Source organism: Paroedura picta, chromosome 5 (genome assembly GCF_049243985.1).
Source record: "Paroedura picta isolate Pp20150507F chromosome 5, Ppicta_v3.0, whole genome shotgun sequence".
Taxonomy (NCBI): domain Eukaryota; kingdom Metazoa; phylum Chordata; class Lepidosauria; order Squamata; family Gekkonidae; genus Paroedura; species Paroedura picta.
Window position 1 is genome coordinate 92,959,846 of NC_135373.1, and position 532,616 is coordinate 93,492,461.

At 41.3% G+C, this 532,616-nt stretch overlaps 9 protein-coding genes and 2 long non-coding RNA genes across 43 annotated transcripts; 3 read left to right on the forward strand and 8 right to left on the reverse strand.

Annotated features, from left to right (window-relative positions):
- Positions 1-2,012: 2,012 nt before the first annotated feature.
- Positions 2,013-36,603, reverse strand: CEP83 (centrosomal protein 83). Of its 5 annotated transcripts, none has more exons than XM_077339054.1 (17): positions 36,437-36,600; positions 33,485-33,575; positions 31,355-31,518; positions 30,333-30,483; positions 29,235-29,327; positions 27,748-27,879; positions 27,193-27,444; positions 21,154-21,285; positions 17,044-17,158; positions 14,591-14,735; positions 12,328-12,477; positions 11,512-11,587; positions 11,018-11,175; positions 6,823-6,952; positions 4,604-4,707; positions 4,258-4,435; positions 2,013-2,789 (listed from the first exon to the last, which is right to left on the reverse strand). In XM_077339054.1, exons 2-17 carry the CDS (start codon positions 33,563-33,565, stop codon positions 2,685-2,687), a joined length of 2,166 nt encoding a protein of 721 aa, XP_077195169.1. In that variant the 5' UTR covers positions 33,566-33,575; positions 36,437-36,600; the 3' UTR covers positions 2,013-2,684. The 5 variants fall into 5 exon arrangements, with proteins under 5 accessions (XP_077195169.1, XP_077195170.1, XP_077195173.1 ...); XM_077339055.1 differs by lacking the exon at positions 36,437-36,600 and adding an exon at positions 36,290-36,417; XM_077339058.1 differs by lacking the exon at positions 4,258-4,435 and having other exon boundaries at positions 36,437-36,603.
- Positions 36,604-41,154: 4,551 nt separating this feature from the next.
- Positions 41,155-193,593, reverse strand: TMCC3 (transmembrane and coiled-coil domain family 3). 6 transcript variants are annotated; one of them, XM_077339070.1, is made up of 5 exons: positions 193,381-193,593; positions 192,111-192,247; positions 49,420-50,333; positions 48,534-48,669; positions 41,155-47,207 (listed from the first exon to the last, which is right to left on the reverse strand). In XM_077339070.1, exons 1-5 carry the CDS (start codon positions 193,412-193,414, stop codon positions 46,905-46,907), a joined length of 1,524 nt encoding a protein of 507 aa, XP_077195185.1. In that variant the 5' UTR covers positions 193,415-193,593; the 3' UTR covers positions 41,155-46,904. The 6 variants fall into 6 exon arrangements, with proteins under 6 accessions (XP_077195185.1, XP_077195190.1, XP_077195188.1 ...); XM_077339075.1 differs by lacking the exon at positions 193,381-193,593 and adding an exon at positions 151,955-152,132 and having other exon boundaries at positions 192,111-192,170; XM_077339073.1 differs by lacking the exons at positions 192,111-192,247; positions 193,381-193,593 and adding exons at positions 135,835-135,912; positions 136,038-136,160.
- On the reverse strand, positions 191,977-199,384 carry NDUFA12 (NADH:ubiquinone oxidoreductase subunit A12). The gene is made up of 5 exons (XM_077339076.1): positions 199,215-199,384; positions 198,354-198,436; positions 197,081-197,168; positions 193,381-193,595; positions 191,977-192,247 (listed from the first exon to the last, which is right to left on the reverse strand). The coding sequence occupies exons 1-4, from the start codon at positions 199,301-199,303 to the stop codon at positions 193,415-193,417; spliced, it is 441 nt and encodes a 146-aa protein (XP_077195191.1). The 5' UTR covers positions 199,304-199,384; the 3' UTR covers positions 191,977-192,247; positions 193,381-193,414.
- A 1,558-nt stretch (positions 199,385-200,942) lies between these two features.
- On the reverse strand, positions 200,943-238,950 carry NR2C1 (nuclear receptor subfamily 2 group C member 1). Of its 6 annotated transcripts, none has more exons than XM_077339068.1 (16): positions 238,791-238,950; positions 231,891-231,947; positions 227,940-228,015; positions 223,165-223,272; positions 222,075-222,305; positions 221,016-221,097; positions 218,553-218,732; positions 215,415-215,562; positions 215,244-215,334; positions 212,434-212,618; positions 210,351-210,516; positions 207,833-207,954; positions 206,841-206,980; positions 205,285-205,422; positions 204,188-204,293; positions 200,943-203,046 (listed from the first exon to the last, which is right to left on the reverse strand). In XM_077339068.1, exons 3-16 carry the CDS (start codon positions 227,991-227,993, stop codon positions 202,872-202,874), a joined length of 1,926 nt encoding a protein of 641 aa, XP_077195183.1. In that variant the 5' UTR covers positions 227,994-228,015; positions 231,891-231,947; positions 238,791-238,950; the 3' UTR covers positions 200,943-202,871. The 6 variants fall into 6 exon arrangements, with proteins under 6 accessions (XP_077195183.1, XP_077195178.1, XP_077195181.1 ...); XM_077339063.1 differs by having other exon boundaries at positions 215,415-215,580; XM_077339066.1 differs by having other exon boundaries at positions 215,415-215,580; positions 227,940-228,044.
- A 16-nt stretch (positions 238,951-238,966) lies between these two features.
- On the forward strand, positions 238,967-259,690 carry LOC143838166 (uncharacterized). Of its 2 annotated transcripts, none has more exons than XR_013231256.1 (3): positions 238,967-239,166; positions 256,356-256,532; positions 258,961-259,690. It is a non-coding gene; the product is annotated as an uncharacterized LOC143838166 (long non-coding RNA). The 2 variants fall into 2 exon arrangements; XR_013231257.1 differs by lacking the exon at positions 258,961-259,690 and adding an exon at positions 257,874-258,139.
- FGD6 (FYVE, RhoGEF and PH domain containing 6) lies at positions 241,906-310,163 on the reverse strand. Of its 3 annotated transcripts, none has more exons than XM_077339062.1 (21): positions 309,917-310,163; positions 293,657-295,994; positions 282,330-282,486; positions 280,710-280,777; positions 280,595-280,625; positions 273,998-274,149; positions 271,802-271,958; positions 269,841-269,928; positions 265,805-265,855; positions 263,854-263,912; positions 262,808-262,879; positions 262,115-262,183; positions 259,743-259,826; positions 258,061-258,140; positions 257,773-257,875; positions 255,937-256,083; positions 254,014-254,131; positions 252,805-252,935; positions 248,710-248,838; positions 248,055-248,203; positions 241,906-244,815 (listed from the first exon to the last, which is right to left on the reverse strand). In XM_077339062.1, the coding sequence occupies exons 1-21, from the start codon at positions 309,927-309,929 to the stop codon at positions 244,779-244,781; spliced, it is 4,233 nt and encodes a 1,410-aa protein (XP_077195177.1). In that variant the 5' UTR covers positions 309,930-310,163; the 3' UTR covers positions 241,906-244,778. The 3 variants fall into 3 exon arrangements, with proteins under 3 accessions (XP_077195177.1, XP_077195176.1, XP_077195175.1); XM_077339061.1 differs by lacking the exon at positions 309,917-310,163 and adding an exon at positions 309,340-309,470; XM_077339060.1 differs by lacking the exon at positions 309,917-310,163 and adding an exon at positions 308,355-308,492.
- A 148-nt stretch (positions 310,164-310,311) lies between these two features.
- VEZT (vezatin, adherens junctions transmembrane protein) lies at positions 310,312-354,112 on the forward strand. 8 transcript variants are annotated; one of them, XM_077339078.1, is made up of 13 exons: positions 312,306-314,080; positions 315,792-315,873; positions 319,236-319,370; positions 325,501-325,590; positions 326,610-326,785; positions 328,069-328,344; positions 332,074-332,223; positions 334,036-334,183; positions 335,901-336,232; positions 338,018-338,211; positions 343,842-343,942; positions 345,593-345,800; positions 347,109-354,112. In XM_077339078.1, exons 1-13 carry the CDS (start codon positions 314,034-314,036, stop codon positions 347,666-347,668), a joined length of 2,499 nt encoding a protein of 832 aa, XP_077195193.1. In that variant the 5' UTR covers positions 312,306-314,033; the 3' UTR covers positions 347,669-354,112. The 8 variants fall into 8 exon arrangements, with proteins under 8 accessions (XP_077195196.1, XP_077195197.1, XP_077195198.1 ...); XM_077339079.1 differs by having other exon boundaries at positions 313,382-314,080; positions 332,086-332,223; XM_077339080.1 differs by having other exon boundaries at positions 313,383-314,080; positions 319,263-319,370.
- A 12,107-nt stretch (positions 354,113-366,219) lies between these two features.
- LOC143838171 (uncharacterized) lies at positions 366,220-375,068 on the reverse strand. The gene is made up of 3 exons (XR_013231258.1): positions 374,991-375,068; positions 367,673-367,807; positions 366,220-366,631 (listed from the first exon to the last, which is right to left on the reverse strand). It is a non-coding gene; the product is annotated as an uncharacterized LOC143838171 (long non-coding RNA).
- Positions 375,069-375,130: 62 nt separating this feature from the next.
- Positions 375,131-390,644, forward strand: METAP2 (methionyl aminopeptidase 2). The gene is made up of 11 exons (XM_077339097.1): positions 375,131-375,354; positions 376,290-376,394; positions 382,014-382,079; positions 384,177-384,279; positions 385,511-385,672; positions 386,711-386,892; positions 386,969-387,063; positions 387,157-387,253; positions 387,534-387,637; positions 388,253-388,368; positions 390,311-390,644. The coding sequence occupies exons 1-11, from the start codon at positions 375,189-375,191 to the stop codon at positions 390,561-390,563; spliced, it is 1,449 nt and encodes a 482-aa protein (XP_077195212.1). The 5' UTR covers positions 375,131-375,188; the 3' UTR covers positions 390,564-390,644.
- A 2,328-nt stretch (positions 390,645-392,972) lies between these two features.
- USP44 (ubiquitin specific peptidase 44) lies at positions 392,973-410,937 on the reverse strand. Of its 7 annotated transcripts, XM_077339087.1 has the most exons (7): positions 410,134-410,346; positions 406,386-407,142; positions 403,930-405,432; positions 399,795-399,993; positions 399,200-399,308; positions 394,189-394,394; positions 392,973-393,932 (listed from the first exon to the last, which is right to left on the reverse strand). In XM_077339087.1, the coding sequence occupies exons 3-7, from the start codon at positions 405,355-405,357 to the stop codon at positions 393,733-393,735; spliced, it is 2,142 nt and encodes a 713-aa protein (XP_077195202.1). In that variant the 5' UTR covers positions 405,358-405,432; positions 406,386-407,142; positions 410,134-410,346; the 3' UTR covers positions 392,973-393,732. The 7 variants fall into 7 exon arrangements, with proteins under 7 accessions (XP_077195202.1, XP_077195204.1, XP_077195201.1 ...); XM_077339089.1 differs by lacking the exons at positions 406,386-407,142; positions 410,134-410,346 and adding an exon at positions 410,873-410,937; XM_077339086.1 differs by lacking the exons at positions 406,386-407,142; positions 410,134-410,346 and adding an exon at positions 410,484-410,615.
- Positions 410,938-441,290: 30,353 nt separating this feature from the next.
- Positions 441,291-500,260, reverse strand: NTN4 (netrin 4). 3 transcript variants are annotated; one of them, XM_077339095.1, is made up of 10 exons: positions 499,874-500,260; positions 492,399-492,928; positions 466,521-466,799; positions 460,462-460,588; positions 459,604-459,792; positions 456,023-456,236; positions 454,415-454,530; positions 452,726-452,794; positions 444,818-444,988; positions 441,291-443,202 (listed from the first exon to the last, which is right to left on the reverse strand). In XM_077339095.1, the coding sequence occupies exons 1-10, from the start codon at positions 499,944-499,946 to the stop codon at positions 443,069-443,071; spliced, it is 1,902 nt and encodes a 633-aa protein (XP_077195210.1). In that variant the 5' UTR covers positions 499,947-500,260; the 3' UTR covers positions 441,291-443,068. The 3 variants fall into 3 exon arrangements, with proteins under 3 accessions (XP_077195210.1, XP_077195209.1, XP_077195211.1); XM_077339094.1 differs by lacking the exon at positions 499,874-500,260 and adding an exon at positions 499,436-499,795; XM_077339096.1 differs by lacking the exon at positions 499,874-500,260 and adding an exon at positions 499,218-499,410.
- Between the last annotated feature and the right edge of the window lie 32,356 nt (positions 500,261-532,616).

The window sequence follows — 532,616 nt, forward strand, 5'->3', positions numbered from 1 at the left end:
AGCTACCCTAGAGAAACTCCAACACTTAAGAGAATTGAAGAGGAAGAAAAGGAGGCTCAGTTGTTCTGTCACAGCCTGACCATCTGAAAGAATATTTAGAACTTCAGAGAATACCCCTGGTTTTTACATCCCATGCTCTCGCCCTCCATGTACAGTTATTGAAGCAGCTCTGGCATAACGGTTGCTAAATTAGCACCTCAAGTTGAGTTTGTTTCCTCAAGATTTTATTAAAGACTCTTGTGAGGTGAAGAAAGGGGTGTCCATGCTGGGGGAAGATAGCCCTGGTTCCTTGGGCTCTCTTGTTTGAGACCTTGAAGGTGTTTGGCTGTTCATGAGGCAAACAACCATGCACGACTGTGAGATTTATTCTAGCAGGTGTTAGGGCTGCTAACTCTAAGAGCAGTAAGACTTGGTCAGAAAAACTTCCTTCTTACGTAGCCTTGGAACCCTCAACCCTTTTTGAGTCTGAGGAATTTTGAGAGGTTTGTTCAGTGTCCAGGTTGCCAAGTTCCCTATCTCTCCCCCCCTCCCAAGCTATTGGCAGGGAATAAGGGCAGGATTGCCAGATTCAGGCTGCGAAACCCCTGGAGATTTGGGGATTCCTGGAAATTCGGAGAAACTCCTGGAGATTTGGGGATTCCATGGGATCACCTAGTTCCCGTCTGGAGGCTGACATTCCTATAAATGCCACTTTAAAAAGCCAGAACCAAACCCCAGTAGATGGAGCCAAATGGAATATTAGCATACCCAGGAAGAAGGAAAACCTGAAGGAGGACTGGAACCGCACACTGAAGTTAAGTCCTGCTGCAGTGATAAACCCTTTCATTTGAATAAGGGCAACCAATAATAAGCCCTACCTTACAAAAGTCCCATCCACTTTCTGAAATGCTTAGTGGATGCCAAGATATGCACTGGCAAGTAACATAGTGCCCATGGGAACCTTGTTAAAGAACACTGGCCTAGCTGGTAAGCAAACTTAGCAAAGAAATCATGACTTTAAGCCATGCATACTGGAATCTATGTCCATGTGCAGTGAAGACAAGAGAAAGATGGGCCCTGACAAGGAAGTGGCACTCAGATTATGGACTCCATAATCGTTATCTTGAAGGCCACAATTCTAGTCATGAGATGGTCAGCAGTGAGATCATCCCAAGTGTCTGGACCACTGGAAATTTGCAAGCAGGGAAAATCTAACCTGAACAGAAGTAACCGTCTGTACACTCATTAGAATCCATATTAGTCCCCTTATGTTTATATATCAGTTGAGAAAACTAGCCTCCAGAATTGTAATTCACATAATTGTCACTTACAATTGGGATCCTCAGGTGAACTGGCAAGTCCCTTCTGTCGGGTCATGAGCTACATACTTCAACTGTTACACACTGGCAAATATAAAGCAATTTTAGATTTAGATAATGAGAATGTAAGCACATTCAACAAGCGAAGGCACTCTGGAGGCAGAAAACCCTGTCACCATCTCTACTCCTGTTGCTAAATAAAACACAAAAGCCAGGAAATAGATTTTAGAAATATAATGAACAAGTATAGTCCCACAATTCTTGCACAGGGGGGATTCACACACCCCCATACACACACACACACACTTTGTTGCCAGACCCATGTCCAGTGGAATTTCCTGGACTAAACCTCTGTCACTAGCAGGCCCTGGCCCAACTCCCAGGCTGATCTGCTGGTGGCAGCATGCCACCCATGCTGCTGGACTCACCATGGAGCCCTGAGCTGCGTCACCGCTAGATCCAGAACATCTCCCAACACAGCTGCTGACTGCCAAAGGTAAGTGCACAGCTCCCAGCATTCCTGCTGCCTCAGGTCTGTGTACATCTACTTTACTTGGGGGGGGGGGGGAATTCAACTCTTCCATGAATTTAAAAAAATATTTTGAGTTTTTTCTGCAAATCTAGTGAATCTCCAAAATTTGCTGGAAAATTATTCTGTGTCCATCTGGCCCTGATCGTTGGATTAACTATCTGCAAATAGAGGCCACACACTGCTTATAGTATATAGACAGTATTCATCACTTAACAAAAATGTTTATTTGCATAACATACAAATATTTCTGTAAAAAGGTAAAAACAAATATTCATACATAGTTTGATATATTTTTTCTCAGTATCCCATAATGTTAAAGTGCAAATAATCTCTCTCAATCCCATTTTGCTCATGTTAAAGTGCAAATAATTATCAAGTATGCTATAAAACTAGTATCCCAAAATTCTACTTGCATTTGTAGTCTATGGACAAAGTTGATGCCCACTTCCAAATCATAATAATTTATTGATGAAAAAGAGAGTTAATAAGGATTTTACAAGGAATTTGTGCATACAAAAGCTTAACAAACTTTGTGAGGAAAAGATGTAGAAAGACATATAATCTGAAATAAATTTATAATCTTTATAACCTGAAATCAGAAGGCATTTTCAACAGTTGGTCTTTTTGTTTGCATTATTGTAGGTTGAAATTAATCTTTAATTCAAAATGTTACAAAACAACAAATATATTTAAATCTCTCATCTGGTTCAAGGCACATTGAGATTTGAATGCTTTTGGCAAGGAATAATCTGTATTAATGGTTAATAGTTCAGTATTAAAGCATACTTAAGAGTCCCCAACTAGTAGATCATCCTCTTCAATATGCTTAAGAGTTCGAACTTGCTAATGATAACTCATTCGGTAGAAGCACCAAGTGCTTGCAACTGTTTTCTCTGTGTGGTTTCCAGTTCTTCCAACCGTCTGCGAAGAAGGCAAAGTTCTCTTTGATGCTGTTCCTCCTTGAAATTAACCAAAGGATATTTAGTTTATAGATACATCTACTATGAAAAATACTTTTATGCTGATTATTATAGAGATGTTTTATGTGAAAAAGGCAATTATTCTAATGCTTGTGTCTTTTTATAAACACAATGTGCTGTGGAGGCAGGAAGTATGTGCTTCAATACACTGAAAAGTACATTTAAAAAGCATTTTGACCTGGAGAGCTGGTTTATTTTCTTGCTGCATTGGCCAGCTAGGAGTGGTTAACCCCAAAAGTTCAGATTTGTATAAATTATATTAGGTAAAGGAAATTAACATGGAAATCACTTTTTGAGTGCTAGATCTGCCCATCCAAGAAGACTTTGCTGTAAGCCACTGAAACTGCTTTGGAATGCAGATTAGGATAGGACAAGGGCTCAAAGTAGAATAAGAGCACTGGAAGAATTGTTTTTTATATCCTGATTTTAACTACTCTAGAGTCTCAAAGCAGCTTACAATCACCTTCCCTCCCTCTCCTCACAACAAACAACCTGAGAAGTAGGTAGGCCTGAGAGAGCTCTGAGAGAACTGTAACTGGCTCAAGGTTACCTAGCAGGCTTTATGTGGAAGAGTGGGGAATAAACATGGAGCTCCAGATTAAGAGTTTGCTGCTCTTTATCACTACATCATGCTGACTCTCAAAACAAAACCTTCACATAGGTATATCCAAAACTCAGAGATTCTTATATCCAAAACTCAGGGATTCTTATGTCCAAAACTCAGGGATTCTTATATCCAAAACTCAGGGATTCTTATCCAGGGGTCCATTGACCCCCCCCCCCCAGGAGTCCGCAGGAGTTCCAGATGCGGTCTGTGGCCTTTCTTCTCCTGCCTTGATGGATTTGGTCACAAGCTGGGGAACTGACATCCTCTGCCCAGGGGGCTTGGTGTGTAGGCCATGGGTTTAAAGAAATCAAGGGTGGGGAGTCAGTTATGGTGTGCTGTGGGTGGTCCAGGCTGTCTTCTCAGCTCCTGGCCTGCATGAGGCAAAGCCAACATAGTAGTAGCAAAGGTGGAGGGAGGGGCAAAAGGAGGGCAAAGGGTGCAGGTGGTTAAGTTACTTCCTGGGTGAGGCAGGGAGGCATGACCAACTGACATCACTTCCACAGGTCCTTCAAGCCTGAAAATTTATTTCAGGGGTTTCTCCATGGTCAAAAGGTTGAAAAGGGCTGCTCTAAGCTCTTGAGCATAACCTAAAGTTATTTGGATTCTGAGTCTATCACTTAAATTCCTAATGTACACTGGATTGTATGTATCTGTTATGTTAAAGTGCAAATAATAATCAAGTATATATGTTATATAAAGTTAAGTTATCCCAAACTAATTCAAAATTTTCAGAAACCCCATCCATGGCAGCTTTTAAAGCTTTTATTAATGTTTATGTGATTGCAATTGCTCTGTAAAATGATCCTTTGGGTGTGTTTTTTTTTTTTATGAGTCACCCACTTGGAGATGAGAGAAGGATGCTTCAGGCCCAGGAACAACAGTTGAAGACAATAAATTGCTGGGATTCAAGGTTGAGATGTTGGGGAACAGAATTAACTGACGGAATTCATTATGTCTGCGCTGCAAATCTTTTAGTCTTTTCTGAAGGCGAATGTGTTCTTCAAACGGAACAGTCTGTCTAAAATAAACAATAAAAGATGCTACATTATCTTTCCAGCACAAGAGTTTAAAATTACCTTCTTCAGAAGTAACTTGCATCTCTAATCAGGCAGCAATGCTGTGTTATCATACTGGCAGTCATATTTCTGAAACATACTCCAATCTGATAAATAATAGCTAAAATTACCTATTTAACACTTGTTTTTCAATTTCCAGTTCTTCTTTCTTGGCTTCTAAGAGCTCTATCTTCTCCAGCAGTTTCTTTTGCTTATGGTCATTAAGTGTCTTTCTCTGTAAATAATAAATTATACATTTAGGGATACCATTATTGACTGACAATCCTCAGTGCCTTAATATGCAATATTATACTTCCTCCTCCATTAGTCTTAAGCTGAAATCTGACCCCAAAAAGATCAAATTAAGCATATGGACAAAGAACATTAATATAATACTGAGCAACTAATCCTATAACTCTGAAAATATGGCACATAGACGTGGAAAAATTTGGGAGGGGAAATTATATCCCTTTGTATACAAGGATTTACTTTTGGTGTATCACATACATTCTTTGCAAAGACCCTACAGAAATATAGAAGCAAGTGCGCCTCAAGAGGTACAAGAATCCTTAACTTTCTTTTCTGTGTAGTTTAACTGCTTTGGAATGCAGGATGAGGCAAATCTGCAGAATTCTAAAAAAATAACTGGGTCGTGAGAATCTTTGTGCAGGAAAAAGTTGTTGCTAGGTGCGAAGTTGTGTCCGACCCATCGTGACCCCATGGACAATGATCCTCCAGGCCTTCCTGTCCTCTACCATTCCTCAAAGCAGGAAAAAGTAGTCATATATAAAATGTATAATTTTCTCTGGCATGTATTAGTTCATTCTTGGCCCCATTAATAATACACAAACAGAGTTTTACCTAAAGTTTACTTGAAATTTCAACATGCACTGTTCCACTAAAAGCTGCATTTGAAAGTATTTTTATAAATTCAACAGATTTTAAACAAGAGTTTGAATAAGTAAGAAACGACTGTTATATAGGATAGTTTCAAATCCAATAGTTGAAATGGACTATTCGAAGTTGTAAATGCAAAGAGCATTTACAGTCAACATTTTCAGGTGCTTGGTGGGACTGCACCTATAGGGAATTGCAATAGATGAGTCCACTAATGACACTGGTTCAAAAGACATTTGTTTTAAAAATTTTGCTGGTGATATTATTTTCCCATCAGGATTGAGAAACTGCTTGGCTCTGGAAATGGCTAGTGTTAAGGATGCTATTCATCTACTGGGTCTTCATAAATGTTACTATTACATGAAGTCCCAATTTTTTAATAATATAAACATTAGTGTTATTATCCACTGGAGCCCAGTTAGGTAATATTCAGGGTTATGGAAAGAAATTATAATCATTTCAGATGTAATTTGTTGACAAGTGTCAAACTTCTCATTCCTAAGTATTGGAAGCAAGATCACTAACCTTCAATGGACACCTGGAAAAGAAAGATCTGGAATTTTATGGCGATTACATTAATTTTTCATAAACTACTTAGGGATAGAAAAATATTCATATTATTTAGAAAACAATACCATTGTTTTATTGTAACAGTTACACTGAAAGAATATGTTGGGCAAAAAAATCTATTTTAGTATAATAAACAAGAATTTTATTTATTATCTAATATTTGAGTACTGATTCTGTATAAAATTTTGTAAATGTGTAACTATTTAAAACCTCATTAACTATCTCATGACAATCTTTATTAGATTTAAAATTCAAAAAAGTTTTGTCATTAACAGATATTATGCTTGAAAAGTTAGTAAGGTGCAATTGATTATAATAAAACAACTAGTTCTTCATTTCTTATTTATTGCTTGAAGATTCTGAGAGTATATGAAAAAAAATGTTTCGGCCTAAAACTGTCATCAGTTCAATGAGGTCAGTCATCACAGTTAGGATTAGGAACATGAAGCACTTTGTCATAGTGACATACTTCTTTAAACGTTCTCTGTAACCAGTGATTGAGCCTAACTTTTGATGAATTTAGTGAATTAATTTACTGAACTGATGGATTGGAGCATTTTCTTTTATACGCTCTTAGAATGTTTGAGCAATAAATACAAAATGAAGAATTCATCTAGTTGTCTGATAATATTCTTTAATTCCTTTACATGGTTTTCCCCCTCTTGTTTATGGAAAAATGAGTATAGCCTATCCTAAGCACTGAAGTCAGTGAGCTTAGAAGGGTATAATTCTGCTTAGGATGGCTTGTCAGTCTGCTACAAATCAGAACCAGAATACAGAGGCATAGTTCACCTAACACGAGATAAACCAATTCAGGTAGGGATATGTTTGTTTCTTTGTTGATTTATTTATATACTGCCCTCCCCAAAAGCGGGTAACATGCCTTTTTCTGAGCAACTGCTGCCCGACGTAATTTCTCTTTCATCCGCTCATGTGCTTCTTCTGCCTCGATGATGCGCTGAATAAGCTTACGTTTCTCCTCTGACCATTCCACATTTTTGTCTTCCAAATTTCTAAAGAGGAAAAATTAACAATTGTTGCATTGCAACTGCAAGCCTAGCCCAGTTAGCCAGATCCCTCCTAGTTAATCACCAGAGACATCCTTGCCAGTCCTCTTTCTGAGGATATGGCACATGAAGCAAGGCAAGGGCACATGCACAACCCACAAGTTTCTTAGTTATTATTAATTATTAAGAAGATATTTTATTCTTCAAGGCAGCTATCAATAATGCAATAACTGACATGAAACAATTAAAATATAAACCTCATCCATCATGATCATATCCATAACAAACTAGAAAGATCAAATAGCCACTCACACGCTCTCAGCCTCACCTACCTCACAGTTATGATGAACATTCAGTGGAGACGAGAATGATGTAAACTGTGTTGAGTCCCAATGAATTTGTTTATTATTTGGGTTTGTTTTCCGCCACTATCAGAAACCATCTTGCAGTGGGTTAGTCATAAAAACCCCACATAAAAAGTATAAATATACTTATATAAAAAATATAAAACCCCAGAACGACAATGTAAAAACAATATAAAAACTGGTGGCAAGCTAATAACCCCAACCTCCTACCCCCAACCCTCCCACCCAGCACCTCAGGGGTCTGGGTGCTTGCTGTATGGATGTAGCTAACTAAATAAGATAGAGATCACTAATTACGGATGACACCCTTAAAATATTATACACATAAAACTGCTACCTTATAAGTTCCCTTGTAAGTGAATGTAAGTCTAGTCCCTCCCTTTTTACATGCAATATCTGGGGGGAAACTTAGTGTTGCATCTGACTAATAAAACAGGGTTGCACTTATCTGTAACTTGTTCATCGAGTGTCTTCTGTGCAAGTACACATGGTGACTGTGCATGAGAAGTCCATGTGGAACTGCCCAGAAGATCGATGATGAACTGCGGTTCAATCCAGATAGACTTCCAGAGGTAGTTCAGGAAGCAATGCACAAGAAGCAGGGATTCAGCTGATGAGCTGAGCAAGCAGGTAAGTGAATGTGGTGAGATAGTCCTCCATCTAAATAGTAACCATGAGGCTGGGAGTTTGACCCAGCAGCCAGCTCAAGGTTGACTCAGCCTTCCATCCTTCTGAGGTCGGTAAAATGAGTACCCAGCTTGCTGCTGGGGGGTAAAACGGTAATGACTGGGGAAGGCACTGGCAAGGCCACCCTATATTGAGTCTGCCAAGAAAATGCTAGAGGGCGTCACCCCAAGGGTCAGATGACCCAGTGCTTGCACAGGGGACACCTTTACCTTTTTTACTTAGTGATGTGGGAAGGCCATCTGAAAGGAGCAGAATTCCAGGTGTTAGAGGAGAATACGAGTAAGCCCCAAAAAAGAAAAAATAATATAATTAAAAATGTCCATATCCCCACAGACAGAGCTGCTGCATTGGCATGATTCTCTTCTGGCCTCTTCTTCCAGCCAACCAATAAGAAGATAAAGAATCCTGCCATGTCTCTCTGTTTATGGCTTCTTCATTGTGCCTCTACCTGAGTCATTGCTATGTGTCTCCAAAGTTCCCTTAGAAAAAGCCTGCCTTCATTACACATGGGAAGCATTGTGCTAGCTACACCAAGAATAGAATTTAAATTACCTTTTGGCATCCGCTTACATGCAGCAATTACGGCAATAAACCTGGAAAGGTTTCATGTATTAAGAAATTGTCTTGGAGACTTATTGGCTATTGAAACATCCCATTAAGATCTCCAGCTTATAGGGATGGTGTCAGGCCATCAGCTTCCCTGGGTAGAAGCCAGCACTTAGAAAGGCTCCTCTCCCTCTGCTGCCCACTCACTTAGGGGGGCAACAAAGAGGAGGGCCTACCAGAGCAGGGATAATTTCACCTCAGGACTCTCCAAAACACTGGCAGCAAATAAAACCCCCGTAGATGTTTACTCAGCATTCTCATGCAAAAGAACCCTTAGAAGAAAAGACCCAAATAAAAGCCCCTTTTCTCTTCCCCCCCTGCATGGTCTAGAAAATGAAACAACTCTCCAACTGTAGCACATCACCACTTGCCAAGCAGTGAAGTAATTAGGCCCAGACTTCCTAGACCAAGAAGTACTTAAAGGTAAAGGTATCCCCTGTGCAAGCACCGAATCATGTCTGACCCTTGGGGTGACACCCTCTAACGTTTTCATGGCAGACTCAATACGGGGTGGTTTGCCAGTACCTTCCCCAGTCATGACCGTTTACCCCCCAGCAAGCTGGGTACTCATTTCACCAACCTCGGAAGGATGGAAGGCTGAGTCAACCTTGAGCCAGCTGCTGGGATTAAACTCCCAGCCTCATGGGCAGAGCTTTCAGACTGCATGTCTGCTGCCTTACCACTCTGCGCCACAAGAGAAGTACTTACGTGCAAGTAAAAAGTTCAAAGGAATCAAATTCAGTTTTTAAAACCCACCAAATATCACTTTAAGATGTGAAACAGTGTGCTCATCCACTTTTTCTTACATCTAAAGTTCCTTGTAGATGTGGGTAGGGTGCATGTGATAAGATTTCTTCCAAAGCATTAAGAAAGTTTCCAAATAAATCAATAAGGATTAAGTGAACTCTTGACCTCCAGAAATAACAACTTGTCAAGGGCACTTAAGAACTGCTTATAAATACTTAATCAAGCTATCATCTTGAAATGCTGAGCTTGACACATCCCAGAGTCTCACTATTGAAACTGATAACTCAGTCACACATTCATGTACATTACGCAATGACCCAAAAAAACACAAGATAAGCAACCACTGGAAAATATTTTCCTAGAGGTGAAATGTGTGCTGTGTGTGGTATCTGATGCATGTATATAATCACTTGAAGCTACATCAACAAATGATGAAAACGTTTCCCCTCCTTAGAAGAGAAGGAATGTCAGAACTGTTACTGAAGCAATTTTCTGCACAGCCAATGGCCAACAAAAAGCCTTGTCAGGCAAAGCTCCACCTACTTTCTAAAAACCTCTGGTCACAAAGGTAAGCGTCTGCCATGGTGCCCAAGAGCACAATTTGGGGACCCTGGTGTGCATATTTTCAAAGCACAGCTATCAGTCATTATTTAAATAATAGTTAAAAGCTATTGCAACAGAGAAAATTGATCAGTTGATAATCTAGCTTCATTTTTCACATTATTGGTTTCTAAGATCTACATGTTAAGCAAGGGCTTCAGAAATCTCAAAGATCACCTGGCTACCTAGTAATTTCACTGTGATAATTTCAACTATGATTTTATTGCAGTCTCTCCCAGTTTCTCACGGGTAAGACAGGAAGGAATGGTCTGCTTTATATCTACTATAAAGCCGTATGGAAGGGCAGCATAGAAATATAAACAAACAAACAAAGGTTATGTCCTACATGGAAAAAAGCAATGAGGACAGTAATATGGAAGAGAATACCCTAAGCAATAAAACTGGCTGGAATCAATCTAAAGCTTATTATTTGGTATTGAAAAGTTTTGATTTATGATGTCACAGAATACCATCAGGCAGACTTATTAGGATAGCGTTCCCCAACCTGTGGGTCGCGGACCATATGTGGTCCTTCGACTAATTGGAGGTGGGCCCCGAAGGACGCCTTCTCCCCCCCCAGCCCTTTACTTCATCCCCCCCCCAGCCCTTTACAACACACTTCATTGTTGTGGCATGTCTGTATCTTATTTTGAAGGGATGTTTAAACATTACCATAGCGATCAGAGCGCTAGGGCAGTGGTTGAGAGCAGTGGTTGAGAGAACTACCCCCCCCACCGGGCCTCAGTAAAAGGCGTTGAGTGGTCCCCGGTGATAAAAAGGTTGGGGACCACTGTATTAGGATACTAGCTATCACTCCCCACAGTTGGACTATCCATCTTGGCCTTTTTGGAGACTTTTTCTCTGGTCCACCTCTTTAAGTGGAATGCATAAGAATTATGCTAGAGTAAAGAGATAACAGTGTGAAAAACTGCTATGGGAGAAAAGCAGGATATAATTTTTATAATTAAAGTAAGGTTAAGATTAGGCATTGTTAGGCAATCGTGTTAAAATGGCTCCTAGAGGCAAACAATATTTCTCATGGCTCGTATTAAGACATAACGTGTACCTCTCTGCATCTGACTGAGCCTTCTCTGCTCGACTCCTTGCATTCTGACATTCATTTTTGAATCCTTCCAGCATTTCCTTGAGTTTCTGATTGGAATCCAGCAAGTCATTCTTGGATTGCAAAAGTGAAGCCACGCGAAGCTGAAAATCTTGGATGTGCTGCCAAAGACAAAACAAAATTATAATATATGATTTCTGTGTTACTTGTCAAAACTCAAGAAGGCAAGCCAGATGTGTCCAGCCACGGTATTGTTGCCTGCCTTGTGAGTTCACAAAAGCAACTGGTTGGCTGCTGCTGCAAACAGAATGCTGGACATAATAGGCTTCCCCTCTAATCCAGCAGAGTTCTTTTCTATTATCAGTTCTTAAAAACTGGCAAGCCCAAATGGGATCGTACAAATACAAAATTCCCTTAAATCTGTTGGCTTCTGAATAACACTGAATGGTCAAATGCTTTATTACAAAAAGACAAAAAAAATGTCATCAAGCCTTCACCTGCTTAAGATTAGCATTGTCGCTTCTCTCTTTCTCAAGATCTTCAAAATTAATAACTTGCTGTTGAAGCTTTAGCCTACAAAGGTAACACAACGTAGTATATTTAAAAAAAATACAAAACAATTTATATATGGTTGATATTTTGAAATTTAAAATCTGATAAGACAGTGGCATAAAGAACCGAGGGGAAAGAACTCCAGAACGATGAAAGGTGGCTGTCATGTGCCATGCCAATTTCTCCAGCTTCCTGCTTTGGCACAAAGAGATTCCCATCTTGCCATCTTCTACCTCTGAAGAAGTCAGTCACAGTTACTGGTGAAATATCGCAGACAAGAACTAATAGATTCCAGCCACACAGCCTAGAAAACCCATGCCAAACAGTATTGGTTACTATCTTTATTTCATATCTATGCCTCCAATACTAATTAGGTTTCTCCTTTCTTTTGTCTTTGTTTACTATACTGGTTCTGCTAATCTGAACCAAGAGGAAAGGCAAGATAGAAATATAATAATTTCATTTGTTCTTTTGCAACATGTAGATAATTATGAATGGGTCACAATGTGGTTGGACATACAAAAGATACATTACAAGAGCTAAAGTCCTTAAAAGAAGAGAACTTTTATAGCAGGCAGAAATGGTAAAAACAATGTTGAATGGAAGGACAGATTACTAAATGGGAATGACGAAACAGGCATCTGAAACAACTTCTTACCAATTTACACACAAGCTGTTAGGTGTTAAGATCTACATTCACTATGCATATTTATGTGGCATGGAATATATGCCCAGTTACTATTGTACTCACTGCAGATTACCTAAGGTTCTGAATTTCACTTCTGTAAGACTCTTCTGCCAACTGCAGAGCAGATGTCTTCTTTTCATATTGATCCTTTTCCAATTGTCTCTCAGATTCTTGCTCCATTTTGTTTTTCTCCATTTCTGCCAATTTGGTTTCAAGTTCTAGTCTGAAACCATTATGCAATATTAGTAGCTGTGAAAGGCAGCTATAATCTTTATTTCATCACGTTACTTAAGTCTTCAATAGCCCAGCCCTGCCACCCACTTCATGAAAATTAGGTATGTGTGTTCAGATATTTAACTAACCAAAATCCAAAACTTCTTTTAGTAAGCAAACTGAACTAAGCAACCAAAACTGAACGTTTAACAACAGATTTTCACAAATATTTGGATTTTGCCATTATTGAAGCTGCCTAACTTAGAAACTGCCCTGGCTGCTTGCTTTAAGAGTTACCAGTGATGAGATATGTGAAGTGATGTTTACCAGGCAGCAGAACTACGTAGATCCTGTCAAGTGGTTTACACTGGTAGGCCTGCCTTTCCAAAGTGTTTACATTGATCACATTATTAGATCACTAGATTGCGAAAGGTTTCGATTCAATATAAGCAGTGGCTCCTTGTTTGCTCATGTTCTTGGGTACTGGGACAAATGTTCTGCCTGCCTGCCATGTATGAAATGCTGCAAATGTTTATGGGAGGGGAAACATGCTTATCCATGGTTCCTTTATATATTTGTGAAACAGCCTGGGGTGGGATGTGCCCAGCTGTCCAAGTTGGAATAGGGCCAATTAGGGTGCAGCCAGTTTGGCCCTGCCCCTGCAGCTACCACCCTCAGTCCCTGGACTCTAGCTTCTTTGCTCTCAAACGAGCCTCAGTGCCTGGAGCCAGCAGCAGGTAAGGGGAGAGGGCCCTGGGTCATGGCGGAAGGCCTGCTAAGGAGGGCCTCCCAACCTGCTGACTGCCTTCTAAGAAGCTCTGTCCCGGCCCTGCTAACAAGTGCCCAGCCCCCGCTGGTCCCACTGGATTCGGCTGCGCGCTGTGGCTCAAAGCCACCTTAAGCTGCCTGGCCAAGGGCCAGGGGAGGGGGCCCTTTCAAAGCCCATTCTTAGGAACGGGCTTTGAAGCTAGTACAGCAATAAAGTGCTGCTGTCACTAAGGGGACACATAACATATTTTATTTGCATTTCATTAAGAAGACTGAGTGTGCACAATTATCTGTAGAACACAGCAAGACCACTACACCTCAGTGGGTATTATTCCAGTTACAAAAACAAACCACTTAGCATTATGTAAATACTCATAACATAGTTTCATCTTTGGGCAAAATGTCAAAACTCACACATCAATGTCACAGGCAGAAGTAGATGTTGCAGTTCTGTAAGGAGGACACTCACCAAATCCTATTCTTCACTTGCCCAGGACAGAGATGGGTCTAAGTTTCTGCCAGACATGATGTCTGCCTGATGAGCTGTAGTATATAAACATGACCTACACTCATGTTGCGTTTCCCACTTTTCTTGGACAGTTTTGCCAAATGCCTCCGTCTGCCAACTTAGCTGCTTTCCCACAACTATCTGTTATTTGGCAAGGAGGAAGAGAGAGGCTCCTTGGAAGAGAGAGGCTTTCTCCAAGAATTTTATTCCAGTGGGATAGCAGAAAAAAGTTACCAGTTGAAATATGATCTTCATTGAAGTGAAAAAGCTTAACAACTGTAAAAGAGTTATCTGTATTGTTCCCGTTTTATGTAAACCACCCCGAGCCTTTGGGGAGGGTGGTAAATAAATATAAATATTATAGTAATAATAATATGAACATCCCTAAATGCTATGCTACCAAAAAGCTTCTTGGAAGAGGGAAAGACTAATTTCAACCAGTGAAGGCTGTATATCGAATGACTGTAATGCATTTTCAAAATTCAAAAGTGCAACAGAAATTAATCAGCTAATGGTAACTACCAAGGCTTTATAGCTGAGATATGATACACAGTATCCAGTAATAGGGCAGGAGTCTGTTACTGCTCCCCATTTTTAACTCTGCCACCCTATGTGCCAGCCAGGTCATTGGGCTAGCCCTGTTGTTGCCTCTTAGGCATTAGTTAAGAGGCCTGTAGAGCTGGGGGAAGGGAGTCTATGTTATCACTGCCAGGGGAGGATCTTTATCTGGTTTTATAATTGTTTTAGGGGTATGGATGTTATCTGCCACGAGCCACTGTATGGGAGTGATGCACTACAAATTGAATGAATGAATGGGCTAGACAACAAAATGCACAAAAGTACTTACTTATCCTCCTGCAATGCTTCAAGCTTCTGGAAACCTTCTTCATTTGCAGCTTGTACTTTGCGTACTAGCTCACGATCTTTTTCAATTAAAAGCACTTTGTGTCGCTCTAACGTTGTCTTCAATATTTCATTATCTGAACGTAATTCTGGTGTTATAAATTCTAAAAGTTAGTATCCTGCATTGCTAGAGACATCTATTATTCACCGTGCTAACTCTTCACACTCAATAATAACTTTTAACGAAGTTCAATATTCCCCTGTTTGTTGCCTTGCTACATGCTTCCCACTGCCCATCTCCCCATAATAATTCCTGGTTTATGACTGTAATTACGCACACCTTAAAACTGGAGGTAATAGGCTCTCGGTGGAGAAGTCCCAGCAAGAGATAAAAGGAAGTCATACAGATCTGCCTGGCAATTGGTGACCACCCCGGACTGCCTTTTTCCTGTTAGTGAGAAACATCCCATGCCAATTGAGGGCCATGCGGCTGCACTGCTCTCCCGAGGCAACCTACCTTTGCAGGGCTACTCACAGGAAGCTTCTTCCTGACCCCCGAGGCTGGTCTCATAGCCTGGCCGCCCCCTGCAGCTCAGGAAGCTGCCTAAAAAAGGCCAGCCTTGCAGTTCATATGCCTCTTAGAGCCACCGCTGCCGGAGGTAAGCCAGCCATGGTGGCACCTGACAGAGGCCAGCCGTGCAGCCTGCTGCATCCGTGGCCACTGCCTGACAGAGGCCAGCCTTGTGGCCCACCTGCCTCCTGCAGCCACTTCCACCCCCTGAAGTTCGCCAAGTGTGGTGATACAGTTCCATGGGCAGCTGCTCCGGGGAAGGTTATGGGTGGGCGGGCTGATAGCAGGAACAGCTGCAAGTGACATACTGCTGTCCCATCTCTGTAGACTGCAGAGGAGCCTGCAGCCACTATCAGCAGGTCTTCACAGATAGGCTGCAATTGGGCCCCCAGGGACACCTGTCTTGGGGCAACTAGGAGGGTGTGACTCCCTCCAACTCAGGGTAGCAGTAGGCTGACGGTGATGCCCCGAGTCCATCCTGCCAAGCAGCCAGTTTATCTAGGGGAGCAAGCTCCCTGGACAGGCCTCAGACCTGGGTGACCCAACTGTGTGACAAAGCTGAGCCAGGTCTCCAGAGGCCTAGAGGCATGGACTTTCCCCCAATCAAGCCTTAAGCAGCCCGGGAGCAGCCCTATGACTGCCTACCTCCACAAGTCCACTGACTGGCTTCCCTTATGCCCACTGGCTTTCCTGAGGGGGGCATCGCCCCCCCCACTTTCTATAGCCCCATGTTATAATTGGCCTTTCATCTCCTGCAATTAAAAACCTCCACAGCTCCCAGAGAGAAGCACATATGATCATGTCACTTGAGAAATGTTTAATGAATTTTAAAAATATATTAAAAATTAATTAAATCCCATCCATTCGGGAAACCTTTCCGGAACCCTCAAGAAACCCCAGGGTTTCATGACACCCTGGTTGAGAAAGCCTGCCTTAACAAGTTGGGGCTTGCTTCATTATTCTCATTAGTGCTTTAATGGAGGCACTAGACAAAACTCAGTTTGTTAAGGTACCCAGATCCTGATAACATCACAAACTGGAGTTAGATTGAAAAATTCCTTAATCCAATAATGATAATGATAATGTTAATAATGATAATAATGATAATTTATTTCCCGCCTCGAGCCTGTCAGGAGAGGCGGGAAAGAAATCTAATAATAATAGTAATAATAAGTCCAATTGCAGTTTGACCCAAGAGAAGAGCACCTGAGAATTAAACTAAATTCATCTTGCCCCAAACAACATCTCCTTTCTTCTTGACATCTGAAGAGTCCCTATTTCTCACCAATCTCCTGAGAAAGCTAAACAACACCTTCCTGTAGAAACCAGTGAGATTTAGAAGTGCTTAACTTTGGCTGAGGTGAATACTATTTATAATATTCAACTATTTACCCTGGTTTATAATTCATAATAGCCGGAGTAAGGTATTGATAGATGTTTACAGGACTGCAAATTCCTATTCCCAGGAAAAGTCTCACAAATTTTCCTGTGATTAAAAAATGTAGGAATAGGTTTTTTTGTTTGCATTTTTCACAAAAATGCTGTACCATTACAAAAATGTAATGTACCTGTTATTAAAGACAGATCAAATTAAAGCATTTATATAAATATTCACAAGTCAAACAGAGGAATGATGGTGAAAATGTGCTCCTCAAATAAATGAATCACAAATAACTATATTCATGATCATTTAGCCAATGACTAAGTTGTCCATGTTGGCCTATAATAGTGAGGCCTGTCACCAACATTAATCTTTGTTAATGTTCTCCCTTCAATATAATGAGGTGTCCAATGAAATAATGAAAACAGTCCTTCCTTCTGCTGCCTAGTAGTGCTTCTTAGGTTAGTTCTTGTAAAAATAATGGATGACTGTAAAGACATTTTACCATCTAGTTCAGCCTGAAGCTTGTTTCGTTCTCTTTCTACCTCACTCCTGGCTCGTGCAGCTTCTAGCTTGATGTCTGTTATTTGAAGCTTGTTTGAATGCTTAATTTCTTCAACCTACAGAATAGAATAGAAATTGCTAGCAAATTTCAGTTTCTTTCATAGTAGTTTTCAGGAAGGGTTAGAGGCAGTGTTTTCAAGCAGTTTACGATCTCATTGAGATGGCTTTTAGAATGTGAAATAATCATCAATATGACTTACAATAAAAACAAAACAAAAATCCAATTTAGAAACCATATAAAACATGCAGCCATAATAATTCATGTTTAACACCGATCAAGAATACTGTTTGGGTGGTACTTTTTCTATCAGAAAGTTAATGTGGTGTTCTGTGGCTACTGGAATCCCAAGATAGTTCTCTGGGGACATGGAACAGAATCTATGATTCACAGCTCACTGAGAGCATTTCCAGAATCCAATGTTATTTACTAGTTCCAGAGCCCTGTGATCGGTGGTGGATTGTTCCTTCCTATGCAAGAACTATTGGAAATGTTGCACACAATAGGAATTTCGTATACCTGCTTGATAAAATGACAGGGCTACTGTTCCTATACGGAGCAAATAATCCCTGGTTTTTGGGCTAGGATGGCTAGTAATTCATATACACAAATTCTATACATGTGAGGAAGCGCACCTGCCCACCCTTGGATGGTGTAGAGCTCACTATGGCTCACTCTGCCAGGAACCTGGGTGTGATCCTGGATGCTTCCCTCACAATGGAAGCCCAGATCATGAAGGTAGCACAGCTGGCATTCTTCCATCTCCGCCAAGCCAGACTACTAGCGCCCTACTTGGCCCCAGAACACCTAGCCAGTGATTAACGCGATGGTCACCTCCAGGCTGGATTTCTGTAACTCGCTCTACGCAGGCCTGCCCTTAGCCTTGACCCGGAAACTACAGCTGGTCCAAAATGCAGCCGCCAGGATCCTTACAGCGACACCGTGGAAATCCCACATCCGGACCATACTACATCAATTGCAATGGTTGCCAGTTGAATTCTGGATCAGGTTCAAGGCTCTGGTAATGACCTTCAAGGCCATACGCGGTCAGGGCCCAGTGTACCTGAGGGACCGCCTCCCTGCCTATGCCCCCAAAAGAGCTTTATGCTCTGCTGCCACCAACCGGCTACTGGCCCCTGGCCCAAAAGAAGTTTGCCTGGCCTTGACCAGGGCCAGAGCATTCTCTGCCCTAGCCCTCACCTGGTGGAATGAGCTCCCAGAGGAGATCAGGGCCCTGACGGGACTAAAACAGTTCCGCAGGGCCTGCAAAAGGGAGCTCTTCCACCAGGCATTTGGCTGAGGCCAGACCAACCAACCAACATCTGCAGGGTCCCTGCCCCTCCTCTCCCCCCAGAAACCCACTAAGACTCCTGGACCTATTTGAGTTACCACTGTTTGTTATAATGTTATACTGTTATGTTAAACTGTTACCCGGTTATACCAGTTAATAATATGAATATTATTATATGTATGGTTTTATGTATAGTTTCAGTTATATGTAAACCGTTCTGAGCCTTCGGGGAGGGCGGTATAAAAATACGAATAAATAAAATAAATAATACAATATACATGTGAACCAGATCCATACACTTAGATGTAGGCTATGTTCACGTGATTTGCTCAGATCTCATACTGTTGCGTTTCATGGGCATCAGTGTCAAGCCAGACAGGGTGTCCAGAAGGAAATAAATGCCTTTCTATAGTAAGGTAAAGGTTCAACAACCTATACCTAGATCCCACCTGAAGACTGTATCCCTAGACCCCACATACCTCAAGAAATACCACCCATTATATGCCTGACCTTGCATTACGTTCTCTTAGCCATACTGGAATATAAGTTCGGGAAAGTCTGGGTATATATTTTTCCTTAACCATTAATCTATAACATATATTCTCAACTTTTTTACCATTGAGAAACCCCTGTAACATAATTTGGCCTTCAAGAAACCCCTGAAGTGGTGTGATCGTGCAGAAAATGGTTGGGAAGCATAGCTGTGTGTACATGCCCACACAGGGCCCGTCCCCTCCCCACTCCTCCAGGCCCACTTTTGACCATTTGGGGGGGGGGGGGAGAATTGACATGATCATATATGGTCATATCACCAAAGAAATGTTTAACAAATTTTAAAAATATATAAAAGATTAATTAACACCCAGACATTTTAGACCCCCTTCCAGAGTCATCGGTAAACACCAGGGTTCCACAAAACCCTAGTTGAGAAAGCCTAGTCTATAATCTCCACTTTATTCATTTTTGTGCTTGTTATTAATGTTAGAAGATTGACTCAGGTGGGTAGGTGTGTTGGTCTGAAGCAGTTTAGAGATGACTGCTTGAATCTACACATTCATCACATGACTGTTCTACACTAGGGGACCCAACCTTGATGAACTTGTGGGCACTTATTGTATCTTGGGAAATTGTAGCAGGCACCACTGAAAAAGTGGAAGGCTAATGTTAAACTCTGGAAGATCCTGTATCAAGCCTCTCCTCTATGAGGAAATCAGCTATTTCCAAATGGGCCAAACCACATTCTAGGGTCTTGTGAGGCACTCTGTGCTTCAGTGGGAAACTGGAAAACCAGGATCAGTTCTTTACTTTGGAGAAGAAGGTGATTCCATGGCACCCATGGGTTCTATATTAAGGAATCATCACTTTAAGTATTCACTAACATTGCTGCTATAGATTACTCAAGAACAGAAATATGAATTTTGCTTTGAAAGGCAGTTTTTTAAGCAATTAAAACTATTGTTTAAAAATTAAAATAAGGAGGGGATGGACACTCTCACTTCTCCCTAGGCTCTTAACAACAGGCCCATCACTAGCTTTATTGTTTAAACCAGGGATTCCCAACCAGGAGTCTATGGACCTCTGGGAGCTCAGGAGGGGGTCCATGGCCTTTCCCCTCCTACCTTAATGGAGTTGGCCACAAGCTATGTACAGTTTTTACTATTTTTATTATTGCTCTTTCAGTTCAGAACCAGGCTCCTTTTCCCACGTCATATCTGATGAAGAGCAGAATGTAACTATAGAACCCTATAAAGAACAAAGACTAGATTACCAAGGACTGCTGGAAAGTATACAAATGATAAATCTGTTCTCCATTAGAACAATCTCCATCTGTGAGTATTAACTCTTTGCTGTGTGTAGGATTCCAATTGTTTTCTTACAACATTGTATAGTCTACACAAATATTTTAGGCTTGAGAAATCCTTAAATGTTATTCAGGATGGGAGTATTAACAATACTGTCCCTGTAAGGTCTCAACTACGTTGTATTAACTAATAATTCTATTTATTTCTTAGCTGGTAAGTGCTTTACTTTCTCTCTGTTCAGTAACTCATCTCATCTTACAGTTACCAGATTTGGTTTGGTCCCTCTGTGTTAATATAATTATTGTGTTTTTTGCCTGTTATTTTTCCCATTGAGGAAACTGACTCTATACAACTGGATTGGGGTGGAATCCAGTTCTAGTATAAAAAATTGGAAACAAATTTTCACTTATGTCAATACCGCAGATTCATTAGGTGGGCACCTAGGATTTCCCAGATTTGATTGTTGATGATGGCTGGTTATCCCTATGCTAGCAAACTCTCCCATGGCTCCACTAGACAAAAAGGCAACTTCAGTTTTGGCATTTTGAAATAGATGGCAGCCTACCCCTTCAGTACCATTCTAGTGTCTCTTTTGTCCAAGCATTGGGTATTTCATAACTATATATTCTTGTTTCTACCTGTATTTTACTATTAATTGCTAGGGTTGCCAATTCCATGTTGCAAAATTCCTGGAGAATTGGGGACGTAGAGCCTTGGGAAGATAAGATTTGGGGAGGGGAACGGACCTTCTGTAAGTCAGCGCTGCCTTAAGCATTTGTGTCAGAGAACAGAATAGAGATATTTTTCAAGCATAGTAAGCAAGCACTGAATGACAAGCAAAGAAAGAAAAATAAAATAATAAGTGAATGGAGACAGTATGTCTCTGAAGAGATACTTAGCAATAATATTTCCTGTAAGAGCTCTGAAAATACAGCCTATAAACCATAAAAGCACACTTACTTTCGTAGTCAAAGCACTGATCTCCCGCTCTGCTTTATGCAGTTTGCTGGTTAAGACTGCATTTTGGTCATTATTCAGCAGAAGTTCTTTCTCAGCACGCTCAAGCTGCATTTTAACTGACTGTTTCTCTGCCTTCAAATTAGGAAAAGCATGTTTTAAGTTGCTGTATGAAAGAGAATCCTGGATCCTTCTGTATAAAAAGCTTTAGGAATAGGACTTTCCACTGATATTACAGCAATTTACTTGCAGATGTACACTCAGGATTGTACCTGCAATATATATTTTAGTCCTCAAATCTGGTTGGAGTCTATTGCAACTATCAGAACGAAACATTGGCCTACCTGAAGGTTTCTTCTCTTCAGTGGGGCGAAGTCCTCCACACTGGTTAGGTCACGCCTCCAACTGCTCCTTGCAGGGTAATGCAAATTAGCAAGCCTTCTGGGATCGTGGTAGGCTGACCCCTCCAGGCCTGGAATAGCCAAGCTCCAACCAATAATGTTCTTATCCAACCAACTTTATGAATCATTTAACTTCCTTAATTATTGAACTTAAACATGAACAGCAATATTAACATGAAAACCAACTTTTCATAACATATCTGCTTTTCACCAGTTTTGCAACACAACCTATTGAGGAGGGTAAATATATTGGAGGACTTCGCCCCACTGAAGAGAAGAAACCTTCAGGTAGGCCAATGTTTCGTTCTCCTTCAGTGGGGGAAGTCCTCCACACTGGTTATGTAACCAAGCTAAATAGGGTGGGCTTATGTATATACGTCTTACAGATTCAACCTGCCACCTGTTTCAAGACTCGTCTGCCAAAGGTTACCAATTCCTCCTCCTGAGCCTCAATTTTGTAATGCCTCACAAAAGTAGTAAAGGAGGACCATGTAGCTGTCCTACAAATCTCCTCAATCGAGGCTCTGGTTCTAAAGGCTGCCGAGGTGGCTGCGGCTCTGGTTGAGTGCGCCGTGATATTATTTGGACAACTCAACCCTTGTGAATCATAAGCCTGCTTGAGACACAGTCTTATCCAATTGTTCACTGTAGACTTTGATACCTTATTACCTATGTTTGTTGTGCCGTAAGCCACAAATAAGGCCTCTGTTAATCTAAAGGCCTGAGTCCTTTTGATATAACATCTCAGTGCCCTTCTGACCTCTAATTTGTGCCAGTTCTTTTCAGTTTCCCCTGAAGGGTTTGGAAAAAATGACGGAATCACTATTTGTTGGTTCAAATGAAACCCTGAATTGACTTTTGGTACAAAAGAAGGATCTGTACATAACAAAACAGACCGTTTACGGAATATACATAGATCTTTGGCAATTGATAGGGCACCCAGTTCAGACACCCTTCTTGCTGTTGTAACTGCAATCAAAAAGGCCACTTTCCAAGACAAGTACTTTAATTCTATCGATTTTAGGGGTTCAAATGTAAGCGCCTGAAGCACCCTTGAGAGGTTCCATGTCGGAAACCTATGTTGGACAGGTGTTGCTAATTGAGCTGCCCCCTTGAGATATTTTTTTTTTTTTGATCAGTTTACTGTTTGCAAGGCCTTTTAGACCATTGAACTCCAACACCGCTGCTAAGGCTGACACCTGACGTCGCAGCGTATTAGGCCTTCACCCTTTACTTCTACCTTCATGTAAGAATGCCAAGATATCTTTATGAGACGGCTTCATCGGGTCCAAATTGCGGTTCCGTGCCCATTTCTTAAAGGCCAGCCAGGTATAATTATATATTCTCCTGGTTGCTGGACGCCTAGCATGAAACATTACATCCGCAATCTCTTTGGGAATGCCAGACTCTACTAGCGCTTCCCTACCAATTTCCATGCCGTCATTTTTAACCACTGAGGATCTGGGTGCCAAAGTGGCCCCTGGCTTAACAGATCTGGAGTCACTGGCGCAAGGTCCATGGGTTCTCTACTGATAGTTGTATTAAGTCCGAGAACCATGGTCTCCTTGGCCACCAGGGTGCCAATAGTATTACAGTTGCCTGATCCTCTCTGATTTTGTTCAACCCTTTGTTCAAGTCGAGTTGGGGGAAACATATAGAGAAGCCCCTTCGGCCAGTTCTGGAGAAGAGCATCTATGCCTTCTGACCCTTTTCCCGGAAACCTGGACATGAATCTGTTCACTTTCCTGTTTTGTTTTTTGTTTTTGCTGTGGCAAACAGATCCACTATTGGATTTCCAAAGCGAAGGATGATCTGCTGGAACATTTGTTGATTGACCACTCTGTCGGATCCACATCCTTGCGGCTCAGCCAATCCGCCATCACATTCTGGGTGCCTTGAAGACGCTGAGCCTTCACTCCTTGGACATGGCTTTCTGCCCACTGGCATACCATCACTGCCTCCTTGTGTAGCATCAACGCTCTTGTGCCCCCTTGTCGGTTCACATGTGCCTTGGCTGTCACGTTGTCTGTTTTGACTAGGACATACTGGTCCTGGAGTAGATCCTGAAAAGCTACCAGCGCCAATCTGATGGCCCTTTGTCAGGTTTGCCTTCGAGCGCCACCAGTTTAAATCCTTTTTCAGTCTCTCTGAGATGAAGATCATTTTGTGTCTTTTTTTGATGATCTGACGTTGAAATGGCAGTAATGTCCATTGCAGTGGTCTGAGGTGTAACCTTGCCCAGGAAAATGTTTCTATGGTTGCTATCAAGAGGCCTAGCAGTTGTGCCAAGAGCATCAAGTCCACTTTTTTTAATTTTATTTATTTATTTATTTATTTTTGTCTTGCAAACCTTTGACACCATATCCTTCACCTTCCTCACCCTGTCTGGAGTCAGGAATACCCTGGCTTGTTTGGTGTTGATCAGAGTGCCTAAGTGAATCAGCTCTCTGAATGGTGTCAGATTGCTCTTCTGAAAATTGATCAAGAACCCATGTTCTTGAAGTGCGCGTACTGTAACCTCTACACTCTTCTGGGTTTCCCTGAGGCTCTCCCCCCTCAGCAAAACGTTGCCCAAATACGGATAAATGTGAACAGCTCTTTGTCGAAGAACTGCAACCAAAGTCACCATCACCTTGGTAAAAACTCTTGGAGAGGAAAAGAGGCCAAAGGGTAATGCCTTGTATTGGTAATCCTTGTTCCTGAAGGCAAATCTGAGGAATTGTCTGGAAGTTTGATGTATTGGAATGTGTAGGTAGGCTTCTTTCAAGTCTAAAGAAGCCATGAAATCGTTGACCTGAAGTGCCTGTAGAATGGAACGAAGGAACTCCATTCTGAACTTCTGTTTTCTGACAAATAGGTTTAGTTCCTTTAAGTTCAGAATTGCCCTCCATTCTCCTGACTTCTTGAGCACAATGAACAGTATAGAATATACGCCCTTGCCCCTCTGAGATGTTGGGACTTCCTCTATCGGCCCAATGTCCAGTAAATGTTGAATAGCTTTCTGTACTAAAGAAGCTTTCATTTCCTCTTTCGGTATAGGGGACGACACAAATTTGTAGGGAGGTGTCTGAACAAACTGTATCTTGTAGCCGTGCTCCACAACTGACAGGACCCACTTGTCTGAAGTGGACTGCTGCCATGCAGGAAGAAAATTCTGAAGCCGGCCTCCTATTCTGGCGTCGTGCTGTAGATTTTTTTTTTTTTTTTTTTTTGGATGCTGTATGTCCATCCCTTTGTTTGTTGGGTTGATACTGGGGTCTCTGGTATCTAGACTGGTATGGGAAGGAATGTCTTCCTCTGAAACTATATCTCTGGGTACTTTGAGACTTGTACGAACGAAAGGACTGAAAGGATTTCTTTTTTTTTAAATTCCTTATCCTTCTGAGAAGTTGATGGCATTGCTTTTTTCTTCTCTTTGGTCTCTACTAAGACTTTGTCTAGCGCACCTTCCCCCAAAAGAGGTCTGCCTGAAAATTTTTCCGTTGCCAGATTACATTTTGATAGGGTATCCACTTTCCAGTGTTTAAGCCAAAGATTACGCCTGGCTACTATATTGGCCCCCTGTGCCCTGGCTGAGAACTGCACTGCATCTTGTGAGGCATCTGCAGCAAACTGGCAGGCTCTTTTGATCTTTAAAAGAGATCTTCTCAACCTTAGAGGGTCTGGCTCTGGATCTTGCAACAAGTCATCAGTCCAGACTACTGCTGCTCTGGCAAAATTAGAAAGAACTGCATCTGCCCTGATAGCTAAGGAGTTGGCTTCATGAGCTTTCTTTAACACAGTCTCATTCTTTCTGTCTACAGGATCCTTTAGGATGTTATCTCCATCTTTGGTTAGTACTGCTCCTGATAACATAGCCACTACAGGAGCATCGACCACTGGTATTTTTAGATCCTGCATGGTTTCATCTGGAAGCATATAACATCTTTTGGCTACAGAATGCAAGGATATCCCACTACCAGGAATTGCCCATTCAGCTCTCATGACATCTTCAAAGTCATCAGCAAATGAGTATACTGTCAGCTTATTGGGGGGTTTCTTGAAACCTCTTGTATCCAAGTTAGCTGATCTCCTGGTCTTTCCTGAAGCAGAACTGGTCACAGTCTCCTCCTCATAATTGAGACTTTTAGTGACCTTTTTCAAAAGTCTTTGAAAATGTTCTGCTTGAAAAAGTCTGGAGGAGATTTCTTTGCAGTCAGAATCTGTCCCTGACCATTCCCCATCCTCCTTGTCTGAAGCCACTGTAACTGATGTAGCTGCTGACTGAAGATCCTCCCTTTCTGCCTCTTTGGTCTCCTGCTAGAGGAAGAGGCTGTTCTCCTAGATCTTAAAGAGGATCTTTTTCTCTTTCTGGATCCCCTGCTCCCTCCCTCCGTCTATTTTGGGAGGGTGGGAGGGACTTTTCTTGCACCCTGGCTGCAGTCTGGGCTTGTGGAGGAGCAGCTAATGACTGTGGAATCCACAAAGTCTGCCATTGTTTCCCCCCCCCCCCCACTCTGCCAGTGAGGGTACTAAAAAGGCGGGGAAAACCGGCGTGCTGGTGTTATCTGCAGCCATCACATTTTCTGCTCTAGCAAGGGAGGTTTGTAGAAAGAGGGGCCCCACTGCCCCACCTCCCAGCCCAGCCATAGTTCCTGTTACAAACACATTACCAGCCTGCTCTTGTAATCTCTCAGTGCTGGTCCCGGGTGCGGCTGTATTCTGCCCGGGGGCGTCGCGTCTCTCAGGCAGAGGAGACGCGGTCGCCTCCAACCGGGCCATTTCTTCCCCTCCCCGCTCAGCCAGAACGGGGGTGAGGGAATTCTCCGGCTGCAAGCCTGCAGACGGAGCTGGAGAAGATGAAAGCTGCTTCCCTGAATTCAGCTGCTTCCCTGAATTCAGCATAGCCGACCGTTTCTGGGCTTCTGCAGCCTCTTTCACCTCCAATTGATTTGACCTTTCCTTCCTTCTAGATTCTGCCCCCGAGGCTATTTTCCTCTTAGTGAAGGAATTTTGCATATTCTGTTTGCTTTCTGTTTTGCAGATCAAGGAGCTCAGCTTCTAAGATCCTGCTCGGAGCTTGCAGGGCAACAGGACTGGAGGGGTCAGCCTACCACGATCCCAGAAGGCTTGCTAATTTGCATTACCCTGCAAGGAGCAGTTGGAGGCGTGACCTAACCAGTGTGGAGGACTTCCCCCACTGAAGGAGAACATAAATTACACATTAACATATCTTAAACTGTACACTGTTTTGTAATAGGGACATAATTTCTCATAAAGCATCTAGTAGTGTCTAGGCACTAGATTACAGACAACAGCAAGCAAGTGATTAAATAGAATATTAATGGTACATCAAATGTTACATTGTAACTTAATCAATATTTTTTTTCTAAAGGTATTTGTATATAATTTCTGGAACAACAATATCTCTGTTCTCTCTGCACTAAATCACTTATAACATTTCTCACCTCAAAAACTCTACATAGTAATTATTGGCAACACTATAACAAATTCTATATAATCCATTCATATTTCCAGTACTCCTTTCCAAGGAAGCAATCTAATTAAAGACAGAATATGTGGAGGCTATAACCTAATTCTACTTACACCCCCTGGACACTGTCCATGCACACAGAAAAGGAAAACAATGAGAACAACTTACCTCCAGGGATCGTATTGCAGCTTTCATCTCACCTAACTGACGTAATTGTGTCCTTCGTACATTTTCTGCTTGCATACCAGAGTTTTCTCTCTGGGCTCTAAGTTCTGTTGCTTCAGCTTCTAAGCCCTTTAATTTCTGGACTAGCTGGGCCTTTTCTCTTAGCAGTGCTTCCACTCGTTTGTTGTCTCTTGACGGATCAACAATAAGAAGCTGGCTATGCAAGTCTTCTTTATCTTTCTCCAGTCTTGCTACCTATTGGTAGTTGAACAGAACAGTGCTATGGGCTCCCGGATGTCATCTGGCAAAGAGTTCCACCAGGCTGGAGCCACTATAGGAAAAGCATTTGCTGAACTGAGGATAGTGGAGCCAACTGTGGGCTGGGCACCACCACACTACCAGCAGAACACATGCTTGCTTACTGGGTAGTAAGCTCTATTGACCACAGAGTCACTTCTAAATAAGTATATATTGGATTGTACTGTAAATTACCTATCCACATTAAATTCTGCCTGGTTCAAAAAAAAAGACATATTGTTTGTCTATTTTCTTTCTTACCTCAGATTCATATTTTAATTTTTTTTCTTCTAAAATTCGGCCATGCTCTTCTTTTTGATGTTCAAATTGTGATTTGAGAAAAGCTTGCTCATAACGAAGTTTGTTATATTCTGTTCTATATTTTTCTGCTTCCTAAGTTAAAAAGAACAAAAATGCGGTTGAACTGAATCAACATGAATTAAGAACCAGTGCATACACCAAAAAAGGCAAATAATATTTATTGGATGCAAAGTGAACATGAGTTATATTGTGTTGTAGACAGGGGTTAAGGACATTTAGCAAGGTAAGTGATTGCTTCCTAACCCTTCTCATTTTTGTGACCTAGATGTAGAACTCAGCATTTCTCCTTCAAAAATTGCATCTTGCTCTCATTTGCCCACTTTCCCAGCATTCTTCCATCTTCATTTAGCCCAGAGAATGGCTTGACTTCATGCCACAGAAATCTCCCAATTAGCTTATTGTAATATACCCGACATGGGTTTTGCCCTTTCAAGCAGCTGAGAAACTACAGCTAGTATAGAATACCGCAGCTCAATTATCAGTAGCTAAGATGATTCTACAGTTGCTCCCTCCTTCAAAGCCTTTCATTGCTTAGGATCCACATACTGCTACAACTTTATTCAGCTAAGCAAAGCTTTCTGAAGGTGCCTCCTTGCAAACAGGTAGGAATTCCAGCTGCCTGGACCTTAACATTTCCTGGCAGCCTGGCAAAGTCAGAAAGGTCCCCATAACTCCTTTCTCCTGCAGGAAGTATGAAATGCAATTATAGAAAATATATTAAAATGTAATTAATGTCAGGGGAACTGAAAACAGCACTATAGATATTATGCTGTGTACTAGCTTCAAAGCCTGTTCCTAAGAACAGGCCTTGAAAGGGCCCCCTCCCCTGCCCCCGGCCAGGCAGCTTAAGGTGACTTTGGGCCGCAGCTCGCAGCCAGATCAAGTGGGGTGAGCAGGGTCTGGGCAGCTCGTTAGCAGGGCCGGGACAGAGCAGGCATTCCACCATGACCCTTACCTGCTGCTGGCTCCAGGCACTGAGAGCAAAGAGGCTAGAGTCCAGGGACAGAGGGTGGGAGCTGTAGGAGCAGGGCCAAACAAGGTGAAGCCAGCACCCAGATTGGCCCTATTCCAACTTGGACAGCCAGACACGTTCCACACACCCCCCCCAGGCTGTTTCACAAATATATAGAGGAACCACGGATAAGGATATGTCTTCTATTCAATGTAATATAACATTCAACTGCATTGCTCTCTAATCTTGTAACTCCTATGTTCCTGTCTATATTGTACAGTGTTTATACAGTGTTTATAGTGAAATATTCTCTAATTTTGTTCAGTTACTGTGGAGTAACTATTTACACTGTTCTTACTGCCTTGTTATTAGTTGTAATTCACCATGCGTCTCAGTGAAAAGGAAGGCTATGTGTAAGGAAGTAAGGACTGGGGTGAACAGATGTAATTTTTATTCAGAAGTGTTTTTTTTTTACCTCATCCAGTTTCCGAAATCGTTCTCTCATAGGTGTTTCTAAATCACGCTGTATTTGTGCTTTCAGCAATTCCAGTTTGTGTGGAGTTATTACCTAGGAAATAACATAAAACAAAAAATATAGAGGATCACTTGGGCATGAAATTGGGGTCACTGTGGATGGCCAGGTAGTTGTGAGTTCTTGCAATGTGCAGTGGATTGGACTAGATGACGCTGGAGGTCCTTTTTAACTCCTGTATCAAAGACTTCATATCATACTTGAAAATAAGAGAAATGTAACTATATTATTTAAAGGTTGCAGGGTTGGTTTTCTCTCACTGACCATCCTGTGTACATGATTTTGTTGTTTATGTGTTTTACTTGATTATTGATTTTAATAATTGAGCTTATACTACGCATTACAAAAGTTTAATGTTTTTGATTATTCATTGCATTGGGGATACTAAACTGTATGGAAAGGCATCAATCAAAGCTTTGTTCCCTTAAGTCCTGACAAAGTTGATTACTGCATGCAATAATTAATCTAAGCAGATATAATCAAAAGAAAATGATGGCAGTTTGGGATATTTGACCAAATGTTCCCTTTTTTTAGCTTGTTAGAACTATTTATACCTTTTCAGGGAAAGGGATTCTGTCATAAGTTAAAAAAAACCTATAGTTTGCCAAAAACTTCTGAAATCTCACAATAACTTGATAGATTTTCTATTTCTGAACTATTGAAGAAATAAATAACCTAAAATAGATAAATCACCTCACTGTTCAAATTCCTCCTGTAGGCCACTATAAGGTTAACAATATGGACTGGGAACCAATGAAATATGAAACTACAACCTGAGACAGAGGGTTTCTTAGATTTGTTCCCTTACCCCCAACATATCACACACAAACTGACAAGAGTTAGTGTGATGTGGGACTCTGCTGTTCAAAGGGAGTGGAGAGAATAATAAATTCTCCAGGTCAAGCATAACTCCATGTAAATCTGAGATTTTTTATATAGGCCACTTTATTACAATCATCCAGGTACAGACTAACATGACCACAGATGCTCTAGCTAAATGCAAATAATGTACTAGGAGAAATCAGATTATGATGACCTCACCTGTGTCTTTAATTCCTCTACTTCTCTAGTTTTAGCCAATAATTCCTCCCGGAATTCAGCAAGAAGAACCTGAAATTTTTCATGAACAGTTTGCTTTTCATGTAGCAGCTGCTTGAGCTCATCTTGTGATCTAGTATATTCATTCTGCAGCCTAGAAAGACATTTTTTTTACTTTGTTATACTATATATATCTTTAGATGAGCAATCTGTTAAGAAGAATCCCTTTAAAAATACCAAGACACAACAGTCCTCAACACAGCACATATCACTCAAGTGCATTAAATAACGTTATCAAACATTTTTAAAACTCATAATCCCACAGGTTTATGGCAAACGCAAACCTACAGCAGAGTAGTGATTTATACGGTTATCTATATAGAGTGGTTTGCCACACAAACCCAGTAACTTCCATCATCATGCAAGTATAACTTGCACAAAAAGAAAAAAGGATTGCAGGAACACAACCTTAATAATTAAAAATAATTAACTAATCAGTTCATAAGAAAGTTTTTCATTACAGAAAGTGTATATGATCCAAAATAGCAGAGAACAGCCTTTCTCATTTCTTTTACCATTGAGAATCCCCCGAAACATTCTCCAGGCTGGAAGAAACCCCAGAAGTGGTCCAATTGTGCAGAATATGGGTGAGAAGCATAGCTGCGTACATGCTCACCTGGGGCCCCTTCCCACCCCCTCCTGGCCCAACATTGGCCATTTGGGGGGGGGCAGGTTGGCATGATTTGATAAATATGTAACAATTGTTTTAAAAAATAAAAAAAGAATTAACTCCCACCCATTCAGGAAAGCTTGCCAGGACCATCAAAAAACTCCAGGGCTTCACAAAACTCTGGTTGAAAAAGCCAAGCATAGAAAATCACAAAAAACCTCCAAAACCTTGACTCTTGGTTTAGCTCCCCCACCCCTTACACACACACACACACACACACACACACACACACACACACACACACACACACACACACACAAACAAAACAGATCAAGAAAGGAAGCATAGTCAATACCTTGTATGTTCTTCCTTTAGAGTTTGGTAATTGGCTTTATGATGCTCACATCGCATTCTTTCATCAATTAATAGTTTTTGTAATTCTACTTGTGAGTTCACAAGATCACCATGTCCACCCGCTGGAGCAATGAAGTTTGGCAAAGCATCCATTCTGTCTAAATGCTAACGAGATGACAACCAGGTAAAAATGCGGTCAGCCTGATCATGCTATCATCACAGAGGCTGTTCTCTCCCCTGATGGCATCCCAAGAGGCCAAATTATCTGTGCAAACTTAAGCACCTAATTAGTCAATGCATTATGATTTAAAAGATTAAAATATTTTTGATTTAAAAACAGCACATTACAGAAGTCTTTGCAAAAATATACATTTCTTGGCTAACATATATATTCAGTTTCTTAAATCTAATTTCATCTACAGATTATAGTTCCATTTGAGCAAGTATCTTTACTTTATCAAGTACTTTGGAAACAAGGAATATAATGCCCCACAGCTTAAGTAAGCTTTGCTACGTTCTTGTCAATCCCCTTGGGTGGTATAGATCTGTTCTGCAGAACAATGTTTACTTTAAAATATGCAGTGGAAATCAAACTGTCCTATGTTTTCAGATGAAAACACATTCTTTGTAATGACAGACACACAACAGCCATAACATTTAGCACTCTATCTCTGTTTGCTTTGTTGCTGAAATGTTCCCTGACATCATTAGTTTCAGCAGTCATGGCAAAGTGCCACAGTTGACTGCACTTCATACAACGGTTTTTCCTTTACATAAGCATGTCTAAACTTGTCTACAGCAAGACAAAACAAAGAAAAATAATTTAAAAGGACAAGTCTCAGATGTTAGAATGTGGTAGACTAATCAAAACAATACAATGTCCCAAACTGCGGCATGCTAAACTGCGCAGGGAATTTTTGGAAATGAGCAAGAAACCCTATAGGTTCCAAGTTAAAAATCCAATCTTCTTGTAACACAAAGATTATAGAAATAGTTATGAGAGATGTATTACATTAAAACATTTGTATCTATATAAGCATTTATTGATTCTTAATGCATATTGTTTTTAAATATTTTATTGCCTTAAAATTATTCATTTTCCTTTAAGCAATAATTATTGTCACCAGCCTTGTTTGTTAATGTCCTGAACTGGATAGCTCAAATTTACAACTTCTACTGACAAATCTTTTCTGGCACACAGACAGCCCCCCCTACCAATCTCAAACAACTCCTTACCCACAATAATACAACATCTAATTTGAACATGGACACTAGTACCACAACTTACAACACATCCAGGTGCCAACTATATTATCAAATACACCCAAACAACACAATCACGAGGTCCAACAACTACACTGTCAAAGGTTTATTCACATGCTCATTTTCTAACATTGTATATGCCAGTAAATGCCAACCAAAAGACTGGGGCATGGCAGCTGTGGTACCCATCTTTAAGAAAGGGAGAAGAGATAACCCTGCCAACTACAGGCCAATAAGCCTTTTACATATGATCAGCAAATTATATGATTGATACCTGCTTGATAGGTTTATCTCTTAGTTCCAAAAAAGAATAATATCACCGCTTCAGGCAGGCTTCAGGGAGGGCAGAGGTGTACTTGACTATTGTTTAATTCAACACCTTAAAGAAAAACTAGGGGCCAAGCCCATTGCATTCAGGAATACAATGGGCACTAGATTAGGGGGGTGGAGAGGTAGAACTGTGACGCTCCCCCCACCCCCCAGGACCTAGAAATGCTGCAGGCAGCTGTTTGGGAACTCACTGGCAGGGGCAGCTCTCACGCAGCATGGGTCTGCAGCCTCAGAAGGAAGTGGGAGGGGTAGCCAGGCATGGGGGACAGAAGGCGATTGGCTGGCCGCTGGACAGACAGGCAAGCCAGTTGGAGGAGGAGGCACTCAGGGGTAGGACAGCCGCCCTGAGTGAATGTTAAGCACTGAGTGGCACTTAAGACATCAGACATCCTCCTCTTCCAAGGCCTTACCAAAAATATTAAGGGGAACATACATAGTTCAAAGAAAATAACTTCCTCATATAAAACATTTTGTAGACTTTAAGGCTTCATTTGACTTCATCTCAAGGTCTGTTTATGGTCTAAACTAGAAGCATCACCTGGATAAGAGGCTTCTCAATTTGATGCATGCCCTCCATAAGCAGACAACTTTTAGAGTCAGATGCAGTAGAAATGGCCATCTCACTGAGCCTGTTATAACAAGCAAAGGTGTTAGAGAGGGCTTTTTATTGGCCCAAATGCTCTTCGTCTACTATATTAATGACCTGACAAATTGTCTCGTTCCTGGTGACTGTCACTCTCCCAAACTAGCTTGTCAGAGCATTCCAGCATTACTTTACAAGGAAGACCTCCTATTGTAAAGAACTCCAGTAGGTCTAAAAAGAGCCCTGGTAAGGCTAGCGGATTATTGCAGGGATGCTCTGACAATTAATACTGAAAAAACAAAGGTTATGGCTTTTCATCCAAGCCCAAAAAGATGAGCATGGTCTTTAGCTGGCAATAGAATAGGTGGGGCCTTTTATGTATCTTGGGGTAACCTCTCAGTCCTTTGGCTTGTCTGGAACACTGTAGGAATGTATCAAATCTGCATTCCTTACAATCCCTTCATTTTATTTAATTTGGGACAACTGAATTGTATAGTGGATTGTAATGTAATGACTAGTGGTATGTAATGTAATTTAGAAGATTAGGATCTAATTCTCTGGTTTTAGGACAGGAGACCTAACTCAGCATGGCCTCTCATTTGTGGGGGTGTCCCCATGCTTGGATGGAGATGGATGGGGCTAGGAGCAGGTCTCTGTTAATTACTAGGTTCTACAACTGGGAATACATCTGCAATTAATCACTAATCTGGACATTTTTATTCCCTCTACTATGTAGCCAATTTAGTGTAGTGGTTAAGAGCCATGGCTTCTAATCCAGAGAGCTGGGTTTGACTCCCCACTCCTCCACATACTAGATGACCTTGACCAAGTCAGTCCTGATAGAGCTGTTCTCACAGAGCTCTCTCAGCCCCACTTACCTCATAGGGTGCTAGTTGTGGGGAGAGATAGGGAAGTTGATTATAAGTTGTTTTGAGAGAACCAGTATATCAGGGCTCCCACAGCCTCACAGAGTCTGTTGTGAGGAGAGCAAAGGGAAGGTGACTATAAGGCGCTTTGAGACTCCTTCAGGGAGAGAAAAGTGGCATATAAGAACCAACTCTTCTTCCTTTGGGCAGTGAAAAGTGGGGTATAAAAACCAACTCTTCCTATTGGACTGGAGTTGAACCCAAACTAAGCTGGTTATTCTAGCAAGGCTCTTGAATCTGCTCAACATCTTTATTGAACTGAATATTTGTTGGCTGTTTTGCTGTTTACTAAGGGCCTCTTGTGGCGCAGAGTGGTAAGGCAGCCGTCTGAAAGCTTTGCCCACGAGGCTGGGAGTTTGATCCCAGCAGCCGGCTCAAGGTTGACTCAGCCTTCCATCCTTCCGAGGTCGGTAAAATGAGTACCCAGCTTGCTGCTGGGGGGTAAACGGTAATGACTGGGGAAGGCACTGGCAAACCACCCCGTATTGAGTCTGCCATGAAAACGCTAGAGGGCGTCACCCCAAGGGTCAGACATGACTCAGTGCTTGCACAGGGGATACCTTCACCTTTACCTTGCTGTTTACTGATTTGCTGCTAATTTACTCTCCCCTTACAAAAATAGTCTGGTGATTTCCATTTCATTGTTTTTAGAAGGGTGCATGCACATGAAAGCTCACACCTTGAATAAAACTTTGTTGGTCTTAAAGGGACCATTGGATCAACTTTGTTCAGCTACTTCAGGTCAACACCTGAATTTAGCCCAATCTTTTCACTGTTTGGATGGGAAACCACTAAGGAATACAAGAGACACAATGGCAAACCAAATGTCTCTTGCCTTGAAAACCATATGGGATCACTGTAAATTGGCAGCAATTCAACCATAAAAAGCCTAAAACATATTGAAATTACAAGTTAGATCATACTGCCATCTTGTGGTAAAACCTCCAAATGTTAAGCTTTATAACTTTGCATGAAATAGTTACAAAAACAGCCAACTGAAGTATTTTGCAACTGATCTACTTTAGCTAGCATACCTTAACATTAAGAGAGAAGGGAGTAGATCATTTCTTACATATGAATCCCTGTGACAGAGTTCCAGACAGGCACTGCACCCTGCTCTGTCTTTCAAAGCATGAAGGCACAGAAGGCATTACCTGTTATATCACCAGTTTTGGAGCACACACCTTATGGAAACTTGTTTGGGGAAAACAAAGGAAACTAGGTGTTATGCCAAAGGTCTTTGTGGATTTTAAACGTGCCGCTGTTAGTGATGGTGGGACTTTTATTTTCAGATTTTGACTATTTTTATTATTGGATTTATTCCCCACCACTCCCAGCAAGCCGGCTTGTGGAGGGTTACAACTACATCAAATATAAGGTTTCATATGCAAAATATCTCAAGAAATGTGTTTGCACACAAAAGCTTACGCGTTGAATAAACTCCACTGATCTTAAAGGTGCCACTGGACTCAAACTTTGTTCTGTTGCTTCAGACCGACACGGCTACCCACCTGAATCTATCTGCACTAGTCATATGACACGAGTACGCAACTGGCAGATAACACACATACAAACAGAACACAGAGAAAAGAGACATAAAGAGTGGCTTCTAAGTCACCCAAGATCAAGCGCGAAACTGCACCATCCCCGAGCAGAGCACACAACGCTAAGGCCTTGGGCGCCTCTCCTACATCCCTCCCGCCCGCCGTCGCCGTCGCCGCCGCTCTACGCGGTCTGCCAAGGGAGGCCGCTTCATGCGCCCCTGGACGACCACAGCGGAGGCCACGGTGACCGCTTTCGCTCTCAGACCAGAGTCAGGCGAAGGAGGCCAAACCTGAGACTCGGCAGGCAGGAACCCAGCGCGGCAGGAGAGTAAAGCCCAGGGGACCTTACATCGCAGGGGAAGCCCCGACCCTCAGCGGGACGGATGACAAGAGCCCGGGCCCTCGCAGACGCCGCCCGCCCGCCTGCCTCCCCTCACCTGGCCGCAACGGCACCAACTGTCGCGCGCTTCGTCCGTTTAAAAATGGCGCCTCCGCCCCGCTCGCCCCGCCTCTTCGAGCTCGCTTGAGCCCTCTCGGGACCCGTCCGCTTTCCAAGCCGTGGGTAGTAACCCACCGGAGAAGACTTTCGCCTGGCCCTGGAGCATCGCGGGAACGCGGAAGCTGGGGCGTCATCCTGCGGAGGGGGCGGCGCTTGTGCCGTTGCTCTGGGAAGGCAGCGCGTGGCAGAAGGGCGCCGTCCTGGATGCCTGTCCTTGGACGAAGTGGCCCTGCGGCGAAGGGGCAGAGGAGGGCAGCCTCGGTTGGTTGTATAGAGGTCGCAGGCGAGGATTCGAGGGATATCTCTGAGGCCGTTCTTTGGGGGCTGCCGTCCAGTGTCTACTCTTTAGGAGCCAATTCTTCGGCCGGACCTACTTCTAGGGTGCCCTCCAGGATTACTCTGCGTTTACGGTCGTTTCATTTCTTTACAATACATGGTTCACTTCGGCTAGTCGCAGGATTCTAGTCTAGGCGGTTTTACCCAAATTACAAACAGATCCAATGTTCTCTAAGATTCCCTCTGTTCAATGGGCCTTACTCAAAATGAAGTCTGTGTAGGTAAATTACCTGGTAGCTAAAAACCTCTGGCGCAGATGCGGAGATAATTGAAGACAGATCTGTCCTCATATTCTGCTGTTAAGCTTCCCCGGAACATCTGGGTTATTTCAGTTTCGGTCTGATCCAGGAGGGCCATTTTTGCAGTACGTACTAGCACTAGGAATTGTATTTTAACTTAAAATCATTTTCAGTTTTATTTTTTTTAAAGGCAATTTCGGTGTGAAGTGATATTTGGGTACCAATTGCAAGATCAAAGTTTAGAATCGAGGGTGGATTGGCACTTTACAATTGTTTAGATTATTTGAGCAGTTCTCTGATTTAAAGTTGTCAAGAAAAAAAGGAGATAGACATTTTTCAGCCTGCAGCAAAACTTTTGTTTTTGAATCTCATGAAAGAATACCTACCATTCATTAGTTTAATACTAGCTGGGATATAGATATGCAGTTAAAATTGTTATCCTTAGAGGGAGCTGTAAGCACAAATATAGAAAAGGTTAAGTATTCTTGATATAATGATTTTTTAAGCATGATAGTGTGAACAAAATGGCTATCCCCATTATAAATATATTGGAAACTAAACAACATATTTATTATTATTATTTATTTATTTATTTAGATTTATTTCCCGCCTCTCCCGACAGGCTCGATGCGGGTCACAACAACTAACCCCATTAAAATTCCCATTAAAACATCAGTCTACTAACATGATGGCTAAAAATCCCATCCCTCCCCCCAATTATCAAAGAGGTGAAGAGGAAAGGATAGGGGAGTAGCGTACACTCCAACTCCTAGGGCGGGAGCGATGTCCCTGATTCGCTGACCCCAGCCTCAACCATAGACCTGGTGGAAGAGCTCTGTTTTACAGGCCTGCGGAAAGCTGACAAATCCCGCAGAGCCCGCAGATCACCCGGGAGCTCATTCCACCAGGTAGGGGCCAGGACCGAAAAAGCCCTGGCCCTGGTTGAGGCTAGGCACGCTTCCTTCGGGCCGGGGGTGACCAACAGGTTCTCACCCGCAGAGCGTAAGGCCCTGCAGGGGGCATAGAGCGGTAGGCGGTCCCTCAGGTATGTGGGTCCCAACCCGCATATGGCCTTAAAGGTTAAAACCAAAACCTTGAACCGGATCCGGGCAGCAATTGGCAGCCAATGCAGCTGCCTCAGCACCGGCTGGATGTGGGCCCTCCAAGATGTTCCAGTGAGGACCCTGGCAGCTGCATTTTGCACCAGCTGTAGTTTCCTGGTCAGGGACAAGGATAGGCCTGCGTAGAGCAAGTTGCAGAAATCTATTCTGGAGGTGACTGTCGTATGGTCACTGTGGCCAAGTGGTCAGGGGACAGGTAGGGCGCTAGTAGCCGGCCCTGGCGAAGATAGAAAAATGCCTGGCCCGCTAGTCTCTTGACCTGAGCCTCCATAGTCAGGGAGGCATCAATGGTCACACCCAAATTCCTAGCTTGGGGCACGATGGTAAGTTGCACCGCTGCTAGGGTGGGTAGACACACTGCCTGTTCCCCCCCTTCCCCCCAGCCACAGGACCTTCGTCTTGGAGGGGTTGAGTTTCAGGGGACTCTGCTCAAACTATTCAGACACTGCTTCCAAACATCTGGCAAATGGTTCCGGTGGGGAGTTCGGGTGACTGTCCATTAAGAGATAGAGCTGGGTGTCATCAGCATACTGATGGCAACCCGGCCCAAATCTCCGTACCAGCTGGGCCAGAGGGCGCATAAAGATGTTAAACAATGTGGGGGAGAGGACCGCACCCTGAGGAATCCTGCAAGGGAGTCCGTAGGGATGCAAGAACTCTTCCCCCACAGCAACCCTCTGGGACCGGTTCTGGAGGAAGGAGCGTATCCAGCACAAGGCTGTGCCCCATATCCTTGTACCGGCCAGGCAATGGACCAACAGTTCGTGGTCCACGATGTCAAAGGCCTAAAAGGACCATAGGTCTAAAAGGACCAACACGGCTGACCTGCTTCTATCCAGCCGGCTTCTGTATAAGATGCCACACCATTTTCAGAACTAAGGCAGAATTTCTAGGCTGAAAACACATGCACACTTTGAACACCTAGAGATTTCCACACACACTTTACAAGCTATACTTTTCCAGGTTTGTGTCACCATATTGCCTTCCAGCTAGAATATGACTATACTCTCTGCACATACTTTGCCATGCAAGTAGTGTAGTTGGTGTACATATGAGTTTTAAAACAAAAAACCCAAAGTACTTGGGGGATCGTAATGTATTAGGAAATGGGGGAGGGGGGCACAAGTGCTGGCATGGAAAAAAGCAGGTTGTGTTCTTCAGCTTTCTCTCTGTGCCTTCTGCAGTCCCAATCCAAATCCGGGCCACACACACTTGCAAATTATGCCGTGAGCAAAAACTTCAAGCAAACCTCTGGTTGACAGGACCAGGTCAGAAATATGTAGGTCATATAAGAACGTAGTATGTGTACCACTCCTTGGGCCTACATTCAGTTCCTTTCCCCATAACTCTCAAATATTTGAACCTCAATCTCCAATAACATCTATCTATTGAAAGATCTAGCCACTTCCACTATATTTATGGTAACATGGGATAGGGGCCAAACTGGTGGGGCTACATGGGGTTGCTGAGGGTGGGTTGGGTTTTAGTATTGGGGAAATTTTAATATGTTTTATTCCTATGCTGTAAACTGCCATGAGCTCGCTGGCCAAGGAGCAATAGTCAACAATTTAAATAAAATGAATAAAGCTTTCCCCTGAACTGAACATTTCTCTGTGACTCCCTCCACTTCTTTTATCTCATCTTCAAATATTAATGTTAAGCTACAAAAAGGATAGAGTATCCTGGCAAAATAGGGACTACTGCATGTGAAGCAGCCACCTGATTATAAGAATAAAGGTAGGTTTAATTACTTTGTACTGTGGCTGTGTGCATACTTTTTCATAACTAAAGTCTTACAGCTCAGTGGGACTTGTTGTTTCTGTAAGGGTGTCCAATTTTGCTGGCAGTGCAAGAGCCTCACCTCTATTACAGTGTGAATGCTTCATTTTGGACAGTCAATACTATTATAAAACTAGTAATCAAGCCCGCTGTAGCTAAATGCAGCGGGCGCTAGGCACTTACTGTGGCGTCGGTGGTTCAGCGGTGGCTGGCTTGCTCGTCGGCGTTCTCTCGGTGTGTGCTGCGCTCTCTCGCCTCTGGCGAAGCACCCAGGCCAGCCAGCGCAGGTCCGGCTCCTCGGCCAGCAGCAGCAGGAGCTGGCAGAAAGCGGAGTTGCGCTGGGAGTCACGGCTGCGGCGTTCTCTCGTCGTCGGCGGGCCTTCATCCTTCAGTCGCGCTGGGAGTCGCGGCTGCGGCGTTCTCTCGTCGTCGTCGGGCTGGCACGGCGAGAGGCGCTTTGCTCCGCGCGACTGCTGGGGGCTCCCTGGGGCGGCGGCCTGACGCGGCGAGAGGCGCTTCACGCCTCTTGCCGCATCAGGCCGGGAGCAACTGCGAGCCGCGCTGCGCGCGGCTCACAGTTGCTGGGGCTGGGAATCGGAGGGACCAATCGGCAGGCGCGAAGCGCCTGCCGATTGGTCCCTCCGATTGTCTGTCGTGAGGAAGGGTCCAATCCGGACCCTTCCTCATCACGGACAAAGCCCACCTCAAGGCCCCTTAACGAATTATTTAGTCCGTGGCGCCACGGGCGGTTTAAAGATAAGCTGCCTTATGAACAGTAAGTCATGGCCTTGTGTCATATGTTAGACCAGCAGTCCCCAACCTTTTTGTGGTTGAGGACCGCCTCTGGGGTGGGGGAGAGCCAGCAGCCCAGGTGCCACGCATGGGCGGCAGATGCATGCAAACGTGCATGTACAGTTGCCGCACATGCACGTTTGCACCAGCAGGGGGTGTAAACGCGCATGCGTGGCAGCTCCGCACATGCGCGTTTGCATCTGCCGGCGTGCCAGCGGTCACGCCTGCCTCTCCCCCCCTCTTGCAGCGAGAAGCTACCCAGTCTTGGCAAGCTCGCTGCGGGGGGGAGAGGCAGGCGCGGCCACCGGCGGCCCAGTACCGGGCTGTAGACCAGGGATTGACGACCCCCGTATTAGATGACTCTTGGGACACATTAAATAAATACCAAAGAAATTTAAAAACTTTTATTTTTAAAAAGTGAAGAGCTCCTTGAGGCAATCATGATCACCCTATGAAATATACAGAACACAATAAAGAATGCTAATACACACATTATTTACACAGTGCCACACAAAATGACAGTGGTATGGTTACACAACTGTGTTACATACTCTGAGACAAATTTCCATTCAGTGTAGATAGACTGTTAGTAGACTTTTAAATAGACTCTTTTCCCCCACATTGGCATTATATTACAAAAACAAGGGAAAGACAATTCGGAGTACAACTTAATCCACCAAACCTATGCAATAAATAAAAAAAACTACAAGACAGCCAACCAACTCCCATGTGAACAGTATGTACAGTGTTTTCTAATTCATTCTGGGAATCAGGCTCTAAATTAGTATGGGGACTGATGTGCCAGAACAGATTCCCACATGTAATTCAGGAATTTGCATTGTTCTTCCTGAAATACATTAACTTGTTCTAATATAAAGTTAACTTAAATGTAAACAACACTCATTCTACTTTGCACAGCATCCTATAATCACATCTTATTTAACACCAAACATTGTCACAGTGCTGTAGATTACTCTTAGCATTAGCTTCCCTTTATAGAACAATGTAAATCCTGGGTTGGATCCAAAACTGACAGATGAGAAATGTTACTGGATTTCCCCCTCCTACTGTAGAGTCCCACATCATACCCTGTTCTCTTCTGGATGGGGAGGGGGGGAGGTAATTATTCAGGATTTCAGAGGGAGAAGAGCCATGGGAAAGTTTCCCATTCTGCAAATGAAGCTCCATTCAAGGTATTCTGAATCCAACCCACAGTATTTAGAATGTGTGCATGTTTTATGTTTTAGCTTACAAACACCAGTAGTGAAGCAGCAGAAACTAGTATAATGGAGAATATTGTACAAGAGAAAGCACCATTGAGTTCCATAACTAAGACAAAACACGTAAGGCAGTTATGTGCATGAAAATTCAAATTCAGCTACACCTCATGAAATAATTTTGCTGTGGAAAATTATGTCGGAATTTCAAGATAATTATTTTAACTCCATGCTAATTCACACATTACCTTATTTATACATAACAACATGTAGATGATCTACATTTTTGTAAGCAATAGACCTTCAATGTTGATTCCTCCATTAAGTTGCTTTCTGTTTTAATATGAGAACTTTGGCTTTTGTTTACTGTGAGACTTCCCCTCCCCTGCATGTTTCTAGAATACGTAGCATCATTTAGACATGGGCCAATTCTGTGCATCCCCAACAAATACTTTGCACCTGATATGACAATATACATTTATATTGATATGATTCTGATTGCCAACAACCAAGAATGTGTTTAGCATGCTACCCACATTCAACCATACTGACTTCCATTGTGAATTTTGCCTCTAATTATACTAACATTGGAAAAAGTGGTGAACGGAGAGCCTTTGAAGGGATAGTGAAGATTAATTTCTTCTAAGCATGGAAAAAACTAAAAACAATCATGTTTGGCAACTGTTGAGGTGACAACAAAATAATTTCAGTTACTTGTTAGTGCCAAACAAAGGTGGGGAAAAGGACAGATGATATCAATTAACTCTTAAAATTTCAAGTAAAGGAAGATAATTTTTAATAAACAATTTTATTTCATGGAAAGGGCAGGGAGTGAGTATAAGATAATTCTTATATAGCATTTGCAATCCATGGGATAGCTTCTGAAATTGTTTTCATGAATGTATGAAAGGAGAAATATCTTCCTGGAACATGTCATCTGGAACGTCAAGATCCTGAGAAGAACTATAGTTCATTTCAGCAGGTTTTGTGAAGGCTGCAGCACTAGCATAACCAAAATGAGTTATGGTTTGCAGCAGAAGTTCTTGGCAAAGTGCACTTTAATCCAGAAAAGATGGTATAAAGTTTTGTCTTGTTTCTGAACAAAGAGCTACCAACAGTTGAACGCCACATTTTATCATTTTTTTCTTTGAATACTTTAAATAAAATCTAGACCAGCCTGATAGACTACACTGGCAGAAAGTAAACAAGCCCCCATTGTCAGCAATGCATCTTATGCTAAGAAAGTTAGTAATGTTGCATGTGAGGGGGAAAGTTTCTTAACAAGTTACTGAGCTAAGGTCATAATCAGGAATTTTAAGAGAACTATCAGTACTTAAGGAAAATAGTTCTTACAATAGAAAATTGCCCTACGCAGACAGATAACCATGAAGCGGCTTTTGACAGAGGAGTTGGAAAAACTTAACAGTGGTAACTTTCAATGTTGTTTAGATTATTAAAGATGGAAAAGCATTCTTTTGACTGAAGGAAAAAACGAGATGTCCCCAAGCTGCGTCACAAGGTCTCCTTATCAAAACAAGGGAAATCCTCTGAAGGGAAGGGATGTGTACATTCTGGACTAAATCCAGGGAAACAAATGAGTACTTTTACATTGAACAGGCTTCACAGGAGATGGTGGAGGAGAACTGCACATTAATCTTCAGGTGACAGGCGTAATCCATTGCTATGAATAATAGTTGCTTATGAAGGGTACTTTGACAACAAAATGTATCAACGTCAGAACAAGTACTTAGGATTTAGATCACAATTAAAAAGACTTAAAGGATACAAGCTCCTATTGTAACCATTAGGAATAACCCAGAAAACTGCTAATTGTGACAAAAACTTTTTGAAACAAGAATCTAAACAGAGCAGAAAATGACTAAGGTTAAAAAAGTAGAAGATACAATTTAACATCAGACACTCAGTTTAGTTTCCTCTCTTTTAGATACTTTAAAACTACTTCCCATGCAAAGCATTCGGTTTATGAAAACTCAGGGAAGGGATAGTATAACCTTAATGGCAATTTAGTTTGCATGCCATGCTTGACAGTTATGGGGAAGTTCTACAGAGTTTCACAGGGCTGAACTAGCAGCTAAATGTAGGAGGTTTTAAAACAGAGTTCATAGATCCACTGTCCTCTGGATTACCCAAAAATAAACAGTTAACAATGCTTGACACTGTGGAGTTAGGGTGCTATCATTAAGTCCAGCTCTACTTTAAAAAAATTATATTGCACATACTGAGATATTAAACAGCTTTTAAAAGTGTAAACAGTACTCGTTTTCATATCATAAAGACGCACATCCTCATAATGTACTAATCCCCAAAGCATATCACCCTACTGGATTTGGGTCTTTCTCAGGAGGGCATTTGGGTGATTGCCAAGGTTGCCACTCTCCAGGGTTGCCAATATCTAACAGAATGAATATACTTTAAGTTAGAACAAATATGTCTACAAAGTGTCCTGGGAAAATAATTAACATTCCCTTTCCAGCTGCTGTCTTCCTCCATTTTCTCCCCAAGCCTCTCTCTCACCAGCCCTGGGAATTCCAAATATGTTAGGCCAAATATGTCTGGAAAAGCCACTTGAGGGAAGGGGAGAAACAGTAGGGGGAGAGGCAAGCATTCTCCCCACCACACTACTTCTGTGCTCCAAGCTGTCACATCCCCATACAGCTTAAAATGAAATATTCACACTGTTAAGCTTTTGTTAGCAACATTTACATGCAGTATTGAATTATACCTGAATTCCAGGCTGGTATCAACATACCCTGAGGTGGGGGAGCTGTCAGAGCACAGGGCTTCTGGTGGTGCACACTAAGGGGTCCCCACCACTACCACCACCATCCTGTACACTGATGTCCCCACCACCACCTTCCTGTGTACCTTCCCTCATCAGTTTGTATGTGTGCCCTCTGCCACCAGAACTCCCAGCTGCAAGCAGTGAGGGTAGCTGACAGTACAAGTGGTGGGAATGTGCAGAGGCAGGTGAGGGAGATATGGGAGGAAGGGAGGTCTGACTAGAGGGTTGATGGTGAGCAAAGAGGGCATTGGACAATTTCTGTCTATGGCTCCCAAAACCTAGTCCTGCCTGAAGTTGCTGGGTAGTTGTGATACTTGGATTACCAAGTGTACTTTACCTGAGAATGGAGGTTGCAAACCATCAAGAACTCCTACTGGATGGTATCTATGATGCTGCTGCCAGGAGTATCACTAATTTAGCTGTGTTGTTTTGCAAATCAACCTCAAAACCAAAGTTCTCATTTTTTTCCTGTACATTCCTCTGCTCTGATACCCAAAAACAGATTTCCCACAATTTTAAAAAAGTATTTTTTTCTTCAGTTGTTCCTGGCAATGAAGCTTTTCTTCACCAAAAATTGTTTATGCAAACTTCACTGAAATAAATGGGAAATGTGCAACAGGATAGCAGTATGTTGGCTGAATTTAAGGAAAGATTTAAGGAAATTAACACACACAAATGGTGTTAGAATTGTTCTCCAACCACCATTAAGAATTAAATAAATAAAATCTCTTTGATCTTTAAAGAAAACTTACATTCCAACAAAAATGCTAATATATTTCAGCTTATTACCCCTAATCAGATTTATTCACTATCTCATACAAGTAGATTTTTTATATGAAGTTTTATTTTAATGCAAACTTCACAGTGATAGCGGTGTTATTGTAGGCTGAAACACATTGGTTTGAGAATACCACCCTGATATAGCCAGAGGTTGGTAGGAGAGTAGCAGTCAGCATCCGAGAAATACTGACAGATAAATTGGTTGATTGTTAGAAGGGAGAGAACACTGAACTAGGAAGCATAAAAGGCATTAAGCTTAAAACATACCAGCAAAAGGGTTGGAATTTTTTTATTGGTTGTGCTATCTTGCTCATTTTGTTCCTTCTGCATGTGTGCCAATTGCCCATACTTGAGCCCTTGTCAGGCATTACATCTGTGTGTGAGGCAAGAGTGCACTACACACAATGCTCCTGACAAGGGCGATGGCCATTTTGTCTAAAAGGAGCAATGTATATATTTTCAGCCTTGGTATACGCATACCGGAACCCAGAACAGGATTCTGATATGCAAGTTCCAAAGTTGTATGTATATTGTGTCTTTCATACAAAATTATGTCTACTGGGAAGATCATAGGTAGGACATTTTCTCTGTACACAAAGTCAAACACAACACTTGAAAGGGGCTTTGGTCATATGGATACTGGCCACTTAATACCCAACCCCACAGGACTACCATTTCTCCTATTCTTCATTTCTGTCAAAATGGCATCCCTTTTAGGTTTCAGAGATTTCCCCAAAAGGCATAGAAACTTCTTTGTGATCATTCAACACACCGGTCAGCCATTTATATATTTTAAGTTCATTTTTTTTTATCCAAAGAGAATATTATCTAAATTGTAAGGCATAAACTCTCTAGAAACAGTTAAGCGAGAATGATTCTCGAACCAGCATCAACAATGTGCCAAACTCCATCAAAGATTCTGCTTATTAGATGCTTGTCATTGGGCATCACAGGAAACATAAGCTTGTCTTTCACAAGGTGTTTTCAACTCACTTTATAATCTGCATATGTTTCATAAAGGGGAGAAAAACTGGTTATTTAAGAGGTGAAATTATATAGATTACCACATCTAAACTCTTTCAGCAAGAATTGTTGTTACTTAGGTTCTTCTACACTCCTCCTGGAACAGTCAATTGGATTAAGGCAAAAAGATTTACACAGGTAACCAATTTATAACAGATTGAGCTCATTCCATGCAGGCAGAGTGATCTTACATATTTATATCCAAAAGGGAACTTCTTCATCCAGTCAGCACAGTTACACTGCAAAATTAAAGATTTGGCAGTTCATTTAGAAGTAATTTTTATATTAAAAATAGAAAGGCTCTGGAATAGTAGATTCATCTTGGTATGATCATCTTTTCTATGGCACAGATAATGTGATCCCAGTTTTTGCATAAAATTGCAAGAACAGTTACTGCAAAAAAGGTGCAGAGAATATGGAAACGGCTCCTCATCATTGGAGCAATGAACTTTGCTATGGTGGAAACACACACTAGGATGACAGTCATAAAGGCCAAGACGACGTTTATACATTTCCCAAGCAGCACTTTGGCATTAACAGTTTCTGACTGCAGGGCTTGCTGTTCTTGTTGATGGAGCTCCAGTTTCGAAACACGTGTCTGGCAAGATTCCAAGGCTTCCTATTTACATGAGAAGGGAAGGGAATAAAGAGCAGGATCAAGAACTACCACGTTTATACACAAAGCATTTTTACATAAAAAATCAGTCTCCCATGCTAGTACGTATTTTTAAAATTAATTACAGTATTCAGATAAACTATATTCAAAATCTAGCAGAAATCATTGTAATCCTCCTAGAAAGAGAAAAATGAACAAGATCCAATGTTTATGATTTGTATCATGACCTTAGTTACTAACTGATGAAAACCTGATCCTGTATAGCACTTCTGATTCCGGAGGGACAGACCAGAACCAATGGGATGAAATTAATTCAAAAGAAATTCTGTCTAAACATCAGGAAGAAATTCCTAACAGAGTGGTTTCTCAGTGGAACAGGCTTCCTCTGGAGGTGGTGGGTTCTCCATCTTTGGAAAATTTTAAACAGAGGCTAGATAGTCATCTGACAGTGAGGCTGATTCTGTGAAGGCTCAAGGGGATGGCAGATGACACTGGATGATTGATAGGGTTGTGAGTGTCCTGAATAGTGCAGGGGGTTGGACTATATGACCCATGAGATCTCTTCCAACTCTATGATTCCTTATGCAGCCATATGAGAAAGATTATATATTTTCCATGAAGAAGAGGGCCAGTTCTGGTATTTACATTACAGGAGCAGCATGATGGGCCCTCCTTGAGTCTATCCATCCCAAGCCACCACTATATATTCCGTGTCATGTAAGGAGATCATAGTATGACTAAGAGTGCTTGCACTTGAAAGCTCACGCCCTGAATAAATCATTGTTGGTCTTAAAGGTGCTACTGGACTCTGATTTTATTGTGCTACTTCAGACCAACACAGCTACCCATTTGAAGCCACGACTGTTAGGCTAGAAATGACGGTGCAAGCTTTGGATGTAGGACATTCTCTACAGATAGATACAATATATATATATATTTTGGTCCTCCTGGAGAAATTCAAGAGAATAGGAAACGTGAGGCTTTTGGCTTTCTTTTCATACCTTCACCCCCTCCAATTTAATGTAATTTAATCAGGGTTTTCTATGCCACTTTTCTGTCCAAAAGGACCCCAAAGCAGTTCAGAAATACTGCCAATACACATAAACCAATTTAAGCCATACCATCTAAAAGGGGAAAACCCCAAACAAATCCTGGGTGGTTCCCGATTCACTGGGCTGCCAAACGTAGGTCCCCAGGGCAAAAGCTGCTCTCCAATGAAAACCCAGTTCTATCAGCTCCCAGGTCTAATGCTCTGCTCCTTGGCTACAGCTAATTACTAGTCTTTTGAGACCCAGAGGGATCAATTATTTAAATTTAAAAACTTGATACCTGGACGTCTCGTGACCGCTCGTAGGCCTGATATGCTACCTTTTCTTCAATACTAGCTAGTTCTTGTTTCAAGTTGGCTGTTTCATGCTGATGAAGGTCCGTTAGGTCATTCAGTTGGTCTTCTAATCGTTCATACCTTCAATAACAATTAAAAATAGCTTCTTTGTGAGATCATATTAAAATGTATATACTCCAGATGGATTCCAGTTTATTTCCTGAACTGCACTCTTGGAACACATAATCCTATGGGCTGCCTCACCCAGGAACACAGAATTTGGCATATCTGCCACTATTAATACAGGGAGATAGGGAGCTCTATCCAATTGCTCTTGAACAGGCAAGCAAAAATGTATATTTGTTACCTAAACATTGTTAGCATGTTATGGGTACAAGTAATAATCTATTCCTGTGAACATGTTTTTTTAAAAGGAAAGATGTGAAACAGCTCCAAGTGTTTTGAGTTTAGGCAGAAGCTCGCTGTCCACTGGGAGTCACTTCTGAACAATTTTTTTTCCCAAGAGCCTAAATCACACTAGTATAGCACATCACACACTGCAATTAGAGGACTACACAATAAGATTTACTATATCAACCTACATAAAATGGTGCATCATGAACTTGTCACTAGTGTTGATCATTTTCCTTTGCTGTCCTTTCCTGACTATTCCTTGCTTCTCTGATTACACATGGGATCAATTAAGCCTTTGTTGTTTATGCACAGAAAAACCTGACATGGGACCTGTAAATTTAGGCTGGTCATTAATAAAGGGATGAGATCAAGCACTCTTCAGCTTATCCTTTCTTTTTTGCTATTCATGTTGCCCACGTTACCATCTATCTCATTTACCTGTCCAAAGTAACTTCAGCCAAAAAGAAAAGTACATACCTGTATCTTTCTTCCTGCAGTGTTTGAGAAATAAAGCCGTAGTCCCTTTTGAACTGCACTTTTAAATTCTCTATATCCTCTGCCAACTGGGCTTGTGCTTCCTTTATTTCTCGCAGATCTTCTAAGATCATGGAAAGCTTTCCGTGGCTGACTAGAGCATTTGTCCCACCATGTCCAAAAGACTGATTTCCATTACTATCTGCAGAGCCAGATGTTCCACTTGAGCATTCATCATCACTTGCATATTTTGGCTTGGCCACAATGGTGGCACTACCACCGTAGGCTCTAGAACTAGTTTCAGGCCTGAAGTCATCCAAGCTGCTTTTCAGGTGAGCAATATTGTCAGCACTACCAAACTTATTCCGGATCAAGTTTGCAAATTCTCTCGATTTGCTGAATACAAATACTGGGGGTGTTAAGGAGACACCTGGAACACCTGTCTTGTTCTCATTGCTCTGGCCTGTAGTACGAGATTTTCCATGAGTATCCTTTAAAGAGTGGTGAATTTCCTTTAGACTGTCTTTGGAAGTGTCCTTGGTACTTTTGGAGGAACCGTTTTGTTCAATGTCCTTGAGCTTTCTGTGATATTGTTCCAATTTCTTTTGCAGCTGGGCAATGGAGTGCGCAGACTTTTGGTTCTTCTTTTCAAAGACTTGTTTAATTCGCCCAGCTTGCTGCTTGTCTGCGCTATTCACCAGTTTTAAATACTCTGCCACATTTCCATCCCGAGCTGTCTGTTCTATTTTGATCTGCTCCGTAACTTTCAGAATCTTTTGTTTCAAGCTGTCTGCACTGAGTTTTACTTTTTGGAATTCAAACACACCATCAGGTACCTCAAAGTTGAGGTTGGTGTCTGAACCCCCACGCCGAATGTTAAGAGGCAAGCTGAGAGTATTCATGTCATGTTTTTCCACCTATAAAGAAGATTGAAATAAAAAATGGGTGAAAGGTTTTTCTTACACACAAAGTTGATTTCCATGAACTGATTCATAATAATTCTAAGCAGAATTTAATTTATGCCATACAACTCAGAACTACTTGCATTCATTTAAAGTATATCTTAATTTACACAAAATGACATTACAGATTTGCTGAACAAACTTATGATAGTCTAATTTTCCTAATAAAGCTGCAGTGATTTTAGTATCTAACTACTTCTAACTATCAGGTATAGCACAAATTGTAATTGTTTTTCGAGACCTGGTGCAACATTTGTCCTGCTTTCTTTACCTTGCATTCTCCATCTCAGCTTCATCATATTCAGAACTGTACCACAACACCATTTTCAACACCAAACCATTGTGCTAAATCTTAATCCTATTCTTTGGCTACCTACTACTGGCTTACACCCCCCTCCCCAACACATTCTGGCTTTCTACTTCCTTCAGAATTCTCCGTGTTCCAGCTAATTCTTATAAAACTACATTTTAAGGAAATTTCTCTTCAGTTGATTTGACTGTTTGCAGAAATTGGTCACTAGCAATATTCTATAAAAATTTCCCAGTTCCTGAGCTAATCATAGATGATCTTAGGATGCATACCTGCTTGTTTAAACAAGAGTAACTTTTTTCACTCTTGTGGGGTTAAGTTCAACATCCCTCTACTAATGTCTCCAATAGACCTACTTTTCACGATCTCCACCACTGGTTGATTCTGGTCTCTTGCTGCCTCTACCCAAGCTTCAGGAAGTCTGTCTACATTTTACCCATACATCTTACTGCATTTTACATTTAAGCAAAACTTATTGTTAAAAATAGACTTTTAAAAATACTGCAAAACTACTCTGCAGGGGAAAGAGGAGTTTCATGGCCATAATCAAAAGTCAGTTACTACAGTTACTACTACAAAATAGAGAAGTCTGCTTTTCACATGCATTTCCCCAGCAATTCTTCTTTTAATGAGGATAGGCAATAAAACTGTTACCAGCGGAGCTGCAAAACCTTCTGGCAATCATATGTTGGCAAAAAAAGCAAAGCCTCCCATTTTCAAAATCACAGAATATATACAAATGTTTCCAGACTTGATACAAGTATGATTATATGTTAGAACCAGCTTGGTCAAACATCTTTTAAACATAAAATGTCCAAAGTAATATTTGATTTACATGCAAGTTATCACCTATTAGATACTTTGCACATTGGACCTGATAAGAATTGCCACATGATGCAATAAATGGAAACAAACACCATTAACCTGATTCTTGATAACTGAAGACAGTTTACCCAACCAAGTGGAAATTCACAAAAATGCTTCTACAATATTTCTGTTTGTGCACAGGTGTATGCATGCCATAGTCAATGTTATTTTTTTTTTAATATGCCTCATGTTCATTGTAGCAACCAAGAGATATATGTACCATCATGCTTAAGTTGTTACAGTAGATATTTTTAACCCTTACTGTAACAGGCTAAATATAGCCAATGACAGATCAGTGTTGCATGAAGCTTCTGCCAAAACTTCTGCTTTTGAAGTTGGAACTCAGAAGCTTTGTGTTACATTTAAATGCTAAATAAGAACCCTGATATTGAATGTTTTTTTTTAAGTAGCTTTGGGGAGGGGGTGATTGAAAGCATGGGTGTGATAGAAGGAATACAGAGAAATATAACCCTTTCCACTTCGCATTCACCATTCAACAAATCATCATCCAGGCCAGGCTTTCGTGAAACCCTGGGTTGTTGGGGGTTTCCCAAATGGGTATGAGTTATTTTATTATATTTTTAAAAATCTGTTAAATATTAATTGGCCATATGGTCTTGTTGACCTGCCCACCCTCCTAAAATGGCCAATGATGGTCCTGGAGAGGGTGGGAAGGGGGGTGAGTTGGTGTGTACACAGCTATGCTTCCCAACCATATTCTGCATGATTGCTCCACTTCTGGGGTTTCTCAAAGTCTGAAGAATGTTTCAAGGTTTCTCAATGGTAAAAAGGTTGAGAAAGGCTGATTCAGGCTGTTCCTCACTCAGCAAATCACTGCTTTCTGTTTCAGTCTGCTCTCAGATGAATTTCTCTTGCTGTGTTTATTTTAATTTGGTTTCTGATAGAAGTTATGATACGACCCTGATGTCCTATGACAGAGGTCCCCAACCTTTTTCAGGCTGCAGGCAACTTTGGAATTCAGGCACAATGTGGTGGGCACAAACCCAAATGGCTGCCTGAGGAAGCAGAGCCAGCCACCAAGTAACTTCTGCAGCTTGCCTTCATTCGCAAAGTGAAGATCCATGTGCTGTGGTAGCAGCTTATGCTTTTAGAAGAAGAAGAGTTGGTTCTTATATGCCGCTTTTCCTTACCCGAAGGAGGCTCAAAGCGGCTTACAGTCGCCTTCCCATTCCTCTCCCCACAGCAGACACCCTGTGAGGTGGGTGAGGCTGAGAGAGCCCTGATATCACTGCTCGGTCAGAACAGTTTTATCAGTGCTGTGGCGAGCCCAAGGTCACCCAGCTGGTTGCATGTGGGGGAGTGCAGAATCGAATCTGGCATGCCAGATTAGAAGTCCGCACTCCTAACCACTACACCAAACTGGCTCTCTTTTAAAAATCTGCGCAATAAACTCTCCTATGGCCACTCAGAAGCCTGGCTCAGCAAAGGCCCACCTGGCCCTGCCTACTTTTAAAACATTTGGCAGATGCCAGTGAATGCCACGGCAATCGTGGGCACCACATCTGCCCTATGATTTCTCTCTGGGGTTTTTTTGTATGAAAATTCTATGCTAAGTTTATTATCAATTAACTTATGTAGGTTTATTGCATATTTTAACTCGATGTAAGCTACCATGAACACTACAGAAGGCAGAGTATAAATGTTGTAAATATACCTTATGCAGTTTCATAGATGTCAGAAGACAGCCAGTACTGTTCCCTTTCTAGAACAGGTATGCAAATAGATGACTGTTCCCATGTGTAGCTTTCCATAACAGGGCCTCATACAGCAGGTGACATTCTGCTAGAGGACTTTTCTAAGAAACTGCTTTTCCTCCCTCCTCCACAGACTCTTTGATGACCAGACTGATAACATCGGCAAATAATGGGGAATTATTAGTGCTGTCAAAGAATGTTGGACACTCATTTCTTCTCAGTGCGAGTTTTAGGACTTGAGATGAACTGCCAAGTGCCACAGAAATAATGAAAACATTACTTAAACTCAGTCTTCAGTGAAACAAACCCATTTCAGTGTTACCTGATGTCAGGAAATGAGCATCTGATAAAAGTTATGAAAAACTTGTAAGGTACACATGTAATATAAGATTGAATTTTACACAGCGTGGAAGCATCTGGTATCCAGTATTGCATAGCGTTTTCAAATTCTTGTAAATGTTTAGATATCCACTATTTATATCAATCCTATGGATACCAGCCTAATACCTGTCATTCAGTACCTGAATAAATGCACTGGAAGTTTACGAGTAATCAGATATTCTTTCAAGTGTAAAATAACAGATATTTTCAGAGTCCTAGAAGTTTGAGCCAATGCAATTAAAAATACATCCCTGACTACACATCCTATGACACAATTACAGAAGGACTGTCCTCATATATTCAATATTTAAACTCTCTTGCACACTTTATTCCCATGCTTTCTATTATAAAGTACCGCATAAGGATGCAAGACAGCAAAGTTTTCTTTGGCTATGCATTTCCTAAAAGTGTGATGGAAACTCACATGAATATAAATCAGCACACAATTCTTGCATTTGAAAGCTTATAACTAGAATAAAACTTCATTGGTTTCAAAGGTGCCACTGGCCTCAAACTTTGTTCAAAATCCAATTGTTCATCAGAACAAACTGGCTCTCACTGAAAAACATGACAATGTTTATTTCCTTTAATTTAAAAATGGTCTAAAAATATATTATAGCTGGGCATAGATAGGACTAGAGGTTCCTCTGACCCCTTTGCTCTCCCTTGCACAGAACTCACAGAACATCTTCTAATAAAAGTAAATTATTCCCTAAAGTCTGTGATTTCCTATGACGCTATAAAAATTGTACAAAAGTCAAGTGGGAAAGCAAGTCAAAGCTGAACAAACACACCATTATCAAGTCAGCTAGTCTGACAGCTTCATGCTTAGGATGCAAAAGCCATATGGTATGAAGGATTCTTTTCCTGTGGCAAGAAACAAGAGCCAGTAAAAAATATGGCTAAATAGTAAGTGAATATAGCTTTGCCTTTAAGAAGCAATTAAAAAAAAAAGCTGAAGCATGAGACATCCAACCATTTGAAAAGGAAATGAACATCTTATGCTTGTGAAATATTCAGGAAACATCTTGCTCTGTTCCAATTTCTCAGGGGGGCTGAGGAGGCCCAGCATGCGGAAAAGCTGTCATCTATGGGCATTAGACAGTGGATATTATCAGTATGACTGGATGACGCAAAAACAGAATATACAAGGCACCTCATAAGGGTGCATCCTTGTCTTACTTTCTCCTTCACTCAGTAGACTGATGCTGAAAAGCTGGAACTCCAAGGAGCTTCATAAGCAAAATATCATGAGGAATCTCATGAGGATGGAGAACAGAATAAACTACTCTCAATTCCTCCTTCTTCTCCTAGAACATTTACAGCAGAGCAGAAGGCAAATTTAAAATTAAGACTATAAGCAGAGCCCTGTAAGCAAGGGCTCAAAGTTAGATTTGTTATGAACTTAAATTATACTGCCATTCTGTTTACCTAGAAAGGCAAAAACAAAAATAGAAGAAGAAGAAGAGTTGGTTCTTATATGCCGCTTTTCTCTACCCGAAGGAGGCTCAAAGCAGCTTACAGTTGCCTTTCCTTTCCTCTCCCCACAACAGACACCCTGTGAGGTAGGTGAGGCCCTGATATCACTGCTCTCTCAGAACATTTTTATCAGAGCCATGGTGAGCCCAAGGTCACCCAGTTGGCTGCATGTGGGGGGGTACAGAATCGAACCTGGCATGCAAGATTAGAAGTCCGCACTCCTAACCACTATACCAAACTGGTATAGATATGCTTTGCCCCACTGGAATTGTCCATTGATTCCAGTGGGATAGGAAAGCACATGGATGCATTCAGACAGTTATGACAAACTGCAGTTAATCTTTAATCAGGAACAAACACAGTTTAATACTCAAACTCAAAATACTGTTAATGGCATCATAAAAACAAAATTAAGAAAGATGGTTAATCCATATCATGAGGATAAAAAGCTTTGCATATAGAGCAAGCTTCAGCTGCTGAGATTTGGGGATCTTTATCTTCCAGATAGCAGGTTAATAACTCATCAGAGTGCCAAAGTTTTGTTTTCAGCAGTGGGGTCAGATATTACATGTGAGTGAATGAATGTTTAGGACAACAGAGGAGGACATGGGTTATTGACTCAACTGAGATGGCTTGGCAAGAGCAGAGGCATTCATTATAAGGAAGATGACTATACCTGCCTCTTGACCAGGCTGTTGGTAGTAGATTTAAGCAAGCCAGGACAAAGCGTTTCAGAAAAGGGTCAATGAGTGTGGAGAAATACAATGGCATTGATCTATAAATAGGTGAGATGTTGTAGAAAGATGTTGAGTAGGGTCTTCGGACATCTGCAGATAGGACTTGAAAGTTGATATCCAGAGTGCACAGTCTGGTACAATGGATAGCTGTCCCCTCCTCTAGATTTTGGTATTCATCAGGGGCCAGTCCAGACAGTTTCAAAAACATTTCACTCCTTTTCCACCCACACTTTGATGAAAACTTTCAATTCTCTCTGTTATCCAAATGCAGCCACCTGCACTGGAGTTGGTTTGGTTTTTTCCTCCCTCAAAACTGGGATTTTGAACTATGACTAAACTGAGGTTTAGAATCCAACTGTCTAAACAAGCACCAGTTCACAAAGGTACCTGCATTGGGACATCATGCTACATGGAGGAGCTCTTCCGCCAGGCATTTGGTTGAGACCAGACATAACCAACAGTGACCAAAGGCCCCCTGCCTCCTGCCCTCCCCTCAGAGCACCAGCTGTATACTCTGGACCTGTTGTACTGTTGCACTGTTTATTGGCTATACTGTTATATAGTTGTTATATGGTTACAACTATTAGTTATTATATTGTACGGTTATTCAAATGTTATAGACCGGTGGTCCCCAACTGCCGGGCCACGAAGGCCCCGGCAGCGGACCGTGGCTCCCTCTCCCCGTCCCCTCTCAGAGTAAGAAGTTTCCCAGGCAGCAAGCAAATCGGCCGCAAAAGTGGCCAATTAGCTTGCGGCCCGGAAAGCTTCTTTTTGTGGGAGGGAAGCAGGGCCGCACATGCGTGTTTGCGCCATGCACGGCCGCAAACGCACATGCGTGGCAGTTTCGCGCATGTGCAGAAGTGCCACACATGCACGTTTGTGGCAGCGCATGGCGTAAACATGCACACACAGCCCAGCCGCGCATGCGTGTTGCACATGTGCAGCCGTGTGTTCACCCTCCCCACCGACGCCGGTTCGCAGCCTTAAAAAGGTTGCGGACCACTGTTATAGACTGTTTCATGTATTATTCTTATGTTATTATGTAAGCCGCCCTGAGCCTCCGGGGAGGACGGAAAATAAATAAATAAACAAACAAACAAACAAATAAATAAAGTGAAAATGTTTTACATGAAAACTCCATGGGAAATGGATCAAGATGGGTAGTCATGTTAGTCTGTCTGCAGCAATAGAAAAGAGTAAGGCTATGAGCTTTCGTGAGTCACTGAAGAAGTGAGCAGTGATTCGTGAAAGCTGATACCATGCCAGAAACATTTTTAATCTTTAATGTGCCATTGGACTCTTGGTCCTTTCTACTTCATGAGAACTGGAGTAGAAGTTGGAAGAAGTAAGGGAACAAGGAAACATAGCAAGCTCTTTTTGTGCCCAATTGCAGTTTAATTGTTACTTCCTGAAATGTCACAGTGCAGCCTGTATCTTCTTCCTGGTCATGTTAGTTAAATCTCAGGGAGACATACCAATGTTTGTGTAAGACTTCTTATATTTTTGTCAGTGATAGCAATATACTAGATTCAATCCAAAGCAGAATGTATACTGTGGACACACTATGCATATATGACACATAATATGCATTCTGATGATGATCCATGCAGAATAGCTCATTTACAGGGAGGCAGTGGATCAAACCAGGTCAAAAAGGACATTTTATCCTAGACTAATCTTTGCTGTGATGTTGATGCAGCTTCTGAGAGCTGAGAGGAGGAAACGGCCCTTGCAGTCTGTATTTTAAGTCAAGGGTTAGCAAATTAGATTTAAAGATAACAGGCAGCTCCAGATGCGCAGTAATAGCTCGGTCACCATACAATCTGTTGCTAATATTCACAGTGCTAGAAATGTAGAAGTGATAATTACATTTTTGGCTTACAGTAAGCTAGGTCTAGAATCCAAGAAGCATTTTGTGGATTACACCCTAATTCTACCTGTTAATTAAATATTGTAAAAGAGCAGAACAAAGCCAGCATGGTACTTAGACCAAGCCCATTTGTCTAGTCTCCTTTCTTGTTCCCTTCCCGAAACACTGGCCATTTTGCTCTTCAACTTACAGCTTCTGTGGGCCAGGATCAGTAATTACCACCTTTCCCTCCCTGCTTACCTTTCTTATTTAGCTCTTATATGTGTCACTGACCTGGAGAAGACTCTTGCGAGTCTCTTGGACTGCAAGGCGAACAAACCGGTCAATCCTAGAGGAGATCAGCCCTGACTGCTCCTTAGAAGGCCAGATCCTGAAGATGAAACTCAAATACTTTGGCCACCTCATGAGAAGGAAGGACTCCCTGGAGAAGAGCCTAATGCTGGGAGTGATTGAGGGCAAAAGAAGAAGGGGACAACAGAGAATGAGGTGGCTTGATGGAGTCACTGAAGCAGTAGGTGAAAACTTAAATGGACTCCTGGGAATTGTAGAGGACAGGAAGGCCTGGAGGATCATTGTCCATGGGGTCGCAATGGGTCAGACACGACTTCGCATCTAACAACAACCATAATGTGTCACCAACAGAAACGGATGGTGAAAACTTTCCTATAGAATCGCTGAGGGTCAAACATGACTGAACAGATAACATCATCACTATATGTGTCTGGTGTGTATTTATTGTCCACATTTTGGTTCTTTTTTTTTTTTTAACAATTGAACATCTACCTGGTTTATTTGATAGTTCTCTAAAAGAAGGGAAATCCTTGTATTCGTAAATGGAGAATTCCAGTTACTCACCACTCACTCTGTCTCCTTTAGCTAATTACCCCAACAAGTATAGACTGCCTACTCTAGGTAACGCAAAAAACCTAGATGCCAACTTTGTCCCCACATATGCTAAGGACCTACATTACAGGACCTACAGAGAGTCAGCGTGGTGGAGAACAAGGTTTGATTCCACATTCCTCCACATGGAGCCAGATAGGTAGCCTTGGGCTAGTCACAGTTCTCTTAGAGTTGTTCTCACAGAGCAGAGCTCTCTCAACTCCACCTACCTCACAGGATGTCTGTTGTGGGGAGAAGCTGGGAAATATATTTTGTAAGCCACTATGGGACTCCTTCAGGTAGTGAAAAACAGGGTATTAAAAAACACCTCATCTCCTTATCAGCTACAATATCTTGGACTCATCTGCTTGCACATAATCCAATTTAATATATGCCATAATGTGCTAATAGTGCCCTTCTGCTATCTACATTGGACAAATGTGTCAGTCCCCAAGTAAGAAAAATTAATGAAAATTAATGAAATCTAGCATAAGAGACTGCAGTACTAAAAAATCAGTGGCCAGAAACATTTTAATCTTCCTGGACATACTGTTTGTTACAGATCTGGAAGTTACTGTTCTACACAAAACCTTCAAAAGGAATATATTATTATTATTATTATTATTATTATTATTATTATTATTATTATTATTATTATTATTATTATTATATTTATTTCCCGCCTCTCCCGATAGACTCAAGGCGGGTCACAAAAACGAATCCCATTAAAATTCCCATTAAAACATCAATCTACTAAAATGACGGCTAAAAATCCCATCGCTCCCCCAATTATCAAAGAGGTGAAGAGGAAAGGATAGGGGAGTAGCGTACACTCCAACTCCTTGGGGGGGAGCGATGTCCCTGATTTGCTGACCCCAGCCTCAACCATAGACCTGGTGGAAGAGCTCCATTTTACAATGTGAAAGGGCTGAATTAGAACTCAACAAGACAATAAACACCTTCTGTCGTCTTGGCTTAAATCAAAACTCCGGATTCCTCACTCATCATAATTCCTATTAACCAAGAGGCCAGTCCCTTAAATAACTCCAACAGCTGTTCTTGAAATTTTTGTATTGTACTATAACCCTTTACTGGAGTTGGTCTGTTTCCTCATGCTTCAAAATGCCTTTTCCTTAGTTTGTTATTCACCCTACTATAGGGCACTTTTGTTTATCTTCACTGCACTTGGGATAGGCAGTCCTTGTATTCGTAAATGGACTTCTCCGATGTCCATTAAATTACTCAAGTGTTCAAGTCCCCACATAAAGAATATCACCTAATTTATTATACTAGTCTTCTCTCTGTTCAGCTCCTTGCTTTCTGTAATTCTCTATAAAACTGATGTAAACGGGGCTTCTATCCCCTACTGTATCTGAAAAAGTGAGGTCTGTCTCATAAAGCCTGTATTGCAATGAATGTTAGTTTTTAAGGTGACAATGGACTTCCAGTTTTTTAACACTCTCATTATAATCTATGGTATTATAATCTATGGTACTTCATATAAACAAATCTATTTTGTTACACAGAAGTGTTATGTTTCATGCTTTACATGCTCACATGTCTCCTACATGTGTTTAAAACAACTCTGAAAAGAAAATTTTAATGTACAAACTGCTGAATTTGTATACTGTACAAAACAAAACAGTGAATGCAGGAAGCTCTGGTAGCCCTGGGAGGGTTTCCTGAATGGGTGGGAGTTAATTAATTTTTAATATGTTTTTAAAAAAAATTGTTAAACATTTATCGGGTGATATGACCATCTGTCTGTCTGGGGATTTATATACTGCCCCTTTCAGTAAAACTGTCTTGGGGTGGTTCACACATAAACTCAATAGGTCAATACAATAACAATAAGTTAAAATGCTAAAACTAAAACCATTTAAACTGTTTAAAACCGCAATTATTTTATGGTCACGTTGGCCTGTCCCCGTTTCCCAAGCATGATTTGCAACAGAAGCTCCCTCCTCAATGTTCACACTGTATTTTATTCTTTGAAAAGTATGCAGTCACCAGTATACAATATATTTATTTAGCTTTTAAAAAAAGGTAGAACAAGAAAGAATAATTTTACCACAATGGCCAACAATATTATAAACATTTGTATGTCCACTGCAGAGAATATCTAGCTATATTTTTTCAGGGTTGGGTGCCCAAAAACCAGCTTACTACCATGCTGTAATGCTGTCTCCAAAGCAGCCAAACACACCCACCCACATCCACATACCCCTCCAAAGACACATAAGTTTATGAAAAGTAACAGTACTAGCTTTTGCTCTACTCTCATATGATTCCACTTAATACAAACTGCATCATCATCAGCAGGAAGCATATAAAATACATGTTTAACCTAACAGAATGCACTAAAATGCACAAATCCATTCGTCAGTTTTTTTTAAAAAGTATTTTGTGGTTACTTCTTCACCCACCAGCAGATGGGGCTGCTGCTTTACATGTTTCTTCAGGAGGTGAACTGCAAAAGTAATGAAGCAGTAAAGGACCCTGGAGTATAATATGTGGTCTCTCTTTAATCTGATACACACTGTGATGGTTATGCTCTTCTCAATATTTTTACCATGATTTGCAGCCTTTAGCCTTGCAATAAAACCCACTGGCCATTTTAAAACTGCGTTCGTATTCCGTTTTAGTATCTGGTTGCTATTCCTAACAGATTTTTTTCTGTCATTTCAGACAGACCCATTTTAGTAACCAGCTGCTAGCGGAATTTATTCGCGTGTTCATACAAACCTGCTTGTGTTGGGTTAGGCATGGTTGAGCTGCCTTTGAGGGAAACAGCTTCCTTCTGGTTTCTACCCCTTCACTGCGCTTCTGAATCACCAGGATGTGTTGTTTAAAATGCCCATAGCACTTCCTGCATCATCTTCCTCAAAGGTTTATTTTGGAATGTTCTAGACTGAGCACCATAGAGCTAAGCCAGTATAGTACTTCAATGTTTTAGAGGTACCACTAAGATACCCTGATTCCATTAACTCAACGGAGTCAATAGTACCACTATAGCACTGAAGTGTTATATTAGTTTAGTGCTATAGCCCTCAACCCTGAATGTTTTTTTAAACTTCTAAGGAAGATTATGTGGCAAAAAAGGACCCATGGGGCAGCAGCTCTGTTTGAAATGACAATACCACTTCCTCCCATTAATAGGAGGAAATTATCAGCTTACTCAAAATCAGGCCAACAATGGGAAAGATCTGGTTTACAACAGTAAAGTGCAAATCTTCTCTAATATTCCAATCAGTGGTAAACAAAAACACCTGAAGACACAACTGTGACTACAAGAATAACTGCAGGGTCTCATACTATATATTTTGTAGTGTTCTCCTGTGCATTGTGCATCAGAAGTCTAGATGACCTTTAGACTGCATCCACACAATGCTAGACTCCATCCACACAATATTATATTTTTCTCTTAAACTTCCTTATTTAGCCCTAATAATTATTATACACTTATAATACATACATTATCCTTTCTTGTCCTGCAAATGCATGGCCTACGGGCTGTGGTCATATTTTGATTTTGCATCCACCTATCCACATATCATCTAGTATATTTAGGTAGTGTACCGGAAGAGATGGGGGATGCAGCCTTATCATTAGATGGCACAGTCACTAATTTATGGAGTTGTGAAGTAGCTGCCTGGCAAAGAGTTAGAAGGCTGGGTGAAAATTCATCCTACTTTAGTAAATGGTTTAGTCTCTTATATACAGTGAAGGACAAAACACAAGACAACGGCCAAAAAAGGAGCAAAACATTCAGGCCTCATCAATCCTATAAACTGCTTGTAACTGCCTACTCCTTAAACATCTTTCCTGTGGGTGGAAATGTATTTTATTCATTTCACCATAAATATATATACAATAATATGTGCAACACTTTCTCATTGTATAGTGTTACAAGCTATCTAATTTATTGTACAATATGAGAGAAAGAGAGAATTGGCACAATCAGATTCTTAGGAGAATGTATTTTGTACGAGGTCAGAATCCTATTGTTTGTAGCATTGCAGAGCAAGAAGCCTAGTCTACAGAACCATCTAGTCAACAAAGGTTTAGTCAGTCTGCTAGCCCAGTGGTCCCCAACCTTTTTATCACCGGGGACCACTCAATGCCGGGGACCACTCACCAGGGACCACTCAACGCCTTTTACTGAGGCCTGGTGGGGGGGTAGTTTACTCCTCTACTCTCAACCACTGCCCTAGCACTCACTGATTGCTATGGTAATGTTTAAACATCCCTTCAAAATAAGATACAGGCACGCCACAACAATGAAGTGTGTTGTAAAGGGCTTGGGGGGGGGATGAAGTAAAGGGCCAGGGGGGGAGAAGGTGTCCTTCGGGCCCCACCTCCAATTAGTCAAAGGACCACATGTGGTCCGCGGCCCACAGGTTGGGGATCGTTATGCTAGCCCATTAACCAAACTTGCCACATACTTAAAATAATAAAAACAGCTATAGGACAGTTACAGGCATTGATACCAATGGCACCAACATTATGGAATAGGTTGACTTCTAGAGGTCAGGAATATACCTAGCATAAGTTGTCCTTTAAAAAGAAATGCATTGCAGTGATTTTAGAGAGTTGCTTTGATAGCTGATTAGGTGCCTACTAAAATGATTTTTGTGAAGAAAATTGTTTTATAATGACAACATTTTAAGATGTATTGACATAAGGTAGCTTGGGTTCTTTGTATAAGAGAAGAAAGCAGGGTAAAAGTGGTTTAGTAAAATTTAACTAAATGCAATCAGCAGAATGCCATAAAAATGATGTAGTAGAATGGTCTTTAGCAGAATAACTCATATCCTGCAGGCAAGGATAATTTATTTAAGAATGTTTGAAGGTGGTATCACTTGCAAACATTCAAAAAAAATTCTCCTTGCATGAAGAATAAGAGTTACAGAGTCAACAGAGAGCAAGCTAGAATGTCTCTCTCCACTCCCTGGCAGGGGTTTTTTAAATGGTATCTTCTTCACCAAGGTGTGCAGTTCATTCTACCACTTTATTATCTCATACACAGATTAGGTGTAAATTCCACTGAAATGAGTGGGACAATATTTTAATTTTATTTTGGTTTGTTTATTGTTTGTCTTTCTCCATGAAACTCATAATTAATTACAGAATTGTAAAACAAGGTAATAAAGACCAGCATAAGTAACAACAACGGAACAGAATTCAAAAATTAAAGAACAATGAAATAAAGATACCATAAAATATCCAGTGAACAATGCAGTACGGGAAAGAAGTAAAAAATCTTTCTTATAATTTTTCACAAATTAAAATTTAATCCCTTTTCCCTACATGTCCCTCTGTACCCTCTTGTTTTATCACACCCCTATTCCCTTTATAAAAAGGAAACTAATTCCAAAAGGGCTTTTATCATGACTAAATCTTTATGGGTTATGACTGTTTTTTCAAAGATTTAGACTACGCTTTCTCAACCAGGGTTTCATGAAACCCTGGGGTTTCTTGACAGCCCTGGATGGGTTTCTCAAATTAGAGTTAATTAATTTAAAAAATATTTTTAAACTTTGTTAAACATTTAACAGGTGATATGACCATATTTGGCCACGTTGACCAGTTACCACTTTTCAAAATGGTCAGTGATGGGCCTGGAGGGGGTGGGAAGGAGAGAGGTGCTGGGTGGACTATGCTTCCCAACCATATTCTGGGCAATTGTACCAATTCTGGAGTTCCTTGAAGCCTGAAGAATATTTCAGGGGTTTCTCAACAGTAAAAAAGTTGAGAAAGGCTGATTTAGACAAACTTATTCTTAGAATATATATTATCAGGGTGTTAAGTATTATAATATTATCAACATATATTGCAGATGATAGGATCCTAGGTGAAAAGCCAGTAAATGGAGGTTCTGAAATCCAAGGAATCCCTGCTTAGAAAAATGTGGCAAGCCCCCACAAGTGAACAACTGAAGCGACTTGCAAAAAGCAAACAGCTGGAGTTTTGTTTTGCAGTTAAAAACCCCAAATGCTGCACTAAAATTGGTGGTATTGAGGCAGCAGTTGTCAGGATGAGCAGGCAGCAGCCATGATGAGCAGGAGGAGAAAGAAGACACAAAAGGGATGGGGAACAGCTGGCACTGGGAGTAAGGAGTAAATTCTCCCATGTAACACAGTTCTTTTCAAATTCCTTATATTTATTTGTGTATCCCACAGATTAAATTAAATATTCTACCCAATTTATTTCTACAAAAAAGTTAAAAATATCAAGCTGTGATATTCTGTGTATTGTGGTAAAACAATGATTATTAAACTCAAAGATGGAGCACTCCCAGAAGTTCTATACCAACTGACAATCACATTAAGCACGAAGTATTCACTTCCTTAACTTATTTTATAGTATTTAATTATGCAACCACAGAGTTCAATACAGATTTATATTATATTCTATCCCAACCATCCATGGAATTTATGAAGCAGGACTTTCCCACTTCTGTTGCTTTTGGCCACTGAATTTTTGTTTGGGGGGGGGGGAATGCAATAAAAATCTCCCTCTTCCACAAATAGAAATACTGTTCCACAAATAGAAATACTGTTGGAAACAGCCCAGTATCTTAGATACTTATATTTCTCATAAAAAATGATGCCATTCATTTTCCATTAAATTAATTAAAAACTGATGTAATCTGTGATAATTTCCAAAAAACCCACAATTGTAATAAAACTTCTTCGGTTTTAATACAGAATATTAAATTTAGCCATGCACTGAGACTAAAAATCTACTTAGGTATATAATTTAACCGCAGGGTCCTCAGATTCTTATTCTAGGAATAGCTATCAACTGATGGGCTCACATAGTTTTAACATACACTCTACACTGTGTTTCAAAAGGAGTTATCAAACCTTCTCTTGAATTAGTCTTCCAAAACCAAGGAAACATCTTGACACCCACAACCACAATACCAACAAAGGGAAGGTTAATAGTTTATAGCTTGGCAGTGTGATGTTCACCTCTAAAATCTGAGTGCAGAAAGGTGAAAAATAAAATGGAGCCTTAGGAAAGCAAACACCCATTTAAAAGAGTTGTACTTTACATACTGTTAGCTTTTTCTGAATATAGCCAGGACAGCTTCCACGCAGCCAATTCACTATTCTCCCAGAAGACATTACCTGCTTTCTCCAGAGAAATTCTAAGAATGGTTCAGAATTAAATGCTTACCCAGAAAGTGCCAAAACCAGAAATAGCACCTACCTGACCCAGCCCCAGAATGAAATAGGTTATTAATATTGCTAAAGAAACTCAGATTGAGCAAAACATATTAGTTAAGTAAAACATTAACCAGAAATTATATACAAATAGACTGATTTAAATTTCATTGACTAATAACACAGAGGGAATATGACAGAGGAACTATAAGTAATAATGGGACTAAAATAGTAAAATATTAAGCAATTCCCTCAAAACAATAATAAACCAATGGCACTGATTAGTTATGAATTCAAAAGTAACAAAAAGCAAATGCCATGATTTGATGCTTTGCCATGGGACACAATGGCCAACTAGTTCTAGGCTAAAACATTTACTTACTATACCATCTAAGCAATGTCCTCTTTAATACTATAAATTCCAGCAGCACCTTAAGGACCAACATTTTCCAGATCTGGTGAAGTGAGCTTTGATTCACAAAAGTTTATGCCCAAGAAAATTATACTGATCTTTGCTACTGGATTTTAATATTGTTCTACTACGACTACAGACTAACCCAGCTACCCATCTGAAACTGTAATACACTAAGAAATAATTCACAAACATGTGCATCTCTGCATGAATGCAGCATTAGGCAGCATCCATGTGAAAGACCAAAGGAAAGGAGGTGCCTTTGCACCCAGATATAAGCAAAGATACAATGCAATTTATTTAACAGCTAGTTAAGCATACATTACAACTTCTCCATGCAAGGTACATACAGAAGGGATGTGTCTCCGAACATGATTGTGCAAATGAGTCATAACCTATTATCATTACCAGAAACAAACTTTCATCTCACCTTAAATAGTCACAGTTGGTTCCAAATTCAGCTATGAGTCAATAAGTGGTGAGAATTTTAAGAAATGTCAACGGCCACAGTCAGTCTTAGGAAAACTGTTCAGCATCGTGTTAGATTAGTCGTAAGGCCCATTTATAAAAATGGGCGGAACATGGGCATTGAGCGGGCTGGTGCCTCTGGGGGCCTGGCCCTGTTTAGCTGGGTCATACTTATGTGGGGCAGGCTCGTTTGATGTGGTCGCCGTTGGCTCCGTGCGTCGGCAGCAGCGCAGCCTGGGCTCGGGGCCATGGCGGGCACGAACAGGCTGTGCCAGAAGTCCGTGGGTGGCACTGGCAGCAAGCCGGCTCAGGTGCTTTGGCGGCAGTGGGCCCCGCTTGGAGGGCACGGTGTAGGTTTGGGCCGGGGCTGGGGCACGATGGTAAGAAGGTAAGTAGGGGCTGGGAGAACGCTTCGGGGGCCCCCGATGGGACGGGCAGGTTGAGGGTGGAAAGTGCGCGGGCGGTGGTGCGCGGAGAGGTGTCTGGGGAGGCGCGGAGGAGGTAGCGGCAAGGTTCCTTGGTGGGCAAGGGCTGTCGCTGGGCAGAGGGAAAGCAGCAGCAACGCCGCTGCTTTCTATGCGCGCAGCGGCGTGGGGTGACCTTCCTCCCCGGCGGCCATCCTCATGCTTGGGCGAATTCCGTCGTTGGCCGGTGGGAAAAGAACAGGGCCGGTGCAGCGAAGATGCAGCGGGCCTGCTCTTTTCCCCGCAAAGAGGAGTTTTTATCCCGGAGAGTGCCTGCCCACTCTCCTCCCACTTAGCCCTTAGCCTTTTATTTAATACCGCGGAGCGGTTTACAGATGTTAATAAAAAAACAGGGGGGATTGAGGGGGAAATGCATCAGACCATGTTATTAAAGCCTTGTCTTGTAAACATCCTGAGTTGAAAAGCTAAGCAGGTATGCCGATTTAAAATAGTGCTTTTTCCAGGCTGAACACGGAGCTTTCTAAGTGAAATGGATATAGCCCAGTCTGAATTGGGTATCATACAGTTATCTGCAGAGTTGTTTCACTCTTAATACACTAAGTCATCTTAAACTGGAGTGACTGCAGAGGATTTCTCTGTTGGTCTCCCACTGTCTGAACAAGGATGCTATGTTTGATACAACAAAGTAGGCATAAAAGAAAACTCTAGGACCATTTCTGCACAGAGGAGTAAAATGAGAGTGGCTTCCTGTTTGCAAATGTGGGATGGTAAATCTCACATTTGCAGCCCTCCACACGGGGAGACCCCTCCCGTGTTTTCCCTCTGCCCCACCACGGTTTCTTGCCTCCTGACAAGGCCGCAAGGGAAATCAACACAAACTTCTCTCTCTGTTCCTTGGCTTGTCAATCACAGGAAGCCACCAACCACAACACAGCAGTTCTCTTGTGTACTGAAATTCTCCCCCCCCTCGAGCCCCGAAATTAAGTAAAAATAAATAATGGCACTTCTGTGTTGCTATGTGATATTGCAACAACACAGATGCATTTTTAATAAAACTCAACACTACTGTGTTGCTATTTAGAAACATCAGTATAGCATCCCCCCCCTTTGGAATTCATGTTCTTTTGCAGTTTATTTCTGTCCAGATGGATTTATGAGATGCTGAACATGGTCCTTGGAGCCCAAAAAGACATTTTGTGCTAATAGTTGCCTTTAAAACAGAGCGCTCAGACCCCTCTGTGATTGGGAGAAGACAGCCCGATTACCACCCCCCCAGCTCATTTCCCACCTCCAGAAAACAGAATCTGGGCTGTTTTTGCCTGCCCCAGTTGTTAGAAGGCTGGACAGGCAAATGAAGCCCACAAGGACATTTGTGTAAATTATTGGCTTAAAAGCAAAGTGCTCAGACCCCGTATGATCGGGAGAAGGATGCTTGATCACCCACCCATCCCCTTTCCCAGCTCATTTCCCACCTCCAGAAAACACAAATGTTTTTGCCTGCCCCATTTCTTAGAAGGCTGGACAGGTAACTGAAGCCCCAAAAGACATTTTGTGTAAATGACTGAGTGTTCAGAGCCCTGTATGATTAGGAGAAGGCAACCCGATCACCCTCCCCCCTTTCCAGCTCATTCCCACCTCCAGAAAACAGAAAAGGGGGGGGGGTGTTTAGCCTGCCTGATCCCAAAAAGACTGTGGACTCTTTAAAGAAGATTTTATTTCACCTTTGACAATGTAGATTTGCAGACTGTGCCATTTTTACAAAAATTATTCTGAGCAGGAAACGGAGAGAGGAGGGTGGGTGCCAGGGTGGGACAAAGCTGCCCAGATTATTGCACATTTCCCCCTCCATACGGTTTTGTCCCTAGGTGCTTATTGGTTGCTCACTGATGGGACACGTGATTTAGGGTGGTAAATCCAGTTTTGCCAATTCCTGAAATCGCAAGTTAAAAATGGCCAAATCTCAACCCAGCTACTGGACAGCCTCAGGATGCAAGCAATGTCATGTGGAGAGGGCTCTAAAAGCTGCCAACGTTCAAAGGCTGTCTAGGAACATATTCCTTGTGCGGAATTGACGGTTTACATCAAACAGGAACAGTACAAATAACTCAGTTTATAATAATACAATATAATAATAACAGCATTATGAACAATAGAACATTGGGGAGAACAATAAGTAAACGCTTACTGATGGCCCAGTGGGATGGGCGAGTCTGCAGTGACGGTTGTAGGAGGGAGGCTGGGGGGGGGGCAATTGGAAGCGGTGGTTCTGGTTGACCTCAGCCAAATGCCTGGTGGAGCAGCTCCCCTTTTCAGGCCCTGCAGAACTGTTCAAGTTCCGTCATGGCCCTGATCTTCTCTGGGAGCTCATTCCACCAGGTGGGGGCCAGGACAGAGAAAGCTTTGGCCCTGGTTGAGATCAAGCAGATTCCCTTGGGGCTAGGGATCACCAGGACATTGGAAGTGGTGGAGTGTAAGGCTTTTTGGGTGATCCCTTTATTAATACAAGTGGAATCCCAAATAATTCCATTGAAAAATATCAGCCCTTTAATGTAGATTATCTATAAAAACTCTTTTGAGGGCAATTTGTTTGAGGTTGTGCTTTTTTAAAAGGCAGATTGTCAGGTTATTTTGATTATGTTCTAAAAAGCCCATACCTAGTTGTATGTTCTAAGACTCCTCTCTACTAGGGGGGTGTCAGGGCAGAATTGACACCTACACACATGTACCCCATCTATTCAGCAAAGATGAAGAAAGATCTGAAACTCCTAACATTCATGTAGACTTCTATATTAGTCAAGGTTATATGTTTCTCCTCGTTATTCAGTTCTACATGGCAACCAGCTCAAATTAAACCATATATCAGGGGTGTGTTCCAGCATTGTTCATTCAAATGATTAAAAATATAGGCTGAAGTATGTTGTACAGTTTGATTATTCATTCTGACAACAAGTTTTGTCACACAATTACTCAAGAACCTGCAGGGATTTAAGACCTGTCTTTCAAGTTCTTTGCTAATGCTTTTTGGAAAAGCAGGGTGGTTGAAGTTCTCTTAACTACTGGTCTCTAGAGTAAATTGTCTTTCTTAAGAGGATCAAATACAGAAAAGTAGGTACATAGTGACTATTCAAATACTCAACAGGTTATGAAGTAGGACAAAGCAGACATTCTATGATACTGGAACAGATCGATTTCTGTTTAGGATTACAGTTACAATTTGATCCTATCCACTGAGCTCAAGTAAACAAAAATAGGATTGCAGCCTTATAGTGATACAATACAAAGGCAACATTTACATGAGACTGGATCATGGAAACAGGAGAAGAACTGTTTTCATTGTACCCTCCTATCTTTCTAAGGGAAAAGATATAATGGTGGGAAGCAAAGCAAATAAAGTTGTGCCCATTTCTAAATCACTACATCTCATGTTTCACTTTAACAAATGAAGCTATTTTGGGTATACAAATGTGCTTAAAAGGATTAGAGGTTTAATTTGTATATTCAAAGAGTGAATTCAGTTTTCAGAGAAAAGGACAAAGAGTGAAAGCAACATCATCTGTTTGAATACTGCTTATAAGGGCAATCCAGCATTTGAACAATTAATTTCTGTGGCATCAATGTCTGTTTCTTCCCCCTACATAGTTTTTGCCACCGCTTTCCAATTCAGAAGCCATATTCCCAGCCCTCCTCCAAGAAAAAGCTTTCTATACTCTGTCTGGCTCTTTGTCTCATGCTGTTATCCTAATGTCTGAACCTCTTTTTAAGTTTGCCAGTGAAAATATATGACATTTGCCTCCCAACACAACTAGCAAAAACAAAGCCTTCAGGGCATAGTTGTGCCCTAGCAGGAGAATAAGAAAGAAATAAGTTTTGAAGCTTACAGGGCAGTCATGCTGTATTCAGGGTTGCAAGCTGCCAAAAGTCATCTGAAAGATTTGGTAAAGAAAAAGCAGAATGGGGCAGCTAAAATATAAGAGAGCTGAAGTAACTTTTTCTAGATCCTTCTAACACAATTTATATGCCATTTAGGAAAGGACAATGGTTATCTATAATTTTCTTTAGATCATGAAGCCCTTTAGGTTCCATAGGCATCACTACTAAATCTATAAGCAACCTGTTACTTGAGGCAATACATTTCTTATAAAAAAGCCTGCTATAAATGGGAATATTCAATTTTTAAAGGGATTATCTTGTACCCCTTGCCCATATGGCAGTTTAATTGAAAGTTTTTATGTAACAAGATTGCCCATCTGGCTAGAAACGAAATGGGAATGACAGTTATCTATCTAATCTTCAGTAAGCTTTCCTTTTCTCCCAGTTATCTTAATTTGCAGAATCATGCACGCACACACTACTATGTAAATTCCTCTAAATAAAGTGAGATTGATTTCTAAGTAGACATGCATAGGATTTCACCACAAGTCTCTATTCAATTAATCTAAGAAAGCCCCTATTTAAAAACTCCAGATTTAGGAATATCTTTTAACAAAATCATATTTAAAAACATTTTCAAATTGGATAAAATTCAAAACTGTTAACAGCTATTAGAGATTCAGGTGGCTGTGTTGGTATGAAGCAACAAAACAAAATTTGAGTCCAGGGGCACCTTTAAGACCAACAATGTTTAATTCTGGGTACAGGCTTGCGCACAAAAGCTTATGCCCAGAATCAAGTCTTGTTGGTCTTAAAGGTGCCACTGGACTCAAACTTTGTTCTACAGCTGTTACAGGTAACTGATGTTAGTCTGCTCTACTTCCAGATAAAACGTATCATGTTTCAACACTTGGACCAGTAACAATGATGTATAATAGCCAACCTGTTCTGTAAGGCCCACTATATAGACTGAAGGAATGCTATAGTGCAGCTATGGAAAGACAGCATGTTTTAAAGCTTTCTGATCTCACTGCATTGTAAACAGCTGTCCTGGCCACCAGATGGGAGGCAAGCCCCAGTCACCAGAGGGTCTGAGAGCAAGGGTTTCAGGTCACAGCCCAATAACACAAAGGTAAAATCAGAAGACAGTCCGAGGTCAAGTGAAATACACCAAAAGCAAAGTCAAAGACAGCCTAACGGTCAGGTAACAAGAATAGATAAAAAGGTCAGGCAACCAATGAGGAAATCAGCAAGACAAACTGATCCCATACTGGCTGCAGCCTCTCTGTGCCTTATATAGGGAGCTTCCCTACAGATGTCATTGATTCCCTGCAAGCTGCTTCAATTCCTCTATACATGGCTTAGCTCCTGGGGCCCAGGATCTCTGATGACTTTTCCAGCCTACAGACTGCCAGCAAGAATTCCTGCACCTAGTCTATTCCTTGGCTCTAGTGCTTCATCTCTGCTCCTCGGGTACTTTTGGAGACTGTGGAGGGATTGGTCATGGGCAAGTCCATGCTGGGGCCTCCAGCTGGCTGAGGGGATGGTATTAGTGCTGGCTCCAGAACCTTTCAACAACACAGTAAGGGAATGCATATTCCAAATATAGTTAGTTTTATTTTTAAAATAAACTCGAATGGCCTAATTCTACCCATGGTTGCTCCAAGGAGTATATTTAGGATTACAGTCTATGTTAACAAGCCAAAGTGAGCCATGATCTGTAAAGGCCCATGGCTGGAATAGCAGGGCTGGGTTTTAGAAGGGTTAAGGAACTTATTATGCTGTCATCTATTGTCTAAGGGTTTTTTATCATAATGTTATTGGTTTTATATTCTGTAAACTGCCATGAAATGGCTATTGTCGAGAGTGGCAGTCTAGAAATTGAAAAATAAATAACCACTTCGCATCCTGATGACATTCTAGTGTACAATTAGGCATGAGGCTCTTTTAGGCATCTTCCATTTTTTAAGTATGTTTGGTTTGATTGTTTACATAGCTTGATAAAGTAATTTAAAAGAAGGTACATAAAAGATGCAGTTCTAAAGCTACAAAAAATTTTCTTAGGCACTCATTATAACAGAGCTCCACATCCAAATAGTAACTATTTTTCATAAAATGTTCTCATCACTAGCTGAATAATGAGTTTCCATCTGCTTTTAAAATGGAACAAAGGGCTACTTCAGACTAGTACACTAAAATCCCTCTTTCATATCTGCAGAGCCTTGCCCTTCAGAAATATCATGTTACATATTTTCTTAAATGAAGATGACAACAAACAAAGGTCACAAGATTATTCAGCCTTGCAGAAAAAGACTGATGTGTGTATCAACAGGATGAAAACTGAAATATGCAAATATATGCACAGAGACATGGAAACATCTCAATATTTAATGTCTATATATCAAGACCAGCTGGTGGTTTTATTGATAGTATTAAAGGCTTATTCCATGAAGTTTGGAAGAATGATAGCTCTCTTGAAAGTTTCACATTCCATTTCTATATTTACTAAGCAGTGGGCTGCCTCTGTTCTATGGCTACACTGAGCAAAGTTTGGAACCTCCCTACAATTAAATGAGTTTTTTGTTGGAGGAAGAACCACTTATGGTTAGGTCCATACCACTGTCTTGTACATCATAACATGAACAAGAAAATTTGTACCACAGTATCTCAAATACTAAAAAAGAAAATATGCCTGTTTGTGAAGTCACACAGTATGCCTGAACAGCTTTTTCAAAAGTCACTTCAGACAAATGGTAGCTTTAATTATGTGCCCCAGAACTATGACTGATACAATTATTCGTTTTATTCCAGTACTGCAAAAGGAAAAGAAACTCTGTTACCTGAAGAGGTTTAAAATTACTTCAAAAACACTTCAAAATCCTGCATAAATTTAGTCACCTAGTATATACTTATCTGTCTAGCAGTCTATTAGTCATCATCCATGAAGAAAACCTTTACCTCTAGAAAAAGAAATATTGAAACATTTGGTCTAAACATTTGTAAACTGTCATTTGGACTTCTGATTGTCACAGAAGATATTCTGCCTACCTTCATATTTCAAAGAGATAGAACTCTCCTGATTTGTCCATTCACATGGGTTAAAAGATATCTCTTAAAATACAACTAGACTGTACTTGTATACATGTTTCTTTAAATCAAATGTCCCAGGATGATTATTTTTCTCCTTGGAAATAACAACACTGTAGATTACTAGCATACCATTACTAGCATACCACTAGTAAATCCCTGACACATGTCAAACCAGTTTGAGTTTTCCCTTTTAATAATAGCACCTAAGTATTAATAGTATCCTCATCTCTTCATGAATATGATTCAAGTGGCTATTTCAGGGACTGGAAAAGATAGGCTAGAGTTGATAGCAGAGACCCTATTACTTGCAGAAAATAGTACATTCATCAAAGACTGAAAGTGATAAGAGAGGGAATAAGACGGCCTGTCACTAGCAGACTAACCAAAGTTTTGATTACCTGTTTAGGGATCTGCTAATGCTCTGAAACTCCTACCATGCTGAATATCATTTTACATATGAAACTGGTCCTAGTTCTGCATGCAGGTAGGGCCAAGGAAAGTAGTCATGAAAATAACAGGTTTAGTGTGTCATGAAGTGTAAATGTTCAGTGTTGCACAAATGCATGTACTTTAACGATGGCTTAGTTTGATTAAGAGCACATCCTTCAGCTGTTTTGACTGAGCACCTTAAATATACCTATTGGCTGAGGGTAGATTTCTCCACATGGATGATCAGTTCGCAGCCACCAGAGATGTTATCACCTGGGCTGGATCACATGAGGTTTTCTTTTGAAGTGGCTCAAATGAGAATGCCCTGGAACCGTATCATGCTCAAATGAAGCAACATGTTGTGTGGCAACACCCCAAAACCAGCAGAGGCATCCTGCCATCCATGTGGGGAAAGTTTCCATGTGGAAGCAGCCTCAGAACTTCTCACCCCCTCATAAAGTGGGAAGCATATGATAATATTGTTCATTTCTCAACTGAGAAACAACCAGTGCAATTGCTTCCAAAGAATCAGGGCCGTTCCGCACTCGTCCAAAATAGCACAATGGTTACAAATTGAAATCGCTACAGTTTTGCCATTATGCACAACATCGTTGACAATCTGCAACACTCCTGAAACCGATCCGCCAAAAGCGCTTCATTGTAGCGCTTTCAGGGAAATCCCAAAAAGTGGATTCACCCTCCGGAAAGCGCTACACTCCTGCAACCAATCTGCAACACTAGCGAAGAAGTTCTGTGCGTTACCATTGTTGCAGTTTCTGCAAAGTCCCTCCCCCTAGCTCTCTCCTCTGATCTTCCGGCAAAGCGATCGCCATTTTTTTTTCTCCGAGCAAGCGGAGATCAACGCACCGGCAAGGCTTCGTTTACCCAGCAAGGCTTCTCCGGCTGCAGTCCCTCTGTTTAAAGTCACCAAGCACAAGCAACACAGAGGCCCGTTTGCTGGTTTATTTTCCCTTTATTTTTCACACTGTTTTCGGTCAAAAATCGCGCCCATGACGGGGGGGGGGTATTTTTTTTTCACTCGGGGGGGGGAGCATGGCAACGATTAAATGGCAGCTCAAACACCACCTACTAGCTGGATGGGTCTCTCCGTTGCAACGAATCAACGCAGATTCCTTGCAACGTGTATGTGTGTGTGTTTTTAAAAAACCTTCCTTAAAGGGAAAGGGGCTGTTTGGGAGCATAATAACGGCCGCCCATTGGCTGCTTGACGGCCAGGGGCGGGACACAGCTCGGCAATATCGCTTCCTTGCTAGCGATTTTTGCCGAGACTGGAAACCTGTGGGAAACGATAGAAATGCAACTGGATTCCACTACAAAGGCAGGTATGCATAATGACGAATTCCACTATTTACAATAGGGATTTTTCGTTCCGCAACCAATTTGCAACATGGATCCCGGTGCGGAATGGCCCTCACAATTTTTTTTACAACACATTAGCTTCAATTATTAGAAAGCTAAATCGGGTTTCAGGTATTGGAGACAGCTGAAGTATGGTTGTACAATCCCCCATTCATCCTTTGAATTCTCCCTCCCAAGAAAACAGATTCCAATGTAACAAACATTTATTGCTATCCCATGTTAAAACAAAATAGCACTTGCCTCTGAGGACTCTGAATAAACCACACTATTCCTAAATAGTTACGCTGAATGGTAAGACACATGATTTGCTTTATAAAGCAGTAGCTCTTTCCAAAGCATAAATATAGATCATTCAGGAACCATATCCAGACAGCTCAATTTGTTGTGTTTCTATGCCTTGTACCACACACAACTGTATTCTGAAGATGTCAGCCCGTTAATAACTCTGATTCTTGTAGTCTATGCACTTGAGAGTGCCCTGCGTTTGCTCTGTCTGTCCTTGTATGTCTCCTTCCACGATGGTTGACCTTAAGAAGCTTAGGTCAGAAGTCTATATATGCCCCATTCATTTCCCTATTCTGACATTTTATTCTGGTTCTTCCTGAAAACTAAAAATATAACATAAACATAAAGATCTAACATAAATGAAGGATATAATATATTGCATGGTATGTTTCTTTGTTTTTAGAATAAGTGTAATGTAATCAAAAGCACCTTATCTGCCCAGATTAATCCAATGAATGGTCGGAAAGTTATAACCCAATATAAAGGTCAGAAAGTCAATCTGCAACTTGGCAGACAGCAGATCCCTAACAGACTATCATGTGCCCCCTCATATGCCCACACAACACAGATCAGCTACAGCCACACATCTTCCTGAAGTGTGTCATTCCGGCCAAACAACTTATATGTATTAGTCAGAGGCCAAGCAGCCCATACAACAACACTAGTGTCTGGATGGTGTCAACTTAGTCTTGGGAAAAGATCAGCAAGGTCTTATCATTTTTAATCAGTACATTCTGTTTCAAGATGAATCATCCCTCAATTGAGTAAACATGCAGCAGGTGTAGATATGTCCCAATTCTCAAAATGAGTAACTTGATGATATTAAAACAATGAATAATTTTATAAAAATGGCAGCAGATAACCTGCATGAATATTTACCAATACATTCAAAACATGAGAAATATCAAACCTGTTACAGATTCCTCTGAATAGAACATGAACAAGCTTTTGATCTGGGTCCTTAAAGGGAATTGGATGTGCTGGGCTTTGCCCTGAAATGAACTCAGTGGCTGTCCTCAAGTTAGAACAAACTCTCTCTGACTAAGTACAAAAGAACATAATAAGAACCCCACTGGATCAGATCAGTAGTCCATCCATTCTAGCATCCTGTCTCATATAGCGGCCAACCAGTACTTTTGGACAGCCAACAACAGGGCATAGAGGCCAAGGCCTTCCCTGATTTAGCGGTTCCAATGGTGAAGGAGGGAAATTCTCTGTTCTTGTCTTGCCATTGAAAACAATGAAAGTTGGATGGGGGTACCCTCTTTGAGTGTTCGTAGAATTGGACCCCATGGGCTAATCAATTTGAAACTTGGGGGTTCTTTTGAGGAGAGGCTACTGAAGCTATGCTGCAATTTTAGTGCTTCTACCTCAAAAAAACAAAACCCAGACCACAGAATAGATGAAAAATGGAAATTTTGGTCCCTTTAAACAGCCTGATCTCTGCATGACTGAATCCCCACCCGAATTGCAGTTTGGCAATTCAGCCACTTTAACTTTAAAGGAAGGTTGATTTAGACTGGATTAGTTCAAGAAGTATCCAAATCAGCACAGATTCGAGTACTTTTTGGACTATTCAAACCAAATCGCACATCCGTAGTAGCAACTCACAATTGTTTGTTTGTTTATAGCCTGCCGCCCCACAATAAAACTCTCCATAAAACAGTAAAAGTAATCCCGACCCAGCGGAGAAAAACTCCTCCTCATGTCCCTGCACGATGGACTACCAATAACCTAGTGATCTCAGGGAAACAGTTGGAAAGTGGGTGGGCAGTTACTCTACCCCCTTTGGGGGGGAGGGACAAATCTTAATTTCCCTGGCCTCAACCTGGCAGAAGAAATATCTGTATTTACAGATACACAAGTTACGTACAAAATCTGCCAACAGATATTAACAATTACCAAGAGAAAATGTGAATTACAAATCTGGGATAACATAAAGAAATATCAGTAATCATTCTATTTCAATGTGACACTTTTTCTTCAGACATTGCTTCTGTAATCAATTTTAATGAATCTAGAGTTTTCCTCTTAACCACAAAGGGGTGGATGATCCAAAAGTGGTTGAACTTGTGTACATACAAGTTATGTCTAGGTAGACTTATGCCATGCAATCCATACCCTTTATCTCATACAGACATTGCAAACAGGGTGAACAGTCACAATCCCCCCCTTCACATGATTATCCAATCAGTTTTGATCATCTAAATCAGACTGTTTTTTTTTGGGGGGGGGGAGCTGAGAAAATGCAGCAGAATGGGCTGAGAAACAGAAGGTGGTGCCATCAGAGCAAGGCTACATTGGCTTGGCAACCTCTTTGGCCAAGAAGGATGAAAAATGATTTTGAGAACAATCAAATCCTGGAACGTGTCAAGTAATAATAAATCGAAGTGTACATTCAGAACATTTTTTCCTGATCACCAAGCCTGCTCCCAGGGAGTTACGAACATGGACAAGACTGTTATGGCAAATGATATGGATTTCAGATAGGTACACTTTTGAATACTAAGCTCTGCTCTAAACTGAAATGGCCTACCACATACCGTATGCTAGCCAAATGATGTCATGTGAACTTCCCTTTCCCCCTTCACATGCTTTAAGTAACAGAATTTGCCAATTCCATCTCCAGTGCAACTGAGAAAAAATGTGCAGTTTCTCGGATAACAAACACTACAGCTCCTCAATTTTGCAATATTCTGCAGCTGTAAAAGAAACGGTGTATTTGTTGTCATACAATTTATGTGTTAAGGCACAGACTGTTTCCACTAGTAAGAAATAGAGATAGTCACAGCAAATCCAAAGTACAGTTTGATTAATCAGTTAGCCAGTGAGTTCATACATCCTGCAAAAAGTATCTTGTGACTTTTGATTTGTCATTTCAGTACTTAAAGCACAAAACACGCTATATATTCATATTGACAGTTATGATAAATTGGCAGCAGGAAATCAGATTTTCAGCAAATTGAGGCTTTTATGCAAGAACATCAGAGGGACAATAAGTTCAGTTCAGCAAATGAATTAAGACTGTGTGGTAATTTAAGGAAAATGTGTACAATGGAGGAAATTGCCCACATTTCTTTTTGTTAGAGCCAAATAGATACGCACCCAGGAACAGTGTAAAGCCTAGGATACCAGGACAATGCATGAAGTTGGATTACTTAAGATTCCTTCTTAACACTGCAGCTGATTCCCAGGAAATTACTGGAAAAAAGGAAAAAACTTCCAGCCTAGCCAAGTCTCCAATTGCTTATGACTGAACTCTTAATCTGAACAGACAATGGAAATGAACAAACAGCTAAAAAGCTCCATCTAGTCTAGCAAATATATTTCCCATCTAGCCAATGTATGTGTTCATACAAAGCTCCTCTCCACATGAATGGAATGGAACTGCATTCTAGCGATCTTGACCTGTAGTGGAGTTTTCACTACTTGACTGGCCCATCAAACAGAAGTGGCATCAAATCTAGTAATTTTAAAAATACTTTATTTAAAACAAGCCATACTAAAACGCATGGTTCAGTATTCTCAATCCACCAGAACTGCCTGAAAGCTTCCCTGGGGATGGAGTCTGGGTTACAAAGGGCAACAAGGAAAATGGAACTGGCTACCTACTAATGTCAGGATTGCTTCTGACTAAACTTTAGTGCTGAGTAACAAATCAGTGTCTATTCCAAGAAGTGAACCTGACAGTCTCTTTTACACAGTGATGCTGTGCCAGCTGGCATTGCATCTGAACACTCTGCACAGAGACAACGGTAATGAAAAGAGAGTAAATTACTGCTTCTTAGTTGCGTGTGTCAAGAAACTGGCCTTGTTTAGGCATTTGGATCAGGCTTTGAGGTCTAGTTAAGTTATAGAAAGTTCCTCTTTGGAAAGTTAATGTCACTATGATTTGCAGTTTCTAGAGAGGGATAATGGGAAAGATGTAGTCAAGCACAGGTGCGTAGAACCGTAGAATCATAGAATCACAGAGTTGGAAAGGGTCATACAGGCAATCTAGTCCAACCCCCTGCTCAATGCAGGATCAGCCCAAAGTATCCTAAGGCATCCAAGAAAAGTGTGTATCCAACCTTTGCTTGAAGACTGCCAGTGAGGGGGAGCTCACCACCTCCTTAGGCATCCTATTCCACTGCTGAACTACTCTGACTGTGAATTTTTTTTCTCCTGATATCTAGCCTATATCGTTGTACTTGTAGTTTAAACCCATTACTGCGTGTCACTTTCTCTGCAGCCAACGGGAACAGCTTCCTACCCTCCTCCAAGTGACAACCTTTCAAATACTTAAAGAGGGCTATCATGTCCCCTCTCAACCTCCTTTTCTCCAGGCTGAACATTCCCAAGTCCCTCAACCAATCTTCATAGGGCTTGGTCCCTTGGCCCCAGATCATCCTCGTTGCTGTCCTCTATACCCTTTCAATTTTATCTACGTCCTTCTTGAAGTGAAGCCTCCAGAACTGCACACAGTACTCCAGGTGTGGTCTGACCAGTGCCGTATACAATGGGACTATGACATCTTGTGATTTTGATGTGCAAGTGAAATTATGGCCTGAGAGCTTTAAAACCAGAGGCCCAAGAGGAAGTTTCACACTAATTTTCCATCTTATTAGCACAAGGAACCCAGGGCATGGGAAAGTTGCTTGATGGTGAATACATCACGAAAAAAAGGACGGTTCAAAATTATTGTAACAGAAAACAGAACCTATCCTGGGCTATACTAAACAATTTCACAATAAATATAAATAAACGTTTCTTATCTCTTCTTTTATATATATATGTATATTAGAACAACCAGAACGGCCTCTAGATTGAACCGTTTTCAATTGGGTTTTCCTCAGTGGTTGTTTTTCAACTTATTGTATTGTTAATGAAGTCCTTCAAAAGGATCAAGTTTTCCTCTCAGAATTTAAATTATATATATGTGGCCTTTGGCTCCCAAGTTCGGGGAGGTCTAGTCAAAAGACTCTTCCCTGATGGTGAATACATGTCAGAAGCAGATGTATGTGCTCACATGCCTTAGCAACACACCTGACTGGTCAAATAAAACCAGGTCAGCTACCAGCAGCAAGACCATTCACTCTATTTTGTCACTTCTAGCCATTCTTTTCCCTATAGGTTGGGCCTTTATCATCATCATCATCATCATCATCATCATCATCTAATTTATATCCCGCCTCCCCCCAGAGGCTCGAGGCAGGTCACATAAAATCACTCTCTTAAAAACAGTAACAAGAACAATAAAACACAGTACACCAATCACAACAAGGCAAGACAAGAATGGCGGCCAGGTTCATGCAACTAACCCAATTTCCATAACCCCACTAAAAGGAAGAAAAAAAGGTGGGGCTGATGGCACACGCAACCACCACATTTGTGAGGGGGGGGCGATTTCCCTTGATGCCCGATCTCAATGAAAAGCCTGGCGGAAGAGCTCCGTCCTGCAGGCCCTGCGGAATGTTGAAAGTTCCCGCGAGGCCCGCAGCTTGTACAGCTAGAATATCTGCTGCTGGGATTTTGGACATTGTATCTTCAATCTGGCCAGATAACACTTAGATCAGAGGACTAAATTTGAATGTATTTTTGGGTGTAGTCTGCATGGGTTTTTTTAACCTATTCCCAGTCCAAATAAATCCCTGCCGTCTACACTGAATTAGATTTCCATTTTGATTTGGGGCACTTAAATTTTCCCTCTGCATCATGCATGATTGATCCAGAGTGACCCTACCTTTCCCCCATGATATCCAGAAGTGAATGTAACCTTAGATATTTGAAAAATTGTCACTAATAAGTTTGCAGATTCCTGCTTTTTGTTAATTAAGTTCCCTCTCCATGCCTCATAGCAAAGCAGTCTTCCCTGATTGGCCAGGGCATCAGTTCAAAGACTTCCTGATTGCAAGGCTTGTCTTAAATCCCTAACCTCTCAGCAGAGATTTGCCTCTTGGACTTATTCCCCCTTCTTCCAAACTGTCTCCAATCCTCCCCCCGACCCCTCCAATTCAAGAAAAGAGACACCTATTGTGCTTGGCTCCCCTCCCCACTCTGAGCTTTCCCAATAAAATGCAGAACACTTTCTGTTTCAATTGGGAGGGGGGAATAGAGGAAGACCCGAGTTCAAATTGATCTGAATTCAGCAGGATCCACAACAGAAAAAACAAAGTTAAGTGCAGAATCAGCCTAAGTAAGCCATGTGACTGTATTACATTTTTTCCCTATTTTACTTGCTTCTATAGTTGTACACTTTACCAACTGTCTTTTAATAAACTTTATTAATTATGTTAATGTGTTATTTTGTACCAAATACCTTAGCTTATAGCTACAGCTATAAAAATCTAAGAACATGTTGAATCAGGCCAATGACTTATCCAGTCCAACATTCTGTGTCACACAGTGGCCAAACCCCAGATTCTATTATGAGGTCCACAAATGGACCCAGAACTTGAGAAGCACTCCCACAATTGCCCCCTAAGCAACAAGAATAAAGTGCACCACTGCCCCAGACATAATGTTCAGTCTATATTTTATGGCTAATAATAACCTTTGTTCCATGTGATTATTCAATCCCCTCTTGACACTGTCTATACTAGTAGCCACCATCACTTTCTGCTGCAGTGAATTCCACAGGTTAATTATTCTTGCTTCCTTTTCTCTGTTCTGAGCTTACTGTGCAGTAATTTCATTGAGTACCTATGAGTTCTTGTATTCTGAGAAAGGGGGAAAGTACTTCTTTCTGTATCCCATGCATAATTCTGTAAACCTCTGTAATGTCACACCTCACTTGTCACTTTTCTGAGCTAAAAAGCCCTAACGTCTTCAACCTTTCTTCATAGGATAGCTGCTCCATACCTGTAATCATTTCAGTTGCCCTTTTGTGCACCTTTTCCAAAGTATTCCAAATGAAGCCACATCATAGATTTATATGGGGCATTTATTATAGTGGCTGGTTCATTTTCGGTCCCCTTCCTAATAATCCTCAACATAGCATTTGACATTTTTATAGCAGTCAGACACTCAGTCAACATCTTCAGTGAGTTATCTACCAAACTTCAAGATCTCTCTCCTGGTCAGTTGCCACCACTTTGGACCCCTTTAATGTAATAGGTGGTGTGGGGGGGTGTTGCCCCAATATGCACTACTTGACAGTTGCACACATTGAACCTCATTTGCCTTGTTGACATCCACTCGCCCAGCCTCAGCAAATCCCTCTGAGCTCCTCAGTCCTCCCTGTTTCTCACCACCCTGTACAACTTAATGTCACCTGCAAATTAAGCCACTTCACTGCTTACTCCCAACTCCAAATAATTAACGAACAGGGTAAAAAGCACCAGACCTAGTATGCACTGGGTACCATACTGCTTACCACCTTCCATGTGAAAACTGCGGACATGAGGAATCCTTCAGGGGGCAATTCTTTCCCTCATATGTTTTAACATCTATATGTTAAACCTTTTGCTCGACTGGGTATCTTTCCGTGTCAAGGTGTGGAGTGTGTGAAAAGCTGCTGGGCATTTTATTTACTTGGGGGGGTATAATCTGGAATGTGATGCATTATACCCCCACCCCCAAGAAGTAAATATAATGCCCAGCACTATTGACACACTTCACTTTGGCATGGAGAGATTCCCAGCTTGCTGTGTCCTACTTCTAAATATGCCAGCCACAGTTACAGGTGGGACTAAAAATTCAGGGACTAAAAATTAACAGACCATGGCCATACAGCCCGGAAAACCCACAACAACCAATAACTTGCCTCCTTAAAACTCAAGGAAACTGATCACAAACAAATAAAAGCAGTAATATAAAGCAAAAGTTACCTGTTCACCAACCGTAGAAGGGGGTCCCTTCTGAAGGAATATTCGCCCTTTCTTCTGCATAGTACCCTGTTTCCCCTTGATTTTCATGCTTCCTGACTGCAGCAAGGCTGCCATTCTTGAAGTAGAATACATCTAACAAGTCTGCAAGTGATTTTCTGTTTCTCCACGTCAGCCACCTTGGCCTCAAGGATGCAAACTCATTCTCTGAGAATCAAGAGTTCCTTGCACCAAGCACCCATGACTTCTGTCCAGTTTGCAGACAGTCAGTGCAATATATTGAATACTCCCAATGACCTGTTGGCATTCTCCCAACATAATTGCTTTAAAAATATACATCCATTTTTTATAGATTTACTATTTACATATATTTTTTGTAGAAAGTGTACTCACCCTTCTAGGGATGTAGGGAGACTAGCGCCCTGGCTTCCTCAACCTGCTACTGAACTCACCTGTTTATTCCCTTGTTCCACTCACTTTGTCATTGGAGATTGGACACCCTGGAGTGAGATGTACTACTTCACAGAGCTGTAGCTTTAACAAATGCATGTCCTGAGTGGCCAATGCCAGGCAAGCACAACCTTACTGACATGCTTCAAGGCTTGATTTCTATAATTAAAATGCATGGGGAAGGGACAGGACTAGCTACAATCACCGGGCTACTACAATAATGTGACTTGCATAACGCACCCAGGCCCAGATTCTGAGGATTGTTCAACAGCAGCCACCACAAGAAACCTTCTTGGTGTAGAATTCAGACTGGGATCTGGGAGACCAAGGTTCAAATCCCCAGTGTTAACAATTTTAATTCTGCAATAAAACCTCTGATCTCTTGAGACAATACATCTATGCTTGATTCCCCTTTAACTATTTGATCACGTATCTGCAGGTCTGTTTCTCTTAATCTTAAATCTAGGTAAGATTGGCAGTCTCTTTCCTTCCATACTTCTCTACCTTCAGTTCCAAACCATGTGCTCTGCCACATACTTCGAAGAACAGGGGAACTGGTACTTCCAAAGCTGATTACAAGAAGCCCCCTCTGCTCTTTGAGAAACTAACAGTGCAGTCCTAAAAAGAATGAACACTTCTAAGTCATTTCAAGTCAACACTTAGGGATTGCACAGTGAATATATAACATCTCCATATAATCAGGAGGAGTTTGGTGAAGGGAAATAAAACCCACCCTTAATCATAGAAGTCCACCAATGACAATATATAACGTATGAACTGAGGCTGTGTCCCAAGAATGCTAGAGCTAGTCGTGGTAACTGGAGCTATACTACTTTTGCCAAATCAGTTGGTCTTAGAGACTGTGATGAGGAGAACTCAGTGGCAGCTAGAGAGGAAGTTGGTGCTGTGGCTGGAGCCGGCAATGGTGGTGGTAAAGGCTATTTCAAAAAAGTCAACTCACACTCAGGAGAAGCAGCCTTTACTAGCTCAACTCAGGTACTATTAGGGAAAACCTGGGTTACAATTCATTATGGACAATGGGTGGAGGTGGCATCCCCTCTTAGCCTTCAGCAGGGGCTAGGTAGGATGGGCAGGGAGGGTCTTTAACAGGCATGCCATGGAGAACCTGGATTAGGGTGGAGCCAGACATTTTGGGGTAGGTAGGGAATGATGTAACTTCTAGGTAACACTGTATGTGAACGAGACCTTGGGGTACTTGTGGATTGAAAACTAAACATGAGCAGGCAGTGTGATGCAGCGGTAAAAAAGGCGAATGCCATTTTGGGCTGTATCAACAGAGGCATCACATCAAAATCACAAGATGTCATAGTCCCATTGTATACGGCACTGGTCAGACCACACCTGGAGTACTGTGTGCAGTTCTGGAGGCCTCACTTCAAGAAGGACGTAGATAAAATTGAAAGGGTACAGAGGAGAGCGACGAAGATGATCTGGGGCCAAGGGACCAAGCCCTATGAAGATAGGTTGAGGGACTTGGGAATGTTCAGCCTGGAGAAAAGGAGGTTGAGAGGGGACATGATAGCCCTCTTTAAGTATTTGAAAGGTTGTCACTTGGAGGAGGGGCAGGATGCTGTTTCCGTTGGCTGCATAGGAGAGGACACGCAGTAATGGGTTTAAACTTCAAGTACAATATAGGCTAGATATCAGGAAAAAAAATTTCACAGAGTAGTTCAGCAGTGGAATAGGCTGACTAAGGAGGTGGTGAGCTCCCCCTCACTGGTAGTCTTCAAGCAAAGATTGGATACACACTTTTCTTGGATGCTTTAGGATGCTTAGGGCTGATCCTGCGTTGAGCAGGAGGTTGGACTAGATGGCCTGTATGGCCCCTTCCAACTCTATGATTCTATGATTCTGGCTCCTGGTCAGGGTGCTACTCTGTAACATGGCAAGTGGGAAAGTAAATTATATAGTTAGTCAGCTGTTGTCTCATGGGTTGTTTTTGGGGTGGGCCAGGGATAAGCAGCCACCTCCCAGCATGCCACGCTCACTGGAGATTCTTAGTGAGAACTACTTTCAAAACAGCTGACAAGCAGGAAGGAAATAACACTCTCAAAAATCACCTTATTTTATTTGTTTATAGTTCCAGAGATCACATTAATCATTATAGAGACCAGAAATCCATTAATGCAGGATTTAGTGGATGGGAGACACTTTCCCCCCAGTGATCATGCCAGATTTCTTTTAACTTAAAATATCAAGTTCTTATGACTCTATACAAAATTCAGCGTTTTCAATAAGTGAGTAACACTTGATGCAAGCCAATATAAATGCTATGTTGACAGTATGCCAACAATCAAAATCCCAGCAACTGGTTTTATTTTAAGACATTCAATTAAGCAAAAACAATTTAAACATACAATCTCATGATTTAATGCAACTGAAGGATCAGGAAGAGAGACTAGAAGGGCAATCCTAAATAGTATTATACCCCTCTAAGCTAGCTGAAGTCAAGGGATTCAGAATGCTGATAACTCTGTTTAGGATCACATTGTGTGATTTTGTACAGGAAGATTATTTCCTTTCCCAGATACATAATCCAACTGCTTCAAGCTGTGAAATTCATTTATTTTGAAGCACTAAATATCTCATCAGAGAGGAGAGGAAAAGAACAAATATTTCTGCTGAAAGCCAAAACTAGCAAGGACAAATTACAACACAGATATTTAGAAACTATTTCCTTTGTTTTTACTGGACAACAATAGCACTACTCAGAGAAGACTGGAAGAAACTTGCCCACAGCCTAGCTAAAACTGTTGTCTTGTTTCTAGAAGTCAATCCCACAGACTAAATTAAATGCTGAGCTAGTAGTGCTTGTAAATTATATATGATTTTAATGCAGCCTCGATTATGGTTTTTCTGCAGGTCCCTTTTTTTTGTCAGAGACCTCTGTATACAAAAAAGCGGCATGTTCACTATAATATATTTTTAAAAAACGTTTCTCACAAAAAAAGCCATGGTCAGGTATGACTCCCCACAAATATACACACTGGAAAATAACTGAATGTTCATTTTTCATGTATAATGGCATCCATTCAATGTACATGCTTATTCCTATGTGGAAGTAATATACAATTTATTTTTAAAACAATACATGTAAATCAGACTTCTTTATCTAAAGGAATACAAATGCCTATTGTGCAACAAAACCATTTTGAGTTTTGTTCCTAATATTACAGGGTTCCCTCTGACCAGGGTTCCCTCTAAGCTGTGCATATGAGCGGAGCTGCTCATTAATACAGGAAGTCCCTGCTCAATAGCAAACTGGAACTACACTGTCTTTTGCACTGCTCATTGCCCATTTTACAATTGCAGTGGCTATTGTCTGCTCCAGATATGAACAGCTCCACTCACTACAGGGGAAAAAAATTAGAGGGAACACTGCCTTGGATACTCCCCCCCCCCCCCCCAACACACACAATGTGTATTGTATATAATATTAGAAGCAGGTTATTTATTTACATTATTTATAAGACCACCTTTCTCACTTGGGCTCAAGGCAGATTACAAAGAGTGAGACAATACAATCAACATCAACATAGAGAATATTCAATAATAGGATTTAGATTGTAAAACTAGCCAGCGACCTAAAAACAGAACTGAAGCAAAGCATAAGGATTAAAATGACACATTAAATGATGCAAAATTCCACAGTAGGATCCTAGTTTCAACAAGCTATACACAGTAGTATAGACCAGCTGCCCCCAACCCCTGGTACGTGCCCTGGTACCAGACCGTGGATCAGTTGGTATCGGGCCGCAGCTCCTCATTGTCCTCCTCCCCGGCTGCTGCCTCGGGGGCTGCCCTGCCACTCTGCCGCCAGCTCACCTTTGGTGCTGTCCAGCGGCCGCCATGGCTGGGGCTCCCCCTTGGCGTGGCACTGTGCAGCAGCTGCTGGCAGCGCCCCCCAGAGGGCAGCAGGAAGTCAGGGGTGCCAGCGGGCAAGCAAGCGGAGCAGGGGCTCAAGCAGCGGCGACATCCCTCGGCAAAAGACTACCCCCCTCAGGCCTCAGTAAAATTGTCGTTGACCGGTCCCCAGTGATAAAAAGCTTGGGGACCACTGGTATAGACCACAGTCCCTAATAATTTTCCAAATTATTTTCTAAAGTAATTTTTTGAACTGGATTATAAATGGTCTGCTGATATAATTTGTTCCACATTTTTTTCTTTAAACCCATCTTACTGTGAAACTTTCATATTACCTATCCCATTCATAAGCAATCTGTCACAGTACACTCGAGATAATCCAAGAGCTATTTCCTAGATTGCTTTTTGCTCTTGTCATGCTTACATTTACTTTCTACTTCTGAACTACTCATTTCAACGTCTGACTGCACTTCTGGCCTTGCACAATTTCAATTCTGTCAAAGGAACTGAAAGTCAAAGTCACTGGCTTTAAAACAAGACTGTAAGCAAACAGCGCAAAACAGATATTGCAAAAGAACCAGCATTAACAATTGACAACAAGAAGCCCTGCGAGGAGTTTTCATTTTGAAGTAGTCTGTAACAAATATAGATCTGTATGAGAGCTCTTGCGAAGGGCTCATGTGTACCTCTAGTTTCTGGTAAAAACCAATTCCTCCCTCCAAGTATTGCAGTATGATTGTAACTGTTGACTTCGCATGGATAAGGCTGCTACACCTGTAGCCCTGGCACTGACTGGACAGTTTCTGTGGATTGGCAGACAGCACGTCACCAATCTCACCTCTGTGCACCTGTGCCATTTTCAAATCTGGCAGGTAAGTGGACCCACAATGCCCTCCTTTTCTACTATCTGCTCAGCATTGCATGCCTACAACATTTTCTTAAAGAAGAACTACATTGGCAAGCTACAACATCCAGGAGCAAGGTTAGCCCTGCCTCCTTTCATCATAGAGGCAGTCGGGATCCCAAAGTGATGATGCTCCACCTATATGTGTACGTGCTGTAATTCATTCGACTCCTTCAGGTCTCTCTTGCCCGGCCTCATCAGCCACCCCTCAACATTCCAAACTGCCCCCTAAGGCTTCTTTAAGAACACCTCAAGAGTGAGGGTAGTGCTAGCTGCTTCCGCCACCTCTGCTCAGAGACCATGTTCATGCTGAGCCAAGGGCACCCTAAACATCTTTCCCACTAACTGTGCGCAGCAGTCCCAGGCCAGGTGTTTAAGGTCCACCCAGCACACAGGCAGAGGTGCCGGCTCCATCCCACCAGGTGCTGGCATTCCCAGCGGCTCTTCCGCCGGCCCGGCAAGTTGAAACCTGACACTTGACACATCACGGAGGCATGCACTGGAGCTGGGCTTGGGTGCTGCGAGGTGACAAATGCCTCTGGGAACACCCTCAAGAGAGGAAACGGGCTCTCCCGAAACGAAACGCATGGCAAGGGCGTCAGGTGTGTGTTGGGGGTGGAAAGTTTGGCAGCCTTGATTCTCGCCCGGCGCCGTCCTGGAAGGCGCCGGGGAGGACAGAGAAACTGGACGTTGGGAGGGACGGACGGCAGGGGCTTACCCGGGTCTTGAAGCGCCGGTGCCTCTCCGGGTCGGAGTACGTCCTGTCCACAGCCAGCGCGGTATCGCTGCCAGGCATGTCCGCTGCCTGCTGCCCGGCGCCCTTCGCCACGGAGCTGCTTTGCCAACCCCCCGGCCAGAAGGGACGCCGGCCCCGGAGTTGGCGTGGCTCGCGCTGGGCAGCCGCACCGACCGAGCGAGGCTGGAGCGGCGGGCCAGAAGGCGAGCGGGAGGGCACGCCCACCAGCGGCACGCTAAACGCCCTTAACCCTTCCGCAGTCTCGCAGCGCCCCTTCCTGAAGAGCGCCGGGCAGGAAGCGCGTCCAGGCAGGGCAAGGAAGGATCTGCGGCTGGCGCGCCAGGAACACAGAGCGAGCAATTTCCGACCACTCTCTCGGGATGGAAGTGGGAGAAAGGGGCTGCCTTCCACAAACTAAGCTTGATGCATACGTACGGCTCCCCCCCCTCCCCCTCCCCCTCCCCCTCCCCCTCCCCACACACACACTCCATGTATTTTGGGGCTATGCTCCCCCCCCCCCCCAAAGAAAGAGGTAGCAGTCACCGTGGAGTTGAGCATTATTGTTCTGAGAAGTGGAAGCATCTTGTCTAAGGCAAATTCAAAGGAAACGATCCACAACACATGACAGGAAACTGAACCCACCACCTAAGATAGGAGCAGGCATTTGTCTCTGCACTTCTTTTAGGCTTAACTGGAAACTGTAGCAAGATAATAAGCCACCTTCCTTTAACCACCAAGTTGGACTGCCTGTTAACGCAATCTGAGTCAGTCCAGGTGGGCCAATGGCCTGGAGGAGGACCTCCACAACAGCAAGTGCAAGAGCTGGTCAGAATAATCCTCATGGAGCAGGCCAGTTCCACCTCACTTGGGACCACCCCACAACAGCCACCAGCACTCCTTCCTTCTTTCACAGGGCTGGGCCTTTAAGGTCATTCATTAAGACCACTAGAAGAGATGTATCCCAGTGTTGAGGAACAACCCTGGATCTGGAGTAAAAGAATTACTGCTGCTATCATGTTGCTGTCAGATTCAACATATATGTAAGTAGATATTTGCCCAGAAAATTGTCACATTCAATGTGATGATAGCTAGTAAGTGGAAACTTACTCCTGACAAGATGGAGGTACTACCAGTGGAGAGGAAGACTGATGCAGGTATAGATGTATCTATTCTGGCTGATTAGATTCAGGGTTTGTGGGTATTTCTTGGATGAGCAGGGGGAAGCTATGGCCAAGAGGCCCTTACATCTGCTTTGGTATTGTCTTTGCTGTACATAAAAGGCCCTCGCTAACATCCAGAGTAGATCAATGCACTGTATATGGGGCTGTTCTTGAAGAGTGTCTGGACAACAACTGGTGCAAATTGCTGCAAAAATGCTGACTGGAATGGACTGTAGAGGACTTACCACTCCAGGCTTGTTCCCTCTACACTGGTTTTCAATTTAATTTCAGACCCTATTTAAGGTGCTAGTATTGACCTTTAAAGTTCTATATGGCTTGGGGCCAATGTACCCTAGGGACTGCCTACTCCCAACCATTACAGTCATCTCTAGATTCCCTGTTTTAAATTGTCCCCATCATCTGAGGCTACATAGATAGCAACATGAGAAAAGGTCTTCTTAGTTGTGGTACAACTGTATAAATCCCTCCCTGATGATATTCATTGTCCCTTTCTGGCATGCTTTTTTGCCAGTCAGTGAAGAGTTTTTTTACTTGACAGTCTCTCATTGATTCCTCTTGCCTGTTTATGTTTTCAGTTGTTACCGACAGATCTATTAGCTTATCACAGGAACACTGATGTAAACAACCATTAAAGATAGTATATGGATGAATAAGCCTTGCCAATAAAAATAAGCATGGCTTCTGCAAAGGTAATCCTGTTTTACCAATCTCACAATGTCCGGACCATTCAATAAAACTTATTTGGCAGTTTCAAGATGAATGAAAAAAGTGCTTCTTTATGTAATGCTTAATTACAGAATTCAAGATCACAAATGTGGTCTTTTAAAAAAAAGAGTAGGCCACCATACAAGATATAGCTCGTATAATTCTTTTAAAAACTAATCCAAGACAGTGGCCCCATCACCACTATGAAAATAATTAGTTCCATATAATCAGGCTTAGATTTCTTCAAGGTTAAAATAAAAAAATGTTTTCTGGATTCATCCTATAGTAGTATTTTTAGTATACAAAAAAAAAAGTACATGGCCAATAAATGCCTAGGGTGACAGATGAGCTTATATGCTTTGTAGAAGAAAACCATTTGTCACAGTGATCAATCTAAATTTCTAAATTTTCTTTTATTTTTCCCTTTTCTTCCATGCTGTATTGAAGGATAATCTAAAGCACATTTTCTGCTTTTCTCAAAAATTGTTGGACTGTGTATTTCAATTAGTATTTATGAAACTGAAAAGTATTGTGCTATGCAGAAATAATGCAGGCATCTCTGTCCTCCTGCATCCACTTTTTTCTGCTCCTTTTCTTAAATACACAAATAAATCTATATCATTTAAGTCCTTATATATCCCCCAAGGCAGTGGTCCCCAACCTTTATTAGGCTGGGGACCGGCAGGGCATCGGGCCGCGCCCGCAGGGCCCGCGGCCACGCCCACGCTTTGGGCCATGGCCGCGCCCGGCTGCGCCCGTGGGCCGCGCCCGCGGATCGGGCCGCGCCCGCGAGCCGCGCCCACTGATCGGGCCGCGCCCGCGAGCCGCGCCCGGCCGCGCCCGTGGGCCGCACCCGCGGATCGGGCCGCGCCCGCGAGCCGCGCCCGTGGATCGGGCCGCACCCGCGGACCGCGCGGGCGCGGCCTGCACGGGCGCAGCCGGCCCTGATTCCCTCTCCCCGCCCTCCCGCAGTAAGTAGCTTCCCGGGTTTTTTACTGCGGGGTTTTTTTACTGCGGGGGGGGGCGGGGAGAGGGAGCCGCGGCCCGGCGCCTTGGCCTTTGCGGCCCGGCGCCTTGGCCTTTGCGGCCCGGCGCCTTGGCCTTTGCGGCCCGGCGCCGGGCCGCGGCCCGCAGGTTGGGGACCACTGCCCCAAGGAGTTGAAAATATGGTGAGCAGAACCTATTCAAGATCCCCAGCCCCAAAGATGTCAAACTGTCCTTTTGGTCTCTGGCCCCTGCCTAGTGGAACGTTCTCCCTGGAAAGACCACGGCCCTGCAGGACTTGGGATAGTTCCCCAGGGCCTATAAAACACAACTGTTCTGCTAGGCCTACAGTTGAAGGCCACAAGTGACACAAATTCTGGCCTCCCTGCCCAAAACATCAGCCAAGCTTACACCATACTTGGCATATGCACCACCATAATGGAAAATTATAGGCAGTTTTAAATTAATTTCATTTTAGAATGTTTTAAAATGGCAGCATAAGTAAAAACAGTTGAAAAGCAATGTTTTAAATCTAAGTTGACTCATTGTTTCAATACCAAAATGCAGAAAGTTCTTAAAGGTGACACAATTTGGCATTGCAGTCTAATGGAATCAAGGAAATGTACTAAATACTGAAAATGTGCCTAAAATGTCAAGTTATACAAAAAGATCGTTGGCTTCTGATTTCCTAATTTGCCTTGGCAAATCTGTTTATAAAATGTTTATTTGTACCAGAGCTCTAGGGTCAGTCCTAGATATGAGCCTGGTTCTCCCCCCCCCCCCCCAATCATGCTGCCTCCTTAACCAAGGAGGTAAACTGACCAGACGGCATGCCTTCTATGGTTGCTAAGCAACCTCATCCTGCTTCCTGGGGGTGAAAGGGCCCCAGAATGGTAGTCTACTTAGCTTCAAGAGAGTATCATTCAACTGAATTAGGCATTTCTGAGCTGACAGGACTGACTATATCACATTTCTGTACAGTACGTTTGACTTGGGAACTGGTACATTTTTAAAGCACCAACAAAATGTGTTTTGCTAGTTCACCACAGATATTCATATTTATTTAGCACCAACTATCTGCTGCTCCACTGTGCCAAGGATGCAAAGCGCATAGCGCCTTCTTAGAAGGGTTTCAGTTACAAGATGAGATGAGAGTTTAGAGATTATAAGCAAATAGTGATTAATGGGAGAATTAACAAGGAATTATTGTGAGACTACTGTGCTTCAGAAAAAGGTTTTGTTAAAAGAACTGGGTCTAAAGCAGACACTTGGAGGATGAAAGAAAAGCAGTGCCAAGGCCTGAAAATGTGTGGAATATGGCAAAAGACAATAGCAGGGGTGTAGGACACGAACACAAATGGAGGACTAGCAACAAAACATAAGAAGCTTAAAACAAGACACAAGGTGATATGTATAATATTTATACCCTTGCCTTATTTCCTTAGACTGGGTTGAAGTGCTTTAAAATTAAGACCTAGAAGCTTAGGTAGAATGCCTCAAGGAGCCAGTTTGTAAGGTCCCAAGAGACTTCATAGTATATTTTTCATTCCAGCCTTTCTCTAAGGAATTCAGAACGACATAGATTATCCCCTCCTCCACTGCACTCACAACAACCCTGTAAATTAGATTAGGCTTCTCCTGGTTTTCTGAATCATAGCCATAACAGGACAAGATTGGTTAACAACAGCATTCTGAATGGGTTAAAGAAATAGCAGGAAGGAAGAAATTAGATGCAACTAAAATATGAACGTAAACAAGCAGGCTGTGCAGTGCTTCCTGAAGATCTCCAAGGAGCCCCCCCCCCCCCCGTTCTTCAGGGAGCCCATTCCACAGAGCTGGAGCCACAATGGAAAAGGATCCAACTCTGGTTGACACCAGATGGGCCACTTTAAGGGATATGATAGCAGACAAATGTGTGGCTGATTGCCACTACTGGTGCACAGGGACACATGGAATGAAAGGGCTTTAAAAGTGATAAGCAGCAGATGCTGGAGAGGTTACTGCTGTTGTCTGTGGACCCTGTATGTGGACTACTCAGTGTCATCTGAATAGCCATTTTCAGAGATCAGATGCTGGTGTAATGTTCTGATTCTTATGTTCATTCAATCATGTCATCTCCCCAAAGCCTCTTGTTTTACAGTCTCGTTTGCTACTTCATTTGCCATGAGAACAGGATCACTGAAGGAGGATGGGTCTCTTTTCAAAGGCATGTAACACTTCTGCTTGTCACCTAAATTCATCGGCAAAACATACTTTATACCTTTTAATATCCACCATTGTAAAGTCATGTCATATTATAAAATATCTACACACACCTTTTTAATCTTGTAATAATTTCAAATAAAGCCCATCTATGTGATTAGTTTCAATTTAAAGTTTCACACCAGAATTTCAATTTCAGTTTCAATTAAAGTTTCAGTTTTAAGTTTCACACCAAAAACAAATCTGTGGATACCAACACTGGTTATTAGATAGTCTTATAGGCAATCAAATATACTTAAATCACAGAGTTGGAAGGGGCCATGCAGGCCATCTAGTCTAACCCCATGCTCAATGCAGAGTCAGCCTAGCATACATGAAAGATATCTGTCCAGTTACCACTTAAAGACCGCTAGTGAGGGGGAGCTTACCACCTCCTCAGGCAGCCAGTTCCACTACTGAACTACTTTGTGTGAAATCCCCCACCCCCGTTATCTGGCTACATGTAACAAGGGCTAACCATGTGATTCTACCTATGTTATACTGAACAAAACAATGCTTTCATTTACCTCATATGACTTTGAAGTCATAGATCTATTTCCTGTTCAAATACCACTGCCAAATAATTCTTAGGCAATGCAAAGCATACTCTCAAGGCATGAATTCTGCTTCAGATTATATTTATGCTTATTATCTTTCATCGCACACAACTACAGTAATGAATTAACAGAAATATAGACAAAGGTAACATAAAAATACATACAGATTTGTTATATTTAACTGTAAGAAAATATTAGAGCTAAAAGCTTTTAGCAGTTATTGTATACTAGCTTGAAAGCCCGTTCCTAAGAACGGGCTTTGAAAGGGCTCCCCTGGTCCCTCCCCTGCCCATGTTGCTCAAGGTGGCTTTGGGCCGCTCAGATCAAGTGGCGTGGGTGGGGGGCTGGCCAACTTGTCAGCAGGCCTGGGATGACAGAGGTCATTAGCAGGGCGGGACTGGACGGAGGTCACTAACAGGGCAGGATGGGATGTAGGTCGTTAGCAGGGCGGGACTGGACAGAGGTCATTAGCAGCCTGGGATGGAGCTCGTTAGCGGCTTGGAGGGCTTGTCCCCTCCTCCACCACCCTTCACCTTGGGCCCTCTCCCCTCACCTGCTGCTGGCTCCAGCAACATGCCACATCTGAAAGCAGGAATGGAGGCCGGGAGCTGTAGGGGCAGGGGCAATCAGGGTGCACTGGCCGCCCCAGACACGTTTCCACCCCCCAGGCTGTTTCACAAATATTAAGAGGAACAATGGATAAAGATTGCAGTGGGGGGTGGTATATAAGCTGAATAAATAAAATAAGCAACATAAATAAAAGCAACATAAACATGTGTTTTTAAAAATGCAGTTTGCATACAAAATCTAGTCTGGCAACCTAGACCCCAGATAATTGTGTGCCATAATAAACCAATGTCACAAGTAATTGGCTAAGTTGTTGATAAGGTTGCAAATCATAATGGTTTGACATGTGAGTCAAGTCTGCTTCACTTCCCCAGTTTGAAAATTACCTGGGTTTTGCTGTAGGTTTTAGTCATGATCTGTAAAATGGAAAAACCACACTAGTGCTTATTTCAACTCATAGCCTATGGCTATTAAGTTAAGCTATTTAATATTATTAAATCTATTTTTGTTGTTGACAGAGGAAACAGTTCAGGCCTTATCTGTCCAATCTCACAATAGCAGATGTGCAAGAAATCACAAAGAGGAGATTTGTGTGTCTGTGCTTTCTTCTTCCCAGTATTTGATGAACTGGAGGAATTAAGGTCTCAAAGTAACTATCCAAATACTATTTAGCCTGCCATGTAATAACAATCATCAGCAGAAACCATCAGTGCCAGCTCTAAATTAGCCAGCAAATGGGCCACAACTGTATGACACAGGACATGTTATCTTTCACAAGAAAGATGTACAAGGTACACCAATGTACATTCCAAATTTTTGTCATTCTTCCATAATCACCCTAAATGAAATATTTGAGCTGCTCAAGCACAGGCTGATGATTCTTTATTCAGCTACCATGAAAATACACCGTGTTTGTACAATTACAAGCTCTTGATCAAGATGGCCTAGAATTCTGCATGAAAACCAGTCTGCCACAACCCAATGATGCACTTACAATGAGAAAACAACCTTAGGCAGTTTTTAATTGAAAGCCCATAAGAAAGTTTATTCTAGTATAGGAGAGCAAACAGGCAAACAGGCAAATGATCACAACAGGCAATCCTTGTTTAAGATAGGATAGAATTATAGAGTCAGAATACATATAGGTTCTGGCCCTTGAAAAATGTGTTGGTATTAAAGATGCCACTAGGCTCTAAAATTGTTCTGCTGCTTCAGACCAACACAGCTACCCGCTTGAACTTTCAGTCAATGAAAAATCTGTTGGTCTTAAAGTTGCCACTGGACTCTAAATTTGTTCCCCAATCCCTTCACTCAGACATTTTTCATACCAAAAGATGCTCCCATGGAAAAGCCCTTTTATCCACTAAAGTGAATGCAACTCAGGATTTGACGCCTGCTTTGCTGAACTCAAGGCCATTTGACTGCCTTTCAGACACTACACAGGCCTCCTTGAAATAACAGTAATAAAAATCCCAAGTGATCAGGGAAGGGTGAGAATAAACAGGCACAACATGGAAAAATACCAAGAGACCCCTCAGAGGAAGGGGTCCCCTGGCTGATGGCACTGGCGGCAATAAGACACAGGGTTTTGAGATAGTGTTACGAATATGGCTTTTATTCCTGTTTTATCTTTTAAAAAATAAACCTTGAATCTACCTCTGAGAAAGGTAGGTAAAAATGCAGTAAAGTAAATAAACAAAGCCAGCCACCCTGACATCTATATTTGGGCAATTGCTGATGAAACTATTGCAGTATCTTCTGCAATCACCAATACTAACCACATCTCAAACAAGGCTTTACCTACTGATCTGCAGGTCACTGATCTGTAATACATTTGAACAGCTGGGTTATGTTTACTCTCCTCAGATACATATGGAAAGGAAAAGGTTTTCAGGGGTGTAAAAGAAGTCCTCCCATCCATATTTATTACTCTGTCATGCAGGCTAACTAGAGCTTTGGCTTTTATACTTTGCATAGGAGAAGAGCCACAGTGGTAGAGCACCTGCTTTGCAGAAATGCCTGTTCAGTCTCTCCTGTTAAAATATGTCTCTGTCTCAGATCTGGAAAGCCACTGCCAAAGTTGGCAGTGCAGAACTCAACTAGAGCACCTGCTTTGCAAAAATGCCTGTTCAGTCCCTGGCATCTCCTGTTAAAAAATGTTTCTGTCTCAAACCTGAAAACCATTGCCAAAGTTGGCTATGCTGAACTCACCTAGTGGCCTAGCTTGGTATAAGACAGCACCATATGTCTGTACCTAATTGCTTTTTTTAACATAGTTACTGCTCAGGGAATTTTCACTGATGCAATAAATGCAGCTCAGTTTGTAAACAGCAGGGCTGTTCTAAGTAGGATGATACAGTACAGCTGAAAGCACTTGAAATTTTTGTGTGTCTAGAAATAACAGTATCAGCCACTATTAGCACATTTTCAGCCACAAATCTAAAACAGAGTAGTGTGGATATAAAGGCTATTCATAATCTTGAACCAAAGTGATACCAGGCTACTCACTAAGCCATTAAATTTATCCAGATAACTTTTGGTAAAGCAAGGATATCATCCAATTCATTTAGAATACTAGAAATTAAGGCCGCTGTAAAGAAAATACAGCGGGCGCTAGGGAGTTGGGGTGGGTGGGGGGTGGATCGATAGATAGAAAGAAGGGAGGACGAAAGAAAGGAATAAAGGCATGAAGACAGGATGAGAGCAAGTGAGAGGGCGAGAAAGAGGCAGAGACAGAGAGAAAAGAGAGAGAGAAACGTAGGAAGGAAGGAGGAAGTGAATAATTGGAGAGGAGGGAAGGAGAAAGGTAATGCTGGGAGGAAGGCAGGCAGGGAGGTAGGTCCCTGAAAGGGGATGGGGCAGAGGTAGAAGGGAGGGAGGGTGGAAGGGTGGGGGGATCAAGTCACGAGGAGGGGGCGGGGGGGCAAATCGCGAGGGGGAAGAGTTGGGATACAGAAGTGTAGGTGGCTGTGAGTCTGGGTGCAGGAAAGCTAAAAGGAAGAAAGGCAGAAAGAGAGGAAGGGCAAAAGCGAGCAAGTGTGAGGGAGAGAAAGGGAGACGAAAAGAGGAAGTCAGGAAGGAAGGAGTCAGCGCTCCCGCCCCCCCGGCTCAGCCAGGGACCGAAGGAGTTTGCCGGGCAGCTCAGTTGGTGGGTGGGGCCAGCACAGCACTCCCGCCCGCCCCCCGGCTCTGAGAGGCAGCCATCACGCTTCGGGCTGCCGTGGAAGGGCTTCCCCCCCCAGGCCTCCCCACCCACCTGGCCGCGACTCGAGGCCTTTTCCCGACCCTGGGAAGAGGTTGTTCCTGGGCCAGGAGAAGGCCCCCGGCTACCAGCCCCCCCCCCCCGCAGCCTTAAGCCATGCAGGGTGGGAAAGGAGCAGGGACAAAGCGCCTTCGACACGGCGTCCTTACTCCTTTCCCTGGGGCGAGGAGAAGCCAGCCAGGGGACTCACCGTGTCAGAAGGGCTCCTTCTTCTGTGCAGCGACTCCCCAGCTGGCCCAAGCAGCCAATGGGGAGCTGCGCAAAGCGCGGCTCCCCATTGGCCACTTGGCCCTGGATTGACATTCGGAGGGCCCAATCAGGAGCCGCGAAGTGGCTCCTGATTGGGCCCTCTGAGTTTTTTTCCTGGACAGGGCCCGCCCTTTCTCCCCTACCCTGGCCCCTACCATGCTTGCCTCCGTTCGTCCCCAGGATATGGTACACACAGGATGGCTTAGGAACACGAAGTCAAAAACTTCCCACCACTTGTTTTATTCATCAATAATCGCCATGTGGCAAAAACTTCCCAAGTCCCTCCAAATCCAAAATAATTGTTTTAATTACCATGATTGTTGTACCACAAAACTGTTACAACACAAAAAAGGGGATAAAAAGTGGGCTGTTTTATCGCACCATTCCACACACAAACGCATGCATGCAGACTGTCCCCAATCTCACTAAAACCAAGAAAAAAGAGAAAGAGGGAAAGATCCTTTACAGAGACAGATTGTGTATATAACCAATAATACATGTAGTACTTTAAATCTGTACGTCTAGAAATTACAGCAATCATTTGGAAGGTAGGTAGCTACAAGTTCACTGCCTCAACACATATTTACATGCAGTTTGTAAACAACCAGATTACTGTGAGCAGAATCTTGCCCATAGACAGGTACAGGACCTAATGCAAGAACTGTAGCAGGATGGGAAATCCACTGAAATTAGGAAAACCCTATCCTTTTATTAGCAGAAGTACATTCCATGCACCCAACAAATCATTACATAGTACTAAAGATTAAACATTCTACCATTAGTTACAATGACTTATTATTCAAATATCTTTCCCTTCTTCATAGTTCGTTAAGGGCTAAGTGGGTGGTGAGTGGACGGCCCCAGTCCACGTGAGGGGCCAATCGGAAGGCGTGAAGCACCTTCCGATTGGCCCCTCACCAGGACAGACAGCAGTTCTAGCCAATTGGGTGAGGGCACAATCTAGGCCCTCACCAGGACAGGCCAGAAAGCGATGAGGAAGCACCAGGACACCGTGAGTAAAGAAGGAGTGGAGGGGGGGGGAGCAGGCCTTCCCCCACCTGGCCTAGAAACGCCGCACCTGGAGGCAATGCCACATCTATGTGTCTGCTGAGCAGTCACGGCAGGGGGGGGGGCTTTCAAAGCCCATTCTCATGAACAGTCTTTGAATCTAGTAACAGATAAAACATTGGCCTTTTGGTAAATGCATGCATAACACCTTTCATAAGCTACTCTCTCCGAGAATCCTGTTTTAAAATTAGAGAGACACAACTCTGTAACTGTGTGATCTGAACAGGTTAATAGGAAATTAATGATGCATTAAATTCTTTTGTGTAATGGCCAATTTAAAAGGAATAATTTGAATCTTTATTTGCTGCATGGTCCAACTGCTAAGTACTTAAATTACTCAGTCAAAGCTCAGGGGTCTGTTTATATCTCATGTCACAAATGTTATGATTGAGTGTTCACAGTATTTAATGTGTGTCAAGTTTCCAATCACGGATGATTTTCTTATCCATGCATTAAAGAAAACAGTAAATGGAAGATAGTATTCGGCATTTGAGGCTCTGTACATTTAATTGAACAGAGGCCACTGACTCTTACAAGTGCAAAGTTCCAATCCCGTTTTCCAATTAACAATCTAGGGCTAGAGGCTGCTTTGTACTGGACTTGGATATGTATGAACAAATTGCTGTAATGCTACATTTCTGCAGTTTCTTAATTTTCAGCAGACCTATTGATTTCCCATGAGAAGCCTGGTCCTTACAGCAGTAATGAATTGCAGAATTGTCGAGAAGCTAACAACCTATTTTCTGTTAACCTCTAATAATGTACTGTTATCTCAGGTGGAAACCATGATCAAAAAGCAAGAAATGAATCACTTCTAGGTTAATATTTACAGTATACAACACTGGCTCTCTCACACATCTACATGAATACCTTTAAAATACTTACAAGTATTTTAACATGTACTCAAATTTGCAATAGAAATATACTGGATTTCTATTTACTACAATGCTTGTTGTTTTTCAGCTCAGAACTGATAGTCCTACTACTGGAATACTTCAAGTCTTCTACACAAAAACATTTATTTCTTTGAATCTCACAGCATCCAACAAACCTACATGGTTTAATTAAGTTTGATTATCTTTATATGCTTTAAAAATTGAACTGTTAGAAGTCATCAACACTAACTTATCAAGACATTTTCAAACATTATAATTACACACATTGGAAACCTACAAGCATAAAACAACAGGAACATGTGCTGCATATAATCCTCCCAATATGAGCAGTCACCAGGTTGTGTGAACAAAATCACTACATATACTCAGGGGAGGGCAGTATACAAATGTAATAAATAAATAAATACAAATTATTGCAATATCTTAAAAAATACATAGCAATTGCCCTAAATAAACTGAGTCTCAACTCTTGGTAAGGCATTGTTCAGGGGGGGGAAACAAAAAATTATATTGTTAGCTTTTTTGGGATTAAAAAAATACAAGTACATCTTAAAATTTCCTACAATACTATCCCATGAAATAACCTGATATTACCTCCTGTTGAGATTATCTATTGATCTTGTATGATGTTCCTCATTATCATAATGATCACTGAGTGATCTTTGGGGCAGGTGATTTTCTCTCATCCTAACTTACCTCACAGGGTTATTGTGAGGCTATAATGATAAAAGGATCATAGTGTGTTCTTTCTCAAGCTCCTTGGATGTAAGGCAGAATACAAATTTACGAGATCCATGGTTTAACCAGGTTGGGAAATGATGACCAGGCCTATATAGCTAAATATGCCCTATGTAATACATGCATTTCCACACTCTATAATGGGTAATGAGATTACAGCACAGAAAGAAACTTTACACCCATGTGAAACTGGATATAAGTCACACTGCAGTTCAAATGCTGAAAAAGCAAAGCCATTAAAAAGCAGAGCTTTCTGTTGACATAAATTATGACTTGCTGTGCTGTAAGAAACTGAATCATAGTTTCATTTCTAGGAGGGAAAACATTTGATAATATAGTGGTGCAGCGATGTACTAAGGAAAACCCCTAAAAGATTCACATGTAACTATTTACATACCAGCATTTGTTGAACAATTAGGTCATCTTGCTGATATGCAGAGTGCAAATGAGGTTTCAGTAGCAGATCTGCAAAGCCCCTGCACTGATTAAGCTAAGGAAAAGCCAACATTTCATAATAGGTATGCCATCAAAATTGTGCACACATGTAAGACTTCTGACCTCAAATAAGTGCAGCTACACAAAGAATTACACTGGTTCAGTAACAATGATTGGTGTTTGCACTATTTTAATTTTTAAAAAATCCATATGAGACATCTTTTGGAAAATACTAGCTTTAAACACAGATCCGGATTGAACAGAAAACATTTCACTGCCTGTGTCTGTGTGCTTAATAGAAAGAAATGAGGTTAATAAACACTTTGAAGAATTTAAAGTACAAAATACATGGTAGACTAAAATAAAAATAAAAATGAAATTATCTTTAACCGCTCCTGTGGAGCGGATAAAATTAAACATTAAGGGCCCCGAGGGCGGGCCTTTTCCGGGATGAGAAAAGGTGCCGATTGGCCCCTTCCCCTGGATTGACAATTGGAGGGTCCAATCGCAGCCGATTGGTCCCTGGCCACTGGACTGACGAATCGGGAGGCTCAAAGTGCCTCCCGATCCGCCCCCTCCAATGTTAGCCACGGTTGGCCAGCCACCGCCATTTATTGCCTCGCCGTCAAGAAGAGAGTTCAGCAGCGAGCCGCGGAGGCAAGAGGAGCTGGCGGCGGCAGGGGAACCGCTGGCCCTGACTCTGTCCCAACCCCGAGCCCGCTTCCGCCGCTGGGAGAGGCCGCCACAGATGCTTTGGCCCTGCCACTAGCTGACCGCCACCATTTGCTGCCTCGCCGGCAAGAAGAAAGGTAGGCGGTGGTGCGGCCAGGGAAGACGAGGCGGTGGCGGTGGGAAACCGCCAGCCCTGACTCTATCCTGAGCCCGCCTCCGCCACTGAGAGAGGCCGCTGCGGGGCAGTCAGGGAAGAGGAGGTGGCGGCGGCGACGGGGAAGCCTCCCAGCCCAGCACACGGCTGGCCTTGGTTGCGGGGGGAGTGGGGAAGGCTGAGAGGTGGCCCGGGAAGGATATGAGGGCCGCTAGCGCCCACTGTACTTAAAGTACAGCAGGCTTAATTTCTAGTAGAACAAATAATGCTAAGTATTATTTATTAAAAATATGGTGTGATCCACATAACAAACTGGAGGATATAGACTGGATTTTCAGATGGTTCAGTGGATAGGGAACTGGCTAGAAAACCCCAACAAAAGAGAGTTGTTGTAAATGGTATTTCATCAGATTGGAGGGATGTGAGCAGTGGGGTGCCACAGGGCTTGGTACGGAGTTCAGTACTTTTCAACATTTTTGTCAATGATCTGGATGAGGCAGTGGAGGGAGTCATTGAATTTGCAGATGACACCCAACTGTATCCTGCTGTCCATGGTGTTTTCTTCCTCTTCTTCCTTTCCATGTACTCCCTCCTTGCCAGTAATGGTTCCTCAAGAAGGGATATATAAAAGGCAGGAACACAAAAAGGTCTGAACTACATGTATGTTTATATTTGGTTGTCAACACATAAAAAAGAAAGTGCTTTACAAAAGTCAGAGGTGAAAAATAAATTATATCATGCCTTCATAATTCCCTTGCACAGGTTCCAGGTTTGGGCAGCCATGGACCAAGTTCCAATTTACCATAATATCTGAATGTCTGAACCTGGGAGCAAATTGTTTCCTTGTTTACTTTTTCACAAATCACAATTCTAAGCCCCAGTTTAGAATCTCCAATTTTTCCAAGTGGACTTTTCATTTTAGCCAAGCTGGCCTTCCAAAAGTTATCTGGGTAACTGAAGTCCTGTCTCTCCACTAGGTCCTGTCTCTCTGAGAACTTTGTAATCTGATCTAGGAGCATCTCATCCAAGTCCTCTGCCTGGCTTGGCAGACTACAGCAGACCCCCATTATAATACCACTATCATTTCCTATTCTTTTTATTTTTACCCAAAGACTCTCAGCTGAACTCTCATGCTCAGACACATATATTTCCTCTTATATATATTCTTAGCACATAGTGCTATTCCTCCCCCCTTCTTTATTTGTCTGTCCTTTTTAAATAAGTTGTACCCCTCAATCCTATTATTCTAGTTGTGAGAGTTATCCTACCAGGGTTCTGTAATGCCTATTAGATGATAGTCTCCCTCCTTTATTAGGACTTCTAGTTCTACCTATTTGTTTCCCATACTCTCTGCATTAGTGTAAAGACATCATAATCCTTCATACAAGTACCCCAGGCTTTTAGTTTTTGAACTTTCCTGTAAGTTAATAGTCCCCTGCATATGTGCCATTTCCTTTAAATCTGCAGTATTCCCATCTACAGTTATATTCACTGAACTTGGCTTTGAATGTACATCTTGCTCCTCCTTTGGAGCATTAGTTTAAAACCCTTCTCACCAGATCCGCAAGACTCTTTGCAAAGACATTTTCCCCACCTTCGTGAGGTGCAAACCATCTCCCGATAGAAGAGCCTCATCGTGGTAGCGTGATCCACGGTCCAAAAACCAAAAACATTACCAATGACACCAGTGTTGTAGCTAGTCATTATTTTTTATTTTATTATTTATATATTACTTTTCTTTCCCTTCCTAACCCTCAGCCATTAGCAGGAAAAACTGATGAAAATACAACCTGGGCTTCGGAGTACTTCCCCTTTTCCCCCAAGGCCACTTAGTCTCACTTCATATATTCTACACTGCACTGGTCAGTGACATTTGTTCCCACATGAATGAGCAAGAAGGGATATCTGTCCTTGGGTTTACAAGTCTTTCCGCCCTTTCTATGACATCCTTGATCATCATGCCAGATAGACAGCATACCTCTCAAGACAACCTGGTCGACATACTTTGGCTTCTACTCCTCTCAACAGGGAGTCCCCATTACCAGCATGTGTCTCCTAGTCCTAACACATTGGGAAACAGAAGAGGGAGTCCTCTCATCCACAGGGGTCTGTGAAATATCTTCTGAGTTTTAGGGGAGTTGGGGGAATAGCCCTTGCTCCTGTCTACAGGCAGATCCTGGAAACGATTTCTGAGTGTCAGAGGGGCAGAATATCTCCTTATTTTTCGACACCTCTGGGTAATGTTCTTCCATCTGCTGTCCTCTTGTATTGGGTTCCCTAATTATTGAGACACCTTTCCCACCTCTCCCAATTGCCCTCCAAAAAGTGCTCCATGAGTTCTTTCTAAGAACTCTTCACCACATTTGTAGAACAAGGAATGGACAGGCGTTCTTCTAGCTTCTGTACCTTCTCTTCCAAGAACGCTACTAACTTGCACTTGATGCATGTGTATTTAAAGTTATTCTGAGGTACAAATACAAACATGTCACAGACAGTGCAAGTCATAGCCTCAGGTCCATTGTCAGCTACGCTGCTTAGATCCACTGCAAACTCTGGAACACTTACAGAGTTTACACTGGAGCATGATACATTGCTTCCCAAAGTCAGTAGTTTTCAAAGATGCGCTGTGTGTATGGAGAGGATGAAAGGTACAGAAGGAAGCACATGAGCATGAGAACAAATTGCTGGTATGCCTGCTACAGACAAACCTCTGTTTGTATTCAGACATCATAGCCAACTGTAGGCCTATTCAAGGCTTCCCAAACCAGAAATATTTCAATCACTCTCTGCCTTCAAGGAGTACCATGGAAACTTGCTAGAGTAACCTGGATCAATGACACAGGCTCAGTTTAATGTTAGAATCATAGAATCATAGAGTTGGAAGGGGCCATACAGGCCATCTAATCCAACCCCCTGCTCAATGCAGGATCAGCCCAAAGCATCCTAAAGCATCCAAGAAAAATATGTATCCAACTTTTACTTGAAGAGTGCCAGTGAGGGGGAGCTCACCACCTCCTTAGGCAGCCTATTCCACTGCTGAACTACTCTGACTGTCAAAATTTTTTTCCTGATATGTAGCCTATATTGTTGTACTTGTAGTTTAAACCCATTACTGCATGCCCTTTCCTCTGCAGCCAATGGGAACAGCATCCTGCCCTCCTCCAAATGACAACATTTCAAATACTTAAAGAGGGCTATCATGTCCCCTCTCAACCTCCTTTTCTCCAGGCTGAACATTCCCAAGTGCCTCAACCTATCTTCATAGGGCTTGGTTCCTTGGCCCTAGATAATCCTCGTTGCTCTCCTCTGTACCCTTTCAATTTTATCTACGTCCTTCTTGAAGTGAGGCCTCCAGAACTGCACACAGTACTCCAGGTGTGGTCTGACCAGTGCTGTATACAATGGGACTATGACATCTTGTGATTTTGATGTGATGTCCCTGTTGATACAGCCCAAAATGGCATTTGCCCTTTTTACTGCTGCATCACAATGCCTGCTCATGTTTAGTTTACAATCCACAAGTACCCCAAGGTCTTGTTCACACACAGTGTTACCTAGAAACGTATCCTCCATCCAGTAGGTATGCTTTTCATTTTTCTGACTCAGATGCAGAACTTTACACTTATCTTTATTAAATTGCATCTTGTTCTCATTTGCCCATTTTTCCATTGTGTTCAGATCTCGTTGAACTCTGTCTCTATCTTCTGGAGTATTTGCCTGTCCTCCCAATTTGGTGTCATCTGCAAACTTGATGAGTAGTCCTTCCACCCCTTCATCTAGATCATTAATAAATATGTTAAAAAGTACCGGGCCGAGCACCGAGCCCTGAGGTACCCCGCTACTCACCTCCCTCCAGTCTGATGAAACACCATTGACAACAACTCTTTGAGGGCGGTTCTCTAACCAATTCCCTATCCACCTAACTATCTGAAAATCCAGATTGCAGTCCTTCAATTTATCCATCATAACATCATGGGGAACCTTATCAAAAGCTTTATTAAAATCCAAGTAAATGACATCAACCAAATTTTCACAATCCAGCAAACCTGTTACTTGGTCAAAAAAGGAAACCGGGTTGGTCTGACAGGACCTGTTGCCCACAGTGGATGTCCCTACTTTAATTACCATGAAATATAATAAACAGCATTGTTTCAGAGGGTAGTTGTTTATTTAATTTATGCCTTAAACCTCCCTCTTCAAAGAAGTAGATAAAGTTATGGTGGTCTTCAGTAAAACAGCTAGATTCCAGTCCAATAGTAAGGGCATTGTTGACGATGACATATGAGATATCAGAAGATCAACTAGTAAATGAATCCAAGATGGTATAGCTGGTGTTGTTAGGTCCAGTGGTTGCAATGTCACGGTGATCATGTGGACATCTTGGATTATTGCAGGTCCTAGTTCCAGGGCTGAATAGAGACATAGGATTCTTATCTCACAGCATATTCTAATTTAAGGCCCCCAAGCATTTCCCCACATTTCAATTTAGCTAACTACAGTTCACATTGTACTCCGACTTCTTTCTCTACAAAACCTCTCACACATTCCAACTGGGAGACAAGGACTCATTAATTTCCTTTCCTACTTGTGTCTGACTCTCAAAACCTCACCCCCCTCCCCCAAAAAATCTTCTTGGTTTTGAAGATGCTACTGGATTGGAATCTAGCAGTATTAAACCACACTGTTGACATTATTCTACATTATTCTACAGTCTCTGTACTATATACATTGATCACAAACATGTTGAATAAGCATAAGTTAATACAATGATGGGATGAAGTTGCTGCTCCAAAATAGTACAGAGCAGAATTTTTGTTATTAGTTTATGGGAAGCAGTTTACAATGCAGGATTTCCTCCCTTTGTATGCATATTCAAAATCGTACAGTGTGTATCTTTATTTTCCTCTCCTATTTTCCATTTATTCTCTTTGCTATTTTACCTTTTGAACTCTCACAGAATCTCAAATAGTTGATACTTACTTGATGCAATTAACTTTTGCATATAAGGCCTTTTGGCACTACAAAAAAGAGCTAATCCTTTCATAAAGGAAATTTACAAAATTTGTCAGGGACACAATCTAGAAAACCAGAAGGATTCATTTTATGGTCATACTTCCACTTTGGGATCGGTTTGGTCTGCTTCAGTTCACCTGAATAACTTTTACCACCTTCAGCTAAATTCAACAAGCCTCTCCTTTTCTGACAGTTATATGTGTTGTCTAGGGATGGGCACAAACCAGCTGATGAACTAAAGTTCATCACAAACTTTGGGTGGTTCATGGAACAATGTTCACAAACTGTCACAAATTTCTATGAATTTTGGTGCACTTCATAGAGGTTCATAAATAACAGAAAGTAGGGGTTTACCATGCTTTCTGGTCTTCACCAAAACCAGCAGTTTAGAAACCCCTGCTTTTTGCTCTTTGAGGCTTTCATGTGGAACAGAAAGCAGGGTTTAAATGCCTCTGAGCCATTTATACTAAACAGCTGAGCAGCAGTTCCCACTGCTCAGCTCTTTTGAAATTCTTGCTTTCTGCACCCTGTGTTTTTACCATTAAAACGAAACACTAAGTGGTAGTCCCCACCAGTTAGCTGCTTGGAAATCCACTTTCTGCTCCCCAGAAAAAGCTGTGGGGAGCAGAAAGTGAGGTGTTAAACTTTAAATAGCTCACAAATCAATATAAATTTGGTTGGTTCACAAATCAACATCATGGTCTGTGGTTCCACCATGAACTGAACTAGGGTTGTCCGCACCTGTGCGTGTGCATCGAGTCATGCACCGACACCCACACCTTTCCCTCGCGGCGCGGCACTGATTCAAATATCGCCGTGCACAACCCTAAACTGAACTACAAAAATGCAGTTTGTGCTCATCCCTAGTGTTGTCATTTCTCTCATACTGACTGGTTTCTCCAAATTCAAGAAACTGCAAGATGCTAAATCAAACATTCAGCAAATAGCATTTAGACAGCTAGGACTGTGTTTGTCTCTTATGGCCCTTCCTTGCATACCCAAGGAATTTCTGGTCACCACTCTGGGATGGTAGGTGAATTCCCTCCAGGCCAGGCTGAATTCTGGAGATTTTTGGTTGGGGGGGGATCACCTGGGCAGAAATTGGGGTCACCGTGGATAGGTAGGTAGATGTGACTTCCTGTATTGTGCAAGGGGTTGGACTAGATGATCCTGGAGGACCTTTCCAACTCTATGATAATTATGATTCTATGACTGAATTACTCAGGACAAAAGTTCTGCTACCTCCCCTCAGGATCAATGGGAGCTTTCTTCTAAGCAGAACTTCACAGTTTAACTGAGAACCTAATCAAAGGACAGCCATACTGAATGCCTATGCTTCACACAGAGATGAATTAAGAGCAGGGATTTTAAATAGACACTACTGAGCTAGAGACCTTCAGCAACTGGAGATGAAGGAGCTTGGTCCAAGACTCAACACCTGTTTACTACTACTTCCTAATTATTATTTTCATGACAAAAGTCATAAACAGCAAGTCATCACACACTAAAAGGAAAACCTAGGGTTTACTACCTGAAATATGTGATTTTACTACAGCTGTCAGAAATATAGCTACACATGAAGTTACTTGTTTGTCTTCATCTTCTAGAGAGATAAAGGAAGAATTAATTCAGCTCTCAAATCTGAAAATTCAGGGCAGTACAAAAATATGATCTATAGAGTAATTTCAGTTACTGCCACATCCACGGAATCTATTCGAATATGGAATATTATCAAACCTTACTAACAACACAGATGATGGATACACCTGTTTATGAACTCCCCTTTCAGAAGAACAGTCAGGTATAGATAGAATCCACTCCAACTGGATGGCCATATGCTTTCCTTCAGATTAGTCCTCAGAATACCATGAGGCCAAATTCCACTGAACAATCCTCAGAATCACTGTACAAGACATTTGGAGTCTGGGTCGTGCACTTGCTCACTCACTCACTCACAAAATTCCTAGATCAGATTACTGCAGGGCACTTTACATGGGACTCTCCAGAAACTTCACATTCATGATTTTAGATTTATTTATTATATTTATATACTGCCCTTCCTGAAGTCTCAGGGTGGTTTACATCAAACAGGAACATTACAATACTGTTACGATGGTCAGTTCATAGTCTGAGGAAGAGTGCTTGCACTTGAAAGCTCACGCCTTGAATAAATCTTTGTTGGTCTTAAAGGTGCTACTGGACTCTGATTTTTTAAGGAACAATACAAATAACTCAGTTTATGATAATGCAATAATAACTGTAACATTATGAACAATAGAACATTGGAGAGAACAATAAATCAATGCTTACTGATGGCCCAGTGGTTGGGTGAGTCTACATTGATGGTTGTGGGAGGGAGGCTGGGGGGGGGGCGATTGGAAGCGGTGGTTCTGGTCGACCTCAACCAAATGCCTGGTGGAGGGGCTCTCTTTTGTAGCCCCTGCAGAACTTTTCAAGTTCCATCAGGGTCCTGATCTCCTCTGGGATGGTTACGGTCATGCAAGCTTCCTTGGTGTCGGGGATCTCCAGGAAGTTGTAACTGGTGAAGCATAAGGCTCTTTGAGGGGTGTAGGCAGAGAGGCGATTCCTTAGGTACACTGGGCCCAGACCGCATATGGCCTTAAAGGAGATAACCAAAGCCTTGGACCATCTTATACAGCACTGGAAATTATTTATTGGTTGCTGATTCATGTATACACTGAACTGAAATAATTAACTTTTGACCTTTAGACAGCCTACTCCTGAGCCAATTTCCTTGTGGATTAAGTTACCAATGGGGGACCCTGCTTCTATAGCTAGATACAAAATTGGTATCTTCTAGGAGCACAGTCACATAATTTCCGTTCTTAAAAAGACATTCCGTACCCTTTAGTACAAATCTGTGACAAGGTTTAAGAACTGAAAAGCAGGAAATTCTGACAGAAAAAATGGTGAGATAACATCAGTACTCTCATACTGAAAACACATCCGTCTAGTTTCTGATTTTGCTACAGCTTGTCTGGTGATGTATCAGTTAATGTAAAAAATATGTACTTGCCTGTACGGTGCATAGGTTTGTCAATCTGAGCAAATATTTGTTGTACAGGTCAGCCTAGTGTCATTCTAGTTACAAATATCACATCAAAGCAACTGGAAGGGGAGAAATTTTATTTTAAGTGTTGAGAAGACTGATGCAATACAATATATTTACATTAAGAAATAGGACACACAGTCACCACACCTGCTACTCTTTGTCCACTTGTCTCTGATTCGAACATCATCCATTTATTCAGTTAAAGCAGCCAACTGAAAGTAACTGAAAGGTGCGGATGGACAAACTCTAACGGAAGATGCAGAGAAAGCAGAAAGGCTTAGTGCCTATTTTACATCTGTTTTTTCCCACAGGTCAAAGTGTTTAGGCACATCTAGAGATGGCCGTAGCCAAAGGACAGTGTCTGGGTGGCAGGTTAACATGATAGAGAGGTTGTCGAGAGGCATTTAGCTGCACTGGATGAGTTTAAATCCCCTGGTCCGGATGAAATGCACCCGAGAGTACTCAAAGAACTTTCCAGAGAACTTGCACAGCCTTTGTCCATCATCTTCGGAACCTCTTTAAGGACTGGAGATGTCCCGGAGGACTGGAAGAGAGCAAATGTTATTCCGATCTTCAAAAAAGGGAGGAAGAATGACCCGGGAAACTACAGACCAGTGAGTCTGACCTCTGTTGTGGGGAAGATAATGGAGCACATATTAAAGGGAGCGATCTGCAAACATCTGGAGGACAATTTGGTGATCCAAGGAAGTCAGCATGGATTTGTCTCCAACAGGTCCTGTCAGACCAACCTGGTTTCCTTTTTTGACCAAGTAACAGGTTTGCTGGATCGGGGAAATTCAGTTGATGTCATTTACTTAGATTTTAGTAAAGCTTTTGACAAGGTTTCCCATGATGTTCTGATGGATAAATTGAAGGACTGCAATCTGGATTTTCAGATAGTCAGGTGGATAGGGAATTGGTTAGAGAACCGCACTCAAAGAGTTGTTGTCAATGGTGTATCATCAGACTGGAGAGAGGTGAGTAGCGGGGTACCTCAGGGCTCGGTGCTTGGCCCGGTACTTTTTAACATATTTATTAATGATCTAGATGAGGGGGTGGAGGGACTACTCATCAAGTTTGCAGATGACACCAAATTGGGAGGACTGGCAAATACTCTGGAAGATAGAGACAGAGTTCAACGAGATCTGAACACAATGGAAAAATGGGCAAATGAGAACAAGATGCAGTTTAATAAAGATAAGTGTAAAGTTCTGCATCTGGGTCAGAAAAATGAAAAGCATACCTACTGGATGGGGGATACGTTTCTAGGTAACACTGTGTGTGAACAAGACCTTGGGGTACTTGTGGATTGTAAACTAAACATGAGCAGGCATTGTGATGCAGCAGTAAAAAGGGCAAATGCCATTTTGGGCTGTATCAACAGGGACATCACATCAAAATCACAAGATGTCATAGTCCCATTGTATACAGCACTGGTCAGACCACACCTGGAGTACTGTGTGCAGTTCTGGAGGCCTCACTTCAAGAAGGACGTAGATAAAATTGAAAGGGTACAGAGGAGAGCAACGAGGATTATCTAGGGCCAAGGAACCAAGCCCTATGAAGATAGGTTGAGGGACTTGGGAATGTTCAGCCTGGAGAAAAGGAGGTTGAGAGGGGACATGATAGCCCTCTTTAAGTATTTGAAAGGTTGTCACTTGGAGGAGGGCAGGATGCTGTTTCTGTTGGCTGCAGAGGAGAGGACACGCAGTAATGGGTTTAAACTTCAAGTACAACGATATAGGCTAGATATCAGGAAAAAGTTTTTCACAGTCAGAGTAGTTCAGCAGTGGAATAGGCTGCCTAAGGAGGTGGTGAGCTCCCCCTCACTGGCAGTCTTCAAGCAAAGGTTGGATACACACTTTTCTTGGATGCTTTAGGATGCTTAGGGCTAATCCCGCGTTGAGCAGGGGGTTGGACTAGATGGCCTGTATGGCCCCTTCCAACTCTATGATTCTATGATTCTATGATTGTATAAAAATCCAAATAAATAAATAAAATTCTTGATTAAACACGCTGTGTTGAGAATATTTTGTGTAAGGTGGAGGAGGGGGGTCTGTGTTCTTTTACACCCTGTCTATGTTCTGGTATTTATTATTTTGTGAATTTCACCAGTATGAGATGTGGCATTAACACAAGACTATAAAACAAAAGTACACATATGGGAGGGGGGGAGCCTGCTTTTGTGGGGAGGCAAGAGATGACCCAGGAATAGCATCTAGGAAACAGACACAGAGCAGAAAACTGAGCATGTAATTTGGCCCTAGATAGAAGTTGAGTGTGTGTGACTAGATTGGTGTTGTGGTAATGAGGAACTTTCTCCTTTCCATCTGTTATTTACCCCATTGGAAATTTTCCTCCCTTCCCCTAGGTCCATTAAGTCCTGGTATAGGAAAAATACAGGAATCTGTATTATGCTCAACTCTCCCCCCCACACACACACACATATACAGTAAAAAAGGACTAATGTTTTTTTTTTCTTCTATCGTGGGGGATATCTGATCATTCTTGGAATATAATAAAGGTAAAAAAGGCAAATGCCATTTTGGGTTGTATCAACAGGGGCATCACATCAAAATCACAAGATGTCATAGTCCCATTGTATACGGCACTGGTCAGACCACACCTGGAGTACTGTGTGCAGTTCTGGAGGCCTCACTTCAAGAAGGACGTAGATAAAATTGAAAGGGTACAGAGGAGAGCGACGAGGATGATCTGGGGCCAAGTGACCAAGCCCTATGAAGATAGGTTGAGGGACTTGGGAATGTTCAGGCAGGAGAAAAGGAGGTTGAGAAGGGACATGATAGCCCTCTAAGTATTTGAAAGGTTGTCACTTGGAGGAGGGCAGGATGCTGTTTCCATTGGCTGCAGAGGAGAGGACACGCAGTAATGGGTTTAAACTACAAGTACATCAATATAGGCTAGATTTCACAGTCAAGAGTAGTTCAGCAGTGGAATAGGCTGCCTAAGGAGGTGGTGAACTCCCCCTAACTGGCAGTCTTCAAGCAAAGGTTGGATACACACTTTTCTTGGATGCTTTAGGATGCTTTGGGCTGATCCTGCATTGAGCATGGGGTTGGACTAGATGGCCTGTATGGCCCCTTCCAACTCTATGATTCTGTGATTCTGTGATGGTTGTCTATATATTATCTGGATCACTGCCTGCTAGTCATCTCAGAACAGGATCCTGCCTGGTGGCCACCCCATAAAACTGCAGGGACTCCAACTCAAAATGCCAGGATAGGCTGTGCAGACCAGAAAGACCCACCATGCCTGTAAGGTGCATATCGCCCTGCCAGCAGTAACCTCCAATGGCCACTGTGATGTGGTCAGCAAGACTTCTATTTAAGAGAGACCCAGTGCAGAAAACAGCAGGATCCCCTGATAAGTGAGCTGGGAAGCCAGACCCATTGACATTACTTGGACCAAACGAAGCCCCAGGCCACCAGCACCCAACCAAGACCCAGGACTGCCCAACTTACCCTCATCACATGGGAGACCAGGGCTGGGGGGTGAGATTCACACCACCAGTTCAACCATCAATGGAAGCAAGCTTCCCAAAGCAGTCTTGAAGGGAAGCAAGCTTCCCAAGCTGGGTGCCTGTTCTACAATCCCTATAAGGGCACACAGGCCACAGCCTCCCTTGACCTTCACCTGCTGGGGTCACACAACTCGTGTCAGGCATGTAGCACTCCTGGGCAACTCCAGTGTGCCTCACAAACCTCTTGTCAGCCTTCCGCCCTCTACTGTGGCCTTGACACCTCTGCTACCACAGTCTGGTGGCATTGGCAAGGTTGTGGTCATGTTTCTTGGCATCCCTTTTGAATATGCATTCCCCCATTCATGCTTCTCTTTTCAGGCTGAAATACAAAGTTAATGTGAGGCTCTATTGGACAGGTAAAGGAAAAACTGCAAATTCTGTATAAATGATACCAATTTCTCTTTTAAACAGTACTCACCTCTCTCCAGTCTAATGAAACAATGTTTAAACAAAGTTATACCCGATAACAGCAATGTTCCTACACGTTCTGAAAACCTCCTGTCAGCAATCTGAACAGAAGTTTGTTCAGGTATACAAAGTTAGGGCAACTCAGTCTGTCAATTTGGTATAGAGGTCTCCAACATAGGTTTTAAAATTTCATGTCTTTTAAATATTCTAAGGGAATGCTCAGTGCAAGCAGGTGTGGACAGACAGCTCTCTGTACAACAGGGTGCTTTCTAAAAATGCTTTTTCAATTGCACTTTGGGTTGCTTTAGAACAAAGTAGGGTTGTGGGGGGACATAAGATTCCGTTATTTTAGCAGATGTGTAAGGGGGTGTGGTGGGAATAGGCAGAGGCCTCAGGGGCTGTTTTAGTACTGATAAGAGATCCCACCAAGAAAAGCTGGGTGTGTGTCTTAACGGTTCCTCCACTGTGCCCAGGCCTCTGGAAAAAAAAAAACCAGGCAATTCCCCCCTTCCCCAGCACCCTTCAAACACAATAATGGGTTTGCAAAACTTTGAGCTCTCCCCCCCCCCCCGTACACAGAACCCTGAAATTTAAGATTCAGTTATTTTAATAATTGGATATACATTCAGTTAAACTATGAATGTGTAATGTTCATTACACATACCCTTGATATTTCACCACAACAGGAGGTTCCAGAGACCACATGGATCTTGCAAACTCTTCTCTGGTTTGGAGCAGTTACACCCTTCAATTTTGCCTTTCTCAAAAGGGTGTGTTGCGAGGGGACTACAATTGTTTGTGTGTGTGTGTGGGGGGGGGATTAAATGCAAACTGCTTGCTTTTCAATTGCACTTTGGGTTGCTTTAGAACAAACCATGAGTTGAGGGGAATCCTGCTAATAAAATAATAGCCAGTCAAGGACTTTCATACATAGGGACTGTCCTTAGTATCTACTGTAAAGCACTGTCAGTACGGCAGCAATGACATTGCAGGCTCACACTGTTTTTACCCCCATTCTCCTGTTAAAGTTCAGACGTTTTGTTTACTCAGACTGACTCTGCATCGATAGTTATCTCTGCCTCGATAGTTAGAGTGCGTCTCAAAATATCTATTTCAGTAAAGGAAATCATAAATCTGTAGCTTATGTTTTCTATACCTATTTGAGACATTGCTTACCATGAGAGTGATCCGTTGGGGGCTACAATTGACACAAGCGTCAGCTTAAAAAAAATAAAAAATAAAAAAAGGACCCCCCATGTTACCAATAGTCTATGGAAAATCACAGTATTAGCGTTTTTCTTTGGTATAACTGGAGAGCATGTAGCATCTCGGGAGGTTTTTTAGAACTTGTCTCTTTCTTGTCCCCCGAAATGAAGCGCGGTGTGGGTTATTGAGTTTTAAATTGTAGACTTTAAGATTCAGTTATTTTAATAATTGGGTATGAATTCACCTAAACTTTGAATTCCATTAGTAAATATCCAGGCAGTCTCAAATGCAACCTTACCACGTGTCTAAATGCAGTTTGTGGATCTGAAGGAGTAAGAGTTTAAAGAGAAACTGTCACGTGTGAAAAATTTTCCTCCCGGCCTTTCTTAGCATTTTTTGGGTATAAAATTATCAATTTGCTTGTCACTAATCAAGACTTCTGTGGGGACAGCTGTGGTAGAGATTTTTTTCAACAGGTGTCTTCAAACAGCAATTTTAGCCTTTCTGGTATTTGATTTCAGGATACAAAAATTTGAACTGTGTAGAACATTAGAAACTTAGAAGTAAAGGCTTTAGTTCTGGTCACCTAGCATTGTGAAGCATCTTTGTTCATTATAGGACTTGATATTTCATCACATCAAGAGGTTTCATAAATTTTTGGTGATTGACAGAATTGTGTCATACTAGTAATATAATGCAGCCCACATGTATAAATGCATATTAAAAGATCAGCTGTATAAAATAAAATCATTTGGACTCTGTCTGACCTGTGATTCCACTGAGACAGGAAGATGTATAAGGATGTGGGGAGGGATGAAAGAAGAGTTATATTCATGTTTCTGGAAAGTATTGATAAGCATTCCCCCCTGGAAAAAACAGGATGCATGTATCCGCAGTTGTTCTAGCGTGCCTGCCCTCTGAAAACAGCCGTCTTCCCGCCCCCCCACTTCAAACACAAGAGGGGCTTTGCAAACCCTGCCCTCTGTACACTGTACCCCAAAATGAAGGGCAGTGGGGGTTTGTTGTTGTTGTTGTTAGTTGTGAAGTCGTGTCCGACCCATTGCAACACCATTGACAAGGATCCTCCAGGCCTTTCTGTCCTCTACCATTCCCCGGAGTCCATTTAAACTCGCACCGTCTGCTTCAGTGACTCTATCCAGCCACCTCATTCTCTGTCGTCCCCTTCTTCTCATGCCCTCAATCACTCCCAGCATTAGGCTCTTCGCCAGGGAGTCCTTCCTTTTCATGTGGTGGACAAAGTATTTGAGTTTCATCTTCAGCAGTGGGGGTTATTGAGTCTTAAATCGTAGACTTTAAGATTCAGTTATTTTAATAATAATCGGGTATGCATTCACCTAAATTTTGAATTCCCTTATTAAATATCCAGGCAGTCTGAAATGCATCTGTACCACATGTTTAAAAGCAGTTTGTAGATCTGAAGGAGTAACATCTTAAAGAGAAACTGTCATGGGTGAATATTTTCCCACCTGTCCTTTCCTTTCTTAGCATACTTTTATTGGGGGGGGGTATAAAATTATGAATTAACTTGTTCAGTAAAGAAATTTAATCACTAACCAAGACTTCTGTGAGGAAAGCTGAGGCAGAGGGGATCCCCTGACTGCAGCCCCCCCCCCACTCCTAATGATTATAGTTAGACATCAGGAAGAAGAGTTCTCCGCGGAGCTTCCAGGGTTACATTATGCGAACATGTTATTTGATGGCAGATATTGAAAAGTCTGTTTATGTAAAAGTGTTTTTATGTAACAATTATTTTTGATAGGCCAGGCTTTTTGGTGTAGGGAAAAATGTGTAATTCTTCCACTTTTGTATTCTGAATTATTTTATCTAATTAGCAGCCATTTGTGATAGTTTACAATAAGGGACTCGTCTAATGCAAATTAGAATCTTCTACCACATATGTATAGCAATGATATTGCACAATAAAAGTATGCATAATAAATTGTTATTTCATTAGTTTGGAATAATTAATATTTGTCAATACATTGGAGAAAGCCAACCTTTTATTATTATTCAGCCACCCTGATTTTAATGCTTTTTAAACACAGGAGTAATAATTTTCAGTTGGATCATTAAATCTACAGGCAACATTTTTAATGTAAACCCTAAGAAATGTCCGGCTAAAATGCATAGGGACTGTTGTAAGAATAGGCCAATAGCAAGGCTGTTTGCATTAAGTGATCTTGAGTGCTTATTAGTGAGACAACACAAGGCTCTTACATACCCTTGCTCTAACAGTTCCCAAGCAATATTACTTATTTATTTATTAACTTACCAAACACCTAATGCTTTCTAAGGGGGGCGTGGTCATTGGTTGTTTATCTCGAATTGTGTCAAGCTGAATAACGTTGATATCACACTATGCTTGGGTGAACGTTGAACCTTATCTGCTTTCTTTTGCAGAAGACAAACATTTTCAGGAAAACATGTTCCTGCACGTTTTCTAGTGTCTCTGGTTTCTGAAATGACCATACCGGGGGACACACACACACACACACACACACAACTCTCCTTCCCCTTTTGCACAACTGATCACAGCAAGGCTTCCTTCGCATCCAAATCCATTCTCAAATACCTCGGTTTAAATAAATTTCAGAGAACTGGCTTAATTATTTACAATTCCCAGCAACCTTCCTTTTGTAATATTTCATTTAATCTCAATCTAAATTGTACTAGGTTTCAAGAACCAAATTTACCAGGTTGTGGTCAGAAAATGTATCCTATGAGCGAGAGAGAACAATTTCCCCATACTTAATTCTAACAGCATATATAATTCTGCAGACTTCTTTCATGTCGTGCCCTTCAATACCTGGGGCAAATCTAATCTTCTGTACTTACTTGGCGCATCCCCCCCCTGCTGGTTGCCAAGCACCCCACAGGAATTACCAAGTGTTTGTTCTACTGGATTCTGCAACTTGGCTTAGATCTTCCACAACCAATATGTTTACAGTTTATAATGCATTTATTGCAAACATCTGATTTTGTTTTACCTAAAGTTTTAAATGTTAATACTGATTTAATTAATGAAGAGCCTCTTGTGGCGCAGAGTGGTAAGGCAGCCGTCTGAAAGCTTTGCCCATGAGGCTGGGAGTTCAATCCCAGCAGCCGGCTCAAGGTTGACTCAGCCTTCCATCCTTCCGAGGTCGGTAAAATGAGTACCCAGCTTGCTGGGGGGTAAAACGGTAATGACTGGGGAAGGCACTGGCAAACCACCCCGTATTGAGTCTGCCATGAAAACGCTGGAGGGCGTCACCCCAAGGGTCAGACATGACTCGGTGCTTGCACAGGGGATACCTTTACCTTTACCTTACTGATTTAATTGCTCTGGTTTTAATAATGCGAAACTGGCCTAGACAATTACATAAATTTAAGTGTTCAAATAACCATAATTCTCCACTGAACTAGCAAGCTGGATATTAATATTTTAACAAAATAAAAATACTAAATCAAGAATACAATTTTCTTTCAATGATCCATAAGATAGCCAGATTCAAACCTGCTAGTTCTTACAGTTTGATCTATGTTGGTGAGTGTCCTCACCTTTCAAAAAGTGAAAAACTTCAAATTTGGCTTAAACAGTATATATACTACTTATTAAAAATGTATCCCCTTTACTGCTGTACAATTTGTTACACATCTAATTAAAATATAAATAAAACTGATTTATTTAGGATGTTATATTTATAGAAAGAACTATCTGAGCACATGGTATAAAAATTACCTATTTGGATACCTTAGTATCACCTTTTTGTTATTTGGAACTCATGTTCAATAAATTGTTCAGACAAATTGTAAAGGTTCACATCTTTTTGTAATCTATAGATTTTTACATAGTAATCCCTGTCAGCCATCATTTCCATATTGTTTCAGTTCCTCAGAGCTTTATTACAGGTTCCAACAGTATCTCTAATTCATGGATATGACTAGAGTCAGATCTACCAAAATGTAAAGCCAAAATTGCTTTTGGATCCACCTCGCTCTGATTAAAGCCCGATTGGGCATCTGCTGAGCTACTATCCTCAATCCTATGAAACAATTTCAAATCCAAGTGGAGGGGTGGGGTGCATTGAACGTGTACTTCTTAGGTGCCTTTCTTTTACAACTGCAGCAATAAAGTTTTATTCTCCCTCTACTCATAGATGCCCCTGAGAACGCAAGCGGAGAAAAAGTCTGATTCCCCCTATAGGCCCCCATACTCAAGCAGGTAGACAAATATTGTGCACGCATATATAGCTTGAGGGGAAGACAACTGAAGCTACCAATGGTGATTTAGAGAAGTTTTATTATTAAATTTTAAATTTGTAACCTTAAATTTTAAATTTGGAGGTTCTTATACTCTCTGTGAGCGGTGTCATCCTTTGCAGTGTGCTTATCATAATTGACAGCTCCAGCACCCCTCAAGAAGCTGTGCTTTTGATGATATGATATCTGGTTATAATAGTCACAGCAGTTGCGCGTCACAGGGCAATGTGCCGCCTCAACTATCTGTACAAACAACTGCCATTCCACTTCTTCATCAGAGAGCTGCAACAGAAAAACACAATCCTATTTTTTATTTCTGCCCCACTGCTGAGGGATTCCTGACAGTTAGAGGGGTTTCTCAGTGGAACAGGCTTCCTCGGGAGATGGTGGGTTCTCCATCTTTGGAGATTTTTAATCAGAGGCTGGACAGCCATCTGATGGAGAGGCTAATTCTGTGAAGGTTCAAGTGTGGAAGTGAAGGTTCATCTACAGGGGCATTCTGATCGGCTTTTCTCTCATGTGCTTGTGCTAGGAGACTCTGCTTGTAAAATCCTTACACCTACCCGCCCCGCAGGGGTGGTTTTTCAGTATCAAAGATTCAAAATTAATCTGCTTATTTTAATTAAACCAAGACTCAGGCTACAACAAGACATAATTCCAACCCCTCCCATTTCAGGGGGAGGGGCCAAACTGCCCACGTGGGCAGGACCTTACACCCGCCTTAGTCCCGCCTCCTCTGAGCTCTCATTGGTCAGAGAATACTGCACGCTCATTGGCTGGGGCACCTGTCATGATGAATGGTACTACTGATGCCCCTGTTGATACAGCCCAAAATGGCATTTGCCTTTTTTACCGCTGCATCACACTGCCTCCTCATGTTTAGTTTACAATCCACAAGTACCCCAAGGTCTCATTCATACACAGTGTTACCTAGAAGCGTACCCCCCATCCAGTAGGGATGCTTTTCATTTTTCTGATCTCAGTCTGAGCTAGGTTAGTGAGATTCTGTCTTTACCTTCTTGGAGGTTAGCTTCTTCTTTTCTGCATGGTATATTACAGGGATGAGTAATGGCATGGTGGACATGCTATCTCACCTCCAAATGAAGAGGCATCTGGGGCACTAGGTACAGCATCTATAATAGTTTTCCACAGCCCTGTATAATTATAGTTTTAACTCATGAATCTGAAGACCTAAATAGTTTGGGCTCCACATAACTACGATGTTGTCTCCTTCCTTATGTGCCAATATGATCTTTCCAGTCATGGCTTTACTCTCTACACAGAGAGTATGGCATCTTCCCATAAATTTCTTCCCTCAGGGGCTACTGGGGATAACTGGAGCAGGACAACCTATATAATTATTCCAGGCAAGGGTGTAACTGCCTCCCTACTCCCCATGTTTCAGACCAGATGTAAATCATGTTTAGTTCAATACACTAAACTATTATTATGAATAATTGAAAGGATTCAGAACTGTAAGTCTTTCAAAGGAACAAACCTGCTAATGAATTCTAACATTCAATCTCTATAAACCTGATTTGTTGGCAAATTTTGTGTACAATACAATACAAAAAAACATTCCTTATTTAAGTGTTACTACTTTTTTTTTTGCAAGCCATAGAGACCAAACAAAAGTACATGGGATTTGGGTGGATCTGTGACCTTTGATGGAAATTAGATCTGTCTAATCATATTTTTCATAGATCTGCCCATAAACCCCACACAATTACATTTTGGTCACACTGGCAGGTAGTTGTGAGTTTCTGGCATTGTGCAGGGGGTCGAACTAGATGACCCTGGAGGTATCTTCCAATGCTCCCATTCTACAATTCTAAGATTACTATGACTTCCCCATTCATACTACTGCTAATCCTAATTTACAGAGAAATCATATCAAAATCTCAGTAACTGGGGAAAAGATAAAAGAAAGTTTTACCTAGCAGAGGCATAAATTAGGGGTTTGGTTTTTTGTTTTTAGCAGAGCTGAGGAATGATTTGCCGTGTAGAAAGAGTAGGTGGTTGGTTTTCATTCTTTCTTGTGAGACCTATGAATTTGCACATTTGCATCATCAACATATAATACAGGGGCTACAGCTATACAATTTACAGCTGAGTAGCCTGGGTGGCTCATCCACATTACTTCCTGGTCTTTACTTTTAAATAGTTTGGTCATTACAAGAAACTACCTTCAAAAATACTTTTTGTTTGACAATATAAATTCAGTTACAAAATGCATAACATGAAATAAATACAAACTCCTGTATGTTTTTTGTCTACAGCTAACACTATAAACACATCAACATTATAAACACATATGCTCACTAAATTAATTCAGACTTCAAGTGTTCTATTAATGGAAAACAGCTTTGATCTATGTATTTAATGTGCCTAGATTGTTAGACAGTACTCAGCTTAATAATTTGTATGTGTCCCATATGTTTAATAACCTTTTACATCTTTCCACACATGCTTCCAGAATCTTGTAAAAACTACTCTCACAACTAAATACTAAGTACTGGACTAAGTAATCCAGGGGCGTTTAAGACCAACTAAGTTTTATTCGTGGCATAAGCTTTCATGTGCAAACATAAGTCTTCAGATACAATGAAGAAGATACACTTCTTCAGATACCCTCACAACAGTCAGCATATTTAACATCACTTTTCTATATGGGATTTGTACTGAATCTATACAATTCAAGAGAAAAACTTCAGGGCTCATTGGAAGCTCAATACCCCAAATATCTGCTATTACATTTCAGACTATTTCCCAATAAATTTCACACACACAGCATCACTGATACATATGATTAAAAACCCACAATGTTTTTCAGAATGAAACTAACATTCACAGTCTGGTTTACAACTAATTTTAGAATGCCTCTGTGGTGATAAGTGCCCCTGATTTACCATTTTGAAACAATTTTCTCTTAATTGCATATTCCCTGAGAACAGGACACCTTGCTTTTTATAAAGTTCTACTTTTTCTAAACTCAACTTTATACCATTTCTTATGTTACTGGCACTTACTATATTCCTAATCAATCAGCAAATACATCTTTGAGTAAGATTTCTGATTTCCCAGTCAAATTTCTTCAAATTTAGTGAGATTTATCCTTATTCTATTATTCTTTATCTCCCAGGATACACAATTTGCAGACAACTAAACACCAATGCAGATTACACTATAAGAGATAAACTCATTACCACTAACCAAATCCCTACAATGTCCAAAACCTTTCTTCTGCCATTTCCAAAAGTACCTAATTCCAGATTCTATGTGAAGACGAAGAAGGTAGTTGGATTTTCTACCCTGCTTTTCACTACCCGAAGGAGTCTCAAAGCGGTTTACAATCGCCTTCCCTTTCCTCTCCCCACAACAGACACCCTGTAAGGTAGGTGAGGCTGAGAGAGCCCTGGTGTTACTGCTCGGTCAGAACAGTACTATCATGGCTATGACTAGCTCAAGGTCACCCAGCTAGCTGCATGAGGAGGAGCAGGGAATCAAACCTGGCTGCCAGAAGTTACCACTCTTAACCACTACATGGCTCCTTTTTACCGAGCTCTGGCCTAAAACTGCAAAATCTGTTTTACTCAAGCTAAAATAGCATACCATGCACAACACCTTCATTATACAACCATTATACGTTGCAAAGACTATTACCAGTCATGCATTTTGTTGTACTTTGCTCTGCCTGTAAATAGTTAGCTAATTACTGGAGAAATATAGGCATGCCTTACAGAGTTCCTTGCTCTAATAAGCGGAAAAGGCATATGGAGATTGCATAAAGGAAATTATTTTTTTTCATCTCAGAAAGGACAGAGCATATGTCACCATTGAGTCAGAGATTGATTGAATGGCTTGGGTAGAGACAGACTAACTAAAATACACTTCAAACTTTCAAATCAAATGTACACATGGAACTATTTTTATTTAATCCTACCAAATTCTTCCCAAGTCCTCCATCAGTCTGTAATTTTAGCTTGATGGGTAACTGAAAAGGGTTGTAGAGATGTAAAGTACAGGTCTAGAAAATTATATTACTTTTGTGTTACATAAATGTGTTGAAGTGGGAAGGAATTATTGACTCAATTAATAGGAGTCCCATCACTACCGTATTAGAGGCAAATATGACCCAGATTTGTGTACTGGACTACATTCAGTTCAACTTACTAGAGTACATACAATCAGGGTTTGTCCCTTTTTGTTAACCTCATTTTGTGAATCATATTTTTTTCTTATGTGGCTCATAGTCAATGGGCCAATGCAACTTTTATTTTTTTTAAATGTCTTCTAAACTCTTAAGTGTTCAGTTTTAATATTTCAAATAGTAACTCTTCTTTTAAGTATAAACTACCTCACAAGGTTGTTGTAAAAATGGAGGAGAAAAGAGTGATGTAAGCCACTCTTGGATCCTATTGGGAAGAAAGGTGGGGTATAAATGATTTAAATAAGTAAAATTTCAAAGTGTTTTTTTTAATCTAGCTGTAACAATGTAGATAAGCTTTTTTGAAACTCTTTGAAACGGTTCAGATAAAACTGAATTGGTAAAGTGAGTCGGAGCAAAACAAGTACAAGCAAATGCCAGCCATAATCTTGATAGGAAAGAATTATTTCCTTTGTGCTCATTAGGATGAAAGTAGCTTCTGTCCCATTTTAGACAATGAGACTTTTATAACCATAGAGAGATAATGTAAAAGAAAACAAGGTTATCCCAGAAATAGAACTTGATAGACCGCAAGTTGGCCTGCTCTGCAGTAATAATTAGGTTCCTACCTTATTACAGCAAGACAGGTAAATATGTATGACTGGAACTGGTTTGCAGACAGAGAAACTGTTCAAGGGCCATGCTTTTAACAACTAGCTCCTAATTTTGAGTACCAAGCACTAACTGTGTAGCAGAAAACACAGAATGCCTGTTCATAAGGCTGCATCTAGGACTGTGTTCAGGGCTCTTGATTGTAACTGTGAACTGAATCTTCCAAAGAAAGCAAAGGTTCATGAGTAAAAAAGGCACTTTGTAACTATCACCCTGCCCAGATAGCTTTAAAAAATAAGATTAAGAAACCAGTTCTGGCCAACAATGTTTCAGTAGAGCAGGCTGAACAGCTTCACAGTTCTCTCCCTGTTTTGCTGCTAAAAAACAAGCACTGGGAATGAAGCCTGTCTAAATTCCTGCAGCTTAATGAACTTTATTCCGTAATCCTAGTTGTATTGTGGCTAACTATGACGGTAGAAAGACATACTCTCTCCTTTATATGTTCCAGAATAGTACAGGGTCTTGTAGTCACATCTGACTTCTGGTACCTTCATTTTTTCCCCTTTGCTATTCAGGGAAGTACTATCATGTTTATGGTCCAATAGCTGATCTTTATCAGTACCAATGCCTTGACTAGTTTCAGACTTAATGTATCACGCCACCCCTCCTATTGCCAACTCAAAATGCCTGTAAGACACTTTGGGACCCTTCAAGTAGTGAAAAGTGAGGTATTAAAAAAAAACAGCTTTCTCTTCTCTAAGAACCTTCTTGTACAAGATAAATAGAGACTGTATGATGCAGTGTCCTTAAACTGAATAGACCAATGTGATGTAGTGGCTAGAGTGTCAGACTAGGATCTGGAAGGCTGGGGGGACCTTGAGCTGGTCACACACTCTCAGACTAACTTGCCTCACAGTGCTCTTGTGAAGATAAATCAGAGGAGGAGAGAATCTCCATTAGGGTGACAAATGAAATATACATAATAATAAGTTATTTATAATATAAGTAATTCCGAGCCGTTCCAAATAACATCATCCAGGGTTCCAAAAGTTCTGCAGAATTTATCACAGACACTTTAGCCAAAAATCAAACAAGATTTTTCAAGCATTCCAGAATCATCTGCCGCTCAAAAGCGGTTTATGTAGCAAAAACATAGCAATTGTTGATGTCAAAAAGTTATTCAAGTAAATATATAAAGGTAATTCTAGTAGACGTGAGTACAGAAAGATGTTTGTCTACAGCTGTCTCTTTTTCATGAAAAACTAATGGGAGGATTTTCAAGGAAACATTTTCTTGAAAGATCTTCAAGTTGTGGAAGACAGTTAGTGCTTTGTTTTAATTGTACAAATAAATGGCTGTAACATAAAATAAAAGTTTATGCTGCATCTGGAGCTCCTCCTTGTGTTTGGAAGGCACAATTTAAAAAATAGTCCATTCTTCATCTTGCTATTGAAATTAATATGCCATATAACCTACCACCAAAAAAGTTCCATGCAGACATCCCAGTTACAGAATAGATTTCCTAATTACAATATCTGTACTTGAAGAAAAACAATGGGAATAATTTGGATGGGGAATTTAACAAAAATTATATTAAAGAAATAATGCTTTAATAATTAGGGTAGGGTGGAAATGATCTTTTTTCCCTCCTAAGAAAAAGATATCATTTCCACATTAAAAACACAGCAAAGAGAAGCATTTCAGTAAACTTCAAAGGTGAAACTCCAGTGTGAAATTACTGTAGAAGAATTCATTAATAGATACAACACAGTCCATGTTCTCAGAAGAAACAGGAGACTATTTCATAAGTTTGGCCTTGGAGTACAAAATGAAGCAGGGCACAGGCTGGTAGAATTTTGTCAAAATACAATGGTCATAGCAAACACTCTTTTCCAATAACCCAAGAGACAACTCTACACATGGACATCACCAGACCGTCAACACAGAAATCAGACTATGTGCTCTGCAGCCAAAGATGGAGAAGTTCTATCCAGTCAATAAAAACAAGACCAGGAGCTGATTGTGGTTCAGATCATCAGCTTCTTGTTGCAAAATTTAGGCTTAAATTGAATAAAGTAGGGAAAAGCACTAGGCCACTCAGGTATGAACTAAATCATATCCCCAACAAATATAAAGTAGAGGTGACAAATAGATTTAAGGAATCAGATCTGATAGACAGAGTGCCTGAAGAACTATGGACGGAGGTTCGCAACATTGTACAAGAGGTAGCAACTAAAACCATCCCAAAGAAAAAGAAATGCAAGAAATTAAAATGGCTGTCTGAGGAAGCTTTACAAATAGCTAAGGAGAGAAGGGAAGTGAAAGGCAAGGGAGAAAGAGAAAGATATACCCAATTGAATGCAGAATTCCAGAGAAAACCTAGAAGAGATAACAATGCTTTCTTAAATGAACAGGGCAAACAAATAGAAGAAAACAATAGAATGGGGAGGACCAGAGATCGTTTAAGAAAATTGGAGATATGAAGAGAATGTTTCATGCAAAGATGGGTATGATAAAGGACCAAAATGGTAGGGACCTCACAGAAGCAGAAGAGATTTAAAAAAGGTGACAAAAGTATACAGAGGAACTATACAAGAGCGAGCTTAACATCCCTAATAACCACGATGGAGTAGTTACTGACCTGGAGCCAGACATCCTGGAATGTGAAGTCAAATGGGCCTTAGGAAGTCTGAGCAACAATAAAGCTAGTGGTGGTGACAGCATTCCAGTTGAACTATTCAAAATCTTAAAAGACAATGCAGTAAAAGTGCTACACTCCATATGCCAGAAAATTTGGAACACTCAACATTGGCCACAAGATTGGAAAAGGTCAGTTTACATTCCAATCTCAAAGAAGGGCAATGCTAAAGAATGTTCAAACTACCGCACCATTACAGTCATTTCTCATGCTAGCAAAGTTATGCTCAAAATCCTACAAGCTAGGTTCCAGCAATATGTGTACCGAGAACTACCAGAAGTACAGGCAGGCTTTTGAAGAGGCAGAGGAACTAGAGATCAAATTGCCAACATACGCTGGCTCATAGAGAAAGCTAGGGAGTTCCAGAAGAACATCTACTTCTGCTTCATTGACTATGCTAAAGCCTTTGATTGTTGCAAGTTCTTAAAGAGATGGGAATACCAGAGCATCTTATTTGTCTCTTGAGAAACCTATATGCAAGTCAAGAAGCAACAGTGAGAACCGGGCATGGAATCACTGATTGGTTCAAAATTGAGAAAGGAGTTTGGCAAGGCTGTATACTGTCGCCTTGCCTATTTAACTTGTATGCGGAGCACATCATGAGAAAGGTGGGGTTAGATGAGTCACAAATTGGGATCAAGATTGCAGGGAGAAATATCAAGAACCTCAGATATGCAGATGATACCACTCTAATGGCAGAAAGCGAAGAGGAACTAAAGAGCCTGTTGATGCGAGTGAAGGAGGAGAGTGCAAAAGTTGGCTTGAAACTCAACATCAAGAAAATGAAGATCATGGCATCCGGCCCTCTCAATTCCTGGCCAATAGATGGGGAGAAAATGGAGGTAGTGACAGATTTTATTTTCCTGGGCTCCAAGATCACTACAGATAGGGACTGCAGCAAAGAAATTAAAAGACACTTGCTCCTGGGGAGGAAAGCTATGGCAAATTTAGACAACATCCTAAAAAGCAGAGACATCACCCGGCCAACAAAAGTGCGTTTAGTCAAGGCTATGGTATTCGCAGTTGCAATGTATGGCTGTGAAAGTTGGACCATAAGGAAGGCCGAGCGTCAAAGAATTGAGGCTTTTGAACTCTGGTGCTGGAGAAGACTCTTGCAAGTCCCTTGGACTGCAAGGCGAACAAACCGGTCAGTCCTAGAGGAGATCAGCCCTGACTGCTCCTTAGAAGGCCAGATCCTGAAGATGAAACTCAAATACTTTGGCCACCTCATGAGAAGGAAGGACTCCCTGGAGAAGAGCCTAATGCTGGGAGTGATTGAGGGCAAAAGAAGAAGGGGACGACAGAGAATGAGGTGGAGTCACTGAAGCAGATGGAGTCACTGAAGCAGTAGGTGCAAACTTAAATGGACTCCAGGGAATGGCAGAGGACAGGAAGGCCTGGAGGATCATTGTCCATGGGGTCGTGATGGGTCGGACACGACTTCGCGCCTAACAACAACAACAACAACAAGAAAATACTGATTTAATATTTACAATACAGTATGTCTCAAAAGGCCAAGGATGCCTGGGACCAATTCTACCTGTGTCCCAGTGCTGCTTAAATCTACAACAAAAGCACAGCCTCAATATCATGGACTAAAAACATTTCTTTCCCCATTACCATCTTGAACATTCATCCTGAGTTTGGGGTAAATTTTGTGCCATTCTATTTATAAAGAGTATGACAGCAATTTTATTTTAATATTTTTCTATGCCAGTGGTTTTTCCTATTACAACCTCAGAATGAGCTGTCACACTACCTTTTACCCAGAAATAAGTTCACACTTTTAAAGATATATCTTTGTAGTTTGAACTTCTTTTGGGGGTTATTGACAAATCTGTCCTAGAATCTGATTTATCTTCTGAAAGTTTTTGTCCCTGGCTGTTCTAGAGACGTACCTTTCTACTTCTTGAAACTTGAGCTTTTAATAGTCATGCTTGTTAGCACAAAGGAGTGAATTCTTTGTGGATTTAACTGTAAAAGAAACTCCTTATGAACAAAAATGAAATGCAGCTTCCATCTTGACAGTAATCAAGTCTGTACCCTCAAACTCCTCTGAAATCCAGTTTTCATTTTTACCTTCTACAAAACCAATACCAAATTCCTAAATCAGTTTTGTGTGCCATGCTATTCCAACCCTACTAAAATATTTAGGAGAAATCATTCCAACATCCACTGGATGTTACTAATATGCTGACAACATCCATCTCAATCTTTCCTTATCCAAATCTTCTGCCGGGCTCCTGTGGTCAAATGGCTAAACGCTATAAAACTGAATCCCACCAGATAGTTCTGGCTGGGAAGGCTGAGGAGGAGGAGGAGGAGGAGGAGAAGGAGAAGAACAAGAAGAAGAACAAGAAGAAGAACAGGAAGAGCTGGTTCTTGTATGCCGTTTTCTCTACCCGAAGGAGTCCCAAAGCAGCTTACAGTTGCCTTCCCTTTCCTCTCCCCACAACAGAGGTAGGTGAGGCTGAGAGAGCCCTGATATCACTGCCCGGTCAGAACAATTTTATCAGTGCCATGGCGAATCCAAGGTCACCCAGCTGGCTGCATGTGGAGGAGTGCAGAATCAAACCCGTATTGCCACATTAGAAGTCCGCACTCCTAACCACTACACCAAACTGGCTCTGTGTGTCCCACCTTCAGGGGGGTTTAGCAGACCATTACAGATTCAGTTAAGATCCTACAGCAGTGGTTCTCAACCTGGGGGTTGAATGACCCTTTCATAGGGATCGCGGCAGGGCAGGCAGTTTGTCCAGGAGGGCACCATGCACACAACAGCCTTGGGGGGCAGATTGAGATAGAATGTTTGTCTGTCTGGAGCAGCGGAAAACAGTGAGATTGGCATGGTGGGACAAAAGGCAGAGCTGAACTGAGAAACCCCGGGGGAAAAAATCAGTGTATATACAATCCTGAACAATGGCTCTTCATGCCATTGGTCAGTTTTTGTTTACTTTCTGTGAAAGAACACTTGCATAATTTTATGCTTGGGGGTCACCACAACTGCATTAAAGGGTTGTGGCATTAGAAATATTGAGAACCACTGTCCTAGAGGTTATAATGGACCCATCAGTACTGCTGGAGAAACAAGTTGATGCAGCTGCAAAAAGAATGCTGTAATTTCAATTTCATTTAGCCAGGAAGATGGGATAAATTGATTGGACCACATAGACCCATGCTACAGTAATATAGAGACCAGAGTATTGTAATGCATTCTACAAGGGCCTACCTTGGAAGGCAACTTGGAGACTCCAGGGAATACAGAATGCCACTGTTTGGTTGTTATCAGAGAGCCAGTTTGGTGTAGTGGTTAGGAGTGCGGACTTCTAATCTGGCATGCCAGGTTCGATTCTGCACTCCCCCACATTCAGCCACCTGGGTAACCTTGGGCTCATCACAGCACTGATCAAGCTGGTCTGACCGAGCAGTAATATCAGGGCTCTCTCAACCTCACCAACCTCACAGGGTGTCTGTTGTGGGGAGAGGAAAGGGAAGGTGAATGTAAGCTGCTTTGAGCCTCCTTCGGGTAGGGAAAAGCGGCATATAAGAACCAACTCTTCTTCTTCTTCTTCTTCTTCCTCCTCCTCCTCCTCCTCCTCTTCATCTTCCTCCTCCTCCTCCTCCTCCTCCTCCTCCTCCTCCTTCTAGTTAGAGGGTTTATATTACACCGATTCTGCTATCACTCCAATGACAGCACGTCAGTCACTACATTAAATTCAAGAAACTGTCACATACAAAGTTCTTCATGGTCTTGGATCCTTAAATCTACAGGATCGCTTCTGCCACTATGTTCCACCACAACAGTTTTATTCATCTGAATAGGGACTTCTGTGCACGTCATTCTGCACATGGGCAAGATGAACAGCCATCTGTACATGTACTTTGTGTTTGTGGCCCCCGCCATGAAGACTGGCCTGCCTGAAAGGCTCCCATATTTCAGTCATTCCAAAAACTATGTAAAACACAGTTATTCAAAAGGACAGTTCTACAAAGGTAATATGGCAATATTATAACAAAAAAGGTTTAAAAACATATTATTATGAAAAGGAGCAAAGATACGCACTTTCTCACTCCTTTGTATTTATACTATGCAATACCATTTTTACATTGTTTTATTAAACAATCAAATACTCTGTTTTGTATGACTGCTCCTATTACACTGCTTATAGGATGTCTTGTCCCACTGATTATGTCAGCTGCCTTGAGTCTCAGTGACAAAGGTAAACTATAAATAAAACAAATCAATAATTAGACTGGCTGATATCCTATCCTGAGCTTTACAGGCAGAACTGGTCAGGTTTCCTCTGGAACAGCACCCTCAGGCCTGGGTAGTGACATGTGGGAAAACAGGTTGGAGCTGGAGCAAAGAGCTTAACTACAGGGCTTGTGGTGCCTAGAAGACCCAATGATCCAGCACGGCAGCTTTTCCAGGCCTCAGCTTAAGAAGGCTGGGTAGTGATTGGGCCCAGCTGCACTGCTGGCAGTTGCTGGAGCTCCTTAGGCTGTGCTGTGATGCATTATTCTGAGATCACTGTTCTAAATCTCTGGTGACACTGTGTACATCCAGCCTCTATTGTACTACCGCATCCCAGGCCTGCTTCTGCTGTCCCTGCAAGGTGGGAGCAGCTTCTGGGGGATATGGGTCTGGGTCTGCATCTTGCTCAGCAGAGGCCTGGTGGGTATCCCAGGGGCTGGTGGCAAGGTCTCCCTCACAGTCTCCAGCAGAGTGCTCTCTGCTGCTGGAACATTGTCAGCAGACACCTCTGCAGTGCCAGGCCCACCTCGGTTCCTCTGGTCTCCCTTAGTCACTGACCTCGGGTCCTCAGCTTCTTCCCCCTTAAGACTCTTTCCAAGTCACTGAGCTGCTCAGAGGAGGCCATGACAAACACACACATAAGAGGAGACGGTTCAAGGAGGGGCAATCCACCTTTTAAGTTATCACTTATCCTCTTTAATATTCTTGCCGTACCATCATAGATTTGGATCCTAAGAAGTGCAAGCAGAGTCAAACTAGATTAAGGAGAATTTCCTGCCTCTTGCCTCACACTGTAATCTGCTGTACCATCTAAAATCGCATTGTTATGAAACTCCTGGGAGTCAGCAGTATAAGGGGATCATTGCCCACAAACAGAAGTGTCATTTCACTAGCAAAAATTGCTGCTACTTTGACAGAAGCACTGTAGGATCCAAGCTATTTTAGTTAAAGATCATTTTAAACATGGAATGATCTAGAAAAAATCAATCCTAAATCAGGGAAATCTCGAGGTGACAGAGCTAAGCAGGTCAAAACCATGCAGGTCAATAAGGAAATAGAATAAATAAACAGCAGAAACAGATTTGTAGTTGGGCACAATTATGAATGCTGTTTTTCTTCTTATTCTTTGTCCCAACGAGGAAGAGGATAATAATAATTTACAGAAAAGCATCCTTAGAAAAACTTGCTAGACTACAATAAATGGGTATTCTTCACACTATTTCCTGTTAAACTTTGATCGAAATACAGTGCATTCATTTTGTTATTGAATGGTCATTTAGTAACTTGCCTGTACGTCACATACAGATTAACTACACAATGCCATATATTCCTTACTACACATTAGAAATTATGCATACTGAGCCTGATTTGAAAATGTTTAACAGATACTTGTCATTTTTCATTTATTTATTTCTTATATGCAAAAGATCTTTTAACAAAAACATAAAGATTAGTACTTGCTTGTTTACAACAGCCAAATAATTCATGGGATACCATCTCCATTTGGACTGGTTACTATAGCAATATTTTAGAGATAACAAGTTCCTTTTAACATCTGTGTGACATCAAAATGTGTGAAGGACAGTTTGCATTCCAACTACATGGGAGAACTGAGACATTTATGAAGCAATTATTTAAGTTCATTTATGTTTCTATCAGTACCAGGTTATATATATTTTTTAATCTGACTTTAAGAAATTCATCTTTTCAATAATAATACAATCATCTGGATCTCTTAAAACTGAAAGTATGAATCTCTTATGAATGGCTCATTTGCAAAGGAAAATCTGGGTGAAAACAACTTTGAACAGTACAATAGTTCATGCAGTTATATTATGGTTTGATACTAATTTCAGGGACTGATAAATAACCACAGGTATTTTCTTTCATACGGGTTACCTTTTACACCTATTTTATGATTAGAAATTACTTTCTGTACATATCAAAGACCATGGACTTTTACCCTCTACCTTGCAAAGAACAGTGATATGATCAGTAACTATCACCAATCCTTGTTTCTGGCTAAGATTATTTAGTTTTTATGGGGTCGGACACAGCAGTTGAGAAACACAGAAGCAGACTATCACAGAAAAGGATGAACTAGCAAAACCCTTTTTGCACTGACTCAAACAAAAAAAACCCATCACAGTTGATGCTGGAAAGAGACACCCTATTTGAAGTCATCAGAACTGTTTTCTAAAATAAGCAATTTATAGCATATAACATTATACAATTATAAAACCGGAGGAGTGAATATATATATGAAAGTCAGGTTACATTAAGGGTCTGTTCACTTTTTAAATAATATATTTTAATTATAGCAAGCAATGAGAATCCAATTTACCAAATATCTAATAAATGAAAACTATAGATCACTCAATTAAATCCTCAAAGCAAAGAAGGTCATTTACATGACCTTGATCTCAGTCAATCCACTATGGCCATGTTTGTGATCTTTTAAATATACCTCTTTATTAGTTGCTATGATCATGAGGATCCCAAGTTCTATTAATATATGATATATGATTTTGAATCTATGACAGATAGCACACTGCAGTCACAAGGACTGTATGGTTGAGACTAACATAACAGTCTCTATCAACAATTTTTTTTAAACTTTCATTTTCTCAACTGTCCAGGCAACTGTTACATTTCTTTTAGATACCAATTACCTGCTTAGATCTTTAGCATCTTCTTTGGTTGTAGTCTCTATCAGTGGTAGTCCAAGTTTTGTAAACTTTACTAAATAAATACTGTTACCAAAATGCTATCATACACAACAAATTCCAAATCATTTCAAGGTAGCAATTATCATTCTTTTTTATTTTTCATAAACAATGTTCAAGCAACTGAAACACACTGCAACTCTTGACTAACAAAAAAGAAAGTCCATTCAAAAACAAGCAAGAATCAACACTGGCAAAGTCTGAAAAATTACAACACTCTAATAGATAATTAAAGAAAATATTTTCAATTACTTACACTCAGGTCTACAGAAGTCTGCTGGTCACTTTTTATTTCATCTTCTATCATAGACACTGAATTTGCCATTTACCTCATCTAAAAAGTATTTAAGGAAATTGTACTTGTTATTGAGGCTGTAGTTATGAAATCAAACTAAGCCAAAGACTTGTGCTGGTACTATGCCTTTACAAAAACACACATTATACCACAACAGATAATACCTGTCGAAATTCAAAATATGGCCTGCCTTCCTCAAGTTGAGAAGTTCATAAATAACATTTCTGGTTGATGATCAAATCGGCTGGGCGGCTGCAAGTGGCTGCAGTATCTATTAAATTAACCATGTCTGTTGGTTGACTTAGCGTGTTGCTATGTAATAAAAAGGTGTGGCAAAACCTCTTTCCAGCTCTGAATCATGCTGGTTAACCTGGGTAAGTTTTTTCTTCTTCACGTTAACCTAAGAAAGGGTGATTTTACCACCCCCTTCATATGTACACAGCTTCTATCTATAAAAGCTATACTGGAAAGGCTGGTTTTGGAGGGATGATTTTTGCAGGCACTACAAAGACGTTTTATTCTCTGCAGGGGTGTGCTTCTAGGGATGTTCCCACTTTCTAGGAAGAACTGCCATCATACATACTTAAGAGTACACCACGAAAAAAAAGGGACGGTTCAAAATTATTGTAACAGAAAACAGAACCTATCCCGGGCTATACTAAACAATTTCACAATAAATACAAATAAACGTTTCTTATCTCTTCTTTTATACATATATGTATATAAGAACAACCAGAACGGCCTCTAGATTGAACCGTTTTCAATTGGGTTTTCCTCAGTGGTTGTTTTTCAACTTATTGTATTGTTAATGAAGTCCTTCAAAAGGATCAAGTTTTCCTCTCAGAATTTAAATTATATATATGTGGCCTTTGGCTCCCAAGTTCGGGGAGGTCTAGTCAAAAGACTCTTCCCCTGAGCTTCCCCTGGAAGCTCAGGGGAAGAGTCTTTTGACTAGACCTCCTCGAACTTATATATATTATTATATATAATTTAAATTCTGAGAGGAAAACTTGATTCTTTTGAAGGACTTCATTAACAATACAATAAGTTGAAAAACAACCACTGAGGAAAACCCAATTGAAAACGGTTCAATCTAGAGGCAGTTCTGGTTGTTCTTATATACATATATATATAAAAGAAGAGATAAGAAACGTTTATTTGTATTTATCATACATACTTAAGCATGGGAGAGTAATAATCACTACAGCTGGCTAACCAGTATAGGCTGGTATAAAGCACAGTGTAAGCAGTTTTGGGTCCCCACTGAAGAGAAAAATGAAGAAAGGAAACAACCATTCAGTCTCAGGGGCTTTCCGCACTCCTTCAAAATCGCACAATGGTTGCCAATTGAAAACGCTACTGATTTGCTGTTATGCACAACGTTGTTGACAATCTGCCACACATCTGAAACCGATCCGCAAAAAGCGCTTCCTTGTAGCGCTTTCAGGGAAATCCCCAAAAGTGGATTCACCCTCCGGAAAGCGCTACACTCCTGCAACCAATCTGCAACACTAGCGGGAAAGTTCTGTGCGTTACCATTGTTGTGGTTTCTACAAAGTCCCTCCCCCTGGCTCTCTCCTCTGATCTTCCGGCGAAGCGATCGCCATTTCTTTTTCTCCGAGCGAGCGGAGATCAACGCACCGGCGAGCCTCCGTTTAGCCAGTGAGGCTTCACCGGCTGCAGTCCCTCCCCAGAGCTGTTTACAGTCACTAAGCACAAACAACATAGAAGCCCGTTTGCTGGTTTATTTTCCCTTTATTTTTCACACTGTTTTCGGCCGAAAATCGCACTGGTGAGGGGGGGATTTTTTTTTCACTCGGGGGGAGCGTGGCAACGATGAAACAGCAGCTCAAACACACCTGCCAGCTGGATGGGTCTCTCCGTTGCAACGAAGCAACGCATATTCGTTGCAACGGGTGTGTTAAAAAAAAAACCCTTTCTTAAAGGGAAAGGGGCTGTTTGGGAGCATGCTAAAGGCCGCCCATTGGCTGCTTGACGGCCAGGGGCGGGACACAGCTCAGCAATAGCGCTTCCTTTCTAGCGATTTTTGCCGAGACCGGAAGCCTGTGGGAAACGATAGAAACGCAACTGGATTCCACTACAAAGGCAGGTATGCATAACGACGAATTCCACTATTTTAAATGGCGATTTTTCGTTCAGCAAACAATTTGCTACAAGGATCCCGGTGCGGAAAGCCCCTCAGTCTTGTCCTTTCAGGCTACTGTACCCCTTTCAGCTCTCTATCCCTTATTTGTAAACCACTGTTTTTTCTACTCCTATCCCCAGCACCACGGTTTGCATTCTACACAAAGAAGGAACATGCTTCCCTGCACTCTGCTGTTGTATACTGCTACTACTAGGGAGTGGTTACACCTTCAGGACAGTTTTACTTTCTTGCTGATATCACAATAGCAAAAACAGACACAAAAAATAAACTTTACAGTATATTCTCCTATTAACCATTCTGATGGAGATTTTTAGTCACATTGTGAACAACTATAGTGCTTCACAAGGAAGCATCACTAAATTCATATATATATGAAGGATTTCATACAGCACACAAAGTTCTTAACTTTGGTACTGAAATACCTGGCAACACTACTTTCTAGATACCACTAGGAGGCAGAGAGCTCTTTTAGCCTTCCACAAGCCATAAATTCTGCATGTATTTTACAGTCCTAACAACGTGATAACTGTTAGAACGATAAAATATTTTTGACTTTGCTCAGTGAAAGGACACAAAATGCTATTGGTAAACAAACCACAGTAGCTAAAAGCTTGACCTTTTGCTTTGGTTCAGGGATTTGCAAGAGACAATCTGTCAAAGAGCAATGGCCTTGTATGTTTGATGCTAGCCACAGCTTCATCTCACAATTGTATATATGTACTGCACAATTTACAAAACCAACTGATATAAAAATAAATTTTATAATTTATGATAATGTTTGAAACCCATGCCTTGGAGAATATGGGGCAGAAGGAAACAGGAAGACCAGCAGCCACAGCTGCTCAGCTTGGAAGCTACTTGCAGATCATACAAATTTCCATGTACTAAAGTCTGCTTTCTTTTTCTTTTTCTTTTTCTTTTGTAGTCAGTCGTTAACACGTTTTGGCTAGAGATGACGCTGAGGCTCTACTGGGCAATGGCTTCCCCTAAGCCCTGATTTATGTGATCCTAAATATCTACTGCACTTCTAGCCCTGGTAATTAATGCCTAAATTCCAAATCCTTGTAAGAGGCAAGCATTTGAAATCTGTATCACTCTTGCAAGGTCTTGGATTATGAAAGTCATTCTTTATTCAAATGAAAAGCTGCTTGGCTTAAACAATGAAGCTGCCAAGAAATAAGAAGAAAAATATTTACTGAACTGATTTTTGTAGATCTGTTTCCCCCCTCAATTTATTTTCTATAAAGAATGAAGTGAGAAACTGCTTCAGGATATGAACAGACTGCTTGCAGTTTGAGGAATACTTGCACAAGTATGCCTCATGCCAAGCACAAATGTTCTCTGCCTGTTGGTCCTTTGGTAATCCATTTATAAAGGAGACCAGTAGTTCAGTAACAAAGCAGATTAACTTCTGTTGTAATAACTAGAGAGTTTTTTTGATGGCACTGCATACCTATCTGTTCCAGTATACTTTACTTTCATCTTCCTATTCATAACCAACTTAAACTATGTACTATAGCAGTGGACCCCAACCCCCGGTCCAGGGACTGGGACCGGTCCGTAGATCAGTCGGTACCGGGCCGTGGCTCCTCCTCATCCTCCTCCCTGGCTGCTGCCTCGAGGGCTGCCCTGCCACTCTGCCGCCGGCTCATCTTTGGTGCTCTCCGGCGGCCGCCATGGCTGGGGCTCCTCCTCGGCATGGCACTGCACAACTGCTGCTGGCAGCGCCCCCCAGTGGGCGGCGGGAAGTCAGGGGCACGGGCGGCGACATCCCTCGGCAAAAGACTACCCTCCCCCGGGCCTCAGTAAAATTGTCAAACGTTGACCGGTCCCCAGTGATAAAAAGATTGAGGACCACTGTACTATAGTATCAGCTCACTACATTCTGGGTTCTCCTTGAGTTGCTCTTTGCAATTTAATTATCTCTAAGGAACATTAAGAAATTTACATCTTCCCTTTTGAGTTTTACTTGCAGTACTACATCTGAAATAAGGCACAGATACTTCTAAGAGCTGTTTTTAATAACTGGTGTGGTTCACTTTTAGTTTTCTGTGGACCAGCAGTTGATCCAGGTTTTCAAAAATGCCTTTGGGTAAAGGTCAGTAGGATTACAGATGGGACATATGCTTGTACAGCTGTGATCAATTCCAAGATAGTCCAAACCCTTTGATTGTTCTGAGCAGCTAGAGAAAATTCCCTAACATGGTTTTCCCTGTGGAGTAAGAGTTCTAGCCTTGCCTCCTCTCCTTGTTTTTGCTACCAATATTATTATTGCTTTAGGAATTTCCACCAGATGGGTTCATGAGAGGGACTTCACATCCAGGCGGATGACCATACAAGCCCCTGGCATCTTCCCAGCAATGGGCAGATGCTCCTTCCTTTTGCAAGCACTCTGTCCATGAATAATCTCGGGAGCTGTCCAGGTGGCTTTCCCTGTCATGGTTGTCATTGAGCCAGCAAATAATCTGGCAGGCTGACATGTAGATCCATCTTGGGGTAGCCCACTTGACCAGTTGCCAGGTCCAGTTCACTGGGAGACGTGGCAATATGTCACACAGGTCCCTAATTTGCATAGGCAAATTTCCCGGGGCCACTGAGGGAAGTGAATGGCCAGAATGGGCCTTGGTAGGGAGCCACAAACAGAAATTAATAAATGTTTAATTTGTATACTGCCCTTATTGGCTCAGAGCAGTTTACAACATTTCAAAACCATACAATAAAAATAAAAAGTGTGCAACAATAAAATGACAAATCCATTCCTAGCCTCCTATTATTAGTCCCCTGTGGGGATTAATTAATCTCCCTGAGTGGGGTTGGAGGGGTTTCTATCAATGGACTTTCTCAATAGGTGTTTCCAGTGGGGATGGCAGCATTTCATGGTGTTATTGTCTGGCCACAATCTTAGTCCTTATGGAACAGCTCAATTTTGCTTGAGATCCCAAGCTTGACTACCACTCTCAGCCATGGTGCAACTTTCAAATCCAGCCCCAAAGAATCTTGGCTTCAAGAGATAGATTCCCAGCTATCACCAGAGCTTGTGGCTGGTTACAGGTGTAGCCACCACTGTTTAACATGTACATGCATTTACTAATTCACAATTAAGTATTTTGTCCATGTGTTATTGATGTGTATCTAGTACTGTTTACTGTCCCCTATCTGATAGAATATTGCTTACCCTGTTATGAAAACAGATTTAATTTTTAATTTATATTCTGAGCTTCCCATAGCAGCTCAGGGAGGATTACATCACAATTCAATACAGTATTTAAAATACCAGTAATCAAACATAAGACATGAATATAAATCAAAGCTATACAATTAAAATCTAAACTTAAGTTTAAAAATCTACAGGCTGCCTCCTCAGAATGTTAACTTTAATGTCATAGGTTATTACATCGTTAAAACTATATTTTATTTTAATATTTAAATTATTTCTACTATAAGGAGAAGTAAAGATTGTAAAGTAGGTTGAATACAGTATCCCCAGTTCTTTGGATCAGGAACCTTCCTAATGCTAATTTGTAAAATATCATGCATTTGTATATGAAATAATTACAGCTTCAGATCAGAGCGGAGACTATAGTAAAAAAGACATTTAAGCTACCAACATTGTAAATAACCACACAGAAGTTTCGGATCACTCTGGTACACCAGTGCTAACACTGACATTATTCTTTTATGTCCTGCCTGTTCTCAAAGTTAGAATTTTGCTATGAGCAATATGGGATCCCAAAATAGAGATGAAATAAAAGGAACACAATGGTAATACTGTAATACATGTTCTGACAGGCAGCTGCAATACTGAGTGGGTTAGAGCTCAGAAGTAAAAGCAGATTTGTAGATGGTACAGTTACAAGATGTACTTGACAGGATCAAATATGCTGTCATACCATGTTGCGTTAAGTTGAACCATCTTGATCTAGATGATGCTATGGTGATGTGAACTCACACTGACTTTATGAAGCCCTATTGATCTCAAAGTAGCTGCCAAATAACTGTGCTGAAGATCACGGCCAAGGTCAGAATCCCCAAAGTGTTAGTAAAATCACAGTTCCATTAACTATTAGTACAGCTGATCAGATATAGCATTCATGCTATAATATATGCCACGTGCCTGGATTCCTAAAGGATTGTGTTGCTCAGAAATGCATGGATTTATTGTGGCATACACTTTCATGGACCGGAAGCCATTTCATCTCATGTATTCTAGGCTATCCAGTAATTTGAAAAACTTAATTTCTATTAAGGGGTTGTGTTCATGCTTCCAGTCCCTAACTCCATAAAATACCTTCTCACAATTTCAACTGCAAAAAATTGGAGCTGTTTCTGAGATGCTACAAGGGAAAGATAAGACTGAACCGACAACATTGTAAGGTTTAGCTTAGTACAGCTTTTGGCTATAAAATAGGGACTAGACCATGCTTTCTCAACCAGGGTTTTGTGAAACCCTGGGGTTTCTTGACGGACCTGGGTTTCCTGAATGGGTGGGAGTTCATTAATTTTAATATATTTTTAAATTTGTTAAACATTTATCAGGTGATATGACCATATATGGTCATGTTGACCTGCCTCCCCCCCAAAAATAGCCAATGATGGACCTGGAGGGGGTGAGAAGTGAAGGGGCCCCAAGTGGCTGTGTACAGAGCTATGCTTTCCACCCAGATTTTGCATTATTGTGTCACTTCTGAGGTTACTCAAAGCCTGAAGAATGTTTCACGGGTTTTCTCCACAGTAAAAAAGTTAAGAAAGGCTGGACAAATCACAAAAGGCTCTATAGCGAGTCATTCTCTAGTCACAAGGCCATTTTTACACAGAGATTGTGACATAATTATAGTGGCTCCCTGTTAACATGGTTTGCCAATAATTTACCCATCACGTGTATTGTTGTCAGGAACATGTTTGACTTATTTACTCAAAGAAAGACTAAAAGGGCTGTACCAAGCCCGACAAAGAAAACAGAAATAAAATTAGTGATTCTAGAGAAAAAATCTTCGATATTTGGGAAACCCCAATGCATTTCATGTCAAGCTTCTTCAGGCAGATAGCACTTCAGGCTCTCATTAGAATGTTATTGCAAATACAAAATTGAATGAGCTGTCCAGACATGTATCAAACCTTATTACATAAATATTAAATATTCTTTCTCTACAAACACCAATGTTTTTTCTATTTTCTTAATTATTTACTCATCAGATCTTAGAGGCAAATATGCAGATGAAGCAACAGTTGACGGTGCTTTTGGAAGAGATTCACAGAATGGCAAAGACAGTACTATACACTGGCTAAAAATGAATGTCTGAGAATTTGATGTGGCATATTGAATCTACTGCTTTACAGTGGTCAGAGCATTGGGCTAGGGCAGGCATAGTCAAACTGCGGCCCTCCAGATGTCCATGGACTACAATTCCCATTTGCTGGCAGGGGCTCATGGGAATTGTAGTCCATGGACATCTGGAGGGCCACAGTTGGACTACCCCTGGGCTAGGATGTGGAAAATTGCAAATCCATAGAGCTCAGCCCAGTTTGCCTCACAGCACTGTTGTGATGATAAAATGTGTGTGTGTGTGGGAGGGAATGACACTAAAGGGACGAGAGCTGTGCGATCCCCCACTCAAACAATATATTTATTTAAAACAGAAAAGGTTACAGAGATGTTTGGAAAAATCCACATCAAGATAGTGCAGTGTTAAGGGGCTTTCCGCAGCGGGATCCATGTAGCAAATTGTTTGCTGAACGAAAAATCGCCATTTAAAATAGTGGAATTCGTCGTTATGCATACCTGCCTTTGTAGTGGAATCCAGTTGCATTTCTATCGTTTCCCACAGGCTTCCGGTCTCGGCAAAAATTGCTAGCCAGGAAGTGCTATTGCCAAGCTCGTCCCGCCCCTGGCCGTCAAGCAGCCAATGGGCGGCGTTGATCTCCGCTCGCTCGGAGAAAAAAAATGGCGACCGCTTCGCCGGAAGATCAGAGGAGAGAGCCAGGGGGAGAGACTTTGTAGAAACCACAACAATGGTAACGCACAGAACTTTCCCGCTAGTGTTGCAGATTGGTTGCAGGAGTTTAGCGCTTTCCGGAGGGTGAATCCACTTTTGGGGATTTCCCTGAAAGCGCTACAAGGAAGCGCTTTTTGCGGATCGGTTTCAGGTGTGTGGCAGATTGTCAACAACGTTGTGCATAACAGCAAATCAGTAGCGTTTTCAATTGGCAACCATTGTGCGATTTTGAAGGAGTGCGGAAAGCCCCTGAGACTGAATGGTTGTTTCCTTTCTTCATTTTCTTCGGTTTCAGGTGTGTGGCAGATTGTCAACAACGTTGTGCATAACAGCAAATCAGTAGCGTTTTCAATTGGCAACCATTGTGCAATTTTGGAGGAGTGCGGAAAGCCCCTAAGTATAGATGTTCTGTGTTTTGCCAGATTAACTACCTCCCCAGTATTTTTTTATTTTTATTTTTATCCTCATTTTGGGATCTGTTTTAAAGTGACTGAGCGCCAAAAGTCCACACTTCTCTCAGCAGAGATTTGCCTCTTGGATTTACTTTCCCCTCCTCGTTCTCTGTGAGGCTACTGCCCCCCCCTCCCGCTTCTGCAGGAAAAGAAAATAGGAAAGAAAAACAAGCAGCTTCATGCTCCACTTGCCCCTCCCCCGATTTCCTCTGGCTGTATTTTCAGGAGACAAAATGCAGGAAAGAAAGCACTCTCCAGCCTTGTGCTCCTTCAATGTCAGCTGTAGCTTAACCCAACCCCCCTCCCCAATTCAAGTGGAAGGGAGACTGAAAATTGGGACAATGTAAATGCAGAAGGGTATCGTGTTTAAAATTGGAAAAAGGGAAGTCTGTAGATACGGGTTCAAATTGACCAGAATTCAACAAGATTTACAGTGTTAAAAATGTAAGTGCAGACTATGACCTGGTTGTGAGCTATAAGCTCCTGCTGCCCTACCCAATCCTGGGCTGGCTCCTCTTGCAGCTCAGTTTAAATGGAGCTGCAAAAGGAGTCAGCCCCAGTCAAGATGGCACCACCCAAAAAACAGCTTTTATTTTGGCTCTATTCCAGAAGGCGAGTTCCAGTTGTTGGAGTCTTCACTCCTCTGCTTCTCCCTCGTAAGAAATAAGCTCTTAGTGACTTTTCCCCCCCAGAATACACACAGTTATATCAAGAGGCCTCAATACATAAAGATAAAGGTATCCCCTGTGCAAGCACCGAGTCATGTCTGACCCTTGGGATGACGCCCTCTAGCGTTTTCATGGCAGACTCAATACGGGGTGGTTTGCCAGTGCCTTCCCCAGTCATTACCGTTTACCCCCCAGCTAGCTGGGTACTCATTTTACCAACCTCGGAAGGATGGAAGGCTGAGTCAACCTTGAGCTGGCTGCTGGGATCAAACTCCCAGCCTCATGGGCAGAGCTTTCAGGCGGCTGCCTTACCACTCTGCGCCACAAGAGGCTCTGCCTCAATACATATTGACATACTAAAGATTATATGCTCTTGAATCAGGGCAAACAAGCACATGGCATTCCTATCCTGTGTTTCACCACATATATAATCTTCACCCTTGGTTTGGGGACATGTGTGAATTAGCCTTTTGTGTGCTTTTTACAGATAGTGAAATGTATGCCTAAAAGGAACTATTCACTTAAATGAATATGCCATGAAGTTGAATGATGGAAGTAGCTTTATTATTAGTCACCAAATAATATTTTAGCAGACCCCCAGAGGAGAAAGTTTCAGGAAATTACTGAATTGTCTTACCATATTGCTATAGCTATTTTCTTTTCACATGGATATACAGAACTACAATTTAAAATATTACTATTCTTACTAAAGATTAATAATTAATAAAGGCCAGATTGTTCTTACCACAATCAGACACCACCAAAGAGACCTGAAATATTCCTGCTGGCTGTAATCACATCCTGCAGAAAAACTCATTTATTTCAGCACATAAAAGAATTCTCATGTCTAACCAGCAGACTTAAGTCTTATTGCAGCAAACCCTTACTCATAAGCAATGGAAATAAAACTGAATATAGTGAGAATATAATTGCAGACTACTAATAAGCATCACTTTTTAACTAGAGTTATGTTCCACAAAAGACTTACAATGTAAAAGCTAGCACAATCTTTACACCATACTTCACCATTTGTTATTTCTATGTCACGGTAGTTTTCCAACTCTAAAAAGATACTTAAATCACATAAACATATAATTGCATGCCCACTTTGTGTGAACTGGTACTGCAACAAAGAAAGCCAGGTTTCATGGAAGCAATGACATTTTTAGAGGAAGCCAGTAATCTTTTTATGACTTGATAAAATGAATAAAATTTACAGAAAGGGATCCAGGTACTGAGATTTTATTTTCCTACCCATTACACCTTAACAACTACGCTGGTATCACAAGCAGAGAGGCAAGCAAATCACATCATTCCAATAATGGTTCATTGATTAATTTTTACCCAATCTTTTTCCTTAAAAAGGCAAGTTCTAAAACAGTATACATATTTTATATAAGAAGCCAAAATAAATGAATCTATACTGAACAGCAAGACTCAATAAAATAGGAAGGTGATTAACGCCACTTTCCAACCTGAAGTTGATAACTAAGCCTTGAGTTTTACAGATCAGAGGACTAGGTCCAAGTCCAAACTACTATTGTAAGGTTTTCAGCTATTCACTTTCTCTAGTCAGAACTACCCTTGCAGAGTTGTTATGAGGATAAACCGAAGGAGCCAACGTATGCAGATTTACAAAATAAAAATATAGGTCCATATTGTTATGGAAGCAACATAAAATGTTCTGTTTAAAAAAAACAAAAACAGCAGTAATAAAAGGAACTTCAAAAGGTCCAAATTAATAAAAAATATCACCGCCCAATTCAAATCTACAAACAATTTAAAAAAATCAACAGTAGAAAACAGAAATAGTTGGGGTCAGCCCTTCTGAAGTCTTCATTAATCCCTGGAAGGACAAGAACAGAAAAGAACAAAGCTTGGGAACACACTCAAATATTTTACAGTTGAAGTTATTTGTTAAAGACTTTCAAAATGTTCATAAGCTTTTCTTTCAAACGTTAAGATTTCTTTCAAACTGAGAAGTTTCATTACTGTATTTATCCACAGAAATATATCAGTTTTTAAAAAATCTTTTTGAGTTCCACTGAACTCCCCTGGGTCCTATAAGGTGGGCATTCTGAACCAACTCTTTCTCCATTCCTAGATGAGCCAGTATCCCACTGTCTACTGAGGAGTCTGAAGCACTTTCTCATACACACATGTCTCAGGAAATACATACACCAGATTTCTCCTTTATAACTGGGCAGGGATTCTCCTTCTCACCTTAGAATGATTATCCTTCCAATATGGCCTGAATTTGGAGTTAACACCTTACTGCCCAAATGCCCACTGCCAAATATCTGTCCAAGTTGTCCAGACAATGTGTGGATTAGCTGTTAATAGAAAACTCAGTTTTCTAACTAGAGTTTCTCCTCAGAGTAGATTGTCAGCTAAGGATCTCTCAGACTGCTCTCTGAACCAGCATCAAAATCAGAATCAGAACAAGAATAGACTTCAGCCTACAGTTCCTATATCAATTCCCTCTCATTTTTCCCCCTAGTAAGTCAGGGTTCAGAGTTGCCTGCTGCTCTGGCTCTCCCTAGTGAAGCTCACTCACTGTGACTGTTACTTCAGAACTTGGAACCTGTCTTTCAAAGTGCTGTCCATCACAGTATTGTTAATAAACTACTGCTTTCAACAGAGAGGTATTATATACATTGTTAAGTGAACACAATGATCATGGAACCTGTCTCAAAATTTCATTTCTTACTTATATATCAAGACTATAAAAGTGACAAAGCATATTCCTTCCATGACAAAATGTATTTTTACTTCCCAGCACTCCAATAAAAACTGCAACTGCTTTCTGTGTAATAAAACCAGAGACTTTCTCTTTTCTACAGAACATCTATTTTAAAAAACCTTGCAGTACATGACACCATGACATAGTAACAGACAGTTCTGCACTGGTGATCAATTTAACACATGGTTCTGAGGCTATTACAAGGTGCTGTGAATGACAAATACATATACAGTGACGACTTACACTTCACTGAGGAAAGCTAAAAATAGATTTATACAGGAGATGAAATGGGCTCTGATGCAATGCATTTTTAAAATATACTTAGAAATAGTGATAGCGATTGCTTGAACAACCACCAGGAGGCTCACATCCTGTCCGCTGGTCACAAGCAAGAAGAAGAGTTGGTTCACTTTTTTTTTCTATTTTAAGGCATCTCCTTAAGCAACTTACAATCACCTTTCTCTTCCTCTCTTCACAACAGGCACCTTGTCAGGTAGGTGGGGTTAAGGAGTTCTGAGAGAACTGTGACAGGCCCAAGGTCACCCAGCAGGCTTCTTGTGGAAGAAGACTACAGAATCAAGCCTGGGTATCCAGATCAGAGTCCACCATTCTTAACTGCTATAGCACAATGGCTCTCAACAAGAAGCTAGGATTTTTGATTATCAGTTTGACTGTTGATCCATCTGTGGCTGTTTGGCAGATGGTTTCACTGTATTTCTTCCTAATCATGCAGTACAACTGAAATGGCTTTTTTCTCACGCACATTCTCACGTAGCACGACTGAGCTCCTCACCCTTGCTTTCTTCAGAGTTTGTCTAAGTAGCCTCTAGAAATGCTAATGGATATCAATCAGTTTTGAATCAGCAGTATCTGTGCACACACAGTTTTATAAAAACCCAATGTAAACTTGTTTGGCGGGCATTCGAGTCTGCGTGGCAACAAACTGAACAGGTTAGGTAAAATACAGCAAGTCTCACTGTCAAATAAATCCATAGCAAAATTTGCAGTAATCCCTACTTGGAAACAATTCCAGGTATCCTTATTCATATCTTTATTCATTATCCTTATAATATTCTGTCAAGCTGCAGCCAACTTATGGTAACCCCACAGAGTTTTCAAAACAAGAGACAAACAGAGGTGATTTGCCATTGGCTTTCTCTGCATAGCAACCCTGGACATCCTAGGTGAAGTCCCCCATCTAAATACTAATCAGGGCTGACCCTGCTTAGCTTCCAAGATCTGATGAAACTGGGCTAGACTGGACCGTCCAGATCAGGGCAAAATTAAATTAGACTACTGTTTTGTAGCATGTAAGTACTTTATGGGAAATAATACAGAATCATGCAGTCCACTGTCTGGAAGGTAAATATTTTAATATATTATTAACTTATAAAATTCACATTTATGTCCTACCATTTCATTCAGTAGCTCAAAGTTTCTTCTACATTTTATCCTCACAACAATCTAGCCCAAAAAATCTTGATATGCCTACAGCAACCTTTCTCAACTTTTTTACCATTGAGAAACCCTTGAAATATTCTTCAGGCTTTGAGAAACCCCAGAAGTAACACGAATGATCGTGCAGAATATGTTTGGGAAGCACAGCTGTATACATGGCCACCCGGGGCCCCTCCCCTTCTCACCCCCTCCAGGCCCATCATTAGCCATTTTTTGGGGGGGGGCAGGTTGACATGACCATATAGTCATGTCACCCAATGTTTAACAAATTTTAAAATTATATTAAAAAGTAATTAACTTTCACCCATTCAGGAAATTATTCCGAAGTCATCGTGAAACCCTAGGGTTAAGAAACCCTGGCCTACAGACATGCACCCAGTAAGCTTCAACAGTAAGTGGACATTTCAAGGCACATCTTCAAACTTTATCTAATGCTACTGTGCTTAGCATGAAGATCTCATGCACTAGAAGCATTCCAAAGTTAGCTGTGCAGGAGAAAGTAACAGACATGGCTTTGTGCCCACCATTGCTTCCCAGACCAGCACGGTGAGCAGCTACATTCAAGGTGAATCTCTGAGATGGGGAAAGTATCACTGCAGCTCCAAGAGGGTGTGGTACATCAGTGGTCCCCAACCCCCAGTCCGGTCTGTGAATCAGTCAGTACCGGGCCCAGCTGCTGCCTTGGGGGCTGCCCTGCCACTCTGCCGCTGGCTCACCTTTGGTGCTCTCCAGTGGCCATCATGGCTGGGGCTCCCCCTCAGCATGGCACTGAGTAGCTGCTGCTGGCAGCACCCCCCAGCGGGCAGTGGGAAGTCGAGGGTGCCAGTGGGAAAGCAAGTGGAGCAGGGGTTCAGGCGGAGGCAGCGACTTCCTTCGGCAAAAGACTACCCTCCCCCCCCCGGGCCTCAGTAAAATTGTCAAGCGTTGATCGGTCCCCAGTGATAAAAAGGTTGGGGACCACTGTGGTATATTGTATGTAATCAGTATTTATCTTCATTTGTCTCTTCTGAAATGGTTGATTAATATAATTATTTTCAGACAGACAAAAACAGGGTGTTATATGTGGACTAGCAGTGGTAGACCACTGAAAAAAAATTCTCCATGACAATAGAACCCCTTTCATAGAGTGTCAATATGCTGCAAGCAATCTGGGTGGTGCAGAGATGGTCCCAGGCATATAATTGCAGCACGTTTTGAGTCTACAGAATACTAGTCACCATAGAAAGACTGACTGGAGCAGTTCCAAGGTCTGTAATAAGGAATTTAATTGGTAAATGTTTTAATGCTTGTTCACTTAACTTCTCGACACTGTGGGAGTTTGTGCCTCGATAATCCTTTGTCTGAAATTAATGCAGCCAGTAATACTAACAAGTCAGCAGGTGTTTTTGTGAGGCTGTACACAGAAAACTCTTATGCCTGTAATCTTCCCCAACAATAAAGATGTTTCATATGGATAAGAAGAATACTGAAAATCTCTATTTTTTGCTACTATGTTGGTAATCTGAAACTTTTCAAGTTAAGGTTATTCTGTTGAATGTTTTTCCTTAAATAGTACAATTGTAACATGTCTTTAGAACAGGGGTCCTCAACCCCCGGTCCGCGGCCCGTTACCGGGCCGCAAAGGCCAAGGTACCGGGCCGCCAGCGGCCGCGCCTGCCTCCCCCCCCCCGCAGCGAGAGGGAGGGAAGAGACAGGCACGGCCGCCGGCACGCCAGCGACACAAACGCGCATGCACGGAGCTGCCGTGCATGCGTGTTTGCGCCCCCTGCTGGCGAAAACGCACACATGCGGCAGCTCTGCACATGCGCGTTACCGCCACCTAATGGCGAAAATGCACATGCGCAGCAGCTGCACGTGCGCATTTACATGCAGCTACGGCGGCTGGGCCGCCGGCTCTCTTCCACCCTCGGAGGCGGTCCCGACTGCAAGAAGGTTGGGGACCGCTGCTTTAGAACATACAGCACTTAAACATGTCTGGTGCAATTACAAAGATACTAGGTTTGATACATCCTACAATTGCACAAGCATGCAATAGGGTCTTCTCCATTTCTCCTAGTTAACTCCCCATTACCCTGGTGGCACTGGAGGGGGGAAGTGAGAAAGGGCAAAATTGCCTTGCATGAGTACAGCAAGGGATCCCCTCTTGATCCTCCAGAAATGTTGGGAGCTACAGGAAATTTTATTTCACATACTACTTCTACTTGGAACTCATAAAGATTGAGTTTTAATGCAGAATCAAGGAAGGGTAGCCGGGTCCCTCTGGCTTCTGACAAGGGGTGGGGCTGCCAGTTCCATTTTGAGGAACTCCTGGAGATTTGGAGGTGGAATCTGGGTTGGACAAGGATCTCAGTGGGGTACAATAACATCGTGTCCATCCTAAAAAAAAATCCATTTTCTGCAGGTGAACTAACTGTGAAGTCAGGAGATGAGCTGCAATTCCAGGGGATCCCCAAGTTTTATCTAGAGACTTGCATTTCTGAAAAGGTCAAAAGGAGAGAGACACACGGAGATAGAGAGACACACAGAGAGTAGATTCACATAAGACTTTCTTACACTGGGTTAGAATTTTTTATACATATATCTATTGCTATTTAACTTACAGTTTTTGGTTGAGCAGTGTTTGTTTCATGTCTTGCCTCCCTTAAACTCTGAGCAAACTCATACTCTTCAAAATCCAGTCATTGTTCCTTTGTTCCATTTTAAAGAATGCAAGTATTCAGCTAAGGAGCATCAGCCTGACAATCTTGAATTTACGTTCTAAAACGAGCAGGTCTGAAACTGAAAGAATTCCAGAAAATTCATTTTTAAGCACTAGTTGGAAACAATATATTACAATCACACATTTTGTACTTCTTTCTCTGTGGCACCAGTTTGATAGATAATATTGGTGAAACACTACCTAATGGAAGGCAATGCAGAGTAAAATGAAGTCTCCACTCCACAAGCATTTTACAGAATTAGAGTACAGGGTAAGGTAAAGGTAAAGGTAAAGGTATCCCCTGTGCAAGCACCGAGTCATGTCTGACCCTTAGGGTGACGCCCTCTAGCGTTTTCTTGGCAGACTCAATACGGGGTGGTTTGCCAGTGCCTTCCCCAGTCATTACCGTTTACCCCCCAGCAAGCTGGGTACTCATTTTACCGACCTCGGAAGGATGGAAGGCTGAGTCAACCTCGAGCCGGCTGCTGGGATTGAACTCCCAACCTCATGGGCAGACAGATTCAGACAGCATATCGCTGCCTTACCACTCTGCGCCACAAGAGGCTCTAGAGTACAGGGTACTAAATATCAAAGTAAAATGCATGCGGCTTTGTGTGACCATCCATAGATTTATCTGCCCTGTTACAATTTTTCTCTAGAACACCATAATTTTTATGGTTTATGCAAGCCCACTTTTCCTGCCAGTGTAGTTAGTAGAAGTTCTAACTCTTAAAGGAAATTTGCACAAATCTATATATTAATCTCAACTACAACTTTTTGTTTGCAGATTCAAATTGAATGCAAGAAATGTTATGATAGTGAGCTTTGATAATCAGAAGCATTATAAAATCACAACAATGTACTCCATCATTCAAGTTACTGATCACTGTCCGTTATATTCCTGACAAATTGCAAATCTGCAGTCTGAAACGAAGAACTTAATAATTATTATAAGAAAAACAAGTATCCTAGTCTGCATTTTAAGAACTAGGGCTGGATTAGATTCAACTCCTGCTTAAAACGACATATTTTCTATGTCTTACAATAAGAGAAATCAGTCTGTATACCCCACTTCGCTATTTGAAATGGAAAAGCAGGATGCAACTCTGCCAGTAGATAAAATCACTGGCTAACATTACGAAGTCCCAATGAGAGGGTGGCCATGGAATCTTCTTACAATGAGATCAGCTTGCAAAGCAGTGCTCCAATCTGCCATTTCTCATTTCATTGCAAGGTGCTACAGACATGATGTCCATTTGTCCCACCCCGGGGAGCGCACCAGTAGAAGGAAAGGAAGACATGTGGTGGTAGCTGGACAGACTGGCACTGAGCCCTGCTCACTGCACTGTCACCACTTACACGGCCCATCTTCTGCGCCCAGCCCCACACCTTCCAAAATTAGTTTGTTGTAGACCATGAGTTTCCATATAATCTGCAACAATCTGATTCTCTGAATTTTTTTTGTAGTGTCATGTTTCTTTTGTTTTGTATTTTAAACATTGCTCTTCCACTATCCCAAATAGTCCCAAAGTAATTTTTATATACAACAGACACAATATATCTTGACCAGAATTTAGCACACTTAATGCCATCAGAATACCTGTGGAGAGGTAATTCCTTATTTAAGACTGTGACAACACACTAAACAGAACTTCAGATGATGATTAAAGATCCATATGAGTTATTGTAAAGGTTCTTTAATGGGCTATTTGAGTCAATAGAGGTAAAGAAGGCCTTATGTTGCTCTAGCTTAACTGCTGCAATATAAATTCAATTTTCTTGTAAAGTACAATTCCTGCCTAATACATACCTCAGTGTGTTAATATTCAACTCACCTTCTCCTAACCCCAAACCCTCATCTCAGAATAATCTTCTGAACCTAAAAATAAAATTTCCTTCAGAGGGTTTTCTAGCATAGGCATATGAATCTGTTTATCAACAGCAAGATAAGAGTGTGGGGAGCTTAGCAAAAAAGAAGAAGGAGGAGGAGGAGGAGAGAGGTAAATATAACATTGAGTTCCTGAGAGATGTCAAATCCACTGATCTGTACAGATGCAGAGAAATGTTATTCCCAGCAAGAGTATACCCTGAAGATCTCCACAGTACTAAACAAACAAAAAATATGCAACTCCTTCCAGCTAAAAGGGGCAGACAAGGGCCAGGAGGCTTACTGTCCAAGGGCAATTTGATGAGTAAATCCATTTATCTGTAATGTAACCAATCATTAAATGCAACTGAAGACCTTTCAGACTCCTTGAGTTCAAGGGAGCTACATATGTTGAGGAACCTTTGAGCATGTCTAGTTTGGGTTTTTTGGCCCTCAGGAGAATAGAGTCAGTAAATCTTCCATGTTCAGGCTATCAGAATAACATAATTAGAAGAGATCCACAGAAAAGAATAATCAAACCTTGTAATTTTTATTCTAAAATGTTTTCTTCTATAAACACAACAATGACTTGATGTAGGTTGTACCATTCAAATAAAATATTAATTAATGTCATATTTCCATAAGTTTCATATATACTAATTATGAAATTCATTATTGTAGTTTTTCTGTTGTAAATTTCTAGAGTGCTTTTAACTTCAAGAATTATGTGAAAGGCAGCTGAGGTAAGTAATTTCCTTTTGCTAGCAGAAAAAAATTACAAAACTCTTGTATTCTAAAGAGAGATAGAGTGCTGCACATATCAATCCTCATCACTAAATTTACATTAAGCTTCCTCATGTGGGACAAGAAGAGCTGTGGGCATGCACATTATTACACTGAAGCTTACTTTGCAAAACAGAGTGGACTTGGCATGCATGATGGGAACCTGGGTCAGGGAGGGCAAAAATGTTTCCCTTATAGAGCTAGCCCCTGCCGGGTTCTCTGTCCTCCACCAGTCTTAGACTAGAAGGCAGGGAGGAAGGATGGCAATCCTAATCTGAGAGGATTTCTCCATCAGGGGTCTTCCTGTGCCGTCAATTCCAGGTTTTGAATGTGTTGGCTTCTGGTGAGGATCAATCAAGAGTGTGGCCATCTGGCTGTTGCACCGCACACCCAGTGCACCTCCATATGCCCAGCCAGCCCTGCTGGAGGTGGTGACAGTCTGCACACTATAGTCCCCCAGACTATTAGTTCTGAGGGACTTCAACATCTATGCTGAGCTATCATCCTCTAGAAATGTGTTGGATCTGGTGTCAGCCATAGTGACACTAGGGTTCTCACAATTTGTTGTTTGCCCTACCCATCAGGCAGTCCACACCCTGGACATCGTTTTTAGGGTGGGTTTGAATGGGGATCAATGCCATGGTTAGATCACTATGCCCTGAAAGCTCAGCTAAGGCTACTCCTCCTCATCAGTGGGCCCCAAGCGGATTTTAGCTCAGCCACAGAGACTTGGATTCCTGAATGCTCAGTGGGATCCAATGCCTCCAAGCACTTCTCTAAATGGTCTAGTCAGCAACTGGTATGACAGAATGCTAACCATGCTGGCAGAGGCTCATGGGAATTCGAGTCCATGGGCATCTGGAGTCTGGCCACCTGTGCTCCATATTCATATAATGTGCAATATTGCACAGGCTCTGATTCCTTGGTTTTAATGTTATTTTTAATCGTGTTAATGTGCACTTTATAACAGATATTTGTATTTTAATTTTAATCTATTTTGTTGCTCAGCCTTTGTGTTATATGTTCTGAATCAATGTTTGATGGTTATAGTTAAATAGCTACAGGTAAACAAGCTGAAACCGAACCCTGACAAAACAGAAGTGATATTAATTCAGAAGGTTGAGGTCCTGAAAGACATGGTGCACCCATTCTTGATAGGGTCCAAGTTATCCTCACTGACCCCAAGGGCCTTGGGGTAATGCTTTATCCACCTTTATTGCTGGAGGAGGTTGATGCAGCTGCAAAAAACAAGAACATCCAACTAACTCCATGCTGAAGGTGTCCCCCTATCCTAACTCTGCTGATCTGGTTATATGGATCCATGCTATGATTACCTCGAGGCTAGGCTACTGTAACACACTCTGTGTCTATCCTTATGGGCAACTCAGAAACTACAATTGGTACAGAATGGCATGGCCCAGCTAATACCAAGTGTCTCCTTTTCTGCAGACACTAATCAGTTACTAATCAGTTATCAGGTTCAATTCAAGGTGGTAGCTATCACCTGCAAAGTCCTATCACATGCAGGAACATTGCTCCTGCAATGTTTGACTGTGATACCTCCTCTCTTCTAAGCAAAGCCTTCTGAAGGTGCTACCCTGCAAATAGGTAAAATAGATAATTGCCCATTCATGCATATTCTCTGTGAGGGCTCCTACACTGTGGAATAGTCTGAGGCTATTAATAATGCCCACATGTTTCTATCATTTTGCAAAATATACGAAGCAAAATTGTCCAGGAAGATATTATTGCAGAAGATTTATTATTGTGTCTTACTAGGAATCTTTGCTATTAAATACAAATGTTATCATATTTTGTTATCCAACTACTGACTGGCTGATAATTGATTACTAATGATTTACTTTGGGTCCCAGGATGAAAACAGATTACACACACACACATATATATATATATATATATAATTGCTGTTAAATTGCAACCAACTTTAGGTGACCCCGCCTGGTTTTCAAGGCAAGAAGCATTCAGAAGTGATTTGCCATTGCCTGCTTTTACAATAGCAACCCCAGATATCCCTGGTGGTCTCCCATCCAGGTACAGACCAGGGTTGACCCTCATACGCTTCTGAAAGCTATCCCAGGCAACCTAGGTCAAATACTGATGTTTGTAGGCCCTCCAAATAGCACAGTGGAGACAATGAATGCGAGGAAAATGGCAGCCAAGAAAGAGATGTGTGCAGAAAATTCTTGTGTGGAAGCTTCACCACTAATGCATATGCCTTTGAATTAGCAGTGATGATGAAGGCAAAATAGAGAATCCAAAACTGGCTGCTATAAACAGAAGATATTTTCTCACACACAGAGAGACTATATTAGCTGAAACCATTAAATCTACTTTCGGTTTCTGTCCAACAGCTACTAGCAGAGTACATCAATGTTGATAAAGTCCTAGCAATTTGCAGTAATTCTGACAGTGAAATGCCATCACTTTCCCACTCTGAGTTATTCAAATGTACAAGCACTCATATTTTGCATTCTCCTCATGCTACCATGCAGCCTCATAATGCATAGAATGGGGGATAGTTATTCAAATGTAGGGAGGAAACACTATTGCCTCCAGCATGTAATTTGAGACTGCGTAATCATGCCAAATGATTCTATCATATGAACACTTGCACATTTGAATCCTTTTATGTTAAAATAAAACTAGGCCTGGAGCCATGCCTGATCCCTTGAAGCCTAGTGGTTTATTGATTACTAGGTCAAACAGTTGGTGCTTCTCTTCCCACCTTCATTATCTTCCCAGTATTCCATATTAGAAGAACTGAAACAAGTGCATGTTATCAGCAAAGTACGTTCTATAACAAATCTATCCCCAAATCAGAAAATACACAAAGTGATTCTGGCTCATGAAGAACTCTTCTTTGATTACATGACTGGTAGAAAGAATTTTAGCAGTTGTTCTATTATTCTGCAAATAAGTTAAAAGGATGGTTTTGCATATGCATCGTCACCTAGATCAGTGGTCCCCAACCTTTTCGAAGCTGGGGACCGGCAGGGCAACTGCCTGCCTGCGCATGCCATGCATGCGCAGCCACGCCCGTGCATCACGCATGCGCAAAAGTGCTGGGCATGCGCAATTTCAGCCACGCATGGCGCATGTGCGCATGCGTGGCCCGGCCGCGGCCCTGATTCCCTCTCCCCCCTCTCCCGCAGTAAGAAGCTTCCCGGGCCGCAAGCTTGCGCCTGGGAAGTTTCTTACTGCGGGGGGGCCGGGGAGAGGGAGCCGCGGCCCGGCGCCATGGCCTTTGCGGCCCGGGCCCGCGGGTTGGGGACCACTGATTTAAATCATGTATCTTCAGCCTATACGTTTAACTAAACTGATTACTTAACAATGAGAAATTGTCAAGAACAATGTATGAGGTTGCCAGGCTGTTATGGGTATTGCTTGCATCCACAACAGTATGGGAGAAACTGGACATGCATTTAGGTAGTTTTTTGCACAATCAGATTATTTAGCTATTCCAGGAAATAAAAATGTTTCTATTTTGCAAGGAAAATTAAGATTTGGTGCTGGAGAAGACTCTTGCGAGTCCCTTGGACTGCAAGGCGAACAAACCGGTCAGTTCTAGAGGAGATCAGCCCAGACTGCTCCTTAGAAGGCCAGATCCTGAAGATGAAACTCAAATACTTTGGCCACTTCATGAGAAGGAAGGACTCCCTGGAGAAGAGCCTAATGCTGGGAGCGATTGAGGGCAAAAGAAGAAGGGGACGACAGAGAATGAGATGGCTGGATGGAATCACTGAAGCAGTAGGTACAAACTGAAATGGACTCCGAAGAATGGTAGAGGACAGGAAGGCCTGGAGGATCATTGTCCATGGGGTCGCGATGGGTCAGACACAACTTCGCACCTAACAACAACAAATTCCTTTCTTTCTGTCATGAAGTACCAAACACCCAAACTCACCAGGTTGCTTCTATGTGTATTTCTTCTTGTTCTGTCTTGTCTCCCAAACCACTGGGTTTTCTGAGTTTTCCCAGCTCTTTCACAAACCCACTTTGCTAGATCTTCTTCCTTTAATGATTGAGCCCAATGCTGGTATGGGTGGGAAAGTCCAATCTCAAATCAAGCATCCTTTCCCTTTGTGCCACTATCAGTTGCTGACATAACGCTACAGTATCCTGGTGTTATACAACTGTCCTACTTTCTTCTATTTAAAAAATAAAACTGAATGCTCACTGGATCGGGGCGGGGCTAAATGGCAGATCTGAGTGGAAATCATTGGGGAAAAACCCATGTGGACGCTCAATTGCTGTTATCAATGCCTCTGCAATACACAACATAAAAGGAGCCTGAGTTTAAAAGGCCTTTCTTAAGGAGCCCAGACATAATCCCCACTATAACAAAGACTCAATTTGTGTTATCTACATTTCCTTACCAGCACCATCTACAGTAGCGATCCCCAACCTGTGGGCTGCGGACCACATGTGATTCGTCGACTAATTTGAGGTGGGCTGCGAAGGACACCTTCCCCCCCCCCCGGTCCTTTACAACACACTTCGGGTGTCATTGTCTCCCATCACTCCCAGATGGGACTATCTCGTTGCAGAGAAACAAGCTCAGGGTTCCCATTGATTTGTCATTGTCATGAGTTAAAATTTCCATGAAAATAAAATGTTCCTTATGTTCATTGTTGTGGCGTGTCTGTATCTTATTTTGAAGGGATGTTTAAACATTACCATAGCGATCAGAGAGCGTTAGGGCAGTGGTTGAGAGTAGAGGAGTAAACTAGCCCCCCCCCACCGGGCCTCAGTAAAATTGTCAAGCGTTGAGTGGTCCCCGGTGATAAATAGGTTGGGGACCACTGATCTACAGTATTATGCTCCATCTTTTCTCCCTCCCTACATCTTATTTCACACAGTGCCATTAATTCAATTATGCTGATTACATTAGAGGAAGAAGATGATAACAAGGCTTGCTTTGTTAGAGGCACAAAAGAATGAGTATCATAGACTGCATGTTATGTTTGCTGAGGAACAGCATGGGTATGTGCATCACATGTTCAGTTGTAGTGCCTCTGAGATACTGACTAGTTCTTTCCTGTTTGCAACCAGAGCAGGCAGAGAGAAGGAGCTTTAAACTCTTCGGCCCCACCACTTTGTCACTTTTCATATAGTCCTACTGAATGTTTCCCTTGGGAAAATCTTATTACTTGGCTGGTTCACAATAAGAGCCAATAGCATCTCCCAGGGATGCAAAAACAGCACGGATAAGTCTAAAGTCCTTTCTTACACTTGCTGTAGTCACAAATAGTAAATAGCTGGTATGTGACTCTGAGAAGGGGTGGAATCCCATTAGGAACATAAGAGAAGCCATGTTGGATCAGACAAACAGCCCATTCAGTCTAGCACTCTGCATCATACAGTGGCCAAAGCCCAGGAAACAACAGGTGATCCACCAATGGGGCCAGAACTTGAGAAGCCCTCCCACAGTTGCCCCCTAAGTATCCCTGCTAAATGACTCAAGCAAACATTATTTATTTTTTATTTGTTCATATTTATCATATGGCATGTGTGTAATTTAGATCATACAGTTGTCTGGCTGTCAAGCAAGAGAGGTTCAGAGGTAGTCTGCCATTGTCTGTCCCCACGTCACAACCATAGCATTCCTTCGATGTTGCCCTTTCAAGTGCTAGGTAGGGCCAATCCTGCTTGGGGTCAGGCTTGCCTGGGTATTCAGGCTGAGTAAACAAACTGCAGAAGAGAATATTCACAATGGATTTTAGAAATATGATACAACAAAGAGTAGTAGATGGTCTGAAGATGCTATCTTAAGTGTAGTTGCATTGTTGTAAGTTTGTTGAACTCAAGTTACATAGGACCCAGTCAAATCAGTTAATATAGTTGTATTCTCATTAGAAGGTTGTTCAGTGAGCTTTTAAATTAATGAGTGGCCATGAAAGCCTTAGGTTTCTTTAACTGTCATTAATGGTGGCCATTAAAGCTCAAATCAATTCCAAATCTCAGCTTTGCCATTTATTTTAATGTGATGAGGCCTGAAGTCCTTTGAGCAGTTCATTCTGTTCTTTCATGCTCATCAGCACATTGGCAAGCTATACACCTTCTATTTGTGGCCAAAACTTATGAGATGAAAGTCTTTCCCAAAAGTTTCCAAGTTTCAGTGAGGTTTCTACAATGCTTTTTGAATTATGCATGGGACCAATTGGCAACATTGGTCCTTGTGCGGAAACACCCCTAGGATCACAGGGCCTGCATAGATTAACAACTGAGCAGATCAGGGAGGGTGGGCTTTTATGAAGAGGCATCAGGGGACTGCCTCTTGCATCATAGACTTTGCACTTGTAGAGTTTGTGCTTTGTGCTCTTGTACCTGCAGAAGATGAGAGATTTAAAAAAAAAAACCCTTCCCTGCTTCAAAGCTGCTTTTTGACAGCCTGTTTGTTTTAGTTGATGTGGCTCCCACAGCCCCAGGGATAACATTTCCTAAGGATGGAAGGAAATGCAGCAAAAATCCACAATCAACAAATTGCCAGATATAATGCATTTTTCCTATTTTAAGATTTTTCTACAAGCCTAGGCCTTTTCCAAATTTGTTGAAAAACTTGTTTTGTGTAAATGATCGAGATCCACAGATCTAAGTATCCACATACCAGGGCAGTGTTGGCCATTGGAATACATTATATTTTATTATTATTTATCATATGACACGTGTGGAATATAGCCAGGAGATCCTAAGATTGTCTGGCTGCCAGGCAAGAGACAGCCCTGTGAACCATTATGCAGAATTCATGGAAACACCTCTCTTGGATAAACCAAAATAGCTATAAGGGCTACAAGAGCTATTACTCACTTTTTCTCCCATTCTAGGCTGCACCTAGTTGGGACCTCTCTTGAGTTACTGTTGTATAGTGGTTAGAACGTTTGCGTAGATAAAATTGGTCTGGATTAAAATTCACAATCATGATATTATGTAACTTTGGGCCACTGGTTGGTCTGTCTAAACTACCACACAGGGTTGAGATGAGAATAAATCAGGGAGGGATAACAAAATTCCTTGACTGAAGGATATAAATGTGATTGATAGGTTACTTGAAAATTAAACTAAAAGCACCACAAACACTCAAAATAGTTCATAAAACTAAGCATGGGATTCCACTGCAAAATACTTTATATTCAGCCTTATCTAGTACAAGATAGATGTCCTCTGTATGCCTTTTGGTATAGTAGTTAAGAGTGACATTCTTTAATCTGGAGAATTAGGTCTGATTCCCCAATTTTATACATGCAGTCTTGGGCCCATCACAATTCTATCAGGGCTCTCTCAGTCTCACCTATCTCCATTGTGGGGAAAGGAGGGGTAGGCAATTGTAAGCCAGTTTGAAATTCCTTTGGGTAGTAAAAAGTGGGGTACAAAAAACAGCTCTTCTTTCAATTAGCTAAACAAAATGAGGGCTTTAATTTAACTCACCTGTTTGGCATTTGTCTGTAAAAAGGGAAGTATGCTGAAATGGCATTTGTCTGTAAAAAGGGAAGTATGCTGAAATGACATAATAGAATGAAACTGAGCCCTTCTCAAAAGAACAGCAGAATAGAAGTATTTTAAACAATTTTAACTAGTTGTGGTACACATTTTGAGGTCACAATTCTATGTTTCAGATTCAAATCACTGGCTTGACCTCCAGACAATACAAAGCACAATATTCCCTTTAAATATTGAGGCAATAAAATTGCTATCCATGTTCAGGACAACATTCTGCATTTCACTTATGAAAGAGGATCAGCAAAGATATAGAATTCAACACAAAGAGATAACTTGCTTGAAGAACTGAGACATATTTAAAGTAATGTATATATCCAGCACACTCCTCACTGCTCCAAGTATAAATCTCATACATGTTGTTTTCCTTGAGTAAAACATAGGAATGCAAGCTATACAATGCAAGCTAATAAACTGCAGTGAAATATGGCATGGACAATTATAACATAATTCTCAACTGCTTTCAAAGAATGAAAGAAAATGCAAAATATACTGTAATGCAATATATGCCTTGAACACTCATGTTACAGTTCAATTTCATGGTTGAACCCAATCTCAATATTCTAGCCGTTTTCAAAACTCACATGCACATTAGGGCCTCTCAGACTTTGTTTTACTAGTTAAATAGTTAATAGTTCATTAAATGTGATAGAGTTCTGAACTACCGTTAGGTCTGACAAATTCTGTGCAATCACTGCTCCAGGCTACTCGCTCAAGTGATTTGGTCTTCTATCACAAGGACTGCAACATGCCCAGAATATGTTTGCCAGGAATGACCACAAACTGAAGAGGATAGATAGGATTCAGAAAGATGGATGAGAAAGAAAAAAAAATACAAAGCGACTAAAAGCTAAACAATTGACAAGATGGCAACCTGTCAAACAAATGGGGGGAGGCTGTTATACTACAGTTCAGTTCTTACTCTTGGCTGATCTTATAAGAAATATCAATGTCATGGGCATCAGCAGTAGAAAACAGATAGATAAGAAGTCCAGCACAAGGACTACAGAGGACGTGGGTCTTGCCCATCTCTCATCTTAGCAATTCATCTGGAACCCCCTGCAACTCTGATGCTGAGATATATGGTAGCTTCATGATTTTGCCTGACAGTGTCAAAGTAGTCCCCAGCAGCAGAGGCAGCTTAGCAGAAAAGGTTTTCTTGTCAGAAGCAATTTTTCCCAATTACACTCCATACTGTGCATACAGTCTATTGCAGGGGTAGTCAAACTGCGGCCCTCCAGATGCCCATGGACTACAGTTCCCATTAGTCCCTGCCAGCAAACGCTGGCAGGGGCTTATGGGAATTGTAGTCCATGGACATCTGTAGGGCCGCAGTTTGACTACCCCTGGTCTATTGTCTAGAGGCTCTCTTGATCCTTAACATCAGCATTCCAGAAATCCCAGGGATGCTGAGAAGATGTGGGAACAACTTGTCTATTCACCATCTATTCACAGGTTCCAAGTCCATAGTTGGATATGAGAAGAAAAACCACAGCTTTCTCCCTACGGATCCCTACCAAAAAGAGCAGGATCCCCAAAGAGATATTGGAACCAATTTAAAGGAGGATGAGTAGTTATGGGCACGGAATGAGAAAAAATAGTGAGGCCCTACACATTTACCTTATGGCAAAATGGCAACCCAAGAAGTAACTTAGTACAAGCCAATATTGCATCATTTTTCATAAACCCAGCCACCTTTGTGTTTGACAAGACTATTCTGCTACAGCTAGACCAACCTTATATATAGGTTTCTTTCCATAACACCTTGCTGACCTGGGGTCTGCAGTCACCTTGGTCTTCTCCCTGCTAATTACTCCTGCATGTACACAAGTGAAGAAAAGTAGCTCCTCTTCCCGTTTTGATATCATGACACCCACCTAGCTAACCCCTTCAGTATCACTGCAATGAACACTGCCTGTAGCTACATGACACAGCTACCTAGCTAAATGTTAAGCAGCTTTGGGTCTGGTTCATAAGCAGATGGGAGGCTGCTCACAAAGCTAAGAGAAAATAAAATATAAAACATATCTGTTTTATACTCAAGGCTTGGTCTGAAGAACTTGTGAGTTTTAGAATATTGTTTTAATTTGGGCTTTAATGGGGGATGTTAATGTTTATTATGTTATAGATTTGTACTGTGAAAATGTAAACCACCGCAAGCCAGTTCTCTGAGAGTGGCGGTCATATAAGTCCATTTATAAATAAAATAAATAAGACTGAAAATCTTGGCTGTGTGTTTAATCAACAGTGAGTACTGAACTAACAAATTTGTGGGTGTATGAATGCAAAATGATACTTGAAAAGAATATGCTACTGAGAATGTTGTATTCTATATAATTTATTTTGTATTTACCTATAATATTAAAATTAAATACAAATGTAGAATAGAGTAAGAGCCTCTTGTGGCGCAGAGTGGTAAGGCAGCAGACATGCAGTCTGAAGCTCTGCCCATGAGGCTGGGAGTTCAATCCCAGCAGCCGGCTCAAGGCTGACTCAGCCTTCCATCCTTCCGAGGTCGGTAAAATGAGTACCCAGCTTGCTGGGGGGTAAACAGTAATGACTGGGGAAGGCACTGGCAAACCACCCCGTATTGAGTTTGCCATGAAAACACTACAGGGCATCACCCTAAAGGTCAGACAGATACCTTTACCTTTTTAACTTTCACCAATATACATTTGACTGATTAAAATGCCTACTTTTAGTACATCCTAATCTTCAAACAGAAGAGTTACCCCACTGTGTTTCTATAGCAGAGGTCTCAAACCTTTTGGCCACATTAGCGTGCCCAGTGCCTAAAGAGGACCACATCTTAAATCAAAATGTAACAAAATTATTAACTTACTTATTTAGATCAAAAGTAAATATACAAAGATAAATAAAGAAATGTTAATTTTAATACAATCCATTTTGGAATAATAGTTTACTGTGGAATCCTTTTATTTAGCTACAACTGCTTACCTAATCAGTGCGATTTTTGTGGCTGTTTTCCGTTAGCCAAGATGTTGATGTCCAAGTCAAGGTTTGTGACAGACACTCTCAAAATGTCATGTAAATATTCATCTGTAAGCCCTGATCTACACTTGGAAAAGGTTTGTTCACAGATGTATGCAGTGCCAAAGACTGTGAACTTGCCTGCAGCAAATTTCTTTAGGTTGATAAATATATCGGGTAAACCAGAACAGAAATCTAACAGACTATTTTCTTTGTAAATATCTCTGAGATGATCACTGGCTTGCAAATCAATTAGTTCCATCTGAAAAAGGTTAAAGGAACAGGCTGAACAGCGGTAGATGATGCCTCTTGAGGCAGGAAGAACAGTATGAGTCTGAGGGAAAATGTCCTGAGGGTCATAGCAGCAGACAAGCAGGTTGGAGGGCCGAACATAAAGAGGTCGGAGGCCACATATGGCCCATGGGCTTCAGGTTGGGGCCCCTGTTCTCTAGTATTAAGATGATCAGATGATCCAGAGAACTTTCACTAAAGTGTGAAAAAAACAATAGATTTATGAATGCCTTATTCTGAACACTGCAAGCACTGATCAATTAGGGTGATACACAATGATTTTCGTATTACGTTTTAGGAGTAAAGGGTTTTGTCATATCATAGTTGGCTGTCTTGGAAAGTTTTTCTGTAGCTGCCCACGCTGCATATATACCCTACGTTTCCCTTCTACCATAGAAGAAAATTAAGACCAGTCATACACATACGTTCTCTAAAGAATGAAATTACTGGCACTGCAGCAAACCCAAACACATTTGGAGAGAGAAATCGGTAATTCCATCCAAACAGCAGGATTCCCATGCCTGCTGAGACACTAGACTAACAGTGCCTTAGGATAAAATGTCACATTTCAGCCTGAGCTCTCTGAATGTATTTATGGAGTGATGCAATTAACTGTGTGAGAATAACTGTGAAAAACAGAGCCTCTTCATCCTGTGAGCTGCTATAGCTACCAAACCTTTCAATAATTACTGCATACAACAGATCACAAAGAATGATACAGATGGAGTGGGGAGGAATATGGTAAATTAATGTATGACACACATGATTTACTTGGCTATACCACTGTGTTTTTGCATGAATAAGAATAAGAATCCTGGAACAAAAAGGTGTCAGATTCTGCTTAACTGAAGAATTACAATGCTGTAATACTTGCAAAGTTTGAAATGCTTACGTGCTTAAAGAAAAGGCTCCTCCTAGAAGTCATGACCTGAGACAATCATCTAGTTATTTAATTTACCACAAACACATATGTAGGAGCAACTCATTAATGTTGTAAGTATTACTGCAAACAACTATGATAATAACTTTTTAACTTCCTATAGGTCTCCCTACAGGAAAACGATTATATAACATTTAAACCACCATTCCTGTTTCTGCAATATAGACATTGATTGATTGATTGATTGATTGATTGATTGATTGATTGATAGATTGATTGATAGATTGATTGATTACCACTCCTGGTCCAAGCTAGCTGGTGGTAGTTTACAATAAAATCCCAGCAATATATTACAGAGGCCCTTGTCTATATTTAGCAAAGACTGAGAAAAGGAAGTTCCACATACAATCTGAGAGTTTCTGTCACACAAGGTTCATAGAAATTAAGAGTTATTGTTGCTTATGCAGCTAATATTTTAATCTTACCCTGAATAATCATAAGGCAGCACACAGATAGATCTGATAATGCACTTGGATAACCACCACTTCAACAAGTTAGGGTGAGAAAGAATTATTTGCTCAAGGAAAACCAATGAGTTTCATGGCCAAATAACTATTTGTCCTCTGCATTCCCCAGCGTCCTTCTCAGATGATACAGAACTAAAGCTTTGTGGATTTTTGGCTTCAGACAGTTAAACTATTAAATCCTAGAATAGGAGTGCTATTGACTTTACTAAAAATAGTCACATGCAATAGTAATACATAGCATTTATTGATTACAATCTATAAGAGAGACATCACAGTTCTGTAATTATCACAGGTAATCCATTCAGTCACTGTAACTTCTGCATAGACTTATAACAACTTATTCTTAATTCTAGAATATATCCATGTTTTCATATTAAATTAATAAATTACTTTCTCTTGTACAATTGTGTAATTTTTCAGCAATGTTATTTGTAGGGATGGGCACAAACCATGTGACAGACCAATTTCGTGCCAAATTCTGGGACTTAAGGGGTGACGTTCAGAACACATGTGGTCTCCAAAGAAATCTCTGAGCTTTTGGGCATCGCTCAGAAAACAATCCACCCAGAAACTCTGGCACGAAAATACTAGACAATCATGGGGGTGGTGTTTTCCAACCTTGGTAACAAAAATAGAGACCTTCCAAAGCTTGATAGGCATTGCTGCCTGCCAATAATAGACTTCCTATTCATTACCGTGGGGCTCAGATTTATATAAACATGCACGAGTTCACGTTCCCATTGCTGGTGTGGTTTAGAATAGAGAGGTTATACTCAAGAAAGAGCTTTGCTACTAGTTGCGGTGAGGGGTTGTCATGAACCTTGATGCAACCTCAAGGGACACAGAAAACAAACTGAGGCATCTCACTGAGAGAGTTCAAAAGTTCTTTTATTGAAGTACACAGGGAACACTATAGGTTTCTGGAATAGGAAGGCCTTGCTAAGAATAATTTGTTAGTTCAAATGCAGAGTTTATATAGATAATCCCTCTACCCTCCTTGCACATTTTACACACTGTAGTGCTTTCCCACAGAACACAGTCCCTTATCTTCAAAGCAACTCCAGAGCAGAGAGTCAACACCAAGGTGCCAATGAGCTGGCACAGCCATTTGGCCTTCAGAAAAAATAGATAAGCATTTATAGGTAACACTTCTTTTCATAGATTCAAATGAGTAGCTGTGTTGGTCTCAAGTAGCACAATAAAATAAGAGTCCAGTAGCACCTTTAAGACCAACACAGATTTATTCAAGACGTGAGCTTTCAAGTGCAAGCACTCTTCCTCAGACTAAAAACTGACCATCATAACAGTAGGAATATATAAGCAAAAGTTAATCCTGCTACATTAGTAAACTGTGTCACAGTGGATGCTCTTTATCTTCTGCAAGTGGATGTCCCCTCCCCCCCCCCTGTTTTGTTTGGTGTTCCTTGACTGAATCTCTTTCCTGTTTATTTGTGTGTTATTTTAATTGTTTCATATATGTATTTTAAAGCAGACTTGAATGTTTTTGTTCATTCAGATTGGGTGCCCGAAACGGGATAAAGAGGCAGAATAAAAATGTTTTAAATACACAATTTCAATAACCATGTTGATGACAATCTCCATATAAGTGTACAATTTAAATGGGTATCAAAATATATTAGAATTCATGAAATCTGGCACATATGTATGTTTTGGAAAACTGCTTGATCCATTGCCACCAATTCAGTAATTCAGTCACGAAGGCTCCCACCCTCCTGTTGCTATGCAAACTTCATAAAATGCTCAAAAGCATTTTTTTTAAGATAGTAGGGCTACATTCTAACAACATTGTTCAGGAAAGTACTTTTATAAAAGGAATGGTCCACTGGTGTGCAGAGTATGGATTAGGAGGGAAGGCAGTTTGGAACAACCCAACTTTGTCAGATCTCAGAAGTTAACCAAAGTTGAGATTTGTATGGGAGACCTCCAAGGAAGACTTTGTAGAGGAAAGTCTCCTCACCTTAAAAGGTCCTTGCTTGAGGTCGCCATATGTCGGCTGTGACTTGACAGCATTTTACACGCACAACACCATTTTATGCACTGTTTTAAAATGTTATGACTAAGTTGCCGAGCCTGTTTTCGAAGTGCTGCAACTCTGACCTTACTACATTATTTATTAAATAGATAGGTGGCTGTTGATTGTCTTGATTGACACTGCCTCAAATCTCAATGAGAGCAGCGGACTATAAACAAACACATTACTTAACTAGGACAGCCACGTTTAGACCCTGAGTAAGTTCCTTCCTGTTACATCACAAGCATTACTGACTCCCCTTCCCCTCAGATAATTGTGCACATTCTTCTAAAAGTATGACATCATTCTGATATCAACTGTATTTGAGCACATGGGTGACAGAGGTATTAGAAGTAATGCACAAGCATATAAAAGACAGTTCAGTTAAGTTTCTATTCCTGTCATGGTTAAATAAAAACTTGTTATGGTTAAGACTGTTGGAGTGGCCTCCATTCTTAATATGCAAGAAGTTTTTTTAATTATTTCATGGGGGGACTGCAAACAGTAGGATGAAAAGTCTTTAAAAGATTTGAGAATTTGAAAGAGAAAGTCAGTAAGCAGCAGAATGAAAAATAAAGCAATAAGCAAACCTCTGGGGAGCAATGTTTCTGCTACAATGCTCAGCTCAGTCCAATGAGAGGAGAGAAAGAGAGGGATTCTGCAGAATCAGGTATTTCCAGCACAGCTTCTCTGAACATTGTCATGAAGAAAACTGTTAAGAAGAGTCTGACTCTGTGGAAGACCAACTGTGGACAGTGACCTTTTCAAGCACAGACTTCCCATTGCAAGAGCATCAAGAAGTAGGGGTAGTATTTTCCTATTCACACTCCAGAATGTAACACCCATCAACCATAATGGTTAAACTCTCATAAATTAGTGCTTAAAAATTACAAAATAGAAAGATGACAAACAGATCAAGTAACCTGCATTTAGTTAATGCATACATGATGGACGGATGGATGAGTATGACTCACTTAAAAGCTCACTCATGACATTTATGGGAACAACTATTATCTTGGGCTAGACCACCCTCCACAAAATGTATTTTTGTGTCATCATTATCTGTAGTGGATGCTTTTGTTTTGTTTGTATTCATACTCAAGATTATATAGGTTTCTATCAACACCCTGCCCTCAGGATCTGTGAGAGAGCCCCAGGTACCAGTATTCAGTACTAGCGAGTACCACTACACACAAAAAGAGCCCTGCCTGTAGTCATTGTGGCAGTAAACAGCTACTTATCTGCTACCCAATCTCAGCAGCCTTTCCATCACCTTTGATACCTTCCCTCCTCTATTTAAAGTCATTATTTATGACAAGCATCTGCTCTACACAGAATGAGCAATGACAAGCTGCATTATCTAATAAAAATCTTTTCCTGCCTGAGGTACTACAGCAGCAAAATAATTCATAGCTACACAACAAACAACAGATGTAAGCTGAATTGGCACACACCAACAATTCCTAAAGATAGTTCAAGGCTGTTTCTCCTGTTCATTAGTCCAGCAAAGGGGAAAGCAAGTTGCCTACACCAAGGGAGCTCTTGTCTATACATCTGCTATGTTTTAGCATAATATGGAAGAGGTATCATGCTAGGTAGCTTTAAGCTCTAAAACTGTATCCCTGCCTGTTATTTAAGCTTCAAAGGACCTATAAACAATAACATGTGCAACCAGGTTGACTCACAGACTGCAACTAACATCACTTTAAGTGCATGCATCCATGGCAACTAAATTCTAAATGCTAATAATGAAACAAGCCTTCAGTTGCAAATAGGAAAGTTTCACCACCCGAAGATTCCAATCTTTAAATTGCATTTGCAGGATTGTGTACTGTGTGGAAAGGCATCATTAAACCCTTAGTACAAGCTAACTGCAGACAATTGTAATCTATCTGTTTTCAACCAGTATGCAGTTTGACAGATCTGTCAGTTCTTGCTGATTTCAAAGTGTCTCTATCACAAATCATTCAGTTCCCTGTAATTTTCTATATAGTTTGCAGTGGCGTGGCATCAGAGCTGCAACATCAATGCAGGTCTAATTATTTATTACTGCACCCATTTCACAAATGACAATGGATTTAAAATAATGCCATGATTAAGCCAATGGTAATAGGTGAATAAGCACAAATGTCCCAAATACCAAATGTTAAGCTAGGATTCATTTGTTGCTATTTGTTACCACACAGGACCGTGAAAATATAGTGAAAGGCTTACATTTTGCTGACACCATATTTTTGGTGGTTTACATGACATCGTCAGCATCCCAGCAGCAAACCAGCAGCTACATCCTCCATTTTAAAGCACTAGTTGTGAATTCCCCCAACTATGTTGCATGAGCGAGAGGAGAGCAACCAGCAACCACATGCTAAGGAAATGTGTGGAGGCAAAGTAGTGCTATTTCCACCTCCAGCGCCCACCCTCGTACCTGCCTCCCTCTCCCTTCTCCCAGGGATGGGGCTTTTTTCTTTTTTTAAAAAAGCAAACTGCCTGGAGCTATGAATATATTTTAAATCATCCACGCAGAGCAAAAAAAAAATTGCCACCAATTAATACACAAAGCATGCCTCTCTAACCCCACCCCCCCAATTGGGAACAAGATTTTTTAAAGCTTCAAGGCTCAATTCCAAAAGGGATGGCAGCAAAATAAGCACTATGCATCTCTCATTAGATTCATTAGATGCATAGGCATAGCAATGGAGAACTTTTACTTAAAAAAATACCTTGCATTGTGGGCCCTTTAAAACATGGAGACAGGTGATTGGCTGCCTGGCTTGATTGGCGGTGGAGGAGAGTCACATGTATAGCACGTTCCTCTCTTCCGCCATTTCAAGCAGGTGTGCGGAATGCAAAAAAAGCTATTTTTTTGATATGCTCTGATTACTGTACTACAGCAGATATTGTAAACTCACATACTAAAACAGCCTTATATAGATGCATGCATAGATAAATCTTCATTACAACAGCTTTCTGCCAGACAAAACAAAACGACCTGGAATATTAGTATTCATTCCTGACAGAACTACTAGTGCTTTATTATTTGTCTTCAAGATTATGGCAGCTGACTGAATTATACCCACTTTCAAGTGACAATTGTTAGCTTCAGGTTTACGCCGATCTAAATCTTCTGAAACCAGTGGTTTGAATCTTAAGCCTTCTTTCCTTTTGCAACCCTCTCCCCATTGCAGAGGAAGCTCTCCACTGCACACCACTTTCACTTAGTGCTAGGCAATTTGGTCTTATGTGAATAGATGCATTGGAAGCATGCAGTCCAAGGCAGAGGGCTGCTTCTACAACACAAAAGGACACTGCAAGCACAAGCAAAGTTTAGGATCCAATGGGCTTAGACTGAGTAACTCAGCACAGGAAGAACATGATGTCATGTTCACATGCCTGCTCCCATTTTTCCACTTTAATTTTTCTCAGTCCTTGTACTTCTAAAAGGATCCTTTTTCAGCACTTGAAGTTAATCCTCCTTTAATTTTTCTGTGCACTTAATTCAGACACCCAGCAGTCTAGTCACAACACACCCTTTTTCTTTTTGCTGTTGGGGCATAGCTGACTTCCAGTGACCCCTAGGATTTTAAAGGCAAGAGACATTCAGAAATCACTTGTCATTACCTGACCCTGCATAGTGATCCTGGTATTACTTGGTGGTTTCCCATAAAAATATTGACCAGGGCTAATCTTGCCTAGCTTCTTAAAGGACCCAGGGCTACCTCAGTCATGGCAGTGACCAACCTGCAAGGCTCTTACTGTATATGTCTGGTTATCTCAACCCCACTATCTGAAATTTTCTTCCTTCAAAGATTTTGAAAAAATGTTTCCCTGAACTACTTTAGTCATTTTAGGTTTGGGGTTTCTTGTCTTGAGGATACATGCATGCAGTAGCTTACGCACTGAACAGCCGTGCATTTTACAATTCCAGAATCACAGCAACTGATACATTTTGCTTACATCCCAATTATTCTCCAACTGGAATCAGATGGGAACTACCACAGATAATTGACAGAATGAAAAAGAGAATCACAATGGTCAAATTAAAAACATAAGAGAAAAAAAAAAGCTGTCTTGGACATTTTTCCTGAGCTCTCAAGTCCAGAGGGGGAAGAATCCCAACTATGTCTTATGCACTTCCAGACTGGTGCATCATCAGCATCCTTGAGTTTGAAGAACACATTCAAATACAACATATCCGTTAGAAGTCAAGAAGAATTCCAAGAACAATGCCCATTGCTAAATCCACCATGTGCCCATAATTTTGAGTTCATTTATTTCCAAAAATGCCGAGCCATGCAGATATGATGAATTACGCGGTCCTTGTGGTAAGACACCCAACTATCACAGAACAGAAACTACCTCCTTGCAGCCCCACAGAGCTTGTGGGACACCACAATTTTCAGGCCTCACTCAGCTCAGAACTCCATGGAAGAGAAATTGTTTCTTTGGTCAGACAGAGTACTTAATCCAGCAATAACTATCCTAGTCCTTTTAATCATTTTTAAAAAATTTTTACAGCGCAAAAAGCAGTATAATCATCTGAAGTTACACTGTCTTTTAAAAACCTGACTTAAGGGCTGCAAATTCCACATACAACTCATATTATAATCAAGGAAAGAAGTTGCTTCCTTCTTCCTACATATTAACTGATTCCACATAGTTTTCAGGCAATGGCTAAACATATCCACAACACAACTGTGTACAGCACGGGGGGGGGGGGGGAGAGGAGACCAGAATTATGAGAAGACATCCAAACGAAAAGCAAGCAGGCCACCACACTTACTGTATTAGTCCACAATTCACAACTGGTGGTGGGGAGACCACCTCTCGAAGCCCCGATTAGGGGGATTAAATATATGGCATGTCATATTGGGTTCTCAAAAGAGCAACATGTGCTAAAGCATAACAAACTGGGAGTACCAGCATCGGGGTTAGGGTCACTTCCCCACTCGTTTAGTACAATTTGTGTTTTGTCTTAAGACATTGTCCAGAAAGGGAGAAAGAGCTCAACTAAACCAATTTTTCATATTCTGCAGGCCCACACAGTTTAAGGGGGGGGCGAGCGGTATCCCGCCAAAAAAGCGGCTTCCAATCAAGAAGGTAAAACACACCTAGGGCCGAATCCCGACAGGCAAACCTGCAAGGAGCAGCTGTCCAAGAAAAATCGCCGGGTTTTAATCCAGCAAAGCAGCGCCCTCTAACGGCCACACCTGGCCAGGACGTCTAGGAAAGCCCGCACCGCCTTGGGCGCGCACGCTCGAAATGCGCCGGGAGTGCGAGCATCTCTGGAAGCTGGGAGGGCGCCGAGCTACCCTTCGAGACTTCCGACGCAAGTCTCGGCCTCTTTAAGCGCATCCCACCAACCCACCCGCTGGCCAAGAAAGGCGCGCTCTTCCCAATGGCTACAGCAGCGGGTCTCCCCGTGCTGTAATTTCCAGCCCGGCCTAGCGCGCCCGCCCGCCTGCCACCTGCTTGCCAGGAACAAGTTTTGGGTTGTTGCTGATTTTCAAAACGCCCCTCTTCTCTCCCCGTCCGCCCGTTAGTGGCAGGTGCGCGAAGCAAGTCGCAGAGCATCCCTCCGCAAGCCCCGGCCGGGAGAGGCGGCACATGCTGCTGCTCCCCTGGAGCGCGCCAGTCCCAAACGAAAAGGCGAAGGGATCCCCCCTCCCGCGCGCCGGACCAGCCTCACCTTCCGCAGCATGTTGGGCAGGCAGCGGCTGGGGCTCCGGGCGCCGCCAGGCGGGTCCGCCTCCCGCTCGCTCCGGGGCCATTCACCCGCGCCTTTCTTGCTGGGAGATTTGGCTAGCCCCAGAAGCGCGCATTTCATGCCCGACGCGGCAGCGGCTGCCAGCCCCGAGCCTTCGCTCGCACATGCGTGTGGCACGCACAGGGTCGATCCCCCGAGAGCCAGGGCGCCGCCGTGCTGCAGCAAAGCCGCCGTTCCGACGCTTGCCTGCCCACCAGCCTGCCGGGCAGCCGCGGGCTCGGAAGGGCAACGCGGCGACCCAGCCGGGCGGGCGCCGCCGGCCTCCGCACAAGCCCGCCGGGGACCGAGGCAGAGCCCCTCGCGCTCCCTCCTCGCCTCCGCCGCCGCCCGCCCTTTCTGCTCGGCGCACGAGCTCCACGCGCGCTCAGAGAGGCGCACTTGAGCAGGAGGGCGCCGAAAGCGGCGAGCGCGCAGAGGGGCGAAGCGGAGTGGCGAGGCATTGAATGGGCCGGCTCCTCACCCAGAGCGAGCGAGCGAGCGAGCGAGCGGGGAGGCGCTTCGCCGGGGGCCTGGCAAGCCGTAGCCCACTCCTCCCGCACCAAGCTGGGCGCTTCGGTGCGTTGGCGGCCAGTCCCGGTCACGCGCATAGGACTTTGTCACGCCCGACGCTCTGGCTCCGGCGGTGGGAAAGGCCGTGGCCCTCTGGATGCGGCGCCCCTCGGCGACTTGTTCGCATCAATACCTCAGGCGAGCTCAAAAGACATCCAGCCTTCTCATTATGTCTTCAGGGATAGCGGAGACTTTAGTGAGCCTCCATTTCCCGTCCTTTGTGGCTCGCCAGCAGAGTGGATTTGATTTTAGCCTACAAGTGGTTGTTGGTGGTGGTTGTCATCCAGGAACCTCTTTCCCCACCCTGCTCTGCAAGTTTGCTGGGCGGCCTTGGGCCACAATCCCAGCATAACCTACCTCACAGGACTGTTGGGAAGATAAACTGGCAGCTGTTCTTATTTGTTGATTTATGTGATTTTTAAGCTATCCCTCAGCGACAACAGGGCAGTTAACATCATTAAACCCATGTACAAGCTTTCCTAAAGTTATAGTCAAGCTCCTAATAAGGGAAGACCACTACTCACAAGGTCCCACAAACCTGACTGCTGCTGCTGGTGTTGTCAGCCATTCTGTTGTGTCCAGCTCCTGGTGATCCCAAGGCACAGCTGCCGCCACATTCCTCAATCCCACACTGCCTCCCTCAACCATGCAATGTTCAGGCCGGTGTCCATTCTGACCATGTCTAACCACTGTGTCGGCCTGGTTTCCTTTTTTCAGTGACCAATCCTAGCATAATCACTTTCTCCACTGAGTGGATGGCATGATATAGCCATAGTAAGTGTGCCAAAGTTTTGTGATTTTGCCTACCAATGATAAACCTGGGTTTAAATAGGTACAAATGATATTCCCCAGGATTCAGTACAGCTAGAGGAGCCCATTACTGATGTGACCAAGTGCCAGCATTGGCTTCAACCATTTGCCTGGTGGAAGAGCACCATTTTACAGGCCCTTCAGAACTCTGACTGCTCCAAAAGTGCCTGGATCTCCACTGGCAGCTCATTCCACCAGGCTTTTGGGTTCCCAGTGGGAGAACATAGGTGTGTAAATAAGTATCCAACTAGCAGGAAGCTGTACCACCCCCCCCCCCACCCACCCCCTGGCTAGGTTAAGCAGACAGATGTCATGTATTGTATTTATGAGTAACTGGTATAAACATTGATTCTGGGAGTGTAACTCACACATTTTCAGATATTCCCTAGGACAGCAGAGATACTAAAGATATAAAATATCACAACGGTTAATTAACTTTTATCTGGTCCCTTCTGCACTATTTGTTAAAACTGATTACTCAACCAGTGCTCATAAGCCCCATGATAGGTGAGAGCACAAGCAGCCAGCTCCCCAAAAGCAAAACTTAGTTTAGTAATGTCTACTCAAAAGTATGGATATTACTTCCCATGGAGGAGGAGGGGGAGGATTAGATTTGTTACCCGGTGTTATTAGCAAGCTGTCTCAGCAGGTTATAGAATAAAACCCCACATAAAACAATCATCATAATCCCATTAAAATATGACCCTGATGGCGGAGAACCAATTTTCCCACCCCACAACAATGTTATTGTACTCGGAGTTTCTGTCTAGTTCTGTTGCTGTGTTTGTGAAGACATTAATTCCAATGGTGCTTCCATGAACTGCAGTGTTTTCGTTCCATTTCATGGTTTGGGGGTTTTTGTTTAATTTTTATCCAGTCACTCTATATTTACATTTGTGCTAATAAAAAGTACACTGTGGTTTGGATACAAGCTTCTACAACTGGAAGTACAGGTTAAAGGATGTGTGCTGCCTTTCACTTCCCATCCCCAGCCTCTATAGGAGTGGTTCTCAACCTTCCTAATGTCACAACCTTTTAATGCAGTTCCTCATGTTGCGGTGACCGCCAACCATAAAATTATTTAAGTGTTCTTTCACAGAAATTAAACCCAAACTGACAAATGGTGTGAAGATCCATCATTCATGATTTATATAAATTGTTTTTCCCCCGGGGTTTCTCAGTTCAGTTCTGCCTCTTGTCACACCATGCTGATCTCATTCTTTTCTGCTGCTCCACAGACAAACGCTCTCGATATACCCTGCAAGGCTGTTGTGTACACGGCGACCCCCCGGGCCAAGCTGCTTGCTCTGTCGCGACCCCTTTGAAAAGGTCATTTGACCCCCAAAGGGGCTCCAACCCCCAGGTTGAGAACCACTGCTCTATAGACTGTTGAAGAGCCCCTACCAGAAGCCCTCTCAGTTCCCACACAAACTAGTTATCACAGCTCCCTAGGCCTGTGTAATGAAGAGGAAATTCATACTTAATTTGAAAAAAAAAGGATTCAATGTGCATCTATTTTTACACCTGCTGTTCCTGAAGTCACACCATAATTCCATTATATATGTACATGAAGGCATCAAATTATGAATTAGGAAAAGGACTTAAATGTAAGAACTTTGTGTTTATTACAACACTATGATTTCCTTGTTAGAACTATAATACCTATTCTTTAAAATGTGTAATTATTCAAGGATATACCAGGCGGTACACATTAATGCTGTTTGTTAAAAATATTGGAAATTAAACTGAAAACAACCCCTATTTATTTATGAATGATATATAATACAAAAGCAGCAGTAACTCATTAGGGAAGCAAATCCCAGGTGGGATTTGAGGATCCCTGTTTTTTCAGTTCATCTCCAGGCCACAGAGATCAGCTCTCCTGGATAAAATGGATGCTTGGGAGGGTGGACTCCATAGCATTATACTCCATTGAGGTCTCCTCCCTGCCCCAAATCCTCCTCACTCCCAAAGTCTCCAGGTATTTCCCAACCCACAGCTGGCAACCCTATAACTCTTCTACAGAGATTCTCTCTCCAAAGACTCCAACCTGTTGTGTTGCACATATTTGAAACCTGCCAGGGTCAAATAGTGGATTGGCTTCTTCAGGGGAAAAACTGGTTTTGAGCTGGCACACTTATTTGTTTATATCACACGTTTTATTGCAAGACAGCCAGGTACAATTCAAAGCAGACCGGCTTAGACGTCAGTCCTGTTTTATTCAGTGAGGGTTACTCCCACAAAAGTGTTCTCAGAACTGCAACCTGAGAGTACAATCCTAAGCAGTCTATCTAAAACTCTATTTGGCTCTATTAAATGGGACTCAGCCCACTCTCTGAAGCAACTATTTTCTCTAGACCAGTGGTTCTCAACCTTCCTAATGCGGCGACCCTTTAATACAGTTCCTCATGTTGTGGTGACCCCCAACCATAAAAGTATGCAAGTATTCTTTCACAGAAATTAAACCAAAACTGACCAATGGCGTGAAAATCCATTGTTCATGATTGTATATAAATTGTTTTATTCCAGAGTTTCTCAGTTCAGTTCTTCCTCTTGTCCCACCATGCCAATCTCACTGTTGTCCGCTGCTCCAGACAGACAAACGCTTTATCTTGATCTACCCCACAAGGCTGTTGTGTGGATGGTGCCCCCCGGTTAAATTGCTTGCCCTGTGACCCCTGTGAAAGGTTTGTTCAACCCCCAGGTTGAGAACCACTGCTCTAGGGGCACATGTCCCGATGTGTCAACTGTGGTCATCTGGCAAGCTATCTGCTGGCTATCCCACCACTTAGAATGTCCATCTGGTACTGACCAGAGCCTAGACCTTTTCAACTGTGGCTCCAGCTCTGTGGAATGGGCTCCTTGAACAGAAGAGAGGCCACTCCTTGGAGATCTTCAGGAGGTGCTGCAGAGCCTGCCTGTTTGCCTGGTTTTTGAGGGAATTTTGAATCACAAGATTCTTTTAAGGTAGAGAGGGATTTGGTTTGCTATTTTATATCTTTGGTCTAGGCCAGAGATGTTTTAACTGTTATTGTAAGCTGCCTTGAACCAAGAGGAAAGGTGAGATATAAATGCTTTAATAAATAAATCTCTGGTCTGGAGATCAGCTGTAATGCCCCAACTAAAACCTGGCAACTCAAATTTAATAGGATGGTATAAGAATCCTGCACTGGACCAAAGGCCTTGGGAATAACACAAGACAAATGTGTAAGTACCATAAAAAGGAATTTGAGACGCTTTAATTTGAGATGCCCTAAAGCAGCCTTTCCCAAATTTCTAACCTTTGAGAAATCACAGCCCTGAAACATTCTTTAGGCTTTGAGAAACTGCAGAAGACGCATTATCATGCAGAATATGGTTGGGAAGCATAGCTGTGTAGACACACACCCAGGGCCCCCTACTCTCCCCACCCCCTCCAGGCCCATCATTGGCCATTCAGGGGGAGGCAGGTCGACATGACCACATATGGTCATATCACCCAATAAATGTTTAACAAATGTTAATATATATTAAAAATTAATTAATTCCAACCTATTCGGGAGACCCTTCCAGGGCCATCAAGAAACCCCAGGGTTTCATTAAATGCTGGTTGAGAAAGCCTGCTCTGAAGACAAATACAATTTATTATTGCATAAGCAATGGTCTGCAACCATTATGAGCCTGTGAGCACCTTTGGAATTCTGACACAAGATTGTTGGCACAGCCACAAAATGGCTGTCTCAGGAGGCAGAAAGAACCACTAAATGTCAGAGTGAGGTGATTCATAATTCTAAAAATAACACTTCAGCATTTCAGGCAAAAGCTGTTTAAAAGGATGTTTTTTTTTTAATGAACATTATGAATACTGTTTTAAAAATATTTTTCTATAGGCATAGCTTAACTTCAGTTACATAGTGCAATTATAGTGGTAGCTGCTGCCAAAGCAACATTTTAGATCTGTACAATCAGTGGCCCCTCAGAACAGAATCCCATTGGCCCCACCCACTTGGTAAGAACACTTGACAGCCACCATGAAAACTGTTGAAAGCCACCATGCTGGAAACCCCTGGTGTAAGCTTTCCAGAGTCAGAACTTCCATGCCTCTTCCTTATCTATATTCTGACAAAGCATGTTCTGGACCATCATACAATTAATCTGCTATTCTTGAAGATGCTGCAATATTCTGCTATTTGAAAATCGGATGTTACACTCTAATCAATGTAGATGGATGCTATTTATTTTAATAACTGGTAAGGGAACTACAAAACAACAATTAAGGTGTCATTCAGAAGTCGGAATGTATTTCTGTACTCAGTTCCACAATGCAGACCACTACCCTCAGCCGTAGGTAGCTGAGGCATTCCACATTAGCGAAGCAATTTTCTAGCCCTTCAGTTTTTCTGCAATCCATCATGTTGTTTTCATGACAGCAACATAACGCTTCTGACCTTTCAAAATACACTGGGTGATGGGGCGGTGCACAAGAAATACTTACTCCTCATTTATTACAGGGGACTCTGTTCTCAAGGTGTCTCTCCTGTTGTGATTGTATCACATTTTCAAGCATTTGCACCTCAGTAGCTTACCTTGAATACAATGCTTCCCTCCCCCCCCCCACACAATATCTATTGCTATTTACAATGCTGTATCAAATGTAGGCATTAAAGGAGCCTATTATTTTGCTTTTTTGGAGTATAAGGACTCTGTTGGTGTATCACTAGCTAGAATACCAACATGAAAGAAGAAAAGTTGATTCTTATATGCCACTTTCTCTACCTGAAGGGGTCTCAAAGCAGCTTACAGTCGCCTTCCCTTTCCTCTCCTTACAACAGACACCCTGTGAGGCAGGTGAGGCTGAGAGAGCCCTGATATCACTGCTCAGTCAGAACAGCCTTATCAATGCTGTGGTGAGCCCAAGGTCACCCAGCTGGCTGCATGAGGGGGAGTGAAGGATCGAACCAGGCTTGCCAGATTAGAAGTCTGCACTCCTAACCACTACACCAAACTATCTCTCAACAAAAATAGTGAACACTGGCAGGTGCCACCCCCATTCTCCTGCAGCACTGACCCATCATGTTACTTCACTTTAAGAACACACAACAAGCTGTTGTCCTTCATTATTCCACTATTCTCTCGACGGAGTCTTGGAACAGATGACATTGTAGCAGTGCACAAAGCTAGTAAAACAGTAAACTAATATACATTATGCAGAGAAATTTAAGCACACTGAATTTCAGTGGGATAGTTGGGCATATGCTTAATGCTCTCCCAGTGATATTCATAGCATTTTAAAAAGCATGCCTTTTATTAACCCATGCCCAAAATATTAATTTCCTCTAGTAGTAGTCCTCTGAAGTCTGTTTACCTGCTGAGAATATGATCACCAAATTGGGGTGAGGTGCAAGGGTCTTTGCATAATGAAAGATTTTGCTTTGTTTTGTCCCCTACCTTAGGAAATATGTAACTGCTTCATCTGCTGACAAATTTTTAAGGGCATACCTCTCTTTGGATCTTTCCTTCCAGGAATGTTAAACATGGCATTATCCTTGCTAATTGGGCATGCAAATTAAGGATGAGATATGGCTGAAAACACTGTCCAATATCAGAAGAGCAGTGCTCCAGCCCACCCCCATAAAACAGAGCAAAGCTGTGGTATTCGTCTGTTCAGTTCTTAAGAGAGGAATAAATGTAACTGGCTTTGAAGCAAATATGGTGAACTGTAAAGGTAAAGGTATTTCCGGTGCAAGCACCGGGTCATGTCTAACCCTTGGGGTGACGCCCTCTAGCATTTTCATGGCAGACTCAAGATGGGGTGGTTTGCCAGTGCCTTCCCCAGTCATTACCATTTACCCCCCAGCAAGCTGGGTACTCATTTTACCGATCTCGGAAGGATGGAAGGCTGAGTCAACCTTGAGCTGGCTGCTGGGATTGAACTCCCAGCCTTATGGACAGAGCTTCAGACAGCATGTCTCTGCCTTACCACTCTGAGCCACAAGAGGCTCTATGGTCAACTGTACTTTGCAACAATTCACAAAACAAAGTCCATGCACAATCAACGATCTTTGATTTGGGGGTTGCTGGTATTCCAACAATACTGTAGTAATTATATCAATACACCTTTTCTATGTTACTTGATAGCAAGAATATATATAAGATGGATTGCTTACAGGATGGAGCTAGCAAACATTAGAGCAAAGAAACTGAAACAGGGATTCCCCCCCCCCCCAAAAAAAATCTAGGACAATAAAATTCATGAGCAGGTCAAAGCAGATTGGAAGGGAAGATAAGGGATCAAACTTACCTGATCAACAGGAACAGAATCAAGTGAGTCCTGAACTTATGCAGATTGTGACTGGGTGGGCAGGAATGGATGTGCCAGTGTTTGTCTTGTAGCCTTTCCTTGCATACCCAGGGAATTGCTAACTGCCGCTCTAGGATGGTAGGTTAATTTTCTCCAGCTGGATTCTGGAGATTTTTAGTGGAGGTATCACTTGGGCATGAAATTGGGATCACTGTGGGTGGGCAGGTAGTTGTGAGTTCCCACACTGTGCAGGGGGTTGGACTAGATGACCCTGGAGGTCCCTTCCAATTCTATGATTTTATGATTCTATGATGCAAAAGCTGCATAACAAAGTCATGGTGTTTGGCTAGGACTCTTCCTTGGCATGGTTCCCCAACAGTATGACTTGTCCACAAGTTTTAGCTTCCAATACATATTCAAAGTCAGCCACAAATACAGTTTATTACAGTAGTCAAATATTGAAATTACAGCCATGTTGATCAGCTTGGCTAGATCAATGGAGTCTAAATAAGGGCTCAGTTTATAAGCCAGATGTAGTTGAAAGAAGGCTCCCACCTAGTCTGAGTCCAAGGAAACCCCAAAGCTTTTAATTGAAAATAGATGAGGTAAGGAATAAGGAGAGGTGAGTAACAAACCTAATCTGCCAAACTCCAATCCAACAGACATGACAGTAAAGCAATCTATACAACATTAGGAAAACCAGAACCAAGCCAGGTGAACATGGTTGTCAATTCCCTTAATTTGATAAGATTCTTGTGCCTTGGAAACTACAATGACACAGTCAGGGTAAAAACCGCCTCAGTCACTGCATGCCCATAAGAAGGATCACTGTGCCAAGCAAATGTTTGAGCAGCTGCGGATGATGCAGGGAGGTAGGTTGGAACACACATATTGGCAAATATTGGTCCCTGCAGTTGTTGGTTGAGCTGTAGACTCGGCATTTGGTTGGAAAAGTTTTTCCTGGTCCATTGCCCAACCATCCTGTTGACTGCTGCAGAGACTGAGGAGACCGAAGGGCAATGAGTAACGTTCTGGACAGAAAGCAAAAGACCAAGTGGCCATCAGCATTCTGTATGTGGTGCCCAGGCAAGATGTATGATTCTCCCATCCACCTTGAAGAGCAAGCTGCTTCTGCTAAGAGGACACAGCAAAAGCATCAAGCCAACATGTTACCATCCCTTGTACAAGTTGCAGTGGAAATATGTCTGCACTAACTGCTAGGGCTGCTTAATGGTGCACCATTCTGCAAGGCAACAGGCATCATAGGTGTCTACACAGCTGAGAGTGGGGTGGCTTGTAGTCATTCCACGCTGCCATTGTGCTTCTAGCATCCCCAAATTGCATAGGACACAGCAATATGGTAGCTGCTGACAGCAGCTGGAGTTCCTGCCTATCTGCCTGATTCCCCTCCCCCCACTTCCAGCACTATGTGCACTTACTGCCAGACAGCTGAGGCAATCCACAGGGTGAAATGGTTGCAACAGTCCCAGATGGGGATTGGAACCCCTGATATCACTTGCCTGCCTAGGATGTGATGTAATTTCAGGTGAGGGAGCAGGATCTAGGGTTTGATCACTTGACATATATTAAAAAGATGCTGTTAACTTGAAACATATTAAGGGCCCATTTATTTTCAGCAGATTAACTCCATGGACATGGATATAGTATGAATAAAAGCTACATATTTCTTAGCAACAAAATGTGCAGCAATATAGATGTTTTACTTATTATGGTGTCGTCAGTCAAGCTTCATATAGCTTTTAAGTGCAGCAATACAAGAGCATGCCACACACTCAAAACCACTTTCCATTCTGCAAGCCTTGTCAAAAGTGTTGTCATAGCAACCAAGCCACCTTTTGCTCCAATCACTTCACTCTGGAACATAAAATAGGATGACGATACTACGACATGTACAGCCCACCGATCTATAGGGAGAAACCTCCCACAGCACAAATTAAAAGTTACTGCAAATTAAATAGGGCATGAGGAGAACTTTCCTTCTAGAAGGCAAAAAGGACACTACCGATATCCCTGTTACAATATGTGTCCTTTTGAGTAGAAGATCATGATATCAAGCCATTTGCTTTTGATGAGGGCAAACAAAAAAACCAAAACATCTACTGCAAAACAGCAGTCCTTAAAATTATACCAATTCATAGGAATGTGTATCTAAAAACAATCTTAAAATGTAGGATTTCCAAATAATTTAAAAAATCAGAGTTGCACTTATCTATACCTGTTGTTCATCTATGTCATCTGTGCAGAAACACATTGGGACTGGGCATCCACAGGCCAGGCTCGTAGATAGGAAGGTTTAGCTTCCCTAAGAACCAAGACCCCTCTGTCCAGAAGCATCACAAAGGCTTTTCCCTCTGGAGATACACTCCCCTTTCTCCCTCAGTTTCTGCTTGTCCATCATGAACTCTCAAGAACTCTCAGGAAAAAATAAAGAAGAAAGCTCACAGCAGAACAGGAGAGTGAATGTGCATCTGCACAGAAGGTACTGCTGAACAAACAAATACAACTCTGTTTTCATCTTCCATCTTCGCTGCAGCACCACACTCGGATTCTAGTGAACCAAGGAACCAGTAGGAGGGGTGAGCTGATGCTCTCACTGGAAACAATGACTGAAGTGCAGGTTTTCCCACATCAGCATCTCTTCTCGACAGTAGTGTTTAACAAAGGTATCTTTCAGTTGACCATGTTGTGGCCTTGCAAATATTATAGAATCACTACTGGAGAAGTGGAGATGGGAGAAAAAAATCTTGGCGAGAGACTACGTCAGCCCTTGCAAATACTGATTGTTCTGGTTTCCAGGGAGAAGAGTCCTATTCGGGTGCAGATTACAGCACCTTGGTGGAGGCTGTTTCAACTCGGGGAATATGATCATTGCAGATCTCTGGCAAGATCTGAGTCCAGATCGAACAGAAATTGGCAGGACCAAGAGCAAAAAAAACATGTGAGTGTACACCGTACCAAGGTCATATTGCCATACTGAAAGCAGGTCTCCCTTGGGAACAGAATTTTGGAATAGTGAAACAAATGGTTTGTAGGTGTTTCTATGACACCAGCTTTGAGAAATATATCCCATAGTGAGGATATCCCACAGTGAGGACCAGTCAGAGCACCATGTCTTCAGAAAGGCCATGCAGTTTTTATGTGGTATGATAGAATCATAGAGATGGAAGAGACCATACAGCCCATCTAGTTCAACCCCCTGATCAATGCAGGATCAGCCTAAAACAGTGGTTCTCAACCTGGGGGTCTGGACCCCTTTGGTGGTCGAACGACCCTTTCACAGGGGTCGTAGGAGGGCAAGCAGTTTGGCGGGGGGGGACGCTGCCACTGTTGCCACTCCTCCTGTAGGTGCCCGCCAATTGATATAAATTTATAACCAATTTATATACAATTATGAATACGGTTGGGTGCTTCGGCATCCGAAGCAGCCAGGGTTTCGGACATCAAAGCACTCAACCCTAATCATGAACAATGGATCTTCACAGTATTGGTTAGTTTGGGTTTAATTTCTGAGAAAGAACAGATTTTTTTCTATGCAGGGAAGTCATGAGAGAGCCTGTCTAGGAAGCAAACATCATCCTCTACAGGCTGGATAAGTAGCCAGAACTTTGGAACAAATTGCCCCTGATCCTTAGGTTTACACTGGTGACTTCCAGATCTAGGTCTGGGGATAGCCCTTCACTAAAAGGAAAGAGTCTGAAAATAACAGCATTAAGGATTCAGTTGCAGGGACTGCTGCTGTTAAAACCTCTGCCCACGATAAAAAGGAGTGGCAAATCTCTTCTGGCTGTGAGTAAAATGTTGGTGTGATGTAGTGGATGGGAGGACACCCAAAATCTGGCCGTCTGTCTATTTTTCTTCATGGTTGCTAGAAACTCATTAGTGGAAGATGAGAAGTGAGAACCCCTCCAAAGGAAGGTCTTCCACCCTGTGTTGAGTGTCCTGGGAAAGGGCAGTAGTACAGAACCACAAATGCCTCCGTAATACAATGGCATACAACAAGCTGAGGCGTCTGCACCACGTCTCCCAGCATTAATTTACTGCTTGGATATCCTGAGGGCCTCTGACTAGATAGCTTTGCCAGCAGATGGGACTCTTCAGATAAAGCATCTACTGGGAGCTTTGCTTGCAAAGAAAGAGCTGATAGTCACACATGATAGCTTAATAGTATAAAATTCTAAAGGTGAGGGCTGTGGAGGAATATTGTTTCTGACCTAAGCCTGTACTGCAAAAATGGTCAGGGATGGCGAATGACATGAGAACTTTACCACAATAAGTGGGGCAATGTCTGTGATGGGGCAGGATATCCTGCCTGTTCCCATATTCTTGATTAAAATAAAGCAACGTAAAGTAACAGTAAGCTCGATTTCACAACGTTTACAACTCAAAAGCAGCAAGTATTTCTACTGGCACTTGAAGTAATCATTTAAACTGGGGGGTTCTGTGGAAAAGGGGCTCACAATAAACCTTGATTTAAATGTTTACTTATCTATTACTGTTCTACAGAAACTCCTAAGAAATCCAAGCCTAGATGTCCTTCCCTTAACAGAGGGGCATCTCTGCATTCTAATCCTAACAAATGATAATTCTACAGAAGGCTGCATGTGCAAGTCTCTCTTGTAGGCCTTGTTCTTACATTACACTTTAACCTTAAAACTTTATGGCATTGTACCCCATTGAGGTCCCTGTCCTCCCATCTCCATCTCTAGATGTTTCCCAACTTGAATCTGGCAACTCTACCCAATCACCTGCTGGTGGCTGGAGGGGAACTGGCAACTCTACTGGTGACTCCCAAGTGGGATTCAGGGCACTTTAAAAAACAAATGCCACAATGCCAAGGCAAAAATAACTAGGGGCCAAGCATCACCACAGCTTCCACTACAATTTACAGTTTGTTCATCCAGCCATCCAAAAGAAGAAAACAAAGAGGTACTATAAAACACTAGTGAAAAAGAATACATTTTGCTTCAGACTAATTGTCTGAAAGAAAATGAGATTAGTGTAGCATAGCAACCTTGTTGCTAATAAGCAACAGAGTGGTATCATTAACAGCAGTACTGTCCTTGTAACTTCAAGTGTTTTGAAAGAGCAAAAAACCCATTACATCTAGCTACTAGTTCTAAAGCAAATGAATACTGCTTAGCCTCTATCTCACAACCACACACACAAATACTGCCATCAAGCTGCAGACAACCTACCATGATCCCATAGGATTTTAAAGGAAAGAGAAGTTCAGAAGTGTTTTGCTGTTTCTTGGCTCTACTTAATTAACTTAGTATTCCTTATCGGTCCCCATCCAAATATTGACACGGGCCAGCTCAGCTGAGATCTGGTTCTCCATGTCTAAAGAAAGCATTGCTCCCTGCACTTATGGCTTCGGTGGTGGCTCCTACTCCTCTGCACACCACACAGCCACCCTCAAGATTAAACAAACATACTCTAGAAGATTTCTAGAAGAAGAGCTGGTTCTTATATGCCGCTTTTCTCTACCCAAAGAAGTCTCAAAGTGGCTTACAATTGCCTTCCCTGTCCTCTCCTTACAACAGACACCCTGTGAGGGAGGTGAGAGCCCTGATATTACTGCTCGGTCAGAACAGCTTTATCAGTGCTGTGGCGAGCCCAAGGTCGCCCAGCTGGTTGCATGTGAGGGAGTGCAGAATCAAACTTGGCTCGCCAGATTAGAAATCCACACTTCTAAACACTACACCAAGCTGGCTGTAGAGAGATGATTGCCAACGGTTTGTAGGGAATGTCTCTTGAAGCTTTGAAATCTGTTTCAAGCTGTAATTCCATAGCAGATGATCTCTTCTACTCCAACATGTAGCTCCAGTGAGCCCACCAAGGAAGACTACCAAGGAATACGAAGACCAAGATGATTTACAGAAAGCCCATTCTGATATCTGGAACACCATAAGCAACTAATTTTCTCCTAGGTGGCGCTAACGCGCATGCGCAGAGCTGCCGCGCGTGTGCGTTTTTGCCAGCAGGGGGGCGCAAACACGCATGCGCGGCAGCTCTGCGCGTGCGCGTTTGCGTCGCTGGCGTGCCGGCGGCTGTGCCTGCTTCTTCCCCCCCTCTCGCTGCGGGGAGGGGAGGAAGGCGCGGCTGCTGTTGGCCCGGTACATGGCCTTTGCGGCCCGGTACTGGGCTGCGGACCGGGGGTTGAGGACCCCTGTTTTAAGACACTTTAAATGTTTTATGAGAGTAGAAAACAAACTGGTATTTGTTTCCCAATTACATAATTTGTTCCTCAATTAAATATGTCATCCCCCCAAATGTATCTCTTCTTACTATAGTAGAAAACGTATTTCATTCATTCTACAAAACAGGAACTATACCATCATTATACCTTATTCCAGTGCTTGTTTCCGGTCAGATCAGATATCAATTTTGTCAAAGCAAGGCTAAAGTACAAAATCATTTTTTACAGAGATGTAAATGCTTTATCTCCTTAAAATAGTACTTGATTAGAATGTAGGGTATTTTAAAGTCACCAGCTGCATTTGGATTGGCAGTTTAAATTGTTTCCGGTTGTTAATTTGGGAGCTGGTGAAAAAACTGAAGATAAGTACTAACTGTTTGGCTTTTTGTTACCAAAGCAACTTTGATTGCATTAATAATTTGTTTTCTCTAAATTCCTTTAACGAATCTGTTGATAACACCTGAATTTTAAATCAAGTAGTATTTTGTTTTCAAGCCATCTGCTAGCTACTTTTCAATTGACAGAGCTTTAAAAATCATTAAATTTAATTGCTCATAATAAGCTTACACATAAGGCATGAGGATCGTAAAGAGAAATTTAAAGAATGACATCTTAGAATCCCTTGCAGCAAGATGCATGTCCCTAACGCATGTAATCAACGACAGCCCTATTTCTGTAATTCTAGTATGCTTCTGTTCACATTACAGTGAAGGCATGTACATATATGGCCCATTATGCATGGCCGCTGAAACGGCGATTTCAGGTCACATGGAAAACGTGGATGGGGAAGACGCAAAGCACACCGGTTATGCACGGGATGGGACATGACGGTAGAAAAACCCAGAGTAACCGATTATGCATGTGGCGATCCCGGCGCCGCTTCTGGTTGCGCCCCAGTAACCCAGAAGCTGTGCTTTCTTCCGCGTTTCGCTTACGCGGCTTTTTCGGCGGCATGCACCGAAGCTGCGGCCAGTTGCAGCCAGCACCGTGCGTTATCGGTGATTTTAGTTGCCGCCATTCCACCCCGAATGTGCGTTATTCCCCCCGTGCATAATGGGTCTAAGTGTGTACGTCTGTATGCAATGTGTATACATCTATAAGAAAAAGCCAATGTGCATTTTACTAATGAAACTGGCCACCTTTACCTGGGATAATGTGTGGTTTCAATCACTTATTCAGGTATACATTCATTTAATGTAATGTGAGAATTACTTAAGAAGAAGAAGAGTTGGTTCTTATATGCCGCTTTTCCCTACCCGAAGGAGGCTCAAAGCGGCTTGCAGTCGCCTTCCTATTCCTCTCCCCACAACAGACACCCTGTGGGGTGGGTGAGGCTGAGAGAGCGCTGATATCACTACCCGGTCAGAACAGCTTTATCAGTGTTGTGGTGAGCCCAAGGACACCAGCTGGTTGCATATGGGGGAGCACAGAATCGAACCTGGCATGCCAATTAGAAGTCCACACTCCTAACCACTACACCAAACTGGTGTAGTTTGCTAGATAAGAGAAAAGAATACTTGGATGCATAATGCTGGCAGGGGCTCATGGGAATTGTAGTCCATGGATATCTGGAGGGCCGCAGTTTGACTACCCCTGACTTAAGGTTTATATAAAGAATAAATAATATACAGAGATTGTACATGTATTCACTGTAACTTTTGAACAGGGCTTCCATATAATCTATCAAGGTCCAAAGACTAGTGGCATAAATATCTGGCCTTATCTGTGCGAGGGATGCCAGCTGAAATAGTATAAATTCCTACTTTTCTTGCTTTCTGTATGAACTGAGAAATAAACTACAGACAGAGAGTTGGAGCCTAAATTTCAACAACTTGATGATGGAAAGCAGCCATTGTGAGATACCAATACATTCAATTTGTAGAAAAGGTTCCAATATTAAGAACTTGCAGTAGAGTAACCTCCTGTGACAAATGGCTACCAAAAATCTATACTGAAAATAGGACTGTTCCCTAGTCCTGCTCACATTAACTGTTTACCATATATCAATGCAGTCACAATTCCCCTGAAGGAGACCTGTCTGATAACCAGCTCTCAGGATCACTGTACTTAGCATGGAGAAAGATCAATTTATGCATCCAAGTATTCTTTTCTCTTATCTAGCAAACTATTATCTCATTTTGAGCTGGAACTGGGCCTTTTATCAATCAAAGATGCAATGGCAAAACAAATGAAATATTAAATTAAAAAAATAACAAGCCATTTCAGTGAGGAATAGTCTGTACCACGTAGTCCCACCATTATGGGAAAGGAATAGGCATGCTCGGAACAGAACAAAACAGAAATATGATATAGTGGCTGCCATGACAGTAAAAGGCAGTTCAGGTGTTTTTAGACCAGCGGTCCTCATGAGTTAAACAACTAAATGACCCACTTCTGGATTTAACATTTTTTTTTCCGAACCCCCAAGTCCTCCACTGTTTACTCACCAGGGAATGCCACATACCACACAGTCCCTTTGGAAGGTGTGCTTGGCAAACTATGAGTCCCTATGAGGACCTCTGTACGTGGTCTACAAGTTCAGGTCTCAGAGTGCAGCTGATTCTATAAGGCTACAACTCCAAAGTTCTAATCAACCAGAGGCCAGCAGGTGATATGGGGTCTAGAAAACCTTAGAAACTGCAGTATTCAATGGGAAACCACTCTTTATATTTAGTACAGTCCATAGACTAACTAGACATGCCCACCTGCTTTCAAATTGCCAAAGTGAAAAAACTATTTTCTTCTCAATTAATGTTAAAGCAATTACTCCTGGTTAATCTATACTCAGCACTAGTTGTAGATATCTCCTCCAACTGCCTGTGCTTAGGGCAGTGTTTCTCAACCAGGGTTATGTCAGAGACCCAGAGGGATTATGCCAGTTTGAGGGAGGGGGGAGGGGGAATTTAACTTTTATTTTAACTCTGGGTCAGTAGGCTGGAGAGAGGAGGGCACAGCCCAGCCTCAGGCTCGACCCAGTGGAGCAGGCTGCTGGACCACTTCGGGGTTTGTGGGTGAGTGGGGACCAGGCCTTGGCATTCCGATTCCAGTGGCGAGCAAAATAGGCTATCACACTCCAGCTGAGTGAGTCTTCTTAGGGTTGGTTAGGAAAAGCGGTTGTTTTGGTTTTGTTTGTTTTTTTTTACTTTGGGTGGGTTGAGTGATAGAGAGGGTTTGACATGTTACTTCCAGGGATCTCTCAGGGAAGAATGGCCAGCTGAAATCACCTCAGGGTTAATCTGAAGTCTGCAAAAATTTTCAGGGGTTACTTTGCAGTCAAAAGGGTGAAAAAGGCTGGTTTACGGGAATTAGCACATTCAGACACAAATTCGCCACTAACAATATTTAAATAATGCCTTTCTACTCCCCTTAAGGCTACATGGAAATGAAATCCAAGGAAAAACTTATTATCTGAGTATGAGTGACTTCATATTTTGTATTTAGCACAAATATTAAGCAGCCAGCTGCTGGTCTCATCAAGAATCATAAGGTAGTGAATAAGTCACAGGTTAAGGGATGGTTTGGTTATTCAGTCTTCTATTTACAACTTACACATAGTTGCACATGGGGCCAGGTCTTGTGTTCCCACATTGCATGTAGTTCTGACTGGGAAAGAGAATAGCTGAATAGATCCTTATTTTCACAGCAGCTCAAGTTATCATCATATCCACATTTGAAAGCAAGTTTCACTAGAAAAAAAATGGGGATTGCAAGTAAACATGTACTGGGTCAGGCTAACAGACAGCAATACTTAATTAGATCTTTATACCCTCCTTTCTCTCCAGTGGCCACCCGAATCATAGAATAACCCCACACACAATGCAGGGCAATCACAACTAGGCTTGTGCGCTTCAGCGGCCATTCAAGCCCGAGGCAGCCAGCACCACAGCGCAGGGAGGAAAGGGCAGCGCTGGCATGCTAGTCAGCGTACAGACGCAGAGCTCTGTGCCTGCGTGCGGGCGCTGACTGGCATGCCATCACCACTGCCCCTCCCCCCCTGCACCATGGCACTGGCCACCTTGGCCGCCGAAGCAGCCAAAGCGCACAAGCCTACTCACACCCACTCACACCCACTGTAACCTGCCACCCCCTTGAACCAAAGCAGGTTACAATATGGTTCTCACCTCCATTTTACCACAAATATATTTAGATACTTAAAATGTTTCCAGAGATTCAATATTAATTTCATGAAAAGGCAGGATAATGATAATCTTACAGGTGCAGAAATGCGATGAACTGATTTCAAGATCAAGTAGCAAAAACCTAATCTAGATATTACAACTAATTGATTGTAATGCAAAACTACTCCTGTTGATGGCATGACATTTAGCTTGTGCTGATATCTTATTAGTTCCATCTTAATATGTGCTTAAGGTCTTACTAATTTCACTGAATACCCAAGAAAAGCTGACCATTTCATGTTTTCCTTCTTGTAGATTATCAGCAATACTGGGTGTTTGCCGTAGTAAAAAACATTCATACATTCTCAAAAGAACATTTCAAAGAGGCACAATCAGAAGCATGAGAAACTGCTTTCTTGAAACAAGACTCTACTGTTATTCTAAAAAAATCTGTATAATCACAAAAGCAATAATATGAAATAGGAACATTCCTCTCACACTACCATATATTTGGAAATATTAATATTAGAATAGACTATAAGCTGCTGAGAAACTTCTACAAAAAGGTATTTCAGAAATGTTTACTACCTGATGACCACCTGCCATCCTTTGGCCATTTATTTATAAATACTTCTATTCTCAACAAAATTATGGTCATAGATTTTTATTTAAATATACAAGATACAGTTCACACTATATACCTAACATCTGGCAAATCAGCAAGTTCTTTTCCATTCACTTGCTAGGTGTAGAAGGTGGAATCCATTCCTGTATCTTCTTACGGGTGGTGGAATAAGGCACGTACTGTCCAGGAGTGCCACTTAAATTGAATTTGTGGTTATCCAAAATGAATTTACGCGCCACTGGTGGGTGTGTTGTTGGGGGGTCATCGGTCATGCAGTGAAGCCAGCGATGCCTTAAAACAGAAACATACAATTACTGGTAATACAAACATTTTCCTAACAGTTCTTTTAAACCACACAGTTAAGCAGTAGCAATCCACATATACATGGGTTCAAAAGCTAGCCACATTAAATGAACAGGTCGTACCATACAAATTAAAAATAGTTATTCTGAGCAGGTTTAACAGTTGGCTCTACAGAGCTTCTCTTAAGTCCCAAGTACACAAAAGAGATACTATGCATCTTAAAATAACATTCTATTAAAAGCAAATGGCTGCCATACTACAAGACTACGGTCCTATACAATGAAGATGGAACTGTCCCTCTCCAGTATTGTATGCACAAAAGGACAATACGGGAAGAACTCTTCAGGCTGAATTCCTGGGCAATGCTTGCAAATGTTAAATCAATATAAGTCACTATTGTCTACTCTAACAAGGTCATCACGTAGTGTGGATTAACTGGGGGAATGAAATGCTCTCACTCTTCCACTGTGCCTTTCCAAATTCGATATTGTTACTAACAAATTTGAAAGAATTAACACTTGTTTATTGGAAGTGCACTTCCAACTTACAATAGGAACTACATATTTTATTATGCAGCATTACTTGCAAAAAAAAACCCTTTCCCAATAGTTTTTCAATTTTCATGTGCCAAAAATATAGTGGCATTAAACAATACAACAGAAAATTATCTCAAATGTTTCTAGGATTATGAGAATGCAGTTTGTGCACATTTCACACTATTTACAAATAATTTCTATGGCTCCTTGAGAGTCATGTAAAAGGTAAAGGTATCCCCTGTGCAAGCACCGAGTCATGTCTGACCCTTGGGGTGACGCCCTCTAGCGTTTTCATGGCAGACTCAATACGGGGTGGTTTGCCAGTGCCTTCCCCAGTCATGACCATTTACCCCCCAGCAAGCTGGGTACTCATTTTACCGACCTCGGAAGGATGGAAGGCTGAGTCAACCTTGAGCCGGCTGCTGGGATTGAACTCCCAGCCTTATGGGCAAAGCTTCCAGACGGCTGCCTTACCACTCTGCGCCACAAGAGGCTCTGAGAGTCATGTATCTCAATAAATACACAACCACCTTCTGCAAGGTGATACTGCTAGAAGTCAGCACTATCTCTCACTTTATTTGTCTATTTATTTACTGCATTTGTATACCACCACCACCACCACCACCACCCCCCCCCAAAAAAAAGAGCTCAGGGCGATTCACATGGAATGTAAAGAACAATACATTGAACTCAATTTTGTGTCAAGTAAAATATAGCAATACTAATAATAACAATAGAGTTGTTCAAGTACATGGATTCCTGGGAGGAAGGTTCAGCAGCTCAATGGTGTTACTGGTTCTGGTCAACCTCAACCAAATGCCTGGTGGAAGAGCTCCTTTTTTCAGGCCCTGGAGAATGTTTTAATTCTGTTAGGGCCCTGATCTCCTCCAGGAGCTCATTCCATCAGGTGGGGGCCAGGAAAGAGAAGTCTCTGGCCCCAGTTGAGGTCCAGTGGGCTTCTTTTGGGCCAGGGATCACTAGCCAGTTGGAGATGGCAAAGCACAAAGCTCTTTGAGGGGCGTAGGCAGAAAGGCAATCCCTCAGGTATACTGGGCCCTGACTGCATACAGCCTTGAAGGTGATTACCAGAAACCTTAGCCTGATCCAGAATTCAACTGGTAGCCACTGCAGTTGTTGGAGGATGGGCTGGATGTGGGACCTCCATGGTGTTGTTGTGAGGACCCTGGCTGCTGCGTTTTGGATCAACTGTAGTTTTTGGATAAGGCTAAGGGCAGGCCTGCAAACAGCGAGTTGCAGCAGTCCAGTCTAGAGGCGACCGTCACATGGACCACTGGGACTAGGTGTTCCTGGGCCAAGTAGGCCACTAGTAGTTTGGTTTGGCAAAGGTGGTAGAATGCCAGCCATCCTACTCTCGTGACCTGAGCTTCCACTGAGATGGAAGCATCCAGGATCACGCCCAGGTTCCTGGCAGAGTGAGTCACTGATAGCTGCATGCCATCCAGGGTGGGAAGATGAGCTTCATCACATAGTCCCTTCCTGCCTAGCCACAGGACCTCTGTCTTTGAACGATAGAACTTCATACGACTCTGCTTGAGCCACCTTGTCACTGCTTCCAGGCAGCTGGCTGCTGCTTCTTGGGGAGAGTCAGGGCAGTCATCCATCAGGAGGAAGAGCTGGGTATCATCTGTGTATTGATGGCATCCCAGCCTGAACCTCCATACCAGTTGGGCAAGAGGGTGCATGAAGATATTGAATAAAATTGGAGAGAGGACTGCTCCTTGTGGGACTCCGCAAGTGAGTTGTCAGTGGCTTGATGATCTCTCTCCTATTGCTATCCTCTGTCCGCAACCCCAGAGGAAGGAGATCAGCCACTGAAGGGCTGTCCCCTAAATTCTGGCATTGGTGAGGGAGCAAGCTAGAAGCTTACGGTCAACTGTGTTGAATGCTGTTGAGAGATCTAGTAGTACCAACAATACCGAACAACCTTGGTTCAGCTGGTCAGGGCAACTAGCGCTGTGTCTACCCCATGGCCAGGCCACCAGGTAGGAACCAGGATCGTAAAGCGCAAGGCCCTGCTGGGGAAAAAGGACGACAGGCGGTCCCTCAGATATCTGAGTTCCAGACCGCGAAGGGCCTTAAAGGTTAAAACTAAAACCTTGAACCAGATCCAGGCCACAACTGGCAACCAATGCAGCTATCTCAGCAAAGGCTGGATATGGGCCCTCCAAGATGTTCCTCTGAGGACCCTAGCAGATGCATTTTGCACCAGCTGTAATTTACAGGTCAGGGACAAGGGCAAGCCCGTACAGAACAAGTTACAGGTCTAATCTGGAGGTGACCGTCACATGGATCACCATAGCTGGTGCTCAGGAGACAGAAAGGGGGCTAGTAGACTCGCCTGGCGTAAATGGAAAAAATCCTGGCGGGCTACTTTCCTGACCTGTGCCTCCATGGTCAGTGAGCCATCCAAGGTCACTCCCAAGTTGCTGGCCTGGGGCAGTTGTGTCCCAGCCAGTACAGGAGAACACTCTTCCAGTTCTGCCCCCTCCTTCCCAGCCATAGGACCTCTGCCTTGGAGGGGTTGAGTTTCAGGTGACTCTGCTCAAGCCATCCAGCCACAGCTTCCAAACATCTGGTAAATGGATCCGGTGGGGAGTCCGGGCAGGCATCTATGAAGAGAAAAAGCTGGGTGTCATCAGCATATTGATGACAACCCAGCCCCAAACTCCGGACCAGCTAGGCCAGAAGATGTTGACGAAAGTAGGGGAGAACACTGCCCCCTGTGGAACTCCACAAGGGAGACTACAGGGATGTGACAGCTCATTCTACACCAAGTTACTGACAGAAGATTAGACAAGTATTAAAATGTTTAAAAGGTTTCATTCTCTTGCTTTCATCTGGAGCTAATGCTCCATTCTATTAATCATTGGCTTCATAAATGTATAATACACAAAGAAATCCAAGTAGTTAATTTACCATTCAGGTGGCACCATGCTTCCATCTAAATCCCAGAATGTATTTTTGCCATTCATTTCCTCAGTATATACAACCCATCTGTGACGACCTTAAACATAAAGGTAAATACAATTAATAGTTACATTGTATTTAACTGTACAAAATGCATTTTAATAAACAACTTTCAATAATTACTAATAGGGAATTCTGCAACCCATCTCACCAAGTTTTTCATAATGTCAAAATTCAACACTCAGAATATTTATTTCCATTATTTGTTCAGACTTCAAAATGCTGGCTTCAATGAATTTCCAGCTTCTGATAAAGACTGATATAGAACAAGAAAGCAGAGTATGAGGTAGTGAAAGGAATTACATACAGTCTAATATAGTATTTCTACACGGAGGCCATGAACATGTGGATGAAAGAACACTGTTGCCTGTTTCCATACTATTAACAATGATTAGCAAATGTTAAGGTAAATGGTATCCCCTGTGCAAGCACCGGGTCATGTCTGACCCTTGGGGTGACGCCCTCTAGCGTTTTCATGGCAGACTCAATACGGGGTGGTTTGCCAATGCCTTCCCCAAATGTTACTGTTGAGCAAATGATGTGGATCAGAAGATTTTCCAAAGTGGAAATAGTTCCAGAAAATTTTCCATCCTACATATGTAAATATAGTCTGCCTATAGTTGTGAAGGCTGTTGTATTGAAAATCAATCTTTTCAAATGAACTAAATGTATATATAATACAAAACACAGAAATCCCAGTGCATGTGCATTGTGTATCTGTCTCCTTTTGCCAACATTATTTAAATATTAGGAACATATTCGAATTCAAATTCTCTCAGAAAACTCACATCAACATTCTGAGTCCCTACTGCTAGGGGTTTAGTCACATTAGTCACAGTAAACAGTCCACAGCTTAGATGACTGGGAAAATGGCATCTACTTTACTAGAATATCTTTCCAAATAATTCATTCGCTACAACTGCTATTGTAAGAAGATGGAAAATCCCTCCTACAATCCCATCAAAACTCCTGAAATCCAGCTGCTTCTTTTTATATATTCCTACAACTTAGAAAAATGGCAATCAACTACTAAGTTCAAGACCAAAATCCCAAGTATCTGGTACAAGAGCACTTCACAGGTTATCACGCTCAGATCCTTCTTTCTTTCTGGAAGTTTAAACATGGGGCTCATCTCAACATAAATGATGAAAATGCTATATTTTACAAATATGAAGCAACTTATTTGCTAGAATCGTTAAATGACTCAGGATCATGCACTCACCAAAGAAGTACCTGTTGTCTTCATAATATTTGTTTCCATATTTGTCAGTGCCTACTAATGTACCAGTCTTCATATCATTGACCCTGCAAATTCCCAATAGAAAAAGAATTTCAATGGTTATCAAACCACATACAACAGGAAAAGAACTCATATCTCAGCTTCAGTTCCCAAACTCAAAAGATTAAAAGCAACAGCTCAATCAATAATGAACAAGGCATATTTCTAAGTACAAGAGAAAACCTAGGTACTTTAACTGAAAATAGACCCTTCTAATAATGGTCATAGATCCCCAGTTACACACATTTAACGTTTGGCTATTAAACACTTTCCACACACGCACAACCCAATCCTGAATGCGTTTATTCTCCCAACACTCAATTTCCACTACGTATACGAAAGAAAGCAGCCTGAAGTAATCCATTTTATTGATAATCATAATAATAATGACTCAAACGTTTGCACAATCCCCCACCACTTTTCGTAACATTCTCTTCTCCTCCATTTGTGCGATTTATTTTTAGAATAACATCAATGCATACAACGCTGATACTCCAAGCAAGCAAGCAAGCAAATTTCTAGCCACTCTCTCCCTTTCTATTAGCGACAGGCTTGACAAAGGCCTTCATGTTTCGAGTCAGAAGGGGCAACGGAACCACTCAGCTCCGTACTTCTCCAAAAGGACGATCTCTACCGCTAGGCTCGGTTGAGGGACGCCGGCAGGCCCCGGAGATGACCGTCTCACCTATCCCGGAGGAGCCAAACTCCCATACCGAGCGCAGACGCGCCATGTCGTCCCCCTCCTCCCCGCTGCCGACAGCAGCCAAGCCGGCAGGACAGAAGAGTGCAGCAGAGCCCCGTTACCTGAGAAGCTGCAACACGGCCCCGCGAAAGCCACCGTGACCCCCAAGTTGCTGCAACGCCCTCTTCACCACCTGAACGTACTCCGCCATTTTCTCCGAGGCAGCAGAGGCGGAGCGAGTTACTTTGACTTTCCGCGGGCAAACAGCGACTGCGCAGCTGCAGCGCTAGGCTCCTCCCTCGGGCGCCCGCGTGATGCTCCCGTGCAAATCAACGCGCGAAAAAGAGCTGCACTTGCGGAAGCGCCCGGGGAAGAAACTTCGATAGAAGAGGGTTTTTTCTCCCGCTCTTCCGGAGGAATCTATTGCGGTGCCTTTTCAAAGGGAGATTCCTTTTGTGGCTCTAAATGAGGAAATCATAATGTAGCAAGCACAGAAACGGCTACCATAAGTCACTTGACCTTCTGAATCCTAAATAAACGTATTTGCTTATAGTTCATTGAAATGCCACTGTGGTTCAAATAGAATTACAAAGGGATGTAAGGATAAGAGAATGGCAGAGAAAATGTTAAGGCGTTGCTACTTATTGAATTTTAATGATGCGGGAAGAGCTGCTTACTTAATGTAAGAATGTAAAGAGCCTGTGGGGAAAAGGCCAAATATACTGCTTGCTATGTACAATGCAATGGTCTGCAGTTACTCCAGCGTAAGTCTGTTAAGATCAGTGGACTTAGATAAAGCCATGTTCATGTGACAGTGATAGCACTAACATTTTGCATATACATGTAAATATGTTGCAAATATGTATATTCACAAATGTATTTCATACATTTCTGTGAGTCAACACGTACTTTACAAATTATGTGCAAGGCTGTTGGTGGATAAATGGGGTGTTCAATCACATATGAGGCTGTCCATTTGTTGAAAGTATCATGTACAATATTGCCCCACTGAAATCTACAAACTATTCTACTTCAAATGCAGATAAAAGGGCCTTAATGCTTAAGGCCTTTCCTTCCCTGTTTTTGACCCATCAGCATGAGTTCTTGAAAACTCCAAAGCTTGCCAAGTGTGTCACATTAATTTGGATTTAGGCTCACTGCATTAAAAAAATTATATTTTATTTTGAATTTTGCTATGGATGTGTGGTTACCTAAATCTAAAAATATTATTTAAAATACTGTACAAAGACAGGAGAATAGATGCTTTCAAATTATGATGTTGGATATGAATGCTGCAAATACCATGGACAGCCAAAGTTACCAACAAGATAGTTTTAGAGAAGAGCAAACCAACTATGTCATTAAAAGGTAAAATATTATGGCTAAAGCTCACTTACTTTGGACACATCTGAAAATCTACCACAAAATACATTTCCTTGCAACCTTTGCTGAGCCTCTATTGACCTTTGAGAGAGTCTAATTAAATTGCATTATCAATAAGTTGTATTTGTATTTGTTACAATTTCATGTATATGTTTGTACAGAAAACAATGGAATGTATTTTGCTACATTATATGTAGCCATTTATCTGGTACTTTTTAGAGCAGGACACCAAGTTCAATTTATTTTTACAATATGAATATATGTATTTGCATGCAGACATAAAATGATAAAATTAAATGGTTAATAATATCGCAGTTAAAAAGCTGAAGTAGCAAAGTGAATGCATCTGATCCAAAATATTATCATTCATTCTATATTAAAATCTGAATTATAAACAGGTCTAAGTCGTTCTATGTACAGGATCACATGATAGTTTTTCTTTAAAAAAACAGATTAATATAACTACATTCTATAATAAAAAGTTACAATTTATTTTAAAAAATACAGCCAAAATAGAATTTACACTTCTTTTGATTTCAAGACATTTACAGTAATTTTTATACAATGGCAAGTTAGTCATTGGGGCAATCCCAATGGTTATGCTACAACTGAACCACAAATAAAATTTATACAAAAAGTGGAATGGAATGAAGAAGAAATTGATTTCCAGGGACACCAGATTGGAAGTAAGAACAACAAATATATTGAGCCCATTAGAGAAATGTACAATGCAGTAGAAGGATTTAGAAGGATTTTAAACGGCTGAAATTGTAACTACAAGGAATACTTGGTAACATATAATCAAGAAAATATAATACAACTCTATGTGCGCATGTAGTTCCACAGTCACACACACACATTTTTTGGGGGGAAGGGGGGTGAAATGCAACTCTTTTCTTCATTATTGTTAGGGAATGCAATAAAATATGCAAGACTACTACTTTCTATTCAATCTGTTTAGGAAAACCTAATGCAAATATTCCTGCCATTCAAATTACAAAAAGCCTTTTTCACAGGCTGGTAATAAGACGTATAAATCAGAGGCAGTTGTTTCAGTAACATCAAGATTTAAAGCGAGGAAAGTTATAAAATATACATGGGCAATTCTCGAAAACAGCAAATTAATATTTTGTGTTGGTACTTGGTCAACTATTATATGTTAATCGCTTCTCAACCTTTTGGCTAAGATCAAGTCTGTGTGTATTTATATGTTAATTTAAACAACTTTTAATAATCAAAACTGCTTTGGGGAAAAATTCAAAGACTGAAGGCGTTCAGCAGTAAACATATCATTAAATTTGTAATGAGGATTCTAAGATAATTACAGTTAAGCAAAACAGAATTCACATAAATCCCATAATTGGTTTATGCATTGGTTTATTATTTTAAATAACACTCTTGAAAAATTCTGACTATTCCCCCCTCTTCTTATAAGAATTGCATTGGTTGAGAACTTATCTACATCTTGTAGATGGGTCAAGAATAGAAGAGACCCAGTAATGGTTGTATGTTGGCGTGTGATGGTTCAAGCAATTGGACTAAAGGAAGCCTCTACCAGTAGTCAATTTGGTACTTAATTGGGTATAGGGGCATCGGACCAAAATTAACGGAGTTGGCACTGATAAACTATATAAAGTATGCAGCAGAACTTAGGTAAAAGCACACAACAAAAACTTTATGCCATTTGTAATACTTTCTAAATCATAAGATCGACCCATAACTGTATGTGACAGCTACTGGTTTCCAAGATTAATCTAAATAATAGAGGAATTACTTTGTGACCTAACAATGTCAAGCCAATTTTATAGCCCTCCTGTGATTTCCTTCAATTTCTTAAAAAATACCCAGTTCAAGTTTGTTGGGGGGGAAAATCAAGTTCTGTTCAAAGTAGCTGTAAGTTAGTCAAAAATTCTTATTCTGTCACATAAGGAAATGTTGGCTTGCTCAGATTTCAGACTTTCATCCAAACTGGCAAAACTCAATTTGTAGAAACAAGATAGAGAAAACACAACATTGGGAGGAAAGTTCATTTATTTTTTCCCCTAAAACATTAAGCTAAAATGACTTGGTGAAATTACTGACCTACCAAAGACTAAATTTTGTGTATTTGTCTGGAGTTCTTACTCTCTGTGTTCCAGATACAGCTAAACTGCAAAAATAGGATGAAAACTACTCTTGATTTTCATGAGATTCTTAAGTAATCTACAAGTTCTTGAAAACCACATAAAAAGTCATCATGTATCACCTCAAATTTCTCAAGTTTATAGGGAAAAAGCTGCACCTTCTTTTTCTTCTTCTTCTTATAACTGCACAGGAAAGCTTCTTGTTATCTCTTGGAGATAAATGTACATTTACATCACCATGACTGCCATGGTATAGAATCTGTGGTTTAACATTTATACAGCATGGCTAATTATTTGGGAGTTGTAATCTGCTGTCTCCATTCTTAGAATATAAGGTATGATGCTGTCTATTTGAACATTTCCAATGAGTCCTGCAAAAAACAATTCTTCTGTGATAGCAGCGCTCATCAATCTCAGGGCAGGCAATCTGAGAAGTAGCCGAGACAGTCTGGAAGACAGATTTGAAAAAAGCGTGGCACATTACATGCAAAATAAATCTCTCGGGCTATTTTACTAAATGTTAAACTATTATTCACATCTTTTGCTTTGTAATGTTAATAGGCATTTTGTGCACTGAGATTTGTTGTTATTATAAAGTGAGATACTTCTGGTTAGCCAATCACGTAAAATTTTTCAGATGTTGTACATGAAATATTATTAATATGCTGGAGAGTTCAGCCAAGATTAATTGATATACAAATCCTATGGGTAGGTTTCAGCAGCTGATCATCTGTATTCCAGGCAGGTAGGGCAAGAGACAAGCAATTCTGCCTGGTTTTCTAGAAACTATGTCTTGTTACTGCTACATTTGGTTAGCATATATTTGCACCAACACTTGGAACTTAAACGGGCCAGAGTTCACATATACATAAAAATGTAAGGATTATTTGCTAGAGATAGGATTATATGCTCCTTTTCTACCACAGTAAAGCAACTACACTTTTGTACTATAGCAGAAGGTTAAAGCATGTCTACATTAGCAGGAGACATACAGAAAACTCAAAAGTTGACATCATAATTACCTTCAGGGAATCAAAACAACAAAATAATATTTGATCTAAGCTGCACTATGTGATTTTAAACACTGTTATCTCCCTCTGTCACTAAGAGATCTGGGATAGTCTATCATAGTACCAGGGAGATACAATGTTCACATAAATACAGTATATTCTGTATCAAATCTCTCTTTTCTGTGCAGTAAAAGCACTTCTCAGTAACGTGAAACATTTTAACAGTCTCCAAGCCCATCAATATGTGCAAAGGTACCATTGGTGCTCTCATGCCAAAAGGTGCAAGGCACTCAGTGCTTGAAATTCTTACATCACAGCAATGGCTTATATAGAATTTGGCCATTTATTTCATTTCTGTGTACACTCCTATTGACTGTCACCTGACTACACACAGCAAGAATGTTTCTGTTACAAGTATAGAAAAGTAACATCATCCTTCTTCATAGATTTTACACTAAATGCTAAAGAAAATCTTATCTACACTATAAAAAAATGCATCACGAGTCTTCAGAAATTACATAATTTTGAGAAAAAACAACACATTTTAAAAGTCAAGTTGTTTATATAGCAGTTACGTACCTGTAGGTATCATCTGGATATACTACTGTTACATAGTCTTGAAACTCTTTATATGCTTTTTCTTGAAATTTTTCAATCTGTACCACGTTTTCTAAGCCTGGATGATCTAAAACAAGTCTATTGTTAGATATGTTCTAATAACAGGACCATTGGCAACAAAACAAAACACCATAAGATGCAGCCTCTAATTACACCAATTTTCATGGTGCAGTACCTGCTGAGAACTAGGGCTAGAAAATTCAAGCGACGTAACTGAAAAAATGACCTGTTATTTAAAAACATTTAAAACCTGTTGTGTGTGCATGTGCATGAGATCATATTAAATATGTAAAATACAACATCCATTAAAACATAATCGAAGAAATGGATGGTTCTACACTGCTCTTCAGGTAAGTCTGACCAGGAAGAAGTGGCTTCCATTAGGCTCTCTCCCTTACTCTCTATCCAGTCCACTACACTCCTGTGCCTCCAGTGGGGGTGACATACAGGTTGGCATAAGGATATGCATCCTGCTGGACATCACAGCTGGTGGAGAGCAGGATGCACCCTCATATCCACATTCTTATCCATCATCACCTTCTGGGGCACTGTGCATCCATGGTGCTGATGGTGACCCCCCAGGATCAGGAGCTGGTCCTTTATGGTGTTGCAGAGGAGGAGCATTGCTTCTGTAGTCTGTATTCTCTGTCCCATGCCAGTGATGAATGCTTGGCTTGGCCTCCATGACTCTCATTAGTCCTGCTTGCCCAATTCCTGTGGTTGCCTTTATTTATTTGCTTGCCCTTTCTATCATACTGCTCTGCCTTGCAACAATGCCAGAGTGAAACACTGTGATGGGAATGCCATGGACACAGTGCCTGAAAACACAGTTGGTGCACATTTTCCCCGGTTGCCATAAAGCTTATTCTGCAAGGTTCACTGAGTAATATACATCCTCAGAAAGCTTTATTAAAATTTGCACACAGTGTCTATTTTAAGCCCTCAAGAATATCAAACATACAATAAGTTATGGAAAGGGATATTTTTCAACACCCCTAATATTCTCAGATACCAACTAACAGAATGCCAAAGGCCCTAGGCCTCAAGTTTTTACGTACCAGGACTGAAGAGGACAATTGCTTTCAGGTAAGCATATTCATAACCATCCAGACACAGCTTTACCATACTGTTGCAGAATTCCTGTAGTTTGAAGATATGTTCCATCACAAGTTTTCCTCTGTCTGCTGACAGCTTATCTGAGTTAATACAAAACAATCTAAATGTAATAAGGATTCTTAGTGGTTGTCTAATTGGTTTAACAGATTAATGTCTTAAATAAAGACTGATTAAAAGTTTGATTTAAGCTATGACCAAACTGTTGTTTAGGCCTTTAAAAACTACTTAACTGCACTTTTTTCACATTGGTTATATAGTTTTAAATTTGTGTAGTTGGACATTTAATCAGCAGACATAAAAATAAAAGACAACTAATTTGTACATTCATCCTGACAAACCTAAGTAAATTTGCTGTTATACACACAGTTTAAGCTATATGCTTCAGCATGTTATAAAAGAATTTACAAGATACCTAAATACCCTTTAACGTATTTTCTGACCCCAATGCTCAAGCCACTGTCCATTGCTCTCAAAATTAGTTGTATACATTTGATTTCACTGTTATTCCTCAGTTTCATTTATTTTAAGATACTGTGGCATAAGGGCAGTGGTTGAAGGAAGACGAGAGTAAAGCTTCTGGACCAAAGTCAGCAGTCGCTCCAGGGCAGGGCAGCACTTGGAAAGGCAATGGCAGCCTAACAGCCTCACCAGGAATTTGGCTGTTCCACCTGCAGTTAAGTCTCCCACCATCACCACCAAGCAGCTGCTGAGCACAGCAGCTGAAGCATGAGGTTTTCAGCCTAGGGCATTTGCTGGGGGTACAATGAGCAGGAAGGGTTTCTATCAAGCCCTATGCAAATCTAGCTGGGGTGGCTAAGGCAAGTCAGTCAGTAAGAAATGCTCTGAAAAGGCAAGAGCAGTAGCGGGCTTTGCGAGCATGGTTGAAGCCCCAGGGATAAAAATGGAGATGTCAAAAGAGATAGAGGAAGAGAAGAAAACAACCTATTTGGAAAAAGAAGAGAGGAAGAGGAACCTAGGAGGGGAGCGATAGCCTTGGGCAAGTTAAGACAGCCAGACCTGTGTACCTTGGTGTAATTGATTGAGGCACAGTTCAGCCTCCTGTGATTAAAGGACCAAAGCAAGTAGATGAAGGGCACTGTATGCCCCGTGTTGACTTTGCTCACTGAAAATGGAGCACCACTGAGTTTTGATGAATCTCCGCTGACCATGAAAGAAATTAATGATGTCCTACTGCCCCCTGCCCACATACATATCTTAGAATGTAAGCTTTCATGAAAGGCCACATTTCAAAAATAATTTTGTAAAGTTCCTATTATGCAAGAGAGGGCCCACACCATATCTTTAGAAGTATACACTGCCTTTGTACTGTGTGGTAGAATGGAGATTTGCAAGTTTTATAAATTAGCCTAAAACTGGAGATGTGCACATTTAGAGATCATTTTATTTTTATTTAACTAGGGCTTTAACAGTGAAAATAATATTAATCAAAATTAAGCCATTTCATACAAATTCTGGGGCTTATAAACATGCATCTTACCTTGCTGTAAGCTATTATGAAGGTGATTAACAAATGCAGTTAATATAGTTGCTACATTCATTACTTGTGAACACTGTGCAAGACCAAGAGTAAATAATTCATTCCAACAGGCTTTCACTAATGATATGCTGTTGTCTTGCCTATGAATGAAGAACAAAATTATATTAATGAAAATTTAAAACAAATACATAATATTGAACTCAATAGTTTAAATATGCTAATAATTCTTTCACCAGGAAAAATCACATTCTTGGCATGTAATATATATATACATGCATGTCCATTTAGAAAATTTCCCAGTTACAGAACAGTATGAGAGGCCTGAACATGCAGGGATCTGAATTTTTAGTTAATGTGTTTATTTAACACAACTGTCACAGACTCTTCTGACATTTCTTTGCAAATGTTTGAAACATAATAGACCCAGGCATGTTGAATTTAAAAATAAAAACACCACTACGTTTTTCTTCAGGGTTTCTGTGAGATTTTAAAGAGGACTGATCTATGTTTTTCTGTTTTAACATGCCCAACAGGAAAATTGCACAGAGCTTCTGAAATGCCTTCTTGTATTCAGTTTCTCTGTTGAAAATCTCATTGTATCGCTGGGAACAGACAATGAATTTGCAAATACCAGATACATAGGACTGCTGCAAGATGGCTTTCATTAAATCTTTTTTGTTGTTACTGTTCTTAACACATACTGAATCAAATCAAAAGTCAATGTGAACGTGGGAATTTGAACACAAATCTGATTCCCAGTTTGGCTTATATAATAATAATAATACCATAATTACTTTCTTCAATACTAGGAAAGTCAGGCTTATTTTGTTGAAAGAAATTACACTAATGTGGTCTTTATGCCACTATTGATAGATCCATAAATAGCAAGATATATATTTTTGTCTTTCTGTCAGTAATACACATAGCACAATTATTAAGAGGAATGCATTCCTGAAACATTAATCGTATAAAATAAGCTTTTCAATACTCACCCTAGAGCTTGAAAGGACGGAATAGACCGTGCCCAGTGCATAGATAAAAAGAGCAATCTAGATGCTGATTCACAAATATAATGAACATTCAGGTATTCAGGCATAGGAGAAGGCATGGTGAGCTGCCATAAAAAAGGTGTATTTAGACTTTAATGGTCTTTAGTCTCAAATAAATTATATCCTATTAGTAATTTAATATTAAACCACAAATAAAATGGCTAAAAAATTAGAATAATAGAGTTGGAAGGGATCTCATGGGTCATCTAGTCCAACCCCCTGCACTATGCAGGACACTCACAACTCTATCGCTCATCTACTGTAACCTGCCACCCCTTTGCCTTCACAGAATCAGCCTCTCCGTCAGATGGCTAGCTTCTGTTTAAAAATTTCCAAAGATGGAGAACCCACCACCTCCCAAGGAAACCTGTTCAACTGAGAAACCGCTCTCACTGTCAGGAACTTCTTACGGGTGTTTAGATGGAATTTCTTTTGAATTAATTTCATCCCATTCATTCTGGTCTGTCCCTCTGGGGCAAGAGAGAACAATTCTGCTCCATCCTCTATATGGCAGCCTTTTAAATACTTGAAGATGGTTATCAGATCCCCTCTCAGTCGTCTCATCTCTAGGCTAAATAGACCAAGCTCCCCAAACCTTTCTTCATATGTCTTGGTCTCCAAACCCCTCACCATCTTTGTTGCCCTCCTCTGGACACATTCCAGTTTGTTAACATCCCTCTTCAACTGGGGTGCCCAAAACTGAACACATTACTCCAAGTGAGGCCGAACCAAAGCACAGCAGTACCATCACCTCCCATGATCTGGACACGATACTCCGTTTGATACAGCCCAAAATCCCATTTGCCTTCTTAGCCACTGAGTAACACTGCTGACTTAGTGGCAAACACTAATTTAGTGATATAATATAAAAAATAAAAGAATAAAAAACTTCATGACTAATCTCTATAGATAATTTGCAAACTAAAAACAAAACAGGCAAATGTATTTAAATTCTATTCCTTCACTGAAGGATTACTGCTTGGATCTCAAGATTGTCTTCTGATCAGAGAATGCCTGATACAAAAGGGCAGGGGAAGTGAGCAAGCAAAACAAGCCAAACAGATCTTGTTTAAAAATGTATATACTAGTTTGGATTTAATAGTTTGAATTACACAAATCTCTGAAAAATGAGGTCGCGAAGGTACAGAGAAACAGTGTCCGCTGTTTAAATAGATGCTTGAGTATTTTTACTATGCAGTCTTCTTCCCATAATTAGTAGCAACAACTGCTAGAATTGTTGAATGCCTGGCTATCTTAAAACCGCCCATGGCGCCGCGGACTAGATAATTCGTTAAGCGTGGAATGGGAGGAGTTAGGGTGGGCTCAGTCCGTGATGAGGAAGGGTGCCGATTGGCCCCTTCCTCCGGACTGACAATCAGAAAGCCCAATCGGCAGGCACGAAGCGCCTGCCGATTGGGCCCTCTGATTACCCACCCGAAGCCAACGGAGCAACTGCGAGCCACGCACAGCGCGGCTCACAGTTGCTCCCTGGCCGGTGGCCTGGCTCGTCGGGAGGCGCAAAGCGCCTCCCACGCGCCAGGCCGCCGGCCAGGGAGCTACCGCGAGCCGCTCCCTGCACGCCGCCCTCCAGACTCACTGCCACGAGATTGCCAGGCCCAGAAGAGGAGCCGCCACCGGAGGCCCCAACATCGGCGGCGGTGCAATCACCGCGCCCGGCCGAGGAGCCGCGATTCCCGTTGCCCGTCCCCCGAATCCCGCTGCCCCCAGAGACGCGAACGCCCGCTGCGGCGCCCACCTGCACTGTCTTTGCGCCCTCAGGTAAGCTGTGGCGCGCCCACACGGTCCAGGACTCACGGCTAGAGCCCGCTGTATTTATACTACAGCGGGCCTATTTTCTGGTCTCTAATAAAATCAAACATGCTCGCAGGGGCTTGTGGGAATTGTAGTCCATGGACATCTGAAGAGCCACAATATGGTCACCATAGTCTTCTCAAGCAAATTCTTTGCTAACAAAATATGATCCACCCAGCAATGCACAAGCAATAATAATGGATTAAGAACTGTGATCTTTGATTTGATTTGTGATATATGAAAACAGATGCCACTTAAAATGATAAAATCAACTGCTGGGATATGCTTTGGAACATTCATAAGCATCATACAGTGAATTATTCATAATGCGGCGTCTCATTTTGTAGTACACTAAATCAGTCCCCAAAGCCAGCATGCTACCTAGTTTTATGAAGTCTAAAGACTCCTTTGTTATTACTTATCTGTTGAGTCTCTATTTTTCAAATTTATATTCAATTTCTGTTTTGCAGTCAATTTGTGCTAATGCTTCTGAATGGTTTCGACAGGCAGCAGGTTTTACACGCTACTACTCAAGCAGCAGTCTGCACACATATTCGCTGACATCTGTCTGAGATAACAGACATCCTTAAAAATTCAAGTTACTGAGATTTTAACAGCTTAAAGGGTGTAAAGATGTATTTTAAAGTACCCTGAAAGCTACATGAGCATCGCTGAGAAGTGGGCCTTCTATTTCGACAATATCCATGCTTGCTTCTTCACCCACGAGACGTGCGCTGGCTTCCATATTTTCGGCAGAGCTCTGGCAAGATGCACTCTCTCCAGGATTCAACGCTTTCGCAAGAGTATCAAATGCCCTGAAATAAGAAACAGAGAACCATTAAAGTACTGAAATTAGGAAGGCACACAAAAGAAAGAGAAACTGAACTTTTATTATTTGAACACAGTAGTTGATGGTGTTCTACTGTTATTTTGCACAAAAGAGCTTGTTACAGGTCCAAACTCTGCCCAGAAACCCAATTAAGAATGGGGATAAATTGTAATTCTTAGCTTATTTTAAAATATCATGTTAAAAGTAAGAACAATGAGGTACACCCAGAATTCTTCATTCCTCAGTCAGATTTAGAAAAAGAAATGTATTATTATCATCTTGCCAACATTTTCTTAATAAATGCAGTGGAGAAAAATTAATCTGAAGTTACAATGGTGTTGAGAACATTTCTAATGATATGTATTTGATTATCAAATTTTACCAATGCTGCTGTGAAATGGTTTTGAGAATAAATGCCTTCAGTAAATGTGACTTAAGGGGTATTAGTAAAATATTAGTAAAATTTCTTGATAAACGATTTATTGGTTTATTATTTACACATCTAGGCTATCTCTATCAAACCTGTCATCTATGGGTGGTTTACAACATTCATAAAATACAATTAAAACAGTTAAAAAGTTAAAATCAAGAGTACATTATTTTTAATGATACCAAAAGGGGACATGATAGCCCTCTTTAAGTATTTGAAAGGTTGTCATTTGGAGGAGGGCAGGATGCTGTTCCCATTGGCTGCAGAGGAAAGGACATGCAGGAATGGGTTTAAACTACAAGGATATATGCTATAAATCAGGAAAAAAAAATTTCAGTCAGAGTAGTTCAGCAGTGGAATAGGCTGCCTAAGGAGGTGGTGAGATCCCCCTCACTGGCAGTCTTCAAGCAAAGGTTGGATACACACTTTTCATGAATGCTTTAGGATGCTTTGGGCTGATCCTGCATTGAGCAGGGGGGGTGGACTAGATGGCCTGTATGGCCCCTTCCAACTCTATGATTGTATGATTCTATGAAAACTATAGTGCTGGTTCTGGGTGTAAGTTATCCTTCTCATTTAAAAGAGGGCTAGCAATAGTAGTTGCTGGGTATGTTGCAGGAGAGGCCCACAGGTCAAGCTATTTACTTGTCCAAACCAGCCTCAACCATAAGCCAGCACTTCTGTCTTGCAGGCCCAGTGGAACTGTGCTAATTTTATTAGGGCCCTGATGTTTTTGGGGAGCTCATTTCACCAGGCAGGGGTCAAGGACTGGCTCTTGACAAGGCCAGTCGGGCTCCTCTGGGACCAGGGACTACCAGATGGTTCAGTCATTGAGCATGTATTCGGACATGTATTCGGACAGGCAATCCCTTAGATACGCCATGCCAAGACCACATATGGCCTTGTAGATTAGAACCAGAACTCTACTGGGAGCCAATGTAGCTGCTGCAATTCCAGTCTAATGTGGGCCACAAGGTGTTTTAGTGAGGACCTGTGCAGCAGCATTTTGGGCCAGTTGTAATTACAGTTCAAAAGCAGGCCTGCAAAGAATGAGTTACAGTAATCCAGTCTAGCGTTGACCATCGCATCGATCACTGTGGGCATGTGCTCAAGGGCCAGGCAGGGCACTTTAGTAGCTTAGCCTGGTGAAGATAAACATTAATTTCTATTTGCTAGCTACGGACAGTAATACAATGCAATACGGTGCACTGAGTTTATCATCATCCTGTCTGAAATTGCTGTTTGGGAGCCTCTGATCGCAAACCTAGTTGAGATGGAAGTTCATCAGATCTAATGTTAGGCTCCAAATCCTTGCACAGCAAATAGCTGCGCATGCTTAAGTACATGCATAGTTTGAAAACCAGGGTACAGGAGTGGTTAAATGAGTTAGGATGTGGGAAGCTCAGGTTCAAATCCCCATTTTCCCACATTCATCCTCAGACAATCTAGTTTCCAGATTTCTCTGTTACTTACCTCGAAACATCAGTATTTGCATGTTCATCTTGCTGCAGTTCAGACAATGATGCATCTCCATTGCTTAAGCTTTCTATCACAGATAAGTCAGGACTACTTTGAGACATTTCTTTGGACTTTGTTAGACTTGCTAATGATGTTACCACATTTGCCAACGTACTTAAATCGCCTTGACATGTCTCAACCTAAAAAAAAGATGAAAAGTTTCATCTCTACTTTACACAGAGTAGTTTTTGGAATCTACAGCAAATAATTGAAGAAAAACAGCCATAAGCGTAAATAGATTTGTCAAAAGCATCTGAGCTTGTAGTGGGTTTCATTATTCTTAATTACTTGGTCTTATAGTGAAAGTGTCATATATAATCTTCTCATAAATTTACTGATATTATGGGATTTACATAGAAAAATGTGTAAGAAGCTATCAGAGTACTGCAAATAACTGATAAAAATGTCTTCATCTGCCCACACATCCTGATCAAATTATTACTTTATATAAATGAATTAAAAAGGAATTACTGGAAAAATAAATTGTGGTAGTAATCAAGTCTACAGATATATACAAGCAGGTAGGAGATGGCTAAATATCTGAAACAAGCTAATATGTAAAATAATATTAGTTCAGTTTCCATAACGGATAGCAGAGATGTGAGTGCGTGAAGTCTATGAAATCTTCTCCTTAAGCTCCATTTATCTTCATGTAGTCTTTTTGCTGATGAAATCACACTGCTTTCCTATCTGTACAGATCAGCAGTTCAATATACAAGTCTGCTGCCAAACTGTCAACACCATATGTGGTTAAGTGAAAGCAAAAATATTCCTTAATCAGCTGCCGTCAAGTCAGTTCTGTAACAGCAGTTGAAGTAATCTGTGCAGGTATGTGGCCATCAGTCAATAAGCAGGAATGGGACCGTAAGGTACAGAGTTTAGAGTCATCGCACAGGAAGTGCTTGTTTCATGGACAATGACAGCAGATAGGAAGAGAAAATTATATGAGCAAGGAAAGGCAGTGACTAGTCACTGGAGAACAGAACAAAACAAGAAGCTAATGAAGCAGTGTAAAGTTGACGGGGGTCATAATTTGTAAAGCTGAGGTGATTGCTGGGGAACAAGGCCCAAGAAGACTTCCTGCTGGAGACTGTTAGGCATGTCAGCTGCAAGTTGTACCCAGGCTATTTCTAATTCACGGCATATGAGGTTAAATTGGAACACAATATTTATTTATCATACGGTGTGTGTGGTGTAGCCAGGAGACCCAAGGATTGTCTGCCAGCAAGGCAAGGGATGTTTGACGTTGCTTTGCCATTTCCTGCCACTGTATCATGACCCATAGTGTTCCTTGGAGGAACACCCAAATCCTTGGAGGTCTTTCCATCCAAATATTAGTCAGGGTCAACCCTGCTTAATTTCCAAGACCTGACAGGATCAGGATTGCCTGGGCTATCCAACTCTGAGCAATGGAGACAATAATTGAGATAGTCTGCCAAAGAAATAGCAAAATCATGATGCAAGGGAAGTATGATGGCTTCAGGAATAAAGCCAATATGAACTCATTAAACAAAACTGCTGTGATGCCATTTCCAGGGCTGTGATCATCCAGCTTTGTCTACATTTCCCCCACTCTGTTTCACTTAATGGGAGAGCTGCCAAATGGATCATCTGGAATGACTCACAGAAGTTTTCAGGAAGACTTTGATTCAGGCATGCCTCAATTATTTTGATACCAAGTATGTAGCAGAATGTTGATGTGCTTCCCCTAGTTGTGGTTTGATATAGCTGCAGTCATAGAAAACCCCACTGGCTTTATTCCAAGGATGTTATTCCATACATAACCTCTGTACATGATGCACTGTACACTGGTCTCCCCTCAAAACAATTCAGAAACTCCAAACGGTGCAGAGTGCCGTGGTTTGGTTATTATTAGGAGCTAAACAGAGCACACATATTGCTCCCATTGTATAGCCACTCCACTGACTTCCCAGCAGTAACCACACTCAGTTTAAGGTATTGGCCATCGCAAAGCTCTTCAGATCCTTGGAAACTCATAACTGAGAGACTGCCTCTACCCCTATGCACCAGCACAACAGTTTCACTCATCCGAGCAAGGTTATCTGCAGTTCCCAACCTGCAAATGGACAAAATCAACAACTGCATATGCATATGCCTTCTCATGGTACAACTTGTGGACTTTCCATGCAATGTGCAAACTGAATTATTCAAGAGGGCTCTTCTACACAGGCAAAAGAATTACACTGTACCAAGTGTACTAAAGTAACACAAAGAACCACCCTGAGCCGTATGGGAGAGCCTAAGTAAGTAAGTAAGTAAGTAAGTAAGTAAGTAAGTAAGTAAGTAAGTAAGTAAGTAAGTAAGTAAGTAAGTAAGTAAGTAAGTAAGTAAGTAAGTAAGTAAGTAAGTAAGTAAGTAAGTAAGTAAGTAAGTAAGTAAGTAAGTAAGTAAGTAAGTAAGTAAGTAAGTAAGTAAGTAAGTAAGTAAGTAAGTAAGTAAGTAAGTAAGTAAGTAAGTAAGTAAGTAAATAAATAAATAAATAAATAAATAAATAAATGACTTGTTTAGCTTGTTGAAACTAGGATCCTACTATGTAATTTTTGCATTATTTAATGTGTAATGTAATGTTAATACTTATGCTTTGTTTTAGTTGTGTTTGGTTCTACAACCCAAATCCTATTGTGTTGCTCACTGAATGTACAATCATGTCAACTCACTCTGTGTAATCTGCTTTGAATCCAAGTGATAAAGATGTACTACAAATAACGTATATAATATAGATTAAAATGAAATAAATATTATACTTTATCTGGAGTCATCAGCATTGCAGGCTCATTCTTTATACCAGACTGATGAATGTTCACAAACATTCCAGACTCCAACATTCCTGTTGACCTGAAAGAAAAAGAAACATATTTTTCTTGTTCCTTCAAGAAAAATCACAGAGCTATCTATTACCAGGTAGTACTGCATACCTTGCTGTTTCACTGTCTGTGACAAAGGTTGGAGTTGCTGTTAACGGGCTACGTAAATCTTTCCGGATGTAAATCTTTTCTGTCGAAGCTGCACAATTCGAAGATTTTTCTCGTGACACTTCAACAGGTTTCCTCTCACACTGAACAGCTACAAAAGGGTGCGGAGCTATCAGTAATAATCCAAAATTCACACACAATTAGCTATGAAGCTTCATGCTATTGACTAGAAAATTATCTTGATTTTCAGTTGCTAGCACACAAAAAATATTTTTAAAATAAGAGACAATAAACCTAATAGGTTTGTTTTTTGGTCAGCACTGACATGATGCTAGTGATCTATAAATCATGGCATGCACATATTTGATTTCCCCCCTAGGTGCTTGAAATCCTCTTGCTGACCATAACCACGGTTAAACTGGTTACCCAGAATAAGAACCAACTTAGTTACCCTCAGAAGGAATATGAATTAGCATTATGTTGTCTCATTGTAAAAATTACAGTTGAAGTGAATAGTATGAATATGAATGCAAGAGAGGGGAAGGCTGAGCAACTTGTAATTTTATCTCTCACAAGCCATCCTGGTCACTTAGCCATGATTAAGAGATTGCCAGTGTTACGTCTGGCTTACCTTCCAAAAGTTGAAATAGCGGATCTGCCAAAGAACTGCTGAATGACTTCTAAGGAGCCAATTTAGGGGATGATTATACTTTTTCCAGGATGCAAGCTGAATTAGTAGAAAGAGTATGTTTGGGACTCACTGTCACCTCACATAAATTGAACTCCTCTTTGAACATATTAAATGGTCCTATCTGACCATACACTGCAGGAGAAAATGCTGTCTTTCATGGAAGCTTGCTTATCACAAACTATTTTCTAACTGAGGAACCTCTGATAAGCATCTGAGGGTTCTCTGAAAACCACTGTTCTCTAAGAACATTCCACTTTTGATTTCTCTAGTTCTATTAAAAGGTAAAGGTATCCCCTGTGCAAGCACTGGGTCATGTCTGACCCTTGGGGTGACGCCCTCTAGTGTTTTCATGGCAGACTCAATATGGGTTGGTTTGCCAGTGCCTTCCCCAGTCATTACCGTTTACCCCCCAGCAAGCTGGGTACTTGATTGGTAATAGAACTGGGTACTAGTTCTATTACCAATCAACAAATGCTCCTTCTCAATCATATAAATACTGTATGAAATGTCAACACAATACAATAGCTGTTCAACACATATGGTGTTCAGGGTAGAAGGAAGTCTTATCCAATCTAGCGTCTAAACATCTTTTTATACAAAATAAGCTACAATAAGCCTTTCCTAAACTCATCCAGCCTGATGAAGAGTTCATTCAGTTGGTTTTACTAAGAGGTGTTATGTGGATTGTTTTCCTTGTTTTTGGATTTTACTTTTGGACTGCACAGCTATAAGTAACTTCTTGCACTATTGAAAGAAGAAGAGCTGTTTTTTTATAACTCACTTTTTACTACCTGAAGGAATCCCAAAGCAGCTTACTAATACCTTCTTCCTCTCCCTACAACAGACAACCTGTGAGGTAGGTGGGCCTGAGAGAGCGCAAACCTGCTCTGTGAGAACAGGTTTAAGAGAACTGTGACTAGCCTAAAGTCACCCAGCTGGCTGCATGTGAAGGAGTGGGGAATCAAATCCGGTTCTCCAAATTAGAGTTTGCCGGTCTTAATCACTACACCATGCTGGCAATAGTATTACATTATTATTGGCATCTAAACAAATTTAGAAATAGATAGCTACACAAACCATTATTCACCATTTATTATGTACCTGACCATGGCAGCGGGTTACAGAAAATGAGGCGTCTGATTTACATCTCTCTCTTAGGTTACAGATAAAGATTATAAAATAATATTACTTTGGTTTAAGTTAAAGAAATGACTGGATGATTGTAATGTTTGGAGCCATATTGAGTTTGACCAATGAGGAAGGTCAATTGGCCAAAATGTGTTTGGTCATGATTAATAATGTTCTGTCTTTTGAGATTAATACATAATTTTATTCTTAATTGAGGCTATTATTTGGGCGTATATTTGTTTTTATTGTCAACTTTCAGAACTGTTAAGAGTTCCGAAGGGCCTGCAAAATAGCGCTCATCCACCAAATGTATGGTTGAGGCCAATGCCAGCACATGATGACATCAATAATGGCCCCCCCTAGCTGCACCTCATCCCCTCCATCGGAATATAATTTACCCATATTTGCCAGCGTATAAGACGACTGGGCATGTAAGACGACCCCCCAACATTTCCACTCAAAATACAGTACTATGGGCCACTATGGGCAGCTATGTCTATCCCAACTGAAGTGCACCCAGTGTATAAGACGACCCCCCCACTTGGAGGCATGTTTTTCAGGGGGTAAAAGTAGTCATATATGCAAGAAAATACAGTAATTTGTACTTTTTTCACCCCGGGTTCGTGGAGAGCTTGTGACAAAGCGGTCTTAACTTAGCAGGAGATTTTAGTTAATGGTTTTAAATAATTTTTGTAAAGCTTGTATATGCTTTTAATGATGTTAAATGCCCCGAGACGGTTGCCGGAGAGAGGCAGCCTAAAAATCGCATCAATGAAATAAATAAATAGCTACACGTATATTTTCGTTTACTTGGTAATATTTATGCTTCCATGTTATACACAGAATTATTGGGCCCTATGAACACACACACAGAGACACTTAGCAACTCTAAAGTCTTAATGTATAAGGTATTCGTTCTCAAATTCTCTCAAGTGTGCTTTAAAAATGGGCATGTTAAATATAAGTGAAGGAAGGTAGATAAAGGGAAGCTGAAGAAAGGCCTAAGCACTCTGGTACTACGAGGGCTTCTTCTAGAACCTTATTCTCCTTTGAAAGACAGAATAATGAATTAAGAATATCTTCCCACTATACCATAGGATACAGAAAGCTGAACATAAGCCCTGCATCCAGAAGAAAGGAATCACCAATCAGTCCAGATGACATATTATTTCTTTATTTGCATTCTAGGGCCATGTTTGGAATCAGATTCCAAGTAAAGATTGCTGTTCCAGAAGTTGTTTAAGCAGGACAGCACAAACTTCCTGAACTTTTCAACAACTGCCCCCTTCCCGCAAGCAACCTTGGATAATACTCATACTTACAATCTTGTTTCATTCCAAAAGCAATACATCTCTGTAGCCTACAGTACTGACATCTGTTTCTATGGTGTTTGTTAATCACACAGTCTTTTGCCCCTCGACATGAATAAACTAAATTCTTTCGTATGCTTCTTTTAAAGAATCCTTTGCATCCTTCACATGTTACTGCTCCATAATGTCGTCCTGATCACATAATAACAAAATACAACAATTACTATATTTTAAAAAATAGGAGTTTCATATTAATGTCCATATAGTTACCACAATATTTGATCAATACGACTCAATCTAAAACAGTGGTTCTCAACCTTGGGAGTCAGGACCCCATTTGGGGTCACCTGGCCCCTTTCTCGGGGTCACCAGGTTGCCTGCCGCCGCAGTGGCTATTGTATAAAAACTGAGATGACATTTCATTTTCCTTTTGTTAGACAAATTTGTTTTCATTTTAAACAGCAGCGGCAGCAGGCTGAGGGCACAGGTGTGTGGAGGCGGGTGGTAGCGGTGGCAGGCAAAGCCACCTGCACACATGCACAACACCTGTAAGCCGTGGCGCTGGCAAGATGACGCCTTGAGAGCCTCTGGAAAGAGAATGGGGGTGGGGAGGAGCCAGAATAGCGGGGGTGGGAAGCGCCTGTGGGTCTAGTGCTGTGGGACCTGGGTGTGCCCACTAGGGGGAGTGAGAGCCCTCTCTTCCTCATTCCGGGTGGGTGGGGCAGTGGTGGAGTCAAGCGGGGCCCCAGAAGTTAGCTGGAGCCTTGTAGGCATTGGTTGTCGGGAGGCTCGGGCCAGAGGAAGGGCCCCCGGGAGGCCGCTGCCTCACCCAATGCACAAGATGCTGCTGGCTGCGCTCTCCCATCTCCTGCCTGCCTCTGCCACCCACAAACTGGTGAGTGAGCAGAGCGGTGGGAGGGGCTTGAGCGGCCTGGCGGTTCAGGTGTCAGAGCGCGAAGGGGCTGGCTTAAGTGGCGACTGCTCTGTTACCTTGAGCCATGAGCCTCTCCTTGCAAGGCTGCTGAGAGGGCAGATCGGGGAGGGGGGGGAGGCTGAAAAGTAGAAATAGGATGAAGAATAGGATGCATATGCATGCCACCTGTGCGCGCACACACACTGCCACTGCCAGAACCCCAGCCGCAACCGAAGTTGGGGTTACAGCAAAGGTTGAGAAATGCTGATCTAAAAGAACTGAAACATTCATATGGGACCAGTTAACAATACTAAACGCAGCAACATAGGCATAAACCCACTAGGTGTATGATTGAGGTCAGGGTGGGGTCTTGGTGGTACCAAAGGTGGATCCCTTAGAGTCTGTTAAATCAATGTCCTCGCTCCTAACGAGAGAGCACATTTGACTGCAAGCTGAACAGGGGGTGGGAGTTCAGAACTCTAATAGTATCACCATCTTTTAATGTCTAATGTATTAAGCGGGTTTTAGGGGTTGTACTGTATTTTATTGTTTTATTGTTAACTGCCACAAGACTAATTGAGAGCAGTGGTATATAAATCCAAAAATAAATAAATAAAAATAAAATATACACAGAAATTTCAACCCCTGATTATACCTTTCCCCTCTTTGCTAAAATAATTACTTATTTTTGAATTTCAAAACACCTCCTATGCCCTTTAAATTGCTTAAGTTAAAGCAGAATACTGATCCTTTTCCTCAGGTTTCTAGGCTACGCCAAAATATCATACTGTGACAGGGTGGAACAGCTCTTCAGCCAAGAAGAAAACACATTACTAAGGAAGCTCAGAAAAATGAGGGAAAACCTTGCCTCTGAGGGAGGAAAATTTTTAAAATTAATACATTATTAAATTATTATAGGGGCTGAGTAGCAGAATTTTAAAAACTCCTTCATCTTCCACATGCCAAAATTCTTTTTTTTTCCAGCTTTCACCTATTCAGACATAAATATGGTACATAGGTAGTAACCACAAGCCATTTATGTTCATTTAAGTATGCATCTAATTGCCATCACTATCATTTAAGTTGTGGTTTGAAGATGCCTAGAAAGATGGCCTCTATTCCCATGACACTGCACTCCCAAAATCTATTGGCTTTTTTTCTTATAAATTCAGCCTAACTTAATTTTCTATTTATATGCATTTTACACTCTGGAGAAAATACAGACCTAAGCTTGGAAATTCTGCTCTAAAATAGGAAAGATGCACAAAAACATACTAAGAAATCAAAATGACAGTACAAGTTCCCAATTGTTATAATGAGATAAAAATATAAATAAAAGAGGAAAATAATGTTCATACTCTTAGCACCCATAACTACAATGTTGGATTAATCTTAATTGGATGACATAAGCAAAACGTTGTTTATTAAATATTCCAAAAATTAATTTGTGGGTAATGGAAAGAGGCATGCTGTCATAATATAAAAATGGATTTATTTTATTTTCCAATACAAGTGAAAAATAACTCAAAGCTAATTTTGAAAAGTAGTACAAAGTTATTTACCTGATGCCTTATCTCCACATACCACACAGAGATCAAATACTTTGTTTAGGGTTTGCTCTGTTGAAGAATTGTCTGTTAAAATCTGGGGGGAAAGAAAAAGAATTGTTGTAATCCAGTTCTCACTTTCACCAGTTGCTTCTCCTAAATACACGCTTATTAACTAAGGCCTGAAGGACTATAACATATATATATGAAACACATTTTCTCCCAAGGTTTTATTACACATTTGACAATAAAAAAGAAAATGTAAATTAACCTGGAATAGATAAATTGAGAAGAAGAAAAAACTTTAAATACAATGTATGAACTGAATTTCAGTTATGGTGACATCTTTAGCATTGCTTTTGCTTCCTATATTTATTGTCACTATGGCTCACTGAATCAGGAACTGAATGTCTATTTCTATTTACTAAAAATGTCTATTTCATATGTAAAAAATGTAGCATTTCCAGCAGAAAATTCAAGATATAAAATATCCAGGTTGTTTTTTTAAAAAGTGTTGTCCTGATGTGCTTTTTCTGATTTCATAGTTTTTTGTAAGGATACAAGAACCTAATTATTATATGAACGCCATAAAGTTCGCCAACAAAGATGGACTCCCTAAAATGCAATCCTAAAGAATAAGACATACTACAATTATTATTGATAATTAATTAATTAATTAATATATCACCTTTAACAAGCAAATAAATGACTAGGGAAGAGACCCTTGGTAACACAGTCACTTGAACATAGGACTTTTTACAAAATTGTTCTGTGACTGAACCTGGAAAGAAGCAGGCAAATCATGTACGCTGCTATGAACTTCCCTGAGGAAATGGAAACTTAAGTTTCTGTGAAACTTAATTTTATAAAATTGTTCCCTGAAGGGTGCATCCTTGCTCCCTCAAGTTATGAAGCACATGAGGGCTTCAATATTTTGGTTTCAAAACTGGAGACAGATTATCTCCCTCTGCCATCATAACATGGTTATCAGGCACAGCATACAGACAGGACTCGATACTACTGCTCATGGATCAACACTAGGCTTAAAAGTCCTAATAATGGAAGTCATTATACCTGAATGTGTTGTGAAGATATATCTGGAGATGTAAAAAACAGCTGATTGACTCCTGCAGCATCTGGAGTTGCTAGGAAAACTTTTCCTGGAGTGGCATCCTGTCTGGCAAGGATCACTTTGCTTGGGGTAGAACCATCATGATTTGTTAAAATGAACTGTTTGCCTGTTGCAGTCTGATCAAGCGCTGTAACAATCTGAATCTTCTGACCAGTCTGCTGATCTGTGACAATCTGGTAACACATTTTATCTCACGTTATTACAAGTTAAAATTAAAACAGTCAGGTACTGTGAAAAAAAACGTGTTATCCAACATATTTCACCATCTAAAAACTTATCTGATATTTTATTTGTAGAGCATTCTTTTAAAAAGTACATAAATGTCTTTATAGAAGTTTCAAGTGTTTGATTTATCCAGCTGTGCCAGTTAACAGACCTGCAACAGTATTTTTATTAAGAATAAGTTAGCAAGGTTTTATCTGCTTCAGATTTGCTAATCCTCAGTTAGATTTGCCAGGACTCAAAATTCATGTGGAATTAATTGTCAAGGTAACAAACCAGAATCTGAGGGCCAAGACTGTATATATAATTTATACAAACAAACTTTGGCTCCCATGGTCTGAGATCTGGCAAGCTCACCCATAATATCAGTGGGCACAACTACATGCCTTGATGTCATGCTGGGGTTGGGAACACAGAAGGCAGTAGAAAGAACTATTATTTCCATACAGTGCTAACAAGGCATTACTTAGAACTAGAGCTGCTACTAATTTAAGTTGACATCCAAGAATAAATGGAGGCAAAAAACATCCAAAGGAGTGTTCAGGAAGAACTACTCCAAGTGCCATTGAATAGATCAAAAAAATCATCATGCACCCTAATGGATTATTTTGTTTGTTTGTTTATTTATTGACGTAATTAATCTATTTATTTATTTAATTTTCATTTATATACCCCCTTCCCTTGAGGCTCAGGGCAGTTTACTGAAAACATTATATGAGTAACAGAGTACAATATAAGTTTGTTAACTGGGTCAACAATGACGTTCTTTTCTGCAAATTAAATTGTCAAAATATTTTGGACCGAATGTACCTGTATGCGCTGGGGTAAGGTGAGACCTGTATCTGCAGGGACAATCTGAATTCTTTGTCCTGACCCATCCATTAGTGTTTGTGTGACAGATCCTTGGGAATGTGCTATCTAGAAAGAAAAACAAATATCAGAAACCCCACCTACACTGTTTAACTGAACATACATATGTAAGACCTTTATTGTCATTATACAAGAGAAGTCCAGTTAACAGTAATACATAAAACTGATAAAATTCCAGATAGAATGTTAACTGCGAGTCTGATGAGCACTCTGTAAAAAACACTCTGAACGCTCTGTAAAAAACTGGCTGTCTTCTCAAGACTCTCGACAAGTACCTCTGACTTAATTAATGTTCTTGGCTAAAAAAAATATATTTATGCTGAGGATCATAAAAAGCACAGTTAAATATCATGTGAACTAAAGACTCACTGTCGCTGGCACCACATGGTCTTAATCTATTTTCAGGGGGTATCCCTTGAAATCTACCTTCCAGAACTTCAAATGGCATTACATTAAGCCTTGCCTATGAAATGACTCCACAAGTTTGGATTATTTAGGATGTTGGGGCCATTTGGTCCAGACGGAGGAGGAGGATACTGAAGGTCAAGGGAGAGCACGTTTTATAAGCATCAATAATTAATTTTTGGTAACCTTGCTCAATTAGCCTTTTTTTTTTAAATACAAGAGACGATCTCCCTCTCAGGTTGAACTAGTAAGGGGTCATAATCGAGTCCTGTTCTGTAACTTTGCTCTCCACAGTTTGAACCCAACTGGAGGTTTCAAATTCCTCCAGCATATATTGAATCAGACTTCCCTCTTCACTATTGAAGTGAACCTTTAATCAAAATTTTGTTGTATTCCAAGCTTTTGTTGTTAAGAGGTTTTGGCCTGTTTCAAGACACAGGGAAGCATCATGGACACATTTCAGTAGACCCAGAATCAAATAAAAAGTTGGACTGAATCTTCTCAATATCTCTGTTCAGGCCACTCATCTAGATGGGACGGCCATAAAGTAACTGCAATGTCACTTTGGCATTAAATACTTCAACAGCAGCTGGAATATACTGACTGCCCTGACTAAAGTGACATTTTGCAATGGCTGAGGTACTAGCATTGATCACCATGTTTTTAGAAGCTGACCATGAACTATTTTGGTGTAAGTGAAGTCCAAGGTATTTAAGGACATTAACCTGTTCTAATTCTTGCCCTTTTATTAACCACCTATACATTTTCTGTGCTTTCCCAAAGATTATAATCTTAGATTTACTGGAGTTGAGCTCTAACATTAACCTTGCAATAGTCAGACACTGTTTTTAATAATCTTTTTAGTCCTGTAGAGGTACAAGAGAGAATAACCACATTGTCAGCATAGAGCAATATTGGGACACTTTAAGAGGCACTTGATGGGGAGTTTAACTGAACAACCTTTGACCAATTTCAGCTATACCTTTGTGCTACTGCTGGGGGGAGGGGCTAAGCATCTAACAGAAATTATTTCTTCTTAGAAGAACCATAAGAATTACATATTCATTCTAGATCCTTCTGATGGCATAATTTCCATATACCCTAGCACAGATTCAGTGATTTAATGTAAAGGTAACACAATATGGCCCGTCTTAATCAAATAAGTAAAGACTGGGCTAAAGATGTCGTCCTGAGAGGGTGGCAGGGCATCTGCTCTGCTATCTCTGAAGCCTGACAGGGGTCAATTGTGCAAGCAATTGGCAGAAAAGAGGAGGGGTACGCAAACCCCACCTCACCTTTCTACCCAGGAAGTTCTTGGGGCCGTCTCCAATCCTTTAGGGAGTATATCTCCCTGGATTATAGGCTGTCAGCGTTCCAGGTCCAGAGGACGACTGCCATTTTCTACCTCGGACTTTCTTTTCTTTCTTTAATCTTAAAGTATCTGCTTCAACCCTACATGATGATTTACCACAAATGAACGCTTTGAACTGAGGGGAGGACATCGGCTGAGTTCCAAAACATCATTTACTGCAAGTATCTCTCACTTTTTTTTTCTCCGTCTCTCTTCCTGCATCAAAGCCCTTTGTTTCCTCCCTCCTCTTACTCTGCTCTGCCCGAAGCCACCTCGTTAAGAGGCAGGCTAATTCTCCTAACTAAGCAGAAGAAGGACTCAAATCAACTCGAATTAATTGGCAAATGCTCTTATTGTAATTGTTTTGGTTTTCGAAGATAAGATAAGCTGTGAATGGGAAAATCTCACGAGAACTCTGTGCCAGCACGAGAATCTCTGCCTTCAATACGTCACATGCCTGTGCCGGAACATTAGAGGATAAAACAGAGGACCTCTACTGGCCACTTGTAAAATTGTTTGGGGCCGGGGTTTTTTAAAGTCAAAATCATGTCTATGTTAAAAAGATTGGCTCATCTAATAGAGATACAAACCCAAGATTACAAAGTATTTTTAGATGGATTGATCAAAAATATCTCCAAGGAGATCCAAGATGGCAAGGAAGAAGTCTTCAATAGGAATGATGGATCAATAACAGTGACTGATGACAGCTTTAAACAAGGTGGAAAACCAACAGCAGAAGAGAAATCTGAAATTCATATCTTCAAGGAGATCCAAGATGCCAAGGAAGAAGTCTTTAACAGGAATGATGGATCAATAACAGTGGCTGATGACAGCTCTAAACAAGGTGGAAAACCAACAGTAGAAGAGAAATCTGAAATTCTGGAGACGGAAAATGGGATGCCGGAGTTCTGCAGCCCAGATAAGGACACCCTTTTTAAAAAGACATACAGCCATCTCAAAGCAACAGTGTACAAAAATCAATCAAAAGAAATATGGATCTGCAGTGAAAGTAACCGATTTAAAGGATCTCTCTGGGGAAAGAATTGTATTGATACTGGAGTCCAGGAGGTGCAACGGCCTCAAGATTTATCGATGCATATTCTGCGGGAAAGAGTACAACTGCACTTTTTACGCCAAAGGCCAATGGGACAGAATATAATTTTACGGGAACGACAAGATGTAGCAAGCCTCGAGATGAGACCCCCTTAAGAAGACCGAAAGCTCATATTGTTTTATGTTTAATGTTATACTGTATTCTATATTTCCATTTTTATGAAAAAGGGGAAGCAGTATCTCTTTCTCTCTTGTTTTTTTTTTTGTCTCTTTTCTTTTGTAGGCATATAGGTAATATAATCATTAGTGCTGAAAATGTAAAATGGGGTTCCCCCCCCCTTATTTTTTCTTTCTTCTATTAGGGTATTGTCCTAGGACTAAAGCCTACACTGACTTGTAGAAAATGCTTAATGTTAAGCTTTCAACTTAAATCTGAAAATATATCTGTCAGGATGGTTCTTAGAATGGGTCAAGCATAAATTGTTTTGTAGATGTATCAGAACCAAGGATAAGGAGAAGCTATAGAAGACTGAAAGCTTATATTGTTCTATGTTTAATGTTAAGCATTTAATCTAAACCTGGAAATCTTATTATTCTCTGTATTAACAACATATACTGTATCCTACATTGCTATTTTTATGAAAAAGGGGAAGCAGTGCCTTTTTTCTCTCTTGTTTCTTTTTCTTAGTAGGCATATAGGTAATATAATGGTTAGCGTTGGAAATATAAAATGGGGCTTTCCCCCCCTTATTATTATTATTTTTTTATTGGTGTATTGTTATAGGGCCAAAGCTCATATTGATCTGTAGAAAATGCAAAGCTCTAACTTATACCTGTCAGGATGGCTCTTAGAATGGGTCAAGTATAAATGGTTTGTAGATGTATCTGTATTAAGGATAAGGAGAAATTATGAAATCCTTTTGTAATTTTTTTTCTTTGTACATCTTTAAGGCAAAGCCCTACTTTCCTCTCCCTTCATCAGGGTATTGATACAGGGCCAAAACTCATACTGTGCTATAAGAAATGTTTAATGTTAAGCATCTAACTCAAACCTAGAAATATCTGCTAGGATAGCTCTTAGATCGTATCAAGCAGTTAATGTGAGGTCTATGATCTCTCAAGTAAGTTGATTAATAATAACTTTTCTTTTGTATATCTAAACAGGCCTTTTTTTTAAAGTAGTGGAAATGTGGATGGCTCTTAGACTCATGGCTCTTAGAGTTTTGGGCAAAAGTTTATATCACTGTGGAGTCAATGTGGGGTCGTATATTCTCAAATGATGATTATATTTCTATCTTTATGAAAATAAAAAAAAATCATTATAAAAAAAAAAATAAGTAAAGACTGACTGACATAATACTAAGTAATTCACCTTTCCCTATAAGTAATTCCTGTGTCTGGATAGCTAACAAATTCAAGTTATTGCTTGCAAATAGACAAAACATTATGACTATAAATTATCAAATCAGATGGTACTGTACATTTGGTCCACAGTCTCCAGACACTGGAGTTACTTCTTTCTGAGAACAATCTTTGGAAGGTATTAAATTTGACTCTGCCTAAAGAGGGACAAATATTCCATATCTGAGCACCATAAAATAAAATATCATGTACTAGAGCTTCCCAGACCTTCAGAACACAATTTGCACATTAAATTTAGAATTCACAAGGAATAACTATTATTGCCTCTACTTCCCAATACTGAAAAGAACATGCAGCATTTTACTGGGTTACTATTACTTTCTACCCAAATTCTATATTCATCATTTGAGCTCTTGGGTACCCTTGTAGAAAACCTTACACTTGTATGGTGATGAAGTATGTCAAGAACAGATTGTGTATTCAAAACCACAAACAAAGAATTACTAGAGATATTATCTTTTTTACAATGCCCCCAAATAACTACCTCTCCCATTTGCTGCTCAATAATCTGATGGGCCAATTCCTCAATGGTTGCCATGATCTTCAATAACTAATATTTCCTGTTAAAAAGAAGCAGATGCTGTAGTGTCTATAGAAAGAAAACCAGAACAAAAAACAGTTTTTTCGATGATGCAGTAATAGTACTTAAAAACAAGCCTTAAAAACTGTGCAGTAAACCCATTCATAAGTAGCCATATTACAGCCAAGGTAGCATTATGGCTACTGGTGAGCAAATAATTACAAATGTGCTTTTGGATGACCAGAAGCTTTTTTTATTTTAGAAAATGCTTCCACAGGATCAACCAATATATTAGTCTCACTACAGCCATATACATAAAGAGCAAAATAAACATGATGTTCTTACCGTGGACTCACATTTTACATCATTCATAACTTCCTAACATCTTAACAATGTGTATTTCTCTTTGGCACAGTTAAGACTTTTACTAACAAAAAAATGTAGCTCCTCTTCTTTCTCTAGCTATTCACCCAAAATATTTTTGTTCATTTCGGGGGACAAATATTTTCTTTATGAAGTGATTATTAGATACACTCAACCTCTTTCAATGTATATTAATTGGAAGATAGCAGCTCCTAGAATAGATGGTATCTTACGACATGCTGGTTGCAAACCACAGGTGCACATGTGGCCGATATGGTTTACCCTCAGTCCCTGGATATAGTCTTCCACCTCTTTATCATTATGCACATGGACACACAAAGTAAAACCAGTTGCTTACCATGGTTTCCTGGGAGCAATATTTCTTAGTGCCACAGAAAACAATCTCTCATTTAAGATCCTGCCTACTTATTCACCACTCATTAATTGCTACTGTGTTTGTATATGCTTTGACTGATGGCTGCAGTCAAACTATAGACTTTACTCTTTTTTTGAACAAATGATGACAAATTTCCATTATACAAATGATGACAAATTTCCCAAGGTTTATCTGATAAATATTACACGTTTAGAAGCAACATTTACTTATCGGTTACAAGTGAAACGAATGCTCATAAATTTTCCTGTGGATAACCTTTACACTTCACAATCAGCAGACTTTTCCAAAATAGCCAGCAAATTTTCTTCTGATGAAGGTTATGATTGCAATTATTGTCATAGTAAAGCCTCAAGATAAGAACCATTGTGTAAGTCATATTTAATAGCCATTTCAGCAAATATAATCTTCCACAGCTTTCTGAAAAGGGTAATCAATTCAGGCTTTGACAAGAATATTTAAAAATCATCACAGAACCATTATCTGTTACTGTTAACTTCAATAGCATTAAGCATTTCCATACACCCAAAAATATTTAACTATTTTTTAATTTTGCTGAAAATAAAAATCTAGCCATCAATCATTATATTAAAAGACCAACAAAGATTTATTCAAGGCGTGAGCTTTTGAGTGTAAGCACGAAGGGTGCTTGCACTCGAAAGCTCATGCCTTGAATAAATGTTGGTCTTAAAGGTGCTACTGGACTCTGATTTTATTGTGCTACTTCAGACCAACACGGCTACTAATTTGAATCTATATTAAAAGAGATATACTTTACATCCTCAAGCTCTAATTTCATACATTCATATAAAATTCTATACTCTGAATTTTCTCTGTGGTTTATTTAATAATATTTAAGACTGGAGTACAAAGGTTTGGATATATCAGAAAATTTAATGTATCTCATTATTTTATCCTTGCTCTTCTTTCTCAGTGTGGGGCTTGTTCTGTGTGGTTCCCCAAGGTCCAGTCTTATACCCCATGCTATTGAATCTCTTATATGCAACTTTTCTTTACTAGGAGTCTCAAAGCAGCTTACAACAATAGCCTTCCCTTTCCTCTCCCCACAACAGACACCCTGTGAGGTAGGTGTGGCTGAGAGAGCCCTGATATTACTGCTTGGTCAGAACAGTTTTAACAGTTGGCTGCATTTGGAGGAGTGGGTAATCAAACCTGACTCGCCAAATTAGAACTCAGCACTCCTAACAATTACACCAAGTGGTAAGGAGACAGCACCTGGCTGCTATGCCTCAATGGTTAAATCAACAAATTCCAGATGCCAGGGAAACATGCTGTTCAGGAATTTCACTCTGGTGCCTAACATTTTCTTAGGTCCTTTACTGTTAGTACCTCTTGGTGATTCTAAGTATAAATCTTATTTAGGTGAGGGATAGCAGTTAGCTTTTTATTTTTATTTATCTTTCCACTTGTATGCTGCCCTTCTCCAGAGGGCCCAGGGTAGCTCACAACAGTTATAAATTACCTAAAATCAATAAAATCATCAGTGCTAAAATTGATTAACATTAAAAACAAATCTCACAATTTCTGACAAGCCACGTCTTTCTATTTTGAGAGAAAGGGGGACATAAAGTGTATCTATATCATTGGTGGTAGATGTTAACCTGTAGGTTGGGTGTTTTAAATTGGAAGGCCAGAATTTTGAGGTTCTTTCTTGACCTCAACTATAGCAGAACAGCTCTGTCTTAAAAGCCCTGCAGAACTGTTTTAGGTCCCGCTCGACCCTGATCTCATTGAGCAGAACATTCCACCAGGCTGGAGCCAGGGCCAAAAAAGCCCTGGCCCTAGCTGAAGCCAATTTGACCTCTCCGGGTCAAAGATGTTGCAACCTGTAAGGTCTTTATTATCTTGTAAATCATTCTGTCTCTGCACTACACTAGTCAGTTATGCTGAAAAAGAACTGGGGGGAGGGGGGCAGAAGCAGCATAATTCTGGACAGATACAACAAGGCCAGAAAATTGAGCTAAGCTCCATAGTATTTTGGACTACCCAGCCCCTACCCCAGATCAATATACAATATGTACTATGCACCCAGAATTTAACATTCAACGCTGTTACTGCAGCTTATTTCTGCGAAGTGTTTTTAGCATTGTGGTCATCCGCAATTATTCAGGTACAGCTAAAAAGTTTTGGGATCTAATGCATATGTCTACAAGTGAGAAATCTGTCAAGGTATAAAAGCACAATATCTCCACTGCAAATGAGAACACTGACAGAAATCCTCCATAACACTCTCTAGACATAGAACAGAGTCAAGACCAAGAGTCCACATATTTTGATATAGCTAATTGGATTAGATCTGCTTGTTCAAGGACTGTAGATTTCAACCATTTTCCTACATCCCTGCAGTCCCTTCTGACTTTAGTAAAGTTGATTCCTAAGAATGTGTTTGTTACCCACATGGAGTAACAGCAATGTGGGCCAGTGAGTCAGTGACAAAGGGAAAGGGGGCAAAATGCCTCCTCTTCCATCACGGAAGCTGCACAGACAGGAAGAGAAGGAAATAATTTTCTCTTCTTCCCCTGCCTCAGTGCAGCCCCCTGCTCTGCAACCCCAAAGAGAGGGAAAGGGGGAAGATCTATGGCTGTCAGCACTTCCACTGATAGACTGCTGGATCTGAGCCAGCATTACCTTCATTACCTTCAACCTTCCTTCAAATCCCTTGGCAAACAAACAACTCAGGGTTAATCTGTCTATTTGTGTTGGGGTTCAGAGAAGGCAGACGAATTGTGATATATGCTGTTTCTTTCCTTCTATATTCACAGAAATAAAAATTTTTGTTCATTTCTCACCAGATATATGAGAAGGAGGAAAGCATGCTGTTTCTTAAAAGCTTGATAGGAAGTGACAAAATTCACTCAAAACAAAAAAGCCTTAAAGTGGTGAACATCTGCTGGGCGTGTGGGAAAGGAAAGGAGTCAGGTGCTCAGCTTGGAGACCCCTAGTAAAATGCCCTCCAGTCAAATGCATGGAATGTATGAAGTCCCATATACTCAAGAGTACCAAATGTTAATATCCACAAAGCTATTAATTTTAAGTAATGTGGAACCACTAGCTGTTCTATGGCAAAGGGTGCAATTTTTCATTTTTTAGAAATCCTAACCCAGTTAAGATCAGATCTGTGTTAACATTTGGCTTACCCAGGTTATCGGTGTCACATTCCATTTCTTGCATGCGGAATAATTTTCTGAATGCTCCTGTGAGAAAAGTATACAGATATATAATTTTAATTTCACTTGACAAATAGTGTGGGATAAATAAATAGCTATAAAAGATTTAAATACTGCCCCTCAGCCACTGAAAACAACAATAAAAATGTCAAAACAATTTGTAAATCAAGAACTACAGACTATGGAAAACAGTAAGTTTTATCAAATCAGTTAGTAACTATGGAACAGTGAAGGAGAGGGGACAGGAATGCCACCAATTCAACCTGGCATGTGAAACTAAGAAGATTAGGCATCAGGTAGTCAGAGAAGGAGAGGAGGGCATCAAGAGGTCTTGTCAGGAATACACAGCAAAAGACTGTTGTGCAAACACATATAGGAATAAAAGTACAGTGTGTCTGTTGTAGGATCTCCTCAGAAAAGGTGGTGGGGAAATTGGGTTTCAAATACTATTAGCCCCATCTGCTGATAGCTAAATCCACAGATTGGGGCCACATGGAAGCTAAACAGATGTTTCTGCAAAGTCAGGGGACTCCTAGATTTTCAGAAAAATCTTAAAGTAAAAAAAAAATACATAAGGGAAGCATACTACTTAACGGGCAATAACCTAATGCATCAAAATTTGAACATTTAATGACAAATACCACATGAAAAATTATAAAGTAAAACATTCTCCAAAGAAATACCATATTAATACCATATTTTAATACCATATTTAAAAAATACAATATAACGAAAGAAAGTACAGAAGGATCCATTGCAATACAGAGAACAAAGGCAGATAACATGCTTTAGAGTGGGACAAAATACATTAACGATCTCTCATGGTGAGATATAAAAATTCTGCAACTAGTTCAATTATATCAGGGTTCTGGGATGTAAAAAAACCCTGAATCTTAAATTCATCCGACTGCTATTCTCTTTTACAAAGCAGCGAGCTAAGTAATTTAGCTCAGATCGAGAAATGGACAATGGAAAAAAAAAGATGTGTGGTTGATTCTATACAGTATTGTCCACAGGGGCAAAGCCTAGCTGGATATGGGATCTATTGAAATCTCACATATAACACAGCAGAAGGTAGAGCATTAGTTCTAGCTAGCATAAATGCTCTACACTGCTGTGGGATGGTTAGATGATAGAACTATGTGACTAGGTAGCAACAAAATAATGTGCCTCCAGTTCCCACAAAAGAAGCATGAGAGCAAAGTACCCTTATCTCACCATCAAAAATGTGATCATTCTCTTTGGGACTACACCTTTGGCAGTGACAATGGCTAAGACACACTGTCCACAATGGCTACAAGGGAAATAATCCAAGAGGTAAATAGCCAAGCACTACTAGATGTTTGTACCCCATGAGCTGACTTCCTTAATCGAGGGAGAGGTAAAATTGGATTGCGGTTCAGCTCTTCTCAGCAGTGCCAAATTCAAGGTGTGAGAACAGGGGTGGCCAATGTTACAAATCCTCCCAATGGATTCCTCCCAATGGATGCTGTCACAACTACTTTTCAAGCATTCCTGCAGTGCTCTTTCAAAAAAATACACACTCCATCATAAAATGCAATACCAATCCCATGCCAACACTGCTAGATGGTTGTCTTTCAGAGGGCTGACATGTTTTCCTGAAAGAGGCAGGCGTGATACTCCCACCTAGAAAGTAACTGATTGTTTCAACTGATCATTCCCAGAAGCAAAGTTCTTCTATGAAATCTAGCATACGTGTTTTTGGGTATCCCACTTTCTACGTCAGCACAGGAAGAAAGCATGCAAGGCAACACAAGGCACAAAATATTGGGGATTTGTTTTAAAAAACAAGTCCTTAATGTGTAAAAATGGTGCTGCTGAAGTCTTAGAAGCTTAGCAATGTTTCAATAAGATTTTCAGTGATTTAGGTTCCAATCCCGTTCTCTTCCTACTGTCTAAGGAGGTTCCCACAAATTCATACAAGGAACACAGTTTCACGTTCATTATTACCTAATTTAGTAATGAGATAAAATAGGATTCTACTCTCAGAATATCTAAAATCCAAAATGGTTGAGATTCCATCTCTCTCCCAGTTAAAGCCTTTCCAATAAAGGGGGAATAAGCAAAAATTTCACTTCAGCACAATTTGGGCTTCGGCCTTCTAAATCAGAAGTCCATTCCACACAACTTAACTGTAGCTGAAGTCGTACAGTTTGTAAATGCAATACTTTTAGGGTTCTGCATGACGTCGCCAACAAACCACAAAACTCCCGCCAAACTCCAGCAACATTCGGAATTTTATAGTGCTTCGGGGGGAATCGAGAAAAGTGGATTCCCCCCCAAAAGAAGAGCTTGACTTCTGAGCACAATCCACAACACATCAGCAAAAGACATGTGCATTCTCAAAATAGCAGTAGAAAGAATGTCCTTCTCTAATTCCCACCCCCGAGTTTCTGGAGACAGGATTGCCATTTTTTTGCCGATTTTTCTGTTATCAGAAGTGACTTTGCCAGAATACATTCCTGAATAATTGCTTCATAATTTTGATGTCAAAGTGTTCTTTCAAAGGCCTATTATGCACGGCTGCCGAAACGGCGATTTCGGGTCACATGGAAAACGCAGAGGGGGAAGAAGCGAAGTAAACCGCTTATGCACGGGACGGGACACAAAGGCGGCAAAAGCCAGATTAATCGATTATGCACGTGGTGACCCCGGCGCCGCTTCTGGTTGCGTCCCGGTCACCCGGCGGCATGCACCAAATCTGTGGCTGGTTGCAGCCGGCACCGTGCGTTATCAGTGATTTTAGTCGCCACCATTCCACCCCGAATGCGCGCTATCCCCCCTGTGCATAATGGGCCAAACTGGCACCATTTCTTTGCTAGGAGAAAAGGGCCTCAAGTTGCTTCCTGGGTCCTTTAAATTAACAGCCACCATCCATTGTTCATCCTGCTTAAGGCCTATTTTGGAGGAGGCAGATCTCTGGCAGCTGGTTTCTCCTTAGGGCTCTCATGCCAAATCTAGACTGCAGGAACTTTCAGATTACTTTGCATCCATGTGACATGAACAGGAGAGCAAGTCACTGCAGACGCAAAATGATGACGGGGGGGGGGGGTGAATGATTTCAGCTCCCTCCATGGATATTATCCATTGCTTTAAGTTTATTTCAAGCCAGGTATTTCTGAGGGCTGGCTGCTCATTCTCTAACCTTTCCCTTTCCAGTACTTAAAACAACAAACACTTTATTTGTAGTCATTTAGACCACTACAATAAACAAACCAGTAGTTAAACAGGACTTTGTATTACTTGTTACTGTTGATAGTAAAGCTGTCAGAAATAATCTGAACCCCCAGCTCCTATTTGTAGGTTTTCTGCAGCTCATAAACAGTAAAGGACACATGAGGTTAGAAGAACTTATACAAGACCTGTGTTATAAAACTACTTGTTACATACTGTTCAGGACACAGTGCTTTCACATCTGTTTCAGTGAAGGGTTGTCAACATTATTAGAGGAAGATGCCTTGTCCGTTTAATAGAGACTTAATTGAAGGAAATGGGAAGATGAAACCTTGCATGGTACAGAAATAAACATCTCATTACTTCTACAAACAACAACAGGTAGGCAGTTGGCAACCTGATTTTATTTTTAAGGCTTTCTTTTAAGGTTCTCTAGACCAGTGGTCCCCAACCTTTTTATCACCGGGGACCACTCAAAGCCGGGGACCACTCAACGCCTTTTACTGAGGCCCGGTGGGGGGGGGTAGTTTACTCCTCTACTCTCAACCACTGCCCTAGCTCTCTCTGATCACTATGGTAATGTTTAAACATCCCTTCAAAATAAGATACAGACACACCACAACAATGAAGTGTGTTGTAAAGGGCTGGGGGGGATGAAGTAAAGGGCTGGGGGGGGGTGGAGAAGGTGTCCTTCGGGGCCCACCTCCAATTAGTCGAAGGACCACATGTGGTCCGCGGCTACTCTAGACATGTACAATCTGGAGGTAAGCAAAGTGATGAAACAGTAGGGTATACAGCTTTTCTCTCTGTGAGAACAGAGGGAGAAAGGAAAATGTGCCTGTTAGATATGGATAAGCTCTGATAAGAACGTGTATCAGATACTGAAGTAATGAGGTACACAGGTAGCCAAAGCATTACACTAGATAAATATTTGGGAAAGTAGTCATTAGTGCAGTCCTAAAAATACCTACATGGCCTGCTTCCATTTCTTTAGAAGCAATGGTTACAAGAAACCATAAGAAACCCAGTACCCAGGCTTCTAAGGAGTGCCCATAATTATCTCACTTTATTCTAGAGAAGTGACAAGCTTTTTCCAGAATATTCTACAGCTGTCACACTTTTTATTTCACAATTCCGACTCACAGAAGTAGAATTATTCTTGAGTATGCCATCTACCTGGTACCAATGAACAGATTCATTGACTGAATTAGGTCTTCTATTACTAGACATGGTAGGCAACTACCCAACTTACTTTGATAAAGACCAATAGGCTGCAGCCCTTCCAGGCTCACTAGGAAGAACTTGGTGATTATTTCCAATGTCTTCGACAGCATTAAAGGCTACAGTTACTGAGTTATTTATTATATATTTATATACCACAGTTTTTATACTTTAAGAGCACAGGCTTCTTTGCATTAGTCAGAAACTTGTGTGACTAAAACATTTGTTACTACTACTTTAAACCATGAGTCCCCAGCATTTTTGAGCCTCTGCACATTTTGGAATTCTGATGCAGTATGGAGGGTGCCACCTCAAAATGGCTGCCATATGACGGCTGCTGCAGGAGGCAAAACAAGCCACAAAATAGTTGCTGCAGTTTACCTTCAACCATGCAATAAAAGATTCTTGTGTTGTGGTGGCAGCTGATGCTAAAGCAACAATTTAAAAAATCTACACAGCCAATTAAATCTCCAGTAGCCTATCAAATCAGAAGCCTTGTTAGACAAAAGCCCGACTAATCCTGCCCACATTCTAAAAACACTTGGCAGGCACCAGGAAAGTTGTCGGCAGGTGCCATGGTGAACTTATACTGTACATGTAAGTACAGCAATATATTAAAAATAAAAAAATTCAGCACTCCTAAAACCTTATTACTGAATGTCCCATTTTGTTGACTGTACTGACTCTCTAGATAATCTGCCTTGAAGCTCTGTAAGAAATAAGTAAAATACGTATTATAAAATTAAAAATAAAACACCTTTATTATAACAATCACAAGTGAATATTTTTCATTTACACACACACACACACACACATATATATATATATATATATATATATATATATATATATATATATATATATATATATATAATCTGATACTTCTAGCAGAAATTTAAAGACAAGACTACAAAACATTGATGAGAACGTGTGTCCCCCTTCCAGTTCAATACGAGTTTTATTTACAATATATATGTCTCTATATCTATATACAATACACTATTTCACTGCAAATATATAGTGATGTATGTGTACATTATTTGTCTTATGACTAAGCACATGGTTCTGGAGATCTTTATTTTTATAGTTCAGAATCAGATACAATGATACTCTCAGCTTGTAAAACTTGAAAAAGGTATGCTTAATGTGTTACCCTCTTTAGGATGAGGCTATAGTTCAGTAAAACAATCTGTATCTTAGAAATAATTCTGCTTGAAACCCTTTAATTTCAGTTGGACTATATACCATCAGTCTAAAAGATCGATTGGTCTAATAATTCAAATACCATATACCTGCCGTAGGTAGTCAGTATAAGAAGCCTCCACAAGTGGTATAAGAACTTGTTCCTAAATTGCATTGTTTCTAGCTTTAACGTGTGCAGCTGTTCCTCAAGCTAGCTCAACTCACACTGATGTAAAAGTAATCCATACAAATGTGGAATAACACACTCATTGCTCATAGAAGAAAATCAGCTCACCAACAAAAAAGACTGCCTACAAATCCTGTTCAAAACATACCACAGCATGCTCTTTTACACCACAGAAGTCAGGTCCAAATAACATGAGCTTCCCGACTCCAAACACAAAAATAAGGGAGGCGGGGTGAATTTACTCCACCCAATCACAGGAGACAATATGGGTAGTTACTATTCTCACAAATTAAAAACATTAATAAAAATATAAGTTGATTCTGGAGTAGACGAGTCGCAGGGCGAAATGCCCCTTCCAGAGGAATGAACCCTACACTAAGAAAGCTAGTACGGGGAGAGGAGAAACTGGACTTCCCGCTCCTTCACGTGAGATACTAGATGCTGGGGAGACTTTTTACCCCCACTGCGCACGGCGGAATATCCAGTCATGGGAAGCCCCCCTCGAGGCGACCGTGCAGCAGCCACGGGCGGACTCCTCCATCAGCGGCGAGCCGTCTACACCGAAGCAAGAGCCAGTCGCGTCGCTCCCGCGGGGATCCTCAGGCAGGCAGCGCGGCCGCCCAAAGACTCCGCTGTCTGTCTGTCGCCCGCTCGCCCGCCTGCTCAAAATGGCTGCTGCGGCTGCCGAGCGCCGGGCTCCGAGCCCCCCGCCCCCATACAAGGCGAGCCAGGCCCGAGGGCCGGGCGGCGCGGCTGCCGCTCCACCGCCATGGCGCATCCCGGCTGCAGCGAGGGCGAGGCCTGCCCAGAGAAGCAGGCCCGGGGGCGCGGCCCGGATCCGGGGAGGGGAGAGACAAGCCTTTCCTGTGGGTGAAAGGTCAGGGGGGCGGCGGCGGCGGCGGCGGCAGGAGCTGCGGTTGCCGCCGCATGGGGAGCGTCGCCCCGCAGCCCCCCGGAAGACGGCCATGCGAGGCGGGATACGGAGGCACCGCCAGCCGAGGCTCCAGCAGCCCGGGAAGGCCGCACGCGGAGCGAGGCAAGGAGCGAGAAGAACTGCGACCGCCGCCCCCCTCCAGCTCCCCTACCTGACAGGCGCGGCAGCTTCTGGAGGGGAGGGGGCTGCTTGTCAGCGGCGGCTCCGGCTCTCCGGGGGAGGGGGTCAGAGTTCGTGACCCCGCCCCTGACGTTCGGTGCTGTCCCGTCTCGCGTGGCGTTCGCCTCCCCCTCCCCTCCGCTCCGCAGTCGGCGCCGCTACCAGCACGGCTGCGCTTGCGCAAAGCGAGCCCGTCGCAGCGGAGGCGGAGCGAATGTCACCTTCGTGCGGACGGGGACGGGGAAGGGGTGGGGGTGAGAGAGAGAGAGACTGAAAGCTCTCGGGCATGGGCCCGGCGAAGGTCCTTAGACGGCCCGCTGGAAACGAGGCAGAGACCCTCCCAGGTGCCCAAGGACCGTGGTGAGAAGGTAGCCTTCGTCTCTTGAACCCACTTTCAAGCTGTTTTCCTTGCTCCTTGGCGTTGCCAGCTCTAGGGTTATTTATTTATTATTGCATTTATATACCGCCCTCAACTGAGACTCACGGCGGTTTGCATAAAACCAACAGGAACAGGAACAGTACAGGAAATCAGTAGCTATAAATGGCAGGGTCAGCAAACTAAATAGCAATAGAACATAATATAGTAGGTTGGGAAATCGCTGTAGATTGAAGAGGGGGATAGGACCTGAGGCAGGTGGTATATATATATTGGGGGGGGGGGGAGGAAGGACCCCAGTGAGATAGTTTAGCCTCCAAACCAGCCTGAAACTGGCAACACTGAGTCTGATTCCTCCCCTACATCCAAGCATGTATCTTCCCATCTCCCTTGATCATAAAGCCAGCCCTTATCATTTCTCCTCAGTACAGCATGATTTTGCTTCTACTCCTTGTTTCAGATCTCCTACAGCCCCTTCTCAACTTTACTTTCAAAGCTGTCCCTGGCTTTGCCTCCTTACCTCACTTCATAGTCTGAGGAAGAGTGCTTGCACTCGAAAGCTCATGCCTTGAATAAATCTTTGTTGGTCTTAAAGGTGCTACTGGACTCTGATTTTGTTTTGTTGTGCTGCTTCAGACCCACATGGCTACCCACTTGAATCACTTCTAAGGTAAAAGACACATCCCTACTCATGAGCTTTGCTCCTTCTGTTGCATCAGCCTCAGCCCCTCTGAATGTCTCTTGCTCCCCAAAGTGACTACGAAGCCCTTGTGGTGCCTTGCTTCATGCAGGGAAGCAGTAAGGTGCAGTGGAACCTTTCTGCCCTAGAGTTGTGCATGCGCATGCACAACTCCAGGGCAGACTGTGTGCGCCAAGGGAATTCTTCCCCGTTCGTACATGGGAAGCGCTGGAGCATGCTGCTCCTCCACTGGAAACTGGTGGCAGCCTGGGGCAGCCGCCGCCCTGCATAATTGGTCATTGTTTCCTAAATTCAAGAGAGATGGTGCTGTTGACCTTGGGGCCAAGCAGAACCCTTTAGCTATAGTGAGTTACCGGAAAACGTGCCGCACTGGAAAACCTTTTGGTTAATTTTAGCTGCAGCAAAACCAAAAACTCACAGGGAACTCATGGGCATCACAACCAGCAAAGAGAACAGAGCGTTGCATAGAATTTTATACGTCTGCGTCATAGGGTTGGTTCAGAGGCCTGGACTACAAAGTCTCCAGGCCAGCCCTGGAGCCCTAGTGTCATACCTCTCACATGACAGGATCACCAGGTCCACACTCATCCATCAAGCTTATACTAAACAGCATATTTCTAAACAATCCTTTACTTCTGGCATCAGCCTTTACCAAACATTGTTCTATCAAGGATGTAGAATTAGAGTGACCCGCAATCTTAGCCCAAATATGCCAGGGCTATATGCAGGCTGCTTTTGGCATAATTCTTTAGCTTGTCTATATTCAGTTTCTGTATTCCACTGTATGTGAAAGGTTACATAGGAAGCAGTATTTTTTAATACAGAGGAAGAATAGATTGCATCGTGATCCTTAATACAGAACTAAAGCCACTTTCCAATCAATGACCGTATGATTATGGTTGTAATCAATTAAATACCACTCCATTAGTGCTTGGAACATTTAATTATCCACTTGAGGAAGGTCACTTAAAATATAATAGGTTTTTTATAATTGTTGAAAACTGCTCTAATCTGCAGCGTAAAGGTTTCTACTTAGAATTAGACAGGTACAAACTTTGAGCACCCAGCATAAACCACTTGGGAAAGTATTTGTACGGAACAAAAATAATTAACTTATTAAGTATTTCATGGATGCTTTAGGGGATCTTGCATTGAGCAGGCGGTTGATGTTCCCTTCCAGCTCTATTGATCCCAGCTCTATGGTTCTGTGATTCTACCTCCTGTGCCTATTTTACCCTTCAGCAGACTGCTAAAGTATTATAAGGCTATAAATTAGACTGGTGAGAGACATTTTCATTTAATTATAATTGTGTAGTAGTGGTTGGATGTTGTTTTTCTAAATTTGGTCACATTAAGGATATGCTTGACACTGAAATTTAGCCTCTTCATGTTAATAACTTCCCTAAAATAAGACTATTAAAAAGTATACATATTGCAGCCCAGCAGCATACATACACACAATAACCGTTTCTGCACTGGGAACTTCACTGCCCCAGCTCTCATGCAGGAGCACAAATCGGGGATGGATGAGATGCACTAGGCCAAATGTTCCCCAGTGTGGGTGCAGGAAAAGGTGAGGCAACCTGCCATGACTAAAACTCCAGCCTGCAGAACGGCATGAAACCTCCAGTGCATAAACGGTCAATGTGGCTTCCAATTGATCTTTCCATATAGATGGTAGCCCTACTTACCAAACCTTTCTAGTAACATGTCAGAGTGGTTCCTGATATAGCACAAGAAATTTTTAGGAGAGAGGGGATCCCCAGAATTGATTGCAGCCATTTTGTCATTTTGATCTTTAAATCAGTGACTCTCATTGAATTGCTTTTCAAAGCACTGGAGGTAACTTAATCTTTGCCATTTGTTCATATAACCACATAATCTATTCACCAATTACATACACTAACTTCTTTCCTTTTAATGTTTTGAAGGAGAATGTTATTTTAAATACCACAGTGAAACACTCTTTATACTTTTCTTTCCTATTAAGTGTGGAGTGTATTCCATAAAAAGGAAACTGGCAAGTACGTCTATGTTTAAAAGTAAAAAATCTCATTTATTAAATTTCATATATAAAATAATTAAGTAAGTGGCTTACATCTGTTTAGATAATTACAGTTTCTGTTTCAGCCTGTCTCTCAAAGTTCCTCTACAGTGCCAAGTGTTTTGAAGAAGGCACATGAGATCTGAAACAGGTGCTCACATCACCACAGTGATTTTTTGCACAATTTTAATTCATATTAGTGGGGCATGTACAGAAAATTGCCTTGTGGCCGATGCCCTAACACTTCAACAGGCACATGAAATAGAACATTTGTTCTTCATTTGATTCTGGGCACTGCCAACTTCGGTTTATTTCACAGCAAGGGGCAATATCAAAACAGTCATTCGTTTTCTTCTTGGAAAAACTTTCTTCTGGCTACTGCTCAGGGGCTCCGTTTCTTTTGGACTATGCTGATCCACAAGAGGTATATCAATCTTGGTACATTATACAAGGCTCAGGTTGATACTACGGGTAACTTTGTAGGGAAAAAAACAATTTTGGGTTGAAGGTAGGAATATTTCAGGTTGGTCACCTTACAAAAATGTAACTATTATGTCAGAAGAAATTATATTTTTTCTTAATTGAATTTTAAAGATCAGTGATTCCAAGTATCTTTGAGGAAAACTCTGATAGTTAAATAAAAACTAACACTTTCAACAACTTCACCTGTGCCTTGTTTTCATCCTCATAACTACCTTACCAGCCACCTGGAAGTTTAATAGTGCAGAAAATGAACTATATAATTTATGTGAGTATTGACAGATTTTCTTCATCAGGCTATACAGAGGGAGTGCTTTAATTCTGTGGGACATTTAAGTGCAGGTCAGACATTTCAAGTACTTAACTTGTTCCTCAGTTTTCAGTTGGGAAAATTCAAACAGCTTGCATAGACCTAAACAGACATCTAACAATCGAACAGGAAGTAGCAGCATAAAACAAAGAGTATTCCCCACATAGTCCAGTCAGTATATTTAAATAAATACATTTCTAAAGAGAGCCATGTTTTAGATTTCATGCTCATCTTTGGCAGCAAGACAATTCTCTCAGTAATGCTTTTTATCTAACCATATTTGCATCAGGTTTTGGGGGGAGTGGAAGCACAATGAAAGAATTGTCTTCTCTGTGGCTACATGCCTATGATGAGGCCATTTAGAGAAATAAATTTCTATTAGTTAACTGCACTTGAAGCTGTACACTAAACAAATGTTTAGTTGGTTGTAATTCAAGGGAAATTGAGCAACAATCAGGTTTTGACAAGATACTCTGTATATCACCAGGCCTACTAAAAACCTCAGTGCAGGAACCTGTTTTTTAAAAAATCCAGGTGGTTTACAAAAATAATAAAAGCTATTAAAGGTTGGTAAATACTTTCTTGTGATGGGTTATTGCCTTGTTATATATGACTAAGGATCTGTATAGCCTTTAAATCATTTACAAAATTGAACTTGCAGATTGAGAGTTTAAAAACACAGAGGAATCCTATTATCATTGCCCACTGATATTTCAGGCTTATGTACAATAATAATTAGCATAATATTCAAACACTTTTCCAATGTTCTAAATAAACGTTTTCCTGACTTGCTCCTATGTTATTGTAGAAAGAGTTCATTTATTGCATACAAAATATATACAAAAGCACCAAACTACCAATAATTTCACCGAACAACCAATTATATAACTATTCTCAAAGACTGAGTGACATTTTTCTAAAGATAAAAATACGGTTAAAATAACATATTGCAGTGTGCAGTACATCAAACTGAACTGGAAACTAGAAATCATGTCCTGCCTAGTCATAGTCATTTTCCTAAAACACTCCTTTTTTGACATGGTAATTCCAGTTCCTGTTGTATAATAGGAAAGTTGAAAGATTATTTACTCACTATATTTTACATTATGTATATAAACCTCTAATTGGCTTGAATGGTAATGTATATTATGGAAAGCTAATTCATGCCGAATTTATTGCCTTATTTCATGATCTTATTCATGCTTTAGAAGTGTAAATTGCAAACTGATTTTAAAATAATTTTTGGAATTTACAATTTGATCTCTTTTGTGCAACGTTCAAAGAAAGGAGAAAGATCCCCCCTAAATTAGCGATTCAGGCTTAGAAACGTCCTATTTTACCACATTGTTACTTACATTTCTAAGTCCAGGTTTTTGTAACACAGGCTACCACATTTTTAAAAAGTACAAAACACTTCTTGTTAGTATATTTCTTATTTCCCATCAACAAGTATCCACTAATATAATCATGGTCATAGAGCTATTGAATTATTGCTTCCGCATCAAATCTTTACACATTGAAATAAACATGATCAGCCTGGTTTATATGCACATATGCAACTTTTATGGATCCATGAATACGTGTGCATGAATGAGTAGCTCTGGTAACTTATCTGCTTTGCATTGGCAGGGATCATGTAGCATTTTAGTCAAATGACTGTCAAACTATCATAAACAAACACAAGAAGCCTAAGAACCTGCTGAAAGACCTTGCTCCTCTAAACTCCAAGAGCAGCAGTTCTGAAACTGTGCTGACAATAATGCTGCAATAGACAGTTCATTACAGGTTTCAGACAAAACCTATTCAAGAACACTTTGGAATTCAGCAGTGAATTTCAGAAATGATGCTGACCATTAAGTAAAACAGTGGCATAGTTTAATAAATAACACTTTCTGTATCACAAAAAAGACAAGTTACACATTTCTTGAACAAGTACTTTGACTAAACAAATGAGGCAGTGTTTCCTAAATCTGACAATCTTTCAATTGATTTGTAGAATTCCATCACTGTTAAAAAAGAACTGTAGTATTTCACATCATCTGACAACAACAAAAGGCACCACCAGGCATGCTACAATATTGTTGCTTCTTGAAAAGCTTCTATCCACCTGTCGGGAAAAGAAACAATTAGGAAACAATTAGGAGCAAGCAGTATGCATGGATAGAGTTTCATTTAAATATAAATCAAATGAAATAAATAAATGTTGTATTATTCAAGTCATTTTATCATGAATACCCTTCAGATTTTAACGACTGTACAAGGTATCTTAGTTTTATCAATGTATTAGAGGCAAATCCTCTAATCCAATGGGTGCTAGCACATACACCTGCACTGTGACCTTCCTGAGTTCTGCCCCCCACCTCCAGCTTCCTGCTTGATCTTGAGATCCAGCATGGTGAAGTGGTTACAGAATAGCAGACTCTAAACTCAAAAGCTGGGTTTGATTCCTGATTCTTTCACCATATGCAGCCAACTGAGAGTTGCCAACTTCCAGGTGGGGACTGGAAACCTTCAGGAATATGAAAATGAGAAAGATAGGATGAAAGTGAAATAAAGAGAGCAAGAAAGAGGGGGGAGGGGAGGAGGAAAGGAAGGATCAGTTCTGGAGAAAACAGTTGCTTTGGAAGGGCACTGGCCCGCCTACTCCCACCCCCATACAACAGTGCCTACACAGGTCACCACTGTCCCTACCCTCCCATCAAACGCCACACCTTCCAAAGGCCAGGCTGAATTGGCCATGGAAGAGTGAGCTGCCACCTTCCTGCCCCCCACATCTTCTAAAGCCTGGGCTGGGAAGGCTGCGGGGTAGCGGGTGGGGATGGGCTGCCGCCTTCCTGTCACCCGCATTTCCCAAAGGCTGGCCCAGGCAAGGAAGCCCTCAAAGGGGCTGCCTTCTTACTGCCCCTTCCTCCACATCTCCCAAAGACCAGGCATGGTGGGGAAGGCTAACTCTTTCCCACCCACCCCCATATCTTCCAAAGTTCAGCCTGCTCAGGGAAGTCCATCGGGGATGGGCTGTCTCCTTTCTGCCCCTCCCCCACATTTTCCAAAGGCCAAGCTGGGTAGGGAAGGCTACAGGATTGGATGAGCTGTCTCTTTCCACCCACCTGCATATCTCCCAAAGGCCACGCTTCTTGGGGAAGTCCATGGGGGATGAGCTGCCTCTTCTCCACCTGCATCTCCCAAAGGCAAGGGCATGCAGGAAAGGTTATGGGGGGGCTGCCTCTTTCCCATCCCCCCACATCTCCCAAGGACCAGGCTGAGCGGAGAAGACTACTGGATCCCCTTAGTCCCTCTTAAGAGAGGGAGGGTTGGGGAAAGCAAAGAGAACTCCGATGGGCAGGTGCAGAGCCATGGGAAGGTCTTGTGAGCCCAGGTCTTGTTAGGGTGAACTCCTTGGAGGAAAAGCCTTGTCAGGAACTCCCAGTTTCACCCAAGCCTCAGTTGGATGAGAGCTTAGCCCACCCAGATGTTCAACAGGCAGAGAGCTCTGACCAGTGGGAGGGAATGGAGCTGCAGACAAACCAGGACTTAGATCCCAAAGTTGTTGCAGTAACTCCACATTCCTCTGCCCAGCCTCCAGCTGTAGCTCCCTGCCTTGTCAGCCCACCTGGCTCCTCTGAGCCAATTAAGCAATGACAGCTATATGCTGGAAGAGTGCTCCAGTCTAATAGGCACCTCACTAGGTTAGCAAGACATTTGCTGACTGCAGAAGACTGTGAGTCATCACAGAATGAGGACTGAGAGCCTGCTGACAGCCTATATTAGCTGGAGGCTGGGAGGTCTGGGTTGTGGACCTTCTTCTAATGCCCTTGGACTACCTGAATGAACCCTTGACTCACAGAACTGTGTTAAGACATTCATTGCATTCTGTCTGTCCCTTGTCATTCTGTTTTTGAAACAGTGATTCTCTCTGTCTTCCTCATCTGCGCTTCAGCAGAAACCTGAGACCAACACAGGAGGCAAAGGAAGCAGCTGGCCTCTATCCTTGCCTGGGGGAGGTGGAGAATAGGAAGAGGCTGAGGATGGGCAACTTACCAGCAGCAGGGCCTTTCAGAGAGGCTAACATTCACCCAGCAAGCAGCAGGAAGAAGAAGAGGACATATAAGCCTCATGATTGATCCTCATTGGCAGAATGCTATCTCTCTATTGGCAGCACAGTCCCCGGGAGGGCCAAACAGGGAGGGCAACTTCAACTTTATAATTTTTAGTGATAGTGATAAAACTTTTGTTTGCACACACTTCTTCAGATACACTGAAATGGAAGTTACCAGTCCTTAAAGGTAAAGGTATCCCCTGTGCAAACACTGGGTCATGTCTGACCCTTGGGGTGACGCCCTCTAGCGTTTTCATGGCAGACTCAATACGGGGTGGTTTGCCAGTGCCTTCCCCAGTCATTACCGTTTACCCCCCAGCAAGCTGAGTACTCATTTTACCTACTTCGTAAGGATGGAAGGCTGAGTCAACCTTGAGCCGGTTGCTGGGATCAAACTCCCAACCTCATGGGCAGACAGCTTCAGACAGCATTTCGCTGCCTTACCACTCTGCGCCACAAGAGGCTCTTACCAGTCCATACATATAAGTAAAAGGTGAGCAGCATATTTATATATAACATAATGAAGATATTTAAAAGATTCAAAGATCATACAGGAATAAAAAGCATAGTTTATATGGTTACCATGTGTTTGGGCTCAATTCTGGGGAAGGAGTATAGTGAAGGAAATAGATATATTAAAATTGAAGATGACTACTCTGGAGTGCTGAGAGTAATCCACTGAGACCCTGCCATTACACTCCATCTATTTCCTCTGAAGCATGGCGGCAAAGAGGTAGGTGGAGTGTAATGGCAGGGTCTCAGTGAATTCTCAGCACAATTAAAAAGGGTACATCTGCCCATCAATCCTCAATTCTGATATATTTATTTCCTTCACTATGGTAACCATATAAACTAAGCTTGTTATTCTTGGCCCTTGAATCTTTTAAAACAGGAGTAGTTAGCCTGTGGTCCTCCAGATGTCCATGGACTACAGTTCCCATGGGCCCTTGCCAGGATTTGCTGTTGCTTAGATGTTTTGCAGAAATTCAGAGGTAAGCAATAAAAATATATTTCCTCAAGTGCTTTGTAATTCATAGAGAACTTAGGAGGGATGCTGCTCTTAGGCATAAACAAGAGGAAGATGGGGTCTTATTGCTGGCAACCTTCAAGTGGATTTATGGAACCTCAGTTTATACTCTAGAAAATGAAGGCTCAAATCGTAACTATAAGACAAACTTAAAGCAGTATCTGCAGAGTACTCTTGCGCTTCCTATTGATATACAAATTAAATCAATACAATGGCTGCTTACTTTTTTGTTGAATGGATGTCATCTGCTTTGAATATGTAAAATAAGGTATTTTTGTGCAACAAATGGAACATTTTGGACTCTGCATTTTCATCTCTGACTTCAGCAACTGTAAATCCCAGTAAAGGCTGACTTTCCAAAGCAGCTACATCCTAATTTTACAAAGAAATCCAGAATGAGACATGGCTTTCATATAAATTCAATGATAAAAAACCATTGGAAAATATGCAGAAATCTCAGTGGTATATAATGTGCATGCAGCATATTCACAACTGAAATATGATGGTGTCGGATCCTTTTTATTGTTAACACTCATCTCTGTAGTGCAATCTCCACCATAAAGAATTGTACACATCTTGGCTTTTAGATTGCTCATTTGCAGCCTGTTTAGGCACACTGACCTTTCACAGTCGGTTAACTCTTAAAGAGGCTTTAGCACTAACAAAGCATTAACAAGATTTCCCCATAAGATAAAGACTGACTGAAGAAAGGTACCAGAAAACACCAACTGTCACTGTTAAGTTGGAGCAGTTGGAAAATAGGGACTGAACTGGGCCTATGGGTCCATTTATTAGCTAGGCCTTTGGGTCCAATTCTAACATTCCACCCATTCCCTGCAATTATCTACACAATTCACTTTTAGCTTTTGATTTCTTACCTCGCTAGCAGCGTATGTGTATAGCACCTTATTTTTTATCACAAACCACAAGTGTTTCCAGGGTTTCTTGCTGCCCTTTGCTCTATATAAATAGCCACTCATTGAAGAGTCTTCGGTATTTGCAGATACCTAAGTTCAAAACAAAACATACTACGGTAAGAATGCATGAGAATGTAGCCCAATCTGTCCAATTATATTCAAGTGGATAGCCATGTTGGTCTGAAGTAGTACTATAACATTTAAATCTTATGGTACCTTTAAGACCAATGAAGATTTATTCAAGGCACCTGATGAAGTGTGCATGCACACAAAAGCTCACACGCTAAATGAATCTTTGTTGGTCTTAAAGGTGCCATTGGTCTCGAATTGTGTTGTCCAATTATATGGAACTGTCCGATGTCCAATAATAATAGGCTTTATATTTTTGCTAGGAAGAGACAGAAGCAGGTCACAACCAACTCATGGTGACTCTGGGGTTTTCAAGGCAAGAGATAAGCAGAGGGGTTTGTTGTTACCCTCCTCTGCTTAGCAACCCCAGTTTTCCTTGATACAGCAATCTACAGATAAAGCATTTAACTGCACAGTAAGTCATTTGACCATGAAACTTAGTGTTGCCATCTTCCACGTTCAGTTGCAATATTTTTTAGCACATCTTGAAGTGCCAGACCTACATGTCGAGGAGCACCTCCAGTTTCCAGGCAACACTATGAAGGGATGCCAGAACCTCATTGCACACTAGGCTCCAGGAGCAGGTGGCCAGCAGGCTGTCTTTAATTCCCCTGCTGAGACTTGCACTCCTACCCTCCTAGCTGTTTCAAGAAGCTAAGAGGGGAAAAGAGAAGGATTCTCAGCATGTCAGAGAATGGAGAAAGAAAAAAAGAAATGCTCAAGGAAAAGGGATGGGGGGGGGAACCATCTCAAGCTGGTGTAGTCCAATGAATGTTTTCCTACCTGGCAGGAAAAAAAATTAAGAGTAGAACTATTTGCCACCACAGCAATGATGCTGTTGTGGGCCAGGGATTTGAAATAGAGAATGAACCTGAATCTAACAACTTTGCTGGGGATTTAGATCAGAAAGCAATTTAACATCCTCTTTCCTGAACTAGGGTTCCAGTTCATGCCTGCATGAGTTTATTCCAAACAAAACGTTTATTCCAAGCAAAACGATTTTCTCAAAAGATGCTGGATAATCATGGGGAATTATTATGAAAAAGTTTCAAGAAAATTAAAAACTTCATGAGTGAGAAAAGGCCAGAAAGGTTGCACTGAGGAATCTTTTTTCCATCACAAAAATGCACCTACTCATTTTTTGAGGGTTGCAATACAATAATTTCATTGGGAAACCTTACTTATCAACCCTACAGCCCAGATCTTGCCCTTTTGGCCTTCTTTTGTTCCCAAAACTCAAATTTAAAAGGATGTGAGTCCCTCGAGGATGCCAAAGCTGCCATTTTGACATGGCTTAAATCAAAGAGTGCAGAATTCTTTAGGGAAGGGTTAGAGAGATCCTTCAGAAGTATATAGATATAGATGGAAGATTATGTTGAGAAACAATAGCTTCACATTTTGATATTTTTAAATAAAGTTTTCTATGTTCTAGCAATACTTTTTGACTTACCCTTGTATTTTGAAAGTTACACTGTCAAGTAAGACTGAGATTCTTATAATGGTTTCTAAACTGTGAGCCTATATTGGCTTGCTAACTTTGAAATATGTTGAATTCCTCTCCCCTACCCACTTGTAAATCTGTTCTTTAATCTCCTAAAGCAACTATCTCAGTGGGATACCATCCTTATTTTTCAGGGAAAGACGTAAAAAGTTTGTGTTCTTTATTTTCTTCTTCGGTATGTAGAATGTACTCTAAATAGAGTTACTCTAAATAGAGGTGAGATATGTTTTGAGAGCAGAATTGTTGAACCTTTCCCCCTCCCAAATACTAGACCTTGATCTTTTGTCTGTTTTAACCTATAAAGGGAGAACTTTGAAACTTGTTTAATATGCTAACATAATCAGTGCTTGCTAACATCAGAATGATCATTCTTATTAAAGCTGCCTGCTTTGTTAGCAAAAAAAAAAAAAAAACTTCAGTGGATCTTTTCTGTCCCTGATTGAACTTGGAGCAGGGAGTAGGTTGTACTCCACTAACAATCAAATCTATCCATAGATCCTCCTGCATAATATATCTTTTGGTACAGAGGTAGTTATGGTGATGGTAGAGGAAGTGCTGAGTCACAGATGACTTATGTCAAACTGGTGGGGTTTTCAATGAAAGAGATGTTTAGAGGTCTGCATCATGACCTTGGTAGTCTCCCATCCAAATACTAATCAGGGCAGACTCTGCTTAAGCTCCCAAGATCTGACAAGATCTGGTTAGCCTAGGCTATCCTGGTCAGGGCATGCCAGACAATACTTTGGCAAACAGGATCGCAAATGGAGAACAAAGTTCAATAATAGAAGTGGCAGTCACCTGATGGAGTGCAAAAAAATCTATAAAGGGATGTTTATAACATGAAAAATTAATTGGTAAGTTGTGCCAAACAGTACAGTGAACTCTTCTGTGACAATGTTCTATCTGAATAGTGTGTTGAAAAGTACTGCACGTAACACTGTCCTCAAGATTCATTAAAAATTCAAATAACTCAGAACTACAGGGGGTGCTAAAACATTCTGCACCAACCACTACCATATATACAACATATTAAATTATTTCTGTGTCTGAAAAAGCCTGTGATTTTTTTTTTTCCTACCACCCCACACACCAATGCTGTCAAGAACTAGTCAGGATTCTGGAAAAGTTTAGCTCTGTTTCTGCCAAAAAGTTAACCACATACCTAAAAACAGGCACAGCATAAATATGTGACTGAATTGGAAAAGCTATACATAAGAACTATATGCAGGTGATTTTTAAATTCTGCTTAATAAAGCAGATATCTACTTTAGGAAATTACATGAACAGATGTCTACATAAACAACTTTGAGTATCTCCTTTTAATTGTATTTTCCACTCCTCCCATTTTCTCAAAATAAAACTAATAAGATTTTGTTCCAGCCTTACACATTTGCAGACGAAGTGCTATCCTAAACTGTAATATCCATCTAAGTCCATTGATTTCAATGAGTCTAAAAGGGTGTACCTCTGGATCAGATGCAAGTAGCAGGTCTTTCACAAGGCAGACACTAGCATATACCACATTAGGGTTGTACTACAGTAGCAGGCATCCCAACATCTAGAATCACAACTACCTGCCCATCACAGTGGCCTGGAGTCCATGTAGTACAACATCCTGTCTCACACTAGTTCCTCTGGATGGTCAACAGGAGAGCATAGAAGCCAAGGCCTTCCCCTGATGTTACCTCCTGGTTCTGAGATTCAGAGGATTAGTGCCCCTAACTGTGGAGATTCCCCTCAGTGACCATGGCTAGTAGCCACTGATAAACTTATCTTCCATGAATCTAATTAATCTAATTAATCCCCTTTTAAAGAAGGCAGATAGGCCACATGGATCTGCTGCTGCAACTATCTGCAGTGATTATCTGAACTGGCAGTGATGAAAGCTAAAGAATTGATTTAGTATAGAATCATAGAATCATATGAGTCCCTCATAAAGAAATTCAACATGAATTGGCCGTAAAGCGAAAGAAATTCATTCTGCTATGCTTCCCACATTTCAGCTAATAACCAAGGGTAGAAATGGATAATATATGGTTTACAGTATAGTGGCCTGCTCAGCTTAACCTACTTCATGGCTGGGGTGGGGAAAAGAGACAATTATTTATGTGGGTCTGAACTACTTGGAAGTAAGATGGAATAAAATGTGACAAAAATGGACATAGTGCTGTCATGCAAGTGTCTGCACCAAGAGTAACATAATTATAAGTACTGCTTCCACATCTGATCTTTGGTTCTAATGATTCCAATACTAGAACAAATTTCAAACTAACAATTGGCCCATCAGAAATACTGATTTACTAGAAGTAATTTAATGGAGGCTGAGCCTTCGGGGAGGGCGGTATATAAATCTAAATAAATAAATAAATAAACCTTTTGCTACTAAACACAGACACAACCGAATGCTATTAATGCATCATACATACTTCTTTGAGAGCTGCTGGGATCTTTTTCTGTTTTCTTCCCGATGGAATACTGTGCAACACTGTAGACAAAGCACTGGATGGAGATCTGTGGTTTACTGGGGACCCGTTTTTAGGAGGAGTGCATAGATTGTCTAAAATGCATAGTTTTAAATTGTTATTTTATTTATTTCAAAATTGCTACCCCTGTACGCCCCTCTTTTAAAGCAACTTGCAACCTTATAGAACAAGCAAAATACTGTAGCATTGCACTTCAAAGTTTTCTACTTTATGTTTACAAACCATAGGTTTTAACACTAGTAGATGAAACAAAAGACTCCTTTAGAACTATTTATGCACATGGATGAACAATTATATTGTAGCATTAAAACCAATGGAAGCTGGTCTGAGAGAGTTACAGTATAGCATGGATTACAACTTTTACACTTTTTGCACCACCTAGAAGAACACATCTGTACTTCAAACTGTATTTGTCTATTCACAGTTTTTGTAGAATTGTTTCCCATCTGGAATGGTTCCTCCTACCAACTGGGAGAACCATTTTCTCTTGTACTCACTGGAGAGGAGCACTGTGCCCCCCCCTCAACACTTTCGGGGGATTTTTTTGTTTTCTTGTATTAAACTTCCAGTTCAATGATCGCTTAAAGACTTCAAAAGCTTGTACATGGCTTTGTAATATTTCAATTGGTCCTTCAAAGAAAGATATTGTGTTGTTCTTAGAATCTGACAACTGAACAGGCAACTGCCTGTATCGCTTCTTGAAAAGAGTAACTGAAGAGCAATTCAAAGGAATATAAGCTTAAGTCAAATGAACTGAGACAATTATGAACAAACGTTTTCAAAACAGCAAGTAGGTAATATGTTCTCAATTTTCAATCTGAAATGTGCATTTTCACAATGATGACGACATACAACTTTAAAATCCAGATTTGTTTTTCCTGTTTACTTTATATCATGCTTTTCTGCAGGATTTGGTGGATTACACAGAGTTCATGGTAGTTTCCCAGCCGGGCAACAACCAGACCAAGACTAAGGTTGCCTTCCAACCGTAATTCAGATTGTACATTATAAGGGGATGCATTCCCTCTGAGGAATTCTGTTCTGGCCCTCAACCAACTGTGCCAATGCAAGTCCGACTGAACTGAACTGTGTCATGATCTGGGAACAGAAGTTTAAGGCAAACAAATAAATACAGAAAAATTAAAAACAGACCTGGGTAAACTTTACTGTTCTTCTGCAACTCTTTAAAGCAAAGATCACAAACTCTTGCAGGCTGGTTTTTCATATAGTCTAATCCATGCTTATTTGATGAACAAGCTTGGCAGATTATCTGGAAAAAAGTAGCCTGTGAAATATATATACTCACACATAAGCCTATACACATCTTCCTAATTTGTTTTAAGTATAGTTCGAGAGTTAAGAACCTCTTGTGGCGCAGAGTGGTAAGGCAGCCGTCTGAAAGCTTTGCCCATGAGGCTGGGAGTTCGATCCCAGCAGCCGGCTCAAGGTTGACTCAGCCTTCCATCCTTCCGAGGTCGGTAAAATGAGGACCCAGCTTGCTTGCTGGGGGGTAAACGGTAATGACTGGGGAAGGCACTGGCAAACCACCCCGTATTGAGTCTGCCATGAAAACGCTAGAGGGCGTCACCCCAAGGGTCAGACATGACTCAGTGCTTGCACAGGGGATACCTTTACCTTTATAGTTCGAGAAATGCCTCAAAACCACCAAGAGTGCTTTCTTCCCCAGAACTGATTTATTTTGGATCAATTTATACAGGGCTACTGAGAGGCACGGTGGGCCCCCAGACAAAGATTCCACTTGGGGCCCCCCTATATGACCCTGATCCAAATCAAGTATCATGAGAAAACAAATCTATAGTAATAAACTAATTGGTCTGTCCATCTGTTTTTTATTTATTATATCCCACGTTTCTCCCCAATGGAGACCCAAAGCAGCTCACACCATTCTCCTCTCCTCCCCTTTATCCTCATAACAACCCTGTGCCGTAAATTGGGTTGACAGATTGTGTAACTGGCCTCAGATTATCTTCCAAACTTGCATTGCAGAATGGGGATTTGGGCCTGGGTCTCCCAGATCCTAGTCCTACACTGCAATCACTACATCAGGGATAACACATTAGAGAATAAAGATAGAAGTCTCAAAACTAGCCGCCAGCATTAGGATGATTGTGGGAGTTTCAGGGCCAAAATGGAAAGACAGGGGAAAACTCTGGCCCTGCTGAGGCAGACAGACAGATACATTTTTTTTCAGTCAATGACCAGTACAAAATACAAAACAGTAAAACACTATATAAGATTAATTAAAAGTTCCAAAATACTTCATGCGTTCAATAGATCCATCTTAATACATATTTATAATACATCTCCTTATACATATTTAGCCAAGCACATCTACTGAGGCAAACCCACCCCACACTATTTGCAATGGATGCCAAGGGTCTCTTTGGCAGGCATAATTCAAAAGGGAACTGGCCACTAACCCCAGAATGATGCGGGAAGCTGCAGTGCCCAACATGAAAGGAACTGAGCCAGGTAATCATGACCAAAAGGCAACATGTGATAAGAGACCTTTTAAGCAACCTGGCATGTGTCTTTAATATTCAGATCCCCCTCACCTGCCATGGAAGGCTGCTGGGTGGCAGGGTTGTTGTGAGGATAAAATGGTGTACAGGAGAAAGACTGGGTATGGTATTTGTTATAAGTCTATTTTAAAAATGATATTTTAAAAGAACACCAATCTGCCATCAATCATTTTGAAAAATTAATGTGTGTTCTTTTTAATCTTGGGTTTTTATGCAAGTTTAAATGAATACTATAAATACCACCTCGAACACTCTTGAGAAAGCCTGTTTAGAAAGTTTTGAAAAGAAAATAATCAGTGGAAAATCAAAGTGTTCAGCAGGGGTTTCTTCCTCACTCCTGTCACTTTACATTGCAGTGACGTTTTCTAGATTAGCAGATATCTATTACATGGCTGTAGGTTGCCAGGCACAGGTTGCAGACTGCAGAGTGAGTACAGCTGTACTGCAGAGCTTTTGTAACAGGTTCCAGGAACAGCTTAATCCAATCTACTGATCGAGAGAGAAGCAAGATCAGTTGTAAAAAATTCCCAACCTTTCCACATGCTCTACAGTGGTGCCTTCTCCATGTCAGTGTAAATTCACTAGTACAGATCATACACATGGTAGCTCTCGTATCAGGAATCCAGATGGGAGCTTTTGAGCCTAAAGGACTGTCTTCCTCCTCTTTCTCTGGGTCGGCCTAAAGAAGAAAGGGAAAGATATAAAAAACATGACAATACCTTCACTGTTTACACTGGCTATATATTTATTTTTAAAAGCCATAATCTTTCATAATTTTCTATTTTGCTAATTAGGGATGTGTATATACTGTTTGTCTATCTATGCCAGTGGTTCCCAAACTTATCTGGCCTACCGCCCCCTTTCCAGAAAAAATATTACTCAGCACCCCCCGGAAATTAATTTTTAAAAATCTTCTCTTATTTCTTTTATGCTTTCACCGCCCCCTTACAGTTATTCATCACCCCCAAATGCACCTGTGGTCCATCACCGCCCCCCTGGATCGCTGCAGCACCCACCAGGGGGCGGTAGCACCCACTTGGGGAATCACTGATCTATGCCATCAACGCAATTGCTATCACGAGCAATGGTTCCTGAGACACAGTTTCAGCTTTTGAGAATGACAACCAGGTATTTAATTCTGATTCTATTCTCTGTAGATATTTTAGCTCTGTTATCACTTCTGCTTTATGGGCTGCAGTCAGAAATCATGACAAACCCCTGCAAAGGGCATGAACGCAGCTCATGGCCGTGCTTGCACACTCCCTCCCTACTCCTTTCTGCATGGAGCCAACTGCTGCAATGTCCAAATGCAAGCAGAGTGGAGAATGGAGGACCCAGCCCACAAATTGTCATTATAAATCATGGTTTAATCCCAGATCCTAGGGGGGAAACAAACCCCAAGATGTTGGTATCATGTTAAACTGGAGCTTGAATTATGTCTTCCAAAACTGGGAAGAATTTGAACTTCCAGAGCTGACAGGCAGCCCTTTCCTACAATAAGGGCAGTATTGATTTGCCCATTTGCAAGTTAGCACCTGCAGTAACCTGTTGACATGAGCAGAATTCTCATGGTGGAGCATAAAGAGAGAGGTAAATCCTGTAAATAAGAGAGACTGAGACCATGAAAGGCTTTAAATCTGATAGCCAATACCTTCAATTGAGCTTGGCAACTAATTATCAACCAATGAGGGATTTGCAGAAAGGAAACAATATGTGTGCTCTATCTAGCTCCTGCAAATAGTAAAGTTGTGACATTCTGGACCAGTTAAGAGTTTCCACATTGATTTTGCGGGAAGAGCAATATGTGGTAATTACAGAAGTCTAGTCTTAGTGTTGATTCAAGTGGTCGTGATGGGTGTCATTTTACAATATGGGCCCCTTTTACTGGTTATATTGAGTTGGAAGAAAGCCTATTGTGCAGGAACATTAACTGGTAATTAATTTACCATTCCACTGGTAAAGCTGGATCCAGTTGATCCCAAGCCTTTTAATCAAGTCAGCAAGGGTCAGCTGAACTCCATTAAAAATGAGGAGAACACTGCCCTCCAAGGCCTCCACCTTCCCAACCAACCTTACCTCTGTCTCTTAAAGGCGCAGTTTCAATTGGTTGACTTTTAGCCAATTACCTGCTACAACCAGGCCTCTGCTGCATCACCAGAAGAAGTGGATAAGGATATATAGAGCTGTGTATCATCAGCATTTTGATGACAACCAACCCCAAACCTACAAATGGTTTGCCCTAAGGGGTTCACATTGAGATTAAAAAGCATATAGGGCAGAACTGTGCCCTGTGGAAACCCACAAGATCAATCCCACACTGATGATGGCTGGTTTCCAATAGCAGGCCTTTGAGTTTGATCCAACCAACCTCTTCCAGACTTCTACTAGGATTAAAGGTGATTCTTTTCTTTGTATATTCTTCAATTGACCTTGAGATAGCTTCTAACCATTCATCTCTTTCTGTTGCAGAACTGTTGGGTCAAATAAATACCATGGTTAAACTAAACAGCACTTTTGCTCACAAACACAGCAGCTTTGCTCAGCAGCTTTCTCCCTGCTGCTTTTGTCTCAACATTTAATTGTGTAATTGCTCAAGTTTGATGGAATAAATAGTAATTTTTTATGCTTAAAGAAACAGACTGTGCTTGAGCCTTACCTGGCTGAAAGAATGAAAGATCGCTGCACGCTTTCTATGTTCAGTTCATTCTGGTAAGCTTCATGTGTTGGCTTTCTCACCTGGCAAAGCATCAGAACAATTCAATTGACAACCAAGAGCAAAATGTGGCTTGGAATCCAGCAAGTTTCAGTAATGAAACAATGCAAATAACAAGTCTGTTCAATATTACCTGTCTGTCAAATATCTACACAAAGCCTCATCGCTCTCTTTCTTTCTCAAGAATCATGTCTCCAAAAAAGGCTTAGGCCTAAAGTAAACAAATGGTGGGAAAAGAACTCACTTGGGGGACTTTGTACCTGGGCTTCAAACTGGTGAAAAGCAAGTGCATGTGATTGATTAGCACACCAGCACAACAGTCCTTTGGACTCAAATGTCTAACTTGCCAACTAAACAGGCATGGCAGCTTTGCAAGTTACATGAGACGCTGGCCAATGCAAAAATCCACAGGGTCCTAAATGAAAAAGAAGCTTCAGTATGTGTATGATCTCCTGGGCTGCGGACTTACTTATTTTGCTTCTATAACTCTATAAATGTCATGTTGTGCCCCACACCACGCCAGCATACAACAGAACTATATACTGAGCCTGTGTCACAAGAGCCTCTGCAACTTTGGCTCTCTTGCATCCCCCCTCCTTCCCCTCCTTCCTGCCGGTTCCTTAGTCAGCCTATTCCTGCTCCCAGGAAATGTGTCCTTCACAGTATCATCTACAGCAGTAGTTCTCAACCTTCCTAATGCCGCAACCCTCATGTTGTGGTGATTCCCAACCATAAAATTATGCAAGTGTTCTTTCACAGAAATTAAACCGAAACTGACCAATGGTGTGAAAATCCATTGTTCACGATTGTATATAAATTGTTTTTTTTCCTGGGGTTTCTCAGTTCAGTTCTGCCTCTTGTCCTGCTGAACTGCGCCATCACCTGGACCGCCTGGCGGGAGACTGTGCTGCACTGGAGGCACTGCTGGAGTGGCTGGCAGCTGAGGAGGGACACCTGCAGGAGCGGCAACAGTGGCAGCACCCTCCCCCTGTCCAAGCTGTTTGCCCTGCCACCCCTGTGAAAGGGGTCCCGACCCCCAGGTTGAGAATCACTGATCTACAGGATGCTTGTTATGTCTTTGGTGTTCACGCACCTTCTGGGTGCCTGGTGTAAAACTGCAAAGCTGTAACTTTCATTTCATCCCAACTGTCTTTTGAAGATAAGGTCTTTCAGCCACAAAAAGTGTAAATGATGGGCATTCAAAAGGCAAAGGGGGTCAGGGGGTGAAACCTCTCTACCAGGTAATGTAGTTGCCTGTTGTTCTTAGCAATAGACCTTGTTGTTATTAGCAATAGACCTTGTTGTTATATTCCAGAAGTGCCCTTTGGACCTAATAATGAACTTATTAATCTTTTTCTATGAAAAATCATCTTGGTCTTTTTTCTGGTCCTCAAAAGAGGATCCTTGGTTCATGACAATAAAGTAACATGCACGTGTACTAACTGCAATACCCATATATTTCTTATGAGTATTGAATATCAGTGGAGCTGCCTATAAAAAAGGCCATGGCAGAATTACTTATATGTATATTGTTATAAAATTACTTATTGTTACAGTTGGGTTTGGTGCAGGAGTACATGATATGAGTTACAAAACATGATAGAGTAGAAATGCCATTAACTCACTTTCATTCCAGCCAGTGACAGCATGTTGTTGAGTTTGTACATTCCAGACTGAACAGGAGTAGTGTATAGCAGAGCATCATTAAACTGCAATGTAATTTTTAAAAACGTAGCTGAAATTAGATTGCTTTCATCATATAGAAAAGATGTATGTATCACATACCCATTAGAGAGGCCATCTTCTACATACACAGGGATGAGGGGCACTCAGGGGCACTCTGCCTCGTACCATGCTGGACACACAACAATGCATGATGTCAGAAGGACCAATCAGGGTTCTCAAGGAGGCAATGTGGGGCCTATTCATCCTCCAGCCTCTACACACGGACTTCTTCCCACATGAATTTCAGTAAACTCCATGTATGGAGTGAAACAAGTTAAAGTGGCAGATATCCATTGGAATGATAATAATTTAACAGTTTCTCCAACTCCCAGAACCTCCAATAATCTATAACTATTTCACTAGTGGAACTTAAAATACAAGCAAGGCTTAATTCAACAAGGAATGATGGAAAAAAACAGAGCAGGACTGGTTAAAATGAAACTCAGCCAACACAACTTGAAATGGGAACAAGAACAAGAAGAAGAGTTGGTTCTTATATGCCGCTTTTCTCTTCCCGAAGGAGGCTCAAAGTGGCTTACAGTCGCCTTTCCTGTCCTCTCCTCACAACAGACACCCTGTGAGGTGGGAGAGGCTGAGAGAGCGCTGATATCACTGCTCGGTCAGAACAGTTTTATCAGTGTTGTGGCAAGCGCAAGGTCACCCAGCTGGATGCATGTGGGGGAATGCAGAATCGAACCCGGCTCGCCAGATTAGAAGTCCTAACCACTACACCAACAAAAGAGTCTTTTATGTTCTCTCTGAGGCCTTCTGCAAGTCTCTCACATTCTGTCCGCTGCAGCTTGGCTAGCTGTTGGCGGTGGTGATGGTCAGTGTTGGTGATAGATGTTGGTTTTTTAGGGTTTTTAAGTATTGCTCTTAGGGTTTTTAAGTATTGCTCTAGATCTCTGAAAACTGCAGCTTTCTTCATGCTCCTTTTCAGACTTCAGAGTTCTCTGCATCCATGCCAAAATGACTTCTCTCTCCCTTTCCTCAGAACCCTGTTTCCCCCCCTCCCTCAGAACCCTCTTTTTACCCAGAACTCTCATTTTCGTACTGCAGGACTCCTTCAGCTTCCTTCCAGAACAAAATACCTTTTCCCCCAGACTCCAACAGAGAGCTCCACAGGGTGACAACAGCACTTCTCAATATGCTACAGACAGCAGTGTGAAATATACTACAGACAACAGTTTCTTTTTCTAGCAAAGTTAATGTCATTTACACTGGCAATAAGAAGCTTAACCAAATACTAATTTGCCAATTTGATTTTTATTTATTTTTAAATTTGGACCCCGCCTCTCACGACACTGTCGCCTTAAGGCGGCTTACAGAATAAAACCATAAAAACATAAAAAACAATACTGTTCCATGTATTGTTCTTGTGTTTATATGTAAACTGCCCTGAGCCCCCGGGGAGGGTGGTAAATAAATAAATAAATAAATAAATTGTATAAAAACCCATTAAAACAACAACAGCATTGATCACAATATCCCTCAATTGTAAGATTGGTGGTAATTGAATCTCCCCGGTCCAACTCTGCTGATTCGAACCAAAACCAGTATCCTGGTTTAATTCTAACCCTCCTCAGATAGGGTGGTACCCTCAGATCGAAGCTCCGTTCAGCCTCCCCTAGCCTCAACTGAATTCCTGGTGGCTTGCAGGCCCTGCAGAACCTAGATAACTCCAACAGGGTCCTTCGCTCATTCCACCCAGTTGGGGACAAGCCATGAGCTTTTGTAGTATATCCCCAATTTCTTGGTAATGAGCAAAGCAAAGATTTCATAAATCTAAATGTACAAAATAGGTCTAGTTAAAATTTCAACATATCTGAAAAAAGTAGTCTACCTCAACTCCTACCTTGAATTCTCAACATAACTACCTTAAAAAAACACAATTACACAAGGGCTCCAACTGCTAAAGGATACTCTGAATGCTTAGATGGAATATGAACTCAAGTCAGTTAAATTAAAAACCTTTGTATGAAACAGCTGCCAGGTAAGGTAACCAAAATAACTTGCTGGTTGTCAATATCTGTAGTGGGAGTGGCTGCATATTTATTTATTTATATTTAAATGTTTATACCGCCCCTCACAACAAATTGTCTCAGGGTGATTCACAATATAAAACCAATAAAATATAATATAACACCCATAAAACCCCTTAAATTATACAATAAAATAGAAATAAAAGCAAAAAAGCAGGTGGTGGTATAATTTCTCCAAAAGCAATAACTGACATCAGCCTAGCTTATGAAAAACATTTCTGGCATCTTACCAAAAAAAACATCCGTGGCTGCATGATCTTCCTGGACAGCTTCATCAATGTTCCTTCTTTCAAAAAGATCTGTAAATGCAAGAAAATAAATAAAGTCAGCTGTTGAGCGCACAAACTCTCTCAAAAAGAGGAGAGGGAGTTCCTGCCTTTAAAGATGTTGAAATGACAGCCAAAAGCAAAATAAAAACAACAGGATAGCAAAGAGCAGAATAGAGTGCAGAAAGGGAGGTGAAGCTGTCACTATAATGGCTAAGTCTGTGCAGCCAGGGGACTGGTGCTGCAGGCCATGAAAGGAAGCTACACATTTTTGTGGTATCATACATGAAGAGTCAATGGTGATATAGGGTGGGAAGGGGGAGAAACGGAACTGTCAAAAATTGGATCAGCTCAGCCAGCTACCGGGCATGGAAGTGACAAACACTCGGCGGGGAGGGTCCATCGGCCAATTCAGGGTGGACTGTTGTAGTGACACAGGGCTCCACTTTCCTCCCCTCCTATCACTTCCCTTTGAAGAGCTCAGTTTCTTCCACAACTACTCTGAGGTCAACCTTGCGGGGAGGGGCAGTATGAAAATCTAATAATAAATAAATTAAAAGCTGAAGTGTTGTTCCTCTCTTGCATAGCTGCAACCTAAATAATGACCTGCAGTATTCTGATTTTCTTGTTTTTTTGTAGCCTGCTTTCATAACTTACCCTTCCTGGCTGTACAATCTCATGGTGACCATTTAAACTGTACTGTATTTGCATAAGCTTCTGAAAGTTATCCTAGAGGGAGGAAACATGGATAAAATTACTGTAAACAAATGGAGATCTGAGAATTTTCATAGGCATAAGGGGGTGGAGGGGAGAAAAACAGGCAATTCTTTCCAAGCACTGAAAAACCAAAACTATTGCTCAAACTGGCTTCAGGATTTTAAAAAAAGGTTCTTTATCCTTCACATTCTATAGAATGAATCACCAGAAACCAATCTCTTAAAGTATACAATGCAAGAGGATATTGGTTCTTAGGTTGAGAATTATAGGCATGATTCCAAATATAGAAAATTTGTAATTTCACTTTCACCCTGAATTAAACTCAGTATGTTTCTCCCTTATCCTCTCCTTACCACTCATGGCATTACACACTTTGTAAACTCAGGAGCTGGAAAAGAGGGTTTTTTTTTTACTCAGCCAACGCCAACTGGCTGGGATCCCTAGCCCCAAGGAAGCATGTTTGGCCTCAACCAGGGCCAGGTCATTCTCCATCCTGGCTTCCACCTGGTGGAATGAGCTCCCAGAAGAGATCGAGGCCCTGTTAGAGCTATCACAGTTCTGCAGGGCCTGCAAAATGGAGCATCTTCACCAGGCATTTGGTTGAGGTCAGCAACAACATCTATCAGGCCCTGAACCACCTCCCATTCAGACAGGCCCATTCTGTAAAGTTGTGGATGTAATGTTCACAATGAAAAAGGTTTGCTGTTGCCAGCATTATGGCTATTATTCTGTTGATGACATATCATTGTTAATGTATAATTACAAACATATTGTACTGTTACACAATTCATGTTCCCTGTAAACCACACTGAGCTGCAAGGGAAAGCGGTATATAAATGCAAAAATAAATAAATAAATGTTTATGGACAGACTGAAATTGAATATATCTATAGTAACACTACAGTAACACTATCATTATTTTAGCATGTTTTGGCTTTAAATTACAGTTTTAATTTTGTATGAGCTTCCACAGTTGATATACTTACTCCTTGTTTCATAATATCATTTGCATGATTGGCCACTTCTATGACAACAGCGAGAGCATCTTAAAAGGAAAAAAAATGGTTGTATAGGCCAGTTAATCAGAATTTAAATGCAAGCTTATATTAAAAAGCATAATATGGAATAACACTGAAACCAAGGGCTCATCTTCATCATCAGTGTGGTGCTTTACAAAGTAACATACAAATAAACAAGTTATGAGGTGCCAACTCTTCAAGCTTTGAGGCAAAAATATTAAGCCTACTGTTTCTACTCATGGCAAAGGGCTCCCCTCAGGTCTCATGGGACCCAATGAAAACTGCCCACCTAGCTAAACTCAATATAGTCTTCTGGTCTGCTCCACATTTTCTGAGAATTTACCAGAATAGCTACACTCAGTGTAAAGTTTCAAAGTCCATTTCATGCACCAGTTGTAAATCCTTCCTGCTTTCCAACCCAGACTGAAAACACTACTTAATGCTTGTGTAGTTGCTACAGAAGCATGCACCAGGCTCCTTCCTGAAGTTACCACCTAAATGCAGCACTGCAGTATAGTGGTAGCTGGAATTTATTGTTATTACAATCTTCTGCCATGAAGCTCCGAGTTTAATATGTAGTTACCGATTTTATAACAGCCATGTGAGTTAATATTATTCTGAAAGCATGAGTGGCTCAAAGTCATCACATTATCTTCATGGGAGACAGGAGATTTGAACAAATTGGATGTACACAGAGCTCCACCTGATCACAATCAAATATTCTCAGTTATTTAAACACAAACCTTGAATCATAGAATCTATGAAGCACTGGAGATACTATCTTGTCTAGTTGCTAATTTTTTAAAATTATTTTTATTGTGCTTTGCCCAATGACCTGTCCATACTGGCCAGGCTCTGGTATCTGCCATGGCCCCACTGCAAAGGCTCCTATGCAACCTCCAGATCAAAAATGTTTATTTCAAAGGTTTGCAACACTACATAATACTACTACAGCCAGAAAGGCTGTTATAGGCCACAAGCAAATGTTTCTTTACATATTACATACCTATTTATGTAAATCTATAATTGGGCTAAAATATTAACTGAATCATTACCCTTCAAAGACTGAAGTCCTGTAGCTGGGAAGGGACCAAGTGTGGAAGCACGATTGCCCTGACTGTTGCACGCTTGGCCAGGAGTCTGGGTGTGATCTTTGATGCCTTCTTTCCTATGGAGGCGCAGGTCGTGAGTAGCACAGCTGGTGTTTTTCCACCTTGAACAAGCTAAACTACTAGTGCCCTACCTGGCCCTGGAGCACTTAGCCATGATGATCCATGCAGTGGTTACCTCTAGAATGGATTTCTGTAACTTGTTCTATATGGGTCTACCATTATCCCTGCTCCAGAAACTGCAACTGGTCCAGTATGTGGCAGCCAGGCTCCTCATGGGAACATCTCAGAGGGCACATATATGACCTGTGCTTTGGCAACTGCACTGGCTCCCAGTTGAACTCCAGATCAGATTTAAAGTTTTGGTACTCACATTTGAGGCCATATGGCAGGGGTAGTCAAAGTGCGGCCCTCCAGATGTCCATGGACTACAATTCCCAGGAGCCCCTGCCAGCAAATGCTGGCAGGGGCTCCTGGGAATTGTAGTCCATGGACATCTGGAGGGCCGCACTTTGACTACCCCTGCCATATGGGATCTGGCTGCCTAAACTTCAGGTTTAAGTTTTTTATTACTGGTTGTACATTACAGGATTTTATTGTAATTTATTTTTATTATTGATATATTTGTGTATGTTGTATGTTTTAATGATATTCACCATCCTGAGCCACTTGGCAGGAGGGCAGGATGCAAATATTAATTAATTAATTAATTAATTAATTAATTAATTAATAATAGTAACAACATTATATATTTATACATTTCTGAGTTGGAAACATTTTACTATAAGAGAACTATAAAATGCAGTTACCCTGAGTATCTTTGAAGTCAGCTGAATCTTCTAGAAGGTTCTTTAAATAATCTGGGGAAAGAAAATATAAATAAAATAAATAAAGAGGGGAATGAGTATGGAACAACTCCAATATATTGTGAATATCTACAGTACTCCACAAGGAACATTTGGTTGTATGCTTAAATTTCAAATCATGAAGAATTTTTCATGATGAAAAAGTTTTCAAGAAGAAAAAGTTAGTAGCAATATGGATACATCAGAAGCTGTCTTTGTGTATCAAGGTCAGCACTGTCTATTTTGATTACTAGTAGCTCCCTGGGTTTACAGATGGAGGGCTTGTCACACCTGATTCTTAACAAACTGAACCTAGGAATTTCTGCCTTCAAAGCAAATCACAGCCTCTTCCCTAATCTGAACAGAACAAAGCATACATTACACTAGATTTTTCATTTCTCATAGCAAGTATTCAGAGAAAAGCAAAATATTAAATAAGTTTTGCCACAGATGAAAGGAAAAATCCACATAATCCTAATTGCTGCCCTTGTGCAAGTGGGGAAATGCTGCCTTCATTGTCTTTATTGGAAAGTGTCCCAGAAGTATCTGACTGCCAATTTTTGTACAACATAAATTAAATAAATTCTGTATAGGGACATGACAGTTAAACAATTAAATGTTCAGGACACAGCCCAATCAACATTTTGGTTCCCACAAGAAGAGAAAATAACATGCTTGTTTCCTACTGTGCTGCCAGTGTAGTACACTGACTAAAACATATTCAAGTTATGTGGCTGAGTTGACATGGAGCTGCTTCATAAAAAATAAAATAATGTTAGTTTTGGTCGCTAGATGGCCCAGTTAAACTACAAAAAAATCCAGCTCTTTAAAAGGGGCTTAAATTTTTAACAGACCTATAAGAATACCAACCTTAAGCTGATTTACATTTTTCATTCATTTTAGATTGACTGATTTCAAAGTGTCTTAAAAATGTTTTACCTACTTGTGTTCTAGAATGATCAAATAAGCATGCTGACCCCAGAACCCGTAGAATCCAATCGTGTGCATGCTTGCCCCAATGGAGTTCCTTCCTGCTACTTCCAGGTAGCAAGAATCACAATAAGGTATGATAGGTGAAGTAACATTGAAAGAGGTTGCACATGCCTAACTAGAATCTAGCTGAAGGCTACCCAAAAATAGCAGGGAACACAGATAAGACAAGCAGACCAGAGTAGAAAAGGGACAAATGGACAGAACATACAGAAGATTTTCATACTGCTATTTGAAACTGGATATTATTCATTGCTGGGCAAGTTTCAAGTAAAGCAATACAGAGAGGTGGTTTCATATTCAAATTTCTTCCCACTAATGAGCTGTCTCTGAAGTGCTATGGCCATTTCAAGCAGTGCCACTTCCCCGCCTTCACTTTTTCACCATGCCAATTTACATTGGGGGGGGGGGGGCTTCTAAGTTGGTTAACAGAGTCACGTCATCTCAATGGTGTTGCTGTGATGCTATACTGGTTTAATGCCGGAGCACTCAATTTATAATGTTAAAAAAAGCCTGTGGAAGATCACATGGCAAAAAAGCAGGGGAAATGTGGCATTGTGGAAAGTGCTATGGACATTTAATGGACAATTGAGAAGCACAACCAAAGAGTAGAAAATGGAAGAAAACAGTTTTTCTCAAAAGCAGTTCGGCTGTGCTTTGCTAACGTTCCACAGGGATATGATGCAGCCCAAACAATGAAGTGTTGTAGGGAATCTAAAAACTAATGAGAGCCAGTTTGGTGTAGTGGTTAGGAGTGCGGACTTCTAATCTGGCATGCCGGGTTTGATTCTGCGCTCCCCCACATGCAACCAGCTGGGTGACCTTAGGGTGTCTGTTGTGGGGAGAGGAATGGGAAGGCGACTGTAAGCCGCTTTGAGCCTCCTTCGGGTAGGGAAAAGCGGCATATAAGAACCAACTCTTCTTCTTCTTCTAATAAACTGATGGCTAATTAAGCTTTAATGATAAGATGCATAAACTTGCTGACACTAAGCATTCTGAAGTTCTGAGTGGGGCCAAAGGATGACAAGAATGAAAAACAGGTAGAATTATAGCCAGTATACGTACTGTTGCTTTGTTTTATTGGGGGATGAGACAAGAATTTTTAGACTGACTTGGAAATTAATGTATTTCCTTTAAACAAACTCAGAGTAAAAAGTCTGTGTTTACAACAATCTTCTTTGAGTTAAGAATTAAAGAGCTAAACATAATATGACATAATCTTGCATCTAATTATATATATGTAAATCCCAATCATTTAAGCAAAATAATAAGAGTATCTAGAAAATTGGTTGTTATACTCCACTTTTCACTACCTGAAGGAGTCTGAAAGTGGCTTCATTTATTCTTCCCATAACACATACCCTGTGAGGTAGGTGGGGCTGAGAGCATTCTGACATAACTGCTCTGTGCTAACAGCTCTATCAGGACTGTGACTAGCCCAAGGTCACTCAGCTAGCTGCATGTGGAAGAGTAGGGAATCAAACCCAGCTCTCCAGATTAGAGACTGCCTCTCCTAACTACTACACCAGGATACAGCATATTCCCATAATTCCTATTTTAATCAAGAAACTATTAGAGGTATTGAACAAAAGAGCTTGCCTTCATGGAGCATCATCTAAGCTGGCCAACCTCAAAGTGGGACCTGGCCATCTCCCAGAATTACAAGTGACCTCCAAACAACAGAGAACAGTTCCCTGGAGAAAACAGCTGCTTTGAAGAGTGGGCTCCAAGGCATTATAGCTCCCTAGATGTGGCCTTTGGTAGAGGAAGGAGGTGCTAGTACCGGCATTATTCTATCATATACTATTGTCAATTATTCAGACCTTGCTAGAAATAATTGTTACAGATCTACACAAGAGTTTCACAGGGTAGCCCTGTTGGTCTGCAGTACAACTCCTAGATTAGAGTTCAACAGCTCCTTCATTGTTGGAGACCAAGACTTTCATAGCATGTACTTTCAAGAGTCAGATTTACCATTGTCAGACATAAGTCATGGCGAAATTGAATCTTGAAAACTCATACCCTAAAAGTTTTGTTGCTCTCTAAGCTGCTACTGGGCTCAAATCTAGAAGATTCACACAAGGATCACTCTTGAATTTTATACCTACCTAGACAAAACACTAGTTCTATCTTGATAAACCGAGAAATAGAATATATTCCAAAATAATCAAATTCTTTGTCAATTTAAAAATATTTCTGAACCACTTCTCCTCAAAAAGGTGTGAGAGGCAGTTTAAACTATGCATGTAGCATAAACAAAATAAACCTCGAAGATGTTATAGCTGCACAGTTTACAGCTTATAAAATAACATACCCTTCATACACTGATATCTAAAGGGTCTTCTAAGTAAACTTTCTTACAAGCTTGATGATAAACTGGCATCTATTGGTAGCCTATATCAGAATAGAGCAATCAAAGCCCCAGAATAGGCCACCACTGACTATCTCCTTGTGGGCAAAGAATAACCTGTATCATGCTTTAATATCTTCTGCATCCCTATATATTTTGACAGGTGTCAAAAATCTGGCAGGATAAAGCATATTACTGTTTACTTACTGTTGTTAAAATAAAGTGAGGAGAGAGAAGGAGCAGACAATATATATATTTAGAGCTTTTAGCTAACTTCAGACATGTGGCCAAAATTATAGAATATTCATGGTATAAGCATTTGGTATAAGACAAATATTTATATTATATCAGTTTGCAGACCCTCCCTCTCTTTGAAATCAATACTGTTCTATTCCAAACAATATAACCAGGCCAAACAGCTGTGGAAACATAGTACAACATCACAGGCATGATGTTTATCACCATTAGCCTTTACCGAACAGAAAACGCAGTAGAATCAACAGCAAATTTCCCTTGCATATTTCATCAGCCCTAGGAGGAGGAGCCAGAAGAATTTCTCGCTGCAGAGTACATTTTACTATGCATCTGAACTCCCATAAATAACAAGCAGTGACTGCTGCAAGGATGAAACAGTTCTTAACTTGCCAAGTTCACTCTTACCTGTCAAAAGCAGCCTGTATTGAGGGATCCTCTGGACGGGCTTGAGCAAATAGTGTTTGAGTGCCAAGCTAGCACAGCGGGGGCTTGCCTAAAATACAAAAGCCAACATTCTTCTGAACAGTCCAAAGCACAATGGTATGTCAAATCATTCACTCTGGCTACAGTGCGCTGGAGAGGTAAACGTTGTACTAGCACAAACTGGCTTCAGTAGCCTTTCTTACTTAGCTCAGTTAGCAAGCCTAAGCAGGTGTATTCAAATGTAACTGCCATATTATTCAATAGGGTTTATTACCAGGAAAGTGTCCATGGGATTGCAGCCACACTCCACTAAAATTTACTGAACAAGTTAGCATGCTAGGCAATTTCCTACCTAATATATCCAAGGTGTCATACCTCCAAGTCCATTTATGCTCATAACTCTACATTAAGTAAAGTAAGCAAGTCCTAATAAGAATATATAGAGGCAAAATGCCTTGGATCGCAATGCAGGGTTAATCACAAAGGACTTGTTCATAGGGGAAAACAATATCTCCAGTTTACTTTTATTTTTATTATTGTGGGTGTATAATTCACCTTTTGGTTTCAGGGAAGCACCTAAGACAATGGTGTTGGTCACCTCTCAATAATATAGCCATAAATGATAAACTTGGCCATGGTGCACTCGATGCCGATATAGATACATAGCTGTCAGCCAGCTGTACCTGAGGAAATCCTGCTTGCCAGAGATAGGGACAAATTTACCGTGACCAAAAACCTTGCATGAAAAATGATTTTTAGTCCCAATAATAGTTTTCCACATCAGTTTCATTAAATGCATGGGAACAGAAGCTGCTTGCTAGTGCCTTAACAGTTTTGATTCTGAGTTCAGACTATTGTTTTAAACTAATCTTGCATCAATTTTCAAAATGTCAAGAAAACTGCAAGAGACATGTTGGAGATTTTCACATCAGGTTTTAAAAAACAAACAAATCTCAATTGGCATCTGCCTCCGCCCTGGAAGCTTAAATGAGATTAAAGGTAAAGGTAAAGGTGTCCCCTGTGCAAGCACTGGGTCATGTCTGACCCTTGGGGTGACGCCCTCCAGCGTTTTCATGGCAGACTCAATACGGGGTGGTTTGCCAGTGCCTTCCCCAGTCATTACCGTTTACCCCCCAGCAGGCTGGGTACTCATTTTACCGACCTCGGAAGGATGGAAGGCTGAGTCGACCTTGAGCCGGCTGCTGGGATCGAACTCCCAGCCTCGTGGGCAGAGCTTTCAGACAACATGTTGCTGCCTTACCACTCTGCGCCACAAGAGGCACTAAATGAGATTACAAAATGTTAATACAAACTAATGTATTTCTATTTTGATTTATTATTTTCTGTTTGTTACCAAAAGCAGTAGCCAGGATGCATGATAAAATGTTTTTAGCTCATATAAGTGTGAAATTTGTAGCAAACAACCACTAAGGGACAGGATTTCCATAGGCAGAATGGGCCTTCCTCACCTAAAAATGTTGCTCTGGGGGGGACAATGTACCCCACAGAATTAACATGTGGGGAGAGATGGGAATCTGTCTGTGTGCAGGGAGGGGGGAAATCAGCAAAATGTTCAACAGGTTTTGAGAAACGTTCACTCGTAAGCCACAAGGAGAGGCAGGATAAATAAAAATAAATACAATGTTTTGTTTTTGGACTTCTGCATGATACCAAAATGTAAGAGATACATGGAAAGTATCAGATGGAAAGTATATGCATTTTGTTGTTGTTGTTGTTACTTGTCCCTTTAAAATTGATACAAGTTTCTACACAGAATGGATGAGACTTCATTTGCTTACATTTTGTAACAAGTGAAAAATATGCAACCACGTGTAAGATAAATATTGTACTCTTATACTTTATCCATGTTTAAATCATTGCATAAACCAACCCCTAGATAGAGCTTTCTAAAGCAAAACAAACAAACAAACAAAAATTGTTACCTCAAAATCTCGAACGACAGTAGCAAAAGTGGGGTTCTTCTTGCATTGTTCGTCTAGGAGGGCTACATTCTTATCAAATTCTTTGATGTAAGTTGAATACATTTTTAAGTAAGGTCCTTTTTTCACAAAAATGTCTGCAATTCTCTGATGGTCAGTCCTAGAATTTCATACAGTGAATAATTAATACTTGCACCTGCAGAATGCAGCAGGGGTAGGTGAGCATATTCTCCTCCACATCTCTCTCCTCCTAGCAAGCCTGTCACCTATGGATGCCAGCCTCCGGGGGGGGGGGGGGGCTGCAGCTCCTCTGGAATCACAGTTAATCTCCAGACTACAGAGATCAGTTTCCTTGGAGAAAATGGCTGCTTTGAAGGGCGAAATCTATGGTATTGCACCTCACTGAGATCCCTGCCCTCCCTAAGCTCCATCCTCAAATCTCTAGGAGTTTCCCAATCTTGATCCAGCTGCCCTACCCTGCCTCCCCCCACTAGCCAAGTGGAGCCTGGCAGTCCTGCCCCCAAAGTGAGAGTGTTAATTTCACAGCTCCATAGCTGGAAAAACAGACATCCTCCAAATCCCCAGCCCCAGTCCCTGGATAGGGCTGCCTTTGAACACAAAAGATTGGGCATCCTCTTCAACCCATAACCCATCTAAAGGCCTTTTGTGTGGCTGAAGAGAAGTAAGCAGCAGCCTATTGTTGCCTCTTCACCAAACAGCTGAAGTCTTCTGTCTTTCTGCACATATATGCCACTCTGGACAGCAACAACTGACTTTGCACAGCAATTTTTAGAGTTGGGAGGAAAGGCCTCTTTTTTTTTTGATCCCTCTGCATGTTTGAACAAGCTGGTGATCCCTGGCCCACGTGAAGTTCACCTGGACGTGATCAGGGCCAGGGCCTTTCCAGTCCTGGACCCTACCTGGTGGAATGAGTTCCTGGATGAGCTGAGGGCCCTGATGAAGCTGTCCCAGTTCTGCAGGGTCTGCAAGACAGAGCTCTTCCACCAGGCATTTGGTTGAGGACAGGACAAGGAAGATCTAGAAAGCCCCTGCCCCAAGGATAGAAGGAGAGCTATTGAGTTTTCAGGGATTGGTGGGTTGAGGGGGTGGCTGGGAGACTGGGTTTTATAGTTTTTATCACACCTGATTTTTATTGTTGTAAACTGCCACGTGCTGGCTGGTTTGGGAGTGGCAGTAAATCAATTAAGCGAATCAATAAACTTTTGGGCAAATATGATAGATCCCTGCCCTTTAGCAGAGCTTCCGTGCTCCTTTCCTGCCCACAGTGTCTATAGATCTCATTAGACTGGAGTCTATGAACATATATCCTGATCACCCTAAATCATCTGGCATGTTTATAGAGTAAAATTACATTTAGCTATTCATTCCCAAGGAAAGCAGAAATATTTTACTTTTTAGGTAAACTGGGGGCTTTCCATAATCATGCTAATAGGCCCTGCTAATATGATTTAATATGCCTAAAGTTAGTAGCTTAACAGTTATTCTGTTTGTGGAGATAACAGAAGGACCTATTTTACTTAGCAAAACTTGTAATGCTTGGTTTCATCCTTGCAGAATCTTTGGCAGGTTTCCCTTTGACCTTCCCATCCCTGATGGCTAGACAGCAAAAAAACAAAACAAAACAAAACAAAAAAAGGTCTTGTTGGGCTGGTGCCCTGGAGGGCCACTTTAATTTAGGGTTAGGTAGTCAAGTGGTCAGAGCCAAGCAGAGCTGGGAAAACCCCTATGCTATTGCTAAGTTCAGAGGGATGCTCAGCTCAAATCCACCCAGTGGCAACGACAGACCGAGGCTCCTCCTGCAAACTTTAAGGCGATTTTAACATCCCAACCTGCCCCTTTGCTAACAGATAAGAACATTCAGGCTCACCTAACTATGAATGAATCAGTGCTATGGTATGGTGAAGGCAGGGAAGGGCCTTGGCCTCTTTGGACCCTGTTCATTTGATCAAGTCTGTTCAGCAGCCAATCTCATTGTAGACTACTATTGCAAACACACATGCACTTGCATATTCACACATCTCTGATGAAAAATTCAGATTGTGTAATGTGGTCATTTGTAATCCAGCAGGTGCTTGTACTTAAAACAAATTTTGCAGTAAAAAACATGCATTAATAGACCTCTCAATTTTAGTACCAACATCCCACTTTAACAAAAAAAGTGAACATGAATAAATGTACCAGTGAGCCAGTCGTTCTTCTAGTTCTCTCAAGAGGTCTCGATTAAGCTCATACAGCTGCGGTAGGTAGTATAGGATCTGATTCAGGATCCTGTCTTCAATTACTGGCTTTCCAAGTTGCCTGGAAGCTTGGGCCACTGAATCCCGGAAATCCTACAACAATACAAAAGGGAAACAAAACAAAAAATAGTCCTCTGGAAAATGGCCTCCAAGAAACAATGAAGAATATAGTACTTCCCTGATTCACATGCCACAAACCTAATTGGCCAGTTTTCACAAGACTGGGCACACAGTCTAAAATTAAACAGATGCCTGAGTTTTGGAAAAGGGAAGTTCATAGAAGTATTATTTCATGCTTATCTACTACCACTGCTGAATAAGTAGATGGCAGCTGTGAACATCTTATACCAACTTCAACTTCTTAACCAATGTAGCCTTTCCTGGGCAGAAAAGATATGGCTGTAGGATGGCCAACTCTGTGCTGGAGCCTGGGAAAGGTGGGGTTGAGGAAGAGAGGGTCCTTTGCAGAGTATAGTATCAGAGTCCCCAACCAGGGGAACTGATGTGGATCATCTGGAGATCACTTGTAATAGTGGGAGATCTCCTGCTGCCACCTGAAAGTGCCACCTAGGTACTGTTATGAATGTCTGAGTTACACCTAGATTAGATTACTGCAATTCACCCTATCTAGGGGTTGCAACTGAAAAGCACTTGGACACTTCAATGGGTACAGAATGCTGCAGCCAGGATGTTGACTGGAGTGGCCCATCTACACTAACTTCCAATAGGTTTTCAGGCTCAATTCAAGATGCTGGTCTCAACCTTCAAAGCCCTATATTGTTCGGAACCAACATTCCTGAAGGACCCCTACACCCTTATGAATCCACACAACCACTATGATAATCTTTGGAGGCCCTCCAGCAGGTGCCTCAGTTGTCTAAGATTAGCTAGGTGGTAAGCTGAGAAAGGCCTTCTTGATCATGGTAACAAAACACTGGAACTCTCTCCGCATGGAAATTAGTCTGTCTGCTTTTGTTACCAACTAATCTGGGGCTTGATTCCCCACTCCTCCAAATGCTGGGTAACCCTGGTATGGTCATAGTTCTCTTACAGCTGTTCTCACAGAGCAATTCTGTCAGGGTTCTCTCAGCCGCACCTACCTCACAGGGTGTCTGTTGTGGTGAAAACCACTTTGGGACTCCTTCGGGTAGTGAAAACCGGGGTATACAAAACCAGCCTCTTCTTCTGCCAGTGGCTGAAGACCTCTTTGTTTCATTAGGCATTCCCTCCATGATCCCTCCTTCATGACCGGCGTTTTAATATCTTTGTAGACATTTTAGCTCTGTTTTAACAATTTATATTTTTGTGGGGGCGGTCAGTTTTAAATGCTTTCAAAATGAGATTATATTATGCATCTTTTAAGCTGTTATCCACCTGGGTAGTGCTTGTGAGAGCAGAATGGCATGATATACATTTTGTAATTAAAATAAATAATATCTGACTGGATACCATGGGCTCTACTTATTGAAATGTCTGCCTGGAAAGGACTGATTGGAAAGCTAGCATTTATTTTTCTATTTTACTGAGTTCAGCCTAGAGTTGTATCTCCACTTAGAATCAGTGTAGATGACTGTATTGGAGTGATGAGAAGGACAAAAATCATGGAATTCTCTATCCGAATTCACCATACTTTTATGCTTAATCACCCATGCTTGTTACATAAATTTATGAAATAACTCACTGGGGGAAGTGCTGGGAGCTACATGTGTTTGGAAGCTGCGGTTCTGAGTAGATGGTCTAGCATGCACATTGTATATAATGTCTTTTGGATACTTTGAGCCACCAGATCCTCCAACACATAAACCATAAAGAGGATATATACATATGCAAACAAATGCACATATGACAAGCAGCTCATCTAATCCTGCCTGTAACACATATCTATATCATCACACATATTGGCAAACAAATGTATACTCCTCTGACTAGACCACAAGCCCCCACATGCCCATGTAACGGATATACTAAGCTTGAAAGATGAAATCAGGAAGGACCCCATGCTTCAGTCCACAGAATATACAAAAGCAATCATGTTCAAAAGGTATTTCTGGAAAGATATTAGAATTGCAGTAATGGAACAGCCCAGGAGGGCACTTTTAATAATGGAACATGACTAGAGTGAACAGCAAATTACTGAAGGTATCATCCATCTTTTGCTGCATTGTCTAATATCTTGTCATTCACTTTCTGTACAGTTAGCATTCCTTGCATTAAATAGTTTTGTTTGTCACATTGTTCTCTAATTCTGTAATCCTACTTCTACTGCGTTGTTTTATGCAGTCTGACTGCACTGCTTTATCCTGGAATCTACCTTGAGCCTCAGCGAGAAAGGCAAACTATAAAGTAAATTAATATATAAATGTTCAAATCAAAGATCAGTCATCAGTAGGCACAGAGGTGTTAACGTTGTTCTCTTACATCCACACATATGCAGACAGCCCTGGGGCAGAAGAGAGGAAGTGCATCATTGTGCCCCACCCTCCTCAAGCCAAAGGTCACAGCAGGTGGTGCTTCCTCTGCCTTTGCTGCCACAAGACCCCTAGCTCATTTTGCTCATTCACTAAATTAATAAGTTTTGTGTCAGTCAAAATTGTGCCAGCAGCACAGATATGAGATACAGCAGTTTTGTCTATGCAATATGGGTTCCTATACTAAACTTGGACAACTTGTAATCTACCATGAGCCGGCCTCGGGAGTGGTAAGAAATCAATCATCATTATCATCATCTTCTCACAGAGAGAGAGAGAGAGAGAGAGAGAGAGAGAGAGAGAGAAAGCTCATACTAGTCCTCATTTTCCTATTTTCAAGACTGGGTGACATGAAGCAGAAAAAGGAAGGAGCTTTTGACCCTGGAGACTTGCCGTGCTGGATTTCAGTGAAAACCAGATGGACTCATTCAGATGGAAATGCTGTTTTATATTTTGTGAACCAGCTGGAAACACAAAGCTTCACTACCATCTTAAATTCTTGGCATTTTGTGACCTTAAAATGCTGGCTTCACATACCCAAAACTAAAGTCAAGGAGGGACAATAATTAATAGAACCCAGATGTGGTTTTTATTATTACATATCTGGAGTGCTTTTGTTCTTCCCTGAGAACGATTCAGTGCCTTTACCTGCTTCAAGCTGTAGTTGAATAATGCAGTGGCCTTATACTGCTGCATGTCCATGCTAGAAAAAGTCAGTTTAAAGGCACAGAATGCAGGCGCATGACAGGGGACTCCCTCCCTTTCAGATAGCCTTTGTTATCTGCTTTAGTGGCAGGTTGCTATAGATTTTTTGTTTCAGTTCAGCCACAACCTTTGGAATGCCTTGACTCTATTGAGAAACTTTAGGATACTTTGGGCTGATCCTGCGTTGAGCAGGGGGTTGGACTAGATGGCCTGTATGGCCCCTTCCAACTCTATGATTCTATGATTCTATACTGGTTTAGCACTCAGGGGGAAAGGGCAAGAAAGATTGTGTGGCAAAAAAGGGCAGTGGGGAGCAGCACAGTTTGAAATGACCACAGCACTACAGAGATGGCTCAGTAATTGGATGAAGTTTGCTGTATGGACCCCTGTACTGCTTTATTTGGAACTGGGCCCACAATGGATAGCATCCGTTTTAGAATGGTAATGTGAAAGTGGCCTCCATCTTATTTCATGCTTCCAATGTTAAGACCTTTTTTGTTTCACTTGTTTAATTTATTTACTACTATTATTATTATTATTATTATTATTATTATTATTATTATTAACCACCACTCCTAAGAGGCTCATGGCGGTTTACAAAAAGTCCGACTTAAAACCCATTCAAAATGGACAATCACAACATCATAACACAACAACAAACATGGCGGAACCATCAAACCCCCCCACGCACCCTCCTATGAGGAGGAGGAGGAGAAAGGAGACAAAATCAGAAGTAGCATTTGTCATTTAACATCGGGGGTCCCAACTGCTCTTCCCACACCATCCCGGACTCAACCATAGGCCTGGAGGAAGAGCTCCGTTTTACAGGCCCTGCAGAAGACTGGATGGTCCTGCAGGGCTCGCAGCTCACCCGGGAGCTCATTCTACCAGGTCGGAGCCAGGACTGAGAAAGCCCAGTCCCTGGTCGAGGCCAGGCATGCCTCTCTGGGGCTGGGAACCTGGCCCACCATGACTCAGCGAGCAAAGGAAGACTAGCTGCTCTTTTTATTCATAGTGGAGTTTTCTACTTCTGCTCTCCATCAGCCCTAGCACTGCTAAGAGTGTCATGTTTCTTTAATGGAAATCATGGAAAGATGCTACCTACCAGATGGTGTTATTTACCACCATACTATGAAAAGTTTCAGCTGTCCACTTCTATACATTACACTTCTATTAAAAGTTGCTCAGCTGCAAAGGAGGAAATTCTGTGCAACTTACATTGGCATAGGAAGCACTTTTAATGTATGAACTTAACAAAAATAACTTTCACTGGCAATTACTTAAGTGATGAGTACACCTGTCAAGCTGTTGTATCCATAGCTTCATCATATCAAATACTAATCTACACATATGGCATTCAGGTGAGTCCCAGGAAAGGCTCAATTACTGTAATAAATTTTAATGGAGTACAAGCACATCCTTAAATTACTAACTAGCAAGGTACAATTTCAGTTTGCCCATTAACATAATTCTCTTTCTCTTCTAAGATACGTTAGATCTATTTTGGAGTCAGAAAGAGCCTTTCTTCTCTATATATAAAGGTACTTTTTATCAAAGGAAATTTGTGCACACACAAAGATACCAGACATCCTATGATCTGCCCAAACAGACATCTTTCTCCATCATGTAAAAGTTCTTCTTAATGCCACAACCAGAAGCCTTGTAATTTTAGACAAATAATCCATTACGATCAGCATCCAGATTAAGGTGGAATCCATTTACCCTTTCAATCTAAAACAAGGTTCTAAAGCAACAGGTTTATGGTTTACTTTGCAAGTATAACAAACCTGTTCTACCCATTCAGGTCTATATGTGTACATAGGAAGTAATGCATGGCAAGAATTTCTGCCAGTAAGGCAGGTTGGAAAGACACGGCGCAAGCAATTCATAATAGTTACAAAGGAGGGAAAGATTATGGAAAACACATAGAACTAAAAGAAAGGTCTTGTAAGGCTGGAAACTGATGGGGTGAACCTAGGCTTGTTAAAAGCATAAATGCAAGGTTCTCCCCTTTGTAGTTTATAACATTTGTCTAGTTCAGGGGTAGTCAAACTGCGGCCCTCCAGATGTCCATGGACTATAATTCGCTGGCCAGGGCTCCTGGGAATTGTAGTCCATGGACATCTGGAGGGCCGCAGTTTGACTACCCCATGCCTTCCAATATTCACATTACCCAAATTCCAATAAAACTAGGGCAATGTAAGAAGCCATGCACACACGTACACACTGCCTCCACAATTCCTAAAGCTGCCATAGAATTTAATAGGAGACTGTGGATTTTGGAGTCTTTGTGCTGAAATTCATTCAAATAAGGATAAACTTTCGATGAAAGGCAATGAAACCGAGAAGCCCTCATCCAACAAGGCAGCCCCCAGTCTTTGAGCTTTGGTTGCCAAAGAAACAGGATAACCTGAATAGTCAGATTCAAACCTGGCTGTCCAACAAGTAAATCTTTGCATACTTTTTGCAACACTTGAAACCCAAACCAGCGAAAACCGTGTTCCTTTAAAGCCTAGATAAATAGGAACACACCCAAATAATTTAAGCATCATTTTTCCCTTACTTGGATGCTCTTCAAAGTACACAGATCTAAGCCTACGCTTTCTAGACAAAGGCAACGCAGGTAACAAGAGTGAAAATGTTAACACAGCATGAAGCTGTAACAACACTCATTTGTGAACAGCAATAGGTAGTAATTTCTTTTAGTGCCTTCCAAGAGCAGTTTCTAAAAGGTGACAGTGTCCTTGACCATCTCAGTTATTTAAATGTATAACACCAACTGACAGGGAATGTTATTTTCTTTCCCAGCACGGCAGAACATTAATGGTGACAGCCACAAACAAATTAAATTTGTGTTACACCAGCTTTTCATTTCCTTAGTCTGTGAAGGGTCACCTGTGTACACAATGATGAATCAGGTGAAAAACAAATCACAGAAGAGCAACCTCTTGCTCTACCGCATTCTGACCTAGTTTGGAGTGTGCAAGAATTCCTGACTCCTAGCTTCATGCTTAATTTCAGTGTTCCTCTCTCTATTCATATTGATCTAGGCCCAGTCACTATTTTGCTCCAAAATAACATTTATATTAAGAAAGCCCAATACATTTAGCCTGAAGCTGCCACCAAACAAAGCAAGATTCCCTTTTCATTTCAGCAGGAAAAATCAAACATCACTCTCTCTGTATACACGTCATTCTCTCTGTATATTATAAAAAAGGTCCAGTACTTCAGAGCATTTTATAGCTGCTTCATTAGGTTATTCAGCTGCTCTTACAAGAAGATACTAATAACCTAATTTAATGCAATTTCTGTAAGAAGTTGTTTACAAACATTCTCTTAGCCAAACACATGAACAGAATACTTACAATATGTAAGAGTTTCAGCACGTCTACAAACCTGTTACAAAAAAATAAAAAACATTACTTCAACAACAGTTTAAAAATGCATCCACAGATGACTGAATTCAGAATAGCTACTTACACTTTTTCAGAGCTCATGATTTCTTTAGCAATATGGTGAACCTTTGTTTTTTTCCCAGCTGCTTTAGCCTGCAAACAAAATTAAACTTTCCAAAATGAAAACACAGACAAGAGAGTATTTTTAAATATTCTGAATCTTATTAATAAACTCTGTTACAATAACATTTCATACAGTTCTAACATCCATTTGTATTCAAGGGTTCGAAATGCAAGTAGGCTCATGCTTAGACTATAATTAGACAGAGTTCCATTTAAATGCTAATGTTGAGTTAATTGCCAGTTGCCTTTATTTCTACCCACTTGGGAAAGCAGTGGAGCCTGCCTCAAAACTGGCATCTGTCATCTGTTGAAAGAAATGGAGTTAGGATAATGTTATATGTTGGTTCTCCAATTATGGCTCAATAAGGAGAACACAGACATTCCTTCTTTGGCTTCTAAAAGCTGATTGGAAGCAGAGACAAACACTGCTGACTGTACCAAAGGCAGCTTTGTCAGACAGGACATGTTGGGATATAAACCTACAAATTATTTCCCTGCATTTTTTTTCTTTTCAACAGGCACAAGGACATCTTGCATCCTACCCTTTAACCAACAGGAAGAAATATTTGCTAAATAAACTGCAGTCTAAGATGTTTGTTAGAGCGAGGGAAAGAAGACCCCCCCCCCAAAGAAATTAAATAGTTAACGATCTATGCATGTTTTTTTATTTCCTCCACAGCTGCAGGTATTTTTTGCAAATGTTGAGGAAGAAGCAGATTGTTATTAAATTTAATCAAAATTCCATATACAGCAGGGCTTGCTAAAGCAAGGGGGGAAAGAGAGGCCTATCCCAAGAATTCATGTAGGTGAACAGAAATGAAACACAATGGGCAGCAAAGACATCACTTGTCCTGTTGCTTTAATAGTGATGTTTTATAAAAGCTAATGGAAAGGGGAAAATCTTTTAATAGAAACTAGAGGCTAGGTACATCCATGATTCAAGGAAGGACTCTTTCTATGAGTGAAAGACGATCTTGAATTAATCAACAGAGTTAATTAATTACCACTATAAACAGACAGCTGTCAAGGAAAAGGCCAATATACTCAGAGATGTGAGTGGTAATTAGCGACAGTGCTTTTTAAATAGTGGCACCACACCTGTGGAATGCCCTCCCTTTGAGGCTGTCCTGGTACCTACCCTACTGATTTCAGCACCAGGGCCAGAATATATATTTTTTTCTCAGGCTCTTAACCAGGGGGCTGATCTTTCATGTTGTTTTTACCATCTATTTCTAGCCTTAGAACTGTTTAAGAGAGCTTTGTTTAGGCTGCTAGATGTTTTACGCTCTGTGGTTAATGGTTTGAGTTTCATAGTTTAATGATTTAATTTTGTTTCATTTTTAAGCCACCTTGAGCAGGACTTCAAATAGGCAGCATATAAACAAGATCAGTCAACATCATGGGATATTTGCATGTGAAGCCACAGGATAAGAATCAGGAAGAAACCAGGCAAGACTGGGCCAAGAGAAAAAACAGGAATTTCCAATTAAGCTGAAGTTTTACAAAATAGATATCAAAAGACATTACTGGCTCTAGCAGAAGGATGGCCTCATGTGAAATCCCAAGAAAAACAGTCTCCTACCTGATTATTTTCTTGTGCATCAAATTCTGCCTTGCCAGAATCTGAATTGCTGTCATCATCTTCATCTGAACTGTTGACATCTCTTGATAGCATCTCTTCATCAGAGTGAACATCTCCAAGCACCAAACCAGAATCATCAGGATCCTCCAATGAAGGCCTAGAAAATATTAATTTACTTTGCCTTAATTCTAGAGGAGAGATGCACCACTGCTCATTAGATAAATGTAATTAATTGTTAGATTTATTCTGAGCTCTGTAACATGATTCCTAGAGTTCTTTTGGAATTGCCACTTATGCTTAGATTGCAGAGATCAATTGCCTTGGAAGAAATGGAAGTTCTGGACAGCAGACTTATCTCTCCCCCAGCTCCCTCCCCAAACTCTTCTCTCGCCAGGCATTATTGCCCCCAAACCTCTGGAATTTTCTAACACGGAGCTAACCACTCTTAGCAAACCACTGACAAAAGTTTTAAGTCATTACTGCTATTGGCAATGCCAGTCAGTTGTCTTTCATTTGGACTTGGTTATATTGAAAACTATGGCTAGTGTGTAGAAATTATTATATGTGTAATATGGTATGTCTTGTGGTGGTGAAATTAATCAAATGGTTGTAAAGTATATTAATTGTAATATTTAAAATATTTAACAGTATTATAGTATTTTACAGAGGATGTCTAGCATCCTCTAACAGTTGTCATTTATTTATTACATTTATAATTGTATCTTTGTATTGCAACTGTAGTTATCTTCTAGCATAAATGCTATCCATAGACTCTCCCTATGTTGCCATGAATACTGAGTGGGCACACTGACCATGTGAACAGGCTTCCTCCAGGCACTCACTATCCTAACCACAATGTTATCGAACATACGTAATGTTTACGAACAAATTTACCAAATATTTTGGAGTATTGTAAGAAGTGATTTATCATCACATTGAATGAGTTATAAATCATTGCCAGTATACATTTACATAAGATACTGTACCTATTTGCAAAAATTAGCTAGGCTATACTGACAGTATCAGCAAAAACTGCTTCAATAGTCCAGTTCAGTCTAAAGTTAGGAAAACACACAGGATAGCTCCAGGGTCCTTTTAAATCTAACAAACCAGTGGTTCTCAACCTGGGGGTCAAATGACCCTTTCACAGGGGTCACGGCAGGGTGAGTAGCTTGGCTGGAGGGGGGGCACTCCTGAAGCAGCAGAAAAGAGTTAGATCAGCATGGTGGGACAAGAGGCAGAACTGAACTGAGAAACCCTGGAAAAAACCAATTTATATACAATCATGAACAATGGATCTTCACACCATTGGTCAGTTTCAGTTTAATTTCTGTGAAAGAACACTTGCATAATTTTATAGTTGGGGTCATCCCAATATGAGGAACTTTATTAAAGGGTCACGGCATTAGGAAGGTTGAGAACCACTGCAATAAACCATTATGCAACTCCTGCAATCTCATGTTCATAGAATGATTCTGACAAATGGAAGACACACTCTGGCTGCAGTTCTTAAAAGCAAAGCACCTGTCAAAGCTTATGGATTTCTGAATCAGTATAAAATTTAACATGCTAATTCTGTTGTGTATCTGTCTTGGAAAAGGCCCAGTCACCAAAAGAAACTTCTGACTATAGAAAGAGACAGGTACCCTCTTAGAAGGAGGCTTGGAACAGAAGGACTCTAAAAATGATCTTTGCCAAGAGTTGGCAAAGCCTGGAGGCAGTTCCATCCAGATGTTACATCCTCTATTGCCCCTTAAAAAGGGGGCACACATTGGCTGATGGCCAATATAGATGAGGGCTCCTCCATTAAATCAACGCCTGAGATGTTTACATTAGATACATATATCATAGCTCATAAATATAGTTTCTTTGTCTGGTGTGGTGTTTTGTGCCTTAACTTTTACTTGTGACTTGGGGAAATGTCTAAGATAATATTGCATTCTTAGTGGGCAGTAGTGGATAATTTCTAGTGCATGTTACTCAGGTCCCAAAAAACAGGTAACTGGATAATCACATAAAGAGAGGAACACAAAAAGGAAATCACAGTAATCTATTCAGCTTGAGGAGGCATTCAGACACCAGGAATGGCCTGAACAGCATATTTTTAACCCACAGTAAGGACTTGGAAGCTTAGGGGTTAGCTCTCCATAGCGCTATCACAGAGATAGTGCAGCTGTGAGTTACCTAGAAGCTGCTGTCAATTGAACAGAGCTGGAATGAAAGCTTAGCACTGCCATCCATCTGTCAAACTCCATCAAACTTCAGCAATGGATAAAAAATTTCACTGAAGATGCTTGGCCCATTCACGCCTACTCACAGGAGCCTCTGGAGCAATCTCCCATTTTCTGCCAGAAATCTTACTTGGAGGATGGCTCTGTATTTTGCTGTCCTCCAACTGCTGCTCTCTGCCTGGCCAAGGGCTCAGCAGATGACTATCAAACAGCTTCTTGTGAAAAAAAATGTCCCATTTTCATCTGAGCATGGAGACTACAGAAAAAGGGCAGAACCCAGTGCTCAAGCTCCTTGAAGCCCCCTCAATGCTGGCAAGTGGGAAATACATGCTCTGCAGGCACAGTGCACAGGGGGGGGGGGTAAGAGAGACACTGGAGAGCATCTTGCACAGGGCACCCCAGAACCTGAAGGCCCTGCAGCTGAAACCCATCAACAATTTTAACCTTCGCTATTTGGATTGTTTAAGAATTCAGTATAAAGTCTACAACTAAATATTCATCGGTATACCAGTGTTTTCAAGAAAACCCTTCCTCATGTCAGTGTATCCGTTATATACATGTTTCAAAAATAATAATTATGCTACAGAAATCTAGCTTGCATCTGAAACTCTGGACTCTTTTTTTGACAAGAATTGCTACACCAAGCTTTTTATGGAAGAGAAACTTCTGCATTAGCAGTCATGTGAAACAAGTCACCAATAAGTCATCACGTTCATTCTTTGAGTAAGAATACCCTGTCAGATCATGTGAGCCAGCTGCCTCTTGGACGCATAGTGACATTTCTGGTTTGCTATGCTTAGGAATTTGAACGTCTTTGATAATTCATCAGGTCAACAAGCAGAACAACAACAGTATTGTTCTATATCTTGCTTTATTTAACATTAGCTCACCCTTAAGCTTATGGCAGGTAATGAAAGGTTGTGGGGGAGCATTGAAGAGTTGTACCAGGAAAATGGAAAACACCTAATGCATTGTACATTGCTTTTATTTTGTAACTCTCCTCAATCCTCAGCAAGGAAGGCAGATTATAAAGCAAATAAAAACAAACCACCTATCAGTAGATTTGACTATTCCCCAAACAATAAAAACTTGACCTGTAGAAATTATTTGGTACTAGTGGCTCCATTCTTTCCCCCTCTTGCATCATGCTGGCTCTAGGCTTGAAGAGGTAGTAGGCTTGCATGAGAATAAAGGTCCCTCCAGTGGGGCTCTAAGTGCACAGCTGGCTCTTGTGCATGCCCTTACGGACAAGGAGCAGAGTGTAACTCGTTCATTCACTTAAACCAGTGGTCCCCAACCCCCGGTCCGGGGACCGGTACCGATCCGTGGATCAGTTGGTACCGGGTGCGGCTCCTCCTTGTCCTCCTCCCTGGCTGCTGCCTCGCGGACTGCCCTGCCACTCTGCTGATGGCTCACCTTTGGTGTTCTCCGGTGGCTGCCATGGCTGGGGCTCCCCCTCGGTGTGGCACTACGCAGCTACTGCTGGCAGCACCCCCGGGGGCGGCAGGAAGTCAGGGGCACTGGCAAGAAAGCAAGTGGAGCAGGGACTCAGGTGGCGGCCGTGACGTACCTGGGCAAAAGACTACCCCCCCCCCCGCCTCAGTAAAATTGTCAAGCATTGACCGGTCCCCGGTGATAAAAAGGTTGGGGACCACTGACTTAAACCCTGTTAGCACTAGTAGGGCTGGGGGGAGGGAGGTACTGAAGAGTTGTACCATATTGATCTGGAAAAGAATCCCTAAGGCTTCTGTGATGATCTTCCATTTCAAATGGGAAAACAGCTGGGGGATGAAGACAATTACAGCACTCTCATCTTTCTTTATGATAGCCACATTGAGACGATAATGAAATGAGAATGAAAGCTGCATTCTGCTGCCCTTTACCCCAGTAACACTCCCACAGGAAATGGAACATTTCCTCAGGTCTTCTACAGAACTCTCCCAGTCCTGGTGGGAACAGATGGACCAGCCTTATCCAATTGGTAGCGTGCTCTCTCTTGGTCTGACTTTAACATTAGCCCCAATTTCTTCCCTTATTTATCAGTGGTACACAGGTACTGGTCACTATGGCCATTTCCTGTGATGCGTAGAAGCAAAACAAAGAGAAGCCCTAACAAAGGCACTTCTCTATGTTTAAGCATTCTAATTTATAGAGGATTGATGGCACACTTATATAGATGGCACACTTATATAGGTGTTGTCAAGATTGACAATAGCCAGCTTTTACATCCAAGCTATCCAAACATGTTTATAAGGAAGTAAGTCTCTGTGAATTCCACTGGACTCCTTCCTAAGTGTTTAGAACTGCAGCCAACGACTGCAGTAGATGCCACATAGAATTCCTTGTCCTTAGTACCTTTCATTAAATTATATAGGCATTGATGTCTTCTAATCAAGCCCAACAAATAAAAGCAGTTATACAGTGCCTGGCTATTCCTTGCTGATATCTTATACTCAAGAAGGTGTTCACAGTTATAGTGCTCAAGAAAACTTTCTGGTTAAGCTCCTTAGCAAGTAAGTAGCTCTTAGTTTTGATATTCAACTCCAAATTAAAATGAACATTAAACACAGTTGCAATTAATTCTTCTCTAACACAATCTGCATAAAAACCAAAATCCAGCAGATATTCCTTTTGGAAGATTCCTGGAAGATCTCCAGAGGGAATTTAGATAGCATAGATCTATTCAGTGATACTGCCTAATCCTTAAAAGGTTTCCTGTTATCAGCCAACTACAGGATCTCTTGTCTTCAGAGGTGAGGTGAGATGGGTGGCCATGAGGGACAAATATTTCTCAGAAATCACTGCCTGGATATGGAATATCCATCATACCCCTGCCCCTGTACTTGCCACCATCCCTAGATGGCTTTCAGCTGTAAACCCTTTTTAAAAATTTCAGCAGACTTGACAAGTATACAGTTGTTACCACTTTCATTTATTTTCCAGTTGTACTCCAGGTTCAGTTGGATGCTCTTGTAAGATGCTACTGCTGTTTCCAGCTACTATAGCTGATTTGGTTAGTTTATTTTAAATTTCATTGTTTATTGATTTCAGGTTGATTTTATAATTGTATATAAAAAATGTAAACTGTATATCTGCATATTGACCCCGGAAGAAGATCAGTATGTTCAAAATATGTTAGGTCTGAACTTGTTGGTATTTGTGTTGTACACACTGAGATGTTTTATGTGTGCCCAATAGCTAACATTCTTGTATGTTTTTTAAACTTTTTGAGCTCTAATAATAAATTGTTTTATTTTCCTGTATATGGTTTTATCCCTGACCTCTGCAGTTCTCACATGTTTTTCAGGTTGGGTTTTTATTTCCCTTTATGCTCTTGATTTTATAATTGAACCACATATGACATTAACTGCTGCAGACATATGGCTATGTATACAGGTATATTAAAATAATTCAGGTGCACTGTGCAGTATAGTTGATGCAGTCTGTTTAATATACCATGCAGTCTAATGTAGTCTGATGTAATGGTTAGTGCCAGAGTAAGATTTGGGAGACCCATACGCGGCCTACCCTTGCCCCTAACCCGGAAGTTACAGCTGGTACAGAATACAGCTGCACGGGCCCTCACTAAATCATCTTGGAGGTCCCATGTTCAGCCTCTGCTGAAGCAGCTGCACTGGTTGCCAGTTTATTTCAGGATTAGGTTCAAGGTTTTGGTATTAACCTTCAAGGCTATACGCGGCTTGGGTCCTGCATACTTGAGGGACTGCCTATCTCCTTATGCCCCCCACAGGGCACTACACTCCCAGGACCCCGGGAGGAACGCCTGGCCTCAACAAGGGCCAGGGCCTTTTTGGTCCTGGCCCCTACCTGGTGGAATGAGCTCCCTGAAGAACTGTGGGCGCTGTCGGAGCTCTCTGAGTTCCGCAGGGCCTGCAAAACGGAGCTCTTCCACCAGGTGTTTGTCTGAGGCCTGGTGGTGGCCTGGGGGCTAAGATCTGGCCCCTCTCCCCAGAGGGGGAGGCCAGTATTAGACAGGCCTGGTTCCCCAGAATGTTCCACCCTATGCTTAATTATCTATCCGCTCCCTTCTGCTTATCCAGTAGGCGTGTTTGGGAATAGTTTTTTCTTAATCGCCATCATTGTGACTGAGTCATTGTTTTAATAGGGTTTTAATGGGGAATTTTAATGGTTTTTAATGTACTGTATTTGTATTGAAATATTGTGAACCGCCGCAAGCCGGTTTCTGAGAGCGGCGGTCATACAAATCAAATAATAATAATAATCAAATCCCATTCCACCACAGAAGCTTGCTAGGTGATCTTGGGCCAGTAGTACAGTCCTCAGCCTGGAGGACCTCACAAGATTGCTCTGACAATAAAAAGGAGGAGAGAAGACTTATGGAAGCTTCTTTCAGTAAGGACAGTTCAAACTCAACAGCGTAGAAACAGTTTTAACACAGGATGACTTGCTTGTCTAAAAGAATTCCTACTTGCACTAGTTACTCACAACTATGGTTCACCAATTCCTTGTGTTTATTATGCAATAAAACTGTATTCTTACAGTTCAGCCCTTCTCCCCTAGTTTTATGATATCCTTCTCTAAAAGCTGATTATACAAACTACTAAAAGCTAATCCTTCTAAGTGTATGTGTATGGCATAAACGTAAAGGTTTTCTGAGTCTTCTAAGTGTACGTAGAATCTCATTGTAGGGACAGGGAAGACTGATTTGTAGTTCCGGCATTGGCAAGTGCTAAAAATAACACACAGGAAAAGGCTGCTATTCAGTCATACAAATAAACTTTTCATCCCTTCTTGTTATGCATCTTTCTGATCAGGATTGCCAGGCACGGTCTGGCTGCTGGCAGAAGATGAGGGGAGGTAATACTTACTGTGGGGTTCCGATTCTCATCAAATTATTATGACACCTCTGGGTCATTCCATAAGTGACATTATCTTGCTTTTACAAAGATTGTGGCCACCCCCATTTTGGAGGCTTCCTTCTGTCCACCAAACATATGAGCATTGGCAGGCATTAGCCTGCCATTAGCAGGCAACTGGTGAACCTATTCATACCATTGTACTACTATTATAGGAAGATTTGTGTGGGAAAAGAATTTCAGTCCTTCTTACAGTAGCATTTTGAGGTAACCTCATATGTGGCACTGAAGAACCTTCCCATATTAGATGTCTGCTGCTTTCATACATGCTGAATAATACACTTTGAATTCACTTTCAGTGCATTCTGCAGCGGGGTTTTTACTATGAAACTGCAAAAGCCACTTACAAATGATCACCATATGCTTTGATACTGGATTGGAAGTGCATTATTCACCACACTTTTATAGCAGTTGGTCATTTCATGGGAGCAATTCAGTTATTTGCTAAATGAAACTTGACTGTGAACTGGATAAACAGCCAAACAATCCCCTAGAATTCAGTGTACTTTACACAGGGAGAATCAAACTGCCTTTTATCAGTGATCAAAGGTTCTCACCTCCCCATATGTTGCTTGATCCATCCGTCTCCATACAACTGTGAGACATTTCTCCCAGGGAATTGCTGGTAACTATCCCAAGGCCAGGGAGTCAAACTCAAAATTCCATTACATTGCCATCTCTTACAGTCACATTATCACAAATAAAATACATAGTGAGGAATATGGATACACAAGTTGAACAAGGTTAGCATGAATAGGTAAAGGTATCCCCTGTGCAAGCACCGAGTCATGTCTGACCCTTGGGGTGACACCCTCTAGCGTTTTCATGGCAGACTCAATACGGGATGGTTTACCAGTGCCTTACACAGTCATTACCATTTTGACACCCCAGCAAGCTGGGTACTCATTTTACCAACCTCAGAAGGATGGAAGGCTGAGTCAACCTTGAGCCGGCTGCTGGGATTGAACCCCCAGCTTCATGGGCAAAGCTTTCAGACGGCTGCCTTACCACTCTGCGCCACAAGAGGCTGTTTTAGCATGAATAGTGAGATAAAAAACCTTTTCTTCTGTTGAGTCCTGGGTATGTCATAGTATTGAGTTTTGTAATAACTTGCATTTTTGCAATCTCCCTTCCTTGCCTGTTCTTGAAGTTCCTTTGCAATACAAAAACTACTCTCAGGTCCGTTATTGAATGTCCTGGAAGGTTGAAGTGCTCACCCACAGTTTTTTTTCAATTTTATGGCTTTTGATGTCAGACTTGTGCCCATTAATTCTTTGGCGTAGGGTTTGACCTGTTTGCCCTATGTAGAGAACAGGGGGCATTGTTGGCACTTGATGGCATATAATAAGTTGGAAGACGAGCAGGTGTATAGGCCTTTGATGGTATAGGTGATGTTGTTAGGTCCAGTAATTGTGGCATTGGAGTGTATATGGCTGCACAGTTGGCATCTGGGTTTGTTGCAAGCTCTAGTACCAGTGTCTATGTTCACATGAGATGCTGCATTGTTGTGGGTGAGGAGTTGTTTGAGATTGGGGGGCTGTCTGTGTGAAATAAAAGGTTTACCCCCCAGTGCTTGGGAAAGGGAACTGTCATTTTGACAAAGGATTATCATTGGTGGTATTTGGTTGTGACACAGTCTACTGATGTAACAGAATTGATTTTTGCTATATATTCCCTGTCATGTAAGAAGATCATAGTCTGACGAAGAGTGCTTGCACTAGAAAGCTGATGCCCTGAATAAATCTTTGTTGATCTTAAAGGTGCTACTGGACTCTGATTTTATTGTGCTACTTCAGACCAACATGGCTACCCATTTGATTCTATCCTGCATAGAATGAGGGAAATCAAGAAAGGAGAATGGTTTGATTGCCTTTTCTTTCTCTACGACAATGTAATATAAAACTAGAAGTGCAAGCCAAATAAACAGCTAAAGTGATTAACTGTTTGGCAATCAATTAATGATATTAAAATAGATTTGGATGCTGTTTCCGCCTAACTGTAAATACTCCCGAGACTGTTGTTTCCCTTAACACACAACGGATTTAAAAATGCCATTAATTGTTAGAATGGTCTACTCATTTTGCAGACTAAATCTCAACATTCTGCCGCAACATCCCTCCAATCTTAGGCACAGAAAGTGTCTAGAGGCCCCTTGATCGTCTTCGGAGGTAACACTGAGTAACTTCAGTTGACTCGTGCTGACTGTAGAGGACAGGATGCTTACAGCAGCTAGACCAGCCACATGCCCACTAGACCCCTGCCCATTATAGCAACTAAAAACACCAGATAAAAGAATAAGGGGTCCCCCTCTGGGAGTTAATCAACCTCTCCCTTGAAACGGGAGAATTCCCAGAGGGGCTGAAAGAGGCAGTAGTCTGCCCATTGCTGAAAAAACCATCTCTTGACTCACAAGAGCCTGACCACTACTGATCCATTTCGCACCTAGTGTTCCTGGGAAAAAATGTTGAAAGAGTTGTCACAGACCAAATATCAGCATTTTTGGAAGAAGTTTCAGTACTATACCCATCCCAGTCAGGTTTTCGGCCTGGCCATGGGGTCAAAACAGCACTAGTCACCCTGACGGACGACCTCCGTTGTCAGCTGGGCCAAGGCGGGTCAGCGCTGCTTGTACTATCAGACCTACTATCAGCAGCATTTGACACAGTCATCCATGAGCTTCTAGCTCACCGCCTTGCTGATGCTGGAATACATGGGACAGCCTTTCAGTGGCAGATCTTTCTCTGGGGTCATGGACAAAGGGTAGCAGGAGAGAGATCATCAAGCTGCCGCCAACTTACATACCAAGTCCCACAAGGAGTGGTCCTCTCTCCAATCCTGTTTAACATCTTCATGTACCCTCCTGCCCAACTGGCATGGAAGTCTGGGCTGGGATGTCACCAATATGCAGGTGACACCTAGCTCTTCCTCCTGATGGATGATCACCCTTATTCCCTCCCAGAAGCATTAGCCAGCTGCCTGGAAGCAGTGATGAGATAGTCATCTGAAGAGTCATCTGAATCCTTCAAAGATGGAGGTCCCATGACTGGGCAGGAAGGGTCCAAGCGAGGAAGTGCATTTGCCCAACCTCGACGGCTAATGGTCCCTGGCCCCAAGGAAGTACGCTTGACCTCCACCAGGGCCAGAGACCTCTCCATTTTTGCCCCTAAATGGTGGAACGAGCTCCCAGAGATCGGGAACCAAATGGAACTAAAGCAATTCCACAGAACCTGCAAAAGGGAGCTCCTCTGCCAGGCATTTTGTTGAGGTCAACCAAAGCTAGACAGTATCTACTAGGCCCCCGAACCTCCTTCCCTTGAATCCATATGCCTGAACTGACCAACCATAGTCTGTTAGATTATTACTCGGTTATCTTCTATGTTTACTGCTATTATTGCTGTTGCCATTCATTCAATATAGTCATTAAGTTTGATGTACTGTTCTTGTTCCTCTACATTTCAGGTGAACTGCCCTGAGTCTTAGGGGAGGGCAGTATATAAATGTAATTAATAATTCTACAACACAGCTATTACAAGCGAACACAGCAACAACCTGCAAAATAATTAGCACATGCACTACTAGTTCAAAAATAAAAGTAGCTATACAGGGTTGCAGTAGGGTACTTACAGATGACAGGGGCTTTCACTGGTGCTGTAATAATGTCACCAGTGACATGCTGATATAACCTCACCTGCAGCCAGAAGAGACATCAGCATGTTGCTGGGGGCATTTCGGCAAAACTATGGTTTAACCTGTGTCCTCTGGTGATATGCTGACATCACTTCCAGGTGCAGCAGAGTGAAGCCAGTGTGTCAGGACACTACTACATTTCTTCCCATTCCCCATCCCAGACAGCTGAACAGTGGCGAGGAAGCCCTAACGGGTGGCAGGGGATCTCTACCCCCAGAGGGGGAATGTCTACTTAAAATGAAATTACATTTATCCAGCATCAATAAACCTACATATTATTTTTCTAGTTAGCATTAAATGTGTCAACATACTATACAGTATGTACAATGGTACTAAATCAAGACTAAGTTATATAATAGACTCAAACTGTAAGACATTTACAGAACAGAGAGATTCTAATATTACATCATCTAAATATATTTTTGGAGAAGCTGAATTGGTCCCCAAGACATGACATGTTCCATACTGATCATCCAAAATTCTACAGGTGTCCCCAACCCCAATATATTACCTGCTAAGCTTTGAATAGCTCCTTGTGGCTTCATAAAGTTCTTCCACCTCATATATGTTAGTGTCATGATCTCCAATACTGCTAGAATTCTGCCACTCAAAAAATGCATTTCTTTCAGTGGATACAAAAGGCAAGTTTTCATAGTCTGGAATTTCCTCATAATGGCTCACGTTTTCATAGTCCGGTATGAAGTCCTGTGAAAAAGAATTCAAGTTCTCTTGCAATGCTGAGGGTTGTTCATCTAAAGACTGTGATCTCTGATTGGCTGGCATTTCATTCTGATTCCCTGATCTGTGTTTTCCCTTTTGAGCTGCTGGGCTGTGTTGTTCTAGAGAATGTGCCTTTGAGGATTTGTTTTTTCTCCCACTGGTTGAACAAGTTATATTCCAGTTTTTGCCATGTCCTTCTCTGCTAGAAACTGTAACAGCAGTATTATCTGTAGATTGACTGCCTTTGGCCAAAAACTTCTGAAAGTCACTTTTTATTATACAAACAGATAGTTTCATGTTTAGGAATTTCTTTAATGAATTTTTCTTTTGAGTTTCTCTTTGCGGCTTGTTTATTCTATCGATATCTACAGAGGACAAAGATTTGGCTCGAGGTTTTGTCACAACACTTGGAAATTCGTTGCTTTTGGAACTCTTGGTGTTTTTGAAGGCTTCTGGATTGCCTGAAAATGGAAGGATAAGGTGAGGTAATTTCCAGACAGGCTTCTCCATAGATGACTTTGGAGTATCGCAGGATAGCAATGTTCTTTGCTCTTTGGCAGATAAATGTCTTATTCGCTGACCCTTCGGAGGGGTTTCCAGCAGCATCTCTTCATTAAGATGGTAAGTCCTTTTCTCTACAGACTCATCTGAGGCAGCCTTTTTCAACAGCCCAGCTGCAGGAAGGCTGCGCCTTTGAGGTTTTTTAGGAATTATTTTTGGTAAACCCTCACCTTTTAAGTTTTCATCCTTATCTTCTTTTCTTTGTTCAGTATCAAAGCTATTAAAGGCAGGCAAGTGTTGATTGGCAGGCAAGTGTTGATTGCAAGACAGTTTTAATTGCTTAGGCAAACTCATAGAAAGATTAGTACACCTTATAAAGCTAGTCTTGTTATCGCTAGCAGTCCATATACCATCATCGTCCACTATAATTTTGGCAGAACATATAGTGTTATGGTCTAAAGAATGTTTGACATTTTCTTCCAGATCAGAGGTTTTATGTAGACCCTGTGGCAAGAGGTTCAGTTCTTTGGAATCAGAATATTCCTTTGCTGGGTACATTTTCTCAACACTGGAAGTAGTGACATCAGATTGATCAGCTTTGGGAATAATTTCTTGATTGTTATAGGAAACACTTTGAACAAGAACATTTATTTTGGCTGTTTTTCTAAATCCACACTCAGAAAGTCCAGCAGAATCACACTTGGAAGTATCTAGTCTTTTTATTCCATCAGCTGGAAGATCCACACCATCTTGTCGAACAAGGCATGGAACACGTAGCTTTCTTGGTTTTGGAACTGGGAGAGCTTTAGTTGATGGAAGTACATCTGTCCCAAAGGAAGTGAGAGATACATCACTTCCTTTTATGTAGGTATCTGGACACAAATAACCAGTATCTACTTTTTCCTCAGGAGTTTCTGAAATATCAGGTGTAACCTCATTTATGTTGATTGTGCTAGCTGAATTGACATTAATTGCTTCCAAACTAGATGAAGACTGGATGAGGTCTTTCAGTTCAATTTTAATGCCATTATTTTCAAGTTTATTCAAGGGTTTCTGCCTCAAATGGCCATTATTGGGGGAAATATTATGTACACCTTTGAGTTTTTCTTCTGTAAAATTAGCCTTTAAGACTACCCGGGTTTTATTTACAACATTTTCATTATGGTGATCAAATACTGTTCCAGGTTTCAGAGGTGATGCTGTTTTTTCACCTATGTCAATATTCTCTAAGTTTTCCAGTTGCTCAAGAATGGTAGCATTTTTACATGTATTGTTCCCATATCTATGAATGCATTCAAAATTGCATGAACACACTGATATAATATAAGCAGCATTGTCATTTGGAGCTCCATTTTTGTAATTCAAATTAACTAAGTTTTCTGAAGAGTCATCTTGGCCTGCTTCTAAACTCTTGGAATTTTTTGTTAAAGACGGTGGTACTGTTTTAATGTCAGTAAAAGATGAGCACTTGAGAACCTTTGGCTTTGGTGCTATTGCTGGTTTTGCTTTCTTTGTGGGCTGCAAGATATCTGCAAGAACAACATCTGGTTTGGGGGCAACAGGAGGTGGCATTAGTTTGTGTCCTACAACAAATTTTGGTTTTGGGGCCACTGGTGGCTTCTTAATTTCTAGAAAGGAAGAGGGAGAGAGAGAAATTAATTTGGTCATTATGATTCTAACTTATTATAAATAACAGAAATACAAGATAAAACACAAATCCAGTAGTACCTTTAAGATGCATCACACTTATTTTAACATAAGCTTTTGTGAGTCAGAGAATACTTCATCAGATGGATGGATGTGAGGAGATGTTGTAAAAAAGAGACCAATCATATAAATCAATCAACAGAGTTGGTGAATGCCTCTCCTAGCAGTATAAGATAGTGTAGTTTAGGATAAACATAAAATCTAATCAAGGAAGGTCCAGTGTGAACATAGATAGGCTGAGCTAATTAACTAATGCAAAGGGTGGGTCATATGCAGCTATTAGTACATATCTTGTATGAGGAAACAAAACCCTGGGAGAGTTTACTATCTCCAAGAACAAATTCTCTTAATTATTTTGATAAAACAATCTAACATGGTTCTCTAGAATTAAAAGACTATCCATATGCCCTTCTGAGCTCCAAATAGAAAGGGAAGAGCAAAAAAATATGATGAGTAGGAGTATGTAACTTAGTTATGAATGAAACAATTTTTGCATCAAGAATTCCAGTGAAGTAGGTAACATAATTCTAGTGAATGTGACTCTAGAGGTATAATTTATGTTAAAATTAGAAGATAAACGACCAGAATCAGAGATTCAGCATGAAAACCCAGAGAAAATAACAAGTGGAAAGCAAACTTGCACTAAAGGGGAGGGGAATATCAATGGAACGAAGAAGAAAACCTTATAGAGATGCATGGCACAAGCAAGAGAAAACACTTTTGCATAATAGGACCCAATGTATGAACCAAACAAGTCCAGACATGGCTATCTTTCATCCATCTATTAGAAGACATTTGCCTTCCAGCCCACTCTTTTCCTGTCAAAGTAGTGATATAAATCATAGCATCTAGAGCAGCCTGGGAAACTTTCCAATCTGAACACTCTGCAGTGCATACACACAGCTTCCTTCCCATTTATCTGTCAGATTCAGCTTCTGTACAGCTCCAGGCTGGGCAAGACCAAAGCGGGAGGGAATATGCTGAAATTTATAGCTTGCAGGAGCAGGGCTTCAACTGTTCAAAAGAGCAAGAAAGCCTGAAATAGAAACTTTTATACCCAAGAGCTTCCTTGGCTGATGTCACTAAATTCCCTGCTTCCCCTATTAAGGCCACAACTGGGTGGTGACATGCAGGCATGTCAGTTCAAATCTGATTCAGGATTCCTATGCTGACTACGACTGCCTCTACATTAGTTTCTCACAGGAAAGCAAATCCTCTTTTAGGTTGTTGTGTTTTTGTTTTTGTTTGCAACTGCACTAAAAGTAGCTGCTTGCCTCTATACTGTTGGGATATTTGAATATGCAGAGAGAGTAGAACACCAGGCTGCTTAAAGAATAAAACAGTTTATTCAGAAAAGAAACAATTATGTACAGAAATAGAGAGAGACCTAAATAACTAATCAGTTGTCTGCAGTCATTCTTCTGTTCAACAACTTTTCTGGAAGCAAGCAGGCAGGAAGCGTGTTCAAAAAGCAGGCAGTCTCCTGTTGAGCCAGTAAAGGCACTGGTGGAGATAATATCAATATTCCTTTCATATCTAAGGTAAGTATACTCCAATGCCCCCTCCAAGACACCCTTTATACTCTGCTCAATTATGCACATTGCAGATCTTGAATATTACAACATACACAAGTCCATATAAGCTTCAGCTATCACTGTAGATATTTAAGCAGTATGCAAAAACTCTGCTACTGCATTTATTAAACTATTTTACCTTTAAGCTATTATACCTTTATAAGAGCAAACTGAAAAGTTGCTGCATATTTTTTGTATACCTGAATATCTAAACCAATCCAACATGGTCACCCTACCCCACCAACTAGCCTTCATATTTCAAATAAAAACAGGCTTCTTCCACAAAATCCTATTTTACAAACACCTGCAGACTTGTAGCAGAATTCATTGTTCTGCTGTCTCCAGGAGAGCTGCAGACCTATATCAAGTCACTCAATTTTCTACTGACCCATAGGCTTTGAATGCAACTGTGCGTAAAGCCACTGTCTCCTTATTTTGGTTCTCCAGCAATTAAGTAGAATCATCACCTATGATCTCACAGCTCAGTATATTGCTTTCTGAAGAAATCCCTTTAGATTTGAGCGCCCTCAGACAATTCCATTTAATCCAGGTCTAAACTTGCCTTTCGCTTTATTTATGTTACAAAGTGTATATCCCACACACAGATTTATTTAGCGTGAATCATACTCAGCCTGGGTTTCATATGCCCAACCCATCTTCCCATCAGAGCAGATCTTTTCATTGACTATATTGATAATTCTGTTTCAGTCACTTCTCAGAAGAAAATGTGCCTATGAGTTTCTAGAAAGTAAGAGCACCTGTTCATAAATGGAGAGAACCCCCATGAATGCCCACCTCAACTGCCTTCTGGCATGTTCTCTATTTCTGGATTTTTACTCCTGCATCTCTCATCCATTGTGATGCTATCTCAAATTGATGTTCCTCCTTTTCTTTAGCACCAGCTTATTACCCCCTTTTGACTCACATTTGAAAAGTACCCTTCTCCTCGCAACAGCACAGCTCTGTGTAGTTCTTCAATAATTGTTTTGGATTAACAGAACATACACTGCACACAAATACATACAATTATTCTACATTCCCACAGACGGATGCTAAAATTTATGCTCTTTTTGTCTATGTTGCATACTGCTTGTGCAGTGGATGTGATCCCCCCCCCCCAAGTTTTTCAATATAAAACACAAAAGGAAATTACTCACAACATCCCGGAAGATCATGACAATCATTCTTTGAAGCGGGGGGGGGGGGGGGGGATTACAAAGCACTGCTTTAGAAAATAGGTTAATTGCATCTCTAAACTAAAAAGAAAGGATCAATCGAAAAGTTTATTTTATTAACCTCATGCTGTGAACAAAAAGAGAAACTAAGAATAACTTCAACATGGATACAAAAGAGACAGTTTCCTTAGCCTAGATAGTGCTAGATCTAACCTGGATAGCCCAGGATAGCACTGTTGTCAGATTGCAGAATCTGACAACCGGCTAGTAGTTGGCCCCGGCTAGTAGTTGGATGGGAGATCACCACAGAACTCCAGAGGCACACAGAGGCAAGCAATGGCAAACCACCTCTGAATACTTCTTGCCTTATTAACTTCATGGGGGTGCCATAGGTCAACTGTGACCTAATGATTCTATGATTCTAATGGCCAAAAAAAAAAAAAAGAATGCCACCGACAGAGTAGGAAACCGGATGTTTTAATGAATCAGAAGGCCACTAAGAGTTCATAGAATCATAGAGTTGGAAGGCATCTCATGGGTCATCTATTCCAACCCCCTGCACTATGCAGGACACTCACAACCTTATCACTCATGCACTGTAACCTGCCACCCCCTTAAACTTTCACAGAATCAGCCTCTCCGTCAGACAGCTATCTAGCCTCTGTTTAAAAATGTTCAAAGTTGGAGAACCCATCACCTCCCGAGGAAGCCTGTTCCACTGAGAAACCGCTCTAACTGTCAGGAACTTCTTCTGGATGTTTAGCTGGAATTTCTTTTGAATTAATTTCATCCCATTCGTTCTGGTCTGTCCCTCTCGGGCAAGAGAGAAAAATTCTGCTCCATCCTCTATATGGCAGCCTTTTAAATACTTGAAGATGGTTATCAGATCCCCTCTCAGTCGTCTCCTCTCTAGGCTAAACAGACCAAGCTCCCCCAACCTTTCTTCATAAGTCTTAGTCTCCAAACCCATCACCATCTTTGTTGCCCTCCTCCGGACATGCTCCAGTTTGTCTACATCCCTCTTCAACTGGGGTGCCCAAAACTGAACACAGTACTCCAAGTGAGGGTGAACTAGAGCAGAGTAAAGTGGTACCATCACCTCCCATGATCTGGACACAATACTCTGTGTGATATAGCCCAAAATATCATTTGCCTTTTTAGCCACCGAGTCACACTGTTAAGTCATGTTCAATGTACAGTCGACTAAGTCTTCTAGATTAGCGATCCCCAACCTGTGGGCCGCGGACCACATGTGATCCTTCGACTAATTGGAGGTGGGCCCCGAAGGACCCCTTCTCCTCCCCCTGGCCCTTTACAACACACTTCGGGTGTCATTGTCTCCCATCACTCTACACCGGCCTGCCTCTGGGCTTGATCCGGAAACTGCAACTCGTCCAAAATGCGGCTGCTAGAGTCCTCACAGCTACACCATGGAGGGCTCACATCCAGCCAGTTCTGAGGCAGCTGCATTGGTTACCGGTCGCCTTCCGGATCAGGTTCAAGGTTTTGGTTTTGACCTTCAAGGCCATCCGTGGTCTAGGCCCAGCATATATGAGGGACCGGACCACCTTTCGTCCTATATCCCCCTGCAGGACTTTACGCGCTGCGGGGGCTAACCTACTGGTCGTTCCTGGCCCCAAGGAAGCCCGCCTGGCCTCGACCAGGGCCAGGGCCTTTTCGGTCCTGGCCCCAACCTGGTGGAATGAGCTCCCGGAAGAGCCGAGGGCCCTGCGGGAATTACCAGCATTCCGCAGGGCCTGCAAGACGGAGCTCTTCTGCCAGGCTTATAACTGAGGCCGGGCGGAAAGAAGATCAGCCCCCCCCCCTCACAAACTGGCGGTAGAGAGTGTCACCCCCCTCCTGTAGTTGAGGATGCGGAGACCAAATGAGCAGATTACGCCATCGCTGTTGCCATTACTGTAAATTATCAGATCTTATTGTTATTTTATGGTTTTAGGGGAAGGGGTTATGCAAGCCGCCTCGAGCCTTCGTGGGGAGGCGGGGTATAAATATAAATATCATCATCATCATCATCATCATCACTCCCAGATGGGACTATCTCGTTGCAGAGAAACAAGCTCAGGGTTCCCATTGATTTGTCATTGTCATGAGTTAAAATTTCCATGAAAATAAAATGTTCCTTATGTTCATTGTTGTGGCGTGTCTATATCTTATTTTGAAGGGATGTTTAAACATTACCATAGCGATCAGAGAGCGTTAGGGCAGTGGTTGAGAGTAGAGGAGTAAACTACCCCCCCCACCGGGCCTCAGTAAAAGGTGTTGAGTGGTCCCCGGTGATAAAAAGGTTGGGGACCACTGTTCTAGATCCTTTTCGCACCTGTTACTGCCAAGACAAGTTTCCCCAATCCTATATTGGCGTGTTTGGTTTTTCCTAAATGCAGAACTTTACACTTGTCCCTACTGAACTTCATTTTATTCAGTTTAGTCCACTTATCAAGCCTATCAAGATCATCCTGTATTCTGATTCTGTCTTCAGTTGTGTTTGCTACCTCTCCCAATTTAGTATTGTCTGCAAATGTAATAAGTATCCCCTCTAAACCCTCATCCAAACCATTTATAAATATGTTGAACAACACAGGCCCCAGGACAGATCCCTGGGGAACTCCACTTATCACTCTTCTCCAAGAGGATGCTGAACCATTAACAAGTACCCATTGGGTACAATCTGTCAACCAGTTATCGATCCACCTGAAAGAATTAAGATCCATACCTCATTTTACCAACTCCCTTACAACTCTATTATACTATGATTCTATGATACACAATTAGGAAAGGATAATGAGAGGGACAAGCCACTAAGGAAAAGCTGTATTCTTGAAAGTGGGGGATTAATATCCGGATCCCATTTGGCTCAACAAATGGGACATGTTGGATACAACATTCATTCAAAACATTTATTCACATACCATTTAGTCGGTCACTTATTTGGTCTTTACTTCATGGATCCTTGAATCTTTGTTCCTACCCTCCTAGCATTGGCATTTAGAGGTTTTCTGCCTCCAGATATCAGGGCACAATTCCAAGTGTTGGTTTAAGAATATGGTTACATCCACCTGAATCTTACTTATTAGCTTTATAATGGTTTTCCAGGTTGATAACACAAGCTTGCATCTCAGCCACAAAAAACATACAGTCATTTAGAGTGTTTAGGAGGCAAAGACACGCCATGTATTCCCTCATTCTACACCAACAATAAAGCCTTTTGTTTCAACAATGCAAACAAATTCAGCCGCAGGGGGAAAATATGAGAATCCTGGAACTGGAAGATATGTACTTCCTTCCTTTTTTCCAGCCACTAGTTAACACTTCCCAGTTTGGCATCTACTGACCCCAAATTAATCTACAGTTCTTTAATAATAGCAGCTATAATTCTTCTCAGCTCCTTCTCTCTGTGCCCCACCTGTTTACTCTAGTGAGTTTGAGACAGAACTAGTATATTTTCAGTAAGAGATCAAATAGGCATTTCCATCTTGGTAATCTTGGAAGTTTTTGCATCAAGTGTACCCTAGCCTAATTAAATCTGTGTGTCTCCTACAGAGCTTTGTCCATATAGGGCTTTGTCATCCTGTCTGCAACACCCTTTTAATTACCTCTCCTTTCCCTCAAAAAGGCTTGCTTAACTTTTTTGTAACTTGTCAGGTGACTAATAAAGGCATTTCAAATGGGAAAAATTAAAATGTTGCTTAGCAAACCAAGAATTCAAAGTGACTTACAAACTGAGATGTAAAATCAGGTAAACTAAAGTAAAATCAGATAAACTACACAACTTTCCATAAAAGCAACATAAAACCAGTAACAACATAAAGCACAAACTAAACAACAACAGTGACAAAGGGAACTCAGAGTAAATTATAAGAGTATCTCCGATTGACATGCAGAAAATCCCAGTTAAAAGGATCAAGTAGATGTTAGCCTGGGACCCAGGACAGACAATACTGACCTTGATGGGCCAATACTCTGTCTCACTCAGTATAAGGCAGTTTCATGTTCATGTGTCCAAAACGAAGATGTCAGGAGTACAACTCTGTCAGCAAAAACCAGCAGGTGAAAAATAAAACAAGCCTGCACTAAGGGGATCAATTATATCTCATATGCTTTTTGAAGTAAAAATAAGCATCTGGGAGACCAAAAGCTGGGGGAAATCTGAGTTTCCTGAGGCAAGGAAGTCTAGAGGCTGAAAACTAAAGTCCCTGAAACATGCATACCAATCTGACCTCAGTTAACACTGAATATGGCAATAGCAGCCGATTGCAGGCAACAGGCAAACTCACATGGGCGGGAGACAGCCCCTTGTCTATCCTAGTCCTATGCTGTCCTATACTAATGTCTTAAATTGGGTAATCAGCAACAAATACAGAAGGCATAACATTAATTAAACATTCGCTCCTCAGAAAACTTCCTGTTAAATGTCTTGCTGCAGCACATGTGACAAAGTTTCAAAGCACTCCACAGCACCAGATATATGCTGAAGTGGCCGAGTGACGATATTATTAAGGACAGCCTTACTGTGGTCAGAACCACAATCTCAGTAACAGCTACTCAAAGTAAACCAGTCTGATCTGGTATATAACAGTCTGTAAACTAGTTCTTCAAGCAGCAGAGCTGGATCCCCAAGTACTGTCAGATTGCAAATCCTTGTCCTTCAGGAAACATTCATCCCTATTCAAAACAGGCTGTGAATGTAGATCAAGGTTCAGCTCTACAACCAACAGAACACTCATTTTGTCAGGATTATATTTTAGTTTGTTTTCCCACATCCATTTGTTTGCATACTGCTTCCAATCTAATGCTGCCATCACTTAGCTACAACTAGATGAAGAGGAAAGGAAGTTCTGTTGGTGGTACTGCATCCCAAATATCCAGATAACCTACCAAAGCAATCTTGTGCGCCCTATGCTATTTGACATCTACAATGTGGGACTCAGAAGAACCTTTCATGAATGGGCAAAGCACCCATCTCCCAGTACCTTCTTCTGGAATGGTGCACAAGGAAAAGAAGCAGAAGCCAGTAAACAGCAGTGCCACCAATCCTGTTTTAGCTAGGCAATTAAAAGACAATAAAGGCTGATGGAATCAAAAGCTGCATCGATGTCAGTATGGCATTGCACCGTGAAATAATCAAATGCACTGTCTGAGATGTTTCCTTATTTCAAAGCTAATTTAATGCTTTGAAAAGACAACCCGTCATGTTAGGTGGAAACTACCTCCCTTAGGCTGCCAGGAAATCAACTGGACTTATCATTTTGGCAGGAACAAATGTTTCAATAAGCACCTAACAATTCTTGCAGTGTTTTGAGGCCTCCAGACCTTACCAGTGGTCTATGGCAATAATGTATAACTTTATACCATCCAAACAAAACAACCAATCTAACATATGTCCCACCTTCTACATTTGTGTTGATTATTGACCGATAACTAAGACAGCCACAGGGCTGCCGCTGTGGCCATGAAGACACTGTGGGGAGATGTGCAGGATCTGGAAGCTCACCTCCCATGTTTGGATGGGGTGCAACTGACACCTGCACCAACCAAAATGAATTTGGGGGTGATCTTTGATGCCTCCCTTTCCATGGATGCTCAGGTCACGAAGGTAGCTCGAATGGCATTTTTTCATCTGTGCCAAGAGCAGATACTAGCGCCCTACCTGTCCCCTGAACATCTGGCCGCAGTAATCCATGCAACGGTCACATCAAGGTTAGATTCCTGTAACTCGCTCTACGCGGGTCTGCCCTTAGCTTTGACGCAGAAATTACAGCTGGTATAAAATACGGCTGTGAGGGTCCTCACTGGTTCATCTTGGAGGGCCCATATCCAGCTGGTGCTACATCATCTACATTGGTTACCAGTTTGTTTAAGGTTTTGGTTTTAACCTTTAAGGCCATATGCAACTTGGGCCCTGCATATCTGTGGGACCGCTTGTCTGCCTATGCCCCCCCCCCGCGGGGGACTCCACTCTGTGGGTATGAATCTGCTGGTGGTCCTGGGCTTCCGGGACATTTGTCTGGCCTCAACCAGGGCTTTTTCAGCTCTGGCCCCAGCCTGGCGGAACGAGCTCCCAGAAGAGCTAAGGGCCCTGCCGGAGGTATCAGCTTTCTGCAGGGCCTGTAAGACAGAGCTCTTCCGCCAGGCGTATGGTTGAGATCCTGGAACTACCATCAGAGGATCATCTAATAGTGCTGAGATCAGGACTCTTGCTCCTAAGGAAAGAGCTCTGGACTGCTAGCTGGATGGGGTGGAGGGAGGAGATGTAGAGTTAACTCCAATGAATGTGTTTTAATATGTTGGTGATTTTAAGGCTTCAGTGTTTTTACTATTTTATTTTTAACCGCCGTGAGTCTTTGAGAGCGGTGGTATATAAATCAAACAATAAATAAATAAATAAACTCCTGGGTAGGGGATGAGGCAGGAGCAAAGCAGAGAGTCAGAGGAATAGATTCAGTTGGGCAGCTGTGTCGGTCTCAAGCAGCAGAACAAAATTTGAGTCCAGTGGCACCTTTAAGACCTTTCACACAAAAGTTTATATAGTGAATAAAACTTTTTTGGTCTTAAAGGTGCCACTAGGCTCAAACTTTCTTCAGACAAAAGGTTGTAATGGTTAGAGTGTCAGATGTGGATCTGGAAGGTTTTTTTTTTCTTTTTTGCCATCAAGTCACAGCTGTCTTATAGCAACTGTTCATGGAACTTTAATGCAGGAGAAATTCAGGAGTAGTTTGCTATCTAGAAAACCTATTTCCAAATCCTCGCTCTGCCATGGATCCTTACTGCAGCATCTTGTGCCATTCTCACCAACTTGTGAGGATAAAATCAGGAAGAAAATGATGGAGACTACTTTGGGTCCCTACAGTGGAGAAAGGCAAGGTAAAAACGAATAAATAAAGGAGGCAGCAGTAGCTGCTGGCCCTGCAAGTCTGCCACCTGACACTACAACCTCACTTCATTATAGAGCCAGTTCTAATGATAACCAGGGTTAACGCTAGTCAGGGTTAGCTTTTAATCAGTTTGCCACAAAGGCATGTAAGTTGCTTGCAAACCTTGTGTCTACTGTATCTGCACTAGGGAGCACCACAACAGTATGACTGGGCATACAGAGTATGAATGCTTTGAAGAAGAGTAATTTTACACTTAGTAATCCATCAATTAAATCCGCAATTGAAAGAGCACAAACACTTAAAATAGTTGAACACTGCTATTCTATAAAAATATTTCTGTCGCAGAGCAACTACATGCTCAATTATTAATGACTGTAGCTTTCACAACTGTGTGTTTTGTCCCCCCGCCACTATTAATTGAATCCTGCCCTTACAGAAACCTCTCATGGTTTTAAATGTCTCAGTTTTACATCTGTTCTCCACAGCTACTGTAAAACAGCTGATCAGCAGGACAGATCTAGTATTCTCAATTCAATGAAGATTGTCATTAGTCTAACAGATGGGCAAGCAACGATAAGGATAACAAGCCTCTGTGAAATAAAACAAAAGAACGTAATCATGCAACCTTCTTACTTTAAACCCAGAATTTACTAAATATAGCTAAAGTGAATTACAGCACAATCCTAAAAACAGTGGCATGCTTCCACACTCCCTGACTTTCAATGGATCTAGAAGAGTGTAACTCAGTGCAGGATTGCACCACTAGTTCTTATGTGTAGTCTACTAACAAATAGGCAGTCTTGAGTAAGACTGAATATTCTTTTTTGGGAAAAAAATTTCACATTCAAAACAATTAAGGCTATCTAGCACAACAAAAGGCAGCCATAAAGTATTTACTTTGCACTAAAATAAAAGTATTCAGGGCTATTTTCCACATAAGAGGGGACCACTCTCAAAAGCAAGCTTAAACTGTTGCAGTTCTGCTCACCACCTCCCCCAAAACAAATCCAGGCTTCTGTTGTGTGCAACAAGAACTTAATGGCAGTTTACAAAGTCCAGAGCTCAGTCCAGTGAAAAAACTATGTGTCATCAAAAGGACAACAGATAAGACCAACCACTTAGTATTCATTTCAGCAAGAAACTAGTCACCAGATTATTTTAAATACCATCACACACGATAACACTGGGCACGGATAACCTCACTCTGAAGAGGGGAGGGGGAATGTGTAATAAAGGACAAAACATGGCTCAGTAAAAAAGACTGCTGGAGTTGTACCTCCCAGTTTCCCTTAGAGATCGGCTTTTTGTAAGCCAGAGCATCACATATGCTTTTGGCTTAATGACTTTTCTCCATGTGGTTCCTGGAATGTGTAATTCTTTCTCTCATCATGCCACCAACATTAACCCTACCTCCCCATCTGCATTTTACATATACATACTGCAGGGTGTGCAGGATGTGCAAACAGCAAGGTCTTTTAACATGTAAAGAAATTCTTCAGACTGTTCCAGACACTTCCAGCATAAAGTCTACACTGTATATACCTGCTCTGAATCACAGCATATAGCTTAGAATGAAGCCTACCTCCTTCCGCATAGCCATGTCTTAAGTTCAGCTTCATGTTTACTTAATAGCCATGCCAGTATCATGTGCTATAAACTGCCTTGACTGTCAATGAAAAAGGCAGACTACAAATGAAGTAAACAAGCAGACAGATCCCAGGAATTAGCATCTGCCTACCAATAATCCTTGCATGTATATATAACATTGGAATGATACATGGCCTTACAGTATAGCTAAGAATAATCATTATTTATACTCTATCAATCAATAAACCTTTAACGGCATAGTCTGTAAAGAGACTAACAGTAAACAGAACAAAACAGCAAGTTAATAGAAAGGAACTAAAACTGAATAAAATAGATAAACAGGGGTTATCCAGATTATTTATGTATTGAGGGGGTTTGCTTCTTCACTAATGGCAATTTGATATTATGTTTTTCAGTCGTTCAAGCAGTTACTAGGAATCACTAACATTGACACCTTTTGTTAGACCAGTCCATCAGAACAGCCTGAACACATTAACAGATACTCTCCCATGTATAGCTGTCTTGTATCATTTTAGTCTGGCTAAGATCAGAAGTTCAACTGTATGGCCATTATGGTGAAGTCAAAGAGGCTTAAACCAAGTAGAAGAAGAAGAAGAGTTGGTTCTTATATGCCGCTTTTCCCTACCCGAAGGAGGCTCAAAGCGGCTTACAGTCACCTTCCCATTCCTCTCAAGTAAACCGTTTTCAGGATCACAGTGCCATTTAATTACTTGCAAGTCTGTATAGTATAATACAAAATGTGACCATGGAAATAGCTCAGAATGAAAGTATCAAAATAAAAGCATAGTAACAAACATAATAACTGACTGAACAAGCTAATAATTGGGGTTTCATAGACAAATGCAAACAGCACTGTTCAAAAGCACAGCACACGCAGCACATAATGTTATAATCAGAAACCAAGCTAATTTTGTTATCCCTGATTTAGGCCCTGGAATTAAAATAATACACCTTATTTTTTTAAGTTGACACAGGATAGTGTCAAACATTAGCAAAATGTATGCCCCAAAAGTTAGAAATTCAAATAAGAAAACCTTTGTCAAAAGTTCTACTCCACTTGCCACAGCCAATTTTGCACAAAAACAAATGCATCTTCTGAGGAACACTTCATTAATCAATTTAAATCCCAAGAAGGCCTGACAAAGAACTCCAGAGCTGTTCTCCATCACAGCACAGCCAGCATAATGCAGGTATTTCACCTCCTACTTTGCCTAGCAGCTGGCAGTGACTTCACTTGCTGGGATGCCCCTTTTCATGGGATCCTCTTTTAAACCACCCCCTCTCTGTCACCCTCCCCTGACTTTCTGTTAAGCATCTGTTTAAGGGATACATATTTCACAACATCTGAAGTAATCCAAAAAGTTTATGCTGGAATAAATTTTGCTACCCTCCTGCTTTGTAATGCATTCTGTTTAATCAAAAGCTTGCTGCATATTCTTTCAGCAGCAATTTTATGAGTCCAGCAAAAATAGCTGCCTCACCTATTTGAGAGCCTCTACTTTCCTGTGCTTTATAAAACAAACCAAGTTCACAGCAATATGAATCCCCAGAAGCAGAAGATAAACGTACAAATAACCGGGGGGGGGGGGAGAAATCGGTACACGGTCACTTTACAGGTATCATCCTATAATGGGACGCGCCCCTCCACGGCTGTTTAATGAAGGACCGCAGGACCGGACCGGACCGGACCGGACCGGGGGGGGGGGCTTTTCCTGCCTTCTAGGGAGCAGCAGTGTGATGAGCCTCTTGTGGCGCAGAGTGGTAAGGCAGCCGCCTGAAAGCTTTGCTCATGAGGTTGGGAGTTCGATCCCAGCAGCCGGCTCAAGGTTGACTCAGCCTTCCATCCTTCCGAGGTCGGTAAAATGAGTACCCAGCTTGCTGCTGGGGGGTAAACGGTCATGACTGGGGAAGGCACTGGCAAACCACCCCGTATTGAGTCTGCCATGAAAACGCTGGAGGGCGTCACCCCAAGGGTCAGACATGACTCGGTGCTTGCACAGGGGATACCTTTACCTTTACCTTTAGGGAGCAGCAGTGTAGGAGTGGGTTCTTCTAATTCCATCCAGACCAGGCAGGAAACCGGGGGCTTTGTTTACTACCTCAACCCGAAAATCGCCCACAGAAGCGCGGAGGCACGTCAAGCGTCCTTCGTTTCACCCTCTAACGAGACCTTACAAGACCCGGGGGGGGGGGGTCTTTAAAAACGCCGTCTTTGGCCACAAGAAACCTGGGGGCGGAACGGAGAAGAGACTTCGGGTCCTCGGGAAGCGCTTGTCCGCTCCCAGAAACGAGACTCGCCCACCTCTGTGCTGCGAGGGAGCGAAAAGTTCACACCAGAGCAGAAGCGGCAAGAGGCCAGGAGCTCCGAGCACGAAGGCTGGAAGACCCCCGAGCAGACGCGCTCCTCGAGGCTCGAAGGGGGAAAAAAAGAAAATGAGCCGGAGAGAAGAGGAAAAGAAGCCATTTCCTCCTATTGTATTCAGCCGGCTGAGGCTGCGCTGCCCGTGTCCTGTTTCTACACCTCCAACGAGCCGCCTTTCCAGACAGGCGCGGGGCTGGGGGGTCGGGTTCCCAGCAGCTTCCCCTGGGCACTCACCGGCCGAACTCATGGTGCCTCCCGCCCGCGCGCCTTTTCTTCCTGGCGGCCCTCTTTTTCTAAGGCATGGAGGCTCCTCTCTCGTTTGCCGCCGAGAAGCGCAGCTTGCGCCTTCGGCTCCGCTGCAACATTCCCGTAGCTCAGAGCGCGACCGACTGGCTGAGCCAAACCCAACAGCCACGAGCTCCAGTCATAGCCCCGCCGGCCGGCAAGCCAGCTGCGCCACAGAGCCCCCTACAGGCCGCGAACCGCAAGCAGAGACCAAACGAAAGACACTCGCGGCCCCGCCCCGTCCTTCCGCGCTGAACCTTCAATCAACGTTTCGTGGCACGCCCACCCGAGTCTACTTGCCCCCGCCTCCTTTCGCGCGGAGCCTGCTGGGAGTAGTAGTTTTCGTGGGTTGGCGGTTTTACCGTGCCAAAGTGCTATAGCGCGGTGCTCGGCCGACTCGGTTTCCCAGAGTGCCTGCAGAGAGTGGCACGGATGGCGGAGAAGGATGACACCGGAGTTTGACGACGAAGTGGTGTTTGAGGTAGGTGGGTGTGGGGGGAAACGTCCCTTTGAGTCGCTCTTTGTTCCGAGCCGCAGGAGACAGGACTGGGTGGGGCAGGCGGCGGGGCTGGCCAGGTGGGCGAGGGCCGCGGGGGCGGTGCGTGTCAGAGGGGTGGCCCCGACAGGGAGGCGAGCCTGGGGCGTCCCGGGCTTGAAATCTCACCGCGCAAAAGAAAGGGATACTGGTAGTAGCAGCGAGGCAGGTAAAGGATGAAGCCAAAGCTGGGAGGACGGAAAGGGACTCTGTCCAAAATGTTCTTCCAGTTTCAATTAAATAACCCTTTGTGGCCCTGACAAAGAACACATGCTTAACTCTCAAGGGGCTAACTGTAATATTGGTGTGGAAGGGACTGAAGGCTGGCCTAGTCTCTTAGCAAAATATAGTCCGGAAACAGCAGCCGTATAATTATTTAGGATGGATTCAAGGTCCGCAAAGCTCTTCTTCAAGTTGGATGTTCATTTTGTAAAACGGTAGGGGGGAAAGACTCATAATTTGTAGGGTTTTTTCTTAATGAAACAACTGGAATATTTAGCCCGCAAAACAGCTACAGGGAGCTTGAATACTCGCTTGTACTTTGTGAGCTTTCATTGAATATAAAGAGTTTATGAATTATGAAAACCTCCTGTATGCATCTCTTTCTGATTTGTGACAATCTTATTTTTTTTAAGTTGCAGTCACCATGTGCAAAGATGAAAAACTGGATCCCAATGAAATAGGTTGTTGTTGTTGTTTGAAGGGAACCTGGGTTCTCCTTTCTGGTATGGATGGTGGAGGTGGCATATATGGTGATTGGTTTCCATGTTCTCGGGCAGATTGTTACACTTACTATGATCTTAAAGCAGTTTTTAGAAAATTATTTGCATAGAGCTTCTAAAAATGCATGAAAGTGTGTTTGTTGCATGTTGATGCACAGTTGCTAATTATAAACAAAAAGAGTATATTTCCAGGTATGAGGGTCTTCTAGCAGGATTACAGTGGGTAATGATGCTGCTTCTTTAAGCTGTACCATATTCCAAAGCTAGTCTGCTGCATAATCAGATTTCTTGCAAGGATACTAAAAATATGTTTTTAAATGGCTTATAAATATACACATTAAGCATGGAGAACAGGTAGATACCAAAGCAGTGTCAGTCCCATAAAGTTAGCAGTGTGTAGTCTTGGGTCATTCCTAGCTAGATCTTGCAAGTATTACAAAAATAACCTACTCCTTCACCAGCTTTCATTACAGCTACCCAAGTATTTCCTTGGTTTTCACCCTATCCCTCAAAGCCATTAAGCAATTGGCTTATACTAGGTAATACTGCACAATCCTCAAAATCATTTTGCTTGTCCAAAGATATTGTTTACAATAATCCAAGTTAATTCACTCTTTCCATCCATTAAATTTTTAGTTATATGCAGAAATATATTTCAGAAAGACAAGCAATTAAGATGACATATTATGGGAACTACTTGGTTTTATGAGATGTCCCACAGTAGGAAACCCTAGCAGAACTTCAACAGCTTTATCAATCTGTATTTGATGAGAATGTTTTAGCTGTAATAGTCCTAGGATAGCCTCTTGTGGCGCAGAGTGGTAAGTGGCAGAAATGCTGTCTGAAGCTGTCTATGAGGTTGGGAGTTTGATCCCAGCAGCCGGCTCAAGGTTGACTCAGCCTTCCATCCTTCCGAGGTCGGTAAAATGAGTACCCAGCTTGCTGGGGGATAAAATGATAATGACTGGGGAAGGCACTGGCAAACCACCCCGTATTGAGTCTGCCATGAAAACGCTGGAGGGTGTCACCTCAAGGGTCAGACATGACCCGGTGCTTGCACAGGGGATACCTTTACCTTTTATGCTGTTCCAGGTACATGCAATCTTATGGAAGCTACTGGAAGACTCAGGCTTGATTCTCTTCTACACCATAGAAACTTTCTCAGTGATCTTGGGCCAATCATACACTGTCAGCCTTACATACCTCATATCCGGCACCTTCTTGAAGAGAATCTATGTAGGGTCAGCCCAGTCTTGTACTTGGAAGGTCTATCTCCAAGGAATAAAAGGGTCATGATGCAGTGGCAAACTACCTTTGTCTGGCAACCAGACTATCTTAGGATCTCCTGACTATGTCACACACGTGCCAATAAATAAATAATGCCTCATAGAATTCTTGTGAAAGTAAAATGAAAGCGAGGAGAATAATGTAAGCAACTTTGGATCCCGACTGGGGGGAAAGGTGTGTTTATAAATGAATAAATAAATACTGGCCTGGATGGTGCCTGAAGAGAGCCATCTTGGTACTTTGAATTCCATGATGGAAAAAATATATAATTCTAATAACAGTGTCATTATTTTAATAACCCAGTCCTTTGGTCTAGCCAAGATGCCCACTGTGCATTCCTACTTGTGTTATGCAAGCTAATTGGTATCTTACCCTCTGTCCTGTCTAATTGTCTTGGTATCATTTACTCTCTTTGGTACTTTTGGCCATATGACTTCTAAATTCAAAATAAAATCCATACATTACTCTTTGGCCACTGCTCTTAGCCATTGGGAGAGCCTCTTGTGGCGCAGAGTGGTAAGTGGCAGAAATGCTGTCTGAAGCTGTCCATGAGGTTGGGAGTTCGATCCCAGCAGCCGGCTCAAGGTTGACTCAGCCTTCCATCCTTCCGAAGTCAGTAAAATGAGTACCCAGCTTGTTGGGGGGTAAAACAGTAATGACTGGGGGCAAGGCCACCCTGTATTGAGTCTGCCATGAAAACGCTAGAGGGTGTCACCCCAAGGGTCAGCCATGACTCGGTGCTTGGACAGGGGATACATTTATCTTTACCTTTAGCCATTAATATGTGTATCACCTTTTCATATTGCGCCTATTTTCTTCTGATGTGTGATTTATTGTAGGCTTTCTGCAGTTCAGTTCCATGTTCTTGTGCAGGGAGCAATCCTTCCGACCCAGTTACTTCTGTCGTAAGTGGAAGACTACTCTGTTGCTGTCTCTTACAGTTCAGATGTTCTTCATGTCTATGGACCAAAATTCAGTTTGAAAGTGGATGCAGGAAACTAAAGTGAAAATATATTTTAATATATTTTAATGTCACAAGCATTCATCCATGCTTGGTGTTTATAGATTTAAAATAAGAATAAGGGATGGCCAAAGAAACACAGTGGAAATACATGGTTTGCCCAATCCAAACTATCCAAAATACTATCCTACTGATTTCAGTTGGACTTAATTCTAGATAGATTTCAGTACTGCTGGTGATTGGAGTTTAAGATTTACAGAGTTGTGTGCAGATATTATGCAAAGAGCTATTTGTATTACCTAAGTGACTTAGATTCAAGTCTCAATTAGACTTCACAGCTGAACTATAGTTAATCTTACAGGAATATACTGTGCACCCATATGGTGTATTTTTTTTTTAATTTCAAACTAAATTTTGATTGGACCATAGTTCATCCAGGTCCAATTTCTTGGTTGCCAGATTACCACCCGCATCAGTAAATGGAATGAAAGTCTGCAAGAGCTCAGTGCATATAAACAAACTAAATTATGACACTGGCATACAAATTGGGTCCTTATCTGAATGCTGGTCTGCAACATTGTAGTTGACAGAACTCCACTGAAGTACAGGTAATAGTGTCTTGAAATTACTGCAAGATTACAAATAATTTTTCTAAATCCTCATGTAGTGACTAGTAGATATTGGCTTACTTATGGGGATTTTCATCTATATAGCAGTTTTCTGGAAATCAGAATGTGTTAAATTTGACAATGGGATTTGTTCCGTGGTAAATGTGCCTTTTTACTGTGAAATTCCTATGATTTTGTAGCAAAAAGGCACAAAAATACACATTTCAATGTATGAGCAAATTGTAGTATCCTCTCTAAAGCAGCATTATCATAGGTTTCAGTTTAGTCACAAATTAAATTTTTTAAAAATGGTGCCAAAAGTTTCTCATTAGATTTAAGCATTACTTTAGCACAGCCACAACCTTTTTTCTTTGTTATAATTTATTAATGAAGCATGTGCTGTTACTAGAAACACTGAGTAACATTTTTTTAAAGTTGTTCATTGAATATCTATTAGGGATAATGGAAGCATTCGGAAGTAAATAAGATACCTGAGCCACTAGAATGAAACACATTTCACAATACTGTTGGTGTTGTATTTCACCTTTTCTTTGTACTTGAAGGATTCCTGAAGTGGTTCCACATTTAATCTGGAATTGTCATTTGTCCATTCATTTTTAGTGAAGGATCCAGATGACATTGTTGACGGTTTATTGCATTACAGGAATTTCTGTCATGTCATCTTGTAGTACTTACAAAAAAAAAGAAAAGAAATACAACCGTAGTACTGGGCTAAATGTTATGTTTATTCCATTAAAAGTAGTCTCCAACAAGCCACATTCTGATGAGAATTCTGAATCTTTACCAGAGACAAGTGGGGAAAGGATCTTCGGCAAAGGCACAAAACCCAGAGCCACTGGCCATCTGTTTTTTACTGTTTGTTTATTTTCTCTCTCCTTTATGACTAAATGTCACTGCACTTCTCCTCTCCCTAAACTTTTAGGGACAAACAAGAAAGCTTCCTTGTGTCTTTGCCTCCTGTTCCTTCCATTCCTCTCTATCTGTCTCCAGAGTAGCTTCAGAATTATCAGCCTCAGTGTCTGACATATCTGTTGTTGAAGTGATGAATGGCATGTGTGATCAAGTTGTTTGTCAAATAAAGCTGCTTGCTTCCCTTCTCTCGTTTTCTACCAGTAAGCCCCATAAAAGAAATGTAATGTCTTACAAGTACATATGAGTATGTGTATGAGAAATTTAAGTGAAAAAGTAGGTTAGTCTGGAATGTATGTTTGTTCTAGTGAAGTGTTAAGGAATCATACACAGTATGTTTAAATGAAGAAAGAAATTGATAATCAGAGAAAATGGCCCCACAACTTCACATTTAGTTTAGATGGTTTTGTGATCTGGCTGTGAGGAGTATTTTGAAAGATACTGTTTCAACTACCTTTGAAAACATTGTATTTTGAGTTAAGCATAAAGGGAAACAAGCTAGTTTTGACATTAAGAAAATCACAGATCTTGTGCATTTCCAGAACAGCTCCCCTGTATTCATCGGAGATGAGATTTGTGAGTAATTTACTGGATGACAAGCAGGCCAAGATGATTATGAGCCCAGGGAATATGACTAAGACCTTTCACATCCAGTTGCTTTGAAAGCCTCTGGAAGGGGTTTTATATAATATTGATGCTCATTATTTCTTTTAAGGAGTAGCTTCCTAAAAGCCTTTAAGAATTCATCATCTGATTCTCTGTTCCTCCTGCCACACAATAGCAAGAGAAATTGCAAAGTCCTGCTGAATTGCTGGCTGCCTCTGCTGCTGATGCTAGGAAAATGCAACTGTTCAAGAGCACAGGTGTTGTTTCCCTTCCTGATACAGTATACTTTTAATTTTCTGCCCCAGTCACCCTGGAGAGACAGACGGGGGAAAATGGGGAGGTGGGAGAAATCCTTTCAGATACACTGGGGGAGTATCTGAGAGAGAGATGGAATCACATATTCCAGGAGACAAGTACTGTACTGCATGTAAGTCTTTTAATTTTTAAAAGCATATATTTTGTTTTGCTTTCAGCCTCCAGCTAAGTTCATATCAATTCATATCAACATTCATTGTTTCTTAAGGATGAAGTGTTTTAATATAGTAGTTTTAAGCTGCTGTTGGGAGTTGGCATCTTTAGTTTACCTGCTTCTAATCAGCATACTTTAGCTTTGCAGTGGTTTAAAGCAATGGTATTATGGTATGTTAATCTGTAGATTCCTTTTTTTAAAATAAGTGTATTGTTTCCTTAGTAAATCTAATCAAAAGTTAGATCCGCCAAAGATATTGAGGTGGGAAAGGGAGGAAATGTGAGAGACCTGGTGAAGAAACCCTTAGTCATTTCCTATATAGTACATCAGCAGAATTTCCTTAGGTGTGGCTTTGATTTTTGAAGCTGCAATCATGAAAAGGGAAACTATTCACATTTTTTCTAATATAAGTCCAATGTAATTCTTAATATTTTTCTATAATTCTATATTTTGCTGTGGAAAGTTTTGTGCTTGCTATTTATCATGTTCAAAGTTTATTGTGCATCATAGATTTGATTTTTCTCCTGCTGGGTAAGGAGCATTTGATCTTTTCAACAAATTAGCTGACTAGACTCCAGTAGATCTGTATAGCACTATGTAACTGCAAATGTGAAAACCAGTCTAGAATTGGGGCTGGGGTGTGTGCTGATACATTCATCAATAACATCCATAGTTTTTTTCCCACTGTGTTATAATAGTAAAATAAATATTGATTAAACAACAATCTATTAAGGTAGGTTAGGTGGAGAGATTATAATGATCAGTTCCAGGACTGTATTATACATGATATATGTGTCTTGGAGCATTTGATAGGAGGAGAGAATCTTTTTCAGTCCCTTGCTTGTTCTGCCATGGCTTTCATTCTTCTGCTCCGTCAGTTCCCTGCTCTGTAGTTTTACTTTTCTTGAAATCTTCCCATTTTAATTTTCAGGCTGTTCCTCACAGATCATATACCCCGTTTTTTACTCTCGGCATTTGCATGGTAGATATTCTGATAGCTCCATTCCCTGAGAATTGAAGTTTTTGTGAACATTCTACCATATTGCATCTGGCTGGTGAATTGTTCCCTGGGACTTCACAATAAAATTCTGCAGTCTATTGCAATTAGATTGATCTAATTGTTATAGATCCAAATAGACCAATATTTCAGTGTGCTACTATGAGACCCAGTTTAGTAAGCAGACACAGCATAATTTTTTTACCCTGCTACTACATATTCATGTGGTAGGAAACTATTTTAACATTACACAAAATAGCAGTAGGACCATCACAACAAAACAAAATCAGAGTCCAGTGGTCCCTTTAAGACCAACAAAGATTTATTCAAGGAGTGAGCTTTCAAGTGCAAACATTCTTCATCAGTGTGCAACACAAACCCACCCCTAGGTATATATATGATACTGTGACATAGCAAAGCTGTAGACTTATCATATAGTACTGGATGGGAGTTGGAGAGTCCCATGTTATTGGTTGTACTTATGGTCTTATGGAATTGTCTAGACTTCCTATGTCTGGCATTACAGGCTCCTTAGCCCAAGAGTGTTGCTAGCTGAGCTATTCATATTTTGTCTCAGACTCAGTTTATACTGTGACCTTAAACTAGTTTACTAGTGATTCCCTTAGACTTTTTTCTCATTCCATTTACAGCAGATTTCTAGCCACCACCTGAAAGTTGGCAACTCTGTTTGCCAGAAAACCCAAACAAACAGAGAAACAGCTACCATAAAAGACACAGGAGCAGGACTAAAAGATCCATATGCTGGGAGGTTTGGGAGCCACAGAGATGATAAAAAATGGGGGTTTGCTGCACCCAAACCTAAGAAAATTCTGTTTATTTTAGCTATGGGTAAAAGGGAATATTCTGATGTGGAAAGCATACCAGATTTAAAAATTATTTCATAAAGCACAGATTGAGCTACAAAGCAGAAAGTTCCAGGTTCAAAGCATCTCTGCTATGAAATCAGCATATAGCCTTACCCCAAGTCTCAGACAAAATACATAAATATGTCCTTTGTGGATTAGAGTGTCAAGGCAGACCTTGTTTTGTTAGGCACTTCAAAGCTTCTTATGGACCGTTTACGCACTGAGAACTTCACTGCCCCAGTTTCCATGCAGGAGCACAAATTGAGGACGGATGATGTGCCCCAGGCCAAATGCTCCCCCATGTGGGTGCAGGAAGAGGTGGGTCAACCTGCCACAACTAAACCTACAGCCTACAGCCTGGCATGAAGCAGCCAGTGCATAAACGGTCATGGTCACAGATTCCATCAGAGTGCTATTTCCTTGCTTCCAGACTGCCTCTTGGTGATGTTTAATAAATGTAAGATCAGAAAAAAATCAGGAGAATTAAGTTCAGATACACCCATACAGAATGCTGTGAGAACTTAAAGGTGTTTTCTGAACACTGCAATAGAAGCTTTATTGGAGTGGTTCATTCTAACTGGAATAAGGTGAGACCTTCTCTGTAGTGAAACAAGGAGATTAGGAGTTTGCTTGTGGCAGAGTTAATGTTCCTTTACCTATCCTAAAGCATGCATGCATTCGTTCGTTGATTTATAATTCTACTTGTAGGACTGCCCCTCTTGGCCCAGTCATCTTGGGGCAGTGTACATCATACTAAAACAACATAAGGTAAATCAGTTAAAACACCATAGACTAAAACAGTAGAATTGCCTCAGCATCATTACTACCATTGTCTCCCACATTGCTTCTTATATTTGCCAGAGTGTGAGTGTTACAAGGGAGAGCGTTGGAAGGGCTGGTCTTAGATGTTACTGGCAGCCCAGCCTCAACCAAATGCCTGGTGGAAGAACTCCATGTTGCAGGCTCTGCGGAACTAGGAGAGTTCTGACAAGGCCCATATCTCCTCTGCTTTTGTTACAGACATACGTCTGATCATTTAGTTCTGTTGCTCATGTGATTATGTACACACAGAGATGAATTCAGGCAGTGTTTCTAGTAGTGGAAAGGAAAGAGTGATCGCTTCTGACCATCCAGAAAGACTGTGGTGGGGAGGACTATGAGACCTGCATGAACAAAAGCCTATGAGGGATAGGGCAGTAATAAGGAGGGTTGACTGAGTAAAAAAGCTGAGTGAATCTAACCATTTTAAAAGAGCCTATTGACTTTTTATCTTTTTTTTTTAAATAGAATTCACCACTTTATCAATACCTACAGGACTTGGGACACACTGACTTTGAAATATGCTCACCGTTGTTGCAAAAGTCAGAAGAATGTTCATCAGAAGAGCAGCAAAAAAATCTGGATACAAGTGCTATTCTCAGGGTAAGCACTGAGTTTTGCAATTCTGATGCTGTATAATCTCTCACTTTAATAATTCACTGCCGCCCCATTTATGCATAACAGCGTATGGGCCAGTAGCGTTGTTTTTTACTGTTCACATTAATGAAACTGTAAATGACAGCTGCTATGGAGGAGCGGTCCTGCTTTTGTGTCAGTTGTCCAGAATTCTAGCTCTTGAGGACAACTAAAATGAGGTGATGTGTGGGACTTCCCTTTTCATACTGCTATAGGCAAGTGGAACATTCCAAATGTATGTCTCTAAAGTTATGAACCAATATCTGAAAACTGTCCTCCCAAATCCAGAATATGGAAAATATCATGTTGATTTCTATTTCTTTCTGTTCTGGAATGAGCCTGGAATTGCTAAAGTGATCTATATGGATGTCCTATATAACTTTCTGCTGTGATTTATTGTAAAAGACAAAATACTGTTAGCTATACAAATATTACATCTTTATGACATGGTGAATCAACAATCAAATATTATCATTGGTGGCTTAATATCCAATTTTTGATGTTTCAGGATAGATGTGTAAATATCTAAAAATATTATTATTTTGCTAAATTTTGTTAAATTGGTTTAGCATGATCTGTCTGCAAACATATATCTTTTATTTCTCATGCATTAAAAATGTACTTAAATTGGCAAGATAACAAAAGATTGCTATGTTATATAAATGTTTTTCATTTAGCTCAAGATCAAAATGTAATATTTCTAGTTGAAATAAATGCACTGTATTGGGGAAAGATGCATTTTTTCCTGGTTAAAAGGCAAGACAGGAGGCTGCTGAGACTCATTTCTTTTGCCAGTGATAAATCTCTTCATTGTATCATACAGAGTATTCCTATTTGATATATACACATATGAATCTGCATAAGGTGCACTAAGGCCATTAATTGAGTTCATGCACTTCCAAGCAGTCTAGAATGGATTTAGAGAATACTAATTTTAGAGGCCAAGTGTCATTGAATTGCTGAAAGATTCAAGCTTATTGACTCTCTTAGGAATTTTGCTTCATCATAATATGTCTGCCATTCCAAATCAGCCTTTAAACCATTAGAAAATTTAGCTTAAAATAAATGATTCAGGGGAACTTAAAGCTAGTAAATGCCAGAATTCAGTAGACCCTTGGAAAAGAAACTTCATTGTTTTAATACAAGGATTTCAAATGGAAGGCTCTTTAAACTGCATTGTTCCAGCAGAAGATGCATATTTTCCAAACATTGATTAGGGCCAAAGTTTTGGGCCAGAGCATGTGTGTAGAAAGTGTTATGCCTGCTTCTTGCCATTTATGATTATCCTGAGCTGAACTTGTGATGCATTAATCTCTCTGGCAGACTGGGACGAAAACAGTGCCAGCATAGGCACCAACTCATTAAGTTGCCATTATAGGGCAACTACAACATATCCTCTGAAGGTGACATGAATTGACCTCTTTCTGGACATTCATCTGCTTCACGATTTCCCCTTAGCAATTAGTTGGAGCATGCTCAGTGCAGTTATTTTCTGCCCATCTCTTCTCCACTGTGGAGAATTCTATTTTCAGTGGATACACTCCAGCTCTATGCTAAACCAGGTCCTGGAGGAGGAGGCAGCTTCTGTGCAGACTTCCTTGTCTATGATACTACAAGCTTGAGGCCTTTCCAATGCGCCAAAGATAAGAAAATGGGAAAAACCCACACCCATCTTGACAAAACTAGATCTGTGTGTTAATATAGAGCAACAACAGTTGCTAGTATAAAAGCTGTTAGAAAAGGTGTAAGGAAAATAATAAATGTAGCAGCCTGACATGCATTGTCAGAACTTTTATTTTGTGCCTGGTTCTCCAGGGTGTTTATGGTATATTTATGGAAAGCATTAACACACAGTCCTTGTTCCAGGAGAAACAGGTGGCTGTGTTGCAAAAGAGATTTCCACTTTGGGAATTTCTTCACTTGTGGTTCAGAATTAAGATTTTAATTGGCTTGTTTAGTGCCTCTGACTAAGGTTTCATAGAGTTCATGTTATCCTATGACATGTTATTCAGGTAAGTTGAAGTTTTACCTAGTAAATTCTCTTGGAGTTAAAATGAATTGTTTATAGTCCCTGCTTGGGAATTAGTTAGCAGCTTCCTGGAGTTAAACGGCAGGCATTTTTATCATGTTGCAGTCTTCTTTTTTTCTTTTTGAGAGCAAGCACGGTATAATAGTTAAAGGTGGCCAACTCTAATCTGGCGAGCCTGGTTTGATTCCCCGCTCCTCCACATGAAGCTCTCTCAGCTCCACCTACCTCATAAGTCATGTGTTGTGAATAAAGGGAGGGAAGGTGATTGTAAACATACAATCCAGCTCTCATTAGAAAATAAGTGCCATTCAAGCATGTACAGTTATAATTTATAAAGAGTTGGTATTGGAGTGAACTATCACTTACCACCTCCTGTACCACCTCTTTATAAATCATAACTACATGCTTGAAAAGCATAGTTTTATATGGGGATGCTATGGTTATTGGGGATAGGCCTATAAGAACCAGGATGTAAAAAAAAAAGTTGGTATCTGCTAGTTTAGCCAAATGACTATTTTAGTTCTGCTTCTGAGCTCCCTGACTAAAGTTTTTCAAGGCCCATGACCATTGTCATTGTACTAAGAATACAATTATACGTTCTTGAAGAAACATGAGGTTCCCAACTTCCGGTTTCCTTTGACACACTAATGTGGGGCAAGGACAAAAGTACTGGACAGTAAGGGCATGCTCCCCTACCCAATTTTCCTGTGCTATTGTACCCTGGTTAATAAATGTAGCTTTATTCTTTTCTACCAACTGAGCTCTGAGACTGGGAAAAGGTGATGCTGGGTGAAGTTCATACTTGCAGGGGAAAGCTTGTGGGTAGAGAAAATCCGCGTGTCTTCCTTCTTGCCTGTCATTTCATGCACATGCTCCTCTCCTCCCATGACTGCTTTTATATTACCTGACAGGCATACATTTATGAAATGCACATATTTACAAGTATAATGTCTATTCTTGCTCTGAGCAGGGTAACTTTGTGGCAAGCCTTCTGTAGGCTTTGTGGCAAGCCTTCTGTATTAAAATCTTAATTTTGCCCTAAATTTTAAAATGATTTTCAAGCAAGGAACGGTGCCTGCTTTTGAACGTTCTTTCTGTAATAGAAGCTTTTCCGTGGTGCCCTTGGAGGGTAATTGCAATTCTAGTTTCATTGCATCCACCCCTGACAAAGGTTTTGCAACTATTCACCATGCTTTTGCAATTCTGCTCAGCACACCATACTTGAGGACCTTCCAGTAGTAATGAAGAGAAATATATTTAGCATACTCTGCAGTGAATTAGAGGGTGACAATGCCAAAATTAGAACTGTAATGTAGTTCCTGTATTTATAAGGGGACACAGCAGGCTACTCTTTCATCTTATAGTACTGGTGATTACAGTAATAATATTCTTAACTGCTTATTTCCAAAGAATTTATATTTTGTAATAAGACATATTTTTTTCCTAAAAGTTGCTGGTTAAATTATTCTTACTGTAGAATCCTTAGCAGAGTTAAATCCTTCTAAGACCATTGATTTCAAACTGAATTGGAAGGCTATAATCTTTTTTTACAATTGCACTGTCAGTTCAGTCATGAATATTTAGTATGACATATTGGCATTTCTGGGATAGCTAGGGATTCTCTGCCTGGGTCAGTATAAAAAGTGTATTTATATATTACCTGAAACTAAGGAAGAATAACACATTATTAACTTCAAATTATGTTTGATTTGCAAATTATGATTTCTCAGAGCATATCAAAATTGATTTCAGACTTTGAATTTTCAGAAACAATATAAGGCAGAATTATCTCATAGGGTTTTCTTAACTGAGAGCAAATCTTCACGATTGTGGGTTTGGCAATTTGATTGTTAATAGTGGTGTTTCCAGTTGTGGAATGTTTTTTCATAATTTTGTGAGGGTTTTAACGTATCATTGTAAGCTATGTTAATCATTGGAAAAATTGGGTTTAAAAGCTGTTGTAAATAACATTTAGTTAAAAACTTTCCTATAAGCTTACAGTCCCCTACCATTTTTGGATGGCAGAAGTAGTCTGCTAAATTCTTTCAGTGTAAAATTGTCCAAAATGTGTTCAATACCAGCATACAGATTGTTTTGCTATTTAAATAACTTTTTCTGCCCCCTAGAGGCCAGTTTGCAAATGGTGACATCACTCAATCATTTTGTGACTATGCAGAACCATCTCTGGATTCACAAATGGGAAATATTCAAGGCAATATAGTCTGGCTTTTGTGTACATGTGAGAAATATATATATATATTAAACTACTGGTTTTGAATACTGGATTGTCGTATTCAATATTTCCAGGCTTTTTAGACCTAATGATTATGCCAGTTCAGCTTTTCATTTACAATCCAGATGGAATGAGACTTATGTAAACAGTTTTTTCAAATGAATTGTATAACAGATTTGAAGGTGCGGGATTAAGTATACAGTATTTGCTGGCGTATAAGACTACTTTCCCCCCCTGAAAAACATGCCTCCAAGTGGGGGGGTCATCCTGTACGCCGGGTGCACTTCAGTTGGGATAGACATAGCTGCCCATAGTGGCCTCCCGATGCCCACCCACCTCATTCTACATTCCACCCAGTATCGTGCGGTATCCAGTGCGGCCACAGCAGGTCATCAGCGTGGCTGCGGCGAGCATCAGCAATGAGACAGGGGTGCCAGCCTTTTTGGCATGACCGGCCCATTCTGCTCGGCGGGAAGCAGCAGCGCTCCGGCCCTTGTCTACGCAGAGCTTGCACATGCGCACTTGCACACTAGAGCCAGTCACAGGGAGATGCAGGGGCGGGGCAGAGGTGCTGCGGCCGTACAATGGTGACAATGACAGGTAAAGTAATGTAACAAACTCTATATTTTGAGTGGAAATGTTGGGGGGTCGTCTTATACGCTGGCAAATACGGTATGTTTCAATAAGCCAAATTTCTGTTCTATGGCTGTAATCCAAATAACTACTTTTAGGCATGTAGGCCCTGTAGATTTTTAAAGCTAATCAGGTTCTTGAGCCATAACCCAACTCACCTCCATTTCAAAAGAGGCTTTTCATGAAACATGTGCACTGGGCTGTTTTCATGGTTCTTTAATCTAGGTTGATAATTCGAATTCATCCAGAATGGAGCCAATTTCATTTAATTTCTTGACCTACATTTCTGTCAGTGTCAGTTCATTTGGGACAATATCTTCCATTGCGTTGGCCATTATAATTCATTATTTTAGCTGTTACTCTCAGTATTCTCAGACTAAGGTTTATGATACAGTTTTCTGTCATACGCCATGTCCTTGTGATACCTGCTTATACAGTGAGAAGATGTTACAAACTGCCCATTTTCTTGTGCACCTGACATCTAAGAAATGCTGAAATCAGGCTACTAGATTGGATGGAGCTTTTGTTTATTCTACTTTAATCATTTAGTTCTTAAAATAGACTGGTACTTGCCACTGCCCATTGAAAACAAAGCTATCTGCTTTGCATAAAAGAAAATTAAAAGGGTAGCTGCACAGGTTCATATTCTTCTGGCTAAGGCCATGTTTCTGTTCACCTTAATAAGAAATACAGGTTACAGCTTGCAATATACCACTTCTTAAGGGACTTTTAAATTGCAACTATCTTTTCTTAAGCCTGCTAACTATCAACTGTTATTAAGTTACCTTGTCCTATATTTAGGCTGTTTTTGTGTATTAAAAAGACCAGATAATTTAAACCCGAGACAGGTCAGTTTAGTAAAACTATACAACATTGTATCATCACTGCCTTCTTTTGTTAAAATTTCAGAGCTCTTTTAATGCTTTCTTGTGAATTTTTGTGAGTCATTTAATTCTCCCATGGTTGTCCTACGGTAATAGACAATTTTGTGGAGACGCTGGCACAAATTTACCACTTTTGCAGATCCAAAATCAATATATACGCATAGAATAAAAAAGTCCTTGTCTTGCATGAAAAGTTTTTTAAAGTAGCCTATCAAGTATCATCTTTGCAGTTAGATTATGGTAGGGGGGATAAATAAAGCCTTTTCTATTGTTTTAGAATAGTTTCTTTGCTTATGCTTGCTTTCTAATTCTTTATAGCAAGACACCCTGTCAAAACTAGCTGAGAGATTTAAAACCTGGCTTCCTTTTTTACCATGTAAGAAAAAAGATGATATACTATACCAAATGGTAAGCATACTTTCACCCCTTACTTCTCCTCAAACATCCCCCATTTCCCACCAGTAATCTTTTATTACATTTCTTAATAAAAATATTTATTCCTTATTTTTTAAAAAAAGTTTGGGCAGTGAGTCACTACTTGTTCTATAAACTGTATAGTGGACTATAGTGTGTGTGTTGTATGCTTTCAACGTACTTTCTAAGTATAGTTTACATTAAAATGGTGAAGTCCTTAAAACATGACAAACAGTAGCTCTGTTTAAGAAGCTAGGTCTAGGCCACACGGAGGGGTGTATACCTCCCAGTGATCCCATCCGTTGGATTTGAAATGGGCCCTTCTTTTGCTTGCCTTGGCTTTTGCAATGCCATCCACACAGTAGTAGTGCATGACTGGATAATTAGAGTTTTCAACACTTTTGCCTTTGCTCTTCCAGCAGCTGCCAAATTGATACTTAGGCACACAGAAACAGCAGTTGTGTTTTGTGTTGCAAAGAGGGGCTGAAGGCAGATGAGGAATAGAGTGCTGCTACCAAGAGCTGCTGACTTGTTAGGTACATTTAAACATAAGATCTTATGTTTAAATGTACCTAACAAGAATTCTACATGGAGGCATTGTAGCTGAATACTAGAGCATGTGCTTTCATGCTGTGTTCAGTTCAGTTGTCTTTCCCTTCCCCAAATCTCATTCAATTTTAGGGATCATTTAATTGAATGCTTTACTAAGTTATGGTGCTTTGTGTTTTATAGTTGAATACAGCAAGAGAAATAGTAGCTGCCTACTGGCATTTGACAGGCCTCAAACCAATATGTTAGGTAACTTTTAGATAGATAAATACAGGTAATTTAGGATTGTGATAGCACAGTTTTCATTTCAAAAATGCTTATGTATGTTGAATGTAGGACAGGAAGGCCTGGAGGATCATTGTCCATGGGGTCGCGATGGGTCGGACACGACTTAGCACCTAACAACATAACAACATGTTGAATGTGCTCATCTGATACTGTTTCCCTCATCTCTTAATGTTAAGGATGTTGGTTTTCGATCGGAGGTTCTCTGCACGATTCTGCAACAGGAAGTTCTGCTGCAGGAGGATGTTGAACTGATTGAGCTACTTGACCCCAGTATCCTGTTGGCAGGACAGTCGAAGCAACAGGAACATGGACATCTTCCAACACTACCCTCCCTAGCAACTCCTAATATTTGGTATTGATATGAGCCATGTGCATCTGATGTACACATATCCAATGTCCAACATATACTGTTGGAAAAAGTACCATGGCCTTTTCATATGTGGCCTCCTAATCCATGGAAACGTTCTTTCTGTCTTACTATTATTTTGAATGTTTACCCTGTGCTTTCCAGTGTATTCAAAGCTGGGACATTGACATGCCTTGCATGCATTCTTTGCCAGCTTCCCAGTTCTGTATTTTATATTAAGTTGCATAGTATGCTGCAGGACTATTTTTTTGTCTTTGGTTTTCTGGAAAACTGCTGTGAGAAATGGGAGAGGATTACCCATAAGAAGACAAATCCACTTTAGCACAATTAATACTGGCCATTTTGGGGGTCAGTGCATAATTAAAGCAGTGATTTTCAAAGAATGAAGCAAGGTCACAATTAACTTCACACTGACTATTTTCAACGTGGCTGTGTTAATTTAGATGGGAGAATTTATGGACGCAGCCGCTCTGATTTGGAGTAATGCAGTTTTCTGAAGATTAGGTGCACATTCCAAAATGAATACAATGGGTTTTGGACCCAAGTCTCAATTTTTTTCACTGGTTATATAATTGAACCACCTTGAAATTCTTCTTCTATTTATCCTTTTTTCAGGAAATGGCTTCTGGAGTCACATGAATTTGCCCACTTTGTTCAGCCCATTTTGGAGGCAGTGCTGTACAAAAGCCTGGCAAAACCAGTTTGGCTTTGCCTTGGGGATGGATCATTGCACAAATGTGAAGTGTCTATAGAAGATTATTTAATACTTCATTCTTTGTCTCTTTTTTGATGAGTCTGTCCTTTTCTGTCTTTGGGAATGAAGATGAAACATTTGTAAAGACCAATGTTTTTAGGTGCAGCCTTTTAAAAAGCCTTGGTAGTGTTCAGGTTAAGTGAGTCAAACTCTGAAAAAACAAGATTACCATTAATGTAGGATCTGATTACACTAAAGAAACATGCCCTTTTTCTACTGTCCCTTGAACCTGGAAAAAGTTCCCACCCTTTTTTGCTGAACAGTCATTCTTCAGATCAAATATTTAAAGCAATAATCTCTTCAAATGGGAACATTTTCAGTCCAATAGTACAAAATACAAGTAAAATGGATGCTTCATAGCTCTGTAATAGCCATTTGATTAACAATGCTAATAGTTATTAATATGGCTATCAGCTATTGTTGATTTAAAAACTTTGATTGTAGGAGGGACAGTTTGAATTTTATGAATTATTGGAATGCCATCAGTTAATCAATCGGTCTGTTTGTTTTGCAGGGATATCTCACTACTGCTTGCCTTCATCAGCACACTGATTATGCTTCCTTCTTGTTGCAATGGATCCCTGGGACTGGTGTGGGCAATAGGCATGTTTGTTTACACATTTGTTCGAATTTTGGACACTCTGAGGACAGCCAAACTGCAAATGTCTCTGAGAAAATGCCAACTTCAGCTAGAAGATACAGTGCTTAACTGCCGAGCTTTCACTAATCTTGTGAGGAAAGCTTTACGACTCATTCAAGAAACAGAAGTAATTTCCCGAGGATTCACTCTGTGAGTCTAAATTTTAGATTGTTTTATGTATTGGTTTAGACATACTGTGGGATATTAAATAATACACAGTCAAGAAATCTTTGTTTTAATTGTTCAAATAACATTCAACATATATTCATCATGACAGCTGAATATTTGGTACTGAAATACACCAGATTTGTTGAGGGTATGGCAGGTAACAAGGGCATGAACAGAATTTAGTTGTTGTCGTAACCTTAGAGACATTCTTCTAAGGATGTCTGTGAAATAGACAGCAGCCTTAATAGATTGTTCCTGATATTTGAGGAAGGAAGGAAGAAGAGCTTAATAAACCTGTTTAGCTAGCAACTCTTCAAGCCAACTCTAATTTTTTTTTACTTGGGTTCCTCAACCATGAAGATTGCATTAATTTCATTTTTTTCCTGAATATTCTTTTGTGTTATTCAGAACCATATTTTGTGCCTATTTGTTTAGTGGTGAGACCACATAATTTTGTATAAAATTTCACAATGAGATTTTTGTAAGTTCTGCCTAGAATATTATGTAGTTTATGGAATTCCACTCCCCTCCCCCATAGTTGACAATCCAGAAGTTGAATATTCAGCATAATTGAGAACTTGTTTAGGAGGCTGCTTTAATTCTGACTGACTGATGGCAAATTCCATAAATGATTGAAGCGAGTTGTGAAAATCAGTATAGTTGTAAATGTGTATGCTCTGGTATGCCCTCTTCAAATATTTTTTGCAATATATTTATATATAGTTAGTAGAAAGGCAAAGACCCATTAAAATCATCCACATCTGAGTTGCCTAAACATTGCCATATACACAGAACACTTTGATCTCTATTTGCAGAGCATATGCTATTAGTAAAATGTTACTAACAATCTCAAGCTGTAACATGCAAAAGTAAAACTGTATCTATCTTACAAACAGCAAATTTCCTAACCATGAATGATGAGAAGTCTGAGTTAAGCTTTTCTGGCAAAATCTCTTACTCTCTATTAGAGTGTTGAGGCACGTTGGAAGGCTGTCCAGGTCTGTTCTTGACAAGATAGCATACAATTAAGAATACTTAATTTTATAGTTAAAGCTGTTTTTGGAAAAGAGCTTAGCAGGCTGGGCTAAAGCCAAAGTAAATTGAGCAGTTATTCTTGATGTGAATAAAACTGTTAACTCTTCAACTGTGAAAATAAATTAGTAGATTTTAAATTCACTGCTTCTGTACTCCCTTTAAAAAATTGTTATGGTTAAAATAGCTTTTTTTCTTTGCTACTGCAATGATATTACTGTGCTGGTTAATCTTGAGTTCTGTTACTAATTTCTAGAATTCTTCAGTATCTCGAAAGAAATATGCTTGAGAAACCATTTTCAGTAATACTTTAGCTTCCTGCTAATAAACTTTGGGCTAGAAATCTAGTTAAAATATTGCTTTTTATTAACAGTAAAATTTCTCTACTGCTTACTCAAGGACATTTCAAACTTCACATATTCCAGACCACAGATTGACCAGGCAATAATAGTAAAAGTCTGTTTCCAGCATTTTGCTTTGTTTTATCTCTTGTTTCTTGCCAACAGCTATATTATCAGGTGATGATCCACAGTGAAGTTGAGGTTGTTTGTGCAGTTGGCATTTTAGGTGGAATGGAGGTGGCATAAAAGGTTATGGGTCTGGGCAAGATTTTATGCTACTGTTGCACTCTGTCTATGATGTAATGTCTCCTTTATAACTATCCTTAATCTTCTGAATTCCCTAGACAAAAGCAGCAATGTTTACCACTTCAAAAATCAAAACTATTTCCAGTTTTGACTTTCTTGAGGGTTCCACCACCTGAACATCTGAGGGCCCATCACTGGTGGAATTATTTCATAGATGTCATATTATAGGTTGATTTGTGACATTCTAAAATCTTGTGCTTACTCAGAAGTATATCTGCTTCTGCTATGGGAAAATCTAACATTGATTTGACTTTATTCCTGAATGTAAAGGCCACAGGCCAAAAGCAGCTATAATGGCAGTGCCAGTAGTGCATTGATAGTGTGTATTTTTATTTAAATCATTTTAATGTCACCTTTCTACTCAGTAGGGTCCCCAAAGTGGTGAGCATTAAAACAGCATTTAAGTTAATGTATAAAATAATTTAATAAAACATATACTGTTCCATGTAAATGTTCTGAAATGTTTTCTGTAAACCGCCCAGAGCCATAGGGAAGGGCGGTATAAAAATCTAAATAAATAAATAAGAAATAAATGTAAACATGACATCAAAGGAGGGCCAATAATAGTTATTGAGAATGAAACAAAAAGGTCTTCACCTAATGGTGGAAGACAATGGTATATATAGAGAGAATAATCTTCCTGGGGAAAGAGTTGCAAAGTTTGGTGCTGTGACTGAAAAGGCTCAGGTAAGGTAAAAGGTAAAGGTATCCCCTGTGCAAAGCACCGAGTCATGTCTGACCCTTGGGGTGACGCCCTCCAGCGTTTTCCATGGCAGACTCAATACGGGGTGGTTTGCCAGTGCCTTCCCCAGTCATTACCGTTTACCCCCCAGCAAGCTGGGTACTCATTTTACCGACCTCGGAAGGATGGAAGGCTGAGTCAACCTTGAGCCGGCTGCTGGGATTGAACTCCCAGCCTCATGGGCAAAGTTTTCAGACGGCTGCCTTACCACTCTGCGCCACAAGAGGCTCTTTGCGCCACAAGAGGCTCAGGTGTCTAGCCTCAAATGTTGAGGGCACACAAAGCAGGGTATCCAAATGTGACCAGAGTAGACAGATTGGTTCATATGGGTGAAGGCTTAAAGGATGCTGTTCCTAAGCCATATAGAGCTTTAAAGATCAATAGCAGGACTCAACCTGGAAGTGATTGAGAGCCAGAGTAAATGGAACAAGACTGGAGTGATATAGTCTATATGACCCACTCCATTCAACAGTCTAGCTGCACCAATCTGTACCAACTATGGCTTCCAGACAATCTTCAAGGGCAGTGTAACACAGAACATATACTAGTAATATAATCTAGGTTTATCATTAACATTGTGCCAGTAGCTGGAAGATCAGGTAGAGATTGATGGATTTGCCAAATAAAATATATCTATCTAGATATATCGAATTATCGATTTCTGCTCACTGCATTGAAACCCCTGTTCTCCCCCGCTTCCCAGTGTCAGATCCAAATTGGTATGCCTCCTAAACAACTACCTATCTCATTTTGCTGTTTTTGAGCTACAGGTCAGCTGTTTTTTCTTGTGTGCTACCAATGTCAGCAATTGTCCCCAAACTCTTGACCATGTTCAAAAGAAATCTCTTGTTAAGTATATAGAAGATTGTGATAATTTTACACTTAACTTAGTTATCACTCTTGCTTTTGCCACCTTCTTTAAACTGGAAGCCATTTCTGTTCATGAAGCTGAGACATTTTTATAGGATTGTGGAGAAGCATATCTATGCAATGAACTAGTAATAAATTTACAGACTGGCCAAAGATGCCTCATTCAAATTACACATTGGCTTTTTTCCTTTAGCACTAATTTACTGCTGCTGTTGCTCTGTTGAGAGTAGGGCCTTTCCAACTGAATATTAGAACCATGAGTGGAGTATATTGTTTATGACTGGATGGTAAGAGCTTGCTTGTACTTTTTTCAATTTGCGTAATGGTGTATTTTATGAAGAAAAAATTAAGCTAATAGTATTATAATTTTGATAATTCTGTAGGACATCTGTACAGTTGTATCACATTTTACTTTTCAAGTTTGCTTGACAGGGTCAGTGCTGCTTGCTCATTTAATAAAGCTGGACAACATCCTTGTCAGCATCTTATTGGTCTTCGGAAAGCTGTGTACCGATCAATAAGAGCCAATTTCAGAGCTTCAAGACTAGCTACCTTGTACATGCTGAAACAATATCCTTTCTCAAATAGTTTAGATAGAAAAATGAGAGATTGCTGAATTGGTTCTTAAGTCATTTTATTTCCAACTCATGAAAACTTACAAATCTTTGAGTTCACTGTGTCAATATGGCTATGACATTAATATTTATGCTTTTAGAGACTTGTTTCTGTTTATTTTATTACATTTCCCCCTTATTGTCTCTAAGGAGCCTAGGGTGGCACATGTGGTTTTTCCCTGACACATTATATTCAATAATTCCTGTGAGAGGTTAGGCTGATAGGTGGTCACTGGTGGATTACCCAATTAGTACATAGCCATGGGAATTTAAACTGAATCTTCCAAATCCAGCACTCCATCAACTATACCATACAGGTATAATCGCAAGAAGGTGTCTTCTGAAACTATAAGAATTGGGTGGAGAATTTGCTTTTCCACTTTAACCCAGCCCTCTTGTGTTTCTTTCTCTCACTGTTTTCAACTCACACTCTATTTTCCAGTTAATTTCCTCTTTTTATCTGTGTCCAGCGAAACACAGGGTCTTTCAATGGGCTATATATGAAAACCCTGACATTGACTTTGGGACACTGAGAAAAAAGAGATACTCAATATCATTTAAAGAACTCCCTTGATACTTGGAAGACATTTCTTTTGTGCATCTGAAGAGCAAAATTTGGATTACATAGTATTTTGCGACCTAGATATGTAATTAAAAAACAACCAAGGCTTTGAAAAATACAAGCAAAATTGAGAAGTAGTCTTCAGCATTCAGGATTACATTTGCAGAAGAAGCTTGCTTATCAAGACTTCATATTCATTTGAAAGAGTACATTGTTACTTTGCTAAAATCATTCAAGCTAAGCAGATTGTCCTTTTAATCCTCAGTGGTTTAAATTGGTATGAGTTCTAATTTGCGCCTTTTGTATTATATACTTTTTGTCACTTTGTAGTAATGTATATGTTATTTGTGCATTTTTAGATATGGGAATAAATAAATATTGGCTACTTGCTCAGGGCAGTAAGAGGCAGGGCTGTAGATGAGTGGAAGAGCCTCTTGTCTGAGACCTGGCACCCAGTTAGAATTTTTTTTCCTGATGTCTAACTGATACCATTCAACATATAGTTTAAAGCCATTACTTGTGCATCCTATCCTCTGTTGCCAACAGGAACCACTCCCTGCCCTCCTCCAAACAACAACCTTTCAGATACTTAAAGAGAACCATCATATTCCCTCTCAACCTCCTCTTCTCTAGACTGAATATTCCCAAGTCCCAGCCTTTCATCAATAGGGTCTGGTCCCCTGACCCTACATCATCCTTGTTGATCTCTTCCGCACCCTCTCAATTTTGTCCACATCCTTTTTTGAATGAGGCCTCCAGAGCTGTACACAGTACACAGGTGGGGTCTCACCAATTCAGTATACAGTGGGACTATGATATCTTGCGATTTTGATGTGATACCTCTATTACAAACCAAGACTACACTTTCTTTACGGCTGCATCACACTATCTGCTCATATTTAGTTTAAGTCCATAAGTACCCCGAGGTCTCTTTCACGCACACTGCTACAGAGTAGTATATCTCCCATGCAGTATGAATGTTTCTCATTATTGTAACCCAAATGTAGAACTCTGCACTTCTTATTGAATTGCTTATTACTGCATATTCACAAAACCCGACAGCTTCAATTGACATACCTTTTTTGTTAATTTTCTTTGCTGTGAATGTTTTTTAGAAAGATAATCTGTTGTTGTTGTTCCCTTGTGTGTCTCCATGTTTCACATAATACAAATGCTTTATTGTTAATACCTTAACCCCAGCTAAACCTACCCACTGAATTCTGAGAGTGACAATGTGACAAACTACATCTGTGTGGTGCCTTTTAAGGAACTTGGCCTGGGACTGAGTGAAGAGCAAGTATCAGAAGAAGAAGCACATAATTTCACAGATGGCTTCAGCCTCCCTGCATTGAAGGTAACCTCATGTTTTAGTCATATCAACAGAGTGTTTTTCTTGCTGTTTTTGATGGGTTTTAGAATAAAAAGCACCCGCAACCTAGATTTATACTTCTCAGGCAGCCCTACTGCCTAAGCATATGGCCAGCTCGTTTTTCAATTGCTACAGTTACTCATGTTTTTAAGTCAAGTCATGTTACCGTTGCCTATAAATTGAAATGATTGCCATGTTCCATTCTCAATTGTTAAAGTGGTTTAACATACGTTTTATTCTGTTTTATTGATTCTACATACACAGCCCCAAGATGTTACACTAAGGGGCAGTATATAAACTGAATAAATACATCAGTAATTAAATAGAAGTGAGCCTCAATAACATGAAAAACAGTTCAAAGTTCTGGAACATTTTATCTAATTGGAGGCAGGAAGCTTAACTCTGGGAGCTTGCTAGTGCCCACTATAGCAAAGGTTAGAAGATGATTTAAAAACAACAAGGGAACTAAGGAAGTCAGCTAGATGAAACATCTGTGTCATAATATGTGATTTTAACTACCCACACATTTATTTGGGTCAATATGAATACAAGTTAGGAGAAAGAGATTTGGTTTTGAGATACCTTCAGCAACTGTGCCAGATCACAGACAACTCGGTATACAACTGCCATAAAAAGGCAAATGCTATGCAGAAAATTATTAGGAAGGGAATTGAGAACAAATATCATAATGCCCCTGTATTAATTTCTGGTACAGCCTCATTTGGAATGCAGTTTATAGTTTGGGTCATGACACCTCAAAAAAGATAGTATTGGTAAAGATTTAGAAAAGTACAACACCGTTCTATGAAGAAAGGTTAAAGAAGTGGGGACTCTTCAGCCTGGAGAAATGATTGAGGGATGACATTGCAAAAGTTTACAGAATTATGCATGAGATAGGAAAGATAGACAAAGAAATACTTTTCTCCCTTTCTCACCATACAAGAACCTTGTGGGCATTCAATGGAATTAACGAGTAGTAGGTTTATAACAGATAAAAGAAAGTACTTCTTCAAAGAGTAATTTACATGTGGAATTTACTGCTGCAGGAAGTGGTAGCGGATACAAGCATAGACAGTTTCAAGAGGGAATTGGATAAACATGTCCATCAGTGGCCATTAGCCACAAGGTATAGGTGGACTAGTATATCTGGGGCAGGGATACTCTGTGTTCTTGGTGATTGGGGAGGGGGCAATAGTGGGAGGGCCTCTGGAGTTCTGGCCCCACTACGGAGCTTCCTGATGGCAACCTGGATTTTGGCCACTATGTGAAATAGAATGTTGAACTGGATGGGTCATTGGCCTGATTCAGCATGATTTTTCTTATGCTTTTGGTAATCTTTGTCCCAAACCAAAACTTGTATTTTGTAGACTAATTTTTATTTTTGTAAGCTTACTTTATCCAATGGAGTTAGGACATATTATAGCAATTCTATATTGATGAGATGGAATTCTGTCCCCAAAAGGTCAGCATTTAGACAAGGGTATCAGAATAGTTTTTTATGAGAAAAGTAATTGAGTATCTGACAAGCTTAACCCAGAATTATTTGTGTTTATTTAGAAAAAGCAATTGCTGTTCCTCCCTTAATTTAGAATGGTCTTTTTCAGCCAGGGAATTAGCATATTGTGTGATAAAGTATAGGAATTTTTAAAGGGTTTTATCTTTTTAAACAACATAAATTATAGTGACGTTTCTGTGATTTTAGGTTTTATTTCAGCTTTGGGTAGGGCAGAGTTCTGAATTCTTCAGGCGACTGGTTCTTCTGATGTCTCCTTCCAATGCTTCCCCTAAGAATCTGATTACGCCAGGACGATTGCCTCTTTCTATATTTTCTGATGTGACTCAAGGTCTGCCTCATGCTCATGCTGCCTGCTTAGAAGAACTTAAACGAAGCTATGAGTTTTATCGATATTTTGAAACCCATCATCAATCTGGTTCTGATCGTTTAATGAAAACCAACCAGAAATCAAGAGAACTAAATCATCTTCATACCGCAGTGCGTAGTTTGCAGCTCCATCTAAAGGCCTTACTGAATGAGTAAGTTGATCTCAGTGAAAGAACATCCTGCTAGTACTCTAATTCTAGTTGTAGTTGTTGCTTTAAAGCCTACATTGTTTTCTTTCAAAGGTGTTTCATGCTGATTTCTAGTGGCCAGTATTACTGTAACTTCCCCCCAACACCTATTTACCCCCCAAAATTAATTATGTTCAGTAAAGTAAAAATAGCTACAAATTAGAATTTGCTCTATTTGTACAGGACTTGGGCATAAAGTAACACATGTGGTTTTTAAAAAATGCATGTGACAGGGTCAGTATTTAGAAGTATCCTCAGAATCGTAAAGAGGTGTTATTCAGTGCAGTATTGTACAGTTGCTCCAGTGTAATACACCTGGAATAAATGGATTTAGAGTGGAGTTACTCGACATAGGATTGTACTGACAGTTAAGTACTATTAAAAAAGAGCAAGAGTCCAGTAGCACCTTAAAGACTAATAAAATTTGTGACAAGGTATGATCTTTCATGCTCCCTTTTCCAAATAACTACTATGCACACAAAGTCAAGGGTAACAGTAATGTGGATAAGCCTGTTTATACCTGGGCAAACAATTAATTAAAATCAATGGGCTTAAGCATGCATAAGTATTTTGTATATGTGCCTAATTTGATAATCAGATTATTATTTACCTGTGTCTGTTTATTAGTCAGTTTTTATTTCTAACAGAAATGTTTGTAAAGTGAAAGTATTATTGAGAGGGAAAGGGGAGTCTTCCATTTGGATTTTTTTGCTTTGCTGAGACTAAATTTTAAAAGCCTGAACATCGATGTATATGCCTATTTTTTTCCTGCTCAGTTTTGCAGATACTACTACTCATTCTTTTTCCGAGTTATTATTAAAAGCAGAAACCTGTACTAATCCCCTCCTATCCATTCTGTTACTTGGCAAAAATAAAACTAAGGACGATCCTTGTTACTAATTTCTGTCTAAATCATCTTTGTTACTTATGTGGAGCTAGTCTAGAATTTCAGAAAGGGTGCTTGTATCTGCCATTTCAGGGGCTTGAATTATGTAACCAACAATAAAATCTTGGTCAGCATTAAACCACTCTGTCAGTTTGCTTTAATGGAATTAGTATGGTATAATACTGTTTAGGATTGCACTGTAAATTATATTTCACCTTTAAGACTCTGCCCAGTATCTTGTGGTATATTGACATTGCACTACCCACAAAAGCTAGACACAGTGATACCATGTGATAAAGACTGTCCTCACCTTTTACAATTTTATGTGTCCTCGAATAGGTGCCCTCCAGATTGTCTATCCCTGTAGATTAAATAATATGAGGATTTATTATGTACGGCAGGATGATGTTCACTACCCTGTTAGATGGTTTTCTAGCAGTGGCCTCAGAACTAGTGACTGAGGGTGCCTCCTCTTCCTCAGTGCTATCTTTGATACAGCCTGTAACTGGGAACTTTTGATTGGTCTTCACCTTAGCCCTTTTGAAGGTACTAAAGAAAACTGTGCATGCCTCCATGACATTATTGGCTTTTCACAGAGGAAGACGTTCTTATGAGAGATTGGGAGCCATTCTGGCTGTTCTCTCAGTTGCTCCCCCAGTCCTTCCCAAGCTGTTCTGGGATACTGCCAGTCACCTGAGCAGGCAGTAGTATGTATTTTTTTAAATGCATCAGATTACAATCCTGTTTGTTCCTGTTCATACAAGAATTTAACTACTATTTGTGGGAAGTATAAATTATCAAGGAGATTTACAAAATGTTTGATTAAGATGTTAATAAGATGCTAACTTTTCTCTTTTGTCTAGAGTAATAATTCTGGAAGATGAACTTGAAAAATTTGTTAGTTCCAAAGAAAGCCAAGAACAGTCTTCAGAGGCCTACCAAGTTGTAGAACAAAAACTGAAGCTGATTAAACCTCACATGCAAGCTAGCAACAGTTGCTGGGAAGAAGCCATTTCTCAGGTGGAAAAAATGGTTCGAAGAAATCTTGATAAACAAGGTATGTTTTTATAACATGATTAACCAGCAGTTTTTAAAAAGTTGACCCCATGTATGTAGCCCAATTACTGCAGGGCTGGAGGCAAGGGGCATTTATTCTGCCTTTGCTATTAGGTGGCACCAAGAGTTAACAAGAAGGAATGGCACCCAGCTTCATGAAGTTTCCATGGGATCAGATATTGTCAAATAATGGACAGCTGTATGGTAGCAGATTTAGTGGTCATATTATTTACCTTCAGTTGAGATTTAAAATTTGCCTATATTGTGAGATCTTGACCTTGTCAGGATCAGCTCCACTGATCTCTGCCATGATTTGTGGTTGACCAGAGAAACTCCATGTTAGTTTGATATTTGTTGTTTGAAGAACCTTTTGTAACCCTTTTTACAACCCTGAACTATTTCATACTGCTTTGTGTATCCTTTCATGCTGTGACACTTTCTTGCAAATGTTGCTCTGTACTTTGTTATCTGTAAAGGAGGGCGCCGGTCCCCCAAGGCCAGCCAGGCCAGAGACTGTCTGGCAGGAAGCCCAGGATAGCACATGTGAGAAGGGGGGGTAATTCAACCCTGGGAACGAGGGGGCATTTGGGCGGGAAGGGTGCATTGATAACTGCTTACTTGCCATGTATCGATTAGATTTGACTACAGATGTCGGAGTGTTCAGATCTACTTCCAATAAAGCTTTCTATTAATTCAGAAGCCTAATTGTGAGTCTGTCTGCCTTTGACAGACCTGTTGTGCTGCTACCTGGCCATTGCAGATACTATGTTTCCCATACTCATTTCATTTTAGTGTTATAGTGATCATGTTGTTTTCTACAATATAATAATATAGTATAGTATAATAATGTATGAATCTTATACAAGAGGCTATACAGTAGGATTTCTGCATAAGAGTCCTGCTGGATTAGACCAGTTATCTGGTCCAGCATCCTTTCACAATGGCCAACCAGTTCCTCTGGATGGCCCACAGTAGGGCATAGAGGCCAAGGCCTGATGTTGCCTCCTGGCTCTGGGATTCAGAGGATTAGTGCCTCTGAACGTGGAGGTTCCCTTCAGTCACCTTAGCAAATAGCCATTGATATTTATCCTCCATGTATATATTTAATCCCCCTTTAAAGCTGTTTTTTCCTGCGGCCGCTATATGGTCTGACAGTGAATTGCACATTTCAATCATTCTCTGTGTAAAGTAGTAGTTTCATTTGTCCCCCCTGAACCTACTGTTTTGGGTGTATTTCAGGAGAGGGAGAAAACTTTGTCTTCTCTCTCCGACCCATGCAGAACTTTATAAACCTCTATAATGTGGTCATGGGAAACTTCAGTTACCCAGATATCTGTTGGAAGACCAACTCTGCTAAAAATACAAACTTGTTTTGCCAACAGCTTCATTTCCCAGAAAGTAGAGTGGGGAACCAGGGGGTCTGCTATTTTAGACTTGATTCTCACCAATAGGAAATAACTGGTAGATGAAGTGGAAATAGTGAGCACACTTGGTAGTAGTGACCATGTGATTTTGGAATTTTCAGTTGTGAGAAAGAGAAAATCTTTACGTAGTCGGACATATAGACTGACTTCAGGAAAGCAGATTTTAACAGAATTAAAGGTATGTTGAGTAGAGTCCTGTGGTCAGCAAGACTTAAAGAGATGGGAGTCCAAGAGGGCTGGGAGTTTCTTAAAAGTGAAATGGAAGGAACCTAAGGAAGCCAAGGTGGCTCCATAAGCAGCTGTCAAATGATTTGAGGAATAAAAAAGAGTCATTTAGGAAATGGAAGGAAGGCCTTATTACCAAGGATGAGTATAAACAAACCCAATGATTGTAGGAATTATTGTAGGGAGAGTGTTAGAAAAGCTAAAGTTCAATATGAGCTTAGGCTAGCGAGAAGTGCTAAACATAGTAAAAAAGGCTTATTTAGTTATATCACGTTCTCAAAGAACTCCAAAAGGTTTGTAAGGCAGGACTTCCTTTTGCAGAAGCCCTGCTGATTTTCGTTTAGGTGGCTTCTCCCTCTGTATGCCTCACAATTCTATATTTGATTATAGTTTCCACTAATTTGTCTGAGACAGATGTTAGGCTGACTGGTTTTTAATTTCTTGGTTCCCTATTTAAAAATTAGTGCTACATTTGCTACTCTTCAGTCTTCTGGTACAGCAGCTGAATTTAGTGCTAGTTTACAAGTGAGGGTTAGTAGATCAACTGTCTCACCTGAGTCCCTTAAGAACTTTGGGTGTTATGCCATCAGGACCTGGAGATTGAACAGTTTTTTATTTCCCTAGTAGGTCTAGAACTTCATTTCTGCTCACCTCAATTTGGCCCAGTTCTTCACACTCTCTTTCTGAAAATACGAACCATGGCATGGGCATGTGCCCCCCCCTGTCTCCACTGTGAGCACAGAAGCAAAAATGTTATTGAGCTTCTCTGCCATCTTCCTGTAGCAATCCCTTTATTCCTTGGTCATCCTTGAAAAATAGATCAGAATCTCATGCAAACTGTATTCTCTCCAGACATAATGCACTGTGATTACTCACCATCTCCACACCACCCCCAAAATATATAATTTATTATTATTATTATTATTATTATTATTATTATTATTATTATTATTATTATTATTTAATTTTTAGACCGCCCTTCTCCCAATCGGTCTCAGGGTGGTTTACAACATAAATAGTTAAAACACAATAAAATCCCCATAAAAACCCCAATTAAAAGTTACATATAACATATAACATATAGCGGCGGTGGTCACAATTCTGATCTTAGTTCAGCCTGGTGGAGAGAATAATGTTCAGAAGAGGGTGGCACCAATACAATACATCTAACCATGATCTCGGTGTTAGAGATCTCAATATTGGAGGGGATCCTCTGATGGATTAGTGGGAGAGCTGCCCTGGCCTCAACCATATGCCTGGCGGAATTTGAGACATGGGAAAGTTGAGATCTACCTGTCAACTGTAGCTGGTCGTATATTTGTATCATATAATATCTTGTCCTATAACCAATTATATAGGTGTCTTTACTGTGCCTGATGCCTTCCCCATGACCTCTTTACAGCTTAAATGTTATAACTGTTGTCATTATGCAAACATAATTGTATTTAATATTTCCAAACTGTGCATCTTGCCTCTTGTAATCTCATGCAAAAGTTGCTCTTGCCTCTTGTAATCTCGTGCAACAATACACTTGTATGAACTTGTCAAAGGACTCTTTGCTCTAAGATTGCTCTGCTTTGGGAATTTACTCTTTAGTCTTTGTTGAACAACTGCATATAACATTTAATTATATATACATATCCACTGTAATAATAATTGATATTAGTTTCCCCAAAGCCTTGATATATAGCAATGTTACTAGCATTAATACAGGTTGCAAGATAACCAAGCCACAGCTGTGACCCACTACTTGCCCTCCACATTAGGTGACCAGCTTTGGTGGGCTCCTAGCATGGGTGCTGCCTGGTCTGCAGCAATGCAATCAGGTGGTGCCCACTGCCAGAATGTACTTTACAGTTTCATATCATTGATCAGCTGTAAAGCAGGTGGCATGAACAACACACGTTTTCCTTGTGACATTAACTTAAAATTAAAGGATTGGTTCCTTCTTAAGGCATTCATCCCGGGTAGTAGTGATAGCCAGCTCTTGAATCCACAGTAGTTCATTTCTTCTTCATTTGACATGTTTGAAGAGCAGAGCATAGGATCCCAGTTTAAAATCAAAACATTAAAGCCTACATATATATAATTTGCATAGCAGTCAGGCAAGTACAAAAAATGGCAGCTTATGTTTGAGCACATAAATCCTCACAATTCAGTAAGAAAACCAGTTTAATTCTGATTTTATACATATTAACTAGTTTCAAAGCCCATTTATAAAAATGGGCTTTGAAAGGGGAGAAGGGGGAAGGGTTAGGGACACGCTCTCACCCACCCACCTTTCCCCCCCCCCCAAATGCGGGCCGGCGCCCCTCCCTCCCAAGGCGAGACAGAACCCCAGGGCCACTCACCGGCTTCGCGCAGCTCCTGTCTGTTAACGGCGCGGGCGTGGTCCTGGGGTGGGCAGAAGGCCAGGGCGGGCTGCAGAGGCGGCGGGCAAGCAGCCTCCTGGTGGGGCCAGCGATTTCCTCGGCGGCATTTTTTCGTGGCATCCAGCCACATGCAGCATCCAGCGTCTTGCCGGAACCAGAGGCCAGTGAAGTGGCTTGCAAGCGGCTGCGAACGCGAAGCGCCTCCGAGAGGTTAGGCTGGCCGCAAGGAAGCCCCCGGCGGCGGCCTGACGCGGCGAGAGGCGCTTTGCGCCTCTCAGCGTGTCAGGCCGCGGGGCAGGGAGCCTCCGGCAGCCGCGCAGAGCACGACTGTCGGGGGCTCCCTCAGGCGGCGGCCTGATGCGGCGAGAGGCGCTTTGCGCCTCTCACCGCGTCAGGCTGCCAGGGGCTCCCTTGCGGCAAAGCGCCTCCGACGCGTCAGGCCAGCGGCAAAGGAAGCAACTGCGAGCCGCGCACAGCGCGGCTCGCAATTGCTGGGGCTGGGAATCGGAGGGACCAATCGGCAGGCGCTGCGCGCCTGCCAATTGGTCCCTCCGATTGTCTGTACGGAGGAAGGGTCCACTCCGGACCCTTCCTCATCACGGACACATCCCGCCCTAGAACTCCTTAGCCTTTTATTTAGTCCGTGGCGCCCACAGGCGGTTTAAAGATACTTGCAAGTGAGTAGCACTGACTGACCTTATTTCCAAGTAACTCTGCATGTGATTGCAGCCTTAGAAGTCACAGCATAGTTATTGTGAGGTTTACTCTCAAGGATACAGGTACTACTGCCACACACCAGAATAATCTTTGTTGAAATAATATGTGATGAGTGAGATCTGACAAGGAGGCAGAACAGAATGGGGCAGGAAATCATCAGAGTAAGAAGCAGACTGCAATAGAGATATTTGGAAGATGCGTAGGAGAGCCAGCTTGGTGTAGTGGTTAGCTGTGCGGACTTCTGTTCTGGTGAGCTGGGTTTGATTCCGTGGTCCCCCACATGCAACCAGCTGGGTGACGGTGGGCTTGCCACAGCACTGATAAAGCTGTTCTGATCAAGCAGTAATATCAGAGCTCTATCAGCCTCACCCACCTCACAGGGTGTCTGTTGTGGGGAGAGGAAAGTGAAGGAGACTGTTAGCCGCTTTGAGACTCCTTTGGGTAGAGAAAAGCGGCATATAAGAACCAACTCTTCTTTTTATTCGTATAGGAACACTCCTATCTGCAAACTGTCATTTTGCTTATGAATGGGGAAAAGAAAGTTGAGCAAAGAGCTTGAAAACTCCACCAGTCAGGAATCCACGATCTGCTCACCTTTTAAAGTCTTATTTGGCCCAGGCGATTACCAAGCTGAAAAGTATCCTAATTCATGTTGTGCAGGAAGTACTTTGAGGAAGACTGTTTCCCGTTACAAATGTTAGGTCCATGTGTTAGATTTTATCCATATTAACTGGGGCTCCTGGTATAAAGTCATTTTTAATATAGTACAATTGTATCTCTTTGAAGTATCTTCTAACAAATGAAATCTAATTAATGTATCCTAATACAGAGAAGTTTTGCTACCTGCAGTGGCTGTTTTACTACAAAACTGACTCCTTTTTATCATTTTCTAGAGAAACCTGAAGTATCAAGTGAGAACAAACATTGCACCATGATACCATCACAACAGCCTACTGTACATATAGAGGACAAAGACCCAATTCCTGAAGAGCAGGTAAAATCCTATATTGTCTCGAAAGAATGATCTTTAGATTTGATGTCTGAATACTCTTTGACATATCTCCTTATGCAACAGTCAAGTAAAGACCCATTTATTTTGGAACAGTTAAATAAGTAATTATTCATAGACTCTATAGTACACACATCAGGGGTAGTCAAACTGCGGCCCTCCAGATGTCCATGGACTGCAATTCCCATCAGCCCCTGCCAGTGGCCATGGATTACAGTTCCCATGAGCCCCTGCCAGTGTTTGCTCCAGATTTCCAGCCCTGATAAATAAATAAAATGGATTTAATGTTTAGTTTAATTTAATAATTCCTATATGCATGACTTTGGATAGGACAGAGTCCGTTTTTTTTAAAATCCCATTTGTAGCCATGATAATGTCCAGGTTGTGAGTGGACGATGCACGCACTACCGAATTGGCTCTCAGTGGGGGGATACACCCTCAGTAGGGAGAGGAAACTCCCTGAGAGCCAGTTGCAGGCCTCCCGTCCCCGCCCTCCTCCATGCCACTTTCAGGTACTTTGGAGGAGGAAGCGCCAGCAGACGTTAAACCAATGAGGGAACAGGGAGGCCAGCCAGCCCTGGCAGCTCAGCCCCATGGGTCACCATGCTCAAAAGCCTCCTGGCTGCCGACTGCACTCCACCACCAGTGCAGCGCTGATCATGATAGCTCATGATATGCTGGGCCACCGCATACCTGGGCCTCCTGGTCACCATGGAGTGGGAAAGGCTGCCAGCTGTGCTCTGCAGCACCACAAGCACTCCATGGGCACCCTCCCACCTGCCACCCTTTTCAAAATCCATTTTTAAGTGGGCATTTATTAGCAATAATGAAATGGAAGGCCTGAATAAATGATGTCTAAAGTTAATGTTGTGTTGACATATTTTGTGCACGTAAAACCAAGTATTTAAAATAGGTCTTCAGTTTTTCATTTCAAGCAATTGCTTTGTGAAACTGTACTGCTAAAAGCCCTCTCTTTGGCATGCTAGTTTTTGCTGTGCAATGAACTTTTGGTATGAAGAGGGAGGACAGTGCTCTACAACCTGCTGAAGTAATTCAGGTTGAGGAGTAAATCACACATTTTTATGTTAATGTAAAATTAATATTTAGCAGGATGATTGAAGGACATGTTTGAAAGGACTGGAATTCTGTTATTGTCCAAATAGCAAGTTTAGTGATTCTTGTATCCTTTCCCCCTTCTGTTGAATCTTTTGTCAGAAAAAAATGCATTCCCCTGCCACTCTCTCTGGAATGTGTAGGTGTCTTAAGTCTTCTTTAAGAAAGGCAAATTATAAATGCTGTTAAATAAATGTGGAATTATACATTTGGATTTAGCTCACTGTTTATCATTCATTGTCTGGCACAGCAGAAGACACTTCTCTAAGCAGAGGTCACTTTCCTTTGTGGAATGACCCTCCAACCCATTTTTAATTATATGTACTTTACATATACAGAATAGCTGGAACTTTTTAAAGTACGCAGGTTCTCAAAGAGAGGGAACTTTAGAAGTATTGGAATGAAGCTCATAAAAATGTACAGCAATTATGGTGACAACCACTGGAGATCAGGGATATCACGATCTTGTAGGGCTTGAGTAGGAAGCAGATCCAACAGGATGTTTGTTGCCTTTTTCCTCAGGAACTTGAAGCATATGTTGATGATACAGATATAGACAGCGAGTTTAAGAGAGATGACTTTTATTACTTTTCCCTGGAAGACAGAGAGAGACAAAAGCGTGAAAGAGAGGAATCCAAGAGAGTGCTACAGGAACTAAAATCTGTGTTGGGATTTAAAGCTTCAGAGGTAGAAAGGCAGAAATGGAAGCAACTCCTATTTAGTGACCATGGTAAGCATTATTTTTATTATACTTGGGAAATCCTTTATGTATCCATCTTTTGACAAGTAGCGTTTGTTATGACCAGCTTTGGTCATTTTAGAACACTTGTGGTCTTAAGCTGACATGCTTAACAGTATTTCTCTTCAGCTAAGAGGAAGAGAGAAGATTTTTGTGCCCTAAGGATAGAGAAAAGCTCCTAGGCAAGTTGAACACAAGGGGATTGTGTGTGTATTTCAAATAAGCTTTGCATTTTGTTCTAGAGACAACACAATCTAATAGCTTATGATTTTTATATCTTCTGACTGTTTTTAAGTGGTATTATTATGAGAATAGATACAGAAAGTTTGGAAAACTGTGGAAATGTTAATAATAATGGAAGATACATGGATAAGAGGACAGGTCATTTTGCTTTAAACTAATTATCATAAATATTGATGTAATGGAAATAAATGCATGTATTTTACAGTTGTGGGAAATTTAGCAGGTTGGTTATTGTATATAATTTCTTACTTAAAACACTTTAGTGTTGGCTTGAGGCCTGGCATTTTCAATTTCCTGATTTTCGTTCCTCTGCTTTGTACAATATGTTTTGGAAAATACAAAATTAACAAAGACCAAAGAGGAACAATAAGAACAAAATCCAAACTGCAGATTAATAAGAATTTTATGGATTAATACCATAGCACTTAACCTAGATGTGGGGAAAACACCTCATTGGATACTGCTTGACTGTTGTTATCAGAACTTGGGGGTTACTTTTAGTATTCTTGCATCTACGAAGAAAACGGACATATTTGAATAAGCAGCTTTGCTGATAGCAGTAAAGACTCTGCTATTCTTTGTCATTATGTTCTTTCCTTCCTTCCACTGATTCTGAAATAGATTACAAGACGTTACCCGTGACCTTCTAGGTCATCTTACAAGTTATCTTACAAGTGAAGGAAAAATGTGAAGGGAAGCAGTTCAAATGTGTGGTCAAATAATAACTAGTTTTATTTTAATTTCCATTTGTAATACTCTTTATCATATTCTTTCTTTATTTATATGCTTTATACATTTAAGAAGCTACATAGGATGTTATCTAACATATCCAGCATTCTGTGCAGAAAATACAAAACTTATATACTTTAAATCAGGGGTAGTCACCCTGTGGTCCTCCAGATGGCAGGGGCTCATGGGAATTGTAGTCCATTAATATCTGGAGGACCACAGGGTGACTACCCCTGTTTTAAATCATGAAGTTCCTCATGATGTAGTAGGTTATGTTGAATTGTGTGAATTGTAATTTCATTCTCCCCCCTCCCCCTTTTTTTTAAGCTGCAGTGAAACCCTTGCCTACCGTACAGCTAGAAGAACCGATGGATATTTTGGTATTGCTTAAAAATTCAGACTCTGGCAAGCCAGACTACAACATAAAAGAGGATAGTGTAGAAGACACAGTCTCCAATCCAAAATCACATGTCACTGATGCTGAGGAAGGTAGGACGGAATACTTATCTGATGGGCCAGGAGTGAGTAAAGAAGGCATTACTGCTAACGGTGACTCACCAGTATTTGAAAAAAGAACATGTTACCAGTGCAATGGAGAGGGAGAAGAATCCGAGCCATCTGGTGTGGATGGAGCGAATGTGCTGCAACCACCTGAGACAGAGATATTAAAGTCCTCCATGAAACAAAGGTTGGCACAGCTCCATATATCAACAAATTTCAATTTCACATCAGGTCTAGCAGCACAGGTTGCTGCCCGTTCACTTACATTTACAACCATGCAAGAACAGACATTTGGAGATGAGGAGGAGGAGGAAATACAGGAGAGCAAAGACTTTGTAAAACAAGAAAAAAGTGAAGTACAGTATGTTGACAATGAAGGTTTATAGATTGTACCTGAACCTTGCCTGTTTGAATATTACTGAAGGCTAATGAGATAACTAAAGCAGCACATGCAGAGAGATTCATAATTTGAAAATACTGAATAGCAAAGATGAGCTACTATTTGTGCTTTTTAAAATTGTGATATCAATTTGACTTTACTAGTCTTTAGTAATATCTACACATGCAAGTATAAACCAAGCTCAAGGTATGTAGTATGGTTCTTACATGTGTCATGGGTGACTATGTGGAATTTCTTTTAATTATTTATTTATATAACAAAGTTTTTCTTCCTAACTGGAAGAGCAAATCGTCTTTGTCATTTCCCAAGTACTGACTTTAATAGGAATAGGAAATGTAAAACTTCTTGAAGCTGTTCTTTTACAAGACTATAAATGATATCATGTATGTCGCCCTATCAGCTTAACTTTGTCTGTAATTTGTTCGGTATCAATAATAGGGGCTTTTGTTGTTCATGCTGGTTCAGTAGTTTGACAGCCTAAAAAAAGGAATGTTTTTACATTTTTAAAAAGGAAAGCCACAGAAGGTATGTCTTGGAATGCCAGTCTACACTAATATAGGGTTTGCTAGCAAAGGGTTACAAAGAATATCAATCAGATCCGCCCTCTGGTATTTGTTTCTATTAATGTCCTACAGTGGATGAAAAAAATATTTTGCTTCTTCAGGACAAAGTCACTGGTACTTAGTGACCTTTCAGTTTCAGTTTTTACTTAATTTTTTTATTGGGTAACTCATATTCTTGTTCTGTTGTTTAATTTTTAGTCTGGTCTAGTTTTCCCACCTCTTGATCTCTCCCTCCATCATTAAAGAACAATTGCTTCAGTTGACTCTTCTGGGAGCTGGTGCCACACAAGATGCAGCATTACTTGCTGCAGCATGTGAAATGTACATTTACATTAAGCATTTATTTATTTTAAATATTTATACCTTGGTCTCAACCAAACCTCTTTTGAGGATGGTTTACAAAGAAATTCCAAAATACAAAATTTGACTGCAGTTGTCTTCAGTGTGTGCCCTGTGGGCTATGGATTCAAGTCAACCTTTTCCTATTCTAAAGGAGGTTTCAGGAAACCTAGCAAATACTTTAAGGGAAACAATCAGCTCTGTGGTAAGAGGTACCAGAAGTCAAATGGAAAAATAAACAGACATGAAATTCACAGTGACCTGAAGACTGGACTTTCTCAGGAATTAACATTTATTTTGTTAGATATATTTTCTGAAAATGTGGCAGCCCTAGCTGATTTATTAAGGCCATTTGAGACATTTGTAAATCCAGCTTACCTGAAAGCATGTGAGAATCATGGAAAAGTGAACCAACATTATATTAAGGAGGAATGTTCTTTTACTATGAAGATGGCAAACTTTCATACTTCAGCTTACTGTACTAGTAATGTGTGTATCATAATTTGATGCATTAATGTTGATGTATTTGGGGTTAGTCATGATTAAGACAAATCTTGCACTCGATATCTCGATAGGGGTAACTTATTTAATCCAATACATATGGACATAAGAGGGAAAAGGCACTTTTAAAATAGCAGTTCTGAAGAAAGGAAAAAACAGCACAAGGATTACTGAGAGTTCAGATTTGTGTCCTGGCAGCCAGTCTGTGCCTAGCAGTTGCTTGATGGTTACCACTGCCTCTATTCAAATAGGGCCAGCACCAGAGCGGCACCTTTGATAGGGTACAACTAGTAAACAGTATGCTTCAGTACAATAGCAGCCTAGCCATATGTCTAATTATTTTCTTTTATTTTAAAATTGGCAGGGAAACATTGCCAGAATCTTGATGGAAATATTTCTGCTGAATGATGTGTTCCTGTTTGCTAACACAATAACAAGAGCTATAGCCTAAAGCTGAAGGTTGTATAAAATGGAGATAGCTTTCCATTTTAAAATAGCTTTCACTAGAGCAATAATCTCAATAATAAGCAATGTCAGCAACTACTAAGCTCTCCAGTGATATTAACGTAAATACATTAAATGAGCTCATGACAAATTGTGCTTGGTCCTCTTTAAGCCAGTTCGCATATTGGAACTGCCTGTCTACCACCATCCCCAGGGCCCTGCAGTTTCATGGTAAACCTCATCTATTCTAGCATTTCTTGCAAGAATCCCAGGATGCACTAGCTGATCTACTCAAAATGTATTAACTGTATTATTAATGTTCATTTTAAAAATTGGATTTCTGAGCAGGCAGCCATCTATGTCTCACCCACATTTGGTATAAGGAACTTTGCGGCTTTTCCCTGAAGTTAAGCATAGGTCAGAAGAGCTGTTGGCCGTGATTAAGCTGTTTTGATATCTAATACTTACAGAATTCTTGAATATATTGAAAGATCCTTTGCCCTATCGAGTGAATTTTGTGGGTTTCATTCTGAGCTAAAAGTAACCCTCTGAAATATATTTGTAGAAGTAAACTAGGAAAACGTCTTGAATAAAGCATCAAACTTTGTGAATTAAATAATGGGAGAAGTGAAAAATGTTAAATTGGAATTGAAAAACATTTCTCAGATCTTGGAGCCATCAGTCCTTGTATGTGTGAAAGATATGTTTATCGATCTCTCAGGAGGCTTTAGCTGACTTTTCAAAGGAAGCATGTAATGATAATTTTTAATAAGCTGCTTTGTCAAAACATGTCAATTATCTCTGACCCTTTTTTAATGCAGTATTTATTCAGATCCAGTAGCTAGCACAAAGAATGAACATGTACATTTGATGAAGTGATAGTCAAAATGCCAAATAGTTCCAGTATCTTTGCCATTTGATTTTGATTTTTAAGAAGTCCCATTACTCAATAGCTGCCTTATAGTTCCAGCACACTTTGTTAAGGAACCAAACTTGGGAATTGATCTTTTAAAAGTTGTAGAATATGCACGTTACTCAGGTTTATTAACTTTTATGTTTAATACGCACACACATTCCCCCTCCCCTTATTCCTCCCTTGCTCATATTCTAGCAAAATTTCCCACACATTCATGCATGAAACAGGTTAGGGAAACAAAGGAAAAGGAGGCAGTCAAATTTCTTGCTGGGAAAGAAAAGTCTTCATCTCCTGTGCATAACATTCAGACATGAAAAAGATACTTTAGAGTTCTTAAGTTTAAGTGTTAACTGTCTTTGCAATGCTCAAGTGCAGCAACCTGCGTTTCAAGCTAGAATGCAGTGTTTAGTAGTATTTGTTGGTCCAGCATACCAAATAAGAACCTTTGAACCTTTGTTGAATTATATGAATCCACTCCATCTCGCCATGAGCGTCATTGACTTCAGAAAAAAGGGTTTCATTAACACAAATCAGCTTCCTAACTTTTAATATTGCTTTCTTGTTTATGTTATTTTCAAGTATTTTTCCCACTTGCAACAGAAGATGAAGAAATCTGAGGCAAGCAGTGAAAAGCTGTTGGGTACAAAGGCCTTTTCATTTTCTTACATGGGCAAATGAGGTTGAGAGGCTCCCAGCCTGGGCCAAAAATCCACACGTGCTATGTATTCTGCAACATTTCAAAGGAGCTTTTTGATGTCAGGTTTTAGTTCTTGTACACAGAACCCTTTAGGTCAAAGCTATCTTCAGATATGTAGTAATTCTATCTCCTTGAACAAATGTGCTTCATACTCTGATGGCAGCTGCCCTACAGGTCACCAATCAAGGAGGCCTCACCACCCAGTAAAACAAAGCAATTTATTCTGCACTGCATCTGTAGTGACAGTTCATTCTTATCCAAATACTTCCAAGCAATGGGGAAAAAAATGTCATACATCTCCCAACTTATATATTCCAACTGTTTGATGGTCAGTTCTTAGTCTGAAGAAGAGTGCTTGCACTCTAAAGCTCATGCCTTGAATCAATCTTTGTTGGTCTTAAAGGTGCTACTGGACTCTGATTTTATTGTGCTACTTCAGACCAACACGGCTACTCATTTGAATCTCTCCCAACCATTGATCATCATTGGTCAGCAGTTAGCTGACCCTATGCTACTGCTCCATGCCTGGGACTGACTGTTTAGCAGGTTAGAGCAAGTGCTAAAACAGCCCCACCCCCACAATGGTTCACTAAGGTTCCTTGTAAGAAGAGTTCTTCCATCATTCTAGTGGGCTGGGAGCCCTGGAAGCATAAGATACATAAATATGCAAGAGGATCAGCAGAACTAATATCAATCTTTATTTTATGGTTGCTTAGACCAAAATTCACTTATAAATGATGGCAGCTTATAGTAATGAAAAGTAGTACAGGAGGTTAGAAATCTGCCATTAGTAAAACAATATTAAAACTTTAAAACATTAAAAGTCAATATTTAGAATGAACATTAAATACCTTAACTATACTACAATATTCAAGTTGGATTAAATGGGTGCTTTCTGCTCTACATAAATACTATGCAGAAGCAGGATTATTAGAATCGGAGTACTGACAAATGCTCAAAGGATTTCACTTGGATTATCTTGGTAAATTTTACAGCAGCCCTGTACAGAAGGTTAGTATGGTAACTATACCTGGGAACTACAAGACAGTTTTGCTGGTCTAAAACCTGGGGATACATTTAACCTGATTACTTCATATATGCTAAACAATACAAATTAATATAGCAGTATTTTTTATAATTTACCTAAGCTTCATCAAATTCATGCTTCTGTTGAAGTCACTGCAACAGTCAATCTGAATGAATGCCCCATAAGGCACATTAAAACATATTTTGTAAAGGTTTTTTGTTTGTTTGTTCTCCAGAATACAGCTTTCAACTAAATGTTGTTTTATACTATACTGTCCTTATATTCTTTCATTTCAGCTTGAATCACTCTTAAATCTAATAGTTCACTGCTTGATAACCAGTTTTTGCTTACATCTGTTCCTCCTCTTTTTGCAATCAGTGTCCATACTACCTAGAAGACCTGTGTTTCTCTGTTATGGAACTAGATATTTTTAGTCCACTTCACTGTAAAATGGGAGGAGGCAAATAGATCTGCTTTATCAGCCCTGCAGGTTTGGTCCATAAACACAGATACTTGTGTATAACTTTACTTTCCTGTGAAGATCAATTTCTTGTTACATTATTTTGGCAGTCGTTAGTTTCTGCAGTATACAGTAGCGATCCCCAACCTGTGGGCTGCAGACCACATGTGGTCCTTCGACTAATTGGAGGTGGGCCCCGAAGGACGCCTTCTCCCCCCCCCCCCGGCCCTTTACTTCATCCCCCCAGCCTTTTACAACACACTTCATTGTTGTGGTGTGTCTGTATCTTATTTTGAAGGGATGTTTAAACATTACCATAGCGATCAGGGAGCGCTAGGGCAGTGGTTAAGAGTAGAGGAGTAAACTACCCCCCCTCCACCGGGCCTCAGTAAAAGGTGTTAAGTGGTGCCCGGCATTGAGTGGTCCCCGGTGATAAAAAGGTTGGGGACTACTGGTATACAGTACTGGCTTACTATAGCAAGCATTTTACTAAAGAACACTGGTTACTCCTGTCCATATGCCTCAAGTAATATGTATTTCCCCCTCAAGCAGTAGTTCCCTGAGACACCTTTAGTGATTCACATTAAGATCTTAATGACTCTGCAGCAATCAAACAAGGGAGCCTGTTAGTAATGCCTCTGCCAAGAGATTAATTTGTCACCTTAAAGGAATAGCTCCAAGTTTAATTGAAGAGGAGTGAGCATCAGCTAAGGAAGCTGAAGGAGAATAGGGGTAATGTGGAAAGAAAGGTATATAAAGAATGGTTTTGCCTCAGGTGGCTTATGGAGAAGTTATGCCCCAGACACCTGTTGAGTTTTGGAATATTCAAAAGAGTCTGGGATAGATACTTCCTTCTGAATTCAGTATTGCAGGCTCTGTACAGACGGATCTTTTATGCAGAACAAAGACCAGCGCCCCACAGTATCATCCTAAAGTCTCTGAAAATTTGTCATGAATACAGCTTCACTTTGATCGCTGCAGGAAGACAGTTCTCTGTCTCTTGAAGTTTTACTGTGAACATTGAAATCCTGCTTAGGAGACATTCTTACCTGTATGTGACTCTCGGGCAATCTCAACCTCAGCTACTATTGATGCTGATACCCAGGAATGGAGTCCAGAGTCTAGCTATGTCAACACCGATGGTGTTGGAAGCAGAATGGTTTATTTTAACTGGTAATCAGGGAATAGATATTTGTCATCAAAAACAAATCACTGGAGCATTTTAATTAAATCTGTTTGCTTGATTTGCTGTTGGTAAGTTTGTTGATTTTTGCAGGTAAGTTTGAATGTCTGATATATTCTCACAGTTCTTACAAATACAAATATTCTTTGACTGAGGCATTATATTATCAGTCTTTCCTATGTAAGGAATCACGTCTCCTGTATTAACAAGAATGTACTCATACACATGAAGATTTGAGATTGTGATTTTTGAGCTGGTAACTTCTTGTGTAATAAAACTTCTTTCCCATTTCTGAATCTCTCTATTCTTTGGATGCTTGACTTATTAAACTCTGTACTTTTATACTTTCTGAATTTCTCCTCCTCCTCATTAAAACCTATATTTACCCAGTCTTTCTGCTGTGGTTATACCGATTTTTGAGCATTATATTGATTTACTCCTCATCTGTTTACTCCAGAGTATTTTATTTGTAACCAGTATCTGGCTCAATATGCTAGTGTATGTAGGTTCAAATCTTGATACCATGCTGGAGTTCGCATTGAACAAATAGGGATAAAGCTAAGCTTTTAACTAGCAAAGTATGACTATGAAAGGTGATCAAATTGTATGGGACCACCAATTTGCTTTCTCATGGGAATATGTTCTAAGTTCCTGTTTATTTCAAATGTTTTCGAACAGATAATTAAGGGCAGTCTTTGACAAAAGCACAGAGCAGGTTTTACATGAATTTAGTGCCTTAACACCAGCATTCAGGGCTAATTATTTAAATATTAATGGGCAAGACAGAAAACATTAAGACCTTGAGAATGGGAGGTTTGTAAAGATTTTCTAAATCTAAATGTCTAAATGACAAGCAATACTACAATGGCATTTCTAACGGAAAGATCCCTAATGGTTATGTTTTCTACTAAGGCAGTGTATTTCCACAGGTGGTTTGATATACAGATGGATCTCCTTCATTCATATAAGAAAAAGCCTCAGCCATTCTCAGGTTTGTGTTTTTTCCCTTCACACGGGTGCAATTCAGATATTTAAGACCTTGTTTGTCATACATTTGATTCTGGCAGACCAGAACTGCAGTTGGTTCTTGTGCCAATAAACCATACTTTTAAACCATGGATAAATGGCTTGAATGATGATGAACTCGGGTTGTCCTGGTGTCAGGGAATATTCAATAACTAAGCAGTGGTGGGAAGGGCAGAGGTGTCATGCATGTGTGCCAGGTTTCAGAGGTTTGTTCTCATAACAGACTAACCATGGTCTATTCATCATGTCTGAATTGAGTTATAGAGGCTGCTTGTAAAGAAGAGTAAATAAAAAGGCTGCATCTCTGGCTCCTTAGAGCTCAGTGGTTTCTGTACCCATTTGAAATTCTTTTCATTTTTGTAATGGAGACCCTAATTTCATAGAAGTCTTCTCCCAGTTATGCAATTTTATTTTCTCCTTTAGGATTTCCCCTACAGGACTGATCAGATACTAGTATTTGGTAGAAATTGCCTCTTGTAACCCAGCTCCAACCAATTCATACAGCTGAAGGCTCTCTGTAGGAGATATGTGATCTGGGTCCTATGGCACTTTTTAAAGCCTGTGACTTGGAGAAAGGGGAGGAATTTGATTTGAAGGGATGTAATCCATGATTTCAACCCTAGAACTGGCAGCTGCATCTCTGGTGAAATTCACACTTACTGTAAGGTCCTAATGTCTCTCATTTGTCCACCCCATTTCTTTTGATCAGGTATGCATTGGAAGTTCAATGCTCAGAACTTCCCAGGCACATGTGGGCCAAGTTCAGTTCAAGATTGCTGCACATGGAATAGGCTTCAGTCTCCCTTATGCTGGTTTCCAACATGAAACAGTGAAAGGGAACTAATATTTGCCCTGTTAGATAAAGTTACTGAACAAATGGGCTACATATAAATTTCCTCAATGAGATATATAGTAGCTCCCCAAGGTTGTTTCTAGTTGTAAAAATAGAAGAGAAGCTTACGATTTTTCTTCCCATGTTCTGTGGTCTCAAAGTAAGATGGGTCTACATATGCCTGGGAATAAAGTTCCAAGCACAGAAATCCCAGAGCACATACTGTCAAAAGGAAAGATAGAAGCACTGTATTGTACAAATTAGCACTATTAGATGGGTAGCTGTATGTGTCTCCCCACCACAACTAGCTGTGGGAGGGTGATTGTGATAAGGCATATGATTTCCCTTTCACCCACATGGCTCCTGTTATAATCACAGAAAAGCCCATTCACTGTGTGTGCACAGCAATGCTTTACATAGCAAATGCTTAGATTCTAGAATACATACAAGTGTCTAGAAACCTTAATCCAATCAACATACAAGGTGAAGCAGCCCTAAGTGAAAGGGACTGAAAAGGATTTCCTCCTTTTCTCTAATATGTCTGTGATATGATCAACTGATTTCTTTCCAAAGCTTAGCCTTGAGCTGCCTGTTGGTATAAGTGTTAACAAAGTGATTCATTTGAAGATGGCATAACATGGCCACAAGAGACTATTTCCAGTTTCTTCTGCATTTTCACTATGCTGAAAGGGGCAAGGTTGTCCCAGAAAATATGTTAAGAAACTTGTTAACCTAATCACAGGGTATGTGTTATATTTTTTCTCTTAATAAAATACTTCAAAGATGAGGCAAAAAAGTTAAAATTTCAATATGCTAGCAGAAAAATTTCAATATACTTGCAGAGCAACGCACAGAAGAGCCTAGAAAAATAGCCTTGACCTTACAAAGGCTTTATAAAATAAATATACCTACAAGATAGTGCAGGCAGGCTGTTGAGTGGGAAGGAGAGAGAGTAGAAGGAAAATTGGAGAGGCTGTAGGGCTTTTAGGGGAGGAACAGAGGAAACGGGAGGGAAAATTGAGATGGCTCTGCCAAGTCCTGCAGGTCCTCCAGCCTGAATCTATAATCAGTGAGTAAATTGTATCTATTGTAGTTACTCCTGGTTAGCTCAATTTAGTTTTGAAGGTCTTTATCTGATCTGCTTTATCCATTGGAAATGTAGTTGGCAAAGAGCAACTTTCCACCAGTGTATATCTGCCAGAACAGATACCAAACTGTGATGTATATGGAGAGGAAAAGCCACCTTAAATTGATGGGGGGGGGGGGAATCTTAGGTTACTGGCAGAAATTATAACCAATAGACATATTATTCTCAAGATTTACAGATGCCTATAACTTAATTTTGGCTGGTTGCCATATTGTCAATTTTAAATGGGTCAGAAGGCAATACCAAAAGCATACAATACCTTTGCATAGAGACAGCACAACTCACTCCCAGGATGGAATTACAAGATAACTCTGCTTTACTCAATAGTGGTCACTTCTGCACGGCTTCCCCACCCCCAAAAGACAAGCAGCTTGCTCCCATGTGCTTTGAGTGCCCTTGTGCAGAAGGAGCCAGAGGGCCTACTTTTCACCTTCCTGGGCTCTGATGGCAGTGTGACTAGACTGGTTGTTTGAAACAGCCATTTGGCAGGAGGCATCATGGGAGGGGTGAAGGGACGGGAATCGCTAGCTCCTGGCATTTCCTCTCAACTTGCCCAGCTCCAAAGGGCTGAAGAATATGCATAGAATTGGAAAGTATCTTTGGTTTAACTGCATATGAAATACTTCAATTATGGTCTCATGCTAGAAACATTATTTTCATCCAATCCTAATATGATTTTTTATAGTTAATATGTACTGAATAACTGGTATAGAGGTTGAACAAATAGAACTGATTGTTATTGGAACACAATACATTACAAAAATTATTTGTTCAGCTCTGTAGAATAAATGCATTTCCAATTTGGCTTGAACTGGGAACAGACTAACTCCCAAGATACTTAAAATAACTAAAACATGGCTGAAGAAGTGGCTGCAGTGGTTCAAAATGGAAGGTTTCATTGTATAGTTGTCTAAATATAGATGAATCAGGCACCCTCTGCTGGGTGAATTTAGAATTTACAGGTCCTTATTATTGCAGTACAAGGATCAGTCGGGGCTGCTTATTATTGCAACCCCGACTGCTCCTTAGAAGGCCAGATCCTTAATATGAAACTCAAATACTTTGGCCACCTCATGAGAAGGAAGGACTCCCTGGAGAAAAGCCTAATGCTGGGAGTGATTGAGGGCAAAAGAAGAAGGGGACGACAGAGAATGAGGTGGCTGGATGGAGTCACTGAAGGAGATAGTGCAAACTTAAATGGACTCCGGGGAATGGTAGAGGACAGGAAGGCCTGGAGGATCATTGTCCATGGGGTCGCGATGGGTCAGACACGACTTCGCACCTAACAACAACAACAACATTGTGAAGCCCCTTGGTACAGCTGCATTTGTTCCAATTCCTTTTAAGTTTTACACTGGAAATGTGTACCTATCACACAAATTAAATCAAGGAACAGAATTCCACTTGTTGCCTGCAGCTTCCAGCAGAAACCACTGCAATATATTTGTAGCCTTCCTGGACAACAATGTTTTTCTTGGATGGTAGTGCTGTCCTGACAACATCCCCTCAGCAAAACATACTAGAGTATGTAACAGGGACAGAGGCCCTGAAACAAGCCTAGATACCTACTTTGTCCTCATAATACCAGCAGCAATAGCATAAGGCCTAAGAACAAACTAGTATTACAAAGACTAGTTCCTATTTTAGCATGGCCTGACCTAGAAACTGGATTTTGTCATATTCACAAAGCCAAGCAAGGTTGGCCCTGGATAGTATTTGGATGGGAAAGCCACCAAGGAATATGAAGCTCGTGACTCAGAGGCAGGCAATGGCAAACAATCTCTGTATTTATTTATTTATTTAGATTTATATACCGCCCTCCCCGAAGGCTCAGAAATCCCAGAGCACATTTGTTTTCCAAAGCCCACAGGTTTGCCATAAGTCAGCTGTAATTCAATGGCAATAAATAAATGGCAATAAATAAATAAATTGCCAAATACCGTTAGGACCTCCAATGTACCAGATAAAATTACATGTTAATCATCCCCTTCTGTAAGAGCCTCTTTTGGCGCAGAGTGGTAAAGCAGCAGAAAGGCAGTTTGAAAGCTCTGCCCATGAGGTTGGGAGTTCAATCCCAGCAGCCGGCTCAAGGTTGACTCAGCCTTCCATCCTTCCGAGGTTGGTAAAATGAGTACCCAGCTTGCTGGGGGGTAAACGGTAATGATTGGGGAAGGCACTGGCAAACCACCCCGTATTGAGTCTGCCATGAAAACACTAGATGGTGTCACCCCAAGAGTCGGACATGACCCAGTGCTTGCACAGGGGATACCTTTACCTTTAATCCCATTATGTAGTTCACATAGGGCAAATACGGCAGTCTCAACTCAGGACAGCAAATGGACACAAATGTGACCAAAAAAGGCAACATTCTTGAACCAGCAGAGGCCATTCAAATCAGCCTGAGGTGTGTTTCAGTGGTCATTTTGGACTGCAGTGTGAGCAGGGAGGGAAAGCAAGCAATCCCACTCTGCTGCCAGAAACCTCTTCCATTTGTGGAAATTTACTATGTGTATCCTTAACTGAACAATGTGCAAATAATGTACCACAGTGATCTGTAAACTCATCTGCTAAGTTGATGTCATATTTCAACAGGTGAGAAGACTTCCAGTGACCCTACAGTAACAAAGGAAGGGTCATTATAGGAATTTGTCAGCAATCTTACTTTATCAATTGTCAGAGCATAATGTTCCCATTGAACAAGTTCACATTAAAAGGATTGGATTAGTTGGCTCTTTGCTGCTTAGACTGGCAACTGTCCCAAGCACATTTAACTTAGTGAGGGAAATCCTAATTATCAGATTGTCCCTCTGGTGCATTCCTCCTTTCAAAACAACAGAGTGTCATTCCTATTTGTTTGAATCTAGACCAAACAGGAAATCTTTTATATCCTAATCTTAAATAAATTATATTGAAGTCAGTTTTCATAAAGAAGAAAAAAAACAAGTACCAGCTACTGTATTTCTTTGTACTTTAAGAGACATAAAATCCCTACCTAAGATACTTTTGAACTAGGAAATTCTTTATGGCTTTTTACAAACTGTTGGGCATAGAATCAGAGTTGGAAGGAACCACAAAGGCCATCTAGTCAATGCAGAATCAGCCTAAGCATCCTTGATAAGTATCTGACCAGCCGCTGCTTGAAGACTGCCAGTGATGTCAGGATGTCAGTGTGTGGTCAGAAAGTCATGTGTACTCTAGACATATGTCAGTATGAATGCACTTTCTACTTTCCAATATGGTGCAAATGTACAGTAAATTGACCTCACTACAATGAAGACACCTTTTTTCTTTGGCCTTTCACTACTATGCCAAAGGAGCTCCGGTTGCACCCAGCTTAACAAAAGGTTCTAATCTGACTAGTGACTGCTATATTTTGTAAGGGTACTGTTAGGGGATTTTATTGTGTTTTTATCAACATCTGTAAACCGCCTTGAGACTAATGTGAGTGGCAGTATGCAAATATAATTATAAATAAATAAATACAAGCTTGTAAAGACTACTGAGAATCTGGGTAGAGTGAAATCAGAAATAAAGCTTATTAAGGGGAAATATATACTGTGAGAATAAAATGTCCTAGTGAATTAGTGAAATCAAACAATAAAAAAATATCAAGTATGACAGCCAAATCTTTCAAGCATCCACAGATATTGTGACGTGTTCCACTCAAGATCCTTAAGGCCAGAGACAGTTCTAAGTCTATTGAAGTTAATGGGGGTAGAAGATGTAAACTCTCTTCGGAATGGACTACATGGCAGGCTGCTAGTTCTTTGTCTTCTGAAATGCTGAGGGACAGAAAACCAGTTTCTTGACTCTTCATAATTAGTGGACAGAAGCTTGTTACATAGTTTCAAATGGAGAATAGCAAGGCAAAATGCTGATTAGACAGCAATACCAGAAAGACCTCTGCACAGAGCATACTCCTTATTCATTGTCCGGTAGAGCTGGCCTATCTGAGCTAAGATCATAACCTATCACCCTCAATGAAGATGTCACACAAACTACAGTGATTTATTCTGGAAAATTCGATCATACTCCAGATCTGTAATGCAAGAAATCTGATGACTACTACACTGGCATATCTTCCCTTCGGCTCCCAGCATTGTTCTTCAAAGGACAATGGTATGTGCGGTCACCACGAGTTTTCACTGCCGTGAGAATAAATATAAGGAAGCACAGAGAAAAGTTGGAATTTTTTACCAGGAATGTTTCCCTAAACTTATACTTGCCTGATCTTCTAAATAAAGTCTCTGCTTTCCAGCTGAGTCGAAAAGGCAATGTCAATATATCTTTCTCTTTCTTTTGTTTCCCTCTGACTTGTACATACAACCTAATGAGCCTTGAGAAAGGCTGCTCTAGAATTTTCTCTTTCAGGCACATGCAAAGCCCATCTTCCCCTAGTTTCAGTAATTAGACTGTATCATGTGTCTTCAGATTATTCTGTAAACCAGCCTTTCTCAACTTTTTTACTGCTGAGAAACCTCTGATATGTTCTTCAGGCTTTGAGAAACCCCAGAAGTGGTGCGATTGCAGGGCCAGTTTATCCAGAGGCCCCGCATGATGCCTCTCCCCCCCCCCCCCATGGATCAGAGCCATAGTCTCTCCTTCGCCTTTTCCCTCTTGGAGTGGAAAACACTTGGAGTGACACCACTTTCCACTGTGGGGGGCCCCTCCGGTCTGGGTGCTTTCCCTGCAATTATACTCTGCTGGAGCCTTGCAAACTAGCTCTGGTGCTACAGGCCCTGCAAATTCTTAAACCACCCCTGCCCAATCATGCAGATTATAATTAGGAAGCTCAGCTGTATACACACCCAAATGCAGCCCCTCCCCTTGCAACACCCTCCAGGCCCATCATTGGGGGTGGGTAGGTTGACATGACTATATATGACTATATCACCCGATAAATGTTTAACCGATTTTTAAAAAATATTTAAAATGAATTAGCTCCCACCCATTTGGGAATCCCTTCCAGGGCCATCAAGAAATCCTAGGGTTTCACAAAACCTTGGTTGAGAAAGACTGCTATAAATAGTGGTTTTGAGAACTGCTTAATCATTTTTAAAGATACCCTGTCCCTGCTCTCCGGAACTACAAGTCCCAGGTTTCCCAGAGAACTTGACATGTTACAAATCCCTTGTATCACAGACATGTTGACTCTAAATACATGTTAAAAGGTGACAAATACTAATGAAATCCCAGCATTTGTTCACTGAAATCTAATATCAGATTCTGAATACAAGAATATGGCAAAGCCAGATTTCAAGTTTTCCATTTAGTGGTCCTTTGATATTTCATCTCTGTATCATCAGTTTATTTTCCTGCAGTTTTAAAGTGCATGGGAACAAACCAGTGACACAGTGATGAAAAATCAAAGCAACCACTAGAAGGAGCAAAACATGCACAGAATAGGAAAAGAATTGACACATGCAATGGAATAACATGTAACAAAGAGCCTATGGACAAGACCAGAAGATACGTGGGCAGCAGTAGCAGCAGTTTTCTAAAGAATTTCAAACCATTTTCCTTCTACTTGGTCAATGCTCTCTTTGGCTTTTAGTCCTTTTGATCCTATCCAGTACCCCATCTTTGTCCATATCTTTAAGCCTGTGCCCACTCCTCATTTCCTTGCCTCTGTTTCTTCCAGTGTTCCTAACCTCCGTTGACCTCGTTCAAGCTCCTCTTCTCTCGGCCTCCATTTCCTTTAAGCTGACCTCTTCCTCCATTCCGCATTACCACAGTCCCTGACATCTGCTGCCTCTGCTCCTACACTTAGTCCTGGACCCCTTTCTTCCTTCCTTACTGGACCATTCTCATAGCTATAATACAAAGGACTATCCCTGGAACATCATAGATTGTTCCCTTACTCCCCTCACAGCCACCCTTTCCGACCCCAGGAAAATTTATTCCTAGGAACATATGACTCATATATCTCATCGCCATCTGGGCTGTGGAACTAGACTAAGAAGGGAGGAAGAGGGTGAAATCACCCCTCCTGCCTTTCCTGTCAATGCAGCTGCATTGACAGAAGAGGGGGAATAGGGTAATTTCATTCCTTCCCCCTCCCTTGACCCACATGGTTATCAGTCCCTGAGGGCTTCAGTTTTTCAAAGGATAGAAAGGACTGCTGCTGAACTGCTGGTTCAAACTCCTTGGTTTCTCCATGTCTGCTATGCATTGGCCTCTCTGGGTGCTTGCATCACTACTTTGTTCACATTCCTTTCCAGCTTCAACATACTGTGTGTTAATCCTTTTTCTTCCCAAAGGGCTCAAACTCCAGGCATGTAGATAAGATACCATCACAGCTCAGAGATTCAGCAGAACCCAAGTTCAAATCTCTATTCTGCCAGGAAGCTTTCGTAGTAACTGTGAGCCACTCACTTTCAGCCCAATCTTCATCTCTGGGTATGGAAGAACAATGCATGCCACTCTGAGCTAACAGTAGGAAGGGCATGATCAAACATGAATGAGGGAAGGTAGAGAACATTTTAGTGCCACTCCCTGAATGCTATCTTTGTTACTTAGCAACAATTACTTAAGCAACAGTGGAAAGGAGACAGGTGTTGTCATATAAAGACAATAAAGCCTGCGAAGTCAAGAAGTCTCTCTCCCCCCCCCCTGCACATTTCAGAACTGCAGGGATGGGCCAGGGAAACTTGAATAGGAAGGGTCCTACTGCCCTCAGACATCCCTCTCAGGACCAAAGAACTTATGTTCAGACTTGATTATGTGACATGATTTTTTTAACCTAACTATGCATTTCTGGAGGATGGTATATCTGATCTGGGCCATAGCACGGGATAAATAAAAACTACTCTTCCAATGGTTTTGCCAAGTGCTACAGGCTCAATGTAAATCATACTCATAATTTATTGGGGATATTATCATATTTGGTCTTATTAACATACCCCTCCCAAATAGCCAATGAGATTAGAGGGGGTGGAAAAGGGAGGGGCCCCAGCCATAAAGATGCTGGCTAGCCAAGGCTCATTGCATGTGATAGCAACTGGAGTCCAGAAAGGTAAGTAATCTCATTTTAACTGTGGGAGGAACGTTAACTGCTGAAGGAAGGTTTTACCCCTTTCTCACTACACCCTTTTTCTGACAGAAATTACATCACCACACCCCAAACTGCTATTTGTCCCTACAGGGAAAATAAGTACCTATTTCTGCAATCAAGCCAAACAGAAACTGGGGGTTAAAGTGGGAGCAATTAACACCAGGAAAATTACACAGGGGATTACCCATCCATCCATCCATCCATCCATCCATCCATCCATCCATTTATACATACCACCCTCCATTTCGGCTCAGGGTGGTTTACATTTCTCATATGCAGTACAGTACAATGAATGTTCAATATAAAACTTATTTAACAGTGAAACAATATAAAACTTATTTAACAATGTAATATAACAACAGTTGTTGTTGTTAGGTGCAAAGTCGTGTCCGACCCATCGCGACCCCATGGACAATGATCCTCCAGGCCTTCCTGCCCTCTACCATTCCCCAGAGTCCATTTAAGGTCGCACCGACTGCTTCAGTGACTCCATCCAGCCACCTCATTCTCTGTCGTCCCCTTCTTCTTTTGCCCTCGATCGCTCCCAGAATTAGGCTCTTCTCCAGGGAGTCCTTCCTTCTCATGAGGTGGCCAAAGTATTTGAGTTTCATCTTCAGGATCTGGCCTTCTAAGGAGCAGTCTGGGCTGATCTCCTCTAGGACTGACCGGTTTGTTCGCCTTGCAGTCCAAGGGACTCGCAAGTCTTCTCCAGCACCAGAGTCAACAGTACTGTTCAGTACAACAGTACTGAATAACAACCAATCCCCTTCCTCCTGCACCACACTTCTGTTCAGTTTTGGAATCCCCAAGGCTGTTATTTTAAAAATTATAAAGAGATGTAGTGCCCACATCTCATTGAGCCTGGCCTTAAGTAAATAAAAACTACAACCAAGGGACTCTTCAGGAGAGCTGCACTTGCAGTTTTGCCCCCTTCCTCTTTCCCCCAGCATCTCCCTCCCTATATGTGACTGTTATTCCATATGGGTCTGACAACTCTGGGAATCAACTTTCTGGAGTTGAGAAGGGCCTATTGGGTGGAAGAGGGGAATGGAGCAAAAAATCACATTTGCCAAGCCCTTTCACCGACAGCACTGCTGGATCCAGCCTATTCAGCCCACGGACTTCTGTTTTAAAAACCACACAGTGTTTTTGTGTTTTTATAGGAAGACTATATTATGGTTATGTTTGCATGTTTAAAATGTGGACATATTTCTTGTTTTTTAACTGGCTGATGTATTGGAAGAAATGTAAAAAAATCACAGGATGTTTTAAAATAAATAAATGCCCATTTCATGTAACCAGTCCAATATGGTATGGTGATTACAGTGTTTGGATACAGAAGACTCAGGTTCAAATACTTATTCTACTATGAGATTTTCTGGGTTACCTTGGATTGCAAAACAAAAAGAAAAAATGCCAGGTAATAAGAAATAGATTTATTTTACAAAGTCCCTACGTACTTCACCATGTAGGCTTCATCAAAGGGAATCTATACAAATATAATTTATATTTAATATATATATATAATAATAGACCTCATTATTCTATATTCATTGTAAATTATTTTTAAAAATTATTTAAAACTATATTTAAAAGACAGGATCAAAATTGGGATACATATTTTTTAGTCAAGTAGCCTTTATTGGCATATAAGCAATAATATAATATATATGAGCAGCAGTACAGTTACAAAGTTCTGACATAAAATCACATAATTATTACCTATCAGATCGAATAATTATAGCAGCATGAAGGAACTTTGCTTCAATGATCTGCATTATCAAGAAAAAGAACCCTAAGATAATCAGGGAGTTCTGCTAGATATATAAAATAGGCTTTAAAAGTTTGGAACAAAGAGTCTGGTAAAAGGGGCACTGAAGAAGAACGTGGGGTTTCAATATGGTCCTTTGCACATGGGCAATACCCTGATATTGTTCAAATAATATGGCTGATAGAAGGGGATACATATTTGTCTATATACCATGTAAGATAAACAAACTATGCACTGGGCATGAAGCAACCATAAAACATAGCATATATGAAGTAAAATACTGAGCAAGAAGAGCACGGACCTGGTGCTGGAACTGTCAGGTATCAGGAATCACTCTGGGTAAACTGCATATGACGCATGGAGAATACTCATCCAATGCTTCAGGCCTCAGTCACAGCAGGCATAGGCTGCCTTATCCCAGCAGTGCAGAAGAACATCTTAAAGTATTAAAGAGCCTCCCTCACTACCCAGATAAAATGCACATATGATCTGGGTAGTGAGGGAGGCTCTTTAATACTTTAAGATTAATTTCATCCCTTCAGCAGTTAATGGGGAAAGATGAAAACAGTCCTATATGAGAAGAAGGGTATGAGGCACAAGCCTCACAAGGGAGGCATTCATGCCGGAATCCACAGAAGACCCTGAACTTGTGTTCTTGATTCAGCACAATAAGTGCCCCTTGGATTGCAGGTGACCCTCCTCCAAAATGCCGTATTGTCAACTTCCTACGTATACGGTTAGGGGGTGACTGGTTGGGGGGTGCTGGGGGGGGCGATGTGGAGAGGGGGGTAATAGATGGTTGGGGTGAGAGGGGATTTTTAATTATTTTATCTGTTTGTATGACATGTTGTGATCCACCATGAACCAGCTGTGCTGGGAATAGCGAATATAAATGTAATAAATAAATGACGTACCTCTTCTGCATATGTCACACAACCTGCTTTTGCAAATGCAAGTCTTCTGGAATACTTCGGAATACTTCTTCCTGGCTGTTAGGAAAAGAAAATCTGGCAATAAGATTGAAGTAAAGTAATTAAATATAGTGGCATCAACCCTGCTGGCGTATTAAGCAGACTGTGTGCTCAGGGGGAAAAGTAAACAAAACAGTGAAGCATTTAACTGAATAGATTATGGGCCTTTGCAGTTGCTTTAAAATAGCATGTTCAAATCCTTATTTACTGCTACTTCTCTTAGGATACCTTTCTTGAAACAGATTAGAGATGACCCAATAAGCAGCCCAGATGCCCAAAAGCCATTCGTGGGTGCTTAAGTCTTGTGTACATACACGCCTAGTCCTGCATTAAGAAAGACCCCAGGATCCTCAGGTTCATATGTATGTTCCACAAATGGTGAATTTAAAACTATATGGTGAATGGTACAATGTGACATGCCAACGAGAAGGCAGGGCAGGCACCCACTGGAAACATGGCCCCTTGCCACAACTGCTTAGCATCCTAAGGGCTTATTAGGTGCACAGTACATGGGAATGGCAGAACAGGATTCCACACCCTTTAACAAATAACACTCCTTTGTGCAAGTTATAACTGGGCACATGATGAAGTCATAGTGTACAGCATGGGCTGCTGCAATAGGTGTGGCACTGCAGGCCATATTACAACTATAAGGGCAACTATAAGCTATATTACAACTCACCAGACAGATACATTTTGACCTGTCATCATTTGGGAATGTGACAAGTAGAATCAGTGTAAGCACATCTTCCTCCCATATAGCTTAAGAATTCTGTGTTTCAGGAGCAGAAGCAGAGCCAAGCAGCTGTGATTTCCTATTCCTTTGACACCATCGCTATTTCATAGTCATGCTTGTGTTCTTTCATGGTAGGATGAAGAAAATGTATTCCCAGCTTCCCATTCTTTATCAAGCAGAAATGAATTCTACTATGAGCAAGCTCAGGTAGGTAGCTTTCCTTCATTGCAAAAGAAGCTCAACAATCCAAAAACATTGGAATTAAAATATTTCCCAGAATGAAAACTATTATGAAAAAAGTTTTTGGAAAATAAAAATAATACTTGTGTAATTGTTGAGTCATTAGGTTTTCCAGCTCCAAGCCATTTCCACTGGTGTGGCATTTCTCCATCTTCTTTTCTCCATCTTTCTTAGTCACCATGTCTCCTTCCTGGTTAAATGTCACTGCTACGTTGTTACTGCAGAAACCAAAAGCCAGTTTTTCATGGTACCATTTAGTAAAACATAATAAGTTACTCAAGCACTTTACTTTGATCTTAGCAGCTACTCAACATAATAATTTATATGTACATCACCTTATCATCATTCTTTTCACACAAGATGCAACCCAGGTGTACATGATGGATATAATTGAATAGCCCAGCCTTGGAGATAAACAAGGCAGAGTCAGAGACTCTGATTCATAATGGAGCAATTATCTTACAATTTCAAAATGGGAAGGTGCATGAAAGTTGCAAGTAGCTAGGATTCTTGTAAGCCTTTATTTTAGAGCAGTTTGCAGAGATCAGCCATATAGTTCATTACACAGTTACCCACTGCAAAAAACCCAAATAGTGGTGTTCTTTTCTGTGGCTGAGAATCACAAGTCAGTTATGGTAATTACAGTAAGCTAATTTGTGCAAAAGATCTCAAACTTATTGGAACTGGGAGAGCCAGGACCATGTTTTCTGCTGATAGAATTGAAGATGAGAGATAAGAGTGATTTCCATTTGTTTCAAAGATTTTGCAGCACAAGATTGTTTCCCTCCATTCTGTTTCACAGGAAGTACTTTATGACTTGAATGCCTGCACACCTCCACAGGTTAGTCCATAAATCACATCACTTTTCTTTCCTATACTTCTTATTCATTAAAACCAACTCAGGTCAAACTTTGTTCTGAATGCTTCTGCTGAGGTAGTGCAAGGGATATCTGGAAATCTACAAGGGATGTCTATTGACAGATAAACAATCTACAAAAAAGGACAGACTGAAATTCCACACAGAAAATCACATGCCTATCTCAAGATCTGAGTTCTCAGTGGTTCCACTCATATCACAGCGTCTGATCCCTTAATCCACTATGGAAACAAAATAAGGCTCTTACGAAAGAGTGTAACAACTGCTTTTGTCAACACAGCACTGCCACCTGTTCTGTTGTGATGCAGCCAAGTAATTGCACAGGCATAACCAGATCGATCAGTGCTGTGACACCATAAGCAGTCATCACCACTAGATGGGATACAGAGGTGCTGTTAGACTAGATATTGGCATAGAATTGCCAGAGTCACGGACTGCCTTGAGGTTTTTGTGCCATGCCCTCAGGGTGGTAAAAAGATCTCCATATGAACAGAAGGTTCTGGGGTGCTTTTTTCACAATACACTGTTCCCAGATGTGTTCCTCAGTCCCACGGACAGATGCGGTCACAAAGTCCTTTGCTTGGAACATGACTATGGCCATTCCAGCCAACAAGATCCAGTGGTTAGAATGTTGCTACTTCAAACCAACACAGTTACCCACTTGGGTCCAAAAGGAATAAAACCTCCAAGTAAACTTGATCAGGAAAATCATTAAAGATGTTGGTGTATATGTCTTCACAGGAAGACTGGAACAACTGTTGTGGATTGCAAAGTGTTCAGAGAGATGATAAAACAGTGAGGGGGTCTCTAGCATTTGTGTGAGATGGTTAGGGCCCTTTCCACATGTTTAAAAATAATGCATATTTATTTTACTACTAAATTGGGAATGAGTCTTTGTAGCACTACCAGAATAGAGGAAATTTTGTAACCAGCAGAACCTAAACAGTTCCACAGGGCCTGCAAAAGGGAGCTCCTCTGCCAGGCATTTGCTCGAGGTCGACCCAAACCATTGATTCCAATTGGCCCCCAAGCTCCCCCCTTCTACTACGACTGACACCAATCTGCCTAACCCACTGGGTCCCAGTAAGAGTTAAGCTGAGGCTAAACAAACAAACTTTCTGAATTCAAAGGAATCTTTGGCTTGTTGCAATTTTTCTCCCTGGTAAAGAGAGTGTATTTGCATTCTCTCTCCAGAAAAGGTTAATTAATAAATCAATGAAAAAGCACTTTTTAAAACATGGAGACACTTGGGTAGATTTTGTTAAGAATCTTGACAGCTCCCTGGCACAGTACAATTGGGGATATTCAGTTTCTAAAACATTAAGAAAAATAGTTTAAACACACAGCACCACAACACACGATTCAAGTATGATGCAGATCGGTAGATATTTCAGAAGCATGTCTTGACCCACATGAAACCATCAATACAATACAAAGCTGAATCTACTTATTCTTCCCCCAAAATAAACTATGGAGAACAGAACTAAAAAAAACTAAGCAGACGAGTCAGTGTGCAGGTGGATAAAAATCAGTGGCTGTTGTGATGAAACAGTAAATGACTCATCTTTTGGACTTATCTATCTTGAGTTCAGATTGGCAGAGCGTTTATTCACAGGATTTGCTATATGTACTTTTAAAGGCTGCGAAATTATTACTAACACTTATGCTTATACAGGAATGACCTATTCCAGCCTTTTTCAACTTTTTTACCATTGAGAAACTCCTGAAACATCCTTCAGGCTTCAAAAAACACCAGAAGTTGCATGATCATGTAGAATATAACTGGGAAGCACAGCTGTGTACATGTCCACCTGAGGCCCCTCCCCCTCCCCTTCCCAACTGTCCAGACCCATCATTGGTCATTTTGAGGGGTCTGAGTGCTGTGGGATACCATGGTAGCTATTTCTCCGCACATAATTAAATGAAGCCCACCCTGGAATCTCTTGCATGAAGGTTTTAGCTCACAGCTACATCTGGTGGCTGCATCTGGATGAGGATTTAGAATGGGAGTGCAAGCAATGTGTCCAATGTCAAAACCACTAATAGGCACCGGCACATCCTCTTTATATCCCAGGGAGTGGCCAGGGAGCCCATGGTTTCGACATCATCTAGGGGCTTTCTGCACCGGGATCCTTGTAGCAAATTGTTTGCTGAACGAAAAATCGCCATTTAAAATAGTGCAATTCGTCATTATGCATACCTGACTTTGTAGTGGAATCCAGTTGCGTTTCTATAGTTTCCCACAAGCTTCCGGTCTCAGCAAAAATCGCTAGACAGGAAGCGCTATTGCCAAGCTCGTCCCGCCCCTGACCATCAAGCAGCCAATGGGCAGCCGTTAGCATGCTCCCAAACAGCCCCTTTCCCTTTAAGAAAGGTTTGTTTTTTTTAAACACACCCATTGCAACGAATATGTGTTGATTCGTTGCAACGGAGAGACCCATCAGCTGGCAGGTGTGTTTGAGCTGTCGTTTCATCGTTGCCACGCTCCCCCCAAGTGAAAAAAAAATCCCCCCCCCTCACGGGCCCGATTTTCGGCCGAAAACAGTGTAAAAAATAAAGGGAAAATACATCAGCAAACGGGCTTGTCTGTTGTTTGTGCTTAGTGAATAAACAGCTCTGGGGAGGGACTGAAGCCGGGGAAGCCTCTAAACAGGCTTGCTGGTGGGTTGAACTTTGCTCGCTCGGAGAAAAAAAAATGGCGATCGCTTCGCTGGAAGATCAGAGGAGAGAGCCAGGGGGAGGGACTTTGTAGAAACCACAACAATGGTAACGCACAGAACTTTCCCGCTAGTGTTGCAGATTGGTTGCAGGAGTGTAGCGCTTTCCGTATGGTGAATCCACTTTTGGGGATTTCCCTGAAAGCGCTACAAGGAAGCGCTTTTTGCGGATCGGTTTCAGGTGTGTGGCAGATTGTCAACGACGTTGTGCATAATGGCAAATCAGTAGCGTTTTCAATTGGCAACCATTGTGCGATTTTGAAGGTGTGCAAAAAGCCCCCTAGATTTTGGTACTTGTCACAGATAATGCACCAAATGTCACTAACGTGGAATTTGCGGCGTTTCCAAGGAAGAATGGAATTAAACATATCCAAATATCTATTATCCAGCTTTCAATGGCTTAGCTAAGAGGGCTGAGAGGGCTGTCAGAACTTTCAAAGAGGGAATGAAAATGATGATGAAGGGGACTCTGTAGAACTGACTGGCTTCATTTCTTTTGAAAAATATTATAACTCTATAGAGCACCGTGAGTGAGTCCTGTCCAGCTGTTAATGAGGAGGAAGTTACGGACCCACCTGAATTTAATGTGTCCCAATATAGAAGTGGAAGTGCAAAGGAAACAGACTCTTCAAAAGGGTAGCCATGATACGAGATTTGGAAGTCCAGGATCACGGCTATACCAAACATTTCAATTTCTCCCAACCTCTCTGGTTCCCAGGCAGAATTCAAGCACAGACAGGGCCTCTATCTTTTAAGAATGGGTTACCGGATAGCAGAGTTCTCAGGCGACATCAGGATCACATCTGTACGAGAACTGATGTGCAAGAGTTAGCAAAGGAGGCCGAGCAATATTTCAGAACCAGATGGTCCGTGTTCTTTGATGTCTGCTTCCAGATCACCAAGGAGAAAAGATTCAGAAGACCCTGAACTTTCCAAACCCCGAAAATATGAGGTAGTGGAAGAGCGCCATAATCCCAGGTGCACTAGAACTCCAGAGTATCTGGAGTATCTTTCAGACTATATTTGGGTGCTTACTTTGTCTAAATAACAAACAAACAACAACAAAATTAAAGAGGGTGGGATGTAGCAAAATGGATGGCAAAAAGCTAACTGGAACCTGATTAGGCATGGAGGGAAACTCCATCCCCTGAATTTGTTCTTTTTCCTCAGCTTTCAGTTGCTATGTGAGTTGGAGTTGGGTTGCAACAAAGAAGTTGTGTTCTGCAACTCCTGCGAGTACACAGATCTATCCCGCCCCCCAAGATTACAAAAGTAGATAGTTTTCAAATGTTGTGAGCGGCATGTGCACATTGCTGGATACTCAGAGACGCTGAAAATAGAATTCCTAAGCCATTAACTGAAACCCCTCCATTGTTTAAGCAAGAAAACATTCCAGAAGCTGGTGATTCTAAACATTAAGCAAAGGAAATCTAAGGAGAATCCCTGATGGCAAGCCAACGTTCCTTACATCTTAAATTGTGAAACAAGACAGCATTAAGGACACCTTTTTGCTGACCAGGCTAAGCATAAGTATTCAATAACACTAAGTCAAGTGCTGGAGTGCTGGCAGAGAAACTTGGCTACAGTCAGCACAGTAAATTCCAAAAGGAGGTTTAGGGTTTCAGTACCAGATGTGTGTGCCAACAGGGGTGATAAAACACTGGGGGGAAATGCTCTTCTCTATGGGAGGGGCTGATTCCCATGGGTTTGCCTACAAAACTATATTTTAAATGAAAATAATTTATGTAATATGCATGCTCTGGTCAAGCTTGTGCATGCAAAGAAAACTGTGCATGCACAAGCTTGACCAGAGCATGCATTTTGGGATATTGAAGGCAACAAAGAAAATGCATAATTCCTTGATATTTAACATTTATTTTAATTTTCATTAAATGCAATACACCAGAACCAAAATATCCTAAAACAATCACTCTCAGCTGTGCCTGATAAATGTCTTCAACCTAATGTTACTTGATTACTCTACCAATTATTCTGATTAAAGACAAACGTGCTCAAGTTGAACAAAAGTGCTCAACCAAACATTTCCTTGAAATTGGCACTTAGTAACAGTACTGGTAGTATGGAAAAAGAAACCTTATAAATAGCCTAATCTAGAAAGATATGTGGCAGAGGTTTTTTACATCACTGCACAGAGTTCTTCTCTTTATACTCAAAAGGATTAAAACCTACCACAAAGATATTTTAAAAGTCTGTTGCCTGCAGTTGCTCAGTAAAAAAAATATAAATTGGCTCCTTCCAACTACCAGTTGCAAAAGAATTTGGATGGTTCAGGGGGGGGGAAACAAAAACAAGTTATTCTGTCTCAATAATGAAAGAGGCAGGATTTCTGTACTTCCCTCCCTTGTCAGTTACAGTAGAGTTTTGCTCCAGTTGGCCATGGATGCATTATATTCCTGGCTGAATTTATTCCCTTGGCATGAGAGTTTAGGCATTAATTTTCTTGGCTTGAGAATACATTGGTAGGTATAGAGGATTTTTAAAATCCTGGATGCAGAACAGCTTGGTAGGCACTTGGCACAATTTTTCTTTAATTTTATTAAAATTAAATTATATGGTATTATTATTATTTCATAACTTATGTAACTCTCCTAATCCAGTTCTCATCAAAGAGTCTTGTGGACAACTAGTGATCCTTACAGGGATGCACATCCCCATTGTCATTTATAGATGCTATCAGCAAATACATTAATAAGGACCTAATTAACTGTGATGTGGACAGGCTCTTGTGGATATTGGTTCCGGAATACACATACTTAGGTCATCAAAACTCCGCTTTAATCATGACTTTTCTCTCTTCGCTTCATATTCTTGCTGAAGACTGATGTATCCTTCTAACCTGCTTAGCAGACAAGGGGTTATATGCTAGTGCTATGTTCAGGAAAATCTTTGACCTATAATAAAAACTTTCTAGCATAGCAACAAGCAACACTGAAACTGGAAATTTAGTGTGTGAACATACACTTGAGCATTTCCTGTTAGAGCATTGGATTAAGACAATCTGGGACAATCTGGCTGGAATCTCCAGTCTGCAGTGGAAGCACTCTGGGTAAGGCATACCCGGCTTTAGTGGGAGACCACCCACCTATCATTGGCTGTTTCCACCACCTTTCGGCTAGGTAGCAAGAGAATTAGAGGGAATGCGGGCCAATCAATATTTCTGGCAACACAATAACATCACTTCCACCACACCAGAAGTGATATCATTGTGGCATCACGGATAAGGGCATTATTCAACAGTTATCCCTCCTGCTGGCTCTCAGCCTTGAGCTGGCAACCTTATCACTGGGTGACCTTGGGCACATCACCACCTTACAGTTTAAGCTGGTGCACAAGGCAGTTGTGGCATGAGGATAATAGGGGCTGAATACGTTTGACAAAACCAAGTGAGCTCCTCCCCTCACCCTCTGCGTGTTGGAAATCCTGTATTTGAATTCTCCCTTATGGGCAAACTTTCTTGCACAAAGAAAAACAACATGGCAAGGCATAGAGTTGCTAACTTCCAAGGGGATCACGGGGGTTTCTCAGAATTATCTGATATTTAAACGACAGATACCAGTTCCCCAGAGGGAATGGGTGCTTTGAAGGGTGAACAATGGACCATGCTGTGGGCCCTTTCCAAGCTCACCTCCAAACTTCGAGGCATTTCCTCAACCCCAAATAAGAAAACAACACGGATCTTCCTATAGGCTACATGAGATTGTATGTCTCACGTACAGCTTTCCTATTAGCAGAGTGTTTGTTTGTTTGTTTTACCGACTGCCCTGAGGAGACAAACGAGCTTCGCACCTTCCGCGCTGCTGTCCTCGCGCGTTGATCTTCCCTCGCGTGCTCGCCTTTCTCCCCCTCCCTCGGCGCGGCTCGTCCCCCACCTTTCCCAGCATGCCTTGTGTTGCGCCATAGAGTAGTTCGGGCTCGAGCGGCGGTGCTCGTTTACTCGGTCCGCCCGCCCGCGGCAGTCGTGGGAGTGACGGCGGGCGCTGCAACATGGCGGGCGTGGAGCAAGGAGGCAGCCCCGCGGAGGAGAACCAGCACCTGAATGGAGAGTTGCCTTTGGATCCCGACGAGAGGGAAGGCGCTGCCGGGCCCGGCACTGACGAAGGGGCCAAGAAGAAGCGCAAGAAGAAGAAGAAGGGCAAAGGAGCCGGCGCCGGTACGGGCAGGGCGCAGGGACGAGGCCGCGGCAAGGCTTGGCCGAGGGGAGCCGTGGGGACGGCCGCGCGCAAGACGAGTCCGCTGAATCTGCCCGTGCTGGTCGCTGAGGAGAGGGGAAGGTGGGGAGGAGGTCTAGGCTGCACTGGCGCTTAAAGTTCTGAACAGCCCCTCCGGGAATACCAGGCTGGCTAGTTGCCGATGTGGGTAAAGTTTGGGGGAAGGTAGTGAGAGTCCTTCAGTCTGCTGAATGCGAATGTGGACCATTGGTAGAAGGCTGGATTGGGTCGGAGTTATGGGAAAGAATATCTTGCTGGGGCTTCTTGGATGGGGGGCAGTGGTGCTGCTGTCGTTGTCGGGGTTAAGTGTGATCTATAAAGCAACAGTGCTTTTTAGGTTTTGTGTGTGAGGAGAGGTGCATGTGTGAAATTCTCATCGAATGAAGGCTGTCTTGCATTTCGATTTCGTTCTTATGCGCAGTCATTATATAGGGGAGAACTCAAAATGGGGCACGTGATCGCCCTGTGACGAGGGATAGATGCAATCGGTTAGAAAGAAATCGTATCACTATACACGTTTCTGCAAATGGTCTTTATGAATGTGTGTCGAAGTTGGTTAAAAAGTAGATAGTTTAAGGTGGGGAGATTTGTATCAAACACGTGCACTAAGTTACATGGAAGAGATTAAAATTTGCGTGGCTATTTGAAATATTTTATTTATTTTAAGAATTGGGGTAGCCACAGGAACTGAGAAGAGGTGGGTAGCTAAGAAAATTATTAGCAATTCCTTGTCTTTTTTGACATTAGTTTTGCATTGGCATATTGTGGAGTGGCACATCTGAAGTATTTAGAGATAAGCAGGAACTACACTGGGAAATTTTTGTGTTTTCGTGTTAGTACCATGATTTCTTGAACCACCTGCTTATTTTACAAACAGGACAACAGGAAACTGAAAGAGAGGTGGATGCAACTCTTGATGAAGCTACAAAACAACTGGATAAACAATCACTGGAAGAAAAGGAAAAGGATGAGGATGATGAAGGCAAGTATACATCACTTCTTTCCCTTAATACTGGAATTTGGACAAAATCACCTAATGCTGCTGTAGGTTTGTGTGGTTGCTTGGAAAAAGTTTTCATTGTTCTAAATATCATGCTGTTTATTTGTAGTAGCCCTTATGATTTCAAAAGTTTTTTGGGATATTGAGAAACAATAAAGCAGTATTATACTTCTATGAAGTATAATTCATTCTCAATGGTTTCTAGTCCTTACATGGTAGTTTAGTGTAGAGATTGAGATGGGTAATAAATGTCATGTCCAAGCAGGCATATGAATCTAGATTTCCCTTTACCAAACTGGTTACATTATATATTGAATTTCTAACTTAAGAATAGGGTTTCCAACAATCTGTGACTATAATAGAGGCTTAATGTTTGGAAATGAGCACTTGATTTAAATAACATCTCCTGGTAAATAACATCCTATCAAGTGCTTATTAAAGGGGCAGGGCAGTTCTTTCTGCAGGCTGTAATTAACCCTATTTAGGAACAGTAGTAGAGAGTCTATTTAGTATTGATCATAATATATAGCAATCTGGCTAATCCAGTTACTGAATCTATTTTATTAGCATTCATAATTCTGCATCAGTCATTATCTGAAACACGTGTTTAAAAGTTCAGCTATTAAAACAAGTTACAAAGTACAAAGCATGTATATTTTTAGAATAATAGAGGAAGGCCTGAAATACCAGTTACATTTCTTCAAGTATGATCACTTTTATTTTCTTAGTAGGAATTAAAATAGCAGATATTTAAACGACTAAACAATAAATATATGAAAAAACAAGAGTCATTGGAAAAGACAATGATAGTAGGAAAAGTTGAAAGTACCAGGAAAAGGGGAAGATCCAATATGAGATGGATTGACTTAACAGAGAAGGCCACAGCCCTTCCTTTGGAAGACCTGAACAAGACTATCGATGATAGGATGTTTGGAGGACATTAATTTATAGGGTTGGCGAGAGTCAGGCCACTTGACAGTACTTCAAACATATACTCATTTATTCTTTATGCATTGCTTTAAATGGTTAAACTACCAGCTAAGCATGTTGCTGTCTTTCTTGCTTTATAAGAAACCAGAGGGAAAGAAACAAAAAAGGGGTACGCTCAGAATAAGACAGTGATTTTAGGAACAGGCATCATGAGCAAAAATGGATAAATGAAAGATGATCTGGATCATAGCTTGGGCTGCTGAGAGCCCAGGTTCCTGGTTGCTTGCCTGCAGGAACTGTTCAGTGGGCCCCCTAAACCTCACTGCTACTCCTTGCAAGAAAGTGCTTGTGGATTTTCTTTTATTTCTTTCTGTCCAGTTCATTGTTGAAGGTAAGACATGCTAATTCAGAAGTAAATCCCTCCCACAAAATGATGGATAAGATTGTACTGCCTAAGAGTGAGATGATAGTAAATTAATTCAAGTCAGGCTGTACATTTTTTTTAAAAGCCCTTAAGTTCAGAGATTGATTATTTGACAAAAGCAAGAGCCTTTCTCTTGGTTCCCAAAGTTATGCAGCAGAGAGGGAGTTATGGTCTGTTTAAAAATGATCATCCAGAAATGGCTGTCTTAATCAAATGGAATTTACTTCCTAGTGTGTCTTAATCAGAAATGGTGGAAATAACTATGCAGAATTATGGGATGTTTACAGCACTTTTCAAGGACATGGCAGCCCAAATAGTTTGGCTTGCTGGTTGGCAAATTCAGCAACAGTACTGCAGAGGAAAAAGCTATAAGTGAATAGCTATAGCTATAGAACTGAGTTTGCCAGAGCCTGCAGTGGTTAGCTGAAAGTATTCCAAATCTATGGATGAATAAGCCAGAACTTTTCAGAGGTGGGGTGGACTAAGCACAACCAAAGGCAAAAATAATATGATACATTTTCATTCACAAAAATGAGGATGTTTAGAAACATTGACTAATTAAAGACCCAATTATCTTGTTTCAGAATGTGTCAAGATAGTGACACATGTTTGTATCTTGGTTTTTTGGAATTTTACAACAATACAATACAAAACCTTTAATGGCATTCACAATATTAAACAATATACAAATTGGTTCTGTAATACAAGTCTAAAAAAAACTGTGAGGAAAGTTACAGCAGGCAAGGGAGCAGCAAATACAAAAAGATGAAGCCAGTGACGTTTACTTCTTTACCCTATGGGTCATTACTATAGATAAAAACTTGGCTACCCACTCAGTGGTCTCTGACCTATTATCAATAAGCAGCAATTCAAGAGCCCTGCCACCTGAGACATTAGGGAAGGGTAGAAGTGGGGATATCAAGTCAGAACGTTTGTTGTTATACAACTTACATCGCAGAAAGATATGGCAAACTGAGTCTGGTTCTGTATGGCAATACCTGCAAATTCTTTCATTGCGGGGAATTCTCCTATACCTGCCTTCAACCATTGCAGAAGGAAATACGTTTAGTCTGGCTAACATAAACGCTCTGCGGTTTGAAGGTACTATGAGGTTGGAGAAATAATGTGCCATAGTGTTTGGGGTATAGGATAGACCAAAAGCTCATGGTGTGCACGGTCCCCCTGCACCAGCATAAATTATCTGGAGATCAATATCCTGGATTCTTCTTTGGATAGTTTGAAAATTATGATCCTCTCCAGAGTTAGCTAAAGAATCAAGGTCAGTGCCTATGGATTTAATTTTAGAGGCAATGGCCTGAGACCATTTTGAAGTATAATAGTCAGATGGAAGAAGTGCAAGGAGACTATTTGGCGGAGGACTAAAGAAAAGATGGAGCCAATATTTGATGGATAAAATCCAAGCACATGATTTGATGGTGTGTAGACCTACCTCGGTGCATAAAGTCAAATAGGTTACCGAATTCGGTAAGCCTAAGATTCTGCGGTAAAAGGCCACAGACATACAGTCAGCTTCTTTATTCAGAGACTGGATCCATACCGGAATCCCAAAGAGCAGTTGAGGGATCATGGAGGCTTGAAAACCCCGAAGAGCCACAGGCACATATTGGTTGCCCTTCTGGAAGTGGAAGCGACTAATGGCCTGTGAAAGACTAGTATTACGATGGGGAGACCATTTTAGGTTATAATGAAAAAGAAGCCCCAGATATCTGAAAGACTTAACCTGTTCAATCTTTTCCCCTGCAACTCTCCAAGTGGCATGCTTCCAAGATTTGGAAAAGATTAAAATTTTGGTCTTATCAAAATTGATAACTAGGGAATTCAAATCACAGAAGGAGATAAATTTACATAAAGAACGTTTAAGACTAATTTTTTTGACTGAGAGAATTTTTGGAATTTTATCTTTGTCTTAGTCAGAATCCTGTATCACTTCAAAAATACTGTTTCCAAGCACGAGTGATCTAAAATTCTATTTTTTTAAAGGCCATTTTTGTATAAGCCAATAGCAGAAAACTGCTGGCTCCTTGGCTAATTGGAGGGTGGATCTTTGTTGCTTCTTTTTTTTCTTTTCCTTTATGAAGAGAAACACTTGCTTAGTACCCCATCTGCTCACAGGTCTTCTTTCTGTTGCCCCAATGAACTTACCTTCCCTTTTTCAGAATGTATGTGTTGAGAACGGAAGAGAGAAACTAGTGTATGGTCAGAACAACCAATGGTAGCATTAAACAACTTATGATTCATCCTTTTGGAGCCTGAATTTCACTGATGGTGGAAAGAGCCATAAAGTGACAAGCAATTCTGTATGGCAGCCTTTCTCTCCCTGTCTCTTTTTTTTACCATTGAGAAACCCCTGAAATGTTCTTCAGGCTTCGAGAAACCCCAGAAGTGGCACAGTCATGGAGAATATGGTTGGGAAGTATAGCTGTGTATACGATGGTTGTCTCACATGATAAATGTTGAACAAATTTTAAAAATATATCAAAATTAAATCCTACCCGCTCAAGAAACCCTTCCAGGACCATCAAGAAAGCCTGCCATAGGTTTTTGAAGCTGAGGTGTTTGTCATTCATTGTCTGCTCCTGTGTAGCATCCGTGAACTTACTTGGTGGTTTTCCATCCAAGTACTAACCAGGGTTACCCTAACGTGGATCCTCTAAATACATCTTAAGTGTGGTTTTCATCTAGCTTCATGTCAGAGTAGCTTATTCTAGTCTATACTACTTATGTTTTCCTACAAAGATGTAAGAAGAGTTTTTGTTTCATTTTTGGTTTGGTACTCCTGGCATACCCCGGTGCTTGTGCTCAGGCCTCCTAAATTTGGCAAGTGGAAGCTTTCATGTTTGTATGTATATATAAACATAATAAAGAAATAATTTTTTAAAATCTGATATATAAAATTTAAAAACTTCCATTTTCCAAGTCTCGGAGGCCCTGAGTGCAAGCACCTGGGCATGCCAGGAGTACCAAATCAAAAATGAAACAAAAATCATTCTTATGCCTTTGTAGGAAAACATAAGTAGTATGGACTGGAATATACTAGTCTTATTCTGAATGTAGCTCTTGCAACTAGCATGAAAGCAATTGGTCTTGCAACTGTACATTGTATGAATGGAACATACATACAATACAATATCCTTTCACATTGTGAGAAACATTGTGACTCAGATTAAAATAACTTGGTTTGTGAATTGGTCAAAGTTTGATTGGGTGTTTAAACTGACAGTCGTTTACATTTGGTCTGAATACTAGAATAAAACTATATAGTTTGAAGGACAGTTGCAAAAGATAATTTTTCATGAAGTTTGAGTTGGCAGTGTGAACATACAGTCTATCTACTAGTTTCTATAGTGTGTGCCATTTATTTTATTTTTAAAATTTATATCTCAAACATGCTGCCAAAATTAGGTCTTTGTACTGCATGTGCACGCAGCAAAATCCAGAAAACATTGGGGGTCATAACTGCTGTGCAGAACCACAATAGCGTCATTTAAATCGGTAGTATTTCTGAGGAAATTAGGGTTGTGGATCTCAAAACTTGCCTTAAATTGTCATATATAGGGACATCTTAGTGATTTGTAAGATGAAGAACATTTATTTTTTAAGAGTATGTATCTGATGGTTCAGGATCCTTGGTCACAGTTTTGAGTGGTATCAATCATTGTTTTTTGTGTGTGCTGATAACAGATGGTTCAAAAGACTCAGTCTTCCTAGTGGCTACATAGTGGCACAAATAACAGCACTGCTCCCATTTCATGCTGCGGGCACATAGGACCACATTCCAGAACAATATTTTCTTCAGAAAGCGAGCAGGACAGCATCACATAGCCTTATACCATTTATAGTCCGGATATAATTACACAATGTCACCAAGGTAGCACTAAAAGTTTAAGTGTGACTTCATCAAGTTAGCCTACTTTTGCAAGGAAGCCCTATATGGTGTGATGCTCTAACAGCATGCAATTTGGGTGAGGTTGGCCAGGCTGCCGTGATATAGCTTTGGGTATAGCTGCTAGCCAACCCAGTGATGACCCCATATTTTCTTTTGCTGCTGTTAAAGATGGTTTTAAAGTGTATTGTTTAAATTATATTATCATTTTATTGTTGGCATACACTGCCCTAAGCTGGTCCACCAGGAGGCTGGTATATAAATGTAATTAATTAACTACAAAGGTGATGCCTAGCTGTGCTAGTGCTGCCACCTTATTGTTTCTCTGTTTTGTCTTCTGTAGATGGAGAAGGTGATGGGGATGGCGCAGCAGGGAAGAAAAAGAAGAAGAAGAAAAAGAAGAAAGGACGTAGGTGTTAGTTACATTTGAATTGTGTGGTCTTTAATCCTTAAGGAAAGGATACAATTACCCAGTCAGTCAGTCAGTAACCTTTAATTGGCATGAAGCAAATACCCAGAATTAAACTTTATTGGCCTTAAAGGAGCCACTGCACGCAAACTTCATTCTATTGCTGTATACCAGGTCAGAAAATTGGTCTGTCTAGTTCTCGTCTATATTTCCCAATTGTGCTATGTGAGATCCTTTAAAGTGGAAATGCTCACAGCTAAACTTGGGGCCTTCTACATGCAAAATATGCTCAGCTGGGGCTCCTCTCCTTTATATTTATATATCCTGTTAAATCTTCAACATTTTAAAAAGGGGAAGTACTTACAAGTGTTTCCCAGGAATTGTCCCAAGCCAGTTGCCTTGTACATAGAGTACCAGAGGCAAAAAAACACAAACCCTTAGCAGCTGCCACTCTTCTGGCGAGTGCGTGAGTTCATGTGCATGTGCTCTCCTACTACAGAGGCCCGTAGTTCTGCAAGAAGTTACAAGCTCCCAGTAGCTGGGTCAGGGGGGATGTTATGCAGCTTGCTCTTTATACAGTGTCAAGGCAACTGACAATTTAGATGGAATCTTCAATGCCTTCTAACATATGACACAGGAAAAATCAATTTCATACTTTATGGTGTCATGGATCACTGTGTTAGTATTCTCCCCACCCCAGCTTGTTGAAGGTTCTTTTCCACTTACTGTTTCATTTAGAATAAAGTCCCTGCCTGCCAATATGTAGTGCATGTCTGGCAATACTAAACTGTAATTTTTTAAAACATCTGTGACTTGTTTCAGCCTTTACTGGGCTGACTTGTGGCAGTATCTGAAGGATGCTACTATGTAGACCAGCCTTCTTCAACCTTTTGACTGTGGTGGAGCCTCTGAAATAATTTTTGACGCTTTGAGGAGTCCCAGAAGTGATGTCAGCTGGCCACACCTCCCTGCCATGTCCCCCCCCCATGTTGACAGACATCACCACCTGAGCTGACAGACAGGCTTGGGAAGAGGATTGAGGGAGGAGAGACAGGAACTGGTTTAAGGTGGAAGTGGGCTTGCAGGCTCTGCCCTCCTCCCAGGCACAGAAATCACAAGAGAACTCATGCTTGGGAGGGGGAGCAGTGGAAGCAACCAGTTCCCTAGCTAGTCACTGAGTCCATTAAGGCAGTAGGGGAAAGGCCGCAGACTCCCTCTTGAACTCCTGTGGACCCCCAGGGGTCCCCACACCCCTGGTTGGGAATCCCTTATGTAAACTAAAGCAGGAATTTAGTTGTGGGGTTTAGTTAGAATTTCATTTAGAAGGCTTTACATATTAATATTTATATTTTCTTCAGTACTGTTTTTAGACTTCTGGTTGGTTCCACAACTCTAATTCTTATTGTTCACTGAATGTCCCATCTTGTCAATTGTATTGCCTCACGGTGTTGTAATCTGCCTTCAGTCAAGTAAATAAGTATTGGCATTTACTCTCATCTTCTCCCTTAAACATTTAAGGAGATTGGAGAGTATGGAGATTGGAGAGCAGAATGAAAGTTGAAGAATTTTAGTGCTTGTATACAAACTTTCTAAAAAGGGTCTCTGAAATTATCCAGTACCTGCTATTAGGGTTGTGTGCTCTGGCGCACTCCGGCCACTTCGGCGATCACTGAAGCCCAAAGCAGCCAGCACCACAGCACAGAGAGGAGGGACAGTTCTGTGCCTGTGTGCGGTTGCTGGCTAGCGTGCCACCGGTGCTCCTCCCCTCCGTGCTGCGGCACGGCCGCTTCAGGCTTCAGTGATCACTGGAGCGCACCACCCTAACTTGCTATTAAAAAGATTTATCCCAGGAAATCGGAACTGTTGACATAAATGCTATGGCTATTTATTGCATGTAAAGAACAGGCCTTTATATTAAATGCAGCTCTTCTTGGTGATTGTAAAAGGTTGGGTTGTTGGAGAACACCCTGGCATGTTATCTGTTATGAGTGTATAAGCCAGACAGGAGGCATGGCTCCTTTACTTTGCTGCTATTTAAAAGAAAGAGAAGCAGATGCTGCAGTATAAGAGAACCAAAATCTGTATTTTACCTAACAGCTAAAGTCCAGACAGATCCTCCATCTATTCCAATATGCGATTTGTTTCCCAGTACGGTATTTCCAAAAGGCGAAGAGTGTGAGTATCCACCAACACAAGATGGGTATGTATCCTGTTTGAAGTTTTAAAACAAACTGATATATCTTCATATAGATATGCAATATACAGCGGTGTTTGCTCTTGTTGATGCCATAAATATTGCTTAGTCTAACAGACAGAAATAACAAATCCTGGTTTGTGCATAAACCTTTGTTTTCTTTTTGTGTGTCTGCTGGCAGGAAGGTCATCCATCTTCTGTTGTTTCTCTGGCTAAATGGCTGAGAAGAGAACAGTATTCAGCAAATTCTGGGTTGTGAGTTTACGTATAACAGCAAATTGCTGTTAGTATGAACTCTGATTAACAAAAAACTCCAGTTTAGCAGTTCCTGTTTGCCAACATTTAGACATCACAAATAAACAAGGTTTGGTCAAACCACATTTCAGAAACTACAGTTCTTGTTTCCTGAATACAGAGGGTTGAATTTTTGCTGGATCAGCTAATTGCCTACCGTGATAAAAATATTCAGAAATATTTCCCAGTCTGGTGTTTTGTCCCCCACCCACATTATAACACCTTATTATTATATTTTAGTTTTCTGCTCCTTTAATAACCAACTTTGGAGGATAGTGCTCTTCTAAATTCAGTACATCTAATAGAACTCTCCATATTGTGGCATGTTCCTGTCCCAGAATTAAGATTTTGGAGATTTGCCTTCCTGACAATCTCACCCATTAAAGATGCTCATTTGGTGGGTACATGAGACAGGGATGGACTTTCCATGACAGCCAAAGAACTCTGGAACCACTTCAGCTGGGAGGTGCACTCGGCACCCTCATGGTCAGACTTCAGGAGGCAGTTGAAGGCACTTTTATTCAGGACTAGTTTTTTTTTTAATTTTGCTTTGTTATTATTACCAGTCCTGTTTAGAATTATGACTTGAATGTTTATGGGGTTTTTTTTGTTATTTTTTGTTTGTTTGTTTTACAATGTGCTATGACCTTGGCAGTGGAACCCATCGTTTATCACTTGTCGAACTCATCTGAGCTGTGACACCTTAAGAGTAAACTAACATCAAACATTCATAACATACATATGCCTTCTTGTCTATACTTGGTTAAACAAAGATGGAGAACTTAAGTGACTGTGTAACTTGTAAGAATATTTCTGGTGCTTGAAAAATGTATGTTAAAACATTTTTGCCTGGTTCATGGAAGCTTAATTCTTGCTTTTTAGTTATCTAAATTCTGATTTCATGTGGTGGTGACATCTGCCTGACTTTGTTTATATATTAAAGGCGAACTGCTGCTTGGAGAGCCACAAGTGATGAAAAGAGAGCATTAGATCAAGCAAATGAAGAAGTCTGGAATGATTTCAGAGAGGCTGCTGAAGCACACAGACAAGTGAGGAAATATGTTAGAAGTTGGATCAAACCTGGAATGACAATGATAGAAATCTGGTGAGAATAAACTACTTTATTGAATGACATTATACAGGAAAGGTTTTAGGGGAGTTCTTCACAAGTTTAAATATTCATGGGATTGATTGAATGTACTGTTTCAGTGTACCAGTCTTGTCTTCCAGTCCTTGAGGCCATTGCATTGCTTCAACATAGCTATTAGTTATTATGGGCCCTCATCTGAGCCAAGGAAATTCAACTGAACACTGATTTTAATTTTTTTCTAGTTATTCAAAATGGCCAAGCCCAAAAAAATCCCCAAAACATTCAAGATTTTTGGGACTGCTGGATAGCCACAGTAAAAGTGTATTTAAAGAACTGCGAACTCTTTAAATGCCATTAATAGTTCATGTGCAGCCTATAAAAGGTATTTAAATTTTAAAGGGTCTGCATTCTCTTTAAAGTTTAAATGCCTTTCCCTTCATTGGAAATAATGTCAGGTGGGAGCATGTTCTGTGGGGTCCTATAGAATTGGACCTTTGGTCCAATCCTTTTCAAACAGGCAACCCCTCTGATACTCCCCCCCCCCAGAACAATTCTCAATTCTACTCCATTATATGACCCATAGGCTATAATGGAGTTGAGCAAATTTGGTATTCACAAATATTTTATTTATTTATTACATTTCTATATCGCCTTCCCAGCATGCCAGCTAAGGGCAGTGTCCATCATATTAATTGAATCCAAAAACTATACTGGTATTGGAATTTGACAGTACTGGGAAGTACCAATATTTGGGGGGTTCTGTATATTCAAACCTAAAAAATACTGGGTGCTTTATTTTGTGTGTGTTTTGTAAACCCCTAATAGCTATATCTTTTTCTCATTTTACCCAGAAAAACTCATGACTATATTGCACACATGCCATACTATAAATAACTTTCATCAGCAGCTGCCTAAGCCCTCCAAAAAGTTAATGCATGTTGCAGAACAACATTGCAAGCATCTTTGTGCTTGCAGTTGTATGGAGACAGTGTAGAAAAAGAAAAAAATGGCTTGTAAAATACTGGTAAAAACTTTCATGTTTGCCCTTCCTAGTGAAAAATTAGAAGATTGTTCCCGGAAGTTGATCAAGGAGAATGGGCTAAATGCTGGGCTTGCATTTCCCACAGGATGTTCTCTCAATAACTGTGCAGCCCACTACACTCCCAATGCTGGCGATCCAACTGTATTACAGTATGATGATATCTGCAAGATAGATTTTGGAACACATGTCAGTGGTAAGTGTTTTCTTGCTTGTCATGCAGTTGGGCAGCTCAGTTGAAAGCAAATTATTTAACTTCTGTCTTATTTCAGGTCGAATCATTGACTGTGCTTTTACTGTCACGTTCAATCCAAAATATGACAGACTGTTAGAAGCAGTAAAAGATGCAACTAATACTGGAATAAAGGTATACTCCCCAGGGAAACTGTAACTTCTTATCTATGTACTTTGTGAGAAATATTTCCTTCAATTTCAGCTTTTTCCTTTATGTGTAATATAGTGTGCTGGGATAGATGTTCGTCTTTGTGACGTTGGAGAGGCCATCCAAGAAGTTATGGAGTCTTATGAAGTTGAAATTGATGGCAAGACATATCAAGGTGAATTTGCTCATTTGTCTCCTACATGTGATTAATCCAAAGTATTTGTTTGGGTTGTATGTTAATTTAAGATGTGTTGATACAGCTATTTATAACAGATTGTAATTGTCATTCCACTGAAGATATTTTGAGAACAGCTCTTAAACTGTGCTTTTAAATTAAATATAATGTTCAAAAATTATATTCCAGATTCCATGTCTGAAGTGTATTAATTATAAGAAATGTTGTTTGAATATTATTTAAGTATATTAATCTTATGTTTTGCAATATTTTATATAAGTGAAACCAATTCGCAATCTGAATGGACACTCCATTGGACAGTATAGGATACATGCGGGTAAAACAGTGCCTATTGTGAAGGGAGGAGAAGCAACAAGGATGGAAGTAAGTGCTTTTTCATACTGTTTCATCTTGTGTATGTTCACTTACTAGTGAGTCCAACTGAGTTCAGTGCCACTTACTCCAGAAATGGTATGTGGATTGTAGCTTTCTGGTACTAAAAATATTGAACACTTTAAAATAAAATAATGCCTTTTTAAGATTGGTGAACACGACCTGTATATATAAAGCTTACTTTAAAAACAAAACAGTTCTTCCCCATAGATTATAACCTTTAATTTAATTGAAATCAATTGTGCATTAGTGAGTAAATTAAGCAGAAGAAACTGTAGCTCTGTATTTGGTGATTTTGATATAAAAACATAAAGAATAAAGGCCTCCATTAGGAAGAAATAAGAAAATTGTAGCCATTTTATTTTAGCTGTTATGAAAGGCATGAAATTGTTGTGTTAAGTCAACAAAGAATGTTTGCACTAAAATTTATCTCACTTTTCTCCTAACCAGTGGAACTCACAGCAGCTTACATCATTTAAAACGAAGATAATTTCTTACCATCTTATGGTTTATGGCTCTCCAGAAATAATCTATTACTCATAGAATTTATCCTGTTTATTAATTGTTTTGTTTGTAGTTACATTCTGTTTATCTGTTTTACTTTAGGAAGGAGAAGTGTATGCTATAGAAACATTTGGCAGCACAGGAAAAGGTGTTGTTCATGATGATATGGAATGTTCTCATTATATGAAGAACTTTGATGTTGGACATGTGCCAATAAGGTTAGTTCTGCTTTTACTTTTATTGAACATAAAACAGCACGTTTGTCCTTAATGCATGGTCCTAATAGCCATTTTGAGATGGGGCAATCAGAGTTTGATAAAAGCACAGAAAATAGCAACTGAAATTATTAAGAGTTGAATGTTTCCTACAAGGCTATTAGATCTATCAGTGTCTTAGCTATGATAGTGAAATAAGAATATTCATATTCAATAACAGTTGCTCAGGGTGCCTGTTTGTCCTCTGTAGACAACAAAGGAGCATTGTTTGCATTTAATGGTATATACAGTGTTAGACGTGCATGTGAATAAGCCTTTGATGATGTAGGTGAAGTTAGGTCCAACAGTTGTGTTATTAGAAAAATGTACCAGTAATCACCAACTTTACATTTTTATTGCCCCAATGTTTTTATGAACAACAGTTGAACCCACAGGACTGATTGGCTTTTCTAGCAAAGAATGATCATACTGCAAATGTCATCATGATGCTGTTTAGTAATTTGCTACTAATTTTTCTCCTTGTATCTATACTCTTATGATCCGTGTTCCATTGTCTCACCTTGAATAAATCTTCGTTAGTCTTAAAAGGTGCCATCAGACTCAAATTTTGTTGTGCTACTTCAGACCAATACTGCTATACATTTGAATCTATCAGAATGCCCATGGCCTGTTCCCAGAACATGACTGACCACTGTGTGAAACAAGATATTGTTCTAGTGTTCTATTTACTTGCTTTACACTTTTTATTTCTCTCCAGTGGGAATCAGAGCAGTTTGCATTGCTCACTCCATTTTATTCTCCCACCAGGCCTGTGGGGTACAGTAGATGGAGTGTATAGCAAGTTTCCAGGGGAGAGCTGGGATTCAGATCCTAGTCCAACAATAGCCTCTATATCACACTGGCCCTCAATAGTGTTGTGGGTACTTTCTGTCTTCAGTCATTAGAATTTTACATTATTGGAACTTCCTAAACAGGCATACCAAGTCAAATATTATCTTAAAGGTAAAGGTATCCCCTGTGCAAGCACCGAGTCATGTCTGACCTTTGGGGTGACACCCTCTAGCGTTTTCATGGCAGACTCAATACGGGGTGGTTTGCCAGTGCCTTCCCCAGTCATTACCGTTTACCCCCCAGCAAGCTGGGTACTCATTTTACCGACCTTGGAAGGATGGAAGGCTGAGTCAACCTTGAGCCGGCTGCTGGGATTGAACTCCCAGCCTCATGGGCAAAGTTTTCAGACGGCTGCCTTACCACTCTGCGCCACAAGAGGCTCATTAGAGGCTCATATTATCTTAAGCCATTATAAATCCCGTTCTGTAAATCCTTGTATATAGTACTTATGTCTTTCCTGTGTGGTAGGCTAGGCTAAGAATGAGGGATTGACCTAAGATCAAGCAGTGAGCTTCATGGCAGATGAGGTTTGAAACTGGACCTCCTTTAATCATAGATTAATTTAATTGGGCTGCTTTTCTAGGAGGAAACCCATTATCATTGGGGAGGGATATGATAGAGATGAGAATGGAGGAATAACTTCTGGATCAGCATTCCCATCATTCTTTCAACTGAGTTATAGCATGTCTCAACAGATGCTGTGGTATTTGAAGGTTCATTATGTAAAACAGCAGCAAGCAAAAATTAGACTCAATTTCAGTGACTGGTTTTAATTAAATGTACATCTGAAACATTTTAGGAATTGGCTCTTTTGAAATGCTAAGTATGCTTTCTCTAGTTTTTCAATTTAAAGAAATGTCATCTTAAATTCAGTTAATCCATAATTAAACATAATACAGATGAAATGAAAGTTGTATTATTCTGAAACTTTTCAGTTTCATTTGTAAATATAAAAATGGCTTCTCTTCCCTGAATTCTTTAACTGACTTAATTTCAAAACAAATGTTTTTCCCCAGCCTTTCTTCCTGTTAACTCAGTGTACTCTTCGTTCTAGGCTGCCAAGAGCAAAACACTTACTGAATGTTATCAATGAAAATTTTGGCACTCTTGCGTTCTGTCGCAGATGGCTAGATCGTCTTGGAGAAAGTAAATACCTAATGGCTTTGAAGAACCTGTGTGACTTGGGTATAGTGGATCCATACCCTCCACTATGTGATATTAAAGGCTCATACACAGCACAGTTTGAGCATACCATATTATTGCGCCCGACGTGCAAAGAAGTTGTCAGCAGAGGAGATGACTATTAATTTCAAGGCCATTACCTCACTTGTGTACTCTAGGCTCTGTTGGGACACATTATGCCAGAATAAATCTGCAGTCTGATTTAATAGTGGACCCAATGTGATCTTTCCATGTTCAGAAAGGAATTTAATCAAATGTATCTAACCAAGGAAAAACAGCTTTTGCGGCCTCTAGAATATTTCAGAAGTTACTTCTATTTTTTCTTTTCTGGGAGATATGCTATAAGATGCAACTTTTAGTTTGGAATGAGTTATACATATTGTTTGGAACATATTTGAGAGAAGGCTTTTCAAATATTTATATTACCATATTCCTGCCTGAATGCTTTGAATGACAACATCTGATTTCTGCAAGTAGGTCATCTCTGGTATTGCCTTTTAAAATTCCTGGAATCCATTTTGTAAAAAAAATAAAATACAGATTTTCAGATCTAAAACCAAACTTGCTTTTAAAAAGTCTGTTACAACTCTAGGCAACCACTGTAAAATAGAACAGGAACATTTCCAAAATGGTATCTGTTTTCATTGGAAGTTAATACAAGGACTGATCCATATTTCTGATGTCTTCCTTTAATTCATGGAGCTATTACCTTTCTGAAAGGTACATTGTGGCCTAGATTATATAGGCTGATCTTTGTAAACCATTACACAAGGTTATATAGCAAGGGTGAAAAAGTGGTTGAAAATAAACTAGCACAAATCACAAACTTACACTGACTTAAATGTTAACAGTTTGCAAATAAATACTATCAAAGCTTTGTTGATATTTCTTTACTTCATTCAATAGAACACTTTCTGAAAGCTTGATAAATTCAGTTCTGTACCCAACTAGTATCAGTAAAGTTGAAACTAGGCAAAATACCCACCTTCATTCCTGAGGTGAAAAGCATAGTTATTGCTATGCAAACTAAGTGAGGAGGAAACAGCAGTCACATAGTATTTTGATAAAATAAATTGCACTATGAAAAAGTATTGTAACTTCTTAGGATGTGCTCTAATGTATAAGCTGTAGATTTTTTTGCACTGCAGGTAACATTTATGTAAAATTTACTTCTTACACTGAATCTGGGTTTTCCCCCCTGTGTACAGTATATAGTATATAACCTGGCAATTGACAAAGTTTGAGCTTCTGCCAGCAGGGATTAGAGGTATTTTTTGGTTTATTTTCATTAAATTCAGAAGCATACATAATTTATATGCCCAACTTGTTTTAATTCTTATTTAATACTGAAGGCTATATATAATTTTAGATATTTCATACACTAATACTACATGGGTACAGAATATACCTTTATCAAGCCATTAGTGATTGAGTTAGGAAGAACTATAGTAAAACTAAACAAGACTGCAAATAGAGCAGTCTTCTCAACCTTCCTTTAAAATTTATTGAAAACCAGAAAGTATCTCAATATGTGCAACAGGTACTAAATTAGTAGTATGTAAATCTAAATTTTGATTCTAGATTTAGCCTTCTGCCAGTTTGCCTCTCTTCTGTTTTATACTTGCAACAACTCAAGTTGGGTTAGAATGAATATCTGCCAGGCCCAATGATACCTAATGCTCTTTTGTAGCTGATTCTCAGCATGCTAACAGTATTTTTACCTTGTTCTTAGACTAGCATCTATGTATGGGTTAACAGAGATAAAACTGAATAGAGCTGAACTGAAGCAAATTTAAAATGGAAAATATGATAAGTAGCACATGACTTTAGGTGAAAAAGTACAATAAAACATGCTATATTGTTATAACTGGCTTTCTTAACTGGAAAAAAAATTTTACATTTTAAATTTGGCATTTTATAAGCAGGCTTGCCAGTTTTATCACCTTACCTGTTCTTGTAGACTATAGTAACTTTTTGTTTGACCCCTTAATTCAATTGTTTTAACTTCTTGACTCCTAGTATCATTCTCACATTCTAGCTGCTTACTTTTGTACTTAAATCCCCATTGTAGACATCTTGCCTTGACTCTTTTGTCCCAGTTACAAATACCATAAGTGATCAAAAAGAGGGCTTGGGGAAAACTGGATCAGACTTGAAGAATGCTTTTTGGTTGTCTAAGACTCTTTTGCCCTTGCTTTATTCTGCTTGATCTTTGTTCTATATTTCTTCCTTGCTGAGGTAAGTAAGTGGCTATATATCCATTTAAATTACTGCAAACTGGCCAATAAATGTTTTTAAAGAAAAAGAGAAAATGCCTTCTCTTAGCTGGCAGTGGATTGAAAGGTCTGCTACTACCACGTTTGCTTTGTGTTTTCAATGAAATACTTGCTTCCTAAACAAGAAAGGTAACAGCTTTCAAGTTTATTTACCGTATAGGTACAGTAGTGGTCAATCTAAGTAAGTAAAGTCATTGGTCTCCTTTTGACTTCTCTGGAGAAAAGAACATGACTTTTATGAAGAGTTTTTTTTTGGGGGGGGGGGGATACAACTTTTTGAAGTAAAATGGGAGGATAACCTAATTTGACTTTCCATTGTTTATCAGTTACTTCAATGACCATGCAGGAGATTCACTACCACAGAAATTCTTGATCCACTAACGATTATTTTGTAACTCCTGATCATCTTGAAAGATTCTGTGAATGGATGGGCACATCAGTAGTTATTGGCCAAGAAATAACTATAAGGATGCAGCAAGATTTATGCATCACTCAAATTTTAATAAATCTCCCTTTATCAATTAGAACCACATGTTCAAAAGATGGCTTCACTGGTCATTATGGCCTGGGGAAAATGAAAGGAGATAGTTGACATGAGATTCCTCCACTAAAAAGGCAGTAGAGAAGTTTTGTATAAAATACACACCTGTTTTTTTTTTAATAAAAACCAGAATTACACAAAGCTGCTCACTGAAATTCTTCACCTATACTTTCTACAACAAAAGATTACCAAAATATAAAAATGCTGAAAATCAGCTTGAGGTAAGATTTCAAAATTCAAATTGCAATTTTCTTTCAAAAATAGCTATCAAAATTCTACTCGCTTTGAAGTTACTACCCCTCACTATGAAGTACTAATTTATACTACACTCTTTCCAAAATGAGTGCTCAGATTAGGTAATATAAAAAAGTATCGACACATACATTGTTTCACAGGACAAATGGAGTACGTTATTGTACTTACATGTTTCAATATATGTACAACTCGGGACCTATACATAGTAAAATTAGTTCCAGATTAGCTGTTACCATCTCTACTGGAACAATTAACCTCACTGTTCAGTTGTCTTCCAGGTGATATGCCAAGACACGAGGTTCTACATTGTCCATTTGCCTGAGTAACTCGTTGAGTATAAAACAAGATGTAGGCTTGGGCTTTGCATACGTCTTCCATTGTGCACATATCAAGCTTGGAGTCATTGCAGTGTACCCAGAATCCTAGAACAGTACAATGGAAAATTATCACTGCTTTTATTTGTTATTGTTAGATGTTAGATTTACTAACCAAAAAACAATTATTTTTTACAAAGAAATAGCGCTATCAAAGTATTATAGGAAAGAACTTCAAAGATGTTCTGCAGTGTCAAGATCATACACTGAATTCTAAGGTGACATACACATTACAAGTGTTCAGAGATTCTACATATGATGTTAAAAAGTCATTTTAGAAAATCAGTATTATTTCAAATCATACCTCCTTCTGAATTATAGCAATAAGCTGTGTAGTGGCCAGAGCCAAATCCTTTTCCATGGTGCATCACAACAGCAGACAAATCATAGATAAAACAATCCGGTGCAAGGGATTTGAGACATTCTCTGCAGCAATATGGTTCCATGTTTAGCATCTGATCAAAGCTAACATGCACACCAATCTTCTCACGATGATTACGTCCTGACCATCTTAAAGAAAAACATGAAAATGTTATTTTTCTACTTAATGGAGAGGTTCTTTCAATACAACTAAAGGCTGAAAGCTTTGTTGTGGATTAAAGCTTAGATATAGGTGATTAGGTGATATCTGGGTTTATGTAGCTGCTTCAATTGTGACAGCAAATGTGCTTTCCAGAAAGGAGAGTGACTGTAAGGCCCATTATGCACGGCCACCGAAACGGCGATTTCGGGTCACATGGAAAATGCGGAGGGGGAAGACGCGACGCACACCAGTTATACACGGGGCGGGGCGGGGCGCGACGGCGGCAAAACCCAGAGTAACCGATTATGCACGCGCCGATCCGGGCGCCGCTTCTGGTTGCGCCCCGGTCACCCGGAAGCTGCGCTTTCTTCCGCGTTTCACTGACGCGGCTTTTTCGGCGGCATGCACCGAAGCTGCGGCTGGTTGCAGCCGGCTCTGTGCGTTATCGGTGATTTTAGTCGCCGCCATTCCACCCCGAATGTGCGCTAAAACCCCCGTGCATAATGGGTCTAACAGAGAAGCGAGACAAAACTGCCCCCCCATGTTAGTTTCCCATGACTCACTGTGGAACCTCATACACTGTAATATACTGTAAACTGCTCTGAGCCAGCTTGCTGGGAGAGCAGTATAAAAATCAAATAAATAAATATGACTACCTGCTGAAATACCCTATTTCAGGATTTGTATTCAACATCTTTCACAGCCAGGCTGGCTGGCTTAAACTTATTTGTGAAACTATGTCTCTGCCCATTGCTTCTGGAGCTTGATTCTTTTAAAAAGTTATACAGAAGGGAAAGTGTCATTAAACTCTGGCTTTTTGTCATCCTAGAAAAACCCCTTGTGGAATTTCTTTTTGAACTCCCTTGCTGTAACCCCCCCTCCCCAGTTTCTTAGCCCACAATCTACTGCTAGAGTTCCTGCAATTGTCTAGTCCAGGCTTTTTCAACCAGGGTTTCATGAAAGCCTGGGGTTTCTTGATAGCCCTGGAAAGGGTTTCCTGAATGGGTGGAAATTAATTTTAATATATTTTTTAAATATGTTAACATTTATTGGGTAATACCATTATATATGATCATATCAACCCCCGCACTTGAAGCATGAAAAATGTTTCAGATGCTTCTCAATGATAAAAAGTTGATAAAGGCTGGTCTAGTCCCTTGCTGTCCAATTCCTCCTGTCACTGCACCTTATGTGTAATTTTGCCTCGACCTCCCTGTCTCCTGGCCTTCCATTTTTTCATTTCTATGTGTCTCACACACATTTCCTCAGCTTTTCTGTTCACTGCTTACTATTAAACATCAGGTAGCCATGTTGACTAGACCACCTGCAGATTAAAGCCTAGGCCCCTGATGTATTTATTGCATTTATATACCACCCTCCCCTGATGCTCAGGGCGGTTCACGTGCAACAGAGGAACAGGAACAATGCAGAGAAAGTAGTAACTATAAATAACAATAGAACAGTAATAAAACAGTGAGACCAGTAAATGCATAACTGTAGCATACTGACAGACGCATAATTGCTCAGTTTAGGGTATCTAAAATTCATGGGCGGGAGGTTCAGGGGCCTAGTAGGAGATGTTAGTTTCGGTCAACCTCAACCAAATTCTTGGGGGAAGTGAACCCTTTTGCAAGCCCTGTGGAATTGTCCTAGTCCTATTTAAGGCCCTGATTTCCTCTAGGAGCTCATTCCACTAGTTGGGGGCCAGGAAGGAGAAAGCTCTGACTCTGGTTGAGGTCAAGCAAGCTTCCTTGGGGTCAGGAATCACCAGCCAGTTGGAGGTGGCAGAATGTAAAGCTCTTTGAGGGGTGTAGGCAGAGAGATGGTCCCTCAGGTACTCTGGGTCTATACAGTGTAGGGCCTTGAAGGTGATTACCAGAACCTTAAGACTGATTCAGAATTCAACCAGTAACTAGAGCAGCTGTTGGAGAATGGGCTAAATGTGAGATCTTCATGGTATTGCTGCGAGGATTCTGGACCAGCTGTAGTTTCCGGATCAAGGTTAAGGCAGGCCTGCATACAGCAAGGCCTGCATACAGCAAGTTGCAGAAGTCCAGTCTAAAGGTGACTGTCACGTGGATTGCTGTGACTAGGTGTTCATGGGCCAAGTAGGGTGCTAGGAGTTTGCTTTGCAAAGGTGGCAGAATGCCAGCCACGCTACTCTCGTGACCTGAGCCTCCATCGAGGAGGCGGCATTGAGGATCACGGTCAGGTACCTGGTGGAGTGAGACACTGAAAGTTATACTCTGTCCAGGTTGGGCAGGCAGGCACACTTCCTGACTTGGAGCCTTCCTGCCCAGCCATGGTACCTCCATCTTTGAAGGGTTGAACTTCAGATGACTCTGCTTGAGCCACCTCGTCACTGCTTCCAGGCAGCTGGCTAATACTTTTGGAGAAGGATCAGGGCAGCCATCCATCAGGAAGAAGAGCTGGGTCTTATCTGCATATTGGTGACATCCCAAGCCCAAACGTCTGCTCAGGGTGAGGGCACATGAAGATATTAGGTAGGATTGGAAGGAGAACTGCTCCCTAAGGATCTTCGCGTAAGAGTTGTCGGTGGCTTGATGATCTCTCTCCTATTGCTACCCTCTGTCTGCGATCCCAGAGAAAGGAGATTAGCCACTGAAGAGCTGTCCCCCATATCTCAGCATCACCAATTAACTTTCTCGCTGCATCCCTTGGTAGTTACTTTCTTCCCAGGCTTCCAACTGTTTTATCTAAACTTTCTAAATATCTCTGTATGTAACTCACCAAGCTATTCTGCCCCCTTTTTTCAGTCATTTAGGTACCTTTTGGAACCCTCCGTTTGCTACCTATTGTTCCTTCAGCTAGAACACGAAGGTTTTTCAACAAAACAGATTACTTTTTCCCCTTTACAGAAAGTGGAACATTAATACTGATGATGTTGTACGTTGCATTCATTGATTTGGCCGCAGCATTTGATTCTATAGATAGGCAGTGCCCATGGCAAAAATTAGCAGACTTGAACATAGATAGGCGGCTACTATTTCTGCTGCGGGAGTTGCACTTTGACACTTATGCTCAAATTAGAGTGGGAATTTCTGGCTCCATAACTAACAAAATTCCAACATGCAAGGGCGTCAAGCAGGGATGTGTGTTAGCTCCCCTGTTGTTTAATTAATATATAAACAACATCATAGAAAGACTCTCTGGCCCACAATTTGTTTTTTCTACACTAGGAGGTAAAAAATTATCTATTTTACTTTATGCAGATGACATGGCCCTAATTTCCCTCACAAAAATTGGGATGCAAAGACTACTACAACAATTTGGTGTTTATTGTAAAGAAGAAGGTCTTAAAATAAACTATGATAAGACAAAAGTAATGGTCTTTTAAAAAGGGGCCAAAAACTTATCTTGGAGCTTATCTGGAAATTCTGTTAACCAGTGCAATTCATTTAAATATCTGGGTATCACATTTAGTGAGAGCCTGAATTGGAAACTTCATCTGGACACCATTAGTGCCTCTACAACATGCCTACTGGGCACTATTCTGAAGTTTTATTATACAACAGGAGGCTTCCTCATTGATTCAGTCCTCAAATTATACAGGTGCAAGGTTATCCCCATCTACTGTATGGAGTAGAGGTGTGGGGATGGAAGGAAAACGTCATATCTAGGCTAGAATTTGTTCAAAATACCTTCTTAAGGCGAATTCTAGCCCTACCTAGGGGAACTCCGGCTGTTTTGATGAGGGCAGAAACAGGTCTACCTTCTCTTAAGGCCCGAGTACATTTTGCAATCCTAAAATTGTGGAGAAACCTTAGGGTACAAACTTAGTCATCAGTCCTTTAATATAATGTTATCTAAGGATCCAGTACGGCATAGCCTTATTAATAGCCTTCTTGCACGCTACTCCATCCCTGATGACCTCCTAAATCCTTCAGCTAATAACTCTCACCTTAGAGACTGGATCTTCAAAAGTGATGCCCAGTTAGACAGAATGCAAATTTTGAAAATTAAGTCAGCAACATGGTTCAAGCAGTTTAAATATGACCACCGTAGATCTTATCTAATTAAGATCACTAACCATAATCTCAAAGCAGCTTTTACATCACTTCGATTTGAAACGACGCCCAAAGTATTGGTGGGCCATTTTAGCTGTACGCCAAAAAAACAGTGTTTTTATATTTGTGGTGCACAAGCTCTGAAGGATCTACCCCACTACATCTTTGACTGCTTACTTTATGCTCAACCCAGGGCCAAATTCTTCAATGAGATCTTACGGGATTCTAACCTTCCCTCTGTTGCTGAAAAGACAGTCTCTTTTATCTGACCAGGTTGATAATGTAACATATAAAACCGCTCTATTTGCAAGGAAAATAAGGGCTAATGTTACAACCACTAAGGCAGCCTCTTAATACTCTTGTACTCTGTAGTCATGTATGCTGTTTCAGTTCTTTGGTCTTAAATTTTATATTTTTTATACAGTCCCTTTTACTGATTGTAAATTTTTGTAAAGGCCTATGGCTATATACAAATAAATCTATCTATCTGTCTGTCTACTGATGATACCTTTGCTCCTCCAGAAACCAAAATGCTCAAGAACATTCCATAATATCCAGAGCAGCTAAACAATCACTACCAGAAATTGTACATCTTTAATACATTGTAGCACAGAAAATGGACAAAGGGATCCCTTTACCATATGCTGGAATCTCAATTAGCATGGTTTATAGACAATTAAGATTTATAGCTCTTAAAGGGAAAAGCGCTAAGATCCTTGAGAGAGAGACCGCCGGACCCCTATTCTATTTATTTACTACATTACCTGAACCGCTTAAGGTGTAGTCGCAGAACTTGAGGTAGTCGACATACCATAAGCTGCTTTTGTGCTTCTGTAAGTATAACTGGCTTGGAAGAAAACTTTCTTCGTTTTGCTGAAATAAGCGACAAAAAAAATACCTTCCACTTAAATACACAATAGACCAAGTCCTACATTAAAATGTACACAATTTGGGTAACGTGCTTCAAAACAGATTCTCTTGGTCTGCATTTCATTCTACTCAATGATAAAGGAATTTATGAAAACACACAGTTACACAGAATCAATTTCTTGAGCTATCCTACAAATATTGTTTTGACTAAAAGAATTTAGAATACAACTACATAATGTATGTAGTCAGTAGTTATATGAGGTATAACACAATACCGCTGGTTAAACTTGATTTTATCTTTATATACTTATGTTAGAAGTTGCTCAAAGTTCAAAGCTGCATTTTTACTGTTATTGTTGAATGTGCACAAAAATGTTTTTTTCTCATTTTTTAAAAGAAAGTGCATAGATAGTACTAGTATTCTTAATTGATGCTAGTTCACATTTTATATGGAGAACAGATGTATGAGTACATACTGCCTTTACTCACTGTTGCACTGGTCACAGGCGTATATCTTTCCTTCTAGGGCTTCTGTCTCTGTAAATTTGGCCAACATTTCTGTCAACAAACAGGGATACTGACATGTTGACTCTTTCCCATTGCAGTGGTATCTTTCAGGAAATTCCAGTGACAGATCCCAGAATGGTTCTATAGTATTTGACTTATTATCGCAAACAAGACATGTAACCTGTAAAGATAAACCATTGCTTAAATTGGAAGCAGAAGCACTATTTCGCTTATAACAGACATGTCCGCTAAGGTGGGATGGGGATATGACACTTGTTTATGAAACTATACACAGAGTGACAAAAATGAATAGAGAGAATTTTGTTTCCCTCTCCCATGGGCACCTAAACTGCCAAGCACACAAAATAGTTGATGCCTAGTAGATTCAGGAGATTAAAAAAATACAGCCAAGGTCAATAGTGCAAAAATAGGTAACAATATATTTTATTAATTCAATTTCCAAACACCCCCTGCACATTTCACCAACACACTTCATCAGGTGAATCTGGAGCATATAAGACTGAGCTTACATAAGTGTAGTTAAAATTATATAATTAGGGTTTTATATTAAAAGTTTAATTCCAGCCCCTAAAACAGCAGGCTCATACAAAACTGCTAGAGCTTATTCTGCCCTCAAGATTGCACAAGGAAGAGAAACTCTGTGTAAAGAAGAGAGAAAAGATAAGGCTAGTGTCTAGCACCCAACAAGTTTTGGCTCAAAATTAAAGAAATCTTTTTTTTCTGTGCATACTCGAGGCACTGATGCCTAAAGTGTTAAATTTGTCTTTAGAACTGTATCAGCTTCTGTAAATTCAACTGGATAGCAGAACATAGTAAGTTCTTCCAGTGATAATTGGCTACTGATCTTCATTCTTTTTGAAGAATGACTGCAAGATGAACAAGTCTATAACATTCATTTGGGCACAGAAAAAATAATTATTTGAGCCAAAACCTGTGAGTGCTAGACCATCGTATCTCTGTTTTTTGACAAGGAATTTCTCTTCCTTGTGCAACTCCAAGAACAGAATAAGTTCTAGCGGTTTTGTATATAACTGCTATTTTAGTACCTGCATTTTAATTTTTAATACAAAATCTTAGTTATATAATTATACTCACTGTTATTATATATTACAGATTCCCTGATGAAGCCTGCTGATGAAACCGAACAGAATAATAAAGAATATTTTAATCTGATTTTTCAACATTGGTCTTAGCCCTACTTTTTATCTCCTGTGACTGGTGTGGTTCTTTATTTTCTTGTTGCATAGCAGATGCAGGATGGACAAAAACCCCTTCTTCACACAATGACAAATTAATCTACAGAACTCACTGACACTGAGTGTAGCTATGGCTATTAGTTCCATTGACTCTGAAAGAGAATTAGAAAAATGAATGGAGGTTAGGTCCTGCAGTGGCTCTTATGACCCCAGGAAGACCCTTCTTTGAGCCAGTGCTGCTGACCTTATTTTTTATTCTGTGCTTTGAAGCCTAAATAAAAGTTATAGGATTTCACTGTTTAAATAATTTAATAAAGCTGGACATTTGAACACATGAAACTGCCCTTAGTCTTTCACATCTCCTACTGCCATATCTTTTAACTGGAGATACTGGGGACTGAACATGGGATGCCAAGCAGATGTTCTACCACTGAGCCACAGGTAGTGCCTGTAACACTACTGCCCAATGAAAGGTCCTTGTATTATTATCACTTTGGTACTTATAGCTGCTGCATCAAGAAATAGTTTGGTGTCATGGTTAGGAGTGGCAACTTCTAACCGGATGAGCAAGATTCGATGCCCTACTCCCCCACATGCAGACAGCTGGGTGATCTTAGGATAGTCACAGTTCTGATAGTGCTATTCTAACACAGCAGCCCTGTCAGGGCACTCTCAGTCCCACCTACCTCACAGGACGCCTGCTGCGGGGAGAGGAAAGGAAGGCGATTGTAAGCCACTTTGAGACTCCTTCTCTGGTAGTGAAAAGTGGGATATAAAAAACAACTCTTTATTCTATAGTTTCAGAGGCCTGAAACAAATCTCAGGAGCTGGTTACTGCTGTTTATGTCTCCATGGTTTCTGAAAAAGGCTCTCAAGTACATTTCTGAGTCTAAAAATCAATTTGAATCAGAGTGATAACAAGGTATCATGACCATACTTTTATAAAAAAGCAATAAATATTGTAACATGTAGGTAAAAATTAAGATAGCATTCCTGTATGCAATCCAAAAGTTTCATTAATTCTAGAACTAAATTTAAAATAGAATAAATACAAAGCACAGTTAAATTATTTTACACTTGAGAGTTTATACACTTTAGCTTATTTTACACTTGAGTTTTTCTTTCATGGTATCCAAAAATGAAACTACTCTAGAAAACCAGCAGTTTCCTGGGAGCTCCCTATCAAAACATTATAAAGATCCTTTTATAAAGATCCAAAGATGATGTGGTTTATGGTATGTATTTTTGTCATGTCAATGCCAAATGGGTTGCACAGCGTGCTCAGGAATACATCCTTATCAGATCAGCTCTAATATGCAACTGCTTCACAGAGATCACTCCATATGATGCCATGTTTTAATGTCTGATCTTTATCTAGTACTTTATCCATAAAGTCTATCGCAAGCATTTAGGAACCAGCATGCTGGGAATACTGGGAGCATTCTGTTAAACAGCCATAGTTGCAAAAGACTATGGTGAACTTCACAAGCTTTTTACTCTAGAGCAGAGTCAAGTCAATGAAACTGCTCTATGTTAACTAACTAATTAAATTAACTGAAATTTCAGTAGCTGTGCCCACCTTCTTAAAAGAAATTTAATAAGGAGATAGGATGTTGGTTAAATAAAATTGCTGAGGTTAAGATGATGAAGTAACGTAGCAAGTTGGTTTTTAAAAGATTGTACTGGGTAAGTAGAAAAGCTAAAGCAGCTGCGGAAATGTATGTTCCAAGCATTCATTATACAAACCTCCCACAGCAATTCAAGTCAGCTTTGACCTGGAAAAAAACCCTCCTGTTCCAGATCTCCGTTTCTACTCATGTCTCAAATCACAACATGCTGCACTAGAATTCCTTCTACATTCTTTTGTCTAATGTTCTAATTTAAGAGTCCTTCAAGCCTCCAAGAAGCTGCTACAGCTGCCCAGCGTCTTTTGTATTCAAGAGTGGTTGGATACAGAATTCTGACCTGCTCTTTATAAACATTTCCCAAGAGCTTGTGCTATAATTACTGATTTGTCAAACCTATGAGGCAAACATAATTTACAATCATTATTGCACGCCATTCCATTGATATAATATTAAAATCTTCCTCTGATGTTAATACTAAAGTTGCATTCATCAGCTATAGATCTTACAGCTCTGTCTACCTAAGACAGGTATTTTTTCAAATTCTGTTACTAGAATATCACCAGTAGCTACAGTATATTTGCTCTAGGTAGCAAAGTACTTGACAACTGTCTAGGTCAGCTTATTTCTGTTTGGGCAGGGAAAGCTAGATACCTGTTCTAAGCATAAGAAGTAGTGAAGATTAGCAGTATGTAATAGTAATGGAAGTATTCCTATTTTGAGAACTGTATGTTTGTAGCCAACATAGCACAGAAACTAATACTGTTATATCAGCCAATACTCTTAGAAACTGAAACTTTAGTTGGTGCACTTGGTCTGCAGTTAAGGGTTTATATTTTAAAACCTCTGTAAAAGGCAATTTCATATGTTCCTATATTTACCTTCCCAAGTTAAAATTAAGATAAAATACTTCAGACCCAAAATCTTGCCTGTGAGAGAGGTCCCAATATGTCTCTACAGAATTTATTATTTATTTATATTTATTGTATGGAATATGTATAATATAGCTAGAAGATCCTAAAAGTGGCTGTCAGGTAAGAGACATTTGGGGGTGGTTTGCCGTAGCCTGCTCTCTCATTGCCTTCCAAGTGCTAGCCAGGGCTGGCCCTGCTTAGCTTCTGAGATATGAAGGGGTTTGCCTGGGATGATTAATTTTGACAGGACATTCCTATACTTATATACCCTATATGTTTCACTTATCAGCTATTTCTGTCTTAATTCATTTCTTTATCATAATTCATTGCAGTATTTCTGTTATGACTACATCCAACGTACCTGACTTAAAAGCTGTCCTTGAAAAATGGTGTTGACTACATTCAAAACCTGTTTAATGAGCTTTCTTTGAGAAGTGGGAATGAAAGCCGGACATTTTGTCCCAGCTGTCTCCAATTCCTGTTGTACTTTATCCAAAAGTTCACACAGAAATTCCTGAGCATCTTGCTGGGCATAACCACGGAAGGCTGGGATGAGTCTCCACACAGAATGGAGCATGGCAAAAGGAGATACCAAAGCCCACTTGCCAGACCACATTACTTGAAACAATGTATGTAGTTCATGACAAAGAGAAATATACTTTGAACTTGGCTCCTTAGGCTGAATAAGTTCCATATTTCTGCTATTTGATGCTCCACCACTTAAGCCTGAAGACACACTACATCGCCTTGTTGAAGAGGTCTTTGCCTTCACTTGACTTTTGTTCACATGAAACACAGAGCCAGCAACTGGAGGATGCTGCTTAAAGGATGATCTTGTTTTCCCACTTGCTGCAGCTGCTAACAATTCTTGAGTCTGGTTCAAATCAAGTTTTAAAAAACATTCCCGAAATATGAGCAAATGACTCAACACCTGAAGAATAGAGTTCATATAGCATGTATTTCCCAGGTTCCTTAATCCTGTTACACCAGGAGTCACTGTAGGCCTTCGTTTAACTGGAGAGTCATTAATTTTTTTTAATCTCACTTCTTCTGAGGTAGCTGTGACTTTCAGCTCTATAGCAGAGTCCAAATGTTGGGGCATTTTTAGTGCACATAGAGATATTTCAGAAGATTCTTTACCTTGATTTTGCAAACGAAAGCTCTTCCTTGGGGGCATTTTTTCCATTTCTTCCTTCAACTGGCGCTTTCGCTCCTCTCTTTTTTTCTTAGCATTGATTCTTCTTTCTTCTGCTGCTTCTCTTAGCTTCTCTTCCTCCAAAATTCTTTTGCCACTTGGTGTCTGTTCAAACCAAGATCTAAAAACTTTGCCCATTAATGCATGCCTCCTATGCCACAGAGCTGTGAACATACGGTCTTGATTATGAAGCAAAGCTTGTGCAGTATTATGGGAAAGATAATCACTTGTGCCCATTGATCGCAAAGTCCTGCCACTACGAGTAGTACAGTCATAGTTTTGACTCTTGATTGCACTTAATGTACTTCGCAGGAGTTTTAAGTCACCAGTTGCATTATCATTAAGAACATAGTCATCACAAAGGTAGCAGAAAACATACAACTCATTAACTTCCAATGCCACAGGATGATTGCTTTCCTGAAAGTGCTTTAGTGCATGTTCTTCAATGTATCTTCCACAAGCCACATGTGAGCAGCTGAGGCAGGCCCATACAGATTCTGTAGTATTGCATACCATGCAATGCCATTTGTGAGGGTTCACGATGGAATGATCCTGAGCAAGCCGCAGCCGTCCTACATGCTTACACTTATCCATTGTCAATATTGCAATGTTGATGAAATACTACAGAAATGCATTATCCAAGCAGTTCCCTGGTGCTTGCATTTTGACCTGCAAGTGAAATTAACAATTAGTGCTGCATACACTGCATATATTGCTCACACAATTATATTCATTTTTTTAAAACTGTCATTCTGGTTTACTTAAATCAAATGGTTAACTAAAGTGTAAAAATTATCAGTTTGAATCAGAACACACTATAGCTCCTAGAGGTTCTCACATGAAACACACAAATGCACAATGAAAGAAATCAGAGTCCAGTAGCACCTTTAAGACCAACAAAGGTTTATTCAAGGCGTGAGCTTTCGAGTGCAAGCACTCTTCGTCAGACTAAGTCAAATACGAAGACTGCTTGCACTCGAAAGCTCACGTCCTGAATAAATCTTTGTTGGTCTTAAAGGTGCTACTGGATTCTGATTTTATTGTGCTACTTCAAACCAACACGGCTACTCATTTGAATCTATCACAATGAAAGAAAGTTCAGTTATTATCCCAATAGCATTAAATGAATTTAATCTTAGAACTGTCCACAGTGTAATTAAACAGGACCCTTATCAGAAACATGGTCTTGATACATACATATATATCACAGCTTGATTTTTAGCCTACTAAAAGCTCAGTTTTAGTAAAAGCAGAGAACAATGTAAATGGAAGTAGGGAAGACCCTGCTAACAGGCTAGCAGCAGCCCAGTAAGACCAAGCTGAATTTATCCTCTGCTCATAGATACTTAAGGTGTTTATACTGATTCCCAAGCATGTGAACACTCCTTATGCTGTGGCTAGAGCTGGTAGGAAGATCTGTTAACACAGAGAAAGAGAGGAGAACCTGCTCTATATTCAAAAGCCTAATCTTCTGTTTTTTCCTTTATTTCTGTATTTTGAGACACTCTGAGTCCCCATTGAGGAGAAAAGTGACAGATTCAATAACACAAAACAAACAAGATTCCATGAAAACCCTCCCCCGCCCCCTTTATAGTTATTACTGGGACAATACCATTACCTACCGTGCTGCCCTTGATAAAAGAACACTTGTATGACAACAGCATCATGTAATAAATCCTTTCCATCTCAGGGAATGACGAAAATGAAAGTAAGATAGCCCCAAGGACCTGCTGCAGTATTCTAGCCATAAAGGCAACTCCATACACCTAGCATAGGCAAAATGCTTAACTGACAAAAGCACGTGGGGTAATATAAACTTGAGAGACAAGTAGTACACACCTAGGGAACTCTTAAATGCTTGCATCTCACAGAAGCCACTGTAGCATTATAATCTAATCTGCTACCATTATAAGAAATGCACACACACATTATGACAATTGTCCATACAGGCAAGATGTTATTTTTTCAGAAGCTAAAGATCCAGAATGAGAAGAATTGAACCAGATGTCAAAAGCAATGCAGTCCAGAGAGAATATCATCACTGAATAAGTATTCTTTAAAAATCAGGAATGTTCTCCTTCAATATAAGATTTTTAGAAGTAAGGAAGGGAGGGGGTCCACAAACTCCCCCCTTTAGTCTTAATGTTGGCTACAAGCCAGGGAATCGGCCCCTTCCATTGCTCCCCTGCAGGGCATGAGTGGGTTCTCTCATAGTTTCTGTGCCTGAGAGGGATGGAGCCTGCACGCCTACTCCGCCTCCTATCTCTCCCTTCCCCTCAGTCCTCCTCGAGCGTGTTGGCGATGTCACTTCCAGTGGCACTTCTTGGTGTGTGGCCAGGAGGCATGGCCAGCTGACAAGACTTCCAGGGCTCCTCAAAGCTTGAAAAATTCAGAGAAGATATAACTGGTGAGCAAGAATTTACTCATAAATGGCATGGAATAAGGGATGAGCAGGGAGGTGGTCAAATCTGAACAAAAAAGAAAGCTGGCAAAGCTGAAGAAAAATGGAAACAAAATAATCATCAAGAGACCAGTGAAACTTTCCAAGCTGAACTTTGAATAGCTACTGGTAAAAAGCTATTTTCTAGAAAAACAATTCCTTTCTTCAGAAAACTTATAACTGTATGAAAATAAGAAGATCTGAACAACAAAATAAGCCTGTTAACAAACAAGAGTATATCCAACATCCAAAGAATTCTTACCACTCTATTGAGCTGTTACAATGAACATCTTTTTCACAATCAATGCCTATCATGGGATTTTTTGAAGCCCACCAGGAGGCTGGCTTCCCTAGCTAAGAGCTACTATACCTGGATCCAGTGCAAGGACTGTGCTCACTCTGCACAACGATTCCTTTCTTCCCATGTTGCCCCTTGCCCTAGCAGCCATTTCCTATCCTGGAACAATATATGCACAGGTCTTGCTAGGATTGCCAACCTCCTGTGATGCCTGGAGATCTCCCAAATTGACAAGTGTTCTTGAAATCACACCCCTGAAAATTGCTGCTTTGTATGGTGGCCTTTATGACAGCTGAGAGGAATCCTTCCTTGTTTTGCTCAGCAAGGTACTGCACACACAAAAATGAAACTAACTTATTTAACAAACATTTTATTTATCTTATGAATGATGCCATGCACACTGTTAACATGTGACTTTGGGTGGCACGACACGAAGGCATGGCCAGCTGACATCACTTCCAGGGTAACTCAAAGCTTGAAGAATATTTCAGGGGTTACTCCATAGTCAAAAGGTTGGGAAGACTGGGTTAAAGTGTTAAAGAGCTGGGAGACCCAGATTTGAATCCTCACTATGCCATGGAAGTTTGCTGAATGCCCTTGAGCCACTCACTCTCTCAGCCAAACCTACTTCACAAGTTGTTGATGTGAGGATAAAATAGGATGACTATGTCATAAACTGCTTTGGGCTTCCATTAGGGAGAAAAGTGGAGCATAATTAAGTCACACAAATATACTCATACAGAATGGGAAGCAGCTTTATTTTTATTTAGAGTGAGAGTTTCATTAATGTTATATATTTTAAAAATTGTTAAACATTTATTGGGTGATATGGCCCTATATGATCCCAATAGCCAATGATGGGCCTGGAAGGGGCTCCAGATGGGCATGTACACCACTATGCTTCCTAACCATATTTGGCATGATTGTGCTATTTCTGGGGTTTCTCAAAGGTAAAAAACTTGAGAAAGGCTGCTCTATGGCCATTTTAGGTTCTTCTCTCTTTCAGTATTCTATTTTCATCCTGTCATTATTTCAACAAGGTGAGATGAACTAATGGTCAAACTATACAAAATGTTGGGAGATTCATCATTGGATCTTCCATTTATTTAAATTTATTTTAATAGCTCTAATAGAATCAGAGCAACAGATCCCAATTGTGGGGAAAAGTAGGGTATAAATGAAGTTTTAAAATAACCATTCAGTAAGACATTTTAAGGGGTCTCAATCTTTTAAGCCTAATTTTATTTGAAGGTAGGTTTGTCTTTTTAATATATACATTTTTATTACAGCTTCTCAATCATCTGTTGGCAAATCTGTTAACTCACAATGTATTGATTTTCTCCCCCCCCCCCCAGCCTTTTGAACTTCCTTCAGTGAGATTTACCCAGAGGCCCTAAGGAAGGGAAACTCAAGAGCCTGTGCCTCATTACCCGTTCCTTAAACACAACAAAATAATTCAAGTGTGGAGCCTAAATACTTCACTTGGCTGCTTATTCTAACAACTCTGATTTGTAAAGTAACACGCCTAAGGAATATTTACTTGGAGAGAAGCTGAAATTAACACAGTAAGTCTTTCTTTTGACTAAACATGTAAATGCCTGTACTCCCATTGATCACTGGCTCTTGACTGTGTGTGGGGAAATCAGATGACACAATTTATCTCTAGGATTGTTGCTGAAGATAACAGCCTTCAGAGCATACTAAAGATCACTTAACACATTTCTGGCGATCCTTTTGTTATGCACAATCAGGATAGTAGAGGCACATACAATAATGGGGTTCTCCCATAATTTCCAGTGTATGTTTACCATATTCAACTGATCATTTGTTAAGACTAAAGAGACACAACACAGTAAAGAATGCTTTCACATTCAACTTGGTGAAGTCCTCTGGAAAACTCCAAAGCTATCACACGACACTGTTATTTTGCCTGGTCTTCACAAAAGGCATAAGATGTTTGATTTGGGTTTTTCTGTGAACCAATACATTTTCCTGTAAACCAATAGAGCTACCTGTTGTTTTTTAAGCCTGTTCACCTCAAAGCCTGTTCAATCTTCTAAAATAGGAGTACTTATTCCATATCAGTTAATGTAAACAGGCGATCTACATACTACATCAACTTTCCAAGTAATAAAATGTATATCGCTAGGGGCCGGGACATGGGTTCAGGAGCAGTGCCAATGTACATACTGTATTGCATGTATTATGATTCACAATATCTTCTATGTTCAGAAATCTCTTATCTCAGTTACAACAAGGCTTCCTTTGGACTGGAAGTCTGGTATCTCAGAAACGTAAATCTTAACCGACCAAAAACATCTTCCGATTTCCCGAGCAAAGTCCTAGGCAGATGACCGTAGAACAGTAACCCTCTTTTTTCAAGCTTTGGCGGCCTCCTTTCCCCTCGCCCACCTCACAAACAAAACAGGCAAGTCACCTGGAACGGCTTTTCACCTTCCGAGGCCGACAACGCACGGAGGCTGCCTCCGCATGGGCTTCTTTCCGCCCCTTAAACTACTTGCAAGCACTGAAGGCGAGGAGACGCCTCACAGGCCCGCCCACCCACCCAGCCCACCGCAAGGCAGGAAGAAAATAAGCGAGCAGCACCCCGCTAGCTGGGCTCCCACGTTACCCGTCGGGACGCCTCCGAGCCGGGCTGCCCGTCCTGACCCCCAGCGCAACAGAAGCAGCCTTTGCTTTTCCTCGTGGTGGCTAACGGGAGAGAGGCTTGCCAGGCGAGCGCAAGGGCAGTCCCCTCCTCGGAGAGGCGCCAAAACCGAACTCGGGCGCTAGGACTTCCCCGACTGATGGGGAGAGCGGCGGGTAGTCCCCAGGCAGGACGGGGCTCTCTTTCTTCTCCCTCCCTCCCCTTCCGCCCCGCAATCGGTAGGTGCCACCCCCCTGACCTTCCGCACCTCCGTCCGGGCGGCCGCGGCCCATCTCTCGCCCGCCTGGCCTGAGGCCCATTTGGCTGTTCACTACCTCATGCAGCCGTCGTGCCCGAAGTCCCCCCCTCCGCCGCCGCCGTCCAACAGCCGCCGCCATCTTGGGCACCGCGCGCTTCAGCTTCGCGAGGAACCGCCCCCTGGAAGCGTCAGCGCCGCTGCTCGGCTGCCCTCCTTTGGGTCACCCGCGCCGAACACCCGCCGCGGGGATTCCTCGAGTGCCGCTTAGGGTGATGCTCCTCGTTGCTGCGAGGCCAAACCAAGCGGCTGCCCGCGGCCTCCCCCCGCCCTGTCATTTTTCCCTTTGCAAAGGCACCCGAGGTCCCGCAGAAATTCACACGAGGCGATGCAATCGGAAGGCAAGAAAACCTAGCTGGAGGCTGAGTGCTGAAAGACCCGCAACGGCCTTACGAAGCGCGGGCTTACCTGGCAGTAGGAGCCCCTTCACCGTCCGTGCGGCGCTCCTTTTACTAAGGCTGCTTGTTTCTGAGGGGAATACGAGCAATGGGAAGGGGCGGGGGAGACTTCTCTCAATAGATGGTAGTCAGGCGCAAGGGTTCCACAGACAAAAACCGTGACATTTACTTGTAAGTATAGTTAATCGTTCCATTTAACCATAGTAATATATATGTCCTACATTGCTAGGGAATAATCATAGTAATAATATCATGAAATACTATAGCAAAGGGCAAAAAACTTCCACAAACCAATTGGCAATGTGGAATTTAAATTTTAAATATAGTATTTTGATGATGATTGAAGAAGAAGAGTTGGTTCTTATATGCAGCTTTTCCCTACCTGAAGGAGGCTCAAAGCGGCTTACAGTCGCCTTCCCTTTCCTCTCCCCACAACAGACACCCTGTGGGGTGGGTGAGGCTGAGAGAACCCTGATATCACTGCTCGGTCAGAACAGCTTTATCAGTGCTGTGGCAAGCCCAAGGTCACCCAGCTGGCTGCATGTGGGGGAGTGCAGAATCGAACCTGGCATGCCAGATTAGAAGTCTGCACTCTTAACCACTACACCAAACTGACTGCCGGGTCAACAGGATGGGCAGCTTGGAGTAGTGATTAGGAGTGCTGACTTCTAATCTTGCAAACCATATTTGATTCCCTGCTCCTCCACATGCAGCCAGCTGGGTGAGTGGGCTTGCCACAGCACTGATAAAGCTGTTCTGACCGAGCAGTAATATCAGGGCTTTCTCAGCCTCACCTACCTCACATGGTGTCTGTTGTGGGGAGAAGAAAGGGAAGGCGATTGTAAGCCGCTTTGAGACACTTTCAGGTACAAAAAAGCGGCATATGAGAACCAGCTTTTATTATTCTAATAAATAAAATTGATGGATATTCATGCATAGATTTTGTTGATGCCTCTTTTTTAAAAACTTAAGTCATAACTAATGCTGAACTGCCTCTACAGTTTGGTGAAGGGATGGGATTTAAGAAACATCACTAATGAAGAGCAGGTGGCAACTGCAGTCTTTAATAGTGTTATAAGTTTCTAAAACAATTGTGTTACAAGGATTTAAGGCAGTGGTCCCCAACTTGCGGTCCGCTGCCCGGTGCTGGACCGTGGTTCCCTCTCCCGGCCCCCCCCCCGCACTAAATACTGCGGCCCGGGAAGCTTCTTACTGCGGGAGGGGGGAGAGGGAATCAGGGCTGTGCCGTGCATGTGCCGCGCTTGCGCGATTTCGGCTGCACATCGCGCATGTGCGCTGCGCAGGCGGGGCACTTGCCCCACCGGTCCCCAGCCGGAAAAAGGTTGGGGACCACTGATTTAAGGGACTGTAACTGGCTTTAGGATTGCATTGTAAAAGCCTGAGTTATGTATCTAGACCAGGCTTTTTCAACCATGGTTTAGTGAATTTCCCTGATGGGTGGGAGTTTATTAATTTTAATTTTTGTATTAAATATGTTAAACGGTTTTTGAGTGATATGACCATATATGGACATGTTGGACCCCCTCCCCGGCCAAGGATGGGCCTGGAGGGTTAGGTGTGTATGCAGCTATTCTTCCCAACCATATTCTACACAATCACACCACTTCTGGGGTTTTCAAAGCCTGAATGATGTTTCAGGCATTTCGCAATGGTAAAAAAGTTGAAAAAGACTGATATAGACAATCTTGGTTCAGATCTCATTGCTCTGTGATGCCAGTCCCTCTTAGGTCTCACTTCTGCCCACATGCAATATACAGGTAATAATACTTATCTACAGTGTTGTAAGGATTGCAACAAAATGAAATATGTAAAATGAAACACTATGTTCTAGCATGAGCCTTGCCCTCATACTGTTATGCACTGCCCTGTTCATTGATCTTGTATATAAAGCTCGGCAGTCTGGGCTCTGAAGTGGGATGAGAAATATACTGCTCCTCAAAAATAACTACTTTTACATTTAAAATATGGCTATCAGTAAAAATAACCACAAGATTAAGATCACAGTATACTAATGAGCCTCTAGTGGCGCAGAGTGGTAAGCGGCAGAAATGCTGTCTGAAGTTGTCTGTCCATGAGGCTGGGAGTTCAATCCCAGTAGCCGGCTCAAGGTTGACTCACTGGCAAACCACCCCATATTGAGTCTGCCATGAAAACACTAGAGTGTGTCACCCCAAGGGTCAGACATGACCCGGTGCTTGCACAGGGAATACCTTTACCTTTATACTAATAATGAATATAATTAGTCCATTTAAAAAGTTATTTACATCATTTATAGTCTGCCTTTCTCTCTTGGATTCAAGGCAATTTACACAGAATGAGTCAATATAATCCACTGGATAGGACATTCAGTATACAGTACTATAGGATTAGGGTTGTAAAACTAGTCAGAAATTTAAAAATAGAACTAAAGCCAAAGCATAAGTATTAATATGACACATTAAATTATGCAAAATTTATATCATAGAGCAATATAATAGCACCTTAACAGACTAAGAAAATTTGTGGCCGAGTATGAACTTTTGCAAGTCACTGCTTGCTTTTTCACATACAGCTGGACCATGCTTTCTCAATGAGGGTTTCCTGAATGGGTGGGGTTTCTTGGCAGCCCTTGAAAGGTTTCCTGAATGGGTGGGAATTAATTTTAATATATTTTTTAAATGTGTTAAACATTTACTGGGTGATATGACCTTATATGGTCATGTTAACTCACCAACCTCCTTCCCAAAATGGCCAATGATGGGCCTGGAGGGGGTAGGAAGGGGAGAGGCCCAGGTGGACGAATACACAGCTATGCTTCCCAACTATTTTGGTTTCTCAAAGCCTGAAGAATGTTTCAGGGGTTTTTCAGATTTAAAAAGTTGAGAGAGGCTGAACTTTATTCTTTTTTACTTTTTTCCAAATGGCTTCGTGAATCATTCAGTACAATGCAATTTTATTGCCTAAATAGAAAAGTCATCTTGAATAATTCCGTTTTGCATAATTTGCTGAAAGCCAGGATAAGAGGGAACCTTCCTCCTCAGACAGGCCATTCAACAAGGTAGACCCCAGTATCTCCACTTAAAAGATTTGGCAGTAGGATATGTGAAAGGCATGTTTCTTGCAACATTAGGGGTATAAAGACCAGTGCTCGAAAGAAAGCTTAATATGAACAACAAAACAAAATCAGAGTCCAGTGGCGCCTTTAAGACCAACAAAGATTTAGGCGTGAGCTTTCCAGTGCAAGCACTCTTCCTCACTCGAAAGCTCATGCCTTGAATAAATCTTTGTTGGTCTTAAAGGTGCTACTGGATTCTGACTTTGTTTTGTTGTGCTGCTTCAGACCAACACCCACTTGAATGAAACTCAGAGTTACAGTAACACTTGTACCTGATTACACTTTGCATTGGGGATAATTGCTCAGTTACCGCAAGGACTTAAATCATATGTAGCATGACCCCAGGCATGATTACTCAAAACAACGTCCTAAATTTAATGGGGCTTACTCCTAAGTAATTGTACATGGAGCTAACTTTAGCATGTACCTAATGACTCTAGCCTAGTCTGTATATACTAGTTAGTTGCAACAGGATACCTTGAAATTCCCTTGGGAAAGCTTTAAATATTTTTTGTGGTATGACCCCTGAGAAACACTATAACATGTGTGATGTTTTGAACAGAAAATAAATTAGAATACGCTCAAGCATTTAATAGCACAGTTCATATCCTATAAACTCATGAGCAAAATTACTGTTAATGTCCATAGTTAATGTTAGCACAAAAAAAACCCCTGCAATGTTTACTGTGCTTCTCAGAAAGCTGTCGATTTCATTTGAATAAAACTTACTTCCAGATAAGGTTATTTAGAATTGCAACCTTTTAATGTAAATGTTCTCCAGATTAGAAAATAGAATTTGAATCCATCAGATTGTTAACTAAACTCTCAGGAAGTATCACTGGTCTTCCTGTCTTTTCTGGCTAAGAATGGAGGAGGAGGCCACAATCCATTCTGATGCTGATTTGGATGGAACTGCCTAATGATTGTTCCTCCTTGCTCAGCTTCTCAGCTTCTTTGCTGTTTGATTTGTTATTTTCAAACAGGCCTTTTGACAATTTTTAATTCTGCTTTTAACGTGCATTAACATCAAGTACAAATTATTTAACCTTTGCCTTGTAATTTTAATAGTTTAAAGGAGGTTTTCCAGTTAAGGAAACTAGCCTAAAATTTACATGTTTATAAATTGCTGCTGAAATGTTAATGTTTCTTATTTGAGTTCATGATCTCCCAGGTATTGTTATGCTATTTTCTCACATTTGCAGCCTGTCATACAAATTAAATCAATTATAACTCTAGGAGACAAATCAGCGACAAATTCTAATATAGTAAGGATGTTTCCACTATATTTTTCTATCATGCATAATGTTATCTGAAGCCTTATTTAAAAACTAAGAAGTTATCTTATTGTAGCACTGTGTCATATATAGTGGTTGCCAACTACAGAAAAGTTTGTTAAATATATTTGTAAGCAATATTTTTTTAGTATTATGTTTCTTTTTTAAAAGGCTATTCTGTTCTCTGTGGCTGTTGGGGATTGAAAGAAGGGCTTCCTCATGGGTCATATTGTTGGCACTGGGATTCAGGGAGCAATCTTAAGTAGATCTACTCTGAAAGTAAGGCCCATGACATTCAGTAGGACTTATTCCCAGGAAAGAACCCTGAAGAATGAAAGAATCTTAAATTATGGCCTTATTTTCTCCAGAGCAAAATGTGGAATGAAGCATATGTAGAGTTGCCAACTTCCAGGTAGTGGCTGGAGATGTACTATTACAACTCCTCTCCAGAATAGAGGTAACAGAAAAATTGGAAGATAGATTCTATTAAACATTAAATCTCACTGAGGTTCCTCACTTCCTTGAATCCCAACCTCCTCACACTCCAACCCCTAATTAAGAGCTGGCAATCTGATGTATATACTTGAAAGAATTAAGTTACCTACAGATTCCAAAAGGGTGAGGTTATCTGCCTGGAGCAGACAGCATCCAAGATTAAGCTCACTGCACATCTATGCCCAGAATATCAGACAGCTGGAAACAAGCAGGAGTTGGGAATCTTGTGTATTGCAACTGTAAGGAGCCATCAGTGCTCTCTCCCTATTGGCAGCACACACCCAGGGACAGCCAATCAGGTAGGGAGTGAGTTGTCAACTTGAGCTTTATGTTTAGTGGTGGTGGTGATGATGATGCATTTCACAGTCTTGTCAGGGCAGACTATACTTGTTTCAGGAAAAAAGGAAAAACAACTGGAAGCTTCTTAAGCTATCTTTGGTACATCTGTTGTATAGGAATAGAGTGTAAGTCTGCTGTAATATTGTGCATTCATCATTGATGTAGCTGTAGAATATGTAATCTTATGAGGTGCTTATACAACCTTATTTTTTCTATGTTACAACAATAACATCCCTGCTATTTATTTTTATCATGCGTTTTAACATACGAGCCTTGTTTTACAGATAAGAGACATCAGTTGAGGCACAGCTTTGCACTTTTTTCAAATCGTGATTATGAGGAGGGTTGGTGAGAACAGGTGCGTAGAGCAGTGATTTGCCAATGAAAGGTGGGGGCCAGCAGGGAAGAGAGGAGGAGGAGAACCGGAACATGGATTGGGAGGCAACTGGGTTGTCTTGTGTGTGCTCCTCTGGGGAAGCATGTGGAGGTGCAAAGGGGTAAAGGAGTGTGGGCGTTGCTGCCCCATGTCTGATCAGCAGCACAGCTGGGAGGCAGTGTTGAGGCAGGTGAGGAAGGGCAACTCCCTTCTCTGCCCTAACCTGTTCTCAGCCTGTGAGGGAAAAGGGGTCACAGAAAGATAAAAAGTACCCCTTGAGGTTTCAGAAATAGCCTTTCCATCAGGCTTTCCCTTTCCCCTCAGACCCACCTCTGCTGTGGGAAATACAAGAGTGATGAGAACTGGGGGTAGGGGGATCTAGAAGAGTTTGGTCCAGGCGTGTCCTCCTGCTGAGCCAGGATCCAGTTGTCTGTGTCATCTGGAGCTGGTTGCTCAGTCTGGCCTACCTCACAGGGTTGTTGTTGGTGAATGGGGTGGTGGAGGGGGGAGCCTAGTGTGCCTCCTCAAGATCCTTAGAGGCAGGATAACTAGTCTTGCATATGATTAAATACATTTATTGGGGCTTTTGTGGGTTCTCCAGTAAATCAATTGCTTTCACTGGTAGGAATAAATTGCTTTTGTTTGTGTTTATCCTTGATCCGGAAACTGCAATTGGTGCAGAACACAGTGGCCAGGTTTCTCACCAATACACCGTGGAGATCTCACATCTGGCCTATACTTCAACAACTAAATTGGCTCCCAGTTGAATTCCAGATCAGACAAGGTTTTGGTTCTTACCTTCAAGGCCATGCGCTGTCTGGGCCCAGTGCACCTAAGAGACCGTCTCTCCGCCTATACCTTCAAAAGAGTATTACGCACTGCCACCGCCAACTGGCTAGTGATCCCTGGCCTCAAAGAAGCATGATGGTCCTCAGCGAGGTTCCTGTTATATTGTTGTTTAGATCACTGAAATTGTGTTATTTAGATCAGCTGTTCCCAACCCCCGGTGCAGGAACCAGGACCGGTCAGTAGATCAGTCAGAACCGGGCCACGGCTCCTCCTCGTCCTCCTCCCCGGCTGCTGCCTCGGGGGCTACCCTGCCACTCTGCCGCTGGCTCACCTTTGGTGCTCTCCAGCGGCTGCTATAGCTGGGGCTTCCCCTTGGCGTGGCACTGCACAACTGCCAGTGGGCGGCAGGAAGTCAGGGGCGCTGGTGGGAAAGCAAGTGGAGCAGGGGCTCAGGCGGCGACAACGTCCCTTGGCAAAAGACTACCCCCCCCCCGGGCCTCAGTAAAATTGTCAAGCGTTGACCGGTCCCCGGTGATAAAAAGGTTGGAGACCACTGATTTAGATTATTCTTGTTGTTGTATTGGTTTATGTTATATATTAATTTGTTCTATGTATCTCCACATGTTATATGTAAACTGCCTTGAGCCTTATGGAAAGGTGGTATAGAAATAATATTTATTTGTTTGTTTGGATTTTTATACCGCCCTTCCATATGACTCTGGGTGGTTTACACAGAACGTTGTAAAATAGTTACATAGAACATTGTAACAATATGTCAAATAACATGTCAACTAGAACAGTATTTTAACAGAACAATAACACTGACAAATCCTTGGGGAGGTCAGATTGTTCAGTCATGGAAGGGGGCATCTGAGGGGCGGGCAGCAGATGTTTTGAGTTGGTCGGCCTCAAACAAAATGCCTTTTGTAGGCCTTGCAGAATTGTGGAAGTTTAGCCCTCAAGAGTTTGTCAAATTACCAGTCCAGATCCCAACAGGCCAAACTCACCACTTCAGGTTCAAGAGGAAATCCAAAATCAGGGCTCCAGAGCACAGGCCAGGATCAGAGAGAGGGAATCAGTCCAGATTGCAAGGTTAGCAACTAGCAGACACATTGCTGGCACACAGCCACTTCCTTATTGGCCGCTTTTAAACATCACACAAAGCACCTGCCAGCCCCCTCTGCCCTGCTCCTGCAAACACTCGTCATTGATGTGGAGCCAGTGCTGTGCTGCCAACCTGGCACCCAATTAATTGGGTTTGCCTGTGTCCTTTATAAAATCTATATCTCCAGTGCCTGGTATTACATGGCCCAGAACAAAAAGGACAAAATATCTTGACCCAAACAAAACCCAAGATCCTAAGAAGGTCAAAATAAGGGAAATGAATTACAGCCTACGTAGGGTAGAATACAATTTTAAAATATAGTACTCATATTTATTTGTTAAAAACCCAAGGCTTATAGCATAGCCTCAACAAAATCAATGCATACATGCATACTAATGCCTTCTCTGGCCAGTTGGCTCCTTTACATAACATGATATAAAATGATATACCCAGGACAGTATGGACCTTAGTCAATTATGTGGACCAGAAGGTCCAGATAAAACTATTCGAGGCCTCGTTTCAAAAGCAGGCCCTGGTCAATGTAAGCACTTTCAGTGTCCAGTAAGTCAGTGATCCCCAACCCCCGGTTCGGTACCGGTCCGTGGCTCCTCCTCGTCGTCCTCCCCGGCTGCTGCTGCCTCAGGGGCTGCCCTGCCACTCTGCCGCTGGCTCACCTTTGATGCTTTCCAGCGGCAGCCATGGCTGGGGCTCCCCCTCGGCGTGGCACAGCTGCTGTGGGCAGCGGGAAGTCAGGGGCGGCGGGGGGAAAGCAAGTGGAGCAGGGGCTCGGGTGGCGGCAATGTCCCTCAGCAAAAGACTAGCCACCCCCTCGGGCCTCAGTAAAATGGTCAAGCATTGACCGGACCCCGGTGATAAAAAGGTTGGAGACCACTGCAGTAAGTGTCTTGTAATCAGGAGCCAACCTTCATCCAAAGCATGCTGCTATGCTATAAGCCCTGGGTTTTTAACTTAAATATTAGTACTATATTTTTAAAATTGTGTTATACCCTACCTAGGCTTTAGTTCATTTCCCTTATTAATGGCCCGGCCCAGCAATGTCAGACGAGGCTCTCATAACATATGGGTTTGGCAACTTTTCCCTAACCTTGCTTTCATTTTTGTTAGAATGGACCACCCAGTCCAACATTCTGAGTCACAAAGTAACAAAACCCAGGCGACATCAGGAAGTCCACCAGCTGGGCGGGTTGCTTTGGAAGGAGACATACTTGGCCTATAACAGTCATTAATGCCTCATTTTGAAGCACAAAGCATCTTTATAAAATGCACATAAATGCACATAAAGATTATCAGGTTTTCGGGAATTTCTTATCTTATCCTTTTATTGCCCATGTTTGCACACAGTTGTTAATAGCTTTGGTTATATTGATTCATTTGCTATAGATCAGTATATCCAACACATTTAGTAACTATTTTAATGTATGTGTGGTATTATGGGTTTCTGGTGTTCTGCTAATTTTGCATAGATGCATTAGATGCCTACAAAATGAAAACAAATACTGCAGGTAAGGGTTTCTTAGCTTGTTCAATGGGTATATTTGTGTACATGCAAGGAAACACTTTAAAACAATATGTTAATTTTAAAGGCATCTTTTTACACAGAGCTTCTGCCTGAAATGCAGAAGACATATTTCCGAGTTATATATAACCTCTGACAGATGAACTGTGGTCTCACACTGGAAGCTGGCCTTTTAAACCTGGGCTCCATTCCCCAGGGAGTTCTCCATGGCCTTCCCTTGATGCTGCTGCTACCCTCCCAGACCTTCTTACCTTTAGACTTAGTTTCCAGAGCTGTTGCCCATGCCTGCTTCTATTATCTTGGTGAGCTTCATCACTCTCACTGGCTAGTGTGGCTTCTCAAGGCTTCCCCTGCAGCTCCCACCTCCAGTCCCTCAGCCTATATTTGAGGGCTACTTCACCATTTGCAGCTGTTTTTGTGCTCTTCCAGTCAGGTACAGCCTCCTGGGTGGCCTTAATTGTCATAATCACCTACATCAACTCACCATCTCTTTTTAAATGTCCATCTTGCTAGTGCAGGCTGTATCCTTCTGCTGGTGTCTCCTCACCCTTGACAGCCTGGCCACATTACCTTCCAGTAAGACTTTGTAGCCTCCTCTGGTGGCTACATTGACACTCCTATGACATCATTTTTGTGGTTGCACGCTCTACTTTGTGGCAGAAATCCAAAAGTGCCCACAGGTTGAAAAGAGCTGGGGACCCCTGTCTTAATGATTGATGTAGGCAGAATGCATCTCTTATTTTATATAATGACAACAGGAACAGGCACACATTTTATGAGCGATGTGACCTTGAACAAACTTTCAGATAGGAGTGGTATAATGGTACCGTTTGTTTTTATTTGAGCTGTGGAAAGAGTTCAACATCTGCCAGATTTTGACAAAATGCATCCATTTGGCATGGAATGTCCCTGCTTTGACTGTCCTAGAAAACTACCTACCTTGAGAGAGAAAGGAAGAATGCAAAACCTGATGATGTACATGGACTTATAGACCCATTATGCACGGGGGTTTTAGCGCACATTCGGGGTGGAATGGTGGCGACTAAAATCACGGATAACGCACGGAGCCGGCTGCAACCGGCTGCAGCTTCGGTGCATGCCACCGAAAAAGCCGCGTCAGTGAAACGCGGAAGAAAGCGCAGCTTCCGGGTGAGCGGGGCGCAACCAGAAGCGGCGCCCGGATCGGCGCGTGCATAATCGGTTACTCTGGGTTTTGCCGCCGTCGCGCCCCGCCCCGTGCATAACCGGTATGCGTCGCGTCTTCCCCCTCCGCGTTTTCCACGTGACCCGAAATCGCCGTTTCGGCGGCCGTGCATAATGGGCCATAAGCAGACTTCAGTCCAGTTGTTCTTATTCTTTATCCTCTGTTTCCCAGACTTCGTTGGCATAATTTGAATATGCAGAGAGAGTAGCGCACAGGCTGCTTAAAGAATAAAATACTTTTATTGATGAAAAGAACAATGGAGGAGACCATTTGAAAAGAATCAGGAACTTCCTAATCTAACTATGCTTCATACATGTCTCCTCTGCAGGACCCCATATTCTGCTCAGTCATGCACACTGCAGATCTTGCATATTCCAACAAAACTGGATCCAATATAAAAGAGGAACACACTGTCTAAGAAGTCTTGGCTGGAGGAGAGCATGGGGTCCTCACAGGTCTATCTGGATTGTGAATAGCTAGCAATATATTTATATTCCTTTTAGCCAGTCAATTTCATATAGTGGTAGTGAGGGTTTCTATTCCATTTTATGGGATATATAATAAAGATTCATCTTCCTCTATGCTTTTTAATATGAAATCATGAAATCATTAGAAGAGATCACTCAGAGATGTGAAATGAGATTCCATCAGCTGAATGTTAGCCAGATCTGTTTTTTTCCCCTTTTCAGAGCAGGTTCCTGGAGTCAGTAGTGAACTGCATGGGACCTAATAAATGGAAGCAATCCAGACAAAATGGAAGTTTTGTTACTGCATGGGAAAAAATGTCAGGTGGTTACTATTCCTTTATGATCCCTGTGCATCACACTGATGGACTCTGCAGCTACACAAGGCTAGTACTCGGAAATTTCTAGAGCTAGCTTTTAGGCCTTAAAAACGTCATCCTTGGAAATACTGCCTCAGACTGTGCATCCCTGATGAGAGGAGTCAGGCCTTCCTCACTCCATCTCTTGTTTATTTCAGCATTAGCAGCTTTTGAAATTGTCTTTCAGAGTTCTCCTTTCTCTTGAGATAATATCTTTGCTTTCTTTTTTGTATTGTTGTTGTTGTCATCCATCTTAAAATGCATCCACCTAAAATGCATCCACCTTAGAAAGTTATTTTTCTTTGTGGACTCAGTGAAAATATAAAAAGAAATTTCTAGTTTTTAAGCACTGTGGATCAATCGTGATGGAAGGATTCCTTTAATGTGTGGGTAGGGTAACTACATTGGAGACATAGATTTAGTAGAAAGATGAGATTTAAATATTTTAGAAAACTAAATTTGCACTCGATAAAATCTTTATTTTTATACCACCTCTCTCAGTTGAATCGCAGCAGTTTACAATAAAATGGTAAAAACACAGTTAAACCCCTAAAAACACTCCTTAGTATAATTAACAATTAACAAGATGGCTGTCAATAGGAATCTTAAAAAACTCCACCACCACCATCCCGCTCAGCACATGGGTCAGAGCTCTTTCCTTGGGAGCAAGGGCTCTGACCTGACACGCACATTGAGGATCCACCAATGGTAACTCCGGGACCCCGTACTGGCCTCAACCATACGCTTGGTGGAAGTGCTCCATCTTATAGGTCCTGCGGAAAGCTGATAATTCCAACAAAGCCCTTAGCTCTTCCAGGAGCTCATTTCACTAAGTTGGGGCCAGGGCTGAAAAGGCCGTGGCTCTGGTCGAGGCCAGGTGGTGGCCCCAGGGGCCCGGAACAACTAGTAGATTCATACTCGCAGAGTGAAGAGAAGGGGCATAGAGAAGTGGTCTCACATTTAAGCAGGACCCAGGCCGTGTAAAGCCTTAAAGGTTGAAACCAGTACCTTGAACTTGAGCTGGAAGCAGACTGGTAACCAGTGCAGATGTCGTAGCAGCAGCTGGATGTGGGCCCTCCAAGGTGTACTAGTGAGAACCCTCACAGCCATATTTTGTACCAGCTGCAGTTTCCGGATCAAAGCCAAGGGAAGGCCTGTGTAGAGCGAGTTACAGTAGTCTAGCCTGGAAATGACTGTTGCATGGATCACCGTAGCCAAGTGTTCTGAGGACAGGTAGGGTGTTAGTAGCCGCGCTTGGCGCAGAGGGAAAAAATGGCACTCGGAAAGAACTAATTAAGAAGTTTCACAAAGGTTTTGGATGGGGTTGGACGCTTCAGCATCCGAAGAAGCTATTCGGGCCCGAAGCAGCCATGGCGTGGGGGGGGATGGGAGGCACGGGCACTGGCCTGCCAACCAGCATACACACGCAGGCACAGCACCTCCCCCCTGCGCCACAGCGCTGGCTGCTTTGGGTGCGAATGGCCGCTTCAGACGTCTAAGCGTCCAACCCTAGTTCTGGAATGTACTGCAGTCGTCCGTCCCCTTCCCCTTTAAAAATATTGTGTATTGCCTAACTTTGCATGTGCTTTCGCAACTAAACACACAACAGAATAAAGTTGTGAGAATCTCTGATCACTCAAGTAACCAGGCTTCATTTTGGAAAAGAAAGCACTTTATTGAGAAGACAATTAGATAATCATGGGGTCCTTGCTATGTCTGGGGATACACTCCTTATCTACCAACTCAGGGCCCCCCCCCAATGTCCAACAGTTTGGGTTGAAAAAATGATTTATAGGATAACAGATTTGTATTTGGTTTTTGCTGAAATCTCAATAATAACCATCAGCTGGAGTGTTTCAAATTTCAGCATTAATTTAACAGAAGTGTTTTTCACAGTTGTCAGCCCTGATATACATTACACTGATACACAGATTGCAGTACATTACACAGTCATTGTATTTTGGAATGAACACAACCCACCCGTGAAATCTTAGTATTTTGCAGACTTAACATTTAAACATTTGCTAACAGGCATATCTTGGAACAAGTCCTCAAAGATGGGGCTGCCTTTCTCATGCTGAGAATTGTTGGTATGGAGAGCTGATCTTGATTAATTTTGCCTGCTTGTATGTATTTTTTCTGGGTCTTTTAGTTGGATTGGTCTTGGAGAATATTTCCACACATAAAAACTATACGCTGCATTTCACAAGATAAAATGGCCTCAAAACGTAATGATGAAAGAAATCAAAATTAGACATAGCTACTGATCAGCAACAGAAATTAGAAAAAACAAGTTTCTAACTCTTAATATTTAAAATAGTTTCTTGACAACAGAGTCTGGCTTTCTTGGTAGTGGTACAAAATACTGCATTTGCAAACCTTTAAAGCCTACTTCTATTGTGTTTCTTTGGTTTGTTGGTGTTATTATTTTAACCATACAACAAACTTGTAAGGTTGGCCAAGTTGAGATAGTGACTTATCCAAAGGACTTCAAAAATTTAGCTAAATTCTATTGCCCTAATTACCTGTCTACACAAGCCCTAGGGTAGCATACACTGGTTTGATTTGGATAAAAATGGTATTCCAATGTCTTTAGTATCCTAGCAATTGATTCTATCTTTAGATGTGATTGTATGCTTTGAAATAACAAGGCAAAATGAACAACTTTTGGAAAAAATGTAGTCATTAATCATACATGACAGTCATTTTGAAACCGCTTTGCGGCTCTTGATTCACTCCTCAGAGTGGCAATCCAGGGCCAAGTGGCCAATGTTGTGCGCCTCCCTATTGGCCACTTGGCCTGTCTCGAAGACAGGCCTCCGCTAACTACGCACTCCTCCCAACTGCCATCCTTGGCGGATGGCGGCTGGCCAGGGGCCTTGCCCCACGGTGCTGGCCTCCGGACAATAAACTTCCCCTCGCCACACCGGCTGCCCTGCCCCGGCTATGCGCCTACACACTAAACCCCAGACCTTCCCCTCCCACCCTGACCATCCATGCCCGCCACAGCCCCCGCCCTCCCCACCCCGGTCGACTACCTACATCCCCGGCCCCCGACAGCCCCACCCTTCCCACGCCCACACCCCCACTTACTGCTCTCCGGTTCGCCGCCTTCCGCGGGTTCCCCGCTGCCGCCGCCGCCCAAAACCTTCCGCCACCACCTCCCCTCTTCCTACGCCGTTCGCCGCCGCCGCCACCCACACAACATTCCAAAATGGCGACGCAAGCTCGGAGCCACGCTGCTGCCACCGCCCTCGCAGTTCTGCCGCCACCCGCGCGGCCCGCAACATGGCCACCCACCTCAGGCCCGGCTGCGTGACGACGTCGACGAACCTCCTGGCCGCTGAGGAGCCGCCACAGACGCCTGAAGGTAGGCTGCTTCCCCGCCATGCGGCCCTAGCCCCGCTCACACCTTCTGTGCTCCGCGGGGGAGAAGGGGGAGGAAGGCTTCTGCGGCCCCACCAACGCTGTGGCCGCCCTCGCTTGCCCACGCCACGCTGTCCAGCCCTACCCTTAGGGACTCCGCACGGGGAGGCTGCTGCCATCTTGCGCCCATTTTATGCCGAGTTAAATGGGCTTTCAGTCTAGTTATATATATACCCTTTAAGGCAGATGATCATGTTTCCAGGTATTGGAGTTTATTGGCTCTTCTAATAACACCTTGTTCAGCTTTAATAATCTACTATCTGTCTTACCTGGAACTTGTAATGGGCTGGAGCTCTGTCTTCTGAATTCCTAACGTACTCTGCCACTTCTGCTTAAAAAGATATCTCCGTAAGTAAAAAAAAAAAAAAATTACTCATGGCTTGCCAAAATGGTTCTAACTATTGTTCAGCTTCAGCTGCATATTTTACACATGGATACAAATTTCAAGTCACAGGTTGTAAGGACTGTCAAGGATGTTGAAGATATTGTAATATATATTTGGTTGTGCTGACCATACAATAGCAATGAGCCTGACTTCGATTATACATTCATAATGTACCTTTTAAAATATCAGAACACCTATGATCCATGTTTTTACATTTACAAAAAAGAGTGGATATTCAGGATAACAATAAATGTTCAATTCACAAGTAAAAGTTGTTTTGTTTATGTAATCCACCATTTTTGTAACTGCTAAGCAATTGGTAGTCCACTAGAACAGTCTGCTGTTCTACACCTTGAATAGTTTTACAAAATGCTTTTATTTTTTGATAAAATATTTAGCCAGTAGATGGCACTTCAGGATAACTTCTCAGAACTTTTACTTGCTAGCAGATTGGTCAAATTTGTTAAATTCAAGTTCTCTTGAAAATGTCTTATTTTTCAATGTATTGGAGCTAGGTCCAGATGCTATTTTTATATAGCAGCCTTTCTCAATTTTTTTACTATTGAGAAATCCCTGAAATATTTTTCAGGCTTTGAGAAACCCTAGAAGTGGCGTGATTGTGCAGAATATGGTTGGGAAGCGTAACTGTATATGTGCCCACCCAGGGGTTCCCTTCTCACCCTCTCCAGCCCCATCATTGGCCATGGCGGGGGGCGGCGGCAAGTCAACATGACCATATATGGTCATATAAACAAATGCTTAAAAATTAATATATAAATATATACAAATTAATTAATTTTCTTCCATTTGAGAAACCCTGGTTGAGAAAGCCTGTTATATAGTATAATAATTATCTGACTTTCACGTACTAGTTGAGAAGGCTGGCTTTCATAGATCTTTCAACCATCTATCAAAAACTCTGTGTATGCTACAATTCCCACAAGAGTCACATATTAACATTTTTCATTAAGGTTTTTCTGAAAACATTATACTTTTTATTGTTTAATTAGTTGAAAAGTAATCAGATTTCTACGCTAGTCTGACTTCTAGCAGCCTAAGCTTAATACAGTAGTCATTATAGCAATGCTGTAAACTAGTACCTTTAGAGGTAATGAATTTTCTGAAGCAACCAAGGGAGGAACTTCACAGATGGGCAGGAATTTAAATCAATTCCTATTTTTGCTGTACTACATCAAGCTGACACTCGTTCTGATGACTTTCAGAGGCAACTGTTTTGCAATAAATGGAATGAGGTCTACTAACACTACTTGAGAAGTTTCAAGGAACAATGCTTTAAATTTTTTTGTCATTGTTACCTATATTGCTAGAAATAACATTTGAGCTATTAATTTTACTTTTGCAATATAGTCTCCATATCATGGCAGAATTAATAAATTTGGCAAACAATCAAAGATGCCAAAATTCCAAGTGGTGCCTTACTGAGCTAGGAGAGAAAACCATGGTCTATAGGAGCAATTATTTATCAACGTTACCAGACCAGCGGGAGAGCTAGGAGAGAAAACCATGGTCTATAGGAGCAATTATTTATCAACGTTACCAGACCAGCGGGAAGACCCGCGACGAAGCTACAAGAACATCTCATCGCACGCTTATGAGGGCGTATGAGATGGCGGTGAAAGCGGCAAAGTGTGACTACTTTGCTGCGGAAATCGCGTCCGCTAGCTCTCGCCCAGCCCAATTATTTAGGGTAGTTCGGACTCTTACCGCCCTCGAAGGAGGGCATCAAAATAGTAGTCAATTGGAACTTGGCTGTGAGGCTTTTGCGAGCTATTTTGCGGATAAGATCTTGTCGCTCCGTCGTGACCTTACTGCCACAGTTGATACAGTTTGTGAACTAGAAGCTCCGTGGCCGTTACGGGGGATCAGGTTTGATGGCTTCAGGCAGCTCTCTTTATCCGAAGTGGACAAATTGCTAGGGTCGGTGAGGGCGACCACTTGCCCCCTTGATCCCTGTCCGTCGTGGTTGCTTAAGACCAGCGACCCACGGATAGGTGTTCCCCTGAGGGAGATTATAAACCTCTCCCTTACATCAGGAGAATTCCCTCAGCGGCTCAAGGAGGCAGTGGTTCGCCCTCTTCTGAAAAAACCATCGCTGAATCCGCGGGACCCCGCCAGCTACCGCCCGGTATCGCATCTTGCATTCCTGGGCAAGGTAGTTGAGAGGGCCGCCGCGGACCAGCTCCTAGCATTTTTGGAGGAAACTTCGGCCCTTGATCCATACCAGTCTGGCTTCCGTCCTGGCCATGGGGTGGAGACCGTGCTGGTCGCCCTGACAGATGATCTCCGGCGCCAGCTGGACCGGGGCGGGTCGGCCATTCTCGTGCTATTAGACCTGTCAGCCGCATTTGATATGGTTGACCACGAGCTCTTGGTTCACCGCCTCGCTGATACTGGGATTGGAAGGGTGGCTCTTAAATGGCTATCCTCCTTTCTAGAGAACAGGTCACAGAGGGTCGCTGTGGGGGAGGAGTTATCCGACTCCTTTGCACTCCCATGTGGGGTGCCACAGGGAGCGGTGCTCTCCCCCACGTTATTTAACATCTATATGCGTCCCCTGGCTCAGCTGGTACGGAGTTATGGGCTTGGGTGTCATCAGTACGCTGATGATACCCAGCTCTATCTCTTGATGGATGGCCGGCCAGATCTCCCCCCAGAAAAATTCGCCAGTTGTTTGGAAGCAGTGGCTGGATGGATCAGGAAGAGCCGCCTGAGACTCAACCCCTCCAAGACGGAGGTCCTTTGGCTAGGCCGAAGGGAGCAGGAACAGGAAGCGCGTCTTCCCTGCCTGGACGGGGTACAATTGTCATCTGTGCCCCAAGCCAGGAATTTGGGAGTGATTCTGGATGCCTCACTTTCCATGGAGGCCCAGGTCACTAAGGTAGCCCGGACGGCGTTTCTCCATCTACGCCAAGCTCGGCTACTAGCGCCCTACCTGCTCCCGGAACACCTGGCCACTGTGATCCATGCAACGGTTACTTCTAGATTAGACTTCTGTAACTCGCTCTACGCGGGCCTACCCTTGTCTCTAACCCGGAAGTTACAGCTGGTACAGAATGCAGCTGCACGGGTCCTCACTAAATCATCTTGGAGGTCCCATGTTCAGCCTCTGCTGAAGCAGCTGCACTGGTTGCCAGTTTGTTTCCGGATCAGGTTCAAGGTTTTGGTATTAACCTTTAAGACTATACGCGGCTTGGGTCCTGCATACTTGAGGGACCGCCTATCTCCTTATGCCCCCCGCAGGGCACTTCGCTCTGCGGGTAAGAATCTGCTGATGATCCCAGGACCCCGGGAGGCACGCCTGGCCTCGACAAGGGCCAGGGCCTTTTCGGTCCTGGCCCCTACCTGGTGGAATGAGCTCCCTGAAGAGCTGCGGGCCCTGTCGGAGCTCTCTGAGTTCCGCAGAGCCTGCAAAACGGAGCTCTTCCGCCAGGCGTTTGTCTAAGGCCGGGTGATGGCCCGGGGCTAAGATCGGACCCCTCTCCCCGGAGGGGGGAGGCCAGTACTAGACTGACCTGGTTCCCCAGAGTGTTCCATCCTATGCCCAATTATCCTCCGTTCCTTTCTGCTCATCCAGCGGGCCTGTATGGGAATAGTTTTTTTTTTTAATCGCCATCATTGTGACTTAGTCATTGTTTTAATGGGGTTTTAATGGGGTTTTAATGGGGAATTTTTAATGGTTAATATATTGTATTTGTATTAAAATATTGTGAACCGCCGCGAGCCGGTTTCCGAGAGCGGCGGTCATACAAATCAAATAAATAAATAAATAAATAAATAATACTGGAGTAGTTAACATTTTGTCCACCAGCCCTAGGCAATTTAATGGCAATCATCCTATTCTTGTCTAGTTGGGCCAGCTCAAAGATAGGATTGCCTTATTCACATGGTATATTTCCTGTATCTGAGAAGCTCAGCAAACTGTAAGGAAGTTCTGGATAATGGATAATAAAGAATCATCAGCACCTAACAAAGCTAAAATACTAAGATTCTAGGATAATGAGCTCTGATACTTAAAGGGGAAAAATAAGCCAATACTGGGAAAGGATGAGGACAATGGGGTTCTTACATGGTGTTTTAAGTCTATGGGAGTTGTTTGTCTTCTAAAAGAAATCCATCCCCAGCCCTGTGTTTTTACCAGTCAATATGTGAATATAATCAGAGGCTGATGAACTGCAGGTTCTTGAAAAGAACAGCAGCAAAAAGAGACAAGCCATGTGTAACATTTAGACTCTGGGATTAATATTCTCTCCAAAGAGAGGGTGAGGATGGAACAACTCCTTCTACAGTCGGTTGTAGTTTGTTACTGTTGGAAGAGTTGCATCCCTGCAAACATGACTCCCACAATGTCGCCTTTGTTACTAAAGCCCTAATGCTAAATAAGTAGCATTTGGTGAAACACTGTGCACTTCTGTTATATGAAATTAAACTGCTAGATCTAGCGTAGAATATTGCCAGAAAGTTTGGGTGCAAATCTGACTTCCTGCTTTTATACTTCAGAGCTACTTAGTGATAGAATTGTGAATGATTTACAGTGCCAAGCTAATCAAAGTAAACATCAATTTCTGCTAAACTATCATTCTGCAGAGACCACACTTTGTGTTGCTGAATTTTTAATAGTTGTATATTGAGCTAGATCCAAGATACCATTTTTAAATTGACTTCGGTTGTATCTGCCTCTCACGTGTCTTATGCCAATAAAAGCATCATTATCATTATCAATCAAAGCTAACCCTTCGAAGCCCATTAATGCACTTCAAAGGGTATAACTCTTCCTAGGACTGCACTGCTAGAAAATTAAAATCTGTTGATTTTAATCCCTCCATTTTTTATGACCTTGCTTTGCAGGCTTGCCAGGTCAAATACCACTTTTTTTTCTCTTTGGTAGAGATAGTCTACTAAAACTGTTCCTGGTTTTCTTACTCCGGTTTTAAAATTATACTGTAAATATTCACACAACTGTTATCCATTTGTTTAAACTGTAACATAATGACCACAATCCATCTCTAGTCTAAGGTTATTTATTCATGGTTAATTTCACCAAAATGTAGATGTGGATGCACATTTGGATGTGAATTCCATTGAATATAATATAACTCAAGTTGAAGTATATACAATTTATATCACTGTTGGAAGAGTTGCATCCCTGCAAACATTATGACTCCCACATTATGAGTCCCACTAAAGCTAATGTTACTAAAGCCTTAATGCTAAATAAGTAGCATTTGGTGGATCTTTTAAAATGGTTGTCTTTAAACAAAGAAATAGACTTTGTTAGATTTTTGTTCTATTTATTAACAATGCATACTCTTCTTATCTACTATGACTTAAATTAGTATATAAGCTAAACAATAAAACCATCGATACATGCTTCTATGACTTCTTCAACTTGTTTGAAGAAGTTGGTTTTACTTAAATATACTGAAGATTGTTAACTAGTAGCCAGATTGAATCTTAAAGCATCCTGACCATCTTTTAAAAATTAGATTCTGTTTTGTTCCACATTTTCAGCACTAAACTTTGTGTTTCCTGTATTCATGAGGTTAGAACTGGGCATTCCATTCTTTCCTGGAATATGTGGCATGCCCATATCTCCTTCAACAAAATAGACAACATGTTATGTGAAAAATTCAGGTTTCACATATTACCACACATGTGGAAATTTGAAAATGGCAGATGGGGCCTAAATTTGTGCTGTTCCACTGTTGCTTATTGATCTTCATGGTTAATTGTTGCTAGTTGTACAATCCCGGTGCGATTAGTTTTAGACTGAAGGCAGAAGAGTTAGCTAGGAAAATCTTGAGCAATGACATTGATCCATTTAAAATGGCAGTTCCTCCTTATTTTCCTAATGAAATGATTATATTCAGGTTTGGTTTTCACCTTGTTCTGCATGAAATACACATTCTGCAAATATTTGCTTATATATCGTAATTCCCATGCTTAGGATCCTTTCCCAGAGCTGCCATACCATGAAAACGGAGCAAGGGGGCTGTCTTGGTGGCAGAATGATGGTGCCTTTAAAGGCCAGCACAGTTAACAGTTAATAGGCTTAAATGGTCTTTCATGGCACTCATTCATGGCAGGGACAATTAACATAGCTCCTGTGCTTCATCTCTGTGACAGTAGCATGTGACATCAGTAAATCACTTCTATTTTAACTTGTAGCAGCCTTTCTCAACATTTTTACCATTGAGAAACCCCTGGCACTTTAGGATAACTTCTCAGAACTCTTACTTGCTGGCAGATTGGTCAAATTTGTTAAATTCAGGTTCTCATGAAAATGTCTTATTTTTCAATATACTCGGTGACGAATACTGGAATAATCAGTCTTACTATCTGCCACACACTGAAAAATGAAGAATCAATTCAAGTTATCCACTCTAGGAATCTAGCATGATCTACTTTAGGAATCTTAGGAATCTTCTGGATCCATAGGAATTCCTGTTTTGAGGAAATTCCAGCTGACTTGGCAGGATATTCTTTCAGTGCCTTCGTTGACTTTTGAAAATCATGTCCTAAACCAAAGAGCTGTCAATTTTTGTCAGTGGCATAGAGCAGCGATCCCCAACCTTTTTCAGGCTGGGGACCGGGGGGGGGGGGAGAGGGAGGCGTGCTAGCACCCACAAACCAGCAGGTGCACCTTCCTCCCCCCACCCGTGGCACGACGCTCACTGCGCGCGGGGCGCTCTGAGGGGGGAGGCGTGGGCGCCAGTGTGCCGGCATCCACAAATGCCCACCGGCTTTGGCGCCTCCCCCCCCCACAGTGTGGCAGTCGCTGTGCTGGGAGCAAGTGCACGCCTCAGGGGGGGTAGGGAGGTGCACCTACTGGCACACACGTGCCTCCCCCCCGCCATGGCCCAGTACCAAGGCCTTCACGGCCCATTGGTTGGGGAGCACCGGCATAGAGCACCTCGGACTAGCCTTTTGTGTTCTGTGCCACAGACAAGAATTGTTCTAAAAGACACACTCTGTCTTAAGAAATACGTTGGAATTTGGGAGCATTCTTGACTCAGCATTGCTGCTATATTTTCAGGGATGAATATAAACCTGGCTTTTAGGAATTCAAACCCAGGAATTTTTGTAACAGTTGTTGGAAATTGCTAATACAATCTTTAATTTTAAGCTAAATAACTTCTGAGCTTATTTACTACTGTGCAGCTACAAATAACTTTTAATCAAATAGAAGTTCTTGCCACTCAAACAAGTTTCAACTTGCAGTTATATGTGAAGTGTAAATAACCAGAAGGCATCATCTTTGAAGGAGAAATTCCACTCACTTGGCATAATGTGTTAACATTTCTAGAATACACTGAAACTATTCAATACATTGTGTACCAGGTGATTTCATCAATAACCCTGAAACAAAGGGAACAATTAAACATTTATTTACTTAAGAGAACTATTGACAATAATTTTTGTAAAATACTTGATTTATATTTTGTAAAAGACAGTATTTCTATAACCTGTTTACCACCATTGAGAACCCATGTAATAGGCTTTCTCAACCAGGGTTTCATGAAACTCTGGGGTTTCTTGACAGCCTGGAAGAATTTCCTGAATAGGTAGGAGCAAATACGGTAAATGCTTCCCCCACTAGAGTTCTATTTTGAATACTGTATTTATATTTCAAACTGCTGAATGTTTGCACCATTTCTTTCCTAAAGCAGGCTCTTTCAAAAATCCAAATCTTATGAACTACTTCTTTAGGAGCATCAGGCAGAAGAGAAACATTGGCTATAGCAGTGGTCCCCAACCTTTATTAGGCTGGGGACCGGCAGGGCATCGGGCCGCGCCCGCAGGGCCCGCGGCCACGGCCACGCTTCGGGCCGCGCCCGCGGGCCGCGCCCGGCCGCACCCGCGGATCGGGCCGCGCCCGCGAGCCGCGCCCGCGAGCCGCGCCCGGCCGCGCCCGCGGATCTTGCCGCGCCCGCGAGCCGCGCCCGTGGGCCGTACCCGCGGATCGGGCCGCGCCCGGCCGCGCCCGTTGATCGGGCCGCACCCGCGGGCCGCGCGGGCGCGGCCGGCCCTCCCCGCAGTAAGTAGCTTCCCGGGTTTTTTACTGCGGGGGTTTTTTACTGCGGGGGGGGCGGGGAGAGGGAGCCGCGGCCCGACGCCTTGGCCTTTGCGGCCCGGCGCCGGGCCGCGGCCCGCAGGTTGGGGACCACTGGGCTATAGGACCATTGAATAGATTATTTTATTGCTTGAAGTTCTTTGTTTATACATTATGAAAGCTTCAGCTGTAAATCTTCAAATAGTGTGATGCTCCTCTCCCTCCCTCTCTTAGTCTACAAGGCCTCATAACCTGGGAAGGAAGTTAGTTGTCACCATTTAGTTCCTTCATCTTCTGCACAGTCTGGAGGCACTCAGTCTGTTCTGCCATGGCCTGGGCTTCTGGCTTCCCTTTTATCACCTCATTGTGGGTGGCCTTAGCTTCTCCTTCAGCCAACAGGCTTCACCTGTGCTGGGCCAATTCTTTGTGCTAAGCAGGTCTTGTTCTGTCTTTCCCTGTTTCAATATCACTCCTGCCTTTGGAAGGTTGTATTGCAGCTACCCTGGTCCTGCCCCTTGTCTGTTGATCCCCAACTAGTTGGTATGACTTACCCCACCTTGTGCCCCTGTGGTAGGTAAGTAGTGATGCAGAGCACAGCTGTTCCCCCCCCCATTGAATTTGTGTGATCCTGCCAAATGGTAAGAATTTTTGACCATTTAGGTACAAATATGTGGTAGCGAAGTATAGTTAAAGCGTATTATGGTCTTCAATATAATTTTTTTTGGTAGTTAATTTTTTGGAGCATCTGGAGTACAAAATATTAGAATAGCCATTGATTTGTGATACAACAAATTATTTGATTAACATCTTTCCAGGCAAAATAACTTGTATATATTTCCTTCTTTTCTTTTGCACTGAACAAGTTCCTATATTTTATTTGCATATTCTAAAAAGTCATTTAGCATTTTTGCCTGGAAGAAATGTCGATGTATTCAAAATTTTAGAGCAATTTCAGTTATTTCATTTTTGAACTTTGCTGCCATAGAAAATATACGGATGCTTCATTTGTATCCGTTTTATCCAGTGAGTTTTGTGTTAATGTGAATGAAATACATTTGCAGTGTGTAAATAGTTGACTCAAAGCACCAGTTCAGTTCGCATGAATAGGCCTTTTAAGCTTCTCTGCCCTTTCTGCCCTCTGGTTGAATAGATAAATAAAGAAAGGGCCTTATTATTTTTGTGGAGCTTTAATTTAAAGATCTTTGCTAAACCAGCTGAGCTTTCATACTTGTATCCTATCACTTACTGCTGCTTAAGTTGCTTGGCAGAACTAAATAACTGACTGAAAGAGCACAAGTATTTTTGAGTGTGTTAGTAGACAGCGTGTTGTGTCCCAACAACAGCAGGGTTTTTCTAAGACATAACAAGAAATCGTACTGCTGATGCAATGAAGCCTCCTGATGGGCATAATTAGATGGATGGACCTCTGACTTTTTCTGTTCACTGGTATAACACCCCAGAGAAAAGGTGGAGCCAGCATACTAAAATACCTTTTGTCAGAAAGCAGTATACTCACTTCCAAGTGACTATTTTTAGTAGTCAAGCTATATATTAAGTCTAAGGAGGGCATATTTTCGCTGGAGACTAACCATGCATATAAATGTTCATTTTGAATGTGAAGCTATCATTTTTTCAGGAGCTATTTTAGGGCTTTGATAACAGTCAAACATTATTACTTTGCATATTTGTTATCTTTGACACTTGGAACATTTTGAATTTCAGGCCTACTTTTAATGATTCTCAAGATTTTTTTTGTTTTGGTTCCCCAACCCTTTAGATCAGGTGTAGTCAAACTGCGGCCCTCCAGCATTCGCTAGCAGGGGCTCATGGGAATTGTAGTCCATGGACATCTGGAGGGCCACAGTTTGACTACCCCTGCTTTAGATATTAAAACAAAAGAAATCAAAACTCAGAACATTATATATGCTTCCTTAGTGTTTTTAGCAGTCAGGGCAAAGTGCAAGACTACTTCCTCTTGGGAGGAAGCAGTGCAGTGTCCTGTATATACCTGTCAATAATAACGCCAGGAAACTTCCCTATACTTACGAAGCTCCCGAAGTCTTCCTAACTTATTCCCTGTATACTTATAAAACACCTGAATCTGTCCCTGAGTCTTGTTTACTATCTGAAAAAGCGGCAAAACTTTCCTTTTGGGGCTGGCATTCTGTAATCAGGACTGGTCACGTTTAAGGCAACTTGAACCAACTCAAACTATTTGTTCTGATTTAAATAGTAATTATTAGCAGAGGTATCCTAGCAGGGGGTTGAAATGGAAGCTAAAAATTTTTGCCCTTAGTTCATTATTCTTGCTTCCCCATTATGAAGCTCTAATGGCAGGAGACCTGCATAGTTTTAAGAGAGAAATGATACTTGCATACTTTGGAAAACAGATTTATAGCTGGTCTGTTTGGTCAACTAAAGAAGAACAAAACAAACTGAAAGGTGATAAAAATGTCAAGGTCATCATGTTTGTGGAAGCTTTCTGACCAGTCAGGAATTTTTATTAATTCTTTAAATGCAAATTCTGAAGTGCTGGGAACACGTTCCATACCTCCTGCAGAGCACCAGGTGGAAAATTACAGTTAGCTTTGCTCCACCAAAATACAATACTGAGCACAAGTCAAATTCTTCTCTTACACTGATGCAAATTCATCCTTGAAGGGTTTACTAGCTATTGATCTTACAACTATTTCAAATTAGGACACTTAAAAGTAAAATTCTATTTTGTCACACACATACACACCCCGTGGGACTTTTTTGGTTTCCAGGGTGCAGCAGAAATGTTTGCGATTGATGATGGGCAAAAGCACAGAGAACGATGGGTCTGTGTCTGAATCAGAGCTGCAGAGTGCTCCTGAGATCTGTTGAGGTCTACTCTAAGAGATTTCGTGGTGCTGAGGTCCAGGCCAGGCATGATAGTGAAAAGTTATAATTTTGAATATTTGTATTATTATATCCATGTTGTGGAGCTTCTTTTCATTCTCTCCCCCTGTGTCTACTTTCCCCATAATATTAGCAGTAGCTCACTGTCAGCATACTTCTGTTCAGACCTATAGCTACGAAGTTGTAAGGAGCTACCTTCTGCTATCCATCAGCACGTCTGTTTTAACTGGCTGCATGTGCTGAGATATCAGGCAAAGTCTTCTAGCTCTGTGGTCTGAAGCAGTGATGGCTCGATTTGAACCCAGAGGGTTCATAAAAACATACATAAAAACTATAGTTTGGATCAAAAGTTTATTTTCCTTTCATGGAAAGCACTCCTTCAACTACAAATTGTATAAAATTGTGTTGTTTAGTATTGCTACACAGTTCATTAAAACGGTAATGACTGGGGAAGGCACTGGCAAGGCCACCCTGTATTGAGTCTGCCATGAAAACACTGGAGGGCATCACCCTAAGGGTCAGACATGACTCAGTGCTTGCACAGGGGATACCTTTACCTTACAGTTCAGCAGCTAAAAATTCAAAAGGACCTAGGCAATTTAAAGGAAAGGGCAAGACTGCCACAGTTCCATTTGTTATGTATACACCAATTTAAGGCCTGATTGATTGATTGATGCTTTTGCACTGAGATCTAGTCTGAACTTTATTAAACACCTCTTATACTGCAAAAGAGCACATTTTAGTTTTCTTGCAAATTGCCTTCATTATATATTTTTGGAAGCACAAATCACAGCTAGTATGAATCAGTAGCGCTTCTGTCCAGAAGGATAATTTTTCCCATGGATGAAGTCCCCAACTGCCCACAACAGAGAACATTTAACAAATTGTAATTCTAATTAAAGAACAGGCCCCTACTCTACACTTTAGGCAGCACCAATAACAGCTGTCATTTATATCCTGAGGTATAATTTCTACTATTGATGAAGAAACGTTTCAAATATCCACAGCACCAAAGGTTTAATAAAATGTAATTCTAATTAAATCTCTTCAGGAATGCAATTAGGAAAAAAGTAATTTGCCTATTACGGAGTACTCAAATGTGCTTTTCCTGGGTATTAATTTTTGAAGATCGTTTTTTAGTTTAATGTAGAGAAAATGATTTATTGAAGTGAATTCCTTGGCATGAATGCTTTCCTCTTAAGAGTTATAGGACAATAATCCAGTTCATTTCCTGGACTAGAACAAAAGTAAATTATCCTTGGTGTACCTCCAGTACTAGTTATTACACAGTGTTTATGCAATAGGCATTCCTGAGGTAAATCAGCTTTAGGTCAATGCATAGTAGTCAGGTAATTACTGGAATTGCAAAAACATAAGAGTCCCCAATCAATAGAGGATAACTATGAGGTTATAGGTAATGTTCTAGCTAGAACTTGGAGAAATGATAAATGAGCAATAAGAAACAAATTAGTCCAGAACATTAATTATGTTTTTTTAGCTGCCATTCAGGAAACGTCCTATGCGCCAGTACAGTACATGGAAGTCTTGAATGGCAATTAATTGTTTAGGCTGGATGGAAAAGGCTTTTGCATGATGCTGAGGGGAAAAGTTCAAGCTCTCAACTACTTGGCGAGCATAACACCAATGCCTTCCCACAGACCCAATTTCTACTGAAAATGTATCAAGTCCACCACTGCTTCTGAAAAGTATATTGCAGGGATTTTGCTGAATAAAAACAGCCCATCCGGGACTTTTGGTTCATCAAGAAATACCAGCAGAAAACAATGTGCTGCAAATTGAAAGTAAAGAAGTCTTTTAGAAAACTGTCTCTAAAAAGTGGAATCTTTAGGTAGGGAAGGTAATACAGCCAGTCTCAGGATGCTACAGGTCTGTGTACTGAGATGCTGAATATTTCACTCCTAAAAAGGGACCAGAGATATTTTTATACACAATTTATTGCTCTAACCCATCAGATTATGTTATTATGTCAACATTCCTTGAAGTCTTTCCATATATAGAGTGCTTCCAGAAATAATCTTCCTGGTTGTTTCCCCCCTCCTCGATCTCTCCCCCCCAGATTAGAAAGGAACATTTGTAAATGTTTTCTTGCTCAGCTGTGGGAAAGTAGTTGTGAGCTACTTTGACCTTTGTGCAAGGCTAGCTTTAGGAACTCACTGTTATTGAAAAAAATCAACAAAAATATACAGAAACCCCAGGGACTTTAGCAGCTTATCAGCAAACTATCTCTTCAGTGTGCTAGGAAGTGGTTGCTAGACAGTTTTCTTTTTTTTTGGGGGGGGGGAACACTTCACTGCTGATATGGAAGAAACTGTCTTAACTAAAAATATATGCTGTCTATTTTTTTCCAAAGCTGCTATGTTTACTTATGCCCAGGCTGGTTCTCTGTTTAGACACTTTGGTAGTACCAGATGTTTTGTTATACTCAACAACACATGCCCCTGAAAATAGCTCTGGGAAGTAATGATATTAAAAGACAACCTTGTGCATATGTTTTCTACAGGACCTGATCTTCTGTGTTGTATGTGATGTATTTGAAAGATGAAAGAATTTCCTACTGGAGACCTTTTAAAAGTTCTCTTCAGTTTCAGTGACAAAAAGAGTTTTAACCTCATGATTACTGTCTGATAATCTTCAGTTAGAATCGTTTACTGGATTATTCACTCCTTAAATTAATTCTACCGTTCATAATGTTATGTACTTTTGTGCAGCTGATCCAGTGCAGAATCAACCCCAGTGTCCTTCAGTGTGGGACAGTTACAGTTTGTACCCTTGTGGCTTCTCTACTTCTGTTGCATCCAGTACTTCTGAGACACTTCAGAGACTCAAGGGACAATATTTGAATACTTAATGCTCTTTATGTATTTCCAATATACAGAATAACATGGATGTTTTGAAAGTGTGACTGAATTCAACAAGTTGCTTCCTCTCAGGTTAGGACTACAGTATTGTGAATGATGTCTAATGTTACTGCTTCAGCTCTGGAACAGTGGAGTCAGTGGTAGTCATGCTTCTATAAGGAAGGTAGATTTTACACTTGGAAATCCCTTTTTTCACATAAGTACCCAAAACAGTCTTCTGTGAGAACTTCATGTAAATCAGCGGTTCTCAACTGCCTTAATGCCGCAACCCCTACAGCAGGGTTGGCGGCAGCATGCACATGCCGCCGCCAATCCTGCTTGCCACGGCACTTGCCGTGGTGCTGGCCTCCTCTGCGCAGCCTTGGTGATCTCTGTGGCTTCCATGAGCTCCGAGGTGGTGCAGAGGAGGGCAGCACCATTCCGCTGCCATGGCTGCAGCCGCTGAGCTGTCTTGGCAACCCCCAGGAAAGGGCCAAACGACCCCTCGAGGAGGCGTGATCCCCATTGATTTAAATCAACCTTTTTTTCAGAGTGAAGTGAAATTGACAAAACTTTCACTTCTCTGAGACCTCTTCTGCACAAAGGACTCACCCAGCAGTTATGCTGCGCTTCCTGGTGAGTTTTTGCCGCAGGCTGGGTCTCCCAATCTTTTCTGATGACCACACAGGGAGTCCTTGCCCTGTTCTCCATGGCTGTATGCCCCCAGGATTTGTGTACACACAGGATAATCAAGGGACAGGAAGTCAAAACCAGTGCTGTTTACTTGTCAATCACTTTCATGTGATGAAAACACCCCAAGTTTGAAATAATTTTTTTTAATTACCATGTCCAATGTAACGCAAAACCATTACAACACAAACAAGGGGATAAGAAAGTGTGCTTTTTTATCACGCCATTCCACCCCCACCCACATGCACATGCAGACTGTTCCTGATCTCACTAAAACCAAGAAAAAAGAGAAAGACGGAAAGGTGCCAACCAAATATGACAGGGGGTGATGTTAATTTGGAATTGTGTTGTAATGCAATTGGACATGTGGTTTTTTAAAAATGTTGCAAGGGTAGATGGCAGAAGGGGGCAGAGGGGGGAAATGCTCATCTGGGAATGGCCTGTGTTTCCCTTTACACATGGCCCTGACATACACATAGTTGGATCCCGCAGCAAAAAAGGGAACACGGATTTTTCCACGTTCCCTGACTGTGGGACAACTGAGGGCCTGTCAGGCAGGCCTGGGATCTGATTCTGTGCGAAAGTGAGATTTAGACCCAGGTACAAACAAGTGGTAATTGCAGCCTAACCCATCATGCAGAATATGTCAGAGAAAAGGAAACCAATATTGTAGCTTTCAAATGGAAAAATTAATGCAATGGAGAAAAATTTGGTAAAGAGAGCTTTTGTTATTGTACATGGGGTTGAGTAAGGGCCTTGATATAATTTTGAAAACATTTTATATCACCACACAATGTTGATGGGGGGGGGGAAACCATTGTCATTGCTTACTCATGTAGACACAGGGGCTGTAGAAGGGACTAATAATACTTATGCAACCATATTCCATAGTAGGAATTAATGTATTATCAAGAGATGACTAAGGAGGAACCATATTTTCTTAGTGACAAGATATTGCAAGTTTAGGGTTATATTTTTGTCTGTCAAAAATCTTGGGCATTTCAGCTAATGGAAGTATTAAGCTAGACTGTAAAATATAAAATGCAAATAATTTGAAATCATAGTATATAGTATATTTATTATATACATGAGATATAAAAAACCCCAACATTTAAAAACAGTATCATTTTGTGAATCCACAGGAGCACAAATGACAACACAGCAGAAACCTGGGCAAGTGTGACTTTAAAACAAATGCTTTGCAGTTTGTTTTTATATGTATATAAACAGGCTATATTTTTGGCTGTTTTAAAGATGTGTTAATAGAGACGTGTATAATCTAGTGACAAAAATGGTTATAAAAAATCATGACATATACCACAAACTAACATCATTGTGGAATCGAATGTGTTACAAGTTGACATAGAACAAAACATATAGCCCATCTTGCATACTAAGTAATCGGTCCACCATAGATGAACTGGATTTGTTTCCAAATAAGTGTGCATCAGATTGTAGTCTTTCCTGCTCAGGTTCAAATGTTATAATATCAAGACCAGTTTCAGCATGAATTATGAACTACTCCTATCACATTTCAACAGGAAGAGCTTTTATCAAGTGTTTAAATTTTTTAAAGCTCCTTTTTGTAGTTTATATAGTCGTTTTATAGCTTAAATCTATACATTTAAGCCATTCATCTGAAGTCAAGACTCCAGTTCAAATATATTAGTTTTTCAAAATGTATACTTAACTATTTTTATTCACTGTTGCCAGATGTAAGAAAAACAATTCTACTTGTCTTGGAGTATTTCTTTTCAAATAGACGTTTTCCTATGTCATTTTAGAATTTTTGCACTATAAAGAGGCTGGCGATAAAGTGCTTTTAGACAATGAAATACACATGTGTTAATGCCTTATAACTTGTTCCCATTCACACCTTTTTATCACTTTTTATCACCAAAGGTCTGATGAAAGGATTTGCATTTATGCTGGTTTAACTTGAGTGGAACATTTGAGCTTGCATTTTCAAAATACCTGGAACAAAAATCCTATGAATTGTTTTTTAAAGAATGTAAGTAGTTCATAGTCTGTCGAAGAGTGTTTGCACGCAAAAGCTCAGCCCTGAATTAATCTTTCTTGGTCTTAAAGGTGCTACTGGACTCTGATTTTATGTCCTAATCAGATATTGTAGTATTTACCATACACCGCTAGAAATCTGCAGTAAATGTAATCATATTCATGCTTTTAGTTTTAATATACCAATGCAAAACAAAAGCATTTAATTGGTTCTCCATAGAATTTGTAAGTGATCAGAATAGTGCATATGCATCCTTCCAAAGTTCACAAGAATGAGGCTTGGATTCTCACATCACTTTCTTGGTGCCAGTTCCATCTCACATATTTCAGCAACATTTGCTCCAACAAAGCTTTCTTGTAAAGTTTTTTCACCAAGTCAATATTGACAACGCAAATTTAATTTAAAACTTAAACTTTTGGCTGTGATTGTTTTACTGTGGTGTTAATGGGACTTGCATTCAAGCAGATCATACCAATGCAGACAGTTTATGAGTGCATCCTTGTTTAGAATGGGTAGAGGAGCTTCAGAAGTGCAGCTATAATGTCTGTTGCTGTACTCCCTGACCACGGGCTCAGAGCTTCTCTTGCACTATCAACTGGGTCTGCTGGATGGAGCTCCCCCTCTTAAATGGGAGTTTCACACAGAGATCCCAGTTTCTTTATTGAAACCAGTGTGTTTAGGATTGGGGTGAAATGCTGTCAGTTGGAATACCTCTTGACACATTTGGCACTATTCCCTTACATTCCAGTTTTAATTTCAGAGGTCTTCTCTCCATGAAGTTTGCATTTTGTGCATAAATAAATAGCCTGTTTGGCCCTTTCAGCTGCAGTCTTTGAAAATCTCAAAGACTTTTTTCCCAAGAGTTGGTTTCCACTGCTGGACAAAACTTTTCATGTTGACAACCAGTCTGCTTGCTTGGACATCTTCATATCCAGCTACAAGATATGTCAGACCTGTGAATAAAAAAGAACGGTTTTGAGATTTAAATAATACATATCCAAGATATAATCATAAGGAAAAGTAGTTTCAGGATTTTTTTTGTACTTTTTCAGTGCAGTACTGTATCATGTCCAACTCAATTGAATTGAATGAACTTAGACTGGACTAATTCTGGTTAGGACTACACTGTTTATCTTGCATTTCTTCAAGAACTTCAGGATGGCTTACATTATTCTTCCCCCTGCATTTATTTGTACAGCCCTGTGAGATAGGTTAAGATGAAGGAAAGTTTATTCATTTATATTTATAGGTCCGCTTTTCTCCCCAATAGGAGAATATCTTGCAACTTTATTCTTCCTTTCACTTTTTTATCTTCACAGGAACAACCCTGTAAAGTAGGTTATGCTGAAGGAAAGTGACTGACCCAAGATCACCCAAGAATCTTCATGGCAGAGTGGGAATCTTAGTCTGGTTCTCCCATATCCTAGTCCTACACTCTATGCTGGCTCTCTTCCTATCGTAGGAGAATGGAAGATAAAACATGAACACATTATTTAGGGACAACTAAGATAAAATATATCATGATCTCTATCTGGCCTGTACACTTTAGCAGCATTGCTGTAAGCAAAATATTCTCGCAGCTGAATCAACATAATCATTGCAAATATAATTTCAAGGGACTCTCCGTAAAAGCATACCGCATTGCAACAAGGGAGCAATGTCTTATCTCATTAGCTGAAGTTTGCTGTAAATATGTGTGGCTGCTCTTTTCAGAGTATAAAAATAAAAGTAGACTGAAATGTGTTATCCTGCTGTTCAAGGTTACAAACATTTTCTGGAATTCCTGGAAACCTTGCTTTTTTGTTTGCCAGTTGTGAGGAACACTCTGTTCTTTGATAATTTGAAGAGCTGCTCTAAGGAAGTATTTTATTTTTATTATTTATTACATTTGTATATACAAGTGGAGAACTTGCAAGGACTTGTGGAGAGGTCATTTTATTTCCCCCTATATTCCTTGCCCCACACCATTTTTTCTTTCTGTCTTCCTGTTAGTTCCCATATCATGTCCCTTTCTTTTTGCTCCTTCCCTCACTAATTCCCCTCTTTTACTTCCCTGGAAGCTCCCAAACCCTTTGGCAATTGGAAACCATCTCCATATTCTGTCCTATCAGGAGCTTCATGTCTCCAGAGTATAGGTTACACATCCAAACAATTTGATATGCAGCATGCCCTTTTCTCTCAAAAGCATCCATGAGCTTGTACATTTAGCTAATATCATTGAGGTAAACAAAAGAGAAGGAAAGCAGTGAGGAAATAAAGTTCTGGAAAATGACATCTAAGAATATGATTGGACCATAATGGCTTGATTAGGGACAGAAATGAGTTCTGCTGCTGTCTGTCACCTTTCTTATACTTTGAGAAGCCATTTGGGTAATGTTTATAATTCTGTAGGTCAAATGAGTAGATATTTCCTTTTTTAAAGAAATGAGAGGGGAAATTCCAAATTATCATTAAAGGGCCACAGACCTAGTCCTACTATTAGAATGGTAAATACTTAGAAGTTCTATTTGGTGATTATTTTTCCTCAAAAGCTATGGATAAGCCCTACATTTCATAATAAATACCTACCAGGATTGAGTATTGGGCAAGTACATCCTCTGTTAGTCCATGACTCTGGATAAAGAATCCTCTTCCCTCGAAAAATCTTTAGCTTTGTAGATTTCAGTACCTTTTTGATCTTCACATTGACCTCAGCATGAGACCCTTTATCATGAGCTGATAAAATCTTTGCCTTCAGCACTGTGAAAAACAAGTTTGACATAATCTGCTTTCATTCTAATGTAGGGGTGTATACTAATGTTGGGTACCATTCATTTATTTGCTATACATAAGGCCTACTTGCGCTTTGTGGGTGACTGTAATTGTCTTTTATGGCAGACCCTATATTTGATGAAAAGAAAACAGACCTTGATTTAGTTGAACAGAAGCAATGCCAGATCTTCTGCTTGATGAGCTTGTTCTGCCTTTGCCAAAGACAGGGTGCAGGGAGATGCTCAGTGACCTGATTTTGTGGAAATACTGAGCATACCACTCAGTTTCTTTCCCCTAAAGTTACTGGGAGCTGGTGCTGCTTACTCATCATTTTAAATGTTTATACAAATTTGCAAGCAACAACAATGCTGTCATGTAGGCTGGCTGCCTCCTCTCATTATAGGTTTAAAACACATATATTTTGGCAGAGAGTGGTAATTATTTTAAGTCCGTCTGGCCGTTCTCAGATCAGTTCATGGAAATTCCTAGAGGAAAAGTTCAGGGAGAGAGATTTTTGCCCCCACCCCTCCAATCATGCATGGATAGATTTCAACGGATGGAGGCCTGTTGCCAACACAATGCAAATAGAAAAATATTTGTCCATAAATCAAATGCCACTTGGCTCTGTCAGGCTGTTATTTATAAGATATTTCAAAATATTAGAAAAGGCAATCTGTAGGGAAACTTGCACAGAGTCGCAAAATATGCAGGCAGCTGTGTTGGTCCATCAGGAAAACATCAAAATATCACAGGATAATATTTTTATTAGGATCATCACACAGTTTGCAGTAAGGTTTTTAATACATGAGAACTTGCTTTCAGGCAGGGTATTAAGCCAAAAAGAGGGAGGGGAGGAAACAGAAAGATGCGACTGGGCATGATGAAAAACCACATGTCTATGACTACCATTGTTGTTATTTAGATTTATTGGCCACCCTTCCCTGGTGACAGGCTTGGGACAGCTGACAAAAACAAAAGATATACAAAGTAGGTATAAAAACATTTACAAAACAGCAATATAAAATTTAAACTAAAATCCTCCAAAGGATGCTCCAATTCTGGCCACATAGGTCAGAGAGATTCTGCCATCAGCATTATATCAGGCTTAAAATAGAATAGAGAAGGTGTTACATTGCCTTAATTTGATTAGGCTGTGTTCAATGTGTAAAAAACTTCTCAAGTTACATTACCTTTTTTGGAATAATGAACCAATAAAATTTCTTCCTTTGAAAAAATCAAGAAATAGTGATTATTTGAACCTAGCCTTAGCCCTGGCCCTAAACAGACCACAAGGTCCTTTTAAAAACAGAAAACAACAGTAAAGAAAAAAAAAGTTGTAGTCCTTATATTAACAAAGCTGCTGTAGATTAATTTTAGCTGGTACACCAGGTCTAGAGTCAACAAAAGGAAACTGCTTCTGGGGAAAACATGCCAGCAACCCTATTCAGTTTGTGCAGAAAGCACTCTTCAGTAGGAATGTAAGCTCTTATTCACTACTTTGGGGAAGAAGCAAGTATGGGCCAGAAACAGGTGTCCATGAACATCACATTAGGGATCGCTGCCATATCCTTTTAGAATATATGCTGGGGACACCCTCCTGAACCTGCTTATAGATTCCATTTAGGCTTATGGATCTCATTTTTTCTGTTTCTCCAAGGGTAGAAGTTTACCAAGGGGGTGGGAGGTCTTTCAGATTAATTTTTGGCTTGTGCCAGAGTGGAAGATCATGAGAAAGGCGGGGTTAGAGGAGTCACAAATTGGGATCAAGATTGCAGGGAGAAATATCAACAGCCTCAGATATGCAGATGATACCACTCTAATGGCAGAAATTGAAGAGGAACTAAAGAGCCTGTTGATGTGGGTGAAGGAGGAGAGTGCAAAAGTTGGCTTGAAACTCAACATCAAGAAAACAAAGATCATGGCATCCGGCCCTCTCAATTCCTGGCAAATAGATGGGGAAGAAATGGAGATAGTGACAGATTTTATTTTCCTGGGCTCCAAGATCACTGCAGATGGGGACTGCAGCAAAGAAATTAAAAGACGCTTGCTCCTGGGGAGGAAAGCTATGGCAAATCTAGACAGCATCCTAAAAAGCAGAGACATCACCCTGCCAACAAAAGTGCGTTTAGTCAAGGCTATGGTATTCCCAGTTGCAATGTATGGCTGTGAAAGTTGGACCATAAGGAAGGCCAAGTGTCAAAGAATTGAGGCTTTTGAACTCTGGTGCTGGAGAAGACTCTTGCGAGTTCCTTGGACTGCAAGGCGAACAAACCAGTCGGTCCTAGAGGAGATCAGCCCAGACTGCTCCTTAGAAGGCCAGATCCTGAAGATGAAACTCAAATACTTTGGCCACCTCAACAGAAGGAAGGACTCCCTGGAGAAGAGCCTAATGCTGGGAGTGATTGAGGGCAAAAGAAGAAGGGGACAGAGAATGAGGTGGCTGGATGGAGTTACCGAAACAGTAGGTGCAAACTTAAATGGACTCCGGAGGAATGGTAGAGGACAGGAAGGCCTGGAGGATCATTGCCCATGGGGTCACGATGGGTTGGACACAACTTCGCAACTAACAATAACAACAAGAGTGGAAGAGAATAGCCATGTGACCTCCCTTGTACGAGGTGCTTAGCTGGGGGACATACAGTCCTTGAAATGGATTGGAGAGGCTTTTGGAAAGGAAGTCATGCTTGTCTTTCTAGCTAATTCAGGGTAGATGTCCAGGAAAGAGACCCTAATGTCTCTTGCCAGCTCCCAGCTCCCACTAGGGAGGTTTTCTTTGCATTGTAATAGCAATTTCAAGGTCCTGTTTTAACTATGGATAAATATTCCAAATTTCTCCTACATGATCATTAGGTATAAATCTGGCTGGTCAGATGAAACAAAGTTTTCTTTGTACAAATGCTCATTGGATGGAATAGATACAAATCATCTTTCAAAATGTACATTTATTTTGAAGTATAAATGATGTTACCATCACAGGATATAGCTGTAATACTCTGAAGTCCAGGACCAGAAGATAATGAACTATATCCTTTGGAAATTTCTGCAGGTCAAATTAAGTCACGAGACATGTTCTTTCCTATATTCTAGTGTGGCAAGTACCAGGTTCTGAAAGACTGTGAAACGGACTGCTGAACAAAACATTGATTCTGACACAGCTTATTTAGTATAGACAGCTTTTTTTCCTAGGATAAGCTGTAGTATGATTCTCTCATTTGCTTTAGCAAAACTGCTTAACACTCCTGCCTATGTGTATTCTTGAGGGTTAGGAGATTTAAGAAGTCATCCTTGATGCATGGGCAGCAGTTAAGCATTCTCAATTACTGGCTTAAGATCTCCTTTTCCCCTGTGGATTAGCTTCTTTGATATTGAAGGATGACTTCCAGGCTTCATGGAAACTATCTGTGAGGGGGGAAATTGCAGCTTTGGGATTTTCTCCAGAATTTCTGGTACAGATGGCCTGTGACCAAGCTAAAGAGGTTATCAAACAGCGAGTAGTGGATATAGAACACCAACATGATCTAGCAAATACCTCTGCCTTCATTGTTAGTGAAGGCAATAGGTATGTCACAGCTCCCTTGGCATATTTGACGAATCATGAAGTGCCTAATCACCGGAGGGCCTTCACTTTAGCTCGCTGCAATGCCCTTCCCTCAGCTGTACTTGAAGGGCGATACAAGAAAATTCCCTATGGTGAAAGGAAGTGCCCCTGTGGCTCTGGCCAAATAGAAACATTGGAACATATCCTTTTGCATTGTCAGTTTTATAATGACATTTGTTCCATATTTATAGCACCATGGTTACATAGAGTCCCAGGGCGTTCAGGACAATCATATATCTCCCTGCTGCTCACAGACACAAACTGTTCCATCACATATAGTGTCGCCAGGTTTTGTGCTGCAGCCATAAATAGGCGGCGGAAGTTGACTAAAACTTAACAGACCCTGAGAGCAATTAGAAAAACTTACCTATATTTCCATTGCCATGTAGTTTTAAATTGTATTTTAGCAGACTCATAGTCTAAGTGTTTAACATAATGCTATTTTATGAGTAAAACCATGTTTTAGCCATATTATTTCTGTAACTGTGAAATAGTTTTGATTTTGCTGGTCTATGACTGTAATAAAGATATATATATATGTATGTATGCATGGGCAGTGTGTGCTCTACAATGCTATCACCTCATTTTAAGTGCATCATGAAGAGCTTGGAAAACAGCCCAACATACTCTTTTTACAATTGATTACTGATGACTGTTGAGCAATATTCCAGCACACAGGCATGCCTTGACTGTTATGTTGCCACTTTTCCCCTGGCAGAGCTCCTATGTTCTCAATAGCTTTTGAACAAGGAAAAATTTAACAGGATATTTTTATTATCAGGAAACACAACCATGCATTCCTGTATTTTGTATACAAATATTCTGAAAAAAAGAGCCTCTTGTGGTGCAGAGTGGTAAGGCAGCCGTCTGAAAGCTTTGCCCATAAGGCTGGGAGTTCAATCCCAGCAGCCGGCTCAAGGTTGACTCAGCCTTCCATCCTTCCGAGGTCGGTAAAATGAGTACCCAGCTTGCTGGGGGGTAAACGGTCATGACTGGGGAAGGCACTGGCAAACCACCCCGTATTGAGTCTGCCATGAAAACGCTAGAGGGCGTCACCCCAAGGGTCAGACATGACTCGGTGCTTGCACAGGGGATACCTTTACCTTTACCTTTTATTCTGAAAAAATGGTCCTGTCTCCCCCCCCCCCAGGAGTGAATAAAAATAGAAGCAAACTGAGATTTAATTATTGCAAACAGTAGATGAGCTAGTAAATATTTTGTAGGAGTGTACTGCAAAAACAACAGTAGTTTTCAGATTAGGGTATACTGGAGACCAAAAATATCAGTATTTACAGTTTTCTGGGTTCAAAATACCAGTATAGTATTCAGATCCATCACCTTCCACCCAGGTTTCCAAAAGAAAAAAAAATGTTGGCTCCATTTTTCCTCATGGGGAATAACAAAGGATCCGCCAGTGCCTCTCCTTTAAAGAACCCCAAATTTCAAGGCAATTGGACCAAGTAGCTCAGCTTTATGGGTCCCTGAACCAGATACCCCAGCCATCTATGTTGTTTCCTATGGAGGAAAAAAAACCTTCACAAAAATGTAAACCCCAAGAATGTCTCCCCCCCACACACACACACTTAAGGTGTGCATTCAGGTTTACCCAAATTAAAATATATTTTAAAATACTTTATCAGTATTTTTGAGTATATTTTGGCTTCCCAAATGTATCTAGGATTTTTTGGGAGAACCAGACAAAAATCCCAAAACAATCCCAGATATATTCAGGAATGATTGGCTAAACTGAGCCACAGCTGAGCCTGAAGGGAGAGCTCTCCTGCAGAATGAGCTCCTGGGTGGGCTGTGCTGGGCAGTTCAATCTAAACAGGGCTGCGCAGCAGAACCTACAAGAATGTTCCTTGCAGGATTTCCTTCTTGGCAGCCTGTGTTGGGAAGTCTGCTTTAAACCAGACTGCCTAACAGAGCCTGTGGGGTGACTTCTTCCCAGAGGACTGGCTGATTGTTGGGCTTTATTGGTTATCCAGTTTAAATCAGGCTGCTCTGTTGAGCCTGCACAGAGAACCCTTCCATGTGGTTGGCTCCTGGGCAGTCTGGTCTAAATCAGAGAGCCCCAACTGAGCCTTCAGGGAAGATCCCTGCAGGATCAGCTCTTAGGCAGGCTCTGTTGAACAGACCAATCTAAACTGGGCTTCTCAACAGACCTCCAGCAGAGCCTTCAGGAAGAGTTCTTCATACAGGATCACTCCTTGCCAGTCTGTGTTGGGCAGGCCAGTTTAAACTGGGCTGTTCAGCAGAGCCCCAGATGTTCTCCCCACAGAATTGGCTGCTTGGTCAGTTCTTCTGGTCACTTTGGTTTAAAGGTAGTGTTCCAAAGAGCCTAAGATGAGCCATCTCTCTGCTGGTTTTGGTGTGTTTGCCACTGCTTTCTCCCCCCCTCCCCCCAGTGTTTTGCAGTTCAATCTGAAAAAATTTGGGAGTTCCCAAAATATTCCAGATCTGACTACCAGTATTGGGAACCAGTTTTTTTCCAGGAATACTGAAATTTTGGGGAGTCCAATATACCCAAACTGAAAAATAATGAGAAAAAAATGCACATCCCTATATTCCATAGGGAGGCTATTGCAAGCTGTTACAATAGCCAATACTGTAAAACCTGAGAATCTAAAATTATATTAAGCCAAAGAATTTGAAACTTTGTAAAATGCAAGAATATTAACCTGTGTAAACTACAGGAATCTGAAAGTAAAATGCAAGAATCCACCCAACTCCTCCCATGAACCCAACACAAAACAGCTCCAGCATAGAACAGCCTTAAAAAAAAAAAAAAGCACCAACCAACACATGAAAGTAGCAGAATCTTACCTAAAGTATTCTGGCAAATATATCAAGCCCTGGGAGACACTGAAACATAGACCCAGAAGTAGGGGAAAGGAAGAAAATAGTCCTGAAAGGCTGCAAAAGCTGACTACCTATATTCCTAGTTAATTCTGAATATTTCTGGCATTTTTCAGAACCAATCTTTTGGTCTCCCTAAAAATCCCATATATATTTGGGAAACCTGATCATATGTTTTAAAAACCCTTATATATTCAGTTCAGTTATATCCAGGTGCATATCTCTACAGTCTTGGGTTGTACCAACCACTTCAACTTGTCTTCAAATGGAGACTTACAATAATTTTGTAGAGACGGTCTACATAAAGGAAGACTAGTTGTCAGATAGGATTCTGTCCTGACATGCAGTAATCAGGGACATTTTTGTTGGAGAAACATTAAATCATTTGAACCTGCACTTTAAAGATATATGACACAAAAGGAGATTTATCATTTTACTAGTATCAAAGCCCATTTTAAAAATGGGCTTTGAAAGGGGCGGCAGGTGAGTGTGGCCATGGCTCCCTTTGGGCCGCAAAGTGGGCTAAAGGGAGTGGGAAGGGCCCCCCCGGCAGTGGCAGTGGTGCTGCCACGGGAGGCTACCTTTGTCCTGGCAAGCACTTTTGCCATGGCAAGAGCACTTCCCAGGCTATAGGGAGTGGAAATCCCCCCCCTGGCGGCGACAGGGCTATGCGGCCCACAGGGAGGCTGCAAACTCCCCCCCCCAGTTGCCTCCCAGCAGGAGCGTACCTGCGGGCCACAGAGCCCTGTAACTGCCTCTTTCCTTGTGGGCAACAATGGAGGCCGCAGCCACAAGGCTTCTAGCAGGCAAGGAGGGAGGGTGGGAGATGGAGGGGGAGGGCTAATCAGGGTGGACCTGGACGGACAGGGTCCCGGACAGTCTTCTCCCAGGAGGCAGTTTCCCAAATATATAAGGGAACAAAATAGTGTTAAGGATTTGTTGTTTCTGAAGGCCAGGTTTGCCCAGAAATCAGGCTTCATGGGATTTAATAAGAAGACATCAGTGTCATTAGATTCAGAGGACCTGGGTGTTCATGGAACAGATGTTAATATAATATAAATACACCCTTGTCTGCATTCCCCCCCCTTAACTGTTTCTGTGCTTTTTATTAATATTGGTACAACCACACACCACACCTGGTCTTTAGCCATATTAGAGTGTAGTCTGTACGAGGCTTTTTGCCCAGTCCCAGTTCGAATGATTCCCTCCCGTCTTTCATGAACTGTTTATGAGTCATGTGGATAATTTATTTTTTAAAATCAACTTACCATATGTATATTTCATGCCACAGAAGATCTTGGAATTCCCTAAAATTTGATCTTTGCATTCACATTTTCCTGTGAAAACATGAGGAAAAAAACATTTTTTGCTTTATCTCATGTGATAATGGGAAATATAAGATACTTAATTGTCTGTGTCTACCTGCTGACTGGGAGGAAATGAAATACTTCCGGTATAGAGATTTTTTTTGTACAATAAAATCTTCCCTAAAAAGTTGGATTATGTTTATTTGCAATGATATATCATTGTGAATGGCTGATGAGAATACTCACCCACCCACCAAACTACCTTTAGCTGACCATTTGTCTTCAGCTTTTCTTATTTTCAACCCTTGGCAGTCTCTCGCTGGGAAAACTTTGGCCAACTTGCACAGTACCACTGAAAACAGCTACAGTTGCATGGCAGGGAACTTGCATGGCCTTGTAAGGTTGACTTTCCTCTGTACTGCCTCTCCACATTATTGTCTCTTTGCCTCCTGCAGCATCAATATCCTCACCTTTACTTGCTTCTACTGTCCTACCTGTCCTACCCACCCATCCACTATCCTACCTTTAATCTTTAGTTATAGTTATTATTTATTTCATTTATATCCTGTTTTTCTCCACAATGGGGACCAAAAGCAGCTTTCATCATTCTACCTTCACAACAGACTGAGAATATGGATTCAGACAAGTCATCCTAGTCTAAAACTCCAGCCACTACACTACATTGACTTTCATGGAAAGGTTGATATTCAACAGTAGCAAGTAGTTCTACCGGGGTGAGTCAAATAAGTTGCACAGGAGCAAGTCGTTTGGTGGCTGCTTTCAGGCCTAGCTGAAGATTTCTTGAAAAGGGCCCTTCTGTATCCCCTCCCCTACCTTTTCCTGACAGAAACCAAAGCTTAAAGGCTGGCAATATGGTTGTGGTTGCCTAGCAAAGAACATTGAAAGTTTCTGTTTCTTAAAGCTGCGAGAATTCTTTTCATCATTTGGATGTGTAAAATTTACAGATTTTAAAACTTTACCCAGGTTTGTAGATGTGTCTGTTCATGGCCTGAACCTTCAGATTTTAAGTATTCATAATTGGACCAATTAGATATATTGATTTGGATTGGATCTTATTTTCATCTGTCTCAAGTGTTTTTGTTGTTGTTTTGTTTTTTTGCTTTCTGGATGATGATTTTAGTTGCTGGGTCTTCTGGTGTCCTCTTATCCTCTTTCTTTCTATTTGTACTCCACACACACACACACACACACACACACACTTACTATAATATATATTTTTGAGATAGACAGTTGTTTACTTGTGGCTTTCTGACCATTTCTGAATTCCCACTAATGTGCTTTGTGTCTGTGGAGAAACTGATCTTAAAACAACAAAAAGGTGCAAAACCTTTAGTGCAGAGATAAATTGTGTATGTCCAAAGAGAAAGTGTTGCTCTTAAAAGGCTTTTATTTTAAAAGCTGATCCTTAAGACTCTTATTGGATAGTAAGTCCCATTGAATCCAATGAAGTTTGGGATGCAAATAATCTAGCACATAATCAATACAAAAATGTGTGTAATGAATGTTAAAGTTTAACCTTTTAAAATCAATATTTAAAAAACTCCCTTCAATTTTTTTTACATCTCTCAGATCCAAAGCATTATGTTTATAGTTTTGCATAAGGTTATCTTCTTCAGTGCTCATTCTTACCTGAATGTCGAAGCGCAGAATACCCTTGTTCATCTTCCCACTTCCATGCTGGTTCGCTTTCATTATATGCAGAATAAAAACTAGGGATTTCATGGTACCAGTTGATATCTGCATTGCTGAAATGAAAGGAATGTGCTAAAATTCTTTTCAGAAAATCAGTTCATTTCAAATTATTAAACAAATGTGTGTTCTAATTTCCTATGCTTAGTGCATGGCCAGAACCTGTATATGGTTCACATGAAGCCACTACCATTTCTCATTACAGAATTTCTTTGTGATGAAAATGTAAAGGAATTTAAAGTGAGCAAAAAGAATGTATGAATTACACTTGCTACCAGTATAGTATGATTATATTAATAAACATAGAACAAAAGAAGAATTGTATAAAATTTATCATCTGATAACAAGTTGTATGGTGGAAGTTGTATTAAGTGTAGAAACAGTATGATATGTATAACTTCAGTCTATATGACATATGGAATGCACAAAATCTATAAAAGGATCTATTTGTACAGTTTTGTCTAGGCAAGCACAGAGTTTTGTTAGATACTGATTGCTTTTCCTTATATGGTTTGTTCTTCTTTGGCATCTCAGAAGTTGCAAGTTGACCTTGCTCCCAAATAAGTCAGTAAACTTTTGCCATCAAGTCTTTAGATCTTCCTTCTCTATTGTCTTTGCAGTTACACCAACTGAACTTTTTAGTCCAAAATGCCAGGAACTCTCTTCAGGCTATAGAGAACAAGTTATCATTTCTGAAAAGAGGTACTCAGGAATCGTTACTGAAATATAACTCTTTTCACATAAATTCAGGTTTAAGAAACTAAAAAAATTGCTTGCAAAAAGTGCTTATAAATCAATTTTGAAAGTTAATGTTTAATAGATTTGGAATATATAACTGCCTTTTTCAAATATATATTTGTGAATTAATATGTCTCACTGGTAGGCCAGGATATTCATATTTTTAGTTTGTTCACAGCTTTGAATATTGCCCCAAGGCACCAAAATATAAAGCATAAAATACACAGGAAAGTTGCACATCCTTTCCCCATTTTGATCCTTTCCCCATGTTTCTGATGCTAAAAAAAATAGCATTTCCCCTGCAGAATAATGTGTGAATTTTTAGATTTAATATATGGATCTCCCCTTTGGGGAGAGCAATACTTCAGAGTATATGCAAAGGCATAATGAATCAGTACAAGTCATTGGAATATTTTAATTTTTAGTGAGTCCATCTCAATATTGATTTCACAGTTGGCACTTGGCACCATCTAGCCAGTTTTTCAAGCCTCAGTAGGTACCACACAATCATCATTATTATTTTGTATTAATTTAATGCATAATGTCCCATTCAAGTGAAGTGATTCCTTCTGCTCTCATCCCTAGAATAATGTAAGGGTTAAATACGAAAGTCTGGGCTGCAAAACTGAAACAGCAGCAGCCTATCTATTCTAGTAATGTTTCTAGATGTGTCTGAAAACACTGGTCTGTTTCTTTATCTGGTCTGTTTCTTTATCCTTTTCCTCACTGCTGTTTCAGACACATCTTACTGTAGATGAATTTTTTTTTCTCGTGGTAGCAGCTTACCAGGAAAATAGTTTGTTCACTCACCTATTGATGCATTCACCATTCAGTGAGTCACAGCTTCCTGCACAATCACATGGTCGGCAGCCATAATATCCAAAGCCCCAGTACCCAACCATGCACCTGTCACATTGAGGACCAGCCACACCAGGCTTGCAGGGACAATCACCATTGCTGGGATCACAGAAGGTGCTGTTGCTAAAGGGATGTCCTGCTGATCCAACTGGGTGGCAGGAGCACACTGCAATATTAAAGAAGACATAGGATAGTACAGCCTCCGGGGAAGAGGAAAAGTGCAGAAACTAGATTCTGATAGTACTACTGAGATTTGTTTTCAGCCAGCCTTACAGCTACATGTTAGATTGCTATGTACTAAGGATATTTCTATGCTTTGTAATAATAGATGGCTTATAATGTATACGTTGCTCAAAATCATAGTCAAAATCAGCAACAATTCTTCCTTGCCTTCTGACATAACATTCCCTTCTAACTGTATCTGAAGAAATGAGCAGTGGCTCAAAAAATGCATTTGTAGAAAGGGGGGGGGAAGCAACATAGAGCCACCTAAACACCCAAAATATTCAGAAGAGACAGAGTGTTAAGGATTGATAAAGTAGTTAAAGAGAGGGGGAAGGAGATCATGAAGAATCCTGGGTGAGGAGATTTTGGGGGTGTGATTGGAATTCCAAATTGTCTCACTAGTTGTGATTCCTTACAAGCCCCTAGTTTATCCTTAAAATTACAAGAGCCACTGTGAAAATGTCTCTAGGAATGTTAACAGAATTATAGAAATAAATTAATGGAAGTTCTGGTTATTGTAGGCTGCAATCCTAAGGCTTGTTTCCTTAGGAATAAGTCACATTGAATAACATGAGACTTGTTTTTGAATAAATCTGTTTAGGATTGCTCTCTCTGTCCAGTGCCTCAACAGGGACAGAAGAACACCTCACACTCAGTGTGACCAGAATGGCAGGTTGTGATCAATTTTCAGCAAACTATCTGTACGTGAGCTTCTAAACTTGCAAGCTGAAATGAAATTATTTTGATCGGATGGCTGGAACCACTGGTTCAGTTTTAGAATGTAGGATTTAGACATATGTGTATGAGGTATGAGCATCTTAATAATTGTAGTCAGTTAGAGAACCTGCTTTCTTAGCACTAATTACACTGTAGCAAAGTTTAAAACCTGGGAGGTAAAAAGAGGAAAGATTGTATGTCACCTTCAAGCAGATCTTCACAGATTACATATTAAATAGCAGAATGCCCTGTTTCATCTAGTGAGCAATTATTACAAACTGTTCACTTGAGTGTGTGCTTAATGTAGCCTAAGGGCAATGTCTTTGGAGCTCCCTCATTTGCTTTGACCTTGAAGATTTTGTGAGGTTTATTTATTTATTTGTATTGCTTTGCGATAGTTGAGCATTCACATTGACCTGAACCGGTAATTGCAACAGAAACCCATTGTTTGCCATATATGAATACAAGGTTATCAGACATGTCTTATCAACACAAATGAAGCATGTGTTTTTCTGTTGAGATTGTAATCTCTGATTGATCTCTTCAAGAGACAAGCTTTATGTTCAGCTGGAGCTTTCCGCAAGTAAGTAAAAAGCCAAACTATTTAATGCAACAGATAAATATTCTCTACTGACACCTCCATGTATCACTCTCTGCCTCCATTATTATGGACTTCTCACAGCAGGTGAACATAAAACTGGAACTGTTGTCCAGGAATGACTTTTGTTATAGCTTGAAGGCAACAGCTTTTGCTTTGTATCAATATATCTTGCAGCAAAGGTAAACAGCTCAGAAAGTCAGCAACTTTGTACATGGCTCTCTGTTGTATGGAATGACAGGAATATCTGCATATATAATGTGATTTACAAAAGTACTAGTGCCAGCTTTCTTTTAAATAGTAAATCTCTACTGAGTTGCAGAGTTATAAGGGCAAAGGTAGAGGTGCAGGTATCTCTACAACAAAAAGAGCTGGGGAATTTGCTTTTAAATGAAAGCTGAGACCTGGGAAATCATAACACTATAACAGGCTTTCTCAACCAGGGTTTTATGAAACCCCAAAGTTTTGCATTGGCCCCAGAAGGGTTTCACCAATTGTGTGGAAGTTAATTAATTTTAAAACATATTTTTTTATTTAAAAAACCAGGATATGATCATATATGGTCATGTTGACCTGCCTCCCCATGGTCAATGATGGGCCTAGAGGGGCTGGAAATGGGAGGGAGCCCTAGCCATACAAATCCTTGCTGGCCAAGGATCATTGCACATTTTAGCATATTTTAGTGATTGGAGTCCAGAAAGATGAGTATTCTCATTTTAACAACTTGGAAGAGGGAGGAGCAGAGTGATGTAGGCCCGCTTTGGCCCTATCTTTGGTATTGGGGGGATGGAGGCAATGGAGCAGCATAAGCCATCCCTGGCCCTGTTTCTGTAGGCTCTCACTGCAGGCTTCCTTTGGTAAAGAAGAGCAAACTAGTAGCCAGCCCAGCCCTAAATCCATCTAAAAATATTTCTGTGCTGTCACTTCCTGTGCTGTGGGAGTGGCCTGGTGATGTCACATCTGGTGGGAGTGTCTGGGTAATGTCACTTCTGGAGAATGTGACTTCCAGGAGCATGGCAGGTGAATGTGGCCTGCTGACGTCATTTCTGGGGGTTCTCAATATCTGAAGAGTATTTCATGGGTTTCTCAATGGTAAAAACATTGTCATGTGCCTTTTAGGGCAGGGAATGGGATTTGAACTGCTGATGTTTCTGAGCACTTCTACCCATAAACATGCCTGCCATTGGAAATAGGCCTCTCCTGCCCTTTGGACCAATGACCCAGGCCAACTCTAGGCACATAAAGCAGCAATAATCTGAAGTTATGCTTTTGTTTTTTAGAAGTGAATGTAGAGCAATTATGTAACTACCCTTATGTTTATAGCCATCATTATGGCAGTAAAAAACAAACAAAACCCACACATTACTGATTCCATCTGCAGATGTCTGCTTCTAGCCAAGATAGAAAGCTAGTTCTCAGCAGTCCCTTAGGAACTGGTGACAATGATGACATTTACAGAGAGCCAGTTCTATGAAATAAACTTGGTCAACCATGTTTTATAGGTTAGAATTTTCTGGGTGGTAGTCCAGAGAGGTGACTTAATGTGTGCAGAAGTGATCGCATATACATAGCATGTATGCAGATAGTTTGTTTTATTTCTTTTTCAGCAGTTTCCTCTCCAATAAGATTTTTAAAATCCCATACATTTGTGTTCGTTTTTTGGGGGGAGGGGGGGAGTAGATTCTGCTACAAACTAAATGGAGTGAAAATCCAGGTATGCATGGATAGGGAGTGCATTAACAGTCTTAAAAGAGACACAGAGACTATATATATAAAAGACTGTATAACTTTTCCTGTCATTGCTAACACTTTTTTGTGACTCTTCAGTTGTAACTCTGGGGAGTGCCATAAGGAAATGGTCTAATGAAATCTGGGTCTACTTTATAATAAATACTAGGGTGTTAAATATTTCGTACTATGGTAAGCAAATTACTGAGAGGATAATGTGGTCTTGAAGTACATACTCGACATTAAAAAATAGATATTGGCTTACATTTGCAGGCATCTGAGGCAGAAAAAGGCCTCCTGAGGTCTCGGTAGTAGCCTGGCTTACAATGCTGGCAGTGCTGGCCTTCTGTATTGTGTTGGCAATTATCACAGACTCCGCCGCTTTGGTTCCCTGATGCCAGCCATGTGTCCATGTCAAAGTGGCAAGTGTCAGAATGCCCATTGCATTTACAGGCTGAAACACAGCCAAAACAAACAGGAAAGGCAAATTTAAAAGATGCTGTTGTTTTTGAAAAAAATAATGCGCTGAAAACAATTATGCATGGCGATAGCTGTGTAATAATGAAATAAAATACTCATGCCAACTTGTATATGTTTCTAAAATTAACAAAGTCATATAAAAAACAATGAGTATTAATGTTATATAGAATAAAAAGCTTTTAACAAGACACTCTGAAAGACAATTACAGACTCACAGTAAATTGCAAAGAAGTTAAATCGTGTCAAATAAACTAGATTTATTTTCACAGTATGCGTGGTGCAGAATAACTGTCACCGTTTTTATATTTTCTTGAAATGAGAACTAAAAAATAAAACCACTATGTCAGAATACTGTAAAATGTTTTTAAGTATCTTAAAGTGTTTTAAAATATCTTATAAAAATATCAGAAATAGATGGTTCTGGATTCTAAAAGGAGGCCAAGTAAATAGCATATTCTTACTAAACTTTCTTTGTATGCTAGCTCCCTTGCAAACATGAAATACAGGTCATAATAATATTGGTTTTGTCTTCCTAATTTATTTTACAGTTATTTGCCATCTGAATTTTAAAAACATAAGCATGCAGAAAGAAAATAGGTTGATCCTGACAGACTAAATGCACTTGCATGAAGTTGATACTTACATCTGCATTCATTTGGGGCTCCTGTTTTGCCATTTGCAGCTTGCCAGGGCTGATCATTGTAGAGTGAAGCACAATGCTGACAATGAATTCCTGCAGTATTGTGTTTACACATACACCTCCCGTGGACCTAATAAATGGAAGCAAACTGTGACCAGATGCCAACACAGCACCTACACTAATTTTCCAGATGCCACATGCTGCTCAATGCTAAGGGATTTGTTGCTTCTTTTTAGTCTCTAATAACTTGAGAGCCACTGTAGTGCAGTGATTGGAGTACTGGGTTCAAATACCCACTCTGCCAGGGAAGCTTGTTGGGTGACCTTGGGCCACTCAGGCACACGAATTTAGCCCATGTGATCTCACAGGGCTGTTGCAAGGATAAAGGAGAGGATAACAACATAAACCACTTTGAATTCCCATTAGGAAGAGAACACTCTGCTGTTTCACATACTTTGTCTAGGTACACGGTCAGGGCCAGAGTGAAGATTCTATGTGTATGGCATGGGAGCATTCAGAAACAGACTGTTGCATTAGTTCCTGGTCATAAAACATACAATTCAGGGTATACTGAATGGTAGTTCTTATGTTTTACATCTCTCCAATAAACAGTATTTCTTTAGGATGCCCTTATGAAGTATCCTGATAGAACAAGATAAAGAAATGGTGATGTTCCTGATGGAAGCAGCTTGGAATGGTATTCCATTATATACATTGTTTGAATTGATATTGCAAAGCATTAATGGTGCAGTACCATTTTAATTGACTTGGCTTGGCTATGGCTCTGGTCACATGTCTGTGGCAGGTGCACACAGAATGTATTTTGGATATCTGATGATTCAGTAATTTGTTTTGAGATTGATTATCCCACCTATCAAAAGTTGTATGGGAGACAAAGTGGCTCGTTTGGACTGCAGATAATTGGTTGTTCATAAGATGTAGTTTGTAGTGTTGCAACAATCTATGATGCACAGAAGAGAGGCAGATTATTTAAAAATGCACAGAGGGATATCTGGCAGTCATCGATATCTCTGAATGCTATTTTGGACATAAAATAATTGGCTTTGGGGGGGAATAGAAATTCATACAATTCTTTGGAACTGAAAATTAGACTGCATATTCAGTGGCGTAGAGAATGTATCCTAGCACATAATTGCACAACATTTAGTAAGATAAAGCTAAAAATATCAATAAACACAATGAACAGTTATTTGGTAAAAACTGGTATGGAGAAAAGGGAGCACTGTAGAATAGTGGCTTAGGCCTATAATGCACGGCCGCTGAAACGGCAGCATGGAGAACGCGGAGGAGGAAGAAGGGAAGCAAACTGCTTACGCACAGGATGGAACGCAATGGCAGCAAAACCCAGAGTATCCAATTATGCATGCGGCTACTCCGGAGCTGCTTCTGGTGGTGCCTGGTCCCGGGAAGTTCCACTTTATTCCGCATTTTGCTAAAGCGGCTTTTTCGGTGGCATACGTTGACTCTGCACCCAGTTGCCGCCTGGAGCGTGCATAATTGGTGATTTTAGCCGCCGCCATTCCACCCCGAATGTGGACCTTCCACTCCATGCATAATGGGCATAAGTGCAGCAGAAATCTCTGATTAAAATATCCCCTCTTGCACAAATTCACTTTCTCTCAACCTCAGTCGGCACTGCCTTACATCAGTACTGAGTGACAATATTAGTACTACAGCTAGATGCAAGTCCAGTAGCAAATCCTCCCTCCCCAAGCATGATAGGCCTATGTAATCCTAGAACCCTTTTGCCTTTTCTTGCAGTATCTGCTCTGACTCAGTTGCTTCAAGCTATTCTGTAAAAACCTCTCTCACTTGGACAGTATAATCACAATTGGCTTTCTGAGAAATAGGTGGGCCTATCTTTCCTATTTCAATTATTCTATGATCACAGCTCCAGTATTGTGGCTTGTCATATAACCCCTCCCCCCCAAGGAAATAAGTTGGTGACATGGAGGGATTCACTGTTCTAACAGGGGAGGGCCAAACAATGGGTGAAGAACGACTAAAGTGTCTTGGACTGACACATAGACACTGAAATTTCAACAAAGACAAACTTTGCTTGAAAATCAAAGAGCCTTTGGTTACCCAAAATAATTTTATTTGCTAGTCTTTTTTGGACTTTGTTGCCCTTAGAGCAGTGGTTCTCAACCTTCCTAATGCCATGACCCTTTAATACAGTTCCTCATGTTGTGGTGACCCACAACCATAAAATTATGCAATTGTGTTTCACAGAAATTAAACCAAAACTGACCAATGGTGTGACGATCCATTGTTCAGGATTGAATTTAAATTGTTTTTTCCCCCTGTGGTTTCCCAGTTCAGTTTCTGCCTCTTGTCCAATCTCACTCTTTTCCGCTGCTCCAGACAGACGAACACACTATCTCGATCTACCCCGCAAGGCTGTTGTGTGGATGGTGCCCCCCTGGCCAAGCTGCTTACCCTGTCACGAGCCCTGTGAAAGGGTCGTTCGACCTCCAAAGCGGTCCCAACCCCCAGGTGGAGAACCACTGCCTTAGAGTATATTATGTTAGATTTATTTTATTGTTGTTGCCTGAGAAAATGGTAGAATTTCTGTATTAAACTGTATTAAACCATCACATGCAAAAATAAGCCTTCTAATTACATGGCAGGAAGTTCCGTGCATGCTCGGAACTCTGTGCTTCACAGGCACACACAGGTCCAACTGAGATAAGAACTCTAGGTTGTATGGAAATGTGATTTCAGACCTATCTCCCATGCCTGACCAAAAACAGCACCATGGAGTTACAGTTTGCCCCCCTGGAAAACTTCTATGTAGTATATAATTTGATATGCCAATAAAGATGTTGTGTTACTAGTATATAGTCTGAAGTTCCTCAATAGGACAAATAGAAGCTCCCTTAGGCAGTTTCAGGTTGCAAAAATGGGAAGGGGGCTTGAAACTCCTCCTTCACACATGCTGTAGTTCCACTTCATGACCAAATCAGCCCGCCTCATGGCAGTCTGGAGGAGACTGCAAAGAGATTCCCAAATAGGGTTTAAGGAAATAATATGGACTGTGGCTCAGGGGAAATCCATCACAGATAGCAGGTGGTAAAAGGCATTTCTCTGCCAAGTAAAGCTGCCATCAGTCAGGATAGACAGATAGAACTAAGGGGACCAATGATCTGATTGGGTATTTTACACGTTGTGATGCTCATATGCAAATTATATGAAAGCTTTGGTAGATAATTTGATGTATGACCAACTGGGGCAATGGTCCCCCTGAAACCACTTTTGGAATGTAAGGGTTATGTCAATGTAGTATGTCTGGGGAAACCTGGGTCCAGATCTTTGCTAAGCCTTGAAACTTCCTGGGCCATTTTCTATTTCCTGTTTCAGGGACTCAGGAGTTTCTTTTACTATTTGTTCCTCTTGGAATTCCAGTTTCTAGGGGTTTGTTATGATCCTGCATTGTGCTTTCTCTAAAGTAGAACAGCTGTTCCCAAGTTAAAATAAGCAGACCTTAGAAATTGGTATTACTTTATTATTCAAATACTTTATTTTTATCTTTATGTATGACGGCAGTGTTGATCATTTTATTCTGGTCTTAATCCTTTGTATGTTTTTAAAGTGGTTTTTAACAAACATTTTTTTATTTTAAAAAGAGTTTTTTAACAAACAAACTAGTGATACTATTCATGCTTCATTTAAATAAGTGTCAAAACTACTGTTGATTTTTAAAAGTCTAAATTCAATATAAGAAATACTTGACTATTGGTGAGTCATGAATCACAGATGTTAGTGCTGACCATACAGTATGGTTGTCAGGCTTTACAATTCATGTACAAGCAATTAAGAAAAAACTGTGGAGAATAAAGAAATGAAAAATCAAAATCAGTAAAGAGAAGTTTCTGCTGTATAGAGTGAAATTTACATGGTCTTGGTTTGACTTACAGCCACAATACGTATCTGAAGACTGAATAGTAGCAACAGTAAAATGAGAATGTTTTCTAGCCATTCATCCTCATTCCTTTTAGGCACCGCTGTTTTGAATCTTTATGGGGGATTGCTGAACAGACACATTTCCCAGGATGTTTCAGTATTTGCAGACTGACCCAAGCAAGAATCTTTTGTCACACTATTCTTCTAACAGTCATTAATTCTTTCCATTTTACTTCACTTGACCACTTTCCTTCTGAGTCTGACAACTCCTGCATAATGTCACTCATTATGCTATACAATTGCACACAGTGTTACAAAAGATGACTTGTGTAAGATGAATGAGTGACTAATTTTCACACACGGACAATTACTAGGGCATGTTTCCTTCCACTGTCTTTGTGTTCCTGAAATAATATAGTCAATTGCTTCTTTTCAAGTTGCTTGGGGTGTGTGTGGGTGCGTGAGAGAGAGAAACTTACAAATACATCACAATGTGTGTTACTCATTGTAGAGAAATTACCAGGCACTTGCATAGGTTACCTGATTTTTTCTCTCTGGATTTCTATTTAGAAATAGAATCATAGAATCATAGAGTTGGAAGGTACCTCATGGGTCATCTAGTCCAACCCACTCCATTTACATTGCAGAATGTTTTCAACTCCCTATCACAATAAAACATCAATGATGGTAGATGTTACAGAAATACATAGAGAGAAAAGCTTTCATAACCCAGATAAGTGAAGATACAATACAAGAGGGAAGCTAAATCAAACAACAGTCTTTCATTACAAGGTCTAGCAAAAACTGCTATAGCAGGTAAATATTTACTACAGGGAAAATTTTCTATTAGTCTTTCCAAATTATTTTTCTAACACGTTTGTATGTCAGTATGCAGGGCTGCTAAACTGACTTTGCTGTTGATGTGAATTGAAAGCAGAACATTTTCACCTTGCATTGATATGAACTGGGCAGGGTTTGGCCATGGTTGGTAGAAAGGGAGACCCAAATTGATGCTGCATGCCTGACATGTGCTGTTGGGATGGCCCAAGGAAAGAACAGTTGGAAAATACTGAAGCCTGATTGAACTTCATCCTAACTGTACAATGCAGTTTATTGAATTAAATAAGTACACTTTTGAATTTGATCTTATCAAATAGTTGTGCCTTACAAACACATTTGGTAAGCAAGTGCATAAAACATTTGTGAACCACATTTCTGTCATTGTTTATTTGGGCCCATCTTTGACATGTGGGTGAACTTCATTCTAACTTGCAGTAAAAAAAAAGTGCCACATTATGTAAGTGATAACCCTTGAATCGACAATCTCTGTGCTTCCCATTATCCAGTGAGTGTCGATTCCATGTTTATCCAGTCATTAGCTATAGAAACAAAATTGTTGAGCTATAAATGTATAGCTCAATTTTAGTACTGGGCTTAAAAGGTAAAGGTATCCCCTGTGCAAGCACCGGGTCATGTCTGACCCTTGGGGTGACGCCCTCTAGTGTTTTCATGGCAGACTCAATACGAGGTGGTTTGCCAGTGCCTTCCCCAGTCATTACCGTTTACCCCCCAGCAAGCTGGGTACTCATTTTACCGACCTCGTAAGGATGGAAGGCTGAGTCAACCTTGAGCCGGCTGCTGGGATTGAACTCCCAACCTCATGGGCAGACAGCTTCAGACAGCATGCCGCTGCCTCACCATGCTGCACCACAAGAGGTTTACACTGGTGTAACTCTGGATTTGCATGGATCGTCCTGTATGTAGCTACAACCGGTCAATACCTTGCTGTGTGTTTACTGTATTTATACTAAAGTCCAAAGTGCCCTTTATATGCTAGTACATGATGTACCAGTAGCCTCACAGTCCATCCAAACTAAGAAAGTCATTTCCAGTGGGGAGGAAAATCAGGTGTGCAGAAAATGACCAGTGGTCCGGAACCTTTCCACTCTTCCAAATCATTTTTTCCTTCTGCAGGATTTTAAATATGTGAAAACCGATCGGTATTATCTAGTTTGAGCCTATGGGTATATGCCTGTGCTGATATTTATATGTGTCCTGTAATTGTTGCCAGACTCAACCATTTTGAAACCTAATGATAACCCTGGATGTTAGAAACAACTCATATAACATACACTTACCACATGGAAGACTCCCGCACCTTTGTCAGGCCTGAATCCTTTGATGGGAACACATTGGTCCGCATGTCCATTACAAAAGCAGCTCCCCTTTACAATGAAATCATAAACAGCATAGTAGGTTAACTGTGGAAGTTTTGCATTCAGGTTGTTGCTATGACAAGGGCAAGACTGTTGTCTAAGCAGTTGTACTCGAAGATTAGTGATCTTCAGCTTTGCCTGAGCTTCGGGGCTATAAGGATCATCAGAAGAAAAAGCCGGAGACAGAGCTCGGTAGATGACCTGTTAAAAAAAAAAAAAAGCCAAGTAAGTACATAATAGTGATACAAACAAAATATTTGTGGAAGCTGCTACCATCATGTAACGCCAGACACCACAACTGCAGGTAACTGGCTAGCTTATTGTGGCCTTCCAGATATCCATGGACTACAATTACTTGCCAGGATGGCCACATTTGAATCCCCAACGATGACCTTGAAACAGTCACTTTCACTCAGCCTGACCTCTCTGACAGTTTCTTGTTTAAGCATAAATAAGAAATCTTTGTTTCTACATGGAGAAATGGTTGCTTTGGTGAGTGGATTTTAAGGCACTAAACTTCCTCCTTCCAAGGCTCCACTTCTAAAATCTCCAGAAATTTCCTAACCAGGACCTGGCAAGCCTAGTTGTAAACTGTTTTGAGTTCCCACCAGGGAGGAAAGTGGGGGTATAAAATAAAAGTACAAGAGGAAAGAAGTGGCTGGCTAATAGGATTTCTACTTCATGCTTTGTTTCAGATTTCTGTAATCCTCATCCAATTTTGTTGCTTCTTAGAAAACTAATCCTGTTGATTGCATAAATTTACACTATGTAATCTGCCTCTAAACAAAACAGAAGTCCAATGGCACCTTAAAGAAAAACAACATTTATTCCAGTATGAACTTTTGTGGATCAGAGTTCACTCCTTCATACAGAATAGGTGAAAGTTTTTCTTTTTGTATCTAAATAAATGACCTCAGTCTGAAAAAAAGCTCATATTGGAATAGTCTTTAAGGTGCCACTGGACGGGGTTTGTTTTTTTCTACAACAGGCTAACACAGTTACCCCATTGGAATTATCTGCCTTGAATCTCAGTTAAAACAGGTAGACAATGAGTAAAGGGCCCAGTGTATCTGAGAGACTGTCTGTTCCACTATACCCCCGCAGAGCCTTGTGTTCTGCAAATTCAAACAGGCTGGTGGTCCCTGGCCCACAAGAAGTCCTGGCCTCAACCAGGGCCAGGGCCCTTTCAGGTCTTGCCTTGACCTGGTGAAATGAGTGCCCTATTGGAGCTCTTGCAGTTCCACGGGGCCTGTAAAATAGAGCTCTTCCACCAGGCATTTGATTGAATCCAGCTGATGAAACATAGATTGGGTCCCTCATCCTTACCCCGCCCTAGGTGGGTGTTGGCATGGACAGTCCTCTGCATTACGGGAAGGAAAGGGAGGGTGGGGTGGATTGGGCCTTGTTGGTTAGATTTTTAATTGCTGTTTTGTATTTTACATGATGTGAACTGCCTCAAGCCAGCTGGCTGGGATTGGTGATATACAAATGAAGTAATAAATTAAAATACAAACAAACAATGGTGTGTTGTCTTTGAGGCTGTAGTTTCCTAAGAGTACAAACTGGGGTTACAGCTCTGACAGACTAACTTTATTTTCCCCCTTTCCACAGAGCGGTAGATCAATAAAAATACATAATAGTAAACCATTTGATCTCTTTCTTTTAGAGCAGGGTAGCTTCAAGGTTACCTGTGCACGAGAATGTTTAACTCCACCAGTTTACTGCAATTGGCAGCCGATGTTCCAAGTGAGGGCAGATCCAACAGTACATAAATCTACTGCATATGAAATTTTGCAATAAACTTTATTGTGGAACCTGGAAAACTTCATAATTTGGTCTAAACTAGACTATTCCATTTGTCCTATTTCTTAAACTCAGCAGAGGTAAGACCTAGGCTAGGCTGTGCCCAGGATACCTTCTCACTTTGCCATTTTATCTTCAGTTATGGCTGCTAGCTTAGAGCTTGGTTTGTGTTTTGTTGCTTTAAAAAAGAAATTAAAAGGAATTCCATAGTGAATATGAAAGGCAGAATAAAAGGTTCTAGCTATCTAGGATGGAGAGAGATTGGAGAGGGTATGTGGTTAAGGAGTGACTCATTGTGTGTAGAAGCACCGGTGGTCCTGCACTCCTGATTCAGGGAACTCACAATGTCACTTGCAACTGAGTTCATTAGCTTGCCTGCCTTAGGCTACAACTATCTTCATACTTAGTGCAAAGTTGGACATTTTCACAAATGATGTTTTTCGTAGTTCTTACATTTGTACATTGAATTGAAATACACACACAAAACCAAGCTGTTCAATATATAACTGGATTCCCTTTAGCCTTCCGTTTTGGATCAATATTATTTATACACAATATTTCCCAAATAGTTGCAAGGCAGTCAATGATAAATTAAATATTATTTTTGGAGGCTTAAGGTGAGCAATGGGCAAGGCAGAGCAGCATTGTGCATGTGCAGTTAAAAACATTCAGCTGTTGGATACTTCTAGAGGGAAGAAGAAAATTAGAGATAGATCATTAATGACCTGCTGCTCACAGAACAGCAGATTTTTTTTTGTTTTTTTAAAAATCACAATTTCTAAGAAGACTCAGAATACCAATAAACAGCAATAATGGTCTATATAAGCCATGTTAATGTTGCATTTCAGCAGCAGTCTCTTTGAATAGTTACAAACTATTTTGGTCTCATCCTACCAATCAGTTTTTGTGGGGATTCATCTAGGGTGATTGATGCTCGATCTTGGAGTTAACAAGGAGAAATTAGGATTTTGTTTGTCTGTGTAGAAATTACTAAATACACTACAATTTTTTTACAAACATTCCAGTAGGAATTTTAACTGCAGGACTTAACAAAAACAAATATTCCAGAATGAAAAAGGCATGCATATGAAACAAAACAAAAATCTTATTGGCTAAAGTTACTTTGTTTTCTTCCATAGTCCAACAAATCTAAAATGTGTATGATAATGTTATTGCATCTCTTGAGTTCTTGCAGTGGGTTTTGAATCCAGTACAGCAAGATTAATGAATTAGGAACATTCAGGCGAGGCAGTGAGAACAAAAGATCTGTAACAAAAAAGAAAGTCCTTCTGGTTCAAGGTTTGAGAACCAATGATCTAATATATACACAAAGTTGTTCAGTGATGCCATTAGGGCACCTGTCTCTTCCAAAGCTGCTGGTGGTTGATGTGCATACTGACTGGCCATTTCAAAGAAAATTGAAATTGGTCTTACAAAATCTGTATGGGAAAACAGAAAGCCTCCTTGAGGCATTTAAAATAACTATCACAACTGTTATCGCACAACTACTGTTTTTCTGAATTCTGCTTTGTACTCTTTTTCCCCCCTCATCTTTTTCATCTCCATTTTTACATGTGCAACGAATATACCTGATTTTGATTTGAGCAAGAGTTTGAAGTCAATGAAGCAGAACAGGCAAAAACATCTCAGTGTTCAAACTCTAAATATCAACTATTTGCTACACGTTTCTCTTCTCTGCATGCAACTCTATCCATTAAATACATCATGAAATCAGAGTCCAGTAGCATCTTTAAGACCAACAAAGATTTATTAAATACATAGTTTTCTTATAGAAACTACCCACAATGCTGATGAGTTTATAACTTGTATTCTTATTTGAAAAGCACAAGTATTAGGCTTTAAAAAAAATGGGCCAACTCAGCTCTATTTTTAGTGGGATGTAAAAGTTAAAAGCAATTACTCCTGGGCGGTAAGTGTTAGGGAAATCTACAGCTGGCAATTTCATTGATGTGAAGAAACTGTAAATGGAGGAGGAGGGTAAAACATATGTATGCCCATGGGGAACATTTCCATAATGTGGAGGCTGTTCCTATAGCTGCTGCTTTCAACTTTTATTTACGAATCTGTGGTGGATTAATAAAATATACAATACATGTTACCATCACAGGGGGAAACACCATGACATGTGCCCAAGCTAAGAATTCCAGTTTCCAAAGGTGGAGGGAGGTTGCTCTCAGACTTCCAACAGAATATGATCCTAGGTTTCTTTCATATCTGTTTTGATCAGTTAGCTCTTAGTGACAGTGTAATCCATGTCATTTTCTCTTTAACATATTATTTCTGTCAAAAGGTTTAGCATTTAGGACTTAGGGGGCAAAAGGCCACAGGGCATAGGCAGTTAGTAATGTTGCTCCTGTATTGCCCACTGCAAGAGCTCCTCCCCCTCTGTCAGTCTGGCCAGCAGGAAGAAAGAAGCCCTATTGTGTGACTGAGAGAACTGCTCATTTCTTAACTGGGATATGGGTTTCTTACCTCGCTAAATATGCTAACATCATTCAGTCCTGTCATTTGTATTCTCATCAATTCCCTAGAAGGGCTATACATCTTGATTTTATTTCTTATTTGGAGTCGTGGAGTGAAATGTATTGAATAAAGGTAAAGGTAAAGGTATCCCCTGCGCAAGCACTGGGTCACGTCTGACCCTTGGGGTGACGCCCTCTAGCGTTTTCATGGCAGACTCAATACGGGGTGGTTTGCCAGTGCCTTCCCCAGTCATTACCGTTTACCCCCCAGCAAGCTGGGTACTCATTTTACCGACCTCGGAAGGATGGAAGGCTGAGTCAACCTTGAGCCGGCTGCTGGGATTGAACTCCCAGCCTCATGGGCAAAACTTTCAGATGGCTGCCTTACCACTCTGTGCCACAAGAGGCTCTTATGTATTGAATAGTAGAATGTAATTGGGAATGGTAGATAGGAAAGTATTTCTCTGGTCTGGGGACCGAGGAGACACACTGTACAGTTAACTGTACCACCTCAAAGAAGAGGATGCTGTATTGTTTCCTCCATACTTGAGAGAGGGGGACGGAGCGTGATACAACGGTCTCAGTTAACTATTGTTAGCATTCCACAGCTAAGAAGGGTACATCTAACCATCAACCTCCAATTTTGATATATTTATAATATATTGATATAATCTCCAATGTTGGTATATTTATTTTCCCCAAAATTAAACCCAAACAAATGCTGACCATAGAAACTAAACGTGTCATTCCAGTTTGGTCCTTGCATCTGTTAAACATCTTTATTACAGTACTAGCAAGAAAGTCCATTGCAACCAGGAATGCAATGGGTGCTAGGAAACCAGGGGACACCGAGAGGTGTAGATCTCTCTCTCTCTCTCTGTCTCTCTCCCTCTCGCTGTGTGTCTCTTGGTGTGCCTCGCAGCAGGAGGCATAACAGGTAATTAGGGCTGGTTTGTAGGAGGGAATCAGGGCTGGTGTGCAGTTTGGGGCAGCTCTCTGTCTGTCTCTCTCTCCTCCGTTGCAACAGGGGCAGTTCTATCTTGGTCTCTCTTTGCCTCCCTCGGAGCAGAAGCAATAGGAGGGAATGAGGGCTCATGTTCGGTCTGGCAGGGCTCTGTGTGTCTCTCTCTGTCTCTGTTGCATCTGAGAGGAACGTGGCTGTTTCACAAATATATAGAGGAATCATGGATAAGGATATGTTAATTTGCTGCTCACCCTCTACCTATATGTATGGTTGGTAACTTCCAGTTCAACGTATCTGAAGAAGTACACATGGACATGAAAGCTTATACTGGCAGTTTTCAAACAAAGGTTGGATACACACTTTTCTTGGATGCTTTAGGATGCTTTGGACTGATCCTGCGTTGAGCAGGGGGTTGGACTAGATGGCCTGTGTGGCCCCTTCCAACTCTTCTATGATTCTATGATTCTATGATTCTATGATTCTATGATTCTATGATTCTATGATTCTATGATTCTATGATTCTATGACCAGCCTTTCTCATTTTTTTTTACCATTGAGAAACCCCTGAAATATTCTTCAGACTTTGAGAAGCCCCAGAAATGGCACAAACATGCAGAATATGGTTGGGAAGCACAGCTGTGTACATGCTCTCCTGGATGTCCTCCCCTTCCCAACTCCTCCAGGCCTATCACTAGTAATTTTGGGAGAGGGGGCAGGTCAACATGACCATATATGGACATATTACTCAATAGACGTTTAACACATTTTTAAAATATAAAAAGAAACCTGTCCAGGGCTGTCATGAAACCACAAGGTTTCATGAACCCCTGGATGAGAAAGCTTGTCTTATATTTTGAATAAAACTTTGTTGATCTTTAAGGTATCACTGGATTTGAACTTTGTTCTGCTAGTTACTTAGCAAGGCAGACAAAGAAAGCAACAGCAGGAGTCACTGAAGAGCACCTGGAGAAGAAACATATCTGCATTCTTTAAATTAACATTTTGGACTTTCTCTTTTTCAGCTCTTGTTTGTTGGAATTTGCCTTAGTTTTGAGAGCACTCAAGATTCTCTATGTTGCTATGTTGATTCAGTTTTACCTCTACTTGTAAAGTTGTTGAGTTTATGATAAATGCTTATTACCTTGAAAACGATAACACTTTTAAAAAGTAATTTCATTTTTGCTTGCCAAGAAACATGGGTGATGTCACATTGATCTGAATCTGCCTTCATCAACTCTGGAAAATGGATATATGTAGCTAGGGTCCTGCGGGGTTACATCAGCATGCGGGTTTCTCATTACTTACTCTGGTTTATTTATTTTATTTATTAATTTGATTTATATACTGCCACTCCTGGACTAGCTGTCTTGTGGAAATTTACAATACTAAAGTAATAAAATACAATACAACCGTACATATAAAAATTCAAAATGGAAGCAACAATTATCTCCCAAGGACTAAACCCACCCCCAGCAAACCCTCTCCTGCCAGACTTCATGTCTCAAGGAAGATGTGGAGACATGTAGGTGTCGGGTTGTCTCCGTAATGGAGGGACCCCAAGATCTTCCTTGCCCTGGCCTCAACCAAGTGCCTGGTGGAAGAGCTCTGTTTAGTTTTATGGTTGAGTCATAAGGCTCAAACTAGTGTGCCTCATGTCAGGCAGAGTCCTCTATAACAGCAGTCCCTGACCCCCGGGCCGGTGACTGGTACTGGTCCGCTGCTTCTCCTTGTCCTCCTCCCCGCCTGCTGTCTTGGGGCCTGCCCTGCCACTCAGCCACCGGCTCCCCTTTGGTGCTCTCCAGCGGCTGCCATGGCTGGGGCTTCCCCTCGGCATGGTACTGTGCAGCAGCTGCTGGCAGTGCCCCCCAGCAGGTGGCGGGAAGACAGGAGTGCCAGCGGGAAAGCAAGTGGAGCAGGGGCTCAGCCGGCGGCGTCCCTCGGCAAAAGACTACCCCCTCCTCGGGCCTCAGTAAAATTGTCAAGCATTGACCGGTCCCTGGTGATAAAAAGGTTGGGGACCACTGGTCTATAGCTCCAAAACAACTAGAGAATCCTTAGAACGTATAGACTGGCAAGTACCCTGAGCCAAACATGCAGCCTATTATTATAAATACAGTGTCAAGTTCATTTATTGGGCTGAAATGCATTCAGTTCAAGTCACTTGGGCCTTGTTTAAGATTTTAATAATTGATTTTGCATGTGAGGCTAGTATTGAGGCCTTATAGTGTTTTTAACTTTCTTGATAAATACATTAATTTTCATATATTTGAACATTTAAGATTATCTACATTGTATTTATAATAATAAGCCACATGCTTATATAACTTTAACCTTTTTGGGTTCTTCATTTCTTCTAAGTAAGAAGTGAACAGTGGTAAACAATATTACGTTTCAGCGTTTAAAAACTGGATCCTTTTCATTCCAAAGTAACTATACTAGTCAGTAAAAGTTCAGCTCCAAGGCTGTAGAAATTTCAGTTATTTGGATTTTCCCTATGTTCCTTCTACTGGCTACATATTGTTTTTTTGTTTGAAAGTGAATCTAACAGTGTTTTTCTTGTCTTTCATGGCCAAATTAGATGTGCTGGTGGCTGCTACAAGGTTATCACTAGGTATGTGTGATTCATTTTGAATAGTCTGAAAAGTACCCAAGTCAATGCTGATTCCAACACTTTTGGTACAAATCCAGTCTGAATCACACTTCCCCTTAAGTTAAACTGCCAGAATCAGCCTTGGCCAAATTGCCAAACTGTAATTCAAGTGCAATTAAACCATGTGGAGATCAGGCAGTTTAAAGGAACCAATATTTCCTTTTCCCATCAATTCCGTGGTCTACTCTAGGGGAGTGGGGTTGAATTAGAGGCACCAAATGTGCTGCATAGCTACAAAAGCCTTTCCTCAAAATAACCCCTATGTTTCAAAAAGATTGGTCCAGGGGTCCAATTCTATGGACACTCAATGAGGGAATAGAGAATCTTTTCCCCCACACCATTGGAAGCAATGGAGGTTGGATGGGGACACCCTTGTTGGGTTAACAAAAAGGGAAATGTCTAAAGCCTAGTCGGAGTGCACCATAAAGTATCTAAACAATATTGTAGTTATAAAAATACTAGTAGACTTTATGCATATATATCTCATATAAAATACAATCCTATAAATATACTAATGTCTCAATGCCACTCATTGTACAATTAATTTTGTAATATATTAGCTCCTTTAAATAGACAGAATCCTAACTGACATAGACAATGGACACTGTGTCTTTTTTGGCCCTGCCCCCAGCCTGGTTGAATGCTCTACCAAATGAAATCAGTCCCTGAGGGACATTAATCATTTCCACGGGGCTTATAAAATGGAGATGTTCTTTCAGGCCTAGGGTTGAGGTCAAAATAACATCTGAAAGTATTGGCATCCCTGCCAGAAATCCACCAAATTAAACTTAATTTACTCTAGCTAAAGGGTCTTATGACCCTCCCCACAACCCTTCTTGCAGAATAGAGAAAATTGGGCAATAATTAGTAATAGTTTAATGGTTTTAATTAAATAATGTAGCTAATTTTTATATTGTATTTTATCCTATTTATGTGTTTTGTTGTAACCTGCCCTGAGTCGCCAGAAAGAAGGCAAGTAATAAATACAAATATAAACAATTTAAAAGTACCTAGTTTTAGACCTTTTCAATTTGAAATACATTGTTACTACAAATTTATCCTGACTATTTTAATAACATAAGTAAAACACCAATAAAGCACCTGTAAACTTTTTCCATACTGTGATTAAACATTCTTTTACAGTATCAAATATTTATTGGAGATGCTGACGTGTGTGTGTGTGTGTTAAGTTAAAACTTAAATTACATAAAAATATAAACTTGTATACGGCATGTTTCTTATAAAAGGGGACTGGTCAGAAACTGCAAATGATTAACAAGACTCAGGAAGTTTATTAAGCTTTCAGTGGACCTCTGTTGCTTAGAGTCCTCCTCTGCTATACAATATCTTTGTCCGGCTATCAGATGAAGTGGATTCTGGGTGACAGATGCCTCTCCCTTTTTAGTGAAAAGTATTACTGGTGTTTATAAAGTCACTTTGGGCACTTTCGCTTTCATTCTGTATGAGTGCAAAAACGACAGAATTAGAAATCATGAGCCACAGAGAGTATTTACAGATTTATTGTTCAATAGTTGCCATAATGGATACATTTGATAGAAATCAGAAGGCATAGTTTTAATTGTTTGCTGAGATTATGTATATATTTTTGGCCATTAGGCAGATTTCCGCTCAGCCCAGTAGGACAAAAGACACCACTCCAACTGTTGCCACTGGTATCTTGCCAAGGCTTCCTTTGCTTTTCTGTAATGTTTAAAAAGCAAATATTATGAGAGGTAATGGACTTTTATTCATGAGAGCTATCTTTGTTCAGGACAACCTTTTGTTTCCATCACCTGACCCAGAAATCACTGGCTATTGAGGTTGTACTGCCTTTTATAGGAGCGTGGTCTGTGGGGGTGATGAGATATCCCTTTCTTTTATTCACAAAATGTCCCTATAGATGTGCATCAACCACCAAAATGACAGATACAGGTAACAGTAGCAGCCTATGCAAGACAAACCATGAAAGTCCATCAGTCTCCCAAAGCAACTACTCCTTGGAGTGTAAAAATGTTCCAGTCCAGTGGCACCTTTAAGACCAACAAAGTTTTATTCAAGGTCTAAATGGAAGTGTGCTTGTACATGAAAGCTTGTACCTTGAATAAAGATGCCACTGCACTCACTGTGATCTGCTGCTTCAGACCAACATGGCTACACACCTGAATCTATGTTAGCCATATAAGCGGCTCTTTAGGACAGCACTTTATTAAGCCACAATCTATTTTGCCTCTCTACAGGCCATGGCAGTACTAAATATGAGTTCAAAGTAAAACTTTCCCCCTCTGCCCAAAAACTTTTTTCCTATGTCCTTGCTTGATTGCAGAGTTGCACCATATTCAGCAGAGACAGCTGTTCATAGATTCACATTTGTAAAGCTAACCAAGTTTTGTGAGTCTGATATTAAAATATTTCCTTAGTTGTCAATTTTAGATTAGTTGTTCTAGTATATACTACTAGAAATCTGTGCATTCTTCATATGATACTGTGTATTGTTCCATCAGTGAAGGTACATATACATTTTTAACGCCATTTAACAGTTTTAGGCTGCCTGTTCCTTCTCCAGAAATAGGGAAGGCCTCTCCCTGATATTTCCAACAATATCCCACAGAATTTCCTCTTCTTAGCAATGTTGTAACCCACCCATCCTGGCCACCATTATCCAGGAATGAAACAGGAGTAGACTAGAACATTTAAAACATTCTTTGAAGAAAAAAAAGGTTGACCATCTCTCCTGCTCCACAAGCCACTCTTTGGTCAAATTAACACAATACAGAAGCAGATGTTTTACCTCCTGCCTTTCCCTGCCACAGATAGCCATCTTTCAGTCTGGATCTCAGGCTAGTGTTTGTTTAGATGAAGATAATACAAATCAGACTCTCCCAGGGTGCAGCTGGCCCTCTAACTTACCGGGAAAGTTCCCAGTAGGCTGTTGCCATCCTGGAGGGCTGCTGACAGGCAGGAACAAACTGAGCCGAAGTAGTGTTGGCAGCCCCTCAATGCCCCCTCGGCAGCAATCACAGGTCAAGCTGACACCTGTCATTGTTCTTGGCTGCCTGATTCTGAGCTGAGTAGTCCCTGTGGGTCTGCCAGTGCTGCTGGGAGGGGGGGGATTCTTTGGCTTGCTCCCAAGTCATTTTAGTGCCCCGATCTGCCTGGATGTGTTTGCCATACAGAGGCCAGATCTTGATGCAGATAGTGTTACTACACTTTCCTGTGCACATTTAATAGTTGTGTAAGAGGCAGAAATCCAACAAATGTAGCATAAAATCACAGGCAATGTGCACTTATTTAATTTCTATCCAGCACGCAGCTTTTAAGACACAGAGATTTTGTTGGAAGAAAAAAAGGTTGCAAAACTAGATTAAAACAGATGGAATGCAATTTTCTGAACAAAATCCAACACCCGTTTATCTATTCATTTTTATTTATTTAACTCCCTCATCTTGAGTGTTTAAAGTTGGGAATAATATTTTAATAAAATATAATGCATTTTTTTCATTTGTTGAATTAATATTTCATTAAGGGGAAACTTCTTTGTTTTAAAATCTCCTTTCTTTTAACTCTCTTGGAAATACAAGATCAAGCATATATAAATGTAGTCTTTGTTTCTTTGCCACAAATCTTGTAGATAGAGACAAGATACACGCATTTAAAAGCAAAATCTTCATTTCAATGAGCTCTTTAATCATGAGCTTTTCTTTTCAAAGGAGCTACACTGTATGGCATGGGAAAAGCAATAAATGCTGTTATCCTGTACTATAGAGAAGCCTTTTGGTCCATCAGCAAGTAAGATGATATTTAAATTCTCTTCCCTCAGGCAAGTTTCCTCCTTCCCTGAAGATTTATGTCCTTGGATTTGGCATGCCTTCACTACTTGTTGATGTATGTCAGATCAACAAAGCTTGAACTTCATCCCAAAACTAAGCCAAAGGGAGAGGGGAAGCAAGAGCAAGTGAGCTGCAGAAGCAAAGTCATTAGAAAAACTGGCTGACTCCCCAGAACCACAGAACAAGCCCCTACTTCTGTGCATAACACACACCAGCAAAGGCCTGCAGTCTAAAAAATGAATGGCTATTTCCATGTCACCTTAAAAACTTGTCATAGGACTTTTCAGACACCAGAGCCCTCTTATAAAATATTTGTATAATATGTTATACATATTTTGTTATTTGTGAAGATGGCAGGGATACCTTCTAAGAAGGTTATTAGTTTGCACATTTTTGCACATTCTTCAGGGTTTACCTTCTTATGCAGATTTCCATTTGAATTGGGGACAATCTTGACTCCAGTTCATGCATGTAAACATATATTATTGCCACTTCTATCTTTGTCCACTATAACATCCTATCCATAATTCTGGCTGAATGCATTAAATTAGAGCTATTCTGCTAATTACTACCAAGTCTAAATAAATTATTATATTATAGGTGCAGGAAATGTTGGGATGCATAATTGTCCTTGACAGACGTTCAAGATGCCAAGGAGGCCATCCAGAGAAACCTCTGGCATACACTTCTCAGCCCCCACTGTAGTTTTGGGGAAAGGGGCTGTTATTTTTATGATTCTTTTGGGGAAATAAGTAATATTAGCTGGGCCCATTTCAAATCAAGCTGGGAAGAGTTTACCATCATTACCCCAATAGGTGAATCTTTAAATTGTGAGATCAAAATATTGTGTGATACAGCTAGAACTAGAGCTGCCAGGTTTTGTGGAGCAGTCAGTAGGGATGGGGAAGCCAGAAATTAATGTGATATGCCTATGTGATCTGAAAGCACATCAGGGGGTGACACTCTGTTTTCTGGGCAAAACTCGATGGTAAAATTAGCTTCTACTATAGAGTTTTGCCCCAAACCCAAAGCGTCACCCCAACTTGTCAATGTCACCTCTATGTGACATAGGCATGTCACATAGATAAGATTAGATTATTTATTTACAGTCACTGACCAGCATAGCATGTCACATAAATTTCTGGCATCTCTCCATTTTGAAGAGACAAAGAGGTGGAGACTGATAGTGGGAGATCCCCTCCCTTAACAGGGGGTCTGGCATACCGAGCTAGAACTGACTCCGTTTTCATATTATTTGATGGAAGGAATGATGTAATGATATAAACTGTGTTCTTGTGAGATTAAGCAGATATAGAATTTTCCCCTATGACTGCTGTTCACCTTAGATATATTCATGATTTGGAGCAAACAAAAGTGAAATATAATGGCTCTCCATCATCACAACAGATCAGATGATCTACCTTTTGTCCATGTATGGCCTTTCCAATGCAGCATCAGCAAGAGAAAGGGGCAATCTCAACAGTTAAGTGTCCATGAACAAAAACAGCAGTCACTATGGGCTATTTATACATTCATTAGATCTTGATACCTATGCAAAATTAACTTAAAGCCCCCCTCAAAATGAGATGAGTTGTTGCAGGAATTTATTTTGCAGGTGAATGAGCATAGTAATAAGCATGGTATTTTTCTTGGCAACTGAACCAGTTCCCAAGCAACATGTTTGTGATGAGAGGCAAACAGACTGTTTTTTTGTGTCCGTTAAACATTCCAAGGCACTTTCCACTAGAGTAAACCTATTCCAAGCATCTTGGCTGAAGTCCTAGTTTGGATATTTCAGTTGTGCCTACCTGGGTTTCTCTGGTTCAATGCAATGTAGCATTTATTCTCTTGCTTTTTCAGACTACGTGACATCATTATTGACTTGTACATATCAATCTTTGTCTAAAACAGGCTGCTTTCAATAACATGGGGGTCTATCATTTAGTTGGTAATTGTTACAAAGGTACACATATGGCAGATAGACGAGATAAAAACATAAATCTTCTTTGAATCAGTCCTAAGTATATGAAGCTGTTCTTCACTGAATCTAAACACTGATCCATTTAATGACTGTTTCCCAAAGACTCAGAATTAGGGCTGCCAGCTCTGGGTTGGGAAATACATGGAGACTTTGGGGGTAGAAATATGACAGGGCAGGATCTGGGGTAGGGGGGACCTCAGTGGAGTATAATGTTGTGGAATCCACCTTTCAAGGCAGCCATTTTCTTTAGGGAAACGGATCTCTTTAGTCTGGAGATGAGATATAATTCCAATGGATCCCCAGTTCTACCTGGGACTGGCGTTCATACCCAGAATTCTTTCCTAGCTTTATTAAATCAAGAAATTTAGCTGTCATTAGCGAGGGACACATTGTAGCAGCCAGGCACTTTTCTAACATGTGTGTCTGCAGCTTCAGCTGAAAATTCCCCTCCTCTTCCTAACTGCTATGAGCAAAGAAGAGGCACCAGCCAGGTGCCCTTCCTTGATATAGATAAGATATCCAGTTTAACATTGCTTTGGTTTTGCTAAGATAAAACACTTTCTTAATCAGATGGTGGCATGGTGCTCTGACTCTAATCAAAATTACATGAAAATAATTTCCACTGAAGTCATATATTAATTAAATTACTGTGATCAAAATGCCAAACAGGAGAATTTAAAAACTGGCAAGGAAAATGAGTTATACACTCCCAGTGAGGATTGGGCAACAATGTGACTGTACTTATTCTCTTTTACAATAAAAAGTTGTCCTGACTGGTTTGTAACATCACTACTATAATTCAGTTTTAAATAAGGAAGGTGTATAAGATGACCAGTATATATATATATATATATATATATATATATATATATATATATATATATATATATATATATATATATATATATATATATATATATATATATATATATATATATATATATATATATATATGGATGGAGTCACTGAAGCAGTAGGTGCAAATTTAAATGGACTCCGGGGAATGGTAGAGCAGGGGTCTTCAACCCCAGGTCCGCAGCCCGGTATATATATATACAGCAGCCCGTGCAGCTGCTGTGGCCGAGCCGCCGGCACTCTCCCACCCTCGGAGGCGGTTCCCGACTACAAGAAGGTTGGGGACCGCTATGGTAGAGGACAGGAAGGCCTGGAGGATCATTGTCCATGGGGTCGCGATGGGTCGGACACGACTTCGCACCTAACAACAACAACAACAACATATATATATATATGTGCATATATATATGCATATATATATATGCATGTGCAGTTGCTGCACATGCGCGTTCTCGCCACTAGGTGGCGCTAACGTGCATGCGCAGAACAGCCGCACATGCACGTTTTCACCAGCAGGGGGCGCAAACACACATGCACGGCGGCTCCACGCGTGCGCGTTTGCGTCGCTGGCATGCCAGCGGCCGCGCCTGCCTCTTCCCCTCCTTTATATAAATATAAACTAAACCTTACATAATTTAAATGGACTCCGGGGAATGGTAGAGCAGGGATCTTCAACCCCAGGTCCGCAGCCCGGTACCGGGCTGCTAAGGCCATGGTACCAGGCTGCCAGCGGACGCGCCTGCCTTCCCCCCCGCAGCGAGAGGAGGGGAAGAGGCAGGCGCGGCCGCTGGCATGCCAGCGACGCAAACGCGCACGCGTGGAGCCGCCGTGCATGTGTGTTTGCGCCCCCTGCTGGTGAAAACGTGCATGTGCGGCTGTTCTGCGCATGCACGTTAGCGCCACCTAGTGGCGAAAACGCGCATGCGCAGCAACTGCGCGTGCGCGTTTACGTGCAGCTGCTGTGGCCGAGCCGCCGGCACTCTCCCACCCTCGGAGGCGGTCCCCGACTACAAGAAGGTTGGGGACCGCTATGGTAGAGGACAGGAAGGCCTGGAGGATCATTGTCCATGGGGTTGCAATGGGTCGGACACGACTTCGTACCTAACAACAACAACAACAACAACAACATGTATGTATGTATGTATGTATGTATGTATGTATGTATATATATATATATATATTAACTGCAGTGTCACAGCCAATTATGACTGGCAACCCTGTTTTCCAAACATAAGACATTTGGAAGTGGTTTGCCATTGCTTGCCTCTGCACAAAACCTTGCTATTCCTTGGAGGTTTCCCATCCCAATAGTGCCTTGGGCTGATCCTGCTTAGCTCCTAAGATGTTACAAGATCAGGCTATCCTGGGGAATCCTGGTCAGTAAACATACTATTAATCACTAATTATTTGAAGTTCCACTTTTTTCAAGTCAGTGCAGCTGCCAAAATAATCTCCCCCACCCCCACTGGGCCAGTCCCAGGCCCAGGCCCGCCGGTCTCTCTCCCAGTTCTTGCTTACCAGGTTGGCACTTCTTCCATATGGAAGAAGTTGGAGGGGGATGCAGCCAGGGGTGGGACATCTCTCCTGATTGGATGTACATTGGACAGATGGCCAATCAGGGTTGGGACAGCCAGGACAGCCTACCTCATTGGTTGGCGATGATTCCCAACTGCTCCCAGCATCCTCTTTCTGTTTTATATATAAGTTGCTTCTGGAGATTTCTTATGTTATTTCAGTCTTGATTCAGATGAGTAGCAATGTTGGTCTGAAACAACAGGATAAAGTTTGAGTCTAGTGACACCTTTAATACCAACTAAGTTTTATTCAAGCTTTCATGTGGATGCCTTGAATAAAACTTTGTTGGTCTTAAAGGTGCCACAGGGCTCAATCTTTATTCTATTATTTCAGGTTGAAACTGTATGCTTGACCTTGATCTGCATTCTATTATTCTCCAAAACAGCAGTTCACCATAAGCATTCCATAACTGGCATGGGGGAAAAAATCTGCCAGAAGCTTTAATTTTGCTCAAGCTGTTATACCATACCAGAAAAATCAGATACTCTCTTAAAGTTATCTTTAGTTATCTTGAAATAAATATCATTACAACAGCATAATAGTTCTATTTGTCACATCTCCCCAACACAAACCTCTTTGTCCAGTTGTCAGGATCAAAAGTCTTTTAAGAGAAATGGCCAGAGGCAGGAAATTAACAAGGCATAATTTAGATTAACCATGGTCTCCTGGCAAGCTCATAACCTAACAAGCTAATTGTTATCAGGATGGATTGATCAATATACAGTGAAGTGAAACACCTAAGCAGTTTGAAAAGATGGAAAATTGCACACAGTAAGAATAAACTTACTATCTTATATTGAAAAGGCATAGATCAGACATTAGAAATCTATGAGGAATACACTTACAAATATATTAGTCCAGAGGAAAATGAACAATATGTCCACACTATTAAGGCTGCAGACAAAACCTCAATTGCTGGAGGAAATGACAGGGCAGCTCTAGACTCCTTTAAGGCCCTATAAAAATGCACCTAGGCTTGCTGTTTGTGAGTAACAGACATCACATTCAGATCAGCAGTTGTCGTGTGTATGCACACTTCTGAAGATGTTGTATCTGAAGATGTGCGCATTCATACAGAAGCTTATACTTTGAATAATAATTTGCTGGTCTTAAAGGTGTCACTGGACTCAAACTTGGTTCAGTTTCTGACTAAGATTTCAAAGAGCAGTGAAATGTGTTTAGGTATTAATATTCCTTTTACAGATGTAAAGGAAATGCAAATATGGAGTCTCCAGTGCTCATATGTAAGGTTTAGTCCTGGAGTGATTGTTCTCAAGTGATGTATTTAAGTGTATGATGCCTTTAATACTTTAGTGCTATTCTGGCTGTGATTTGCTTTATTTTTATCTTTACACTGTGTTTTGAGCCTAGAAGTATATATGAAACCACAACATTATAACCAGGAAAAGGTGGGTCTGCAAATATGCAGTAGAAAATTGTGCCTGTGAGAGGAATGGGAAGGCGACTGTAAGCCGCTTTGAGCCTCCTTCGGGTAGGGAAAAGCGGCATATAAGAACCAACTCTTCTTCTTCTTCTTCTTATGGTTATTGCCTTTAACTTGAAATTCAGCCTCAGTTGTGAATTTTTATTTAGCACCTGAATGAATAGTTGGACCAATTAATTCATCATCACATTTAATACTTTTTAAAAACACATTGATACAGAACACAGAAATACTACTGCATAACACCATTTAAAAGATAAATATTCTGTGATTATGTAGTTTAAACTGCTGTTTTAACTGAAATGATTGTTGGAAATTAGGCACTACTATAAATACCCCTTCCATAATTCAAAACAACTCATTAGCCTCGGTGTTACTAATGTGGGAATACATGTTGTTTTGGGCAGTTATGAGTAATTACTGGAGTGTAGGATGCTGTGAAGAATTAAATAGCATGTTTGTAAAATGTGTAGTCCTGCCATCTGGTCACCAGAATGTTTTAGCTATTATTTTGCAAATAAATAGAAGTTGTGTTAAAGGCAGCCAACATTAATATGCTATCAGCCTAATCTCCAAGACCTCGCATTCTACATATGTTTATACTGTGGACCATTCCGCACGACTTCAATGTTGCAAAAGGCTTGCAAATTGTAAACGCTACTAATTTGCAGTTATGCACGACGTCACACACAATCTGCCACACTCCTGAAACAGTCCCGCAAAAAGCGCTTCGTTGTAGCGCTTAAAGGGAAATCCAGAAAAGTGGATTCACCCTCCGAAAAGCGCTACACTCTTGCAAACAATCTGCAACAGTAGCAAAAAAGACCTGTGCATTCCCATTGTTGTGGTTCCAGCCAAGTCCCTCCCCCTGGCTCTCTCCTCTGAACTTCCGGCGAAGCAATCGCCATTTTTCTTTTCTCGGAGCGAGCAGAAAGCAACAAACCGGCGAGCCTTCATTCACCCAGCAAGGCTTCTCCAGCTACAGTCCCTCCACAGAGCTGCTTTAAAGCTCCCCTCAAGTCACCAAGCACAACACAGCCCCGTTTGCAAGTTCCCTTTATTTTCGGCTGAAAATCGCACCGGTGCATGGGGGGGGATTTTTTTTCACTCGCGGGAGCGTGGTAATAATGACTCGCCAGCTCATACGCCAGCTAGATGGGTCTCGATGTTAGGAGGAATCAAGGCATATTCGTTGCAACGTGTCTTTTTCTTTTTTTTTTAACCCTGTTCTTAAAGGGAAAGAGGATTTTCGGGAGCATGATAACAGCCGCCCATTGGCTGTTCGTTTGATTGATGGCCAGGGGCAGGACAAAGCACAGAAAAAATCGCTTCCTGGATAGCGATTTTTGCGAGACCGGAAACCTGTGGGAAACTATTGAAACGCTACTGGATTCCACTTCCTAAGGCAGGTATGCATAACGCCAAATTGCACTATTAAAAATAGCGTTTCTGCTTTCAGGAACCAATTGGCAACATTGGTCCTTGTGCGGAATGGGCCTGTGAAATAATGTTGAAATTTTAAAACTGTTGCTAAACTGTTAGCATGATAGTATTGCTATTAAATTTGCACATGCTGGTGCAGAAATACAACAAACCACTTGTCAGAATTCGGTGCTAACTACTATGGAGGAGACTCAGTTGTTGCTATATTGATAGCGACAATATTCTACTGATATTTCCTCATCAGGATTCTGCCAACACAGAGGGGGAAATGGCCAGAACAGAAGTACAGGGAGAGGAATGGAAGCTGATTCAGATTCTGTGCTAATTGTTTCTCATCTCTAAACACAGTATAATGTTATGCCTACAAAACACATGGCATACATTTAAGCATCCCAATCAAAGTAAATGGAAAGCCATCTCTGCCTCCACAGGTACAGTACAAGATAGAATGGTGACAAACTCAGAAACTACTTGAGCACAGAACTATGTAAAACCCTGTTATGGAAAGCAGATATGATTTATCAAGGTGCTTTCCATGGGATTACATTACCCTGCACTGGTGTTCCATATACCTCTGAGCCACTAGCAGGGGATGGCAAGTGGGCCTATCAGGATCAGGGAGTGTCACACGATGTTTCAACAATTTGCCCATATGACTTCCAATGTGACACAGAAGTGATGTAGGCATGTCAGGGTGATGCTCTGTTTTTTGTGCAAAATCTCTATGGTAGAATTAAATTCTACAAGAGAGCTTTGCAAAAATTATATGTCATCCTGATGTGCGCATATCACTTTTAAGTCATGTTGAAGTCACATAGGCACATCACTAAAATATTGGATGTTCCTCTTTTTTGCGGTAAGTCCCCTGCCAGTCAGCTGATCAGTGATGGAGAGGTGGGACCTGGAAGCAGAAAACCCCAGCCCCCACTGGGGAGACATCTGGCATCCCTACCTGATCTGATGTCTTTGGGACACTGGGGCACTGTGCACACAGGAAGCTAACTGCCAGAACACTGCACTCTGGCACTCAAAATATTACAAAATGACCCTTGTCTCATAACTGTACAGTCACCATGTGAATTTTCAGTTCCATAAGTGCAACTGGGTTGCAAGGACAAAGCACCCTAAACAGATAAGCACAAGAGGAAAAAAACTCATGAGGGAGGAAGAGACTACGCTTTGAGGCAGGAGCTCTTCCTGTCCTCATCCCTAAATGCAGATGTGTGTGCAAAGCACTGAAACATCCATGGCTACAGAGTGCCTACAGTTCTTCTCCCTGTAACATGGGGAAGCTGGATATAGGCTTTATCCTTAATGAAAGGTAGAAGTTGTATGCCCAAAGAGAGGAACAAAGCAAATGTATTCTATGACAAAAGGAGACCCTGCTGGCCACAAACCTCCACAGGCATGTATACTCCCAACATGTACCTGAGAACACAGCCAACACTAAAAATCTAATTCCACACTTATCCACTGGTTGCTAAACACCTGTGGCCCATTAATCACTGTGGTATCAAAACTTGGACCCATGGAACAAACCATAAATCCAGACACTCTTTTAGTGCAATGCCCTCTGTCAAATGGATAATATTGTCATGATTACTTAATTGTCTTCCTGAAAACTAAAGCTCTAAACACAGACATCTGGGAGCCTCCCAGAAGAAGAGTATGGGTTAGTTAGGTTCAAGTGAATGGAAGAGGGGACTTGATAGCCCTCTTTAAGTATTTGAAAGGTTGTCAGTTGGAGGAGGGCAGGATGCTGTTTCCGTTGGCTGCAGAGGAAAGGACACGCAGTAATGGGTTTAAACTACAAGTACAATGATATAGGCTAGATATCAGGAAAAAATTTTTTCACAGGGCCATTCTGCACAAGGACCAATGTTGCCAATTGCTTTCACAAAGCGGGAACACTATTTTAAATAGTGTAATCTAGGCGTTCCACATACCTTCATTTGTAATGGAAGCTAGTAGCGTTTCATTCGTTCCACACAGGTTTCTGGTCTCGGAGGAATCGCTAGAAAGAAAGCGATTTTTTTCTGTGCTTGTTCCTACCTCTGGTCGTCAATCAAATGGAACAGCCAATGGGCGGTTGTTATCATGCTCCCGAAAAGCCCCTTTCCCTTTAAGTGCAGGTTTAAAAAAAACACACACACACACATGTTGCAACGAATATGCGTTGATTCGTTGCAACAGGGAGACCCATCTAGCTGGCGTGTGAGCTGGCGATTCATCATTACCATGCTTCCCCAAGTGGAAAAGAAAATTCCCCCCCCCCGCATGGGCGCGATTTCTGACCGAAATTAAAGGGAACTGGCGAACAGGGAGCTGTGTTGTGCTTGGGGTCTTAGGGGAGCTTTAAAGCACTTCTGTGGAGGGACTGTAGCTGGAGAAGCCTTGCTGCGTGAATGAAGCTTCCCTGGTTCGTTGCTTTCCCCGCTCCGAGGGGGAAAAAATGGTGATTGCTTCACCGGAAGTTTGGAGGAGAGAGCCAGGGGGAGAGACTTTGTTGCAACCGCTACATTGAGAACGCACATGTCTTTTTCGCAAGTGTTGCAGGTTGTTGGCAAGAGTGTAGCGATTTTCTGAGGGTAAATCCACTTTTCCCGATTCCCCGGAAATCACTACAACGAAGCGATTTTGGCGCTAGTGTTGCAGGAGTGTTGCAGATTGCTCACGATGTCATGCAGAACATAGTTTTAGTGGCGAAAACAAAATGTAAGACTAGTGCTATATTAAAGTTGTGCGGAATGGCCCACAGTCAGAGTAGTTCAGCAGTGGAACAGGCTGCCTAAGGAGGTAGTGAGCTCCCCCTCACTGGCAGTCTTCAAGCAAAGGTTGGATACACACTTTTCTTGGATGCTTTAGGATGCTTTGGGCTGATCCTGCATTGAGCAGGGGGTTGGACTAGATGGCCTGTATGGTCTCTTCCAACTGTATGATTCTGTGATTCTGTGAAGAACATCTGAATGGCAGCTAGCTTTCTCAAGTACTTAAACACCAATTTCTAATGAATATTTAGCCACAGAATCCATCTATTGATACAGTTGTTAGTTGTCTTTCTTGCCCTGTTCCAAAAAGCATAAAGGTCAGGATATAGTCCCTCTTGAGCCATGTAGAGCAGCAACAACGGCAGTGACCCATTGAGAAATCATCCATAATCACCATGGGAACTTGTGATAGTGTACAAAGCAGCAGGAACTTACTGGGGCTGCAGGCCGGTGGCCAAAACAGCTGAGCTCTTGCAGGATCAGAGACTAAGGAATGTCAAAGTTGTCTGTGTTGGAATATACAAGGTCTGTAGTGTGCAGGCTTCAACATCATATAAAGAATATCCTACAAGGATCATCATAGGAGGTATGTAGCCAATAGATTTAGATTAGGAATTTTCTGATGTTTTTCAGATAATCCCCCCAAAGTCCTGATGGGCTCATTGGTGGCTTCCTGCTCTTTTGAGCATACTTCCTCCCAGTTTGCCTCCAGAACAGACTGAATGAAGACAACAGAACAGTTAGACATGACTTGCTCTCCTCTCTTTCTATACAAAGTTGTTCCTCTTCTAAATAAAACTTTCTTATTCTTCAAGCAGCCTGGTGCTTTATACCTCTTGGCATATTTAAACTCTGCCAATAGTCAGAAGCTATATAAACTCCCACAGGCAAAGTCCCTCTCTTCAGGCCAGAGATACAAGGAAAAGAACAGAGCAAGAGGAGGAAGACTTGGTGAAAAAGACCCCCCTTTCCCTCATACCTGAAGAAGGCTTCAGGAAGTGGGAGGGATCTCTTCCTAGAATTTCTTCTGAGAGTGTATCACCAGATCTTAACCCTAAAATGATAAACCTGCACTTTTCAATCAGTCTTCATGGAACCTCTTCACTATCCCGTTATGTAGCTGATACCATCCCAATGTATGGTAGTTGAACCAAGTTTGAGTCCAGTGGCACCTTCATTTATTTATTTGTTTTATTATTTAAATTTATTGACCGCCACTCTCAGGCCAAGCTGGCTCATGGAAGTTTACAGTAAAACCCCGATAAAACATTGATAATATTACAAAAATTCCCTTGCAGCATACCCATCTGACTCCGTCTCCCCTCACCAGTCCAACACCCACTGCCAGCCCGCCTCAGGGGAGGGACACTACTTTCCCTAGATGTTTAGGGTTTCCTGAGGAGGGAGCCTTGATCTTCCACAATCCAGCCTTAACCAAATGCCTTTAAGATCAACAAAGTTTCATTCAAGATATAAGCTTTTGTGTGCATACATGACTTCTATGGAGTAAGAACTCTGGGTTTTAATCCTGCTGCATCACTTCCCAGGTGTCTAATTTGTTTAATTTGTGGCCCTGGACTGAATATTTCTAATGACCATTAAGATCAGGTTGACCTCTATGCACATACACGTAAACCAGATTTATGTAGCCTTTTGCCTGAATCTGATTGCATAACAGGGTAGGAGGAAGTCAGATTGCAGGTCCTGTCTTCACTCAGTCTATGCATGGAAGATTCTAACAGAGTCTATGTACGAAAGAGTATGTGCTTAGGACTTTCTCGATGCAGTTGGAAGTCTTCCTCAACATGTGGAGAGAATCTTATACCTGAACACTTTTATGCTCATAGCTTCTGTGCAAAGTAATTGGAGGTGATTTGGAGTAATAAAAAACTTTAAAAAACAACAACAGTAATGTGGACTCACCAATTCACTCATACCTTTCATTTCAGCAAAAGCCCTCAAGGAATGCATCTTCCCTAATCACAATAAGATTGTTGCTGCGTCAAGACCAAACTAACAATAAACCAGGAGATCCTGACTTTTAAAAAGTGACTGACTTTTAAAAAGACAAGTTAAGGAGGCAAAAGTAACTATTTCCATTTAACTATTTCCCACCATGTCATTTTCTTGACCTAGGTTGAGCTGTATTTTACTCTTCATTTAATTAATTCAAAAGAATTTTCGGCTAAACACCCAGAAGAAGTTCCTGACAGTGTGGTTCCTAAGTGAAACAGACTTCCTCAGGAGGTGGTGGGTTCTCCTTCCTTGGAAGATTCCTTGGAAGATAGCACCTCACAGAATTGCTGATTATGTGAATTTAGGCAGTTTGTAAGTGGCTGGACAGAAGGGATTGTGTCCATGCTAGGCTCTTGTGGCCCTTTCTTGCATGTCCAGGGAAATGTTGATTGCCACTTTAGAGTGAGAAGGCGAATATCCTCCAGGCCACACTGGCCAGGGATTTTGGGTGCTTTTTTTGGGGGGGGGGGAATGATTTGGACATGGAACTGGGGTCACTGTGATAGGCTAGTAGTTTAACTAATTGACCCTGGAGATTAATTAGATGACCCAGAAAGTCCCTTCCAACTCTTAATATTCTATGATTCTATGAGATCCCTTCCAACTCTATGATTCTATGTCTATATAATGCTTCCTTTCTCCAGTGAGCTGAGATTATTTAGATCTCAGCATAGCTGCCAATATCCATTGCTAGACAGGCATATAAGGGAGTATGGTATAGGCAGGAGACTCCAGAAGGAACATAACATAACTGGGCCAGCTGGGATACCATGATTCTGAAATGTATAACTTTGCAGCTGCGCCCACTTGCCACCTGCTTGTTTTTCTAGAACTGCACGAAAAAAGTGGACGATTCCAAATTTGTAACAAAGGAGAGACAGAATCTATCCAGAGTATGGCAGAGTCAAAGTCTAAATAAATGACATAAGAGACTTTTTATCTTCCTATACTTAATTAAGCCACTGGATAGATTCTGTCTCTCCTTTGTTTTTCTCGAACAGCAGTTCTCAACTGCTCTGATGCCACGATCCCAACTGTGGCAGTGGGGTTGGCGGCGGCAGCATGCGCGTGCGAGTGTGCACACATTCCCACAGGCGCACAGGCTTACAACAGCTGTGGCAGCATGAAGGTGGCCATTGCAATGGCTCTGCTGCTGCCAGCAGCCACCGGCAGTCGCTGCTGCTTGCAGCCACCGCTTACGGCTACAGCCGCCTGCTGCCGCCTGCCACCGCCTCTTGCAGCAGCGGCAACCAACCTGGGGATCCCACAGAAGGGGCCAGGCGACCCCAAATGGAGTTGCAGCCCCCTAGGTTGAGAACTACTGTTCTAGATGATGCATGAAGCAAGAAAAGTAGTCTGCTTGTCTACAAATAATTTTTTCTTATTCATTAACATAAAGGCAAATGGGCACTACTAGTACAGAGCTGTAATAAAATGCACAACGAACTATGCTTTCTTTAGCATCCACAAAAAGAAAAGGGCACATTGTCCCCAAGGCTTCCAAATAAAGGAATATTGTATGCTAAAATGGAACATGCAATCAAGGCTTCAGCAGCTATTTACTGTCTAGTTATTTATTTATTATTTATTTATTTATCATACTTCGAAACCGCTCTCCCCGGAGGCTCAGGGTGGTTTACATTATAACAGAGAACAATACATAAAACAGTCTGAAAACAGAAAGTGCAACATAGTACAATATAGTAGAACTATTAAGTCATATCAAGGTAAGATATAGTAGAACTATTATAAGATATAGTAGAACTATATAGTAGAACTATAGTAGAACTATAGTAGAACTATATAAGATATAGTAGAACTATTAAGTCATATCAAGGTAAGATATAACTTTAGTGCTGTAACGTTTTTTAAACTTAAAATAATTTAAAAATGGGTGTTGCTCTTACTGTAACAAAGATAGATGCTAAGGTAAATCTAAATGAAGCCAGCTTTTAGTTGACTGTTGCTCTTTGATATCTTAATTAACTCACCTCTCCTCCAGTGCAGGGGAAGTAACTGGAATACCTAGAAGTGCAAATAGCTCCTTTCTTGATTACATCGTCCTCCAGCCCAAAGATTGCTGAGCAGTTTGTAGAAAAGTATTTGTAAGGTTTCCATGTTTTCCCAAAATCCTGAGATCTCTCCAAGACCATGGCTGCTGGTCTGGGTGACTTGAACACCATGATTAAATGAGTGAAATAAAACTCAGCTTCCAAGTTCAGTTGGATTTTCTCCTGGCGTACACCCTGTGCTGACTGCCACCAGGTGTGTGGCAAATGGAAAGATGAGTCAACCATGGCAGAAGGAGGGTGAGCCAAATGGGCATGCATCGAATTGCATTTGCTGCACTTGGGCCATTTGCATAGGAGGTCTGCATTCTCACTGTAGGAACAGTAAAACTCTGTGGCATTTCCCCCACATTTTGTATCCGTCCACAATTTACGTCCGTGCCCTAAATTTCCCATTTGAGGATTGCATGCTGTCTTGCAATGGGACCCAACTCCAACAACAGTGCTCATTCCTATGTAAGAAAAATGTTTTAACAATTAAAATGGAGTTAATGTAAACGAACACCATAAACATCCAGCTACAATGCTCAATCCCTAATGAAAGGTCTAACTTTGTAGCCCCTTCTAAACAAGAAAGCAAGTTAAATAGGTGACAAAAGGAGATGTGTTTAAAACATGTTAGTAGCTGATGTCAACTAGGCTGCCCTCTCCCATTGTCTAGTGTTCAACTGCAAGTATAATATACTGAAAAAGCCCATCAGTTCCTCTTCTCATATCTGACAATGGCCTAGCCTGTTCACCAGTGGAATGGATGTCTTCAGTACTGAAAGGAACTTCTCATTCCATGCTGCTTCACTCTTATTATCTGTACAGTGTTTTCAAGTGTCCAACAACACGGAAAGGTGGGTGAGCATCATCATCCCTGTATGGCAGATGGATTATGGAGGCCCCCCAATGAGTTCATGGAAGAGTCGATATTAGATTCTCAGCTCAGTCCCTTAGCCATAATACATCAGCTCTTAAGCTTCATTATTTTTGATGTGATGCCCAAGATGATACCAAAAATATATTTTCTATTAAGCATTTGTATGTGCTTTAGCAGCCAAGATCATGGAATACCTCACACAGCTGATATTGAAATGCAAACATACCAGAGCAAAAGTTTTGTTCTGACCTGTATATGTTAGTAAAACGCTACTCAGAATTTTGATACCACAAGTCATCTGTAAATCCAGTTTGTATCCATGGGAGCATAACAGAAAACCTGACAGATCACACACAGTGTTGCTGGTGCTTTACACAGTGCTGGTCCTAGGAAATGTGGACTTCAAAATAAGTTACTCACCCCTCAGATGGTTTGAAATTAAATAGTCATGTTGAAGACTGATGAGAACATAAAGAGTCTGCTGGACCAGAGAAGTGGTACATCTGGTCCAGCATACTGTTTCACAAAGTGGTAAATCAGTTCACCTGGAGGACCAAACAAATGGCATAGAGACTGAGGCCTTCTCTGCTGCTACCTCCAGTCTGGCATTCATAGGTTTGCTGCCTATGAGGGCTCAGGAAAGGTGTTTGTCAAAGAAATCATGTGACTTTTTTGAGTAATCCAGGACCAGCCGCTTGATACTGTTAAACAGCAGCCATCCCACAACAGCCAGTGTGGTGTAGTGGTTAAAGTTTCCAACTAGAATCTGGAAGACCCAGGTTCGAATCTCCATTTGATCATGGTAGCTTGCTGGGTGACTTTGGGCCAGTTAAACATTTCAGCCTAACTTACCTCACAGGAATGTTGTGAAAATAAAATAGAGGGGAGAAAACTGTATACCAATTTTGGTCCCTATTGTGAGAAAAGGTAGGGTCTAAGTAAATAAAAGATATAGCTGAAGATAGGAGGCAGATTAAAAGTTGCTTGCATGGTAGGTGACAAAGAGAAAAGGGAGCAGGGAAAAGGTTACCAGGAGGAGGGAATAGGGACTCTGGTTTCCCACTGGCCACAGGCAAAGGTTACCAGCTTCAGGTTGGGAAATTCCTGGAGATTTGGGGATGGAGCATGGAGAGGACACAGACTTCAGTAAGGTATAATTCCATACAGTCCATCCTCCAAAGCATCTATTTTCTCTAGCAGAATTGATCTATATAAGTACATGAGCTGTAATTCCAGGAGATCCCCAGGCCCCATTTGGAGTCTGGCATTCCAAGGAGGAAAAAGAAGAAATTGTTTGGGAAAGGGATGCAGAAAAAAATTGGATCCCCCCCCCCAAAAAAAAAGGTGTTGCAAATTCCTCGCCATACAACTGAGTCCAGCCTAGTGGCTGCACCATGCAATTATTCTCAGCTCAGTGGCCAGCTCTGTACAGCTGGGCACAACCTGGTGGCCAGCACTATGCAACTGCAACATAATTTTTCCAGACAGGGGCTGCCAGGAGGAAGGGAAGAAGGTAGGGTCAGATAAAGCTAGGTTGGCTGGTAGGTGGAAAGACAAGGAAGGAAAGAAGGGAAAAGGAAATAGTGGGGGAAGGAAGAATGAAGTGGGGGAAGGAAGAACTCCCTGCAACTCCTTGTGGATCTCTATCTTGCATTTTCAAATGCTTAGCAGCTGCAGAGCATAAAATGACAGGTTGTACACAATGTGGTTATTTAAGTGTATACACACTCATGGTGCCTTACAGTTCATACTTATGGGCAAGGATGCATACATTCCTTGCTCAGATAATGAGCAGCTATGCTCATTATTGTTTGGGAAAGCTATGATCATTATCTCCACATGGAGAAGTGGGCAAGGTGGGAGTGACTACATGCCCTTGCCACTGCAGCAGCAACAAGCAGAGTGGGAGCAGGAATATCTACTTCTTCTCCCTATTGTTCCCACGGCACCTGCACAAATGCACATGAGATAATTGGTCTGCATCTCCATTTGGCAATGAAACCATCATCCAATTTCTCATACTTTCCCCTTCCCTATGGAACCACATTGTATTGCAACAGTGCTGCACAGTCATTGACAATGCACAAGAAGTGGGCTGCCTCTCATCAATTTGAAAGTGTTTAGTTCTGCCTCCTCTGCATACTAACAATGGAGGGGTGTATCCATGCACCCACGCCCGGCCAAAGAGTCCTCTTTCAAACAGAGTAAAACAGGGTTATTTTAAATTGGACCCTCAAGAACACTACAAATCGTAAACAGATGACATCATGTGGATTTCATCCTTTAATGCAGCAGTCCGCAAGCTTTTTGCCGCTGCGGACCGCTGCTCCACGTTGGGGGGAGAAGGCGGCCCGGGGGCCCATGCACGCGCAGCAGCCCCAGCGCAAACGCGCATGCGCGGACTGCCGCGCATGCGCGTTTGCGCACGGCAGGGGCGCAAACGCGCGCGCATGGCAGTCCGCACATGCGTGTTTGCGCCGCTGCAATGCCAGCGGCCGCAGCTCTCCCTCCCGGCCCCTCCAGGCCGCCAGCAAATCGGCCGCTAAAGCGGCCGATTAGCTTGCAGCTCGGCAAGCTTCTCTTCCCTCCCCTCCCGAAACAAGAAGCTTGCTGGGCCGCGAGCTAATCGGCCGCTTTGGCAGCCGATTTGCTCGTGGCCTGGTGAGCTTCTCGCTTCGGGGGGGAGGGAAGAAGGAGCCGTGGCCCGGCACCAAGGCCTTCATGGCCTGGCACCAGGCCGCGGCCCGCGGGTTGGGGACCACTGCTTTAATGTGTGGGGGGGGGGGTTCCTGCTTTCCATGTGTGGGATAATCCACATGTGGAATCTTTACAAACACAGTGCACAGGAACAAAAAGAGACATTCATCCAGACTCAAGAATTGAACAGCAAGGAAGGAGACAAACTCTGAAAAATTACAACTCCAGCAACTCATACTAAGTCTTTTTCAAAGAGATGATATGGAGAATAGTGATTTACTATGGAAAAGGAATCACAAAGTAGTGTTTTGGAGAATATGAATATACAAGTACTGTTGAAATATAAATGTATATAAAATCAGAAGTGTTTTAGGTTGAAGGGGTGAAATAGGCCCATCAGGCTGATTATTTTTTACCATCAAGTTGCAGACAATTTATGATTTCCTAGGGTAAGAGACAGTCAGAGGTGGTTTGCCATTGCCTGCCTTTGCATGGGTATTCCTTAGTGGTTCCCATCCAAGTATTGACAAGGGCCAAACTTGCTTGGCTTCTGGGATCTGACAAGATCGGGCAAGCCTGGGCCATGAAGGTCGGGGTGCTCAAATACACAAAATATACTTATGCCAACAAAAACGAACAAATATAACTGTAAAAATCACATAATAACATTTAGGCCTTTTCAAAGTAGAGTACAAACATTAACTAATCTGAACAGATCTTTTGAGAAGGGTTATTATTGTGTTATATTAGGTATGTTTATTGTGGATTGGCTTTAATTTATATGCTGGCTGCTCTCTTAAGATTCTTCAGTTGCATTATGCAACATTGTCAAGTTACCTGTTTAAAAAAACAGATGAATGATTACTGCAAAAGCTTCTTTTAGGCTTCTTTTGTGCCAGGCTACCGGCAGTGTGGTGCTGTGAAGCTTTATGCTCTTCAGCTTTCTGTGTCCCCATGGAGGACACATTTCAGTGCTGTATTTACTCCAGTGCTGAAATGAGTTCCCATGGGGGACACATTTCAGCAAGGCACCTGGTTCCCTGTTGAAATGTGCCCCCCCCAGTAGATGCAGTGGTGGCAGACGGGTTTTACCACATGGGGAGGTATTTTGCATGAAAGTGGGATGGCCCCAGTCTGCCCCGCAGCATGGCGAAGTGTTGCAAAGCCAACCTGAGCATTTTTTGCCCCCCCCCCGGGCCACTGTGGGACAGGGAGGACAGGCCCCATTGGCCCCCACTTTAAAAAAGGGAACACAGATTCTTCCATGTTCCCTTTGGGCAAGGCAAATAAGGGCCCAATCTGAGGCAGGCCCAGGAGTGGGCCAGCCCAGAGTCAGTGTCGTGTGGAAGTGAGGATTAGCCCAGCTTCCAAATAAGCTCCCTCTTGTCCTTTTCTGCCTGTGCAGAATAGGATTTAGTATGTTTTAGAACAAATCCTTTAAAACAAAAATCTGGATAACAAAAGAAAATGCCTTTTTGAAACATACACAATTTGTTATCATCATATTTTATAAGCAGGGAATTTCTGTATATTTTGTGAATGTGAACAGGTACAACACAGTGTATGATTTGAAACAGATTTCAGCTTTCTGAGAACCTCATGTTTTGTTTTTCAAACAAAATATCTAGTTTCTTCAGTGGAGAAAGTTTGAAAATGTGTACTTTCAATCTACTACTCAAGCTTGATTTTAATATTTGGAAATCCCAAAGATTAACATCATTCTCAGAGGACTCTGTTTTGTGTGCCTCTTTCATACAGAGGAAGTAGGAATGGAAGCAGGGTCTTTTCTAACATGATTTCAAGCCTTTGGAACATCTTCATCACAGAGCCTTGCTTGGGGCCAAATATATAATCTTTTAAATAGCTGGCAAACATTTTTTTTATTTACTGAAGCTTTAATGATTGCCTTATAGGGCTTTTCACTGGATTATTTTGTGCCCTTGACCTGATTGATTGTTTTATTGTTGTTGTTTTATTGTCCATAAACTGTTGGATTGTGTACTTTAAGCCTGTTGATTGTTGGTTTCTATTGTGGGTGCTATTTGTAATCTAAATATTTTACATTATCAGTCACAAGAACATTAAAAGCATTTCCCATTTTCAGAAAGGTATTCTTCCTTCCCTTCTCTCTCTCATTTAATATTTATGGCTAACTGCACTCTAACTCCCAAACTATACTATACATGCCACAGAACAAAAAATTGAAGTAATGGACAAGAGTGCACAAAGTAGAGCATGACTCACCTCTAAAACATTCAGGGGTAAATCATAAGCTTCCGGCTGAAGTATTTATTTCTTCAGCCAAATATACTTGTCTTTGTAGTGATCAATGAACAATGTTATAACTCCATCAATAGTATTTACATTAAGGTAATAATGTTTTAAAATTCCAATAATAAACATTATTTACGAGGTCCCCAAAGCTGTTAATATGAACATTATCTTTCTGCCGTGGATTTCCTTCCATTAAAGTAAAGGTAAAGGTATCCCCTATGCAAGTACCCTTGGAGTGACACCCTCTAGCATTTTCATGGCAGACTCAATATGGGGTGGTTTGCCAGTGCCTTCCCCAGTCATTACCGTTTACCCCCAGTAAGCTGGGTACTTCATTTTACCAACCTCGGAAGGATGGAAGGCTGAGTCAACCTTGAGCTGGCTGCTGGGATTGAACTCTCAGCCTCATGGGCAGAGCTTCAGACAGCATGTCTGCTGCCTTACCACTCTGCGCCACAAGAGGCTCATTTCCTTCCATTAGGGGGAATGTAATCTTTCATTGGAAGGGCAATGATGTAGGCAGGGGCATCAGTCTGGTCCAAATGCTTATCTCCTTATAAATCTTTAAACGCTTTTACTTGATTAATACAATGGTAGCAGTCAAGATTTGACTGCACTATTTTTATCCTGCATATCCTTCTTTCTCTAGCTGATTGATTGCTATATGGCATGTTGTATGTCTGCAACTTGCTGTTGCTTTATTAGCTGCTTTAAATCTAATAAGGTGAGGTGGGATATAAATGTTGTCTCTTTGCAAATAAATGCATACAAGTCTGAAAGAAGGTAGGTGTCCAACTTTCAACCCCGGGCTCAGGTGGACAGCAATGCTCCCCTGCCATTATGTTTTTAAAGGTCTATACAATTAGTTATTTAAAATCTCTGACTGTACACACTTTAACACTTACCTTGAATAACTCATTATATGAAAGTAAAGCTTATTTGTGTGGCTCAAGTCCTTCTCTTGGGCTGAAGGAAATACACGATGTATGCCAATTATTTCAGTGCCTTACTGGAAGGGACTTACAAGGGCACAGTTCACAGGTGTTGATCCCTTTATATCCGCCTTGAGTCCCAAGGGAAAAGGCGGGCAATAAAGAAATGGGTAAATATCTGATGCCCTTACGTGTTCGTTCTCCAGTCTTGTGCTCAGACAGGGGCGAGAACGCTGCATGGGTCTGCAACCCGCGGGGAGAAGGCGGTGTCTTCGCCCTGTTCTCCTCGCCAGGCCCCGTCCCCAACTTGGGCTTTGTTGCCTCCCTTGCCCTGACCTTGGCTGCTGCGGAGCGAACGCTACGGTTCTTCTTCTTCTCTTTCACGGACTCCCTGCCTTCCTCGCCCATGGGGACCCAAACCAGCTTTCCCCCGCCGCCCCGCCTGCATTTTGTCCAGGCAACAGCCCTGTCAGGTAGGCTCGTCTGAGCTTGGCGACGTTTCCCTGGGCCAGGCAGCCGGCGGCACTTTCTCCCAGGCTTGCCTACCCCTGCCTTGGCCGGCTCCAGCCCACCCTCCGGGACGAGACAGGATGCCCGGGGAGGGGAGCGAGGCCGCGCGTCCAACCCACCTGCAGCCGCCGCCGCCGCCGCCGCCGTCGAGCAGCCCAGCCACGCGAGGAGCAGCCAGAGCGGGCTCCCCATTGCGGCGCTCCCGGGCAAAGGGCATGGAGCCCCCGCGCGGGCAGCCTCCCGCTTATGGACGGCGGGGAGCCGCTAGCGCCGCCAGCCCCCGCCGTGCGCCCGCCGGAGGACCCGCGCAGCCCAGCCCCGAGGCGGGCATCTCCGCCGCTCCTTGCACTGAGCCGCTGCCGAGACGCCCTCGCCGCCTGCCGCCTCCTCCTGCACCCGCGCGGTGCCGCGGGAAGAGGCGCCGACCCGGCTCCCCCGCCGCTCCCGGTGACAGTCCTGAGGAGGGAGTGGCGGCGGCGGCGGCGGCGGCTCTCAGTACTGCAGCGGCAGCGGCCTGAGGAGGAGGAACCGCCGGCTGCTCCCCTCCCCCCCCCCCCACAGACACCCCCGAGGGAGCAAAAGGCGACGGGGAAGCGGGAGCGCCTTTCAATTCGCCTCCCTCCCCAGCGCCCCGACCAACCCCGCCCAGCGCCACCCTCCTGTCTCCCTCCGCGTGAACCCGCCTCCTGCCTGCGAGGAGGACGAGGGCGGCCGGAGGGAAACGGGAGGAGGCTTGCCCCGCAGCGGCAACCTGCCGCCTGGCTCGCCGCGCCCGCCCTTCGCTTCGCAGCATTCCTCAAAACCACTGACTTATTCCCGCTGTCACTTCGCGGCACGCGAAGGTGCCTCAGCTTGACAGACGGAGCCAGCAAAGCGGAGGAAGGATAGCTCTGCCCCCGTCAGCCTGCCTCCTGCTCTGCCATCGCTTCACCGCCGCCCCGTTGACAGAGCTATCCGTCTGGCCGATCCCCTGTAGACACCATGTCCCAGACACCTCTCCCTCACTCACATGCCTGAGATGGCCTCCTCTCTCCCTTGCCAGCTGTCTCCCAGATGCTGCCCCTCAGGACCCCTTACAATGGGAATCTGAGCTGCCTTATCCTCTCCTCCATAGCTCTGTCACCCATAGGTGCACTCCAGTCCAGCCTCCAGGCATCTCTTCTGATCTCTTGTCACCGCTTAGAATCATAGAATCATAGAATCATAGAATCATAGAATCATAGAATCATAGAGTTGGAAGGGGCCATACAGGCCATCTAGTCCAACCCCCTGCTCAACGCAGGATTAGCCCTAAGCATCCTAAAGCATCCAAGAAAAGTGTGTATCCAACCTTTGCTTGAAGACTTCCAGTGAGGGGGCACTCACCACCTCCTTAGGCAGCCTATTCCACTGCTGAACGACTCTGACTGAGAAAAACTTTTTCCTGATATCTAGCCTATATCGTTGTACTTGAAGTTTCAACCCATTACTGCGTGTCCTTTCCTCTGCAGCCAGCAGAAACAGCATCCTGCCCTCCTCCAAGTGACAACCTTTCAAATACTTAAAGAGGGCTATCATGTCCCCTCTCAACCTCCTTTTCTCCAGGCTGAACATTCCCAAGTCCCTCAACCTATCTTCATAGGGCTTGGTCCCTTGGCCCCAGATCATCTTCGTCGCTCTCCTCTGTACCCTTTCAATTTTATCGATGTCCTTCTTGAAGTGAGGCCTCCAGAACTGCACACAGTACTCCAGGTGTGGTCTGACCAGTGCCGTATACAATGGGACTATGACATCTTGTGATTTTGTGATTTTGTGATTTTGTGATTTTGCTTCTTCAGCCATGACTTGTTCTGTCTCTCCCAGTTCACCGCAAGTGTCCTTACAGAAATATATGACAATTATTTATAAGAAACTGAATCACTTCATCACTCCACAGCTCTAGTGGCTTTACTTATCTTCCTAATCTGTTTTTATATCATAGATTTTGTTTTTCATGTTCCAAACTGTACTCTGGAACAAAGGAAATGAACAGATTTGGGGACCATGGTATTTGGAGGACTTTAGGGTCATTCATGGTTCCACAATGCCTGGGTCTATTGGCCTCAATGTCACAGTCATCCTTTCTCTTGTGCCAAATTGTTACTTTAGTAATAGTTATGTAACTCCAGAGTTGCTCTAGGGCCATGATATAGTGGCAATTGGCATGCAATGGTTCACTATATGGATTACAAGATTTTATCCATTCTTAACACAAAAATTTCCCCCAAAAAGGTTTGCTATGTAGTAGAGAATATTTCCCAATCAAGCCTTGAGCAGATTAACAATTTATTAGAAAAGAGACAGTAACCATGGGAGCAACTGAAAACACCCTCTATGTGATGGTCAAGTTTGGTCTTTCTAAAATGAAATGATCATACAACATTGCGGCAATTCCAGTTTCAGCAGTTGCTTTGCCTTTAGGTGACTAAAGAGATAGAGGTGATTTTCAGGGAATAAAAGCCACTGATGGTTTGTGCCTGAATTTAACAATTCTCAAAACGTGTGAAATCTCACAGTATTAAAATGAAAGATAACAGTGGTGAATATTGATTTTTCCTGCACCGATAAGCGTTGACATGAAAACTGTACACATTTTGAAGACATGAAGACATGCTTACTAAATCAATTAGTTCATCCAGGGTGTAAACTGCACGGAGATTTTATTCCAACCCCAGATCGATTCAGTCCCTGCCCTCTACACAGAATGCGATTTCCGTTTGGATTTGGGGTGATTTAAATTTTCTTTCTGCAGCAAGAAGGATTGATCCAGAGTGACCCTACCTTTATTGTGCGATCTTAGAGTGCTTTTAACACTCAATATTTTTCAAATCCGGATTGGGAAAGAAAGCTCCGTGATAGAGAACCTCTGATAGGCCACCCCAGGTCATGCGACAAGCTTGCCTTAAAGGAGAAGTCCCTAATTTCTCTCAACTTCTGTCGGTCCTGGATTTTTTTCCCCTTCTCTGCCTTTTTCGATCTTCTCCCCCTCCCCTCCAAGAAAAGAAAGAGGCTCCCTGCTTGGCTCCTCTTCCCCCCCTTCAAGAAAAGAAAGAGGCTTGGCTCCCCCCCTTCTGAACTACCCTAACCACGTGCAGAAGACTTTCCTGTTTCAATAGGGGGGGGGGAGAGAGGAAGATCCGAGTTCAAAATGATCTGAATTAAACAGGATTGATGATGGAATAAACAAAGTAAGTGCAGACTCTGCCCAGGTCACTACTGTCTGCTACTTTGACTAGTAGCAGGTCTCTAGTCTTGGGCAAGTTCACATCACCTACTATCTCCCCAGGTTCACATCACCTACTACCTATTGCTTGGGATTGAACCCTGGGACCTTCAGCACACCAAGCAAGATGTTCTGCCCTGAGCCACAGCCCCTCCATTGAAAACATGTGACATAGTAAGCAATTTAGATATGCATATCCAATGTTTTCTTTGCATACATTTCAGCTCTAGAATGACAGCTTGAGTGTAAAAAAATGGTCAATAGCCATAATGTTATCTGTGAGTGACTGCCACTTTCTGAGAAAAGGAAGTTCTTATGAACACACAGAATGACTGACATGTGGAAGCCACATGGTTTAGAATGTTTTAAAAATACCAGCTTGCAGACTTCATACAGTAGAGCCAGGATCTTTGCAGATATGATAGTGTGAAGTATATGACTAAAAATTACCAAAACAGTAGCTAATAATCGGAAGATGGGATAAATAGTTCTCTGAGAAAAAGTTCCTGTCCAGATACAGGCACATACTGTATATGCTTTAGTGTTTATATGCTATATATTTCCTATAGTGTTGAAATAAAATGATAGTAAAGATAGAAAATGATCAGTTTTAGTCATATTACACTGAAACTTAAAAGATGAGTAGATACCATGCTAGCTGCTTTTCCTGTTACAGAAGTGAGAATAATCAAACAAGTTAGAGCAAATGTTAAATTATTATAATCATATAGATGAAAAGGTTATGAGAGGGTACAACTCATAAGCACAAAATGATTATAACTGTCTATAATCACAGTGACTGTTTTTAAAGTTATTTTTACCCAAGTGCCAAAAGACAGTAACTGTGTTAGTGAAGGCACCAATTGTGTCTCTGGAGTCTAGCTCCCCAACAGAAAGGAAACCCCCCCTAAAATCACGTAATGTTTTTAAAAATGCATAATTATGCAGCACTTTTACAGAAAATATATTCATGTCCTCCTACCCCACAATTGTGCTGTGTTGAGAACAGACATGTCAAGATTTAAGGTAAATTGAACAAGTGAGATAATGATACATTTCATAAAACTTTTATCCCATGATGAACAGATATTCCTCTAGCATTTAAGTTCATGTAGGTGGCACAGAAAAAGCAAGAGGCATTCAGCATTTGAGGATTATACGTCTGAAAACAACTGCATGGGCACACACAGTCAAGTTGTAAAGCTTGCATTTTGCACCATTATGTATCCTCCAGATATTCTTTCAAGACAATGAATTGTGGCGTATTTATTCTATATTTAAAAACTACTTTTCCTAAATGGGGTGGGGGCAACATGCATGACCTGGTGGTGGATTGTGGCAGAAGGGTTTAAAAAAAATATTTTGCACAAGAGCTGTAGCACACCTGCAAAGCAGCACCAGTTAACTATCCCCCTCTCACATAAACTCATGCAATTTTGTGTTTGTGCATTCACTCTAGTGCCAGTGTGCTGAGCTGAGCACAGCTGATACAGAAATTAAGGCTCATGTGGTTCACGAGCCTTTTTGATGTAGGCATCTTGAGATTGTCAATATGGTCCCCTTCTAGCTTAACAAGGTACCATTTGCTTTAGAAAAGGAAAATATGAGCAAGAGGAAAATAACACATACACACACATAATGAAATCATATAACATGGATTGAAAGCAGGGGAAAACTTGAAAGAGAATACTCATTGAGTCCGTACAGTTGTGGAGAAATGTTTCCACCCAGTGACAAACAGGGAAATTACTTGCGTTAATTTCCCTTTCATTTTCATTAATACAAAACTGTTGCCTGAATCGGCTTCACCACCCCCACAAAACCACCCCTTACACTGGATCATCAGCATTTTAGTGCTAATATAAAATTTAGCTATTTATCACTAGTGCTTTGATTAATTTTTTTAAAAAATGGCTACCAGTGAAAGGAGAAAAAGCAGAAGAGGAAGCATGGATAAAGGGTGCATATTTCAAGGGGAAGGGGAAATGGATGGAGTATTTTGCACATGTAGTGAAAGAGATTTTTTGGGGGGGGGTGGGCAGGACATCACCATAAAAGTGCTCCTCCCACAACAAAGCATAGAAAAAGTGAGGAGAAATAAAAGTGAGTTCTAAACAGAAGAAAATGTATATGAAAATGAAAATAAATGAACCAACAAAAACCACTGGTGCAGAAAAGCCCTGTGTTAGGGGTACAACAAAACTTGAAAACAATGGCAGTTTTAAAATGAACAAAGATTTATTCAAGGTGTGAGCTTGGTGTAAACCTGCATTTTTACCATGTAAACATTCTTGAGGCCATTCCTTCCCTTAGGCAGGTTTATTTCAATTTTTTGGAACCCAGCAATGGAAAGATGTTTTAAAATGACCAGGGAGTCATTTGCAAAGGACAGATACGTTGGGGGTGGACACAATAAAAAAAACCAGTGTCTCCTCCTTTACCCCTGAAATGAAATTAAATAAGCAGCTATGTAAGCAGAGATAAAATAGGCAGGTATGTATATATGTATTTTAATTATGATTTTGATACTTTAAAGAATTTATTAATGGTGTTGTATTTTGTGTGGTTTTAACTTTGTAAGCCACCTTGAGCCTTCATGAAGGGTGGTCTAAAAATAGTATAAATTAAATTTAAACAAATTAAAAACACCCCCTCATCTACCAATTTTCCCTTCACTTAACAGGAAAATCAATTTGTAGAATCATAGAGTTGCAAGGGGCCATATAGGCCATCTAGTCCAACCCCCTGCTCAACGCAGGATCAGCCCAAAGCATCCTAAAGCATCCAATTTGTCATCACTTCATACTAAAAAATAATTGTGCTGTTATGCCCACTCCCTCTGCACCCACAGCGCTGGCGCCAGAAGGCGCTGGTCTGGAAGGGTCACGCAACTTGCTCCTGGACGGAGCCACTGGGAAATTCAGCCTTGGACCTACCTGATAATCAGCAGCCCGGACCTAGCCGCACTATGTCAAGGCCCTGGATAATAGTAGCCGAACCGCCAATTCCTCCAAGTAATGAACCCAAATTAAAAGGAGATCTATAGGTTAAATAGATTTTCTAAAGTATTTTTTCATTTGTTTCTTCTTTGTTATGATTTCACAACTTTGATCAACAAAAGTCCCAAGAGTTCTATTTTTATATTTTCCATTTCTTAAATATGATCAACAATCAAAATGGTATCCCAGGTATTCTACCTGTTTTCCTGCACCTTCATCAGTGATTGTTAATTTTAACACTCAATTTTATTTTATTGGTTATCACATGGAAAATATAAGAGTAGAACTCTTGGGACGGCTGCTGGGCCCATTTCCATTAGGAAGCAGGAATTAGCCCTGTGTACAAACAGATTGCGATTGTGGTCAAATCCCTTGTGTGGAAGCAGTCCCAGCCTCACTTACCCCGCAGGGTGGCTGTTGTGGGGAGAGGAAGAGGAAGTGATTATATAACACTTTGAGATGCCTGAGAGTAGAGAGAAGCAGGGTATGAACACAAACGTCTCGTCTTTCTTCTGAATGTCCTTTCCTTCTTCCTGTCTGACTCTTCCTGGCAGAACCACAGGGTGCCTCCTTCTGCCCCATTGCAGTGCTGTTGGTATGCTGAGGGCAGCACCCCTATTCCACCCTTTCTCCCCACAGGGCTAAGGGCCCCAGTGATATGACAAATATGACGTTTATTTTTTAACTACAAGACTAATCAAAGATCACTTTTTATTTATTGGCATGCTTGTTATAGTTTAACAAGAAGACTTTGCATGGGGTTCAATTATTCAGATGCTTTCAAATTCTTGAAGTAGTGTCATGTGTTTTAGTTTCTTTCTGCCAATGTCTTATTTTCTTCTCTGAACTTGGAACTCAGTTCTGCTTTAGGCTCAGTTCTGCTTTAAGAACTGCACAGTGGTAACATGTCTACTAGAGCTGGAGCCATAGAAAAGTACTTTGATACCCTGACCCTCAATGCTTTCTGGGGCTTGATTTTAATGAGATTTAATTTCTAAATAAGATGCTGACAATCTTATTTATCAGTGAAACTGGATGGCACTTTTATTTTGAGTGCAGTCCTTTGCAAAATGACTCCTGAGTCCTGTCTAAGCTCACAGGAATCAATAAACGTAGACTGGAGTAATGGTATAGGATTGCACTTTTGATGCTTTACAATTTAAGACATTTGTATTCAAACTCCTATGGGCATGAAATAAGATATGAATCCTCCTATTACAAATGAACATTTTTGAGAATCAGAAACACCAAGGGTTGACTCTAGTGCAAAATTTCAATTTGGGCTAGAGCTCTTGAGCAAGCGGAAATGGAAGAAAAAGATTGCGATAACTGCTTGCCACCACTTGTGTTTTTCCTTGCATGAGATCCTGTGCAACCAGTTTCTGGCCACTGTCATATATTGGGAGGAAAGTTCTAGGTGTTGCACAACATCTTGTGCATGTAGAACTGCACTAGGTCTGTTAATATTTCCATGGGATCCAAGCATAAGCTTTTTCACCTGCCAAAGCTTTTGGTTTCATGTCGTAAAGGACTATAAATTGTCTAAGAACCATAAAATAAACAGAGACCACACCACACTTACTCATCACGTATATGGAGAACTTGGTTTTGTGGTTTTCTGGTGTGAGTTATCTACAGAAAAAAAATGATTAAAGGCTATTACTTCCTGAATAAAGAATAAGGCTGTCAGGGGATCTTCAATCTGGTGGTTGTTCTGACCCAGAAAAGAATATCACAAAAGACTGTTGTGTTTAAACACTGTTGTGTTTATACACTGTTGTGGATAAAACTGTTGTGTCTGAAGATCTGCCCAGGACTGAGCTTGAAGTATGAGGCAGGATTCAAGTGAGCACTGTAATTGACCTATATGTGGTGAGATCCCGTTTGCTGGATCCCTTCAGTTTGAACCTGAAACTGACCAATAGTGAGCTCTGGTGGGAAGTTCATTTTTGCCTCTTGTAACATCATACTGAGAACACAATAAAGATCTGATTGAACTCTCAGTGCTCCTGGCTTCCTTGAACCCACGGATTTAACAGAAATGATGGCACCTTACCAGCTGATTGGTGGCAATAGTAGGGGTGGGGGTCCTCAGGAAGGGGAGTGCTCAGGGCCATTCCACACCCGGGAAATAAAGTGAAAGGCTTACCTTTTGCAGACACTTTTTTTGGCATTTCAAATGATGAAGTAGCGCAATCTCCATCTCCAGTGCCCGCACTCGCACTCACCTCCCTCTCCCTTCTCCTGGGAATGGGGCTGCCTGAAGCAATGAATATGTGTTGCATTTTGCTGAGCAAAAAAAATTACCCCCCACCAGTCAACGCAAAAAGCATGCCTCTCAGACCCACCCCCCTAAAAAAAAATCATTAAAAAATGACTTTTCTTATTCTTCAAGGCTGGGGGGGGGGGGGTGGCACTAAAATAAGCACTACACATTTATGATTAGATGCATAGGTATGCCAACAGAGAAGTTTCACTTAAAAAAAGCCTCGCTTGCATCATGGTCCCTTTAAAACAGGGGGAAAGGTGATTGGCTGTCTGGCATGATTGACAGGTGGAAGGAGAGATGCGTGTATAGCGCATCCCTCTCCTCTGCCATTTCAGACAGCCATGCAGATTGCCAGGAAGAGCCAAAAAGTGGCAGAAGAAAGTGGGAGAGCAAGAAGGTGAGAAATGGGGGGAAGTGCAATTTTTTATGGTGTCATGCAATTTTGCTGGTTTGACAAAAGTTTTTTAGATGTGTGGAATGTAACTCAAAGTCTTGCCAGAGTTCTTGTGTGAGGGTAGAAAATACTTCCAGGTAAACAGGACAGATTGCACTTTAGGGGGGAGGGAACCTGAACAATGAGGGGGCATGACTGCTCAGTCTAAGCTGCTTTACAGGAGGAGTTGGGAGTTGTAAAACCCCACCCCTTCTGAAATAAGGCCAGAGGACAGGGCAGGAACAAGCCAAAGACCTTAGGCAGAGCAGAGGAACTGGTTCACCTACAAAAGCCCCCTCAAAAACGAACTCAGACCCTTCTTAAATACATTGAAAAGCCTACAACTTAAAGACCAAAAGATAAATAAAAGAAGAGCTGGTATTTATACACTGCTTTTCACCATCTGAAGGAGTCCGAAGGCACCTTTCCTATCCTTTCCCCCAAACAGACACCTGTGAGGTGGGTGGGGCTGAGAGAGCTCTAAGAGAACTGCCCAGCAAAAGCAGTCGTAAGAGAACTGTGACTAGCCCAAGGTTATCCAGCTGGCTACATGTGGAGGAGTAGAGAATCAAACCTGACTCTCCAGATTAGATTCCGCTGCTCTTTAGCCACTACACTACACTGGCTCTCTTGAACATCAACTATGAATTTTTCTAGCCAAATATTTTTATGCTGGATTGCCATGGTGGATTTAATATAACTGGAAGTCAACTGATGTTAGTGTTTTAACCATGAAAATGGAAGACAATAACAATATGTGTATCCTCAGGGGGAAAATTCAGTAATCAGGATGACCTGAAATTAGAGAATAATTCACACATTCTTGTGGACCATGATGTGCTGTGAAGTAACAGTTGTTCTTTCTGTGATATATTAAATTATGTACAGACTTGGTGTGAGAGTCTCTGTGATTTTAAAAAACGAGTAACAGCAGCAGGGGGTTATTGAGAGTGGAGGAGCAAGGGAGTATTGAACCATTTTCCTACTCACTGAAAGAGTTTTGTGCTATTGCCACTGAAGCTAATTTTTGATCCCAGGCCTAATAACTCTGTGATACAAAACTAACTGGCCGAATAATGAACAAAAATCAAACAAATAGGATGTTAATTAAAAAAAAACCTTCTTAAAATATTTAGGAATTGTTAATCATTATCCATTAGTGAGAGAAAGTGGCATCTATTGTCAATAAAAGGAGTAAACAAGCCAAATTTCCAATATAAAAAAATGAAACTGAAAATTCCATGAGGTATCTCAAAGATTTTAAAAGAAAATTAGTCCTTCAGATGAATCAAAAGGCCCTTGTGTCACTGGCCTAACAATAACCATGTGCTGTATTTGACACCAGTTTGTCAGATTTCATCCACACTGCTGCTGACAAGTATTACTACAGTGAGGTTTCTTTAGTTACGCCAAACTGTAAAATACATCATGTACCTCTCACTAAATTATTTTTATTATAATTAATTAAAGTATTTATAGGCTGCTTAAATCAAAGCAGAACCTCAAGCAAGATATTAATAATGTAGCCTGAAGTGATAATCACTACAGGATTAATCCTAAATAGGTCTACTCAGAATTCAGTCTCATTGTATTCATTTGGACTTGCTTCTAGTCAAGCATTCTTTAAACTGCAGCCTATGGATTGGAAAACTATGGGCAAATGTGAGGGTCACCATGTTTTCATTGTGGTTGTGCAAGAATCTTTGTTTTATATAATAACAAATTATCATAGATTATTAAAAAATATCCACGGTGCATTATTCTGTAAGTTCAACATAATATTTATCTAGGCATGATCTGTTGCTATAATTAATATATCAATTCCATTTCTGAAAAAGATCTCTCTCCTTTCTCTTTATTTTACATTGGTTCCTTTTAAAAAGGGGCTTTATTACTATGTAGTATATAAGAAATGCCATTTAGAACAGAGCAGACATATTACACAGCAGAATGTTTTCATAGACTATGAGTTCAAAGTCTAAGTAGCTTTACTGGTATGATATTTGAGTTATCCAAGATAAAATGTTGTAAATCTTTTACGAGAACTGGAGAGCGGAGGTGGATATAAACGTCTTTCTTGTAGACTAGAACAACAGATTGGAAAGATCTTAGCAATTACTAGCCTCTTCTATAAACCTTTTGGGCTGATGATTTCCAGTAACACAATAGAAACAGCAACATTTGACGGTTTCTCATAAGGCCCTTTGTGCTTCCATCTCCATGCAAAGTGGTAGCATCAACAGGAAATAATGTGCCATGATTTTTGTATACATTTAAATGTGTATACATTTAGATTTGCTTTATTAGAGGTCCTATAGACCATGGTGAAATAGTCTGGGTGACTCCATTGACTTTCTTCCAGCTGATTCAGAATCCCTGGATTATAGAAAAAGCCCAAATACTAGAAAAATGGCTGGCGTGTTACAGGAACCCCCAGACTAGAGGATAATCATTTGTACTCACACAGAGATGATCAAGGCAAAAGAGATCTTGCAACCCCAGAAAACATTGCTAGAATATATGGGGGTGATGAAGGTGGTTACTAGTGGCCAAGAATAAACAGCAGGCAGGGGAGGAGCTAGTGGAAGAAGGTAGATTGTGCTGGAAACAGCTGAGGAGAAGCTGGACAGGCAACAAGGCAGTGGTTGCTGGTAAGAGGAACAGAGTCCTTCTCCACGCATTGCTGGTCTACCCCATTAGGGAGATAAGGCAGATAAGTGGCTGTGCTTGGAGAAGGAAGAGGTGGTAGCAGCAGTGAAGGCAACTGCTGCTGTTGCCTTCCTGCCTGCCTGCACAGTAGGGAAGGCAGGCAAGTAGATGCACACTCAAATGTACAATTTAGTTGCATTTAATGAGTACAAATATCTGAAGAAGTGTGTGTGACACAAAATCTCAAACCTTGAGTAAAACTCTGATGGTCTTAAAGGTGCCACTGGCCTCAAACTTCGATCTGCTGCTTCAGACCAACATGGCTACCCTCTTGAATTTATTTTAATGAGTACAAGGTTACGAAGAAGAGGACGAGTCGGTTTTATATCCCACTTTTCACTACCTCAAGGAGTCTCAAAGCAGCTTACAACTGGCTGGTCCATTGCTTCCCGTGCTAGAGAGGGCAAGGATGTGCTGCTAGACTACATTCAGAAGTACCATGGATAAAAGAACCATGGCCGTATTTAAGCAGGTTGTCTGGAAGCAGCAGGCGCTGTAAACACATTTTTTCCAGTGAGGGTGGTAACCCACAGAAGCTTTAGGCAACGAATGTAAGTGCCAGCCTACTTTATGTCCAGACATGTTCCACTTTATTTCAGAATGTGGGTAAATAGAATGGTTTTGGACGGGTCGAACTCTGAAATAAGGTATTCAGTACAATACTTCACAGAATTCTGCCTAAACAAAAACATTTTGGAAAATGTGTCTTCATTTTAAGGAAAACAGACAAATTTTCCTTGACTTTCCAGTCAGCCCAGAACAGGGTTTTTAGCAAAGACTACCAGCAAGGTCTTGAAAAAAAAAATGAAAAAAATGTCAGGAGCAATCAAGAGGAAATTAACCATGTTTACTGTGAAAGCTAGTCCTATACATGCTTACTTGGAAGGGAGTCTCACTCAGTTCAATCAGATTTAATCTAAAACACTTTTCATTTTATTGTGATCACGTTATACAGAATCAATTATGGCCACTGAAAGATGATGTTCAGTAAAGTTGCAGATAGTGCTCAATAATTTATTTTGACAGCTTTCAATGATTTCTTTTCACAGCTGATTTTATAAGATTGCAACCCTAAACATTCTTATAATATGAGTACGGCCCACTAAAGATAATAGGATTTCTAAATAAGGAGTAATCATGTTTAGGACTGTGTTAAAAGTAATATGAAATTGTGTAAGAAGTAATATAGAAATTTGTTTGAAGGAATTAATTCAGGCTACAAACTCTCAACCAAGATTATTTGTTTGTTTGTTTGTTTGTTGTATTTGTATACCACCCTCCCCTGAGGCCTTGGGCGGTTTATTTATTTGTTTATATAACATATGGCAGAATTACATACAGGAAGCATGTAATAATATAAAATATGTAGCTAAGTAGGTACAACAATTATACAGGCAGATTGGGCAATCCATCTAAATACTAATATCTAAGTTTTCAGTCTTCTCAATTGCAGCCAGTGTCATATCTCCCTGGAAAGCACAACTCTCATATTCCTAGGATAGGTGAAAAATCAGACAGGATTTATAAACAGTAATCAAATCTGCATTGAGCTGCATTGTATTGATGTCCTGAAGATGCTGACTAAATATTGTTATTGTTATTAACAACAACAACAACAACAACAGTATACCACCCTCCCAGAACAGCTCAGGACAGAGCTGATCGTGGGATCCTTGCTTGTGCTCTTTTTTTGACAGTAGGTTTTATGTTAAGAGGACTCCCATTAGAAGTCATGACTTTGCAAACAATACATTGCTACTGTTGCCTTCAGTCCTAACCTTTTATTATTAATTGCCCTCCAAGTACACACAATCTGTTACTGAAATAGCTGTTTGGGTCATTTTAAATAGTGCCTCAGAACAAAGTGTTTCTATTGGTATATACTTTGAATCAAGAATGCCAAGAATTCCTTTGCTGTCTCTTATGGCTATAGCTTATTTAGTTTGCTGCCAGATTTGCTGGTGGTGTGAGGATGGGATTAGCCAAGGGGCAACTGGAACAGCTACCCTGGAGGGAGGTTTGCTTTTGATCCTTTTGCATGGAAGGTGCAACACCTGCGTGATTTATGGAGTTCTGGGGAGCTGCCTGGCAGTTGCCTTGCTTTTGGCACTAATGATTTGTACTGTTTGGAACTTTAAGAAAACAATAGACACATTAATATTAGGGCCATAATAATATTAGGTAAATTTAATGTTACAACTGCTTTCCAATAGTACCCACCACTTATTCCTGAATAAATGAGTGATATATATTCTGTATTCATAGCTGGGCCTCCAGATCAGTTTTATCTCCTTGCAGCTTCTGGTCTAGCAAGGCTGAGAATCCAAGTGCTGTGGCAAAGCCTGCTGGGAGGCAACACTATTTGTTCCTGGAAGGTCTGCTTCTTGGGGGTACACTGGCCAGCAAGCTTACAGGACCAGTTCTTGTTCAGCCACCATCTTTGAGGGCTGCTGGCAGCCAGGAGAAAGCGTAAAAGTTCCTGTAGCTCTGATGGTGGCTGCAGGGGCCACTTGACTCAACCCCAGGCAGTGATGCCCCAGCGCATGCTGGCTCACTCCTAGCTAGGGTTGCCAGTTTGGGGTTGGAAAAAGCTGGAGATTTTGAGTGTGGAGCCTGCAGATGGTGGGGTTTGGCGAGGGACTTTGGTGCGGTATAATGTCGTACAGTCTAAGACCCATTATGCATGGGGGTTTTAGCGCACATTCGGGGTGGAATGGCGGCGACTAAAATCACGGATAACGCACGGAGCCGGCTGCAACCGGCTGCAGCTTCGGTGCATGCCGCCGAAAAAGCCGCGTCAGTGAAATGCAGAAGAAAGCGCAGCTTCCGGGTGAGCGGGGCGCAACCAGAAGCGGCGCCCGGATCGGCGCGTGCATAATCGGTTACTCTGGGTTTTGCCGCCGTCGCGCCCCGCCCCGTGTATAACCGGTATGCGTCGCGTCTTCCCCCTCCGCGTTTTCCATGTGACCCGAAATCGCCGTTTCGGCGGCCGTGCATAATGGGCCTAAGTGGCCATTTCTCCAGGGGAACCAATCTATGTTGCCAGGAGAAGAGCAGTAATTTCAGAAGATCCCCAAGGCCCACCTGGAGGTTGATATCCCTACTTCTGGTCTCCTCCTGAGTTGCAGGAGTGATGGTTCTAGAGGAGGTAACAGAAGAACCAGTACTCAGTGTAGACATGGTTGGCCAGATCTGAACCAAGTGGTCCCTGCAGGCACTCGTTTGTAGCACTGTAGGGGCCACTCAACCTGTTCCCTGTCAGTCTGCCAGTTTTATCTGGCCTGTCTGGTTCTGCATTTACAGTGGCTCAGTCATGCTGGTTGCTACAGACCTAGAAGTGCAGCCCACCAGGGAGAACTAGAAAGCCCTAGAGAAGGCATAGTGATTTCATGCCGATCCCTGTTTATCTTCCATTGGGTCATCGTGTGACACCCTAATATCATTTTGTCCTCTTCAGTCTTTCCTGCCCTCCAGGTTTGCTCTTTTATCAAAAAATGAAATTATTTCAGGGGTGTGTGAAAAGAAATTATCTCAAAAGAATATAAAGTAATTAAATAATAGGGTAGGCACTAAAGCACAACAGACCATTTTCTTCAGAGCAATTATTAACATGCTTTACTTTGTGCTGTAAGGCATGAATCCAAATGTCAAATAATTTTAGTGGCTCAGGAATGTGCAACAATTATGCGGTGTTTTCATGTGTTGAAGAGTGAATTTGGCACATCAGCACAGTGCTGCATTGATAGCCTGTGAACTTCTAAGGTCAGGCTGAAAGCAGTCCAGCAAGTAACTAGAGAAACAAAGCTATGAAACTTTTGAAGCTGCTTTATGCGGAGTCAAAGCATGGATCCCCTGAGCTCAGTACTGTCTATTCTAAATGACCACAATGAGCTAAATGTGCCACTGGTATAACTCTTTGTTAAGCAGTTCTCCTGGTTCTTTGCCAGCACCTGATATCCTCTAAGTGGCGATAACAGGGATTGAACCAGGGACCTCTTGCACATAATGTATGTGCTTTCCCACTGTGCCACATCCTTTTTCTTACACCTCACTCTTAAATCCAGTCTTGGAATACGTTTCTAAAAACAGCTACTCCATGTCTGGCTATTAGTACTGGCTTCACCAAACATGCCACTAGACATCTTCTGATTTATAACAAATCTCATATCACATGGTATCCTGAGAATTAATTTATTCAATTCAAATAATTTAAAGTTTTTTTATGTCAATAAAACCTCAACAATGCGAAAACCATTCTTGCTGTATCCAACAGTTTTTTAAAAACCTTTCATGGATTTATATACCACAGTAAGCTGATAGACACGTTTTTATTGATCTGTTTCATTATTTGCATAAGCCTCTTCATGCAGATATCTCCAACTGGATAGGTGGCACATATGTGTAAGCAAACAAGCAAAACTTAGGACTGATGTCAACATGATTCCAGTGAGGCACAAGCTATGTGCAGTCTGGGAATTTGAACTGGCCCACCATCTCAAACTAGCCGGCAGCACCTTTGAAATGAAATGCTGAGCGAGTGGCAAGTTGCTCCAGGTGTGTGTATGGGAACTTTTGCCTCCCCATGGCACATTTAAGTCAGGCCTTAGAAGCCATGGGAGATGAGACACCTCCTCATGCCTCTGCCCTTGCTTCGGTGCAATGGGCATTTGAGACTTGATACCTTTTCAGTAGAATAACACACTCCATCCTGTGCATTATTATTTGTTAGGCAGATTCATCAAGTTTAGGTCTAATTCACATGGAAAATGAATGAGTTGGTAAAACCATTCCTTGAATGTATCACTTCAATCTGTAGGTGGGAATTTGCATGGATTAATGTTACGCAGTGGCGAAAGATCCTGAACGTATCGAATAATGATGTCTGAAAGAAGGATAAGCTAGAACTCTTCTTGATTTCTAGGTTGCTCTCTGTAAACAAACAAAGTAAGGAGAATCATGTGATCTCCTGCCAGAAGTCAAAGTTTTTATTGCCTCCTCTGGAGACTGACCCCAGTAGAAAAACTATGGAGTACTAACCAGAGTGATTATAGGTTATGGCCAACGATTACCAATTCTTGGCAGATATATGATGACGCCCATGAAAGAGTATAGTACTGTCTGCATGGAACACAACGGACCTTGTAAAGTCAGCTACTGCTTGGTAACCCACAGATGTACTTTGGACCGTACTCTAAAAGAAAGCATGAATCAAGTCCATGTTCTCTGGCACATTCTTTGTGGAAATCTAATGTAGACTGAAGTTCACAAAGAAGATGACTTCATTGTTGTTAGAGCTTGATTCCAAAGGTTTTGATGCTGGGGAAGTTTTTACATTAATATCAATGGGCATTTTTGTTAGGTTGTTTACTTATAGATTTACCTGCATTCCTCATTTGCTTGGTATGTAGCTTCTCTGTTTACTTCCCATTATTGATAGTGGGAAATGCCATCAAGTTGCAGCTGACTTATGGCAGCCCTGTAGGGTTTTCCAGGCAAGAGATATTCTAGTATGGACCATCCAGGTCAGGGCATGCATCAAAATGTGTGTACTGGGGGTTGCAGATTCCATGGAATTGTCATAACACCAAATCTACTCTTTAAACTGAAGTGACAAAAAAGTAACTGAAATGTCCTTCAATTCTCCTCAGGGGAACTGAGGGACATGTTTGTTATGTGCTGCATGTGGTTCTTCTATGTGGATGTGATATCTAAGTAGATTAAAGCCATCTGTATGAGACAGCTGTGATGTCCTTTAAAAATGACAAGTCCCATCATTTCACCGTATCTTCACCCTACACATTCCACTAACTTTCTCAGGCTAAATTTATCCCTTTTGAAACCCTGATGACAACTTTCTTTTCAGCTCATATATCTCCAGATGTTTTGTGATCTCATCTCTTGTGAATGTTATTAAGGATTTTGCTTACCATTAAGATTACAATCCTTTTAACAGGATAAGCCTATTAAATGTCTAGGTGATTCCTCATTTTTTCTTTTTTTTTTTATCACCATGATTAAGTTTTCTTCCTTCCCTTTATTTCCTTCTTGAAACCACTAAATAAGAAAGGCATATAAAATTGTCCATCTAGCTCAATATTCTATCTCTGCATACTACCTGAAGCCAATGGCTGAGAACATAAATGGGTAATGAATTCCAGAGTGGACTGCTATAGAAGGAACAGCCCAAAGGGACATTCCTGCTAATCGCATAATTCAGAGGCTGCTTTGAGTTATGAGGTTCAACATTCATTATTAAATGAGCATTTAACTGTGATGTTCTCAGTACTTGGTTAGATGATTTCTTGTTTTAGTTATTAGTGTCATTGCAAAACCTAACCTTCCAGGATATGGCAACTATAGATGGAAATGACATTGACTGATCCATTAATATTATAAAATGAAACTGTTTCCCACTGCTTTGCTTATGGCTCATTAGGAAATACCAGTTCTTACAAGAACTGAAGACCTCACTGCCCATGCGAGTCTGAAGGCTGTTGACTTTCCAGATGCTTAGCATTTTCCCAGACAGACCCGTATAGGCAAGGTAATATCATCTGCCCTGCTGCTCTTTTGCTCTCGCTCCCTCCCTCTCTCTCCCTCTCTCTCCCTCTCTCTCTCTCTCTCTCTCACACACACACACACACACACACACAATCCAAACATATTGCACAAGTAGGGCTGCCTACCTCCAGGTGCCACGTGGAGATCTCCTTTTATTACAATTGATCTTCAGAAGAAGGGTTGGATTTTATACCCTGTTTTTCTCTACCCTAAGGAATCTCCAAATAGCTTACAATTGCCCTGCCTTCCTCTCTCTGCAACAGGCTCCATGTGGGGTAGGTAAGGCTGAGAGAGTTCTGAGAGAAATTGTGACTGGCCCAAGGTCACCCAGCTGGCTGCATGTGGATGAGTGGGGAATGAAACCCAGTTCTTCAAATTAAAGGCTCATCTTCTTAACCACTACACCATGCTGGCTCTCTAAAAGGTAGCCAAACAAGTGGTATAGTTGCTCCTAGTAGCATCAGTCTGTCCATCGCCCAGTGGTAGTATGTGATGCAGTAGGTCCCAGATTCAATTCTTAGCATCTACAGTTTAAAAGAATCAGGATTTTAATATTCTTATTCTTATTCTTATTCTTATTCTTATTCTTATTCTTATTCTTATTCTTATTCTTATTCTTATTCTTATTCTTATTCTTATTCTTATTCTTATTCTTATTCTTATTCTTATTCTTATTCTTATTCATTTCGATTTATTTCCCACCACTCCCAAATGGCTTGTGGCGGGTTACAGTGTCTTAAAACCCCATTTAAACTCCCATTAAAAGACTTAAAAACCATCACAATATGCAAAAATGCAGAGTACCAGTTGAGCACCAGAGTCTCCAGTTGCTTCAATCAGGCGACACAAGATTATAAATACCAGGAAGTTTCTGATTTAAATATGCTAACTGCACATCTCTTCTGATGACCCCTGTAAGATATTCTTCATATCCTTTAGGATCAAGCACACTACAGATCTTGCATATTCCAACAAGAAGTGACTTGAAACAATTCCATCTAGGACCACAGACAGCCATTGCCAGAGTAAAGAGCATTTACCTTGATAGACCAATGGTCTGACTCAGCAAACAGCACTTTCATGTGTCCAGTTGATGCACACTCTGAGTGGGTGGGAGAATAAGGAAAGCTGGGAGGGAAAAGAGGAGGGCAGCAGGTGTCCCATGTCATGGTAACTAGCCAAAGAAACCCTAAATCCTGAAGGTAGAGCAAGTGACCACATAGCCGTATGGAACCAGTCAGTCCTGCAGATAAGGATGTGTGCACTGCCCACCCCTCAATCGCTTCCAGGTCCCTTTTTTAACTGGTATGACCCTAAACCACATGTGTATGAGCTAGGTGGAAGCTAATTATTCCTGGCAACTTTTTCTTTCTCCTGCAGGAGCAGAGATGACCCCTTGAAAGTGATTTTGCCAAGTGTCAGCGTTTAGTGGCCATTGAAACTGCTGTTTTTTTCTTTGTTGTGTTACGGATAGGGCTTCTCAGATTCTTAATCAAAAGCTCATTGAACTCAGAAAAAAACTCTTTGTGTTGATTTTAGCAAACTGTGATGTGTCTTGCTAATCAGGTGACACTGTGTTTAACACAGTAGGGTTTAGCAAACTAAAACGAGGGTGAAAAGGGTTTCTTTTTGTCATCACCCCCCCAACTCCTGTCATGCTATAGTATGAAACAACCACTATTCATAACACTTCCCAAGAAACCCACCAGTGTTTCTCCCAGTCTGCTGGTTGGCAGCACCATTGGAATTAGGTTTCTTTGACAGATCTTAAGCTTTGGAGGGGAAAGGAATGTCTTCTTGATATAATAATATCAGGCCAGGCGGAGAGCCCTTCTTGCGTAATCCACTTTGAGCACAAATAAGACATTATGGCTGTACCATTATTTCCAAGTGAAAGTGTCTACATTTGGCTGAGCCAAGAGTGTTATCCTGATTGACATGTTTATAAATGGGCGGTTGGAATGTGTATTATGGATTCAAAGACCAAATGCAATCCACCTGGTGTTTGGGAAGGAAGGTCCTGGGAATCAGAGCACCAAAGGGGCCCTCTCCACCTCCATCACCCCTGCCTCCATAGAAACAGAAGCAGCTGGCTTTAGGAGATCAGGCCATACTTTCCATTTCCCATGGTTCCTTGTCAGTACAAGCTGCCATCATCCTCCATCATATCCATTCAGGATTCTTCGGGTGGTAGAAACCCAGATTCCACATCCTCAGAGCCATAATGAAAATGATCATCTAGAAAGTTCTTGTGTTGGAACAGGCCTGCAAAGCATGAGTTAGCTGAGCACAATCTCAGCGTTACACTTTTCTAAGCCTACTGGCTTCAAGTGGGCCTTACTTCAGCCTGTGAGATGCTAAACAATCCTCATATTTTTGCATTCACACATGTGCTGTCAAACAAAATAGTCAGCTCTTGGTAGGCTGTTTTGTGGATCACAGGTTGTCCAGGTCTGCTTTGTATTATTTGTATTATGTCCCTTGTTGTGAGATTGTGCTGCGCTGTAACAGTGTAAGATATGCGTTTGTATCTGATGACATGTACATCTTCCCCTTCCTAATGGAAAAACGGCTTTACTCCCAACAACTTAAAGATAACATCTCCTTTCCAATTCTTCAGGTTTCCCTGCGCCCCTTTGGCATAAATACCTGCACATTTGTAATTAGAACAACAAATGCAGTTGGGCTGTCTAACCGTACTAGATTCTGTGGCAGTTTAGAAATTAATTGCCTGTCTTGTGACCTGAGTTGTCCTAGGCAACCACCTACAAAAGTCAGGAATGCAGTAAGCCAGTTTGGAAGAATGGGTAGAAAATGCTGTTGATTCTGACTTAGTGCAGCTGTTGTCGTGATTTTATGATGACTACATAAACTAGTAGAGGAAGCACAGATTATGTCGCACAGCTACTGAGTATGAATCTCCATCCAATAGTCAATAAGCTTTTTCCTCCTCCTTCTTTTAACCTAACTCACATCACTGTGGCATCTCTTCACAGACTTGCTGGAACTAGAATTTTGGGCTTTTGGCTACCATATTGCAGGCTCTAAAACCTCTTGTTTCTCACAATTCTGTCACTCTTATGGAACTTGGAGTTATTTGCCCCCATTTGGTCTTCACAAGAAGAAGTTTGGCGGGCCGGGATTTTTGTGAATTTCCTAAATAACAAGGATTTGGGCCCAGCTTCCTCTAGTTTAAAGACTGCCACTGTGACCATTATACCAACTGGGTGGACTTTTTAACTTGATTGACAGTCTGAATTTTAATAAATATATTCTATTGGTTTGGATTTGCTTGCTTGTTTCACAAAAATCACCTAGCTAAAGCCTGCCATATTCTTCTACAAGAGAGTCAAAATTTCAGAGGTGTCAAGCAGAGCATTGGCAGATGTGGCTCTTCCTCTTACGCCTACGTCTGCCCAAACATTCCAGTTCATTGTTTTTGTAGGGAGAGTTACCAGCTTCCTAGAGAAAAATGTTCTGTTTAGTGGGATGTTATTGACCAGGGTGTAAACTGCATGGAGCTTTTATTCCAATCCCAAGTCGATTCAGTCCCTGCCATCTACACGGAATGCGATTTCCGTTTTGATTTTGGACGATTTTAATTTTCCCTCTGCACCAAGCAGGATTGATCCGGAGTCACCCTACCATTTATTTGCAATATCCAGGAGTGCTTTTAATCCTCAATATTGGAAGATTTGGGTTGAGAAAGTATGAAAATACACTCCCTCTGTGATAGAGAAGCGCTGACTCTGTGGTAGAGCAGTTCTGATTGGCAAAACCTGCCAAGCCAGCCAAGGCTGTTAGCTTTTCTTAAAGAGGAAGCCCTCATTTTCTTTCTGTAGAAACTGCAGAAGCCTCACTTCTGAGGATAGAGATTTGCCTTGTGTTTTTTTTTCCTTCCTTCTCTCCTGTCTTTAATCCCCCCCCCCATTCAAGAAAAGAAAAGAAAGAAAGAAATAGGCTTTGTCTGGGCTTGGCTCCCCCCTCCCCTTCTGAGCTTTCCCAATCAAGTGCAGAACACTTTTCTGTTTCAATGGGGGGGGGGGGAGAGGAAGACCGAGTTCAAATTGATCTGAATTCAGCAGGATCCACACCGGAAAAAACAAAGTAAGTGCAGAATCAGCCCAGGTGATGTTACTGGCCATGAAAGCTATATTTGCCCATTTCTATATATTAAACTAGCAGTAGAGCCCGCTGTCAAAAAAATACAGCGGGCCCTAGGGGAGGGTTTACTTCCCCTCCCGCCCATGTAGCAAAATGTTCCCCAGGCCCCGGGGCTTGGGGAGCGTTTTAAAGGCGGCGTGGATGCTTTAAAGTGCTCCCCAAACCCCGTGGAAGGCGCTCCATGGCTCCCGGAGCCGCGGAGCGCCTTCCCCGGGGCTTGGCCAGAGTTTTAAAGGCGGCGTGGATGCTTTAAAGCGCTCCCCAAGCCCCGGGGAAGGCTCTCCACAGCCCCGGGAGCCGCAGAGCGCCTTCCCCGGGGCTTGGGGAGCGTTTTAAAGGCAGAGTGGATGCTTTAAAATGCTCCCCAAGCCCCGGGGAAGGCGCTCTGCGGCTCTGGAAGGCGGCATGGATGTTTTAAAACAGTCCCCAAGGCCCGGGGAAGGTCTGGGGAGCCATTGTCGGGGCAGGGGCCAGGGAGCCTACCTTCGCTCTCGGCGGCCAGCAAAGTAATGGCCGCCGGAGCAAAGGGAAGCTTTGGGGGGTGGGGCGGGTTGGGAGGCGCTTCACGCCTCCCAATTGGTTTTTGGTTAGCAAGCAGCCAATCAGCAGCCGTGCTGTGCACGGCTGATGATTGGCAGCTTGGCGGTGGACTGACCAGCAGGGGGGCCAATTGGGAGGCACTTCGCGCCTCCCGATTGGGCCCTCCGCTGGTCAGTCCAGGGGAAGGGCCTATCGGCACCCTTCCTCATACCAGACAGGGCCCGCCTTCGGGGCCCTTACTCTTTTATTTAGTCCGCGGCACCGCGGCTGTGTTTAAAGATAGTTATTAAAGGGACAGGTTATTCCCCCCCCCCCAACCTGTTGGCAACCCTCTTTGATTTCCAATGGGAAAGGATATTATAACATGTATATGGCAAGGGTATCGCTCCTCAGAGGAACTTGGGTCTTCATTTCTATTGGACAAGATCTATAGTGTGCATATCTTAAAAGCATAAGAAGAATATCTTACAGGGGGCAACAGAGGAGATATGTAGTTAGCAGATTTAGATTAGGAATACTGTGATATTTTCAAATAGCTTCCTGTCTTCTGATTGGCTCAACGAGATTTCCTGCTCCTCTGACTATACCTCCTCCCTATTTCCCTCCAGAACATTCATCCAGAACTCTCTCTCTCCTCTCTTATTCATAAAGTTTTTTCTCTTCTCAATAAAACTCTTAGAGCAATTCTGCACATTTAAAAACAGCTTATTGCCAGCAAAATGGCATAACACTAAAAAATAATGTGCCTCTGGCCATTCCTCGCCTTCTGTATCACTGCTGCCTTCTCGCACTTCTAAGCACTCCACACACCTGCTTGAAATGGTGGAAGAGAGCAATGCACTTTACACACAACTCTTCTCCGCCTGTCAGTCAAGCCAGGCAACCTATCACCTTTCTCCATGTTTTAAAAGGCCCACGATGCCAGCTAATTTTTTAAAGTAAAACTTCTCCTTTGAGACACCTATGCATTAATCATAGATGCCTAGTGCATTTTTTTTAATGCCAACCTTTTTGGAATCATGAGCCTTAAAGCTTTTAAAAATTAATCTTGTTCCTGATTTTCGGGGGGGGGGGGGACTTTAGAGAGGCATACTTTGTGTTTTAACTTGGAGGGATTTTTTTTTTTGCTTTGCCTGCACGATTTAATGCCTATTCTCTGCTCCAGACAGTTTGCTTCCAAAAAACAAACAAACATCCCCAGGAGAAGGGGGAGGGAGGCAAGTTTTGGGGGCGGGAACTGAAGGCAGAGGTAGCGCTACTTTGGCTCCACACATTTCCTTGGCATGTGGCTTGCTGGTTGCTCTCCTCTCACTCTCCCCAGCTAGCTCTTTAAAATTGAGGATATAGCTACTGGTTTGCTGCTTGGACGCTAGATGTTGGCAATGTCGTGTAAAATGCCAAAAATATGGCATCTGCATAAGGTAAGCATTTCACGTTATTTCTCAGGTGCAGAATGGCCCTGGCTCTTTTAAACAGCCTGGTGCTCTTAATACTCTGCAAACAATTTTATCCTCCCAGGAACCTTTAGAGGTAGGTTAGGTTGAGAGAGAATTGGTCCACAGAAATCTACAGAGCTTCCTAACTAGTGGGGATTTGCATCCTGCTGTCTCTGATCCCAGTTCTACATTCAATCCACTACATTATACTACATATGTTATCAATTAAATCTATTTTATATTGGGTTTGATGGGATAATTTTAATACAATGTAATTTAGCAAGGCAATTTGAACAACTAAGTAGAGCAGAATAATATAACTGCTTAGCCATTATAGAGTGCCATCCCATCTGCTTTCATCAAATACTGTCAAAACATCATAATTCATGAGTTGCCAGGTGGATAATGTTCATATGCAAGGGCATTAGCAGTTTCTCACTATCTCAATCTGGAATTAGCTGCAAGATGTTTACTGATAGTACTAGATCTGACAAGCATTGTGTCAACGGAATTAGACTCTGCTTGCAAAAACTTGAGTTTCACTTTGCAGTCTTTCACAAATAAATCTAATGGCTTTTCTAATTCACAGCTGGTTAGAAGCCAAGCTGTTAATTCACTGGAAATCCATAAACACTGTGAAAGTATGCCTTTGCAAATACTAAAAACATTCTTTGAGTGGTATTCATTTCGACATGAAAAGGTGTGTGTGAATTTTCTCCTGTAGTTTTTTCTGCAAGTTTCACATCCCAAACCTCTGTCCTGAGATAACATAACCATAGAATTAAACTAGTACATTATGTTGATTTTATCCAGGCATCTTTCAAGTTGAATTCAGATTTGCTGGAAAGGGTCATGAACTTCCTTCCTTCCTTCTGCTTTTATGTCACCACTTGTGGCAGCTTACAAGTATAAAAATACAATAAAAACAAGAAAACATAATTATAATCTTAAAAAAAAACTCTTCCACCCTCTCTAACAGAGCAGCAGCAGACCACAGCAAATGTCATAAGGTCTGAGATAACATCCCCTTGTGTTAAAACCAACAAGGATTTATTCAAGTCCAATATCGTATGTAAGCATGATATAAGACTGGACTAGGATAAATATTGTTGGGCTCAGGGATAACACTCTCCTCTGTTGGCAAAGCCAGTGTGTGACCATAAGCAACCTATCATATCTCTGCTTTAAATTGTCTTTATCTATTGTAGATAGTCTTGCACAACTGATAATCTCAATTTGACCTACTTGTTGTGAAGCTAAACATACCATGGCCAAACCCCCTCAGCCTCTTGCAGGAAGAGCTTGCAGTATGCAGCTTGGGCTTGTGTGTGAAACCAGGACCTGTTTTTTTTTGTACCTTGAGTGTCCTTTGAATGTTTAAGACATTATGTGTCCTGACTGGCTCAGTTGAGACTTCCTGCTCCTTTGAGCACACTTCTTCCCTGATTGCCTTCAGATGAAGAATAGTTAATTAGTTAGGACTATTTATCTCCTCTCTCTTTACACAGTTGTTTCTCCAATGAATAAAGCTATTTATTCTTTAAGCAGCCAGTGCTGAGCTACTTTACATGGGTACGGCTAATCATAGGAGCATTGGCTATAATAATAGCCCTAGAAACCAAGGCTAACAGACAACCATACCCTTATAGCATCCTTAAATTTTCTTTTCTTCTTTTATCCAAAAAAGTACAGTGGTTCAGGAAAGAGATTGTGGCCCATATTATCACAGCCAACAGGATTTTAAAATCTGGGCTAAATGCTTACATTCCGCCACAATGTGTATTAGATTTGGGGATTGTCCTAAATAAGCTCCCCCCAAGGATACTGCTTTTGCAGCCATGCTTTTAATCTCTCTTGGCATGAATGCTGCTCTTGAGCAATTCCTGTGATATGAAGCCAGCTTTGAGTTTCGGTTGAGAAAACATTGATGCGAAAGTGGAGTTTCCAAATTCCTTCAGCACACTGCTGATGTTCTTCTTCCCCTCTGACAGTATAACAATAACATTTGATTCTTCATACAAATGGCTTTGTTTTCCTCGGCACATACTTTCAGTGCCAATTAATTAATGTCATAATACAAATTTTAAAAAATCAAAAACAAAGAAAATGGCTGATAATTTAAAAAGTGCTTTCTCTCCCTGCATTTTTAAGAGTCCTATAATTTAAAGGGCATCCCTTTAGAAGGCTCCAGCAATATGTGGACCGAGAACTTCCAGAAGTACAGGCAGGATTTCGAAGAGGCAGAGGAACTAGAGATCAAATTGCCAACATACGCTGGATCATGGAGAAAGCTAGGGAGTACCAGAAGAACGTCTACTTCTGCTTCATTGACTATGCTAAAGCCTTTGATTGTGTGGAGCACAACAAATTGTGGCAAGTTCTTAAAGAGATGGGAATACCAGAGCATCTTATTTGTCTCTTGAGAAATTTATATGCAGGTCAAGAAGCAACAGTGAGAACTGAACATGGAATCACTGACTGGTTCAAAATTGAGAAAGGAGTTCGGCAAGGCTGTATACTGTCGCCTTGCCTATTTAACTTGTATGCAGAGCACATCATGAGAAATGCGGGATTAGAGGAGTCACAAATTGGGATCAAGATTGCAGGGAGAAATATCAACAACCTCAGATATGCAGATGATACCACTCTAATGGCAGAAAGTGAAGAGGAACTAAAGAGCCTGTTGATGCGGGTGAAGGAGGAGAGTGCCAAAGTTGGCTTGAAACTCAACATCAAGAAAACAAAGATCATGGCATCCGGCCCTCTCAATTCCTGGCAAATAGAAGGGGAAGAAATGGAGATAGTGACAGATTTTATTTTCCTGGGCTCCAAGATCACTGCAGATGGGGACTGCAGCAAAGAAATTAAAAGACGCTTGCTCCTGGGGAGGAAAGCTATGGCAAATCTAGACAGCATCCTAAAAAGCAGAGACATCACCCTGCCAACAAAAGTGCGTTTAGTCAAGGCTATGGTCTTCCCAGTTGCAATGTATGGCTGCGAAAGTTGGACCATAAGGAAGGCCGAGCGTCAAAGAATTGAGGCTTTTGAACTCTGGTGCTGGAGAAGACTCTTGCGAGTCCCTTGGACTGCAAGGCGAACAAACCAGTCAGTCCTAGAGGAGATCAGCCCTGACTGCTCCTTAGAAGGCCAGATCCTGAAGATGAAACTCAAATATTTTGGCCACCTCATGAGAAGGAAGGACTCCCTGGAGAAGAGCCTAATGCTGGGAGCGATCGAGGGCAAAAGAAGAAGGGGACGACAGAGAATGAGGTGGATGGATGGAGTCACTGAAGCAGTAGGTGCAAACTTAAATGGACTCCGGGGAATGGTAGAGGACAGGAAGGCCTGGAGGATCATTGTCCATGGGGTCGCGATGGGTCGGACACGACTTCGCACATAACAACAACCTTTAGAATGCCTGCATAATTTCTGCTTTTGTTAGTGGTGCATACAAATGAAGCTTTTCCATCCACAAAAGTTTAAGCACAAAGCTTGCTCTCAGAGGTTCTCCCCCCAACCTGTGAAAAAGCATTTCAATTCACTTTATTTGGTACATTTATATTTCCTTTATATGAAGGAAGGAAAAATCACAAACATGGGAAAGAAGAAACCATGCATTTAATATTATCCATATACAAACTACATGTGCTAAAGTATTCAGTCTCACACAACCTGGCAGTAAATTACAGTACAAAAATAACTTCCAAGAAATAGTACATTAATGACTTATTTAATAAATAATAATTTATTTAATTGGGGAAGGCACTGGCATGGGGAAGGCACTGGCAAACCACCCCGTATTGAGTCTGCCATGAAAACGCTGGAGGGTGTCACCCCAAGGGTCAGATATGACTCGGTGCTTGCACAGGGGATACCTTTACCTTTACCTTTAATTTATTTAATTTTCACAATTATACCAGCAAAAGGATAAACGGAATTTACTCTTCAAGTCATTAATTTTTTTTTTCAAACAAGTAAACTGAGATAATAAACATTAACATCCACATAAAAATGAACATTGAAAAGTCACTGAGAAGTCCCTATGAATAGTCAGTTTAGAATACTCTTATTTTAAATAAGGTTTTATTTTACATCTCAGTACTACCTCAGCTTTTCAGACACTTCAGCTAACCATTGAGTACATGTACAAAAGGTTTCCAGTCCTCCTCCGTCCCCCGTCACTCATGTTGCAGAAGAACTCACTTAACGCATCTATCCCCAGTAGTGCTCAAGGCCTCTTTGGTTGGCGCATCAATGAGACCCGCATGCTCTTGCCCTCTCTTGTGGAAGGGCGGCCTATGAGGGGAGTCTCTGCAGCAAGGGGCTGTTGTGGAGGCTGCTGTACCTCAACTCCTCCAGGTGAGCTGGTGGTTATGGACAGCATTTGAATTCATGGCCCAGGCTAAGAAATGGTAGTACATGATAATTGCCATCCGAAACAGATTTAAATAGTTTGAAGTCCATGGATGACAATAGGCCCTTTTCTCTTTCTCCTGGTAAGTCCCCCCCCCCCCCCAATCCCTCACTACCTGCCAGGAAGGACCTGGCAATTCTCAATCGGCATGTAGGCAGGACAGGGCTTTTTCACCCGTAACTGTCAGACCAGGGAATTCCTTGCCTCATGAAATCCATTAGACACTGCCCCCCACCCCCCACTTCTGGACATTCATTTAAAAAAAAACAAAAAAACGGGATGTTTTTCTTCCTTGACTTAACATTTGAATCAGTGCTCTTGGTTTTATTTCTCTACTGACTCTGTTTTTTATTGGTCAATATATTACTATTGATGTTGTTGACTCTTCACTGGCTCTGAGCTTTCTATTGATTTTAATTTTAATTTTCCCCCAATCTGTTTATTGCTTGTTTTATTTAGTTTATACTGCTGTCTGTTTGATCTGTTTCTCTTTAGATTTCTGTTTAAGTTTTTATTATATCCAGTGTGTGATTTTTAAAAAAGTAAGCCGTTAAGTATTATTAACATGAAAAAGGTAGAATATCTGTTTGCAAAATAGTCAAATGTGTGTGATTCAATAACATTTCCTGACCTGGAAGCCTTCCTTGTGCATTACAACACTCTGAGACAACCATTTCCTGCCATCTGGTGGTTGAATATACATATGGCAATCCATATACTAAGAATATACATTTCTAAAATGAAGATAACACTGAAATTTTAAGCATCAGAAAATTTCTTTATTATTCCTAAAGTGATTATGACTGGAATTTGGCATACAACAAAAACTTGGACAAAGAAATCTGAGCCATTTTGATATTGTTAAAATCATAGAATCATAGACTTGGAAGGGGCCATTGTTGTTGTTACGTGCGAAGTTGTGTCCGACCCATCGCGACCCCATGGACAATGATCCTCCAGGCCTTCCTGTCCTCTACCATTCCCTGGAGTCCACTTAAGTTTGCACCTACTGTTTCAGTTACTCCATCCAGCCACCTCATTCTCTGTCGTCCCCTTCTTCTTTTGCCCTCAATCGCTCCCAGCATTAGGCTCTTCTCCAGGGAGTCCTTCCTTCTCATGAGGTGGCCAAAGTATTTGAGTTGCATTTTCAGGATCTGGCCTCCTAAGTAGCAGTCCGGGCTGATCTCCTCTAGGACCGATCGGTTTGTTCGCCTTGCAGTCCAAGGGACTCGCAAGAGTCTTCTCCAGCACCAGAGTTCAAAAGCCTCAATTCTTTGACGCTCGGCCTTCCTTATGGTCCAACTTTCGCAGCCATACATTGCAACTGGGAATACCATAGACTTGACTAAACGCACTTTTGTTGGCAGGGTGATGTCTCTGCTTTTTAGGATGCTGTCTAGATTTGCCATAGCTTTCCTCCCCAGGAGCAAGCGTCTTTTAATTTCTTTGCTGCAGTCCCTATCTGCAGTAATCTTGGAGCCCAGGAAAATAAAATCTGTCACTATCTCCATTTCTTCCCCATCTATTTGCCAGGAATTGAGAGGGCCGGATGCCATGATCTTTGTTTTCTTGATGTTGAGTTTCAAGCCAACTTTTGCACTCTCCTCCTTCACCCGCATCAACAGGCTCTTTAGTTCCTCTTCACTTTCTGCCATTAGAGTGGTATCATCTGCGTATCTGAGATTGTTGATATTTCTCCCTGCAATCTTGATCCCAATTTGTGACTCCTCTAATCCCGCCTTTCTCATGATGTGCTCCGCATACAAGTTAAATAGGCAACGCGACAGTATACAGCCTTGCTGAACTCCTTTCTCAATTCTGAACCAATCAGTGATTCCATGTTCAGTTCTCACTGTTGTTTCTTGACCTGCATATAAGTTTCTCAAGAGACAAATAAGATGCTCTGGTATTCCCATCTCTTTAAGAACTTGCCACAATTTGTTGTGCTCCACACAATCAAAAGCTTTAGCATAGTCAATGAAGCAGAAGGAGATGTTCTTCTGGAACTCCCTAGCTTTCTCCATGATCCAGCGTATGTTGGCAATTTAATCTCTAGTTCCTCTGCCTCTTCGAAATCCTGTCTGTACTTCTGGAAGTTCTCGGTACACATATTGCTGGAGCCTAGCTTGTAAAATTTTGAGCATAACTTTGCTAGCATGAGAAATGAGTGCAATGGTGCAGTAGTTTGAACATTCTTTGGAATTGCCCTTCTTTGGGATTGGAATGTAAACTGACCTTTTCCAATCCTGTGGCCATTGTTGAGTTTTCTAAATTTGCTGGCATATTGAGTGTAGCACTTTTACTGCATCGTCTTTTAAGATTTTGAATAGTTCAACAGGAATGCTGTCACCACCTCTAGCTTTATTGTTACTCAGACTTCCTAAGGCCCATTTGACTTCCCATTCCAGGATGTCTGGCTCCAGGTCAGTAATTACCCTTTTGTGGTTATCAGGGATGTTAAGCTCGCTCTTGTATAGTTCTTCTGTATAATTTTGCCACCTTTTTAAAATCTCTTCTGCTTCTGTGAGGTCCCTACCATTTTGGTCCCTTATCATATCCATCTTTGCATGAAACGTTTTCTTCATATCTCCAATTTTCTTGAAAAGATCTCTGGTCCTCCCTATTCTATTGTTTTCTTCTATTTGTTTGCACTGTTCATTTAAGAAAGCATTGTTATCTCTTCTAGCTTTTCTCTGGAATTCTGCATTCAATTGGGTGTATCTTTCTCTTTCCCCCTTGCCTTTCACTTCCCTTCTCTCCTTAGTTATTTGTAAAGCTTCCTCAGACAGCCATTTTGATTTCTTGCATTTCTTTTTCTTTGGGATGGTTTAGTTGCTACCTCTTGTACAGTGTTGTGAACCTCCGTCCATAGTTCTTCAGGCACTCTGTCTATCAGATCTAATTCCTTAAATCTATTTGTCACCTCTACTGTATATTCGTCGGGGATATTATTTAGTTCATACCTGAGTGGCCTTGTGCTTTCCCCTACTTTCTTCAATTTAAGCCTAAATTTTGCAACAAGAAGCTGATGATCTGAACCACAATCAGCTCCTGGTCTTGTTTTTACTGACTGTATAGAACTTCTCCATCTTTGGCTGCAGAGCACATAGTCAATCTGATTTCTGTGTTGATAGTCTGGTGATGTCCATGTGTAGAGTCGTCTCTTGGGTTGTTGGAAAAGAGTGTTTGCTATGACCATTGTATTCTCTTGACAAAATTCTACCAGCCTGTGCCCTGCTTCATTTTGTACTCAAGGCCAAACTTAGCTGTTATCCTGGTTATCTTTTGGCTTCCTACTTTAGCATTCCAATCCCCCATGATGATAAGCACATCATTTTTTGGCATTGCATCTAGAAGGTGTTGTAGGGCTTCATAGAACTGGTCAGCTTCATCCTCTTCAGCAGCAGCGGTTGGGGCATAGACATGGATAACTGTGATGTTCAATGGTTTGCCTTGGATTCGAACTGAGATCATTCTGTTATTTTGGGGATTGTATCCCAAGACTGCTTTTCCTACTCTCTTATTGATTATGAAGGCTACTCCATTTCTTCTGCAAGATTCTTGTCCACAGTAGTATACCTGATGGTCATCTGAATTAAATTCACCCATTCCTGTCCATTTGAGTTCACTGATTCCTAAAATGTCGATGTTCAGTTTTGTCATCTCTTGTTTAACCATGCCCAGCTTGCCTTGATTCATGGATCTGACGTTCCAGGTTCCTATGGAATAAAAATCTTTACAGCATCGGATTGTCTTTTCGCCACCAGTTACTTCCACAACTGAGCGTCCTTTTGGCTTTGGCCCAGTTGCTTCATTCATTCTGGCGCTACATATTGGACACCTTCCGACCTGAGGGGCTCATCTTCCGGTGTCATATTATTTTGCCTTTTGAACTTGTCCATTGGGTTTTCATGGCAAAGATACTGGAGTGGTTTGCCATTTCCTTCTCCAGTGATCACCTTTTGTCAGAGCTCTCAGCTATGACCTGTCCATCTTGGGTGGTCCTGCACGGCACAGCTCATAGCTTCACTGAGCTACGCAAGCCCCCTTGCCACGACAAGGCAACGATCCTTGAAGGGGGGGAAGGGGCCATACA

Excerpts from the sequence above, each read along its gene's own strand:
- CEP83 (XM_077339054.1), bottom strand. The coding sequence starts at position 33,565 with ATGGCCATTTCTACTGCATCTGACTCTAAAAGTTGTCTGCTTATGGAG. Across the intron at positions 31,519-33,484 it reads TTGAGAAGCCTCTTATCCAG|CATTTAGACAGAATGGATGC; the intron begins GTGATGCTTCTA and ends TCATCTCGTTAG. Across the intron at positions 17,159-21,153 it reads TCAGTGCTTTGACTACGAAA|GTTGAAGAAATTAAGCATTC; the intron begins GTAAGTGTGCTT and ends TCTATTCTGTAG.
- TMCC3 (XM_077339070.1), bottom strand. The coding sequence starts at position 193,414 with ATGGAAAAGAACTTGCTGATTTGCCAGATGTTAG. Across the intron at positions 192,248-193,380 it reads GCTGATTTGCCAGATGTTAG|TGAAACTTGCTTTCAAATGT; the intron begins GTATATAGTGTG and ends TTTTTTTTCTAG. Across the intron at positions 47,208-48,533 it reads AGCGGTCACGAGACGTCCAG|GAAGCCTTGGAATCTTGCCA; the intron begins GTATCAAGTTTT and ends TCATGTAAATAG.
- NDUFA12 (XM_077339076.1), bottom strand. The coding sequence starts at position 199,303 with ATGGCGGAGTACGTTCAGGTGGTGAAGAGGGCGTTGCAGCAACTTGGG. Across the intron at positions 197,169-198,353 it reads AGACAACAGGTACTTCTTTG|GTCGTCACAGATGGGTTGTA; the intron begins GTGAGTGCATGA and ends TTTATGTTTAAG. Across the intron at positions 193,596-197,080 it reads AGCATGGTGCCACCTGAATG|GCATCGCTGGCTTCACTGCA; the intron begins GTAAATTAACTA and ends TTCTGTTTTAAG.
- NR2C1 (XM_077339063.1), bottom strand. The coding sequence starts at position 227,993 with ATGGCAACCATTGAGGAATTGGCCCATCAGATTATTGAGCAGCAAATG. Across the intron at positions 221,098-222,074 it reads TATCTTCACAACACATTCAG|ATTTTAACAGACAATTCTTC; the intron begins GTATAATGACTT and ends CTTTCCCCCCAG. Across the intron at positions 206,981-207,832 it reads CCGTCCTTTCAAGCTCTAGG|GCAAGACAACAGCATATCAT; the intron begins GTGAGTATTGAA and ends CTTCATTCATAG.
- FGD6 (XM_077339060.1), bottom strand. The coding sequence starts at position 308,412 with ATGCATTTGTTTTTGTGCAAAATTGGCTGTGGCAAGTGGAGTAGAACT. Across the intron at positions 248,204-248,709 it reads ACACATACGCTGCTAGCGAG|GATGTAGCTGCTTTGGAAAG; the intron begins GTAAGAAATCAA and ends TTGTAAAATTAG. Across the intron at positions 244,816-248,054 it reads GACATCCATTCAACAAAAAA|GTGGATAGAAGCTTTTCAAG; the intron begins GTAAGCAGCCAT and ends TTTTCCCGACAG.
- VEZT (XM_077339078.1), top strand. The coding sequence starts at position 314,034 with ATGCTGGTCTGCAACATTGTAGTTGACAGAACTCCACTGAAGTACAG. Across the intron at positions 315,874-319,235 it reads GCAACTGTTCAAGAGCACAG|AATTCACCACTTTATCAATA; the intron begins GTGTTGTTTCCC and ends TTTTTTAAATAG. Across the intron at positions 328,345-332,073 it reads ATTTCCCGAGGATTCACTCT|TTTGCTTGACAGGGTCAGTG; the intron begins GTGAGTCTAAAT and ends TTACTTTTCAAG.
- METAP2 (XM_077339097.1), top strand. The coding sequence starts at position 375,189 with ATGGCGGGCGTGGAGCAAGGAGGCAGCCCCGCGGAGGAGAACCAGCAC. Across the intron at positions 376,395-382,013 it reads AAAGGATGAGGATGATGAAG|ATGGAGAAGGTGATGGGGAT; the intron begins GCAAGTATACAT and ends TGTCTTCTGTAG. Across the intron at positions 382,080-384,176 it reads GAAGAAAAAGAAGAAAGGAC|CTAAAGTCCAGACAGATCCT; the intron begins GTAGGTGTTAGT and ends TTTACCTAACAG.
- USP44 (XM_077339089.1), bottom strand. The coding sequence starts at position 405,357 with ATGGATAAGTGTAAGCATGTAGGACGGCTGCGGCTTGCTCAGGATCAT. Across the intron at positions 399,309-399,794 it reads CGCCTGTGACCAGTGCAACA|CAAAACGAAGAAAGTTTTCT; the intron begins GTGAGTAAAGGC and ends CGCTTATTTCAG. Across the intron at positions 394,395-399,199 it reads CTACACCTTAAGCGGTTCAG|ATGGTCAGGACGTAATCATC; the intron begins GTAATGTAGTAA and ends TTTTTCTTTAAG.
- NTN4 (XM_077339094.1), bottom strand. The coding sequence starts at position 499,652 with ATGGGCGAGGAAGGCAGGGAGTCCGTGAAAGAGAAGAAGAAGAACCGT. Across the intron at positions 456,237-459,603 it reads TGCCTCAGATGCCTGCAAAT|TGTGCTCCTGCCACCCAGTT; the intron begins GTAAGCCAATAT and ends TTAATATTGCAG. Across the intron at positions 444,989-452,725 it reads TGGCATGAAATATACATATG|TGCTGAAGGCAAAGATTTTA; the intron begins GTAAGTTGATTT and ends TGTTTTTCACAG.